This window comes from Canis aureus, chromosome 1 (assembly GCF_053574225.1).
Source record: "Canis aureus isolate CA01 chromosome 1, VMU_Caureus_v.1.0, whole genome shotgun sequence".
Lineage (NCBI taxonomy): Eukaryota > Metazoa > Chordata > Mammalia > Carnivora > Canidae > Canis > Canis aureus.
The window spans coordinates 92,441,977-92,959,168 of record NC_135611.1 but is presented as its reverse complement, the minus strand read 5'-3'; the positions used below and the strand labels follow the sequence as shown (position 1 = coordinate 92,959,168).

The window sequence follows — 517,192 nt, the reverse complement described above, 5'->3', positions numbered from 1 at the left end:
TCTATTAATCCGCTTCACAAACTGGATAAATGTGTGCTAGGGTTTGGGGCTTATTTGTGCCTTTTCAATGCAATGCTACATCATGCTTCAGAAATGCCTCGAAGTGCTCGGTCCTTCAGGTGAGGGGGTTACAGCATGCTGGCCATCAGGGATTGGACCTTCTCTGGCCTGCTTTCCTAAAACCCTGCAGAAAAAGACACAAGTGTCTGCTTCCCATGAGCCGATACCTCAACCTTTGAAGTCCTCTGATTGCCCAAAGGAGAAAGGGGTGGTTAGCCGTGCACCCTGCAGGCTTTGGCAGGCTGCCTGACCCATTGGCTGTGATGAGCTTCCCTCCTCGGCTACTATTACAGGAGCTGGAGCCATTAGGTAGGGAGAGAGGGTGGTCAGGACATTCTCACACCTGGCTGACCTGGAGCCACGCGCTTGAACCTAAAAGAGACCCCATTCCAATCAAGGATCCTTCTTGGAAAATTGACTGTTTTCTTGCAACAATTTTCCAGACTTCAGATACAAAGCAGAAGAGATGATGTCTTGCGTGCACCTTGTCTAGCTCTTCAGGGAACCAGGGAGGGGCAGGCAGCAGACCCCTGTGGTTCAGGTTTTGAAAATGAAAATGGTGCTTACTGACAAGACTTGGAGAGCTTCCCTGCTCCTTAAATAAGGATGCTGCTAGTGGGAGTGCGATCTGGCCCAGGGTCTTTGGGGAAGAGTTTGGCATTAGCTGGTAGAATTGAAGATACACATTATTCACGATCCACCAATTCCACTTAGAGAGAGGCTCTTACATAGGTCAACAACAGCTCAGATGCAAGATGCTCACAGCAGTGCTATTCACAATGACCCTGAATTGGAAATGTCCCCACTGTCTATCAACAGCACGAAGATGAAGAGATGAATTTTGCTAAAGTAATAGAGTGAAAGGCCAGGCAGCAAAGGCAGTTGCAGACCTGCAGCCACATGCACAAACTCAGAGCTGAGCCTCACAAACTATGTTGAGAGAAAGAAGCGAGACACAGAAACAAACGAATGGGGTTCTTCTATTTATATACGGTTCGAGAGCAAGCATAATTCACTTACAGAGCTTAGGCAGTAGAAGGACAAAGAACAACAAGGAAGATATCACAGGGGTCCAGGTGCTGATTAACTCTGGTCAGGATGGAAGGACACACAGACGACTTCTGGGATTCTGACCAGCAGTGTTTCATTTCGTGAGCCACTTGTTAGGGAGAGAGGGTGATCAGGACATTCTCACACCTGGCTGACCTGGAGCCACGCTAATTATAAAGCCACTTCTAATTATAAAGAAGAACAGGTGTCTTCTTTATAATTAACTGTGCATATATATTTTATAGTCATTAGTTCAAATGGCAATGAATGCCAGGTCTTCCATCCCCCACTCCAGGAGGATCCACACTTTTTTCTGCAAACAGCCAGGCCGGCCACGTTGTAGGCTTTGAGGGCCATATGGCCTCAGTCTCAAGGACTCAATCCTGTGGCTCGAAAGCAGCCAGACAACACGCAAATGAATGGGTGTGGCACCATTCTAATAAAACTGTATTTGTGGGAACAAGTTTGAATTTCACACAACTTTCAGATGTCATGAAATATTTTTCTTCTCTTGATTTATTTCAACTATTTAAAAATGTAAAAAATGAAAAACATTCTTAACTCACAGGCTGTAAAGAAACAGAGACAGAAGGCAGTGGGCAGGATTTGTCCCGTGGGCCACTTTCTGCTGACCCTAAGTGGACAGAAGGTGCATCCTCCAGCATCCCTGTAAACATTCATGCGGAGAAAACTGCAATTAAGACCCTCTGCTGATCCTTCCACTACCTCGGGTCCTGTTCCTAGAGGAGATTCATGAGTTCTATTGATTAAGCTTCTCTTTGCTTAGATTCTGGGTCCTGCTCCCCGGGATACAGATGAATGCTCAGAGCCTGGAGTACCATTCGACTTTATCTCTGGATTTGAAGTTTTTAATAAAAGGAACTGGGCATACAGAAGTCTGTGGGAATTGGAAAGCGAGCACCCATTCTTTCCAAGCTAACCAAATATTTGCTGGACCTTGGTAGTCATAGCCAACCTTTCTGTCTGAAATGCTGAGAGGTTATAAGCAACGGGAGACTTCATTTTTCTCAGGCTGCAGCTCTTATGAGAAGCCGGAGCTGCCTCTCAAAACCGGCAGGGTCCCCAGGGAGAGGGGAGTCGGGATTTTATGTTCAAAGACTCCGCCAGGAGATGGTGGGAGCACTCTCCCTGCATGGGGGCCCTGCCAGTGCTAAGGGCCCCTCCAAGCAGCAGGGAGGCACCTGCTCTGGCCCCTGGTTCCCTATACGCCTCCCTCCCTAATCCTCAAACGTTAGGGTTCTTAGCCGTGACTCTGCTGCCTCTCGGTTACTTGCTCTTAGAATGAGACCAAATTCCTACGGGCACAAGACTCTGCCACTCCTTTTGTCTCTAGCTCATAATAAAATCGACAGTTTCAAAAATACAGTTCCTCACGGTCGTTTGCTTAAATATTAGTGTGGACTAATCCCTCTTCAGCAGATCTCCCGGGTTGGCTCCATGTGCTTGGGCTTCTGTGCTGTGTATGGTTCTGCTAAAGTTTCTTGGGCAAAATAATCTGAACTCAACTTTATAAAGAGAAGTTTAGCGAAAAGAAAACTTACAGAACATCTATTCCAACCTCATCTTTTACAGAAGAGGAAATAAGCTGTTTCACTCATTCATGCATGCACGCGCTCCTTCCTTTGTTCATTTGTTCGCTCATTCAGCATTTACTGTGTATGAGAGGCAGAGGCAGAAGTGGCTCTTACCCTCACAGAGCTAACAACAGGGGCATTTCAACAATCATCTGCCCAAGAACATTGCCTGGGGTGCTTGTTAAAAATGCATACCCCAGAGCTACTGAATTGTGATATTTAGGGTAAGCTGGAGGCATCTGAATTTTTAATAAGCTCTCCAATGATGGTTTATGCAAACTAAGTGTGACTCTGGCCCCTTGATATAGTGGAGGAGGCAGTCATTTAACTGGACAACACAGTTTCGTAAGGGCTGAGTAGGAGAGGGGCTTTTAATCCCACTTGGGGACACCGGAGAGCAGGGCCAGAGTTTCCTGAGAGAAGGGGTAGGTGTCTGAGCTAGTCCTGAAGGCCAGTTTAATCTCCAAGAGGCAAAGAGGCAGAGGAAAGGTGGAGCAGTCAGAGAGCAGGGCAGGTGCAGAGCCTCAGGAGAAGGAAGTTAACATGCCAAGGTGGCGCGGTAGCCTATCTGGGGAGTTGGGGAGGACCTTGTCTTGGGGCTATGAGTGATTCCGCACTGGACCCAAGCCCCAGCTCTTCCTCTGTCAGCCTGCTGAGCTCAGAGAACTGTTTCCCAAACCAGCAGAGGATGGTATGGTTACCAGGTACTCTCAAAGGAAGCATTCCACTGCCTTGATTAGGTCGGAGAATGGTGGATCTAAATCACCTAGATTCTTTACTTCAGGATCTGTCACAGCCTTTACCCTGTTAAGTGCATTGTGACTCTTTAAGAAAGTTTGGAGATGTGGGATGCCTGGGTGGCTCAGTGGTTGAGCATCTGCCTTTGGCTCAGGTCATGATCCTGGGGTCCTGGGATCGAGTCCTGCATTGGGTTCCCCTTAGGGAGTCTGCTTCTCCCTCTGCCTATGTCTCTGCCTCTTTCTGTGTGTGTCTCATGAATAAATAAATAAAATATTTTTTTTAAAAAGATTTGAAAATGAAGTCTATTGAGCATGGAACCCTTTTTTTTCCAAAAAGTACCTGTTAGCATTGCAGAAAACAGTTTGGCAGGCCCTCAAAAACTTAAAAATACAACTACCATATGATCCAGAAATTCCACTCTTATACTCAAAAAAATTGAAAACAGACTAAAAATGGGTATTTATACACCAATGTTCCTAGCAGTGTTATTCATAGTAGCTAGAACGCAGAAACAACACAAATACCCATCAACTAATAAATGGATAAACAAGGTGTGGTCTGTCCATACAATGGAATATTCTTCAGCCTTAGGAGGGCAATTCTGACATGACGCGGAATTCCATACCACGTGGGTGGACCTTGAAATCATTATGGTCCATAAAACAAGCCAGACCCACAAGGACAAATATGGTACAATTCCCGGTGCATGAGGGACCTAGAATAGGCCAATTCATAGAGACAGAAGGTAGGAAAGAGGTGAGCAAAGACTGGAGAAAGGGAATAAGGTCTTATTTAATGGGTGCAGAGTTTCTGTTTGAGATGATGAAAATCCCGTATGATGACAGTTGCACAACGTTGTGAATGTACTTTTTAAGTACAGTTGGCACACGGTATTGTATCAGTTTCAGGCATATAGCAGTGACCTGACAACCCTATAGATTATGTGATGCTCAAGTGTTGGCGGCCACCTGTCACCATACAGTGCTGCTACTGTACCACACACCATGTTCCCTGTGCTGTGCCTTTCATCCCCGTGATTTATTCACCCCACAACTGGAAGCCTGGATCCCCCACTCTCTTTCCCCCATTTTGCTCATCCCCCATTGCCTCCCCACTCTGGCAGCCACCAGCCACCAGTCTGTTCTCTAGATTTATGAGCTGGTTTCTGTTTTTTGTTTGTTCACTTGTTATGTTTTTTAGATTCCACATGTACGTGAAGTCAAATAGCATTTGGCTTTTCCTATCTGACTTAACATAACAGCCTCTAGTTCTATCCATGTTGTTACAAATAGCAAGATCCCATTCTTTTTTGTGCCTCAATAATATTCCATTGCATTTATATATACACTACATCTTTATCCATTCATTTGTTGATGGACACTCGGGTTGCTTCCACAGCTTGACTATTGGAAATAGTGCTGCAGTAAACATAGGGTACATAGATATTTTCAAATGAGTATTTTTATTTTGGGGGCTTGGGGTGGACAAATACCCAGTAGTGAAACTACTAGATCATATGGTGGTTCTATTTTTATTTTTATTGAGGTTCTATTTATCTTATATGAGGTTCTATTTTTTTTTTTTTGAGGAATCTCCATACCATTTTCCACAGTGGCTATACCAATTTACATTCCCACTAACAGTGCACGAGGGATCCCTTTGCTCCACATCCTTGCCAGTGCTAAACTCATTTTTGAGTTTAGCCATTCTGACAGGTGTCAGGTGATAGCTCATTGTGGTTTTGATTTGCATTTCCTTGATGATGAGTGATGCTGAACATCTTTTCATGTGTCTGTTGGCCATCTGTGTGTCGTTTTTGGATAAAAATGTCTATTTAGGTCCTCTGATCATTTTTTATTCAGATTATTTATTCTTTTGGTGTTGAGCAGTTCTTTATATAATCTTGGATGTTAACTCCTTACCGGATATATCATTTGTGAATACCTTCTCCCATTTGGTAGGTTGCCTTTTCGTTGTGTTGATGGTTTCCTTCACTGTGCAAGAGCTTTTGATTGGGTGTAGTCCCAATAGTTTATTTTTGCTTTTCTTTCCTTTGCATGAGGAAACATAGCTAGAAAAAGTTTCTGTGGCTAATGTCAAAGACGTTACTGCCTGTGTTTTCTTCTAGTTTTATTGTTTCAGGTCTCACGTTTAGGTCTTCAATCCATTTTTAACTTATTTCTGTATATAGTGTGAGAGCAAATGTACTCAATGTCAACTAAACCCACCTAAAAATGGTTGATGGTAAATTTTATGTAACATATATTTTAGCAAACTAAAGAAAAATAATGAAAACAGAGCACCTAAGAAGGTGCCTGACACCTAAAAGACAATTTAAAAAGTATGCACCTTGTTGGGTAAGTGTTCTTTAGGACAAATGTTGGGAACCCCTGACAGGTGACCTTCAGAAAACAAAAAAGGAAGAGAAGCCGAAGGGAAGAGGGGAAGGTGGTTCTGAGCACCAAGCACTGAGCCTGACCTAAATTCTCAGTGGCTGAGTCAGAGAGCGAGAGGAAGAAGGAAGGAGCCTGGATGTTAGTGTAGCTGAAGTTAGAGGTATCAAGTGTACTAGAGGATCCATCCATACGAGCTGTACTAGCACAGACCCAGCCAATCCCAGTGTGAGCAGAGGCGGAGATCTGGACTTCATTCATTCATTTGTTTACTGAGCTCCATACCCAGCACTGTGTGCCAGTGACTACTCGAGGCACTGAGGATAATGCAGAAGAGAAAACACAACAGTCATCCCTGTCCCCATGGTGTATAGTCTAGCAGGCTGGTGTTTCATTGTGGTGGTCTGTGAAGCCTGAGGCTCTGAGTATCGAGCATCAGGCCCTCCAAGAAGCAGATGCTGAGCTAGAGTCAGAGTGCAACAAGTTTAGTGGAGAGTCCACCTGAGAAAGGAAAGGGCCACAAGCAGGGTTAGGCAGGGGTGCCATCAGACTGAGATGCCAACCAGATGGAGGCTTTGCAGGTGCTCTGGAACAAAGAAGGCTCTGACCCAGTGGAGGAGTTCCTGGGGGGGGGGGGGGAATCAGCGAAGCCATCCTACCACTCCCTTGTGGAAGCCTACCCTGAGAAGATTGTGTCTTGGCTGCCCTCTTAGTCATTCTTGGCCGAGATCCCCCCAGAGAACCTCGAAGCTGACACAGACTCTGAAGAAGTTAATGCTGCCAGCCCGGCACACAGCCTGCAGCGGGGCCTGTGAGCAGGGTACTCCTGTGCCGGCCACACAGGGCACTGGGGGAAACACGGGTCCCCATCATTAGGTTTCCCAGTTTGCCATGAAGAGGGTACTGTGCATGTGCACTCACATACAGTTTTGAAAATGGACTTTCTACTCTGTCCTTCCCCTGCTAGCTTGCACTCTCTCTCTCTCTCTCTCTCTCTCTCTCACACACACACACACACACATACGCAGAGTCACTGGGATTTCAGGATCTCCAGTATGTTCTCAAGGCTACCCTACTCCTCCCTGGGGAGTGGTGAGCAATTTTGAGGAGGGCGGGGAGGTGAATGACCTATTGCCTTTTCTCTCATCCTGGGAGGGCATCGAGCAAGGTCCCAGCCTCTGATGTCAGAAACACTTTGTTCTCTGCCCCTTACACACTTTGCGGTGTCGGAAGTGAGTTCCTAAAGGATCCTGCTCTGAGCCCGTTTCTTCTTCTCCAGCAGAAATAGTCCCGCTCATCTTACGGGCAGAGAGGCAAGTGCGTAGGTTACCTGGCTCAGCCCCAGCCACGTGTAAAGTCTTTGCTGAAGAGCGTTGCCTTCCCCTGAAAATCACCGCTGGTGCGGCCAGAGCTGAGGGGGCACTTGTGACAATCCCGCAGCACAGCCCGTGGTTCTGAGATCAGCACCTGGCAGCCCGGAGGGAAGGAGCGAGGCTGCAGTAAAAGCAAGTCCTAAAATCCTCTGGATGCCGCTGCCTGCAGAGGTCTGTCTTTACCTTAAGCTCAGGGCAACCTGTCCTACACGCAGATGCCTCTTTGGCATCTTCCTGGGGCCGTTAGAAAAGGTGAGAGTTGTCTGTAAAAGCCAACGAGAGGATCTCCTGTACCAGCCCCAGGCTTGGGCGGCTCCTTGCCACGCCTGCCCCACAGAGCGAGGAGCCCACGCAACCCCCCAAAGCCTGCTCACACCCCACTTACAGATCCATTCCAGGTACCTGTAACCTCCGAATCCCTCGTCTGGGTGGCCCCATGCGGTTCCTAGGGCCACATGGGTTTTTTCTCAAATCCACCCTCCCAAGCGTGGCCCGGGTCCCTGGAGCACACATCCCCAGGCCTGAGGGGGTGGCCCAGGAGTGGCTATTGGTGGGACTGTGGGTGAACCTGGACATGGGACAGGATGGAGCTAGACTTCCGTGAGCAGGAGCCGTCTCGTGGCTGAGGATGGAAGCAAGGGTCTGAAGAGCAGGGGAGCAGGTCTCGGGCAGGAGGCCGGGGACTGGTCTTCCTGGTGCCACCCAAGTTCTGGCCAAGAGATCCATGGCCTCTGGACATGTTAAAGCAAACCTGCCCCCCCCCCCCCCGCCCCGCTTGTGATGGAAGTGCACTTGGTTAAGGAGAGACTCTACTACATTAATGGTTTTTCCAGCCTGCTTTGGGACTTGTAAATATTTAGATCTCTGAGTCTGTGGGCCTCCACCTGCAGTCTCGTCGTGGGTCCAGTACATGTTAGAGGCAGGCCTGGGGGATTCTCAGAGCTAGGAGGCCACAGAGCCACACGGCGTCAGGAGAGAAGGGGCGCAGTAGACAGGCTTGGCCTCTGAAGCTCCCCTTAGGGTCCTAGAAATCCCCTGACAGTTGTCAGACAGCAAATGGTGAATGATAACAAACATTTGTTGTAGCCTGAGACTTCAAAACAAAACGATGCATTGTTCTTTCTTTCTTTCTTTCTTTCTTTTTTTTTAAGATTTTTATTTATTTATTCATGAGAAACACACAGAGAGAGGCAGAGACACAGGCAGAAGGAGAAGCAGGCTCCATGCAGGAAGCCCAATGCGGGACTCGATCCTGAGACTTCAGGATCACACCCTGAGCTGAAGGCAGGCGCCTAACCGCAGAGCCACCCAGGCGTCCCTGCACCGTTATTTCTAACCCTAGAGCCTCCCTCCCGGGGAGCACATGCGGCCTGTCTCTCTGGTTCAATCCCTTGTGCTGCCCGGCCATGGCATGACCCCTTCTAGCAGAGTCACCTCGGAATGCCCCCTCACCTTCCTGTACATCTGCGTGGCACATGGGGACGTCTGTGAGCCCGGCCACACAGCTGGGGCTTCCCTCATCAACCCCAGAGTCATCTCCTCTCTCACCCTGGCAGGCGCCCTGCGCTCGCCCCTGCTTCGACTTTCAAAAGGCCAAGTCCCTGTCCCCAGAAAGCCTTTGTGTGTGAGGCCGAGGGCCCGTGAGGGAAGAACCTCCTTTGTGCTCTAGCCCCCGTGGCTGACCACGACCTCCAGGTCTCGCTCCCTGACTGCCGTGTAGTGCAGACGCCTGTGACAATATCACAGGGGACCCAGGATGCAGCGTCGATGGCCTGTCCCAGCCCAAGAACAGGAAACCTGGGCTCTTCTGTTGGCTCCGAGGTCACTTTTCCTTGGCCCCGACCCTTTCCAGGGCTTCAGCCCTCATGGGAGCTAGACTTCCCTGTGTTGAGCTGTCAGTGGGCAAACTTGCTCACGGCCCCCAGCAGAGCCCAGCTGCTATCGGAGGTCCCGGGCCTTGCTCCATTCTCTTTGGGGTCGACTGCCCAGATCGGCACTGCTTCAGCCATCCAGACTGGACCCTGGTGGAGGCTGCATGGTGAGCTGCGAAGAACATTGGCCTGGCGGCCCTAGGCCAGGCTCTAGTTGGGTGACTATGGCCAGGTCACTTCTGACTACAGCTCGAGCCTGAGAGTCAGATGGCCTGGGAATCCACTCCATCTTCACCACCTCAGCACATCACTTGACCACTCTGATCTCAGTTTCTCCATCTATTTAATAAGGATGATATGCAAATGACAGGGTTCTGGGGGGACTTAGGCGCTGGTCACCGGCAGGTCCTTAATAAATGTTGGGTTTCCCTTCCCCAGCTATAAAATTCAAGGAGTCGAAGCAGATGATTCACACAGCTCGGATAAGCTTTTGTGCTGTCACTTGGCTTCCTTTCTTAGCACTTTCTCCAGGATGCATGACTGACACCCCTCTTGGGTCACCTCCCTCATCAGCCCAGCTGTGTTCATTGGAAAGTTTGCTCTGAAGCTGTTGTCCCTCACCTTCCCAGACCATGAAGGACTTTGCATCCAGTCAGTCCACTTGGCAATTAGGACTATTAGTGATTCACCAAGAAGACAGATCCAGGAAGGGACCTGTAACAAGATGGCCTGTGCTGCCTGAGAGGAGATCCAAGCAAGTTCTGGAGAAGGACATGACATCCCAAAGCCTGGGAGCCACCAGGATCATGCAGGCATGACAGGCTGCAGCTGCACCGAGCAAGCAACATGAGACACCCTCTCTGGGCCCTTCTTTCTCCAGGCTGCAACCCCAGGACTGGCACAGGGAGCAGAGTTGGGGGTGCGGGGTGTGAAAGCCCAGCTTCGGAGGGGCCCAGAGCAACCCCACCTGGCCAGAGGGAAAGCCCCGACCCTTTGGTCTGTAAAGTAGCAAAACCAACCTGAGTTTGCTTAAGCAGTGAAAGGGAAGTTATTGAAAAAACACAGGTACAAGTGTAAGGAGATACCTGAGTGGAGCTGAGACACTAACCCAGCTCTGGCCTCTCTCTCTCTCTCTCTCTCTCTCTCTCTCTCTCTCTCCCTCTTTTCATCTCTCCTCACTTTGGCCTGGCTGTTCTGTTCTTCTATGTATTCAGCCTCCTCTGCTCCTCTGATCCACATAGCTAGCTATGATGCCCACCCCACATTCCGAGGCTTATGCTTCACCAGCATAAAGAAAGAAAAAAGAGTACGTCAGCCAGTCAGTCTCTCTCTACATATAGATAAGTGGATAAATATAGATGGGTATGTATGTGTAGATACAGACATATGGATACACATCCTATCAATCTGGACTTGAAATCTACAGAGAAGGGCTTCTGAGGTCCCCATCTTGGCCCAGGTACCCACCCCTAGTGGGATCACTGACTCCTAGCACTTGATACATTCCTGAACTGGGTTCCCCAGATGAGTGAGGGGTCATAAAGGGGACGGTCTCTGTGATCCTGGCATATGCTCTGAAAGGTCCACAGAAGCCTAACGAGTGGGGCCTCTCTGAAGGCCAGAATCATGACGGTAACATCAGAAGGAAACCCCGGCCCCAGGATTGTCTACACCAGTGATTCATGGATTTTGGACCTTAGCCAACAGGACACTTATCAGAACCCTGACCTTACTGTCAGGCGTTTCTACTTTTTCCAGTAGTTCCTCAAGGCTCAGTTCTCCCCTTCAGAAATGAATCAAACTGCTGTAAGAAGGAAGGGTAGGGGCTGAGAGCTTGGAAAGGGCAAGAAATTTGCTCCTGGCCATTGAGCTGCCCACCTTCTCTATGCATTTGCCATTGTAAATACAGTCCAGAGTGCAAGCATCCGTGGACCAGGGAAGAAGCAGTAGAGGCTGCTGCCCCCTGATTATTTCCTCATTAGTGGGATTAGAGGTGGTTTGGCAAGTCCATTCCACTGATAGGGGAGTGTCTGAAAGAAAAACAACACACAATAGACGAGTGAGGGCCAACTAGACTCCCTGCTCACTACACTGTGTTCAGCAACGGAAGCTTTTCTCTACTCCTCTGAGACAAGTCAGGTGCCCCTTTGACAAATGTCCCCCTCCTTGTACACTGGCTTTATCATAGCCATTTGGAAGTTGGTAACGTGATTGTGTGTGTGTGTGTGTGTGTGTGTGTGTGTGTAGTCAGGGGAGAAGTTTCAGGGGGAAAATCTTTTTTTTTTTTTTTTATTGATTTACTTCTCAAAATGTGTGTGGTGCACATATGTGATGGGGGAGGAAAGCAAGTAAATGCAATCTGGGTACCTCTCTTCACTATTACGCTTACACACATGATACACACATTACGAGGGAATGTGCTCAGGCACCTTGTGTGTACCTGAAGCCCGAAGCCGAGAGTTGAGGACCCCGTAGAGTCTGAACGATGTAACACAGTGATTGGCAGACTTTCGTGCGTATTTGGGTTATTTGAAGATCCCGAGGAAACACGCATTCTTAGTCAGTGGGCTTGGGCAAGGGCCTGAGTTTCTGCATTTCTAACCAGCTCCCAGGTGACGCTACTGCTGCTGAACCAGGACCACACTTTGAGAACCAAATGCAGAGACAAAGATGGGCACCTGAATAAAGATGCAGACATCGCCATACAGACCAGCCCGCGTAGACGTAAAGGCGCTGGCCACACTCACACACGGGCTGTTCCCCCGCACATCCTGGCTAAGGTCATCACTTGCTTCTCAGTAAGGAGAAAGCAAAGACTTGAATATTCCCCCGTTATATTTCATGCCACCTGCCCATTCCGCTATGCCCCGTATTGCCGAGGAGTTCAGAATTTTCTGAAGTCTTGGTTAAAACTCTCAGCAATCAATTGCAAATCTCTATATTTCTGCTTGCACACACAATGGACTCTGTTTAGCAATTTGCAAAAGCTATATTCTTGTGTGCATGTACAAAAAGCTCTTCTCCAAAAGGAAGACCAGCTCTACTTAATGGGACATTAGCCAATTTCTGACATATTGCAAAGCTTCTTTCTTCCCGTCTTCCAATATCCATTATCCCTAATAGTCTCAGCATGCAGGGCCCATTTCATGTGATTGGTGGACAACACATCTCTGTGGTTTTCTTCCTGTTTTACACAAATTGCTGCCCTGTATGCACCAAGAAACAAGGAGACAAGGACGCTATGGTAGCTCCATTCCAAAGTTGGCCTCTGTTCTGAAGTCTTCCCACAACATATGTGCCCTCCCCAACCCAGGCTACCATTTCTGAAGAATTAATTACCCCATGTCACCATAGGTCTTGAGGCATGTCCCCTGAAGGACCCATCGGAGTTTATTATAGGTATTTACTAATGTCTCCCCTACTCCACTATCTCGTAACCTCCTTGGAGAGAGAGTTTATGACTTATTTATTTCCTGAGCACAGCAGAGTGTTTGACACAGAAAAGTTAGTTGTTCAGTAGACCTTGTTGAAGTGGATTAAATTGAAAGGTCAGTGAAAGAGTTGTTTCTGAGTTCTTCGGATGAAGTAGGACTTATGGCTTCTGGAGGAAGAATGCGGCAGGGCCAGAGATCTAGAATGCAGAGCTGTGGGGAAGAACCACCTGGGCAGGGGCTGCAGACAGCTCTGTCTGGCGGGTGTGTGTACAATGTGGGAGCACATCAAGGGAGAAGGGGAGGTAAGCAGGAGACACATCCTCGGGGCAGTGGACTCAATAGTCTAGAATATGTCCTATGGGATCTGGGGAAGCAAAAAACCATTTTAAGCTGGTGACATGATCCTATTTGGCTCAGAGACAGAACCCTGGCAGCAAAATAAAGGACAGATTGGAGCAGATTGAGACCAGAGGCAGGGATTTCACCATCAAGACCTAGGTCCTTGGAGGGTTGGGAGGACATTGTGCAAAAGGACTTGAGGCAGGTGTGCAAATGAGCCTGCACCTCTGGTACCATCCAAGGGCTGCCCGAAGGTATTGGGTAATTTCTGTGGGACTTCAAGAACCCGTTGGATTATGCTTGAAAGACAACCCAAATGGGCCTCTCTTCCCAAGATAATGTGAAATTTCTTTTGTGTCAAGAGCCCATACATTTGTTGAAGATGCTGGGGGTGGCCAAAATGAATTTCCCATCAGCCTACTTGACTTCACTTCCTGCCTTTCCTGAAATATATGGAGAGAGAAAGCATGAGACCCCCCACCGGGCTCTGCGTTTGTGCGCATCTGCCGCCCAATTGACAGCTTGTGAAGGAGGTGTTAATTAGTTGGCAGAAGCACCTGAACAGAGCCCTGGGTTGGCTGAGGGGGTGGGCAGGTCTCGGGCATTTCCTTAGTCACACAGGCAGGAAACAAGAAGACCGGAAACTCTCATTGCTGCCCAACATGGCAACCTCCAGGCCACGCGAGTGGTACAGTTATCGGAGGTACCTCTCTTCTCCAAAAAGGGAGCCTATTTCTGGATTCCTGTGATTAATGTCAAACGCTTATAAGGATTCAAGTTTTACCTTCTGGTACCACTCTGAATTTTAAAGACCTGTCAGAGCAACAGGGGGAGAGTGTTTGGCTCTTGAGTAAAATTAACATGGTGGAAGGACCACCCTGAACTCCTGGGGTGGGGGGGAGGCAGAAAGCACGTCCTCCCGAGAAAGGGCAGTGATGGGGGGTCAGGAGAGTCTTGGAGGTGCAGGGTGGAGAAGGGAAGTCACGAATCCAGGTGCAGCGGAGAGGACTTGTCATTGCAGTCAGATTTTTTTTTTTTTTTTTTTTTTTATGTAAGTCACAGAGAGAGAGAGAGAGAGGCAGAGACACAGGCAGAGGGAGAAGCAGGCTCCTGCTGAGCCTGACACTGGACTCGATCCCAGGACCCAGGGATCACAACCTGAGCCAAAGGCAGACGCTCAACTGCTGAGCCACCCAGGTGTCCAAATGGCCAGTTTTTAAAAAGCTGGCTGAGTTGAATGAAGGAGGTGATTCCCGCAGCCCTTTGCTGGGGGTAGTGTAAGGCTGAGTAAAGACCAGCTCAAGCACTTTGTATGCCCATGGAACTCATCAAATCTCTGTCACTCCAAGTGACCAAGTGGCTGAAGAAACCAAATGGAGACCATGGGCGGGCACAGCTGGACTGCGGAGAAGGCAGTAAGCTGCCCCAGGACATAGATGGTGGGAGCCTAGTTGAGCCTCGGGTTCCCGACGGGTTCCCGACTGCTGTTCCTGCTCCATCCCCGCGCTGTACTGTTGTCTGAAGGTCGTCCGCGCCCTGGGGGCAGGACCCCCGAGGCCCACACAGCGCAGCCACCGCATGGATGCGGAAGGGCAGCCGCTGGAGAAGCAGGCCACGGCCAGCACACAGGGCAGGTCCGCGCCTCTTGCGCCCCAGCGACCCCGCGACCCCCACAGAGCTGCGGAAGCACACACGTGCCGTGGTGGGCGCTATGGCATGCGTGGTACGACCGTGGCAGAGGACGTGGCCTCACAGGGCTCAGCCCGCCTTGATGAGCGCTATCCGGGGAGACCACTCACTTTCCACCTGGGGGCGCCCCCCCCCCCAAGCCCCGCCGAACGCAGCTGGCTCCGAGGGCAGAAACCAAGCTTCCAGCGTCCTGGGCGGGCACTCTCCCGGGCTGCAGCCCCTCAGGCACCTGAACAAATTGGGGAGAGGCCCCCTTATCCTTCCCCCCCCCCCTCGCCCGCTGCACCTGGCTCCCTAATGAAGCCGAGGGGTCCAAGCAGAGACAGGAGGACAAACGAGGGCCGGCGTGTCTGGAAGATCGGAGCACCCCAGGCCCCCCGCTGCTTCCTTCGGCAAATCCTTTTTTTTTTTTTTTTTTTTTTTTTTAAGATTTTATTTATTCATGAGAGACGCAGAGACAGGCAGAGGGAGAAGCAGGCTCCATGCAGGGAGCCCGACGCGGGACTCGATCCCGGGACCCCAGGACCGCGCCCTGGGCTGCAGGCGGCGCCGACCCGCTGAGCCACCCGGGCGGAGCACAAGGTGTCTTCCGGGCACACACGCGGGGAGAGCGATCCGGATCCGGATCCGGGAGGTGTGTAATCAGGAGAATTAGCAGGGCTGCGGGGCCGGCCTCCCTGGGGAATCAGCCCCGGGCACCGGGCGGGGGGCCGCCTCTCGGGCCTTCCTGACCTGGGGTCACCCGGGCTCAGGCTCCGCGGGGAGGCCCTGCGGCAGGTCAGAGCTCTGCTTCCCCGGGCACCTTCCCCCCAGCTCCGCCCCCCTGCTCGGCGTGGCGCCAGGTGGACCCTCGGTAACCTTCACTCGGTCACTGGGAGGGGTGGGGGGTGAAATGAGCTCGTGAAGGAAATCCACGAGCTTCGTGTCCCTCCTAATCTGAGCGGTGAGGGTGTTGGCCGAGGCGGGAAGGCCACTTCAGCCACGAATGAGGCCTTGGCTTGTTTTTAAGATTTTGTTTATTTGAGAGAGAGAGAGTTGGAGAGAGAGCACGAGTGGGAGCAGGGGCAGAGGGAGGAGCAGACTCCCCGCTGAGCAGGGATTCCCCCCTCGGGGCTCTATCCCAGGACCCCGGAATCATGACCTGAGCCAAAGGCAGATGCCCGCCCAACCAACCGAGCCACCCGGGTGCCCCTCCAATGAGGCCTTTCTAGTTGTCCTGTACTAGCCCCAAATAGCCCATAAAACCCAGCAAAGGGAAACCAGGGTGATACTTCCACTGCCTGAGGGTTTATTAGGTGTTAATAAGATACAGTGAAGCTACGGCCTGCTATAGTCTATGTGGACAAGATACGTACTGGACATGGACAGGGTTGCTTCGATTCAAGGATCCACTACTTACTATCAATGTGACCTGAAAAAAGCCATTTGATCTGAGTCTTGGTTTTCTGGTCTGCAAAGTGGACCTACTTATACAGGCTTGTAGGAATTAATAAGATCACATCCTTGGATGGCTCTAGCGGACAACCTAAGGCAGCAAGCTAATACACTCATTTACTCAAACATATGCTTTGGAATCGGTTTATCTTGGAAAGCTCACCAGGGCACGTTATTGCTCAAAGTTAGACATTTCAGGGGTGCCTGGGTGGCTCAGTGGTTGAGCGTCTGCCTTCATCTCAGGTCATGATCTCAGGGTCCTGGGATTGAACCCCACCTCGGGCTCCCTGTTCAGTGGGGAGTCTGCTTCCCCCTCTTCCTCTGCCTCTGCCCCAACACCCCACTCCTGCTCTCTCTCAAATAATTTTTTTTTTTTTTTTAAGTGAGACATTCCAAACCTGGGAGATTTAGGGGGATTTTTTTAATGGCCAAGGTAGGTATTTGGCAATGCCTACTTTTAAAGATTTTCAAATTGAAATTATTATGACTAGGCTCCAAGGTGTCAAACTTTGAGGCTATTCATTTATTTTTTGGAATATTCCAAATTAGAGGTTTCTTCCCCCGTTCTTTTCTTCTTAATTGTAGTAAAACATATATAACATAAAATTTACCCCTGAAATCATATTCAAGGGTTTGGTTTTGTGGCATCAAGCACGTTTGCATTGTCGTGAAACCATCACCCCCACGCATCTCCAGAACTCTTCCTCTGAGACTGTCTGCATCCAACACTAACTCCCCTTCCCCCCTCCTCCAGTCCCTGCCAACCACCCTCCTGCTTTCTGACTTTATGAATTTGACTACTCTGGGAACCTTCTATAACAGGAAACACAATATTTGTCTTTTGGGGACTGGTTTATTTATTTTTTAAGGTTTTATTTATTTATTCATGAGAGGCAGAGACAAAGGCAGAGGGAGAAGCAGGCTCCTCGCTGAGCAGGGAGCCTGATTCGGGACTCGATCCCAGGACCCCAGGATCATGACCTGAGCCGACGGCAGGCGCTCAACCACTGAGCCACCCAGGCGTCCCAGGACTGGTTTATTTCACCCAGCGTGATGTCTTCACGGTTCCTCCATGTCAGAGCAGGAATCAGAATTTCCTTAGGCTGAATCACATTCCATTGTCTGGATAAACCACATTTTGTTCATTCGTCTGTGGAGGGACACTTGGGCTGTATACACCTTTTGGCTGTTGTGAATAGTGCTGCTGGGAACCTGGCCGTGAACCTCATTTATTTTTAAGAAAAAGATTTGACCGTGTCATAGATACTTCTTTGATCACCTCTGATAACAGTTGTAACAGCTGGTTTGGTTTTCCCTCCAAACATATCATGTTGGATTCTCAACATCTCAAAAAAAAAAAAAAAAAAGTTAGCTGTAAGCCCACTTCAGCCCACTGCTGAAATATATGAATTTACAATCAACCAAAAAACACTGAGTGGCTGTAGCCCCCATACGTGTCAAAGTCTAATCTGAAATTTGATGCAGTTCAGTTCCCTTCCAAAGATTAGTTGAGAAACACAGCTTGTTACAGGATAGCTGCTTGAAACTTTACTCTTACAAAATCCATTCCTTTTTTTTTTTTAATTTTTTTATTTATTTATTTATGATAGTCACACACAGAGAGAGAGGCAGAGACACAGGCAGAGACACAGGCAGAGACACAGGCAGAGGGAGAAGCAGGCCCCATGCACCGGGAGCCCGACGTGGGACTCGATCCCGGGTCTCCAGGATCGCGCCCTGGGCCAAAGGCAGGCGCCAAACTGCTGCGCCACCCAGGGATCCCACAAAATCCATTCCTAAACTAAGCCAGACCCCGTCCCAGGACCCGTATTGTGCAAGCATCCGTGGAAGTGATTCCTCTGAATTATGCTTTGGTAAAAGGGCTTCTGTTTTTCATGTCTGTGGTTTTATAAAACTGTATTGTTTACTGTGTGGATATCATACAGGCTTTTATTCCCTTTTTCAGACCACGCTCTCTTTAGAAGAACCCACTGAGAAATTGTTCTCAGGTGTTAGTATCAGTTAGGCCTTCCTGGAGCTACTGGTTTTTTGGTTTTTGTCTTCTGATGACCACAGAATTGTGTAACAAACTGTGTTTCTGTCGTTGCTTTGGCTATTAGGAAGCTTAAATCCAAATCTGCTACCCACCTGTAACAAAAAGCACAGACATAGAGAACATGGGTTTTGTGTGTTAAAGTCACTCTGGCTTTGTCCTACACTTAACCATAATTTTCTCTTTGCCAGGATTTCCTTACTTATTCCTTGTTGCTGTTGTGTTTGTGTAAATTACCAAGGGTGGAGGGGGGGAGGAGTCATATTTGAAAATGAGAATTTATCATTCCAAATTCTTGGCTGCAAACAACAGAAATCGATTCTATAATGAGTCTCATCAAAAATTAATTGATTCAACAAGGAATTCATGGGAAGGCCATTAGCCTAGCTCACCGAATTACTGGGGAGGTTGCAGAACGCGGCCCAGAAAACAGGCAAAATCCCAGAGGAGCAGGGCGATGGGCACTGCAGGTGCAGGGAGAGCAGGTAAGATGCTGCTGGGTGGTAGTGGGGGGATCTTTGTAGGGAGAAGATGGGAAGTGAAGGAGAGGAAGGGGAGAGCTGGAGAGAGCAGAGGAGAAGAGAATGAACGAACCCATCCAGGGTCACCTGGTGGCTCGGTCGGTTAGGTGTCTGCTTTCCGCTGGGGTTGTGATCCCGGGGTCCTGGGATGGAGCCCCAAGTCGGACTCTCTGCTCAGCAGGGGGGTCTGCTACTCCCTTGCCCTCTGCCTGTCACTCTCCCTGCTTGTGCTTTCTCTCTCTCTCTCTCAAATAAATGAAATCTAAAAAAAAAAAAGAAAAGAAAAAAAAGAAAAGAGAGAGAGAGAGTTCTGCCCAAGCTTCAATGTGCCCAAGCACATTCAACCCCACTGCTCCCCCTGGGGGAAAGTCAGCCCTGGGGCATCATCCTCACCCTAAGACTGTGCCCTCAAGCCCTTTGTCCCTTCCACAGCCACGCACACACTTCATTATCTGCGGGTCAGGCCTCACTGAAGATTTTGCACAAGCCAAACGAAGGATCTCCCCATCCCCCCCTAAAACCCACCGTGTCTGCTCCACCTCCGTGTTTTCCCGACCATGTGCCTGAGAAGTGCTCCTCCTTCTCCTTCTGACCCCCGGCAGTGCTCCCTCCCAAACTCTGCTTCCAACTTTGCAAACCCAGAGGGCTCTGGTGAGTCAAACCCCACGAACCCCACGCCTTAGGATGCACCATATCAACCATCCATTGCCACCTGAGCCAATCCACCCCCTACACACCGACACCAAGTGGCTTATGGAATACTCTCGGACTCCACAGAGGCCTTTGGAAGAAGTCAGGTCAGTACAGACTCCTCCATCCCATTACCCATCTAGAGCTTCACCTCCTCACGCAGTGGCCGCGGACGCCACTCTGCAGCAGTTCAGTCTGGAAGAGACTCATCTAGAGCCGTAAGGTCTAAAAAGCTTCAGATACACCCAGGGTCTGACTCAAGTGTAGTCCTGGAAGTGCTGTATTAGCAGAGCTAAGCTTTAGATCCCACCGCCTTCCTACCATGTGCAGTCCGAAGAGAGCCCGTCATCCCACTGGGATATGCAGCGTGCAGAGAGGAACCAGGCCGAGTTGGTCAGCCCCGTTCACCAGCCAGAGTCTCCTGACCAGAGGACTAGAAGATGCCCTCCGTTCTGCGGGCGAGTACCCAATATCCTCTCCCGGAGGGGGCATGACTGCATTAAATCTGTACAGCTCGATGTTACCACTTCCAATTCCACACTCACCAACTGACGTTCAGATTACAGCTCAATTTCCCATGCAGATTTTCACTTCAGGGAAATGATTGAATGGGTGCCCCCCTTGCCTGTTTCTAAATCTTGCTAAATGACCACATTGGTATGAGGGCAATAAACCCTTTTGTGAGTTTGTAAGTTCAGTCTCTGTGAGATAATCCCCACAGCCCACTTAACTGGGATTGCACTGAGCCAACCACATTTTTCCATCTATAATGCTGAGCGTCCCACCATGATGCTCAAGGCCACCCACCCACTTACTACTCCTATCCCATGAGGTCTATAGAACTTGCCAACAAAATTGAATTTACATAAAATATTTTTTTAAAAGTTGCTGACAGATTTTTGAGTAATGACAATGCCAATGCTTACTACCATTTATCTAGCACTTGCTCTATGATAGACACTATTCTACATATCCTTTTGTAAGAAAAAAAAATGAAAAGAAAAGGAAAAAGAAAAAATCTAATCCTCCCAACAATCCCTATGAGGTGGTACTACAATCATCCCCATTTTACAGATGGGGAAACTGAGGCACAAAGACGTGAAGGGGCCTGCCCCCCAGGTAGAGTCAGGATTCAATCCCAGGCAGTCTGGCTCCTAAGCTTGCACTCTTAGACTGTTACGCTGTAGTGCCTTCAAGGATTGATGACATTTCTATCTGCTCTGCAACGCTTATATTTTGGACCGACTACAAATAGCACATCTGGAAATTTTGGGGAGGAAGTTATTGGATAGAAGCTATGTCTAGTGGCTTAGAGTGCCTTGATGTTGGAAAGCAAAACACAACAAAATGGGGAAGGACAAAAACCCAACATGTGTGGTACATGCGAGGTGATTCTGCAAACAGCCCCAAAGTCATGTCTCCAGTGTGGGAACTGACCAAGGAGACTTAGCCAGAAATCCACGTGGAGATTGAAGGATCATTCCAGGAGAAATACTCCCTAGTTGGCTCAAATGATCTTTCTAGGGGCACCTGGGTGGCTTAGTGGTTGAACATCTGCCCTTGGCTCAGGGCGTGATCCCAGGGTCCTGGGGTCGAGTCCCATGTCCGGCTCTCCACAGGGAGCCTGCTTCTCCCTCTGCCTGTGTGTCTCTCATGAATAAATAAATAAAAGATTTTGAAAAAATCTTCTTTCTAGATTTCTGCCTCCACACATTCAGTGCTTCACCAGTGATTTGTGAATCACGGACAGACACCACACATGTTCTGGGGGGTGGGGAGAGTGAGCTACCAGCATCAAGCCTCCAACAAAAGGAAAGAAGACAACATGGTGGCCCTTCAGCCAGGGTTCCCTTCCTCAGCTGTCCTGTGGTCAGTATGACAGGCATTCTGACTGTTAGGGAGCAACATTGCTCCCTTTGACTCATCAGCAGGATTTACAGCCCCAACTGGAGTGCTATTGGTTCACTGTACAGGTTCTTCCCTTGCTTGCCTATGGCAAAAGCCTGAGCATCTTCAAGGAATTTCAGAGTTGGAGCGTGGTGGATTCCCACCATCATGCCCACAGCCGGAGTCCAGGACAAAGGCAAATCAGGGGGAAGCCTGGGTTAGGATGTTCCCATCAAGACTGAGGTCATTTCTCTCAAAGGAACCTGACAAAAGCCAAACCATTCAACTAGAGTTTCTCCTCTGGCATCATCCAAAGTCAACTCCGTCCACACTGGCTGAGAAAGCACTAAAGCCACGTCCATGCTCATTTCCACAAAGCTGTGCCACCTTTCAGTGTTTGCACATTTAGTTGTACCGTTTATGGTATTGGAATATAGGATTCCAATAGCTGGACGCCGGGTTCCTCAATGCTAAACTGTTAGTAATATTTACCATTAAAATAGAAAACAAGCATTTCACAAGGTAACCTGCCGCTGCCTGTCTTTGCCTGACAAGAGAGCCAGTGCCACCCTGAGCCTGGCCCCGGTCTCTGCCTCCCTGACTTCTCTTATCCAACCTCCCAGTAGCAGCCAGCCTCACGGGTACCCTGCACTGGCCTTGGTCCTCTGCCTGACCGTCTCTGGGCCTGCAGGATCCTGTCCTGATCTGACTCTTTGTTCCCAAATCTCCAGCTACCCAGAACCCTCTCATGATCCGTGGCCTCCCTCAACTGTACCCAGGGACCCATCCCCTCCTGCCTCAGTGCTGCTGACCCAGCCTCTCCCAGAAAACCGAGCTCCTGGTCCTTTATCCTCTTCCACTGACCATGTTTTTTGAAGAACTCATAATTTTCACCCTGATATCTCAGTCTTAGAGGCATCCATGCCCTTGAGCACAGACAAGCTCCCATCTTCCACCTTAGGAATGGCTGAGACACTTAGTGTCTAATCAGTTAGCTCAATTAATGCATTTATCAAACGTTTTGTTATTTACCAAATAATACGTACTTAAAGTAAAAACTCCAAAAATTGCAAAAATATACAACAGAAGTGAAGGTTGCCATTATTACACCCATAGGGACAACCACAGTTAACATGCTATACATGGAGAGTTGTATGTATATAATCGGAGATTCTGGAAACAGTAGTGGAGTTATATTCTACATAGCATTTTGGAACATCCTGAACATCTTTTTCAATCAGCTCATATAAATCTACCTAATTTTTAAAAAGACTAACATTGATTTTGATTTGGCAAGTGATGTGGAGCATTTTTTCATGTGCTTGTTGGCCATGTGTATGTCTTCTTTGGAGAAATGTCTGTTCATGTCTTCTGCCCATTTCATGATTGGATTGTTTGTTTCTTGGGTATAGAGTTTGATAAGTTCTTTATAGATCTTGGATATGGATACTAGCCCTTTATCTGATAGGTCATCTGCAAATATCTTCTCCCATTCTGTAGGTTGTCTTTTAGTTTTGTTGACTGTTCTTTTGCTGTGGAGAAGCTTTTTTTACCTTGATGAAGTCCCAATAGTTCATTTCTGCTTTTGTTTCTCTTGCCTTCATATCTACATATGTATCTTCATAGATACATAGATGTATCTTGCAAGAAGGTGCTGTGGCCAAGTTCACTGGATGTTATACGTATGTTGGCAAATTGAATTTAAATACAAAAATGTAATAAAAAAAGAGACTACACAATATTCCATTTTGGAAATATACCACAATTTATTAACAAATACCTGATGATGGGCACCTGGTTTGTTTTCAATTACTGTGCTGTAACAATGCACAGTGAATATTCTTGGATGTTAGTCTTCGCTGACTTGCGTGCTTCTGTAGAGCTTAGACTCTGGGACACGGCAAGTGACCTCAGAGCCTTGGTTGCTTTCTCTATAACATGAGGGTAACTGCAGAAGGTTGTGAATTAGATGAGATAATTAACCCTGAGGTTATAAGTCGCTCTACCTGCCCAGTGCGTGAAGCTCTAAGTTGTAAATTCTCTACTTTATGAATGTTGGTAGAGGACGAAGACTTCCTTCCATCAGAAGTACCCCAAAATGCCAGATATGCACCTTCCCAGACCCCTTTGTAGCCACACAGTCACATGACCTGGGCTCCGCCAATCAGCACCCTCCCAGTCTACTTTGACTTGGGAGCTAGCGACACCACAGCCAAGATCAGGGAGCAGATGCACAGTCTCTCTTTGGCCATGGCTGGAACAGTGAAAGCAAGATAGTTCTCAGCAGAGAAACAGCAAGGGTTGTAAGCTGTGAGTTTGGTGTGTGGTGACTGTGAGCAGTAGAGACTTCATCAGAATAGCTTGGATGTATTTGGACATTGTTTCTGGCAGCTTAACCTCAAGCTTCATTCTTCAGACATCCCGACAACTCTGAATTACTCAAAATCCTATGAATAAAGTCATTTTCTGGTTAAATTAGCCAGGAACATTTTCTGTTGCCTGTAATTAGGAACATTGTCTACTACATATGCATAGCTGTAAAACACCATATGAAGATAAGTGACATAGCAGATGTTCCTGCTTGCCTCTCCAACAACCAGCCCTCCTTCTTCCTTGCTAACAGGGTGGACATTTGACCCAGTTTCAGCTAAGGTAGCAGAAAGCATAGGTATCTTCAAACTTTTGGGAAAGAGTGTTCATTCCTTCCTAATCAGGAAGACATGTGTGAAGAGAAAACCTTTGGATCACTGCCCCTCCCCCCACCCTTGCCCCATTTCCTTCTTGGGATGCTGTCATGTGAGATGTGAGAATGAGTGGCTCAGAGACCTGGCAGCCACTTTCTGACCCTGAGGAGAGACGTTGCCAACACAACTGGTGGGGATGAATGACCTGGCTCAAGAATGTAAAGAGCCTTGGGCCTCAATGACACTACTGAATTTCCAAAACAAACTTGGATTGCTTACTTCCAGACTACCTGCTAAATGAAAAAAATTAATCGTGATTTAAGGTGTTACATTTCAAGTATTCCGTTACTTGAAGGTGAACACACCCTCACTGATACAACTTGACTATCTTTATAGCAGCCCTGAGAGGCCAGGCTGAGGATTTTGATGTATCAGGAACTCAACTATCTGACCCTATTTCCAGTTGCAAAAGTATCCTGAATTATTGATGACATCTAGATATTTTTAATCTAAAGAAAACTTCCGGATAGTTTGGTCTGTTAGTGTTGGAAGGCTAGTCTCACTGGTGTGCCCTTTGGGAGACTATTAAATTATCACAAACTGGCATAGATCAAAGTAACCATCTATACCCTGGAGCTTAGCCTCATAGGGCATCCTGGTACAGGGCTATATGGTACTCAGAGTCTCTCGATAAATCTGTGGCTGACTTCCAGGTCTTAGGCTCACATCTTATGTCTGTCATCTCTAGTCTAGACTGCTGATCCCAGAGAATACACAAGATGTGCACACAGCTGTCCCACTGCACATTATTCTTCAGTCTTTTACATTTATCGTCTCATCTTGACCTCCAAAAAACTTGACAAGGTAGGTATTATTTCTCCATTTCTCAACCAAGGAAAATAATATTTGAAGAGATGAAATAATATGTACTAATCACATAGCTGGTGAGTTATGGAGAAGTAATTCAAATTCATGCTTTTCCTCTCCCTCAGTGGTTCTCATTCGCTGCCCCTGGAATATCCTGGGGAGCTTTAAAAAATACTGATGCCTGCGTCCCAGCCCCAAAGATTCTGATGTAAAGGATCTGGAGTGAAGTTTAAACACAGGGATTTTTTTTTTAATTTATTCATGAGGGACACAGAAAGAGACAGACAGAGAGACAGAGAGGCAGAGACACAGGCAGGGGGAGAAGCAGGCTCCACGCAGGGAGCTCGATGTGGGACTCAATCCCGGGTCTCCAGAATCAGGCCCTGGGCTGAAGGCGGAGCTAAACCGCTGAGCCACTGGGGCTGCCCAACACAGGGATTTTTAAACCAGTTTTATTGAGGCCTAATTTACATAGTGTGAAATTTACCCATTCCAATTGTTTATAAATTCAATTACTTAAGAAATATAGAATTGTGTGGCCATAGCACGATCCAGTTTTAGAACATTTCTTTTTTATTACATTTTTAATTTAAATTCAATTTGCCAACATATAATACAATACCCGGTCCTCATCCCATCAAGTGCTATCCTCAGTGCCTGTCACCCAGTTACCACACCCCTCCACCCACCTAGAACATTTCCATCATTCCCAAAAGTTCCCTCCTACCAATTTTCATTCAGTTCTTGCTCCTACCTGTGGACCCAGATGGCCACTAATCTACTTTCCCTATCAATTTATCCTTTGCGGACACCCATCTAAACAGAATCAGAATCATGTGTAGTCTCCTGCATCTGGCTTCTTTTACATCTCTTCATAGTGTCGAGGCTCATTCATGTTACAGTATGTTCTTTTTTTATTGATGAACATTATTCCACTGTATGGACATAAAACAGTTTATCTTTCTGCAGTTGATGGACATTTGGGTTGTTTCCAGTTTGGGGCTATTAGGGAGTAATGTTACTATGAACATTTGCATACATACCTTCATGTGGAAATGTGCTTACATGTTTCTTAGATATATTTCTACAAATATATAGAGCAGAATTGCTGAATCATATGATAGGTTTATGTTTAATTTTTTTTAGAACCTACCAATCTACATCCCAACGTGTATTATTTTACATTCTCAATACCAAGGATCGAGGCTCCCATCTTCTCCACATCCTTACCATCAGATAGTGGTGTCAATGTCTTTAATTGTTAATTTGTGTTACCCCGATGACTAATAATATGGAATATCTTTTCAAGTGCTTATCACCTATTTATATATCTTTTTTGATGAAATCTCTATTCAAATTTTTTGCCCATTTTTTCATCAAATTTTTTGATTGTCTTCTGTTGACTTGTAAGCGTTCTTTATGTGTTCTAGAAATAAGCCTTTTGACATATATATAATTTGCAAATATCGCCTCCCAGGGTTTTCATTCATATTTTAATTTTTATGAAGGACAAAATATCAATTTTCCATCTTACATATTATACTTTTTTGTCATGTCTAAAGTCTTTTTTGGCCAACTCAAGTCATGAAGGCTTTCTCCTGTCTTCTTCAACAAATGCTATAGTTTTACCTCTTACATTTAGGTCAATGATCTGTTTCGAATTCCTTTTTGTGTATGGTGTGGGGTTTTGCTTATGAGTATCTAATTGTTTCAGCACCATTTGTTGAAAAGATTATCCTTTCTCCTTTGAATTGTCTTGGCATTTTGGTCAAACAGGCACTGGAATTTTAAAAGCTCCCCTGGTACGAAATTGAGATCCAAGCTGCCTAAAGCTGCTGGCACCACTAGGTCTTTTCTGCCCTTCCATATTAGACAAAGATCTCAATGTGCTCTGAAATCCAGAACACGTTCCCAGCCTGATGAGAATCTGTGCCTTTTCCCTGGAATTTTTGCAAATGCTGTCACTGTCGAGCTGGACAGAAACCATCAGAGGGAACAGATTATACAAAAGTGATCTTAAGCCTAGAAATAACCACAACCTACACTTATACAACTGTTCTATTATACCCTGCATGAGTCACACCTAGGTCTGCTTTTCCCATTAGATTGTGGGCTGTTCAAAGGCAAGGATTGTGTTTTAATAATAAAAATGGCATTAACAGCCACCGTTCTGAGCACCTGCTGTGTTCCAGTGCTTTGCTCTGCACTTCAGAGATATTATCCCATGCAATCATTTTCTGAGATTCCTGGGTTATGGTTCACAGAGGTTAAATAACTTGCCCAAGGTCACGCAACCAGTTAACGGCAGAGCCAAGATTCATGTCATGGAGAGTCTTTCTCTAAAACCACAAAAAATAACCAAGCAGGTGTTACTAGGTGGCCCAGTCGCTCCCAGGGACTCTGAGTTCTCTGACCTGCTGCAGACCCATGACACAATTGCAGCGTGCAAAGCGAATATGTTGTCACAAGCGGTGAGCGGGCGAGGCCGTGGAAAACCCTGGGCCCGCGTGGGAAGGTCCCTCCGCGAGGTGGCCCTCCCGGGCTGAGGTGGCCCTCCGGGGCTTGGTTTTTCTTTTCTATTGTGATGACAATTTGGAATCCTTACCCCACTGCGGAGAGTGGTGGTTCATTTCACATCTCACACGGCTGGTTTGCTGCGCTTTTGACAGTTTTCCCCCCGACTCTTGACAATTGGCAGTATTGATCTGTACCCTGGAATGACAGGGATTACACTGAGGCTTTGGAGAGCCGCGCGTTCCCTGGCACCTGCCACCCACAACCGTGGGACAATTGTCTGGATTTTTCAGTCACTGCTTTAACAGCCTCTTCATTTTATTTTTACTTTCATTTTTAATTTCTTTCTATTGGAGTTCAATTTGCCAACATAGAGCATAACACCCAGTCTCTTCATTTTAAAAGATGCTGCCAGCCAACCCCTGACACTTGCAGGTGAGGCCGGCCAAGCTCAGCAAGAGGCCCCCCTGCTGCCCTCTGTCTGCTGGGGGAGCAAGCTGGTGGAGCGGGGTGGGGTGGGGTGAAGGGGTGTGGGGGGTGTGTGGGGGGGTGGCTGCCTGCCGCAGGGCTGGCCCAGAAGAAGGGGAGTGAGCCCCCACCTGTGCCCGAGTGGCTGCTGCTGCTCTGCCTAGTAACCGGCCCAGCCCGCCCGACCTGCCTGTGCGGCCCTCAGCCCAGCTCAGCCCAGCTCGGCCCAGGGGCTTTTGGGGGCTCAGCGGTTTAGCACCGCCTTCAGCCCAGGGCGTGATCCTGGAGACTCGGGATCGAGTCCCACCTCAGGCTCCCTGTGTGGAGCCTGCTTCTCCCTCTGCCTGTGTCTCTGCCGCTCTCTCTCTCTCTCATGAATAAATAAATAAAATAAAAAAAAAAGAAAGAAAGAAAGAAAGAAAGAAAGAAAGAAAGAAAGAAAGAAAGAAAGAAAGAAAGAAAGAAAGAAAGAAATGGCCTGTGTTAGAAGGCGGCCCCCACCGATTTAATTAAAAAGCAATTCAACATCCGTTTGTTATTGGATGTAGCAGGCAGGGGCACTCCCAGGTCGGGGTGCAGGAGGGTCTCTGTGTTTCTCTTCTTTGTGTTTCTCTGAAACGGATTTGTTGCAACGTGTTCGTGAATTTACAAGTCACAGTGAACACTTGCTACTTAGAAGTCTCCAAGGCTGCTGAGTAGGTAATGCCCGGGCACCCGGGCACCCGGCACCTGTGGGTGGGCCTGGTGCCCTGGACCCTATGCCTGAAAACTGGGATAAGGCCTGGCCCTCCTGTTGACCCCCAATCCTTAGGGTTTTATGTGGAGGAATGGAAGAAGCACCTTCCAGATAGAAACCTGGGTTCCAACCCAGCCCTGCTACCCTTTGGCTGTGTTACTTTGGTCAAACTGAGGTCTCTAAGCCTTAGTATCTGTATTTGAAATTAGGACCAGCTCTCTATTTCCCAAGTCTTGTCCTAGGTCATGCAAACCTGTACTGTTCTCCCACTAAACTGGGCTTAATGGTCAGCCGAGTTAGGGAGACTTCTTTGGGAGTCCATCTTGCCCCCTGGGAACCTCCTGGGCTCCCTTTAAAGCCCTCCCCTAAACTTTGATTCCCCATAAAGCTGATCTATCATCTCCAGAAGAATCCGTCCATTTCTCCCTTCTTCCCCTACATCACAGCTGCAAGTTCTTCCCCGCTCCTGGCACTCATCCCATGGAACCTGATTTATTTTCTCGTGTCTATCCAGCAACCTGAACTCTGAAGGGTTACAGCCTTGTCCTTATCTTTGCTTACCCAAGTCTAACACAGGCGTGACGCATGGTTGGTGCAACAGAAATGTTGATGTTAATAACTAGCAATCGGTATTGGATGGCGGGGTATGCGTTTATACTTTGCTGCGCTCCTGGAACCATTCTGGTCGGTTCTCTCTTACTGGGGAAGCAACTTCTCCCAGACCCAATTATGTAACCCTGGTGAGGCCGCCAGTTGTGGCACTCGGCTCCTTGCCCACGGGAATAGCCGTGATGTGACTCAGCGTGGCCAACCTTCTACTTTATCAGCTCTTCCCAGTGATGAGATAAAGGGGGGTGCTGAGGCCTGCGACCCAAGGAGGCCCATCATAGGTCTGCTCTGGGATTCATTTCACCATTTTTCGCAGGACCTGTGTCAGATTTTGTTTTTCTGTTGATGAATACTTTTTAACCACGTAGCCCACGTCCACATGGAGTCACCCACATTAACACACCCTGTGACAGCACTAGGGCACCGGAATTCAGGAAGAGGACTGTGATGTTCATGTTTATGCCTCCACAGGTCGTGGCCCAAACAAATGTGACGTTGACTTCTGCATGTCACTGACCTCATCAGGAACCCTTCTATAACTTCCTGCCTGATCTCTCTGTGGCCTTTGAGTTCTTGGACTATTACCTCCTCCTTGGAGCTCCTTCCTGCTCTGCTTTCTGGGAGCTGGCCCCCTGGGGGTGTTCTCCTACTCACAGGGCACTGCTCTCTCCCCTCCTCTGTGGAGTCCTTTTTCTGTGGTGTTTGTCCTCAAGCAAAGAGAGAGAGGAGTGTCTTACCTTTTAGGTCACAGATATTGGAGGACATTGGTGGCCATCATCTATCATCTGTGGGAATGTGTTTTTAGTGAACGAGGATGTAGTAGGGAAGAGAGATGGTGGGAGAGAAGGCCTACAAGTGGGTGTTGACAGTAGCCAGCATCCGAAATCCAGCAATTTCTCTCCCCCTGGTCCTGTGAGCCTCCAGAGTCTTTCTAACACAACCCTTAATATGTAAGTGGGCCTGGGTTCCCATTAAATGTAATCTAATGCAACAAAAACACGACTCCAGCCCCTCCTTAGCTCCTCTCATCCTGGGAACATGATGATTGTAATGGCGTAGCAGAACAAAAGAAAGACAAAGCCCAGAGTCTCAAAGCGGGAGGCGGGGTGGTTCCAGGGCCCAGGAATGGTTTCTCCTGACCTCCAACACAGGAAACTAGCACATTCTGCAATAATTCTTTGTTCCTGGATAGACTTTTAAAAATCCATCTCCTCCTTGCCTCCAGCATAGCCCTCTGAGAAACCTGCAATCCTTCAGAAGGATTCCTATATTTTGGATGCTGACTCAGCCAAAAAAAATTTTTTTTCCCCCTCAATGAATTTAATTCTGCAGGCCACACCGGTAACTGACAGTGTTCAAGATTGGGAGCACTGTAAGTGAAGACAGCAAGTTGCCTGCTGTTATTTTCTGCTTTGTTCTAGTTTAATTGCTTTTGTACATGTGCCTATTACACGAAGAACTAAATGAAAACTCCACAGGACTGAAATGTAGCACTTAGAATAGCATTGTGTCCCCCTCAGAATCTCCCTGTCGACTCTGCAGCAAGGCAGGTGTTTTTCAGCACAAGGAAAGATTTTTTTTTTTTTAATTATTGTAGATCTGTGGGAGAATGATGGCTACAATTTTGCCTGGCCTCCACCACTCCCTCTGGCAAATTCTTCCATGGAAATGACAGCTTCCCACCATAAAGCCCACCACTTCATGCTCGATGGTGACAAAGGAGATAAAAATGGAGTGACAGTTCCCGAGGTAAAAGGTGTCATTTTCTCAGCAGAATTGAGGTGGGTTTGCATAACAGAAAGCTTTGATAATCAATATAGGGCTGTGCTATTTTTAAATCGTCACAAACTTTTCTCAGTGTTCAAGTGGTAATGGCCGTTATGGTTCATATATTGCGGATCCATCCCCCCCCTTGCCCTTCTTTTTCTGTATTCTGGAACACAGGAAGGGGGTGACCCTATGGTCTATCACCTAAGCAGCTATGAGAGCACACTTCCCAAAGAGTTTGACCAGCGGGAGGGACTGGCTCTCGTTCATTTTGTCACCATGATCTAAGAGATCCATTTGAGAACGGAGCACATAGAGAAGAAGCAGAGGACAGCAGTATTGAGAAAAACTCATTTGAACTTCTGGATCAGGCCATGCCTGAAATCAGCCATCTTTAGGCTTGTCTTTTTTTTTTTTTTTTTTTTAAGATTTATTTATTTATTCATGAGAATCACAGAGAGAGAGGCAGAGACACAGGCAGAGGGAGAAGCAGGCTCCCTGCAGGGAGCCCAATGCAGAACTCAATCCCAGGACCCTGGGATCATGACTTGAGCCAAAGTAAGTTTTTCATTTATAAGGGCCAATATATATATGCTCCCTATTTGTTGTTGTTGTTGTTGTTACTTACAACTTAAAGGATCCAAACAAATGCTGATCACTTCCCTGGGTTCTCCTCTATGGAGAAGGATCTTTCAAGGACCCAAGAGGAACATGAACTACATCTGTCTTCACTTCCAGGCCCAGCCCTCCTTTCCCAGCTGGTCCCGTGGCTGCTCTTTGACCTCATAGCTGTGCCAACTCTGCGAACGCCACGTGGGTTCAGTTCTAAAACAACTGTTGTTTGTTTCTCCTTCAAAGAGCAATCAAAGTAGAAAGCACAGAACGGAGGTTGTCAAGGTGTGTGATCCCAGAGCCAGCAGCATCATCCCCACCTGGGAGCTTGTCAGAATGCAGATTTGCAAGCCCCACCCAGATCCCTGGAATCAGAAATTCTAGGAGGTTGGGCCCAGAGAGAACCGTATTTTAACCAGCCCTGCAGGAGATCCAGATGCAAGCTGAAGCCTGAGAACAGCTGGCATAGATGATGTTCCAGGTTGCTGTGGACATGATCGCGTTCACGACGAGATTCAAAAAAGCAATAGTTAGACCAGGATGGTGTCTTACCAGAAATGTTTTGTGACACAGAACCTACACATCTCAGATGGTATAGTATGTCACAGATGACGTTTGTCGAGTGTGGAGACCAAAACAGGGTTAGGACGTAAGGAACCCCTGTGCTGTTTTGCACACCAATACAAGTGAGCTGGGGAGGGGGAGGGGAAAGCAGAGAGATTTGGATGTTTCTTCTGTGGAGAAAACGACTCTATAAAGGAGCTATTTTATAAGAAAATAAATTTCTCCGAAGATCACATTTTGGTATCGTCTCTGGCATCTTCAGTGTTTGGAAAGTTTGGAAGGTAATCATTTGCTTTCTATGCAAAGGAAGTTTAGTTTCTGTTGTAACAGCAGCTCATCTGGCCACATCCTGCCTGTGATTTGGGAGCAACCAGGAGGAAAGCCCTTCTCTCTCCTGATCCCTGAAAGTGCCTGCAGCTTTACTCACCTAATGCATCGCTGCAACTAGAAGGTGTGGTTCACTTCTGAACAAAGCATTTGATGGAGTCCACGTATTTTAGCAAAGCTTCCCTCCCCTGGCATCTAGCCAAGCGTGCACGCTGAGAGTGAGCATCGGGCTGAGTGCAACGTGCCTCAGGGTGAGGACTGTGCACCATTTCTCTGCACCTGCCTCCTCCCCATCCAGGCTGCTTTCTCCATAGGATTGTGGTGCAGGGACATTCCCTCCATACTGGGGAGCAGACCCCAGGGCTGACCACCCAGGGCACAGTGTTACCTCGGAGCACGGGGAGACAGCTAATCTGTTCCCAAACCCCGACAGCAGGTGGTGGCGGCAAGACCAGGTCCAGGTGGACAATTCCAGGGGCATCCGGGCAGCACTGCCTACTTCTGAGGTTCCTTCTTGCAAATTTGGCCTCGCCTCTCAGGTCTGAAACCTTATAGGAAATAAAGGGTTTCCACGAGGTGCTCGTAAAGCAGCACTTGTTGACTGGGCCCCCTTCTGAACGGCATCTGGGAGTGACTAACGTTTCATCCTGTCAGGTGTGCTGTCCCCATCCATCTCCTAGTCTCTCCCCTGTTGCCAGATAATTAGTCGGTATTCAATAATGCTGCCTTTGTTAAATGCCTGCAGAATGAGCTAAGGCTCTAGGACGAAGGCCAATGCCCACACACACACGCACACACACAGGTGCACGCGCAAACATACGCAGGATGGCTTCTTGGCCATTGAATTTCATTCGTTTATTTTTTAAAAACTGCAGCGACAAAACAAAGCAAGAGGAGCTTGCTTTATTCTTTCCTGCAGCAGCTGCCACGCTGCCCCACATCAGCATGGGAAATCTGTGTAAATCTGTTCAAAGTCTGTGTAGCATCCTGCCCGTCGGGGCCATTCTTCGTGAAGGCTTCCACTGGCTTTCCATCCCCCTCCCGTGTGGCAGCAAGAGCTCAGGACTCGCCACTGAGCAGACCCAAGTCCACACGTTGGCCCTTCCACGGATTTGAATAATAGGCCAAATCCCTGCCCCCTGCCATTCCATAAGTATTTATTGAGCACCTACTAAGTGCCTGGCATGATCTGACTGCTTGGAACCTGTCAGTGAAACACACAAGGATGTCTGCCGTCAGGGAGCTTATTTCTGGCAAGAAATGAGAAACAATAAACAGAATGAATAAGGAAATAAGTACTATGATAGAAAGTGTTCGTGGCTGTGAGAAAAAGCACAGATCGGGTCAAGGCGGGTAGACTCACTGCACGATGCAGTATCAGGTACAAAATTCAATAAGGAAATGAGCACAACTTTCAAGAGCAAAGACCTGAAGATAAGGGACTCAGATGGGGGGATACCGGCAGGAAGAGTGTCCCAGACAGAGGGCGCAGTTAGAGCAAAGGTCCTGAGGCAGGAGCACATGTGTGACTTGGAGGAAGAGGAAAGAAGCCGAGTGGTTGGAATAGATTGAGTCACGAGGGGAGAAGTCAGACAGGAGGTTGGGGGTAACAGGAGGATGGGATTAGCTTGGGTGCGAGAGACAGACGGTACGGTGCTGGCTTTACCTTAGTGAGCCCGGGAGCCCCTGCCGGAAGTTAAGCAGAGGCGTTAGGTGACCAACCTGGATTCTAGATTAGTCGTCCAGGCTGCTGAAGGGAGGACCATCCACAGGGGACGCCAGGCCGGGCCAGGGGTGGTCACCCTCCACTGTCTTCTAGAACACCCCTTTCCCCTCCCTCTGCCTACACACCAAACACCACCGCCTAGTCAAGCTCTCTTCAACTCCACCAGCATTCTCCTTCTCGCACCGTGTTCCTGCCGAGGAGCAAACCCCTGTATCTGGCTTTACCGCCCCCACATCACAAAGCAGAGATGATATTTAAAATATTTAGCAGTGGGTATGGCCCCGATGCTGACTTGTCATGTCAGACCCCAGCCACGCCAGCCTGTGCATGACAACCAGATGCTGGCCTTCCCATTTGGTGTCCCCTCTCGGCATTCTGAGGTGGCCCAGGCTGGACGGCCACTACTGACTTACCTCCCCACCCCCAAAGGGTGTCTGACCTCTCACCTCTCTTTAGATATTTTCTGAATAAATAGTCACTGGGAGAAGAGAAGCCAAGGTCCCAGCCTCCTCTGAAATGCGGGGACACATTCGTCAGCCCTGGGTGCCTGGATCAAAGGCCTCTCCTCCCGCCCTTCTCCTGGCTGTAGGAAGGCCACGTCCCAGGCCTCTCCCCTTCCTCTTGCCTGACACTCTGTTTCAGTAAAGGACACTCATATTGGAGCTAAAGGTGTCTCCCCCAAAGCAAGTTTTCACAAGCAATGAAGCCAAAACCCACAACATCCTCCTCTGCCATCCGTTCCAGAGAGTACACTTGGCCCCGGAGGCAGAGTGGGGCCCACATCTGGGGGGATGGAGGTGGTTTGGATTTACTGCTTCCAGCTCCGCTCAGGCTTTGGCAACTTCCGCTACCCCGCTTTTCCTCGCTTGTACACTCACCTTTTCTAGCCCGAACTTAAAAGTGAGTTTTAGAAATTTATTCCCTCTCCGTCAGGAAAAACAATCTCCAAATTGGCCAAAGTAAATTGGCTGGCCATTTAAATAAATGATTATTTTTCCTAAGTGGCCTCTCATACCTAGCCAATGTCCATGATTTTAGCCAAAAAATAAACAGAGGGAAAGTGAGAAAAATTAGATTAAAGAGGGTTGGACAATCTACATAGAATTCCCCCAAAGTTCAGGCTGGAAGAGGCCCTGGAGATGAGCTACCTAGAGGTTTCTCAAACGGTGTTCCAAGGAGCTCATCAGGGGGAGTGGAAGGAGCAAGAGAAGAGCAGGTGGGACCTCAGGCCTCCCATCACCTCTCCAGCCAGCTTCGCTAGAGCTCTGTGTGTTTTGCAGGACAGTTTTCTTAAATAGAGAGCTTTGGGTTAGAAGTGCTTTCAAATTACCATTCTAAGCCCAGTCAGCATATTTTACCAATGAAGAGATGAAGGTTGAGAAATAGGACACCCTGCCTGGGCTCTCAGAGTGAATCGGTGTTGGGGTTGGACCACCATTTCCTGGCTTCTAATTCAGATACATCTCCCTTCGGTCCTAGCTGGCTCACAGCATCCTGTTGGTTGTGGTCACTAGGCTGAGACTCTGCATCCCCAGTTACAGGTGCCTGAGGGGTGGTGCACTCCCAGAACCTATGGTTGCCAGTTCTGGGGATGGGTAAGGATCCAAGCAGGACCCACCAGAGTCCTCTCTTGAGAAAGAAAACGACTCTCTTTAGTCGGAGGGCATTAAAATCCATGGAACCAGGAGCTGTTGGAGGCCTTGTCACCATCATGGGGAAGAGTTTGTCTGAGAAAGAAACCAAAGCAAAGCAGAGCAGTGAAGAGAGATACCTGAAGCATTATTTGAACCCAGGCCCAGCTGTGTCTAAAGTTTGAGTGACCTCTGTGCTTTCCAGTCATGTGAGCCAGTAATTTGTTGTTGTTTAAATTAATTTGATTAGGTTTCTATTTCTTGTTACAGTGTGTCCTGACATGTGTCCAAAAGTAAGTTTTATTTATAGAACACTTTATACTATATCAAATCCTTTCCATTACCCCAGGTCACAGCAGTGGATGTAGCCATATATCCTCATTCCAGAACGGCATCACCTCCCTGCTGGCCAGAAGCTGGCCACAAGGACCCAGGAAACTCAGAATGTCACAACATGTCAGAGAGACTTAGACGCTCCACCAGGTATTCTTTGAGAGCCCCCTAAGTGCAATTCCAACTTCTTACCCCCTTGACGTGATCCCGCAGTCTAACCAGCAGGAAGGTAGAGCAGGACAAGTATTGGTTTTGGAGGTACTGGACTTGAGATTGGGTTTGATATCTTGCCTCTGGGCACCACTCTCACCCCAAAGGGAAGAATGCACATGTATCAGTCGAAGTCTACTCAGCAAAACAGGAACAGCTTCAAGGATTGATAAGAGTAGACTTATTGGAGGAATTGGTTATGTAGGTGATGGAGGAACAGAGGAGCCAAATGAGGTGATGAGGGAACCCAGAGATGAGCAACGTCAGGAGCCACGTTCACCCCTTGGACTGGAAGGATAAAAGGGGGGAGGTAGTAACCCTAGGGCCCAGCAGCCAAAGTTACCTGATCAAAGGTAGACCCATAGTGGGCGTGTCCAGGGGGAATAGAGACAAAGAGGAGACTGGCTTCCACTGGAGCCTTGGGGATGTCGACAGAAAGCAAGCAAGGGAAGTAGGAAGGCACTGGCTTCTTTCTTTTCCCCACCTTCAGTCAGGCAAGAGCCAGAACGCATTCACCACGATGCATCATAGGTAGAAATACATGGGTGGAGATAGGATGAAAGCCCTGGATTTATCTGCTGCTTTCCACGATGTGGAGGTAGAAACGTTGTTTCAGGCGACCCAGAGAAGTGCTTGATTTGGAGGCTTCCTCAGGTTCTGCTGATCTGGGGAGAGGAGGGTTGTGCTCTCTTTGTTTCCATTACTTTCACAGTGAGCGGAGGCTTGCTCCTGAATCACACCAGCCGTGTGTGGAAACAAATAGTGGGTTTTTTGGAGCAACCACATCTCAGAAGCAACGGACCTAGGCTTTCGTCCGTCTCCTGCCGTGGTCTGGGTGGGCAGGGTCCTGGTGGTTTTCATTAAGCCAGTTGAAGGAACAAACGTTATCTGTCAGCCCACCCATTCCTTGAAACTGCCTGGTTCTGAGCCTGCTAAGAGAAAGACAGGTCGTTCACGGAAACCAACTCCATTGGCAAATTCTGAAAAAGAGGACAAAACTTCTGAAGCTCTTTGGTCATCTTCTACTCCTTGTTTTATTTCCCTGTGGGAGGTGCCAAGCCAAGAGAACTGGAAGGTCATTGAGCAAAGTTACTCATTTATTGGTCTTTTGTTTGGTCCAGCCCCAATTTGTTACAGTCTGCTTCTCTGCAGCATCAGTCTGACAAGGAAATAGTGCCTCATCCTTGTTGATAATGGGAGGGTCTGCAGTTCATCAAGTGGAAAATTGGGATTTAATGGGAAATGAGTCTTAGGGCAGAATTGAGACATCTTCGGGTGTTTTATGGGTTATAAAGTGTTGTGTGACTTCTAACAGCTTCATTATGGTGCTATTCACTCGCCAAACATTTTTGGGTAATCTGCGTATCTTCTTAGGTTTTTCCTGAGGAAACAAAACTGATGAGGGCAAGAGTGTGAAGAGCTTTCTCTAAGCTCTTTCAGCATTTCCTCTTTTCAAGAGACCACTAAAGCCTAAGCAACTTTTTAGAATTGCCAATTTTTAGGTGAAGGGGGAGATGTTTTACTAATTCAGCCCCACAGGAGGCCGACGTTACAAGGTAGAAAGAATGGGGATCTGGAGACAGAATCAGAGTTGGGTCTTGACTCTATCATGTACTGGCTGCTTGGGTATGGGGAACACTATCCTTTCTGAATCTCAGTTTTCCCATCAAAAGAATGGATATTGCAATGCCCATCATGCAAGGGAAGAATCAAAGATAAATCACTAACATATTAACACTCTATTGGGCACATAACAAGTGTTCACATAATTGTATTGTGATGTGCGTGATACCCTCAGACACGTCTCTTTGCCAGAGCAAGCCCACATTATTCATCTATGCCCTGATAGCTTTGTCCTTTTATTCCCTTTGCTCCTTTCACTTTGGCTGGTGAGGCACACATGTGTCCTTTTTGATAATACTCCCTAGCTCTGGACATTTTGTGATCTTCTTCCACCCATCTCTCACCGCAAACTAACTTACACCATTGTGCTCCTCTGGGTTTATGGAAACACACTTGGTATAGCGACTGACACAGAGTAAGTCCTCAACAAATACTTGTTAAATGAATGAACAAGTGACCTGGCTGATCTGACAAATGAAATCATGGGGATGCATGCAAATTTGTCACCAATCCTAAATATCTTGCGCATATTTTAAGAGGGGACTTCTGAAGCAATCGCAAATAACCCAAAGGAGGATTGCTAATCCAAGAATCCTGGGGGTTCTCATGCTGGAATGTGGGGATAGTGAATGGGGGAAGTTCCGTGGAATGTTCCTCAAATCCTACCCTGGACTCCACTCTGATACCCTCTGTGAGGCATCACTCTTTGCAGTTATCATAGGAAGTTTAGAATTAGGTGTTTGGGTGATTCTTGGATAATTTCTAGGAATGGCTTATATGCCCTTTAATGCATTGTGTGAAAATTGTTTCTAATGCCTGAGAATCTCACTGCTAACATATACCTACAATAGGACACACACTGCTACAAATTATTTGGGGAATAGTGGTGATGGATATGCACAGGCGTCCTCATAATGGCAGGACACCAGGCCAAAGCCTGGACTATAGACTGTGTCCATGTAACACTTAGGCTCCTGTGACCGAATGTCTTCATTTGGCCTCACCAACACCGGGCTCTAAATAAGAAGGCTATCCAACCACAGACTAGGCACAAATAATGAGAGTTCCCACACTTGTCCTAAACCTCTCTTCTAGAAGAAAATAAACTGTTGATTATTTGGTATTTCTGACAATGTTGACAATGTTGAATTTGGGAAATATTCTTTTTTGCATTAATTTCTAAGTTCTACATACTTTTACATGTATTTTGCCCCCACAAAAAAAATAAATGAAGCGGTTTTGTTGGTTTTTCTTCCCTTGTACCCGCCCCCCCCCCCCCACAACACACACAACTCATGTTTTTTGCCTTTCTCCACCCTGCTCTCTGCTTGGAGGAGGATGGGGCTGACTCTCTAGATGCATCACCCAGGTGCCTTTGGATGTAGCTCCTAGTTGTGTTCAGCCAAGGGAAAGCACCAGCAAGAGCTTGGAGGATAGAGGAAAGGGAAGTCCGGGTACTTCTTCCCCTGCTTCGTTTCTGAAGTCTGCTTTGTTCTGGTGCTAACTGCATCTCTACAGCATCACCTCTTGTCAGGAAGCTTTATAGCTCCAGTTCTTGCAGGTTCTGGGAATGGTTTTCTCCACTTGCCCCTTTAGGACTAGGTGGTAATGGCTTCTCACTGTTGCTAATTTCTATGTGCCCCAACACTCCCTGTTGTTTCCTTAATCTTCCTCATACTTGTGTAAAGACTCTAGTAATTAATTGTCTTCAAAATCTAAGCTTAGTGCACTTTTTGTTTCTTGTTGGATTCCACATCATATAGGCAATCATGACATTAAAGTATCATTCCCAAGGTGGCTTATGGAAGAATACACAATTTATAATGTAGAGGAGCCAGGAATGGGCCTCAAAATTTGAAACTCTACAGTCTCATCATGTTACATCATGGAGAATAGAAAATGTCTTGGAATAACAATGCCCTCTTGTGTCCTTTGCTATTTCTTAGAAAGCTCCTCAACCTCACAGTGTTGTACCAAGACCAGTTATATTTATAAAAATTCATCAGTATACATATTGATTGCCTACTTTGAGGAAGATCTTAGAAATTCGAGACAAGTGAGACCTGGCTCCTGTCTTTGAGGAAATTTGTCATTCTGGGAGATGAAGACAGACTAAATCAATGAATCCTTGGATTGATTCTTGAGGAACAATGGGTGTGTTCTCCAAATAGATAGGAGTCAGAGAGAATTCTATGCAGAGGGAGCAATTTAACAATGGTTGAAAAGGGAGAAATAACTCATTGTTCAGAGAACTTCAAAATGCCTATTGTGCCTAAAATACAAAAGGAAAGGAGAAAGAAAAGCGGCAAGACCAAAGGTTTGGTTCACAAGAGTCAAGAAGGGGCTAGAGCATAGACAGCCTTGTGTTCCATGCCTTCATATTTAGGGTCGAAAACCCATTGAAGGCTTTAAAATTGGGGAATTTCATGATTAGATTAATAACATTTTAGAGTGATCTGACATCATCATAAAAGACAGATAAGACGGGGCCATAACTAGAGACTTGAAGATCAATGAGTATTAGAAGAGTATTCCATTTTTCCTAGACTTAAAAGGCTGGAGGAAGCTGGTAGCTGAGTAGGTGGAAATGGAAACAAATCCAAGAGATGGCAAATGTAGCAGGGTGTCATCAAGAGACAAAACCACACGGAAATTTGAACAGGAAAAGTTTAATATAAAGAATAATTATCTAGGGGTGCCTGGCTGACTCAATTGGTAGAGTATGCAACTCTTGTGCTTAGCGTAGTGAGTCTGAACCATGTTGGGGGTAAAGTTTACTAAAAAAATAAATAAATAAATAGATAACTATATAAAGTACCCTTTAATAATGAATAAAATTAGCTAGTTTTAAAAAAGAATTATTATCTATAAATAGAGATTGCATTAATGGGCTATTGGCTAGCCTAAAAATAAGGAGAACTCTAAAGAATGGAGAAATAGCAGATATAAGGAACAGCCACACACCCACAGGACTGAGATAAAATGCCTGAGAAAGAGGAAAAACAGATCTGATTGACAAATCAAAATTGCAACTAAAAAAAAGTTAACAAAATAGACCACAAGCTAACTTGACCAAGGAAAGAAAGAGTAAGGGGCACCTGGGTGGCTCAGTCAGTTAAGCATCTGCCTTTGGCTCAGGTCATGATCTTGGGGTCCTGGGATCCAGCCCTATGTTGGGTTCCCTCCTCAGCATGGAGTCTGCTTTTCCCTCTCTTTCTGTGTGCTCTCCTCTCAAATAAATAAATAAATAAATAAATAAATAAATAAAATCTTTAAAAGAAAGAGTAAGTACAAACTACAAATTAAAATGATGAGGGAGGATATAATCATCGAAGCAGAAAAAAATAAAAACAATGATGAGAAATTACTTGATAGTTCTCTACACAATTAAATTTGAAAACCTAGATGAAATGGATAATTTCTTAAGGAAATTCAGAATACTCAAATTGGATGCCCATTGGAGTTAAAAAGTTTAAATGTACTAATTTCTACCAGAGAAATAGCACTTGTAAGAAATTAACCCATACCAAAAATGTCACCATGTCCAGTTGGATTCACAGTGATTTCTACCAAATCTTCAAAGACCAGATTGTCCCAATGTTCCATGCATTATTCTAGAATATTGAAAAGATAGAAGGAATTCCTAAGAAAGTACATCATTATATATAAGCTAAAGACTATAAAAAGAAAGAAAACTACATTCCAATATCACTCATAAGTATTAACGCAGAAATTCTAAACAAACAAAATCCCAATCTAGATGGGATTGAAGAAAATTTATTGAATGGAGTCTTTATAGGGGCATGGGGAAAATTAAAGGAATAAATAAACACATCATTAGCAAACATAATCCAATACCACATTAAATATAATGATGTAAATGACCAAGTAGGATAAATTCCACAAATGCACTATTTCTGTAGATGCTGAGAAGGCCTTTGACTAAGTTCATCACCCTTCATGATGAAAGCACTCTCAGAAATGGGAATTGAGGGCTACCTTCTCAACATTATAAAATACACATACCTTAGTCCTACAGCTAATATTTTATTTAATGAGGGAATACTGGAGGTATTTTCATTAAGATTGGGAACAAGGCAAGAGTCAAACATCACACTAAGTGAGATTGTTAGCTAATGCAATTGGGCATGAGATGCCAATCAGAGGCATAGGATGGGAAAAGAAGTAAAGCTACCTCTATTCAAAGACAATTTGATAGTATACTTTGAAAAACCCAGAGAATCAATGATAAAGCTAACTTAAACAATAAGAGAATTCAGCAAAGTAGCAGGATATAAAGATTAAATGCTTGGGGGGGGCGGTGGTTGGCTGGCTCTGTTGGTAGAGTGTGTAACTCTTGGTCCCTTTGTTGTGAGTTCACACCTCACGTTGGGCGTAGAACTGACTTTATAAATAAATACATAAACAAGAAAAGGCAAACTGCCTTTAAAAAGAAAAGATAAAGATTAAATGTTCAGCATTATGTTTGACCAGAAATGGGCAAAATCTATATGAGGACAGTTTTGAAACAGTCCTGAAAGACACAAAGTCAGATTGAATGATTAGAAATCTATTCCCTGTCCTTGGCTAGGATATCAACATTAAAAAGATGTCAGTTCCCCCTAAGTTAATTTATAAATTCTATTAAACTCCTATAGAAATACCAAGAAGCTATTTTACAGACAAGTTGATACTGAAGCTCATATGGAGAAACAAACATGCAAGAATCACTAAAGACCACTGAAGAAGAACACCCACAAGGGAGGACTGGCACTACAAGACATTAATGTGTAATGTAAGGCTCCTTATTGAAACTAGTGTGGTGGGACACATGGATAGGCAAATACCATAGACCAGTGAGACAGAATAGAAAGTTCTGAATTGGGCCCAAATACATACAGAATTTCTCTGTACTCTATTTGATATTCTTCTGTAAGCCTACAGATAGTTCAAAATACAAAATAAAAACCATACAAACACCATTAGTCATTAGATAAATGAAAATCAAACCCACAACAAAATATCATTTCCCACTAGGAAGGCAACAATCAAAAAAGACGGAAAAATAGCCAGTGTCAGGAGGAAGGGGAGTAATTGGAATTCCCATCCATTACCAGTGGGAAAACTGCTGGGAAAACAGTTTGGCAGTTCCTCAGAAAAGTTAAACATAGAATTACTCTATGATCCAGCAATTCCACCCCTAGGTCTATATCTAAGAGAATCAAAAACAAATGTTCACACAAATACTTGAACGTGAATGCTTATAGCAGCATTGCTCGTAATACCCCCAAAGCAGACACAACCCAAATGTCCGTCAACTGCATAAACAAAAATGTAGACAAACAAAATGTGGTGTATCCATACAATGAAATATTATTCGGCCAAATAAAAAGGAAATGAGTTTCTGATTACATGTTACAGCATGTGTTAAACTTGAACAAGTGCTAAACGACAGAAGCCACACCCAAGCAAGGTAACATATTGTGTGAATAGGGCAAATATATTGAGATAGAAAGTAGATTAGTGGTGGTCAGGGCTTGGGGGAACCCGGGGGGGGGGCAATTGGGATTGTTAACAGTCATGGGGTTCTTTTAGAAGTAATGGAAATGACTTGGAATTATATAATGATAATAGTTGTATAGCATTGTGAGTATGCTGAAAAATCATACTGTAGGACTTTAAAATGGTAAATTTTATTTTATGTCCACTTTATCTCAATAAGGAAGATTAACTTAGAAACCTCCATACACTGACGGGTGCCTGGGTGGCTCAGTTAGTTGAGCATCCGACTCTTGATTTTGGCTCAGATCATGGTCTCGGGGTCATGAGATCAAGCCCCACATCTGGCTCTGTGCTGAGCGTGAGGTCTGCTTGAGATTCTCTTCCTCCCAATCTCTCTCTCTCTCTCTCTACCCTTCCCCCACAGCCACTTGCGCGTGTGCACTCTCAATAAATAAATAAATAAATACCTCCATACGCTAAAATTTAAACACACACACATATATACACACACACACAAACCCCCTTCATACAAACCAGAAACATGATGACATCAAGGAAACGAAAAATATTTAAAAGGGCAAGGTCCATTTGCACAGAGCAGGCAATGCAGGCTGGATCCAGAAAAGAAAGGGGATTATAATCTGACCCGTGCCACAGTCTAGCCTGTTGGCTTCTCACCTTCACATGTGTGCTCTTCCCACACCTGTGCGCTTTGAAAACAGAAAGTTCTACACAAATACGATTTCACAGGATCAGCCTACCTCCTTGTATCATTTCCCCTATATTTTCTCTCTGAAAACAACTCCATTTGAATTCCAGATTCTTTTGGATCCCAAAGTGTGGCTTTCCATCACTGCCACCATATAAGAGGAAAGGAATGAAGATTATATGGGGCTCTTCTATCTTTAGTGAAGCTAAAGTCAAATAGAAGAATGAAACCACATGAGATAGGTAGTATGGGGGAGATAGCCGGAGAAATCCCCGAATTTTTTTCTATATTTAACTCTCCTGGCTTTCAATTTTCCTGGGCTCTGAGTAAAAAGGGAAAGTAGAAATAAGAGGGCTGCTTATTTCTCTCATGTTTTTTGTTTGTTTGTTTTGACTTTTTTGGTTTGTTTGTTTTTTCTTATTTCTCATCTCTACATACTAAGCCTTTTTTGGCAAAACCAGACTGTGGAGAAGTGGCAGGAAACCCAGAGTGGTGCTTTAGATGGAAATTTCTAGAATGGACTTTTTTTTTAAGATTTTATTTATTTATTCATGAGAGACACACAGAGAGAGACAGAGACATAGGCAGAGGAAGAAGCAGGAAGAATGTGGAACTCAATCCCAGGACCCCCAGCTCCATACCCTGGGGGTTCGAGCTCCACTTTGGGTGTAGGGATTACAATGAATGAATGAATGAATGAATGAATGAATAAGAATTTTTGCAATTCAGTTGATTTGGGCCACAAACTTCCTGGGTAACTGAGGACATTATAAAAATTCATATACAAAATTGTGTACATACATATCATATTTAAGAACACTAGAAATGTTGATTTGACTCTATAGTCCTTATCTTAAAAATGAAGCATGTAACTGAGCTACTTTTTTTCCCTCTCTCTCTCCGTGAAAACACATATTCAAAGATGGTATTCTGTTTCATTCTGGAAGCATTATTGAGGCTTGGTTTTAAGAGAATCTTGCTCTGGCATCCTTGAACGTGCCACCGTTTGGCTTCCACTGGCCCAAATCCATGGATTACGAGGCCCCTCTGGGAGTTAGTGGGGCAAGTGCTGGGGCGTGAGGGACATAGAGACGCAATATCCGATTCCCACCATCCAAGCCCCTGGTCCAGACTCTGTCTCACCAGCTTGCTGATTAAGCGTGCCCCATCACCTACTCTTTCTTTACGTTTGATGGAGTCCCACTGAATGGAAAAAATAGCCAACACAGCACAAGAAGCAAATTTGGCAGAGCCCTTCAATTAGAAGGTAATGATTAAATCCATTTGGTATTCTCTCTTTGTGCCATAATGACATTATTTATAAGGAATTCTTTTGGTGGTAATGTGACTGCCTTTTACACTTCCAGCAACATTTCTCAGCCATTATCACTAAATAATCTTGAGTTCTTGCAAATCCCTGAGCAAAGGCTTCTTATAAAAGAACTTAAAAAGGAATAAATCCTCTGAGATATTACAGGATTCTCGCTGTGTGCCTCCCACAGACTTGCATGGGAATCGCTCGGCTTAAACCCTGTATATTGCTTTGAAGATCCAATCCATGTTCCTGTAATTCAGGCATAAAAAAAGAAGAGGAAGAAGACAGCCATAAATATTTGTAATGGGGCTAACATCTGCATAGGTTTGTGATGTTTTGAGTAGGATAATGGAGGGGAGAGTAAAAGTCTGATGTTTACATGCAGCCTTTTTTTTTTTTTTTTTTTGCGGGGGTGGGGTGCAGATTTCAATCTATCTCTTAGGTGCAAGGGATTAGAATTTTAGAGAACTCAGATAGGGTAAGAGTGGAGGACTGAGGTGGATGTGGAAGTAATAAGGCAAGAAATCAACTAATTTTTTGACACCTACCTTTTCTTATCAAGAAACCACTTTTATATTTGCCCATAGGAGCCTCTGAAGTATAGGGTTTTTCCTCCCTTAGAGGGCAGGTGTGAACATCAGCTTTCCACTGCTTTCTGCAGCTGCCAGAGATTTTAGCTTCCCAAGGTAGGGCCATGCTACTGACAGATGAGTGACATCCATGATTGCAGAGTTCCTATTTTTAATCAGACTTGCAGGAAATTGCAGGCATCTCTGTTGTATTTATTTGGTTTTTAAAATGTTTCCTGCATGAGCTCCTTTTTTCAGCAAATGCACTGTAGAAGACGTTACCTGCATACTCCCAAAAATTACTCTGTTGGGTGGTAGGTTCCCCTTTTTTATGGACTGGAACACAGGCCTTGAATCTTTAAAGTCCTGAGTCTCTCACTATCATTTTCTACATGTAGGTTTTGTTCCCCCTTTATTTTAGGAGTCACAGAAATAGTCTAATAAGTGGATTTTTACTGGGTACATGTTGAAGAGTATCAGAGTTTTCTGCTACAGCACCATGTGGTCAGAAAGAAGCAAGGTCATTTCCTCCTCATTCCATCATGCTGGGTAAATTCTCACAATACCAAGTCACCACATGAAGGATCAAGGTCAACGTTTTTAATTACTGTATTTTATCAAATCTACAAGGCTGCTAGGAGAGAAAAGAAAGCTGCCAATTAACTCTGACACACTATGAATTGAATGACTGATTTCAGAGATGTTCAGTGTAACAAAAACATGTATCTTCAAATTGATAAAAAATAGTGATTAGTTCCATTTTTTTTTTTCCTGAGCACTTTGTGTGCCAGCCTCTTTGGATGCTATGGCTGAAGTGTGGAACATGGCTGTGGTATCAGGGAGTTTATGGTTCCTTTGGGGAATTAAGATTATCACCTGTGGAACCAAAAGACCAAGAGCCATCTGAGCATAATGAGCAGGGCTGAATGCCATGAAGAGGGATGTGGGAAGAAAATCCTATAGGAATGGTTTAGAAGGACAATGAAAGTGGAGTCTTAAAGACTTGGGCAAAGGAAAGCATTCTAGGGAAAGGCAAAGGCTTTCCTATTTGCAGAAATGATAGGCAATTGTGTCAGAGGTCAGGCTCTAGGAGCCAAATGGCCTGGATTCAGATCCCAGTCCAGCCATTTATGGGCTGTATGGCTTTGGCCCATTCACTTTAACCTCTTCCTGCTTCAATTGAAGGGAACTAAATGTGTTACTGCGATTAGAACATTAATTAACATACACACACACACACACAATCTGTAGGAACTAACTCAGAAGAACAATAATGATGGTGTGTAAAGGCTTGAGTTGGCTAGACCAAGAAGAGAGAGGTAAAGAGCCGAGAGGAGGGGATGGCTGCAGGATGCAGGGGTGAAGTCGCAGTCTTTACTACTCCTTAGGCATAGCAATCTAGCAAAGTACCAGGGCCTTTGCACGAGCTAGTTCCCTGGTCTAGAATACTCTTTCTCCAACTAGCCATCTGCCTTGTTCCTTTATATTTCCCTTTGGCTTTTGCTAAAGTGTAATATCAGCAGAGAACTCTTTTCTAACTACCTTAAATAAAATGATACCACCAACTCTGCTCTATCATTTTCATCTCTCTTACTATACTTTTCTTAAAAAGCTCTACTACCTGCGTTTAAATGTATATTTATTTGATTAAGGGCGTGTGTGTGTGTGTGTGTGTGTGTGTGTGTGTAGTATCATTCTCTGGCAACCATGATGAGACTTGTAAGAGAACAGGGTTCAGACAGGTAAAAATAATAGGAAAGAACAAGTCTTCAAGGCTAGAAGACTTGGACACATCTGCACTGAAGCTGATCAGAATATGCCTCCCCAAGATATACCACTTTTGCATAAGGATTATTTTGAGTTGAAGACAATTAAGAAGCAAACACAGGAATGGGGCGCCTGGGTGGCTCAGTCGGTTGGGCATCCAACTCTTGATTTCAGCTCAGGTCCTGATCTCAGCGTTGTGAGATGGAGCCCCATGTCAGGCTCCATGCTGGGCGTGGAGCCTGCTTGGGATCCTCTCTCTCCCTGTGCACCCCCCTCTTCCTAAAAAAATAACGAAAATTTAAAAAAATTAAAAATAAAAAGAAGTGCATGTAGGAAGAGCCCTCTGCTCTCCTATCTGCTGAAAACATGGTTTTCCCTTGAGAAGGTCTTCCTTCTCCCCTCTCCCCTACCAGGAGGAAAACAACCCTGATCACTAGGGACAGAAAGTCACCCCTGGGCTGGGTGGGCACAAACAAGCCTTACAAAAATAATCCTTTTCTTCCATTAGTTCTCACCATATATTTACCCTCTCAAAATTTACCATCCATAGAAACCCCAATCTATTTTCCTTTGATTTGTCACTTATCTGAAATTTAGCACCCTTTGTTAAAATGGCCTATAAGCTCCCCAAAAGCTAAACTGCTTTTGCAGATTTTTACTTCTTTTCTGTGAGGCTCCCTGTGTGCATATGAAATGACCTTTTTCTGTTACCCTGTCAGTTTAATTGACATGCCCTAGCAACTGACCTAAGAGGGTAAAGGAAAAGGTTTTTTTTCCCCTCCCCTATAACATAGATAGCATCCATGGATGCTACTGCCCAGGATATATAATCTACATTTTAAAAACACAGCAATAACAATAACAAAACTATAGATCCCCCTTGAAGACAGGGACTATGTCAATTTTCTGTAATCTCTGTACCTGCTCACTTCCTATTCTATGAGGGAAGGAAGAAGAAGCATCTTCCTGGATAGAGATGCTTTCTTTGGAGAATGATACATTCTCCTGACCCATAAACTAAAACCTGTGACTCAGAGAGCTTAGGATCATGCACTGTGGTTGGCTGAATAATGGCCCCACAGATATCCAAGTCCTAATCTCTGGAACCTGTCAATGTTACCTCATATGGCAAAAGGAACTGAGCAGATGTGAGCAAATTATGGATTTTAAAATAAGATTATCTTGGATTATTTACAGTAGGCCCTAAAAATAATCACAAGTGTCCTTTTAAGAAGGAGGCAGAGGGAGATTTCACCTCCAAGCAAGATCCTGCTCTGCTGGCTTTGGAGATGAGGGAGAGACTAACAAAGCAAATAGTGCAGCTCTAGAAAAAGGAATGAAGGCAAAGAAATGAATTCTCCCCTAGAGCCTCCAAAGGTGGTGTGGCCCTTGACTTCAGCCCAGTGAAACTGATTTCAGACTTCTGACATCCACAACTATAGAGAATAACTGTGTGTTGCCTTGAGCCACCAGATTGGTGGAAATTTGTTACAGCAGCCATAAGAAACTGATACACTCATCATGGTGTCTTTGTGATGCTTTTCATACATCATACTCTCCATGCCATTCATTCAGGGCAATCGCAGGTCAAAACAATTCCAGCAGAAACTTGGGTGGTTTCCAATTTTGTTTAGCCCCAGGATGGAACTTCTTTTACACTACACTCCATCGAAATGTTAAGTCACTGGCTGTAAATCATGGTTCTCATTGTTTTTCAACTTGTCCTTCTAGAGTAGGACAAAAGACAGTATGGAAACCAAGGAGAATTCTCTGAGAACCTACTGTGTGCTGTATTTGAGGCATAAAGGATCTTTTGACCATTTAGTCTAATTTTTTTTCATACTAGTAAGGAAACTGGTATATAGAAGAACTCATGAAAAATATATGAAGGAACTTTGAAAACCAAATAACCTACATATAAAAAGTATTTTTATTGCCTAACACTGTGTTGGGCCCATGTACAGGTTCAATAAATATGGTATTTAAATGACATAGACCTTGTTTTTAAAGAGTTTACAATCTAAGGAAAAATATTTAGATGGGAAAGACAAATAGATTTTCTAGATAATAAAATATATTATAAAACTCTATTAAAAACTGTGATCCAGTGTAGGAATAGACAGAAATCTAGAATGTCCTAAAACTCTAAGAAGAGTTACAGGGGCGCTGGAGTGGCCCAGTTGGTTGAGCATCACATCTGACTCTTGATTTCAGCTCAGGTCATGATTTCAGGGTCCCAGATTTGAGCCCAGAGTGGGCCCTACGCTCAGTGGGGAGTCTGCTTGAGATTCTTTCCTTCTCCCTCTGTTCCTCCCCGACTCACTCTCTCTCAAATAAATAAATCTTTTTTAAAAAAGAATTTACTTTATAATAGAAGGGGCATTTCAAATATATTTGTGGAGAAAGAATAGATTATTAAACAAATAATGACGATAAAATCAGCTAACATTTTGGGGGGGGTGGCTTGATCCCCTACCTTATACCAAAAGAAAGCTAAGTTATAAATGGAAAACACATGATATAATAAATCAATGGGAAAACGTACACGATATTCATTTTATTTTCCTGTGAAAGACATTTTTAAAAACATGTCAGTTTTAAGTTTATGCCAGCAAAATGGCCTAGACTTAAAATTTTTAATTTGACAAAAACTTTAAATTCATATTCCAAAAATATAAAAATTCCAAAGATAAAGAATCTGGGAAATAATTAGAGAGTGTGAAAGTATTTAGCTTCAAGAGGCTCATTACAATGTATACTCTGTGTGTGTGTGTGTGTGTGTGTGTGTGTGTGTGTGTTTGAGTAAAAGTTTGGAAAACCCAATATATTAATAGTAGTTATGTTCTGTTAGTAGTATTTCAGTAGAGTGTGTATATCTATCTAGAGATAGGAAGATGATAGAAGAGATCGATCGATCCATAGATAGATGATAGATAATTCACTTGTTTATTTGGTAATTTTATTCCTAGTAAATTACCACTCTGTTCTCTCATTCAATTTTCAGAGTAACAAATACATCTATTAACATGGATCAAGATTACAAGGTTTAGTATCAAAACAGAGTAGAATAAACTCTCAAGGGGAGCAGAAACACTGCATTTCCCTACCCATTCACCAGTTTATTGTGAGGGATTCATTATTATTTCAGAGGGAGAAAACTTTGAATGACTATACAACTGCAGATAGATTATCCTTTACTTCATTTAGTCTACAAAATAAATCTCAAACTTTAGTGTGTCTAATGTAAGTAAATTCTACTTGGAGTGACCTAGAGGATTTTTAATGCTGACTTTAGAGACAAGCCTTATATAAATGCGGCTCCACAGTGTAGGTGAGTTTTTTATTTTTATTTAACATATTTCAGTATGGAAAAGAGCCTACATTGCTTTTCTTTTTCTCTTGTGTACAGCATTAGGAAACCATAACCCACTTGGTTCTGAGAGGGGACAACACTCCTCATAAACAGCCTACAGATATTCCTCAGAAGGGTAGAGAGATTAGGAGAGCAGAGGAGACACAGCTTTCCTGTTGCTCATGATTCTCTCTGAAGATTTCATGATGGTACAATAATCTGTTTCTCTGCTCTGGATGTGAGGTGAGAATGGGGAAATGGAAGTTGGGGCCAGAGGGAGCAAGCAGGAAAGTCACCTGACAGAGTACCATAATTCCAGGAGTTGATTGTGCAAAGGTAGCCAAAAAAATATGAAAAAATAAAAAGATAGGAGCCTAGCTGACTTAGAGATGGGCCACTTGGAGAGATAATACTCTAAAGCTGGGGAGAGCCTAATGTTCACTTGCCAACAGCTCAGACCCAAAAAGCAAGAATCTTCGATTGCCAGAATATGGGGCCAAAGGCAGTAGGTTCCCCAGCAGGTGCTGGTGCTGGTGGGAAGTTGGTCTGCACTGGGCTCACCAGTTGCCTGAGCATCAGGACTTGTGCCCGTCTGTGTCCGTTAGTCTAGACTGGGTCCTTGTCATACTACTTGGTAGGGATACCCACTCCTTATAGTGTCACAAGAAATTGTGTCTGGGGGTAGGGGATGAGAATGAATTGGATCCCTACATGGATGGTGATGAGGGCACCAAACTGAATAGTTGGAAATGTCTAGGCTGGGATATGATTAATAATGCCCCTGACATAAGCCTTTGCCAACTTGCCTGAAAAATTAAATACAAAAAACCTTACACGATGGAATAAAATCACAGGGCAAAATATCTGTAGATTTAATTATATATACCTAAAACCACCACAACAAAACAAGTTATACTTTCCAAAACAGTATAAACCAGATAAAAAAGAAAGTAATATGGTGAGGGGAATATTTGCAACCACTGAACCTCCCTTCCCCCCAAATGGCAGTAGTGTCTGCTGTGATCCAAAACTGACCACACGATGTGGGTGGGAGAAATCATTTTGTTTAGGTTAATTGCTTGAGGATTAACCTGCATTTAAAAAAAACTTTTTATTTAAATTCAATTTAAGTAACATATACTGTATTCTTAGTTTTAGAGGTAGAATTCAGTCATTCACCAGTTGCATACAACACCTAGTACTCATCATATCATGTGCCTTCCTTAATGCCCATCACCCAGTGACCCCATCCCCCCACCCATCTCTCTGCCAGCCATCCTCAGTTTTTTTTCCCTAGAGTTAAGAGTCTCTTATGGTTTGCCTTCCTCTCTGATTTTGTCTTGTTTTATTTTTCCCTGCCTTCCCCATGTTCATCTGTTTTGTTTCTTAAATTCCACATATGAGTGAAATCATACGGTATTTGTTTTTCTCTGATTGACTTACTTCACTTAACATAATACCCTCTAGTTCCATCCATGTTATTGCAAATGGCAAGAATTCATTGTTTCTGATGACTGAGTAATATTCATATCCCACATCTTCTTTATCCGTTCATCGGTCGTTGGACATTTGGGCTCTTTCCATATTTGGGCTATTGTGTACATTGCTGCTGTAAACATCGGGGTGCATGTGCCCCTTTTAATCAGTTTGTACCCTTTGGATAAATACCTAGTAGTGCAATTTGCTGGGTTGTAGGGTAGGTAGCTCTATTTTTTAACTCTCTGAGGAACCTCCGCACTGTTTTCCAGAGTGGCTGCACAAGTTTGCATTCCCAACAATAGTGTAGGAGGGTTCTCCTTTCTCCACATCCTCGCCAACATCTATTATATTCTGAGTTGTTCATTTTAGCCATTCTAACTGGTGTGAGGTCAGAATAACTTGCATTTTATGAATACGTGAATTCAGGGGGTTGACAACTGGGAGTGCTGGCAGAGTTTCGCCCATCCCAGTGGAAGATAGACCAGCATACAGCCTGGTGGAGCTCTGATCTTACTGGGCCGTACATCAGAACTCACTGGCTCACACAGAGGGGACTTGTTATTGACATAAACTAGATTGGGGGTTTTGTTTTCTGAAACCGTCTGTGAAGTTCATAATGGAATGAGTTACTATATTCACATTTGGGACTTCTTCAATTTTTATTTAGGCATATTTTGAAACTTCTGGTGAGGTACCAACAAACTAGATGAACACAATCTGAAATAGGAAAGAATAAATACTGTGGAAGAGAAGTATAACACAGTATTATCTGCTTATCTGTGTAGTAATGAGTGATTTTTTAAAATTCTCATATGTGCTGTTTTCTTATATTTTTCTAATTCTTCAATGTGCACACATTTTTTATAATACGAGCAAACAAATCAAGAACCATTTTAAATGCGACTAACCCACAGTGCTGACATGCATCTCTATTCTTCCCATAATAATACCTGTCATCAGTTAAAGATTGTTACGCTATCCTGACTAAACTGTACCTATTTGTCCAATGAGAGATATTGTTTATTGGAAAATCATTGTATCTATTCTGTGATACAATCTGAAAAGCGTAAGCTTCATACACTCCCACCCTTTTACATTCTCCCTCATCACATTCCTTCTAAGTAGGGTAATGACCCTACTTAATTTTCTGATGTTAATTTTCATACCACCAGGTTGTGCTGAATTTACCTAAGACAGGAGAACAAAATGAGTAAAGAGGAAATGAAGAAAAAGTGAAGCAATTAAAAAGTCTTTTTAAAAAATCACAAACCAATCTTGAGCTCCTTTGAGGGCTACTGAATTGATGCTATTATCTCCCTTTTATTTTTTACTTTTACTTTTTTTTTTAAAGATTGTATTTTTTTATTCATGAGAGACACAGAGAGAAGGCAGAGACACAGGCAGAGGGAGAAGCAGGCTCCATGCAGGGAGCCAGATGTGGAACTCGATCCCAGGACTTAGGATCATAACCTGAGCCAAAGGCAGATGCTCAACCACTGAACCACCCAGGTGCCCCTATTATCTCCCTTTTAATAGAATAAATGGGAGGAGAAGCTTCCAGTCTCTGGCTACCTGAAAGACTGTGGATTGTGCCTGTCCTAAAGTTGTGACGATGGGAGCTCCACTCCATTTCTTTCTATTTTGTTTCCAGGAAGTGCATTTGTACCAGATAACTCTAGCATAACAAAGGTTACCCTAAAAGCTGGTCAATAATTTATATGAAAGAATTTGTGGAATTTTGTTGTTCCTTGATTTTCTTGTTGAAAGGGAGAACAAGCAAAAGCCCTAAAAGCATTTTGAAATGAATGTTACAGCAGGTTTCAACTTTCAAAACAACCACCACATAATCTTGTGCGTTATAGGGCGATGTGTCGTGTGGTTTGGTCTGTGGCAAAGTTGTCAGAAGTCACTAGCCTGTGGCTTCATTGTTCTCTGCTAAAGAGGAACAGAAAGAATGAAATGAGCTGTGTGTGTGTGTGTGTGTGTGTGTGTATCTGTTTAAATTTTCTTGCTTGTTTTCACAGTTGATTTCCAGTCAGTGTAGTCATCCAACTTGGCCACAACCCATCCTTGTTTCTAGAAATGGGGTTAGCCCTCTCAAGGGTTTGCCATAAAATATAATGCAGCACATCTTTTGCTAGGCCTCTCTGGGTTGTTGTTATGAATAAATTCTTGCACATTTTATTCAGAGCTTTCTGATTTTCAGAGTGATTTTAGGGCTTCTATCTCACTAAGATGAGATAATAAGGACATAAACTATTATACCTTCATCCCCCTTCCCTACTCTACCCCCCATTTAACAAGTGGAAAAAAAAACAAAAGTTCTAGAACTTCTATAGGGTATTATTGGTTTGAGGGTCTTCTGGCAAATCCCCCTTCCTTTAATATCCTAGCATGCCTTCTGGGGGAGGGGGCACACTGTCACCCAGATCCTCCTTGTCCCTACCATGGCACAGTTTTGGGCACATGGCGTAGGCTGACCCAATAGGATTATCAGTCCTGGGACTTTGTATCTTGAGTGTTACCCAAAGACAAGGGAACAAGAGATATCAAATATTCCCAATTTCTGTCCTCTCATTCTCTTTCTTTCTCCCTCTCTCTGGGTTTCTTTCATTTAACTTAAAAAAAATATTTATACTGAAATTTAGTTGACACACAGAGAAGTGCTATATTTAAAGTTTCACCAAGCATTTTTAAATGAACATGTATAACCACCATCTGAGTCAAGAAATAGTCCTTTGTCAACACCAAGTTGACAAGTTCCGGTTATACCCCATCCTGACTGCAATTCTCTCCTTCCCCAGGGTAAGAAGTAGCCTGATATCTATAGTAATACTCTCTTGCTAATCTTTAATGTATCACCCAAAGATGAATCTATTAACATATAGTTTCATTTTATAAGTTTTTAAATTTTGAAATGAAATCACACAGTATGTATTTATTTATAACTGGCTTCTTTCACTCAGCATTTCACCTGCATGGTTGGGTGAAACTATAGTTCATTTATTGTCATTGCTGTGTAGTATTCCATTGTGTGACTATAACACACTATGATCATTTTTTGTACTGCTGAAGGCTATCTGGGATGTTTAGGTTACTGCAAACAATGCAGGTATGCATAGTCTTGTGCACTCTATCCTGATACACACAAGCTCAGATCAAGCTAGGGTATCAGTGACTGGCAGTGGAATCAACAGATTCTAAGTGTTTTTTATCTTCATCCTTTCTACATAAAGCCAAAGAGTCTTCCAAAGTGGTGGTTCCAATTTACACTACTACCAGTAACAAATTATCTTCCCATCATGGTACATCCTCACCAACACTTGGACTCACCAGATTTTAAAAAATGGATTTATCAAATGATTTCCACAATTTTCATTGTTCTGCCTTGGATAAAAATGAACCAGAATATTTTCCTCAAAGCCTTATGAGTGGCAGGGTAGTATAGTGGTAGGATTGTAGACTTTGGATTCAGCTCATGTGAAAGTTACTTAACCTTTCTGTGCTTCATTGTTTTTCTTTTTTTGAAAAAAAAAGATTTATTATTTATTTTGGCAGGGGGATGGGGAGACAGCGTGAGTAGGAGGAGGGGCAGAGAGAGGGAGAATCTCAAGCAGATTCCACGCTGAGTGTGGAGCTGGATTGGGGCTCAGTCTCACAACCCATGAGATCATGGCCTGACCAAAACCAAGAGTCAGACGCTTAACCAAGTGGCCCACTTGGGTGCCCCTCTGTGCTCCATTTTTCAGGTCTGTCAAATTGGGTGATAATAATGCTCAACCTCATCCAATTATTGTAATGATTAAGTGACTTAATAAACATAAGGCCTTTAGAGTAGTACATGGCACATAATGAGTCCTGTATGTGCTCGTCATTGTTAGTATGAGAAAAGCAAAAGAATGTCTGGGATCAGGTATTGCTCAAGAGGAGATTGCTTAGAATCAGACCCATAAATACAGAGAACTCATTGATGGTTGTCGTGGGGGAGAGAGTGGGAGCAATGGGCAAAATGGGTGAAGGGGCGTGAGTGGGAGATACAGCTTCCAGTTGTGAATGAATAAGTCACAAGTGTAAAATGTACGGCATAGGGAATATAGTCAGTGACACTGCAATAGCATTGTGTGGTGACACATGGCAGCTGCATTGTGGTGAGCACAGCATAACCCATAGACTTGTCAAATCACTATGTTGCACACTCCAAACTAATGTTACATCATGTGTCAACTGTACTCAAATTTAAAATTTTAAAAAGAATAAAATGCTTATATGTTGGAAGAAGATCAGGATTATCAAATTGTTCATTGATTTATCAAGTCAACCAACATTCAAAGGACTACGAGATCTGGAAGGAAGGGAAACAAGGTTTCGAGTGTCGAGTATGTGTTGCTCCAAGGCACCTTCATCCTGGCCAGCTCTCTGGCCTGCAAGGCTGGGAAAGGATGGAGCAGATGGAGGGAGGCAGAGGCCACCCAGTGTTCAGTGTAGCTTATGGTATCTGCTGCGATGGGACTGGATGCAGGGTTCCCTTTGGGGTCCTCCTCTTCCAGGGGCTGCTGTTGTTTGGAGTGGTGGACCTGGTCTTCAGTGGCACTCAGCTGGGTTTTCAATAGACCTCGCATCTCTCTTCTTATGAAATTATAACTCTTGGGATCCCTGGGTGGCGCAGCGGTTTGGCGCCTGCCTTTGGCCCAGGGCTCAATCCTGGAGACCCGGGATCGAATCCCACGTCAGGCTCCCGGTGCATGGAGCCTGCTTCTCCCTCTGCCTATGTCTCTGCCTCTCTCTCTCTCTCTCTCTGTGTGTGACTATCATAAATAAATAAATAAATAAATAAATAAATAAATAAATAAATAAAAGAAATTATAACTCTTTAGAGATTAACTAGAGAACGAAGAGAAGCCCCTAGGTCTTAGTCAAAAACAGGTATCCTATATCATGCACACTGAAAGAAAAGAACATTTTACTCACTTGGAAAGAAACAAAGACCTTTTGCCCCAACATTTAGTAGTTGACACCAACAACAAGGGAGGGGCTCTGATCCCTGGCCATCGTGATGTCCAGGTGTACAACATAGTGATTCATCATTTCTGTGCATCACCATGACAAACCTAGCTCCCATTTGTCACCACACAGAGTTGCTACTATGATTAACTACATTCCTTATGCTGTACATTGTATCCCCATTAAATGAGCTACTACTTCTAAGATACTTAGAACAGTCTGACCATTTTTAATCCAATAAATATTACTATAGTTGAATATATATATATGCTTAAAACTGCTAAAAATAGATTGCAGTTATATAGAAATCTATGCAACTCTTAAAGTATTCTTATGGCATTGTGCTTTTCCTGCATATTTAAAAAATACAAACTTAGACATATGAGGGCCCCCTGGGTGGTGCAGTCAGTTAAATGACTCTTGGTTTCAGCTCAGGCTGTGATCTCAGGGTTGTGAGATGGAGGCCCACGTTAGGCGCCATGCTCAGCATGGAGTCTGCTTGAGACTCCCTCTCCTTCTCCCTCTGCCTCTCCTGCTCATGCTATCTCTTCTGTCTCTCTCTCTCTCTCTCTAAAAAAAAAAAAAAGAAATCTTTCACTTATTTCTTGGTTATTGAATATTATTCAGTTAGATGAAAGTGTGCCTATAGATTGGATAGACCAATTAAAACTTTGGTACTGGGAATTTGGGGCATATGGCTAGATTGTCAGATGTCATAATGGCATTTTTTTTTTGTCTATAAAATGCAATGAAATTACACCGAGAAAAATTGAAATGCTTTCCCTTATGATCTACTATTTAAGATTAAAGTAATTTGTAAAGCTATTACCTGGCTTTTATCATCAGTGTCTTTCACAAAGGCCATTTTTCCACAAAGAAACAAAGTTTTAATAGCCACTTTATCCAAGTGACTGTGTGAAATAAAACTCCAAATTACTAGGTGTTAGAACTTTGGGGTACCTTGCCAATGCATTAGCAGGTCTCTTCACTAATGTCCCCAATTAATGAATACTCTTCAGTTCCTCTGAAAGTTATATTGACTGCCTGGGGTTCGCGGGGCTGTGGCCAGGCAGCTCTCTCATGGTTCTGTGTACCTCACACCTGGCTGAGTGTTTTGTTTAGTTTGCGTATTTCCAGAATTATTTGTGGCATTTGTATCTTTACTATAATCATGAGGTTCAATCTGATGTTTTGTAAACATGAAATACGATTTTGTTGTTGTTTTTCAAAGTACACATTAGAGGCTTTGTAAAGACTTAATAACACTAAGTTATTGAGAGAGAGAGAGAGAGAGAGAGAGAGAGAGAGAGAGAGATGGTTTCTTCTCTCAATTTAAGGAGAAAGGTGGATACACAGACAAGCAACATCAAACACGACCTGGTCGGGGCCATCATGGTTGATGCAGACAGAGGAGGAAACTGTTATACTTGAGAATGGTACATTGGAGCAAAGCAGGCTTCATGTTGGTAGTAGCCATTGAGATAGGCTTCACAGCTTGAATAGGAGTTGGACAAATGGAAATATGGGAGAAAGAATATTCCAAATAGAGATAAAAGTCTGAGGAGAAAATAACAGAAGTGTGAGAGTCAAGAGGCTATTTGAAGGACTCAGGTTGGTAGAAGATACTTAAAATATATATATATATGTTTTTAAGATTTTATTTATTTATTTATTTATTTATTTATTTATTTATTTATTTATTTAACAGTGTGAGAGAGAGAATAAGCAGGTGGATCGACAGGCAGAGGGAGAGGGAGGAGCAGACTCCCCACTGAGCAGGGAGCCAGATGCAGGACTCGATCCTAGGACCCCAGGATCATGACCTAAGCTGAAGGCAGACACTTCACCAAGTGAGCCACCCAGGTGCCCTGAACTTAAAATATTTTTGAAGAAAATTCAAAAGTGGCAGAAAGTCAGATTAGAGTCAGATTGTCAAGGGCTTTGAGGTAATGCGAAAAAGTTTAGAGCTCATTCTTGAGCTGATAAGAAGTCATTCTAGGTTTTAACCAGAGAAGTGACTAGAACTTCAAAGTCGTAACAGGCTGTGACTAGGGATCAGCTGGGAATGGGAAGAGAGAAAAATAGGGATCCAGGCATGTGGAAGCCTTACCAGAGGATTGGGACCAGGTGAGCTTCCTCTGAGCTAGGCCCATTATTCAGATGAGGCTCAGATGTGGTCCAAAGGCCACAGTAGCAGCTCTAGATCTCTTCTTCAAAGCCACCAGAACAGAGTGTCTCTGTCCCCACAGCCACACTGCTACTAGAAAAAGTAAAAGAAAAGTAAATAGCTGAGGGACAGTGAGAATGACAGCCTGCCCATTTGCGACGGGCAGATCCTTTAGATTAGACGAGAAGTTGCAGAAAAAATTAAATGGACAGAAGGGGATGGCTAGGAAATCTGGTCAGATTTGACAGTTGATGTGATATGTGGGGAATGGGGAGGGAGGAAAGGAGGAAGCAGAGACGATTTGGGAGGTGGGGGCCTGAACATTTGGGAGGATGGTGATGTCATCTACGGAGATAAGAAACACAGGCGGAGGAACAGGTTTGGGGCCAGATGAGTTTCGTTTGGGACCTGCGGAGCTCGCCATCCTGGCAGGCTCCCTCTGAAGAAAGGTTGACCAGGCAGATGGGAGAGCGGGTCTGTAGGAGGCACAATACCCTGCACACAGCTTCCTCATAAATGTTTATTAAATACGAAATAAACAAAGCTGAAACCAGTTTCCATGTTAGCATTCCCACAGTGCTATTTACTGGTTGGGTCCTTGCCGAAGTGAGGCTCGAATATATCCAACTTAAAAATAATTGCTTACCACTTCTGTGCCCTCCCATATGTTTCTCCTTCCAGTTACTAGTACAATTAAAAATAATAATAATAATTAAGATTTGGAGCGGGGGGGAGAAAAAGCACCAAACACACTCTCATCCTTGCCCTCATATTGTTAGTTACTAGAGAAGGATGATTTTGTAAACAGCGTTTTCAATGGTGGGCATTAATGTACAGATTGGCAAGGGTCTTGAACTTGGCCTTGAGGTGAACATTTTTTTTTCCTGCCTCTTTGTACTATGGCTACTATAACCCTAGGTCTTCTATTCTTTTAGTTCAGGCTGCTTAAAAAAAAATGGCCTATAAACAACAGAAATTTACTTCTCACAGCTCTGTAGGCTGGAAGCTCCAGATCTGGGTTCTGGTGAGAACCCTTTCCTAAGTTGCAGACTTCTTGTATCCTCACATGGCAGGAAGAGAGAGCTAGCTCTCTGGCCTCTTCTTGTCAAGGGTACTTAGTCCCATTCCTGAGGGCTCTACCCTCATGAGCTAATTACCTCCCCCCCAAAACCCCACCCCACCCCCAAATACCATTACCCTGGGATGAGGGTTTCCACATACAGGTTTGAGGGGAACATAAATATTCAGTCCATGACACATACCTCAAAGATTTTGTCTTGTCAGAATGTGTGAGATCATAGTTTCCCATCTGGGGTTCCAGAAATATGTATAATGTATGTGTGACTGTCCAAATACAGGAAGGTAGCCTGACTTCCTTTCTCTTGCCCTCAGGTCACACTCCCAGGTTGGGGTTGTGAAAGCATCTCCCACATAAGGGCGGTGGGAGGTACAGGCTTCCAGTTATAGGACAAATAAGTCACAGAACGAAAGGTACAGCACAGGGAATAGAGTCAACGGTATTATAATCAGATTGCATGGTGACAGGTGGTAGCCACACTTGGGGCGAGCACAGCTTAACATGTAGACTCATCCAATCGCCGTGTTGTACACCTGCAACTAACATAAGGTTCTGTGTCAACTGTACCTCCCTTACGAAAGAAGCAGCATCTCCAATGAAAAACTCACTGCAATTTGGAGGTAGTGCAGGCTGGCAAATTCCATTCTCAGACCGCGTTCCACAGATTCATGCCCTCCTGCCCCACTTGCTCCTCTTGTCGGCTTATCGGTGTGTTTATCCCTCGCCCTGAAGTATCAACATCTCAGAAGGCTGTCTGAGCTTTGCTCCCTGGGGGCTCTCTTTAAGTCTTTGCCCCTAGTCGTGTCTCAAACGAAGCACATGTAGAATATGCTGGTGAAAAGCAGCTGTTGATCTCGTCAGGTCCTCTGTGAGATCACCACGTTGAATGCTTATCTTGCTTCTGTCTGTCTTGTGTAGTGGGGCGGCGGCTTTGCCCAGACCAGTTAGAAGCTGAGATGATTTACAAGGTAGGGATAAACAATGTCACACATTTCTCCAAGAGTCAGAGAACCAAAGACTGACTCCGATGTGCTTTTTCTCAGCTGAACTCTGTTTGAAAGATTCTCCGCTAGCATTTCCTTTTAAGTCTGTTAAGAAAGAGTTTCTCTTTCACCCCTAACCCTACGTGTCCCAGCCAGGTGCCCAGAGCACCACAACAGGGGAATCTCTGACTCACCCTCGCAAAAAGTGAAGCTGCATAATAGGATATGTTCTCTGACTAATTTCTTCTTCTCAACACATGTTGACTCATTAGAAGTTGGGAGAAGAAATTTAGCAAAAGTCATTGGATTTTATAGCTTCCTTTGCAAAAAAAAAATTTTTTTTTTCTTTATGACAAATTAATTGAATACTCAATACCATATAATTCCACACACATTTTAAGAGTACCTACTAGGAAAAAGGCATTGGAAAGTGCTTTCTTTGGAAGTCATAAAAATTAATAAAACTAGGGGGAAGAAATCTTTGTAGCATGTTTTTATGGCTGCAAATAAAGTAACTTGGTAAGGTTGAGGGGGAGTCTTTGAAGAGAAATAGAGGTTAGATCTCAACTCAGGGGAAGACTTGAAAATGAACATGGGAGCACCATGTGGCAGGAATTTCTCTCAACAGGTGTGGAATAGGTCTTTGCCCCTCAATGGTTTTGTTCAGATCGCTGCAGAAGGGAGGCATTCTTCAACTCAAAGTGTCTGGTCATTTGAGCCCTTTCCTTGTATTCTTAATTTGTTGTTTTGTTGCATTTTGCTTCCAAGACAGGACATGTGCTCCCAGGGATGGGGTTGGGGGTGGGGTGAGGTCAGGGTGTAGAAAATTTTCCCCGAGGGTCCACTCATCCCTGCAAGGTAAGACTCAAATTCTACTTCTGCGAATCCTGCTCAAAGTCCCCCGGTAGTCTCTTCTTCCTCTTCAGGTGTTCCGTGAGGTTTCTTCCTTAATGTTTATTTCCATATAATAGACTATCCCTGAGATGGTGATTTAAAGCAAAAACTTTTCACTGCTTATTATTCTGTTGGTCTGGAATTTTAGCAACGCTCAGCAGAGATGGCCCATCTCTGCTCTGTGTGGTGTTAGCTGGGGAAGACCCAAAGGCTTCCTACCATGTCTGGTACCTCAGCTGGAGTGGCTGGGATATCAGGAGGACGGCCCAGTCTCACTTTCCAGAAGGATAGTGGAACTTCTTTTCAGAGTAGCTCCCTCCAAAAGAGTGAAAATGGGAGCTTTCAGGTATCTGAAAGCCTAGGTCCTGAACTAACATAGTGGCACCTCTACTCTATGGCCTAGACCAAAACAAAACTCAGAGGGCAGCCTAAATAGGATGTGTTCCTAAGATAGATTCCAGGGAGGGGAGATATGCTTCCCCTCTTGGTGGGAGAGGTGGCATGCCCAGAAAGGGAGGAATGAACAGGTGGCAGCATCTTTACAGATAGTCAGCGTCCACCTCTTGTGCTCCATACGGGACCCTTGGTCCCAGTCTCCTGTTATTTATCTGCCTACCTGTAATTGTGTGAGTTTCTCAAAAGGTAAAGCCATGCTCATACCCATTGTTGTGTCCTTCCCACAGTCAGGGCTCAAAGACGATTTAGATAAACCGAATAGATTTGTGAAAGGCCTGGGACGCAGTCGGGAAATAATCTTGGACGGACTGAATCAGCCCTGAAATCAGACGATGTGGCTTTGACTCCCAAATTTCACATTTTCCACAAGCCCTGCATGTGGCCTTTATTCTTTACTTCTGTTTCCTCAAGTGTAAACCGAGCTGATAGTTGACAGTCCGCAGATCAAGAGCGAACCAGCAATTGTTGGTGGAAGTGCCCTTCTGAGCCCATGGGCCGGGTTTGGGAAACGAGTCTCATTCTTGACTTTGGGTTTCAGGCCTCTTCGCTCTCCTCAAATGTTCGGACGCATTTTGACATCCTGACACATCTGAGGGAAAGAGGTTGCTTGGGAAGTGGTTAGAAGTAGAATAATGTTTTAAACACAGCCCAGGATAGAACGGTGTTAGAATAAATGCCATAATTGGCACTTAGCAGAGCTGCTGACAAAAGACACCCCTGCATTCTCATTAAGGCCCCAGGCACAAATGCACATGTGGATATCAAATCAAAGATCCAGCTGTGCCAGTGGCCACTGTTCTCAGGATTACCTCTCATACCCACAGCTGACTTATCTTTCAGAAAACTGCCTGTGATCTGCCCAGAGATTACTCTCGCAGACCACAATAACCAACGGACACACACTAGAGGACAGAAGCAAGCAAGGAGATGTCTAATGGAACAGCCTTGACATCATAAAGAGCGGAGAACCATCTATCCCCAGCTAATTCTACCTCAGGCAGTCTCTTGTGCAAAACCAAGGACGAACAGCAATCATCCACAGTTCTTACTATACTAGTCCTCAACCTCCTCGGTCCTGGCTCTGTTTTTATAAAGCTTACATTTCGTATTGCCTTTTCATTATCCTGAAATTAAATTTGTAAGTAAAATAGCTTACCTACAAGCACAATTTCAAAAACATCAATACAATGCTCTAACTTCATCTAAAGGGCAATGATGAGAGAAGTAATTTCTTCTTACATTATAGCCTGTAATATGTGTTTTGACATGCAAATACCTAGGTACAATGACACTTAAGAGAACCCCGAAGTAGTCAAATGCGTGCACCTGCTTACAATTCATAAGTTTTAAATTAAAATAATATTCAACTAGTCTTGTCCTACTTGAACTTTTTCACATTTTAAAATAAAGGTTATGTAAATACATATATGTGTGTCTGTATATATATAGAGAGAGACACATATGTGTGTATATGTGTGTATAAATCTTTGTGGATACTGCAGTTACAAGCACAAACTAAAATACATGCATGGGATTTGTGACCACAAGTGGTATCAGTGATAGGAATTTCAAAATGGCACTGATCCTTGGAAAAGTTTTGAACAAAACTAAATTCTGTATTTCCTCAATTGACATGGTAATTTTCATCTGGAAAACTCAGCACACATTCCAGCCATGCAAGACTAGTTGATGTTTATATGCTAACCCAAGTAAGGATCTACACTCCGATTATTATAAACAAGTTTTTCACTTACACAAATGTCTGGCTTCTTGAATTGAAAAGTCTGTGATGAGAAAATTCAGCGGAGGCAGAACAGTTGTTCATTGTATAGGACTATTTGCAGCACATCTCAAGACAAATGGCATCTCTGATCCCGGCCAACTGAATGCTGCTCAAATCAGAGGTCTCCAAAATCACTGTGATAAAACAAGGCCCCTGAAAATTTCCCAGCCCACCCCTCACAGTGCTGGATTCCACCAGTTTTGTGCAGTAATTTACAAAATGGCTCTTTCCAGTGATAGCGTTTTACTGGGTCATCACAATAACGGATACTGTTATTTGCATTTTTGCCCATAAGGAAATAGGCCCATCGATGTTCAGTGACTCACATATATCATAATTAATGATGTTGATGCATATCTTCTTGTACTTGGTTTACGATCTTGCCCCCATGCTTATGTTTACACCCAAACCAAGGCTTGTCGCCATCAGCCTGGTCATCTTTGCAGACTGTGTTCGGGGCTTGGGGAAGCAGCGCTGCCACAAGAAGGATTTACTGACACACAGCAGAGGGACATAGTTTCCGTGTCCCACTAGGACTTCTGGCTTTTCTTCATTTATTTTTCATCCAGTCCCTTCAGTTTTGCTTACCTGCTAGAAACGGTTGTGGATGCTCTGACCTAAGGGTGTGGTTTAAGGGGGAACAAAATGACAATGATTCCAAGATGCCTTGAGCTAATCAAATGAATTACATGATCTGATGCAGACTAAGTGCTTTGGAACAGTCTATAAAATTAGCTTCATAATTGTTAGCTATTACTACTGAAACATTTTGGGGGAGGAAATGGGTTTATGATCATGGTAGCAGAGGAGGTGGTGACTGGCTTTCTCAGGTGATTATCAACCTCTTTGTTTTGATCACCTAGTACTTGCAAGGCTTCATACTAGGGCATGCTTTGAGTTAGGACATGGTCATTGCCCCGAAGGACCAAGAATTCTTAGTTCTGCTGTGGGGAGGAAAAATGAACAACACATATGTGAGAAGTAGAAAGAGGGAGAAATACAGTATCATAAGGCATTAGGACTTCCACCTTTCAGTAATAGCAGGGATCAAAACAAGGGGAAATTGCATTCATCTAGAAATCAAGAAAAGTTGGGGTTGAATGATGATAAGTCAACAGTGAAACTAGAGCAGAGGCCAAAACGGTGAAGAATCTTTGGAAGAAAGTACCATGTCAACCAAACCAACAGGCAGGTTTGGAAATGTGTTCACAGAGCTGGAACTTGCTAGAGCAGCTTCCCCAAAGCCGCTACACGAGCATCACCTGAGGCACTTTTAAAAAAGAACCTGATTCCTAAGCCCTAGCCCCACCCTACTAAATAAGAACCTCCAAGGATGAGTCTAGAAACTTGTATTCTTTTGTAAACTTCTGAAACTCTGATGATCAGCTTGTTGTGGACCAGCTCAGTGGTTCTCAGAATGTGGCCCGCAGACCAGCAGCACCCTCAACTGTGTAAGAAATCCAGATTCTCAGGCCTCCTGAGCCAGAGGCTCTGAATTGTAACAAGCCCTGCAGGTGATGCTGAGGCACCTACAGGTAGAGGGCAAAGAAGGAAAACATACCACGCTGTCAATTTCTTTTTTTTTTTTTTTTATAGGGTGAAGCAGATAGCCCTTTCCAGATTTTTCTTGGAGGCAGGCATAGCATTTCAAGGTATGTTCTGACATAACCAGACTTTTCTTTTTTTTTCCAGTTTTACTGAGAGATAATTGACATGTAGCGTTGTATTAATCCAAGGTCAATGTTTTGACAGTAAGGAGTTAACGAATGTATGGGTGGGAAGAAAGTGGAGATGTGGGCTCCACCTGTGGAGTGGAATGTTTTTGGGGAGTGTGGGCTCAGGAATCTCAGTAGTAAAAAGTAGGGGAAAAATAAGGTGGAATCTTTCTTCTTCCTTCAAATTATAATAGTGACAAGCACAATGGCATCAACCATGTCAGTGACTTCTAACATATTTTTCTCGACATCTCATAACAGCCTGAGAGGTGGGCTCAAGTATGTGTTCTACCCATGGGAAAACACTCTCGGAGATTTTAAATGATTTGCCCAAGGTCACACGGTTAATAAGTAGCCGAGCTGAGATTTGAACCCAAGGATTTCTCACACCACACCACGCAGCTTCTCTCCCGATCTTTCTCCAGGCAGACAGTAGAACTGGCAGGGGATTTACAGACAATCTCCCACTTCCCTACTGAGGTCAAAGGCCCAGAAATGTACACTTGACTCACCCCGGGCAGGTCAGTGGTGGCCGAGGTGGGGGGCTCGGAGCCGGATGGGGGCCAGCCCAAGGCTTTTTGCAACATGAGGGTCCTTCCCAAGCTGCTGGGATACTTGTTACATAATGTTTAAATTTATGTAGGAATGTGACTAATCCACATTTTTGGGTATTTGATCAGATGTAGAATATAAATGAGGAAAGCACTTAATTGAAAAACTCAAGCAATGGGAGGGCCGGAGAAGGCTGAGGTAACAGAACAACAATGAAATGCAGGCTGTATGGATGTTTTTAGAGTTATGGGTATGAACTTGTTTACTACATCTGCTGAGATCAATTCCATATTACAGCTAAACAATTGCAGAGCTTCATGGCATTCATGTGTGATTGAGTCGAGGATTTGGTAATTACTCATCTTTCCAACTGATAGCTTCATCTGTGAATCAAGAAAAAATGAAATGTTTGTTGTATTCCTACCTGCCTCCAAACAACTGCTTGTGTTGTTCAGCAAAGCGCAGTGATCAAAGCGGGCTGCTCATCATTTCAGATTTCCTCTTTTAAAAAGTCATTATTTAAAATTTATTCTTGCCACAGAAAAGATAGCAATGAGTCTAATTTTCCTTTCTTAAGAAACACCTGTCGTTTGAAGAAGTTCAAAGACTGAAAAAGGAAAATACATATTTTAAATACATATTTTAATCATAATTTGGTGTCCTCTCAATTATAATTATCTCAGAGCTCTGGTTTAAAAATGTAAAACATTCAGCTAATATAGGTGAAACAGATCTTTAAATGATGTTACTGATTCTTTTGTTTAATATATTATTATTCCAAATGATTCTAAATGTCAGACAATGATCATCCAAACTTAAAAATGTGATGTCTAGGTTGCTGCTTTTGACCTGAAATTTCAAAAGGCTAACAAATTAGAATAATCTGATTGTTGAAACAGATATACAGATTCCAGGTTGAAGTCCTTAGGTAGCTAAGAACTTGGCTGCTGTGATTTAACCATGTTCATGACAGCAGCTGACTCTCTTGGTAGCCTGTACACTGTCTATTGCTGCATACCACCTCCTTGCTTTGCTCTCCTCCTCCAGTAAGAACCTCATTAAAAAAAAAAAAAAGAAAAGATTTATTTATTTGAGAGAAAGAGAGAAAGTGGGAGGAAAAGCAGAGAAAGAGAGAACTCTTGTCAAGCGGACTCCAAGCTGAGCATGGAGCCCAACACAGGCCTCGATCTCACAACCCTGAGATTGGACCTGGGCCGAAACCAAGAGTCAGAGGCTTACCCTACTATGCCACCCAGGTGCCCCAAGAACCTCATTTTTATTCCAGTATGCTCCCTCCTCGGTATGGCCATAGGGCAGGGAGTGGGTCTGGGTTGGGTTCACCCAATCATATTGGTCCCATTCAACTTACTCACAATGGGCTGAAGACTTGGTCAGGTGATGGAATTCTGGCCTTCGCAACATGAGGGCAAGTGTGTCGGGAAGACTTTTAGAAATGCTATCTGTCTCCACTCTTTGAAAAAGAAAGGAAGATGTGGCTTACTTTCTGCCTCTGGATGTTAGGGCCCTGAGGAGAAGGATCGAGACATAAGAAAATGACAGGGAATCAGAACCTGGCCCCGATCCTGCTGCACCTGAAGACAACTCTGTGTACTCCCTGCTCAGTGAGGAAATGAGTTTCTTTATTTTCCAAAACAGTAGCCCTCACACTTGAACACTCCACAGAATTGCCACGGATTGTTCGGCCCCATCCTAGGGTTTTGGATTCCAGGTGCCCAGGGTACGAGTGAGAATCTGCGTTTCTAATTTCTAACAAGGTCCCAGGTTCTGCCCATACCGTGGGTCCATGGATTGTATTTTGATCATCGTGGCTCTAAAAAGTCAATTTCAGCAAGAGTTTCAATTAGTTGCAGCTAAAAACATCCTAATTTATAGGCATAGGTGCTGAGGAACATAGGAAGCTATAAAAGCCTCCTGGCTTCCAATCTCTAAGCCTGATTTGTGTGAAGCTACCCAGAAAGAAACCTCCTATCCTGCCTGTCCCTTCCATCAACAAAGGGAATCTGTAAAAGCAAGTTGATCAAAATCTTAAAATATAAGGGGTTTCTAGACTAAAGAGCCCGGGCCTTTAGACAAGTCCCGAACTTAGAACAACTCAGTGCTGTGTGAATTTATAAATAACTTAGATTTGCTAAGTTTTCTGATTTGTAAATGGGAATCAAGACTTTTTGCTGCAGGCTGTGAGCATTACATGAGACAGCAGGCGAAATGCTTTTAGCCTAGCACCTGATACATGCTAGATTCTCTCTCTCTGTATATATATGTATGTCTATATATGTAATGTTTCCTAATTGACTTCCTAACTGAAGTACAAACATCGAATAAAAAAAAATAGAAAGTCCTCATTATCCACAACTCTGTTATCTACAACCCGGTGTTTCCCAGATTATCTATGGAAACAAGAGTCTTCATAATGTAAAAATATTTACCAATGAATTGCCCACTTAGAATTTTAACACTCACTCAGACATCTCTCCCCGCTAAAGGGTAGTGTCTATTTCTACCCATCCAACCCGATATTGGTAGATGACTCTTCACCAGATTGTAAATTGTGAATATCTGCTGATAAAAATCAGCTGTAAATTGAGGTTGCAGATCTCGCAACTGGAACAAGATTTCGTGAAGTTAATTAAAGTGATGTTGAAAAAGTAATCATGTCACACTCAAAGTCCCTGACAAATGAGAGTCTGGCAGAAGGCAACCAGTGAAAATTTCAAAGTGAACATCTGGAATTTTGATGCAAGAGAGCCTCTTTAAGAGAATGGCTTGAATATCAGGTTTAAGGGGAGCTCTTGGTAAAAGCGACATTTTCACACAGGGATTCCCTCCAAGATCATGTAGAAAAGATAAATGGAAACAAAGAATGCTCCATTGTTAGATCAAATTATTTTCTCATTAAGATGACATCAGATGAAATAATCAGCCTTTACTCCACTTTTGGAAAAAGAAATGGACAATTGATATTACAATCTAAATCTTGCTAAATATAAAGATAAATATATTTTCAGAATTTTTGTATCATTTTTCAAGGTAAAATTGCATTTGAACAACCCCCCGCCATTTACTTTGAAAATCTGGATCTCTAGTATAAGTGAATTCACTTTAAAATATTGAGGAAAACAAAAATCAAGACAATAATGTTATGTTGTTTCTTATAATACCTAAACTCTCCTCAGGAAAAACTGACAACTGCTTTCTGATAGCTACTCTTTTCCCACAGTTACAGAAGCCTGGGCCAGTGCTGTCCAGATAAATGTTTTCCTGCCTTCTTTGAATCTATATCTGGTGGATGAGATGTAGTGAAAATGTTTTGTGAGTGTTCCGGTAAAGCTGCATAAAAAGCAAGAGGTGTACTTTTTTTTCTTTTCTTCCTCCTTTCAGCTGTCTGGGATGAGGGCAGGAGCTACAGCAGCCATTTGGGGCCATGAAGCAATGGCGCATACTGCAGCTGGTGGGATAGAAAGCTAGACATCTGGGTCTCTGACATGACCACAGAGCTTCCATATCAGTCTTATGTCTATTTTTGAATTTCTTTATATGATGGACATATAGTTATTCCATTAAGACTATTTCACCTGGGGTTTTTCTGATATGTGCATCAGAATTATATCTAATATACCTTGTAATATTTGTTGGAAATCTAATATTGATTCTGGAAGTGTGATTTTACTCATCGCTTTAGACTATAATGATATGGGGTATGGATCAGCAATGTGTGGAGAGGCAGGGAGAAAAAAAGCCTCAGGTTCAATGTTAGGTAAAATTAAAGGCAAAGTAGTCATATTTAGTTGTTTCCTATCTGAGTTAGCTCTGAGTAGAAATGTACTCAGTAGGCTGCGTTTGTAGGTTACTCACATCTGATGTTGTTATGTTGAGTCTACAGTGTTTGAGCAAGAAGAGCCTTTGTGATGAGCTCCATTTATTTCAGGAGGCCCCCCATATGACATCCCCATGAAATGGTGCCCCTGTGGAAGCACTCTGGTAAGAGAGCCCCAGAGGCATAAGGCAGCCCGTGCAATTGATGGGAAGGACTCCCTCTGTTAATTTTGGACCTGCCTATTCAGAGCATCTCCCTACTAGGTTATGGTTCTGCAAAGCCTCCGACCTTCCTCTTTGTAGCCCTTTGGGTTAGGAAAGAAAGTTAAGATATTGCCTTAACGTCTTCCCAGTGTTAGGCTAAACAGCCCAGGTTCTTCTGATTACTCTTCTTTTGAGGTACTTCTAGCCTCTCACCCTCCTTCCTGTTTGCTCATTGATGCATCCTGAACTGTCAGCAGTCCTCTTTGCAGAAACCCATTTCATCATGCTGTGCCTTACCAGAAACAGAGAGTCATCATCTGCTATAATTACACTTGTTATAGTTGGTGGTTACAATGCAGCCTTTTCTTCACAAAACAGAAGCATACAAGGTTCCCTTCATCTTGCCTTAAAGCCCCTTAAAACGTTGAATCACAGGGGCACCTGGGTGGCTCAGCAGTTGAGCATCTGCCTTCAGCTCAGAGTGTGATCCCCGGGTCCTGGGATCAAGCCCTGCATTGGGCTCCCCAAGGGGAGCCTGCTTCTGTCTCTGTGTCTCTCATGAATAAATAGGTGAAATCTTTAAAAACAAACAAACAAACAAACAAACAAAAAACCCATTGAATCTCTATCAAATAAGAGGCAGGGAAACACCCTCCAAAATGAGAACAAACAAGAGAATGGACTTTTGAAATGAGATAGACATGTGGGTTTTAAAAATAGATCACATGCTCCATTCTGCCTGTGACCTGTTGGGCCCAATAACATGCTTGTTGACTGATTAATAATTTTCTGGGGGTGGAGAAAAGGGAGCATAACTAGTGTATCTGAGGATAAGGAAATCAACCATCATCGGAGGACATAATGAAGAAACAAATAAGAAAAATTGGACTAAGCCAGTATTTCTTATTCCTCCTGAAACACACACACACACACACACACACACACACACACACACACACACACAGCTGGTAAAGCCTTTTGTGCTAGCAGTTTTTTTCCATTGTCTTAATATAAGAAGCCATGGGCAGCTCGGGCTGTCTTATCTTTTTCACAGATACCTGGCTCCCCTTGGTCCTGGGATTAAATCCCTTGATCACTGTCTTAGCCTTCAGCCATCAGATCCCCATCGACAGTATAAATGTCACTTTGAAATAACTGTCCCTGCTATTTAGTTTGAGGATGCTTGAAAAAGTAGTACTTTTGCAGGAGCTGATGTTGAGTTATATGATTCCACATAAAATAGCACAGGGGCTGGTGGACAAGTCCTGCTCCTTAAGGACTTTCAAGTTAATCTCTTAAGCTAGACTTTGTGCCAAGAGAAAATAAAAGAGCAACCGGTCTTCCCTTGGGACCCTTCCCTCCCCATCCTGCTTCTTCATGATCATAACTCCATGTTTGGTCAGGAAATTAATATGTCATAAGTGGTGGTTTTGTAACTTGAAAACCAGGCACTGTGTTGTTGTACATTTTGCCAAAATGTGTGTTGCGGATGGGCGTGAAGATGTCCAAAGCTTCGGGATTCTCAGTGGGCTGTGCCGAACCAGGTTCCCTCACTTTGTATCAGCTCTCAGATCTCTCCCTGACAAGACTTAGCAAGTCATTTTCTTTTGTTGACACCACTGTGGTCCCTGTGTGTCCCATAGTCTTTTTATTTCATCATTGACAAGCCCATGAGAAGACGGCTGGCAGCTCTGGGAGTCGAGAGCCCAAGTGCTACCTCAAGGCCTGGGTCTCCTCCGAGTGCTCAGAGCTGGCGTCATCAACCATGCCATCCATCATGCTTGACCCCCTCTCCTTCGTTCCATGGTCTTGATTGTCTCATTAAACACTCTTACTCTGTTAGATATTTTAAATTGTAAGTCCTCTCCACATTTTAGTTGGAAAGAGGCAGAAGGCAACAGGATGAAGTGAATGGCTCCATTTTTGTCACCAGATGGCTTGATGTGGTATTTATTCACCTTCTCTGAGGCTCAGTTTGCAAACAAGTGAGAGAAAAGGATTGGATGAGATTTTGAGGTCACCTCAGGCCCTCCACATTCAACAGTCGGGTGACTTTTGACCGTAATAGTGCATTTAAAATAGAGCGTGAAGGGAATACAGATCAAACATTCCCACTTGAATAACGAGGCTGTTTTTCTGCCTGTTTGGAGGCAGGAGGAAGGGTATGTGCAGCCACCATTGATTCTTAAGTAGGAGCAATGCAGTCCTGGGCGAGAATTCTCTAAGCTGAATCCACTCCTCATTGTGGTAGAAGCCTGTCTCACTTTTGAGCTCTTACATGATGTACTTTGGTTTATTCAGAGGGCACAGGTAAAGAAAGAATCAAACTGGCTTCGTGCTAAAGACATTTAAGGGTGTCCTCACAGAAAAACTGAGATAAGGAGTTTGAGGGGCTTATAAGGAGGCCTTGAATGCAGGCATCATCAGGACCATGAAGACCTGTGGGATTCTTGTCTCTCATTCCAGAGCCACAATCTTTCTCTGAAGACTTCCATTAGTTACTTGTTCACGGGGCAAAAAAAGTCCCAGGGAATCATGTTAACGTGTTCTTCCGTTGACCCATTCTGGCCCTCTAGGAACCTAGTTCCTAAGTGAAATTGAACAAGTGGGAGTCATGACTCATCGCCTTCTAAACACACAATGTAGTTCATGGATCTAGAAAACAGTAGTTGGGCAATCTTTACATTTTCTGACTTTGAAAAATGGAAGCAATGATTATTTTTTAAAAAGAAAGAAAGAATCAGATCCCACGTTTCCTCTTTCTCTTTTTTAATATGTTGGTTCTGTTAGAAAAGGCATTTCCATCCTGGGTCTCACCTATTTTCCTGCTGTAAGGTGTTGGGTAGAGGTCTATAAAGAGGCTCCGATGGGAGCTGAGGAGTGGGGGAGGGTCCGGGGTGGTGGGGAGACAGAAGAGCAAACTGCATTTCCTGATCTACGACTCTAAAGATTTCAGGGCCTCCTGAGTGTACAGTGTACATGTAAGAATCAACAAGTAGACAAAGAAAATCCAGACCTTCGATGACCCCTGGTGAATAAACTAAGCACTGCATGGAAATGCAGCTAGAACGGCAGACTCGCTTTGCAGGCCAGCCCCCTGGATCGCTCCTCTCTGGCAAGTAAGGCAAAGGGTTTCTCCGCCCCAAGGGCCTGTTTCACTTACATTAGACATGCATTCGAGACTTGCCACACCTGTGCCCCTCTCACCACACCTGACAATGGTGATCTCTACCCGTAGACTAAGAAATGTGTGTGCATCTGCTTCATGTCTGTGCTATGACCCTTTAGACGCCAACCGGTCTTATTTATGGAATTCAGGAAATAAGCTTCTGTAACTTTGTTTTACTCTAAGTGTGGGTTTAATATTGTTTTATGGGAGAGTTGTGGAGAATAAACCAACCATTTTAGGTAACCCAAATTTAAAACCAGAGTTTAGAGGCACATCACTTAAGTTTGTTGGATCCTGAATACCGGCTGAAATACTCTTCTGTGCAGAAAAAAAAAAAAAATTCTGCATTTTTGTTAACAGCTGTGGGTGACCAGCATGTGGTACGGGTGAGCCAGAAAGCAAGGCTGCATTTTGTCGAGCTTGCAGGAGAGAAAAGAAATTTGTTACTGTAAGAGATAAGGGGGTTGGGGAGAGCAAGTGTTTTTGGTGCAAGCCTAGATATCCCGTTAGAAATGTGGTGACGCCAAGAGGCTATTTGTACTCAACCAGGGGGGATCCCTCCTAACCGTTATCATCAGGTAAAATATTCAACAGTTTATACTGTTAATACAAATTAGCTTGTCCTGTGTGAACCATATCCATTGGCTTTTAAGTTTTTGTTGGGTGAACCCGAGATATTGTTGACATCTCCAAGATTGGTATACACGGAGCATTGAATTGTTGATTTTATTTCCTCTTTTTTTTAAATTTAATTTTTATTTATTTATTTATTTATGATAGTCACAGAGAGAGAAAGAGAGGGAGGCAGAGACATAGGCAGAGGGAGAAGCAGGCTCCATGCACCGGGAGCCCGACGTGGGACTCGATCCCGGATCTCCAGGATCGCGCCCTGGGCCAAAGGCAGGCGCCAAACCGCTGCGCCACCCAGGGATCCCTTATTTCCTCTTTCTTCCCCCTTTTGAATCACTGCAGACTAGATAATGCATTTATTTCTTTAAAAAAATCAACTAAATGAGGATTTTTAAATAAGAAGTCTATATTCCAAACGTTCACTTCAAGCCTTGTGGGTAGCCAACCTTACCTCTTCACTGGGATTGTAGGAGCAATCATCGAAAACTATGGGATCTTTCCTATAGCCGTCTGAGGTAGTCCTCACCTTCTGGAGGAGGCTGGCACTTAGAGAATTTCATCAACTTGCCAGACATCTAAAATTTCAAAGGTGGAAAGATTCTCAGAAGTCACCAAGTGTAGTCCTCTGCCACCTGCTCCATTTGCAAACGAGCAAATTGAAACCTGGAAGTGGGTGACATTTCTGATGCAGAGACAGGCACAGGGATCTGTTGCCCCCAGCCCATCCTCCCATGCTTTGTGTCACTTTGCCTTCCTCAGGGCAGGCTGAACATGCTGTGTCTTTGCAAGGAGGACCACATCACCTGTGGGAATAGGAGACAAAAATTAAATTAAAATTAAAAGTGAGTGTGGGGAGGGAATATGATGAAGCATTAATAAGAATTGGAGAAACAGCCCAATTTGGAGATATATTTTTTTATCATTCTTCTAGTATATTTTTCAGATGAGAGAAAATGTCTTCATCTCAAAATCAATGTTTATTATTTCATTATGTTTTGATGAGGAGTTTTATTACATAGATAACATTATAATTCAAAAGGTTTGTCATAAAACAATTTTGGGTATGATTGTGGTATATGTTAGACTGTATGGATGAAGGAGAGAAAACACGGGTTTATATGTTACATGTCTCAATAGTTTAACAGGTTTCCTGAAACGTTTTATCCCAATGTGATGCATTCTGAAATCTTTGCATCATATACTTGAAGTCTGCTCAACCCTCATGTTTATATGAAGTTCGTATTTTGATTGAATGAATGTGGCATTAAAAAGGCTCTCCCTGGGGTGCCTGAGTGGCTCAGGTGGTTAAGCATCTGCCTTCGACTCAGGTCATGATCTCAGGGTCCGGGGATCAAGACCCACATCACGCTCCCTGCTCGTCTGCTTCTCCCTCTCCCTCTGCTGCTCCCCCTGTTTGTGCTCTCTCTCCCTGTCAAATAAATAAGTAAAAAATCTTAAAAAAAAAAAAAAAAAAAAGCTCTCCCTGCATATGTCAACAGGCCACTGAATCAGAAAAGTAGCTTTGCATAAAACATTGGAAAATACGGCCAAAATGCCTTCAAACTAAAGGTCATGCATGCTAAGTCCCAAATATAGCGTGAGTCCAGCCACCCAGACTCAAGGAATCCTTCCTTTAAAAGATCTGCTGGACACAATATGAGGTTCTTAGTCATCGAGTGTTGATAATCCCAGAGGCTCAGGTATGTCATAAAACCCCTTGTAGCTATCAGCTTGTGTCCCATTTCTCAATCCCTTGAACCAACACAGATTTCTTACCAGAGGCAGCAAAGCTTACTGGGGAGAGCGTTGGGCACCTGAAGACTTGACTTTGTGTCCAAACTCCGCTCTGTCTAGTTGTGCAACCTTGGGTAGATTATTTAACCTCATAAACTCAACAGGGGGGCTAAGGAAGATTGGTTCTGTCCTATTTTGTGGCTCCAGCCTGTGGTTGTTCCGGGTCCGGTTGTAGGACAATGATGGGGGAGCCCCAGCTCGGGAATGTGAGCTAGACCTCGCTGCAGAGCCCACTATAATGTCGAAGCAAGAGCATCTCCACGGGGGTGGCCAAGCATCCCCTGGACTGGGTGGGACCCGTGTTCAGTGACCCATTGTGTACCACTTGCTGAAACCTGGCACCTAGAGACTGAAGGACTTTCAAGTCTTTCCTTTGTCTAAAAAATGCCTTTGAGGTGCTTGGACATTATGTGTGGGTATGTGGCGCGGCAAGGGGCTTGGGTACGCATCAAATGACTGATCCTAGATTTTCTTCTTAAAAGGGCAGCTTTGGGGGTCGAAGCATTGATGTGGAGAAATAATGCTAACTTGAGCAGATTAGCAGAGGCTTAGACTTCTTGCATATTGTACTGCTAATGAAAGTTAATAATTTTACTGACAATCCAATAAATTTGAAAACAAGCTCTTCTCACATTAAAACAAACACCCAAACAAGCAAAACCTGACACAGAGAAAAAACCTGACACAGAGAAAGGTGACATGAGGACTGCATGGGAATCTGGGTTGGGAGGCTCCTTTTCCTATTTCACGCATATCACACGTCCCTTCCCCTCTCCGAATGCCCGCTTAATTCCATGACAGCTTTTGCTAGTTCATGTGCGTTCTGCGGGTGAAGCCAGAAAAGAGGTCGCAAAATTTGGGTTTAACCACAAATGCAAGTAGATAAAAGGTATTATTCCTGATGTGATAAAAGATTCTAGAACCACACAAATGGGAGAAAACACTCATCAGGTGTCCAGCAAATATTTATTCAGTGTTACCTCAAATTTCCTACAATGAAGTCCATGCAGTCTGCTGGATCCCCTTTCACCAGCCATTTGAGCTCTGGCAATTCAGAATTAATGATCTTTGTTTTATGCTGTTTCATACCTGTATTCCTTGACATGAACTCCTATCCATCCTTCAAGACCTGGCTCAAATGCCTTTTGTCACCTGCCTTTGCCTAAGGAGGCTTGATTAATCGCCATGTTTCCTGCATATGCCACGTTGCATTCTAATTATTTGTAAACAGATTTTTTTTATAACCATCCAGACTGTAAATTCCAAAGGGCAGGCATGATGTTATTTGTTGTTCAGTGCCAGTTCTGGGAACACAAGAGATTTGTAAGCCCCCTCCCCCTCTTTTTTTTTTTAATGAATAAGTGAACATTTGCATGCATAAATCCTAAGCATATGTCAAAAGGGTGGTAGATTGAGCTACAAAAATGAAGAGATGGCCTTTATCCTCAAAGAGATTATAATCATGGGGAGGAAACAAATATGTTAACCTTACCTCCACTCTAAGACAGGCTTCTAAGGATTGTACCAGAGATGGGAAGTACAATGGCAACATGTGTGCCTAGCAGTAAAATAAAACTTTTGTTGAAAGAATAATGAAGGGAATAAATATTTACTGAATTAATAACAAAAGAAAGAAAACAATGATGAGAGTTATGATAAGAGAACAAGGCTGGTGGAGGAGAGTTTAAAAGGTGAGCAGTGGTACAGATGGAAAAGGCTGCATGGTTGCATGGGTGAAAGCAGAGCCACGACCACATGATTCGTTGGAGGAATGACAGGCGATCCAGTTTGGATGGAACATAGTGAATACAGGAAAGGATGTGAGAAATCTGACAGTCTGTCTACATTGGGAGCACTATGAAAGCCTTGGAGTTTATAGAGGTAGTAATGGGGAGCTATTGAAGATTTCAGAGGAGGTGAGTGAGGTGGTATATTAGTACATGCCTTGTGTGAGGATTAAATGAGATTATATACAGAAAATGCTTGGAACAGTGATCAATAGACATTCAGGACTCAGTGTGAGTTATTATAGTTGGATATTATCTGGAAGAAGAAATAAGGGAGGAAGAGATTGAAATCAAGGCCAAAATCAAGATACAGCAATTGTTTAGATAAAAGATAACCAAGTCCCAAATTTAGAAAGAAACACTAGACATGAAAATGATGATATTCAAATGACATTTTAAAGGTAAAATGGAAATAAGTTCATCACCAGTTGGTGAGCCAAGAGGAGTCAAGTGTGTAGGGGAAGAGCTATGTTACAGAAATAATGAAACCAGAGGAAAGGGGTGAGGGACACTGGAAGGCAGGTTATGGTATGTGTTCTGTATATTGAGTTTGCTGGATCCTTGGGACTCAAAGATATCTACAAACCTGTTAGCTCTGTGGATCTGAGGTCTAATAAGGAAGTGTAAACAAGCAACATGAATTTGTGGATCATCAGCACAGATATGATGGTTGTCACAATGCAAATGATTTTAAATGACCCCCTCACCCCCTCCAAAAAAGAAAGTGTAGAGAAAGAAGCATAATGAGCACAGAACAATTGTGACTGCTGATTTTTACTAGGGGTTCACTTAAGGCCTAATAAATGTGACTTTCGATGTATCTTCCTCACCAGTCATGCTGTTTTGAGTGCCAATGCTGTTGAGTGTGGGAGAAACAGGACACAGGGCACAGCAACATAAATATGTTGATACATACATATGAGACAATATAACTCATAATAACCTTCTTATCACACACACAAAAACACAAGTGCTTGATTTTTTTTTAAGATTTTATTTATTCATGAGAGATAGAGTGATGTAGAGACATAGGCAGAGGGAGAAGGAGGCTCCCTGCAGGTAGCCCGATGCCCAGGACCCCAGGATCATGACCTGAATTGAAGGCAAATGCTCCACTGCTGAGGCACCCAGGTGCCCCTACAGGTGCTTTAAAAGTGTACTACTGGCATCATCATTGATGTGCATCAAATTAGGGAAGTGCTTCCTCTTTGCAAGCAAGCTTTATTTTGGCTGTCCTTTGATCTGCCATGGTGTGGAGAGCCCCCTTTGTCTACATGCTCCATGGCTCTCACTGTAAGACAGTCCGTTGGGAAAGGCTGTGGTAAGACTTGACAATTCTATAGCTCTCTGCAGCTCATAAAACTCTCACAGGATTCTCTCACAACTTCGTGAGGCAGGCTGTCACTATTCCCATTTTAAAGATACAAAAATTGAGTTCAAGGTGTGCCATAACTCAGTGATGACATGGAGAGGAAGCGTCTGTGTCACTGGAATTTTATAAACCAGAACGTGACCACAGGCTGTGGGGTGGTCATGTCCCTCAGTCTGGGGGGAACACATGGTCGTTGGTGGTTCCTGTCTCTTTCATTTTCTTCTTCATTCCTCATCCTCCATTTCCAATCCTTTTATTATCACAAAATACCTACTCTTGTGTATATGTAACCTAATGCTGAGTGAAAAAAGTAAAAACTGGAATGAGATGTATGAAATAATAATATGTATATTCATTTTTAATACATCCACAGAAACATTCTATGTATTATTTATGGATAAGTTTATATGCATGTAGGGTGGGGGTAGGGACAAAAATATAAAACCCCTTTTTCTCCTAGGAAGCTTCTGGGAATTTCATTTTCCAGAACAGAAATCTTAAGGTGTAGAGGGCATGGGCTGTCAGACTTCAGCGTGAATCAGAAGCTCCTGAGGGCTTGTGAAAATGCAGATGGCTGGGTCCCACACCAGAGGTTCTGATTAAGTAAATCTAACGGTGGAGTCTGGTAGTTTGCATTTCTAACAAGTTCCCAGGTTCTGCTGTGGCTGCTGACCTGGGACCTAGTTACAGGGAATGGGGAAAGCCTAGGGCAAGGCATGCAATCCGGGTGTATTTTCACCATACGCACCCCCAGCCAGACTTTTCATCACCCCACAGCCCCGGCTTCCATTTCAAGTACCTTTCTGTTTTGTTTTTATTTTCTTCTCTATTGTTAGTTTATTTCCTTCAATTTCTATTTCCTTCCTCCAGCTCTGCCTGTAGTTTGGTGATGCGGATGATGAAGAAGTGATAGTCACTCTTGTGTAGAGCTTTGGCTCTGCCACTTACCAATTAAAATCTGAGCAAGTTACTTAATTCCCAGTGCATTAGTATCCTCATATCTCAGGACAAGAAACAAAACCCAAAACAAACCTGCTAAATTATCTTGCACTTTATTCAATAATTTTATTTGTGGGAATATTGGTATTGCAATTTGAACTATTACATAAATATAATAGGATAAAGCAAATAATTTATTAAGAGGAAAGATGTTCTAAATAAGAGAAAACAAGTATAAAATCATGTAAGTTAAGCAAAAACTCTAAATTATTTAGTGAGAATTGAAAATATCATTATTAATCCATGTTATTTAAAAAAATCCATTTCCTAGACCTGACCACTGAGAGGGCCTAGATTAGAAGCAATGACATCACAGCAGTAATAAGCATCCCTGGTGACTACATTTTGGTTTCTAAATACTATTTCCTACTAAAAGGAATCAGAGCTCCTTTAAGAACCATGTGATGTCTGGTCTGTGGCAGTGATTGAACGCGGTGAGCCTCAAAGCTATGAAGTATTTAAAGATTAACGGAATAATGTCAGAAGGAGCCAGATTTAAGGGGCTCCCATAGGCCAAATTGGGGACAATTAGAACATCAGAAAGAATAATAATCAATGGTCTATTATAGAAATTTAAATACGGATTAGATATTAGGAAATTATATTTTTAGGTGTGCTAATGGTCTCAGGTTATGCAGGGAATTTAGAAATGGATGCTAACATATTTATGGGTGACGTGTTACAATGTCTATAATTTTTGAGTACCTTGGCCAAAAGTCATCTAGGTAGATAAAACAAATATGCCCACTGTTTAAAATTGTGATCATGGATAGTGAGTAATCTGGGTGTTCATTATTCTAATTTTCTGTATATTTGAGATTTTTTTACAATGTAAAAAATTTCGAACGTAAAAATATTTTTAGTTTATATTATAGATGTGACATATATTTTAATGTGTGTGCGTGTATGTGTGCACGGCACCTTCCACAACTTTTAGATGTTTAAAAATATTAGTTCCCTTCCTTAGACTAAAAAAAGCAGAAGGAAAAAAACAACCCTTGCCTTGGCTCAGCTTAAATTCTTTTTTTAGAATGAAGCGAAGTTTAAACAAACACACACATAAATAAATAAACAAGCAAACAAACTTCTCACCCCACACTCCCTACCACCCTATTCCTCTAATTGATTTACTTGGCTTCCCTTTGTTGTATCAACAGAGAGAGCCTTGAGCTTTTCATTCATTCTGGATAGTGCCAAAGATTTTTTGCACTTATTCAAATCATAAGGTCAGAAAGAGAGAAAGTGGGAGAGAGAGCATGCTATGGGAAGACAGATGGAGTGGGGAGGAGGTATGAGACAGATGGGTCTCTTTCAGAACAAGCCATGTAGCCATAATAATAAAACTGTAAACACAATTCGAGGAGAATGGTTAAAATACTAAGAGCTTGACTGCCCAACTTGCTAGAAATACAACCAGAGGTGACCTGTACTCACCCTAACCTGCCTAAAATCAGAAGAGAGTTTCTCTCCTCTTAATGGAAGGCCGCCATGGCATATGTGTATATAAAGGCAGGCCAAGATCATTCAAGTATTAATTCCCATCTAGGTCAAGGAATACATAATCAGTTACTCATTCAACAGATATTTATTAAGCTTCTACCACATGCCAAGCTCTTTTCTAGCAGCTTGGGATAGATTAGAGAACAAAACACACCAAAATCCCTGCCCTTGTGGACAGACAATAAACAATAAATAAATAAACTAAATGAGGCACGGGTTGCATTTCAAAATAGGAAGGTCAGGAGGCCCTGGGTGGCTCAGTCAGTTAAGCATCTGACTCTTGATTTCAGCTCAAGTCATGATCTCGGGGTTGTGAGATCCAGCCCTGCATCAGGCCCTGCACTGGGCATGGATCCTGTTTAAGATTCTCTCTCATTCTCTCTCTCTCTCTCTCACTCTCTCTCTTCCCCTCTGGTCCTCCCTCTGAAAAAAATAAAATAGCAAGGTCAGGATGGGCCTCACCGAGACTGCAACATCTGAGCAAAGACTTAGAGAAGGTGAAAGAGTCAACTGCCCTTCTGACTGTGGGAAGAAATATACTGGCAAAAGGAGTAGCAAGTACAAAGGCCCTGTGGCAGCAATGTACCTGGCAAGTCCCAGGAATGGAACAGAGACCAGGGGCACTGGGAAGAGTGAGAATAAGGAAAGTGGCAGGACAAGAGGTCACAGGTGACAGTGACCAGGTCACCAAGGGCCCTGAATACACTAAAGAATGTGGATTTTGTTCCAAGTGAAATGGGAGCCGAAGCAAGGCTTTGAGTAGAGGAGCGACACGATCTAGCTTTTATCTTTCGAGAATGGCTCTGGCAGCTGTGTTGCAAACAGACCGAGAGAGGCGAAGGTTGAAGCAGAGGGAACTGGTTAAGGAGCCGCGTCGGTAATCAGGTAAATGGCTATGGTTGCCTGGACCGAGGTGAAAGCAGTGGAGTGTGGCAGTACGTGTAATTGAATCAGGTGCTTGCGGCGTAGGGAAGCAGAAGGCAACACATTTAGGTCCCTAATTCTCAGTATCAAATAACAGCACCTTTATTTTTGCTACCTTTTCATCTAGAGATAAACCTCACCCCACCTTTAAACGCAAGGCGCGAACTCACTCATCCACCTGGCTTCAGGGTTCCGGGGCCCAGGTAATGGGAAGCACCTTCAGGGCTGACGGGGGCAGAGGGGGAGCAAGAGTGTGTAACGGGGCCCCAGGACGCAGACGAGCTGCCAGGGCCTGCTGTATCGCGTGTCAATACTAATTTTGTTTCAGACCTTTTAGACAGTCTGCTCTTGCCAGGCTGCCAGGAAGAATATGGTTTTTGTCGATTTTTTGCCAGAACCAGATCCACTCTCTGGGGGATGCTCCATGGGGCTCTTTAATGACAGTTCCTTAAAACATGCTAGACATCCTTCCTGTTGCTGAAGGAAAATAACGGAGTGAGATGCTAAGTCTGGAGTCTCTTGACATGATTCAAGAACAGAGCTTAGAGAATCAAGAGGCCGGAGTGAATCATGTCCGGGCTGTGAGGGGATCTTTGCAGCCCCCCAAACCACAAGGCTAGCCGGGAGAACCTGGGGTTGCAGGTATAACAAGGTATAAATGACACTCAGTAAACCACATATGCTGTGTACATTCTGGAAAGCTCTGACCTATGTATATGTCATGGTCAAGACGAGGAACAGATCCAGCATCCCCCACAGTTCCCTCATGCTCCTGTGTGACCCCTTCCTTTCCACTATTACTTGATCTGATTCCAGTTCGTAGAGACTGATCTGAATTATCTGCAGATGCCCAGAGGGCTTTCTCTGGAGCTTTCTGGGGACTCTGTTCCGGAAAACTCTAGTCACCAAGGTCTCCTTGGATTCTTAACTGAAAGAACGAGTCTCCTGGGCTCCACCCGGGTTCTGGCTCCCTGCCTGGGAGCCTGGAAATTCTCTCAAGGCACTCAGTGGCTGGAACCCTCCTTAATATTACAAACTGGAATTAAAGCAGTTAGGCTCAGCTGATGTAAGTCACCTCTTTTAAAATGCAGATACCCTGGGGCACCTGGCTGGCTGGCTCAGTTGGTTAAGCATCCGCTCAGGTCATGTCAGGATCCCGGGGTCCTAGGATAGAGCTGTGTCCATCGGGCTCTGCTCAGCAGGGAGCCTGCTTCTCCCTCTGCCTCTGCCTGCTGCTCCACCTGCTTGTGCTCTCTTTCTCTCTCTCTCTCAAATAAATAAATAAAATCTTAAAAATAAAATAATAAAATGCAAACGCCCTGGGGTGTCAAGTCTTCTGCTCCTAACAGCTTCATTGCTTCCCGCTATTGGGGGCCTATTGCTGTGCACCAGGCACTTTGTGGGACCACTTCACATCCATTAACTCATTTCACCCTCGTATTGATCCAAGGAGCTCACATTGAACTTCAGCAGACTGGCAGAAACTAGGACTCGCCCAGGTCCCGACTCTTGAGGGGATTAGAATCCAGATTTCAATACCACCGGCCTCTTGGAATTCCCAGTGTGATCCATGGAGGCAGTAACTGCGGAATCTCAGGCTCTACCCCAGACCCACTCAATCCAAATCCGCATTACAGCAAGGCCCCCTGTGATTTGTATGGGCACAGTTGGCTCCACTCCATGCTCAACTGGTTGAGGGAAGAACGTAAAGGGGGTTGGGACTTCGGGCAGGCCCCCCAGTCTGGGGGACTGGAACACTGTCAAGGCTCAGGCAAGGGTGGGGTGCCATAGGGATGATCTGAGCAACCAGAAGTGGAGAGACATATAATGTGCCAAGTACTTGCTATGTGCCCGGGACTGTTCTGAAGGGCCTTATGGTACTGAGTGATTAATCCTCCCTACAAATCTGTGTGTCCTCACTTTATAGATGAGGAAACTGGACTTCGGAGAGCTTACATAGCTCACCCAATTTATCAGTGGTGAAATTGTGCTGTGACCTCAGGTAGTGTGGCTCCAGAGCACCCTCCCACAGAGAGAGCATCGTGACCCAGGGCAGAGGGCAGAGGAGGAGAGGTACAAGAGACAAGCACTTGCTGTCCTGACAGAGGCAAAGCTGTGCATGGTAATAGCACCCAGGGTGTGCTAGGACCTTTGAGATAGTTAGAGAAGTCTTTTTTTTTTTTTTTTTTGCAGAGCTGAAATGCAACACAATGTATGTGCAGGTGAGCATAATTAAATGGTGCTGAAGATTTCTTGTCTGTTGGAGTAAATGATGAAGGAATAGAGAGTAAGAGTTTTGGATGTACAATCCTCTGCTAATTCTGTGGCATGCAGAAAGAAGACAACATACTCAGGCTATTTCTGTGTAGCGTAAAGCAAAGAGATAAAAATATGAAGCTGCTGGCCTTCATTAAAAGGATAAAGGGTTGCTGATTGGTATTTCCTTTTAGGTTTTATAGAAGCTTTAAATTTAAAAGGACACTGCAGCTTGCTGACACCGGTGAGGCGTTTTGCCTTATGTCGAGTGGCTTAATTGTGCTCATGCTTACTTGTTAGGTTTACTGAGATATATTTAGAGATAATCTATAGGCCCTCCTCCTAGAGGAAAAAAAAATATGAAAGCGCAAATCAGCGGGCTTTGGGGGCACAATTCAAGGCCCGTGTCTTTTATTGTGCACTGCTTCAGTTAATTAGCTTTCTAATTATGATTTATTTAAAATTGTTATTTTAAATCCATTCTCAGGCTGTGCTGAGGTGACATATTACTTTAGAAATAGTGGAGATTTGCCTTTCACTCTGAGAGTTATGCTGTTCAGAAAACCATTATTGCTGTGCCTTCCTTTCCTGCACCAAGCCTGGTTCTTTCCGATGTCCCACATCACCCACAGAACTTGCCATCAGCCAGAAAACACCACCAAACCGGCCCCATACTCAGAAATGGTTCATCTCACTTGACTCTCCACCTTATTTTATTCTTTTACTTGGTTTTTGCTCTTTTCTAAAAAAAAAAAAAATACAAATTTTTTCCTTTTCCACTTGCAGTTCATTATGCTTTGATCCAAGGATGCTCAGAGTCCTACAGCATGTCACCTTGACCTAGCCTCCTAGGATCTTCCAATAACCCCATGGATTAGACACCCTGCTCCCCCGAAAGCAGAATGTTGGAACCAACCTGCTGGTCAAGTGCCCTGGTGGGGTGCATTTGGAACCCACAGATGAGAGACCAATCCATCCCAAGTCTGGGTAAAATTGCAATGGGAACAGGCTTGCCTTCCACTACTATCATTCTTGCTGAGTTCATCTTCTCTTTGCTCTCTCCCTCTCTCCCTTGTAACTAGAAGTGTCGATGTTGTCATGCACCATTATTTTCTTCAGAACACTTCTGATCTGAGTCCCATTCTCAGTGATCCAGATGACAGATGTCTGGTCCAATATACCTGAGCATAGATTTCTTTAAAAGATACTCGTGGATTATGCTTTCCGGCTTGAAACTGGTATAGGAGTCTTAATAAGCCACCTGAATGAGATCTTCTAACTCCCACACTGAAGGTGTCTTAATACCTTCCAGGATCAAGGCAGGATATAAGTAAATGCAACAGGAAATAACAGCAAGAGCAGTAATACCTTTTGTGTTGGAAGGTCTACACTGCGGCACAGGCTGTGACCCACCTTCAGATTGTCCTCCAATCCCTTTTTCCTGGGAGCAAAGCTACTAAGCTGCTGACTGCTTTGCCCAGCACTCTGTGCAGTCACCCATGATCATGTGACTAGGTCTGGAACAATAGAATATTTGAGGATATGTTATGTTCAACTACTGTGTCACTTGCAAATTAAGATAAGCTTCTGGCTCTGGACTTTGTCCCTGTCTGCCCCTTCCTATGGCCAGAATTTGGGTAAGACAGCAACCTAGCTTTGCCTACCCAGATGCAGACCCCACCCAGGGAGATGGCAGAGGGCCAAGATGGAAAGAACTCAGGTCCCTGAATGATATCCTTAGAGCAGAACTGCCCCACCGGCCTCTACAGGCTGGATTATTACATGAGAAATACATTTCTATCTTGTTTAAGTCATTGTCTTTGGTTTCTTTTGTTACAGCAGCCTAACACCTGCCCTAACTAACACATGAAACTATAGGGAGTTGGGGGGGGGGGTTCTGAATTGTTACTGTGAGAAAATTAGGGCTTGGATACCTGTGTTGTAGCTATTTGGCCTTTTGGAAAAGTTCTAAGTCTCCATCCTCTCTAGGAAGATAAACTGATTTATGGATGGGGGTCTTTTCTACCTCAAGGCTGTGGTTTGCAGTTTCCATGTTCATCGGAATCACCTGCAGGGCTTCTCAAAACACAAATTGCTGGGCAACACTCCCTGAGTTTCTGATTCAGACATTGGGGGAGGACCCAAGAATCTGCATTTCTTTTTTTAAAATTTTTAATTTAAATTCATATTTGTCAACATGTAGTATAACACCCAGTGCTCATCCCATCAAGTGCCCTCCATAGGGCCCATCAGCCAGTTAAAGATTCTGCATTTCTAACGAACTCCCAGGTGATGCTAATGCTACTGGTCTGGGGACCACTCTGAGATCCCCTGAGTACTCCTTAGCCCAGAAGCACTGTGGATTTGTAGCGCCCAGTAGCAATCCTTGACCAACAAGGGATGCTGTTGGTCGATATGACCCCTCCCCCCAGCCCTGAGCAGGATAGTACTGAGGCAGGTTCTCTGTAATGTGTTAGGGGATCCTGGGAAGTCAAGACTCGAATCCCATAATGAACTTAATGCTCCCTGTATTGACTTTTCCTCCTTCCTGGCCTCATGTTCCCTACTCCTGCATTCCTCCTTCCCCAAACACCTCCAAATGAACTACCTACGCCCAAGTCTTCCAACCGGGATCTGACTGGGGGATCTAACCAGAGTCGTCTCTCTACTTGCCTGTTGTCTGGACACTCGTATATCCTAGTAAAACTCCAGGTCAGATAGAGTCTCCTGGTGGGATTGGCCAACACTGCAGGTGAAGTGTTTCTTATTATTCAAGGGCCCGGACCCCATTTAGCAGGAACAAGGGAGAGGTAGGAAGGTATAGCTCTTCAAAGCATGAGCACTGGAGCCACACTGCCTCATTCAAACCTCAGATTTGCCATCACTGGCTGAGATGTTGGGCAAATCATTGTGACTTTATGCCCTAGTTTCCTTATCTATAAAAGCAGAGTAATATTAGTTCCCACCGTATAAGATTTGGGAGATGATTAAATGAGTTAACACATAAAAAAGTTCTTAGAATAGCACATACACAGAGTAAGCTCAACAAATGTTAGCGTTTTATCCCATTCCTGGGGCTGGGACTCCAGAACAATGCGGGAGGAGGCTTCTAATCCTCTCCAACCCTGATGTACCTTCTTCTCATGTCAGGAACAGAACAGCCATGTCTCTGCCGCTCTTGATACAGCAGACAGCTGGCAGAGAGCTATGTGTTCTCTAATTGTTTAGTGCTTTCTGGAAAGTGAAATGACTCTCTCTTGTCCTTCTGTTAGCCTGTTTTCCTTGTTGATTTTGGTAAATCACCAGTTGAAAATTTTTTAAAAGGGATGAATACAATAAAGTCATAGAAGCTTTCTGATATAGTTTCTGCTGGTAACAATTAGCGTGTGCTAAGAAATTAAAAATCCTATTACAAAATACTTTTAATATAAATAGTGCATCCTCTGCAGGAAAAAAAAAATTTGAGGAAAAAAGATATAAAGATGAACCATAAGAAATTCTATTTCTCCCTAAGGTTTTGCATATTGCCTTATATGGCTTTCTTTGTATGTGTGTGTGAAAGATAGATGATGATGATAGATAGATAGATAGATAGATAGATAGGTAGATAGATAGATAGATAGATAGATAGATAGATAGATGATAGAAAAATGAGATTGTACAATACACGTTGCTTTATAACATTTTCCACTAACTATAACATGAATGGCATTCCGTATCTTAAAATATTCTCCCACAACATTATTGATTTCCTCTAATTTTATTCTCAGAAGATGAGTTATCTTGAGATCAAAAGGGTACCTTACTATCTAACTCGTGTCTTTGAAAAGAGAGATAAATAAGAGATAAAGAAAGAAATCTATAGATAAATGTTCATACAAAGCTTAAAAGGATTAGCTGAAAACAGCCAATAGGGAAATGCTTCCCACATAATTTTTTTTTTGAGTGGAACTGGGATCAGTTTTTCCCAAACTGCTAAAAGATAGCATTCAAAGATTTTTTTTATTCCCTCTCTCAGCCCCTGTCTCCCCATGGGAAGGGTTACCAAAGACGAGTTAAGAAAGACAGTTTATCAGCATTAGCAGGGAGAGTTATCAACTAGGTTAGATGGAGCATGAACTGAATTGTAAGCTATGCAATAATTCTGATTTCAATTGTGGAGGGGCAGAGACGAATCAAAACTAGAGGATGAGCCAGAAGTTTGTTCCTTAATTTAAAGTCCATGAATGTGGGCTAGTTAACGGGGGACATTCCTTTGTGGAACTACAGAGGGGAGGGGGTTATTTTTGCCTTTTTCGGGGACATGATAATAGTGGACGCAAGAAATTTACAGACTCTTCCCCTACTCTCAGATAATAGGGACACACTGTTCCACCTCCCTCCCAAGACAGGGAAACTGCCTCTATTCTTTCATGTACTGTGGAAAATCAAGTGACAACATACCACCAGCCCCCAGCAGTGTAACCCCAAATTGATTTCTAACATTTATAATTAATTCCTCAGTCAAGAAAATGTACAAAGTCTGCTAACATATTATACTAAGGTTTTAATGGAAAAGAATTAGGGATAAAAATACATTAAAAGATTCTAAGGCTATCTTTGAGTGGTGGCTACCACTAAACTAATTCAAAACTTATTTAACCGTAAGTAGTTCTTTGAAGAATTTGGAAAGAATGAAAGACCCCATTCATGTAAAATCTTTTTCATGGTGTTCCAGTTGGCAAGTAAGCACGAATGCATACCAGGAGAGGTCAAGGTGATTTGGAGGGAATGGTGTCCTCCCTCCTCATTCAGGGGAAACAGTCTGGTTGTAGAAATGTCAAGGGGAAAAATGAAACAGGCAGAGGGATCTGGGATCAGGTGATTGGGGGGCAGGGGCAATAGAACTTTGAGACAAAGAATTTGACTTGCGTGTGAAAACAATTGGAGATGTCACTGGTGTGACGACACAATCCAAGTGGTAGGAAAGACGGGAAATCTTCTTTCAACATGCTTTGATTGTATAGGATATAGAAGCAGAATGTGAGCAGAGAGGATGAAAGAATTTGATGTGCTTGTTGATAAGTGGAAAGGGGGAAAGGGGAAAAGTACTCTAGTTAGACACGAAAATAAGACCCTGGCCATGCTAAGGATCCAGGTACGTGAAGGAAGCAACAGAAGGGTAAGAGACAGTGGTGAGCATCTTTGATTTGTGCCTGGAAGGAGAATTATATACCCTTAGAACTGAAAGGAGAAGAAAGAGGAAAGCCCTTAGAACTATATTAATCTACATAACAGGAAATGAAGAAAAGACGCCAGACCTTCAGTAAGCTGGGGAACTTAAGTCACAGTCACTGTGGTGGTAAAATTATACTCACCACTAAATGGACAGACAAAAACTATACATATAAGTATAATTTTATCCTGGGAAAAGCAGAGGAACAGACGGAAGCAGTGATACAAACCTCTTTACACTAATTTCTTTCTTTTCTCACACACACACACACACACACACACACACACACAAGAGTAGAGGAGAGAAAACTAGACTCCTTGATCGTTAATGGTAGGTCAGCACGGAAGCTCAACTATTAGAGATCCATCCTGGGAACGTAGGCGTCAGGTTGTGAACTGGATCAGTTCACACATCTTTTGTCCAAGCAACTGTTGGATAAAAGAGGGTGAACCTACAGACACTAGAGCCGGAAGTGGACTTTAGTGAAAGCAAGTATCTTTGCATTTTACAAGTGTTTGAATTTCTCACTTCTTAAATTTTGCCTAGGAGAGACACATTTGCCAAACCCTTTCATGTGCTAACATCTGAAAACAAAGCAAGCCTTAAAAAGGCAAACAAAAGCTTTGCTTAGGCAAAATAGCAAGAACAGCCTTGAAAACAGACACAGGAACAGAACCCATGGTATGAATTTAGGCTTATTTTTTCTTTCCTGCTGTTTGATTTGTATATAAACAATAGTGCACGACTTATCCAATCCCTCTCTGGCCTGTAAAGGCAATTTCCTTTTGATATTTCTGTTTATTATTATTTTCTTCTCTAGAGGAAGTGAACTGTTATGGCTTCTGACAAGATGTAAATGGAGGCCATTTTCAAGTTTACAAATCACTGTATGATTGACTCACACCTGCATTGGAGGATTTTGAAGCAGCATTGAACAGCATCAGTCTTTTAGCTCTTTTGGCATTAGGAGCTACCTGGAGGGAACTGGATACAACCACCTTTTAAAAATTCTTATTGTTTCACCCTTCAGAATAATCATAAAATTATTAATTCATTCTTACGTAGAGGGATATGATCATCAGGCCATTTCACCATATTATCACCCCTGAGATCACAACTAATTTTCATGGAAGGACCATTAGGTAGATGGCATTGATTATTTACTTTGATCGACTATTGAAAAACTCAGATGAGATCTACCAAACTGTTCTGAATTGACCACTCAATTGAGATAGGACAACTTAATTAAATTCAAAACATAGACAATTGCCCAAATCATTAAGAAGGGATGATTTAAGTGGAATTGAATTGACAGCTGGTTCAGCCGAATTTTCAAAAATGAGTCATGTGGGGTGATATCTCCTAGCCATGGAGAGGAGCCTATTACAACTTCGGGAAGTGGTCAACTTAGCCGAGCCAAGGCTGGCATTTCTCTTTGCTCCATGATGGGAGTCATAAGCAAAAAGACTCTGAGCTGGGATTTGAACACAATGAGGAACATGACCCAGTGGGTATGGGAGGCTGGGATGGGGTTCTAGGTGTCCAGAACAGGAAGAAAGGGGATGGTGTGGGAAAGAGGAAGAAATGAGGCAGTTGTTTTCTTTGCCATGGATGCCCACCTCCCATCTTCTCACCTCACTTCTCTGTCCGGCTGATCTGTCTACTTGCTTAGTCTTGAAGTGGGAGAGCTTGGTTCTTGTCTCACAGGTGGAAGAATGAATCTTGCAGACAAAGGAGAATGAGTAAAGCGATAGAAGTTTATTAAGCAAGGATACAGAGGAAGCTCTCAGGAGTGAGAGGGGTCCCGACAGAGTTGCCACTGGGGGCTTGTAGGGTTGGTCTTTATTGAAAGCCAACCAGGGAACCTAAATCCTTTTATCATCTCTACTGATGGCACCATTAAGGACTAGTGATAACACATTCAATGGCTTACTTCTTTCTTAGGGCCTGATAATTCTTTGTTGGGCACAAGTAGTTGTAATAACAGGATCCCACCTCTGATACCTAGAACAGGATGGTCTAATTTATTTCTTTGTCTCTGGTTTCCTTTCATCTCCTCATTTTTGGGATTTTTGTGACCCTGATCCCATAGCCTCCCACCTATCTTTACCTACCTAGCCCCACCTGTCCCTTACTCAATATTCGGCTAATCCATTACCTCTATGGGACATTCTTCCTGGTCCTTTGTTTCCATGTTCTAACCCTGTAATCTCACAGCACCTTGGCCTTTTATGTTCATTATGACCATTGTCTTTCTTTTCTGCCTGCTCTACCAAATTGTTTGTTTTTTCGGTCATTCATTCTATAAACTCATAATGTGAATAATTGGCTCTAAGCATGGTTCTAGGTGCTGGGCTTACATGAACAAACCAACCAACCCATGTTCCTGAAGCTTATAGTTCTAGTGGGAGGGAGAAAATAAAGTGAGCAAACAATAAAATAATTGCAAACTGCAATGATGTACTTGGATAAGGGAGTCAGATAAAGGCTTCCCAAGGATCTGGCAATGAAGCTGACACTTGGAACCTGCACAGGAGAGTGGGTGGATGGGGGCTGGGCAGATGAAAGAGGGTGGATGGGGGTGGGCTGGAGGATTCTGGGATGCAGGGATAGTAAATATAAAGAGCTTAAGGGAGGGAAGGCTGAATGGTATTTCAGTCATTCACTCTATAAAATATTTGGGGATGGGAAATAAAGGATGATTCCTAGGATTCTATGTAGGGAATTAGACTACTTACTAAGATGGGGAAGACTGGTGTGATGGATGCTGTGGGGGTGCCTCTCAGGGAACTGCAGAATTCTAGCCTTCATTCCCCCAGATGCTAAAGGCTTACAGCTTTATTGCTGTCTGGGACTTGCCCTAACCCAAGATAACCCCTTCCTCAGGCACGACCCACTGCCAATGACTGGTTGATGCAAGGGTACAAAGGTTTAGCCCCCTTCTCTCTAATTGGGGCATCTCTACAGGCCCCTCTCAGCTCTGGAGCTCCCTATGGAATTGGCTGCGGTCATCATTGCAACTCCTAAACATGTCGACTTCCCCCTTACCCATTCCTACCCCTGTGATTGCCTCACAGGCATTGGTCTCGAGAATATTCCCTGATAAACCTCCTGCATGTAGATCTTCACTTCAGAGTCTGTTCTTCTGAAAAGCCAACCTAAGGCAACTAGGGAGGATCAGGTTTGGGGTGGGAAACCAGGTGTTCCATTTTAGAGATATCAAATTTGAGATGCTTTTGAGACATCCAAGTTGGAGTTTAAGTATACAATTCAGAACTCAGAAGACACGTCCAGCTGGAGATACAAATTTTGAAGTCATTTGCATATGAGGCATTGAAGCCATGAAAATATGCGACAGTAACAAGACTGGCACTGTCAGATATGGTAGCCACCAGCCACATGTGGCTAGTAAGCACTTGAAATGTGGTTTGTGCAAATGAGGAACTGGACCTATAATTTTCAGTAATTTAAATACAAAAGATGATGCTTGGTTCAACTATAGGCAACTTTCTAAACACGTTGGAAATAACTTAGATATGTGAATCTATCTTGCTGTAAATTTTGTGAAATCTAAATACAAGTATTTTCATTAAAAATTCAGCATCAAAATCAGGATGTACCAGGTATAAGATACACACAGATGTTTAAGGATTTATACAAAAAATGTAAAATATTGCCCTGACAATTTACATATTGATTACATGTTGAATTAACAATGTTTTGGTTATAGTGGGTTAAAAAAGTTGTTAGAATTAATTTCACCTTTTTGTTTTCAATTTTTTTTAGTGTGGCTGCTAGAAAATCTAGACTCACGTCTGTGGTTGGCATTATATTTCTGTTGGACAGTGCTGCACTAGAGCGTCTACACAGAGATGAGAGAGTGGCTGGGCTAAGATTGAATAGAGGACAAAATGCCAGCAAAAGGGACAGAAAAAATAGCTGGGGAGGAAGAAGGAAATCAAGAAGGGTGGGTGTGGTGTTTGGGGATGACTGGAGTGTCTCCAGGAGGAGTCATCCTCTGTGTGGACCACTACTGAGAACAGACAGTGTCTGCTGGGTCACTTGGAGGAGGATCTGGTGTATATCCGAATCCCCAGTACTTTGGCATACAAAAAACACTGAGTAAATGCTTGTTTACTGAATTCTTGAATGAACTCGTGAAGTGAGATGAAATGGGCCTGATTCTCTGTTTCTAATTCAGAAAGAGAACAGCAAGGGTAAAAATCTAAACGTTTGGTTCCTCCATCTTTTGTACATAAGGCAGTTCTTTAGACTCAATTCAAAAAATTATATATAAGGGGAAAAAAAACCTATAACTTTGTGAGGTGATGGATGTTAATTAAACTTACTAGGGTGATTATTGCCTCATAGATGCATCATCACGATGTTGTACACCTGAAACTAACACAATGCTTTGTGTCAATTATATCTCAATAAAACCAGAAAACAATTGTATAAATTATTTTCTGAGAAATAGCTCCGTGAAGGAATTTATTTTATTTTTAAAGATGTATTTATTTGAGAGAGAGAGAGAGAGAGAAAGCTTGCATGTGAATGCATGGGAGCAGGGAGAGGGGTGGAGGTGGAGGGACAGAGAATCTCAAGCAGGCACCACACTGAGCACCGAGCCTGAGGTACGATTTGATCTCATGACCCTGAGATCCTGACCTAAGCAGAAACCAAGACTGAGCCACCCAGGCACCTCTCTGTGAAAGAATTTATGAGGATGCTTTGAGCAAAAGGATGAGCTCAGTAAAGTTATTAACCCCTTTGAGCTTTAGTCCTCTTTGAAATTGAGGAATAATGTCTGTATTGTGGAATGTTCATGAAGACTGATTTCACGATTGCAAAGTACCTGATGCCTAGAACAGAGCAAATGCTCGTCAAATGGAACGTCTGTTGCTGTCATTGTTAATATTATTATTTTAGTGTCACGTTCAAGTTTGGTTCCCAGATGGAGGAGTTAATTTTACTCTGTGTGCTTGGCCCAAGGTCAGCCATTTCACAGTGCTTATTAATGAGCACAGCAGCAGGGGGATAGAGAAAAAGAATAGGCCAGAGATGGCAAATAAATGGCTCATGGAACCCATGCTCATTTCTCCTACACCCATAGCAGACATAAGTAATCCATCGTGGTGCTCTTTCCCACTGGGCCAGAGCACAGCCTCAGAATCTTTCCCAGCACACGGTTCCAGGCGGCTCCCCACCCGGTGACTCAGAGTGAGCACGTGCAGTGAAACCTACTTGGTAAAATAGAGGTAGCTCAAATTGGAATAGCACTCGGAGGGAAAAGTGGGCTGAAGGATATTATTTTTTAAAAAGATAAGACAATGGTTTTGAAAAAAAACTGAGTTGATTAATGCAAAGAGCCAAGTTTGTTCTGGCAAGAGATTCAAATATTATCAAAACGTCCTCTTTTTCAAAGCATCGTTCTGTCATAGTAAAGGAAAATGTTGAAGGTAGTTTAGGGAAAAAGACAATTTAGCAAACCATATGCTGAACACAGTGTTTTTAGTCACAGCCACTGAATAATCAGGAAGACATCATGTCCTGCCTCTGAGTCCTTCACCTTGCTCCTCTAAATGGAAACACGAGTGCCTGAGGATATTTGAGGCATGACAAACATTGGAGCGAGTGCTGATGTAAAGCCCTGTAAAGAATTTCCATGGCTGATCATATAACAGATGGCTCCCTACAAGAATCATTTTAATATTAAACAGACAATTCGGGCCTATGAAAAATTCTGCCATAAATCTGTAATTGAAAATACTAAAAAAAAAAAAAAAATGTCCATTCAAACAGACTGTAAATTTTTACAACCGGACTATGGAGATTTAAAGATCTTACGCATTTTGGAGCTTATGCCAAAAGTGAGGATGCCCTTTTATTTTTTCAAGAGGGGATTTAAAATCAAATGGAAGGTCTATAGACTTGAAGATAAACTGTCTTATCGAGAAAGAAGAAACGTCTGTGTGTGTTACTTTGCTTAATTGATCTTGTCATCTGTTCATTTGCACTGAGCACCTTCTGCAAGCCTGGCCTGACCCAAGTGCATCCACCCCGTGTGTATTTCTAGAGCTTCTCACCCAGTGTGGACCCCACACGTGGCCACTTTTGAGGACACTCTTTCTGGCACTCTGGAACCTCTGACTCTCTTGCTCTCCCACCACTCCTGGAACTCTGGCAAGGGACCCTGAGGGTCAAGGTGTATGAGGTCCTTACATTGTGGATGCTGAGATTTTCATTCAATGGGTAGATATGACTTAGCTCAGCCGTCTTTGTTACTGTTATGGATTTGTCATTGCCACCCAGTACACCTGCCACAGATTCTTAGCCCTTAGTGAGCTCTGGCCCCACCATTCGCCCATCTGCTTTCTTGGGAGAAAAGGAAGAAGCCACTTACCCAGCCTCCCACTGCTAGACGGTGCGGTTACATGACACCTAGTCCCACGGCCCTTTCATGTCTTTTTTTTTTTTTTTAAGATTTTTATTTATTTATTCATGAGAGACACAGAGTGAGAGAGGGAGAGGCAGAGACACAGGAAGAGGGAGAAGCAGGCTCCATGCAGGGAGCCTGATGTGGGACTCGATCCCGGGACTCCAGGATCAGGCCCTGGGCTGAAGGCCACGGCGCTAAACCGCTGAGCCACCCAGGCTGCCCCCCTTCGTGTCTTTAGGATGCTTCTAGCTCCTCACTTCAGGGCACCGGGTAGCCGCACTAACCTCTGTAGATTCCATCTTCTTTTAAAACAGAACTCCTGTAGTTTAAGAGACAATTTTAGGAGGCATATGAAGGCACTTTTTAAAAGTTTAAATATTTGTATATGTGTCATAATACAATTTTTAGAGAAAAAAATTAACTCATCAAAACCATAGTTTCATGGATTCTTTATTGTGGGGGGGAAGGCTGAGGAAAAACAGGGTCCATTTAAAATTGATTTTGAAGACCCCCAAGCAAGGTGAAGGGAGGAGACAGGAAATGAGGACACCAGATGCCAACCTGAGGCTGACTGTGTGGAATCAAAGGATACTTGATGGGCCAAATAAAGAAAGATCAAGGCAATCATCTGGGTGCCACATGCACATGTCATCAGTAAATATAAGATTTCCTCTCCTTCTCAGTCTTTCTTTCTCTCAATCTCCGTCTCCCTCTCTTGCTTCCTCAGCCCATGGACTCTGTCTTCTTCCACCTAGATGTGGTAAGACATAACTCTGCCCGATTCCACACTGTTGAGGTCGGTGGCCTTCTCCTGTACCTTGATATCAACAGAATTACTTTGAGTTTGTGAGTCAACTGGTGTCATCTTCCCTCTGGTACTCTAATCCTTCACAGAGTGGCAGCTAGGATTGGTGATCCTTGTCATTGATGGCTTCCCTTTTGTTTAAGAACAGCAGGAAATGGGGAGCCTGGGTGGCTCTTTGGCTCAGATCATGATCCTGGAGTCCTGGGATGGAGCCCCGCATCCAGCTCCCTGCTCAGTGAAGAGTCTCCCTCTGCCCCTCCCCTGATCCTGCTCTCTCCCAATCCCTATCTCACTCTCTCTCATTCTCTTTCAAATATATAAAATCTTGTTTTTTAAAAAAAGAACAGTGGGAAGCATCAGTGCATTTGGGGAGTGGTCACCCCCCTTTTACTTCTCTTAAAGGAAGTCATTTATTCCCTCCATTACCATTTTAGGAAACTCCCACGTCAGGAAATTTCTTGGCCCAGATAGCTTCTGGACATAAACGGTTCCTTCTGGAGATGGTGAATAGCTCCACAGTCCTGAACAGGAGAGGGGAGCTGGGTTAAATTCTCAAGTAATAAAGCCCCTATAATTTTTAATTTTATAAATACGTAGCCTTACCTGATGGCAAGACTTGCTCCAGGCCCTTCCCAAATATTAACTAATTTATTTTACTCTCCCTAATAAGTCTACAGCTAGGTATACATACATCCCTGTTTTGCAGATTGGGAAGCTGAGGCTCAGAAAAAGTAATGTACCTGTGAGTCCACAACCAGTGAATGGAAACTTGAACCAGAGTTCCATGTTCTTCACCAATATCTTAGATTAAAACCTGTTATTTAAAAAAATAAGAAGCCCTTTCATGCAGATCTATCTGAACCCTAAAATATGAGGTGGGAGAATTAAAAATAATATCTCGGGTGCCTGGGGGGCTCAATCGGTTAAGTGTCTGCCTTTGGCTCAAGTCATGATCTCAGGGTCCTGGGATCAAGTTCCGCAATGGGTCTCTCCAAAATGAATAAATAAATAAAATATTAAAAAAAAAAAACACAATATCTTTACACCATGCGGTCCTCAACAAAACACACACACACACACACACACACACACACACACACGATATTTAAATGTATTAGGAGTAGGAGGGTCCCTACCCTATTCCTTGCTTAAGAACAAAACTTTACTGGTGGATCCCAGACAACTCACCAGGTAATTAGAGTAAATGGAGGAGGAATGGTACTGAGCCTATAAAATGCTTGTGTGGGACACACAACTGAACATCTTTTCTAGTTAGCCCCCAGCCCTACACTGGGGCAAATCCGTTTATTTTGTACCCCCTACAGCAGCAGCATACCTCATAAACTATCCTTCCTATCAGAAGCTAATGGCAAAAATACTTGGTGGTGAGGTCACAAAGTTTGACCCGCCCTACTGCTGAGAATAGGCTAGTTTCTTTGTTTTGTCTAGTTACCTGTGCCTCCTCTTGAAGGTCAGTATAAATTAACTGGTTAGTAGGCATATAAATTAATCTGATCTAGAATCAATTTAGTCCAATCTAATCATTTATGGTCTCTTGCAATAAAATGTCATCTCTCTAAGGGGGGGAGGGGAATGTCCTCAAAGAGCCTACCTTTTCTCTTGTTCCTTTCTCCGAAATTACATCCATGTGTTTAGGGGCCTAGGAGCTGGTGTGTCTTCGTTGGTGTGAGGTTGGTTAGGGAAGAGATACTTGCTGCTTTTTGGTGTGTGCTGGCTGGAATCCACTGAGACTGAGAGGACCGTTCTTTGGCTGCACGTATAATCCTTGCCCTACTGTCTTCAGTGCTGCATTCTGTGGCTAGTTGGACTTGGGATCCATTCTTTTGACTCAAGAGATGCTCTGTGGTATTTGGCACCTCCTCACCTCCTCACCTGCAGCTCTAAATCCCTTGAGGCCTTAGGGGCTCATCCTTTGTCATCTGGCTCATCCTTTGACTTGGCAGGTCACCGCCAGCACCTCACTCAGCCGTGGTCGACCCTTTGGAATGCCCACTGGCTTCAACTGGCTAACTGTACCACGTATGAAGTAAGAACAGCTTGGAAATGCTAACCACAGGTGTTCCTGTCTCTGGTCATTTGTCATGTTTCTCAGCTTTACCTTCAGATCTGTCATCACTGAGTTAGTGCATTTCCCTCACCTTTCAGCCTACGCCCAGAGAGGACGAAACCAGGTATCCATGTCTGGTCACAACACTCCCTCTTCCTGTCTCCTTTCCTTCCCTGTCCTCTTGACTATTTTCAGGGATCAGACAGGTGGATTTTTCAATTAATTTTATGTCATATCATTTTTTTTTCTGACTGCAGATCAGACCTAAAGATGTACTTGGCCTTGAGATGCTAAATGGGGCACATGGGAACTTGGAAAAAAAATTCTTTCTCAGGAGAATAGCCTGACTCAAAGGGCATTGTCTTGTTGTACCATCTAATTTCCAATGTCGAGAGCTGAATATTACCTCTTCTTTTTCTTTGCATACTTTCTGCTTTAATTTCTAATCTCTTCTCAGACAGATGGGTACCTGGGGCAGATTAGGGCAAAGGTCTCCACTCAGAAGGGCAAAAGAGAAAACCACATGAATGTTTAAAATTATTTCTCATGGAAAAACTGCATTCCCCATGACTCACTCTGTTTTAGGAGCATACAAGAACTGTGGTATCTTGTTAGAACATGAGTCTCTCTCCCCGGCAGAAGGCTGGTGTCGGGTCCACACACTTCCACTTTGTTTCACTTGCCAATCTCATATATGCCTCCAGCAGGGTTGTAATAGCACACATTCTGTAGGCCATTGACTGTACCTATAGTAAACTTAAAAATTGGCACCAATTGTATTGCTTAGGAATTGCATTTGATTATAACAGAAATCCAAAAATAATGGCCTAAAACAAATTAGCTGTTTTATTTTTCTCACTTAATGAAGGTGTGCTCCTAGCCTCTCCTGGGGTTAGACAGGAGCATATGAATAATTCTGACCAATAGACTGGATGCAGAGGTGAAGTGTTTCATTTTTTGGCTGAAACACAGAAGAGCAGTCATGTCGCCGGAGGAGCCTGTGTATTCTAGATCATATAGCTGCAAGATTGGTGGAATCACTGCATCTGGGTCCCTGAGGGATACATGGGTCAGAGCTGCCCCAGGAACTTGCAGGGGACATGAAGTGAAAAATTAACTCTTGTTGTGTTAACTTCCACTATTTTGGGGTTAAAGTGTTACTAGAGCATTATGTACTCTAACCTGACTGATATCAATGGGAAGGGCAAAGGACCAAAGGCACAGGTCAGTTGTCTCCTGCCCATTTGTAAGGAGATTTTATTAAGTCTCATTCAGTGTCGTCACTCACTTATATCCTTTTTTAAAAAAAAATATTTTTAAAAAATATATTTATTCATGAGAGACACACAGACAGAAGCAGAGACATAGGCAGAGGGAGAAGCAGGCTCCCTGCAAGAAGCCCGATGAGGGACTCAATCCCAGGACCCTGGGATCACAACCTGAGCCAAAGGCAGATGGTCAACCACTGGGCCATCCAGGCACCCTCACTTACTTATATCCTATTAGCTGGAATGATAGGGCCGCCCCATCTCCATGGAAGACCAAGAAATGTCATTTCCTAACTTGATATATGTTTCGTTTAATAAAATCAGATTTTGTTAGTAAGGGAAAATAGGAGGAGAGCTATGGGGTAGGCAGTTGTCTACCACAGTCTGTCCCCCTGGTTACGTATCATTCAGATGGTGGAAATTTCCAGCAGTGTGGAAGGAAGACTTGTACCAGCTCATAAAAACCAGTTGTTAAATTTCAGGAATTTTATGAGTTCATGATTAGATATAGCTATTATTAAGAAGGAAATTATAGGGGTGCCTAGGTGGCTCATTCAGTTAAGCATCCCACTCTTGATCTCAGCTCGTCTTTTTTTTTTTTTTTTTTTTTTCGGCTCAAGTCTTGATCTCAGGGTCATGAGTTCAAGCCCCATGTTGGGCTCTATGCTGGTCATGGAGCTGGAGCCTACTTAAAAAAAAAAAAAAGCCAAAAATGAAAAGAATGGCATTATATAAACTTGCAATTAAATAAACTATACTTAAAAAAAGGTGTTCATCACTTCCTAATTATTTTTCTACATTTCACTATTATCTGTGCTCTTGTAGTTTATATCTATCATATCTATATGGTAGAGATACTTTAAAATGGTAGGTGCTAGCACATGTGTTCCTAACTCTGTCCTCAGGAACATCACATTGTTATCTCAAAAATCAGCCACACTGGTAACATTTACACCATGGAAATCAGCATATACCATAAATCAGTGTTTGATTTATTGTTTTGTTGACTGTTTAGGCTTAAGAATGATGACGAAAATGTTACTAATGCAAATTAAACTTAAAACCATGCTGTGATCATAGCTCTTGCATTGTAAATAACAAAATATTGAGGAAATATTCTAGTATTTGAGAGTTGCTCTTCTCATTGATGAACAAGTGGAATTCTGACATTTATCTTCCCCAGTGCATTTTCATTTTACTCGTTAGCATAAACATGTCAACCAACATTCATATTGGAACAACACTCACTTGTCAATTGCTTTGTCATAAAAAGCATTCTGTGAGAATTAATTAACTATAAGGAATTTACAATAGAGTGTTAGTGGTAGTAGTAAATTATTGCTACAAATCCTTTATATCAGTAAAGTTTATAATAAACTTTTGTATCTATGTAAATATATTCACCCTACCCAGCTGGTCGTTAAACATTCATCAACACATCAGTTTCTTTCCAGAAAAAGAACATCCTGAGATAGATAACCATGAAGTCCCTGACATTTCTTGCATCCAGCTCAAAATGTAGGCTCTTTGGGTGAAATGCAGTCTTTCCATCAGATACAGATGGAAAGCTACTGGGCTATTTGGTTTGTTATAGGTCTACTGCTGCATAAATCAAAGGATGAGTGGAGTGCCCTTATGCAATAGTGAAAAAAGGAACAGGAATAGCTACCATAATGACCTCCTATACAGAAAGAAGAGGATAGGAAACATATAACCATCCACTATCTGTAGCAATTAAGCAATTCTACTTGACAGGAAGAGCAAAGACTCTGTCTTGGCTCCTTGGTTGGCCAATCTAGCTGAACCTGGTTATTCTCTCTGGGAAGATCTCCATTTTCCTAATTCCTCTGCTTCCTCCCACTGATGTAGCTTAGTAAAGATGCCCTGCCTGGGGCTACAGAGCTCTCAAATCCAAATTCCTCTTGGTGTAATTTCTTTCTTTCTTTTCTTTTTTTAAAAGTAGGCTTCACACCCAACATGGGGCTTGAACTCATGACCCTGAGATCAAGAATCACCTGCTTTACCGACTGAGCCAGCCAGATGCCCCTCTTCTTAGGGACTAAGGCTCCTTTACTAAACATAGACTGTTTCAGGCCAGTCTTGGAGGGTGGGAAGTCCTTTGGAAATGAAATGCCCTCTATATTTAGTATAGTTTTGCTCTGTTTGCTTCTGGTAAAGTCCAAGCTTAAGAAATAATAGCCAAAGGTCTTGTCCAGATGTATTTTAAGCCTGAGGAATCACTTTTTTTTTTAAAGATTTTATTTATTCATGAGAGAGACACAGAGAGAGAGAGAGAGACAGAGACACAGGCTCCACGCAGACAGCCCGATGTGGGACTCGATCCAGGGTTTCCAGGATCATGCCCTGGGCTGCAGGCAGCGCTAAACCGCTGCGCCACCAGGGCTGCCCATGAGGAATCACTTTTAATTACAAGTCTCTCTGCTTTAGCCATCTCCTTTGTCTTAGACTCCATGACTACTGCCTTGAGGCAGAGTCAACAGGCCCCTGTGGGAAGGCAGCAACCTTGATCCCATTGGTAGTGATAGGCTTTGCTCCCTTCCCCAGTGGGCACCAGTATTTAGACTGTCGTCCATGCATCACTATTTATAACTGCTTCAAGTTCGAAGAACAAAAGCGGTTGGCTTTGGGACTCCCTTCACCATAACTTGTAGACCACAGACAGAGAAAGATTCCCTTGGAAAAATAATGTTTCCTTCCTTCTCTGCTTACAGCCTGAGTAGCTCTAGTCTGATGGCATCTCTTCAGTAGGATTTTGCTAGAAGTGGTGGAAAGAGTACATGCCAATATATAAAATGTTTGCTACCATTTCTCATAATCATGTAGCCTCAGTTGGCCATTGCCTGCATTCCAACTAGAGTAGGCAACAATTTTATCAAATGTTTTGCTGCTACAGAACAAGGATCACCAACCTTACAGCTTCAGGCGTCCAAGTCTTTACTGATCAAAGCCCCATTTCTCCCACCAAGTCAATCCCATATTTTACATTTGCTTAAAACCTCCCTCTTTAAATACCAAATTCTTGGGTACTTATTTATCACCAGTTAGAAATTATACACTGCTCTGAATCATAAGAAAATTGAAAACATTTGTGATTTGAGAAGTGAATTTGTGATGAAATGAGAAGCCTAGATGTAGGTAGTATAGGGCTAATATGACAGCTTCATCATCATGCCAGGTGGCTGCCCCACATTCAACATTTTATCCATCAACCAGGAGTGGAGAGGCAGAGGACAAAGGATTGATCTAGTCCCCATTAAGGGGCTTTACTAGAAGCCCCTTGTTTGAAATAATAGTAATAACAATAAATAGTAACAAATAGTAATTTCTGGTAAAAATGGATCAAGGTATCACCACAAATGGAAATCTAACAAAGCCATACTCAGACATATGAAGTTAAATTTTTTTCTATAACTATAAACATCTTTTTGCTGTAACTGCAATAATTTCCAGAGAAACTCTCAGATTCAGTTGTCAAGGGTAACACTCATGTCAAATTTGGACATTGGTAACCACAGTAAAACTTTTGGGAGAAAGATTATAAAAAACAAAATTATCTATTGATGGTTGGATAAGAGATCTGCCTCATCTTTACGGTTCTATAGCAATCTCTGCCTTTTATAAATTCAAGAGGACTTCTCAACTGGGATGTGGTAATTTCATTTTCTCTAAAATATCAATGTAATCACATAAAAGGGAAAAAGGCCCCGGGAGAAGTTCCCTTGCTATTAGCAGTAACATACATAAAACTCTTCCCAGAAAAGGGCTGTTAATCATGTAATTGGAAAGGGCCCTACGAAATCATTTATGCCATCTTGGACAGATAAATGAGCATCCTAACCTTAAAAATATATCCAAGGAAGAAGATTTAAACTCTTCTTTTGTTGGCTTAATTATGCTGGGCATTGCCTTGGAGCCTTGGTAAAAGGCCCTGGTGATTCCAGTTCTTCCAACAGATATTTATTGAGCATCTACTGTGTGCATAACACTGTAGGTGAAACAAGGAAATATGAAACACGGTCTTTGGCAGCAAAGAGGTCATAATCTACTTACAGAGATAAAAAACATGGAAGTGGAAGAATTTCCCATGGTATGAAATGACTTTAAAAGGATTTCTGGAGGAAGGGGGGAACCTTTTGGGTTTTGATAAGAGAATATTCCCATATATCCAGTTTTTATCCAATTATCCCTGTTCTTCATTCCTGACACCTCGTTCCCTCTGCCTCTATTCTACCCGCTTTCTTGCCTTAGTTGAAGCTTTCATCATTTTCCACCTACACTATTACAAGGGACTTTGAATTTGCCCAGTTACAACCACCAGTGTCTTTAGCAATTTCCACTCGGTGCTGTGAGAGAATGATCTTTAGTATACATGCCTAATGGTTTTTTCCAGGGCTGGCATTACGGTGAGGTGAATGAAGCACTCGCCTTGGGTGCAAAATATAAAGGGCTGCCAGAAAATTCAGCCATCAAGATAACCAATGTTTTTTTTTTTTTTTTTTTTTTTTTTTTTTAGGATAACCAATGTTTTAATGAAAAACATTTTAAGCAATAATGAATGCAAATAATCCATAATGAACACAATGTCAAAATATTAAATAAAAGCAGGATCTGACTGTGCCGTGCTAGGCCATACTGGATTCCGAGGCTAACGTAGAAATGTGTGCCCCTAGATGCTTGTTTTTTCGTATTTTGTTTTGTTTTTATGTATTTTTAAATGGCTGCTTTCTAGACCATTCAGATAGATTCAGAAAAATACTGACAAGTTGAATAGCAGGTGTAATAAAACTCACGACATTATTTTAAGTTTACATACTTTAATTGTACCCCCCTACATAATTTATTGTAATTTTATTATCTTGGCTTTGATAAATACAAACTCACCAATTCAACAATATTTTCAAAATCTATTTCCTGCCTCGATGCCTTTGTTCCTACTACTGTTTTCATGTGGAATGCTCTTGTCCAAATGTATACCAGATAAATGGGTATAGATTTTCCAGAGATAAGCTTTTCCTGAACCACCCGCTCCTGCTCCCTCTCCTTAGACAGAATTAACCACTCTTCCTTTGTGCTTTTCACTGTAGCCAGTGAGAACCTCTGTCAAAACACCTGGGGCATTTTGGGTGTATGTATTTTACTGTTTGTCTTCCACTAGAATGCAGCAAGGATTGCTCTTACACATCACTGAATTGTCAGTGTCCACTACAAGAGCTGGGACTCTGTGGGTACTGAATATTAGTTGAATGGCTGAATTAATGAACAACTGCAAAAATGAGTTAAGCATATTAGAAGAAAAGTCCATAGAAAAGCTTTGTTGGAGAGTTATGAGATACTTTAGACAAAGCTAAACATTTATGTTCAAACAGCAAAAATACATAAATAATTACTGCAAAACATCCAATTTAGTGGATTAATTAGTTGCTTAGCTGAATTGTACTTAAAATTGTATGGTTGACTGACATTTTAGCAAGCCCAATCTGTTGGTCCTCTGTTGAAGGGAGAACTTTGGGCGGGGAGACAAAATAAAAATGCAGTGATAGTTTGTGGTGATGTGACAGTGGCCTTTAAGAGGTGATGGAAAAGGACAAAGCAGAGTCTGGATGGAAGAGTTATAGAGAAGTATTCCATTGCATTTGATAACTAAGAGGTAGGATGCCAAATGCAGTCTTTCTGAAACTCTGCATGGCTGAAGTTTCAGATATAGTTCAATATTAAGATCCTTGTCATTATCCATGTCTGTTATATCCATTAAGCACACAGGAGACCAAACCAGCATCCACGAGTTTTCCACAGGCCTGTTAAAATGTTTGAGATGTTACCGTCTCCCACCCCTAAAACATCATTCACTCCAAAACAAGAAAATTGCAATATTGAAATTAGCAAGTGTTTAATTAAGCCTCTGTAACAATATGAAATAGCAAAAATGTTTTATTGGCTCCACAATATGCGAGGAAGATAGTAGTATTGAAACAAACAGGTGTTTAATTAAATACCTCTAAGTTGTGGCAGTAGGTCAACTAGTTGAGGGCAACTCAACTCTGGTCTTCTATATGTGCATTACATTTAATGCAGAATGTGAGTGCATTTTAATATACATAATAAAAGGCAGGCAGCCTCCAAAAGTAAGGGTTCATAGAGCCTGGGAATGATGAAAACAACCTTATGTACGTGCTCAGTTGTAGTTCACGTCATGCTGACCATTATCTCTGCACCTCACCGGTGAACTCTGAAGGGTGAGTCAAGATCCATAGGATACGACTACAGCTGCAGTGGTTTCTAAGCATCTGAGCCGGAATCTTAAATGAGAACTTGTCATGAAATTCTACATTCTTTAGTTGATCTATTTTTTCAGTTAACATTGTGTTAGTTTTATTTAAAAAAAAAAAAAAGAAGTTTAAAGGACACATTTTAACTAACACTAATGCTACTGAAGATATATAGTCACGTAGCAAATATTTCTCCGTAATTGGTGGTTATCCATATGGGATGATGACCTGATTATACCTACAAATGCTTATGAAATGTACTTTGGTTTTACCCCACCATTGCATGGGGAAGTTCTTTGGAGTGCAAGGGATAGCAGGTACACCTAGGTTGAATTTAGTCACTGAATTCTAGAATGGTCTGTAGGATCAATAACTAAGAACATTATTAGCCTGTTCGTCAACTGTCTTGCAGCTATCTTGCAACTATGGATAGTTCTTTCAACTATCCATAAGTTGCTACATTTGTGCCATTTTTAAAAGCCTGTTGTTCTTAGGGACTCCGTGTAACGAACTGGTTTACTGAGCGGAGCCCTTATCTATAGTTGATCTCTCACTATGGCAGTGTATATAGGGGGTAGGGTACAAGTATGAGCAGCAGGGTCTCATTGATGAACAGGCCTGGCTCCTACCTGCAGTTACCTTAGCAGGTGTAATTGTTACAGAGAATGCCAAAGGGACTTGCATTATAATTCTCTTGCTGTAGACCAATGCCCACGTTTTTCTGCAGAAACTAGAGGCACAGCTAGAAATGACTACTCACCATTTTCCAGATAAGTAAATTGTCTTTCAGTAACTTGATCTGGCCACCAAGGGAAATGGAAGTTTAATTCATAGGAGAGGGAGAAAATTGCTGTTATCCCTGCCTTGGAGCAGATTCATGAGGGTTCGATTCTGGAAAGAATAAAATTTGGAACCTGAACCATTTTATTTTGTTTTTTCTCTGCTTTGTCAATTGACTCGGAGTTATTCCTGGACATTAGATCACTGAGAATACTCATTTGCTCGATTTATTTTATGCTTCTCCTTCCATTTCTCTTCAGTTCCTTCTAATGGTTGTTTGACAGAGACTATCCGTATCCACAAACCCCTGAATTCTGCTAATCACGAGGTTTTATTTCCTCTCCCTCTTACAGATCAAACAATCAAGGCACAGTGATTTCCCCAGGGCCACACAGTCCTTGGGTGCTAAAGCTTTCATGAGATGTTGCATTTCACCTTTCTGGCCGCAGGATTTTTTTCTACCCGGGGCTCAAAGGACCCTTGGCTATTTCTTCTGTTTCTCAATTCAAATTCTGAAAAGGCCAAACAGAACTGCTAATGTTCACAATTCAACAAAAACATCTGTTATAGGCAGTTGCTGACTGATTATAATATTCGTCTTCTCTGCCAGTTCTAAATTGGACCTGAGAGAATTTCCACATTTGCTGGTAAACTCTTAAATGCTCCATACTGGAGCATTTTCCTGAGAGGAGAAATAGCTCACATATCTCTTCTTAACACCTATGAAGAAAATTGCCCCCAAATGGTAAACTGTGACTTCTTGTGGGAGGGAAAAAGCGGAATCTTTCTTGATTTGCCTGAGAAGCTAACAACTCCTTCTCCCACCCAAATCTAGCAACTGAGTCTACCTGGATCCGCATAGTGTGCCTCCCTGCCCTGGGATGGGCGAACCGAATGAATGCGTACCTAACGTCAGCCACTCCACTGGTGCACAGAATCCACTCTTGTTCTTCTGCTTGCAGAATCTGCTTCTGCTGCTAATCCTTTCACATTGCCAATTTTTTCTCTCTCTTACATCCTTCACATTAGCATACATAGATGCTATAATATCTCCCATTAAAAAAAAATCAGCCCTTTCCTTATTTCATATCCCCTCTAGCCCTGTCCCATTTTTCTGCTGGCTCCTTTATTGTGAAATTTCTCGAAAGGGTTGGCTGTGCTTCCTGTTTTCAGGCCTTCTCCCTTGATCTCTCCCCTGCCCACACCAACCAGACTGCCATCACTACAATTCCGCTGAAACCAGTCTCCTGGAGGTCACAGTGACGAGGGTGACCATATGTTCTTGTTTGCCCAGGACGGTCCCAGTTTACATGTGTTGTGTTGGCAGAATTATTAATAACTTTAAAAAGTCATGGTTTGGACAGAAATTGCATGGGCTATAAATCATCTTCCCAATGACCTCCATCTTGCAAACTTTCCCGGTCATTTCTTGCTACTTTATTTCTCAACATCCCAGCAGTCCTTCTCATTGACCTCTAAATGTGGGCATAGTGCCAGGCTTTCAAATCACCTGTCCTCACTCCTCTTGTTGCTTCTTGCTCCATATTCTCCCCATAAGTCATCTCATACAGTCCCAGGGCTTTGAGCCCTATCTATATTTTGATGGCGTGCACATTTCTACCTGTTTGGGACCATCTTCCCTGAACTCCAAACCCACCTTCGCTGCCCATTTGGTAGTTCCACCTGTTTGTCTACTATGCAACTCAAATTTAACATGGCCCGAACAGAACTTTTAATTCTCTCCCATCCTGTTCTTCCCTTAGGGCTCTCAGTGAATCACATCACCATTGTCTCAGCTCCTGGAGTAAAAAAAAAAAAATCTATACTTCATCCTCTTCTTACTTTCCTTTCTCCATAACCTGTATCCAATCTTCAGCAAATTGTACTACTGCCTATTTCAAAACCTGTCATCATCCTCACCACTTACCATCCTCCTAGTCTGAGTCACCCTCTGTCCTCACCAGGACCACCGGTGGGTTTGCTTTGACTCCTGCTCCTGCACTGAGCAGTTACAGGTATACTTTCCCAATGCATATCAGGTTATGTTCCTCTTCAGCTCAGACCTTCTATAGGCTTTCTAGAGGGCAATGAGGATAAAAATCTAGATTTCTGTCCATTGCTTAGAGGGTCCTGGTTTCCTCCATTTCTCTGAGCTCATTTGTTAGCACTCTGTCCCTTTCTTTCTCTGTTCTATCCACCAGAATGACCTTTGTGCTATAATTCAAACATGCCCTGCTTCTTCCTGCCTCAGGACCTTTGCCCTTGTAGTTCCCCCACCTGGAAGCTCTTCCTCTGTGCCTTTTCATGGCTTTACTCTCTTACTTCATCAGGTTTAACACCCCCCCCCCCAACTAAGATAGCACCCCTATTGCTCTGTATCCCTTATACTGCTTCATTTTTCTTTCTGGCACTTACCACTACTCAAAATTGTAGTGCCTTTGGGTATGTTTATTGTCTGCCCCCTCCATAATAATATAAGTTCAGAAAACAAAGATCTTGTGTGTCTTTTTCGTCCCTAAATCCATAGTGTCTAGTTTAATATCATCATATAGTAGATGGTCAATTAACATGTACTGAAGAAATGAATGAATCACAGTTTTAAACCAAGTGAATTCAGAATTCTGAGCACTCCTAATCTTATCAAATATCTGTTCCCCTCTGCATTTGTTGAATATTTCTTTTATTATCTGCATTTTCAAAGACCTGTCTAGTTGAGGTATACTCCCATAGCCTGTAAACTCCCAAAAGGCAGCAGTTGAGGAGCTAATTAATCTAATTTAGCCTCCAAAGAGCTACACATCACTGTGCCTAAATTTTTTGTGTCCCTCTTAAGACAACCATGTTGAGCCAAAAAGACAATCGTGGATGTTCCAGCTGTAAACAGCCCTACACTTTCTTTCTTGCTAATTTCTTACTCAGTATCCACATATGTTTTAATTTGGCTTCACATCTGACTCCAAACCTACTTTTGGGAATGGGTTGGGGTGCAGGAGAGCTTAAGAGATCCATATATAATTCTCCCAATTTTCAAGAGAAACGAAAACATACTCAAACTGTCAGAAGAAAGAAGAGTCAGAAGTGCATAGCAAATCAGTTATTTATGTAAAATGTGAAAAAATAGAAATTACAGTCTTTCACCAGTAAAAATATGTATCATAACTCCATCTATGCACTCAGTACCTCCTTGTCACCTTCAATGTTGTCATGTGACTCTGTCTCCCACTAGTCTGGGTACTCAGGAGCCCCTTGTGATTCTCCAGCGTGTCTTGGTCTCTTTGTCATTTATACCCACATATTCTCATTGGGAAAGGCCAAACCCCACCAATGCCCCGTTAGCTGGCATTTCAGCTGGGACAGACAAAGCCCTTGGTTGTTTGTGGGGAGGGTTCTGGGCACAGGCAGAGTTTTAAAGTGCTTTATAATATGGTAGGTACTGCAAGCCAAGAGCTCTCTAAATTGCAGCATAAATAAGGTTTGTGATGACGGAATGTTTTGTCACAAAGACATCAATTCCACTGAAGAAGTCATAGGTATCAGAACTCACCTGGCCTGGATACAATTTCCTGCAAGACTGCCACCACTTGTACTGTTTTACACTCCCTGAAAGAATTTCTATTAATTTGACATCCCAATTATTCTGATACCAGAAAAAAAAGGGTCTCCACTGGGTTCTCCCCCAAAGTAAATTAATAACTTATCATTTTATCTTAACCTTTCAAATACTAATTTCTTTTAATTCAGTAATTTTGCTTTATTTCCTATGGAAAGAATCAGCAATATAATTTAAAAACTTTGTATGTTTATGATGACACTATTTATAATGGTGAAAAATTTGGAGTGACAAGTATTATATGTTTAAGAGTGGTCTGGTAAATGGTGCAGCCACTGTGGAAGATAGTATGGAGGTTCCTCAAAAAATTAAAATTAGAACTACCCTATGATCCAGTCAGTAATTGCATTGTGGGGTATTTACCCAAAAGATAAAAAAACACTAATTCAAAGGGATGCATGCACTCCTATGTTTATTGCAGCATTATTTACAATAGCCAAGATATGGAAGCAGCCCAAGTGTCCATCCACAGATGAATGGATAAAGAAGATGTAGTAAATATATACAATGGAGTATTACTCAGCCATCAAAAAGAATGGAATCTTGACATTTGCATCAATGTGGATAGAGCTAGAAAGTATAATGCTAAGCAAATTAAGTCAGTCAAAGAAATACAAAAAACCCTATGATCTCACTCATATGTGGAATTTAAGAAACAAAGCAAACAAAGAAACAAAAAAGAGATGAAGAGAGAAACAAACCAAGAAATAGACTCTCAACTATAGAGAACAAACATGGCTATCAGACGGGAGGTGGGTGGGGTAGGGTTGGGGAAATTGGTGATGGGGATTAAAGAGTGCACTTATCATGATAAAAAAAAATTAAATAATTTTTTAGAAAAGGACAGTGGTCTGGTAAAATACTTGATAAATTCTTGTGTATGCCATCATTAAAAAACATTTTGAATGTCTACATAATGATATTTGAAAATGCTCACAATATGAAAAAAGTTAGATACAAAGCTCTGCTTAATATGATCCCGTGTGTGTGTGTGTGTGTGTGTGTGTGTGTGTGTAAAATACCTTAAAGGAAGATGCCCAAATGTTAATGGCTGCATCAAGTGATAATTAAAAAGATTATTTTTATTCTACTTACTATTCTTTTTTCTATCTTATGTATTTTGTGGTAATTTCTAAATTTTGCATGAGCATATAATACTTTTTAAGTCAGAAAACTCTACATAAATTTACATCTGTTTATATGGTATTTCAGTCAAATATGATGTTTTTTTCTGAGACACATCACATCACATCTCCACATCTTTCCCCAAAGAGTAAGTTTACTCTTCAGAGGTCACCAAGTTCTAGTTACACAAATCACTAAGGATGGAGTGTCTAAAAATATGCAATTTAAAAAATGTAGTTTAACTAAAGATATAAATGCCACCGTGTAGGAAATTGTAAGAATGTTCATCCTTAAATGCGATCACAGTAATGACATGATGCAATTAAAATTCTTATTCAAGATCCAAATGCTCAGGTGCCTGTTACTCATCAGGTGCTTGAGGAGTTAATTTCCAGAGGTTTGAGTAAGTCACACAAATTGTGACATATCTATTCTCCTACCTCCCCAGCTCTGAAAATATCCAGAATATGCTTTAAGAGCTGTGCAAAAAATGGCAAACCCCCATACAGATAAAAGATCAAGGGAGGGAATGGGAGATGAAGCAGCAGACGAGATAACAGACAAGATAATTACAGAGCTTTAAAAGCCTTGGATTTATTTTTAAGATGTAAGAGCTCTATTTAGAAAAGCCCATAGCTAACTTTATGTGAATCTTGAATGAATTGTTCTGAAACATGTAAATAGTCATGCCATGGAGGAAAGTATGCTTTGTTTTCTGGGCAATGTCTACCTGGCTAGCCCCAGAGCTAAGGTGGCCTGGTAACATTCTGTCCTTTGCACACGCAGTGAAGGCCACTGACCTCCTCACTGGTGGATCGGGGCCTGGAATTTGGTGGGACCTCACTCTGCTTTCCCCTCATGGCCCACAGGATAACATCACTGCTTGCAGAAGAAGCAGGGAGCTCCTTTCTGCCTCTCTCTCACTATTTCCCAAGAGAGAAAAAGTAACTTAGCTCAGTCATGGGGTGAAGAAAAGATGACACTTTTTTTTTTTTTTTTTGAGTTGGCCCATTCTCAGGCAGGACTTGCTCTTCTCTCAGAATCTCCCATTGGCCACAAAGAGCATTCTCTCTGTGGCTGTGCTCTGGCCCACAGCTGGGAGGCTTGTGGTCTTCTGTTCGTGCTAGGAGGTTCGAAGGGCAACTCATGGCCTACACAGAAGGTCTACCAAATATTAAAAGATGATCTCTTGGTCCCTGTCTGACTCCACTGTGGTTCCAAATTCTTTTTTTTTTTTTTTAAGATTTTATTTATTGACTTATGAGAGACATAGACATAGGCAGAAGGAGAAGCAGGCTCCCTATGGGGAGCCCAATGTGGAACTCTATCCCAGGACACCGGGATCACGACCTGAGCCAAAGGCAGATGCTCAACCACTGAGCCGCCCAGGTGCCCCTGGTTCCAAATTCTGAGAAGGAAAAGGGTTTAATTGTTGCTTCAAAGAATCCCAGAAAGCTGCATTTCATTGAGTGATCTTAAATGTATACTTACCTGCCTGTCCACGTGATGTCAGGAGGGATCGCTCATATAAGCAGAAATAGAAGGCTGAATATTGCCAATATTGCCAATCGTGAGAAGGCTGAGGTTCAGGCCGCAGAGCATACTCTAATTGGTGCAGTCTAATTGATGAAATCTACCAGTGTGATTTATGGGAGGGGAAGCAAAATCTCAGCATTCTTGGGATGAATGAGTTGATTATCACTGGATTAGAGGAAGCATTTTGACTTTTTGGATAAGAGAACAAATTAGAAATTTATTTTGGAGCATCAATTATTTATAAGGAATTTTAATCTGGTTCAATTCAGGATCCAAACCTATGGGTAAGGATATCATGCTCAAAATGTAATACATCCTTTCCAGGCAAAAAACTATGTTAGAGCCGCAGTCCTTGACTCTGGAAAGAAGTAGTCCCTTAAGTGTAGGTAACATTGCCTACCCTTGAAACTAAACAGAGTGTATAATGTTAGTCCTGGTCCTCCAAGAAAGAGATGCTAAGATAGGGTTAAATAGGCAAAGGTGTCCTCTGGGAAACTGCCTGTTGGAGGGAGCTAGAGAGGTTACAGGTCCTCAGACCCAAAGTAAGTCTGACTCTGAGTGGAGGAGAGAGAAAGGAAAGAAGCATCCCCACCACAATGAGGGGGGTTGGGAGTCCTGGAGCTGTCAGGAGATCCCTGGGTCTCCCAGGCATGGGCCTGACTTTGTGTCTCTGCCCCCCTGAGACCCTGGCTGAGAGCAGTGTGGGAAGCATGGTCTTGGCCCCATCACAAAGGTGGCCCTGGGCTTCGGAGTGTCCCAGCCAGAGCCCTCAGTTTGCTCCCTATCATTGGGGGTCTGTGAGGCCCATTACTGTGGTCACCAGACCAAGGATTTGGCAATCAAGAGGAATAAGGCTAACTTGTTTTCAAAGCTGTCTTCCCACGGTCATTGGCTAAGATTGTCCTCCCATCCCCAGCAAAATGTTGCTTTCACTAACTAGGGAAGAGCAGCAGATTGATTAAGAAATTCATTGTTTTAAGCATGTCATGCACACAACTGAAAAACATTCAGAGGAAAACCACTTGCCAATGACGACAAGCTCAAGGGGTATTCAGAATTTTTTTTAAAAGATTGTATTTATTCATGAGAGACACAGAGACATAGGCAGAGGGAGAAGCAGGCTCCCTGTGGGGAGACGGATGTGGGACTCCCATCCCAGGACCCCGGGGTCATGACCTGAGCCAAAGGCAGATGATCAAGCACTGAGCCACCGAAGTGCCCTGGGTATTCAGAATTTGGCAAGAATCATTCACTTGTGGCCTCCAGGGTGAGACATGGCATGCAGCATTCCACACTGTTCTTTCACCAAAGAACATGTTTATTCCAAATACTAGGTCCCTGGTACCTGCTAGTGTCTGAGTTCCCGATGTGTGGAGTGCGTGTTAGTGTGTGTGTGCAAGAGAGATGCGTGGTCTCGAGCTGAGGAGAGAAGCAGAGAGCACGCTGAGGTCCCGAGAGCCCAAACACATGTCAGTAATCAGTCAATAACTAGCTGGCACATGTGGAGCTAAATTTAAACATATGTTTTTGGTTTAAAAAAAACCTTGTTCTGACTGCCAAAGGAAGAGAGGATCTTAAATTTTTCTTTTAACCATCCTGAATTTATAATAGGGTGGTCTCATGAAGCAAAACATAATAAAATGCATTTATCGGAAACACATTTATGTTTGTACCAGAGGAACAGGGTCATAATAATTTATCTAGAAGGTTTATGGTAGGTTATGCTAGGCATTTATTTTCCAAAGCTTTTGCATATTTCACATAGGCCTGCGTAATGTAATTTTTACAACCGGTTCCTCAGATGAATCATGTTTACTATCCCTGGGACCTTTCCTCATCTTAGTACACCGGGGTGAGATGATGTTTCTTTGTTGTAAAGTAAGAGCCTGACATGGCTTGTAGGATCCAATCTCGTCAGATTGGTTGGCTTCCCTGTGCCATGGGATTCAGCATAAATTCCCTCTCAAGCAGATAACGCCAGCCATGTAGTCCTCTCCACACAGATTGGCTTAACTTTGTGCTTCACCAAGGCCAAGAGAGCAGGTTTGGCTTTCAGAACTCTTGCCCTTCATTCAACAGCTCTGAGCCATGCCCTGACCTTATGCCCTTGACTTTAGTTGATGGGAATTTTTGAAAAAGTAGCTATTGTGGAACTTGATGCTTCATGTTGCAGGGATATGGTTGAGACTATTGTTGAGACTATTGTCTGTTATATTAAAATATCCCCTCCTCTGGGGGGAATTTCTTACTTGTCTCAATCCTTGGAAAGGCTATGTTTCTCTGAGGCACCTGATCAATATTTCCCATGCAGGCACTTTCGATCTTGATTCTGAGCACGATTTCCTCTTTGCATTAGCCGCTAAGAAGCTCAGCGGCAGATCTACAATTGGTCTTTAACCATTATGCAGCCCTCACAATGCACCCCTCTGTGTCCTAAAATTTGCCTCAGTTTGCTATACTCTTCTATCTTTAGTTTTTTTTATTGAGGCATAATTCACATAGAACAATGGCATTAGCTTCAGGTGTACAACATACTGATTTGAAATTACCTTTACTTTCTTGTCATCTGATTGTATTGGTTTTTTTCTGTTTGGTTGGTTGGCTGATTTGGGTTTTTTTGTTTGTTTGTTTGTTTGTATCCCACAGCAATTAGCTTTTGGAAAAAAATGTGGTGCAAGTAAAGTAAAACAAATATATAAATTTCCTGGAGTTCTGCAGTGAACCCAAAACCAATCCGATTCATTCCAGATCTGCAAGAACCTTTCTTCACTTTTTCTGGTGATCTCTAGGGCTGCAAACGGTATGGTAGCTTGTTCCCTGTAAGAAGGCAGTAATCCCAACATGGGGCATCCTGTCAGAGAAGACATCTCTGGTTTACTGAAAGGAGAATGTTAGCTGCTCCTGACAATAGGTATTTTTGCGTGCATAGCAGTAGTAGAGGTTTCCAGATCCACCAGGAGATAAACAAAGAAAATGGGAACATTGTCACCTGATTGCTTCTTCTGCCATTTTTACTGGTCTTCCAGAGCTGAGTCGTGTTGACAAGTTCAATTCTCTCCAAAAGCACACCTCTCATCCTTGCGTGGCCGCTCACGGGGGTACCTGAGTGTGGCACAGACTTTTACTTCTGAACGGTAACCCTCTTCATTGCCCTTCCCAGCTGGGCTTTTCTTCCTTGGTTTTCTGCTGTTCCTCACAGCCTTCACACTGAGCAGAGTAACATCTGATGCTCTTGTTATACAGCTTTTTTGCCTTTTTTTTTTTTTTTTTTTTGGAGAGGCCATTACAAATTTAGAGATAAAAATAACAATATGAGTGATGTATTGTGCAAATCTTTTAAAAAGCCTACACAAACAGCAGAAAGAAATCAATTAGAATTGCCATGGCAACTACCAACAATTTTTATATGCAAGAATGAAATAAAATAAGAAAAGTAGCAAAATAAAGAAAGCATAAACCAATTGAAATACCATCGAGTGTTTATGAAGTAAGTACTATAGAGCGAAGCCTCGGGAAAATAGATTTCATTAAGGTAAATGAAATTGAGTTTAACTCTTGATTACACATGAGCTAGGTATATATGGTGGAATAAACGATTATTGATGGATGCTTGATGTAATTTTTCAGTGAAAAGTATTTTTGGACAACAAGTTTAGACAGATTGGGAAAGTACATTAAAATGTATAAAATGCAATTTTAAATAATATTTTTTCTAGGGGAAGATTTCTTTACTTCTAAGAATATTTAAACCCCGTACATTCAATTTGATAGTTCAAGGTAAAATAAAGAAGTGGGACTTGGTATATCATAGAAGTAACTGATGAAAATCAGAAAAGAGCCCAGAATTCTAGAATTTGGAAAATCTGGGTTTCTGTCCTTGCCCCCGAGAGTGAGAATTTGCAACCTGGCCTGCATATAAAAATAACCTGGGCTATCCTAGCCATGTATCCAAACATTACCATGTCTGAAACCCATCCCACAGCTGTTAAATTAGAACCCCATGGGACACCTGGGTGGCTCAGTGGTTGAACATCTGCCTTTGGTTCAGGGCATGATCCTGGAGTCCTGGGATTGAGTCCTGCATCACGCTCCCAACAGGGAGCCTGCTTCTCCCTCTTCCTATGTCTCTGCCTCTCTCTGTGTGTCTCTAATGAGTAAATAAAATCTCAAAAAAAAAAAAAAAAAAAAGAACCCTTGAGGGTGTAACATGGGCGTTCATATTTTCTAATGCTTCCACACTCAATTGTACATGCAGCCAGCGTTGAGAGTCAGGAGTGGGTCCCTTCACTCCTCAGCTTGCTGACTTACACTCCTTACCCCCTACTGTATTAATGTATTACCGTATTACCGTATTATTGAGACATTCAGAATGTCCTCCTCGCAGCATCTGTGTGTGGTGGGCAGCATGATTTCCCCTCCTCACAGGTGTCTGTCTCCTGATCCCTGGAACCTGTGACTATGTTAGGTTAACGGCAAAAGGGAATTACAGTTGCAAATAGAATTAAGGTAGTGAATCAGCTGACTTTGAGATAAGGACATTACCCAGGTGAGCCCAGTATGATCTCAGGGGTCCTTACAAGTGGAGGAGGGAGGCAGAGCAAAGAGAATCAAAGAGTTATCAGTGGGGGAAGGACTCAGGCTGACTCGCAAGAGTGAAGGAGTCACCAGCCAAAGAATGTGGACAGCTTTTAGATGCTGGGGAATGTGAATAAATGGATTCTTGCCCAGAGCATCCAGAAGGGAGACAGCTCTGAACACCTGGATTTTAGCCCAGTGAGACCCATTTTGGACTCTAAACCTCCAGAACCATAAGATAAGCAATTTGTCTTATTTTAAGCTACTAAATTTATGGCAATGGGATGCAGCAGCAATAGAAAATAATACATCCTGCCTCCATAAATTATCCAAAAAGAAAAAGAAATCCCAAGCTGTAGTGCTAAACACTACAACTTCTACACTTGAGATGCGTCTCGCTCTGCTGCCGTCACATTGCTACTGTGAACTTCCCCCTTTGCAGTCGGTCCCACAGGAGATCGCAGTTCATTCTGAGATGCTGCCTCACTGTCCAGATTCCTGTTCGGCTTCTTGTGATCTTGTGAAATGCAGCTCGTGGGGCGCCTGGGTGGCTCAGCTGGTTAAGCATCTGACTCTTGATTTCAGCTCAGGGCATGATCTCAGGGTCGTGGGATTGAACCCCACGGTGGGCTCCACACTGGGTGGGGAGTCTCCTTGTCCCTCTCCCTGTGCTCCTCCCCGCACTGGTGCTCACTAGCTCTCTCTGTCTCAAATAAATAAATAAAATCTTAAAAAAGGAAAAATATAGTTCTTCCATTTTGGTCTTGTCCAAAAGTTCCCTACAGTTTTTACCCAGCTTGGTTGCTTTATTATCCTCAGCTTTGCCATTGATATCTTTACCTTTCAGGAATCTACACCCTCAGGGGGTAGATAACTGTCCCTCCTTTAACCTGAAAACCTACCCAGACTGATTAAGCCTCCTTTTGGGGGACGAAAAACTAATTGCAAGGTGCATGGGACCTCATTTTCCTCCTTTCCTCCATAAGAAAAAAAAAAAGACACTTTGATATGTCCCAGCCTCTACTTCAGTGATTCCATGCCTCATCTCTCTCTCTCCCTCCCCCCCCCCCCCCCCGGCTGGACATGAGTTCCAAAATTGGTTTTCTGGTAGGCTCCACTGCCCTATAAGCGTAAGAAACACAAATGAATTGACCTCCAGCAGGACATCCTGTTATATGGCATCTGCCACTGTAACCTCAGGATAACGCAGACTCACAGTGCGATGTAGCTGGAGGTGAACGTCTTTGGGGTTCTCCTATGATCTTTCAGATGCTAGAGCAACGTTTATATATCTGACAGTTTGGGGTGAGTTAGAGAGTTGGCATAAGAAGTGTCAAAATTTAAGAAAGACCTCATCTCGCAGACACTATCCAGCAACTAACGCTGCCATCCCCACTTGGACGTAATAGGCTCACGTGTGTGACGCAATCTTGCCTTTTATTTAGTCACTGGCCCGGGGTCCAGCGCCATCCAGGCTGCCATTCAAATGCTATGAGGGAAGAACTTGGTAGTAAGTGTTAATGGTGATGGGAAAAATTATACCTCAAAATCCACTCCTCCTGCCAATTTGTTTCTCTCTGAAAAGAAAGCCTCAGCAGTAATTGTACTTCTGCCCTAACACAGGGATGATTGCATTTTCAAGGATAATGATGCTATTTTATGGTTGTTCCTACTTGGAATAAAGCATAATTGGTATGGAATCCTTGAACACTCCCGTGTGAAAATACCAGGGTGGCTGTGTCAATCTACTGGGTATGGAGCGATAAGTCCTAGGGAAGAAAAATGGGGAAGACGGGTGAGCAAAATTATAAGGGAGGCTGGTGGAGTGTAAACTGGTGAGAGCCTGACATTTTTGTTTAGATTGTTTCCCTTTCAAGTTTCAGAGTTAGAGATTTTGTTATGGGTGGAATCAGTAGGGGGTAATGGTATGTAAATTACATCTCAGTGGAGCTGTTAATTAAGAAAAAGAGGTGGGATCCCACTTCTGCTCTAGATCCAGTGTCTTCTGTGGGTTAGGAGGTGTCCTGGAATCTCCATACAATTCTCAGGAGAAAGAGGTGGCTTTCGTGGGAGTATGGAAGTGGATACCCTCTATTCGGCATCATTCCTGTCACTTCAGGCAAGTGACATGCACTGCTGTTTAATTCACTTTCTCCTAGAACAGGCAAAGCTTATTTAACTTCATGCAAAGTGTTTACCAATGCAAGAATTGGCTTTACATGTGATTATTTTCAAGTCCCCGATGGGCTCTGCTTAGAACGCAAGGTTACGAAGGAAAGCATTTTATTTTGATTTTCTCTTCAATGTTGAGGGGGTTAATACAAAAGCAAACATTGTAACGTAAAGATAAATTAGGATCCTGAGTTTCTTTGTGAGGCTAACAGAAAACGGAATACTTGTGGGAAAAATTAGAGGAGTAGGTTATAAGCTCCAGAGTGCTCTAAATGAATAAATGGTGTGCTGGGAGTATGTAGACACATAGGCGTGCTGGAAGGTTCAACATATGTTCTGTATAATAATTGGCAAATATAAGATTCTAACAACAACAAAACAATTCAAGGAGAAGTGATACAAGTGTGTTTTATGGGAGTTAGCAGATTAAAAACATAAGGTTTAAGGGTTTGGGTTTTTTATTTTTCATTGTTTAAATGTTGACAGAAAGGAAACACATTGCAGCGATTTTGGTGCAAAAATCTGGGGGTGTGGGTTAGTTCTACCTAAGCTGGCTTTTTGAGCTTTTGAACCTTGGACAACTTACTTTACGTGTCTAAATCCCAGTTTCTTTATGAGTAAGAAGGGATGACCTTGCTGCTGCAAGATTAACGTGGTGACCTATCTTTGGGTACTGTTTTATTTTGTTTCTGGAGGATTGAATCAAAGGGCAAATATATAATCATACTTAATGTACATTTTTTCAATTTATTTATTTCTTAGAGAGAAAGAGCACATGGGCAGGGGAGGGGGCAGGAGAAGAGGCAGAGAATCCCAAGCAGGCTCCACACCTAGCACAAAGCTCAACTCAGGTCCGATCTCACAACCCTGAGATCATGACCTGAGCCAAAGTTAAGAATCGGAGGCTCAACCAACTGAGCCACCAGGTGCCCCATAATGTACTTTTATAGAACTTTGTGAACAGAAGGAGACATTTTAGAAGTCTCTCCTTTTTTATAGCTTGAAAGGGAATTTATGTATTGCACATAATACAAATATCATGTTTCTGTTATTTTTCTCATGAAGAAGTAAAAGCTTCTTTTTTGACACATCAAAAAAACATACCCCGAGTGATGAATGTGGAGAAACAATACTCCTTGCACATAGTCAGTGCTCATTAAATGTTACCTTCCTCCCTTACCCTCAATAATCTCCTTATGCCTAATAACAACTGAAGGTTTGTCTTTGGGGAAAATAAAAGAAAGAATCATAAAAGTTGAATGTGCAGGAAATATAAAAGATGGTAAGAGTTGCCTTATTGCATTTACTGACATGGCAGGTCAGTTAACCAAGCCAACCACAAACTAGTTTTTCTCAATATTCTTCTCTCTTAGCTAATATGTGTATGTGGAGACACACATCCCAGGAATGGAAATAGGACCAAATTAAATGCATTTAAAACTAACGTGAAGTGGCTTTTCACTCAAGAAAAAGCAAAATGAGTAAAACCCAGAAGCAGTGGCTCTTGAAGTGTGAAACATAAAATCAATAGAATGGTCTCAAACAGCATTTAAAAAGAGTAGAATGGAACATTTCTGAGTGTATAAAATGTAGTGAAGTTAGGGTTTATTCCATAAAACTTTTATTTCAAACCGGTAGACTCACACACACAATGCGTATGTGTGTATCAGGTCACAGTGTAAAATATATTTCTTACTGGGGGTTGAGATTTTAAAAATTTTAAAAGCTACTGCTCAAAAGAGAACGAAATCACTACGTTCCTTTTCAATATGTTAGATTCTCTCTTGGCCTTGTTGGGAGATAGTGTCATTGCTTCTAGGGAAGGTAGACTTTTATCTAAATATTCTTGTCCTTGAGTCATGTCCAGACTATTCATATATTTTTCAGATCATGATGTACCTTTATCAATACTTCCATACTTCATCAGGAGAGAGCTGCAAGAATCATTGTCCTCTTGAAGGAAAAAAAAATTATGAAAGCAAATGAAATTTTCATTTTTCTTTCAATCCCTGATAGTTCCTCTGAAAAATAGCACCCAAAATATTAAGAGATGAAGAATACAGAATGGACTCATTCTGCTTTTTTCTAAAGAATATCTTCCTAAACAGTCCCAAAGCCATAGATTGGAGAAAGTTTTTAAATGTATTGATAGATGTAAGATAACAAAGGAATTGGTCTCTGAAAGAGATTGGTCGGGGGTGGGGGGCGGCGGCGGAGGGGGTGGAAAGAAACCCTGGCCCCCATAGGGGCACTAACACTTGATGAGCCCTCACACTGGGTCCAAACAGTCCATCGGGTGCTTTTTAACAGCTTTCCCCTTTGATCCTTAAACAAATGCAGGTAACATATGTTCCCATTTTACAGTCGAGACAAATGAGGCTCTTACTAGTTAAGTCACTAGTCCAATGCAGCCATGATTCTTTCTTTTAAAGATTTATCTATTTATTTATTTATTCATGAGTGACACAGACCTGTAATTTGCTTGAGTTTTTTTTTTTTTTAAGATTTATTTATTTATTCATGGGAGATCTGGAGAGAGGCAGAGACATAGCTGAAGGCAGATGCTCAACCTCTGAGCTACCCAGGTGCCCCTGCAGCCTCAATTCTAACCCAGACCTGCCTGTTGAACTCCCAACCTGAACCATATCCGGCCCACCCTTTCCCTGTGACACCTGCTCTTTTCTGTTCTGCTTCTTGCTTTTCTCCCTATGCCCCATAGAAAACCCTTCTGCCACTCCTGTTAGGGCTTTCTGCTTTTCCCTCATCAAGACCTATTCTCTATACTAAGTCTTTTCTACCAAAATGCCAGTAACTGTGGTTTTCCTCACGTTATAATAAGGTTCAAAGCTTAAACTAAAGAAACCCTTCCAAGGTGGAATTTCAGACATGGTGGCAAAGGCCAGAGAGACTTGAGGGGTGAGGAATAGAGGAGGAGTAAAGGGAGATGCTTTATGATGTTTCTGTACCTTCCAGTAAGATACTGTCTGATATTATCTTTAATAGCTAGTTCTTTCAAGAGGGTAGAGAGTTGCCTGACCTCTAACCCTATTTAGGGTCCGCCTGACTTTTCCATGAACTTTGCCTTCCACCTGTTTGCTTATAGCCTGAGGCTTTCTTGTTTAAAACTCAAGCAAATTGGGATGCCTGGGTGGCTCAGTGGTTGAGTGTCTGCCTTTGGCTCAGGTCGTGTTCCGGGGGTCCTGGGATCAAGTCCCATATTGGGATCCCCACAGAGAGCCTGCTTCTCCCTCTGCCTATCTCTCTCTCTCTCTCTTTCCACGTCTCCCGTGAATAAATAAATAAATGTTAAAAAAAAATACCCAAGCAAATTATAGGTCAGCAGGCCACCAAGAAATTTTTTAAACAATCACTTTTGGCAGAGACCTCATGTTCTTTTGACTCCATACCACACCTCTCCCCCCAATTAACCCACATACAGAAAATTGACACCTAAAATTAGGAATGGGTGGAAAGAAGTAACCGTTGTCTGTCCCCCAACAGTGCATGGTTTCCTTGTCAAGTTGATGTCCGGTTCTCATGTTCCCAGGCCAGAGGACTTTGAGAAGCCCTGTTCTATCCATCAATAAAGATGCTGGGAGTCCCCTACAGTCTTACTGATCCTGGTTCAGGACAATAGGGAAGGCATCCTCAGACAGCATATTGCCCCCAGAGAGCTAGCAAGGGATTAAGCGCGGACATAGCAGATTCCCATTCACCTAAAATAAAGACAGTATTGGTGTCAGAATAGAATCTGCGTGCAGGTGCATAATGTCTCCACTAATGCGAAGGTGTGAAGATATTCTCCTATTTTATCATCTGATAAGTGTTCTTGCCTTGCCTTTCACAATTAAGTCTATAATCCATCTATAACTGTTAAGTTATGTTGTGCCATAGGGCTAAAATTTCATTCCTTTTTCCATTAAAATAGCTAATCATCGTAATTCCATTTTTCTTTTTTTTTTTAAGATTTTATTTATTTGAGAGAGTAGGAGAAAGAATGTGTGCGCGTGCACACACGGAGGCAGAGAGAGAATCAGACTCCCTACTAAACAGGGAGCCCAACTAGAGGCTCGATCCTAGGACTCTGAGATCCTGACCTGAGCCAAAGGCAGACACTCAACCAACTGCACCACCCAGGTGCTCCTAGTTCCATTTTTAAAAAAAACCTATTGTTTCCCTCTTTCCTGTACTGCTGCATTTGTCATAGTTTTGGTGTCCCGGTATGGGTAGGTCTCTTTGGTTGGTTAATGGAATTGGATAAATGGATTCGAATTTTATTTTAGAATGCAGAAGGCTAAAATTAGCCAAGATCTTCTTGACGATGAGGAACAAATTGGGAGAACCGATTCCACCTGATACCAGGTGAGTGTGGTAGCAGTGTATGGATAGACAGGTAGAGCCAGAGCAGGACAGGGAGGACAGTCTTGTGGGATTTTTTTTTTTAAAGATTTTACTTATTTATTCATGAGAGACAGAGAGAGAAAGAGAGAGAGAGAGAGAGAGAGAGAGAGAGAGAGAGAATGAGAGAGAGAGAGAGAGGCAGAGACACAGGCAGAGGGAGAAGCAGGCTCCATGCAGGGAGCCTGACCTGGGACTTGATCCTGGGTCTCCAGGATCAGGCCCTGGGCTGAAGGCGGTGCTAAATCGCTGAGCCACCCGGGCTGCCCGTCTCCTGGGATTTTGATTGAGATACACTGAATCTATATATCAACCTTGGAAGAATGCATTTTTACAGTATTTAGTTTCCAATCCATGTTCATAGGGTACTTCTCCATTTATTAGGTCTCCCTAAATGTCTCTTGATAAGCTTTTATAGTTCTTTTTGGAAGGGCCTTAGACATTTCTTATTTGGATATCTTATATATATGTTCTATTATTGATGACACAGAAAATATTGATTTTTGTGTATTGAATTTTAGCCTGCGAAGTTGTAAACTCAATTATGAATTTGAATAATTTGTAGTGATTTTTTTCTACATATACAGTTATATATTCTTCAAATAATAAGAGCTTTCCTACTACTTTCCTGATCTTTATTTCCTTTTCTTGCCTTGCTCTACCTGTCAGTAGTGTTAAAAGGCATAATGTTGAAAGATAATATCTTTCTTCTGTTACTTTGTCCCAATCTTGGAGGAAAACTTTCAACCTTTTTAACAATATTTGTTAGAAGATTTTTTTTTATGTAGATCTCTTACAACAGCATAAGAAAGGTCCCTTTTTAACTTTTTTACATGTCTTTATTATGAATGGCTGTTGAATTCAATGACCTTGTGCTTTATATTCCTGGGGAAATATAACTTGGTCATATGCTTGCTTATATTTTATGGAGGAATTTTGCATCTATATTCATGAGGGAGAATGCTGGTAGCTTTCCCTTCTCTTACTGAGGTTGTCAGGTTTTGGTATCAAGGTTATGCCAGTATCATAAAGTCAAGTTTGGGACTGCACCATATTTTTAATTCTCTGGAAGAGTGATTTAAGCCTGTAATAATTTCTCCCATAAGTGTTCAATAGAACTCACCACTGAAACAATCTGGGTAGACCTACAATTTTGTTTGTGGGAAAGATTTTAACTGGTAAGTCAATTTTATAGGATTGTTCACAGTATCGATCTCTTGAATGGTAAGTTAAATTTGCCTAGGAGTTTCTCTATCTCATCTAAATTTTTTAATGCGTTGACATAAAGTGATTCACAGCAGCCGCTTACAATCTTCGTAAAGTCTATCGAATCGGTGGTGATATCCCCATTTTAATTCCTGGCATTGGTTAATGTGCCTTCTCTCTTCCTGCCTAAAGCAATCCCTTCAGGGTCTTATCTCTTTTATCAACTTGTTCAAAGAATCAAATTGTAGCTTTATTGATCCTCAGTATTGAACGTTTCTCTATTATCTCTTTCTAATTTCTGTGGGTTTAATTTGCTGTTCTTTAATAATTTCTTCAAATAGACACATAGATCACTGCTGGTTTAGCCTTCTTTTCTGACATATTCATTGAAGGCTATAAATTTCCTCATAAGTACTGCATTAGCTAGCTGTTCTTCAAGTTTTGATTTATTGTATTTTCATCAGTGCTCAATACAAATGATTTTTAACCTCCATTGTGATTGTTCTTTTACCTGATAATTATTTAGAAGATTTCTTATGGGAATGTTCTGCCCATTTTTATTCATATCTATTATAGTTTCATTGTATTAGGAGATACATTTTAATACATCATTGAGAATTTTATGGCTGTGTTTATCTTAAAAAGAATGTGTACTTTGAAGTTGTGTCTATTAGGTCAATTTTATTGAACATATTGTTTAAATCTCATATTCCTTTTTTTGCTTTGTTCTGTCAGTTACTGAAAGAGATTAATTTTTTCTCACTTTTGTCTATTTTTTTTTTCGTTAGGTCAATTCTTGCTTCATGCATTTTTAGGGCATGTTATTAGTCACATTCAAATTTTAAATGACTTCTTTATGGAGTAGGACATTTTATCATTAAACAGAAATACCATTTCTCTGTAGAGACTATGCTGCAGCTTTTCATCTTTGAGATTACTCTGTTATTAATATAGCTGCAGTTGAATTCTTGGAGTTAGTATTTAAGTGATTTTTCTTTTTCCTTTCACTCTCAAGCTTTCTGTATCCTTATATTTTTAAATATGTCTTTGTAAACAGTGTATAATTGGGTTTTCTTTTGTTTTACATGCAATCTGCACATCCCTTCTTCAAACTGAATATTTGGTTCTTTTATGTTCAATGTAATTACTGATATGTGTGAGTTAAATCTGTAGTCTTATTTTGTGTGACTTATCCCAACTGTTCTACTTAGATTGCCCTTTGTAACATTCTAAATTTTTTTTGTCTCTACTAGCTTCCAAGTTGTACTCTTACTGCACTTTTTGAAGTAGTTTAATTACAAATAGCAACTTATTTTCTTATGATATCAAACTTTAATGTTAATTAAAATATCATTCTGTTGCTTTCTGCTTCCTTTGTTACTCCAGAAAAGTGAATGCTGAGTCTAAATGTCCTTCTTTTGAAATGGTTCTTTTTTCCTCAGGCTGTTTTAAAGATTTTATTTTTTGCCTGTGTCTCTAGGTGCAGGTTTATTTAATCTATATAGGGTTCATTGGGATTCTTGAAACTCTGTATGGATGGCTTTATTGCTTTTGAAAAATACAGAGCTATTCTTTCTTCAAATTTTACTTCCATCCCCTTCTCTTACTTCACCTTTTTTAGACTAAAATTTCTCACTGATATTCCATATACCTCTTACTCTCTCTTTTAGAATTATCTTCTTTTTGTCTCTTTGTGCTACATTCTGGATATTTTCTTCTTTGTAGTTTTAAGCTTGGGGTTTTGTTTTTGTTTTTTAATGCACTACATTGCATTTTAGAGCTTCCAGTTCACTTCTGATATATTGAGGCTTTGACTATTTTTTCATAAATGTAGCAAGCATGGTGATTTTATGAATCATATCTGATAACTCAAGTTTGGGGTTCTCTTTCTACTGTTTATCTTTCTTCTGTTACTCCACATTGCATCCCCTAGTCTCATAAACCTGGTTACTTTTTGTGCATGTTCGAGAGTATATTTTACAAATTATTTGAAGGAAAATGCGAGGTCTGGCATGGTGATATCTTCCTTCTGAGAAGATACTCATTAGCTTGTGCAAATAGTACTAAGGTTATCATTCCGGGAATATCTTAATATAATGTGTTTGAGTTGCTCGCATCATTAAATAAGGCACACCTGACTGCAAATCCAGACAAAGGCTGGTTTACTTGCAGTTACTCCTCATGTTGAGGGTATGGTTTCCAGATTTTCAACTCAAAGCGGGCTTGATTTATTAAATCACTACTCCTGGAGTGCACAGGTGGCTCAGTTGGTTAAGTTTCTGACTCTTGGTTTTGACTCAGATCATGATCTCAGGGTGATGATGTCATGATCATGAGATCAAGCCCGGCATCCAGCTTCACACTAAGCGCAGAGTGTGCTTAGGATTCTCTCTCTCCCCCTCTGCCCCTCCCCATGCTCTCTCTAAATAAATAAATTATATATATATATATTCCATACTCTTGGCAGGCTGCAGTCTTACTTCTGTTTGTACAGCCTTGGAATGTCACCAAAATGGTGGTTCAGCTCTGCAGCTGCTTCCCTAACCTTGGCAAAAGCCCTCAGGTAAAAAACCATGTAGAGGACTGGGTGTCTCTCTAGTTTCTTGTCTTCTTTTACATCTTAACCCCAAGTCTCCTTCCTGTCTTGCAAGCCTTTGATGCTTTTGAGGAGCTGCTTTTTGTATTTCATCCAACTTTTTTAGTTGTTCCTCAGCATGAGGAAAAATACCTAGTTAGGAATTACAGGAAATCAACATGGTATTATAAGGAGATACATGATTTTGATAGACTATTTAGAGATAAACAGGTAAGTCATCAAAATAGCTAAAAAGTACAGGGTTGGATTACCCTAGTATTTCCCTTTGGAGGAGTGGTGAAGATGAGACAGTGGGAAGATGTCTGTTAATTTCACAACACACCCCCTCCATTCTAGCCGAGTTCTTTAAAAAAAAAAAAATTTATTTCAGTGAGTGAGAGAGACACATGAGCAAGGGTGAGAGGCAGAGGCAGAAGCAGGTTCCCCACTGAGCAGGGAGCCCAATGCAGGGCTTGATCCCAGGACCCTGAGATCATGACTTGAGCAGAAGGCAGATGCTTAACCAACTGAGTCACCCAGGCACCCCTCTAGCTGAGTTTTTAATCATGTATATCTATGGCACAGGCCACTCAATGTCCCCAGTATTGATTCTACCTCCTTCTTTTAGTAATAGAGGACCACGTAGCTATAGATTACATTGTCTAACCTCTTGGAAAGATGGTCCAGCTATATAGTGGCTCAATTTAGGCCAATGAATATGAGTTTTATTTTGTTTTTTAGAGAGGGAGAGAGAGAGAAAGAGAGTGTAAGTGGGGAGGTGGGGAGGGGTAGAGGGAGAGAGAGAGAATTTTTTAAAGATTTTATTTATTTATTTGAGAGAGAGCGTGCAAGTGAGAGAAAGCATGAGCTGGGGGAAGAGGGAGAGAAAGAAGCAGGCTCCCCACTGAGCAGGGAGCCCAATGAGGGGCTTGATCCCAAGACCCCAAGACCATAACCTGAGCCAAAGGCAGGCACTTAACTAACTGAGCCACCCAGGTGCCCCATGAGAGAGAGCATCTTAAGCAGGCTTCACTTCCTGCATGGAACCTGACGTAGGGCTTGGTCTCACCACCCTAAGATCATGACCTGAGCCAAAATCAAGAGTTGGACACTTAACCAATGGAGCCACCCTGGTGCCTCTGTATGTGAGTATTAATGATGTGCGAGACCTCACTGAGCTCTTCTGTAAAGATGAAACCACTTCCCCTGGACGTTACCTTTTCCTTTCTTCTGGAATTTAGACATCCAGATGAAATAGCTTCAAGCACAGATGTGGATAACACCCCAGGAGATGGTAGGACAAGGCACAAGTAACCCAGGGTCATGGATGTGCCCTGGACAGCACGCATTCCTCTGAGCTGTTACATGAGAGAGAAAAACACACGTCTACCCTATATTTAAGCCATTATATTTGGGGTTTCTTGGTTACAGCAGTTCAGCTACATCCTAACTAAAATGATATGGAAAATATTTGAGCAAAAATGTTAAGCTAAAGTATTTTGTAAAAAGAATAATAATGTCGGGAAATAGGAGTCTGATCTCTGAGCAATGGCAATTTTAAGAGAAAATGATTTCTATAACAGAATTCCTCATGGGAATCCAGAAGGGTATACAGCTCTATGCATTCACCTGAAAACAAAGGGGTAGCCTTTGGAATCACACAGAAAACAGAATGGACAGAGTGAAAAGTCACCAAGCTGTGTTGAGAGTAGCAGCAAGATGTGCAGCTCTGATGGGGAGCTCGTGGTTAATGACAGGACTTCTGTTGATTGACATCAATCATTATGAGTGATGAGAGTCTGACTGCCTGTGATCTGCTTCCTCTGTAAGGAATTTACACAGATCCTAATCTGTCGACAGAACATTTACAGAGTATGCCCTACCAACAGCGGAGGTTCCCGAGCAATTTCTATGCGCCAAATACTGTGCTGCGTAGGTACTTCATGTGCACCCTCCCATTTAATCCTCAGAACACTACAAGGTAGGCATCTCTGGTGTCTCCACTTACAAAGGCTCAGAAAGGTCAGTGCAGGCCCACAATCACACGCCTGGTATGCACCAGAGTTGTCACTCAAACTCTGGGTGTTGGCCAAAGTCCTTAGATTCAACAACCATACAAGATGGTCACCGTCAAATAGTTTTGGGGACTCTAGAGAGCTAATAATATCCTATATGGGAGGAAGACACTGTGAAAGAGAGGAGGAGGGTCAGAGGACCAGAGTATGGTTGTGGAGCAGAGCCACTAGGGCTGGTGGCAGCAAGTGTGCCCGTGGCAGAACACAGGACGGTTTCCACCTGGTGTCTGTCCTGAGCCCATCTTAACAGAGATCCACCAAATGTAACTGGGGATGGAGGAGAATGTCACAAGCAGGGCAGCCAGAATTTTCCCTGGAAATGGTGGTGCTTACAGTCAAAATGCCAGCTGAGCGCAGCCGCAGCAGCAGCAGCATTGGCAATGGTGGCAGAGTCGAGCGATGTGACAGTTAAGGCCTGATGGAGCAGGAGGAGTAATGTAAGAGCTAGAGAAAGAAATGGGCCAGAGGCTGGATGGCAGGCACTTTAGGGAACAGTGGGATGAGAGAGTCTGGGGAGGACAGAGCAGGCTGGCAGGCTTCTGCCATCCTCAGAGGGACATAAATAATGATAGCAATGAAAACAGCAGCTGGCGGAGGGGCTGGAGAGGCACCCAGAGAGCAAAGAAGGCTTGGCAGGAGCTGGGCATTTTACCACCTGGGGAAAGCTCTGTGTGTCTTCTTGTCCTCTTGTGGGGCTTAAGGAATAATCAGACTCTCCAGAGATGCTTCCGCTTGAGGGTCTCTTGGACTCTCACTGTATATGGAGTGAAGGCGGGACTGAGGTCCTCCGGGGGGAGGGAAGGCGGGGAGGGGGCTCGTTGTAAATAGGACTTGGGCATATGTTAAAATTTTCACTTTAGGCAATTAAATGCTGCCTCCTATGCAGGCTAATGGTTATGATGAACCACTAAGATTATCTGGAGAGGATCTGAAAGAATAGGATCCATAGCCAGGCTCCACTCCTGAGTTGTTCTGTGGCTTGAAGCAGCTTCCTTATCTCTGAGACCAAAATGTTGGGCTAGGGATGCCTGGGTGGCTCAGTGGTTGAACGTCTGCCTTCAGCCCAGGGCGTGGGATCTAATTGCGATCGTTTGAGAACCATTGCACAGGTGTCCTAAAAGCAGGGGCTATGACTTATGAACCCAAGTTTAGTGCTCCATAAATAACTATCACCCAATGCGTATGTGCTGAATTGATTAACCAATACATGCCCTGGATAGCAGAGCCAGGGACTGTCCTCAATCAGGTTAAAACGCTGGTTTAATTTTATTGGTCCTTCCTCCCAGGATGGCCATCCCCACAGTCATTCCTAAGTGGCTTTCTCTTTCTCTTCTTCCCTTATCTTGGGTTTATGCCATGTCCCAACTCTCAAATACCTACGGCTAAAGCCATCATGAGATGTTAACCACTAAGGAATATCTTTACTTTTCAGATCCCACTAAACCCTCCCTCCTCCCTCCCCCTTCAAGTACATGGAGGCAACCAGAAACATTGGGGCTCTGGAGTCTGAGAGCCAGTTTGGAATCAGCCCAGTTCACTCCTTCATAAATGGTGTGTTAGTCCCTAACCTTCAATTTAAAGGTTAAGATTGAGATAATACCTCTTCACCTGTCAGATTAAGATAATACCTCCCTCTGCACACTATAGTGATGATAAGTTAGCAAAGTTTGCACACAGATCATTTATACACACACACTCTACTGGTATTATTATGATGCTTGCAATAGTAAAATTTGGATTACCTTCAAACCTAGTCATGTGGAAATAGCCAAGGAAGAAAAGTTTTGGTGAACCCAAAGGTATTTCTTTTTTTTTTTCAAGACTTCATTTACTTGACAGAGAGCATAAGTAAGGGGAGCAGCAGAGGGAGGGAGAAGCAGACTCCTCTCTGAGCAGGAAGCCCAATGCTGGGCTTGATCCCAGAACCCCAAGATCATGACCTGAACTGAAGGCAGACACTTGACTGAGTTACCCACGCGCCACCCCTCCAAAGGTATTCACCAATACAGGGGTGCCTGGGTGGCGTAGGAGTTGGGTGTTGACTCTTGGTTTTAACTCAGGTCATGATCTCAGGTTCATGGAATCAAAGACCATGTCAGGCTCTGCTCAATGTGAAGTCTACTTGCTCCTCTCCTTTCTGTTCCTCCCCTCATGTTCTCTCTCTCTCTCTCTCTCTTTCTCTCTCTCTCTCTCTCTCTCCAATCTTAAACAAAAACAAAAACAAACCCTCTCTCACCAAGATACATAAATTTCTCATGCTTCCTTCCTTCATGGTCTCATGCTAGCATCCTCTATTTCTTTTTCTATCTTCCTTCCAAACAGTGGTTCAGTGTTTGGAAATCCTGCCTTAAAAAAAAAACAAAACCCACTTCACAGGACTTGGAGACACAAAGACAGGTCATTGGGTCAGGGGCTTTCTTTTCCACTTCTGTGTGAGGTTGGGTCTTGACCTCACAGTCAGAAATGTAGGTAGGGGCCTGAAGCACATGTGGGCAGAGCACATGGTCCTCGGTCTTCCCTTCTCCTGATGAAGCCTTGAGTTCTAGAATCCAAAGTTCAAGGCTAGAAGACCTCTCCCATGGTGGCAATGACTAGGTTGTGGCTAGAACACTTCATTAGTTACTCTGCAGGACAGATGAGTTTAGGGGTACCTGCCTCCATCCTGCCTTCCATCAACTACTTTCCAGGTAATAAATGAAGATTTGATGGATCATTATTTTAAAGTTTCTAGTCACTGCCATACATGTGTACCCTGGCTTCTCCCACCTCAAACATTTCCCCTGCCATCAACATCGACAAGAAGAAATTCTACTTTTTTGAATTTGTAGTAAACTAACCTTAATAAAACAATTTAAAGAAAAAAAATATATATATACACCTGTGTATACATGTTCTCGTGTATCCAAAAACAGCATTTTGAGTCCTTTGGAGGAACATTACTTAATTACTTAGGAGAAGATAAACTCCATACCATTCACGGAGAATTTACACCTTCTGGTATATTCTTATTGTCTGAAAAAAATTTCTGGATTCACTTCTCTGTTCTATTCTTTGGCATACGTGGAGGTGATGTTTCAGAGGAGTTACACAACATCCAAGGCCGGACAGGGCAATTCTCATGGAATATTGTTGGTTTCCCTCCGTGATGAATCCAGTAACTCTACTCCTAGATCCATGCCAAAATTACAGTTTTCAGAAACTTCAGCAAAAGGATTTAAGCAGTTCTGTGCCTTGCCACCAAAATGTGTGTTCATCTCTCTACACCTCCACACCTGGCAGTGTTTCAGCCCAACATTTGCTACAGTATTTTGAGTTCATCTTGTTTATTTTCTGCTTTATTTTTTCTCCTGATGTACATTTTATGTGCAAAGCCAAAGTCACCATTTCTCACGTACACTGCCACTGTTCAGCCCTGCTTTTAGACCGCACGCTTCTTAATTAAAATGCACAGAAAAGCAACACGGACTACCTCGTTCAGAATTTTCACTTCGGACATCAGCTTTTGTAGCTCATGTCCCAGAGAGCGTTCGTTACATTTCAGATTTGTAGCACAAAATTGCAGAGTGATGTGCCCAAAGTGTGTATTTGATGGGAAGTACTGTGTCTTGGAAAATTATATCTCAGGATATTGATGGGATGTCAGCAGCATGATAGGGAGTGAACACCTCTTGGTGGACTGGTAGAGACACTGTGTGACAGTGTACGAGAATTCTCGAATTTGAAGTGAGCTGGTCTGGATGAGTGGTCTAGATTAACAGTCTCAAAGTGGAGTTGCGTAGCCAGGTGCATCAGCATTGCCTGGAAACTTGTTAGAAATGCAGAGTCTTGGGCTCTTCACTAAACTTCCTGAATCAGAGACTTGGGGGGAGTAGGATGAGCAGTCTAATGAGTCTCCCAAGTCTCCCACCCCGTGGTTCAGATGCGCGCTACCGTGTGAACATGAGTGGCTTAGCTTGAAACCACAGCTTAGCTTCTGCCTGGCTTTGTGGCCTTGGAGAGGATCCTCTCTGACCAGGGCTTTCCCACTCCACCGTTTCTCCATTGCCCTTTCCTTGTGCTCTGTTTAGAGGCCGGCAGGCAGCACTGTTGGCAAAATGGATGTCCAGCTGGCCACAGGTAGGCCAGACGCCTCTTCTTACAGATGCCCCAACATTCACAAGGGATTCTCTTGGCTCTCCCTGGGTCTGGGGTTCATTGTTGTGTGGGTTCTCCAAAGTGGCTCTTCCCAGTAAGCCTGTACAGGGAGTGGCTGGGCCCCCAAACTGGAGGTCCTCCTGACAGAGAATGCAAAACTCCTAGGACCCTTTGTGCTCAACTCTGGGCCCACACTACAATTCCAGAACCACAGGAAAAGCTTCCACTTGCTGTTCTGTTATGTTTATAAATACGTATAATTATACACTGTATACGCTCTCCATTTCATAGACTTACCGTGGGGGTCAAACGAGAAGCTGGTTGTGAAGGCACTTTGAAAGCTGTAGAGCACTACACAAATGCTGGGTTTTGTCGTTATCTAATACTCTTGAGAAATTTTTCTGTTCCTCTTTCTCCATCCTTTGTAATTCTAGTCTCAATAGAGAAAATGAGGCCTCTTCACTTCCCCACAAGTATTTAATTGTCAAGCCGCATACTTGCACGTCTGTCATAGGGAGCTGTGGCAGTCGGGCCTCTTTTGGTGTGAACAACAGAAACCCATCACCAAGTCACGTAATCCAGAAACAGGATTCGCAGGGAGACGACAGGGTAGCCCACAGGAACAAAGGAGGGGCTGTAGGAACCAGGGCCTCGCAGATGAAAATAAGAGTTGACCCTGCTGAGACTCTTCCCTCCCACTCAGGCTCTTGTCTCCATCAGCCTTGACTTAGCATTGAGGACCGGCTTGTTTTTCCCACATCAGCCAGGTTGTCGCCAGATTTGGGAGAGGATATGGCTACCAGCAGCTGCAGCTTAGCATCTCCCTCCCACTGTCCCTGTGTGGATCCCAGAGAAGAACCCTGACTGGACTAGGAGGAGGGAGGACCACCCCTCAAGAATAGGGAGGTGGCGACTCATGTGGCACATAGTGTGCTACCAGCAGAAGAGTCATGGGAAGACCAAAAAACCAGCTAACTCAGGCCTCCATAGGGATCATGTGTTAGAGGGCCGAGGGGATACGTCAGTATGTATACCTTTGTTACTTCCAGTGGTTCATGTGAGTGCAGAAAAGTACTTAGAATATTCACAGAAGAATACGGTAAGGGGCACCTGGGTGGCTCAGTGGTTGAGCGTCTGCCTTTGGTTCAGGTCATGATCCTGGGTCCTGGGATCGAGTCCCACATCAGGCTCCCAACAGGGAGCCTACTTCTCCCTTGGCCTCTGTGTCTCTGCCTCTCTCACAAATAAATACATAAAATCTTTAAAAAAAAATAGTGGGGATCCCTGGGTGGCGCAGCGGTTTGGCACCTGCCTTTGGCCCAGGGCGTGATCCTGGAGACTCGGGATCGACTCCCACGTCGGGCTCCCGGTGCTTGGAGCCTGCTTCTCCCTCTGCCTGTGTCTCTGCGCCTCTCTCTCTCTCCGTGTGACTATCATGAATAAGTAAATTTAAAAAAAAAATAGTGTAAAGATGTCTTTCTAAGCACAAAACCCAAGCCATAAATAAAGGGTTCATTTTTTTTTTTAAGTTGAATCCAAGAAGTAACTTGCTTATCATCTGTTAATGAATGAAATCTCAATGAGAAATGAAAGCCATGGCCCTGAGATTGTCAGGAACCAGATGTGCCTGCCCTCAAGGATCCCACTGTCCACGTTGCTAGGTGACTGAGCAGCTCTGTAACGCATTCCGTGGTCCTCAGGGCAATTTTCACCAAGGAAAAGACAAGTGAATGGCTTACGGTTGTACATGGGTATTCTCTAGAAGCAAAACTTCTCTCAGAAATGCAGACAACATATGCTCGAAGCACGTCTATGCTATTAAAAATGCTTGTGTTTTCACCAGGATCTGATCTTTATGCCTTAGATTGAAACCACCTGCATTTCTTCTGCACTATCTGCAACAAGAGACTAGAGCTCCTTAGGACAGCACACACGTGGACCAGCAGTGTCATGTAAATTTATGGGTGAGAGACGCAGGGTTTGAAAAGTCAAGTATTCCCTAAGAGCCATGGTGGCAACAACTTATGAATTTATATGTTGTTACAGATTAAAGTAATTACTTATACTGGCTCACAGAAGCCAGATATAATCCCCACTCTTAAGACAAGCTATAGATTGCAATTTCATCTTGAAAGCCCTGGTTGGACTGATACATCTTATCAATAATTTTGAAAACTATATTTCCACTGAGAAATTATAAAAGAAATAACTGCCATTCAACTTCTTTATGCTTTGCATTCTTTCAGAGTCGGCAAACATAAAGAAGTCAGCAGGTGGAGCTCCTATTCCCTTGGCAGGCCTGATAGAAGTCCTTCTCTTGAAAGAACATTCAATTATAGACTGTCTCTCTGGCAGCCCGTTCTAGGCTCCCTACAGACAGGTATCAGAATAATACATGAAAATGCAAGACAGAAACATTACAGTGTGCTGTCATAGGTCAGGAAGGGGAAGAGAGAAAGAAGAGCTAGAGATCTTTTATTTCTTATTAATTTTTTTTTGCCATTTCCCCCATTTTACATTTCTTTTCAATTAACAAAGAAAGTGCCATCTTTCAGGAATGAGACCTGGCAGGATGTGCTAATTCATTTGTTCTCTGGGTACACTCTGCACCAGTTCTCTCTCTTGCTCATGTTCTGTCGGCTTTCACAATGTGGAACTTCTCTACCACTGAGTTTAGCCTTCGATTGGTCCAGAGCAATGGTAGCAACAGGAGACTGAAAAAAAAAAATTGTTAAACCACAAAGTGCCCTGGACTCTGCTTCTAAATTTCTTTGGGGCATTCTGCTGGCAAGCAAATTCACACACACACACACACACACACACACACAAGTATCTTTTCTGCTAGCCCCGAAGTCCGAGAACTTCTCTAAATTTTTCATAAGGGTGTGTGCTTGCCATTTTGCAGCTAGCAATTATAATAAAAATTCTTTTTCATTCACTCCATTTCATATGCACATAATTCCTGCAGTGTGAAACCTACTTAATGTCTTGTTCAATTTGCCGTTTCCAAAGAAGGAGTGAGAAACGGGGTGATCCAATACATTTCTTATAAGGACCTGGCACATGGTATCATGTGATGGCAGATGGCATGTGAAAGTCTTTGTGGGAAATATGGGCCCTGTTAAGTAGGCTGGGAACGTGTAAGGCTGTGCGTGTCTCCTCGGAGTGTCATTCAGTCACCCTGGCATCTGCAAGAGAGTAAACCGCATCCCGTTCGCTTTCATAATGAACACTAACGTGAGTGACCTCGGGAAAGTCATGGAGCTACAGGTACACGCGGCCTGTTGCCATGTGGTCAGATGCACGGACCAGAGCAGAACACAGTCGCTCGGCAGGGGCCCTGGGCTTGCACAGGGCCCTCCAGGGTTTGGAACTTATCAGGCTGTGCTGTAGGAAGCCGCAAACAAATGAAATCCCCCCAGTGGGGGGCAGGGGGTGCACAGAGGTTCCCAGTTTGGTACCCAAATCCCTTTGTGTCTCCCACCATGTCGGGGAGAGAAAGGAGAGGGCACTCTGCCCGTCCAGAGGGGTCTCCTCTGCTGAGGACTCCCAACATTTTGCACATTCTGAGAATTTCATGGCTCTTCTCTTGATTCACACCGAGGAGGAGCTAAATTTTGCTCTGCAATACACATCCAAGGCAGCATGCTAATGAGAATTATTATTAAGCGTTGTAGAGTTGGCACCAGCCTCTTGCAATCTGCTCAGTGGCAGAAGCAGGAAGGGCAGAGGCAGAGAGTCAGAAAAGCAGCTTTACTGAATGCTCTTCTGGACCTGATTCGTTTTGGTCACTTTGAACACCAGGCAAAGCCAAGTATCACTGCGAGGTTTCTCAGGGGTGCCATCCCATTTCCCCGCTGCAAAAGAGTCTTCCGGCTTTTACTGCTGCTTTTAAAACATTCCTGGTCTAGAAATCAGGGGTTCTGTTTAGTCAATTACCAGGGTACCCAAAAGGCCACGTGGCTGCACATTTCAGGATCCTTTTGTTGGTTGGTTTTAGCACCCCATCCGATCATCTTACTCTCAGAATAGGAAGTATGTTTTAGGACGTTTTCTGGCAGAACTTTTGGGGTGAGCTGTGCCATTTTGGTCCAATGGGGGAGATTGGACCACCAATCCGTGTTCCACAGAGGGACTTGAAATTTGAGCTACTGTGAATGGTCCTCCACTAGGTGGACCAAACCCTCTTTGTGATGCTAGAGCACGACACAGATGACTTGGAAATGAACCACAAGACGTGAAAGGTCATTTCACATTTGCATTGATTCGTATTGTTCTGTATTATTAAAGCCACTTTATCAGACAGGCTTTGGCTGGAACATTCTGACATGAGGTTATCCGAAGACTCAGAGGCATCTGTTATATGCACGTCCCTGTCTCCCTTGAGTACTAGACGTTTGGATGTGCCTTCAACACTTCAAACACAGTGAATTCTAAACTGTATTCACCGTCTCTGCAGCAACCCCCAACATAACCTCCCTCTCCGTGTTCTAGATGCTGTATCCACCAAGAGACTTGGACATCAGCTGTGGCCTCTCAGTTTCCTTCAACTTGCAGTAATCCCCAGATCCTCTGGCCTGCTGCCTGTTCTCCTTCCTCCATTGCCATGGCCCCTGCTTAGGGGGTTCTAGAACCTCATTTTCAGTCTGGACTGGAGTGATGGCCCCCTCTCACGTCTCACATGACAAACCATCCTCCTCCCTGTGACCAAAGTGATTTTCAAGACCCCAGTCCTGAGCATATTATTTCTTGCCTTGAAGGTGACACCCCTCCCCCTCCCCACCTTACCCATTCTCTTAGCCCAGCATCAAGCCTCTCTGCAGTCTGGCACCAACTGGCTCGGGCTCAGTTCTGGCCATGCCCCCAGGGTGCACCTCACAGCACTGAACACTGCAGCCATTCTGAGGTGCTTGTATCTCTACAGAGAGGTCACACTCACAAAATCAGGCTTTTTCATGTATCTGTGTCTGTGTTCCAGGAGCTGTTTCTGTCCCAGCTACCTGAGCTTCCATTTGTTAGCCAACCACCCTCAACTCAAAAATGCCCTCAACCTTCATTTCTTCTATAAAGACTTTTCAAATCCTCAAATCTCTCTGCCCTTACCCCTGCCACCCCAGGCTTTAGCTTTCCCTTCTTTCTGTGCCTGTGTGTGTCTATATATATATATAGTATAGATGCTATACATATGTATACATATATATGTCCTTTTTATGTGATTGATTATTAAAACATTGTCCTATACCCCCTACACCATTTCTCTTGATGTTCCTGCATTAGAATTTGATCCACATTCACATATTTGAATCTATCTCATATCTCTTTCTTTTTTTTACAAGCTCCTCCTTGATCTTCCAAGACTGGACAGGGAGTGGGGGGCCCTCTGTGACTAGGGCTACTTGCTATGACATCCTGTAATCACATATTGTCTAGGTTTTTATTTTCTTCAACTGGAAACAATAAAACCCCGAAGTAACATCGGCTTAAAGAAGGTAGTTTTTTGCTTGTCTTTTTTATACTGACGTCTGGAAGGAGGCAGGCCAGGGTTGGTATGGTGTCTGTTCTCCATAATGTCCTTAGAGATGTGACGTCTTCTAACCTGCTCCACCACATGGGACCTTTCTGCTGAAAGGCACCTTTGTTCGGGGTGCCAACTTCAGCCAAAGCACCATACCTACATTCTAGCAAGCTCTCATTTCTTTTAATGGCTGCATGGTATTGCACTGAATGGATAGATAATAAGTTACTTATAGGCTATTGATAGACATTTACCACCTCTATTCTAAGGCCATCTGTTGAGAAGCCAATTTTTCATTTTAAGACCAGACGATCTTCTTTCAGTATCTGGGCAGATTTCACACTGAACATCAAGATAGTGCACATGAAAATCAGGTCCACATTAATAATATTAATTGTCAATATTGAATACATTATTTATGTGAATTATTTCATTGAGTACAGTAATCCTCTGAGTTGGTTATTATTCCTACTTTACACATGAAGAAACAGTGTTAGGGAGGTGAATGGATACACTCAAAACAACCCAACTCTTAGATGTGGAATTTGTATTTTTTTTTCAGGTTATTTTGGCTTTATTAAGAGAAATATGCTTTTACTGTTGCAAGAACATGATTCTCATTTTGCTAAACAACCTTTACTTAATATTCATTAAATTAACCCATTTTTTCTTTAAAAATTAAAAGAAAACTTTATATCATTCCCACTAATAGAAATTTAGAGCTGTTTGCCATAAATGCAGGTAAGAGTAAAAATAAATACGAAACTACTCAAATTTAAAATTTTCAAAGATATCACTTAATTACATGTACATAAGATGTATAGCACATTTTAGGAAACATTGAATCACAAGATGAACTCAATATCAAAACTCTACAATTTTTTTTTAGTATATTCTATCTGAAGCCAAATATTACATCGGTATTACATTAAGATACATGCTTATTAGCTATACTATTAGTACACTGAGTAAAAACATTTCTCTTTTATTATTTTTATTTTTTAAATTTTATTTTTTAGAATATTTATTTCGAGAGTATGAGTGCAGGGAGGGGTAGAGGGAGGAGGAGAAAGAGAATCCCGAACAGAATCCACACTGAGCACAGTGCCTAACAGGGGCCTCATCCCACAACCCTGAGATTATGACCCCACAGGAAATCAAGAATGGGATATCCAACCAACTGAGCCAACCAGGTGGCCCTAAAGACATTTCTGCTTAACCAATCTAGAGATAAGATGAGATGAATGAATGTAATGGCAAATAGCATCCATTCCATTCTTGCCAAACCAGCATTTCCTCCAGCAGGTCCTCAAGGCTTCTCAGGTGTCTTTTCTTGGGCTGTAGAGAACCTGAGAGTGTGCTGTATAGGAAAGAATCAGGAATAATGCAAAAATAGGAAGGAGATAGTGGTTTTGGAGAGGAAACTCCAGAAATACGTGAAGCCTGGAGTTAGCAGTAATTTACAGAAGACACAGGAAAAATGATGACATTCTGGACTTTGTAATCATACTTTTAAAGATGTGGTCCTGTGCTGAGCTTTGAGGGAGCAAACTATAGGTGAAGACAGCCCACGCTGCTGTGTCTTATGGTAGTGTTTCTCATGGTCGTTACCGTGGGTACCTACTGAAAATTCCTTTCCTGGCCCAACCCCAAGCACTCTGAATCAGAATCTGTATTGATGGAATCAGAGATCAGCCTTCTGTAAAGATCCCCCCCTCCCCACAAAAGGCATCTGTGCACATTCTGTTTGTCATTTTCATATAGAATCCACTTTAAGAATATCTGTTATTAGAAAACAAATCCAGTTTCTAAAGCCAATAACATAATGTGATTATTTTTAAAAATATTTTTGTTATTGCATTTGAGTTATATTCTTCTTTATCTGCTCCTGCGTTAGCGGGCAAAATGAACAGACATTAAGAAATTAGGAAACTTTACAAATTTAAATGATCACGATTTAGGAACCAATTGAACACCATTCTCTAATCACCTACTACATTATGTATGAGTCACCACACCAGAGGGACTTACTGGCATATGAACTTATGGGGACTTGATATGGCACAGTGACAGTTCCCACAACTTCACTCTCCTCATTTCTCTCAGCAACAGCACCCTATATTTTTAGCTGAGAACATAGTATTCCATTTTCTGGTCCATGTTGCACCTAGTATAGTGATGTGCCTAGATTCAGGCTAGTAAGATGTAGGTAGAAGTGGTGTGTTTAATTTCTAGAAGTTTCTTAAAGGAGGGGGGCATTCCCTTCTCCTTCCTTTTGTGCATTCCTGCTATTCTGCAGATAGGCTTGACGGCTATAGACATCTTGAACCTCAAGGCAGTCTTGGGAATGGAGGTTGTGTGTAGCAGAGCAACAAAATAGAAGTCACTGTCACTATAGAGCACAAGTAGCCCTAAATCCCTTACTTCCAGATGCTGAGAGAAAAGAACTTCAAACTTGCTGGCACCACTATTATGGGGGGCTTTCTGTCACTTACAGCAGAACCAAAGCTTAACTAATAGAGATAGTGTTTGCGTAGTTTGGAGGCAAGATGCTAGAAGCATGAATTTTCTTGCTTGAGTCTTTGTTTTTAGTGAAATCTAGAGCTAAATAGGTAGGCCCCGCTATCCTGGAGAAGGATGGTTAATCACAAATGTTAAGAATCATGGGCTGGGGGGCACCTTAGTGGCTCAGTGGTTGAACATCTGCCTTTGGAGCCTGCTTCTCCCTCTATGTCTCTGCCTGTCTCTGTGTGTCTCTCATGAATAAATAAATAAAATCTTAAAAAAAGAATAATGGGATAATTATATAAAATGATAGAGGTGTTGAGGATCCCTATGGTAGCAATCATAGTACAATGTATAAATGTGTCAAATTAACAAATTGTACACTTTAAGTTTAGATAATGTCATGTGTCAAATATATCTAATTTAAAAAGAAGAAAAATAGTATGTTAGGCCTTCCTTTTGTCTCTTTTTTTTTTTTTTTAAAGTAAGCTCTATGGCCAACATGGTACTTGAACTGAAAACCCCAAGATCAAGAGTTGTATGTGTTACCAACGAGCCAGCCAGGTGCTTCCTCTTCCTGTTGTCTCTTCCTAAGGTTGTACTGTGATTATTGATAGAGGTCATTAAGGAATTCAATCTATTGTCTCTCAAGCCAAGTGGCTCGGTTGGTTAAGCATTGAACTCTTGGTTTTGGCTCAGGTCCTGATCTCATGGGTCATGAGATCAAGCCCTGTGTCAGGCTCTGCACTCAGCAGGAGTCTGCTTGTATCTTCTCTCCCTCTGCCCCTCCCCCACTCAGTACGCAGGTATGCTCTCTCTCTCTCTCTCTCTCTCTCTCTCCCCCCTTTTCAAATAAATGAGTAAATCTTAAAAACAAAAACCTTATAGCTTTTTCTTTTCTTTGAAAAGCTTCCTCAAATTGACATGGTGTTTTTTTAATTTGCTCTTTAGTGTTGTTCTAAGTAAAGAGGAATTAAAATTTTAAATTATTAGCATGAATTTTACTATTCTTTTTATTGTGTCATACCAGTTTGATATGCAAATATAAGAGTATTGAACTTGTATGCAGAATCATTGAATTTACACAATTCATATCTCATAGCTCATATTTGCATATGGGTTTTGTTCTTACAAGAACAGTGGAATCACTGCAAAGAGCTATTGTTTTTAGTTATCTGTTGATCTGTGCACAACCTACCAACACTTTGTACCTTAGGGTAATGATGAGTAAGGAAGGACTGACTGGCATCCTTTTTAGCGTAAGCAATTAGCTAATACAGGGATGTAATATGAGAAGGAAAGGATATGATACTGGGTAGTTTCTTAAAATGCCATTTCCTTCTTTCTACATTTGAAGCAAATTCTGGCTCGAAGGGAAAGCCTGGTCTTTTGTGGCTGTGAGAGCCTTTGCTTACTCAGACATGGATGTAACAAGCTAACCATGTTCTTGCTTTGAATCTCAGCAAATCCCGGGATCCCTGGGTGGCGCAGCGGTTTGGCGCCTGCCTTTGGCCCAGGGCGCGATCCTGGAGACCCGGGATCGAATCCCACATCGGGCTCCCGGTGCATGGAGCCTGCTTCTCCCTCTGCCTGTGTCTCTGCCTCTCTCTCTCTCTCTCTCTCTCTCTCTCTGTGACTATCATAAATACATAAAATAAATAAATAAATAAATAAATAAATAAAAATGAATCTCAGCAAATCCCCACTCACTGCAGATCCAGAGGAATTACGTACTCATGAGGCACCCTGAACATCCTGAACAGGCATCCTAGACATGAGTGGGGTGGCAGAGAGTGGTGGCACGCATATGTGTGGCCATATTGCTAACATTTCCTCTGCCCGTGTTTCATCATCACCTCACTTACCCAACACAAGTGTTGACTGAATGAAGCTTACATGGGTTGTACATCCATGAAGCCAGCCTTCTAGAGCAATGAGCAAAACTAGAGGTCATAGGCATTCTCTCTGGCTTACTTGTTCTCTTACACAGCCTACTAGAAAGCTTCTGCAGATTTAAGCTTCATGAAGAGGATATTCCTCTTGTGAGCCTTCCCCTGCCTATCTTATAGATAGCCCCTTGCCTTTCTCTCTCTTTGTTCAAACCTCCCTGTAGGACAATCTTGATGTTCTTTAGTGATGCGACCTCTCTCCCTAGGGAATTCTGAAGGAAATGGGTCCCGCTCTTTGCCAGGACTTATGGAATCTCTATCTGTTCATTCAAGCAACAGTGTGGGAGTTGTTGGGAGGTCGACAAACGCTCATCCTGCAGGCAAGGATGAAGATGCTCCAAGTTGAACTCAGTTTCCCCATCATAGCTGCAGATACTTTTCCTACCATGTCACCCAGGAAAAGTTAGCGCAACAACAATGCAAGCATTTCATTGTTTTCTGAGACAATATTGTCTGTAGTCATATTGAGGAAATGTGCTTTTATTTAATGGTTTTGAACTTAGGCATTTCTTGACACTGGACTGCTTTACTAGAAGAACCACAGTGGCTGAAAATGGCCCTCTTGCAATGAAAAGGCAGAGCTGATCCTGGGTCCTTCTTTGACAAACTTGCAGGTCTTCCTTCCCCTCTGCCACTTGACACTGGGCTGCAAGCACATTTCTCTTCTGATTGGGCATCTGAGAGTCAGCAAACTCAGGCTGCCATTATCTGATAATAGCTTAATGAATCCCACTTCTAGAATTTGCATCTTAATAGGAGACTTTTCTAAGTACCAGAAGAGGAGGGAGGAGAAGGAGGAGGAGGAGGAGGAGGAAAATTGGTTCTAATACCCAGAATTTCACATGTATCAGAGAGTGCAAAGGCAACACATTACTCTTGCTGGTTCTGAAGTTTGTGTACCTAGGGGAAACTTCTTATGTGAAGAAAATTGAACAGAGGGTGACATAATCCAGGCTTTGCTGAACTCTTTTGACAAACACTTAACTAATTCACAATTGTGTTTCATCAACACAAAAACATTGCACAACCACTTTGGCTCACTTGAATAAGAGGAAGAAGCTTGGATGCAGTCCATATCCTAACACGATATTGAGAATGATACAACGGTAGTAAGGTCAGGAAGGTCAAAAATTATGGGATAAACCATGGACCATTTCCTTCAGATTGTTTTAGATGTTAAAGATAAAACCCATAGGTAGAATTAAAGAAGGTTAGAATAAGATGCTAGAAAAATGCTGACATTTCAATCTCACCTTTAAATAACATCTTCTAATGAATCCTCATCACCTAACAGGGAAGGACATCTCTCAATGCCGTCTGGTTCCCATCCAGCCTTCCTTTTTCCCCACTCCCTGCCTCACACTGTTTTCTCCAATTCCATTAATTGTTTATGATTTTCCTTTGTGCACTGCTGTGTCTTCACTTCATGCCTTTGATCCCACTGTGTTCTATCACTGAGCATCCTCACCTCCTCCCCCATCTGCCTCTACCTGGCTGATGGCCACCCATCCTTCAGCATGGAGTGCAAATATCATCATTTCCAAGAAAACTTGTCCATTCTTGTTTCTAGATTTAAGGGGGGACTTAGGTTATCTCTTCTATGTGATTTCAAAATACCTCGTTCCCATTTCCACGGGACTGTACCAAATCCCTTCTAAAAATTCCTTTGTGCTGGATATACGCATAGTCTATGTACTACTTTGCTGTGAACTTCTTGAAAGCCAGGACCAAGTCTTTTATTCTTTTTCTTTTTAAATTCCCAACAGCATGATCAGCAGTCAAATGTTCACTGAATGAATGGATGAATGATTCATGGGCTCTGATGACCCAAGAAGGAAACTGTGACTCAGAGAGGCAAAATGGCTTTCCTGACTTTTCCCCACAAACAGCTTAGAATTCCCTAATAATAAGAAATGATTAAGGCACATAGGCATGTTTTCATTTTAAGAAAATTAAGAAGGGGCTTGCTGAATTTATGCCACTCTGCTCTTCAAGGAGAAAATGATGAATTTATCATACTTAGCATTAGATTTCCACTTGGTAAATTTATTTCTAAGATTAAAGATATAAACAAGCTCATTAAAAAGTGTCAAAAATGTGTCAAACATCAAATGGCTATTATATTACAACATCCTAAAGTCTGGATTATTGTATACAGATTACATCTTCATTTTTAAAAATTCTGTGCTCTAAAAATTAAGGGGAAATTACTGCTTAGGTTTTCCCAAACTGCACACATTTTGAAAGTGTTCAGAGCCACTTGGGAATTTTAAAACCTGGTGGAGATAAGATATATAACAATATTGTTATTTCTGCGCAGAATTACTATTGTTTCAGCAAAGGGGAAAAGCAGATGGGAAAAGGTATGCTTTTCCTTCATAATTGTTTATAAGCCAAGTTTTAAGAAAAACTAATTTTCCAAAAACAAAATAATACCCTGTTTCATCCAACCTCCAGTTTTTAAAAATTACTTCTTGTAATCCCAACACTGATTCCCCTTCTACCAAGAATTCCAGTTTTTGTTCATTCATCTGCAGCTCCCTTACCTGAAGCCACGTATTTCAGAAGTGATCCCACTCCTTTGTTAATGACCGGCTCAGGAACAGGGGCTAAGACACAGTACTGGCCAGTGAGGTCAAGGGGAACTTTTTGGGAATTTCTGAAAAATGTTTTCTTACCTTAAAACGATAAAGATTGGAAGGAGTGATGCACAAGTTTTAAAACTGGGATGACCATATCGTGAAGGCAATAGACAGAGGAGGACAGAACCCAAAGAACCACCTCTGGGACAGAAAGCTAATCCTGCCAACTTAACCAACCCTGAAATCCGCTCTATTTCTGGAACTCCAGTTACCAATGACATGAATCAATACATTTCATTATTATTTAAATCACTTGAATTTCTGTAATTTGCAGTGGGAAGAATCCTAATTAAATATATAGCAAAATTAGCAATTTCATTTAGGTCAGTAGAATAATGTGAACTCCAAGAGAATGTTTTAATTCAACTTCTCTCTGTTTTTCTGTTCTTTGGGCTAATTGTTTAGGGTTTCCAGGGGCATCAATTATTTTAAAACTTAAGAGTTCCTGTCATTTTACCTCTCACACAGATGACCATAATTTTATACTGTATCTTAATGGATGCTCTCAAAATTTTTGAGATTTTGCCTCCCAGATCTTGAAGTCTCCTGATTTTGCTAGCTAAAAACCAGCATATGAGTATGTTACCTCCACAAAGAGCAAATTGTGTGGCATGAAAGAGCTCAGAGAGCTCAATCATCCAGGTGACTCATTAAATTCTGGGTATTCTCATGGGGCAGCTGGGTGACTCAGTTGATTAAGTGTCTTACCCTTGATTTCAAGCTCAGGTTGTGTTCACAGGGCATGAGATTGAGCCCCACATTGGGCTTCATACTTAGTACAGAGTTCACTTGAGATTCCCTCTCCCTCTGCCCTGCCCCTTGTGCACTTGCTGTATCTCTCTCTCTCTCTCAAATAAATAAAATCTTTAAAAAAAAATTCTAGGTAGTCTCCTAAAAGTCAATGCACATGAAAGTCCCCTAAATTCTTTACCTTAAAGACCTGGGGTTACTCAATTCAAAAGGGTGCTTTCTGGACCCTGCTGATCCTAAACATTCAAAGGATTCAATGTTGGTGAGTTAATAAAGGAATTCACAGTATAAGGAAAACAGAAATACAGGGGGGTATACTTAACACCATATGAAGAAAATTACTTATTTGATTGTATTTTTTTATTATAAGATTTTTTCACTAGATCAAATGCATCACTTTTGATCAAAATAATTTTGAAATATTGGAGAGAGTTTAAATGATCCTTAGCAACCTTCATGCTAAGATTTTATAAACCACAATAATAATTATTATAATTGGTCATATTTATGTATTTGTTATATATTATGAACCAGGCACTATTCTCAACTCTTTTGTTATGCTATCTCATTTAGCCCCCTTAACACCCCTGTGAAACAGGTTCTGGTATTTCTTTTACTTTACAGATGAGAAAACAAAGGCTTAGTGAGTTTTTTTAAAGATTTTATTTATTTATTTGACAGAGAGAGAGTGCACAAGCAGGGAAAGGGGCAGAGGATACAGGGCTCAATCCCAGGACCCTGGGATCATGGCCTGAGCTGAAGGCAGATGCTTAACCGATTGAGCCACCCAGGCATCTCAGGATTTTAGTTTCCTTAACTGCCCTGCAGTCTCTGACACCCCCCATTAACTTGTGTTCTAAATAGTCTACATACTATTTATATAGTCAACAGTGTGATTGAGTTTCCATAAAGGCAATGTAGTCTTCAACTGCCTCAATAGTAGTGGTCAAATCAGAGGTTCCACCTTGTACCACTAAGATTACATCTGAGCCATATTGCCAAATGATGAATATCTTACGTGAAGATAGTAATAAAAAAGAGGCGTTCAGCCAGGGGAGGATGACCAATATGGAAGGATCCGGAAAAAAATCTCATATGGATTGAGGAAGTTATTTAGCCAAGTTGACCATAAATGTTTTTAAATATTTTATTATTATAGAAAGGATATACAGTATTTATTGTAGAAAAATAGAAAAGAAAAAGAAAAGAATGTCTCATCCCACCATTTAGTGATTGACACTGTTAACACCTTAGTGCATATCTTTGAAATATATATGTCCCTTATGTCTCTTTTAATCTAGAATAGCCCCTTTTCAATGACAGTTGAAGATGAAAGGCCAGTTGACTTCCAGAATGTTCCACCTTTTTGAATTTCTCTTGTTATGTCCTCTTTTGGTTTATCCCCTGTTCAAGTGATTTTAAATGGATAGAGTCAAATGAAACACCATGGCCACACTACCATAGGTGATGTTGTATACTTCATACTTTGTATCACATCAGAAGACACATAACTTCTAGTTCAACTACCATTTATCTGCTAAAATTGACCTTCACCAGAGTGATTGCTGTCTGAACCCTCTTTGTGGAATTTTATTTAACCTCTTGTGATTAGAAATTACTCTGTAGTATTAATTTGATGCCAAATAAATGTCCAAGTTTCCATCAACCATTTACCTAAGTATTTTAACCTTGACCAACTTTGTCTGTGTTGATGTTAACTGAAGTTTTTAAAATGATGCTTGCCCTAATTCTGTTATTCCTTTTACTTTTATTAGTTGGCATTTAAAGTAGAGCTTCCCTTCATCTACTGGTCTGGGCCTCAGTTACCATCTTTTATTGACAGGAAGTTGCCTAAATGATGTCTATGAAATGTTACACCCTAGAAGTGTACAAAGGAACATATAAAGTAATTGGATATGTTTATAATGCCTGAAAAAAAAGTAAGTAGCTGTCTCTAGATATTTAAATCTGGCCCTCCGGGAAAGAAAGTACATCTACTACACATTGATCTGGAGGGAAGTTTTGGAAACTAACTCTACACAGGGAATAACTTTCTTATAATTAAAGATGCCCACTAACAGAAAGGTTTTCCTCATAAAAAGTACGAAGTAGTTCTCTCTGGAAATATTCAGAGGGTGAACCTATCATGGTGGTTAGTCCTTAAAACTGTCCTCCTCAGTAAAATTATTAGAAGAACACATAAAGATGTTCAGCAGAGTGGGAAATCCAGTAGAATCAGTGCCTAATCTTATACCAACACCCTAGAAACCATACTTGTTAATCAATAAAATCCTAATAAAGCTGAATAATGTGACCAAATGTCAGAGTTACAAACTGAGTGGGTGTCTCTAGCATCTCATTATTCATTCTGGGGGTGACAGATGTAGCTGCCAGGGAAATGGAGAAATGAATGTGGGTCTGACTTAGACAGAAGTGAGGGTTTTAGGACTTCTCAGTGAATGGCGGACCATAGCTTCTTCCCTCCATCCAGGGATAGTTTATATCCCCTACTTGAGTGGACTGAATCCTAGGATAGCATATTTAACTATTAGAAGAGTTCTGATAAAGATTGTATATTCCCACCTTATTGCTGAATGCTCTCCCTGCTTCCCATAATCTACCTTTCTATCCAAGTACATAACCCTATTCCTTTAAGGTTGCAGAAAATAGTCCTCAACTGAAAACATTCTTGGATGCGGTGGGGAGATAAGCCACATATTATGTGCAGTATATCAGAGCAAATAGAATGACTGTCCTGAAAATCTTGAAGTCCTAGTTCATGCCCATAGTCACAAACCTGATTAGTAACAACCCCCAGCTCTAGACCAGAACACATGTTCTATGTTCAAATACTGATGATATTGACAACTTGGACTCAGTCCAAAGTGACTTTCACTTTGTAAATTATCAAACCAGAAAAATTATATAAGATCAAGTATAAAATTATATGCGATGAAGAATACGAATGGGTAAACATGCTTTTCTAGTACTATCTGCTTTTATGAGGGGACATTAGAAGTTTAGTGGTTACTATGGCCCAAAATGAAACATAAAATCTTCGTGGCTGCTGGACACAGACCCCATCAGTTGCTGTCTTTTATACTGCTTGGGCTGGTGTTTTCATATAAGAAAAATTGGTGCTGTGCCAAAGCCTTTGTTTCCATATCATTGCTCTTACTGTATCATTGAACCTACTTGAGTTTTCCATAAAGTCTGGCATGGCCTACCACACTGGCCCAAGAGAGAAAAGAGAACTCTATTCAGAAGAAAACATGACTCAGTGGACCAAGAAAAAGATTGGTTATCATTACTAGTGGGTAGGTTGAGTGTAACTTAAAATGGGTGGGCACAGAATATATATCCTTTTACTTTTGTATTTTGTTTGCTTTTTCTCCATGTGCTTAAGGAGAGCTAGACAAGGTCTGCCTCCCTGGTTATCTGCTTCTCTCTTGTCCTTTTTCTAGCCAGCTATGTAGTTAGTGATCCTTGTACCTCTCAGATCTGCATCAGGGTAGCAACTGATTGTCATTTGATTCCCATTTTCCTATGGATCTTTGTTGTTAAAGATGCATCATGAACGCTTGAGGATCACTAGCAGGAAGGAGTTAAGCATTCTAGAATCATAGCATTATTGCTGTCAAACTGGCCACAAATACTACCTTAATTCCTATAGATGTTTTTAATTCTTTCTCATTGTTGAATATATTTGTATGCCCTATAATAGGCCATTTCAGCGTGTACTTTCCTAATTAGTTTGCCTTACTCCATGATGGATTTGTATGTATTTGTATAATACACGAGTACCCAAACTTTTTCATCAAAAGTCATAATACCTCCTACCTGAAAGTTGGTGCAAACTTCACAGGAAAAAGGCACAGTCCTCCAGGAGGATGCCCTCCCTTTAGACTCTAGCCATGAACTTGGGATTCCTCAAAACATCCTCACTTCTGACCAGCTGGTTACAAAGTCAGGGATTCCTGCTATCCCCTTCATTTTGATAATTCCTTAGAATGACTCAGAATTCAGGAAAGCGGTATACTTAGGATTACAATTTTATGATAGCAAAAACAAACAAAAAACACCACCACCACCAAAACCAAATCAAAGCCAGCCAAAGGGAGAAATGAAGAGGTCAAGTCAAGGTCTGGGAGGGTTCCAAACATGAAACTTCCATCAGCCTCAGGGACATATCCTCCCAGGTGATCTGTTTGTAACAATATGCCAACCATCTGACTAGTGCCAACCATCTGAGCTTTTGGTGTCCCGGGCTGATATTGAGCTTGATCACATACTGCTTATGTGGCTGACTGTTAAGCTCCAGCCACTCCTAAAGGTTCTGGTTAATACTTTCAGTCTCTAGTTCTTCCAGAATTTTGAACTGATAGGGCAAGTTCCACTACCCCTATCATCCATCACATTGTTGAAATATTTAGAGGCAAAAGCTCCCAGGCAAACAAATACTCCTATCAAGCAAAATATTCCAGGGCCTAGAGATCTCCCGGTAGCCAGGGCAAAGGCCAGAACTCTCTTTGAATAAAGCGAATTCTTTACTACCCACGTCCCAGTCCCATTACAGAGGATACGGGTCAGCATGTATCTGAACAATGTATCCCTTAACCCTGTCTAGGATTTTTTAAGTCACTCAATGCTAAATAAATGATTTTAAAGTTTTAGTAGTACATGAGTCAAAGTATACCATACATTTCTACATGACAAAGAATGTGCCTTTATTTGATTTAGAAATAAATAAAGGAGGATGGTAGGCTGCTTGTGTTGGCAGTAAATATCCCCAAATTATAGTAAAGCAGAAAGAGCAAATCAGAGAACAAAAGTAAAAATGCAAGTACAACATCTATATTTAAATTAAGTGATAAAGTATTCCTGTGAACCTAAAATCTGACAACTGGTGACAAAGAACTCACAGCTTTAGATCCATCAGCATCTGTGAAGAATGAAATGAGAAAGCTGAAGGCAGGAAGGCAAAAGGGTGTCTCTGAGAACAGGAGAACCCAAAAATCACCTATAGGTACTCGCTAGAAGGTTCTAGGAGGCAATCTGAGAACAGAATCTGAAACAACAATTTTTGGAGTTCAATGTCCTGAGATGGGTAAGGGAGTCACTGTAAGCTCTAAAATGTTAGAATCCTATGGCCCCAGGAAAGCTCAAAACCACAAGACATAAGCTTATAGGGACATAGTCACATGTAGGAGAAACTTCTTGGAATTGAATCTAAATTGAGCAAGACAGGGACAGTGAGAAAAAAGGAAGAGAAAAAGCCCAGATAAAAGCAGAAAGAAAGACAAGAGGCAGCAGACTTTAGAAAGTAAGTGGGGCAATTAAAAAGGGAACAATTAATACATAAAAATGAGGGACACCTGGGTGGCTCAGCAGTTGAGCATCTGCCTTTGGCTCAGGTCGTGATCCCACATCGGGTTCCCTGCAGGGAGCCTGCTTCTCCCTTTGCTTATGTCTCTGCCTCTCTCTGTCTTTCATGAATAAATAAATACAATATTTTTTAAATACATAAAAATGAGCAAATTCAATCCAGCCAATGATAAAAGGGATAACCGTGACTAAATGGGATGTTCCCCCATAGGCAATGGCTGGTTTACCATTCCAGTTTATCAGTGGTTTTCTCCACTAATAGAAAAAGGAGAAAAACTATATGATCATCTAGATCAGAGATTGGCAAACATTTCTTAAAGAGTCAGAATCATAATATTTTAAGCTTGAAGAATATACAGACCTCTGTTGCAACTACTCAGTGCTGCCATTGTAGTACGAGAGAAGTTACAGACAATACACAAATGAATAGGTGTAGCTGTGTTCCAACAAAACTTTTCTTTTTTAGAGGCAATCGGCATTTGGTTTGCTCACCCTGATCTAGACAGAAATACGATACAATATTTAAAAAATAAATCTTGGCAAACTGAGAATAAGAGAATCTTACTTAATGTGATTTTTAAAATCTATAAAAAACCTGTAACTTACATGATACTCATGAAATACTGAAAACTTTTCCTGTGAAATTGGGAACAAGATAAGGACGCCTGCTACCACCATGTCTATTCAACATTATACCAGAGCTCCTAGCCAGGCAAGTGAGTGGGGGGAAAGAAGATGTAAAAAGGATGGAAAGAAAGAAATCTATCATTATTTGCAAATAATATGATCGTGTATCTAGCAAAATCTAGAAGCATCTAAATTATCAATAAATTTAATAAGAATGCTGAATTCCAGGTCAATATTCAAATTTCAATTGTTTTTCTGTATACCAGCCACAGAAAGAGAGAAAGTAAAAATTTTTAAGTATATAATTTATAGTAGATAAAAAATATCCAATACCCAGGAATAAATCTAATGAAAAGTACAAAAATAGTGACACTAAAAAATGCACAACATTTTTTAAAAAGTAAATGAGACCTAAATAAATGATACCTAATATACTCATGGGTCAGAAGACTGTCTTCTAAAGTAGTCCATTGGGGCACCTGGGTGGCTCAGTGGTTGAGTGTCTGCCTTTGGCTCAGGTCATGATCCTGGGGTCCTGTCATTGAATCCCTGTCGTAAGTTCCCCTGCAGGGAGCCTGCTTCTCCCTCTGCCTGTGTCTCTGCCTCTCTCTGTGTCTGTCATGAATAAATAAATAAAATCTTAAAAAAAAAAATAAAGTGGTCCATTATCCCCAAATTAATCTCTGTATGCAATTCAATCCAATAAAAATGTCAGCAGGTTATTATTGTTTTCAAACCATTGAAAAGATAATTCTAAAGTTGTTATGGAAATGCTCTGAACCAAAAGAAGAAAAAAAAAGCTAAGACAATCTTTAAAAAGGAGAAACCTTGAGGGCTTACACTATAGATGCCAATATCTATTATAAAGCTACAGTGACTAAAATTGTGGTATTTGAATAAGCAGAAAAACTACAGAAAAGAGGAAAGAGTTAAGTGTCTGACTCTTGACTTGAGTTCGAGTCATGATTTCCAGGTTGTGAGATCAAGCCTGGCATCCGGCTCCACATACGGTGGGCAGTCTGCTTGAGATCCTCTCTCTCCCTCTTCCTCATCCCCTTCCTCCCCCAACTAAAATCAATAAATAAATCTTTAAATATGTTTGAAATTTTCTGAAATATAAAATTAAAAGGCGAACAGGAGACAAAATAATAATATGCATCTTATTTACAGATAGGGAGTATATAAATAGGAGAAGAGTGCCCCAAAGGAAAGGAAAGAAGTGAGGCATGGAGCCACTGTTTTGTTATAAAATTTTAGTACTGTTTGATTTCATAAACTCTGCATGTATTACTTTAATAAATTAAATGATTTAAATGTCAAAAAAAGTTTTTAAATAGTTGCAAGGAAAGGAGATGAAGAAGTCCTATAATTTTAATCTCAAATGATAAAATCATGTTGGATTTATATTACTTGAGGGAATTGGAATAAAAGAACAGAAATTAGAATTAGGGGGCCTGATATCCTATAATGTTATACAAAATGTAACATTTAGGAACTGAAAGAAAAGGAAAGAAAATCAATAAAGAGCAGTAACTCTGTGCTGAGGAATACACTGGCAACAGGAATTTTGAGACAGAAATTGCATGTAACTTCATATTGTAAAAATATATTTTAACAAGGTAGTAAGTCAAGTCTAATTTTTCAAGCTTATTTGACTAAATAAGTTTGACCACATTATCGTGGTCAAATAAGCTTGAGAGACATCCCACTGAATCCCATTCCAGGGATAATACTTTGGCAAAATCTGAGCTAAGGACCATTAATAAGCAAAGCAGACACTTACCTAAGGTAGCAATCCCCTAGGACCCAAGTAATTAATTAATAATTAATTCCTATCACTCCTCCCAGCCAAGTAGGATTCCTGGGCCTCCTGGCAAACTCAACAATTAGGCTACTCAACTCCTAATCACTTGCCCACTTCTGCAAAACATTTTCTCTCCTAGGACTGTTGTAGCTTGTGGTGGCCATGTGACTTGCTTTTCACCAGTGACACAAAAGCAACAAAGAAAGATTCTGCATTCCTGGTGAGAGGGGCAGATACTTTCCGATCCCAGAGAGGTTCAGAACAGTTAAGCAATGTATTTTAAAATCTTATTTTTTTAGACTGAAAAAAAAAGTCTTATTGAGTTTGATCTCTTTTGGTGGGATATTGTTGTAGAAGCAATAGTGCATGTTATTGATCTATTTAAATCTATATAAAGCCAATATTTAAATCTATATATCCACTTTTAGTGTTCGATTGTACTTAGTATATAACTGTGCATGGACAACTACAAAAGTGCAAACACTTTTCCATTCAGAAACTTGCTCAAGAAGCTGTTATACTCAGTGCCATAACTATTCTAATACTAAACCCAATACACCATTTACGTATAGCACTATCTTTAGAATAGCGGCTCTCCTCAATAGCGCATGATCTGAATGATCTGATAGCACAATAGGTTCAATAATTATCCATTCAACCACAGAAATGCTTGTCTAGGAAATTGAATCACCTCAATTATCCAGTTTGGGGATTCATAATGAAATATCGAATAGGTTTTATCTAAATATGTTTACTATTTTCTTCTAGCAAATGTGCCTCTAAATGATATAATTTGTCTAGATAGTAAACATGATTTAGTAGAAGAAGCATAATTCTTGGAATCAGAACTAGTTTCCAGCCTTAGCTATGCCGCTCACCAGATGTGGGATTTGGATAAATTACTTTACCTCCTTGAGGTCTTTTCATCTATAAAATGGGGACATATGAATACACCTTATAAAAGTGGTTTAAATAATCTATGTAGAATGTAATCAATAAATGTTAATTCCTTTCTTGCTTTCATAAAATCCATCTCAAAGGTCACTATCATTAAGATGCTGAGAATCCAAAGCAGTAAGGAGCACAACATCATTTATTTTAGCCATTTAAAGCAATTGATCTGTTTTTTTTTTTTTTTTTTTTTTTCAAATTTGTCTAGCAAAAACAATGTATCACATACAGCAGGGCTCTAAATCTACTGGCAAGAGCTCCAGGTAAATTCAGGGAATGGACCATTTTACATATGCCTTCCCACTGATAATGAGCCTGATAAAACCAAAAGGGAAGCAAATGTTTAAAAATGAAAGGTTCAGTTTAGGGAAGGATTGGAAGAGGGAGTTTATATGAATGTAATTACAAACCATTGGGTGATATACAATCTTGTACCACAAGCAACTAGGAGGGGAGGAAGGCATGTCGTATGCTGGTAAGAGGGGCATGAAAAGATATGGATGTGTGCCATCATTTGCCTTTGATTCTTCTATTGGATGAAAAATAAATCATTTTCCCTTGACCAAATGAATATAGTGATGACCCAGGAGATTTTCATGACCTTCTTGGAGAATAAAAATCAGTTTTTCTCCACGGATTGGGTGGTTGCACTTCTCCTGGGGGTTTGATCAGACCCTCCACTGTGGTCGTCATCATTCTAATGCTTCAGCTCCCCCTGAGAACCATGAGTGGCAGGGAAAAGAGTTCTTGAGGGGAGTTAGGTAAACCAGAGGAAAAGTTGAGATTCACTGAGAATTATTTCAGCTGAGTGTGATATGGGGCAAATCCATTGGTAACTTTACTGGCAGCAATCTACAGGAACCTTTTTTTTTTCTCTCCTGCTGAAAATGTTCTATAAATCTAACAATAAATAGTATGTACCTCCTTTCAGTCAGAAACATGCACTCCCGATGAGTCAGGTTCTTCTCAGAAAATATAACCTCTGCTTGCTAGCCTCAGTGAAAAGCTCAGCTGGAAATAGTGATATTCAGAATAGATAACCTAAAATGGTAATTCCCCAGAACCAATCTGCAGGAAGATGCTGGGCTGAATGGGTGATGGTCACTTGGGGAGCTTATTAAACATATATCTTCCCAAACATTAGCCCACGGATTTTGGTTCTATGGGCCTATGGGAGGGCCCCAGAACATGTATTTTTAAAAACTTTCCAGGTAGACTAAACTCATGGCACATACGTATAATATCATACAATGTATTTGCAAAAAAAGGATGAGCAACTTTATGTACGGATACAGGCCAATCTTTAAGATATTTTAAGTGAAAAATGCAAGAGAGTGTATCATTTGCTACCAGTGCTGTTAAAAAGATGAATATGGGATCCCTGGGTGGCGCAGCGGTTTGGCGCCTGCCTTTGGCCCAGGGCGCGATCCTGGAGACCCGGGATCGAATCCCACATCGGGCTCCCGGTGCATGGAGCCTGCTTCTCCCTCGGCCTATGTCTCTGCCTCTCTCTCTCTCTCTCTCTGTGACTATCATAAATAAATAAAAATTGAAAAAAAATATTAAAAAAAAAGATGAATATACATATTTGCTTATATATGCATGAAAAATCTCTGGAAAGTTACACAAAAAGCTGATAAAATTGGTTTTACCTCTATAGCAAAGAACTGGGTGGTTGGCAGATAGGAGTGGGAGAGAGGTTTTATTACAGCATAACCTTTTGTATCTTCTGAAATTTGAGCCAAGTAAAAATATTATGAATTCAGAAATGACTGAAAATATTATTTCTATAATACTCATGATGAAATACAGCTTATAAATAACTTTCCAAGTAAGTCTGATGTTCAGCTAGGATTTTATCTACTGGCCAGGAAATATATAACATGCAACATATTGACGTAATAGTACATACATAGTATGTAACATAGCCACATCTCCAAGAGATTAAAGTTTTCTTCTTCTATGATAATAGGACACCAGAAGCTAGACACAGGGTAGTTACATTAATGTGAATGCTACATTCCCGAAACCTTACTTACTTCCAATCTAGAGAGTTCAAGACTAAGTTTCAATAGATCTGATAAAGAATGCTGGGTCTGTTCACCAGCTAATTTGCCACCTGCTAAAGAAAATAGCAAAAATACAGTTTATAATGTATTCAGCCAGTCAGCTTTGAATTTTGTAATTCATTATTTTTTATAATTGGAAGAGACATAAATTACTTCGAAATATATACATAGAGGTTTTATTAATGTTTTATAACCACACCATTTCAAATTAGTGAGTTCAAAATCATATTAAATGCAGCCACATTGCTCTTGAACTACATTAGATTATCCTCCTTAAAAAAGTGTTTCACAGAAAATTTATTTTGATGGGATTCATTTGATTTTTATTTAGACTTGATCGAGGAATACCCACTTGAAACTTTCTGCATTTTCTGCGAAACTTTTCTTTTTTATCTCTTTTTTTTTAATTTATTTTTTATTGGTGTTCAATTTACTAACATACAGAATAACCCCCAGTGCCCGTCACCCATTCACTCCCACCCCCCGCCCTCCTCCCCTTCTACCACCCCTAGTTCGTTTCCCAGAGTTAGCAGTCTTTACGTTCTGTCTCCCTTTCTGATATTTCCCACACATTTCTTCCCCCTTCCCTTATATTCCCTTTCACTATTATTTATATTCCCCAAATGAATGAGAACATATAATGTTTGTCCTTCTCCAACTGACTTACTTCACTCAGCATAATACCCTCCAGTTCCATCCACGTTGAAGCAAATGGTGGGTATTTGTCATTTCTAATAGCTGAGTAATATTCCATTGTATACATAAACCACATCTTCTTTATCCATTCATCTTTCAATGGACACTGAGGCTCCTTCCACAGTTTGGCTATCGTGGCCATTGCTGCTAGAAACATCGGGGTGCAGGTGTCCCGGCATTTCATTGCATTTGTATCTTTGGGGTAAATCCCCAGCAGTGCAATTGCTGGGTCATAGGGCAGGTATATTTTTAACTGTTTGAGGAACCTCCACACAGTTTTCCAGAGTGGCTGCACCAGTTCACATTCCCACCAACAGTGTAAGAGGGTTCCCTTTTCTCCGCATCCCCTCCAACATTTGTTGTTTCCTGCCTTGTTAATTTGCCCCATTCTCACCGGTGTGAGGTGGTATCTCATTGTGGTTTTGATTTGTATTTCCCTGATGGCAAGTGATGCAGAGCATTTTCTCATATGCATGTTGGCCATGTCTATGTCTTCCTCTGTGAGATTTCTGTTCATGTCTTTTGCCCATTTCATGATTGGATTGTTTGTTTCTTTGGTGTTGAGTTTAAGAAGTTCTTTATAGATCTTGGAAACTAGCCCTTTATCTGATATGTCATTTGCAAATATCTTCTCCCATTCTGTAGGTTGTCTTTGAGTTTTGTTGACTGTACCTTTGCTGTGCAAAAGCTTCTTATCTTGATGAAGTCCCAATAGTTCATTTTTGCTTTTGTTTCTTTTGCCTTCGTGGATGTATCTTGCAAGAAGAGTCCAGGGCCAGATGGCTTCCCAGGGGAATTTTATCAAACGTTTAAGGAAGAAACCATACCTATTCTCCTAAAGCTGTTTGGAAAGATAGAAAGAGATGGAGTACTTCCAAATTCGTTCTATGAGGCCAGCATCACCTTAATTCCAAAACCAGACAAAGACCCCACCAAAAGGAGAATTACAGACCAATATCCCTGATGAACATGGATGCAAAAATTCTCAACAAGATACTGGCCAATAGGATCCAACAGTACATTAAGAAAATTATTCACCATGACCAAGTAGGATTTATCCCTGGGACACAAGGCTGGTTCAACACCCGTAAAACAATCAATGTGATTCATCATATCAGCAAGAGAAAAACCAAGAACCATATGATCCGCTCATTGGATGCAGAGAAAGCATTTGACAAAATACAGCATCCATTCCTGATCAAAACTCTTCAGAGTGTAGGGATAGAGGGAACATTCCTCGACATCTTAAAAGCCATCTATGAAAAGCCCACAGCAAATATCATTCTCAATGGGGAAGCACTGGGAGCCTTTCCCCTAAGATCAGGAACAAGACAGGGATGTCCACTCTCACCACTGCTGTTCAACATAGTACTGGAAGTCCTAGCCTCAGCAATCAGACAACAAAAAGACATTAAAGGCATTCAAATTGGCAAAGAAGAAGTCAAACTCTCCCTCTTCGCCGATGACATGATACTCTACATAGAAAACCCAAAAGTCTCCACCCCAAGATTGCTAGAACTCATACAGCAATTCGGTAGCGTGGCAGGATACAAAATCAATGCCCAGAAATCAGTGGCATTTCTATACACTAACAATGAGACTGAAGAAAGAGAAATTAAGGAGTCAATCCCATTTACAATTGCACCCAAAAGCATAAGATACCTAGGAATAAACCTAACCAAAGATGTAAAGGATCTATACCCTCAAAACCATAGAACACTTCTGAAAGAAATTGAGGAAGACACAAAGAGATGAAAAAATATTCCATGCTCATGGATTGGCAGAATTAATATTGTGAAAATGTCAATGTTACCCAGGGCAATATACACGTTTAATGCAATCCCTATCAAAATACCATGGACTTTCTTCAGAGAGTTAGAACAAATTATTTTAAGATTTGTGTGGAATCAGAAAAGACCCCGAATAGCCAGGGGAATTATAAAAAAGAAAACCATAGCTGGGGGCATCACAATGCCAGATTTCAGGTTGTACTACAAAGCTGTGGTCATCAAGACAGTGTGGTACTGGCACAAAAACAGACACATAGATCAATGGAACAGAATAGAGAATCCAGAAGTGGACCCTGAACTTTATGGGCAACTAATATTCGATAAAGGAGGAAAGACTATCCATTGGAAGAAAGACAGTCTCTTCAATAAATGGCGCTGGGAAAATTGGACATCCACATGCAGAAGAATGAAACTAGACCACTCTCTTTCACCATACACAAAGATAAACTCAAAATGGATGAAAGATCTAAATGTGAGACAAGATTCCATCAAAATCCTAGAGAAGAACACAGGCAACACCCTTTTTGAACTCGGCCATAGTAACTTCTTGCAAGATACATCTGCGAAACTTTAAAGACATTGTGACCATAATGCTCCTTGATGCCAGTTGAACAAATCATAATTCCCCCACTTAAATTTTTATACCAGAAAAATGGTTTTAAGAACTGTATGTCCCCTTTTATTAGGTGAGAACTGATGCCAAGAACCTGGGGTTGAACTTGATGGTCAACCATGGTATATAGCGAATTTCCTAACAAATTTTGGGATGACCCAGCCTTGGGAGAGGAGAAAAGAAAAGCAAGTATCACCTGTTTATAAAATTAAAGTAGTAATTGTTTTTAAAGCAAGCAAAATAACCTTGCACTGGCTAACACTTTTTGCAGTTTCTGGTTTTCATTAAAATTTGGCTTGCTATGCAAGGTAAAGTAACTGAGGGAATAATAATGAGGTTCTTTTCTTTAAGGGGATCTTGGGGATAAACAAGCCAATGAGAAAAGCTCCCACTTTTGAGGTAGTGATTCTGGAGTGAGTTGGCTAATGAATGCACCCCTAAAATGACTAGCCAGGAACAGTGAGGGAAATGCCCTAAGAGCTGAGTGTCAGTCTTGAAGAAAAAACAGTATGTTTGACTCATCCTTAGCATATGGATGGTGCCTTGGGAACCAGTCAAATTCTTTTTACTTTCTCTAGTCTTTCCCTTGCTTAGAACCTGCACAGACCCATCGAAAAGACTAATCTGTATCTAGCGGAATATTCAGACCATAAGAGAAACCTGCTTGAACCAAGGATAGAAAAATAATGTGGCTTATAGCCGCTGAACGTGTAATGGTACAACCGCTTTAGAAAAAACAGCCTGGCAGTTCCTCCAAAGGTTACGTATAGAGTGACCATGGGACCCAGAAATTACACTTCTATGTGTTAGGTTCCTGTTTGTCAGCCTCACCTGGTAACTTCAATCAGTCCAGTGGATGAATTAGAGAAGAAATTGTTTCCCATTCTTAAATCAAGAGTCATGTGGGATAGATAGTCATCTTGTTTCTCATCTCTATTAACTTCTGATACACGCATCTCTATTTTATATATATATATATATATTACATGCTCAAGTTTTTTACTTTATCTGCTTAAAAATAAACATGTCTGGGATCCCTGAGTGGCGCAGTGGTTTAGCGCCTGCCTTTGGCCCAGGGCGCGATCTTGGAGACCCGGGATCGAATCCCATGTCAGGCTCCCGGTGCATGGAGCCTGCTTCTCCCTCTGCCTATGTCTCTGCCTCTCTCTCTCTCGCTCTCTCTCTTTGTGACTATCATAAATAAATAAAAATTAAAAAAAATAAAAATAAATAAATAAATAAATAAATAAATATGTCTTAAAATAAACATGTCTTATATTGATTATTAAAAATATAGAAAAACATCTTGAGCCTAGTACCCAAAGATAGCTACTGTTAATATTTTGCTTCTGCATGCTTCTTCTCAGGATGTATTTACATATATTTATACACATTTGTTTTATAAAAGTGAGAGAAAATATTTTACAACTATCCGAATCCAATTAATTTCCCCAATTTCATGACATTATCTACTATAATAATATTCTCATGATTAGAGATATTATCTCACATGGATCTGCCATTTGCTTTTTAAATTAGCTGTCCTTGAGAAACAGATTCTAAGAAAGAGATTTGTGTTGTGTGCAGCAATTTCATTGGTGAGTACCCTTGGGATGAGCCCTTAAATAATCTGGTAAAGGACGTAGGTTTCAGGCAAGTGAGAAGCAGAACTACAATGAAGTTGCCTGGGAGCTCTGGAGCTGGGATGACCCTTCAGAGCTGTCCCTCCTTAAGGCAAGCTGAGTCCTTGAACCCCATTATCAGACATATCTGAATGAGAACTGTGCCCCAGGAATAGGTGTGAACCTTGGGCAAGGCAGCTCTCTTAGCTAGGGTGATTCACAGGTAAAAGTTCAACTGAAAGCCATTAGTTGTCAATATTACCAGTAACAGAGGTAATGAACTCCTTAGTCCTGAACAAGGAATCTGGAAGACATATAGTAGTACTTACTACAGTGGATCTCCTGTGCCACCTGAATTCATTTATATATTTTATTAAGTTTTTACTGTATCCTGACTTCACTATTTATTCTAGATTTTTCTCACTCCTGGCCAACATTCCTGCTGATTTAAGTGGCATAAATGATTGGGTAACCCACACCCTCATCTCTTATGGATCTGAGCCCCTGGGCACCATGACTTTTTTTAGTCCTTGGCTGTTACACTCATCCAATTATTGTCAAAACTGGGCAATGGAGTATACTGAAAGATTCCCCAGGAGATGGCCTGGATACCATACATACTCTTCCTGACCTCACTATGAAGCAGTAGCCCTGCCTCCCCCGGATGCTCACCAATGTCAGGATGGTCAAGCACCCATGTCAGGATGGTGACTCCTTTCCCTCTACAGTACATTCTTTGCTTTCTTCTTGTCATGAGGACCCTGAAGTGACAGCAGTAGTGTTAACTAAAAGTCTAATGGGACTCTTGTTGTATCTTTTGATAGAATATTTTCCCCGGTGGAGGGCAGAACATGGAGACCTACATTGTCGAGAGTCATAGTGATGGGAAGCATGAATTCTACAAGTTGGTAACTTGGAGGGATGGCGAACAAAGAGACCCCTACTTCCTTCTCCTGGGTCCCAGACCCGTATATGCTACCTACTGGGGACATGGCATCATATAGTAGTCATTGGTCTAGGATGTCACTTGGTCTTAGAGAATAAGTCTCCCTATTCTTGTAGAGTCTCAGATGCAAGCTGGTGCCTCAGTTACACTTTCAAAAGGTGCTTCTATCATTCTATTAGACTGGCGACTTATGGGTGGTGTAGTATGTGATCAAACCAGTGGATCTCACAGTCATGTGGGATATCTCCTTTATTGTCAATGGATGGGGGGGGGCTCTTAATCCTATTCAAAGTTGTGCAAGATTCTATGTCAGCAGATCAAATACTCTGTAAGTCCTTAAATTGTGGTATTTTCTGAGATCCTGTGGATTGAAGAGACAAACCCATACCTAGAATATCTGTTAATTCCAACCAAGATGGATTTATGCTCCTTGCAGAATGAAAGGAGTTTAGAGTGGTTAGTTTATCACCAATTAGCTGGTTGGTGTTGTTGAAGGTTATGCCATATCAGGACTTAGCATTGTTTTCTATTGCAGGGAGGTGGGGTATTTGGCACTAGCAGTAGCAAGATTAGCCTTGGTGAGTGGGAGCTATGCTGGGCCTGTGCATAGCCTCCATCCCTGCTGCTGTGACTTCTCTGTTTATGTGACCATCATGTCAGCACTGAAATGGTTAATAACAGGCTCGCTGATGGCAACTGGCCATGCCATTCCATATTTTTCATTGTTGAGTACTTCTTCTACAAAGAATGATGAAGAAGAGCAGGATGCTCTCCAGAGGGCATTTTTACACATGGTACAAAGATCTTCACACTTGGGCTTATTCCTATAGGCCCACCCACATAAATCTTCCCTGATGCCCTTGTCACCAGTATGCTAATTTCTCTTTTTCTAGGTCCCTGAACAATCAGCTAAATCATTTCCCTCTGTTCATGAATTAGTGTATAGTGTCATTTTGGTCCATCATTCTTTCCATGCAAGGTGGATGGCCAGATGCAATGCCTGAAGCTCTGCCCATTGTGAGGATTTCCCATCCTAGTTTTCTTTCAGAGACACCCTTGAGTGAAGCAATAGTGCAACAGCACTCCATATCAGGGTGACCCATCTGTGAACCATCTGTTGGGCATTTCCCTCCTCAGTAAGCTAATCATCAGAGACCCATCATGTGGCCATAGATTTCTGCTGAGGAAAGATGCCAATCCAGCTTAATTGTGCCCTCCATTCTGCTAATGCTTGATTCTGGATTTACCACTTCCACCTTATAATGGATTGTTGCTGAGTCCATCTGACCCTATGACTTGACAGTTCCCAGAGAAGGACTCAGCTAAGAGCCATCCACTGCCAATACTCCAGCAGTTGGAGGAATGAGTGCCTTAGCTCATGCCTGGAAAAAAAAAAAAAAGAACTGTAATTTCTCTGCAGCTGAGAATTTCAGGTGTTCCTTGTATTTTTGTTTGCTTTTTATTTGGTTATTTTAACATAACTTTGAAAGTTCTTATTGTGAGCAGAGAGTTTATAAAAATTAAAGAGATAAACTAAAAATGGAGAAGTAATGAGATGATGAGACATGAAACTAGGGGGCTCGGGTTCTAGCCCTCATTTTGCTATTATCTTTGAGTTTCATATTTGACTGGTCATTTCACTTTTCAGAGCCTTAATTGCCTTATCTACATCATGAGACAGTTGAATGAGATCAATTTTTCCCAATCTAGAGTCCACTGAGAAAGTAATAAAAATTCAAGAGCTATTTCCAGTATTTTATAAAGTCTAATGAAAATAATTTATCTATTCTTGATAAGGTTGCAGAGGGATCAGGTGGGGGACACTGAACTGACAATTTAGGCAAGCAAGAGAGCACTATCAGATAAATACTGTAGAATAAAAGAATCCTAGAACATCATTATATGATAGGCCTTTCCAAGGTCATCTGGTCCAACTCACAAACAGGTGCACAAATGCCCTCATTATAATAATGAACCTTTCCTTGAGCTCTTCAGTGTCATGAGTAGGCCTGTCCAGTTTCAGAGGGCTCTACAAAGACACTGTCTAGATGCATTCTCCTGTCAGTTGTTGCTCTACTCCTTTCCTCACCCCACATCCTCTCCTCAGTTTATTCTAGTTGAGTTTCAGCACCCACCATTCAATGAAACTGCCAAATCCGGGGGTCTCTGTTTTATTCAGGGGCATTCAACACAATTGGTCATTCCCTCCTTGAAACGATTTCTTTTCTTGGCTTCCTGGTTATCATCTCTCCTGCCTTTCCTCCTAACTCACTGGTTGAACCTTCTCACTCTTGTATTCTGGCTCTTCCTCTTCATCTACCCAATCTCTAAATCTTGGAGTCCCCACTGGCCCAATAACTCGGCCCTATTCTCATGATTTCAGGTAGTTTAAGGCTTTCCAAATCAGTATCCTCCATTTGTCACCACTTCTCTGAAACTTAGATTCAAATATCTGAATTCATACTTGACAGCTCTTCTTGAATGACTAATGGGCATTTAAGACTTAATTTTTCCATGAGAAAACTTCCCTAAATTAGCAAATACGTGAAAGTGGTACCATAGCTACTAGATTTCTTAGGCCAAAAACTTAGAATACATCCCTAATTTAGCTCTCTCTTTCTTCCTCCTATGTAACCCCACATTCTATCATTTCTAACTCCAAAAAACTACCCCAAATCTGAATATTTCTCTTTATGTCCATTATCCTCTCTCACACTAAGTCATGTCCATGTCTTTGCCTGAACTATTGCTACAACCTGCCAAGTGATCTCCTTGCTTGCTCTCTTGCTTTCTGTAACCTACTCTCCATATAATAGCAAGATTGATTTGTGTAAATATAATCAAATCATGTCATTATTCCTCTGCTTAAAATCCCCCAAATGCCTGGCTTACCTTGTCCTACCATGCCATAAATGATCTGGACTCTGCATCTCTGGACTTCCCATAAATATTATCCACCCTGTCCACAGCCTTTCAGCCAAATCAGCCTTCTCTCTCACTTTAGAATCTTTGTACTAGCTATTCCCTTCTCTTAGAATTATGTCTTTTTCTTGATCCTCATCATCATGGATGCTTATTGTCATTCATGTCTCAGTTGAGATGTCCATTCCTTAGAGAGGCCTCCCTGGCCACCCAATCAAAGTAACCATCTAGTCTTGTCCTACTTTTATGCCCTATTCAGTTCTCTTCTAACACATTTTATGATGTCCCCTTCCTGGACTTCTTTCTGCCTATTGATTGTGTCTTCTGACTAGAATGTGAGTTCTATGAGAGCAGCAGCATTGTCTACTTTGTTTTTGTTCTTTTTGGGGGGCTTGGAAAAAAGCGTGGCACTTAGTAGATGATCAATAAAAATTTGCTAAAGGAATGAAGTTATCAGGAGACTCTGGGACCCAGAGAATCTAGCCTAATATTGCTAACTGCCATCTTACTCTTTCTTTGTCAAATAAAAAGCTCTTATTTCTCAAACTTGTCATTTTGGGGAAGAATTTTTAGAGCAACAAACACAATAGACATGAAATGCCAATTGCCCAGAGATGTAATAAAAGTTATTTCATGATAGAAGTATTTTCATTGTATATACATATTTTCCTTATTTCAGATAATCCACAGGACTATAATTTATTCTGATGGGCCACCTCTGCTTGGAGTAAAGTGAGAGGTAAATTTCATAGTAATTTCGATAGAATCCTCGCAACAGGTTTTATTTTCTTGGTTTTTCATGCAATCGTTTGATCTTGCTGGGTTAAGGGATCACACCAGATATTTTTAAATATCCTAACTTTAGTAATTATAATGCAGTTTAGTAATTATAATGCAGTTTTCTACAGCCATATTTACTCCATGATAAACACAAGCAAACTCAATTCTCAAACCTGACCTGATCATTCTTTTCTTCCCTATCATTCCCTTTCTCGATTGAACTGCCATCAAAAGTTTGATCGTTTATGTTATTCAATAAGAGGAAAATTTCTCTTGTGCTTTATTAGTAACTAAAATGTATCGAGTACTTAACATGTACCAGCCAGTATTCTCTGTGTTTTATGTAGCCTGATGCGTGTAATCTTCATGATGCATGTACTATTATTTTGACCATTATACAGATGGGAAAACCGTAGAACACAGCAGTTAAGTAACTTGAGTAAGGTTAAGCAGCTAGTCAGTGGTGAAGCTGGGCTATATACCCAGGCCAGTCTAATGCTAGAACCACTACAGTACTATATAAAGTGGCATCTCTGATTTTCCATTTGTTCTTATAACCTGTTATTACTCTAGTCACTTTTATAGCTTGCTAAATAGTGACTACTGTCTTATCTAGGAAAAACATCCGATTTCTTTAAGAGTTCCTTATACTAATTGATTCCAAATCTCTCCATCACCCAGGTCACCTGTGGAAAGACAGAAGTATCTATGCATTCTCTGAAAGGGTCAGAACTAAGCATTAGTCCATGTGCGGTTTAGCTGTGTATATACAGAGATCAGTTTCATATGAATATAATATATATAATTTAATATAATTTATATTATGTATGTAATTTAATATAATTTTATTAGTGTAGTATCAATTCATCTTAGTTTATTTGGTAACCACATCATCCTCTCGACCCCTATGTCTATGAAATATAATCTTCACAGGCTCCTGGGAGCTGCTATATATACTTCCCAGAACACCTATCAGGAATCAAATAAAAAGAAAGCTTCTGTGGAGCTGCCATAATCTGAAAATGGGCTTCCCTTAACATCAAGGGACACATACATGTTCAAGCCTAAAATCCTTTAAAATAGTACACGCATGAAAATATTTTTAAAAAACCAACTGAAAACATTTTAATTTTTTAAACATTAAAATAATAGGGTGCTTGGGTGGTTCAGTTGGTGAAGCGTCTGCCTTCAGCTTAGGTTATGATATCTGGGTCCTGGGATTGAGCCCCACATTGGGCTCCCTGTTCAGTGGAGAGACTGCTTCTCCCTCTCCCTCTGAATTTCCCCCACTCATGTACTCTCTCTCTCTCTCTCTCAAAAATAAATGAAATCTCTAAAAAAAATAAAATTAAAATAATAAAATAAACCAAGATTTCCAAAAGCAAAAGCTTTGCTTACAGTACAGGGAAGGAGAACATGAAAGTTCTTAGCACCCGGGAGCCTTCTGCCATACATAGAGGAGGGAAAATGGAGGTACACCTGGGTGGCTCAGTGGTTGAGCACCTGCCTTTGACTCCAGGGCATGACCCCAAGATCCTGGGATCAAGTCCCACACAATCAGGCTCCCTATAGGGACCCTGCTTCTCCCTCTGCCTATGTCTCTGCCTCTCTCTGTGTGTCTCTCATGAATAAATAAATTCCTTAAAAAAAAAAAAGAGGGAAAAGAGAGTATACATAAAAAAAGAAAGAGCATGAAGGAGCTTGATTTCTCTCTCTCTCCTGCTTTAAATTCTCACCATTGCTAAGCTTCCTCTGCTTATTCTCTAGTATTTTCTCCTGTGTTACTCTCTGGCCTGAACCCTTAGCACTATTTTTTCTACCTGCGTGATCTTGGAGCCTTTCAATAGTCAGTTCAGTGATATAGTCTAAAGATTCCTTATTTGACTTTTGGCCTTGGTAAAATGCTTTACCTTAGGGCTGTACTACCACCGAGTTTGTCCTTGGCCACACAAAAAGGCGTCGTTCATGAACAATTGTTAGCTCCTTTTTTTTTTCTATGTGACATTGTACAGATTTTGAGAAACCTAAGTGTTAGATTTTGCAATTATTTCTTTATACCGCCTCTTGTTCTATTCAACTTGTGCTGAGATCTTTGGCGAATCCAGTTCCATTGTCGGTTACTAGTCAGCCAGATTTCGGGCCGTCACCATATTTGATAATTTGCCATCTACTCATTTAGCCAAATTGTTCATGAAAATGTTAACCCACAATAGGTTAAGACCCTGGGGTAGGATCACTGGGGATTTCTTTTTCAGCAAACAATGACACATTACTCAATACTTTTTGAAAATGGCCACTCCATCATTTATGGACCACCCCAAGTATTCCGCAAGCTGGCTCGTCTTTGTCTATCTTGTGGCCATGGACATAATCTGGGTGTGCCATTTCAATAGCATACTTGGGGTATACCAGTCCTGTATGCTTCGGTGGCATTAGAGAGCAGAGATTAAGACTATGATTTCTACAATGTGCCAACCTATGCTTAAATGCATGTTCACCTGTTTTAGCTGTGTGGGATGGGGCTAGTTACTACTGTAAACCTCTGGTACCTCATCTACAAAATAGGTAGTACTTAAGTCAAATGAGAAAAAAATGCGTATAAAGCACTTAACCTAGAGGCTAACATCAAATAAGTGCTAAAGAATATTAGCTCTTCTTAACAGTCGTAGTTTACCTACCCAAAAAGAAAATGAGGTTAGTCTGGCACAGCTTAATCTTAATGAGCCCAGGCTGGGTCTTAGTGAATACCGTTTCCCTTTGTAAGAATTTACATGCTCTGATCTTAGACTATTTGAAAACCCATCCATTTTAATAATCCATTCTGTAATTTTGCACAGGGATTAATGTCAGGCTCACTGCTCCATAATTGCAGAATTTACTATTTCCTTCCATTGAACATTTATGCTGCATTTGTTTCTCTCCAGTTCTGTGACACTCTTCCCACTGTCCTCTTCTCCATCATCCCTCAGAGAGAACAGTCACTTGGTTCAGAAGATCCATGCCCTGTCCTCCCCAGTCCTCTCCTGAAGTTCATCTCAGCAAGGGCACTGGATGTTCTCTATCTTCCCACCCATCTTTGACATCTGCCCACTTCAACTGGCTTGTTCTCCTCTCTCTGGTCTGAAGAGCATTGTCTCTGATGCAGAAGACAGGCAGAACAGGAACAGAGTGGTCCTGCTTCTTTTTTGTCGTCTGTTATCACCATCTGTCTCAAGCAGAGGGCCTACCCCTTCCTGTTTGTTCTCTTGCTTGTTAGTGTAACTTTCAAAATTCCCCTCTCTTTGCCTTATTATTTTGTACAAACTTCGGTTATCTATTCCTCTTCTTGCTTTTTGTCTTTTCAAAATAGAAGCTCAGACATTTCCAGTTTTAAATGACATTTGAAGCAGCTTCTCCAAGTTTCTGCCTACCATATTTTTTAAGACTCAAAGTGAAAGCAAGCACTCGTATGCAGTATGTGACTCTGGAGAAGTTTAAGGGACTACTGCTTTAAAATTACCTGCCAGCTGTGTCTCAGCTTTAAGTGAATTCAGAAAGTCAATTAGGAAGCATGTGTGAGGTGAGGAGGTGATAGGGACTAAGGTTGTAACTATGGAGATGGTCGTAAGTGGGCAGACTCAGGATGTATTGAAAGGAGCACCAACAGTCCTCACTGATGAATTGGAATCTAAGTGTTTATCATGAAGGAAGGAAAAAAATCAAGGATTCCAAAAGCTATAAATTTTTATTTGTTTGCTTGAGCAATTAGGTAGATGGTAAATATATTTGGTGAGAAGTGGAAGACTTTGGGGCAGCAAATCGGGAAGGGATATTAATCATTCTGCTCGACTGCATTTAAGTTTTCTATTAGACGTCTAAATTGAAATGTCAAGTAGAATATAGGAGTTTGGAGTTCCAAAGAGAGGTCTAGGCTAGAGATATAAATTTGAGTCGTCTGCTAAAGATGGTATTTTAAAGCCCTGGGACTACTGAAATTACCCAGATGAGATCACAGAGGTGGAAGGAGAGTCAAAGAGAGAGTCCTGGGTCACCAAAACATTTAGAGGTCTGGGCGAAGAAGTATAGAGGGTTTGAGATGAAGCAGCCAGAAATGAGAGAACACCACGTGAGGAATGGACACCAAGTGAGGAATATGTATCAATAAGGAGGGAATAGCGCATGGTGTCAAAATGTTAAGAGCTCCAGTAGGATGATCTCAGAGAAGTGAACATTAGCTTTAGCCAGATGAGGTCATTGGTGAGATAAGGCCCATTTTATTAGAGAAGTCAAGAGAAATACCCAGTTAGGGTGATTTGAGGAGAAAATGGGAGCCAAGGTAGTGGAGGCAGTGAATATATAGACAATGCTTTATTTTTCTACAGAGGCAAAGTGAAAAATAGGTAGTAGCTGGGACAGGATGTGGGGTCAAAGAAAAAGTTTTGTTGGCTTGCTTTTTTTGTTTGTTTGTTCCAATGGGCCATCTTAAAGAATGCTTTAGTTTGGATGGGAGGGTTCCAGGAGAAATTAATGCAGTCAAGAAAGAACAAAAATGGCAGTAAAAATTCCTCTTTTTGATTTTTTAAAGGAGAAGTTGAGCTAAGACAGGAGCAGTGAATTTTCTTTTTTAAGTACAAGGGAGGCCAATATGTGTGTATAGTTACAAGTAGAGTGTTGGGCTCTCTGAGTGAAGGATGAGGCAGTTCTTATTAGAGTAGAACTATTTTTGTATTAAATATGCTGAGAAGTTATTCACTTAGTACTAGGGAGAGGAAGGGGATGTTGGTGATTTGAAATCACCTGCTGAAATAGTGGGAAAGTAGATTCCCCAGAAAATTGGGATAGGCTTGTCATTGTCAAGTATGATAATGGATTTGAAATGACTTTGGTCAATAGGGCTGTGATGTTCTCTAGTTATATTGAAATCTTGTGAACAAATGTGAAGAAAAAAATTTTTCTGGCTATGTACAAAAGTAAAGGAGATAGGCAAGTAATTAATGACAATTGCAAAGGAATAATTATAATGCTAGACAATGGAATATAGGCTTGGTAACACAAGAAGTGAAGGAATTGAGAATGGTCTGGTCTGTATTTTCTTTGCTTGCTTTGGGCTTAGTTTGCTCTTTTTCTGGTATATTCTTGAGATAGGAATTTATAATACTGGTTTGAGTCCTTTCCTCTTTTCTAATGTAAGCATTTAGTGCAATAAACATCCCTCTCAGCACTGCTTTAGCTGCATCCCATGTATTTTAATATAATGTATTTTCAGTGTCATTTACTTCTATGTATTTTAAAACTTTCTTGGAGACTTTTCTTTGATACATTATTTAGAATTGTGTTGCTAAATTTCCAAGTGTTTGGAGATTTTCCTCCTGTCTGTCTGTTATTAGTTGATTTCATTATGGTCAGAGAACCTATTTTGCATGGTTTCAATTATTTTAAACATATTAAAGTTTGTTTTATGGCCTAAGATATGATATACTTGGTAAATGTTTTCTGGATGCATAAAAAATGCCTATTCTGCTCTTATTGGGTAGTGTTCTGTGTATCAATTTTTTGTTGGTTATGTTGTCATGTTTTTCAGATCTTCTATGTCCTTGATTACCTGTCTATTAATTCTATTGCTTGATAAGAGGGAGTTTTAAAAACCAAACAATAATTGTGAATTTGCCTATTTTACTTTTTAGCTATATTGATTTCTGCCGCTTGTGTTATTGAGGCTCCGGTGTTTGGTGAAAACACATTAGGATTGTTTTGTCTTTCTGGTGGGTCAATCCTCTTATCACTATGTAATGTGCCTTTGTCTCTAATGATACTCCTTGTTCTGAAGTCTACTTTATCTAATAGTAATATAACCACTCCTGCTTTTTAAAAAATTAGTATTTGCGTGGTCTGTTTATCCATCCTCTCACTTCCAGCCCATGTTGTTGAATTTTAAGTGAGTTTCTTGTAAACAGCATATAGTTGGCTTGTGTTTTTTGATGTACTTTTAATTTTTGTATTTAGACCATTTATATTTAAAGGGAATTATTAATATATTAGAACTTAAGTCTACCTTTTATTAATTTCCTCTGGTTCCTGATCCTCTGTCTCTCTTTTCCTGGCTTCCTAAACATTTTTTAGCCTTCTATCTTGATTTATGTATACTGTTTTTTCCCAGTATATCTGTTTGTATAGTTTTCATAGAGGTTGTTCTGGATGTTATAAAATATATGTATGACATACAACATTTTACTGGTATCAACATTTTATTACTTTAAGTGAAATGTGGAATCCTTTCTTCCATTCAGTTCCCTTTACCTTCCTCACTTCTGCACAGCATTGTCTTGAGTATAGGAGAGGGTCACAGTTTGTTTTAATCATCAAATATGACTTACGAAACTCTTGAGGAGAAGGACAATCTATGGCATGTATTCATATTTCTGATCTTTCCATTGGTTTTTCTTTTTAATCCCTGATGCTCAAAATGGATTCTTTTATTATTTTCTTTATTTTTGAATAAAATTCTTTAGTGATCTTGAAGGGTAGGTGTGCTAGCAACAAATTCTTTGTTTTCCTTCATCTGGCAAGGTTTTTATTGCATCTTCATTCCTAAGGGATAATTTTGCCGGTTGTAAAATTTGATATTTACAACTGTTTTCTTTCAGCACTTGAAAAATGTTGTGGCACATCCTTCTGGCTACCATGGTTTCAGATAAGAAATCCACTGATATTCAGAGTGATGCTCCCTGTAGCTAAACTGTTAGTTCTCTCTGTTTGCTTTCCAGATTTTTTCCATGTCTTTAGTTTTCACAAATATAATATTATGGCTTGGCATGGAGTTCTTTGAATTTATCATATTTGGAGTTTGCTCAGTTTCTTAATTCTATAGTTTAAGGGCTTTCCCCCCACTCCTTTTTTGCTATTTTTTTTCAAACCAAGTTTGGAAAGTTCTCAACCACTATTTCTTCAGCCCACTGTCTTCTCTCCAATCTAAGATTCCAATAACAGAGTTGCTGGATTTTCATTTGTTTATTATTGCTCCATTTTCTCAGAGTCTCTGTTCACTTTTTTTTTGGTCTATTTTTTCTCTACTGTTCAAATTAGGTAAATTCTGTTGATCTGTCCTCAAGTTCACTAATTCTGTCTCTGCCATTTCTACTCTACTATTGAGCCATCAAGCAAATTTTTATTTCTACTGTGGTATTTTCAGTCCTGTATTTTCTACATCATTCTTTTTGTAATGGCTGTTTTTCTCCTGTGATTTTTTAATTATTTCACTTGTTTCAACAGAATTCGTAATTGCTTACTGAAGTATTAATATGGCTGCTTTAAAATCCCTCTTGGATGGGGCACCTGGCTTGCTCAGTCAGTAGAGCATGCAACTCTTAATCTCGGGGTTCTGAGTTCAAGCCCACACTGGACATTGAGCTAACTTAAAAAAAAAATCCTTGCTGGGTAATTCCAATATTTAATGTATCTTGGTTATTGTCCTTTTTCATCTGAGTTGTGATCTTCCTGGTTCTTGGTAAATAACTGATGATTTTTAAAAAATTATATGCTGGACACTTTGGCTATTATTTTAGAAGAATCTGGGTCCTCTTTAAAGGTTGTATTTTAGCAACCAATTATTCTATGGTGGTGCTAGTGACAATTTAATTCTCAGAGCTCTTGTACTATTTTCATCTGCTTGTTTTATCTTACACTAGTGGGGTTCCCAAAGGTCCAGGATGGTGCCACCTAAAGGGATGGAAAAAGTTTCCCTAGGCCAGGCTGTTTGGTGCCTCTCTGCATAGAGAAGAGACTCTCTGACCCATGGGGAAAAGCTTCCTGAGCCAGGCAGCCAGTTGTGGCAGGATTCCCCTTCCTGGTGCTACCCAACCACCTGATTTTCTAGGTAAATGGCATAAACTTCAACAAGGCAATGTCTTTACACAAGGGATTCACTTGTGTTATTGCAACTGGAAACCTGGAAATCATATATGATTCTTGTGAAGTAGAAGGGAATTTACCAAGAATGAATAAAGCTTAGGTTAGAGTATCCTTCTTTTGTAGGAGCCTTTTCCAAGACCCTAGGACCTAAATGTGTTTACATGTCACATATTCATGTATATTTGCCAAAGTAGCTTATTTTAACTACAATTAATTACAATGCTTTTTTTTTCTCTGACTTCCTCTTTATCACATTCCCTCATGTTGCTGCCATAAGCACTTTTGAGATCTGGCTATGAAGAAATTGTGTTAGGAATATATTTAGATTGGATTCAGTGAGATAACCTTCTTTGATCCAGAGACACTCCTACATGTGTTGAGTTCTTGCTAGATGTTCTCACATGGGGGAGCTTTAGGAAAGTTCCTAACCACTGCCCATGCTGACTTAGCCAGCTTTGTGTCACTAAGGTTTAGGACCTATGGTTATCTTGCATTATGAGCATGACCTATCTCACTGAGATGGGAAGAGGAGGAGAGGAAAAACTATAGAGAGGATAAATAATATTTGAAATTTGGGGAACCAGAAGTTAGGCCGTAGAAAATTTTTCCAATCATCAGGTATGTAATATCTAGTGTTTACCTAGCTAAACATTAGAGCATCCACTTACCTAAATATTGGAACATTTGATACATAAAATTGCCTTGTCAAAACAGAAGTTATCCTTTGCCACAAATACTCAATAATGCAACATATTCCATTATAAACAATCCATATTTTGTTTAGATGAAAATTGCATGAAATAGAATTTCCCAGAATTTTTTATATAGACTGCAAGGTTAAAGCTGTACTCCAAATAGTAAGTATAGCTATATGTGACATCAGGTGTTTCATATATTCCAGTTCTCAATAATAAGAAGACCAAAGTTGATCAATCATACTACAACAAAGACTGAATTATTTTCCTTATCTTTATCTACAAAATAATCTGATAAAAGCATTATCATAGAAAAGGCAATATCAAAGAGTTTACTGCCAAAATGTTCCTAGCAGTTGATTGATTAAAAATAGTATGTCTTTTTTATTTTTTGGATTTAGTAATGTTTATAGTATTTGGCAGCTTTTTAAAATTTGTAATTTGTTGTGGCTTCTTTTCTCATTCTAAAGAAATACTCACTTTTGTATCTAATTTACTGTGAGTAATTTTTTATTTCTTTTCTTAAGAATGATCTCACACAACTTGAATCTCATTTGACTCTTTTCCTACTTTCAGAGCCACATCCAGTCTATCTAGGAATTCTGTTATTGCCACCTTAACATAGTAGTAAGAACTTTTTTTCTCAATCCCCACTGCCACCACCAATGTGACTACTCTTTTCTCCCATCTGGACAATGGCAACAGCTTCATTTTCCTTGGGCAGAAACCTCTTAATCTCATGTAACCAAATCTACCATTTTTTGGTATGTTTTCTAGACTTGACTGTCTTGCTTTCTCTCCATCCCAAGGTTTAAAAAAAGTCTCTTAATTTTTCTTCTGATATTTTTGTCTTGTAATTTTTTTACACTTCTATCTTTAGCCATTGTAGGAGACTTTTATATTCCTTCAGATATCATTTAACAGAGAAAAACATTTTTTCTATGAAATAAAAATGTCAGCATTATAATTTACTATGTTCATTTTAGATTTCATTTTATATCAATTAACTATTGTCTATTATTGTGTTACCATGTAGTGCTTTGATTACAGTAGATTTATAGTACTTTTAATATCTGATAGAGGAAGTCCACCTTTAATGTCATTTTTTAAAATGGAAAATTATTATACATTCATTTTCTATGTGAATTTTAAACTTATTTTGACCAGCTAGAAAAAATACTGTGTTATCATTCTGATCAGAACTGCAATAAACTTAATGTATTAATGTAGGAAGGACTCTCTCCAATTTCAGACCTTGTTTTATGTCCTTCAATAAAATGTTATCATTTGCTTCATTTAGATCCAATCCCTGTCTTCCTAGATTTATTTTGGGTAATTCATTTTTTATAGTGCTTATAAATGGATTATTTCCTATTTTAACTTCTAATTGCATAATATTGGGAGAAAGAAAAGCTATCAATTTTGTATGTGGCCAGCCACATTAATAAATCCTCTTACTAGTACTAATAGATATTTAGCAGGATATCTTGTATGTTGTAAGTACATTAATCATACCAACTGGAAATGAAGATAGTATCATCTTTCCATTCTCCATATTAAACTGTTCTTTTATTTTTCTAGCCTTATCTATCTTTAAAATATGTTGAAGAATAGTGATAATAGCAGAAATCCCTGTCTTGTTACTGATTTTAATTTTAAACTGTTTGTTGTATATAATGTAGTTGTTGGGTTTAGGTAGAGATTTTTTTTTTCTTAAATCTTGTTTAAGTATTGCTGTGGGTGGAATTATGTCACTCCAAAATTCACACATTGAAGCCCTAGCTCCCTATGTGATGCAGATTGGATCTTTAAAGAGGTGATCAAGCTGAAATGAGGTGATGGATGGAGAACTAGGGCTCTCATGAAGACAGGAAGAGATACCAAAGCTCACACTCTTTCCACCACATGAGGACACAGCAAGACGCGAGCTATCTGCAAATCAGAAAGAGATCTCCCCAGAATCTAACCAGGCTCGTACCCCGATCTCAGACTTCCATTCTCCAAGAGAGCTTCCTCTTTTCTCTCCCAAATGAGAATTTATCAGTGTAGAGGCAACCGTATAAAGCTGTAAATTGTGACAAACAGTCATACCGTTGTCTTCCAGCCCTGCAGTTCTCAACTGCACTAATTTTGTCCATCAGGGGACATTTAGCAGTATCTAGAGACATTTTGGGATGTTGTAACTGGGGGACAGGGTTGTGTGCTATGGGTGTCAAGAAGATAAAGGCCAAGGATGCTGTGAAGTTTTCTACAATTGATGAACAGCTCCCCACAACAAAGACTTACCTGGTCCAGTATGTCAGTAGGGGTCACCTGGGTGGCTCCGTGGTTGAGCATCTGCTTTTAGCTCAGGTTGTGATCCTGGGGTCCCAGGATCAAGGCCCGTGTCGGGCTCCCAGCATGGAGCCTGCTTCTCCCTCTGCCTGTGTCTCTGCCTCTCTGTCTCTCTATGTCTATCATAAATAAAGAAATAAAATCTTTAAAAAAAAATGTCCATAGTGCCAAGGTCAAGAAACTCTGCCTGGCCAAGTCCCTGAAATCTCCTGTCTCCTAGAGGGAAGAAAAGGAAGATGGTATCCCAAAACTAAGTATGAAATACCCCATCCTGGAGACGCCTGCTCCATGAGCTGGCCAGGCCAGGAGGAGTGAAGGGCTTGTCCTCAGAGCATACAGATTTGGTGGAGCAGGACTGCTCATTTGGATAGTCCTTAAAGTAGAAGTACGTAGTAGGTCTTGGTCTTGGGTCACGTAACGAATGGTGCTGAAGGTGTCCACACCTCTTCTCTCTGGCAAGTGTCCTCAGAACATAGGCTGGGCAAGTCAAGAAACTGGTTGAGCCCCTAGGATAATCTTTTAAAAATTGAAGTTAAATCATATCACTGTTCTGCTTAAAGGTCTACTCAATAAATAAAGTAAAATTTGAACTCTTTACTATGTTTACAAGACCCCCTCTGATCTGTTGTAATTCTTTCCTGTGGCCCTCTTTTCTTTACCATTTTTTTTTTTATTGGTGTTCAATTTACTAACATACAGAATAACACCCAGTGCCCGTCACCCATTCACTCCCACCCCCCGCCCTCCTCCCCTTCTACCACCCCTAGTTCGTTTCCCAGAGTTAGCAGTCTTTACGTTCTGTCTCCCTTTCTGATATTTCCCACACATTTCTTCTCCCTTCCCTTATTTTCCCTTTCACTATTATTTATATTCCCCAAATGAATGAGAACATATAATGTTTGTCCTTCTCCGACTGACTTACTTCACTCAGCATAATACCCTCCAGTTCCATCCATGTTGAAGCAAATGGTGGGTATTTGTCATTTCTAATAGCTGAGTAATATTCCATTGTATACATAAACCACATCTTCTTTATCCATTCATTTCAGACACATTCAGGAACTTCCAGTTCCTCAAAGGAGCTCTTTCCTCAGGGTCCTTTTTATGGGCTCTCCACCTTGCACAGAAAGTTCTCCATCCCCTCCACATTTCACATCGTTTGCTCCTTTTCTTGCTTCAGAATTTGGTTTTTAAATCTACTACCACACAGGCATTCCCTGGCCACCCTATCCAAATGTATTTCTGCCAACAACAATACCCACCCTGTTACTTACCGCAGGCAGGGATTTTCTTTTTGGGTGGTCACAATGGCTGAGTGAGTTGTCAGCAGCCACTCAAATGTATTTTTCTCCTAAGGGAAAACTCAGAAAATACTGGGTTTGTCACTAAGAGAATAATCTCTCCCCTCTCCTCCTTAGTTTGGTTTTGGAACCCTACGGTTTTAACAGAATTCCAAATTAGTTTTCTAAAGAAAAATCCTGTCCCTGAGAACTTCTCAATTCCTTTAAGATTGCATACAAATGCCAGGAATACTTTAGAACTGTTAGCCATATAGGAATTAATATGTATATAAGAACACTGGTGTTAAGAAAAGGGAGAAGGGAAAAATTATATTTTTGATCAAGGTATCAACTACTTAAAGTCTCTCCAAATGGCTTGCCGAGAAATACTATTTGGCAAGACATTTCTCAATCTGGCTTATGTTGCCTGTTGTAATTTTATTAAGCCCAGTATGTTAACATTTTTTGAACATATTCCCAAAGATATTTAATGATAGATAACTCTTTTAAAAAAATCAATCAATAAAGTAAACATGTAGCATAAACTGGCCATTGAAGGCATGCTAGAAATTGGAATAAGAAAAGCAACACTGTGAACAATGAAGAAATAAACCCTTGTGTCTTTACTAATGAAGTAAAGGGATGACAAGGGGTGATAATTGCTTTGAAGAAGACTTCTTTTACCAATTTTAACAGGAAAGTATTATCAAATGCCATGATTGTGACTGTCTCTCCCCCTAACTTAAACTTTTTGAAAATAGAACCCACCCTGGATATCAGAATTTTAAAGATAAATGTCAAGACCCAAATTAAATAAGTGAATATAAGAAAGGTCCATTCAGGAGTCATATTTATGGACATGACTTATTCGTATACATAGCACTTTCTGGCATCTACCAGCTACTTGTTAGAGTGTTAAGGTTTTATGGGTGTGAGCGCTCAAGACTTTGAATGTGGACTCCTTTTATTGTCACCTCAGATCAGGTGATACTTTTGCTTTTAAAATGATGAAATTAGGCCCTCAGTGAAATTGAGGGAAGAGCCATCCTGCAGCAGATGCTCTCCGGCTAACTCAGAATCATTCATGAGAGTTGTCAATTTGTTCTTCCAAAAATACCAGTAAGAAGAGAAGAAAGCAAATGTTTTTGCTATCAAGGCATAGACATTTGGTCAGAGCAATAAAATTGCCTCAAATGCCAATAAATAATAAGGAAAATGTGGAATGAGTAACTTCCAAAGTTATGGAAATAATTTGACTGTGTCTTACTATATGATAAAAATTGACACGATTCCTAAGTACCCACAGATGGAAACTCTACTTGAACAAGACGTTAGAGCAGAGTCATGATTGTGGGCCTTATTATAATCATGGCGTCGCCAGGAATTTTGTCTGTTTCAAAACAATTATGTACATATATAAAATGTGTATACATGTGTGCTTAATTCTCTAGTGGTGGTGATTAGTTTGCTTTAAGCCAATACAAATTCTCATATAGCAAATGTTACATTCTTAAAAGATACTTAAAAGAATAGGGCCTCAAGTGAATCCATGTGTATAACCACTTCTAATCTGTTCATAGTTAACAGGCCTATCAGTAAAGGGATTAAAACCCACATTTTAAACTCAAGTAACATTACAATATCAAATAGACATTCACGGTCTGCTTCTGCCACACAAATTAACCCTTAATTTCTTTGGCTCAAAATGGAAATTAGTAACATTAAAGAAGATATGGGTAGAAACCCCACAGCAGAGAGATTTAATATTCCTTTATATACAACCAAATCAGTTTGAAAAGCATTATGATAAACTGGTTCAGATAGGATTGGAAAGCAAGGAAGAAAAAAAGAGGGAAAAATTTCTGTAGCCTAATGCAATGTGACGGAAAGGTGGGAACTTCAGTCTGGCAGACCTGGGTTTGAATCACAGCTCCTGAATTATGAGCTATGGGCATCGAGCAAGGTCCTTAATCATTGGGGGTTTCCTGCTTTGTGAAGTTGGGATAATGAAACATCACAGGGATATGAGTTTAAGGACGTAATGAATACAGAATGCTAGTGCAGTAGACGTTTGGTAAATGAGAGAGATTCTTATTTATTGAGTGCCTTCTACCTCCGAGGTGCTTTAGATATGTTGTCTCGTTTAAACCTTGAAATCTGATTCCTTAGCTTTGCTATAAATTGGAAATACGTGGAGAGACTTAGAAATTATTTATGTCTAGCTCCTACCCCCAAAATTCTGGGGCGTGATCTGCGGTTTGAGATATTAAAAAGCTCACCTGACGATTCCAATATGCGACAGTTTAAGCATCACTGCCTTATGACAATGCAGTGAGCTAAGTATTAGCATACCCATTTCAGAGTGAAGAAAATAGAATTAGGAGATTGATTTACTCTAGATTACATGGTTAATGTTTAACCATGAGGCTATGGGGAAAACAGTCTTGATGTATTATTTTGTAATAATGCTAGGTCACCAAAATAAAGAGTTTAAAAATAGTATGTAGAGTTCAATGTTAATTTCTTTTTACTCAAAAAGCTAATCTTGTAGGGGCGCCTGGGTGGCTCAGTCGGTTCAGAGTCCAAGTCTTGATTTCGGCTCAGATCATGATCTTAGGTTTGTGAGATAGAGCCCCACGTCCAATTCCTTGCCAGGCATGGAGCCTGATTATAATTCTCTTTCTCCCTCTGCCCCTCTCCTGGCTCTCTCTCTCTCTTTTAAAAAAAAAAAAAAAAGTATATAAAAAGACTAGAAATATATCTACCAAATATATTTGTCAAAAATATTTTGAGGGTAGGATGAAGACTAAGTTTGGTTTGGTTATGTTTTGTTCTAAAGATTTATTTATTTGAGAGAGAGAGGGAACAGGGGCAGGAAAGGGAAGAGCAGAGGAAGAGAGTCCTTTTTTTTTTAAATGCTGATTTTTAAAAAAGATTTTATTTATTCATGAGAGACAGAGAGAGAGAGGCAGAGACATAGACAGAGGGAGAAGCAGGCTCCCTGTGGGGAGCCCAATGCGGGTCTCGATCCCAGGACCCCCAGATCACGACTTGAGCCAAAGTCAGACACTCAACCACTGGTACCCCAGGAAGAGAATCCTTAAGCAGACTCCCTGCTGAGCTCGGAGCCCAATGGAGGGTTCGACCCCAGGACCTTGAGATTCTGACTAAGCCCAAATCAAGAGTTCAATGCTTAACTGACTAAACCATCCAGGGCCCCTTGTTTTGTTTTTTTGCACTGTGATGATTTTCACAAATGTTCAACAAAGAATATATTTTACCCATTTGAGGGGGGAAAAAAGCACAAATGTTATTTCTTTAAGAATCAGAAAACTAAAGAATGAGTGGGTTTTAAGTTCAACTCAAAGTATCTGGAGAACATTTCAATGACAATATATCCAAGAGGCAGAAGGATACATACTGTAAACACCTGGACTCAAGGTGTGGACTGGTTATCTAGTTCTCCTCTTGGAAACATCCTCCAAGAGGCCCACCCTTACCGTGAGCCTTCCATCACTGTAAGGTAGTAACAAGTTAAAAGACTTTCTTACCAGTCTGACATCAGGATTTGTATCGTCTTCTTTTTTTTTTTTTAATCTTTTCTTTTCTTTGTTCAGAGCGGGGGTGAGGGACAGAGGAAGAGAGAGAGAGAGTCATCATCAGACTCCACACCCAGTACCGGGCTTGATCTCACAAACCCTGAGATCATGACCTGAGGTGAAATCAGGAGTCAGATCAGATGCTTAGCTAACTGCACCACCCAAGTGCCCCTGTTTTCTTCTTTTAATTTCCTCTGCTGTCATCTTAGCGTAGCTCTGAAACTCATGGCTTGAAGATTTCTGTAGCCTTTTAACTGGTCTCTCTCATTCCAATCTATCTGTATTTCAATATATTCTGTATACCTCTGCAGTAGTACTTGCAAAGCTTCAGTAAGCCTTCTTCTTAAAACCATGGTATTTTCCAATTGTCTACTGAATGAAAATCAAATTTCTTAGGCAAGCATTTAAGACTCTCCATAATATGACCCCTTGCTGTTGTTTATTTTCCACTCTACTCTCCTGTCAAACCTGATTCTTTGCTCAAATACACCACTTACTTGTACACTTCAGGCCTTTTATGTACGCCTCCTCCTCTGCTCCAGATGTTCTCATGTATTTGCACCTTTTCAAATTCTGCCCATTCTTTGAAACTCCGCTCCCATGCTATGTCCTTCATAAAAGCCTCCTCCTTTATTCCTGTCGGAAGTGACTACAACTCCATGCAAATATTACACTGACAGGTAGCACTCATGGGACATTATCCCCCACCTGGAATGTGGCTGATGATTTACAAATCACAACAGATACTCACTTAATTCTTTTTTAAAAATTCTTTATTTAAATTCAATTTGGGGGCACCTCAGTGGGTCAGTCAGTTAAGCATCTGCCTTCAGCGTAAATCATGATGCTGGGTTCCTGGGATAGAGCCCCTGGTTGGGCTCCCTGCTCAGCAGAGAATCTGCTTCTCCCTCTCCCTCTGCTGCATCCCCTGCTTGTGCTCTCACTCTCTCTGTCAAATAAATAAATAAAATCTTTTTTTTTAATTCAATTAAGTTAACATATACAATATTATTAGTTTCAGGGGTAGAATGCAGCAATTCATCAGTTGCATACAACCCCAGTTGCTCATGACATCACGTGCCCTCCTTAATGCCTGTCACCCAGTGACCTCATCCCTCCTCCCCACTCCCCTCCAGCCACCCTCAGTTTGTTCCCTAGAATTAAGAGTCTCTTATGGTTTGCTTCCCTCTGATTTTGTCTTGCTTTATTTTTTCCTCCCTTCTCCTATGTTCATTTGTCTTGTTGCTAAAACTCCACATATGAAGGAAATCACATGCTATTTGTCTTTCTCTGATGGACTTAATTTCGCTTCGCATAATAACCTCTAGTTCCATCCGTATCGTTGCGAATGGCAAGATTTCATTCTTTTTGATGGCTGTGTAATAGATACTCATTTATTTCTCACAAACAATCCGTGAATGTAGATACTAGATTTTTTTAAATTGAGAGAACGTGTGGCCTGGTACCATATGACCAGTAAGGGACATAGTCTAGGTGCAGATCCATTGCTTTTCAGGACAGAGATACAAATCCTGAGAGCATCTTTTGTATTTTGGAAAGTTGTGGTAAAATACACACCACATCTTAACCATTTTTAGGCATAAAGTTCAGTGGCACTAGATATGTTGATATTTTTGCACAACTATCACCACCATCCATTTCTAGAACTTTTTTCATCTTGCAAAACTGAAACTATGTATCCATTCCCTCCACCCTCCAGCCCCTGGCAACTACCGCTCCACCTTCTGTCTCTATGAATTTGATCACTCTGGGTACTTCATGGAAGTGGGATCATACAGTATCTGTGGGGTTTTCTGTGATTGGTTTATTTCACTCAGCATATGTCTTTAAGGTTCATCCATGTTGGAACACGTGCCAGGATTACTTCCTTTCGAAGGCTGAGTATTACTCCCTTGTATGTATAGACCACATTTTGTTTAGCCATTCATCTGTCAGTGGACATTTGGCCTGCTCCCATCTTTTGGCTACTGTGGATAATCTGTTATGGATATGATTGTATAAATATCCACTGGAATCCTCTTGCAATTCTTCTGGGTACATGCCCAGAGGTGGGGAACCGCCATACTATTCCAGAGTGGCCACACCACTTTACCTCCCCTCCAGCAGCACACAAGTGTTCCATTTTATCCACATCCTCACCAAGACTTGTTATTTCCTTTTTGGGATTTTGTTTTTGGCAGCAGCCATCCTAATGGGTACAAAGTAGATCTTTTGCATCTTGAGGATGGAAAACAGGAGTTACAAACTCAAACATCCACGGGGACCAGTGAGGTCTCAAAACACAAGTAAGGTAGGCCCATTAAGATGCTAAGTAGCACCACTCAAGACTCTCAGTTCAAGACGCAGTGGTAGCGTGGCATTTGGAAAGCCCATGGTTTCTTAATTGCCGCAGTCATGAATCAGCGCAGTGCGTTAGAGCTCTGGCAGGCAGACCTTTGTGATATCTTCTGGTTTTCAAGCATTGAAAATGCATTTAAATTTAAAACCTTTTGCAAGCCAATCCCGGCCCCTGGGATCATGCCCTGAGCCGAAGGCAGACGCTCAACTGCTAAGCCACCCAGGCGTCCTTGTGGGGAGCCTGCTGCTCCCTCTGCCTGTATCTCTGCCTTGCTCTCTTTCTGTGTGTCTCTCATGAATAAATAAATAAAATGTTAAAAAAAAAAAAACCCTCTGCAAGCCAATATTCTGAGGCAACGAGGTTTGGATGAATATAGGATCTCTGGTGTGAATAGAAGCCTTCCCACTTTTGAGGTGGGAATCACACTAGGAGGCGAGACAGCAGGAATTCCCAGTCCATGCTGGAGTGTGGGTGCAGAAACCCAGTGCCTAGAAGGTGGCTGATCTGGCAACGGAGAGTTGATGGCTAACAGCTCCGATACATTGGGCTCTTGCTTCTCAGGGTCTAGAGGGATCACACTGGACATTTACCTTCTCCCCCAAACCTTGAAAAGCATGCCTGCACCTCATTTCTGTGCTTTAGACACAACCACTGGTCAAGGTTGTTATACCTGTTCTTGCTGCAATGCCCTTCTGCACTAGGAGACAGAGCTGGGGCAAACTGAAATTCTCTCTCAAGATATAAAGAAACATATGTGACCCTTGGAAACACATCAGAAAGGAGGTTGGGTAATGGGTGTGTACATGGGGACCATGAGAATGTTCTCTCATACTTGCCTCTGGAGAAGGCCTGTATCCTATTAGTAACACCCAGGACTGTGTAGAGCAGGGGTTGGCAAACTCTGTCTGCAAAGGGCCAAATGGCAAATATCTTAGGCTCTGTGGGCCACTTAAAAAGACTGTCACATATTCTTCTCTGTCCTTATTTTTTCTTTGCTTTTGACAATCCCTTAAAAATACAGATAACCTTTCTCAGCTTTCTGGCCTGGAGCCAGATTTGGGCCACGGGCTGTGGTGGGCGAACCCCTAGTGTCAGAGGTAGTTGCCGCTACCTTGTGGGCACCTTGCCTTTCTAGTAGTTGTTAAGAGCCATTCAGGGAAGAAATGATTCCCTGTATTCACTGCAGTTTCTGGCAGAGTGCCCAGTAAACAGACAAGCTCAACAAATATTGGTAAGTAAAGAAATTCATGCTTAAGAAGGGAGTCTTCAAATATTCTAGGCAAGAGCTAACCTTCTTAAAGTTTCCTCTAAAAACACAGTGTTAGTAATTCATCAGAAAGAGATGGTGCAACTCACCATTTTATGGCCGGATGGGATGGGAGGAGCAAGCCTGCCTTTCTGGATGAGAGCCAAAAGGGGCAGGGTGTTTTCTTCTTCTCTGTGTAAGAGGTGATGGTAATGGCACCTCTATTTCATGGAAAGAACAAAGATGATAAGCATAAAAACCCAGTAGGAACACCACAGATCTGAGATGTTTTCACATCCCAAATTTAGGGCGGACACAACCATTGCACAAAGCTTGACTTTTGTAAGAATAAATGTATATTGTGAAATGTCTACTTTAAAGGGGATTTTATAATGTTCTTAGGTTTCCAATATAAAATGTATACTCCAGTAATGGTTGGAGGGCAGAATTTTATCTCTAGATCAGTAAAATTACTTCCACCTAATAAATTTCCTTATTTGGCTTATGCTTGCAGTGCCCCGTGCCGCCTCTTGGCACTCTGTAAAATGGGGATGTTAACATTCTCAGGTCTCTAGGATACCAGTGTTTATACCAATCAGGGGAGAGTATGTGTTGGCACAGTAGACAGCTCTGAATGTGATATGAGGGGCCCCCGAAGAGTGTCTAACCTCAAAATATTTCATTATTAGCACTCAAGAGTGACATCAGAACTGTAAAAAAAAAAAAAAAAATCCTTTGGGATAAAGCACAAAATCTACCAGAGTATCCTGTTAAAATGGAACACCTTGGAAGAAGCAATGACACACTAATTAGCTCATTATCACTAATTATGTACCCAAGAGAAATCCATTTCTCAGGCCGCTAACGCTTCACTGGGCAGCAGAGGGGAAGGATTCGATAGTAAAAGAATTATGGGGCCCCACAACCTGTTGTGGAAGTCAGTCTGGGTAGGGATGACATGAGGACCCTAGGAAGTGAAGGGAGATTGTGGGTGGGGAAGAACAGAAAAGAAAAACATGCTGGGAAAACACAGGGCATATGAAATATATGGCTACTTCTTTCATAAAGTTAACCTGACTCATTAAAGAGGCTAGAAATTTAAGAAATGCAAATAAACTAGTTTCTTAATAGATCCTTACGGGCTATAAGAACCCATTATCAATGTTGCAGTATTTCAGGTATTATTGAAATTGAGGGGGGAAGAAACCAACATGTTCCAAGAATATATTATGTGCTCACTCATTATTCAGTTACCTCATTTCATCCTTACAACCACTCTGTGAAAGAGGCACTAATCCCCTCATTCTACAGATGAAACACTTAAGGTCAAATACCCCATATGACTTGTACAAAGTGTAAAGTTTAGAGCTTACTAGTACTTGCTGCGAAGTCCTATGCTGGCGATTTAAATGCATCTCTTATTTAAACACCAAAGCAGCCCCTGAAGTAAACATTAGTAGTTGGGTTTGTTTGTTTGTTTGTTTTAATTTTATGGATCAGTAATTTGATGCTCAGCCGGTTAATCAATTTGCTCAAGATAAGTGAGGGTAGGGCACCTGGGTGGTTCAGTCGGTTGAGCATCCAACTCTTGGTTTTGGCTTAGGTCATGATGTTATGGGTGATGAGATAGAGTTCCCAGTCCATTCTGCACTTAGCTTGAAATTCTCTTCCTCTGCCCCTCCCCCCATCTGCACTTGCACATGTGCATATGCTCACTCTCTCTCAAATAAATAAAACTTTTTTAAAAAAAAAGATAAGCGAGGGTGCTGGGATTCACATACACACACAGAATTAAAGGTCTGAGTCCTTACCTGGTGGATGACATTGCCTTCAGGATGAGAAGTCCTTCCTTGTCTTCAGACCTTTGAGCACCTTCCCATCTTGCTATACTGCCTTGCAAAATGTTATATAATGTAAGCCATGTAAAGAATGAAAATGTAACAAGCTCTCTCCCTTAGATTGCCAGTTTCTCCTTCTCCTTCATTTCCTCCTCCATCTTCTTCTCAGGACCTAACTGTCTTTAGAGATATAGGACCTCCTTTCCAATTAGGGGTGGGTAGTAAGAGACAGAAGGGACCATACCAAATCATGTGAATTAAAATCTCTTAGATCCATTTCAGGTTGAGTATTAATTTAGAGCAAAGTTCAAATCCCTATAGGTCTCTTTCCTCTCTCTATTTCCAAAGATGAAGTATGTGTTCAAGAAGGAAGCAACTCCTTCCCCATGGTATTAAGAGGCTTTAGGAGCCTAGGTGTGTATTTTGCCTGCCTTGTCTTTTGTTTTGTCCTTGATGACATTTGTCCCACTTGACAATGAGGTACCACATTGGCACCTCCTATTAAAACCTGTGAGCTTTTATGTATACAATGGAATATTCCTCAGCCATTAGAAAAGACAAATACCCACCATTTGCTTCAACGTGGATGGAACTGGAGGGTATTATGCTGAGTGAAGTAAGTCCACTGGAGAAGGACAAACATTGTATGTTCTCATTCATTTGGGGAATATAAATAATAGTGAAAGGGAATATAAGGGAAGGGAGAAGAAATGTGTGGGAAATATCAGAAAGGGAGACAGAACATAAAGACTCCTAACTCTGGGAAACGAACTAGGGGTGGTGGAAGGGGAGGAGGGTGGGGGGTGGGGGTGAATGGGTGATGGGCACTGAGGGGGGCACTTGACGGGATGAGCACTGGGTGTTATTCTGTATGTTGGTAAATTGAACACCAATAAAAAATAAATTTATTATAAAAAAATAAAATCAAATCTGTGAGCTGTTCTTCTTTGGTGCTGGCTTCATCTGTCTTCACCCAATCTGGTTCCTGTCCACGAACGATGGTGTACAGCCATTGGTTCTATCATGGGGCACAGCGGATGGGCATCAGGCACCTGCTGGACACATACCACCATAGCCTCCAGGCATAAGGGGTCTTCAAAGGTGCTGTCCTTGTATTCCCTTATCCCTGCTGGTAGCTTTCTCTAGAGTTTCTGCATGAGGTCCCCTTTCCCTCCTGGAAACTTTTTGGGTCAGGGTTCATAGGAATGATAGGCACCAGTGAGCTGAGCCTTGGGTATATACTTATGTGACCTTCTTAAGGCAAATGGAGATTTAGAATTCCCTGCCAAACCAACACTGGCTTCAGTACAAACTTGGGGATGATCTCCAGATTGACTATGCCATCTGCCATTCCTAACTGGTTGGGGGAGGAGAGGAAAGACTACATGTCAGATGCTGTGTCTCTCCAAAAAGTCATAAAACATACCTGTATGAATTGAAAACTTAGGCCTATACAGAATCCTGCACACCAATGTTTATAGCAGCTTTATTAATAATTGCCTCAACTTAGAAGCAAACAAGATGTCCTTCTATAGGTGGATGGGTCACACACTGGTCCACCCATACAATGAAATATTATTTATTGATAACAAAAGGAGCTTTCAAGCTATGAAAAAATAGGAGGAATCTTCTTAAAAAATACTTTATTTATTTATTTATTTGAGAGAGAGAGATAGTGAGAGAGAGCATGAGCGGGGGGTGGGGGGGGGGGAGAGGGGAAGCAGGCTCCCTGCTTAGCAGGGAGCCTGACCTGGGATCACGACCTGAGCCAAAGGACCCAAACGACCAAGCCACCCAGGTGCCCCAGACAGGAGGAATCTTAAGTACAAATTAGTAAAAAAAGAAGCCAGTCTGAAAAGACTACCTAGTATCAGATTCCAACTATATAACATTCTAGAAAAGGCAAGAATATGGAGACAGTAAAAAGTATCAGTGGTTTCCAAGGACTCAAGGAAAGGGAGAGATGAAGGTAGAATGCAGGATTTTAAGGGCAGTGAAACTATTCTATATGATGTGGTAATGCTGGATGTAAGTCATTAAACATTTGTCAAAACCTATTGCAAGTTCAACACAAAGAGTGAGCCCTAATGTACACAATGGACTTTAGTTAATATGTGCCAATACTGGCTCATCAATTGTAATAAATGTACCATAACAACGAAAGATGTTAATAATAGGGAAAACTGTAGGGTAGGGTAAGAAGGTATGAGAACTGTGCTTTCTACTCCATTTTTCTATAAACCTAAAACTGCTTTAAAACCTATTAACTGGGATCCCTGGGTGGCACAGCGGTTTGGCGCCTGCCTTTGGCCCAGGGCGCGATCCTGGAGACCCGGGATCGAATCCCATGTCGGGCTCCCGGTGCATGGAGCCTGCTTCTCCCTCTGCCTGTGTCTCTGCCTCTCTCTCTCTCTCTCTGTGTGACTATCATAAATAAATAAATTTTAAAAAATAGTTAAAAAAAACCCTAAACCTATTAACTTTTAGGACGCCTGGGTGGCTCAGCCGTTGAGCATCTGCCTTTGGCTCAGGGTGTGATCCCGTGATAGAGTCCCAGATACGGCTCCCTGCATGGAGCCCGCTTCTCCCTCTGCCTAGGGCTCTGCCTCTCTCTTTCTCTCTTTCTGTCTCTCTCATGAATAAGTAAGTAGTAAGTAAGTAAATTAATTAATTAATTAATTAAAATTTTAAAAATAAAATTAACTTTTATTTTAAAAAGGCATGGAACAAACTTCCATTGGGGCCCCCTTTAGCATATATTTTTTTATTCATACCACCCCTTTCCCAGGCTTCAGTCTTGAAGGTAACAACCACTATGCCTGATCTGCCTTTTCCAGTCCTATCTCCAGAAACCTGAAGGACTATCTCTTACTTACCCCTACTGGCTTTTAGAAACTTAACCTTATGCCTTCCTCCTTCCTGGGGAGATATCTGCTCCCTTCTCTCTTCCTACAGGAGACAAAGGTGCAAGGCAACAATGAAAGGAAACATCCTATCAATAAGGAAGCTGTATAAGAAAGTATATTGCAAATCTTATTCCTAAATATACAAGTAGAACAAAATATTTGTAACATAGGGCAGGAGCAAATAGTATACCTCTAAACACAATCATAAACTTTGATTTTCTAACACTTGTGAGATATAAGATATGTACAAAAAAGTACATTAAGGCATATAAGTACAGTTTGATGAATAATTATAAAGCAAACTACTATGTAGCCACCAACTGGATAAATAAATATTTCCACCCTTGTCAAAGTCCCCACTTCTACCTCATGTGCCTCTCCTTGATCATAGCTATCTTCCTGCCCCTGGAAGAAAGCAATAATCTGATTTTTTGATAATCAGTTCTTTGGTTTTTTAATAATTATAAAATTTTAAAGTCAAGAATGACCTATCCACAATCTTGTCCCATGTATATTCCAGATTCAAACTTTAATGCCAAGACAAATAATATATTTCCAAAAGTCACACAAACTGGTGGTAGAGGATCAGAAACCAATTCTTTTGACCTCCAGTGCTCTTTGGTGTATGTCATTCATGTTTTAGGAACAAACAGCAGAGGATGGGAGGGGCAGTGTGTGTTGGGGTACCTAGTAGTGATATTAATAGCTATACTTTACCATGTGCTCACTATGTGCCTTACAACAACCCATGTAGGCTATGCTAGATGCTATCATCACTATTATTTTTGTTATTGATAGAAAATTGGTAAGGAAATTGAGACTTGGAAATAGTTAAGTTGTCAAAAGTCAGACGATTAGTATGCAGAAAATCTGGATTCTAACTTAGCCCCCTCCTTGATCCAGAACTTGGGCTCTTGCACACCTCGTTTTTATTTAAAACCATTATTATCTTATTATTGTAAAAGTAATACATTATTACAGTTGAAAAAAGTCCCAGAGTTGTGAGTCAGGAATGTATTTGTCTACAATAGCAGGAAGACCTCACAAATGGTGTAGAGAGAGGTTGATCTGATTCACACAGAAGACTGGGGAGGGGCAGGTAGGTAGAACAAGGCTACTCACTGCAGCTCTGTGGTAGCACTGGGGGCCCAAGCGTTTTTCATTTTCCTGTTCCACCATCCTTAGTACATAGATCTTTGTCCTCAGTGTTGTCATGAAAGCAGAAAGGAGTTCCTTAATTTAAAAAAAAAAAAAAAAGACAGCTTTCCATGAAACCCTTAACTTCTGTCTCACTGTCCGGAGTTGTGTCACATGGTCCGCTTAAGAGCAAAGGAGCCTGGAGAAGTATATTTAGAAAAGCACACTGTCATCCAGACCAAATTGGAATCCTGCTATTAAGGGTGAAGGTGGAATGGATCCGGGGAAGTCAACTAGCATCATCCTCCACAAACATCATAAAAGGTTTCCAGGTGAAACATAAAGAAAGGTCTTTCTACTACTTCTGGCTAGCATCTTCCTCCCATGCAAGAACTGCAATTCCTGTTTGAGTCAAATTCAGAGGACAGAGTGGGCATGGATGGAAGGAAAAAATGGAACACCTTTAGTGATGCAAAAAAAAACCACACCAAAAAAAAAAAAACAAAAACCCCACATGTAGGGAGGGGATAGAGAGAGAGAGAGAGAGAGAGAGAGAGAGAATGAATCTGAGCATGAAAGATGAGGGGCGTAAGGTGTGAATTGACAATGGGCCTTACGGCGAGGCAGAGGAGTTGAGCTGCTATATTATTTTTTTTAAGATTTTATTTATTTATTCATGAGAGACTGAGAGAGAGAGAGAGAGAGACAGAGACACAGGCAGAGGGAGAAGCAGGCTCCATGCAGGGAGCCCAACATGGGACTTGATCCTGGGTCTCCAGGATCAGGCCCTGGACTGAAGGCGGCGCTAAACCGCTGAGCCACCCGGACTGCCCTGCTATATTAAAAGACCAAGTAAGCCACTGCAGATTTTGAGGAGAAGAGTGAAATGTTTCTATAACAAGAAAAATACACGTTAGTTGTCATACTGAGATTCTTAATCTCCTTCCAAGTTGAGTCAATACAGTTATCAACACTTTGCTGCTTACCACCTCCAGAGCAACATGCCAGAGAATATGAATAGATCACTGGAGCATGATTCACCATTAATTAACAGTATTATTCTTGTTAGTGATTTATAAAAGACAAAGGAACAATTACTGTTTAACCGTAAATCTGTGTAGATATGAATGTCCCTGGATTTCTAAGTTGGTTCTGCTTTTAGGGTCCTCTGAAAAGCCATATGAATATGATTTAAGCTTTAAAATGATCTGCTAATTCCATTCAGGTGCATTGTAAAATTCATTGGAAAATACTTCCTTTCTTACCGCTTCAATGCTTCAGAGAATATCAATTGTATATTTTTTAATTGTTTGAACTGTAAATTTTAGAAGTGGTAAAAAGGGGACTTTCTGCAGATGCTGTAACAAAAGAGTTTGCACTATTTTAATGAAATATTTTGAGACAGTGCTTAGTGCTGTTGGGAGATTGCAGTACCCAAAGTCCAAAAATTCTTCAGAAAGGCAGGAACTTGTTTTTTCTAATTCGTAAGCAATCTGAGCTTTTAAAGGAATCTCCTGTTATGATATTTAAGGAAGTAACTTTTCTGTGATTCTGCCTACATGTGTCTCCTCCTGTAACAACATGGGTTTGATGGACTGACTGTATTTTGGAACCACCTTAACATATGAAACATCTTAATTTGAAGACAGATTTTTTTCTATAGTTTTTCATTTGTTTTTGGTTTTTTTGCAAGATGAAAATTTATTTGTGGAAATGTGTTCTCTCCTGGCTTTCTTTATGTTTCCATAATAATTTTGAGTGTGAAAGTTGATTTTCATCTACACATTTCACTTATTTTTACCAATCTCATATTGTTTACCATAAAAAGAGTCATTTCTCAAATGTATTTGTCTATCTCACTGATTCTTATTGCTGAATTTTGATAGCAGCTGATCATACAGATAGCAGTAAGGTCAGTTTGTATCCACCAACGCGTAGTACATCTGATTTTAACTTTGAACTATGTGCATAAAATTGTAAATGATATTTTAATGGAAATTAAATTCATTTAAGAAAACACATTTTGGGGGCACCTGGGAGGCTCAGTGGTTGAGCGTCTCTCTTTGGTTGGGGTCATGATCCTGGGGTCCTGGGATTGAGTCCCGCATCGGGCTCCCTTAGGAAGTCTGCGTCTCCCTCTTCCTATGTCTCTGCCTCTCTCTCTCTCTCTCTCTGTGTCTCTCATAAATAAATAAATAAACAAATAAATAAATAAATAAAATCTTTAAAAAAAGAAAACTTTTTTTGCTACTATAAAATTACTATAATAGTAGCCATTTATATTTTAAAATATGCATAGGGGGATATCTGATAAGATCTTGGTGGGAAAAAATACAATATTCCCAAATAAAAATAAAACCTAAAAAAAAAAAAACCCACATAAAATAAAAGCTAGAGTTCCAGAGTAGGAACTCAGTGAGAGCCCTTTGGAACAGAGAACTGGACTACATGGTCCTGCTCTGTCTAGATTTGTTTTTTCACTAATGTCAGTCACTAATTAATGCTGCTACCACCAAAAATCTAGTCTCAGACATGAACTGTTCCTCCTTAACAGTCTGGCCCAAAGTTGACCTGTGGTCCTTCCTTTAATATCAGGAAACAGAGTCAAGACTGAGAAATTCAAAAAATTTGTTATTAAAAATTGAAGGAGGGGTACTTGAGTGGCTCAATCAAGCAGCCAACTTGATTTCAGCTCAGGTCAAAATCTCAAGGTCCTGGGATGGAGCCCCATGTTGGGGTTCCTGCTCGGCTGGGAATCAGCCTGAGATTCTCTCTTCCTCTGCCCTCCACCCCATTCTTACTTATACTCTCTCTCCCTCAAATAAATAAATCTTTTTAAAAGATTGAAGAAAAGCAAATTGAAAATGAAAAGATCTAAGAAAACTCTTCCTCTAGGTTTGTAGACCCATTGAAATTCTGGGGAAGCCTAGTTAGCTAGGGTAAAGCTAGTTGCTGCATCAGGCAAACTATAACATCTCAGGATTTTGACACAATATATGACTATTTCTTGCTCAACCAAGGCTCTTTCAATTTACACCTCAGCCATCTTGCACACATATTCCAAGGGCTCAGTGTCTGGCTATATCATGCAGATGAGGAAAAGATTTGGAGACTTAACCCTGTGTGCTGGAAGCTATGGGGGATAGCGATGGGCCATGGAGCAGTTGCTCTGATGGAAAGTGCTGGAGACAAAGGCAGGAGCTCCAAGGCTGCCCTCTATTCTTGCAGGTAAAAAAAGTTTACCTACCTTCACACGTTGGAACCTACCAAGGTGTCCTAGTGAAATCTATGGCCTTGACTGAACAGCTTGTAGTGTCTTCCTCTCCCTTCTTCTAATAGAAGCGCTGTAATGAGCTCGCAAAAAGGTTAAGCCATTTCTCTGCTTTGTTTTTCCACTGCAAAGTTGTTTGGGTGAGTGCAGATTTTGTCAGTCTGCATGCCCTGTTCTTCATATTTAAAAAGGAAAAAAAATACTGACTGATCTGGGTGGGATTAAATCTGGAAACAAATGAGATAAAATTTCTTCATGCTCCTTCTGACCATTTTTAAGCATAGTAAAATCACTTTGCTGTCCCTTGAGGTGTCAGTGGAAAAACAGGCAGGGTGTGGAAGTGCTTCCAAGCTGCTTTCTTGCATGTAGATATGCTTCTTACTCCATTCCTCTGGGGCTCGGGGCACCTGTCTGAATAAGACTAATGACTAATTTTCTCAAGCCTGGTTGGAACTGGACAATGTATATCCTTCCCAGGTATTTTTAGGTTTTTCCCCCCTCCGTTTTTTCCTTCCCTTAGAAGCCTGAGAAGTACTTACTTCTGGCTAAAATAAAAATCCTAAAACTTACAATTTGAAACAATTAGTTGAAAACATCTTTGATCAAACCATGGGTATTCTGAGTCTGATACAGTCACTCAGGAATTAAAGTCAAAGGGGTCAACTGTTAGATTCCACTGAAACCCCAAAACACAAAAGTTAGAAGAAGGATAAGACATAATAGTTCACGAAGGTCAAGCTGGATACAAAATAAGAATGAGTTAGGAAAAACATCTGACTTAACTATACTATATATGAGCAATTACCTTGAAATCTGTGGTATGATAGTGATAGTGATTACCTGAAGCAAACATAGTTAATTGCATAAAGTATAAAGACAAATAAAAATGATATTTTATCCATATCTAATTCTAAGTGTGAGAATATTCTCATTCTAGATGACTGACTCCAGGATTTTTATTAAAGAAATATCCTCAAAGGACAAAAGAATAGCACAACAGTCCAGATTTAGTTGACATGAATTTTTTTTTGGCTCAATACCCCATGTCCTTAATTAAGCTCTCTAGTGATTTAATGGACAGTAAAGATTAATTAATTAAACGAATGCCTATTGAAATTCTACTTTTGTCATAGGTATTTGACCCTTGATTTTTTTGGAGCTTTTCAACCACTATGAGACACAGATAAATAAAAGATGATATTAGAAAGGAGTAAGGCCATGACAGTGTAAATATATATGCACATGAAGAGGCATCACAAATCAGTCTGGGGAATTGGTGAAGACCAATGGTGGTTGACAAGCTGAAACTCTAGAGTCAGACTGGCTGGGTTTAATTCCCTACTGTATAATGAATGTGATTGTTGTATGACCTTGTGCACATTGGATCATTCCTCTAAACATCAGTTCCTTAATCTGAAAAAATTAAGAAAATAGAAGCCCCTTTGTTAAGGAGGTTTAAGTGAGATTATATATTAAAGCATAGTGCCTCTGGATGGCAAATGCTCAACTTATGTTGGCTATTACTATTGACAGAAGAGGTGATGCTTGACAGGCCTTCGTAAATGAGTAGTAGGAGTTTAAGAACAGGGCAGTGGAAGACAGCCTCTCAGGGAGAAACCATGACCTGGGATATAGACACAAGCACACAAAACAGTAACATTCCTGGATAAAAACAAATGGTTTGTACCTATTCTACTTGAATAGAATGGATGTCCTCACAGTTGGCATGTGAATATAACATAAAAGGCTTGCTACAAATATTTGTGATCCACCTCTGGAATTCCTTCGGAAAGATCCTTCCAGCACTGGTTGGTTTGGTTTCTGCTCTTCATCTAACCCTCAGGTTTGGATTGTTCCTGCAGACCTCATCGAGTGCTCCAGAGGACACAGCTCTTGGTATTTTCCCACTGGCTTCAGGAACTATAACCACATCTGAGATACACTTCACCACTGAACTCCCATCACCCTCCTGGGTACTCTCTAGCTTAGCCTGTCACTGATCCTATACCACCAGACAGCGGGGAAGACTGGCCCATTTTCTAGAGAGATAGGCCCATGCCAAATCATAATGAGCATTGTGTGTTCCACTTAGGAATCTGCATAATACCCTAAAAACTCTGAAGAACCACTGAAGAAGTTTACATAGAGGAAAGATATAATCAGATGTCTATTTTAAGATCATTCTAGGGGCACCTGGGTGGCTTGGTCAATTAAGCCTCTGACTTTGGCTCAGGTCATGATCTCAAAGTCCTGAAATCAAGTCCTGTATCAGGAGTCTGCTTGTCCCTCTGCCCCTCCCTGGGCTCATGCTCTCTCTCTCTCTCTCTCTCTCTCAGATAAATAAATAAAATATTTTTTAAAAGATCATTCAGTAGCAGCTTCTACATCAGATAAAAGAAAATCCATTGGGAGAGTCTGTTCAAGTAATCCCAGGGAGATGATACTGTTCTAAGACAATGGCAGTGGGGAAGAAGGAAAAACAGAGAGTATAAAGAGATAAAGGGTGAAGGAAACAATGTTCTGAATGGACTCTGTGACTCACTGGCTATAGGAGGTAAGTAATAGGAATCTAAGATGACTACCAGATTTCTAGTTCAGGCAACTGGAAGGGTGGTGTTGCCATTCATCAAGAAAAGAATACAGGATAAAAAATTAAACTTGAGGATAAAAATAATAAGGTCAGATGTTGGATATTTTGAGTTGAAAGCATTTGTGGGACTCTAAGTAGAGATGCTTATTAGCAGAGAAGTCTGGGCTCCTTGAATATTCAGATTTTTAAATGAACGTATGGAAAGGGACGTGCTTTACAAAGATGATGATTCTTGTTTTCAGGTGAGGTATATACTATTACAAACAAGTAATTGTTCTGTTCTAAAAATTTGTGTCTGGTGGTTAGAGATGTATGATGGAATCCTGGAGCACCTTATTATCATTAGAGTGACTGATTGAATCAGACCAATGTTTCAGCAATCATATTCTTTACCTTTTGCTATATTAATAGGCATTTCTTTTAAAGCATTTTTGAAAAATCTGGATTCATCATTAATTTAGGAGGGCCTACTCATTTATTTGGGAAAAAAATTATTTGTGTTTAGTCAACTTATACGATCATCAGTATCCTGGAGGGGCAGCATGGTAAATGTAGGTCCTTGGCAGGGTGTGTATTCTGTCTCTGTAACACTGGAGAAATTATGACCTAGGAAAAATTATTTAAGCTCTCCATGCCTCATTTTCTCAATAATCAAAAATAGTAAATATAATAGTACCTATCTCTTAGGGTTGTTGTGAGGAGGAATGAATATACAGCTCAGTTATGGCAAAAGGAGAATCCCCAGTAAATATTAGCTATCATTATTATCCAAAATAATACAGCAAAACCCATTGGAAAGCATCTCTTCTCTCTACTGCATTGTTTTAGTGTCACTTAGGGTAAAATCATGTTGTGAACATAGGCATAAAACATTGCAAATTATATGCTGCATTGATTTTTTTTTTTTTTAACTGAGGCGCCTGGTGGCCCAGCCAGTTAAGGGGTCTGCCTTCAGCTGTAGTCATGATCCCAGGGTGCTGGGATCAAGTGCCATATTGTGCTCCCTGCTCTTGGGGAGCCTGCTTCTCCCTTTCCCTCTGCCTGTTGCTTCCCCTGCTTTAGAGTAGAACATTCCTTGAAATTTAAAACTTGCTAATCCTTTATAGACCATTATAGATCAAACACTGAAGCTCAGAGAAATAAAGTGATTTCTTCAAAACAACACTGTAATAAAGCTAGTTCTATAACCCAAATTCAAGGTAAGTTGGGTAAACTCTTGGGATGCTATTGCCAGGAGAAAGTTGCCCAAATAATATGCAACTTTCTTTTCTTTTTTTTTTTTTTTTTTCAACTTTCTTAATAGGAAGTGCAAGAGATTTTCAATCATTTTGGAGGTCACTGGGGGGAAGTTTAGGGTGGTCTGACACTAGTATCCCATTAATGTGAAAAGGAAGGTGTGTTAGGATGAGGAGGATAAGGACTCTTCTTCCTTTAAAAGTGACCATCTGCAGGCTTCAGAACTGGAAAAGGCAGAAAAAAAAAACTCCAATTATATAGCTTCCAAGTACATTTAAAAACCCACTTACAATTCATTAAGTTCCAGACCCATGAAGGAAAAATGCTACAGCACAAACAGAAATTAGAAATCAAGAGCCTTTTTATATACTCTGTGGAAGAAATTAATAAGACCAATACATCAGTTTGTGGGGAATTATAAAATTAAAAGGATTCTAAACTATGAACATTAAGGAACAACATTTCTAAGGAGCAAAGTATTGAGTTTTGTGGCTTTTTAAAAAAAATTATATTTCTAATTTTCTTTTTTTGTATTTTATTTCTACAACCTTTCTAGGTTTTGACAAACTCACTATTGCTAATCGTCAAAGTGGTACTTAACTGTGTTCTCCCTTTTTTCATACAAATAAAAGTATATGAAGTGAGTTTTAAAATTTTTTTTGAGGAAACACAAAGTTTTACAATATTTTTCTAAGTCTTAAAATTTCAGATTTGTGGAGTGCCTGGGTGGCTCAGCTGGTTAAGCATCTGCCTTTGGCTCAGGTCATGATCCTGGGGTCCTGAGATTAAGCCCCACATCAGGCTCCCTGCTGGGCAGGGAGTCTACTTCCCCCTCTCCACCCCTTGTTTTCTCATGTTCTCTCTCTCTCTCAAATCAATAAATAAAACCTTTTAAAAAATTTCAGATTTGAATCTAGAAAAAAAAAATTTAAACAGTGGGATACAAATTACATTAGCAAACACAAAAACATCCTAACTAAATTCAAATTCATTTTCATCAGCCTTAAGTCCAAGATATCCAATGATATTTATCGTACATTGGTTTTCTCTGGATTAGCAGATGGTTAGGGCTAAGAGTGAGGGGAGCTACTCTTCCTTCTTTTGTTCATAAATTCATCACTATCCAATAACCACAGGGAAAAAGGATTCAGAGACTAAGATGAGCTGAAAAGTATATAAAATATTAAAATGAAACCATACTCATCAATAATCACTGAAAATAATGATTACATAAATAAAAATGAAGATTTTACTTGACACCACAAAAGATTTTATATGATAATTTCTTTTGTCCAAGACCCCTGGCCCTCTATGTCTTCTTTGTCCTCTCTCTGTTTGTTTTCTTCTACCTAATTCACATTTTCATTGAGGGTGTAGCCTTGAGGTCTTGGTTTCACGGAGGGGTTTCAGATTATAATTCTCATCTCATGAGGTCCGAGGCTTTGTCTCCAGTCTCCAAGTGGCCATTAAATTGAAATTCTAGCTTACTAAGGAATGGTAGGTTTCTCTTTTCAACATTGGTTTACTTCTTTTTGACTGGGGCTTTTGTTCTTTCCTCAGTCTAAGAATTTCCCTTACTTTCTGGCCAGCTCAGCAATGCATTTAATAAGCTGTTTTAAAATACTTTATCCAGAGTTTTTTAGGTGTTTAAGGATGTTTATTCAGCTTACTTGCCCCACTATACAATCAAACAATGGGAGAAAAAAATAGGCATAAATCTAGACAATGTAAAAGTGTAATGTAAATTTGAAAAATAAATAAAATCTGGCTCGGAGTCTGCCTGGGAATCTCTTCCTCTCCCTCTGCCTCTCCTGATTGTTCTCTCTCTAAAATAAATAAATAACTCTTAAAAAGAAACAAAAGTTGTGAATCTCCACCCTTATCTCACATCCTATACAAAAACTAATTCGAAATTTGAGACAGAGCACATGAGAGAGATAGTGAGAGAGAGAGGGTGAGCAGGAGCAGGAGCTAAGGGTGAGGGAGAAGCAGACTCCCCACTGAGCAGGAAGCCCGATGAGACTCCATTCCAGGTCCCTGAAATCATGACCTGAGCCCAAGGCAGATGCTTAACCGGCTGAGCCACCCAGGCACCCCTGGAAAAAAACACTGTTAACAACTTTTATCTTTAGTTCCTCTGGTAGTTCAAATTTAAATAGCATCTATTGATATTCTACAATGAAAGATGAAAATTTTACCCTATTTTCTCTTTCTTCATCCTTTTTTTCTCCCTAACTCCAATTTTTCATGCCCTGGGAGAAATACTTGATATATATATATATATATATCTTACATCTAAACTGTGTTAAGAACTCTTATAACTCAGTAAGAAAAGAAGCAACTCAAAAGTAGACAAAACATCAACAGTCTTTTACAAAGAGGATACACAGATAGGCAGTAAGCACATGCAAAGATGCTCAACACGAGTAGTCACTAGGGAAAAACAAATTAAAACCACAATGAAATTATTACTACATATCCATTAGAATAACTCAAATTGAAAAGATATTTTAATCCTTGCTAAAAGGGTTGGTAAGGGTGCGGAGCAACTAGAACCTTCACACATTGCTGCTGTGCATACAAAATGATAAAGGCACTCTGGAAAGCATTCCAGCAATTTCTTATAAAGTAAAAACATACACTTATCATGACACAGAAATTTCACTTCTAGGTATCTACTGGAGTGAAAGGAAAACATCTGTCCGCAAGAACACTTATATACACTCATAGAAGCATTATTCATAATGACAAAAATCAGAAAATGAATTGTAAATATGTCCATACAATAGAACACTACTCAGCAGTAAAAATAAATGAATTACTGATACACACAAAACATGGATGAATCTCAGAAATATCCTGACAAGTAAAAGAAGCCAGACCAAAAAGAAAAAAAAAGAACTCCAAAACTTTAAATATTGTATGTTTCCATTTATATGATATTCATTCTAGCAAAGGGAAAATATAGTGACAGCAGATCAAAGGTTTTCCTGGGGTTCGGTATAGGGGGTGAGAGAAGATTGATTGCAAAGAACCACAAGGGAACTTTTGATGGTGATAGAAACGTTCAATAGCTTGATTATGATCGTGGTCAAATGACTGCATGTGTTGCTAAAATGTACCTAATTGTATGCTTAATATGGTTGAATTTTATTCTATGTGAATTATACCTCAATAAAGCTGTTTTAGAAAAGGAGCATGCATTTATTTCTGCCCTAAGATGGCATAATACTGAGTATGAATGTACCTTATAAATGTCTCTGTTAGCTGGAAAAATTGGTTAGAAGGAGGAGAAATTAAAAACCACAGTAGGTACAGGGGTAGATTCATTTCAAAATCCCTTCCTAATAAAGCTATTCTTGAGGATCAGTACTATCTATAGCCTGAAAGCAAATTGTGTAAGAGACATCATAGGTCCTTTGCCTTCTGTGTTCTGCCTTCAGAACTTCTTACTGCAAGTGGATAAATGGTTCTCTTATTTATTGCATTATTTCTTTATGGAATTACAGTGTGTTAATATCCTCTGAGTAGATCCAATGGCCTTTCTGAAGCCTTTTATGTGGCCAGATGGGAAGGGAATAGAACAATCTCCACTGGTCCAGTTTTTTTCTCTTTCCAAACATTAAAAAAAATCAAGATGCCCTTAAAATCCTTTTTTCTCCAGTTTCTCTAAGAGCGAGGTTAACAAAGCCCAGTAACACTCTTAGAGCTCTCCTGCTGCTACAGGGAGTGCAACAGAGGCTGTCACCATAAGGATTGACTCCTGGCTGAGAGCTGAGTCTTTCTCAAGAGGAATCTGACAATTAAGTGCAGAAGTTGCCCCTGGATCGCACCAAAGATTATCCCAGCTGGGGTTCTGGAAAGGGCTCCAGCGGAATATGGCCAAGGGGAAGCTCCTTTTGTGGCACAGATCTGAAACACCTTCTTGCCCTATGGGGCTGATCACAGCCCGATAACTACAAAGCAAATGCATCTTAGACTTATAGAGCTTTATGAGAGGCCAAAGTAAAGTTTTTTTTTTTTTTTTTTAAATTAAGTTTAGAAAGAGGCACGATTTGGGTCAACAAAATGGTGGCAGAGTTGAGGCTAAATTAAGCAGTGAAAATAAGATTATAGATGTGTGCACAAAACTTTGCCAAAGTGTTGCATTTCATTTGCTCTCCCTCCTTTGAAAGACCTTGTAGCACTGTTGTAAAATCAAATACGATTCTCTTCTTTTAGGCTATAGTTTTCAAAAATAACCATGTTACCCATCAACGGGACTGTTGGGTGGAAGACCAGTCTAGAGAAGACGGCTCAACACAAGTGACCAGATTCTTAGTCTGATTTAAACCCTGAACTCTACAACTGTGTTGTTTAGGGAAAAGTATGTAATCTCTGTCTGTTTCCTTATGGAGGATAATCATAGTACCTACATAAAGAATTGTTAACAGGATTAATTAAAATAATACATGTTAAAAGCTGAGAATAGTACCTAGCACCTGGAAGATGCTCGTATTAATTAGGATTCATTTCAACTGGGAGACTGAAAACAAGGTGGCTGTGATTTTTTTTTCCTCCTGTGAAACACAGATAATACAGGGCAGTATAGTGGTCTCACAATCAGTAGGGACTTAGTTTCCCATTCTGTTATGGTTAGGTGCTTGGCTTGGTCCAAATTTGTGGCCCCCTAAACTAGGGGACCTGAGCAGCAGGATGGAAAAGGGGATGAAAGGAAAAAGAAGCAAAGCAAAGCAAGGTAAAGATTTCTTAGAAAGGGTCCTAGGAACAGTTCTGCTTACATCCCACTGACCAGAACGAGTCCTCATCTAGCTTCAAGTGAGGCTGGAAAAGGAGGTCTGAAAGGTCATTTTATGGAAAGCGTCCAGCAAAAACAGAATTTTTGTTAGGATAGAGGAAGGGGAAAAGATAACTAACAGTCTGTCCGGTGCTTCATAAATGCTAGCAACGATTATTACTTTGTTAACCAGAAAGCTCCCAGCTCAGTCTCCAGACCAGAGTTCTTCCAGCTTGTGTGGTTTCTCTATGGGTGTCTCTACCTGAATGGGCCATTGAAATTTGCATTTTCCCATTCTCTTTTCACCTTTCTAATGTTCTGCTCAGAGTAAGTGTAATACTGTCCTTTTCTTATATTTATGCTACACTCATAATCTTGAGATTATTTTCTAATTTATTCCTTGTCTTTCTTTTTCAACGAGTCTGTTACATAGTGAATTAATTATCTTCCCCCACCTTGCATTTCAATATTTGAACTCCTGACTCCTAGTACCTCAGAATGCTGTATTTGGGGACTGGCTCTTTCATTAAAATGAGTTCATTTGGGCAAGCCCTAATCCGATACGACTGGTGTCCCTATAAAGACAGGTTTAGGACATAAACACACACAGAAGGAAGACTCCATGAGGACACAAGGAGGAGGTGGCCACCATCTACAAGCCAAGGAGAGGCCTCAGAAGAAACCAATCCTGCTGACACCTCGAGCTTGAACTTCTAACCTCCAGAATTTTGAGAAAATAAGTTTCTGTTACAGGCAATCAGTCTGTGTGTTATGGTGGCCCTCACAGAGGAATACATAGCTGTGATCTCATTTTGTGGCATGAAAGTCCCAGGAGAAAATAGATCACACACAAGAAAGAGGGCAACTTTGAAGAGATTTGAAGTACAGAGGGCTTGGTGGGTGTAGGGGGGCCAACCAGATTATGCATCAACCTAGAGACCACTCAGGCTGTTTTCACCCCTAAACCCAAAGGTACAAGGGGAAGAAGGCTTTATCAGAATCTTCAGTAGAGGGATGCAGCTATTTTGAAGCAACATTGTAGGGAGGGAAGCAGGGTAATAATATCAAGACCTTACCGTCCTCCTCCCTGATTCTAATCTCTGGCCATTGCTACCCACTCGTGGAAACCAGAAAGCATGGAATCCAATGAGGTGGTCTATGAAGGTCAGCCTTCTAGAAAGGAGGATAAAGAAGAGTAGAGAATGAATGAATCTGGAGGAATAAAAGATACCTAGTACCAAGAGGAACATTGACTTTAGTTTTTGGTATCTTGCTTACTTCTTCATTCCCTATCTGCTCTGTTTGGCACCCCCTGCCCCCCAAAGTGCCTGGGGTAATCCCTGAAGCATACATAGGATACCATCAATAAGTACTTGGGAACTGAGTATTTTTCATGCTCAGTAACTTTCATATATTGTCAGTTTTTCCCTTCTACCAGTTGTCAGAAGCTATCTCCCATTATTCTTAGTTACAGCATTAATCCAAGCCTTAACTACAATTTACCTCTAAAACTATGATCTCCCTCATAGTTTCTTCTTGGTCCATTCTCCACAATGAAAAAAGGCAAGCAGAGCAAATCAACTCACAAGCCATAATACTTAAAAAAATCCTAAGTTCATATTTTCTGGTTCCATTTTTTTCCTTCTCTCACCTTTATATTGATTCATTTTTGTTGGCATCAGATTAAGAGTGTTTGCAGGGTTGAGTTTGCATTGACTTCTTTTCCAAAAGTGTTAGAACTCCCAGCCTACCTTACCTGTTTCTGCCTGGTAAGTATTGTATCCTTTGAGGTCTACAATACACTTTTAGGATGTTTCTTTCTCAGAGATGGTTGCCCAATATAGTAGTGTGATTTTTTTTTTCAGGAAATGCTAATAAGCAATAATGTTTTGATTATACAACTAAGTTGACTTAAAAACATTCTTATGAGAATTTTTATTGGGATACTTTCCTAGTTTACAGAGAAACGGAGTCTGCCTCAGCAGTGTGAATGTCTACTCAGATAAAGCTCCATTTCAGATCTGTTTATTTATGCATCATTCAGTTCTGGCATCTCTATAGCTGGTTCCTTAGAAGCTGATGTATTTTCTGGCTTTTCCAGAAACACAGTGCTTTGTATTACATCATTGGGTCACTGAATCAGTACTGACTTGAAAGAAAATGACATGGTTATTTTATGCAATTTTACTTTTTATCTTTTTGATTTAATTTCAGGAAGAATTTAATCTTAAAAAAATTATTCACTTTCAAAAATAGGCATGTTTAGCCTTATGAAAAATCCCTTGTCAGATTTTTATATATAGTTTTAAATTATTCACATTCATATTTCTTGTCTTTCATCAATCTTCAACCAAATTGGTGTTCTTCCTTTAAGGGTTAGTTCTTGTGGGTGAAGAATGATATCACATTTAACAAGAAGTCTATAATTATTGTGTCACACATTTGAAGCTACAAATAGGGTATCCTGGCAATGTAAATCCAACTGTCTTGATTTTTATGTGTAACTTTATAATGAAGTAAAGAGTGTAGTGGCAAGTTAGGGTACTGAGTTCAAATACACTTAAGTCATCTCAAAATAATTTTTCTATTTCTCAATTACATTAGTTTTTTCTCATCTTTATGAAACCAATATTTGAAGTTTACTGTATTTTTGTTATCTCAGTGGGTTTCCATATTTTTTGGTTAATTAACACTCCCTCCACTTCTCATAGGAAGAAGAATAAATTAAGAGATGAATTGTGGGGGATCCCTGGGTGGCTCAGCAGTTTGGTGCCTGCCTTTGGCCCAGGGCGTGATCCTGGGGTCCTGGGATTGAGTCTCACATCAGGCTCCCTGTAAGGAGCCTGCTTCTCTCTCTCTGCCTGTGTCTCTGCCTCTCTCTCTCTCTCTCTCTGTGTATCTCTCATGAATAGATAAATAAAATCTTTTTTTTTTTTTTTAAAGAGATGAATTGTTTTAAATTCAGTTTTCCTGCTATATTTCAGGGCCATGTTCAGGAGTTATATATTTTTCAAGCTTCTCTGAAAATGCTGGTGATCTTAAAAAAAGGTTGACGTCAAAATATGAAAAAGCTTCAGATCAAGATGAGCAAATACTTAATTAGATGTCTACAAACTTACCATTATGTTGTTTGTACCTCAGTTCTTAGTTATGTATATTTTATGTGGTATATGAGTGCATTTTACTATGTTTGGTATGATGTGGGGCTGGAGGTGTCCAAAACCAAATTCTAGTAAGTACTTCTCTGATCTAGGAGTCTTAAAAATGACTTTAATCTCTTTTATGGGAGAAAATTCTAGATAAAATTTCAAACAGTGCTTGGAGGCAAGTTTTTTAAACATTCCACAGTGCAATGTATATTTTTGTGTTTCCTGTCTCTCAAAATGAAAATGTTTCTAAGCAAAACAAAATATTTGGAAAAAATATCATGCACATGAATTCTCTTTTTAAAACAAAACAAAACAGCATTGAGGGGTGCCTGGGTGGCTCAGTCGGTGAAGTGTCTGCCTTCAGCTCAGGTCATGATCCCAGAGTCCTGGAAGCAAGCCTGGCATGATGCTCCCTGCTCAGCTGGGAGCCTGCTTCTCCCTCTCCTCCCCACTGGTGCTCTCTCTCACTATCTTTGTCTCTTTCAAATAAATACATAAGATCTCTAAAAAGAAAGGAAAGAAAGAAAGAAAGAAAGAAAGAAAGAAAGAAAGAAAGAAAGAAAGAAAGAAAGAAGAAAGGAAGGAAGGAAGGAAGGAAGGAAGGAAGGAAGGAAGGAAGGAAAGAAGGAGGAAGGAAGGAAGGAAGGAAGGAAGGAAGAAAGAAAGAAAGGAAGGAAACTTTTTTAAAAAAAGAAGAGAGGCATCAAGGGGGGCACCTGGGTGACTCAGAGGTAGAGTGTCTGCCTTTGGCTTAGGGCATAATCCTGGGGTCCTGCAGGGAGCCTGTGTCTCTGCCTCTCTCTCTCTGTCTCTCATGAATAAATAAATATTAAAAAATAACAAAAAATGGCATCAAGAGACACATTAATGTAATTAGAATAAGTGATCTAGTTTTTCCTTATTTAGTGGCTGAGGTAAGTTGGTAAAAAGTATTTACAAGGGTGAAAAAAATTCAGTTATATGCTTTAACTGTTGGCATAAGCATTAAAAAACTATTTAAATGTAGGCTTTATGAGGTATTGTGATGTTGGTGGGGGGAGGGTGAGATACTTGACATGTTCCAGGGGGAAGATACTTTTAGTATATTTAAATAGGAATAATGGCCCTACAGGAACTTGGGAGATGTTTTTTTTTTTTTTTTTCCAGACTGTAACTTACATTAAAGGGAGAAAAAAAATAATAAAGGGAGAGAAAGAACCAACTTAAAAAGCATTTCTTTGTTAGTTAAAGAGTGGATCGAATAAAGTCACATTTCTGATAAAGAACTTTTGATAATAATTGAGTAAAAATAAAATACTTGTCAGCATACATTGGTGACATTAATTGCTGATGAAGTTATAAGAATCTCTAACACAGTTCAAATTCATTATCTTGTAAAAATATACCTATGGTTTGTAAAATTAAGAAATGTTGGTAGAAGTATATATTAAATTTAGTATTTACTCCACCAAAAATTTTTCTTAATTCACAGAAGTCTTACAAGAACATATGTTTATTCCCCTGTGTGCCATGTCTGAAAATCCATGAAAACTAGAGTTTTAGAATTGAGATCATTCACCATTTAGTCCTTGATTTACAAACCTTTTCTTGCACCTCCAGCAGCAGCGAGTCTTAATTGTTACTTAGAGAGTTTATATGACTTTCCCAACCTGGTCATAGAGTTAGCATTAAAATCTCTCAAATACTCCTAGTGTTACCTCAGAATAAGATTATATGATACCCAACACTTTTAAGATATTTCCATTCCAACAGGGAAATAGGAAAAAAAAATCTCTTTAATCATTTGGCATTCACTTAAGCCCTCAAAAGCAATTCCTTTGGTTTCTAGATGTATTCAGGATTGTAACGTGGCAGATCTTGTTTCTTTGAGCGGCAAATCAACATTATCTACCGTATGGTCACATTTAACACATTTTTGAGAATTTGCCAAGGATAATTTTACTATCTATTACTTATCCTTTTCTCTGCAGTGTTAAATAAAATGTTAAGGAAAAAGTGGGTTCAGCTGGGTAGGTAATAAGTACATCTATTAGTGATTTCCGGGGTTTGGGGGCAGGTATTATTGACATATAATGCATATATAATGTGCACTTATACAGTTTTGACAATTGTAACTACACATGGAAATACTACTGAACACAAAATCTAGAACAGCACTCTAATAGAAATTCTGCAAGGGAAATGTTCTGTAGCTGTATGGTCCAATTTGATAGCCACTAGTCAAATGTGGCTACAGAACACTTATGATGCCGCCAGTGTGAGGGACACTTGGATGCCTCAGTTGCTAAAGTGTCTGACTCTTGATTTTGGGTCAGGTCACAATTTCAGAATTGTGAGATCAATCTCTGTTGGGTTCTGCACTGGGTATGGAGTCTGTGTAAGATTCTCTCTCTTCCTCTGCCTGCCCTCCCCCCAAAATAAAGTTTGAGCAATGTCGCCAGTGTGACTGCCGAACTGAATTTCAAACTTTAATTTTTATTAATTGACAATTAGATTTTTCATAGCCATATGAGGCTAGTCACTACCAAGTTGTACAGTACAGAATTCTATCACTTTAGATTGTTCTCCTATGCACTGCACTGTTCTAGTCCATCCCATCTCATCATCTTGCCATCACTAAGGAATACTAAATACAGATTCGTTTTTCCCTGTCTTGGATTTTTTGTAAGTGGATTCATACAGTATGTCCTCTTTATGCTTGACTTCTTTTGATAATTATCATCCACGTTGTTTTATGTATTATTAGCCAGTTCCTTTTAATGACTCAGTAGTATTTCATTGTATGAAGGTATCACAACTTGTTTTTCCATCCTCTTATAGACATTGGGCTGTTTTCAATTATATTTATTTTTTAAAAAGTATGTATGTATTTGATTGATTGATTGAGCATTGAGTGGGGAGAGGGGCAGAGGGAGGGAGAGACAATCTCCAGTAGACTCCATGCTGAGCACCGAGTCCCACACTGGGCTCAAAATCACAACCCTGAGATCATGACCTGAGCTGAAATCAAGAGTTGGATGCTTAACTTAGCCACCCAGGACCCCTCCAATTATTTGATTTTCATGTTGCAAATATTGTATTTGACATTCTGCATCCCTTTTTGAAGAGAAAAAGCTGTATGTGTGTATTTTGGTCTTGAGAAAAGTTAGTCAACGTGGGATTCTATTCTATTATCATCTTTCTGTGCCAGGGTAAAAATTCAATTCCTTTTTATTTATAAGGATGGACATACTTCAGGATTGCTGAGTAAACATCTGGTTTGTATTACTTAAAACACAATTGGAAAGACCAATCCACCAGAAGAAAAAAATATCGCAATGTTTTTATTTTTAATTGGTTGCTATGTTTTTAAAACCAAAATATATTTTGGGTGAGGATGGGTAGATTTGGGGTTTCTCCAGAGAATAGTGGCAAATTATGTATAGTTTTGAGTTACCTTGGCCTTTACCAGTCCCTATCATGTTTTTTAAAAATATTTATTTGAGAGAGAGAGAGAGAGAGAGAGAAAGAGCGCATATGGGGGGAAGTAGCAGAGGAAGACGGAGAAGCAGACTCCCCATTGAGCAGGGAGACAATGCTGGGCTGGATCCCAGGATCCCAAGATCATGACCCAACTGAGCCACCCAGGTGCCCCTCTATCATTTTTGATAATTTATTTATCTTCAGAACTTCAGATCTAGTAAAGGCAATTGATAATCTAGTAGTCTAATTCCTCAGTGCACTGCATATCATAAGTACTCAATAAATACTGGTTGAAATGAAACTCTTCACATATGAGAATTATGACTTTAGGTATCCTTTAACCAAAGAAAATCACATATTATAATCAAATGAAAAGTCTGAAACAGGAGTGGTTTCTGCTTCATACAAGGCTTCACCACAAATTCAGTGGTAAGCTGTGACAAACCAATGTGTTAATTTTCAAAACTCTCATACAGTTTTTCAGAGGTAAACCTGTCCCCATCAGTATTTTATCTTTTCATAGGCAGCTTTTCCTTTTACAAGCATTAATGTTAATTTATTAGTTCTTGAATATGCAGCAGATATCAATAGGAGGAAATAACCTAATGACAATATCGAAGAGGAAATTTACCCTTAAGAATGATTTATAATGTATTCATACATAATCGGGGCTTCATATTTTTCAAGTGGTGTAGATACAAACATGTTAAATGATGTCTCTGCCAGTCAGTCCAAACTGAGAGCAGAAACAATCCAAGTTCAGAGGACACAGCATTCTAAATTCACAGATACCGACTTTGAGCATTTTACAGACAAGAACTATGTCTGGCCCATTGTAGGTACTCAACAAATAATCATTGCATTGACAGTTTACTGCATTTGTCCGGAAATGTAAAGTATTTTTTGGTTAGGTGTCTTTTCTTATTGAGCCTCGTGTGTATTGCTTGTAACAGGTGATAAATGCTAGACACTGCCAGGTCGGTTCTGTGACTTATGTAATTTATTTCTGAAATATATGTACAACATATGTGAAATTGCATCTGTGTTGAAAAATGACCAAAAAGCAGATCCTATCAGAACTGACTAGAGGTAAAGGCATTTCTGGATCCCTTCATAATTAGTTACCACATAAAACAATACATATACAATCCAGCATGTTTCTGAATCTAGAGCTTGAATTGGTGGCTTGGTTATTTGAGTCAGTGTGGTGGTAACACTGAAAATTTTCCTTTTCTTTTCTTTTTTTTTTCTTAAGATTTTATTTATTCATGAGAGACACAGAGGGAAAGGCAGAGACCTAGGCAGAGGGAGAAGCCGGCTCCCTACAGGGAGCCAGATGCGGGACTCATCCTAGGACCCCAGGATCATGCTCTGAGCCAAAGGCAGATGCTCAACCACTGAGCCACCCAGGCGCCCCTGAAAATGTCTTATTACAATAACCTCATGATGGTGTTAGAAGTCCTACCATCAATTCTCCTAAAACAGGAAAAAAAAAAAAAAAACATTCTAAAAATCCCAACGTTTTAAGAATTCAAGAAATTTGTCTATTCCTTTTCAGGAAAAGGCCAAATCAAGAAGTAGGTAAAAAAAAAAAAAAAAAAAAAAGTCTCTAAGCAGCTTATAAACCTAATGTTACAATGTCCTCACATAAAGGTCATACACTACAGTTTTTCTAAGAGTTCCTCAAAAGTACCTATTTATACTCTTGGGACACAGTTGTGCACAAGCTTCATTATGTGGTTTTCTTGCCTGCAGATTGAAAGCGGTCAATTAAAAGGGTGGGGAGGACCTGAGAACTGTGCTCCCTGACAGCAGTTGAGAAGCACGAGCTGACAGCCTGGGAAGGGACAGACAAAACTGTAGCAAGCAATGCAGCTTAAAAAAAAAAAAAAAAAAAAAAAAAAAAAGGCAAAGCTATTCAGTGCTTGCTGTGTGGTGCGAGCGAGCAAACTGCCCTGCGCAGCAACACGAGAATAGAAGACTTACATCTGTCAGTGCAATGAAATGAATATTCATACTGATTACCAGTTTTCACGCAGCTGGAACGCATACCTTATCTTCCACGTGCATGTGTCCAAACTACTATTATTCCCCATCTGGAGACTTCGAAGGACTGTTGGTCTCCGCATTGTCATTTGCCTTATAGCCTAAAAGGGTCCCGGTGGGTCACGAAACCTTCGCGCTTCGGCACTGTGCTCACCACCGCTCACCGATTCCGTGGACGACCCAGTAGGGTGAACCTCCGTGGAGGCGGTATCCGACCCCCGACGGCAACATTCACTTTCTTCAACCTATTGTTTAAACAGTGGCTTCCTAAAATACCCTGCTCTGAAAATTCCGCGACCCAGAGCCGTAGAATAACACCGCTGTTAAGACTCTGTGCCCGGTTCCCCTCAGAGAGGAGCCTGCGTCGTACCTAACCGTGGTGCGGGGCGGATTAGAGGAGATGGTGTGTGTGGGACACTGAGCGCGAAGAGCTCGGTAACGGTCGCTGTCACGATTTTAGTCCTGGGAATTTATGTCGGCCCAAATCCCTAACTTTGCGGGCGCAAAAATTAAGCCTCCCGCGAACTGGCTTCTTTGGCTTCTAACGTTATTGTCTCGGGTAAGCGGCTTCGCCGGCGGTGCTGGGGGCCGGGCTGCGGCGGGCTCGGGGCGGGCTCGGGGCGGACCGCGACGCGGGGACCGCGGGAGTCGGCAGCGCTGGCGCGGGGAGCCGGCGGCGAGCGAGCACACCCGTCGCCGAGGAGGCCGTTCGTCCACGCGGCCGCAAACACGAGACCCCAGGCCGCGCGGGTGCTCCTCGGGGCCCACGGCGAGGCAGGTGTCGGACCCCGCTCCCGCCGACTTGGAAGAGGGGACAGCGCCTGACTTCGGGGCGGGCGGGGCGGGCGGGGGGCCGCGAGCCGGCCCAGGTGGGAGTCGCCGCACCCCCAGAGCCCGCCGCCAGCGCACCGCAGGGCACCGGCCCTTCCTCCCGCGGGCACGGGGGGAGCCGCGGCCCTCGGCGCGCGCCGGACCCCCCCGCCCCCGGCCCCGGCCCCGCGCGGCCCGGGGCTCGCCGGCCCCTAAGATGGCGGCCGAGACGCTCGCTCGCTCGCTCGCACGCCGCCCGCGCTGCTCGGGGCCGGGGGCCGCAGGGGGCGGGAGCCGCGGGCCGGGCGGCGGGCGCAGGCGGGCGCAGGCGGGCGCGGGCGGCTCGGACTCCCCAGTCCGCCGCGGGCCCCACAGCTTCGCAGCGCCCCGAACACGCTGGAAGCCAGGAGGCGGATGCAACTGGGAACACCTCCACCTCCGGCGCTTCAGAAACGAAGGAGAAAAAAAAGGAAAAAAAAAAAAAAAAAAAAAAGCCAGGAAAATGGGGAAAAAAAAAAAAAAAAAAAAAAAGGCGAGAGAACGGCGGCACATCCGGGACTCTCCACCCGCCCCGCCCCGGAAATGACGTCTCAGGCCGGGGACGGGGGAGGAGACCGCTCTTCAAAGTGGATTCCTCGCCGGCCGCAGCTGGTCTCCCCACAAAGTGTCAGGAATCGCCCTCCACGCCCCCCCCCTCCCCGGTGCCTCGCTACCCGGTCGCGGCTCTGGGGCTTCTCTGCACAAAGCTGGCTGCTGGGACCGGCGGCCGTCGCCTCGCAGACAGTACCCCTGGCACCCCCATCCACCCCCCGGGTCCCCCCGCTGCCTCGTCGGCGCGTGCAGTAAGCGTCCCTCCGAGGGGACTGTGGGGTGACTCGCCCCCGGCCGGCCCGCGCGCAGCTCGCCGGCGTCCTTCCTCGGAACCCCGCCTCGCACTCCCCGTGCCCCCCCGCGGGCCCCCCGCGGCCCCCCCTCCGCTGCGCCGGCCGAGGCCCGGGGCTGTCCGTCACGGTGCTGAGCCCGCCCCTTCCGGCGGCTCGCCGGGCCCGCCTCCTCCCCTCTTCCCTCCCCACCCCTCCCCGTGCGAGTGTCTCCCTCTCCCTCTCGCTCCCTCTCTCTCTCCCTCTCTCTCTCTTTTGTGAGTTATAGCAACCGTTGCCTTGTGAATCAAGCGCCATAGTCACCGTAGTCCTGGCGACTGTTACCCATCAACAACAACTACTCCTCTCCTCCTCCTCCTCCTCTTCCTCCTCCTCCTCCCCACCACCACCATCTCCATCACCCACCAACAACACCACAATAATCCACAGCCAAGGTGAATATTCTTCGGTCTCTACCTGTGTGTGGGAGCGTGTGGCGGCGTGTGGACGCGTGTGTCCGTGCGTGTGTGTGTGTGTGTGTGTCCGTGTGCGCGAGCCGAGCGTGGCTGTGCGGGGGTCTCACTCCTGACACCGGGGGCCGCCGCCGCCGCCGCCGCCGCCGCCGCCGCCGCGCCGCCGCCGCCGCCGAGGGGCTCGGAGCCCGGAGCCCGGAGCCCGGACCCGGAGCCCCGGCGTGTTTACAATGGACCGAGCGCGCCGCGGCGGGCTCGGGGGTGTGGGCGCCGCGCAGCCCGGGCGGCCCTGGGCGGCCGCCGCGCTTCAGGGATGGAGCGGGAGCGCCGGGGGCTGCGAGCCGAGCGGGAGAGGGAGCCACGCGTCCCCGCCGCCGATGGGGGAGCTCTCCCCTAGGTCTGCCTCCGAGGAGGAGGGTCAGGTGAAGCGGCCAGCCTGGCTTTCTTTCTTCCTTTTAATTTCCTTCTTTTCCGAAGCTGCTGGTTTCCTGCTTCTCCCCAAACCGAAATAGCAGCGGGTGTCGGGGGCGGCCGGGGGAGAAGGGGGGGCGGCGCAGGGGGGGGCCCAAGAGGTGGTGGTGTTTTGTTGTTGTTGTTGTTCACTTGTGGGGCCTTGTGAGGGGTTTTGTTATTTTTATCCTCGTACAACGGTGAACTTTTTTTCCCCCACCGCCTAATTTCTTCCTTGTTGCCCCTCTTTGCCTGGTGCTCAAAGGGGCTCCCCTGCTTTTTGGCCATCATCAGCTGCACGGTTTCTGTGTTTTTTTTTTTTTTTTTTTTCTTTTAAAACTGTGTTTTCTTTGTGCTGCAAACAGTCTTAATATCCATTCAGCACTCTTCCCTCCTCGTCCCCCCCCTTCTCTCCCCCCCCCCCCCACACCCCTTGCACACACATTGAAACCAGGGGCCTCTGCGCTGGGCTCTTTGCTGCACTGGGAAAGATATATATTTTTTTTTAAACAAGTCTCTCTTCTGTCTTTCTCTCTTTTTGGGGTGTGTGTGTGTGTGTGTGCGCGCGCGGCGCGTGTGTGCTTGTGATTTAAACCAGATGCAGGGCATCTGTGATACTTGGGTTAGTAGTTATTGACAGTGCTTTATCTTTCATGTGCAGATGGGAGGGGTAGTAGTGAGGTTCCATTTCACTTTGATGAACCTCCTTCCCCACCGTGGAGTGTTAACAATTTTCATTGTGGTTAGGAGACTCTGTGTGTGAGAAAACAGGGAAAGGACCTAAGGAAGCTTTCTGAGAACTCAGTGTACAATGTTATTTTGTGACAGTTGTAAGACTTTAAAGAGTTTTTTTTTTTTCCTTTCCCTCCTCCTCCTCCTCCTTCATCTTCTCTGTTCCTTTTCCTTTGAGAGTTGAAATTGAAGTCAAGTTGTTCATAAAGAATGTATGAAGCTTCTCAACTTGAAACGTGTGTATATTTCACTTTCTTTGTGGTTGTTAAGATTCAGGCATGTGTGTACTTAACATACTCTTTTTTGTTTACTTTCGAGTTTTCTTTGGACAGTCACTTAAACCCGCTGATGAGAGAGAACTTTTTTTTTTTCTTCTTTCAAGTCTGTCTTTTAAAAATCTATTTTTCTCTCTAGATTTGAATACTTATCAGTCCTCAAGTAGTAGGGCTCTTGGCTAGAGGTAACCCAATTTTACAGATCCTGTAAATTTGTTCATTTTTCAGCCTAACGTTTAATTAGTAGATTATTGGTAAAGAGTTTGATAATGAATGTGTGCTAAAACAGATATAACGTGCTATTATATTTGCACATATTGAAGTTTCCAATTTGGAATTTTAAAATACGTATTTAAACAGTCTTCTTTCTCACAGCAAACACGTATCGATTTACCTAACAGAGCAGCCTGCGAATAATGTGACAGTATTAATTATTCTTGAGATTGTCAGTGAGCAGGCTGGGTAATTGTAACGCTATTAAAGCTAATATTTTGTAAAATAAGAGTTGGGGTTTTCAAAAAACTTTTCCTCTTTTGATTCATTTCCTTGTGATTGCTGTTTTAACTGGGGGTGGAAGAAATCTTTCTCAGACCACTCAGATTTCTTTATATTTATTTCCCAACCTGGGTTCCATGCAAATCCCTAATACTAACTTGTATTTTTTTTTTTTTTTTTTTCTGTTCAGATGAGTGTCAAATGCCTGAACACTTTTGGATGGTGAAGCTCCTGGGTCCTATAAACTCTCTCTGAAGTTAATAGGAGTTTTACTGTCTTAAGACAGTTTCAGACCTTATGCCACTTTCATAATAGGTTTTCAGCTGAGTAGATTATATGCTATAATGTTATGGATTAATATTTTTATTTGCAGTGTCCAAGAACTTTTTTGTGGCATTTTACTTGTTACAGTTATCTCAAGTTTTCTGTAGTTTAGAATTTTCATTCACAAGTTGATTTGAGAGGAGAACTTAAATTGAATTCTATTACCCATTTTTAAAAGCACAGAGGTGATATGAAAGTTGCCATTAGAAATGCTTTGGACTCAAATATGTCAGCATTACTTATATGAATTGAGTAAATAGTCACCAGAAATACTAACATAATGATGAGTTTTAAAATTTAACACGGGGATGAATACTTAGTTAGCATTTAGTTTCTTCATCCTGTGATCTTTTTCCTAGGAAGGACTATATTATGTATTGGCATTCACCTATGTTCTCAGCTTTTAGACTAATTAAAATCTGTGAAAGTGACCATGCTTTAAAATGAAAAGTATTAAGTAGGAGTTACTTATAACTAGTTTTGAATAGCTAAATATCTGTGATTCATTGTATGTCATAATGCCTATCTCAGTCTTTTGAGATTGTTTTGCCTGTGAATTTCATTAAATGGAGTAGGCATATTTATGTAGTACATTTACATGCATAATATAGTAAACTAAAATGCATTCCTAAAGTGCATCTTTCTACAATGTTTTCGTTATATGTGGTAGTTATGCCTAATTTAAAAAATAACGTTATTTCTCTAGTATTCAGATAATCTTGTACTCAGGTACTCAAAAGGTTTATACAGTATAAATTTAACGTGTTTTAACCGTAAACAAATATTTTGTGTCCTAAACAAATTCAATGTGGTAAATGTTTTACCAGTTAAAAAAATGAATGAATCAGTAGTCTAGATTCAGTGTATTATGTAAATGATGTTACTTATTGGTAACATTGTTTATTCTTGAGAAAGCTGATGTTGTGAGTGCTTTTCTCTAAACTTCCGACTGTGGAGTATGCTTTTGCTGTTCAAATTTTAAGGTGTAAAAGAGTGTGTGTGTGTGTGTGTGTGTATGTGTGTGTGTGTGTGCACCTTAAAAGGGTGAATGTAGCATCATGTGTATGAGAAGAGTTAAAAAAAAAAAAAATCTTTCCTGAACAGGCTAATGGGAATGTTACTTTGTTCTTGTTATGTATAGTGAGACTGTGTTACAAGAAATGAGAAGACAAAAGTAAGCTTTTAAAATTGTGAAGAGTCTTCAAGGAAGTAAACCTTTAAATTAAAAAGAGTCTACTAGTTGTTTGTGTGTTTGCTTTTATGCTGAGCATTAGACAAAAATGCTCTGCATCCAATTACTTAAAAAAACCAACTTAGTTTCCCTGATGGAATCATTTGTTGTTAACTGTTCGGTATAGATTCCCAGTGGCCATGGACAAACAAGATTTTAAATTCCTCTCTGTTCACAGGTGCATAGTGTTCCTCTATTTTGGAAATCCAAGATTAAGTGGATTTGACTAAATCTAGCTTGTTAGGGGACAGATGGCTGCTTTAAACAGGTGTCACTTTCATTTCTAGTGCATTGTGTTGGGACTTCAGTGGTTCACAAAAGGGCTGTTTGAAGCAGGTGGCATCCTTTGCTTTTGTCCTTAGTAAAATATACTTTTGGAGTTAATTATTTTCCTAGGAAGTTCTTTTTTTTTTTTTTTTTTTTTAAAGTAGAAGGTTGAACTATTCAAATTAAGATTCATAATTTAATTAACATGACTTATTTCTGGTTATCACTCTGTTTTCAAGCTGTAAAAGTTGCAAATCCTTTCACAAAACACTTACAAAGTCTTAAAAGTAGTGGTAAATTCCCTTTGATCCAGAAAAAGTACTTAGGAGCACTTTATACAATCAATCAAAATGATTTGAAGCAAAAAGCCAAGGAATATTTAAATAAAGTGAAATTTGGTTAACATAACAACTTAACCTTTTAAAGAATTTTTTGACAGCATTATTTTAATTTGAATGATAAGTGTTAGAAACCAGTATTGTTTTTGTTTGTTCATCATTTTAAATATTTTCAAACTAAAACATTTTCCTAACCTATTTTGATCGTTACTATAACATTTCTAGTGGTCTTTTTAAATGAAAATTGTTTTTAAGCATTAATGTTTATAAATATGTATTGGAGTAAATAAAGGAGTGTCAACCTATTGATTTCTAAGGTTCATTTTTACTTTGATTCTATCCCCTTTTTGTGGGAATTTTATACATCTTATAACAGATGCACCAGAGGGTGCTGTGCTGTTTGCAACATGAGATTATCATCACTAAAAATGTGAACTGATTAGAACTTTTATTTAAAGAAAAAAATTTAATTATATATGCATTCAAGCGTATAATAGCCTTATTTCTATTGAGTTTAAATTTAATATGCTGTCTTAATTGGCAGTTTTGTACCAAAGCCTTTCTCTGTCCTTGTATAATATATATTAGCACAACATAAAATAATATCAAGATTGATATCTTTGGCATGGTTTGGATCTCAGCATTAGTCCTTTAGATATATACATTGATCATCTTTCTATGTAGGTATGTCAATCTCTGCCTCCAAAATTTAGGTTAACCTGAGAATCATGCTATTTTGACAGTATGGCTCTGTACTCTATAAATTGGGTATTGTTGGCACATATTGATATATTGCATGTTCTTAAAATATTTTTATATGGCATAATATGCTTTTATAGTATGATTTTTAAAAACTACCTAAAAAATATAAGTGGTAATAATGGTTGTCAGGCTAATTAAATCAACAACAATAATAATAGTTAAAAATTGTCTGGAGAATTCAGTCCCCACTTGATGCTTCTGGAGTAGTCTTATTTGAATATTTAATTTGGCTCTATTATCTGAAAAGTTTTAGATTCTTTGCCTTACTCTGTGCCATAGACTTTAAACCAGAAGTGTTGGTTACTGTTTTCTGTATCTGAATGTTTGTTTAGTGTGTGTGTGTTTTTTTTTTTTTGTTTTTTTTTTAGGGCAACTATTGAATCCAATCTCTTGGGCTCTTTTTGCATCTTACCTCTTTTAGCATTTTATACTGTAAAAGACAAATACCGAACCAGCAGTAGTCATTGTCTTTCTCAAGTAAGCTTAGGAAGATATATGTTTTTTCTCCAGATAACTGATTTATGGATTGATTTATCTATACTGTTATCCTACATTAAACTACAGTCAGCAAAATGTGAAATTTTTTAAAGTACCTTTATAAGACGTGTTGGAATGTCACAGGATTAGAAACATCGTAGAGAATAACTTTTTAAACCCTAGTTTTGTTAAAATTGGCTAGGCATTTTTCTTTTACATTGTAGTCTTAAGAGTTTACTGGTTAGTTTCTGCCAGTAAGATTTTTAAAGTGTGTTTTATGAGATTGTTTCAGAAGTTTCATAGTTCGTTTTTTTTTAAGATTTTATTTATTTAATCATGAGAGACACAGAGAGAGACAGAGATATAGGCAGAGGGAGAAGCAGGCTCCCCATGGGGAGCCTGGTGTGGGACTCCATCCCAGGACTCTGGGATCACACCCTGAGCCAAAAGGCAGATGCTCAACCACTGAGCTACCCAGGTACCCCCTGAAATTTTATATTTTATATCAAGGTACAGGATGTACTTAATGAAAACAAATCAGTTAAAAATAGAAATCTATATAGAGTACCAAATACGTATATGTTTTGTTCTTTAAATGGAGTGATGGGATAAGGATAAGTGTATTGGTTAAGAACACCGGCTTTAGGGTAGATTTCAGACGATCTTTTTAGCTGAGGGACCTTGTATAAGTTATTGAACTCAGTTTTCTCATCTGAAAAGTAGGATCCATTGTTGCCTGCCTTACAGGGTTTTGTGAAGATTGATGATAATTCATGTAATGTGCTTTGCTCAGTATTTGGTACAGAATATATGCTCAATGCATATGTTGATTCTTACTATAAGGGAATACTTTTCAAATCTTTTTGCCATCTAAGAGTTCTTTTAACATGTTCCTGATCATCTCAGCGGGCCCTAAGTTTTGAAAGATTTTCTACACTCAGTAAATAACTATTCTCTCCTCTCCCACCTTTAAAAATAAATCAAAGACAGGAAGCTGCCAACCACAGGTTTGGATTACTATTTGATAACCTGTCTTGTTATTAGACTGAATTAGTAGCATGTTAGCCCAAAGCTTTTTTAGTTTTACTCTGCTGCCTTGTTATAATGGCATCCTCTTACTGCATTTGGACAAATCTCCCAGTCCAGGGATCTCAGACTGAGAGCTAATAATGCAACATTTCATAAACTCTTACAATTCCCATTGTCCATTTTGTTGTCCAATTTATATTTTCCTTTTTACATCGGTTATCCATGAATTCATTTGAAAACATTTTGTGCCCTTTTTATAGACTTATAAAGTTATATAAAATGTAGTCATTAATATATAATGACAATAAATAGCTGTATAAAGATGAGTTCATCGAGGAATTATTCTGCAATTTTATAACGTACTGCTTGGAATTGTTATCTTACTAAGGGTAGAAAAATGTGTGAGGTCACCACTTATATACCTGTAGCAATAAGTAATTTTGGAATAATTTGCCAACCCCAGTCTTGAGGTATAAAGTAATCTTAGAATGTTGTGCAGTAAAACGTAATGTGAAATTATAGAGGAAAAATGTCATCTTTAGTGCTCTTTCTTTGGCTCTCAACGATGTTGAAAGAAACAGTTGGCTGCTCTGCTGTCTCTAATGTTGCTATCTAGTAATTTGCTATATATCTTTTTTCCTAAGCATTTTGACTGAGACTGATTCCCCCCCCACCCCATTTTAGAGTGATTTAGATTAGATAGTCCTGATCTTTCTCAAACTGGAGATGTGATTTATACATCCCAGTGGAAAGCTGACTCAATCCTGCATGTCATCTTGTTTTGCTGAAGCATTTGTGTAATGCACAAGTTTTCTGCTTGCCTTCCTCATCTTACCTGTCCTCCTCCCTCCTCCTGCTAAGTAATTATATTACTCCTTTTACATTGGTTTTATAGACAATTAGCCCCAATATATGAAGCAGGCAGACTCTCAGCTCAGCCATCTCCTCTGCTGCTTTTTTTCCAGTGATGTTCACACACGTTTTAAGAGGAACTTTTGGGTAAAAGCCAGGGAACGTGACTTAGATGGCAAGGTTATACCGTCATTATTTTCTTACAGGTTCTATCTGACTGCCCTCCTGAACAAATACATATCCTTGTTCCACTAATGATGTAACCTGAGCATGATTTTGCTTCAGGAGGCTCCCATCCTTGTTCTGGCTATGCACTTGGGCTCTGGCTAAGTGCTTTAGTTTAAATCTCTAGTTTAACCCCAAAATATTATGTTTGCACATCACATATGTTTGCCCATTGCTGACTCTTAATCCCTAGATACTCCTTTCTCACTACTTTTGTTAGAAGCTGTAATATCCAGTCAGTACTGCTTGCCTTTGCTTTGCCCAGTCAGGACTACCAGAGGTTCTTGATCCTTCCTATTGAGGCAGAAATGGGGAAGAGCTAGTAGGCGCTGAGCCCAGGAAAAGAGTGAGGTGGCTAGCCTGAAAATGAAAGTGCATCAGCTGGCAAGAGGAGACAGATGCGGGGAGGAATAATGTGGACGGAGAGAGGAGAGAGGGGGATGACCCTCAGAAACAAAGGGTGTTCAAAAGTGCTGGCCAAAGGTCGGGACAGAGGTGAGAACACAGGTCTGTTCTGGGACTTGTAGTACCAGTAACTCTAAAACCTGAGTCTGCTTGTTTCAGCCCTCCAGATCTCAGTTTCTCCATTTGTGAAATGAAACAGGGCTATGTGATCTCTTAAGCCCTCTGATCACTAATAGTGGAGGATTCCATGGCAGGATTGGCCCTGGGAAAAGGGAGACATGATGGTAACAGGGAGCCAGGAATTGGTGTTTCCTTGACCGATGGACTGAGAGGCTGGTATTTTGCTTGCCTCTTCTTTCTTCTGCTCAGAACAACAGAGAAGGAAAACCCAGAGCCTGGGTCTTGTGTAATGGCCATACCTCCGGCGCAGTGTCAGAAGGTTCCACCATTTCAGTGCCCCCCCCCACCCCCCCCCCCCGCCCAGGGAGCTGTGGCCAAGTGCCCTGGTTTGCTCACCCACATAGGAATGAGCTGAGTCTCACAGCTTGAGCTCCTGCCGAGCCAGCTCCTCTATGTCTGTGTGCCAGACAAGTGTCTGACAGTTGGGGCTCCTGCCTGTTGCTCACCATTGAGATATTTAAAATGGGACATAATTTTCCAACTCTGTGGATAGGCATTTTGATGGAGGGAGAGAGAGGGAGGGAGGAGATGATAGTGTGAGCTCTCTCATCAGAAGCCATAATAAAATTCAGGTTTCTGTTTATCTCATTTTTCAGCATTTCTCCCCCAGTTATTATAGCCTTGACTTTTTCTTCTCTTCATGCTATTCAGCTGCTTTTGAAAAGAACTAAAGTCCTGTCAAGGAGTCTGGGCAAGTGCCTTTGGATTACTTTGGGGCCCTGCTCTGGGAAGCATTCCCCTCATCTGTGCTCGTATTCTTTTCTGTTTTTCCATTGGTGATACTTACTACACCCTCCCCCCCCCCCCCGAATATTGTTTATACTTCAATAAGCATTCTTTTTATTCAGGTTTGGTGGCAGAAAAAATAATTGTGTCTTTTGATCAAGTATGCCCTTTCACAAAATTTTACCTTAATGTCAATGTGGCAGCTAGGCCTGAAGGTTTAAGAGCATTGCAGACTGCAGAAGGAAGCATATTTTGCATTAGTTCAAGCTAAGTCGTGAGTTCTGCTGTATCTCACCTCTTTTACCAATTTCATAAGTGTATGAAAGATTAATAGATTGTAATTATTGTTGCTTTTAAAACTATTTTGAACATTTGTTTTTTTTATTGATTTGTGTATACATATTCAAGTGTCTGAGCCATGTCCAGATTCCAACTCTTGATAGCATTTTACAGTTTCAAATGTAATCGCTATCATTCTTAAACTGTATCTGGCCACCTTTAGTCTCAGTCAACAGTTTATTTTAATAATGCAGAACCATTTTAGAAAGTTGTTGCTTGTCGCTTGTGTCTTCCTTCCATGCTTTAGTTGTGGGGCGGTGGGTGAGGGAGATTACTGGAGAGAGGCAGGAAGAAGAGATACATGTAGAAATCATCCTGCCCTCTTTGTTAAATAGCAGTGCGTTGCATACTTACACAGTTCTTTTTCCTGGACTGTGAAGTTTTGGTGGGAGTGGGGTTTGAGGTGGAAACTGGGGACATGGGCAGGGGGAGACAAGTGTCTCAGGTCATCCAGTGTTTCTTCCAGTTTTCTTTGCTTTCCAGCTGTTGTGTTATACAGACTACATGTACTTTTGTGAGGACAATTCCTTTATATTTATCAGTGATCCTTTTCTTCTTAAAGACTGCCTCTATGTGTATATGTCTGTCCCTGAGTACATCAGTGAGTGTGCAATAATGTCCTTCTAAGGAGCCTGTGTTGTGATTTGGTCGTGTGTGTGTGTGTGTGTGTGTGTGTGTATATGTATATATATATATATATATATAATTTTTTTTTTTTTTTTTAGAAAGGTAGAAATAAAAGAGAGGGGTATTGAGAAAGTCTAGTTTGTGTGCCAAATAATGGAAATGACATCTCAGTTCCACCTCTCTATATTTTGCTTTGGTAGATTGTTTTGTGAATGTATTTTTTGCAGTAGAATCTAGGTTTTTCTTCCCCCTCCTCCTGTGTAGGCTGACATTTTAAAGAACCAAAGAGTATAATCCGTCACATCAGGCTTTTTTGTTGATTGGCACCTGATTATGTCTGATGACAGTCTTGGAGATGAGTTTTAATGAAGTGTCAGTGTAAAGGTCATTAATGGAAAACACATGACAAGATACTATACTAGTGGTCTTAGAATCACCTTTACCATCTTAAATGTACAGTATGTGTTTCGATGTGCCATAATGAAACCCAACAGGAAAAACTAATACACAGACACCAGATAAAGTTAGATTCTTTGCTTTATAACAACCTCATATTGCATGTTCTAAAGGACACTTTAAAACATTTTGTTTAAAAAGTCATTTTGTATTTTTAGAGTGTACCTCTATTAAGAAAAACAGAATTTAGCTTATGTATTGTGTTTTCTGTATGTTTGTGTGTGTAGATCTTGACAAAGTCATTTTAATGTGTTTTGTTTGGTGTCTTAGACTTCTGTCAGTACGACTTTTGCTCACTAGTTTTTGCATTGTACCTATGTTGTAACAGTATTAGGAACTACTATTGCTGTTTTCTTGAGGCAAAGAAAATCGAGGGAGCTGTTTGACTTCAGTTCTTTGAATGACCTTTGGTTTGGGGAACAAGTTTTAATAGTGCTTCACACTTCACGGTGATTTTTAGAGGCTACTTTTAGTTAACAAAGGTCATAAATGCTGAAATTGAATTAATTATAGTTAAAGACAAAAATTGTAATTCATTCCAATTATAGTAGATTAAGATATTATGCTGCTGGATCAACATTTGATCTGTTCCTTTATTTTTAGAAGTCTGCCGAGTTTTGAAATTTAAAACCTTTTAAATAATGTTGAATGAGTAGAGCTCTATAATAGATGTGGATTTATATTTCAGCAAAGGTTTGAGAGCCATATGGCTTGGAAGTGAGGTGGGATTTTGTTTCTGAAATTGGTAGGTGATGCATTTTAATATTTTGATTGGGTTAGACTTGCTCGAGCATTTATTAATGATAGAAATGCAAATGACCGTGGACTGGAGATGTAGATCAGGGTATTGGTGAGAGGAGGTCATTGTAGCAACCCTGAAACTTCACTCACCTCCAGTCCTGTTGCCCTTGATAAACTTTGAGATAAAAGGTTCTTTCTTCAATAATATAAGTTTCTTATTCTGTTGTGTTTTTGTTAATTTTCTTTGCCGTCTGGAAGTTCCCAATCCCACAGCACAGTCTTGTGTGATTCATTATATGTGGGCTTTGGAAGTTTACCTTTTTGGTAAAGGTAGTTTCCAGTTTACCTTTTTGGTATACAAACTTTAGAAAGAATGCCAAGAGATGAACCTCATGCCCAGAACAACACCTTGATCTGAAGGAATGGGGTAAGAATGTGGGTAAATTGAGGCAGGATCATATAACTGGAAAACGTGAGAGCATGAACCATGATTAGTGTCATATGGAGAAAGAGGGGTCATTTTAAGGGCTGTGTAAGAAACCCAGTTTGCCAATTTCCGCATATCAAGTATTATTACCATTACTCCTATTCATGCTACTTCTAGTATTTGATTCAAAAGCGTGCTAGCAGAGGCCTCAGGTAATTGGGTACATTTGTCTGTAAGCTTGTATTTCTATGTTGTTCCCCGTTAGCTTTATTTTTGGATGAGGAATTAAAGGATGTATATCAATTTATATTTAGTGCCAGTACTATTTTGATTAATTTAGGAATCCTGAAGACTCAGAGTTCCATTGGGTCTTGGGAGTATTTTGAAAGAAAAGAGAGAAATATGGTATTAGACCAAAATTACATATTCTTAGCCATGTGAGCATATTTCTTAAGGTTTCAAGTTGTAGAAGGCTACAAAAGTGACAGAGATGGTATTTGGGAATCAAAGCAGACAAAAAGAGTAGAAAGATATTGAAAATGAAGTTAGAGGAAATTAGTGGAGAATTTTAAATTAGACATACAAATAAAGTGGATAAATCAAAGTTTGGTTGGCGAGATAATTTGTTGGATGAACGGTCATTGTTTTTGCCTGATTGTGATTTGGACTGATAGAAGATGCTTGTATTTTGTTGAAAATATAATACTTTGTTGAAAATATTTATGGTAAGGCTGTGGAGCTTTGACTATTATTGCTTTGACTATTATTTTTACTTAATGTTGTATATAGAAAATCATAATGTTGCATCGGAGTTTCCTTGTAGTTAATTTTATTACTACAAAGTGATAATAGTATATGAAATCTATAAAATTAATATATTCAATAGGGCTTTCATTGGCTTATCTGGTATCTAAAGCAGTTTATACTTGGGAAGCCAATTTATAGTGGAAAACTGTATACCATAAATGTATGTATTCTTTTAAAACTTCCTTATTTTGGAATTTTTAAAACTTACATTGAAGTGGAGAGAACAGTATAATGAACCCCCATGTACCCAACACACGTTTTTAACAATTATTACCTTCTATTGTTCTTACAGCCTTATAATTTGAAACTTTGTTGAAATAAGGTTGATCCTTCCTTATTCTGTGTTTCTCTGAAAAAAATTTAAATTTAAAGACTCAATGTCGACTTGAAGCAATGCTTACAAAAAAAAAAAAACAATGCTTACATTCTGTTTAAGACAGAATCATTGAGAGTGATTGATCTTTATCAACCCTCATGTCGTTTCTTCTCAGCATAACATTTCTAAATCAGGAAGTTCTCAGTTATTTGTCAAGTGTTTTGCTTAATAATTCCAGGCTCTGCTACTTGAAATCTGACCTATCATTATAAAAAGGGAGTAAGCACAAGGCCAGCAGCGCATGTTTGCTGGACATAGGAAGACAGCTGTGTGAGATACACCTCTCAGAGGTGAAATGGTGTTAATCTTCTGTACATCATCCTTGTAACCTGTGTGTAGGTAGATTTGGATGAACTGTTAGAGCCATTTTGTAAGTCGATCAAGGAAAAGAACCAACTCCTAAGATTTTCCCTTCAAAGTTAGCTGCTCAGTTATGGAACATATGGAATATAAAGGAAGAGACATCCAGTGGTGAGAGCTAATATACTGATAACTTAGACCACCAGTGAAAGCAGTTTAATATCTTCTGATTCACTACCTCAGGGGATGAGGAAGGTTCTTTAATTTTTTTATTTAACTGAAGTCAGGTATGAAAGAAGCTTATTTTTGAATTCTAGAGTCTATAGCAAAAAAAAAAAAAAAAAAAAGAAAAAGAAAAAAAAGAAATCCATTATTCATGTTGGAAATTATTCTGTAATGAGCAGACTAATATGTATAACAAACAATGATTAATGGCATTTTAATAAACAACACAAAATGTAGACCTAAATCTCTTTATTTGAAAGCTGATGTTTTCTCGTTTAAATTTAATTAAATGAATAAGGCATGAAGAAGTAAATTCATTACATTAAATAAGGCCTGCAGTTTTTTTTTGTTATATAACTTTAATTGCTAAACTTCTCTCTGATCCAGAAGGTTCCATAGAGGGGAGCCTGGGTGGCTCAGTCAGTTAAGCATGCAACTCTTGATTTTGGGTCAGGTCATGGAGTCAGGGTCCTGAGATCCAGCCCTGAGGTTGGGCTCTGCTCTGGGAGTGGAGCCTGCTTAAGATTCTCTTTCCCTCTTCCCTCTCTTAAAAAAGAAAAAAAAGTTTCCATAGAAATGTAGATAATTTAATAAAATATATTGACAGGCTTTTAAAATATTACCATACTACAAGTGATTACTAGCCAGACAGAATGGTAAAGTGATACAAAATGACCAAAGTGATGCACTAATTTAACGATTCTTTTTTTTTTTTTAATGATTCTTATCCCATACCTAAACTACCATTTCTTTTCTCAAAGGGGTATAGTTCATTTTTTCTGCCATTAAGAAATATCTACGTTATAGATTCTAATAGCATCTAAATTATTAGATTCTCATATATTTAAGCTTTCCAAAAGTAGATAGGAGATGTGACGTATATAAGAGAATGCCGGTACAAAGCTTCATCAGCCAGTGTTTGAACAATACATGAATGTAACCCTGCAAAACAAATGATGGAATTAATTTCATTCATACTTACACAGAAGATTTTATTAAGAATTTAATGCAGCATCAGTGTAAACGTTATTTGTCATAACGTTTTCTGTGCTTTTAAAATCAGTATAATTTTATTTCACTTTTTATTATTTTACATTCAATACAGCGTCAGTAAAAGCACTGGTAATTTTATTCTAGTCTTTAAAAGTTTTTTAAAAAAATTTTACTCCATTAATGTCATGCGACGTAAACTTAAAAACAAGCCATTTTCAATGTGAAAAATGTAATGTTGGTACACTTCCTCTATATTGGAGTAACTCCCCAATAGCAGATAACTTAATATTCTAATTTGAAAAAATACCGTGTACAGAGAAGCTTTATCCAGGAATTGTTATTTCAGAACCTGACCCCTTTTACAGAGCAGCTAAGCTTTTGGGTCTGGAGCCAGAACCTCAGAGGCCCTATGATAAATGTCTTCCTCCCCCAGGGGCTCGACTTCAGCCTCTCCCTGCTTCTACTTAACAGTTCTACGGCCTTTTTCCTCTGCTGCTTTACTATGTCAGGCTCTGCACAGCTGACCAAAGGGGGCATCCTGGGTGCTAGAGTAGAGATTAAAGAGGTGAAAAAGTCTGTCACTGGAGTTACACATGCTTCCAAATGGCACAAATATGTGGGATTCCAGTAGACATAATTAGGATGTTTTATTTTAGAATCGGAATTTTTAAGTTGGAACAGACTTTGGAGGTTATGTAGGCCAATCCTCCCCATCCCCCTCATGCTTATTATTATTATTTTTTTTTTTTAGAAAAAGCAAATTAAAGTTTTATAGTTCTGTAAGGTTTGAATAAATATCTTAATTTTTTATTGTTTCCAACTGAAAGTTTTGGCATACAGATCATTCTTTAATTGCTTTTAGAATGATAGAGAAATCAAATTCTAAAATATTTTTCCAAGTCATAAATAGGCTATATATTAAAGGAAGATACTATATTTGCTGGATTTTCAGAAACAGAATGTTATGTTTTTATCCCCATCTTTTGGGTTTCTCCTGACAGGGTATTAGTGATGTTATATCTGTAATCAATGTATTCGTGTAAATAATTCTGACAATGGGCATGTGCCTCTTAACTTTTTTTGATGAGGGTAGGGGTGGTACTAATCATTCTAAAGATCATTGTAAAAATCCGGTGAGTTATTACTTTTCGAAGCTGGAACACTTGTTTCTGTAGGTCACTCATACAGAACAGAAGTAAAACGTTGGCAGCTGATGTAGATGGTACAAGCTGAGACTTGCCCGGCTAGGGTTTAAAGGTGTTGCAGTAAGAGAACCAACAATGAGAATGTGAAGGGACTGCCCTTTATCCCATAGCAACCAGAAGCGGTACCAGCAGTCATGCTATTGTGTGATTTATTTCCTTAATCTGAATTTTTGGAAGGATATGTTGTTTACTGCTTACTAGTAGGAGACTGGAAGGAATAAGTAATTAACCAGAATTTGTCTTATTTTAATATGTGTGTGAGATGTAAGTAAATCTGTGAGGTCACACTTGAACTTAGTTTTGGTATCCTATTTTGTAATAAAGATGCACAGTCTGAGCACTAACCCTGTTGATTGTTTGAAATCATCTAAGAGAGACCAAGAAAATGGCAAATAACTGAACTTTCTAGCAGTAATGTGATGCTCTTACCAGCCTCATTTGTGGTACCAAACCTGAAAGGATACATTCATATCAAACAGCAGTAAGTTTCCTATAGGGGAAAACCATTTGTCATTTGCTCTTAACAAGGTAAGTCCCCATGGACGAACCTTTCTTGTAAAACTGTTCCCTTTGGATTTATGTTCACCTTCAATAAAAAGGAGATATGATAAACAAAGGTATGATGAAATATTAGTTAGCTCTTACATTTTTGCTTAGAAGTTCCTCATTCTTAGTCTTTATATATATATATATTTTTTAATTTAATGCTCTGGTTTTATCTGAATTGAGAGACTCAGAATATAATACAATGCATTAAATTGAATGTGCTGTTAGGTGAAGAAAAGGTCTTTTTGAGGGTGGGGTGGGAAGGTTAGTGGAGATCTAAATAATTTACTTGTGGAGTTAACTGTATTCCTGATCTGCCCACGTACCTACTGGCTGGAAGGAAAAATACAAATATTAAGATGAAATTAAAGTGTAATTCAGATGAAAAGAGAGTGGTAGATTCTTGAAAATCTTAAACTGAGATTTGAGTATAGAGATTCAGTTACTGTAGCACCTAAATACTAGGTTGCTTTATTTGTTGGATATAGAGAGGAAGAATCTAAAACATAGAATATATTCTTAATATTTTATGAATTTATAATCTGGATAAAATTTTACTGAAAGTGTTTCTAAACATGGATTAATGGAATCCTCTAAAAAAGAAAGTACTTGGGATGTTTTCCAGTAGCCCCGAGTTTTATGTTTCTTCAGATCAGTATCTTTTAGGATTCCTCGTTGCCTACTCTGCAGCATCGTTTAAGAAATTATTCACGGAGTGCCATAAACCTACGATAGTGCTGTAGGAAGCTTACTGCCTGGTGTACATTTTCAGACTTAACACTCACCACTCTGCTCTTCAGCTTCTCTTTTCTGGCCCAGTCTGGCATATGGTGTTGGCGTAATTGGCTAAGAACATGAACTTCAGAATGAACAGTCCTGGGTTTGAATTTCAGCTCTGCTACTGATCAGTAGTTTAACCTTAGGCAGATTACTTAAAATCTGTGAAAGAGGGCTAATAAAATTTATCTTAAAAGATTGTTGTAAAGATTACATCAGAGGACTTAGGCAGGCAGCGCTGTGTGTGACACGTCAGTGCTCAGTAAATGGCGGTTGCTGTTACTCCCCTAGGGTCATTTCTCTGTAATTTATTTTTTGTCCCTTACTCTGTTTAGAATATGCTTCCCACCCTACGTGAATTCATCTTTCCCACATTAGAGTGGTTCCTAACTTGATGAGTTCATTTTTTTTTTTTTTTAATTTCACGTCTAATGGATGTCTCACCCTGCTGCTGTTTGGGAATTGTGATTTAGGTTTTTGTTAATATTTATCTTTCCAAATTGTTGGGAAGCTTCCTGAAGGCAGAAGACTACATGGTAGTTTCTTTAATTCAGCAGAAAACCCAGTGTCCTTTTCCTAGTAGAAGTCATCAGTGAGTAATACTAAGCCTCAGATTATCTTCATTTCTAATCAAATTATAGAAAACAGAGTTAACCATTTACTGATTTTTGTCTATCCCTGATTTTATAATGACCAGAGCAATGCATTTTTTTTTTAAATTCCAAATGGATTTTAGTTTCTGTTTTTTAGAAATGGATTTAATGGCATAAATTCATGAATTTTGGATATTTCTTCAAACACAGCATCATTGTTTAGTAACTTTTGGCTAACCTTAAGGCTCTTTTTCTCTTACCTTTCCAAATGACATTTTGTTAATTAACTCTGTGAATATATATGAATTTCATATTTGTATGAGTGTGTATATATGAAATTTAGTTGTGCCTGGGATTTCTTTAGTGTCTGATAAAACTAATTTCTTAGTTTGGGAAGTTGGTGAGTAATGTGTAGGATCCAGTACCTTCTTCCTTTTTTCTGGTTGTGACAGGGTATGGGAATTCCTAGTGCTGCTTATTATGGGAGAAACATGGTGAAGGGCATTATGAGCACTTTACTTTTTGGGGGGCTACTTTGAATGCCCCAAATCTCTTGAGTTTCACCATTTGCTACCTAACTTCACTGTTCTGTTTTGATGTCAAAAGTGCATAATCGGGACTGGAGTTCCAAGCTCACCCCAAGGCAGCTGGTGGTATCAGAATGGAATTATTCCAATAGTGAGATCTGTGGTTGTGTTTGTGATATTCCACTAAGGGTTGCACTATTAAAAGGTCAGGTTATGGGATCTCTGGGTGATTTAGCGCCTGCCTTCGGCCCAGGGCATGGTCCTGGAGTCCCAGGATCGAGTCCCACATCGGGCTCCCTGCATGGAGCCTGCTTCTACCTCTGCCTGTGTCTCTGCCTCTCTCTCTGTGTCTCTCATGAATAAATAAATAAAATCTTAAAAAAAAGAAAGGTCAGGTTATTTGCTTTAATGTCTAATACAGACTCTTTCCCCTGGCAAATCTTTGTTTTTAAATATAAACTGTCATTTACAGATCTGTTTAGTTCTCTTTTTAATTTGTGTATTTCACTTGATAAGTTTGGAGAATTCACTGCCAGTTGTGAAGTCATCTCACCCTCTCTTCAGACTCAAGGGGTTCCCTTCAATTGCTAGAACCAGTTTGGGTGTACAAGCTCCTTTACACTTTATGTTTTTGTCCATTTATTTATTGGGCAAATATTGGCACATACAGTATAGGCCAAGCAGTGAACTGCTGTGGAGGATACAGCAGTAAACAAAACTGATCAGCTCTCTGCCCTTGAGGGGCTTGCATTCACATAGTGGGATGAGGGAGAGGGAACATAAATGAGTATCATACTAGATGGTTGTAAATGCTATGGAGAAAAAGAAAGAAAAGAAGGGGGGATGTTAGGGTAGGTGATGAGGGAGTTGCAATTTTAAATAGGAAGCTTGGGAAGACCTTACAGAGAACAAAATCTGACAGAAATAGATTTTGTGTATTTCTTCAAATAGAGCTTTATACATTTATAATATTGATGCCTTCATTGATGCTTGCTTTCCTTTTGTAGCAGAGTCCTAATTGCTTATATCTGTACTTGTGTAGGATTTTCTGCTTCTCTTTTTGCCTTTTATCATTTTTATATGTATTTCCTAGAATACATATACTTTTCAGTTCTGCATTCTTTTGAGATATATTGACTAAAACTGGTTTTCTAGAAGGAAACAAGCAGATTAAGAGATTTTCAAAAACTACATTTAGTTTGGTTTAGTGTTTTTCTTGAGAGGGGATGGATTTGACCTGCTTCCAAGTTAGTCTCTCTCTCTCTTTTTTTTTTTTTAAAGATTTTATTTATTTATTCATGAGAGACAGGGAGAAGGAGGCAGAGGAAGAGGCAGTCTCCCTGCGGGGCTGGGATCATGACCCGAGCCAAAGGCAGATGCTCAACCCACTGAGCCACCCAGGTGTCCCTAGAGTCTTCTGAGACACCTGTAACTATCACCTAAATATGTCCTAAAGAATCGGGAAGAATTGATATGTGAACCATTAAAAGTAAAAATTACAATTAATAGGCAAATAGAAATTAGAATTATCTAGGCGGCTGGTGTTGCTTTTACCCTCAGTTTGCCTGTGTGGCTAAGTTAAACTGGAGAAAGAATCTGCATATGAAGGTTTCTGTGAACAGATGCTCGACAGTGTCTCTGAAGATGTGAAACTAGCATGTCACTGTTTGTACGGCAAAGCTATGTATCATTATCTAGTCATCTTTAATCATGGATTTATGAATTGAATTTATTTGTAAAATTCCTTATATGCAAAAAGACATAAATGAGAGGTTATTTAGATAAATAAAAGTTACTAATGGAAGCAAGTTGTCTAGAATTCTGTTATTTTGACAAATAGATTGTCATGCTGATATTTTTAGAATGAGATTTTTCAGTGTACTAATGTCAAAATCATATTTTCCATTTCAGTTCAGTGTCACATATTCAGCATTATGTGCCTGTCATCCATTATGAAATGTACAGTTTGACAGTATTTGAGGCTATTGTACTGTATTGGAATACTTCAAAAATGGTACAAAATATGTAATATAATGTAATATAAAGATGTTTTTAACATATTTAAGCAGAAATTGTGGTGGAACCTTAAACAAACAAACAAACTGTTTGAACTTACATAATTATATATATAATACTTATTTCTAATCCTAGTTCCTGTCATTAAAGGCTGGTTAAATAATTATACTTGCAGATATAACTAGACATGAGGGTCTGAAGTGAGTCAGATGTGCCCACATTTTAGCAACCCATAGGCCAGAGTTTGTTGAACTTGAGTGCCTGGTATTTCTACCATTAAAAATATAAATATATAAAAAATTAGAGAAGCTAAATTTAGTATCATCACTTGTCTGTACTGCCCCCATGTCTATGAAAAAATGTGTGAGCTATAAAAGGTTTTAAAGATCAAGTCTACTGTCCAAACCCCTCCCTACTTTTTTATTAAGGAAAAAGGTAAACATATACAAACAGAAAAATTTGATGAAATAACAAAATGAAGTCTCATGTATCCATCAGTCTGCTTTGATAGTAAATGACTCATGGGTAGTTATTGCTTCAGCAATACCTCATTACTCCCCCAGCTATGTTAGTATTTTCCTCACTTTTTACCTTGAAGAAAAACACATTGCAGAGGGAGACAGGGGTGCTCACATCGCAAGTCTACTGCTCTGCTTTGCTACGTTGTGTCATCCTGCCCTGTGGATGGAGGGATGGATGAACACAGAAGCACAAAAAGAATAAAGCTTACTTTCCAGACAAGTATCATTTAAAGTTCTGATTTGTGGCCTTTTACATTTCCGGTCTCAGCTTTTGGGTTGGAATTAAATCTAAATCTTCTGAATTTAGTGTAGACCTCACAAAGACAATTTGCTAGGGCTCTGTGAGAGAGTAACATTTATCTCTTTATGAAGATAGTTTAGTTTCTTTTTTTTTAAAGACTTTATTCATGAGAGACAACAGAGAAAGAGAGAAAGAGAGAGAGAGAGAGGCAGAGACGTAGACAGAGGGAGAAGCAGGCTCCCTGTGGGGAGCCTGATGTGGGACTGGATCCCAGGACCCCGGGATCATGACCTCAACCACTGAGCCACTCAAGTGCCCCCAGAAGGTTCTTTCTAATAACACTTCCACAATGGGATATCCATTCTCATTTTTAAAATTTTATTCTTTATTTAGCTTCATTGCCTTTTAGTTAATAGTGCCTGGCAGGATTCTAAGTATTTGGTATCCAGTTTAGAACCTTGATTCTTTCAGAGCAGATTGTTTCAGTATGATTTAACTACAGATAACTAGTAGCTGGCCAAGTAGTAAGTAGCTGCTTTAAAAATGCACACATTTGCTCAATACATACCCTGTGAACAATACTCATAAGTAGAATCCAGTTTTAGTAACTTTGTTAATTACTGTGTATGTGTGTGTACTTGTAGTGGGTGTGTGTTTTCATGTTCTTGTTTGGGAAAATCCATTTTTCCTACTTTTAGAAAGGTTTTCATGTATTAGGTACTGCGGCTTTAGAAGTAAGTTAAAACTTTCTTATCCTAAATGAGAATTGGAAAATATTTAAACGACTTCATTGTAAAACTGAGTCTTCAAGTTAACTAATCAGTTGGTTTTTACATCATAGATGTTACTGATAATTGCTGCATTTGAGAATGTTTTCTGTGTTGCATGCACATCTTACGAATTAAGGATGGATCAAGGAAGATAACGTTATTCAATATAAAAGTCTCATGTTTGTTCTTTCTTTTTTTCCCACATGTGTGAAATGAGTCCCATTTTTCTCCCTGCACATTTTCTTTCAATGATCTCTTTCTAACACATTCTTCTCTCTCATCCTTACTCTCCCTTTCCTCCCATTTGCTCTGTTCTGCTCTGTTTGGCTTTACTTAGAGGCTGTTTCAGTTCTCAACCTTGTTAGCCAACCCTTTCTCTTAATGCCCCAGTCTCTGTTCCTCGGTCAGATGCTGTCTTTCCACCCCTTGGTCACGTCGGTCCTCCTTTATTACTGGATTCTTTGTCTTTCTTTTTTGGATAGTTGTTCTGCATTCCTCTGTTTGTTGTTTCTGAGTACTTTAGAAAAAAATAATTAAATTCCTTTACTCTGCTTTTTGTGGTGTGTAATGAGAAGAAATAGAAACAACTCTTGAAGGACAAGTGGCTCTTTAAAAAAGAATATGGTTAGTGCAGTCGACAGATTATTTTAAAAAGTGCTCCCAGTTCAGAGTAGTTAGATAGAGGGGCTAGATATTGCGACAGGTATAGAGAAGACGTTGCCTGGCTTTTTAAAAAAAATTATTTTTAACTTGCCAAAGTTGCAGGCAGTGTTCGTATAGCCAAAGTGTCCTTAGAAACTTGGATAAATTTTCATAGGTAAGGCGATTATTGTAAAATCATACATTATTTTTATTTATCTTTATGGTCTTTGGTATTTTATAGCTTCATCTATTTTCGTCTTCAAATACTTTCTGGAAAAGGCCTATCAAATATTAGTACATAAAAGTGAATGCAGTTTTTTTCTCTTGAAGTAGAGAGAAGCTTTCTCTTGTACTCTGCCCACTTTTCAAAGATTTTATTTATTTATTCATAGAGACAGAGAGAGGGAGAGGCAGAGACACAGGCAGAGGAAGAAGCATCTGCCCACTTTTCAAATTATTTTTTCACACAATTGGGTGGTGGTATTTTATTGATAGACTCTGCTATCTTTTTTCTTCTCATCTACATTCAAGTAATGCCATCTAATTGTAGTGAATTTCTGTGAATAACTTCTTGTTAATCTGCCAAGTTCTAGAATGTACATATGATAGAATAGATATGGAATTAATATGGAATTATTACTGACCAAAAGGGGTGAAAGAAAAAACAAAAAAATTACGTGTTTTTTAATAATAAAATGAAATTTGGAATTTCTTCAGTTTCTCACTGTTTTTTTTTCTGTTACTGTTGTATTTGTTTTTTTGTGGCCCGGGGATGTGGGGAGAATGCCATTTAGTATTGTTGACTTCAATACATCTGGATTGCTAAGTTTATTTTTCTATTATTGGAGTTTATGTAAGTCACACACACACACACACACACACACACACACGTTTTTTAAAATCAAAGTTGAAGTTCCTTAGTACGGCTTTTTTTTCTCCCCTGAAACTTTCTCCGTTCATTTATATCCATTATAACCTTTTAGGGGACTATATGGAAATAAAAACTTGGGGATGGTAGGTGGTATAATTGAAATGTAGATCATAATCTGTTCTTTGTTTGTTTTACCAAATTAGTTAGGGATTCTGAGGATACATTTTGAATATTTGTGTATGTTTAGCATTTTGTTCCTTTGTCAGAAATCTCTCAGTGTGACTTGTTTTTAATAGGATGTGTCTTGAATTGTGGGCCAATCACTCTTGAAAAGTATTAAGCCCTTTAAGCACACTGGTCAGACTCCTAGAGGGAAGCCTACAGGTTTATTAGCACTCCTTAGCCTGAAAGCACAGCATACCCTTGTATGTTGCACAGCAACAGACTCCTAGCAACCCTAATAGATTGAATTTCTAAGAGTGACCGGGCCGGATGTAATAATAAAGCAAGAGGTACAAACAGTTGTCATGGTTTTCTTTTCACAGTAAGCTAGTTTGATTTGGGGAAGCGTACCCTTTCAAAAATGGGCAAACTTCATATAAAACTACTACTGTTTGTGCAGAGGACTTCTGATATTAAAATAGCAATAATAGTACCAAGTTTAAAACGGTACTGTTTGCAAAAAATAGTATGCTTAATAAGAAGGTAAAAGGATTATCATGTAAAGAGGTTTTCAGGGAATTATTTTTTTTAAAGACTTTTTAGCGATAGACTTAAAATTGAGCTATGGTAGAATAGTTAGGATGAATGTGCTTTTTTTAAAAAAAAAAAAATCATGTTCGTGTTTCCTCTCTCTGAGATCTGCTGTTTTAGTTTTGCAGCAACTCTTTGTTTTTGTTTGCAACTTAGGTGCATATGCATATAAAACTGAAACTCATGGTAATTTACAGTTTATTTTAAAAAACACTATTTGAACACTGTATAAACAATGTTTTTTGAAACTGAACTAATAACTGATGAAGCAGAGGATATTGAAGAGGAATAAAGTAGTAAAATGTGCAGTCCTCCACAGTGACAGTAAAAGTGTCTGTGATATTCCTAAAGGTGTAATATTGTGCTATAACTTTGTCAACATTTCTCCTGTGTATTCTTTAGTATGTGTTTGCTTATGCAGCCATGAAAAAGAGATTAATTTGGGTGCATTCATAACCTGAAACAGGATGCCTCCATCAAAAGAAACAGATCCTCATGTAGCTGCTGGAGTTGGGAGTGTGGAGCTACAGCCTTTGACAGCAATAAGCTGTAAATATACACACATGCTAATACCCTTGATTTGTTCATCTTTTGTGTCAGCATTTGGGAAAGATTGTTAAAGTGGCAGTTATAGTAAAGACTGGCAATTACAGTAAAGAGCAGAAATTAGGTATTTGTGACCTATTATATTTCATTAAAAGACTTCCTTATTAAAATGGCACCGCTTACGCTGATTACTTGACAGCTGCCCTAAACAGATTAGAAAATACACAGCTTCAGCTAAAGGTAAAAACCTCTTAAGCAAGCACATGGCATAGAACAAGTACATGGTATACAAACTATTTTTTTTAACAATAAATTTGCTTTAGGTATAGATGTTTATCAGTGATGAAGTGGCGTGTTCTTTTGCATTTCTATAATAATAGCTTACCAGCAGTGGTATTTTCCCATTTACGATATTTTACTACCCCTAATATTATACCTAATATAAAACCTAATATTATACTAGCTTTCTTACTAGATGACCTTCTTATGTGGCATCATAGATCCAGGGATCAGTTTGGCATCACCAGAGCGGCTTATTTCTAATCGATGAATTATTATTATTCTGATCCAATGTAAATACTTCCTTTACCAGGCAGAACTCAAACTTTTGGAAGTTTTAGCACTAGATTTTTAATTTCTGAAATGTTTTTAATGTTCTTCATCCTCTAACATGCCAATAGAGCCACCATAAGTTTAACACTTGAATTTAGGCATCACTTTCACAGGATTAAATTGTTTGGTTTTCTAGAGAAAAAATTATGATTGTGGCTATTATTCATCTTTCTGAAATTTTACTGCTGCTTTATTTTGTGTTTTACATAGTAACCATGTGACACTTTGTAGTACCATCCTATTAGTGATTCTGAATTAGAGTTTAGTAGTTAAGTAGCTGACCTGCTACACATTCTAACCATTAATGACTTTGTCCCTGATCTTCTACCTTGTGAAGCCTGGATATGCACTGTAGTTCTGTCTGTGAGCGTGAGATCCCAGCTCACTCTTAAAGACTCAACACAGGTTCAATATGAAGCAGATTTGTGGGAAGATTACCTTTCTCACCTAATCTTGAATATAGATGTTTGTCGGGACTGTCACAATATTAGTAGAAGGTGGTTGTAGTACTTGCATGGAACTGTAAAATTTCCCCAAAGACCCAAACTATAGTATGTGAGACAATCATATGCTTATTCCACCTACACAGATACCCAATGACTACTTACATTTTTATTTTAAAAAATACCTGATATGTGTTGTGTGAGGACTATCAGCTTGAAAAATTGTTAAGAAAAGGTGTGTGTCCTAGTCTTTTGAGTAGGAAAGACCTGAGTTCAAGTTCTGATGTTGTCATTTGATAGCTAATTATCCTTAAACTTAGTTCTTAACTACTAGGATCTCAGACTTTTTATATAAATATGGGGATATTATCTATTCAGTTGGGTTATAATGAAAAAGTGAAAGCTAAAATGAGATAAGTATGTCTGGAGAAGTTGGCAAAACGGTCCAGAATTAGCACTCAAACTGTGGTAGCTGGTATTGTCATTAGCTTAGCTCACTCTTTGTGGTAGGGTGTGAAGAAGGTTTTACAGAAGAAGGTGGCTGCTGAAAATAGTCACATGAAACCGGGTATAATTAGAAACAAAATTGTTTTCAAAGAGAGATATTAGGCACCATATATTTTGTTAAGTCATTGTCAGTGTTGGTCAGTGGGTGGGAATGTTTTAAGCTTTTATAAAGTGACCCCTCTTCACAGAATCAGTTCTTGGGGCAGGATCTTTAAAGATTGCAAGAGCAACAAATGATAGGAACAGTACGCTGATGGATGAAATAACTTATTCCCTGCACAAATGGTAGAATTTAAAGACTAGAGCAAATGTATTTATTTTAGTGAGTATGTAGAACAAGCCTTACATCATTCTAAACATTTAGCCTGTCTTCAAATTCTTCTTCCATGTAAAGAATTTTAAGAGAAGAAGTGAGTAAAGTGCCCAGTCCTGTGTTAATACTTTACATTGTTGATACAGGAGAACTGAAAATGAGTATAAGTACCTGCTGCTAAGTAGTAAGGCAACAGCAGAGTCACATAAAAACCTGATTACCTTTGCTACTTTGTGGCCTCCCCCTAAAAAATGTTCAACATGCTCACCGTTGATTTATGAAATAGAGCTTACATTTTAATGTATTCTGTTGTTGCTAAAGGGACCATAAGGCATTTAATTTAATGAGAAGATAATATTTTCAAAAGAATTGAAGTGGTTTGAAATTGAATGGTTTGAAGTAGCTAGTGGAATTAAACTGGTTTAGGCAATGGCTATCCTGTTTCAATTCTTTGAAGAAGGTAATTTCAGCCTAAGATTAAGGAGAGGAGGAGGTACAGAACGTGCTTAATGCTTAATGTTGCCTTGATATTTTAAGAGGGAGAATACCAGACTACAGTGATACTTAGAGCCAGGGAAAAATAGCACTTAATGTCACGCAGATACAGTCTTTCAGATAAAACCACTAGCTGTTAACCAGTAGTTCTGCTAATTTTAAATCCATGATTTTCCCCCCCGAGTATGATTTATGTGCTTACGTTGTTAAACTGTTTAATGATACCAGTTTTGAAGAATTAAATATTGCTAAAAACATTAAATTGGGAAGTTTTAAATTTCAGAATCAAATGAAATAGAATTCTGTTCTGATAGAAGCCATTGTTTGACATCAATGAATATGTGACTCTGACTTATCATCTTGTACATAAGGTTCAATTGTCCACTTGTAAAAATATAGAACATAATTGTACCTTTTATGTTTAACTGAATATTATGTCCAGCTCAGTGAAGATTCATACATTAGCTTCATAAATATTCTTTCTGCATAGAATTTTTTCTCCTACAAATGAAGAAATTTTCATTTGATCTTTTTCACGTCTTTTTCTTCCTTGATAATCTTACCACCTTGAGTTGTTGAATTGAGGAGCTATAGTATGTGTACATATATATATATACATGTAAATATATACACACATGCATATGAAATAGCATAAACTTGCTTTTCACTGCAGTCTAGAGTTAGAATTATTCACATTGAGATAATTGCTGGGTGAGAAAAAAAAACAAAAAACAAAACTACGACACTAGTCCAAACTCAGACTATTAGTGAGGCCTTCTCACAGTAAAGTGTTTTATGCAAACTGTATATGGTACATGAACACTGCTCAGAGTATGAATGGAGCACACCTAGGGACACCAGCCCCAGGAGGTCCTTCCTTTTAAACGAAATGTCTTTGTGAGACTGCATTTTCTTAACACATTCAACCGAAACAGCAGATTGACTGCAGAAGTGGATGTGAGTAGCCAGTTGTCCTCTATGAAGGAAGACATTCAAAGACGTTTATTGAAATGTAAAACAGAGCTACTCTTCTCATTAAGTCTATTTTCTTTTGGAAAATTTAGATATACTTCATAAAAATAAGTTTGTTAGGATATAATGGTTTTATCATAATTTTTAAATTAATAGTTACTACCTTTCCCTATTTTATTTTCTAGTATGATGACTGAGTAGATAATTAGTGACTGAAGCTTATTATTACCAGCTCGAGAGGGAGTCAACGTTGCTCATCTCTTAACACCACATTCAGATGTCACATTGTTAGCTTGAGACTAGCCATGTTGGGTGTATTTACACTATGGAAATGAGCAGAAACTATAAATCTGGCTTTTTTTAAGGGGTGTGTGTGGAAGGAGAACTGACAAACATTTACCCGTGCCCAAGTAGATATGATACACAGAAACCAAAGTTCTTTGGGGTTCTCAAAAGATTTAAGATCTAAGTGAGTTCCAGGGTCAAAAATTCTGCTTATCATAAAAGAGCTGCTGGTAATTACTATGCAAACTTAGCACCAAAACCCATGCTAATATACGATCGAAGCAGGTTTTCAGCCAGGTGCTGTGGGTTCTTTAGAGGCACTTTACCAGCCTCTCCTATGCTGCTTTCCAACAAGATTAACTCTATGAAGGGATTTGAAGCCAAAAGATATGTCTTATCCTTTGTGGTTCCTCCCTTCTCATCCCCACTGTGCTTAGCACACGGTTTAGTTACTTTTTAATAAAGACCGTCAGTACTTTGGTGGTTCACAAAAATGGGGATTCACAGAAACTGGTCTGGAGTAATTTTAGAGAAGTCTTCAGGAAGGAGGGAAGACATGAGATGGATCTTGAAGGTTGCCTGGGTGTATTGGCTGTGAGAAAGGAGTCAAGCATGTGCTAGAGGTAGAGGCAGGTATGATTTTGGTGTGAAGAGTTTCTAGGGAAATAATGAAGCAGATGGAGTGGAAAGGAAAATCAGGCTAAGAATTTAGAACTTAATTGGACAGAGTATAACTGGACAGTGTTTATTTTTAAAGTAGATCACTGTGAAGGTAAAAATGGTGCTTTAGGGAAATGAATCTGGCAGATCTGTGTAGACGAGCAGGGAGTGGGTCTGAAGCCAGGTAAACATCTCATAACCATCTAAAAGGAAGTACAGAATGAAGAAAATGGGCTTTTAATTCAGAAAGACCTTGGTTAGAATCCTTCTTCTGCCACCCTGTTACTTTCAATTCATTAAGATCTAGATAACTAGCCGGGGTGGGATAGGGGGTTGATTGTAGGTATGAAAGAGTTTGTTATAGATTAGATGCCCCTACTATGCTAGGCTCTTCAGTGAGAGATACTATTCATGATCCTTTTACTACTACTACTTCTGCACTACTGTTATAAGGATCGATGTTTGATAGGTTATAATGAAGATTGGAGATGGGGACTTTTCAGTGGAAATAGGTTGTGGAAACCTGTCCCATTCCTAACACGGGTGTAAGAATAAAATGGAAGCTCACTTGTTAGAACATACTTCAATGTTGCAGATCGGCTATATTAAGTAAAATATGCTCTTACCTCCTAATTTGACCAATACAACTTTATAAGGAGATGGATGACCATTTGGAATTCTCAGATTTTTTAGGAGCTCTGTTCTAGAACTTAGTGGCAAAGGGAGAACTGGTCTTCTGTCACTTTGTCTTGTCCTGTAGTCTGCCTCCTTTCCCCTATCTCTTAGGCTCCTTGTGGTAGCATGTCCTCCTTGCAAGCTATTTCTTGATCACCTCTTGGGCCTGGAGGTGGGTATGCCTGCATCTCCATCTGTCATGGGGTTGATTGTCTAGAGCTCTGCAAGGGAATTCAAGTCCTAGTAATTTGCCTAGGTAGAGTCCAGAGGAGGCAGAGAGGATGGCCCTGGGCCGAGCAGATTTCTCATGTTATGCGGAAGTATCTGGCCAGAGGTAAAAGTGCAAAGCCAGGGCACTGGCCCCCTTAGCCTGAATCTTAGGGTAGTGCTGGACTGGATTATCTGACATGAATGATAGATCAGCAGGATGTGTTTACTAATTAGTTGTGGGGCATGAGAAAATGAGAGTAAGAAAGGTGAGATTACTGGGTTGCAGGAAAGGTATAAAGGACAGTAAGTAGGAGCAGATGAGATGGGGCCTGGGTGCAAAGTAACTGGCTGACCATTGTATCCTGCAGAACCTTATCAGCTTCTAGCATGTCACCAGGTTGCGTGGTAACGACTCAATAAATGTTGAAGGGCAAGATGAAGTTATTTGAATAGCTGTGTGAGAAGTAAGACATAGAATATAGAAAGAAATAAGGAAGATAAGTTCTTGTGGGGCCAGTGTTAGAGCTTTGAGGGAGGAAGCATCTTGCTGTGATTGGCATAGTAGTGGGTGAGCTACTTATGTGTCAGGACCATGTGCATCTAATATTTGTATGGGTGGGACCTAGCATAGCTGCAGTTCTTTTTAAAATGAATAATGGGGGGAATCCCTGGGTGGCTCAGCGTTTTGGCGCCTGCCTTTGGCCCAGGGCACGATCCTGGAGTCCCGGGATCGAGTCCCGTGTCGGGTTCCCGGCATGGAGCCTGCTTCTCCCTCCTCCTGTGTCTCTGCCCCCCCCTGTCTATCATGAATAAATAAATAAATAAGTCTTTTAAAAAATGAATAATGGAATAACATATGAGAACAGGCTTTAAGAAACAAATTGGAGGGGGCGCCTGGGTGACTCAGTTAAGTGTCTGTCTTTAGCTCAGGTCATGATCCCAGGGTCCTGGAATTGAGCCCCACTTTGGGCTCCCGGCTCTGCCTCTCCTCACCTGCACCTGCTCATGCTCTCTGTTGCTCTCTCTCTCTCTCAGATAAAGAAATAATAAATAAATAAAATCTTAAAAAAAGAAACAAATTGGATTTTAAGTTTAAAAGTGCTCAGTGGCAAACACAAATTTGCATCATCAGTGAACTGTGATGATGGCTGAAGAACTTGTGATTATTTGAGAAAGGAAAAGATCCTGAGCACTTATGTTCCTATCAGATGAGGGGGTGAAAGGTGTTCAAAGAGGACATTCTGCTTGCCACCTGTTTGAAGAGGAGTAGAGGACACAGATGACTGTAGATGAGCTTGAATTTTCTAACTTGATACTTACTTAACAAGTTAGGTATCAGGGAGGGTCATTGGAGAAGAAAAAAAATTAAAGGAGCCAGTAGAGTTATTGTAGAAACATCTAATTGTACGTACATAGAACTCAGTCTCCTTGTGTTCAAAGTTGTTATGTTTAGTCACTTAGTTTATAATATCTGTGTGTAATACGTCATCTGAGAAAATATCCTGTATTTCATAATGACAATAAAGTAACAGGAATAGCTGATAATAGGGTTAAAATTGCCAAGTTCTTTTTGAGAACTCTGGTGTGTTAATTAGTGTAGATTATTGCACTTTTGCTGTATCTGACTCATAATCGACTAAATACACAGCAAACACCTGTGATTATTTTCGTGATCCTTGTCTTGTTCAAGTAACCCTAAATATGTGTATTTAGACTGTTGCCTGTTCATATAGACTCAGCTGTGCCTGTTTTCTGTGTTAGTTTTCTAGGTTTAATGGACCAACATAAAAATTTATGGCAACTGTCACTTAATGTCATCTTTACCCTTAAAGAAAAAAAGAAAACAAACAAAACTAGATCATGCCAGGCAGCTATGATGTTGTTTATGGTTGACTACGTGATCAGATATACTCTTTACTAAATTGATCTCTGATACCATGGGTCAAATTTAGAGCAAAAAAGGTATGAACATATATAATAAGCAAATACACTTAAGTACATGTTTGTATTTCAGTGTTACCCTAAAGTTACTTTATTAGCAAATCATTAGTTTAAAAGTTTTCTTGCCTGTTCTCTCCTGAGCTAAAGATTTTAAAAAATTTTCATAAACTGAATAATCATGTGTTTCTTAATCTCTTCAGCTTTGTGACCTGTTTATCCATTTTTTTTGCTTGTTTTTTTTTAAATGTTAATTATTTTGAAGGAATGAACAGAGGTATGTTAGCTGCTAATCCATTCTTACTTTTGCTTTCTTCCTACAATAAGTTAGCAAGCTGATTCTCAATCTGTTTGGTCTCTTTGCCTCACAATTTAGAAGTACAGATTGTTTCAAAGAGTCCTCCTCTCCATTTTTTCTCCCTCACTTATATTTTTCCTGATTATTAGAATAATGTGTTTATTCTTAGAAAAATAAAAGTTCTCTCTCCTTGCCTGTCAAGTCAAAACAATTTCTTTTTTGGCTAAATAGGGAACTGAAAAACATAGATTATAGCCATGCAAAGAAATACTTCAAAAATAATTCAGTTATATGGCAATTACTATTTATCCACAGACTCAGTAATTTGAAGTAATTACATGACTTGTAGATAGCAAAGAATTTATTTTTAATGTTAATCTAATTCTCTTTGCTTTTAATATTTTAGGCCCCTTGATCATTCTGGCATTTTATGATAGAGAATACATTGAGTTTGGCTCATGGAAAGAATATGAGGTAATTGATCACACGTTGCCTATAAATTATGAACTATAGGTATACAAAGCAGAGTATTGTAATGTATCTAATATGGGGTCTCATGTCCCAACCTTTTCAAGAGCTGTTTTTCTATATAAGATTTTAGGATAGGTTATTTTTCTCTCTTGGTGGCTGGCTATAGTTAATGTGGTGAGGAACTTTATTTTCTTTCATTGCTTGTATATGTTTAAGACAAAACTGTTCCTTCACATTGTTACCTGGTTATTTTTTACTTTATTTATTTATTTATTTATTTATTTATTTATTTATTTATTTATTTACTTACTTACTTACTTGTTTGTTTGTTTGTTTGTTTGTTAGTTAGTTAGTTAGTTAGCTCACTCTTTCCCCGATGTGGGGCTTGATTGAACTCATGACTCCGAGTCCCACACTGTGCCCACCGAGTCACCTGAGTGCCCTGGTTGCAGTTATTTTTAAATGCTTTGTATAGCTTAGCTTTCTGTGGGGCTATGGAAGGCACAAAAGAACCCCTCTCACTTTCCTACCTCCTCAGCCTGCCCCAAGTGGGATTAAAGGCATGTTGTATTAGAAATGTACGATAACACACACAGTTTATTGGGAAATGGTAAGGAAGGACATCGAAGCTCTGGCAATATGAAATTCTAGGTGCTGCTCAGGGTGGTTTACTGAGAGCACAAATATGAGACTGTTCGTTTTTTTCCCACTCTTTTGTTACCCATGTGTCACCCTGTATGGCGTCTGGGTTTTTGCATTCTTTTTTTTTTTTTTTTTTGGTTTTTGCATTCTTAAATGGCAGTCAACTGAAGTGCAACTAAATGCCACATGCATTTCCATAGTTGTTTCATAGATTAACAAATATCAAGCCTGTATCAAAGCAAATTCAAATTAAAGATGGTAAAATATAACAGCTATTATGAAACACAGCCTGTGACATGGTGGCATGTGGGTCAGTAGATGTGGGCTAACATGGCTAACATGCTGCTGATGTCATAATTCTTCTACTCAATAATGGGTTGGTTATGTAGGAAGGTGCAGGGGTTGGTATGCGAACTTCCGCTTCTGCTACAACAGTACTTTAAAGAGAGGCCTTCCATTGGCATTCAGAAAGGTGAAAAGAGCAGGGGTAGGGGTCAGGTGAGTGGTGGGGACGGACATCAGAGGGATAGCATGGAGTCTGAGTATGTACATGTAAGCCATTTGTCATCATTGGTCTTTGAGATTATGTTTGCACCCAAATTACTTCCTTAAATTTCCACTTAGTTGAAATGCAATTGCCAGCGCATTCAATATGATAAAACATTGCTATTTTAATATTTCTTCAATCTTTAGCTTCTGTGGGAAGATAATCACACAATCTACTGGTTAAGAGAACCAGGATTCAAGAGAAGTAAGCTGGAGCTGTATCCTTCTTCTCAATCCTGTGGTTTTAAAAAGCTTTCTACAGGGTGCATCAGAAATTCTCCTATACATTTTCCAATTTTTTTTATGGATATAAGGTTGCAAGAAAAATAAATTGGATAGTTTTCTGTCTTAAGGCCTTCATAAAATGATATAACAAAAAATTGTACATTTGTGTGTAGGAGTTACAATTCAAGAGCTATTATAAGCTCTGCCACAGTTAGTGTATTTAAAGAGTACCTACTTTCTCAAATAGTATCTTTAGAGAAGTCTTTACAACTTTATCATAAATCTCAAGCTATTTGAGTTATTTGTATTAAATAACTGAATTTGATATTTTTCCTTACTATTCAGTTTTCATGATTGTGGACATCTGATATGGTCATTAATATCATACCTAATAATTGTGAAAACTAGTATGGGCCTGGAGAAAAGAGTTTTCCAAAGTATACTTGTACTAAAAGTGCTTACAAATAAGGTTTATTAAAACAGCTTAGAGGACATTTAAAATAACTAATAGGTGTGTCAGTGGAGTCCTTCCCTTGGAAAGTAGTGGGAGATGAATTTACCTTGAGTTATCCTGAGAAGCAGTGGAGAACAATTCTATGTGAGTCTGTTCTTCCCAGTTTTTTTCCTTTTAATCCAATTTTTGGACCTCCTTTCACTTTGGTAGACCTGAACGTCTTTATTTTATGTGAAACAAGGAAGTTGCCTTGGGAATGGGGTGTAGTAGGAAGGAAAAATAATTGTTTTTACATATAACATAGATTATAAGACAGTGATTATAATATACTTCACATTTACATAGTAGATCACACCTTACAAACTTGGTTTGTGTGTTTAGCATTTTATTTAGCCTTTCTCAGCTGGTCAGTTGTCGTAGGGAGTAGGGGTTTCTCCATGTTTTGCATAGGGCAACGAGGACTGAGAGAGGTTAAGAAACACCTTTGAAGCTCAGAGCTTGGTAGATGGATGATCTAGCATGTGAACTCAGATCTTGTGACTCTTCCTCTAGGATTCTTATCCACTGTATTAGTAATTTTCAAATTATATTTTCCGATCAAAAGTTTTCAGGAGCCACCCTTGGGGATGTTGGTGGCTGGAAGATCAGGTTCATTTGAAGACAGGGCTTCAGAGCCACTGCTCTATACTGCTTCCTTTTGTGCACGGACTATAAATTAGAGCAGCAAATTATACCTCTTGTTTTGTTCTTACATTCTGCTAGAAGCCATGATCAAGGTCATATACTTGTTTTCCTATTGGCATTGTGAGTGTAGAAACAGGAATTAGACCCTAGGCATTTTCCTTGACTTCTGTTCCTCTTCTACCAGCATTTACTGAATTAACACAGTACATAGGATACACTTTTTACCAGGGCCAATGATGATTGCTTCTAAAATAGTATAGTTTTAACAATATAAAATTTTATAAAGACTAAAATATGAACTGTCCATATTAAATATGTTTTGTCTTGGCCACAAAGTGACAGTAATAAGCATTATCATTTTTTATACAATTTAAAATACTGAATGTACTTCATAATCCCAAGTCTGGTAGTTAAGTACATTGGTTCTTAAAAGTGATTTCTGTAAGCCTTTGTGTAAAGCCTTGAAAATTCTAGGATGGATTAGCATTTATAATGGTAGTAATGTTAATAGTGTCAAAAGTGTCAAAGTATGGTTCCTTCGCCATATAGAATTCTAGAGCCTTCAATGATAATAGATTCCAAAGTATGTTTTTACCTTACTGAAGTATGCATTTAAGCCTTATTGTATTGTGAGAATCTATGAAATTAACTTATGTGCAAATAGAAGAGAAATCCCTTCAGTGGTCCAACTGAAATGTTATGAAATTTAGTAATGGTTAAAAGTTAATAACAAATTCAAGAAGAGAGTAATGTTTAGACTCAAATCATAGCATTCTACAAATTGAGTATGTGTTAACAGTTTTGTGGTTTGAAAAATGAGCGTGACTCTGGAGTATTCTATTTTTTTAAACTTAGGTCATTGAACTCTTAGAGTGCTAAACTAAACACTTTAAACTAATAATGTTCCATTATTTTCTCCATAGCTCATTATGGACAAGAGAACAACTGGAGAGGTATTGGAAAGGGCAGCAGAAAGGGCATTGACAGGAGTGAGGAAAGATTCAAGTCTTGGAAGTTACTTGTTTAGTTTACGGAAAGAAGGAGGAGAAAGACCTTAAAATCTGTTTTCGAACTTCTTTGTACTTTATTTTCTTTGGTTACAAACTTTCAGCTGAAAATAATAAAGCATCTAAATGACAGGTATAATAGAGCCTGAAGTTACGGCCTTGAAAGTCAGACCTAAGTAGAATGAGCTTAGGTTATAGAAGAGATGATTTTAATTTGTCATGAAGAAGACACTCCCTAAAAGGTCATTAAATTCTGAAGTGGCAGTAGAGGGACATTTGGAGGTCATACCCCATAAAAATGCTTATGGCCAGAATGGTTATTCAACCAAATATATATTTTAGCCTTAAAATCTTTACCAACCGGAAAATTCTTTGATTTTAATTGTGCTGCTGAGAAGAAACAATGCAATATGTATATAAATATGCTCATAAACTAAAGATGATGCATGTAATTTATGGAAATCCCCTTATTTTTTCAGAGACAAATGAAGATAAAATTCTAAGTACATGTTCAGTTTGGGATCATAGGAACAACTAAAATGCCCATACTATGAGAGGTAATATAAATCCCATATTATTATGTGCCCTTAAAAGATAATTGATAAAAAATACAAAGGAAGGCAACAATTAAGAATGTGAGAAAGGTGCCGTATCCTCTGGCAGGTGGTCTAGTGCACATAGCCCATGGGTTTTGAGGGAGTCAGACCTGAGTTTGAATCATGGTTCACTCACGTAGCAATTCAGTGTTCTTATTAATAGGAGGAGAATAACTGTTGCCTTGTAGATTGTGAAAATAAATTAGAGATACATGCAAAGTATACAATCCAGTACTTGGTCCTGAGCAGAGCTTAACAAGTGATAGTTCTCTTCATTCTCCCTGTTAAGTCTTATAGTTTTTCTAGGAGTTTGAGTCAGGAAAACCAATATAACAGAGAGGATAAAGAGGTAAATTGAACTTTGGTCATTTTGGGGATAGGGTTCATTCAATATACTTTTTCCATTTACTATTTAACTTCTCAAATTTTGCTATAGTCCTTCTATGCTCAGCAAGAATTTCACTGTTTTTGTTTTTTACATTAAGGAGAAACCAGTTTTGATCCTACCTGGAGCGAAATCTTCAATATCAGCCCCATTTTCAGGAAGAAAACTGTTCAGTTATGAGTAGGAAACTGCCTGTGAAGCAGAAATTAAGCATCTTTAGATCTTAACTCCTAGAGAAACTCCCTATTATAGAAAGGAAGTAAATGTTTACTTAAGAGTTCAGTGTGACAGATGCATTATTTTCTTGCAATTTGTGGGCAGTATACTGTCATTTTGTTTTATTTTAATTAGTGTAATTGTCTTAAATTCCCTTCTGACCTGGGCTTACCCCTATCCTACCTCCTCCCACCCCTAGCTAACACAAGTCAGCTAAATCCCTTAGCTAGCTTGCAGGATCTTTTATCTCATAGAATAACTAGTTAGCGTTTTGTAACAGTCACCAATGTTAAGTGCTACCTATGTGTCAGGCACTGGGGTAAGTACCTTCTACTTACAAGAACTTCACTATCACATTATCTCTTCACAGGAAGTAGGTACTACAGATCCATGATCCCTTACATATGTCTGGATTTCAGAAGGGTCTGAAAATCGCCAGTTTGCCAGTTTGTAGCAAAGCTAATTTAGCTGTAGAATCTGAACGGGATGATATAAGGCTACTTGAGTCTTTGTTTATCCCACAAATTGACCAATCATCCATTTAGCTACAGAAATGTTAATGTGTATGATTGTGTGTTGCTCCCCCAGGTACACCTGGGGTGTTACATATATGTGGTATTACTTGCCAAAATTACAAAAACATTTTTTTGAGTCATGTAACATATCTGGCCCAGGGTCTTAGGATAGGGAGTTCTGTTTCATTGTACCATTTTGTAGATGAGCATTTAGAATGTAGTAAGTAAATTGCCAAGGTTTGGATGGTATGTTAAGATGTTAAGGAAATTACTCAGGTAATGCATGGTAGAGCCAAATTTAAATGTAACAGCCTTACTCTTAAACCATGTGCTGTTTTACTGCTCACTTGCCAAGGCAAGATTGAGCTTAGTTGGCGCCAGTACATCTGTCTTGAGTTGACACAATTGCACATCTTTGCCAACAGAGGAAGACTTATATCTGGATGTCTGTGATGGAAGATAATCCTCTTATGATTTGTATTTGGGTGTGGACTGGTATGCTTTTCTACATATTTTGGGTATAGATATGTCTCTTCATAGAATTTCCCTAAGTATAGTGGAGCACAGCTGCAAAGAAGGTCTGTGGTCAAGGTGGGAAACTGGTTCCTCCCTTGTCACTGCTCATTATTTTACATTATTTGTATCTCACTCAGTGCTGGAAATGGCTTGTTTTGACTGCACTCAGCACATAATTATTTAGTGCCTTCTGTGTAGTAGGCTAGAAATAGAACATTGAATGAGAAGATCATGGTCCCTCATGAGGACAATATTGTCCATGTAGATGGGGCAGTTCTTGGTGGGGTACTCTGTGTTACAGCATGTGTTAGTGTCTGTGGGCCAAAATGGCCATCCCTGATCATTGTGACAACCAAGATGGCCCCAAAGGTTTCCAAAGATCACAGGTGGAGCACAGGGTAGAGGTGTATCTGGATGGCATTTGGACTCTTAGCCCTGAGGATACCAGCTGCCTACTTACCCATCTCCTATCCAACTTATTGAATAGTTGATTTTAAGCATTTGTTTTTTTCTAGAATGCTGGCTTCATGCAAAGTAAACAGAATTGAGAGATCTATAAAGCAAATCACTAAACTGCTGACACTTCGGCACAATGGCCAGACTGAAAAGCAAGATTAGTTGTGGATAATCTTACCCATGGCTAATTGAGAATTCTCATTATACTGTGTAAATAAAGAACATAAGTTAATAAGCAACCAAGTTAACATACCATGTGATGCTGGATTTCTTTGTAGAATCAAATCAAGCCAGGACTTTGCATATGCAAGTTATTTCTCAGATGTGTACTATAGCATGCTTGTGTTAGGTGTATTGTGTCATGTTTAAACATTCCTGCTTCACTTTCTTTTTTAAGTGACATTTAAAAAAGAGATTGCAATAATAATTTATGAGTGGAAACAGTCCTATGAAGAATTTATGATTTTTGATTTGTCATTTGAAGGAGGAAGAAATGTAAATTTTTATTCAGTATCCATATCAACTGCTTTTTAATCAGTATTTTATAGTAAAGATAATAGTATTTGGAAGTTAATAGAACCTCATGCTTATGATAGTTGAGATTATTTTAAATGAAAATTGTTGTGTTAATGATGACAAAAATTGTACATGCTTAATGTAAAACATTAAAAAAATACAGAAAGGTACAGAGGAAAGTAAAAAAAAAAATCACCATTCTGTTCAAGATGACATCACATCTGCTCACAAGAATACTGTCCGCTCTTCTCAGGATTTGTCTCTTAGTGAGTGCTTTGGTTGGTGCTCACTCTGGCAATCTGGGGGGTACTTCTGCTCACACATATGTACTCTCTCTCCCCTTCAAACACAAAAATATGTGCACTTCTCTTAAAAACTGGGTTATACAATTTGTTTTTTTTAATTTTTTTATTTTTAGCTTTGACACTCATACTGACATTGTTTTTTCATGGCAAATAACATATTAGTACCATGAAAGTATTTATTTAAACAATTATGTAGCTAATATTTAAGTGGCATTCTATAGTTTGGTGTTACAGTTATTGTGTATACATCTTTGTGCAACATTCAATTTCCTTTATATATGAGTTGTTAGGAATAGAATTACTGAGGAGAAGGCTGGGTATATCTTTTTTTTTTTTTTTTTTTTTTTAACTAGCAGACTGCTTTCTAGAAAGCTCATGGCATTTTATATTCTCAAGAATAGTGCTGGGTGTTTTTTGTTTGTTTTTAAGAATAGTGTTTTATTTATTTGAGAGAGTGTGAGAGAGCATGTGTGCAAGTATGCATGTGAGCAGGGAAGGAGAGGGACAAAGGGAGAGGGAAAGAAAGAGAGCGAGAGCGAGAGCGACCTAAGCAGACTGGGAGCTGAGTGCTGAGCCTGACCAGGGGGTGGCAGTGGGATGGGGGCCAATCTCATGATGGTGATCATGACCTGAGCTTAAATCAAGAGTCAGATGCTTAAGGGACTGAACCACTCAGGCACCTCAAGAATAGTGTTTTAATGTTTTGTTTCTTTGCATGTTGTCTGACACTGAGTATAATCATTGTAATTTTTTTTTGTATTTTTGCCAATCCTATAGTTTAAAAGAATGCCTCACTTGGATTTGTGTTCCTTTGATTATTCGTGACAATATTTTTTAAAAGTATATTCACTAGTCATTTGCATTTTTTTCTGTGGATTGTCCATTTGTATTGTTAGTCCATTTTCCTGTTGAGCATTGTCCTTTCTTCCTTTTTAAAATTTTAAGATTTGTTCATAATATAAGGATATGAATTTTTTTGTCATTCATACTGTCCATATTTTACCATTTAAAAACATTTGCTGTTTTGGGGGGCTTTTGGGACATTTTGGCATGTAAATGTGTCACTTTTTTTTTTCCATTTGGTACTCCCACATTATGATATGACTATTATAATGCATGACATCTCAGTAGATGTTTAAAAATTAGATGTTTAAAAAAAGGAAGGTACTTTTCAGATGGGAAACCATTTTGCAGGTGAGGAAGGCAATGGATTGCTTATGTTAATTTAGATATGTTTGTTGTGATTACATTTTCAGTAGCTGTATATAAAAATAGAGATTATGAGAGGGAGATACTTTGAGATAGTTGAAAGACTCATTTTAAGCCAGATAGCCCTGACTTTGTTTTTAATTTAGACAAGTATTTATCATATACCTATTATACTTTAAACATTCATAATAGATTTTTCCACTTAGTAGTTGTGAAGCTATGGGTATGTTTGTACTAAAATTCTTGACTCACTTTATTTATTTGTAAAAGAGGGATGATACCTACCTTGTTGACTTATTATAAGGGTTAGTTACAGTTTACCTAGCAAGACCTGACATATAATTAGGCAACAATAAATCATAGTATTGGTTTCATTATTCTTCATAGTAAAAGAGTGTAATGTACTTTTAGCCCATTATGATGTATACTATCATTGCTGTGGTAGTGATTTCACATATGAGTAATTAACTATGACTGTTATAACTTTATTAATAGAGAAAATGGAGCCTAGCTAGGTTGGCTACCCTTAGGATCCTGTCAGATGAATAATATATTTATTAGCATTTTAGTTTTCAAAGTTTCTTCTCATTTTTTGTCTTACTTGTTCTGTATAGTCTTACGATAGGATGGGCAGGGACCATGTAATTTTTCAGTTTATAATCGAGGAGCTGAGGCTTTGAGAGAATAATTGAGTTGTCCCAAGTCATGTGGCTTATAAGTAATTAATTAGGTTTATATTTTTTTTCTACCCATTATTAAGAATCTCAGTGAACCCAGATTGACTCTCATTGTGGTAAGGAACAGAGAACGAACCTGACTATAACTGCCCTGTCTTCATGTAGCTTTAGCCATTTTATAGTTTCTTGTGGTTGCTCCTATTCCAGTCCTTTGGATGTTGGTCCTAGTGTTGTAGATGTCTATTGCATTGATGGTGGTTGCAGTGAACCTCACCTCTGGATATTTGCACACTTGCAAAATCCCTTCCTTTCAACTTGGAGTGAACCTGCAGCTTACTTTAACCAAAAGAATGTGACAGAATTGAAGCTTTTCCTGATCTGGACATAAACCTTCAGAAGGCTGTGTAGCTTTTGCATTTGGGTTTTTGGGACACCTGAACCATCATGTTAGATATTTGGTTACTATCCTAGAGAGACTATGTGGAAGGTAGGCTACGTGGAGAGAGAGAGGCCTGGAGATGACATGGAGAGAGAAGCCCAGTTCCCTTCTGCCAGCTGGAAGCAGTGCTGTGAATGAGTGATCACCGGCAAGATGAGCAGAAGAACTGCCTTGTTGAGCCCAACCCAAATTGCAGAATTATAAGCAAGTAAAATGGTGTTTTTTTTTTTTTTGTTTGTTTGTTTTGTTTTTAGCAGTAGGTTTTGGGGATGGTTTTTTTTTTTTTAATTTTTATTTATTTATGATAGTCACAGAGAGAGAAAGAGAGAGAGGCAGAGACATAGGCAGAGGGAGAAGCAGGCTCCATGCACCGGGAGCCCGATGTGGGATTCGATCCTGGGTCTCCAGGATCGCGCCCTGGGCCAAAGGCAGGCGCCAAACCGCTGCGCCACCCAGGGATCCCTGGGGGTGGTTTGTTAAACAGCAATAAGAAAAACAAAAGAAGGGGCACCTTGCTGACTTAGTAGAGTCTGTGACTCTTGATCTTGGGGTTGCAAATTTGAGCCTCATGTTGGGTGCAGAGATTACATAAAGAAAAGAAAAAAAAAAGTGTTCTTGAAAATAAAAGTTTTTGCTAAAGGATGTTTACTTTTCTTGACCTGTTGTGGTGGTGTTGGGCTTTCCCTGGCTTGCCAGTATCAGACAGTGTTAGAGATAATAGTGATAAATAACTTCCTTTAACTTAATGACATGGGCCTAGCTGATACTTGGTGATTCTCAGGCAAACCTGCTTTCTATTTGATGAATTCCTAGAGAAATTTCAGGAGATAAGGTTGCTTCCTGTGTTCAGGTCTCTGAGTCCTCTTTGCTGTTGCATGTCCTTCTCCCACTCTCTCTGGTGCTTTTGATTCTTGTTAGAACTGAATTGGATTTGGCCTAAGTCAGCCAAGCAAGACAAGGGTAAATAGCCTTTCTTCCTCCCTTGAACTTGTTCCTGTTCTCCAGAAAAGACCTCGGAGGCCTTTTGGGGCTGAGAGGGGCCAAGACCAGCAGCCACCTTTATTTTTCATCCTGCACATACCACTTAACTGGAGAGATAATACACAGTGAGATGCTGCTTATGCAGTTTATGTTTCCCTCTCAAACATCAGTTTGTTTCCTATTTATTGCAATATACATTTTCCCCCATAAGTTTCCGTTAGATAAAAGAATCAATCATCTAAAGATGTCTACTTAAACAATTTTTTAAACACTTTTTTTTTTGTTAAAATGCTTTTTTGTCTTAAAAACTACATAAAGATAGGTTTAAAGTAATGCAGAGCTTGATTGGACTTCCAGATTAGCAGAGTGAGGGCCTCAGAGCACTTGCTCTTCCTCTACAACAGCAAAAAACATGGGCAAAAAAATTAAAATCAACTATTTCAGAATTCTGGTAATTAACCGAAGTCAGCAAATGAACTGAAAATCATCTGTCTGAGAGAATAAAAAAACAACTGAAACCTGGAAGACAGTGGGGTCTGTGACATTTTAGCTTGTGGATGCTTCCATCTTCCCTCCCTCTCCAGCTTGGTGGTATAGCAAAAGCTGGCAGCATTGCCCTCAACTGAGAGAGATCTGACCACTTCTGGAGACCCATTAAAAGTACTGTCCCCAGAGCACAGTTAATATTTTGTCCAAACTTGTGGCTCCCTGGGAGAACTGTTCTCAGAGAGTGGTTGGCTATTTGATTTGACTCAGAGCTCTGCTCAGTTGGGGGAAGAAAAAGCCCCCAGGGCTTTGCTGAAACAACAGCGAATGTTGGCAGCATCTCCACTGCTTGAGGCTTTTTATTTCAGTTGAGGCAAACCAGAGCCTGGCCAGAAATTCAAAAGGAAATCCTGGAGAATTAGCCAACCATAGGGAACTCTGAAAAATCCCATCATATTCCTGGATATCTAAAAGGCTGTGCTATGTTCAAGGGTGTGCACATTTCTAGGAAAGACCTGGAAGAGTGGAGGATCCTCTCTGGTCTTGAGGCTCTACAGAAGGAAGCAGAAGGAGAAGCTAGGACTGTCTCATATGCTGCCTATGGTCTGAAGGTGTGACTTGTCACAAAGATACCTTTGGCAAAGGGTAGAAGACATTCAGGCAAGACATTTAAGAAAATCTTCTGACTAACCATTGGCTGACCACTAAATTACATGGATATAGGTGTGACACGTAGGAAGCCATGCTTAAAAATAAAAACAAGAACTTAAAAAAATCTAGCAGAAAGCTCCATTGCCACACATTGCAAGGAATAAGAGAGTCCACAGAATTAGTTCATTAAACTGCTATACAAGTAGCATCCAACAGAAGAACGATAACAAAACAAGTGATCAAAAATCTTGGCAGTGTGAGGATTCTGGTGCCAGAGTTGTTACAATATATTATCTAAAATAACCAGATTTTAACTTAAAAAATTGAGATACATGTAAGAAATGGGAAAATGTCATACATAGGAAAAAAGAAACCCAAAGCAAAAGCCAGTCATTAGAAAAATGTCCCTGTGGGAACCCAGATATGGACTTCATAAACACATACTTTCAGCTATTATAACTATATTGAATGAACTAAATGAAACCATATCTGAAGAATTAGAGGAAAGTCTGAGAATGGTATCTTACCAAAGAGAGTATCAGTAAACCTAGAAATTACTTAAGAAGAACCATATGGAAATTCTGGAGTTTAAAAGTATGATAGCTGAAATGAAAAATTCACTAGAGGATCAGTAGCAGGTATGAGCAGAAGAAAGAATTAGTCACCTTAAAGGTAGCTCAATAGAGATTATCCAGTTTGAGGAGTAGAATGACAATAAAAATGAACAGATCTTCAGGAGACCCTGTGGGTCACCATACAGTACCACTGTATGCATAATGGGAGGCCCAGAAGGAGAAAAACAAAAGAAAGAGGCAGAAAGAATATATAAAGAATTAATGGCAAAAAACTTTCCAAACTTGCTGAAAAATATTAATCTGCACATGAAAGAAACTCTCCAAACCCAAAGTGATCCACACTTAGACACATCGTAGTTACATTTACAAAAGTGAAAGACAAAGAGAAATCTTGAAAGCAGCAAGAGAAAAGGAACTTGTCATAAAAGGGATCCTCAGTAAGATGAATAACTGACTTCTTACCGGAAACCATGGAGGCTAGAAGACATTTTCAAAGTGTCGAAAGGAAAAAAAGACTCAATTAGGAATTCTGTGTCTGGCTAACGTCTCCTTCAAAGATGGCAGGAGAAATGGAGACATTAACTAAACCAAGCCAACCAACCACCACCAACAAAAAACAACAAAGCTAATCAAACAAAACAAAAACCTGGAGAATTTGTTGTGCTAGCAGAACTGCCCTACAATAAATAGTAAGGAGAGTTTCCCCTTTGGGTTGAAATAAAAGGACAGTGAACTGTAATCCACATAAAGTAAACAGCAGTGACAAAGGTAACTGCATAGTAATTATGAAAGACATACATATGAAGAGACACATAAATACATTTGTCTTTATATATTTTTTTTCTCCTGTTTTGAAAGACAACTGCCGAAGGCAATAATAACAAACCTATTGACGGGCTTATAATATATAAAGAGGTAGTTTGTTTGACAATAATAGTAAAAAGGGAAAGAAATGGAAGTATATTAGAGGAAAGTTTTAAATTATTATTGAAATGAAGTTAGTGTTAATCCAAATTAGAATGTTTTACGTTAAAATCATGTGTATAATTTCCAGGGCAATCACTAAGAAAATGACTCAAAAAAGATAGTGGAAAAAAGAACAAGGGAATGCAAAAGGCATGCTAGGAAATTTGTTTAACACAAAAGAAGGTGGGAATTGGGAGAGAGATTTACAGAGCTCTAATATAATCTTGTAGAATGGAGGTTATAATGTAACTTCAATGTTAAATAAGATATTTGTAGAATCTTTAAGGAAATGTTACCAACAGAGCATATTGGTTCATGGATCCTTCTATGGGGCTTGATTTTGTGGTACTACCACATACTTATCAATAGATTTTTAAAATATGGTACAAGGAAAATGCACTAAAGTGAAGACAGTGTGAAGTGATTCAATTAACCCTTGGTTCTGAGGTTGCAGCGATGTTTCCTTGGAGATGAAACAGCAATAAATGGAAGTGAGAGATCCCCTTTATTTTGTTCCTGAAAGCTTGGGTATGGAAAATTGTGTCCTCTTCCTTCCTCTAAATGTGGAAATGAAAAGATGAGCAAAGGGCTCCGGAGAGCAGAGTAGATGCTGGGAAAAATTCATCTGGAGATAAATGCACATAGGAAAGCACTGTTGAATGGAGAAATGTTCTGGGAAGAGTATTTCAGAAGGCTTGAGAGGTATTTTCTATTTGCATTTTCTGCATATTGTTAATTTTGTTCTCTATGGGTGCACTGCTCAGTAGAGAACCCATCTCATCACAAGGATTGTTCATTGCTGTGTAGAGCTGCCACAATGATAATGTATTACATATGCCTTCAGAAAATAGAACCGATGTTTAGCTTTATGGTATGAAGACAGTTTAATTATATCAAACAATACATGTAATTTCCTTATTATAGGAAAAGTGATGAAATTGAATTTTCTTACTGCTGATTTAAACAATCATTTAAAAATGAAATTCTCAATCTGTTTTCAGTCCCAGCACAGTTGAAAAATATAGCACAGTTGCATCTGTAATGATGGCTCACTCAACTGGGAACGTCTCTCTGGGTGAGAATAAGTAATATTTTTAAAGACCTCCAAGTAATTCCAATGTGGCATACCTCCTTTCCATTACAAATAACACATTTAAATCATAGATTCCTAGACTCTTAAAGAAATTAGTGCTACTAAAAGATTACAGTGATTAAAAATGAATCTACTCTTGTGAGACTCTTTGGTTTTCTTTTTTTTTTTTCTCTTTGGTTTTCTTAAGCAAGTTATGTTGAACATTTCTGTTATTTTTTTTTGTAGTACCTTTCTGAGACATTTTTATTCCGAGTTTTTAAAAAGCATATTAACCATTTTTAAGCGTGCAGGTCAATAGTGTTAACTATATGCACATTGTTGTACAACCGATCTCTAGAATTTTTCATCTTGGAAAACTGAAACTCTATACCCATTGAAGAATAACTCCCCCTTTTTTCTCTTCCCCTCAGCTTCTGATACCACCAGTCTACTTTGTTTCTTTGAGTTTGACAACTTTAGGTGTCTTATATATGTGAAATGATGCAGTATTTGTGTTTTTGTGACTGTCTTTTTTTACTTAGGATACTCAGGGTTTATCCATGTTTTAGCATTTGATGGGATTTCTTTCTTTTTTAAGACTGAATAATGTTCCCTTGTATATGTATACCACATTTCTTTATGCATTCATCCATTGATGGATATTTAGGTTGCTTCCACCTCTTGGCTATTGTGGCTAATGCTGCAGTGAACATAAGGGTGCAAGTATCTCTTTGAGATCTTGTTTTCAACATCCTTGGATCTGGATCCAGAAGTATAATTGCTTGATTGTATATATGCTAAGTCTATTTTTAATTTTTGTGAGGAATGTCCATACTGTTTTTTCATAATAGCTACATCATTTTACACTTCCTACAAATAGGATACAGGCATTTCAATTTCTCCACATCCTAGCCAACACTTGTTATTTTGTTTGTGTATTTTTGTCCTTTCCTTTCCTTTCCTTTCCTTTCCTTTCCTTTCCTTTCCTTTCCTTTCCTTTCCTTTCCTTTCCTTTCCTTTCCTTTCCTTTCCTTTCCTTTCCTTTCTTCTTCCTTCTCTCCCTCCCTCCTTTCCTTCCTTCCTTCCTTCCTTCCTTCCTTCCTTCCTTCCTTCCTTCCTTCCTTCCAACAGTGGCCATTCTTATCATTCCTAGGTTTTTACTGCTAGTCCTCTTCTGGAATTCATGTGATATCACATGAACATATTGCCACCTTATAAGACACAGTGAAGTTGCTTTTTTTTTTTTTTTTCTTTACCTCTAGTTTCTAAAATGATAAACTTGCTTTAAAGGCAAGTTTAGGGATTATTGTCCCTGGACAGGCTCTGCTCTTATTCTCAAGAAGTCCATAAATGTTACATCTGTAGATGCATTACTTCAATGTGTAACTAATGTGCTTTTCTGACTCTGAACATTGGTTGTCTCAATTTCACTTGCCCTGTTGCATCTGCTTGTGAATCTGTCATCCATTCTCCACAGATTTCTTGCCTAAGTGGGGTTGTATTACCAAAAGCTTTGATTCAGTGCTGGTAGACCAGCTACCTTCCAGTGCCCTATATTTGATGATCCTGCTTAGACATTTAATAGGAAGTACAGATTATAGATGGTGTCTGTGATGATGTTCAAGGAAACAGATATAATGCTTATTATAATCCATCTAGTCCTCACAGCTGTGTAAGTTTTTCTTTCTTCTTTTTCTTTTTATTTTTTTAAAGATTTATTTTTATTTACTTATATTAGACAGAGAGAGAGAGGCAGAGGGATAAGCAGGCTCCATGCCGGGAGCCCGATGCGGGACTCGATCCCGGGACTCCAGGATCGTGCCCTGGGCCAAAGGCAGGCATGAAACCGCTGAGCCACCCAGGGATCCCTCTTTTTTCTTTTTAAAGATTTTATTGATTTATTCATGAGAGACACAGAGAGAGGCAGAGACACAGGTAGAGGGAGAAGCAGGCTCCCTGAAAGGAGCCTGATGTGGGACTCAATCCCAAATCCCGGGATCACACCCTGAGCCAAAGGTAGACGCTCAACCACTGAGCCACCCAGGCATCCCAACAGCTGTGTTAAGTTTGAGTGTTTTATATTTTACAGATGTTTAGATTGATTAGGATTCAGTGTTGTTTCTAACCTGCCTTTGATGCTTCCAAAGACTATACTGAGGTGTTGTAAGATTGAGGATAATACACATAAATCTTGATGCTGCCACCTGGCTGAATTACACCTTTGTATATGTTTCTTATCCTCTCTGAGTCAGAAATCTCCTCTGCAAATTAGATAGTGATACTTAACCTTTTATCTTAAAAATGTTCACCTTAAAAATAAAATCATCATGGGTTTATTTGGGAATAGCAGAGAATTGCAATCTGGGAAGTACAAGCTATGGCAAAACCATTGGAAAGTCTGGAGAACAGAGGAAAGATAGTTCTTTCATAGAAGGAAGAGGCCTTTGGGATAATGGCTTCTATTGGCTGGATTGTGAGTGTGTCTCATTGGCTCCACTGTTGCTAAGGCAGAAAGAAACCTTCCTCCTGCCGAAAAAGTGAAATAGAAAGGTCTGCTGTTTTCCTACTGGATTTGCAATTGAAGAGGAATGGTAGGGCTCCATAGCTACCCCCTGCTGATCTCTCAACTTCTTTCTAAATGAGGTTTCCTTTTAATTTTCACAAAGGACTCATTAGTACTATGGGCTTGTATTTTTAGGAAGTCATAACCAAGGAGGCTATCATGTTAGCATTTCCCTCTTATAGTGAAGGTGAAAGCATTTTTGTACTCTAGTGGTAACTAAGTGGCCCATATCTGACAGATAGTCTTTTGAGGAGTTTGCTTTTCACAGTTTGTCCATTAATTCACAATATCATTTAAAACAATAGGTCATAAAAAATGATGTGTACATCCATTAACATTCTATTTTAACTTAAAACTTGTAAATGGACTGCCCTTCAGTTAGGAACAAGGCCTTTTCTTGTAGTGTTGGTTTGCTGATTGGAACAAGTCTTTCATTAATCTACATTCATAACAGATCATTTCCAGTTAGCACATTGTTTCTTTAATGCATATTTAAAATTTAGACAATTGAAAAGCAGTGATTCTCAGTGTGGTTCCCAGCCCAGCAGCATCTGCCCCACACAGGTGCAGATTCTTTGGTTTCCCTCCATACCCACTGAATATGTGGGAGTGAGGCTAAGAGAGTGAGGCTAAGTAATCTGTTTTCATAAGGTCTCCACACTAAAGTTTCAGAACCACCATTCTATATTTTAGATTTCCCTCATTTCTCTATTTCTTTTTTTTTTTTTTTAAGATTTTATTTATCCACTCATGAGAGAGACACAGAGAGAGAGAGAGGCAGAGACACAGGCAGAGGGAGAAGCAGGCTCCATGCAGGGAGCCCGATGTGGGACTCGATCCAGGGTCTCCAGGATCATGCCCCGGGCTGCAGGCGGCGCTAAACCGCTGTGCCACCGGGGCTGCCCTTCTCTATTTCTTTTACACATTTTAACAGCAATGTTTGTAGTGACTTGCCTTTAAATCTTTCCTAAGCTTTTGATTTCGTTTTTGAAGATAGAATACTGTTTATTTTTACTTTTGTGGCTGATTTAATATTTAATTAGATTAGCTAATTACACTAACAATAAAACTCCCCTAATCAGGTTTCGGAACAAGAACTACTGGTGTTGGAAGTACATACGACTCACTCCTGGGAACCAAACTATGAAGGGCACTCCACAGCATAGTCTGTAGGCTGTGAGTTTTCAGCATACCCTGGGCATCTGTCATTGTGGCTGGGGAGGAAGGGGAGAGTGTGGTTTCCTGTAGCAGGTTGGGAAAAGGAAAATTGATCAAGAGAGCTTCTCATATAATATTTTTCTATGTAGGCTTATAGATTTCTCTGATTTGTTTATCTTTTACTTTTACCCTTTACTCCATGTGCATGTTTTAGACTTTTATTGGTTTGTAACAAGTCTTCTTTGCTAGACCTTGGGGCTTGAAATTTGCTTTTGAAAACTCCCACATGTTTTAGGTCAATATTATGGAGAAACGAGAGAACGCACTCAGTGGTTCATCATGAAGATGTGTGCCTGCTATTGTTGACAACCAAATGGGAAACTGCATAGCAGCTAATACCCGAGGAGCAAACAGATGGATATGTTCTTTCCTAGCCTGATACTATAGCTTTTCATCCAGCTTAGAGTGCATATTTTAATTTTGGGGAAGCCAGTCATATGTGGGAATGATTCCATTCAACGCATCATGATGGCCATTTGTACCAAAGTGCAAGGGAAGTATTTGCTCACCATGGAGATACTTCAGGGATTATATAAACCAATCTGGAATTGGGTCTGGTGAATTGAAAACATTGCTCTTTGGCAACATGCTGGATGGAATTTTGATTGAGTTGCTTTTTTAAAATGTATGCTTTAATTATTTGCTAATCTCAGAAAGGAGCCAAGCCTAAATAGTCTGTCTAAATCAACTATGGATCATCTTGTTACAGCAGTAGTTGGGTCATAGTATGGCTATGAAGTATGTTAATAGTAAAGTACCTAATGCAAAGAGAATAACTATTGTGTAACCACATCAGGATACTCTACCAGGTGGCCAGTTCCAGTAAAGCTCAGTGCTGGCAGCCCCACGGAAGATGTTCAGATATGGATTTGATATTGGTTAGCATTCGTTGTGCAGTGACACAGCAGTCCAGTAGTTCCACTGAGAAGGTAGTAGCAGCTATAAACTTGATTTTAAGAAGTAATGAATGTTGCTTCCACGGTTAAGATAGAGTGAAGTCTTTGTTAGGATTAGGCACTAAATCCACATATTTGATATGCGTAGCATAAATTGAGTCTATTTAAATTCCACTTTGCTGTCTAGAGAAGCATTTATAAAAGTAATGAAAATTTTAGTTTCATACAAACCCAAAGAAAAATGAGAACAAAAAATCACACAGAAAATAATTATTGAATAAATTTTTATTATTTTTTATTGAATAAATTTTGAATGGTAACTACAAGGTAATAATAGATATGTTATGTCATGCTGCCATTATATAACATCCCTCTGTAGTGTTATTATCTAGAATTTATAGATGGGAAAAGTGGATTAAGAAAGCTGATGACGGGATCCCTGGGTGGCGCAGTGGTTTAGCGCCTGCCTTTGGCTCAGGGCGCGATCCTGGAGACCCGGGATCGAATCCCACATCGGGCTCCCGGTGCATGGAGCCTGCTTCTCCCTCTGCCTATGTCTCTGCCTCTCTCTCTCTCTCTCTGTGTGTGTGACTATCATAAATAAATAAATAAATAAAAGAAAGAAAGAAAGCTGATGACTTGCCCAAGGTCATTTGACTGGTGGGTGGTGGAGCTGGGATTTGAACTGTGGTCTGATTAATACTAAAGCCCAGGCTTTTTAAATAATACTTTACACCTTAATATCCGGTGCTTTAATATTCCTGGCCTGCTTTCAAAAACTTTTCCTGTCAATTCCAGAGATAACATTCAATAACTTGACAACAGTGACCTTTCTAAACAAATAAAGAGTGTTACAGAACCAGATGGCCCAAGATTATATTTTATTTTTCTGGCTCAAAATAAATTGCTTGCTCTAAGGCTGATAAAGTCTAAAAAAGACCCTCTGTGTCCCAGGACTTCATCAGGCCACATGGCCAGCCAGTGCCCTTTATCATGAGCCAGTCACAAGTACAGAGCCTTATGTCTTTATACTATAATTTAGATTAGGGCCCTAATGAAAGGGCAAGAAGCTGCTTGGCTAAATGAGATCACTCTGGCCTTCGGTAATGGCAGTGCATTTGGGTAGAGAGATCCTGAGGAATTAAAGACAGAGACAGTACCACTATCTGTCCTATTAAGAGAAGCTCCCAAATTAGGCATCTTTTCTTCTGGTGGGATTCAAATAGAATTTTTCTAATAATTAGAAATCTTAATCTTGATCATTCAAAGTCCAAGTGGAGATCTTTTTGACAATCTTAGGCAAATATGTTAGAAAATAAAAATTCCGTCCTGGAAATATAAGTTACTGTATCACACATAAACAAAGCCTTCATGAGCTCAATTCTGCGCTTTGAAGTTCGGGTTTAGAGAGACCAGGTTACACAGGACAGGCATAGAAATGTTTCAAGGATGTTTCAAAGAGCCAACTTATAATTGACAATGAAGTAGAGTAACAGAAGAAACAGTGGGCTGGGAGTCAAGAGACCTGTGTTTAAGACTTGGCTTTGCCGTACTCTGTAAGAGTGATTTAAGTTCTCTGGCTCTCAGTTTTCTCATTTGTAAAATGAGGCCAAAATTGTATTACTTGCCTTATTTCATTACAGGGTTGTTCTGAGAACCAAATGAGAGAGCATGTGACGAAGTCACGGTGACGTACAAGTGGATGTTGTGGTTATGGTGGCATCTAGTACATAATGACAGCTGTCCTGAGTGTGAGCAGGACAGACCTGTATTTGGAATTGATCTGCGATTGAGTAGTTTGGTGATTTGGGAATTATAATGTTATCTTGAACAGACCAGAAAACTAGAAAAGATATAGCCAAGGGCTTCTTATCTGTTCCCAAATATTTTAACAAGATAAATAAACCAAAGAATATTAGAATGTTAGTGCTAGAAGGACCCTTAAAGGTCATCTATCTTACCCTCCTTATTTTAAGACAGAGGTCTACCTCCTAATCATATTTTTGTCATTTCTGCCATGTTTATGTGCATACGGAATAACACTGGTACCAGCATCATTAATTGTAAAGACATAGCTGGAGGTTTTATATTAATAATAGTAGTAATAAAGATGATTGCCCCTAGAATAGAGGAACTCCGGCTAGATGTAAGGAGAAGATTGTTAGATCTACTGATGCTCCTGCGTGGGCTAGGTTGCCGGCTAGTGGGGGGTATTCAGTTCATCCTGTTCCTGCACCTGCTTCTACCATAGAGGATGCTAGCAATAGGAGAAAAGATGGGGGGAGCAGTCAGAAACTTATGTTATTTATTCGGGGGAATGCCATGTCTGGGGTGCCAATTATTAGTGGATCCAGTCAATTTCCAAATCCTCCAATTATAATGGGTATAACCATAAAGAAAATTATTATGAAAGCATGGGCAGTTACGATTACATTGTAAATCTGGTCATCTCCTAATAAGGTACCAGGTTGGCCTAGTTGGGCTCGAATTAGGAGGCTTAAGGCAGTGCCTACTATACCGGCTCATGCTCCAAATAGTAAATATAAAGTACCAATGTCTTTGTGGTTAGTGGAAAATAATCATCGGTTAATGAACATAGGTAAAATGGCTGATAAAACCATCTCGCAATCTTGATACAGTTTTCTAAAAATGTAAAGCCAGAGAAGAATTCTGCTTGGAGGTAGTATCATGTTGTGAAAAGAGCCTGGGCTTTGTTGTCAAAAGCTAAGATGGAATCTTGATTCTGTCATTTACTAGTTTTGGGACAGTGGGAAATGTACTTAGTGTTTGGCATGGTGTACCTACTTTACTTATTTACCTACTGTGAAAGCCATGTCTGTATCTACACCTTAGCCATTTTCACATGTGGTTCTTGGGATCTGAGATGAGCTGGCTTTTTGTATCAATTATACTAATGATTCTTGATCTTTTCTCCCTGTCTCCAACAAACTGTGATCCTTAAGATTGCAAGGAGGAGTTATGGCAAATCAGAATCATGGGGTTGTATCAGATATAGTTAGAAAAGGTTTCCCTTTGATGCTAGTTTAGGGACTTACATATGGAGCTATTTTTTTTTAAAACTATAATTGTGTTGGGCCATTTGTCAAATTGTTGTCTTACATTATTGAGTTTCAATTTATTTGCGTTGGTTTTGCCTATATTAGGGGTTACATGTGTTTAAAATGCATTGGAAAGTCAAATGGGCAGGTTTTTCAATATGAAATTGTAAAATACTATGAAGTATACTCCTTCATAGTGAGAAGGTCTCTTCTAAAGAAAATAGCAGAAAATAATGTTTTATCCCTGAAAACTCAGTAAGAACAAACGCAGAGGATATTTGCAGTCCTAATCAAGAGTAATGACCTTTGTGTACTTTTATAAGCACAATGTTAAGAGATTATTCTATAGTTTATATATTGATGACAATAGGTTTGTTTTTCTTTGACTTGTTAAGAATATTCTTTTAATTCTTACTTGATTTCCTGGGATACGCAGGTTGATCCTTAACTCTGAAAAGGGAAAATTCAAAATCAATTGCTTATTGCTTCTAGATTCTTTTTTTTTTTTTTTACTTAAGATTATTTGTTTATTTGGCAGAGATATAGAGAGAGCCAGAGAGCGCTAACAGGGGGAGGAGCAGAGGGAAGAGGGGAGAAGCAGACATCCCCTGTGCAGAGAACCCTATGCGAGGCTCGATCCCAGGACCCTGGGATTGTGACCTGAACTGAAGGCAGATGCTTAATTGACTGAGCCACCCAGGTGCCCCTGCTTCTAGATTCTAATGGGACTGGACTGGAGAAAGGAAGCTCGGTAAATAAAGGGAATGATAAACCAGAAGCCCATGATTCAGTGTGAATTTTCTGTCACTTATCAGCATTTCAACTATGGACCGTGTTTCTCTTTCTCTCTCTTAATTAATTAAATAAACGGACAGAATTTCTTCCTTGATCACCTGTGACATAATTTCATTGTACCCAGTAGTGTGTGGGCTCTTATGAAGTTGGATTTTCTTAATATGAATTTGTGTGGAGAGGCATTACCTCTGTCGAAATTTTGGCTATATTAATTAGAGAACGGATATTAACAAAAAACTGGCAGTTAATTTTTGGGAATATTAAATTGGTGAAAAGGGATACAAATGTGTAGCTTTACATTTCCTCAACCTGTTTTTACATTGCCCTTCAGAATGTTTAGTATTTTGTAATGAAATTATGCTTTTGGGCAAAAGGAAAACAATCGGGCAAAAATATGAGAAATGTTTTCGGTTGTCCAAGGCTAATGTTGATTTAAATAGGTCCGGGTCTTCATGGTTGACAGCTACAGATAATTAGCTTTTTCTTCCTTAACAAAGAAAGCAAATGGAGCTGCAAGACATTCATTGCCTTCTCTGTCATCATAATAATAATGTATGTATTTAACTTCTCCAGTTCCTTAAATTGATTTAGTGCTAAGCTGCCTACATTACATGTAATAGGAGTGACAGGTGGAAGCTGCAGCACATATTTGCGTGGCAAACGCGAGCAGTGATTGACAGCAAAGTTCCTCTCTACAAGAAATAGCAGTGTTTGGAGCTCAAAAAGGGCCAGATACATAATTCTTAAAATTGTTGAGCAGATTCACCAAATGAATTTTAAAAAGTGATTGCCACTTGGTGCATTCGAGTGTTTATGCTCGTGGCTTTGGGTCAGGGACACAGACAGAATTTCACCTGATTGATGAATAGAAGGGAATTCTTATTAAGCACATTAATATTTGCTTAATTTAAGATTGATACTTCCAAATTGTAGATCACATTACGACTTTGTACACAGTAGCTGAAAATCTCCCTTCAGCTGTAACTGATTCATCTTATTTGGAAAAGCCAAATAATACATCAATTCAAATGAGAATTTAAAGACTAGAAATGAGGTGTCGATCCTTAAGTGAAAAATACCCGTTTTCACGTCTCTGAAGTTTTATCTCTGGAAAGGTATTCCTAAAAGGCTTGATGGTTTTTTTTGGTCAGAGAGTGGCAAAGTGTGATCGTCTTTCAAAAGTGCTCAAAATACCCTGCATTTCCTTTGTTTCTGTGACACATGCCCAACAGCTATGGTTGAAAAGACTCTTGGTGATTGCTGTTGAATAATGCTCTGTGATGAGCTCCGAATGCTGGTCTTCATATCATACCAGGGAAATGCTTTTTCTTTTGGTGACACCTCCTTCTGTGTCTGTGGGGTAGAAGGGGGAGCCTTACATGTCCTTGTACATTGGCAGCCTCTACTGGCCGTTGCAAAGAGCAACACTGACCTCTGGTTTTTTTTCATTGGAGCCTGGATTTGATTTTATTTGGGCTCAGCTCTCACTTCCTTGGTCCTAACTCTCTTTGTTATCCCCTTTTAAAGACTACTTTATCTGTTGGATATTGATTTATAGCTATTAAGTAGCTATTAAGCTACTAGTCTAATGTCTTTGCCAATTAACTAATATAGATGAATAGAATTCATTAGAATCTTGGGAGAAGTTAAAAATGTAACCTTGCCCTGAGAAATAATTTCTGTCTAAGAGGTAGGATAGATTTAATCGTTTTATAGATTTTAAAATACTTTCTTAGTTGCATACCTTTGGGCATTTGCTTGTGATTGGCAAATAACCTCAATCCCCTGAAAGAAAGACTTGACTCAATGATAGATTTAATTAAACAGGTATTTATTAATTCTTTAGAATTAGGTGTACCAACTATCTTAGAGGTTTCTAGAAAGTGGGTTTAAACTCTTATTGGGCTTTATGAATATGGGTACCTCTGGGGGTTGATAGATGGTCTAGATTTTTTAAGTATACACAATTAAAAATATCTGTAAATAAGATATCCCGTGGCAGTAAACCTTAGGTTATTTTGGTTTGAGGAGTTGAGACTCATGTAATATTTGAACTAATATCTTTGTGTTTGGGCATCATTTGGCCACAGTAGTTAATTACCATGACAAAATAGTTCCATCTGTTGACATTTCAATTTTAGCAGTGGCTCTACTGGTCTCCTAGTTATCTTTGAGTCTCTTGGCATTTTCAAACAAGACACCTAGTTGAATCTTTTGTACAGTTCCATGAATGATGACTTTCATTCCTATTGTTTCTACTGTCCCTGGATTATAATAAGGCAGGACTAGTTACATCTCCTTGCTTCCTTGAATTAGAAATTCAAGGGATGCCTGGGTGGCTCAGCGGTTGAGCATCTGCCTTTGGCTCGGGCGTGATCCTAGAGTTCTGGGATGGAGTCCCACATGGGGCTCCCTGCATGGAGCCTGCTTCTCCCTCTGTGTCTCTGCCTCTCTCTCTGTGTCTCTCATGAATAAATAAATAAAATCTTAAAAAAAAAGAATTAGAAATTCAACCCATATAACATTACCATATGTGTTTGGCTAAAACATTGCTTATATCAAATCAGACTTTTGTTTATTTTATTTTTTTAAGTGGGCTCCATGCCCAACGTAGGGCTCTAACCCACAACCCTGAGATTAAGAGTCACATCCTCTATTGACTGAGCTAGCCAGGTGCCCCTCACATCACACTTAAGAAAAAAAAGATTTATTGTTTTCTTGAATAGAGGAGCTGAGTTGTATAGAGGATAGAAAAAAGAAAAGAAGTGGGCTTTTTTTTTTTTTTTTGCCCTGACCCTGGCTCTGGCTCTGGCTGTATGATCTTAAGCATAAAAATACTTTGCTAGGCCTCTGTTTCTCCATTCAATTAAATCATTTGTTGTGAAGATTGGTTGAGATAATGAATGTGAAATTGCCATTACTTTCACTGTGACAGGGTAAAAAGACCAAATTCCTAAATCTAGAATTTCTTCCCAAACAGCTCCATTTCTATACTCTGCCTGGCATGTCATAGGTGTTCTTGGATAATTGAATCCTATCTTTCCCAGCCTTATCTTGTACTTCTCTCTAATCTTCCAATTCAGGTAAGTAGTCTCTACTTTCTCCATTGAAAATGTTGTTCACATAGTTCAAGCTCTGTCTGTCTCACGCTCTGTCATTTTTTTTTCAAACTCTTTGTTCAGGAATGGTCAGGTCTCTCACATCTCATTCTATCCACTTTGCTTTCTTTTCAGCTATAGCGATCTTTACTACTCATCACCCTACTTTGGTATATTTAATATCTTAATTATTAATAAAAGTGTCCTGTGTGTCTGCCTTTTCTTACCCCATGTATTGTAAGCTTCTGGAATATGGGAATAATAGCTTTGATTTTATATTACTCTTTAAGGATATTATTTTTTAAAGATTTTTATTTATTGAGAGAGAGAAAGAGCATGAGCAGGGGATAGGAGCAGAGGGGGAGAGAGAAGCAGACTCCCTGCCAAGTAGGGCGCCCAAAGTGAGTCTTTTTTTTTTAAGATTATATTTATTTATTCATGAGAGAGTAAAACAGGGACACACAGAAGCAGAGACACAGGCAGAGGGAGAAGCAGGCTCTGTGCGGGGAACCTAATGTGGGGCTTGATCCCAGGACCATGGGATCATGCCCTGAGCCAAAGGCAGATGCTCAACCACTGAACCACTCAGGCATCCCCCCCCCCCTTTTTTTTTTTTTAATACTTTGTTTAGCTCGGTGTGAGTCTTAATCCCAAGACCCTGGGATCATGAACTGAGCCAAAGATAGACACTTTACCAACTGAGCCACTCAGGCACCCCTCTTTAAGGATATTTTAATGTGACTTGTAATATATCCAAGTTGACATATTGATAAGTAATGGTTTACATTGTATTTGCCGGGATTTAAAAGTTTAGAACAAGGATTGGCGGTTGTTAGGCATGGAATACGTGATTCTGACAGACCACTGATACTCTGATTTATAGGGTAAAGTCTGGAGAGACCGCAGGGCTTTGGGGAAGATCTCCCTCTGGAAAAGTGTGACCGATATGTTATTATCAGTTAAAGAGTCTTCTACTTTAATAAAGCATCCTTTAAAATATAGATACCTTAGTAAGCAAATCCTCATATTGTAGTATAGTTTCCTTGTGAGTATAAATGAAATAAAAGGGTATAGAAATTGTAGGATTGAGGGAGAGACTGGCTTTTCCACTGATACCTTTTTTGATTTTTTTTTTTGGTTTGTCTTTTTTTTATTTTTATTTTTTTGCATTGACATTTTTTATATATTCAAATCAAACAAAGTGCCATTCTTTCTTGGATAGGTAAGTTAGTTATTAGAAATTTCTACCAGTGTGCATCTTCAGTATATGTTTGCTATATTTTTTAACTGGCTTTATGGATGTGCAGTTTGCATTCAATATAATTCCCCAACTAAAGTGTACAGTTTGATGAGTTTTGGCAATTGTATTCAGTCCTGTAACCACTGTCACAATCAAGAAACACGACATTTTCATCACTGCAAAAGACTTGTTCCTTTTCTTTGTAATTGATCCTCTACTCCATCCCCTGGCCTCTGGTGACCACAGATATGTGTTATGTCCATTATTGTCTTGCCTTTTCTAGGATTTCCTATACATGGAATCACATAGTATATAGGTTCTGTACTGCCTTTAGATTGTACCTAAATTTATATTGTACATGAAGCATGCAGTTTATATCTTTTCATTCCTGAGTGGTGTTTCACTGTGTAGCTCTACCACACTTTTTTTTTTCATTCTGTTCACTAATTGATGGGTATTTGGATTGTCTGTGGTTTCTGGCTATTTGGAAGAAAGCTGTTATGTATGTTTAGTACAAGTGTTTTGGCATATGTTTTATTTCACTCAGGTAAGTGAATAATTGACTGTGGAGTCATATGATAAGGGTATGTTTAATTTTTAAGTAGTTGGTAGTCTGTTTTCCAACATAGCTGTGCCATTTTGCATCCCTGTTGGTTGGATGTAAGTGTTCCAGCTGTTCTGTGTCCTTGAAGCACGTGGGATTGACAGTGCTTTTAATTTTAGCTATCATTCCATGACTAAGTAGCGGTAACTCATTGTAGTTTTAATTTGTATTTCTCTAAAATGACTAATGATGTTGAGCTTCTTGTCATGTGCTTATTGGTCATTTGAATATTGTTTTTGTTAATGTCCAAACCATTTACCTATTTTTTAAAAATCATATTTTTTATCTCCTTCTTATTTATTTCTTTTTAGATATTTAGATATCCTGGGTACAAATCCTTTATCAGAATTATGCTTTGCAAACTTTTTCCCCGCCATCTGTGGGTTTGCACTTTTGTTTTCTTGAATTTGTCCTTTCAAAGAACAAAAGTCTCATAAGGATAAAGTTTATCACTTTTCTTCTTGGGTTTTTTTTTTTTTTTTGTGGAAGATGAAAAATTTTTGTCTAACAATGTCACTTAAATCGCCTCATGTTATCTTCTAGGAGTTTGTAATCTTCTTTTAGAGCTATAATACCTTTTGAGTTAATTTTTATATATGGTGTGAGATAAGTTTCATATCTTTCCATATGAATATCCAGTTTTACCCCCACCATTTGTTGAAAAGACTATAATTTCTTCATTGAGTTACCTTGACAGCTTTATTGAAAACCAATTGACCATGTAAGTATGGGTGTATTTCTGTTCCAATTTTATTTTAAGATTCATTATTTATTTGAGAGACAGAGTGTGTGCAAGCAAGAGGGAGGTTGTGGCAGGAGAGGGAGAGAGAGACTCTTTTTTTAAAAATTTTATTTTAAAGATTGTATTTATTTATTTATTTATGAGAGAGAGAGAGAGAGAGAGAGAGAGAGAGAGAGATACAAGCAGAGGGAGAAGCAGGCTCCATGCAGAGAGCCTGATGTGGGACTCGATCCTGGGGAGTCCAGGATCACGCCCTGGGCCAAAGGCAGGCGCTAAACCGCTGAGCCACCCAGGGATCTTGAGAGAGAGACTCTCAAGGAGATCCCATGTTGAGTGTAGAACCCTATATGAGGCTTGATCTCATGACCCTGAGATCATGACCTAAGCCAAAATCAAGAGTCGGACTCTTAACCAACTGTGCCACCCATGTGCCCCACCAGTTTTTTAAATTACTGTCTTTATGTTAGTTCCCTACTTTCTTGATTACTGTAGCCTTACATAGTCTTAAAATTAGGTAATCTATAATTTCTTTCACCTTGTCTTGCATTTCAAAGTTATTGTGGTTATTTTTACATCCTTTGCATTTGCATATTTTGCTTGTCAAAATCCACAAAAAAACCCTAAATTTTCATTGCAATTGTGTTGACTCTATAAATCAACTTCACAAAAATTCATATTTTAGTTATATTGGGTATTATGATCATAAACATGATATATCTATTTATTTAGGTCTTCTTTAATTTCTCTTCCTTATGTTTCCAATTTCTTTCATACAGTTTTTGTTAAGTTTACCACCAGCTATATCATATATTTGATACTATTGTAAATAATTTATGCTGTAAATTTCAATAGTATTGAAATACAGTATGGCTGGTATGAAAATATATTTGACTTTTTTTATATGTTACCTTATAACCTTGTAATGTTACTAAATGTACTTATTCCTAACAGCTTTTTTTAAAAAAAATACCTTAGGATTTTCTGCATAGATAATCATGATGTCTGCAAATAAAGATGGTTTTACTTCCTCTTTTCTGATTTGTCTGCCCTTTATTCATCTTTCTTGCCTTATTGCATTGATTAGGACCTACAGTATTGGATCGAAACATTAAGAGAGGATATCCTGGTCCTCTTCCTGATCTTAGAATAAAACTTTGTCTTTCACCATTAAGTATACCGTTAGCTGTAGCTTCTTTGTAGATGCCCTTTCTTAGGTTGAGGAAGTTCATTTCTACTGCCAGTTTGCTGGGATTTTTTATTTATGAGTGAGTGTTAAATTGAGATGATCCTATGCTTTTTCTCTTAGTCTGTTAACTTGGTAAATTACCGCGATTGATATTCTAATGATAAAGCAATTTTGAATTCTGGAATGTCTCATTTTGCCATGATTCATTGCATTTTCTTTTTTTTTACATGTCACTAGGTTTGATTTGTTAGCATTTTGTTACAGGTATTTTTGCATCTGTTTTTCTGAGGAATATTGGTAGTAAAATTTTCTTGTTTTTGTCATTTAAAAAACATCAAGGTAATCTTGCCTCATAAAATGAGTTAGGGAATGTTTCCTTATCTCTTATTTTTGCCTTAGAATTTGGGAAATACTGATATTCACTGTTATTCTGATGACCTAACTCTTGAAATAAGAAATATTTAATGTAGGGGCACCTGGGTGGCTTGGCGGTTGAGCATCTGCCTTTGGCTCAGGTCCTGATCCCGGGGTCCTGGGATCAAGTTCCACATTGGGCTCCCTGCAGGGAACCTGCTTCTCTCTCTGCCAGTGTTTCTGCCCCTCTCTCCCTGTTTCTCATGAATTAAAAAAAAAAAAAAATTAATGTAGGATAAAGGGCATGTTCTTCCTTTCAGATATTCTCCAAATGGTTATTTGCAGCTAAAACCAAAATAGCAGTATATTCATACAGGTGTTTGTAAAACTTGATGTGCAAATTAAAAATTTAATAACTTTGGATATGATTTTAATATTCCTAAACAATATATATGAGATATGGTAGTGCATTTCACAGAGATGTTAATACTTCCATTTATTTTTGTTTATAAAATATTTTGGAAAATCCCTTGTAGATTCTCATTAAGTCATGCTTTGTTTATATTTCAGCTCCTTAACAGACTTGTCAGTGGTAATTGTTATGTTACAGTGTGAATTTAAAAAAAAAAACAAAACTTTGATCTAGTAGAATATTGTTCTAATTGTACTTCAGCAAGAACCTATTCCTTGAAAGTGCAGTAGTTCTTAAGTCATACCTTTTCAGATGAGAAAACTGGTAGATATATTCTAGTTATTTAGTCATCACTTTTATTGACTTTGCTGAATGGCTTTTTCCATGTTGGTGTTAAAACTATTCTGTCTTTATCCAAAGCATGTTCTTTGAACTTTAGGATCAGAATGACAAATGCTTTTATTGAATAACACAGTATCTGTTAAAATTGTTTCCAAGGGTTGAGAAATTAAATTGAGTGAATGAAAATGACGAACTAGAATGTTTAATAAAGAAACACAAAACTCAATTTATGTTTTCATGCCATGGAAATAGTTTGTTCTTCTCTTATGGACTTTCAAGAATACTAAAATATGAACTTTGCTATAAGATTTAAAGACATTTGCTACATATGTCAGACTGTAAGTACCCTTAAACCCCACTTAGGAGAAACTTTATGCCCTGTAAATCACCTAGCATATTCTTGATTTTGTAAATATTTACAGTGTTCCATAGAATAATGAGATTTTAAAACTACCAGAAAAGTTTAAATTATATGAAGTAGAATTTCATAAGGTGCTTAAATAGATCCTTTTTTATGTTTCCTCTCATAACAATCATGAACTTGAAATTTCTCTCCTGTGTAAATTTGCTAAATGCTTACCTTGTAGTAATACCACCTACGTGATGATTTAAGATACAAGAATCAGTAGCTATAAACTAAATCATTAAGCCTATTGTTGATAACTTTGCATGATTATATTTTATGCAGTATCTCGCCTCATGAGTTGTATTTACATTTATTTACTGTAGGGAGTGACATAAGTGAAGTTACAAATGACTCTGTTGAAGGCAGCAGTGAGACTATTACTATAACATATATTTAAATGGATATTAGTGAAAGTAAGAAAATAAGAAAAAAAAGGTAAGTCTCAGGGATGGATGTCAGAATTCACTGGAAAATGTCAGATTTTGTAGATTACAATGATCTGTCATTGTACAAGAGAAATCATTTTGTTGGAACCATTAACTACATTTCACTGCATCAGAGTGAGAATACAGTAGAAGCATTGGAAGGCATTGTAGTTCTCTGTTGCACATATAGTAAAAATATGTTGCTGGTTAGGAAATTGGTTAAGGGATACCTAAGTATCTTCATTTCTCCCTAGTAGAAACAGGAGTTTGTATATTTGGAAATGGCAACAAAATGGTGAGCAGCCTCTTGGAGCTTTTTTGGGTAGTGGACTAGCTCCTAATATATTGTAATATAATATATTGTAATAATATTAGTGATGTACTGTTTGAGGGCTTTTTTTTTTTTTTTTTGCCTCTAATAATCCTCTTAAACTTGGGAGGATGAGAGGTAAGGTACTAGCTCTGTGAAATCCTGCTAGAGAGTATTGTTAACCATGTTGTATATCATTTGCACGTATCACTTAAAATTTTTAAAATATATTTTTTTATTCTGGTTGCATTTTGGTCAGCTTTTTGCATCCAAATGAAAAACCGTGTCTTCACAATTGAGGAAGATCCAGTAAGGGTGCCAGCTTTATGGCTTTAAGTTCTTTATTCTCAAAATTTAATCAGTAGGCTCTCTTCCTGGAACTTCCCAGGTGTGTTTTTCACTTTTCACAGATGTGATTGGGTTAGAAATCATTCCTGTTTATCTGAATGAGAACCCTTTGGTAACATGCCTTTGATTCTAAGATAAGTGGATGAAATGTGTTGCATAAATCATGTCACAGCAAACAATTGTCACCTGGCACTAGAGCTTGATGAAATTTAAAAATGTTGGCGTATTGCCTGCAGTGTTCAGTTACAGTTCTATAGAAAGTCTGTCTGTACAGATGAAGCAGTTCTTGGTAATGCAAGATTCATCTCTCAAGTGATAGGGCTTGTATGAGTTTATTACAGGGATCCCTGCTTTGAGCTCCCAAGATGTACTCAGTGAGGCTTTGTTTTAATTTCTCCTTGCTTCTGGCACATTTATAAGAAAATGGAATAGACCTTCAGCTTGCAAAACCCTTAGTATTTATTTAGTCCAGCATCTATTGCAGCACAGGAATGTTTTCAAAATTATTCCTAAAAGATAGTAGCCCAAATTTGGGCCTTAAGATACTGCTGTTATTGTAGTGGTTGATTCCCTGACGAACCTCATCTTCACCTGGACCTGTTACCAAACATTCTGCATCCATCATCACATATTGTCTGTTTACCAATACCTAGCCTTTCCTTAAAGAATGCTAAAGATCTACTCAGCATGTGCAGAAAAAGGATAACGAATCTATGCTCTTTGACTCTAGAAGAAACTATAGCTAAAGGGCTTTTACTTCATACTGGGCAAAATTTTCTAAATACCACCCACATTTGGTTTTGCCATTCCCAGATTTGAAAACTTATGTCACTTATAGGAAAACTATAAGTTTTTTTGATGTCTTTGGACTTCAAACAAATGCATGTACACTTAAAAAAAAAAAGAAAAAAGCCCATCTCCCATCCCCATTACACTGTTTGTTTCCCATCTCCCATCCTCATTACATTCTCTCTCCATAGATAACGATTTTCATGTTTTTTAAATCTGAATCCCATTCTTTGAATATGTCTTGTTAAACACTTAGATTTATTGTATATGCACGCAAACACTGGGTATGCATGCATTTTAACTCTGCATTACTGGTTATGCTCTAGACATTATTTAGTTGGTCTTCACTGTTTTAAAGATCTGCATGTCATCAGGTGTACATCTTGGTTTCTTCTAACTACTGCCGGGTATTCTGTAGAACATATCTGCTTCATTTTATTTATCTTTTGTGTTGGACAACTCGATTACAGGGCCTTTTCATAATTGACTCCATGTTTTGGGGCTATCTCTTGTACTCCACACAACTTAAATTCCAGCTACATCAATCACTGTTATATGAAGACAGTATACTTTTTATATTTCTGTGGTTTTGTGCATATTTCCAGTCTTTTAATGACCACTTCCTTACTCTGTAGGACTCAATCCTAGCTTTTCCTTGGTGAAGATTTGAAGACTTCAGCATTTTTTTCATCTTAGCTATGTAGAAGTCTGTATTTCTGCCTAAAAGTCTATCCCCCGCCCCGGAATTTTTGAAGGCAGGTACCAAATCTTAAGTATTTTTGTATCCTTTGCTTTAGTGTGGTGAATCGCTTATATTTGGCAAGCAATAAAACCCTTACTGAATAAATGAAGTGTGTGTAGGTTCTCTAAAGTGAAATACTGCCAATATGAGCACATGATTCTCATACGTAAGGATAGGTTAGAACACAAGTACTAAAGTAGTATTAGGGAGAGGACTGTTCAGGAGGCTGAATCTTAAAATGAGTTGAGGCTTCTGAAGATGCTAAGGACCACAACATGTTATGTTCAAACCATGAAGTTAAAAGCAAGAAAAAGCATAAATTGCTGCTTGGGACAGATGGTGTAATACTGGATATTGGAACAAAGGCAGATTTGGGGAACTCCTGGGTTGGTTTCCACTTCTCTATTGAAAGAAAATGCTATTCAAATTCAGTGAAGGAGACTAATGATGGTAGCAGGGGGATTCAAATTCAAGGAAGGTGGGACACTGGGGAGAAAACACTTTGATGCTTTCTACCAGTTAATGCCTTGAGATTGAATGTCCTGCAGAAATGAATGGTTCAGTCATCTTTCAACAGTTATGATCAGTACCAGAGGTTCCAAAAGACTATCATGCAGATACTGTTTTTATTTGCAAAAAAGAAGGGTAAAAGTAGAATTCTGCAACTGTAAGATTATGGGTTTCATATCTATCCTTAGACAATTCTTTACTTGATTATTAAACACTTTGTTGAAGACTTACGTAGAAAGAGGCAATCCTCTGGAGATCACGTGGGTTGACTTGGAATGTGTCATGTTAAGTTTGTGTAGCTTTTTTACTGTCTAGGTGGAGTAAGTTGATTTTGCAAGGCTTCAGACAGTGTCTCGTGATAGTGTTTAGGAGGTAGAAGGTCAAATTAGGGGCTGTTTTATGAGGACAGGCAGATTCATAGATGGTTGAAAAAATTTGATGAATGGATTGATGTCAGCTAGGAGAGAGGTATTTCTAGTGCCATGATATGGCTGTTTCTTTCACTTTGTCCTATTAATCATTTTTATCACCAATTTCGATGAAATGGTTCCATCACATTTGCATATCAGATAAAGCTGGGAGTGAAAGCTAATAGTTTGGGTGAGGGAATCAGGACTGAAAAAAAGCTTGGCCATCTGAAATGACTAACTGAAACTGAAATGGCCTATAACAGTGTTTAATGTAAAACTCTGCATGTGGGTTTGTCAAATTATCACACTAGTCGAGAATTTTAAGAGCATTTCATATGAAGAAGACCTGACAATTTGTGATATAACCATTACTGCCATGTTCCAGGTATAGACTTGTTTTTATACAAGTGCAGTGTCTGGAATGGAGAAGGTACAGTCTCTGCTGGTGAGAAAATACCATTATATTCATTTATAGCTTACAGGTTTTAGGAAGTACCTGGCTGCTTTGTCGTAAAAGGACTGTTTCAAAGAATCAGCATGGTTTCCTTATTAAAACTTAACTTTTGTGTCTATGTGTGTAGAGTGAGGAATCATCAGAATAATAGGTATTTTCAAATATTTAAAAGCCAAAAGAAGAGTTTGCCTGAGTTCCATATTTGTTTAGCTTTTAAAAGAAAGTGGCTAGTACCTACTGTGGGGCTGGAAATTGTGCCAGGCATCCGAGATAGAGAAGTGACTTGGAACAGAAAGTGACCTCATCTTTACACTCTGCATCACTGACAGTCTGGGGGAAAAGTCGGACATTAACTAAATGGTGACACAAGGAAATGTAAATTGCAGCTATGTATGGTTACAGCAATGAGGTAGAGGTGCTGACACCCTGAGCGTGTATAGTCGGGACACTTGCTTTGGTCAGTAAGCTTGCTGCTTGCTTGAGGAAGTGAGGCTGGAGGTGAGAAAGCATGTACATGAGCCAGATGAAAGGATGATTGGGATCCAGAACAAAGGAGCCTGTCCAGTGCACAGAGAATACACACCAAACCAGAAAGTGAAGAAAGGTTCCAGACACTCAGCCTTTGAAAACTGGTAAGAAGTTTATTCTGTGTCTAGAAACAGTGAAAAGCATTTGCTAGTGTTTTCTAGAAGACTGATTTAAATTTGGGATGGCACCTGTGGCTGCCATGTGGGGAGATGACAGGCTTGGGGCCAGAGAGGATGTGATAAACCACCTGAGGAAGGATTGCAGACCATGGATGTGGAGTTGTGCTGCAGGAATCCAGAATCAGGAGCTGCCCTAGAAAGGGAGTCCAGCTGTGGGGTGGGGGTGGGGTGGGGAGCGCACTCCATTTGGGGATAGAAGGTGTGGGTACACATCCCGGTTTTGCCACTTGCTAGTTTGGTGGCCTGTCCCTGAAGTAACTGCAACTTTTTGCTTACAGGTCATGTCAGGAGTAGATGATTCTTGTGAATGACTTACAAACTGTGAAGTGTTACATAAAATGGAAGAATCGAGAAAAAAAAAATCAACAATGGCCATTGTCGGACTGGGAGATCTAGTAATGGAATGGAGGGTTTTTTTTTTTTTTTTTGAAGATTTTATTTATTTATTCGTGAGAGACACAGAGAGAGGCAGAGACACAGGCAGAGGGAGAAGCAGGGTCCCACAGGGAGCCTGATGCAGAACTTGATCCCAGAACTTCGACCTGAGCCGAAGGCAGATGCTCAACCACTGAGCCACCCAGGTGTCCCTGGAATGGAGTTTCTTAAGTGTTTTCTAGTCTATTTGGAAATATTTAGGATTTTCATCATTGTTGGGACCCCTGGCTTCTGACTTGATTTCCACTCAGGTCATGATCTCAGGGTTGTGAGATCAAGTCCCAGATGGGACTCTGTGCTCAGTAGGGAGTCTGTTGGAGAGTCTGTCTCTCTCTGCCCCTCCCCCTACTCATTCTCACACACTCTCTCTCTCAAATAAATCTTTAAAGACAAGATTTTTATCATTATAACTTCAGATCCCTGTTCCTCTTCCCAGTTGTCTTGGGGCATTCCCTAACAGGCACAGTCTGAAAATTTATAATGACTCCATACTTTTCAACTTTCTGGTAGCAGTCAAGTTGCTTCGTGTGATTTTTAGATCGGATATACATGAGATGTTTTTGTCATGTGTGACCTCAAAAGCAAGAAGTGGCTTTAATGAATCTTGTGGCAAAACCCTAAAGCAAAAACTTATTAGAAAGCATAAAAATTTTTCAAAAATATCTTTTGGTAAGGTAGTGCTTTCATATCTTAAATTATACTCAAGTCCACAGACATACATGTATATTTCCGCCCTGGAGTGTTGCCTGTGTATACGTGCGTGTGTGTGTGTGTGTGTGTATGTCCATGCAAAATACACAAAAGATCTTGTGAATGGAAATATACTGTTCGTTTTTGAAGTGCTTCAGTTGAAAACCCACAATAAAATCAGGATAAAATATGTAGCTATTTTTTAGACAGCTAGGTAGGGAATAATATTTCTAATAACTCATCAAAGGGAAAATGCTTTGGTTGCATGTTATTTATTCATGTTATTTATGCACGCAAAGTCTACTTGAGAAATATTTAATGAATACCTAAAATCTTAGTTTATATGCATCGCTCTCACCTGCCTTTTTATTTAGGTTATTTACATATGTTACCACTAATCTCAGAAATCTGTGTCTTGGTAAAATATGACATGCCTTTGTGCAGTAAACTAAGGCAAAAGGCCAGGATGCGAATATAACTTAAAATTTTAAACTTATGCAATCTTCTGACAACTTCAGCTGTAGCATTCTACACATTTAATCAAGTGTTAAATGTTACTGTCTTTGAGTATTTTGTTGTTTTGATGGTTATAAGAATTACTCAATTCTAAATATATTACCAGTAGCGTACTATTCTTGCATGTTTCTTATGAGTTGAGAAGTTTGTGTGTAAGAGAGGGAAATGCTGTTCATTTTATTTAACACATTTTCTTTAGGGAACTAGGAATAATTGCTGAAAACCAACTGCATTTTAGAGGTTTTGAACTTTGAAAGTTGCTTCTAGATCCATAACTGAGTAGAAGACACATCTGAGTGAGAAATCAGATCTTCCCAGTCTTCCATTGATACCTATAATGACAGTAATAGATGGACCAGGCACTATGCTGAGGATTTTACACATATTTCCTTAATCTTTCCAACACCCATGTGAAGCGTGGGTGTCGTTATTCCAGTGTTATAGAAGCTGGTCTTTGGTGAGGTTCACTCACGGGGCCTGGGTTCCATTCCAAGTCACTTCTGATTCTAAGGCTGCTATGCTATTTTGAAACAGCTAATTTGCTACAAAAGAAGTTGATTGAAATCATTTTAGACTAATCTCCTGGAGCCATGCTTCTTGCCTTTGCTATGGTACTATATTAAAAGGATATAACACACAGATAGCTAACATGAAGATAGAAATAAGTAAATGATAGCAGTCCCTGAGTAATAGATTGCTTGTTGTTGCCTTTGTCATAAGTTTTTAAATAGCTAATGCATACACATAGTAAAAAATAACTCAGGTAGCTCAAGAGTATATACAGTGCAAATCATATCTCCCTCCCACTCTAGCCTCCTGCTCTCCCACAAAGAAGCAACCACTGTGTCTAATTTCTAGTTATTCTTCCAGAGATAGAGTTAGCATGAATTGATTTTTGGAAGAAAAAAATGACATTTGATCATCGTGCCTAAAGAAACAAACTAGAAGCTGCCAGGGCTGGCCCCTGGGGTGGATGTCAGAGGGGGCCCGAGCTGGAGAAAGCAGAACTGAATGCAGATGGGGCACTCTGATGAGGCTGTGGCCAGGCCAGCACATTAGCTGTCTCCCCATGGTAGTCACACAGCCCTGCAAGCAGGTTGGCCCCATTTTATAGATGAGGAGATTGGTTATTTCCATCCCACTAATAGTTGCATGTAGAGCAGTACTCACAATGCAGGGTGGTGTCTCTCATCTTTCTGTTTTACTGCAGTGCAAGTGACCTCTGGATTTGAGAGTGTTGTGAGCGATTGTACAATTGAAGTGGTCTCTAATTGAGTTTCTACAGGTGAGCTAGATAGCAAACTTCAGAAAGCCGACGGCAATAGCAGATTTTTCTTAACCTTTACATTTTTAATTTTAGAATGGATGCAAATTTACAGAAAGCTTACAAAGATCGTACAGAGAGCTCCTGCATACCTCACACCCAGTTTCCCATATCATCAACAGGTTTCACCATGATAAGGTTACTCTTTATTCCCCCTTTCCAGACTGTACTCTTTGGAGGAAACCAGTATGCGCAGCTCACATGTAAGGAATGGGGAGTCATGTTCCACTCCCTTGAGGGTGGAGTATCTTCATAAATTATTTGTGATACTTCTGCATGTTACTTGTTTCTACTCTCCTGTTTAATCAGTCATTTATTAATAAAGTATGGATTTGTGGATATTCATTTTATATTTTGGTTCTAGTGCAATACCATTTTATTTTATTGTTCAAAATTGTTCCAGCTTTGGTCATTGGGAGCTTTTTAATTAGCCCCAGTGTCCTTTGACATGCCCTCATTGTGGGTTTTTGTTTTTGTTTTGAGTACTTCTTTAGTGTCTGGTACTTTAGGATGCATTAGATTCACCCCCGTATTTTCTGCTCCACTCTTAGAAACATTTCTCCAAAGAGTGTTGGTTCCTTTTATTGGAAAATGGTCTCAGAAACCAAGATCTGGTGCCAGTTGTAGTAGCTCTTTTAAAATCGGATATTTAGTAGAAAAGGTTTTAGCCGTTGTTTCATGAGTGTTGAATTAATTTTTTTTGCAATAACTTATATTGCTGGAGTATAAAATTTACCTGAATTGAATAGAATGAGCTTGAGAATTTTTAAGTAAAATTCTAAGAAGTAATTATTTTATTACTCTTTCCTGTTACTTTAAAAAAGCCACCTGTCCTTCATGGCATTTTATCCTTGACCAGAACCTGAGGCAGAACTTCAAAACATGGTAATTCGAAGCAGGTTGGGATTAATTCGAGGATAGTGGAAAGACTTTGTACTACATTAGGAAAATTAGCAAGCATGGAGTCTATGGAAAGACATGTAATTTATATTTATGTAAAGAATAATACTTTATTTTGTATCACTAAGCTTTTTAAATTTGTGTATCCAACAGGGGATTGGGAGAGAATATTAAGGGAAAGCAAAACAAAACAAAAACAAAAATCAAACAAAACCCAACAACAACAACAACAACAACAAAAAATGACTTGAGTATAGTGAAAATATCTGGACAGTGGCACTAACTGATTTGTGTTATTTCAGAGGAATATTCCTTATTAGAGATCTGGCGTAACTCTAGAATTGAGATTTTCTTAATCTGAGGTTTTTGCTGATAGGTCAGACAACTCTTTTTGAGGGGTTTGAAAGGGATTTGTAGGTATATATTTGCAATTTTAGTAGTATTGATGAACATTTCTTGAATGCTTATTTCTTAGTTTCATGTTTTGCCTGCAAGCATTCCCTTTTACTCTTCAGCGTCTCCCATTTTAATAAGAAAGGTAAACTGTTACAGCTTATCAAGCATCCGGGTCAGAAGAATCACAGGCTCTGATAGACACATGCATAAAATGTATGTTGATTGTAAAAAACCAAATCCTCTTCTGAGAATTAACTGGGTGTGTGTATGTGTGTGTGTGTATGTGTATGTTGCTGGGCTATTGATATCCCTGTTTGTCCTCATCTATTATATTTTAATTTTTCTCTTAGTTTAATTGTAAAGAAGTCTTCTAAATCAGTGTAAATAGAATATCCTCAAATTCAATGCCTAGTATGCAATTGCAATTAGTAACCAGCACAGCACTAATGAGGAAAAGAACCAGGCAGGTGAAAAACTGAAGCGAAGGTAAATGAAGCAGCCTCTGATGAATAAGCAAACGTAACTCAGGGCACAGGAAAACTGAGTGTGTCGGAGATGCCCAGGGAGCCCTAAAATGAAAATAGCTGGAAAGCCCTGAGAGGGATGAAGCCGAGTGTAGAGATGGGGAAATCGTGAAAGAAAGGTTCTGGGTGAGGGTCGCTGGTACATCCTGAGGTTGGCAAAGATTGCCAGGGTGCATGTGAGAAGCTGAGCATCTTCTCCAGGGTTCTAGGTAGAGGTGATAAATCCCGTACCTGAAGAGCCTGGAAACAGTAACCCAGTACATGATGGAGGGAAACAAGTGTGTTGAGTGTACGCCTGTGTGCAAGGTATACCATGGCATTTAATTTTTAGATCGGCTCTTTCCTGTTTCATGTCACTTAATTTTTACATCCACTCTTTGGGGGAGAGCGTTATTAGTTACAGTATTACAGGGCTTGATCCCAGGACCCTGAGATCATGACTGGAGCCAAAGGCAGATGCTTCACAGATGTTGAACCACCCAGGTGCCCCCCTCCATTGGAATTTTAATTTCAAAGCAGTTGGTTGGGGGGCTTGGATCCAGATAGATTGAAACCAGTGCAGTGTAGCATACATAGGTGCAGACTTCTTAGGGCCTGGGACAACTAACAATACTTTTATGAACTTTTTGGGTCGAATTGGTTAAGAGAAGTTTGATATGGTGGCTATTAGGTTTAGATAGTTTGGAGTTGCTAACAAATGAGAGTTATGGCAGGCTGCTTTAGAATGGACTGAAAAGTCATGGACACCGCTGATGTAGCACGTGGGTTTGGCAATGGACTGAAATGTGGAGGTGAGGTCTTTATTGTTCCACATTCCCCTTGAACTTGTCAGGATTCTTGTCAACTAGATTTCTGACTCTTCTTTTTTGGGGAGAATGAATTTTAGGGAGGCTATTCTCAGATTCTGGCAAACTGGTTGTTAGTACATTAGTCCATTTGTGAAAAGAAAGTAACAAAACCCATGAGTTGTAAGGATGTATTATTTTTAAAATGGTATGTTTATGTTTACCGAATAAATCTCAAGAGCAAATTAATTATATGTCTGTAGTTCTTGAAGTTAAGTAGGCTAAGTGGGGAAAAAGCATGATTTAATCTTGCTTTATTGCTGGCCAAATCTCTAGGCTGGCCATTTTTTTCCTTTTAATAAAAATGCTTGTGATTCCTTGTCTTCCCATTAGCTCATAGTTGAGAGCTCTGTTAAGTTGTCTGTGAGACAGCGTGTATTAGGCTTGCCTGATTAAAATTGTTCATGAGAGATCAAGCAGACAAGGGACTTTTAGCATAATTAAAAAAGCACTGCTAGCCTTTAAAGATGAGATTTCAGAGATTTTCGAATTTATATCCACCTGTAGGGAAGTGTGTTTATGTAATTAGATTCTGGTTCTCTCATGAACCCTTCTTACTTAATTCACACATGGTGTCCTTTCCTTTTATAGAATATCATCTTCTTATGCAGGAGACAAGAAATGTTGAGAGGAGCCAGAACTTGAATGAAATGAAACATTTCCCTTGAAAGATCACAATGTGATAAGTTATACAATCACTTACTTCCTTATGTTAAGCTGTTTATTTATGAAAGGAAACGCAGGAGCAAAGTTGGATAGTACAGGGGAAAAAAATAAAAACAAATTGCATATCCTGTGTTCTCAGGCTGATTTGAGAAAAATTATGCCAACTTTTGGAATATAGTCTCGTATATTGGTTAACGGACATCTCAATCCAAAGTTGTTGTTCCAAAATTTTTTTCTTTTCATATTGCAGTCCCAAACTTTCTAGTGCTGGGCTCTGAAATCATTCAGCTCTTATTCTTGTTTTACTATCCTGTTTCAGAGATAAAAAACAAAAAGATGATTACACTTAATGTGGTTTAATATGGCTTCTTCATTGTCCTTTTAAAGGAAAGTCCATTGCTGTGCACTGTTTAGTATTCCTTGAGCACTTCACTTTTTTTTTTTTTTTAAATGTGTTTCTAAAAAACATTTCCCCTTCCCCCTCTAAAATACATTTTGGTTCTTTGGGAAGGAACCCTTTCTAGCATAAACTGAAATGTTATTGTTATAATGAGGCAGCATTTTAGAAGAAAATCACCAAGGTGTGAACTATTTTTTTTTAATCTACATGTATAAGGCATTAATTTCACAGACTAAGGGCTTCTGAACATGTGAACATTTTCTTTAAGGAAGGCATTTTCCTCAACGAGTAAGTAATGCTTTGTTTTCACCCAGAAGATTGCTTTAGAACATTTCTCATGTAATTAAAATAATTTTTCCATTAGCAGAGAGTAGTTCTCAAACCTTCTTGACTTTTTTTTAGTTCTATTTTATTTTGCATTTTTATAAAAAGAATTTGTTCTAGCTTGATTTTAAAATTAAATAGCAGTGTGCCGAAGGAACCCAAATTATTTTCATGTCAGCTCTGGGCAAGAGAAATAAGATGATAAAAGAACCCACCCCCACCCAAACCAGAAGGTATCATAAATTATCCCAGTTGTGCAGTTATGTATTAAGACTAATTTCTAGGAACCCAAAGGAAATACATCGGCCAGGTATGAGAATGCTTTAATTTAAAATCATAAAGAATCAAGAAAGAAAGGAGCCTGAAATTTTAAATGGTGCGATTTTTTTTTTTTTTTAATGTCTCATGTTATCTGCAAGGAGGAGAGCACTAAACAGGGTTACATCTTGAAATGGTAAAATCTGTCAATAGTTTTGTTTGTGGGAGGAGGTCACAAAAAGGTTATTCTCTGGCTTTCTTCTTCTTGACAAGTAATCAGAGTAGTTCACAGATTTCCTGGTTTCCAACCATTTTATAATCTGTAGAATTAATTTTTGCATCAAATTATATATCACCTTTATTTTTGATTAAACAAACTATTTTAATAGGACTCCACAATCAAGCTAGCTATTAGTTGCTTTAATTAAGACATAATTTCAGTTGAAATCATATAGAATTAACAAGGGGCAGTATATGTGATAATTGTAGCAATGGATATATCTCTGTCATAGGCATTATGATTTCTTTTATATACCAAAAAAAGGGGAAAACCCTTAAGTTGTCTTTATTCTTGTTTAATTTCAGATAGTGGTTTTTAGATCCATTTAATTGCTTATTCATCCACCTGTCCATCATCCATCCATTTATTCAGTAAACATTTATTGAACCTTTCCTGTTGGGCTTGGGTACTGGTGATACAGAAATGAGTAACTCTTTGAGGATATTTTTTTTTTTTGCATGAAACAAATTAACAAATAATTATCTGTATGAATAGAGTGATATGCAGTAAAAGGAGGTAGATCTGGAATGTCCGAAAACTGACATTCAGGGGAGACAAGATTTAAACTGAGTCTGGAGGGTTGAAAATTCAGGCAAAAAATCAGAGGAAGGACACACAGAAAAGTTAGAAGAACGAGTACAAATGCATTGCAGTTTTAGAAGACTTGTGAATATTTTGGCATATCTGGAACAGACAGGAGAAATACTCAGAAATGATAATGGGAAAGAGAGCAGGTATATCTCCTGTCACCATCTTTTTTTTTTTTTTAAGACTTTATTTATTTATTCATGAGAGACACAGAGATAGAGGCAGAGACATAGGCAGAGAGAGAAGAGAGAAGTAGGCTCCCTGTGAGGATCCTGATGTGAAGTTGGTCCCAGGACCCCAGGATCATGACCTGAGGTGCAGAGAGGCACTCAACCACTGAGCCACCCAGGCATCCCATCCTGTCACGATCCTGATGAGTTCAGACTTGTAAGGCTCTGAAGGAAATGAAGTTGGGTAACATGAGAAAGTTTGTATTTCAGAAAAATAAAATGGGCAGGATTATGGAAAATATTTAGAGAGGGAAGAAAGAAACTGCATGCAGTGTTCATCAGATGGCCCCTGTATTCTTAGTGAGGTAGGAGGCAATCTCCTATCCTTAGGTTTTGGGGGTCAGACAGACTGAATTTCAGATCCTGAAACTGAGGATTCTCTTAACTTCCTCAGCCTAAGATTTTCCATTTGTAAAATGGGGATAATAGCTATCTTGCAGTGTCAGAAAGTTTGTGTTCCAAATGCTTAGCTTGAATTTCTAGGCCTATGATATGTATATTCAGGAAATAGTGACTATTAATTGTTACTGACCTCTAAGTGCTCTGAATTACAAAGCAAACATTACAGGTGCTCCTTTCTCTCAAGAAATTTATAATAGTTTTACTAAATGCAAGAACAAAAAGGACAAACATACATTTTAGAAACCGTGTTTGACTCTGAAGCTTTCTTTACTGCTTGCCCTATGTGAAAGCCCACTTGAAGATTGACATTTGCATTCCTTAACCTTGCTCATGAGGTCCTAAATACTTTATATCCTTCAAAACATTTGGTGCTGATGGCTTTATGGTCTGATGAATATGATTAAGTAAATTTCTCCTCAAATGGAAGCCACATGCTTTCTCTCCTACCTAGTGCATTTAAAGGTCAAGAAATACGGTCTCGTGTCTCCAGTGAGAATTTCTCCTCATACCTGGGTTAAGTTCCTGCTTGAACTCTTGTGACTGTTGAGAGTCCTTTCCCTTACCAAGTAGTCCATTTTATGTTTGCATAACTCTGGTTGTCAGAATACTCTTCATGTGTAGCTGATACACCTGCTTTTTTATTTCCGACTCTATGGGCGCTAGTTTCCTCCTGAAGCCACATACACCGTCTGATCCATCTTTCATTGGCTGTACTATCAGCTGTTTGCCAAAAGCCATCACTTTTTGTTTCAGGCTTTTCATTTCCAGGCTTAGTGCATTGTTAGATTTTCCAGGTTTTGTGATGGTTGGTTAAAAACAAACAAACAAACAAACCCCAATTTTGCCGAGGTATATTTGACATAAAATAAATGGCATATATTTAAAGTATACAATTAGGTATTTGTGAAACATTTACTGCAGTCAAAATGGTGAATATGCTGTCACTCCAAGAGTTTCCTTGTGTCTCTTTATAGTCTCTTGCTTCTACTTCCTGCCCCTTCAACTCAGATCCATCGCTCCCCATTCCTGCAATCACTTAAGTGATTTTAGTCACTGTAAATTAGTTTACATTTCCTAGAAGTTTATATAAATGAAATCAGTATGCCTTTTGTCTAGCTTCTTTCACTCAGCATGGTTATTTTGACATTCATCCATATTGTTGCATATAACAAGAGTTCATTTGTTTTTATTGATGAGTAAGTAGTATCCTATCTTGTGGGTAGACCACAGTTCGTTTATCCATTCACCTCTCGAAGGACAAATGAGTTACTTCCAGTTATTATTATGATTAGGCAGCTGTAAGCATCGGTGTGCAAGACTTTGTGTGGACATCTGCTTCTTTTGTTGGGATGTGGGTGGTAAATAGCACGTGAATGGTTGGTCATATAGTGGGTATATGTTTAAGTTTTTAAGAAACACCCAAACTGTTTTTCAAACTGGTTGCACCACTTTGCATTCCCCACCAGCATTGTATGAGAGTTCCAGTTCCTCTGTGTCCTTCCAACACTTGATATGCTCAGTCTTTTTTACATTTTAATTGTCATCATGGTTTCTCTCTGTAGCATTAACTTGTGTCTTCCCAGGGTTAATGATTTTGAGCATCTATTCAATGTGCTGATCCACCAGCTTTTTTGTCTTCTTTGGTATCAGTTCAAATCTCTTGCCCACTTTTAATTATTTTTTAATGTTACTGAATTTTGAGAGTTCATTATGGGTACACGTTCTTTATTTTCTCCTAGTCAGCTTGTCTTTTTATTTCAGTAAGAGTATCTCAAAGAGCAGAAGTTTTTAATTTTGATGAAGTCCCATTTACTAATTTTATCTTTTATGGATTGTGTGTGTTATTGGCATCATATGCAAAAACTTTGCCTCACTTGAGGTCCAAAAGATTTTCTCATATATTTTTTTCAAAGAGCTGTATGGTTTTTTTGCATTTAAGTCTGTAATCCGTTTTTGCAATAAACTTTTTACTTTGGAATAATTTTAGGCTTGGAGGAAAGTTACGAAGGTAGTACAGAGAGTGCTGGTATACCCCTCATCTACTTCTATTACTAACATCTTACATAACCACAGTAGATTTGTCAAAACCAAACAATCAGCTTGGTACTTTACTATTAACTACACTTCAAACTTTATTTGGATTTTATCATTTTTTTCCTACTGTGTATCTGTTTTCTCTTCTAGAATTCAATCCAGGATTTGACATTGTGTGTCATCCTTATGTCTCCTGAGTCTTTTCTGATCCTTGACAGTTTCTTAGTCTCTCTTTGTTTATTAATGACCTTGACAGTTTTGAGCACTACTGGCCATTTTGTAGAATGCGCTGCAATTTGGATTCATCCGATTTTTCTTTTCATTTGGGTGGTGCTGAGATATAACTTACAAAAAGTTCAGGAGATCGAGGAATGAGTTAAATCCATTTTAAGGAAACCGTCAAATCCAGCAGGTGGCTCATTCTAACAAGACAAGTGGCCTGGTCTCTTCAGTGTGTCAATGTCATTAAAAAAAAAAGAAAAAGAAAAAAAAAAAAAAAACTAAGGAAAGGTGATGAGAATGTTTTAGAGCAAAAGTAATTAAAAGAAGAATTAAGAACCAAATCCAATTAGGGAACCTTGACTGGATCCTGGTTTGGAAAAAAAAAGCCAGCTGCAAAAGACATTTAAAAAAAAAAGATTTTATTTATTTATTTGAGAGAGAGAGAGAGAAAGAAAGAGAGAGAGAGAGAGAAGAATGAGAAGCCAACTCCCAGCTGAGCAGGGAGCACAACATGGGGCTCAACCCAGGTGCCCCTGCAAAAGACATTTTGGGGACAAATGGGAAAAATTGAGTATTAGACGTTGTTAGATAATTACTATTTGATTTTTTGATGTAATATTGTTATTGTGATTTTGTGGGTGGTCACCATTTTTAGGAACTTCATTCTGAAGTATTAGGAACATATCTGATGTTTTTCTCTTGATTAGACTTCTTTGGGAGAAGTGTCCTTATCACATCGTATCAGGGGCAGATGAATACTGTCATGCTGTCAACATGTTTTATCACTGGTGTTGTTTAACCTTGATTACCTGACCAAGATAATGTTTGCCAGTTTTCTCTAATCTTTTTTCACTTTTTCCACGCTCAATTATTGGGGAGTATGTTATTAAGTATAGTTCATGCTCAGGCAAGGTGGGAGGAAGAATTATACCCTAACTCCTATAGATGGGTATCCACATAAACTACTTGGACTTTTTCTGTAAGATGATTATGCAAATGGTATTTAATTTTTCTCTTTTCTCCCCTGTTTATTTCTTCAATCATTTATTATGTCAGTATGGATTCATGTATTTATTTTATACTTTGGGTTGTAATCTAGTACTTCATTATTTATTTTGTTGCTTGTCTTACTTTAGCACTGGTCATTGGGAGCTCTCTTAGGTTGGTTCCTATGTCCCTTTGACTTGACTTTCTTCCCTCCCCATTCATTTCTCCCAGCACTGCCTTCTTTTCTGACAGTACAAGATGCCTAAGGCTCATCTAATGTTTTCAGTGCCTTGGCCCTGGAATCAGCCATTTCTCAAAGGAGCCCTAGTTCCTTTTGTGGTGGTATGTTATTTAGAAACCAAGATCTGGGCACTGGGTTTGCTTGTTGCTGTTATCGGAGTGTCACTAGATATAGATTGTCTCAGCAGGCAGAGCAAGGAAGTCTATGTATGTGTGCTAATCTTTGTATATACACACCTATACTTCTACATCTTACCATTTGTATATCTGTATTAAGCGAACTGTGAGTTCATACTGATGTCTCTGACGCTAATCCAGTACTATGTGGTTCATTCCTTATCCATGATACTCCTCTCCTAATGGCTCCCACCATCCATTCACTTATTTGTTCACTCCCAGTATACATTCAAAGCAGTTTCAGAGTTGTTAACCTGTGCCCCGCAATCCGTTTTGAATTAATTTTTGTATATGGTGTGAGAGATGGATCAAAGTTCATTTTCTAAAAATATGAGTATCCTATTCTTTGAGCAATATCTGTTTAAAAGGTTGTCCTTTCTTCACAGTTGTCCTTGCATCTTTGTTGTGTGGGTCAGTTTTAGAACTTTGTATAGCATTCTAGTGGTATATTTGTCTTTCCTCCAATAACATATTGTCTTGATTATTGTAGATTGATGAATGTAGATCTCAAAATCAGATAGTGTTGTTAACCCTCCTCTTTTCTTCTTTTTCAAAGTTATTTTTGCTGTTCTATGTCCTTTGCATTTCATATGAATTTTAGAGTCCACTTGTCAAGTTCTTCTAAAAAAAAAAAAAAAACCATTGGGATATGGATTTAAGTTACATTGAATCTTTAGAACAATTTGGGAAGAATTGACATTTATACAATATTGAGTCATGTAATCCATGAAAAGTAATACCTCTCTATTTATTTATGTCTTTAATTTCTCTCAGAAAGGTCTTGCAGTTTTCACTGTCCACATCTTACACTACTTTTGTGAGATTTATCCCTAACTATTTTGTATGTATTGATACTGTTGTTAATGGTATTGTTTTCTAATTGTAACTTCCAGCGTGTAGTTGTTAGTAATAGACATAGAGTTGTTTTTTGAATATTGATTTTGTATCATGCACCTTATTAAATTTACTAGTTCTTACAGCTATTTTATAGCGTCTCTCTAGTTTTCTACATAGAAGATCATGTTTGTAGATAAAGAAAATTTTACTTTTTCCTTTAAAATCTGGATACAGTTTTCTAAAATCTGGGTGACTCAGTTAAGCATCTGACTCTTGATTTTGGCTCAGGTCATGAGATAGAGCCCCACATTGGGCTCTGCACTCAGTGGGGTGCCTGCTTGAGACTCTGTCCCCCCCACCCCCCGTCTCTCCCCCCAGTTGCTCTCTTGCTTTCTCTCAAACAAACAAATAAATAAATCTTTAAAACCTGGATACATTTTATTTCTTTTACTTGCCTGATTGTACTGGCTGGAACCTCTAGCACAGTGTGGAATAAAGGTGATGAGAACTACTGTTTTTGTTTTGTTTTTAATCATGGGGGAGAAATATTCAGGATTTCACCATTAAGTATTATGTAAATGCTAGGTTTTTCATAGATGTTCTTTTATTGCTACTTTTCTAAGAATTTTCATCAGAAATGGATGTTGGGTTTTATCAAATACTTATTTTGGTGTCTATTTAGATTATGAGGTCTTCTTGTTTTGATTTCTTACATGGTAAATTACATCTAACCCAGCCTTGAAACCCTAAACTAGTTTTGAAATCCTGAGATTGAACCCACTTGCTCTTGATATGTTATCTTTTGTGGATATCGTTGGATTTGGCATTTTAGAATTTATGTATTTATGCTTATAGGGATATGGTCTGTAATTTCTGTTTCTTCGATATCTCTTCTATTGTTTTATCAGCATGATTCTAGTTTCATAGTATTCATTGGAAAGTAAATTATGTCTTTTAATTTCTGATCAGCCTATCTAGAGATTTATCAATTTTATTGACCATTTCAAAAAATGAGTTTTGCATTCACTGATGTTTCCCATTTTACTGTCCTCTGTTACTGAATTCTACTATGATCTTTAAAAAAGAATTCTATCACAGTAAGTATTCTTACTCCTCTTCGTCTGTTTCACTCATTCACCCACCCGCCTCCCCTCTGACAACCACCAGTTCTCTGTATTTGAGTGTTTTTGTATGTCTCTTTTTTATTTGTTCATTTTTGTTTCTTAAATTCCATATATAGGTGAAATTATATTGTATATGTCTTTGTCTAACTTATTTTACTTAACATTATACCCTCTAGATCCATTCATGTTGTTGCAAATGGCAAGATCTCATTCTTTTTTTTACGTGTGAGTAATAATCCATTGTCTATATATACCACATCTTTATCCATTCATTATCAGCAGACACATGGGTTGCTTCCCTATTTTGGCTGTTAGAAATAATGTTGGGATAAACATAGGGGTGCTATATCTTTTTGAATTAGTGTTTTCATGTCCTTTGGGTAAATACCCAGTAGTGGAATTACTAGATCATATGGTAATTCTATTTTTAGTTTTTTTTCTCTGTAATTACCTTTTTATTATTTTTTTTTAATAAATTAATTTTTTATTGGTGTTCAATTTACCAACATACAGAATAACACCCAGTGCTCATCCCATCAAGTGCCCCCCTCAGTGCCCGTCACCCATTCACCCCCACCCCCTGCCCTCCTTCCCTTCCACCACCCCTAGTTCGTTTCCCAGAGTTAGGAGTCTTTATGTTCTGTCTGCCTTTCTGATATTTCCCACACATTTCTTCTCCCTTCCCTTATATTCCCTTTCACTATTATTTATATTCCCCAAATGAATGAGAACACTGTTTGTCCTTCTCCGATTGACTTACTTCACTCAGCAAAATACCCTCCAGTTCCATCCATGTTGAAGCAAATGGTGGGTATTTGTCGTTTCTAATGGCTGAGTAATATTCCATTGTATACATAAACCACATCTTCTTTATCCATTCATCTTTCGATGGACACCGAGGCTCCTTCCACAGTTTGGCTATTGTGGACATTGCTGCTATAAACATTGGGGTGCAGGTGTTCCGGCGTTTCATTGCATCTGAATCTTTGGGGTAAATCCCCAACAGTGCAATTGCTGGGTCGTAGGGCAGGTCTATTTTTAACTCTTTGAGGAACCTCCACACAGTTTTCCAGAGTGGCTGCACCAGTTCACATTCCCACCAACAGTGTAAGAGGGTTCCCCTTTCTCCACATCCTCTCCAACATTTGTGGTTTCTTGCCTTGTTAATTTTCCCCATTCTCACTGGTGTGAGGTGGTATCTCATTGTGGTTTTGATTTGTATTTCCCTGATGGCAAGTGATGCAGAGCATTTTCTCATGTGCATGTTGGCCATGTCTGTGTCTTCCTCTGTGAGATTTCTCTTCATGTCTTTTGCCCATTTCATGATTGGATTGTTTGTTTCTTTGGTGTTGAGTTTAAGAAGTTCTTTATAGATCTTGGAAACTAGCCCTTTATCTGATATGTCATTTGCAAATATCTTCTCCCATTCTGTAGGTTGTCCTTGAGTTTTGTTGACTGTATCCTTTGCTGTGCAAAAGCTTCTTATCTTTTTTTTTTTTTTTTCAAAAGCTTCTTATCTTGATGAAGTCCCAAGAGTTCATTTTTGCTTTTGTTTCTTTTGCCTTCGTGGATGTATCTTGCAAGAAGTTACTGTGGCTGAGTTCAAAAAGGGTGTTGCCTGTGTTCTCCTCTAGGATTTTGATGGAATCTTGTCTCACATTTAGATCTTTCATCCATTTTGAGTTTATCTTTGTGTCTGGTGCAAGAGAGTGGTCTAGTTTCATTCTTCTGCATGTGGATGTCCAATTTTCCCAGCACCATTTATTGAAGAGACTCTCTTTCTTCCAATGGATAGTCTTTCCTCCTTTATCGAATATTAGTTGACCATAAAGTTCAGGGTCCACTTCTGGGTTCTCTATTCTGTTCCATTAATCTATGTGTCTGTTTTTGTGCCAGTACCACACTGTCTTGATGACCACAGCTTTGTAGTACAACCTGAAATCTGGCATTGTGATGCCCCCAGCTATGGTTTTCTTTTTTAAAATTCCCCTGGCTATTCAGGGTCTTTTCTGATTCCACACAAATCTTAAAATAATTTGTTCTAACTCTCTGAAGAAAGTCCATGGTATTTTGATAGGGATTGCATTAAACGTGTAAATTGCCCTGGGTAACATTGACATTTTCACAATATTAATTCTGCCAATCCATGAGCATGGAATATTTTTCCATCTCTTTGTGTCTTCCTCAATTTCTTTCAGAAGTGTTCTATAGTTTTTAGGGTATAGATCCTTTACCTCCTTGGTTAGGTTTATTCCTAGGTATCTTATGCTTTTGGGGTGCAATTGTAAATGGGATTGACTCCTTAATTTCTCTTTCTTCAGTCTCATTGTTAGTGTATAGAAATGCCACTGATTTCTGGGCATTGATTTTGTATCCTGCCACGCTACCAAATTGCTGTATGAGTTCTAGCAATCTTGGGGTGGAGGCTTTTGGGTTTTCTATGTAGAGTATCATGTCATCGGCGAAGAGGGAGAGTTTGACTTCTTCTTTGCCAATCTGAATGCCTTTAATGTCTTTTTGTTGTCTGATTGCTGAGGCTAGGACTTCCAGTACTATGTTAAATAGCAGTGGTGAGAGTGGACATCCCTGTCTTGTTCCTGATCTTAGGGGGAAGGCTCCCAGTGCTTCCCCATTGAGAATGATATTTGCTGTGGGCTTTTCATAGATGGCTTTTAAGATGTTGAGGAATGTTCCCTCTATCCCTACACTCTGAAGAGTTTTGATCAGGAATGGATGCTGTATTTTGTCAAATGCTTTCTCTGCATCTAATGAGAGGATCATATGGTTCTTGGTTTTTCTCTTGCTGATATGATAAATCACATTGATTGTTTTACGAGTGTTGAACCAGCCTTGTGTCCCAGGGATAAATCCTACTTGGTCATGGTGAATAATTTTCTTAATGTATTGTTGGATCCTATTGGCTAGTATCTTGTTGAGAATTTTTGCATCCATGTTCATCAGGGATATTGGTCTGTAATTCTCCTTTTTGGTGGGGTCTTTGTCTGGTTTTGGAATTAAGGTGATGCTGGCCTCATAGAACGAATTTGGAAGTACTCCATCTCTTTCTATCTTTCCAAACAGCTTTAGTAGAATAGGTATGATTTCTTCTTTAAACGTTTGATAGAATTACCCTGGGAAGCCATCTGGCCCTGGACTCTTGTGTCTTGGGAGGTTTTTGATGACTGCTTCAATTTCCCCCCTGGTTATTGGCCTGTTCAGGTTTTCTATTTCTTCCTGTTCCAGTTTTGGTAGTTTGTGGCTTTCCAGGAATGCGTCCATTTCTTCTAGATTGCCTAATTTATTGGCGTATAGCTGTTCATAATATGTTTTTAAAGTCGTTTGTATTTCCTTGGTGTTGGTAGTGATCTCTCCTTTCTCATTCATGATTTTATTAATTTGAGTCTTCTTTCTCTTCTTTTTAATAAGGTTGGCTAATGGTTTATCTATCTTATTAATTCTTTCAAAGAACCAACTCCTGGTTCTGTTGATCTGTTCCACAGTTCTTCTGGTCTCGATTTCGTTGAGTTCTGCTCGAATTTTAATTACCTCTCTCCTTCTGTTGGGTGTAGGATCTATCTGCTGTTTTTTCTCTAGCTCCTTTAGGTGCGAGGTTAGCTTTTGTATTTGAGTTCTTTCCAGTTTTTGAATGGATGCTTGTATTGCGATGTATTTCCCCCTTAGGACTGCTTTTGCTGCATCCCAAAGATTTTGAACGGTTGTATCTTCATTCTCATTAGTTTCCATGAATCTTTTTAATTCTTCCTTAATTTCCTGGTTGACCCTTACATCTTTTAGCAGGATGGTACTTAACCTCCACGTGTTTGAGGTCCTTCCAAACTTCTTGTTGTGATTTAGTTCTAATTTCAAGGCATTATGGTCTGAGAATATGCAGGGGACGATCCCAATCTTTTGGTATCGGTTCAGACCCGATTTGTGACCCAGTATGTGGTCTCTTCTGGAGAAAGTTCCATGTGCGCTTGAGAAGAATGTGTATTTAGTTGAGTTTGGATGTAAAGTTCTGTAGATATCTGTGAAATCCATCTGGTCCAGTGTATCATTTAAAGCTCTCGTTTCTTTGGAGATGTTGTGCTTAGAAGACCTATCGAGGGTAGAAAGAGATAGATTGAAGTCACCAAGTATAAGTGTATTATTATCTAAGTATTTCTTCACTTTGGTTATTAATTGGTTTAAATATTTGGCAGCTCCCACATTCGGGGCATATATATTGAGGATTGTTAAGTCCTCTTGTTGGATAGATCCTTTAAGTATGATACAGTGTCCCTCTTCATCTCTCACTACAGTCTTCGGGGTAAATTTTAGTTTATCTGATTTAAGGATGGCTACCCCTGCTTTCTTTTGAGGACCATTCGAATGGTAAATGGTTCTCCAACCTTTTATTTTCAGGCTGTAGGTGTCCTTCTGTCTAAAATGAGTCTCTTGTAGACAGCAAATAGATGGGTCCTGCTTTTTTATCCAGTCTGAAACCCTGCGCCTTTTGATGGGGTCATTAAGCCCCTTCACGTTCCGAGTTACTATTGACAGATATGAGTTTAGTGTCATCATGATATCTATTCAGTCCTTGTTTTTGTGGATTGTTGCACTGAACTTCTTCTTAAAGGGGAATTTTAAGAATTCCCCTTAAAATTTCTTGCAGAGCTGGTTTGGAGGTCACATATTCTTTCAGTTCGTGCCTGTCTTGTAAGCTCTTTATCTCTCCTTCCATTTTGAATGAGAGCTTTGCTGGATAAAGTATTCTTGGTTGCATGTTCTTCTCATTTAGGACCCTGAATATATCCTGCCAGCCTTTTCTGGCCTGCCAGGTCTCTGTGGAGAGGTCTGCTGTTACCCTAATATTCCTCCCCATAAAAGTCAGGGATTTCTTGTCTCTTGCTGTTTTAAGGATCTTCTCTTTATCTTTGGAATTTATTTTTAGTTTTTTGAGGAACCTTACTGTTTCACATAGTGGCTTGCACTAATTTGAATTCCCACCACTAGTGTATGAGGATTCTTTTTTCATATCCTCGCCAATATTTGTTATTTCTTCTCTTTCATTCTAGCCACTCTGATAGGTGTTAAGGTGATATCTCATTACGGTTTTGATTTGCATTTACCTATTGATTAGTGATGTTGAGCATCTTTTCATGTGTCTGTTGATCATCTGTATGTCTTCTTTGGAAAAAGATCTATTCAGGTCCTCTGCCCATTTTTAATCAGATTATTTGGGGGTTTTTGGTGTTGAGTGCCTAAGTTCTTCATACATTTTTTGATATTAAGTTATCCAAATGATAATGACATTAATGACATATTAATATCATTTGCAAATATCGTCTATTTAGTGGATTGCCTTATCTTGTTGACAGTTTCTTTTGCTGTGGAAAATCTTTTTATTTTAGTCTAGTCCTAATAGTTTATTTTTGCTTTTGTTTTCCTTACCTGAGGAGACATATTTAGGAAAATGTTGCCAAAGCCCATGTCCAAGAAGTTACTGCCTGTGTTTTATTTCAGGAGTTTTATGATTTCAGGTCTCATGTTTAAGTCTTTAATCCATTTTGAATTTATTTTTATATATGGTGTAAGAAAATGGTTCAGTTCATTTTATATGTAGTTGCCCAGTTTTTGCAGCACCAATTATTCAGGAGACTGTCTTTTCCTTGTTATATATTCTTGCCTCCTTTGTCATAGATTAGATAATTATATAAGCATGGGTTTATTTCTGGGTTCTCCATTCTGTTCTGGTATTTGTCTATGTTTGTGCCAATACCATACTCTTAATTACTACAGCTTTGTGCAGTACAATACATTGCACAAGAAAGAAAGCAATCTTCTTTCTCAAGATTGCTCTGGCTATACAGGGTCTTCTGTGACTCCATACAAAGTTTAGGACTATTTGTTCAAGTTTTGTGGAAAATGCTATTGGTATTTTGATAAAGATTGCATTAAATCTGTAGATTGTTTTGGGTAGTATGGAATTTTTGACAATATTGCTTCTTCCAGTCCATGAGCATGGAGTATCTTTCCATTTGTGTCATCTTCAGTTTCTTTCATGAATGTTTTATTGTCTTCAGGTCTTTCATCTCCTTGGCTAAGTTTATTCCTAGATATTTTATTATTTTGGGTGCAATTATAAATGGGATCGTTTTCTTAATTTCTCTTTCTGCTACTTCAAAGATGCAACAGATTTTTGTGCATTAATTTTGTATCTTGTAACATTACTGAATTCATTTATCAGCTCTGGTAGTTTTTTGGTGGAGTCTTCAAGATTTTCTATATATAGTATCGTGTCATATTTAAATAATGAAAGATCAGGAAAAAGATAAGGATATCTACTTTCATCACTTTATACAACACAGTGCTGGAAGTTGTAGCTGCAACAATCAGACAAGAAAAAGAAATAAAAATCATCCAAATTGATAAGAAGTTACAAAACTTTCACTATTTGAATTCTTTTATGATCTTTATTATTTCCTCCCTTCTACTTTGGACTTAATTTGTTCTTTTTTTTCTGGTTTTATGATGTAAAAGCAGAGACCATTAAGTTGAAGCCTGTCTTCTTTTCTACTATGGATGTTTTTAACTATAGATTTCTAAGTACTACTGCTTTAGTGTCATCCTTTAAATTTTGATATGGTATGTTTTCATTTTCATTCAGTTTAAAATACTCTTTAACCCCACTTTTGGTTTATTCTTTGATCCTTTCATTATTTAGAAGTGTATTATTTTGTTCTTTTCAGGACTGTCCAGAGATCTTTGTTATTATTTTCTAATTTATTTCATTTGTGAGCAGAGAACATGGAAGAAATCTTGACTTCTTTTACATTTGTGGCTTGGTTTATGGTCAAGATATTGTATACCCTGGTTTCTGTCAATTTTTGCCTCATGTATTTTCTTTTTAAAGATTTTATTTTTTTATTCATGAGACACACAGAAGGAGAGGCAGATGCATGGGCAGAGGGAGAGGGGGCTCCCTGTGGGGGAACCTGATGTGAGACTTGATCCCAAGACCCTGGGATCACGACCTAAGCCAAAGGCAGATGCTCAATCACTGAGCCACCCAAGCCTTCCTGCTTCATGTATTTTGAAGCTCGATTATTAGGTACATACATTTGGGATTATTACATTCTCTTAATGAATTAAGTACTTTATCATTATGAAATTATCCTCTGTGTTCCTGGTAATAATTCTATTCTGAAATTAATTTCTTTCTGATATTAGTATAGCCACTGTAGGTTTCGTTTGCTAGTTAGTATGGAATGTCTTTTTTATCCTTTTGTTTTAACCTATTTATTTATTTATTTATTTACTTATTTATTTAAAGATTTTATTTATTTATACCTGACAGATACACAGAAAGAGAGACAGAGACACAGGCAGAGGGAGAAGCAGGGAGCCCATGCAGGTAGCCCAACATGGGACTTGATCCCAGGTCTCCAGGATCATGCCCCAGGCTGAAGGTGACGCTAAACTGCTGAGCCACCGGGGCTGCCTTATTTTAACCTATTTATGTCTATAGTTTAGTTACATTTATTAAAGACACCATATTTTTGGATCTTGCTTTTTTAGGAGTTTGATAATATCTGCCTTTTAATTGGAGTATTTGACTCATTTACATTTAGTATGATTGTTGATCTGGTTTAAGTCTGTCATCTTGCTTTTTGGTCTTTGTCTCATCTGTTCTTTGTCCCTCCCCCCTTTTTAAAGATTTATTTATTTATTTATGAGAGAGAGAGAGAGAGAGAGAGAGAGAGACAGCACACATGAGCATGCTGGGGGTGGGTGGGAGGCAGATGGAGAGGAAGAGAGAATCTCCAGCAGGCTCCCTGCTGAGTGCAGAGCCCTATGTGGAATTTGATCCCAGGACTCCCAGATCCTGACTGGAGCTGAAATCAAGAATCAGACGGTTGACCAGCAGAGTCACCCAGGCACCCCTCTTTGTTCCCTTTTTATCTTCTTTTCCCTCCTCCTTCTGTTTGTTTGTTTGTTTTTTTGTATACTGCTTCTCTCATGGTTTTTAGACTCTTTAAGCATTCTGGTTGTCATCTGGGTTAGCTTCAATCTATTTAAAAGTAAATATACACTTACTATGTCAGCCTCTCAAATCCCGAGTTTCTAATGTCTTCTAAGAGTTTTTGACTAGAGATTAATTGATTTTAAAGATTTTATTTATTCATGAGAGACACAGAGAAAGAGAGGCAGAGACATAACATAGGCAGAGAGAGAAGCAGGATCCCTGCAGGGAGCCCAAAGTGGGACTCAATCCCAGAACCCCAGGATCACTATCTGAGCTGGAGGCAGATGCTCAAGGACTGAGCCACCCAGGTGCCCCTGGCTAGAGATTTATAAAGGTTATTTTACTATCCTAAAAAAATTGCTTCTAATTTTATATTTTCCACAGTACTTAAATGTTAATATAGTTGAATATGGTGTTAAATGACTTTTTTGAAAAAAAAAAAAAAAAGACTTTTTTTGGGGATCACCTATTAGCTTCTGTGCTCTTCTCACTCCTTTATGCAAGACTCTGTGAGAAGATGACACACTCCCAGTAAGCCTGGAGGTGCTTACTTATATGGAGAGCATCTCAGAGACGGCAGCTTGCATTCCTAGGTTTATCAGTGTTTATCTGTCTTGATTCAGGGTGTTTTCTTCCATTTATTTAGCGAGAAAGGCAAAAGAAGAGAGAGAAATCATTAGTTGTTTTTCTTTAGAATAAATCCATTTCTCTTCTACCCATTCTTTACCAAATAAACAGATTGGTGGATTATGTTTTTCAAAAAGTGAAAACATTTTTCTATTCAGGTTTTTTTTTCTTTTTCCTTATTCAGCCTTATTTGTTTATTATTATTATTTAAAGATTTTATTTATTCACGAGAGAGACACAGAGAGAGGCAGAGATATAGGTAGAGGGAGAAGCAGGCTCTCCATTGAGATCCTGATGTATGACTTGATCCCAAGACCCCAGGATCATGACCTGAGCCAAAGACAGATGCTCAACCACTGAGCCACCCAGGTTCTTCCCCTATTCAGTTTTAAAGAAGTGTATCCAAAATGCCATCCATGTGGAGAGGGGGCATTCCAGGTTTTGTAATCCCTGTAGAAAAGGAAATGACACGAATAAGGGAAAAAGGAGAGATGTGGTTAGGTTTGAGTAATGCTATGGTTATTTTATCACATTTGGAAATGGGCAAATCATTACTCCTCTGTCTTGATTCCTAGGAAGTGGTGAGTTATGAGCTCTATATGTGGGCTCCCTACAGGCCTATACTTGATCTAGCTCCATTCACCCTGGCCTGGCCCTGAGGAAAAAGAACTCCAAATTCCTCCTTTCTTGAAGTTGCCTTGTTCCTAGAGGATTTCCTTGAAGCAGCTTTGTCACTGGAGGATTTTTGTCAAAGTAGCTCTAATTTCTAGAAGATATGTAAATCAGAGTATTCTTATTCATTCTTTATTTTAAGTCTGGCTCTTAAAATTTCAAAGAAGCAGAATGTGGTACATCCCTATTAAATGCAGGTGCTTTCTGCCCTGTTTACTTCAGACAGTTGAGTGTCTATAGTGGTTTGGGCTGATGGTTTATAAGCTGATGAATGGATGCCAAAAACTAAATGTCTCTTGAGTACAGTGGAGCCTATAGTCTAGTCTCCATGAATATTAGGGCAGTGTGCCAACTTGAGCTGGCTTAATTCTGCAAGCAGGAGCCCTTTGCAGAAGGATTCATGGTAATTAACCAATTCAAAGTGCAATATTTTCCTTTCATTAATTTGGCAGAAAACAACTAAATATCTACAGCAAGAATGTTTTTGACATTTTCATTTGCCTGCTTGGAAAATAATGGATACTTTAAATTGTGCTATAAAAGAAAACTGCTAGGATTTTGTCGTTTCCATTTTAACTTCCTAACAGAAATGTGGATTGCTCAATTAGAAAATATTTTTTAAAAAATTAAGAAAGAGATGGGAGGCATGGGTTAAATAGGTGATGGCGTTTAAGGAGTGCACTTACTGTGATGAGCACCCTGTGATATATGGAAGTGTTCAATCACTATACTGTATGCCTGAAACTAGTATTATACTGTATGTTAACTAACTGGAGTTAAAATAAAAAAATTAAAAATTAAGTAGGAGTAGTTGGCTGCAGGCGTAACCAGAATTGATTCATATTTTTAGGTGGTTGCTTGTGGGAGGTTCTTAGGGAGTTTATTGGCTCAAACCCATTGCTTTTTTACATCTTCTTTCTTAATGTCTGACTAATAGAATTCCAGTTGGATGTGATGATTTCCTATCCTTCCTCCCTGCTCAAGTTTTTTTTTTTCTAATTCAAATATTGCTTGGCATTTCTGTCTCCTTTTTCTTTTGGGTTAAAGAAATATTTGTTGTCACAGTCAGCTCATTGCAATAATTGTTAATTTTTTCCTCTAAAAGTGTTTTAGGACCAGTCACCCAGAATTAAGTATTTTGAAAAATTTTGGAACCAAAGGCTCAATGATGGCAAATGTTTTCCTGGAACAATTAATAGAATTATTTGTTTTTTTAAGGATATATCAGTCTTCGGGATCCCTGGGTGGCACAGTGGTTTAGCGCCTGCCTTTGGCCCGGGGTGTGATCCTGGAGACCCAGGATCGAATCTCATGTCGGGCTCCCGGTGCATGGAGCCTGCTTCTCCCTCTGCCTGTGTCTCTGCCTCTCTCTCTCTCTGTGACTATCATAAATAAATAAAAATTTTTAAAAAAAGGATATATCAGTCTTCATATTAGTGCTATTATCTGTTGATAACATTTATTCTTTCACTAAAGATAAGTTTATTAATACTCATACCTTTGACTACTAGGCTCTGGTTATAAAAAATTTGATTCCTCAATTTTAGATTTTTCCCTTTGTGCTATTTTGACACATGTGCTATTATGTATATTTTTGTTTTTATGCAGTCTTTATAAGCTGGATATATTTAGTTAGAAAGATAGTTTTATTTTTAATATTCTTTTAGTTTTAAGTATTGGAAACCCATTTCAATCTATCTAAGACAGAAATATGAAAGGTTATTGGAGTAACTCCTGCAATCCCAAAGAACAGCTTGGCCTCATGAGCAACAGAAATATGCCATTAGGAACCTAGATAGTACACTCCTCATCTTTTCTATTTGCTTCTATCTGCATGTCTCTCTCTTCTTCATACTCTATAAATTTAATTTCAGATGCACATGACCAAATATAGTCACCCATCACCACCCTTTAGAGGGACCAGCCTAGATAGAGATCCCCGTTCCAAAAATCCAAGGAGCAAGAAAATCCAAGGACCAGCTTGGATTAGGTGTCCATTGTTGATCTAATTAGCTATTGCTGAGAGGGTAGCATAAAGTACACTCTGGCCCCATTCACATGAAAGGCAGCCTTTTTACTTTAAGAGCTGCATTCTAAACATTGGACAACAAAATAAATTCTCTGTGAACATAAATAATCATCTGTCCTTTCAATCTCTAAATATTTTTTTGCCCATTTGGGTAAGAAACTGTGCTATTTAGGGATTCAGTGGTTAATGAAATAAATGTAGATCTTGACCATGAGAAACTTACATTCTAGTAGCGGAAATGGCAGCAGACAAGTAATGATTATAAAATGTGATAAGTGCTTTGAAGAAGATACACAGGACTGAAATAGAGGTTTGGAGCCAATGGAGAAGTGGCAGGGAGAGGAAGGACATTTTCTTTTTGCCTTCTTTCCCAAAGAGATGACTTTTATGTTTAGACTTGATGGATTGGGGAGGATGTTTCTACCAGGGAAAGTTGTATGAACAAAGGTATTGGAGTATAAGGAAGGTTGAATCCTGAAGAAAAGAAAAGGTGACCATGTGGGTGAAATCTAGAAGAGTTTGAAATGAATTTGTCAGTAACAACTAGCTGTTGTATCATCTATATGGACCAAGACTGTGATTTAGTGATTTAGCTCAGTAACATTTATTAGGAAATCTGCCACGTTAAAGAGACTGTTAGATCTGGTAGGCTTAAAAGCTAGGATGAACATGATACAAACTGGATGACACAGCAAAGGATGACACATAACAAGGATATGAGGCAGAGCATAACATTCTATTAGAAGCATATTCTTTGTTTATTCATATGTTCCTTAAACATTTGCTTTATTATGTGTTGGGTACTGTTCTAGGTACTGAGACTTTACACAGTAGATAATTAGATGCCTTCTTATAGAGCTTATCGGAACGTTGGTACTCAAAAATATGATCCTTTGACTAGTATCATCATCAGTGGACTAGAAGAATGTTAGAAATGCAGAATCTCACACATTACACAGACTTACTGAATAAGAATCTACATTAAGATCCCATGTGACTAGTATGTGTAGTAAAGATTGAGAAGCACAGTTCTAGAGCAGGGACTGGCAAACTCCAGCCTTCAGGCGAAATTCAGCTGATAGCCTGTTTTTGTAAAGTTTTATTGGCACAGCAATATCTGGATGTTTATGTATTTTCTGTGGCTGCTTTCATACTTCAGTGACATATTTGGGTAGTTGCAAGAGAGACTAGATGGATCTACAAAGCTTCAACTACTGTTTGGTCCTTCAGAGACTAAATGTGGTGCTCTTTTTTTCTAGACTGTCAACAATTTGCCTAGAATGAACAACAGAGATGCAATTTTACTTGTTTGTGATAAGTTTATGAAAAAGATAGTATTTGAATTCTTTTGAAAAGCAGTAGTTCAACACATTTTAAGCCTGTAATCTGTACTCCAAATAGCCTATGTTGAAGTCTGATATGTAAAGAGTATTTAAAAATTCAAAAGACTGATCAGACTTTGTGATTTATACCATTATGAAAAATGGAGAATAGGCCTAGGAAATTTAAGAATGTTGGTGTCATGGTGACATAATAAAAATAATAACAATTTAGTTTTTAAAAACATAAGGTTCCTTAGTTTAAAAACAAAATTTATGAAGTGCTTTTGAAGCACAATTGTTTATATGATGCTACTGGTATTTCAGAGATTGCCAAGTCGTGTATGTTCATATGTCCACCTTATTTATAAGAAAACTGAAATTATTAAAAAAGTCAAGTTTTTAGCCAGTGAGTATACCAGTGGTGGAGCTGGAACCTAGGGTCTAGATCTTCTTAGGAATTAATTGAACTTCACTGAAGCAAAGGGATCTAAGATTCAATGTTTTAGTTCCTTGTATGTTATCCATCTTTCATGCCAAGCTTTGGTCCATAGCACTCTGCTTTTATATATTCTAAGTGTTAGATTACTTGTAAATTTCCTTTGAATATTGTTGAAAACATCATTTTATTCTCTTAAATACCATTTTCTTTATTGAAAATTATGTTGGTTACTCCAGAAAGATAGATTATTTCTATTGTTATAAGATAGTCATGATTCGAATACCAAAGATCACTTGGTTGGACAACCATCAGTGATGAAGAGAACCTTAAAGAGTGAGCTAAACTGGTGGCCAAAGTCAGCTACAGTGTGGGGCTTCGTGGATTCTCAATGTGATTTTTTTTTTTTTTTTGTATATTTTTTTGTTGGAGTTCGATTTGCCAACATATAGTATAACACCCTGTGCTCATTATCTTAGCTTTGCAAATGGGCTATGGGTTGACAGAACTGCTGAGATGAGAATTTGTGACTTCATGGGCTGCTTCAAGGAGATTGAAGGCTTTAAAATAGGAAGAGACACCCAAGTCCATGTCTCTGTTGTACAAAGCACATGTAAAGCAGATGTAAAACAGCCATGAAAGATACATGGTAATTTAGAAGAGACCATGGAGATATCTAGCTATCCAGAGTACTATCTGGCCCCCAGATTATCCCATTACTTTGCAAGTGAATCAGTCAGGCAAACCGAAAAGATCTGAGGCAAATGGTTTAAGGAGGAGATTAGCATGACTAGGAATTTAAAGGGAAGAATGCTTGGGTGCTTCATACTCAAAAATCAGATGAGTCTGTGGAGAGATTGAGGTTCTCAGCAGGTCTGAGCTCCATGTTGGCCCTGGCTTTCTGATGAGAGACAGTTTCCTGAGTGTGTCACAAGGATATGGAGTCTAAACAGGAGCAGTGGTGCCTTGAGCTGAGAAGGCAGAGGTCAAAGTTTTGGGCTTTTGAGGCAGCTGGGATCTGGAGCAGGGCACCAAAAGGGAGAAAGCTGTACAGAAATGGGGTCCAGAATTCTAAATGTGGGCTTCTCATGAATCCCTGGCTAAGATGTGGACTACATATAGGCTGAATGAGCCTGTGAGCTTAAAAAAGACTGAAGAGGGCAAAGACATATTAAAGATTACTGGTAGACATCAGTGCTCTGTCCCAGGCAAATAGATGTTACTAACATCTTAGACATCTACCTGTGAACCAAAAAGTCCACACTTTAGGAGGAAGGACTGCATCCTGGAGTAAGGCTTACTCTACATCCACCTTAACAAGTTAAAACAAGATCTCAGAGGGAAGACAAAGATAGAAGTTTGGTCTGGCCAAAGTAGAGGAGCTTGTGAAACCTCTTGAGCTTTCCTGAAAATCATCCCAAAAAGACATAAATTCAGGATGCTCAGCCAGTAATTATATTGCCTGAAGAAAAAAGTTACCATTCTTCGGAGGAACATAGAATCAAAATCCAGGTTCTCTACATTCATTACATTTATATATAATTGGAAGTCACCAGGAGCACAGTGACTTCCATTATTTCATTCTGGCTTCCTGGTATGGGTTTCATTCTGGTATTCCTGTCTCAGTTCTGATATGGCTTCTAGTATCTCCCAAGTCTTACAGTTTCCATGTTTATGTCCATTGGGAAAAATATTATTTGTTTCAGTATTTCTAACAAAAATCCTGATATTCATTCTGATTCAAGCAGTATAGGTCATATTTCCACCTCAGAACTAATTCCTGTGGCCATAATGGTAGAAAGTCCTAATTGTTATATGTATACTGGAGTGTGTATTGCATCCCTGGAGTGAAGGGTGGATGGAATTAACTTCTTTGGGACCTGTAGATCTCCAAAGTTTCTGAGAAAAGAAAGGGGGAGAGTAAATGTGAAGAGAGGTGATTAATGTTCATCACACATGGCATTATCCACATTAAATCTAAATTTTCTCTTATTCCTATCTTTAGGGAACTCTTCTTCTCCTGACAGTAGGAAAGAACACAGTTTTCCTGGCTGAACATCTTACGTCTATAGGACACACACCTTGTTATCTTTTTCTTTGTCAACAATTTTGGGAGGTGGGTGGGGATTGTTAGTAATACTTGAAATTTCATCTGAAAGTAAATCATTCTAAAATGTGTTCTATTTTCCCATGGAGTAGAATTTTACCATTAGGTAGCTTATACCAAACAGGAACTCTGCATTGGACATGCTAGTGATGAACAGCAGTGTATTTTTTAAAGCAAAGCACAGGGATGCCGGGGTGGCTCAGTGGTTGATCATCTGCCTTTGGCTCAGGGTGTGATCCTGGAGTTCCGGGATTGAGTCCGACATTGGGCTCCCTGCATGGAGCCTGCTTCTCCCTCTGCCTGTGTCTCTGCCTCTCTGTGTCTCTCATGAATGAATGAATAAAATCTTTTTTTTTAAAAAAAAAAGCAAAGCACAATTTAATTTGAAAAATGTTTATTAAACACCCAGATATGAAAGGCATGGTACTAGTAGCAGCCGTAGAGCTCAGCAATTTGAAATCATGAAAGTTTACTTCCTTTTATAAAGGGAACAAAACTTAATAGAGGGTATTTGATCTGCTATACTGTGTACTGCCTTCTCCAGGAAGCCCCCAGGAAGAGCTCCCTGTAGGAACTCAGTAACTACTTTTTCAGAAGGTTCACATGCCATTGTATCTGGGATAGGGTGAATATTCAACAAATGAGATTTGATTTTAAGTTTGAACTTTAATTAGAGTAATTGTTGTCTTCTACCCATTGAGGACAAAATCTGTGTGTTTATAACATCCACCCAGTAGGAGTCTATTTCTTCCCTTAGAAGGTAACGCTTTGTACACATGAAGGCATTTATGTGTTCCTCTTTCATCTCTTGTCACCACACTAAGCATTCAGTCACTTCTTATAGGGGACAGCATTGCCAGATCCCCTCCCCATAAAACTTCCCTTCCTCTTAAATGTCTTTAATCTTCAGCTTTCTTTAAAATGTTTGTAGAAGTAGACATCATGCCCTTAGTGTGATCTGAACAGTGCAGTTAGCATAGTGGGAATATTAACTTGACTCTTCAGAATGTTACTTCCAAAATTTTGTTCTTGTGTCTTAATCGCCTTAATTAAAATACATGCATTATATGCAATACCTTCCTGAAAATATGCCCTTTCACAGCATCCAATTGAGTTTTAAAAATTTATATCCATATAACCACCACCACAATTAAGATTAGAACATGCTCATACACTACGAAGTTTCCTTGTGCCCCTGTTTAATGTCATGCCCACCTCTGATCCACAGCACCAGGCAAACATTGATCTGTTTTCTAGAATTCCACATAAATGGAATCATATGATATGCACTCTTTTGTGCCTTTTTTTTTTCCTGCTTACCATAGCATTGCTGTGATTCATCTCCATGCTGTTGTGTGTATGGTTATTTTCTTTTTATTGTTGATTTGTCTTCCATTTTACAAATTTACCACAATTCAGCTATTGATGGACACCTGGTTGTTTTCAGTTTTTGCCTGTTATGAACAAAGCTGCTATGAATATATGTGTTCAAGTCTTTTTTCAGATAATGTTATATATATATATATATCTCTATCTACAAGTAGAAATGCTGGGTCATATGGCTAGTGTGTGTTTAACTTAGAAGAAACTTCTCAAGTACTTTCTGAAGTGGTTGTACCATTTTACATTCCCGCTACAGCATACAATGGTAATTCCAGTTCATACACATCCACTTGTTTTTTTTAAGTTGAAGAGAATTCTTAGCCTATGTTGAGGTAATGTCAAACTGATGTCAGAAAAGCAGCCTGTAGTCATCAGAGGACTCGTTTAGTCTGAGTGTTTTGATAGTATCATCCTACAGTAAGGAAATAGTTTCTGTTTTCATCTTTTATCTTCAGAATTATCATGTTTCTTGCAGATGTTTAGCTTTCTGACAAGAGTACTATTTTTGTAGAGCTGCTTTTTTTTTTTTTTTTTGTATTTTTTTTTAAAAGACATTTCCATTGTAATAGTCCAGTCAGGCATCATACTGAAATCTTGTAGAAATCACATTTCTGAAGTAAATTTCTTTTTGAAGCTATTCATTTTTACAAGACCCTCTGTCCCTTAATATGTCATATATAGCAGGCCCTTATATGTAGCAGGTGCTCAGTTGGTGTCTCTTCGTTTCTTGACTATCATATTTTAATTCTATAACATTTACTATTTACTTTCTTTTTTTATAATAAATTTATTTTTTATTGGTGTTCAATTTACCAACATACAGAATAACACCCAGTGCTCATCCCGTTAAGTGCCCCCCCCTCAGTGCCCGTCACCCATTCACCCCCACCCCCCGCCCTCCTCTCCTTCCACCACCCCTAGTTTGTTTCCCAGAGTTAGGAGTCTTTATGTTCTGTCTCCCTTTCTGATATTTCCCACACATTTCTTCTCCCTTCCCTTATATTCCCTTTCACTATTATTTATATTCCCCAAATGAATGAGAACATACACTGTTTGTCCTTCTCCGATTGACTTACTTCGCTCAGCATAATACCCTCCAGTTCCATCCACGTTGAAGCAAATGGTGGGTATTTGTCGTTTCTAATGGCTGAGTAATATTCCATTGTATACATAAACCACATCTTCTTTATACTATTTACTTTCAAAGCAAGTAAGTAACTCTGACTTATTATGGAACCTTCTTAACTAGCAGATGAATGATTCAGGTTGTTGAATTTGAACTGTAAATCCCTTAAGAGATCTTTTATCCCCAATAGCCTCAGAGGGTAGAGAAGAGGTGCTTCTGATAAGACAGCAGAAGGGTTCTTCCTTCACTAATGAGTCAAAATTCCTTTATTTTTTTGAACTTAGAATCCTGTAAGGTTGGATAGATCCACTCCATGCAAGGACAGAAGAGTCATTGTGTTTTTGCCTTTGACTTCAGGTCATCTTTAAAAAAAAAAAAAAAAATATATATATATATATATATATATATACACACACACACACACACACACACATATGTGCAACTCTACCACCACCACCACCACCAACAACAACAACAACAACAACAACAACAGCACAGAAAGCCCAAGTTTGTTTCAGGATCAGTGAACCAATGTAGAGAGAAGTCTACCAGGCTGAAGCAAGACCTGTCTTCCTCTCAGGTGAGGAGTACCTATGCTAGGGTGGTTTGAGCTCGGTATGTTTCACCTAGAGTAAAACCCACGGGCTGACTTCTCTTTTGCAACTTCCTGTGTTACTGGTCCTTTCGATAGCTGTTTTACAGCCCTTTCTTGAAAATGCACCTTTTCTATTCCAGAGAACAGATCAGATCTCCTTATATTAATTTTTCCTTCTTTTTTTCTTTCCGGAAATCAGAGTCTTTTTAGCTTTTGGAGCGAATAGTTCCCATCAACAGGACTATAGATCCAATTGATGGGCTCAAGTTACCTGCTGGAGTTAACATAGTGATAGGCTCTCGTGTGCATTTTGCTGGAGGTGGAAGAGCAGAGAAACAGAAAGAGAAAATGTAGTAGAAGGAAGTGTGTAAAGAAGACAGATTTACTCTATCAGGGTTATATTCCATGTTTCATTTGTCTCATACAGCACCTCTATAACTATAGTGAACACATTCCATGCCTCAATCTCCCCATCTGTGAAATAGGGATAATAGTACATAACATCATTGGGTTAGTGGTATGATTAAATGATTTCACACAGAGGAAGGACTTGGAACGCTAAGAGTTTTAATCTACTGCTATTCTATACGGTAAGAAGCATGAGATAGTATTTGCTTTAAAAATGTACACTCCTTCTGTCATACAGTTTCATAAAATAGACCAGAAAATATTAACAACGGTTATCTCTGTGGAGTTGGATGTCTGGTTATATAAATGTTCCCTTTTTTCTGTATTAAAATTTAGGTTTTAAAGGAAAGGACGATATTGAGCTCTTAAAAGTAATACTCTGTAAGTGCATTTGTTACGTAGGGGTTTCATGTCCATTGTTTTTGCTAGCATCTTCCACACACTGGGTTTTGACTTAATCCTGCAGACAACATAAGCCCTGAGTCCAGAACACATTGTAAAGACTTCACACGACGATTTGGGTAGTTCTTCAGAGATTCATTAATACTTCATTTCGCTATTTACTGTGACTGAGTTCATTATTCTGAGTGTTTGTTCCAATCCAGTCCCTGAGTATGGCCAGGGACAGGGGCAGAGGGAAGTCAGTCCAGGTGCAGGAGATCAATGATTTCGTTGCTTGCCTGCTTTTTATGCCCATAGTGGAAATATGTACCTCTGAGACTTCCATAAATTTCTTTACACCTTAGGCCAGTTTCTGATATAGCCCCAGGACTTTGTAGGAGAAAAGGATCTCTATTTGCTGGATTCTGCTTTGACCCAGGGTTCTTCTTGGCTGCTCAGATCAGGATCTTAGGGCTTTAAATGAATAGAATGATTTCTGTCATCTTGGGTTATTGGAAGGAAAGAACCAGGAATGAGAGGGAAAGAAGTAAAGGAGAGAAGGACTGATGATTAAAGGCAGTTAGGGAAAAATACCGTGGTTTGTAGGAATAGTTGCTGACTTTGTGTCCTGTGAAAACTGCCTCTGTCACTGTGTCCCTCTGCCTTCTATCTGTGCATGATGCGGTGATGTAGTTGAATGACTGTGGAAGCTGTATTTAGTTTTGAGGAAAATAGAAGCCAAGTTCTTGCTCACTTCCTGGTTAAGGTAACCTTAGACAAGTCTTTTAAGCTTCTTGCTTCAGTTTCTTCACCTGTAAACTACATAGTTATTAATAAAAAATGTCGGGCAGCCTAGGTGGCTCAGCGGTTTAGCGCCGCCTTCAGCCCAGGTCGTGATCCTGGAGACCCAGGATCAAGTCCCACATCAGGCTCCCTGCATGGAGCCGGCTTCTCCCTCTGCCTGTGTCTCTGCCTCTCTCTCTCTCTCTCATGAGTGAATAAATGAAAATCTTTTATTTTATTATTATTATTTTTTTAATGAAAATCTTAAAAAAAAAGTCTATGCCGTGTCTTCCTGGGACTGCTGCGTGGGTCAAATAAAACCATGTATGCAAAAATTTTGTAAGTGGTCAAGCTTAACTAAGTATTTGATGGTGATTGTAAATGCTGACCACAATCAGCCTTCACAACCACTTTAGCTTTCTTACTTTGCCCTGAGTTACTGTTTTCAGATTCTATCATCTTCTCCGTAGGCATGAGGCTTAGTGAATGGAATGCCCCGTTAATACTCTACCCCTGCATGAGTGTTTTCCTGGCCTTGATCCATCTCCCATTGGTGAAAGCTGCTGGTCGAAAAAAGTCCAAGGAAGCAGCACACACGTCGAGAGAACTTTAATCTACTGGGTGACTGGGGACGAATGGAGACCGAAGCAGCGTAGAGGAACATGTGTCTGGGCATCCCCATGCAGAAAGCCTTGTCCTGATCATCTCTCATTGCCTTTATGTGCCATCAGGGCCCACTTCCTCATAATGTGCGGTATGAAGACAAAGTGCCTTGTATGGTCTGAGGAGAAGAGAGGGATGGTCTTAAAATGCTAAAGTTGTAAGTGAAATTTTAGGTATATTATACGTATAGAAAATCTACTCATCTGCAGTAGTCCCTCTCTAAACAGTAGAGTGAGTCAGGATTATTTGATATGTTGTTACCGTATTGATGCAGGCACATTCTCATTTAGCCCAGCTGAGGAGGCTTTGGTGTCATTGTCAAAAGCACAGAGCGTGTGTTACAAATAGTTGTTTTTATTAAAATATGAAATTTTGGAAATACTTAGTAAAAATATACTTGTTTTACCTTATTCTGGAACACACAAGACATATGAAATTATTTTAATTAAAAAAACTTGTCCTTTTACATTTGGAAGAAATTATAAAGTATAATTATATGAATTTGGTATTCTTTACAATTTGATAGTACAGCATCTATTTTTGTGCTTTTAGTAATATATGCAGTGTTGAAAGCCCTGAAGTTGCATAAAATAAAAATGTGAAATGTGTTCCACATTTATTTTGTTTTCTTATACCAAATGGAATTCATTCAAATGATATACTGCTGAATGCTGCCTTTTATCTATTTAAAAACAAATTTAGAAATCAATGTTTTGTTTTTTAAAAAATTGTAATATTTGAATCCATAAATTCTGGTTGAATGGAACACATTAGAAGGAATAGTAGAAGGCAGCAGGATAGCCTTAACTTCATATGTGATAGTATTAAATTTGTTGGTTGATCCAAAAATACTTCACATCATAGATAATTTTTCACTGGATCATTGTCTCTTGCTTTGAAAAGAAGTTGCCCCAGCTTTGTTTTGACACTGGCTTTCAAATAACTTCTAAGCTTTTTTTTTTTTTTTTAACACTTATGAATTGGAAGCCATCCATTTTTCTGTGCTGATATCCTATTTTAATTGATGTCACCTAATTAAAAAAAATTAAAGTCATTGTCTTGACTAATAAGCTTCAAGTAATTATAAAACAGTGCTTTCTAATATCGTCATTTTTTTTTTGAGTTCTTGCTCTTTATCAGGCACTGTTGTAAGCCCACAAAAGGCATTAACTTGTTTAGTCCTTAGAAATAGCATAGGAGGAACTACTTACTCTCATTTTACAGTTTATTTCTGTTTCACAGTGCAGAAGACAGTCACTGGCAGTGAAATGACTTGCCCAGTGTCGTGGCCATCAGTTGTGATAAAGCCAGATTATTAATTTGGGCAATGTGGATCAAGAATTCAGTACTCTCGGTTGCTATATGCTCCATGTTCAAATAGAGAGAACTTACACATAAAACACAAAATGCTCACATTAGTCAGTCTCAGGCCAACAGACGTGCACATCTGTCTTTACAAAACATTTATCTGCTTTTTATTGGGTGAAAATAGGCATTTCAAGAACTCAGATATCTGTGTGATGTAGCTACTAGCAGAGACTGCTCATTTTTAAATATTTACAGTTATAAACCCTATTAAGCAAATCATATGTTCTTCCTGGAACAGTTTCCTCTGTAAATTTTGTGAGTTTACAGATTTTAGAAAGATTTCTAGGATCCTTCCAGATCTAATATTTTATGAATTTACAATCCTTCCTTTTATTCTTAAATTCTTATTTTGCTTACTTGAAAAATCTGTTGGTTGATTAAATCATTTAACTCTTTTCCTTCTCTCATATTCATAGGGGGTGGTAAGACATCTCATAAATTAGAATATGTTGTATTTTCATTCAGTTCCAAAAACTTTCTAATTTCCTTTATTTATTTTTTTTCTTGGACCCATGGGTTGTTTGGAAGTACATTATTCAGTGTCCAAGTATTTGATGATTTTCATGACATTTTTCTGTTATCGGTTCTAATTTAATTCTGTTGTGATCAAATTACCTTATAAGATTTGAATTCTTTGAAATTCATTGAGACTTGTTTGGTGGTCAGAATATGGTCTGTCCTGCTAAATGTTCAGTGTGTAGTTGGGAAGGATATGTATTCTGAGATTGTTGGGTGGAATATTCCAGAGCTGGTAATTAGGTCAGGTTGGTTGATGGTGCTGAAATTTTCTGTATCCTTTCTGATCTTCTGTCTACTTGTTATATCAATTATTGAAAGATAAATGTTACAAATATCCATCTGTGATAATGCATTTTACCATTATCTCTTTTTTAGTTCAGTCAGGTTTAGCTGTATGTATTTTGAAGTTCTGATTGTAGATGCATAAACATTTGGGACTGCAGGTTCTTTTGATGGATTGGCTCTTTTATCATTATGAAATGACCTGTCTTATTCCTGGTAATATTTTCTGCTTTGAAATTTACTTCATTTGGTATTAAAATATTGCATGGTATATCTTTTTCAGTCCTCTTTTAACCTGTGACACCAGATTTAAAGTGGATTTCTTACAAATAGCATTTAGCTTGGTCTTTGTTTTTCATATGATTTGAACACCTCTCCCTTTTCATTGGTTTGCTTAAACTCTATTTTATGTGATTACTGATATGGTTAAGTTTGAATCTACCATATTGCTGTTTGTTTTCTTATCTGTCCTACCTATTCTTTGGATGTTTTCCCTCTTCTCTTTCTCTTACATTACTTAAGAATTTTATGATTCCTTCTTTTCTCCTTTATTGGCTTATTGTGATACCTCTTTGTTTTATTCTTTCAGTGGTTACTTTATAATTTACAATATGCTTCTTTAACTTATCACAGTGTACTTTTGTACAATATTATACCACTTAATGTATAGCATAAGAACAGCTAAGATCCTTAGCAGCAGTTGGGGTGATGGAATGGAGGACAATACTGGAATCATATGTAGGAACTTGGAAAAATATCTCACTTCAGATGCCTTCCTACTGGCTTGTTGTTCCTCCCATAGGGACAATGATAACATCCTTTCTTTTTCTGGATGAGTAAACTCAGGCTCAGGTTAAAGTGACTTTAGTAAATGGCAGAAACAGGCCCAACATAGCATAACAGAAGGGATACTGGTCTGTTAAGTCAGCTAGACTTAGATTCGAATTCTAGTACTATTTCTTGCTAAGTATGTGACCCTGGACAAGTTATGTAACTATTCTAATTTTTATGCCTAAAATGTGGGTAATAATCATCAATTGTTCTCTGTACTCATATAGTATTAGTTTTCCATTTCAGTTGTCAGAATTTATAAAGCACCTAGTTAAATTGCTTGGTGTGTTGTAGGATTTCAATAATACTTGCCATGTAAGGGTTATTATGGAAGTTACGGCCTGACTCCCAAGTAAGTGCTTTTAGTTTACTTTCACAGTCTTTCCACTTTATTCTGTCATTTAGACCTAGAAACATTTGTATCTATGTCGGTAATAAATAGTTAACATAGATGAGGTTACTTACTGTGAGTGAGTCTGATAATTAAACCACATAGGTTCAGAGTTTAGAGGAGATGTAGATAGTGAATAAAGCTCCATGAAGGCTAGAGGCTGAAACAGTCAGGAACATCACCCACTATCTTCCAGGCATTGACACACAGAGAGAGAGGTTGAGGGGTCAGAGAGTGTGAATGTCACAGATCTCATTGTGTTGCATTTGCAAAGAGACATTTCATATTATGGGGCTAGAATTTAGGTCAATGAGAAGTAGGGGCTGGGAGAATAGATTTGAAGGTCATCATAATATACAAGTGAACACTGAAACTGCAAACTATTATTTGAGGGACAGTGTGTGCAGAGTGGAATGCAGAAGGACAAGGATGTATCTTAGGGGAATAGTCTTTGTTAGGGAAAGATCAAAGTGGAGGCTGTCAGGAATTGAATGATTTCCTCATCTTGCCATCTTTTCCAGCATCTGATGTTACTGGCCTTTAGCAACTGAATATTTATTGAATTTGGGTGGGACTAGGTTGTGAACATAATTTATGAGTTTTATTCTTAAATAGTTTGGGAACAGTTCTTGAACCCATTAAAATCCTACCTAATGTAATATGCTCTTTTGGGAAGACAGCAATTGTATCTTTGAGTTTTCCGAACTGGCATGTGTATGAATACTGAAGAAGTCCCTGCTGTTTGTAAATTTCTCACTGATATTGCAGGACCATGATTTTACTCTTAGGAGTGTCATTTTATAACAGTTGCAGATTTCAAATTTGAAACTCAAATTTGTTTCCATTCATTTGGAAATATGGAAAACAAATAAAAACCTGTAAGCATAGGGACTATGGCAAGAACATATGTTTTATAGTCAGATGGAATTCCTTGTGGATCCTAGTGTTGTCTTTTATGAGTGGTGGAACTTTTGGATAATAGTTGGGTCTCTATGGGCCTCAGGGTCCCATTTGTATGAAGTAGAGAACAACACATATTTTGCAAGGTGGTTGAGAATGAAAGTATTAAATTTAGTTGTAAGCATTCAATAAATGGTCACTTTAAAAAATGGGATGTAAGTAGCTGAAGATTTAACTCAATCTTGATTTATTGGGAGACTCTTGAGTACCAAACACCAGCCTTGGGCAGCCTGGGTGGCTCAGCGGTTTAGCACCGCCTTTGGCCCAGGGTGTGATCCTGGGGACTCAGGATCGAGTCCCATGTTGGGCTCCCTGCATGGAGCCTGCTTCTCTCTTTGCCTGTGTCTCTGCGCCTCTCTCTCTCTCTCTCTCTCTCTCTCTCTCTCTCTTTCTCTCATTAATAAATAAGTAAAATCTTAAGCAAAACAAAACATCTGCCTTACCGTGCTTCATTTTCTCTAGGTAGAGGATGTATGTTTTTTCTGTTTCCTAATTTATTACTTAGTATTCATCCTCCCACACTGAGATACTTTGCAAAAAAGCATAAAAGATTTTTCACTTGCAGCCTTACCCACAGTTAAGAGAACTGCCATACAGTACTGCAGAACTTAGCTTATATTTGTTCTAACTATCTTGACTCTGAAGGTGTTATAGCAGTGAACTGTTAGGTTAAATCCATATTCAGGAAGCATGGATGACAGGCAAGCATTCCTTGTCTTCAAAGCAAAAAGAAAAGGAAGCAGGGATGAGTTCTTCAAAGAAATTGTGTCCAGAATCTACGGTACTTTTAAATGATTTTCTCTATTGAGGGTTTTTTTCTTTTTCTCAAGTTACATCTATACATGAAAAAGAGTATATTCTAAATACTGAAGGGCTTCCTCTTTTCTTTTAATCAAGAGTTCACTCCTGAGCAACTCAAATCATAAACTAGAATAGGATATCCCTGAAATATAAATTTAACTCCCATGTAAAAAATAATTTGATTATCTATTCTTGGAAAGGAACATTAATCACTTAAATTAATCACTTAAATTCTGCTTGGTGCGTGCTATGTTACGCTTTAACAAATATTTTAATAATATCCTAAGAAGATAGAGATGTTTCATTTTGGGCAAGTTCTTTTTAAGAGAAAAGGTAACTAAGAAAAAATTTAAATGTTGCTATAAAGTAACACATTTTGTAGAAATTAATGTATTTTATATATTTCCTAAGGAAAGGGTGTTTTGGGTCTTAAGGCTTTCCCTGTTAAACTGAGATAAATTTTCAGATACGTAAAGCCTGTGCTTTAAGAACCAACATAAGACATGACTTTTTTAGATTTATCAATATAAAACACAATAGAATTTTATTTTTTTAAATTTGCCCTATTCTCTTTCTATATTGGTTTTTATTCAACACACATTACATAATAAACACGGATTTTCAGCATTGGTGGTAGCCTTATTAATATCCAATTTGAAAGAAAAATGAATTTTACAGTAGAATTGCCAGCAGCAATAATTTAATAAGTGAGAAATTTGTACTTTTTTTCCCCTTGGAAGTTCAGATAGTCATAAATTTCCCTCTCTTTCTAAAAATAATTTTGTAATGGGGTTGGCATGCCTAAAAAAATGGATGGCCTCTTGTGTTTTGGAAATAGCCCATAGCTTTTGTTGTAATTGCATTGCATCTCCAGCAGCCACCTCAGGGACTCACCAGTTTCACTGACTTACGTGGCTTTGGAGCAACAGCTGTTGAACCTTAGAAATGCCAGTGTCACCCTTTGCACCTTTCTTTTATAACTTTTTACTCAATATATTTACTTTAGGAAAATAATTATATTTTCATTTGGAGCCCTCTTAAGAAGAAAAGACAACGAAATGAATTAATAAATCCATCCTTATTAAGTTGTTTGCTTATTTTTTTTAAAGATTTTTATTTATGAGAGAGAGAGAGAGAGAGAGAGAGAGAGAAGCAGGCTCCATGCAGGGAGCCCGACACGGGACTTGATCCTGGGTCTCCAGGATCATGATCACACCCCGGGCTGAAGGCGGCACTAATCCGTTGCGCCACTGGGGCTGCCCAAGTTGTTTGCTTCTTTTGCCTTTCTGCTGCTTATAACTATTTGCGTACTTAAAGTAGCATTACCCTGAGGTTATATTAAGAGCAAGATTCTGTAATTCATAGTGTCCCTGGTGAAATGGGATGGTAAGTGCCTCATTATGGAGATTCAAACAGATAGGTCATGGCCCAATCAGTGACTTAAGGTTGTTACCTTGAAGGACATGGCCAATCTTAGAGTTTCTGAGTCTAAATTGCTCTGAACATAGCCACACAAAGTAAAGTAATATAACATGACTAGTGATTACCTTTAGTGGTCTTCTACTTAGTTGGGAGGTACAAGCCAGGATTATTCAGCACTGGTGATCTGATTTCACAATATGCTTTATTTCGATACACCAAATACTTCAGCCAAAGGGCTTACCTGTAAGTATTGGAGATAGTAGAGTTGTTCATCTTTGGTGTCTGTAATGAAATGCTGTAACTAAGGTCAAGCCTGTGGTTAATGTCAAAATTAGTTGTTTAGATGCACAAAAATCATCTCAAAAAAAAAAAAAGATTGGCACAATTAAACTACATTGCTGACTCCGCTTATAGGCTGAGAGCAGTTTGGAGGGGCTGTCCTGTGGCTATAATTTAACTGCATCTCCTTAGGTCTTTAACTTTTAGGAAGGTGGCACAAAGTGAGAAAGAGGCAAGAGGCCAGGGAGAGAAGACCGAGAGAAAGGGATGGAGAGAGTGGGAAAAAGGCTAGGGAAGAATGATGTATTAGCCTATATTTAAGAAAATTCTCCTGTCGTCTTAGTTGAAGAGAATATATCCTTCCATATTGAGTAAGGAGTCCTGTAAGGAAAAGGAACAGAGTTCTCATATGTAAATAACTTTTCAGTCACATGAAGAAAACACCATCCTTATAAATCTGGTTTGTGTGAAAAATGACTCCATGGAACCTTGAGAAGTAATCAGCTCATATTTGTATATGGTTTTGAATATAATATGTAAATGTTAGCTTCCTATTTTGGTACAACAAGAAAATCATTTCTGTTACCTTCATAGGAAAGGTTACAGAGAAGATACAATTTTTGAATAGATTATATTGGGAGTTTGTTTGCTTCTACCTTGCTTTAATATCCTTCAATATTACAGGGATACTACTTCTATGTAAATGAGCTGAGGACAACTTGTGAGTTAATAAAAATCAACAGTGTGCATCAGATGAGTAAAGAAGTCAAGCAATATGGTTGGATTCGGGAGTTACATTCGTACAAAACAGTTTTAAAATCTTTTTAAAAGAAAGTGTGAATGTAATACAGAAAGAGGTAATTGCAAAACATTTTAACATGGATAAATAGTACAAGTTGTAGAAAGCTTGTAAACCTGCCATCTAAAACTGATTACCCTCATGAGCATTTTATGCTGTTTGACAGTGAAAAGTGCACCTTATAAAAGCTGTTACACAAACCATTACATTTAAAAGGTTTCTGTCTCACACCCCAAAATTACACTTATTTGCTGCAAGTGAAAATTAAGAATTTGTTCCCTGTTTATTTTAGTGGCAATTACTGCAGTGGTGAATTTTCCTTTTACCCCTTCTTCTTGGCAAACTAGAAATTAGTCTTTTTGGTTTATTTCAGTGTAAACACAGTGAGTTTGTGTACTATACACTATATACAGAGATGATGTAATAATAAAACTGTGAACCTGAAACACTGAGACACTCTATATAGTAATAAAATACTGAACCTCTGTCACCGTAATGCTCCATGTAGCTGAGAAAAAAAAAAAAAAAAAAAAAAACCTCAACAAAACAATATTACAACATGATCCAGAATTTCTACAGATTATAAAATCTGGTGAACCATTTTAGTTGATGTCTCCATACACAACATACAAAGTTTGACTTACTAGAAATCTTGTTAAACACCCAAAAACAGTGCCTTATTCATTTATGTGAGAAAGAAACTTGGAAACGTCTAAGAGACCCTCTTATTCTAGGATTTCATTCTCCCTGTTATGAGCATTTCTCTCATTGTATAATAAGCACTTTGAGGTTCTGGCAGGCCTTGCTACTTCTTTTTGAGTGCCTTCCTTTTTTCTTCTCTTATAAACCATACTCTGTTAGAAAGAGCTCTTGACTGGGAATCAGGAGTTCTGAGTTCTAATGCCAGCTCTGATACTAACAAATCCATTTGGTTTGTTGGTCTCAGGTTTCCTGTTGAAATGGAGGCCTTGAACTAGATGCTCTCTGGATATTAAGTTTAAAGTGCTGTGAGACTGGGAGGGGAGGCCAATTATCTGAAAACCCGTCACACTTTACCTCCCCCCACCCCCTAATGTACTGAATGATCAATTTACTGAATGCATAATTCTCCTAAAGGCAGTTTGCTACAGCATAAACTGAATGGCAGTTTTGTTGTATTTACCAAAACTCTAATTTATCAGTTTGCCTAAAAACCAATTTTCCAAATTATCCACTGCCCAAAATATGTTTGTGTTAACTATATGTAAAGTTTATCACAAATCTCACTGCATAGAATAGTTGCAAAAGCTTTTGAAATTTTTGGTGGGAAGCATTAATTAGTTTTAATTTGGTTTTAATTTTTCTATAGCAATTTCACTGCAGACACTTGGCAACAGGAATATTTATCAGTCCAATTCAGCTGCGTGCCAAGTTTATCATTGATATTTCATATACCGAATGCCTTTCAGTTGCTTAAAACGGAAGCAACATATTTATCTAGTTACACTGGTTAGCAAATTTGTGAATTGAGAGGAGTACAGAATGCATTTAATGTATGAAAAATGTGTTGTAAAAATAAACCTTCCCTATTATCATTTGTGAACTCCATGGCACTCAAGGCGTGCACAGCCCTTTGATTTAAAATAAATTATTCTCAAAAGCTACTGGACTAGAAAATAGTAAAATTCCAGAATAAGTTTTAGGTAGGCTGTAGCACTAGCTTGGAGCAAAATTTCAGACAAATTGAGACCTTGGCTTCATCAATATGAGCATCAAAGAAGTCTTCGAAAGGCCCTTTAAAACTACAGATTATGTCAACATCATAAATAGTTAAAAGATACAAGTTTTTTTTTTAAAGATTTTTTTTAAAACTTATTTTTATTTATTTATTTATTTTTAGATTTTATTTTTTTATTCATGAGAGACACAGAGAGAGTCAGAGACATAGGCAGAGGGAGAAGCAGGCTCCAGGAGGGAAGCCCAATGTAGGACTCGATCTCAGGACCCCAGGATCATAACCTGAGCCAAAGGCAGATGCTCAACCAAGGAGCCACCCAGGTGCCCCAAAAGATACAAGTTTTGAGTGAGTTGGCCAATTTCCCAAGTCGATCATTTGGTGAAACAATTCCTAGCAAGTTGATTTTTGGCAAAAATAGACCCAGTGTTATCATACTACCATCACTGTCTCTGCCAAGGTTAGAGGACAGTGAAGCTATAATGAAAGAATTCTACTGTCTTGAATATTTTCTCTCAGCCACATCCTATAGCCAAAGTTGGAACCATTTGGAAGGTGATCTGCCTCTGTGTGTATTTCCATTGGGTGTGACGTACTTACTATGTATGCCACCTAGCTTTTGATACTAATTACCTATGTGTGTGTTTCACATGGCTGCTGCAATATAGACATCCAAGATTTTGAAGAAGTAGAATTAAAAGGTCTGTGTGGAAATTGGGAAATTTTTACTTTGCTCTGCCCTTCTGATCACTGTAGCAAAATGTGTCCCATGTGAATGTTTGACTGAAGCAACGAATGGATCAAATCATTTGGCCTATGTCAAGGTGGTCGTGTTCTCAAGCAGGGGATAGATAGACATGATTGTTCTACCAGAGGCCTGTTCTAGGGTGTTGCTTTGGTGCATAGTTTCCCTGAGCACTGCCTTTTGGTCAGTAATCTTTAAAGTTCTGTCTGCTTCCCAGTTACTGTCCCAAATTGCGGTGCAATGCCATGAGGTAGGAGAGTTACATTATTTTCCTGGCTTTACTGAAGGCAGTTTGTGACTAGATATAAAAGTCAGGGAGCAACAGCTCCTGGTACCTGTGCCAAAGACCCCTTGGTTTCACCAAAATCAATTTTTTTGTTGAATTAACTAGTTAAGACTGTCCTTTCTTTTGGCATCTGAGAAGCTGCATCCAGTCATTCCTGTTCCTTTGGAAGTGGAGTTGATGATGGGCACCAGACAGCTCAACTCCCAAGTTTTTAGAAAGAAAAGATACACTTTTTTTTTTAATAACACTTTTTAACCCATGATTTAAATTCCAAAAAGCCCATGTATATTGATACCTCGGTAGAGGTTGTCTAGAACCTTATATGATTCAGCATTTTTATTAGTCTTCGCTGTGATGGACAGAATAGAAGAGACAGCCATGTTTTCAGGTACTCTCTATTGCTGGAAATGGAATTAAGATGATTTTACAGCTGAACATAACATGGAAAATCTGTAACCGGGTTGAAAATTTGCATCATGTCCAGTTCCTTATAATGTAGAAGTTTTAAAATGTAGTCAAGACTGCTACCTTAGACAGGATGGCATAATCGCTCGTCTGTAAAACCTTTAAATTATCACATTATAAGCCTATTACAGCATATGGCTGGGTTAAAACAAGGAAAGAAAAAAATCTGAATTTTTGCTTCTGGAGCCTAATAGATGGTATAATATTTTCACGCCCTCACTCTGCCCATTGGTAATGGTGTGACCTTGGGGCTTAGAGTTATTTAAGCTTTGAGCCTAAGTTTTCTCATCAATAAAAACGAGATGATAGTAGTACCTACATCATAGGATTTCTGGACAGATGAAGTAATGCATGCAGAATCTTCACATAAATGTGTTCGCTACTTTGTAGCTAAAGGCTGCTTGAAATACCTTTTTTTTTCTGTGAAAAGTTTCAATGATTGTTAAGAGACCATAGAAGAATGTCAGTTGAATGTTGCCAAGCTCAAATAAATTTCAAGTGGTTAATTAATGATGAAGTTAGAACAATTACTATTAGGCTAATTACTTATTCTTAGCATTTCAGCTATGAAAATTAAAGATCTCTGAGTGCCTCTGTCTCATAAAAACAAAGGAAGCATACCAGGCCACCTTTTCTAAGATGACATGATGAGAGCATTGGATCTGAATCCACAATGTAGTGAATCAGGTGTACTTATTAAAACAAAGTAAATGATGTGTCAGGAGGTTCAGAGCAATAGCTGAAGACTTAATTTGCTCATTTGAGTTTATTTAATCCTTGTTTCATTTTTTAAGAAATTATACAAAATCTGTTGAGGCTTACAAATCTTGGAATATGGGAGTTGTTGCAAAATTCTGCCGTAATGAAAATTGAAAGCAAAGTCACACTGGAACATTAAGAGAAAACGTTCTTAATGAATAACTTGATTGGAAATGGTTCTAATAGAAAATTGTGTTTATACAGAATTTGAAATATGAAATGATTCTGATACTATATACTCTTAATAGTAATGTGTCATCAGGGTCTTAAACTCATCCCCCACTCTTTTACAATTATCTATTTATTTATTTAATTTTGAGAGAGAGAGAGAGAGAGAGAGAAAGAGCAGGGGAGAAGGGACAGAAGAAGAGAGGGAGCTGGGTGTGGGGCTCAGTCTCACAACCCTGAGATCATGACCTGAGCCAAAACCAAGAGTTGGGGACACTTAACCCACTGAGCCACCCAGACACCCCAGACAAATTCCCTTTCTTATTCTTCTGTTCATTCAACAAATTGAGATCTCTGTGTTAGGCACTGTTGCCTGTTAGGTGAAAAAGAGGCAGAGTGTATGTGCCCATCATGTTTATCATAATCTGGCTGGGGAGACAGTTATCCTAATATGATACTTGCAATGCCCTGAATGAAAATAAGGTGCTATAGGAGCACCCAGAATGACGCCAGCCCCAGACTTGCTAAGAAGAAGGGAGCAGAGTGGTGCTGGTTTGGAAGACTGTCTGTAGGATGTGGAATTTGTCCTGAGATCCCAAAGAAGAAGGGAAGATGAGAGAAGGTGGGGAGGAACCACTGCTTCAGAGGGAGTTCCTTGTTCACAAGCCCTAGGTGTGGGGCACCGAGAGTGGTTCCACATGTGTGGATTGCACGTCTTGGGAAAATGGCAGGCAAGAGCTCTGTGCTAACAAGCCTTAGAAGCCCTGTGGGGGGTTGGCAGTTTATCTTGAGCGCCCTGGGGACCTATTGCCAGGAGTGGCCTGAACTCTGGAGAGCTGATCTCTGAATAGATTTTAGAGAGAGATGAGGAAGCAGCATCATTGGGCTAGTTAGGTTTGGGAGATGAAGGGAAACACATGGTGATGAAGAAAATGATTGGGATTGGTCCATCACTATTAGTGTATTTTCAGACAGGAAAGAGTTCCCTTACCTTTTTTTAGCCCTGTGGGAAGACCATCCAAGTGCAAGACGAGGAGGGAGGATGGAAAGGAACTTGTTATGTGAAATTCCAGGCTTACATAAAATACTACATAATGACAATTCTTTTAAACGTAAAGAACTTACAGTTGATTTTAAGCATATTAATAGCTCCAGTTAGGGGTATTAACCATACATTTATGAGGTAGCCTAAGATAATAGCCCACTATAGAAGAAACTTGTTTTGGGAGCCAAGAAACTGCTTTAGACTGAGTCGGAAGGAGAGCCATTTTGGGGTGCATCGCCAATTCCCATAAAATGAGCTCCAAAGGGACATTATCTCTATTTCACTGTACTTATTTCAAATATTACTGATATTTAGAAATAGTTTTTCTGTTTTTCAGTGTACAGAGTTGGCTGGAGTCTCCATGCTATATGTTTCATTCTTGATCCAAGCCTTTATTCCATGTGTATATACATGCATCTTATAATGAAAATCGATGTAAAAATTTCATTTGATTAATAGCATGTTTTACAGTGTTTCCAGAATTTGTGTGTGAATATATAGATTTTTTTTCCAAGTCCACCCACACCCGTTCACAACATTTGCCAAAAAATGGCAGTAATGAAAGTTCAATTCTTTAAGATATTGTACATTTAGAGTGGGGTATATTATTGCCATTATTAACAATGTTATTACACAGTATTATTTTCCCCTTTTAGATGTGTTGATCTCTCTGAGCCTGTCATTAGGATAGTTAGAAACTGCAAAAGGCTCTATTCTCCACTTTTATAAAAAGAAAATGAGAGAAAAAAAATAGAAAAATTTCTTGTGTAGGCAAGAAAATCCAAGAAGAAAGTTGTCATTGGAGCCTTCTCTGGTGTGAAGAAAATTAAGTATTCCTTTTCTTGCCTTCACCCCTGTAAAATCCAAAGGTAATCCTCCTATTTCGGGGTGACACTACCTGCTTGTTTTCTTTAATGGCTCTTTAAATACTACTGCTTTTTAGACTAATCTTTACCTTCTCTGTTCTCATATCCTCTAAAGTGAGACCATTGGGACCCTTGGTGGCAAGGCTTTTCTTGTTTATTAGTCCTGTATTGGAGCATCTGATGGCTCAGTGTGGTTGGGTGTCTGCCTTTGGTTCAGGTCTTGGGATCGAGTCCCACATCGGGCTTCCTGCAGGAAGCCTGCTTCTTTTCCTGTCTGTGTCTCTGCCTTTCTCTCTCTGTCTCTCTCATGAATAAGTAAATAAAATCTATAAAAAAAAAATAACATAAGGTAGGAGGGGTACTTTTATACATGTGGATGAATCTACACCAGTGAATGTAGGGAAAGAAGGAGAACACTCATGTGTGTAAAGTTTAGGGTATGGAGGAAGAAGGTACAGATGACATGAAGGCTAATTCCAAAAGGGAATATTTTTTTGTTTGGTGGGACTAAACATCTGGATTCCCCACTTGTACCCTCTTTGCAACTGGGAGATCTTTAGAAGAAGCACCATTGTTCATCTCAGTTTGTATGCAAGGGAGCAGGATTAAAAGTTATTTCTGGATTCTGGATTGGACAGTAGGTACGGGGTAGGGTCATAAGGAAGGGATCATATTTGACATTGACATCTGGGAGTGTGCGTTGCTAGATTTCCTTTTTTGAGCAGAAAATGACAAATGTCATGGAATTAGCAATGAATGGGTCTGTAGATAAAATCTCCAGATGCATTTTTTGAGTAGGCTCTTCCAAGAGAAGCACTCAAGAAGTTGTTTTTTAGAGCTGCTTTGGAGATTTGAGCCACTTTAGTGGGAAGGGAGACCAAGCTCTTGCCCTGCCACTTAATAACAGATCAAAATCTACCTTTGTAGCTGTCTTTGAGCTTGTAAGGTCTGTTTTAGGTTACAGAATCTAAGACGGACCTTTTGGGAATGGCTTCAGGCTAAACGGGTGTCTGGAGCCTGTGTTGCTTTTGACCAGCAAATCCAAGGTTAGCTTGAGACCACTCAAAGTTTATGGTCATTGGTTTTGGAAAGCCCATATTTCAAGAGTTGAAAGTTCCACTGACGTTATTCTGTCTCTTTAAGCATTTTTCCAAAGCATGCATTTATGTATCCGTGAAGAAGATTGTATTGTGGGCTGCATATTATTTGGCAACCTGCCTTCTCTACTTACGTTATTATGATTATCTTTCTGTGTTGGCTTTTATAGATCTGTACAGTATTCCACTAGAGGGATACAGAATAGAACAATTTATAAGTTCCCCAGTGGGCAGCCTGGGTGGCTCAGCGGTTTGGTGCCGCCTTTGGCCCAGGGCGTGATCCTGTTCTCCTGGTATCGGGTCCCACATGGGGCTCCCTATGTAGAGCCTGCTTCTCTCTGCCTGTGTCTCTGCCTCTCTCTCTGTGTCTCTTATGAATAAATAAATTAAATATTTTTTTTAAAAAGTTCCCCAGTGATGGATATTTTGGTTGCTTATTATTGGCTTTTATATACCATACTTGAGTGAGTTTTCTTGTGTTTATATATAATGTTATATATACATACACATTCATTTAATTGGTCCCTTGTTTGCTTTCTACGACATGTTCTTGAATGCAAATGAGTCTGCATTTTATAACTTCTTTCATCTATAAAATATTATGTGACTACAGGGTTAGTGTAGGTCTCTTTTAATCCATGGTATGTGTTTTTGTATCATAAAAGTTATAGGTTTGATGGCTTCATAGAATTATATTGATTACATACCAGGTATAGTACATTTTTGCAATTTATGTCATATTTGTATCTCTTCAAATTTAGAATTCTTTCTCAGTGCCCAAAGTCCTCATAGACTACTTTATCTCTTTTAAAGTTGATTTTGCTAAAATAGCTTCAATGCGGCTGCTATCCCTGTAGCCACCTAGGGTCCAATGACAGCTTGCCGTTATTGGAGTCACACAGACCTGGACTTGAATCCTGACTTCATCTCTTAATAGCTCTGTGACCCTGGTCAAATTAATTTCTGAATGTTACTTTCCTCTGCTATAAAATGGGAATGTCTACTTGATGAGTGAAATTAAGGTTAAATGTGTGCAAAGCATCTATCACATAGTAAGTGCTCAGCAGAGGTAGCTATTCTTATTAATGTCCCTAATAATGAAGATGATAGATTCATAATCAAGGGCTTGTTGCTCATCATCTTTCATTGCTGAGTGTTAATATCATTAAATGCTCCATCCAGTAGGTTCTGGTCACTCTCAGGATTGGATGGACTAGTAGGGAGAGACCTTTATAGCTTTGTCTCATACATTTTGATGAGAATTTTTCTGTATGTTACATCATTGTGCTCTCAGACTCTCCCTCCAGTAGGAGAGAGTGTAGGACACTTAGATGTTTTTGTTTCTTTGGTTTCCTTTTCCTTTTTTTTCATCTGGTACCACCATTTTTTTTAGCATTTGTCAGGTAGCTAAGACCTGACTTGCCTATTCATGAACGTGAGTAGGAGAAAATGCTGAACAGCACCAGCAGTAAACTTGGTTCTCTTTTCCCCAAAATGACCTCTGGGCCTGATGACAGCTCTTCTTGATAACTAGAAACAAATAACAAATAATAAAATAGTTCTTATGTTATTTCAGTAGTTTGGCTTTTCTAATATGGTAGTAGATGGTTTTATTTATTTTTTTAAGTAATTGATCCTTCAAGATAAAAGCTGTTAAAGTAATTTGATTTGAATTTTCTTCTCCAAGGAAACAGTTTTTCATACTCTGAGCCAAGGGAAGAATTAGTTAAGCAAAAACCTTTGTTTGAAAAGTGAAAAAAGTTACCCAGGCAACCTGTATATGTTACCAGTGTGCTGATTAATCATCACCAACATTAATCACTGTCATCAGTTATCACGGGAAGATGACTGCCTAACAGTCTACACTATTATCATTCCATCATTGTCTACAGATCAATTTAGTACAAAAGATTAATTGTACACAGTCATGAGGTTTACAACATTAAACCTAAATAAATAGGCAGAGCTTTTATAATACAGAAAATCAGGAAATTTCTTTTTACATCCCTTCAGTTACTTGCTTTATTGATTTCCTGAAGCCCTGTGTCGTATAATGAATAAACTTTCAGAAGTGTATTTAAAAAAAAAAAGGCTGACTATAGTCTGTAGCTTAACTAGTTTCTTTCATTTGTACAAGGTGAAGTGGGAGAAAAGACAAGTCATAGTGTTTTACGTTTGTACTCAGTTCATCAATATGTTTTTGTCAAAGTTTCAAAGCATTAAATTTATCACATGATTATTTACCTCTATATATAAACTTTCTAGTATGACCTGTTGTTTTACGTTATATTGTCTTCTGTGAAAGTTTCTTGATATCCTTAGTTTTTTTTTTTATTAATTGAAATCGTTCTAATATTTTTCAACATCTATTCCAGAATAGTCCAAAAATGTGCATATTTCCTACTCATTTTATGTTCAGGAAAATATATAATGGCAATTTGCTCCCCCAAAAAACACAGCTTGTTTTAGTTTTCTAATTTTAATAGAAATTTTAATTGCTCTGGGCATTATGTATAATAACATTTATTTTCTAACACTTAGTAGAAATTTTATGCCACAAAGCATCAGTTATGATTTGGGATTTTTCCGTATAAAAGTACACAGATGTTAAACTTCTGTATTTTAAAAATAGTAATTCAAATTCTGACAAATTTTTTTCTCTAAATAGCATTCCCATACTCTTATGTTGAACCAGGTTTCTAAGTAAATAATTTATATTTGAATGTCATGTTTTAGATGTGACGTGACTTAGTTATACCCATTAAGTGACTATCATACTAACTTTGCTAAATTTGGTTCAAGTAGGAATTGGAAGTAACATCTTTTGTTTTTCTATACTAAGAAAGAAGGAAGGAAATTCTCTGTTGCACTTGAAAATTAAATTACAAGTCTTTATTTTCTCTACTGACTTAGAACCGGTTACATTCCTCAGAGTAAAAAAACAAAACAAAAACAATAGAGTCAGCATAGAGGAGCCAAACTTTGCGGACTTTGCTTTTTTAGAGAGCAAATTATTCCAGGCTGGAGAACCCCAATAAAAATTAGATGGATACCACTTATTTTTAAGCTATCCCAGTTAGATAGTTCTGTTTGAAAAGTAATTGATTAGGTCAGACTATTAAACCATTTAATTTGGCGTGTACATTATGTGTGATAAAAGGAATCCAACTGTGAATTTGAGTGTATTAAATAATCTTCAGGAAGTTCCATAAAGAACATCTGAATGCCTTGAAACTTGCAATAACGCATGTTTGTTCCAAACACATTTGCTTTGCCTAGGTTTTGCCCATCAGGTTGAAGAAATGCTAATCTTGTTGCATTCAGCAGCTGGGTTTTTGCAATATTCTTTTCCTTCTCCTAGGGGTTAATTAGCCTTCTTTCAAAATGTGGCCTATTTAGCTGTAGATTCGCATGATTCAGCCAGAGTTGGCTGTACAAAGCAGAACCGTTAACAGGCGGGTGTGTCCAACTGCTTAATTAGCCAGAATAAAAAGGTCCTTTGTCAAACAAGCATCTGTTGCTCTTGACACACCTGACAGCCACATTAGGCAAGGATGACTAGACTGAAATTGTGCATGTCTCTCCTGCAAGAATATACAACTCATTTACATATGGGCTGCATCATGGACCAACTGCAGGGGTTTATTTAGCTTATCAAAATGGATTAATGTGACTGCATTTGTGGTTGATAAACAAATATCACTTGAAAGGGGGCTGTGAAAGAACTGAACTAACCAAATTACTCCCAAACATAAACAAAGCACAGAAACCACTGCTGGCTGAATAGGAACACCTCACATGTACACACAAACCTTATGTTGTGTCTAAAACAAAACCTACAAGTGAAGCCTGCTAAGGCACTACCTTCAGTGATGATTCTTGCTTTGCTGAAATGTTGGAAAGCTACCAGAACTCTCTGAATGCGTCAGTGGGTTTAAATGATCTGTTGAGCAGCATTTGGCAGGAGGGTTCTACTCCTCAAACATGCTTTAACATTCTAATTGATCTGCTGTTAAGTTGGGTCTTCAGAATTAATCAGTTAAAATGCCTCTGGAAAAATACTTACAAGTTAGGCTCTGTTTGGCCTCAGCAGAACGAGAGAACACTTCCTAATTTTGACCTTGCCTCTCCATTGTTATCGAAGGGTGTAGATTAAATACAATGGATTGAGAATCCCAGAGACTTTGCTGTTCAGACCTTTCATTTGGAAGCCCTATCATTGTGATAGTGCTAAGTGATATCTTGGCTTTGGAGTTAGAGAAACCTGGGTTTGAATTTAGACTCCTCCCCTTACGGGCTATGTGGCTTTCTGCAAGTTAGGTGATCTATTTGTGCCTCAGTTTCCTCATTTGTTAAGTGGAAATAAGAATGCTGCCATTAGTGAGAGTCTCCCAAGGATTAAATGGTATGTATTTCAAGCCCTTAGCATATTGCATGGCACCTGGGAAAAACTTGTCAGATGAGAGACTTAATTATGGTCATGAGTTTTTGAGCCAGTCTCTGGCAGGGATGGGAGTGAGACCCTCTTACGTCATGAGGCCTTGGCACAGGAAGCCTCTTTCTCATAACTGAGGAAGACAATGAAATCATAGGAGGTGAAGTTGTGTCCATCAAGGAGAGATGAGGAGACTAAATTCGTATCCATTGGCACAACCCTGTGACCCAGGGTGAGGTGGGATGAGGAGCAATCCCTGGAGAGGAAATGGATGTTTCAGGACCAATTATTGGTTGTTCTGGATTGGGCTTTCTGTGCCAGTTTTGATGTGGCATTGCATGGAGCCAGAGACTTGGATAGAAAGCTCTCCATGAATTTCTCACTTGAAGTTACAAAGCCATCATTTCCTTTCTATCTCATTTCCCTCAGTCTCTTCTGCAAAGGCTGCTCCTCTAAAACAGTTGGGACCCATTTCCTCCTTTTTCATTCTGAAAAGGTCCCCAGTTTGCTTTACTCTCTTCTGTGTCTGTTCTGAAATTCAGGACTTCCCACTCGATCTGGTGGTTTACTACATGATCCGCCTTAGTATTTCCAAACCCTCCTTTCCAACCTCCAGCTGTTTGACCCTGGTCAAGTATGACCTAACATCTCTGGGTGTCCTCATCTCTTAGTAAAGTGGTCAAAAGTTGAGTATTTCTCTTCTGTATGAAAGAAGTGAATGTGTAAAAATGTTACCAAAATTATCTTAAACCCAAAATGTAATTTTTTCATTTTTAATCTCGATGTGTAAGACTAAAGTTCAGGTTACCCCCAAAAGTGTCATGAACTCACATGCCTATAGAGGCCAGGCAAATGAAGGGGTATTGCCATTTAAGTAATTTACCTATAAAACATATAACATAGGTTCACCTTTTCTAAATTTTCACATTTTTTGGAAGAATCTGGAAATTGGTTTCTAACACAGGGATTTCTGCTTTTTAAATGTTAGCAATTAAGAATTTTAATTGGTAGTAACTCTAAGACAAAGCCTTTCTGTGGAGTCTAATAGAGTCCATGAGAGGCCATTTTTCAAATCTGTGCCTTTTATCTTCTGATAAGGTAGTTTATTGAGAATTCTTAGGAATTGCTTTACAAGTATACTTAATTTTTCTTAAAAGATTTATTTATTTTGGAGGGGAGGGTCAGAGAGAGTCTTAAGCAGATTCTACATCGAGCATGGGACCCGATGTGGGGCTTGATCTCATGACCCTGAAATCACTTTTTGAGCCAAAACCAAGAGTCTGACACTTAACCAAGTGTGCCACTAGTTGCCCCAAATGTATTTAATTTTTAAAGAGATCTTTATTTTTTATATACTTGCCTATGTTAGGTCTAAAATAGATATCACGGTATGGATCATATACCAACAGGGGTGTGTAAACTGGCCTGCAGAACAATGTATGGGCACCTGAAATGCCTTGATAAAATTACTAGCCAGCAATGGGAGAAATAGGAGGGAGTTTTAGGTGAGTGACTTCACTCTAAGAAACACCCACCCTCGATTGGCCATAATTGGCACCCCTATTTTCATGAACCCATTTCATTACGAAACGGATGAAGGCCTCCATCTATCTTGGAGTTGGGAAGAGAGGCTACGAAAACCTCACTGAAGGTAGTATCCAACATCTGGTTCATTCTTCATTCTCTGCAGAAAGTTATCTGCTTATTCTTAACCAATAGCTCCTCTGCTGTAGCACAAAAGACATTGTGATGGTCTACAAGCTTCAATCAAAGGACATTGGCTTTTGCTTTCATTTTGAGGAGGGTATATTTTTCCCTCTGTGATGGAATACAAGGAAGAGGCACAGATAGGGTTCCTCATGTGTATATCCCTTCCCAGAATTTGAGAATCAGGAGTCCTCCAGTTAATCTTCATTAGACAAGAATTTTATGTAGTGAATCTTCTCATTCTCAAACATTTTTAGGCATATCCATAGTCTTTAATGCTAGCCCAGAGGGGTGTGTGTGTGTGTGTGTGTGTGTGTGTGTGTGTTTGCTGAGAGATTAATGCTACAGTTTAAAAAATGAGCCATCGTTTGGTGATGTCACATAAAAATCTGAACTTTTCAGCTACGTTTGGAAAATTGGGAGACCTGGCACCTACCGCTTAGCCTTCCCACAAATTCTCAACTTCTTGGAGCTGAACGTTAGTAGCTGACCCAAATAAATGGGGTGGTAGCTGCAGTCTCTATCACTTCCCCGTTTATTTTATAAGCTTCTAACCACCTTCACTCTCTGTACCCGAGGTCCCTCATCTGTAAATGAAAGATTATAACCCTACCAATCACACCGGGTTGTTACTGGATTAACTTATATGGTAGAGCATTTGGAAGAGTCCTTAGCATATGTTAACCATTGAATCAGTGTTAGCTGTTAATTGCTGTATCTCTTGTATGTGGTAAAGTTTATTATACTGCTTTAGGGCTTTGCCTAACAATAGAATATGAAAATCACTTAAAGAGTTGCCAACAGTCAAGGCCTAGAAAGAAAAATAAGCACAGATTCAAAGTGAAAAGGTTTAGTCTCATGGCTGTTCCTGTCACCTTGAGTGAGCCTCCACCTCTCTGGGTTCTGGTTTCCTTGTTTATAAAATAAGAGTAGATGAAATGTCTTCAGAGGTCCATTTCTAAAATTGAAGGAGGTGCTAGAAAAGGTTTGAGGGGAAAAATTGGAAGAGGGCACACTATGACAAAAGATGATAAAGGGCTTAATTTTCTCCTTGAAAGAACTAGATACTCTTTCAGAGTTTTTGTAGGGAAAATTAATGTTCACCATACTGTTCACAGATTTAAACCATAATGCAGTGTTTTTCTTAATCTACCAATTAAATATTGTGCCCCTAGCCCCTCAGGAAAGAAAATTAGAATTCTGTTCCCTTGCTCAATAACACAAAAATTAATATTTATTCCGTTGACTATATAAGTAGTTAAAGGGAATGCTGAGATCAGGAGGTGTGAGAATCCATGCCCATTAGAGCACATGCTGCAAAATTTAACATGTTAGCAGAGCAGACACATACAAACTAAAAAATGTGCCAGGTTGAACTCTGAATGGGAGAAGGTAAAATTTCATGTCTTTGCTTACAAGTCTCATTTCTGTCCTCCCCATCTTCAAAATACCAAACATTTGTTGACTTTTGGCTATCTTTGTGTTAAATTAAGGTTGATTTTAGTACTATATCATAACACAGGCAGAGCAAATTAGTGAGCCCAACCCTTTGATTAAGTTTTTGGATATGCATTACTTCTGTTTTAGATCACAGCATAGTAAGTTTGAAAGTTGGAAAGGGTTAGAAATAATTTATTCTAAATTGTACACCTTTGATGACATCCTAATGGCCTATAAAAGTGTCTAGAAAATAACATTTTTCTGACATATTTACATCCAGTCAGGGTTCTTGTACTGAAAATTGAGTATCTTGAAATATTTTTGGGCTTAGTTTATACTATGATTGAACTGATTTAGAACAGCTGAGACCTAAGGAAGGTAGACTTCAAGGAAGTTCAACTTTTATAGCCTCAAAATTAGAGGTGCTAATGGGGATTTTTTTAAATGTGACCTGGTAATTTTTTGTATTTATTTAAAGAGTGATCCGAGTTACTAGAAACATGCATGGGATATGATGGCAGTGTGTTGGCGTAAGAAGTACCCTGAGAGTTGAAAGTCTCTCTCAGCGTAGGGTTTTAAGAACACATGTAATGCAGCTAGTCATGTGAGGAGAGCATTTAAAACGTTATTTCTCTTTTGATGTATTTCAGAGACCATCATGCAGACATCAGAGACCGGGTCGGACACAGGTTCGACAGTGACTTTACAGACATCTGTGGCTAGTCAAGCAGCAGTGCCTACACAGGTGGTACAGCAGGTACCAGTACAACAGCAGGTAAGTAACAGCCGTTCTCAGACAAAAATGCCATGCCTTTCCCTGTGCTGACGACTGTCTGTCCCACCGAGCTGTATCCAGAGAGGATTTGGATTCTCCTTTCTGACCCAGTGGGTGCTGAGATAGATTGAGTTTGGTTCTTAGATTAATCTGAGGAAGTGTTTCTTGAGCACTTCGTGGATGTAGCAGATTGTGCTGGGCTATAGGGATGCAAAGGAAAGTATCCAAACCATAATCCCTGTTCTGAAAGAGCCTCTTACTCCTGTTTCTGCCTTGACCATCCTATGAGTTGTGTCCCTCTCTTTTCCCCTCCCTGATTCTTTTTTTTTTTTTTTTTTTTTAAAGATTTTATTTATTCATGAGAGAGAAGCAGAGACACAGGCAGAGGGAGAAGCAGGCTCCCTGCAGGGAGCTCAAGGCAGGACTCAATCCCAGGACCCCAGGATCACCACCTGATCCAAAGGCAGGTGCTCAACCACTGAGCCACCCAGGTGCCTCTCGCTTCCCTGATTCTTGACCACAACTTCCTATTTCTTCCTACTGAAATATCATCAATCATAGTTAACACAGAATCAGCTCACAATAGGTAGTACTTGATAAAGGAGAGGTTTGCATGTAACTTCCAGGCAAGGATTTTGCCTTTGTGATGATTTAGAAAATGCCTGAGTATTTTGGAGAGTGAAAAATACTGTTGAATGAAAATTAAATGATCTTGAAGGTCTGGAGATCTGACTCATCCCGTTTAAAAAATTGAGAATGAATTCATTGTCACATGTTTACTACAGAGCTTATTCATACTCAGGACACTCGGCTTGTTTTGGAAAGATAATGACGAAATCATGCTATTTGTGCCAGTTAATGGTTCTGCAATGTGGATTAGTGAACACCTTGGCCTGTCAATTTTTCTGAAGAGTGGTGAGAAAATAAATGAGAAAGATCATATAGAGCATTATCTTGAGACTTGTGTGATTTGCCTCTAATTTCTTGGTATCAAGGAGAATCTCCAGCAAATGTCACTCTTATAATTACAGAAAAGTAGCTAGCGAAAGGGATATTTTTTAGGCAGAGGTACTTGCGGTTAAATTCTTTTCAGATGATAGAAGCGGGATGGGCAGGGAGAGGGCTGGGATCAAGGAGAAGCTTTTTAAAAATTTTCCTGTAGGTTCCTTTTTGTAACATCACATTTTATTTCCTGATTATAGTATCTTTTTATTTCTCTCCAAAGATACTAATTTTTAAAAAATTGTTGCATTTTTTTCCTTTTTATAGTCTTTTTCCTTCAAACTACTTTGCTCTTTGGGATTTTGTTTTTTGTTACTTTGTGGAGTTTTTTGGATATATATATATATATATTTTTTTTTGGTCTCTTGTCTTTTTTTGAAGCTTTTCTTAGATGTCTGATAATCTTTGTGTGTTTATCCATATTTAAAAGCATGAGGATAAACAGCTTATTTGCATGTATGGGTGGGTCTTGTTGAATGCAGTGTAGGGTCGGTCATCTGACTGGGCTTTTTAACTGGGGACCCTCTGGTGTTCAGTATCTTTTTTCCTCTTGGGCTGTCATATTTTTAAAGAAGACTTCTCCAGCTTCCTGCCTAGAAGGTGAATACTTGGCTGCCTGAAAACTGAGTGGAGGAGGAATATTGGGTATTTCTTGCTCTAATTCACTTAATCCTTCTTTTTTTTTTTTTTTTTTTCATATGATATTACCCATGGTTGGGGGTTAAACCAAAGAATAAATCCCCAAGCCTTACCAAAGTTCGGGAAGGCGGCCACCCATCTCACTGCATGTAGTTGGTGGAGAGACTCTGATTGCTGCTTCAATTAAAATCACTTTTTGTATTAACTATGTAACCTTAAAAAACCAAAGTTGCTTCCAGAAGTGGAAAATCCTATCACCAGTGTAAGTAGAAAATCATACATAATGTACACTCACCTTGTTCACGTCCTCATGAAAAATAATCTCGTGTACACATGGACCCCTCTTTGGAAAACACTGTGCTGTGCCATATGGCTCATTCCCAGCAGGCATAGCTTTCAGTTCCTCAAGTTAGCTCTTTCCTCTAGGACATTCAAGGCAGGTGAGACTTTACATCCCCTCACACCAAGCAAAGAAGGTGAGAACTCTCGTTTTCTTTTTGTCAACAAAGTGTTTTATTTCACATAGTGGATTAGTGTGATACTTGCCTGGAGTTGCCTGTAGTGCTTCCAGGCTTATTTGGAAGGATTTTTTTTTCCTCTGTCATTTTTTTTTTATTTTCTTTCTTTCTTTCTTTCTTTCTTTCTTTCTTTCTTTCTTTCTTTCTTTCTTTCTTTCTTTCACTAGAAAATGTCACATTTGATGTTCCCTAGTGTATTCCTCTTTTTTTTTTTTTTTTAGACAAGAGAGAGTGGGCATCGGGGGAGGGGCAGAAGGTGAGGGAGAGAGATAATATCAAGCAGGCTCCATGCCCTGGGTGAAGCCCTAGGTGGAGCTTGATCTCACAACCCTGAGATCATGCCCTGAGCTGAAACCAAGAATTGGACATTTAACTGAGCCACCCAGCTGCCCCTCTCTAGTGCATTCTCTTAGTGTCCCTGTAGATATATTCTGTACAACTGATGAGATGATTATTGTATTAATTTCTTATTCTTTGTAAAAATTTTTTTAAATTTCTTATTGTTCTTAACTTGCCTCTAGTCTTTGTTTTATTAATGTACTGATGTCATGATGAGTTTTCCAAGTGTAGTGGGATACCTTTAAAATCTGGTAGCTTTTGTCACTGACCCATGATGGATGTTGAAATCATGGCATTGATGTCAAAGGTAGTTACTTCTGTTGATTCAATTTTATTGTGTCCTTGCTTTGGCCACTCTAATGTGAGGAAGTCTATAGCTAAACTTGTTTATTGTTGAGGTATATAATATATTTATTAGAAAGTTGAAAAACCAAGAAATTTTAAGATCTAACATATAGTTTTGTTTCTTTAAAGCACAAAGGTTCTAATCTCATGAGTAATAAGTACCAAGTAAAATGTGGATTCTAACATTATTTCTGTGCTTTTTCATTTATCCTGTATGAGCTCAAAAATCAACTTTCTTTCTTTAGACAATCCGGTTCAGGAATAGAGAATTCTGAGCAATGACTACAAGGTCTTGTTATAGCAGTACTTCATCAAATTTCCTGTCTTTTGTAATTTTGCACCATTTCACAAAACACCATAGAGTCTCAGCTTCCAAATATAGACATGGTTGCCCATTTCAATAAAATCTATAAAATATTCAAATTTGATGTTGACAAAATATTAAAACTTCCATATTACTCATCATCATCTTTATAAGAAAACTGGTTTGTTTTTTTTTTTTTAAAAAGGTTTTATTTATTCATGAGAGACACACAGACAGAATGAGGCAGAGACATAGGCTGAAGGAGATGCAGGCTCCATGCTGGGAGCCTGATGTGGGACTCGATCCCGGGACTCCAGGATCACACCTTGGGCAGAAGGCAGACGCTGAACCGCTGAGCCACCCAGGCGTCCCAATATAAGAAGACTTTGGACTGATGGTTTCTATAGACTATGACTAGAAGTGAGTTACTTCTCCCTTGCCTTCCCCCTGCCTTGAATGATTTCTTAGAGTTTTCTATAGATTATTTTTCAAGTTGGTCATTTTATGCCTAAATATGAGTGGTCTTTGACCCTACTTGCCCTAAACCTGAATTGAAAATCCAGGCGCAGGAAGGAGGAACGTGTCTTCCATTATTGCATTCTTTCCCACAGCCAGTCAAAGCAGAACCTAGAGTAAAGCCAGCCAGCATTTTTACTCCTTGTTGCAATCTTGGGTTTCAGGTGTTCTACAGTGTTGCTGACCTTGAGGATGATTCCTAAGCCACTTCGAACCAGGGCTCTGAGACTTTTTTTCTCCTAGTTTTAACTGCCCCTCTGAGTACAGTTCTAGCTTTTTCCTGTAGTCTCTGCCTACCTTCTCCGTTCCTTAGAGAAAGGCACACAGCTTTTCTGTCAAAGTGGGTAAGTGTGTTATCACTATACCACTTCTTGTAAACACAACGTCCCAGGTGCAGTGGAGCCCCGGGGTTGAGGGGCTTTTGTTTGAACTCAAAGAAAAAAAAAAATCTTTTGTCAAGTTAGCTGTCAATTTTGACTTCTTTTATTATCAGAGACTATGGTCTTTACCTTTTCGTTCACAGGGACACACTTTCTTTCTCTTGAGTCTTTAGTATGTAACTGGGACACTGAAACCTCTTTTTACATGATAAAAATTCATTTCAAGATTATATTCAGATAAGAACTTTGGTTTTCTATAAATCATCTATCTGGGTAGTGATTGTTACATATGATTTGAGATACAAAATGAATAGAATAGTTGTATTCTAACAATATTGTTTCTTTTGTAGCTATATTGTTTCCTTTTGGTTAGTGTCAATCTATGGCATATTTAGCATTTCCACTTAAGTTATGGTACATCCTGGCAAGTGCGTATATTATCCCTGTGGTCAAAGGGATAAATGACATTTTGTTTGAGAAACAGAGTCGATCAGAGGTGCCAGTTAGGTTCTAGGCAAAGGATAATCTTGAAGATTCAAGAAGGGTAAATTTGAAATGAATCCCAGTAGATCTATTCATGATGGGTATCTTTAAAATGATGCCTCAAATTTTAGGAAACAGATTTTAGGAAAGGAATTTTGACATGAGTACTCCTGAGATCCTCACGAGACCACAGCTTCAACAAGGGGTCATTTTTATTCTCACTTCTGTTTGCCATATTCCTGTGATGTATATAGTATGTAGTCACATCCAGAAAGAAACTGGGGTGATGAGCAGTATACCCATGAGAAAATTCTTGTGAGGGAAGCAGTGTACAGAGACTAAGGGGTGTGTGTGTGTGGGGAAGATTGCATATAGTATGTTAAATCCATAACAGAATACTGCATTGCCTCGAAATTCAATCTGTAATATTTTAAATGGATCCCTTTGCTAGTCTAGAGACCTAATCCTGAGGTAGTGTACTCTATCATTTCTGTCTTTATCTTTTTTTTCTGTTCAGGGTTAAGAGATTTGCTTTCTGTCCATCCTAGCTTTGATGGACATGAATAGAATTCTTTTCATTTGAGACCATTATCTCATATAATCAGCAGAAACAAAGACATTTTCTGTGCTTTGCTTTTATTTGGGACTTGATTCCCATTGGTTTGCTTCCCTCAGGGGACAGTATTCTCCTAATTAAAACCCATGGCAGACGTCCTAAAAGATGGGGTTAAAATGAATTCCCGTTGAATGTCTTTTTGTAGAAAAACAAAAGAGAATGATTTTAGCTCTTGAAGAGCATATTTATTTTATCTTTTAGAGCCAGAATTGCTAATTTTTAGTATCTAATATAAAAAGGTGTTTCGAAGGAACATGCTGATTTACAATTGAAATAAATTTTGCTCTGCCAATCCAAAATGTGGGCCTTCTAGCTGAACATCTCTACTGAATATTTGTAAAAATAAGAGCTCTACTATTTAAATTGTTGAGTAACCGTATGTGCTGATTCTCTGTTAAAAGTGATTTTAAAAATACTTTCTTGTCTATTGTTAGATCATTGTGATCAGTTTAAGATAATATAATTTCAGAGGAATATGCCAGGCACTGTGTTAAATGCTAGGGTTTCCAAGGGGGTTTGACATGGCACCTGACTATGGAAAGCCAGCTCTTGAGGGATAGATATTGTTGTAGAATTGGATACTAAGTACCTCAGGAGTAACAGTGGAGATTGTTCTTGGGAATGAAAATCAGTAATGTCTTCACCATGGATGTGACTTTGAGCGAGATGCTGAAGTAAAAGTTGGAGGTCCTAAGAAAAATGGACCAAAAGAGGGTATTTCTGGTAGGGGAAAGTATGGAAGAGCTCAAGGGAAATCAGGGAGTCTGTAGTGATGAGGGGCTAGTAGTGACGGTTGTGAAAGTGTTTCCTAAGAACCTCTAGTGGGAGGTTGAGTCAGATGATCCATTTGTGGCATCTTTACATGTGTTCCCTCCTTCATATTTTCATTCTTTTCCCTCTTCAGTTGACCTCTTTCACAGTCTGTTCCCCCACTGCCAGTTTTCTTGAGACATCTGTACATGTCTGCTGTGTCTCCCTTTTGTCCAGACATTTCTTAATCCTGTGAAATTTGGGTGCCTACCCATCCAACTGTGGATACTGCACACTTCTGACAGAAATAAATCCAACAATATTCCCTAGGATCTTTCTGGATTTTTCCTTGACACTTGATACTTTTGATTATCATATTATCTCTCTTGCTGTATGGCTATTGGGCTGCTTCCCCCTTTATTTCTTGGAGAGCCACTTCATCCAGGAAAGCAGGTTTTATGGAGGTGAAGAGACTGAGAGTCATAGTTAAAAGGTATGGGTTCGAATCCTGGCTCTAGCTCTTTCTGGTTATATGCTCTTGGGCAAATTGCCTGAGATACAATTTCCTCATGTATAAGATAGAGATAGTAATATCAAGTTTATGCTTGTCTACAAATATTAAATAATGTGTTTACTAATAATTTAAGGTAGTACCTGGCATTATATAATAAACCTTCAACAAATTTATTATTATTTTTTTTTAACTCTTATTTTCCTTGTTCTTAGTATTATCTGACTCCTGTAATTTGTGGATTTTTGACCCTCTTTTCTATGAGGTTTGGCCTTTGGCCTTGTCTTTTTGCCATCACTCTCAAGTAACCCTTCCTCTACAGCTATTCTGGTTTTAAAACCAGTTGCTCTCATTTTCTTTAGTAAGCATTAACCTCTGATCCTTCTTTGTATTACTCTGGGTTATGAGTTAGGGAGGCTCAGGCTCTAGATCAGAACAGAGACCACGTGATCTGACCCACGGGGGCAGTATTGGCCTTCTCCAGCCTGGATGGGCGCAGAGTGCAGTTGCCATAGTGATTAGAGAAAATGCCAGAGGACTTCTCAGTAAATATCAGGAATACCTCCAGTGTTTTACTCAGTTCGTGAAATATAATAATTTTGGATCTAGTGTGGTTTTGTGGTAGGATGTAACAGTTTAGGACATGAAGGTGAGAATATATTAATATTTTAGCTAGCCTGATTGGCGTTTGGATTTCTAGTTGGAAGAGACTTCAGTTACTCATTTATTTCAACTATCCCAGAAGACCTTCCAAAGTCGAATTGCTGAAAATTGGCTTCTTCAATCAATCACTTACCTGCATAGACTAATTTAGTTAATTCCATAATTTTGTTCCTAGAGATATATAATGTTTCCTGTGAATATCTAATTTGCTTATCAAACCATCAATTCCAACATCAGGAACCTTTTTTTTTTTTTTTTACTTGGAGAGTTCAACTTGTCCTATAAAATTTTTCACATGAGTAGAAAGTGGAAAACTTTAAGATAACTGGCACTTTTGTTTACATATGATTTGAGCAAGATGGAACATAATTTAAATGGAGCACTGGCCCTCTTTGCCAAAGCAAATCAGAAGAATTCTTTACCTGTGCTAAAAAATGCACTTTCAATATAATAGATCTCAATATAGGGATCCCTGGGTGGCGCAGCGGTTTGGCGCCTGCCTTTGGCCCAGGGCACGATCCTGGAGACCCGGGATCGAATCCCACATCGGGCTCCCGGTGCATGGAGCCTGCTTCTCCCTCTGCCTATGTCTCTGCCTCTCTCTCTCTCTCTGTGTGACTATCATAAATAAATAAAAATTAAAAAAAAAAAAGAAATTAAAAAAAAAATAGATCTCAATATAGCTGAGCCTATTTGCCATCAAGTATCTGAAGGAAAGAGAAACTTTAAGGTCAAAATAAAAATTATTTATAGTCTGAGGTGGTCAAGGAAGTCTTTCCAGAGGAAGTGACTTTTAAGCTAAGATTGAAGAATAGAGTTAACCAGTGAGGGAATAAAAAGAAGTGTTTTTTGAGGGCTCAGAATGGCTAGAGAAGAAAGGGTGATGGACAAGTGGTAAGAAATGAGATGGGGGTCCTACCTGGCTCCTGGTCTGGCTGTATAAGCTATTTAAGTTTTCAGTCATAATGAATTTTTCTTTTATAAAAAGATTTATCTATTTGAAAGAGAGACCACGTGCATACCTCAGAGCACAAGGGGAGGGGAAGAAGGGGAGGGAGAGAGAATCTCTAAGCAGATGCCACACTGAGTGTAGAGCCTGATGCAGGGCTCAATCTTATGACCCTGGAATCATGACCTGAGCTGAAACCAAGAGTTGGATGCTTAAGCAACTACACCAGCCAAGCACCCCAGTAATAGCTTATTTTGAAGTTGACCACCATTCAACTTTGTCAGAAATCCAGTGGAAACAACAAATCCAATAACAGTAACTGCCATTTACAGAGCACCTATTGTGTGCCATCTGTGCTTGGTGCTTAGCCTATCATTTCTAAAGCTTATAACAACCCTGTCCAGTAAGGTTCTTCTTGCCCCTGACATCTATTCCTGAGATGCCTTTGTGGAAGCTGTAAGTATATATGGAACATAGTTTGTGAGTCATCTCCTCTCCTGGACACTTTTACAGCAAGATGAATTGTTCATCAGAATTCTTCAAGCTCAATCCCTGTAACCGAACCAGCATGTCAGAAGGTTAATTTCATGGAACACTTAAGACCTATCTTTTCTATCCATGAAAAAGGATAATTCTGCTCTTCCTTTGATCCAGGGCTGATTTTAGAAATAGACACACATGTAATGCCTTTTTATTTTCTTTAAAAATTTGTGTTGACATCAGTCAAAGCCATTTCTGCAGAGAGACTCTCATGCTTCATTTTCTTTGCATGCAGCCCTGATGAACTGATGGATTTCCCATTTAGAGCGAATCAGAGCCACTGTCTTTGTCCTGGCTGGCTCATTGCTCAGTGCTAAGTTGTAAACCTGATTTTTAAAACTAATATACCTTCCTTCAGTCATGATTTTTTTTTTTTTTTTTTTGGCCAGGAGTCACATCCAAGTCATCTGACTTTAGAGCCTGAGCTCCTAAGCTCTGCCCTACAGAGATAAAGCAGTCAGATTAGTTATATCAAGATCAGCTGTTAAGTGGTATAAGCTCCCTCACATAACAGTACTGAACATGGCAGTCCCACGGCAAAGAACATAATATACTTTATGTCAAGAAGGATTGGTTTTAGCTTTATGAATCACAGTGCATTTTTGAGAAAAATCCCACAAGCAAAACTAGTGAGGCAAGCAGGAGTATCTGAGGTATAAAGGGTTATTTGAGGAAAATAACAAATAAAAAAAATTACAAGCCTTGAACTTCTAAAGCCCTCTGTAAACTCAGATTGTAAGTATGAGCATCCGTAAATATAGAACCTTGGGAGTAAAAGAGGAAAAAGGATAAAATCAATGTAGTAAAATCTTATTATTCAGATAATCTGGAAAATGGATACCTGGGAATATTGTGTATAATTCTTGCAACTTTTCTAGAAATCTGAAGTCCTGTCAAAAGAAAAAGCACTTAAAAATCAATACCAATCTAAGTTAATTGGTAATCGAGCTACTAGTCCTAATACTATTTTATAAATAAAGGATAATCTTTTAAAGCAATCTTTAAAAATTAGGATCATAAAAGGATGAAAATATACCTTTTTATTTAATATAAAAATGGTGTTCTGAGATGCCTGGGTGGCTCAGCGGTTGAGCATCTACCTTCAGCCCAGGGTGTGATCAAGTCCCACATCAGGCTCCCCTCGGGAGCATTTTACCTTTTTTACCTTTAAATAAGTAAAACCTGAAATGTGGCCTGATATGTATACTTAAGAAGCAAAAGTTCTTCAAAAAAGTATCCCAAATTAATATACTTTTGTCTCACCTCAGTGAGTTGAAGTTTTTAAAAAAAGGAAAGAAAAAAATGTAGAGGAAAATCAGTTTTGAGATTTTTGTCTCACTCTCTCTGCATTCCCCATCAGCTCTCCTGTTTTGATAATTACTATCAAGAAAATACATACATACATCTGAACGTACAGACATATATAAGCAAGCAAGCCTGATCAACAACATAAAGCAAAAAGATCAGTAAAAATTGGTGACATTTTTAAGACTCTTAAAAACACAAATGTGTATAATGAATTGATATAATGGAGGACTGCTGAAAACCTAGTTGCTAGAAAATGCAAACTAAATTATTCTCAAGAGGGGCACCTGGGTGGCTCAGTGGCTGAGTGTCTGTTTTGGGCTTAGGGCATGATCCTGGGGTCCTGGGATCGAGTCCTTCATCGGCCTCCCCGCAGGGAGCCTGCTTCTCCCTCTGCCTATGTTTCTGCCTCTCTCTCATGAATGAATAAATGATCTTTAAAAAAATAATAAAGTATTCTCAAGAAAAAAAAAACAAATGTATTAGAAATTAGGTCCTAAACTCAACAGAGATCATTAGTCCATTTGTGGCTTTTGATTTTTGTCTTCATTAATACTGGTTATATCCAGTTGAATAAAGTCCCAGACAGCCATTCCCATCTCAACTAGGAGGAAAACTAGGTTCATCAAATCAATTGATTAGCAAGCTTTAAAAAGTTAAAGTTGCCCAAATTCATATTACAGTTGACAGGTTAGTTATTGGATGGGTAACCAGGTAGAACACCATATTTTTCCTAAAGATTTTATTTATTTATTCATGAGAGACACAGAGGCAGAGACACAGGACTTGATCCCAGGACCCCAGGATCACGCCCTGGGCTGAAGGTTGATGCTCAACCGCTGAGCCACCCAGGCGTCTCAGAACACCATTTTTATATTAAATAAAAAGGTATATTTTCATCCTTTTATGATCCTAATTTTTAAAGATTGCTTTAAAAGATTATCCTTTATTTATAAAAGGTATAATTTCAGTGGGTGACAAAAAGGTAGGCCTCAAAACCAGAAACAGGGATCCCTGGGTGGCGCAGCGGTTTGGCGCCTGCCTTTGGCCCAGGGCGCGATCCTGGAGACCCAGGATCGAATCCCACATTGGGCTCCCTGCATGGAGCCTGCTTCTCCCTCTGCCTGTGTCTCTGCCTCTCTCTCTCTCTGTGTGACTATCATGAATAAATAAATAAAATCTTAAAAAAAAAAAAGCCAGAAACAGTAATACGTAAGGCTTCTATTTCTGGTTTACAAGTCGGTCAGGCTGTTTCTTATAAATGTACATAGTTATCCAAAGCTATATATGTTTTTTCTTTCTTTAGTACTTGGGGTTTATGGTTTATTAAGTCTTGATAGTTTGGGATCCTATTCAATCTGTGCTTTCTTATAATTAGCAATTTTAGTTTTTTAAAATTAGTAAGGTTAAAGAAGAAAAGTGAAATAAGAAAAAATGCATTAGAAAAGATAGCACTTGAAATACAAGAAAGGCAATTCTTATATAAAGATGTTTATTAACATAATTAGGTTTAAAAAGGCACTGTCCCTTTTGGGAATCTCAGGTTCACTTTGTATCTTATCACTAGCAGAGTTAAACTATATATACAAGCAAACATGAGTTGTTTTTGTTTCGAGGAATGAAACTGTATCTGTAGGTTGAAGTGATAGAGCAAAATTGTTCCTGAAGATTTTGGAAAGTGATAGTAAGGAAGTTAATTTTACTTTGAATAGGGACACCTGGCTGGCTCAGTGACTGAGCATCTGCCTTTGGCCCAGGTCATGATCCTGGGTCCTGAGATCAAGTCCCACATCAGGCTCCCCACAGGGAGCCTGCTTCTCCCTCTGCCTGTGTCTCCACCTCTCTCTATATGTCTCTCATGAATAAATAAAATCTTTAAAAAAATATTTTTACTTTGAATGGCCTGAAGCCTTAGTTGCCAGAGATAATAATTTTTCTGAATATCTTATGAAACTGACAAAACCATTGATTCCAGTACTGTTTATGATCCTTGATAACATAATTATTCTGTGCAAAGCCGTTTTACCAATGATTTTTCTTTTTTGTTATTGTGCTTATTTTCAGGACTTTTGCCTCAACATTGAGGTTCACTGAGGTGTTTGTTGCCTGTGGTTCATTGATCTGGTAGATGGTTATACATTTAAAACTCATGATTACTCTTAATTTTCCCCAGCAATTTCATAAAAACAGTTCACAGAAATTGAGCGTTTCTTTAGCTACTTATTTTAAATAGACATTTTAAAATAACAAAGCAAAAAAGCATTGGAGATGTTGAGGAACTCCACATAGAGGAGCTAGTGTAATAAACAAAACCTGTCTTTTTTAAATAGTATAAAACTGGAAAGTCCTGACAATGCTCATAGATCTCAGTAGATAATTTATTTCACCCACAGGAAAATGCTTTTGATGTTTGAGCTTAAATGATATTCATACCTATGTTTTGGTTGGTGCTTCCTAGGAAGCAGTAATAATGTTACCCTACAATATTAGAGATGTGGGCTAAAGGAACACCGACTTGAATTTGATCTCAGGAGATGTGAGTGAGTTGGATTGCCACATCTGCCACTTGTAAGCTTGGTGTTGAACGAGTTACTTCAGCCTGCCTGCCCTTGAGTTGTGATAACTGAATTCTGGAGCTCATTTGGCAAACAGTGATTGAGCATCTGTTATGTGGCCGGAACTGTTCTTGTGACTGAGATAGGAAGAACTTTAAGGTTAGACCAAAAAAGACTGAGAGGTAGACAGAAATGGCAGAGAGAATGCCAATACTTGAAGAGCACGGTATAATTTGGAGGTGAGTCTGTTTTTTTTTGGGGGGGGGGGCAATTGTGGAAGACTTCTTGAATGAGTGCCAGCCTGCCTTAGTTTCCTCAGTCTTTGAAATACATAATGTACCTGAATTGTTAGCAGGATCAAATGAGAGGAAAAAAAAAGTCGTTGTAATGATGCTTTGTAACGTTCAAAGCATTTTGTAGATATAAGGACAAAACTGTTGATTCATCATATCAAACACTGTACTGGGAAGCTAGAGGTAGGAAAATGGCTGCAAAGAGCAGAGTGTCTCAAGGTGCAATATATGGATATTTCCTTAGGAATCTACTGTATATGTGTCTTTCCTCATAACGAAACAATTTATTCTAGATCATCTGAACTACTACATTATAACTGAGATTGCTTTTCAATTTCAGTGTGTTCTCCTATATGTTTATGATCTTATTGGTGTTGGGTTGAGCTACTATAATTGTCTTGGGCTAATAAGGTGGAATAGAGCCAGCCTTATTATGAAAGTGATCAAGGCTAAATGATACCACAGATAGATCTAATACAAAGGAAGCTTCATCCTACTAGTTGGCCCCACAAGTATCTTTATTTATACCTTGGTTTCTGTTTGTACAGGTTCAGTAGTATTTTATTGAACACTAGAGGTCAGCGGTCATAGTCACAGGGAAGCATGGCTGATACCCAAACTAGGCTGAGTCTTTCTGTTGTACATTCCTCTAGCCATATGGACCTCTTCCTCACAGTCTATTCAGCATTGTGGTTTTATTTTTTAAAAGATTTTATTTATTTATTTTACTTTAGAGAGAAACAAAGTGCATGAGTGTGCATGAGTGGGGGCGGGGGAAGAGGAGAGATAGAGGCAGATTCTCTTCTGAACACAGAACTGGACACAGCTGTATCTCACAATCTGGAGATAATGACCTGAGCTGAAACAAAGAGTCGGATGCTCAACTCACTGAGCTACCCAGCCGCCTCACATCAACGTGATTTTAATTGATTTATGTGATTAATGTCTTTCTCTAGAACTTTGTCATAAATTGATGGTCCAGGGACCATGTCTTTTTTGCCCTCACCATAGTACAACCCAATACGTATGATCTGTCTGCACATAATAGGTGCTCAATAAGTGTTTGTTGAATTGATGATTGAACTAGGTGATATTAAAGTATCTAAATTAATAGTGACTTAAAATATTTAACTACATGTTAAGTATTAAACATGCATATACACACATGCCACTTATTAGACTCTATAATTTCTGAATAGTGTAAATTATCACTATCAGATGTCTCCAAAGGAGAACATCTACCCCCTAGGTTTGTGCAAGATTAGAAGAATAAATGTTAAATTTCTATTAATTATTTTTGGTCTAAAAATAAAAAACAATGGCTGAAATGTAAGAAATTACATATATCACATGTGTAATTGAGGCATCTTGAGGGAAGAGGGGTTGATGACAAAACTCCTCACTTGTTTTTTGCATTTGTTTATTTTTTCAGGTTTCTACCAAGGTGGATAAATAGGTTATATAGTCTATTTTGATTAAACTGACTTCATATAATATGGACAAGCAGCTTGAAAAAAAATTCCCACAAATTGAAAATAGTATATATATTGCAGAAACAAGCTAGCAGAATGAAGGCTTCCCTAATTCTCCCACAGTCATATAATAAATATCTGTTTAGATAGTCCCAGTTTAAATGATAACATGTTGGCTCCATATGTTCCAAAAATCAAGACTTTTGACATGCAGGTTTAGCATGGTTTAGGTTTAGCTTTAGGTCCACTGTCTTCGATGATGAAACTCTCCCCTAAGTATATATTATGCCATTATAGATCAGCTAGTGAATTTGCCTCAAATGGACACTTAAATATTTGATCTTCAGCATTTTATTTTATAATTCCAATTTTTCTATGTGTTTTGTAGAGTGTATCGTATTCATACAATAGAACATGTATGTGATTTATAAGTTGTTTTTAAGTCAGAGTGAAGGGGATCCCTGGGTGGCGCAGCGGTTTGGCGCCTGCCTTTGGCCCAGGGCGCGATCCTGGAGACCCAGGATCGAATCCCACGTCAGGCTCCCGGTGCATGGAGCCTGCTTCTCCCTCTGCCTGTGTCTCTGCCTCTCTCTCTCTCTCTGTGTGACTATCATAAATAAATAAAATTGAAAAAAAAAAAATTTAAGTCAGAGTGAAAAATGATTAAAAAACATTTGGAAGCTACCATTCTATAATAGGCCAGGAGGAAGATGTCATTTACATACAGTAAGGTTTGCCATTTAAGTGTATGGTTTGAAGGGTTTTGATAAATATGTACCCTTTATAAATATCATCACAATCAAAATATAAAGCATTTTCATCACCCCAAATAACTCCTGTGTGTCTCTGTGTTCAGTGCTTTCGCTGCCATATTCCTAGGTCCGGTAAAATCTCTTCTGTCATTTAGACCATATGTCTTTTCTAGAATTTCAGATACATGAAATCACAAAACATCTACTCCTTTGTGTCTGGCTTCTTTGACTCACCATAGTTTTTGGGAGGTTCCTCCCTGTTTTTGAATCTGTTAGTGGTTTATTTCTTTTTATTCATGAACTGCATTCCATGATAACAGTGTATCACAGTTTGTTTATCCTTTCACCTGTTATTAATCATTTCGTTTGTTTCCAGTTTTGAACATTCATATATTAAGTCTCTGTGTAGACATAATGTTTTTATTCTCTTGGGTAAAGATCTAGAAGTAGAGTTGTAGGGCCACATGACAAGTGTTTAACATTGTGAAAAGCTGCCATACTGTTTTCCAAAGTGATTACACCATTTTATATTCCCACCTGCAGTATATGAGAGTTCTAGTTGCTGGACATCCTTATCAAACATGGAATTATTAATGTTTTTAATATTAGCTATGCTAGTGAGTAGTTATATACTAGTTATCTTTTTTTTTAAATCATTTTTATTTATTTTATTTTTTTATGATAGTCACAGAGAGAGAGAGAGGCAGAGACACAGGCAGAGGGAGAAGCAGGCCCCATGCACCGGGAGCCTGACGTGGGATTCGATCCCGGGTCTCCAGGATCGCGCCCTGAGCCAAAGGCAGGCGCCAAACCGCTGCGCCACCCAGGGATCCCTATACTAGTTATCTTACAGTGGCTTTAATTTGTGTTTCTCTGATGGCTAATGATGTTGATGTTGGCTTCTTTGGCCAACTATACATATTTTAATATTTTTGCCCACAGATAGATTATTATTCTTCCATTTCTACTTTTATTTAAACCAGCAAATATAGGGACGCCTGGGTGGCTCAGCGGTTGAGTGTCTACCGTCAGCTCAGGGAGTGATCCCAGGATCCAGGATTGAGTCCTAAATCGGGCTCTCTGTGAAGAGCCTGCTTCTCCCTCTTTCTATGTCTCTGCCTCTCTCTCCTGTGTCTCTCATGAATAAATACATAAATCTTTAAAAATATATAAATAAACCAGCAAAAATTGAACTTGTGTCTAATTAAATAGATTTCTAAAATAAACTTAAATGGGTTAAAATAATTTAAAAAATTTTAAGTTAAAACCAAGGAGAATAAAAATTAAAATTTAATGATACATTAACTTAGGGTAGATTATATGTTTGCAGTAAGAAACAGAATTACATGAAAAATGATATGAAATGATTAATTTTAGAAAGCCTCTCATCATCTTGTATTGAGAAACTTGAGAATTTATGAGTAGGTGGTATGCTAATTCAAATCAATTTAAGAAACATGGAGTGATTGCAGTATGTCATGGGCAGAGGTAGACAAGAAGAATAAACTACAGCATGCTGAGGTCTTACTCACTGGCTTATAGAGTAAAGGTAGAATGGTAGACATGTACAGCTCATCCTGACACAGGCTTCACCATGAGAGAGTTATGGTGTTATGTTCATTCTGGCTGGGAACCAACAGCCTTCAAAGTGGAGGTGACAGCTCTGCAGAGAGATTAATAGTCATCTTAAATTTGCAGAACTTTCTATTTGGCCTTGAGATTTCCCAACATTTAGGTAATATTTTAGTGAATCTCTGTAGAGAGCATGAATAATTATTAGTCACTGAAGCTCATTCCTTGCATCATAGAGATTAATGGTTATAATACAGCTCCTACAAGTACTGTGCATAATATTTATGGGATAAATAACTTTTTGTTCTAATTTTGTTCATGAATCTTGTATCACGACCATTATCAATTACATAATTGTTATTAATACTAATTCAAAGAGTCTGGACCTGAAAGTGATCTTTTTTTTTTTTCTTTTTTTTTTTTCTCCCTGAAAGAGATCTTAAATGTCATCTAGTCCTATGGGTTTTTTTAAACCTGTATTTTTAAAAATTTAGTTTGTGGAAAAACAAGCATAACAAAAAATTGGCCATCTTAACCATTTTTAAATGTTCAGTTCAATATTGCTAAGTTATTCACATTGTTGTGCATCCAGTCTCCAGAAGTCCTCTTGCAAAACTGAAACTCAGTATCTGTTAAACAACTCCCCCTTTCCCCTGGTAACCTCTGTTTTGCTTTCTGTGCCTATGAATCTAACTGCTCAAGGTCCCCACATAAGAGCAATCATATAGTATTTGTCTTCTTCTCATTGGTTTATTTCACTTAACCTCATATCCTCAAGGTGATCCACATTGAGCATATGTCAGAGTTTTCTTCCCTCTTAGATTCAAAAAATATTCTAGGCACCCCTGCTTTGACTTTCTCATTTTAAGGTTGAGGAAACTGAGATCCAGAAAAATGAAGCAGCTTGGCCACAACCACCTAGAAAATTAAGACTGGAATTCCTTCTCATTATTTAGTAGTTTCTGGACTGATCTAGGGGCCAGAAGCATGCCACATGTATTCTGTTGGGATGTGAAGTGATTTGAAGTGGTCTCAGATGATAAGATGGACTTCAAGTAGTTCTGTGAACAAGAAAGAAGAAAACATTGAATCCCAGAGCCAGGAAGTTGTCCCCCTTCCATAACCTGCCGCTCACTTGACGTAATCAGCAAGGTCAGTTTGGTGCAGTGTATCTGTACTATCTCACTTGTATTTGCTCACCCCCACCCCTTCACAGGTAAAACACACACACACACACACACACACACACACACACACAAAAGAGCAGGGTTCTGGCTCAGTAGTAACAGGTAACAACAGCTGGCTTGTTTAAAGTAACTATTTGAATGTTGTTCATTTTGGGTGTACTATAACAACGAAAGCTGGAACATAGAAGTTTTCCATTTCTTGTGGAGCTATGAAAGTTTTTCAAGCAATTTAAAAATTGAGGAACCACTTAAAGAAACTAAGTGTCTGAAGAGATGGCAATATATTGAAATATAGGTTACCTTAGTCTGGATAGTAAAGAAGTAAACTCCGATACAGAAATTTCAGTGCCAGGAGTTTATTTGGGAGGTGATTCCTGGAAATGCCAGTGGGATATTGGGAAAGTGAAACAAGGCAAGGAATTGATCCAATACAGATTCTAGGATTATGCACGTTACAGCTATGGCTAAGAGGGGATGGATCACACTGGGACAGTCTGGGAACCAATGTTTGCCACATCAGGGAAGAGGAAGCCTGGAGTTCTTATACAGACTCCTGTCCGTTATTGGCAGAGGGCTGCTCACAGCAAGGGTCAGTTTCCTGCTGTTTCTGGCTGTTTGCAGCTGAGCAGAGAGGGTGCTGAGAGTCTGAAATCTCTCTGCTGAACAGGTGGCTCTAGTGTTAAGTTAGACCGCTGTGTGTCCAAGCAGTGAGGGTGTGCACATAAGGACACAAGGTCCACCACACTTACTACATATGCTTTGCATGTAGTAGAGAAAGGACTACCTTGTTAATTTCTGTTGTGGCTAAACATTTTCAGAGTTTAGGATTTTACAGCCGTTATTAGATGCAAAATCTTGCATCTACAAGGGAAAGTTTTCTTGGCACCTAAACGTAGATAACTCTGCTGGGGTTGATCTTAGATCCTTTTCTTACTGGGCAGAGAGCACGGGAGGTCTGTGTGCATAGTATCACTTTGTCTGGTTGAGTAAAGGCTGGTGTTATTAATGCCCACCCCTGCCTTCTTCTGTTCCCTACAAATCCAAATCATTTTAGGCTTTCTTTGTTAAGTCATTTTCCAATCACTTAGTAATTTATATTATTCATTCCTGGACTTTCTCCAGCTTCTCTTCATCTTGCTTAAGTTGACGAGCCTATTTTCCCTAACTGCTTTTTCAAGATAATACATTTATTGAAGCATAATTTAAATTTCTGGCCACATGTAAAACCTCATGGTTTGTTAATAATTTATCCTCTTTTGATGGTAATTTAAATGATTTTAGTTATACAAATTACCGAAATTATCCCCAAAGTCATAGCGTATCTATATCAATTATTTGATAGTTATTAAAATGTATTTTAGAGCTATGTTAGTGGAAACACTGATTTAATCCTAAGTACTCTGCTCTAATATAAGTATAGTTAAAATTAAACAATTGGAATTAACTGATGCTACAGAAATTGAATTGGTTACGTTATTGTAAGTATCTAAATTTATTTGCTTTATCTTATTAACTCCATGGGCAAAAAAAAAAAAAAATATGTACCGTATTGCTGGCTTTATAAGCAGAAGCATGTGAATAAAATGAAAGCTTTTGTAGATTGTGAACAGGCACCTCTGATGTTTTAGAGAGCTCATCCCTGGTCGAAACTAATAATACCCCATTTCAGTGATATAAATACCATAACAAATGACTTGAATGACTTTGCCTCTCATCAGTTTTTTCTATAAGCCGAGTAAAATAATTCAGTAATTATTTTGCTTTGCTAAAAATAGAATTCATTTTATGTTAAAACATAATAATTTGAAGAAGCTTTGTTTAATTATATTCTTGGTCATTATTTGCACAAATGTTTTGCAATACTATTGTGGCCACATATCATGATGAGAAACTTAATAAATTACTGTTTGACTTTTCTGGGGAAAACACTCACCCGTCCCCTAAAGACACATACACACACACATACACACACACACACACACACACCTGTATTACTTATCTGGATGTTGTAAAAGAAAGCATCTATTCTCAATTGACAATTATAAATGCATTCCGTAAGTATATTTCATATATAATAGAGAAAAGTGGAAGTATTTTACATACATACATGTTTTTGCCTTTTAGTTTTTAGTGAGCTTCAATCTATTTACAGTGAGCTACACAGACCTTGAGAGACACAGTTCAGTGTGCTGTGAGAGTGATTACTGAACCTACCCTTTGATCCAGATACAGGATATTTTTATCACCCCTGGATGTTTCCTGTGCCTGTCCCAGTACATCTCTGCCTTCCTCTACCCGCCCCCACCCCACTCCAGGAAGCAAGTACTGTTCTAATTCACAGATTGCACATTCATAAGTTTTGTTCCCTTTCTTAAAAATCCCCTCATAGAAGAATTTAAAGTGCACAAGTTGACAGTTTCTTGAAGGCAGTTTTCAACTACTGAGTAGGTAAAGTCTGAATATTGATTTCTGTGATTCTAAAAAACAATCGTTAAAAATATAGGGTGGGTAGTTTTTAATACTCTTACTTTTAGACTTTATAAATATTTTGTAATTTGAATTAACATTGAACTGACTGCTACATACAGCCTACATGCACTCATTGGGTAATTTTCTGGAGATCACTTAGAACGCTTTTGACCATTTCAAACGCCCTAACTGGCCATTAAAAAAAACAAAAAACACCACCACCACAAACAAAAAACACTTGTCTATAAACCTAACTGGTCATGGATTCAGCCCCAAATTAGTCATCAACCATTTTTGTGATCCATATCTTTAGTCATTTGTTCTTGGCGTCAAACGTTTTTGTTTCTGCTGGTGTGAAAGCGTTATTTGATCTAATGGGCTGTCAGTGCTTCCAGGGACCCATCTTTTTACTTCTTTACAAGCAGCCCTTTCATGGTAGAATTTTATTTTATTTTACCAACTCAATGAATTTTATTCTTTAAAGTAGCATATGTGTGGAGCTATTAAATAAAAAAGTCATAAAGTAAGGAAAAATAAAACCGCTTTAGTTAGGAATAGCATGAGAACTGAAAGTTTCCTGCTCTCTTCTTGACCATCTTCTTCTTTTTATGTTTGTTGTGCCGTTTGCCTGTGTGGTTTTTTTGTTGTTGTTGTTCCTTGGTAGCTCAGAGCTATTTGCTGAATTGTGGTTTGTGCCTGCCTCCTTTGCTTCAACAAATCCTTTCTGAGGATTTACTATGTACTGGGTGTCATGATGGGTGATAAAGAAGGCAAGAGAACATAGGGTTTACTTAAGAAAGAAAATTGCCTCCTTACTCTTCTACATCAAAACCAGCATTGTTTTTGCAGGGATGTTAGTTATATAAGATGTAAATAGATGACAAAGCACGAGATTTAAATTATAAACTACAGTGCTTAGGAGTGGGAAAATTAAGAGTAATGATTCAAAGGAATCATAGTCCATCGTGAGGTTCCAGGCAGTTTGGCTGTCAAGTGGGAAATAGATTTCAGGTGGCCGGGTTTCCCAATGATGATGAAATCAATTGCAAACCTGTTCCCAAACGCCTTGGTAGTTAGATCAGTAATACCTTTTGTTTACTGAGTTGAAAACCATCAAAATAAATCAGTTACGTAAACAAGATCCATGTCCATCCTCGTGATAAGACCATCTGTCAAAGCTTCAAGAAAGATACTGGTTCCTAAGTCCATCACTACAATTCTCTCACTTCTCTTTTGTAGAAATTAGAATTTTGAAAAGAGCAATATCTGGCAAGTCAATAATTTTAAAGACCAATTTTGACTAAGAGAATCAACTTCTAAAATTTATTTCAGCCAATGGATAAGAAAATGTTTTCTTTTAAATTCACTTTTCATAATGTTTTACCAATTCTTTTTTTTTTTTAAGATTTATTTATTTATGATAGACGTAGAGAGAAGCAGAGACACAGGAGGAGGGAGAAGCAGGCTCCATGCCGGGAGCCCGACATGGGACCCAATCCCGGGACTCCAGGATCACACCATGGGCCAAAGGCAGGCGCTAAACTGCAGAGCCACCTAGGGATCCCCAACGTTTTACCAATTCTAACAAGTAGCTAATCATTATTCCATGTTAGAGTATGTTGATATTCTTAAATATTTCTCCTCTTTCTGTGTTTATTTTTCTATTTTTTTTTTAATTCTAAAACTTAGTGTATTGCTGTCAGTGCTCTGGAAATTGAAATCATCATTATTCATATTCAGTGCTTGGCTTTTTCCTTGCTTTACTTTATTCATTCCTTTGTCCCAAACATTTTACACAAGTGCTATGTGCAACATATTTCATTAAAAAGGATTTAAATAGTATAGGAGTATGCAGACAAAAATAGAGAAGCTTATTTTATTTTCAGTCTAGTCACCAAGTACCATTGTAAATTTTCTTTCAAGATATCTTTTTAAAAATTATATAATTCAGCTTTATATCAGTTCATATTTCTCTAAGCTGATTTCAGTAGTTCTTAGAGTGTGAAGAATTTTAGAAATTTAGTATATTATGTGAAAACTTGAATTTTCACTTAAAGGCAAAATGTGTAAACAGTGAAGGAATTTATACTAGTGGAATCAAGATTGTTACCAATCACTATATTACAAAACTGTTTTCTCCTTTATGGTTTTTTTTTTATTTTTATTTTCTCCTTTAAACATTGTAGTCAGTGCATCTATGTAGATAAATACTGAAAGAATGTTGGTTATCATGTATCTCCTGACCTCTTGTGAAATAAATTTTGGATTCTAGGGTTTGATAATAGTTATTATTGTCCTAAAGTTTTATTATATGCTTTACCTGATAATTTTTTGTCCTTTGATTTTTTTAATTTACTCTGTATCTTAAATATTTTAACTTTTTAAGGAAGAATTAGCCTTTCTTTTCCCCCAAAGCCTTAAAATTGGCAAGAAATTAAAGATTTAGATTGGTATCTATGCTCCTCTTAATCAGGGAGTATTGTGAGACCCGAAGTGGGGAAATACAAATGATTTTATTTCGTTTCTCCCTAGGAATCCTGAAAAATGCACGAAGGTGGAAGATGGCAATAACAATTGCCTTGAAGCTTATTCTGAATTCGTTTACCGTTGCTGTATAACAAATTACAAATTTTGTGGCTTCAAGCGGTTCCTATTTATTTTCTCATAATTTTCTGTAGGTCAGAAGTCTAAATGGACTTGACTGGATTCTCTGTTCTAGGTTTTACCAGATTGAAATTAAGGTGTCTGTCATATTGGGCTATTTTTTTTTTAACCTAGAGGTCCTGGGGAAGAATTGACTTCCATGCTCAAAGAGGTTCTTGGCAGGATTTATTTCCTTCCTTCCTTTCAGTAGTAGGACTGAGGTCTCTGTTTTCTTGCTGGCTGTCAGCTGGGGTCTGCTGTGTTCCCAGAGCTTGCTTGCACTTATTCCTCTTCTTCCATCTGTACAGCCACAAACACATGGCAAAGCCTTCTCTGCTTTGTCTTTCTGACTTCCTCTTCTGCTACAGCCAGAGAAGCCCTCCACTTTTAAGGGCGCCAGAGGCTGGATCAATTTCACTTTATTTTGAGCTCAACTGGGCCATATAACATAACATAATAACAGGAGAGATGCCTCATCATATTCATGTATTACAAGGGATTGAAATCTGAGGGTGGGGACATTTTTGGAATTTTGCCCACCATATCACTTTGAAGTCTAGCCTCAATCTTCATAAAAGCTCGAGGATCACCAGCAAGTGAGAGTGAAGCATGTAACTCACATGGGAAAGGCCATTAAAATGAAGACCTGAGTTCTAAAATGAGATATAATTTCAGTATAATACAAATAAAAAACAGAGCAAGGTTTTCTTAAAAGTCGAAAATCCAATTATAAAGTTAATGGAAAAGAATATACACAAGAAGAGCCCAGAAGATTTGGCAGAAAGAAAAGCATTGGGGGAAAGAATTTGTTGTACCTAATCTCAGAAAGCCATCACAAAGCTATAGTAGTAAAAACTGAGTGATGACTGACCAGGAATAAATAGATAGATCTGTGCATAAATAAGAACTTGGTTCATGATAAACCTATTATTTCAAATAATAAATGGATAGTGCCATAAATGATGTTGAGAAAAATTGGATATCTGTCTGGAAAAACAATAACAACAAAGTTAGACCTTTATCGTAATACTCAATAGAGATGATAGAGCTAATCAGTTTTAAAACTACAAAGCCAATACAAACAAAAACAGGAAGTATTTTTTTCATAATCATAGGGGCAGATCATCTTACATAGAACATAAAGGATCACAAGACTTAGAGGAAAGAAGTTGACCTGTTTTGCCAAGTAATAGTTAATAAACACCATAAACAAATTTAAAGGAAAAAAAGGCATGAAATACCTGGGAATAAAAATGTCATCATCTTTAACGAATCCTGTAAATCATTAAGGGAGGACAAACAATGCAGTAGATAAATGGGCAAAGCATATGAATAGGCTATTCACAAAACATGAAAGACACATGGCCAGTAACCATATGGAGAGATTCACCCCATAGGATGTTTGATAGAACCCAGGTGTGGTCCTTCTGTATATGAGTCCTTCTATCATGAAAAAGAAGAAAAGTAACCTAAATGTTCATCACTTGTGGAATGGTTGAATAAGTTAAACTTTATCTATACTATGGCATACTTGTGAAACCAATAAAAATAGTTGTGCTTGCGTGTATATTGAGACACACATACACCTAGACGGAAAGGGGTCTACAATGTATTGTTAAATGAAGAAAAGCAAGTAGCAGGAAAACGCATTACCTCTCACCTGGTTCATATATGAATTCTCCAACATAAAGATACTGTAGCAGAGACAAAGTGTTCACCTAGATATTTAGGCTGGACCCTGTGCTTATTCTGAGTATTGGGTTGTAAGCAAAAGTGACATGTATTCTTTGTCAGTCAAGGCCTTTGGGAACCCTGATGCCACCTGCAGTCTCTCGCCTCCTCCAAGGCTACATCAGGATGATAAATCTACACAATGAGAAAGCTTCTGTTAACTAGGGTCTCTAAGTGACCCTGGGAGCTGAGCCTCCTACACTCTCCCTTAGCTGGGTAACTTAGTAGTTAAAGGGCTCAGATTTAGGTGTTGTCTGCTGTTACATTTAGTGTTAACTACTCCTGGTTAGTACAGGGACCTATATACACATCAATGTATGTATTTATTGTTAGAGGATTGGAGGAAGGCATGCTGTCTGTCCCATGGTTAGTTGTTATCTCCTGGAAGAAGAATAGTGGGAAATGAGTGTGAGCCTACAACAGGAGGCAATCACACATTACTGTGATTATTTCCTTATCGTATGAATCTTATGAAACTACTTGTCTTTTTGATCATAAAAATGTTGGGATACATAAAATGCAATATTAGCAAAAAAAGTAGGTGATATATTAATCGCTTGCTTCAAAAGTAACTTGACCCCTGCTATGGTAGACTTATGACTGCTACTCCTTCTATTTTGGTATTTGGGTAACTAGTAAGTTGATACAGTGAAGTCACTTTCTGTTTTAATACACATGTGAAATGTAAATCTCTCTAAAGTGGAAAGTCTTTTCATGTCTTTATTAAGAGTATGTGATTTGTAGTGTGTGATATACAGTGCAGTTTATTCAGTCTTTTGCCAACTGCTTCATGATTTTTGCTTTATTCAGAGTCTACTATATATATATATATATATATTTCTTTTTACTTAGTTTTCTATTAACTTATTTAAGTGAATCAATTTAAAAGGAAAATCTTATATTCCTATGTAACATGAAAAACTAATATCTTTTGATGTAAATAGAAGATACACATTAAATTAAATATAGGAAAAATGAAATGATATTATATGATTTGGCTTGCTGCTCTTGTTTGATGATGACTTGATGACACTGGGGCTTACCGTCCTTTTAAAAAAAAGTGAGGTTATTAAATGTGAGAGGTGGTAAAAGCTGAGATCTTTTCCTTATCAGAGTGATTTAAAGATAATTAAAAATGGAATATGTTCTTAGTGTATAGCTTATAATTATTAATGCCTTGCCTCTGTACTATCAGTGTCATTACTCCCACATTTGGGGAAACAGGTTTTGTTGAAAGAATTCTAGGGACGCCTGGGTGGCTCAGTGGTTGAGTGTCTGCCTTCGGCTCAGGGCATGGTCCCGAGGTCCTGGGATCAAGTCCCACATTGGGCTCCCCACAGGGAGCCTGATTCTCCGTCAGCCTATGTCTCTGCCTCTCTCTCTGTGTCTCTCAAAAATAAATAAATACAATCTATATAAAAAAAAGAATAAAAAAGAAAATTCTAGGATTGGAGTCAGAGGACCTGGAGTCAATGCTACCTTCATTTACCATATCTTTGGGTTTTCACTATGTCTTTGTATTTATAAAATGGGAATAAAAATGCCTACTGTCTTCACTTCATCTCAGGATTTTTGTGAATGAAATGGTATTGCATATCACTATTAATAATAGTTTTAGCACCAGTTTAACGATCACATATAACTAAGAAGTTACGTTACTTAGGTCATAGTTCTTCAGCTACCAGCACGTAAGTCTAACAACTCATTCTCCTGATTCCCAGTACTCCATCCCAGAGGAGTCAACATTTGTCTCCTGCAAAAGTGCATTGTTACCATAGATACTCAGATCAAATATGAATCTGTACCTATGTATTCTCACCAGGAGATACATTTAAAGTGCATATTCCAATGGTCAGTCTGGAGTTGCAGAACTTGATTTTATGCAGTTATATCTTCTGATGTGCTGCTTACATTTATTGACGTTTTATGTTTCTATAGTTTTATTTATTACAAGAAAGACTAGAGGGAGCCTTCTGTTTCAAAGACCTCTCCTAATACTATAGTAAATTTGGTGTACTTAGCTCATTTGCTCTTCCTGGTCACCAGAGTGTTATTTAGTAAATTCCTTCCCCCAGAAATTATTTCTTAGTTTAATAGAATCTAGTATTGGTCAGTCCTGCTGGGCCCCAAGGGAAATAATGTTCAAGACAATTTTGTAATCGTAATAAAAAGTATTCCTCAAGCAAAAACAAACTCATAAATACAGAGAACAAACTGATGGTTAGCAGAGATGGGGAGGATGGGCAAAATGAGTAAAGGGGAGTGGGACATACTGGTTTCCAGTTATGAAATGAACCATAACACTGTATGGTGACAGATGGTAACTACACTTTTGGTGAGCATAGCATAACTACAGACTTGTCAAACCACTGTGTTGTACACCTGAAATGAATGTAACATTGTGTGTCAATTATATTTCAATTAAAATTAACTAACGAATTAATTTACAAAAAAAGAAAAGGGTGCCTGCATGATGCAGTCATTTGAGCACCTGACTTGATTTCAGCTCAGGTCATGACCTCAGGGTCGTAGGATTGAGCCCCATATCAGGTTCTGAGCTCAATGCAGAGTCTGCTGGAGATTGTCTCTCTCTCTCTCCCTCTGCCCCTCTCCTCCTGCTCACCTGCTCTCTCTCTCTAAGTAAATCTTAAAAAAAAGAAAAAGAAAAAGAAAAAGGTGTTCTTCACTCATACAAAGTAGTCATTTCATTTTTCCTTTTGACTCCCAAAAGCAGGTTTTTGTAGTTTATATAATATCCATCAAGTTTGTCATCAAGAAATCATTTTAAGCTAAATTTTCTCTGAGACATCCCACCTCCCAGAAACTCTCTTTTGCCTTTGGAAACTTGTTTCATCCCTTTCAAGTCGCTTCTGTTCTTTGATACAGGTCAGCTACATGATTCTTTGGGTGACTCATGATAGGCAGTTAGGGATGATTGAACTGATTCACTCCCGATTGAGTCGTCTATGTTCGTATCATCAGAAGTGTGAGATAGTGGGGACGCCTGGGTGGCTCAGCAGTTGCGTCTGCCTTCAGCTCAGGGCGTGATCCCAGGGTCCTGGGATTGAGTCTCGCATCAGGCTCCCCGTGGGGAGCCAGCTTCTCCCTCTGCCTGTGTCTCTGCCTCTCTCTGTGTGTCTCTCATGAATTAAAAAAAAAAAGTGCAAGATAGTTAGCCAGGACCTTACTCACGACTTCAGAGTTCATATGATTCTACTTGAAGTCCAAATATAACAATAATTCTTACATTTCCTAACAACTTCTAGTTGCCTACAGCAACTATATAGTTTTGATAAGTAATTCCTGTAGAGCTAAAGTTTCATATTTAACTCTAGCCCTGTTGAAGAAGTAGGCTTTGTGGTGTTTATGGGATTTGAATTTGCTAGAATGATCTCTTATTTACTGAAAGCCTGCTATGAGAAAACGATATCCAAAAATCCGAGTGTTCCTGAAAAGAAGCAGCAGCTACACAGTTTATAAGTGAGAGAGTCAACTAACACAGGGCCAGCAAGTGAGTTTATAATAAGTGAACAAATTCAATTTTCTACATAAAAAAGGGATTCTGTCATTTAAATTAACACCCCGTTTTCCACTAGTTCACATTCACCACATTCTTTGAAGTGGAAGGACTTCCATTTATAGAAGATTAAACAGATTTTGTGGTTATCATTGAGCATCCCAGGAACAACTTTGAATATTAAATATGAGAGATCTAGGGAAAATTCTTATTTTTCTCAGTAAACCCAATGAGAGAGATTTAAGTAACATCCTTTTTTCCAGCCTGTCCTGTCACTTACCTTGCTTTTATTCACTGTGATCCTGTCCTAAACATCCTTTACCTGCAAATTATTTTGAACATTCACACCACTGGTAGATTTCTTTCTTGGCAAGATGTAGTCAATACCTTGTGACATATCCTTTATCTTACTTTTAACCAAGCCTTAAAAAAAAAAAAAAAAATTTAGGTTTGTGATTTCTATTTCGTGACCTGTGCCTGTTGAGGAGATGCATTTTTTTCCCTTACGCTGTTTCTGGCCTTGCATCTTTCCTTCTCTTGGACCCACACTATGCTCTCAACTTTTTGGCTTACCTTTCCTCAATCTTTTCAATTCCCTACAGTTTTACGAGTCCAGAAATATTGAATGAGTTCTGTTCCTTCTCTTTTTCTCACAGGGCTGCTTTTCTAATTAACTCTGTGCTGCTACTCTGGAGGTCTTACTCTTCCCCACTGCCCTTCTATTAATAGCTGTTGCAATGTGGATTCTTTCCCTTCTGCTTCCCTTTGGTCAGTCACACAGCAGCCTCTAACATGGCTACTGTGATACCCCATGTTTTTAATCTGCGAAGAGCTCTCTAGTGGGTCTATTAAAGACATCTTCATGCGGTTTTTGACAGTTCTCAGTAGAGATCTTCCCCGACTTATGATGGGGTTACATGTGGGTAAATGCATCATTAAGTTGAAAATATCCTAAGTCGAAATGCTTTTAATGCACCTCACCTACCAAATATCACAGCTTAGACCAGCCTACATTAAATGTGCTCAGACCTTTTACGTTAACCTAGAGTGGAGCAAAGTCATCTAACATAAAGCCTGTTTTTTAAAAAAGTATTGAATATCTCATGTAACTCACTGAGTACACTGTCAGTGAAAAGCAGAAAGGTTGTTGGTTACAGACTGGTTGTGTGAGTGTGTCTGTTACCTATCAGTTCTTTACCCTCATGACCGCTGACAGATGTACAGCCTCCCTGCCCAGAATCATAAGGGAGCATCATAGCACATGTCTTGAGCCCTGGAAAAGACTGAAATTCAAAATTCAAAGTATGGTTTCTACTGAATGCCTGTTGCTTAAAATTGTTAAACTGAATCATTGTTAAGTTAGGGACTGTCTGTGCTCAGGCTGGACATGTCTGGTCCCAACCAAATGTGTAAGGAATACTCTTATGTGAGAAAGGTAATGAAGATCTTGACATAATCAAGACATCTTAAAAAAAACAAATATTGTTCTTAGCTGACTAATAAGCTTAACAATTATAAATGATTTCATTCACTGTTGAAAAGGTTTTGTTTTGAAGTGTGATTCATTTTATTTTATTTTTTGAATCACATCCAAAACAACATATTGTATAAATTTGTCCTCAGAATATACTACTTGATTGTATGGAGCTAGTGTGTTTTCTTGTGGTATGTACTTTATTTTGGTATTCACTTCCTTTATAAATAATAAGAATTATAAAAATGTATGAAAATAAGCAAATGCATTTGTAATAAGACATTTGAATAGTAATAAGAGGAGCTTCATTTAAATATCAGTAAGACAGGGTTAAATTGCTTAATGTAGCATATTATACATATTATACATTATGAATGTAAATAGATTGTTGCATATATTTATATTTTGGGAGATTTTTTCCCCCTTCATTTGACAGAGAATGGATAAATTTCTAGTAGAGAATGTTACTACGGTCAGACCTCATTACTGCCAATATTGTGATGTACTAGGTAACCTTTTAGAAATTAGCCCGAGGTCATTTTTATTCATTAAACAGTTCATTATAGAAATATTTGGTTGTTCCCCCTAATTTTACCTTTGTCCAACTCTTTTCAGTTCCCATTTTCACCACTTTATTTATTAAAATTCAAAAGTGGTGAAAAACTTTTGTCTTGGGAAATGCAACTGAATTTATTTTGGGAAAGACAGTGGAGTTAAAAGAAAATCAATTTCCTATAGAATTTATTTAATCCTCTTTTTCCTTTTCCCTAAGAGCTTTGATAGGGTAGGCAGTAAAATGTGACAGTTTATAGATTTCACAAAGATAGGTGGAATATATAGTAACTGGAAAGGGTAATGGCATACCTACATGATGTACATTTCTCCATCTCTCTTAGTAGTGCTGACCTGAGAGGTTCCTATGATTTGGAAATGTTGGGGTTTGAAGTTAATGATCAAGAACAAATTCTTAATACATCTTCAGTGCAAAAAGATGGTTTTGTTAGAACAGGAGGACAGGACCTGTGGGCAGAGAGAGCTGCACTGGGGTCATGAGGAGTGGCCTATTACATACTTTCAAGATGGGAGGGGATAGGGATAGTCTCTAAGGAATCTGGAAACAAGGTTTCCAGGACCTTGAGGGGGCTGGCTATTGTTGGGATAAAGGTCATTTATTACTGTCTAATAAGACCTGAGTCATGACCCTTTGGATATATATCGATGGACCATATGCTTGGAGGATGATTGCTAACGTATATCTTGGGGAGGAGGTAGTGATAGGGAGTTTCTCTCTTTTTTTAAAGATTTCATTTATTTATTCATGAGAGACACAGAGAGAAAGGCAGAGACACAGGCAGAGGGAGAAGCAGGCTCCCTCAAGGGAGGCTGATGCAAAACTTGATCCCAGGATCCCGGGATCATGATCTGAGCCAAAAGCAGACGCTTGATCACTAAGCCACCCAGGTGCCCTGATAGGACTATTCCAAAGGAATTTTTGTATGTTAAAGGAGACGACTTAAAGGATCCTGGAGGTCAGGATATTAGTTAAGGTAAGATTGCCTTTGCCCTTAGCAAATTAAGTATCAACTACAAGGCAGTTGAGTTCCCAGATCTAGGAACGTCATTCCACCTGTCTCAAGGACTTGTCAATGGGCTATAAGTTGTAAGGAAATTTAATTTTTGCTTTTGCTTTTGTTTCCCACATCACTGCACTAAAGTATGGCAAATAAAATAGAAAATAAACTTATAATAGATAACAATTTAGGAAATACTTGAATAGAAATTAGTGTTTAACATGAGAACAGTATCAAATATTTGAGCAAATTTAAATCACAGTTATTTTAGGAAAGAGAAAAGAGCATGCAGCTTCCTCTTAAAATTTCACCTTTGTTCTTTAAAGATGCATTAAAGGGCATTCAAAGTGATCACATCAGTTCAATTTGGAATAAGCCTACCTTGGTGGTTTTATTATTTAAAAAAAAATCCAAATGCACTTATCCACATTTAGAAGATAATATACATTTTACAGATATTCACTGGGCATTTCCTTTGATAGATAACATGGCATTATATAATTATTAATAATTATTAAATATTTACAGTGTGTTTATATTGTGTTGGGTCTTTGGGAATATACCAACATATAAAAAAAAAAAAATCCCTGCTCTATATGGGAACGTGGGCCAGGAGTTGAAGTGGGCTAGAATTCTGCTGTTCTCATTTCCAGCCTGTGACTGGGTTTTAAACTCTGCAAGACTAGTTCTGTAGACACAGATTATCTTCCTGGATCTGATTAATTTGAGGCAAAAGAGCATTTCTATGGCTCTCCAACTTACCTTCTTCTTCTGCTTTCTTCTTCTTCTTTCTTCTTCTTTTTTTTTCTTTCTTCTTTTTAAAAGATTTTCAGGGATCCCTGGGTGCTGGGTGGCTCAGCAGTTTAGAGCCTGCCTTTGGCCCAGGGCCATCTCAGGGTCCTGGGATTGAGTCCCACATCAGGTTCTCTGTGTGGAGCCTGCTTCTCCCTCTGCCTATGTCTCTGCCTGCTACCACCCCCCGCCCCGTGTCTCTCATGAATAAATAAATAAAATCTTTATTTTTTTAAAAGATTTTATTTATTCATTCATGAGAGACAAAGAGGCAGAATTATGTTTTTAAAAATAAAATCTTTATTTTTTAAAAAAGATTTTATTTATTCATTCATGAGAGACAGAGAGGCAGAGACACAGGCAGAGGGAGAAGCAGGCTCCCTATAGGGACCCTGATGTGGGACTGGATCCCAGGATCCCAGGGATCATGACCTGAGCTAAAGGCAGACGCTCAACCACTGAGCCACCCAGGTACCCCTCCAACCCACCTTCTCAATAATGGATCTCCACTGCCACAACTAAAGAAGGCAGGAAGGAGAGGAAGGAAGGTGGGAAGCAGAGAAAGGAGGGAAAGAAGAAAGAAAGAAAATCAAGCAATGCCCTCAACTAAAAACTAAATAAGAGACTCAACAATCTTTAACTTCTCATTGGTGAAATGAGACCTGCATACATAAAATAGTTATTTTCCATAAAAGTTATTTTTCCTTTTTTTCTCCTCCTTTTCTTTCTCTGTATTTACCCCTCTTTTTACTTCCTCCACCATCGTTACATCCTCAAAGGAATACCTTCTCAAACCACAAGCCCGATTTGCAGTTGTATTTCTCATCATCACTAACTTGTTTCGAGGACCTCTTCAACCCACTTTCTAATGGTTGGTAGAAAAGCCGTACATACTGGATAATAATGAAAATTGTATTACCTCCAAAATAAGCTGTCAATCAGTATTTTTACTTTTAGTTTGGTCTTTATTTACTTTGTTGATTCCTTAACTTGATAGGTAATGCAAAGAATGATGCCCTGTTTTTACATAGTACTGTAAAGTCTCCGTGTGATCAAGGGACATATTTCTATATTGCTCTCTTAGATGAGTTAGCCAGCATTTATCCAGACTTCTTTCCCAAGATTCTTGGCATTTTCTGAGTTTCATTTCTGCATTGATTATGGAATCTCTTATTTCGAAGGAACCCTTGATGAACATTTATTGTGCATATTTATGGCTGAAACCAAGTGGTATATAAAGTTGAAATTTACACAGATGTAGAAGACAAGACTCCTTATTTTTGAAGTATTTAATAATTTCACTACTTATTCAAGATGTATTTTAATTATTGTGTGTATCTTTACCATGCTTTGTATCTATATTTAATAGTTTTGGATTCTCACAAAAATTAATGATGTAGGGGATGGAATTTCTTACAGATAAGGAAATTATTACTTAAATAAATTGACTATTCCAATATATGAAGAGCAGATAACAGCACAAGCCTTAAAAATCTCATCTCCTACTTTCAAGTTAAATGATTTTGCCAGCTGTCACCCTATTGGCTACAATGAAGGAAACCAATGGAGAACATAGGTTATTACCAAGCCACTTGCTACCACTTGTATTAAGAATTCTGAGAGAAAAAAGAAAGGAATAGTCTCTCATGGGATAAAGCAAGTTACAGAAGGCTATTTTTGAGAAACTAAATTTTAAATCAGCTCTGGAAAGAAATGGTAGATTTGTGTTGGTTGATGAGATAATTTATATAGAGAAAACAACCAGAACTATGAGAAGGTAGCAAGAATGTGCAGAATTTAAAGGGTGATTATAAAGGAGCAGAGAAGCTATGTTTGGAAATACTCCTCCAGGTTTAGATGGTATTGTATCCTAGTCTGAGTTCTTTCTCATCTAAAGTGTGATAGAGGGTTTCTGGCAGTTTGGGTTTTTATTTCCTTCCTGAAATGTTTGCTAGAATTCACCCATGAAGCCAAATGGACCTGCAATTTTCTCTAGGGATATAAATTTGATTTCATGTATATATATAATTTTTTCTCCTTTCTCTTTGCAACTGTTGGTGTTTTGTGTCTTTTAAGGACTTTGTTCATTGGATTTGTTGACATGAAGCTCCCTTTATTATCTATTTTCTGTCTTTACAGTGTGTTTCACCTTTCATTCTTAATAATTTGTACCTTCTTCCTTTTTCTCCTAAATCTACTTTAATGTTTAAAGTTTCATTGATTTTTTTTAAAAAATTGTTTTTCAGAGGTCTGTTCCATTGATTATGTTTTCTCATACTTAGTTTTAATTTGTTCTTCATTTTCTAGCTTCTTAAAGTTGAAATGTTCGATTTATTGCATTGGGGCTTCTTTTCCTACTAAAAATATTTAAAACTATAAATTTCTCTTTATGCACAGCTCCACCTGCACTCCAGATTTTGATGGATTGTATTTTCATCATCATTGAGCTCAAAATATTTTTAAATATCTCTTGTGATTTCTCCTATGAATCATAGGTTAAATTAAAGTATATTTTGTGCTCATCATATAAATGTTTGAGTGTTTTCCAGATATCTTTTCATCTTTGACTTCAAATTGAATTCTTTTCTGGTCAGAGAATATACTTTGTTACTGTTTTGATTATTTGAAATTTGTGAGGATTTGTTTTCTTTTCCAACATTTGAGCTATCTTGCTGTATGTCCACGAGGACAAGCAAGAAAGTGTGCATATTCTGTTGCTCTTCTGAGGATTGTGGTGTGAAAGTCATTTAGGTCAAGTTGGTTGAGAATTTCTGAGTCCTTCTGATTTTCTATCTTTGTCAACTATGGAAAGAAGGATGTTAAAATGTCCCATTGTGATTGTGGGTTTGCCCATTTATTTCTTCTATGAATTCTCTCATGTATTTTCAAACTGTGTTCTTAGATGCAAACACATACAGGATATTTCTTCTTGATAATTTTATTGATGAAATACTCCTCTTTATCTATGGTAATTTTCTTTGTCTGGAAGTCTACTTTCACTGATAGTAGTAGAACCACTCCATCTTTCTTATGACTGGTGTTTGCAAAGCTTATTTTTTCCACATTCTTTTATTTTTAACCTTTCTATTTCTGTATATCGAAAGAAAGTGTGTTCTGGGGACACTCTGGTGGCTCAGTCGGTTCAGCATTCAACTATTGATTTCAGCTCAGGTCATGATCTCAGGGTCATGAGATTGAGTCCTAAGCCCATTATGGAGCCTGCTTAAGATTCTTTCTTTCCCTCTCTCTCTGCCCCTAACTCCCTACCCACACTCTCTCTGTCTTTAAAAAAAAAGATAGATAGATAGATAGATAGATAGATAGATAGATAGATAGATAGATGATAGATAGATAGATAGATAGATAGTGTTCTAGTGGCTAGCATATAGTTGGGTCTCACATTTCTACCCATTCTGACAATCAAGATTTAAAACTTGTTTATTGAATAAAATTATCAATATGGTTACATATAATTCTAGCATCTTGTTATTTTTTTCTATTTGTCCCATTTGTTGTTCTTTTTCCTCTGCTTCTGCCTTCTAATGGATGTATTGAGTGTTTTTAATTATTACATTTTATCTCCACTATTGGCTATACTTTTTTTTTTTTAATTTGGTGTTTGTCCTAGGATTTTTAGCATATATCTTAATTTGTCATAACCTCAGTTCATGTAACATACCACTTAATGGAAAGAATATTTACAAGAGTGTTTATTTTCATTTCTGTCTTCCATCTCTTGTGCTATTTTTGTGATACATACATTTCCTTGCTGTATCTGTGGTGAACTCCATTATATGTTGTTGTTATTATATTGACTTTACATGGTCAGTTATCTTTTATAAAAATTGAAAGATGAGAAAAAAAAAGAAACAAAAACTTTTAATTTCCCTGCAAATTTGTTAGGTCAAGTGCTCCTTATTTCTTTATTTAGATCCCACTTTGCATCTGTAATATTTTTCTTTTGCCTGAAACACTTCCCTTTTCATTACCTCCCGTGGAGGTCTGCTGGAGAAGAATTCCCTCAGCTTTTATCTGAAAAAGAATTTCTCCTTCGTTGAGGTAGGACATTTCACTGATAATGGAATTCTAGGTTGAGATTTTTTTTCCCCCTCAAGACTTTGAAGATGTTACTTGATTGTCTTATGCTTGCCTTATTTATAACTGGGTATCTTTCAATCCTCAATACATGTTGTCCTGTGTATGATGTATCGTTTATCCCATCCGTTTTAAATTTTTTCTCCTTCTTGGGATGCCTGGGTGGCTCAGCGATTTAGTGCCTGCCTTCAGCCCAAGGCGTGATCCCAGAGGCCTGAGATCGAGTCCTGCATTGGGCTCCCTGCATGGAGCCTGCTTCTCCCTCTGCCTGTGTCTCTGCCTGTCTCTCTCTGTCTCTGTCTCTGATGCGTAAATAAATAAAACCTTTAAAAAATATTTTTTTTTCCTCTTCTTATTGAGTGTTAGCGTTTTATAGATGTGCAATTCAGTATTCAGCATCAGGCTGAAAGGAATCTTTGTTAATGTTCCGGGATCTCTTTCTCTGCTTAATGCCCTCTCTGACAGTGCTCCCAAATTTCAGCTGCCTTAGCCTCCCCAACTCCAGAGTATATCTCCTCACTGTGGTGTGATCATGATGTTCTACTTGGTTACTCCCTGCTCAGCAGTCTAGGAAATGCCTCCATTTCAAAAGCTGGGATCATTATAGGATCACCTTGTGTGTTCACCTACTCTTAAGGATCACATTGTTATGATGCCTTTTCTCAAATGACCAGAAACATCATTTTACATCTTTTGTCCAATTTTCTACTTGTTTAGTGTGGGGAGGGCATTTTTAGTATATTTATTCCATCGTGGCTGGAAGTAGAAATCCTTCCATATATTGATTTATGTATTCTATGTATTATGTAACAGATGAATTCATTTTCATCTTAAAAATCCAAGAGTAATATAGATATTCAGAATAGAAGATGCTAGTCACCTTACCTCTCCCACCTCATTTCATGTCACTCAACAGAGAAACCACTTTTAGAAGTTTGATGTACATCCTTCTATTTTCCTTTATGTACTTACATCCATTTATATATACATGTTCACACAAATTAGAAATATCCATATGTTCATAAAGCAGTTCTGTAAGTATTATTCTGTAACTTTTTCACTTGATAACATCTTAGTGATAGAAATCTTATTTTTAAAGTATGTATCAATGAGAGACTCCTAACTCTGGGAAACAAACTAGGGGTGGGGGGAAGGGGAGGTGGGCAGGGGATTGGGGTGACTGGTGACAGGCACTGAGGGGGGCACTTGATGGGATGAGCACTGGGTGTTATTCTATATGTTGGCAAATTTAACACCAATAAAAAATACATTTAAAAAAATGAAAAGAGGAACTATGGACACAATAGAAATAGGGTAATAATAAAGGGAATAATAAAAATAATCTAATGCACAAAAAAATAAAGTACGTATCAATTTTAATTTTTTTAACATTAGCCATATATTCTACAGAATGGTTTTCTTCTAATTTACTTAATCACTCTGTTTCTCATTCATTAAAGTTTTCCCTTCTAACTTTTTGCTCTTCTAAACTGTATTTTTAAAAATTTTTTTATTTATTCCTGAGAGAGAGGGACAAAGAGAGAGAGAGAGGCAGAGACATAGGCAGAGGGAGAAGCAGGCCCCCACTGAGCAGGGAGCCTGATGCAGAACTTGATCCTAGGATCTTGGGATCATGACCTGAGGCAAAGGCAGATACTTTGCTGCTTAGCCACCTAGGCACCCCTAAACTGTATTTTTTAATAATATGGTACAGCAACTTTTCCAGTGGTAAGTATTTCTGTAGAAGAAATCACAAAGTTTTCAAATAGTCTGTTTATAAATTGCCTTTCTAAACAGTTTTTACATATTTACATTACTCCTAACTAACCAGGTTCTTTGTTTTTTTGTTTTGTTTTTGTTTTTAAGATATTATTTATTTACTCATGAAAGACACAGAGAAAGAGTCAGAGACCTAGATAGAGGGAGAAGCAGGCTCCCTGAGGGGAGCCTGATGTGAGATTCAGTCCCAGGATCCCTGGACCATGCCCTGAGTCAAAGGCAGATGCTCAACCACTGAGCCACCCAGGTGTCCCTAACCAGGCTCTTTGAAGAAAGGTTGATTCTAGATCTAGAACAGGAAATGTAAGAGATAAGTCTAGAATATCTTATCACAACAGAAACCAAGGGAAGTAAAAAAAATAACTGTGATCCAGTAAGATCACAGTAGAAGTAGGCAGAAGATTTAGAACCCCCTTTGAAGGGACTACCATTGGTCAGAGATGGGTCAGTTTACCAACCAAAAAACTATTGGATCGAAAAACATCAAATATGTTTAACCACCAAGAATCATAAAGATACCAACCAGATCCAACCCCAAACCACATTCTTCACCTTGGAAAGGAATTAGGGGATAAAATCATTATTCTGAATACTGGTAGGGAGAAGAATCATGTATTTTATCCTCCTTTTCCCGTACAAACCTTATTTCAAAGTAACCAAATAATTAACGAGAGGAATTTATTTTTTAATTAATTACCTTAATTAATTAATTAATTAAGAGAGAGTACAAACTAGGGGGTCGAGGGAGAGAGAGAGGGAGAAACAGACTCTCTGCTGAGCCCTGATGCAGGGCTCCATCCCAGGACCCTGAGATCATGACCTGAGCAGAAGGCAAATGCTTAATGGATGGATTCACCCAGGCATCTAGAGGGGGGATTTCTTTATAGAAGTCTACTAATAAATGTAGAAGGAATAACAGAATCAGACTACCAAAGTTATAACCTTTATTAATTGAAATACTAGCCCTAGGAAATAATCATCAGTGGCTACAAATAATCTCAGGTAAAGCATGAAGAAGAAGCATATTATGATAAGTGGGTGTAGCTGACAACACCTGACTCCACAGATCATATGTTAACACTGTGGAAGGAGAGATAGCCAGCTGTTATGTGGCAGCTTTTCCAAAATTGAACCTGTTCAAGGCCCTCAATCTAACTACCACTTTATAGGACAAACAGGAGTTAAAGGAACTTACAAAATGACATCTCAGGGATGCTATCAGCCAACTCTAGAATTCCAGAGATTCTATAAGACAAATAATCAAGTTTCTTCAATAAGTAATAATCAAGAAATAAAAATATTTTTATTAGATTTAGCCATTATTAGATTTTATTAGATTAACTTATTTTATTAGATTAGATTTAGAGATTAAAAGAGAAAGATAGGAAATCTCACTCAAATGTAATATGCAGACCTTGTTTGGATCTTGATTTGAATAAACCAACTGTAAGAACACAGTGGGATAATTAGATTTTAACAATGACTAGATTTTAGGTCATATCCAGGAATTGTTAATGCTTTACGTGTGATACTAGTATTGTGTTCGTGTTAAAAATAGTCCTTCTCTCTTAGAAACAAAATGAAATATTTATCACTGAGGTGATAGAATCTCTGCACTTGTGTTTAAATAATCCTATAAGGGGTTAAAAGGGGAGGTCTGGTGGCAATTATTTATCTTGGATGAGGAGTACTCGGGGTTTATTATAGTAGTTTTTCTACATTTGAGTGTGTGTACAGGGGGTTTATTATACTATCTTTTCTACATTTGAGTGTGTGAGATTTTCTATCATTAATTTTTAATTAAATTTTTAATTTTTTTAGAGCAATCTCTGTACCCAGCGTGGGGCTCAAACTCATGACCCTGAGATCAAGAGTCATGTGCCCTACCTACTGAGCCAGCCAGGCGCCCCATGAATTTTTTAAATTGAAAAATAAACTTACCTTTAACAGGCCACGTGAAGAGAATTTTGTAAACCATCAGAATAAGTGAGGAGCTTTCAGAATTTTCACCCCAAATATTTGGGAGTCTGTGTATCCCTATGCATCTGCAGAAACGGCATTCCCAAATGGTAGAGAATTTGTTCAGCATACTTGCTACGCTAATTTGGATCCAATATGCACTTTATCTTGAAATTTGCATGAATCCCATAGTTTTCAACCCCCTGGAGAAGTCTTTGAAGCAAATCTAATGTTGTGTATCCTGTCCTATCTCTTTCTCAACACGATCCTAATATTTGTTTTGCAGGTACAGCAAGTACAGACTGTGCCACAGGTACAGCATGTCTACCCAGCTCAGGTGCAGTACGTGGAAGGAAGCGATACTGTCTATACCAATGGAGCGATGTAAGTTTACGCGTGGGAGTATTTTTAGTTCTCCCATGTGGCTAGAGAAAATAGTGTACTTTCTGACACTTCCCACTCATCCCAAATTGTTTCCTTGTTTTCACAGTAATTTTTTTTTCCAAAACAGACTTACTGAAATTAAGCTCATGAGTGAAATTTGTCTAGGTTTGTTAAGAATGTGTGCTGATTTTCCTCTCACTGAACCTCAGTGGAATATTTTAAATTCTTAAAACTGTTATGCCTCTTCATGGTTTTCACTAGGTTGAGAAAAAAATGTATACCCCTCGTTGGTGATTTCTATACCTTATTGATACCTTATGCTTTTTGTTTTTATAAATAAGGTCGATTTGTTTGTGTGTTTGTCTGTAAACTAATTACAAATGAGTGCAATAGTTTCTTTTGGCATTTATTAAACGAAGTACTTAGGCTCCTTAAGGGTAGTTGATCCTCAACTCTTAGTTTCCTGTCTAAACTTGCCTTTCCATCCTCCCTTCCCCCACGACTCCTCACCAAGAATATATATATTTGTAATTTTATACCAATTGGGTTTTTCAGCCACTTTGGATTAAATAAGATTCAGAATGTTATATGAGAGACTAAGAACTATTATAAATCACCAGGACGGTTTCCATTTAACCAACTGAGGTTTTGTTTGCCATCTGTTGGATCTCTGGCTTTACCTGAAATTGAATTTGGATTCTCTACTTCTTTTTTTTTTTTTTAAAGATTTTATTTATTTATTCATGAGACACACACACACACACACAGAGAAAGAGAAAGAGAGGGAGAGAGAGGCACAGACTCAGGTAGAAGGAGAAGCAGGCTCCATGCAGGGAGCCTGACGTGGGACTTGATTCTGGGTCTCCAGGATCACACCCTGGGCCGAAGGTAGGCACTAAACCACTGAGCCACCGAGAGATCCCCATGGATTCTCTGCTTCTCTTGTGCCCACCTCCCTTCAACCTTGGTGTGGTCCCAGGTCGATAACTTCTGCCTGCTTTATTCTTACTGCACCTTCTCTTGCCCTGGGTTGTTTCATAGACTCCCATGATGTCAACGTAAACCTCTATGAGGGCAGGAGTTTTTGTCTCTCTTTTTTCCCCTCCTGCCACTGCCATAAATCTAACACCAGAAGAGTGCATGACACGTAGTGAATGTTCAGTTATTGTTATGTATTGTTATTACAACTCAAAACCTTGGAATCCCAGTTTAACTCTGTATGAGTTTTATTATCATGATTATGATACTTAACTATTATGAGCTTTTTATGATTCTTTCCTGGAAAGTGGGCGGTTGATAGTCTCACTCTCAGTAGGTTGTTGTGAGGATTTGAGAAAGTATCTTTACAACAACTAACACAATGTCTAGAAGACAATCATTGACACAAAACTGGAAGTTCTTCCTGGATCCTGACTCTTCTCTCTTTTCACATGGCTTTTGGTCACTGAATCTCATGTGCCTTAAAACCTCCATTACCTGTAAAATACAGTTCAACTCTTCACCTTGGCATTCATTCCTACCTCTCTGGTTTCACCTTCCACCTGTTCTGGAAACAACCAACTTCGTGCGTATTTCCCCAAATACTTCCTGTTCATGCCTATTTTTTGGATGTGTGTTTTCCTCTGCCTCCCAGTTCCCTACACTAAGCCTTGTGTGATCTTTATAAACTGATCCATCATCTCCCCTATTGTGACATTGACCATGGCTCTACTGCATATAATTTATCTTTCCCCTGTAGGGTAAGGACAGCACTGTATGTACCCTGACTGTCACTTGCAGCATGGTGCTATGAATGCTTATTGTGTTTATCATACTAGAAAGAAATCTCTCTGAGTGGGAAATGTCATCTTGTTGTTTTATTTACATCTGTTTAGGTGATTGGCACATAATGAACAGTCCATGAATTTCTGTTGCTCTCATGAATCCATAACTCTTTACATATTTTAAACACACTCTGAATATTTTTTACCTGTTTGTTGTATAGGACCAGGGCCTCCTGGAGTTGGCTTTTAGAGTCTTTTTTTTTTTTTTAACTTTTTTTTTTTTTTGGCTTTTAGAGTCTCTACCATAAACCCACACTACTGTTGGCATTTACAACAAAAAACAGATACACCTGCCACTTGGACTTGCACACTATCAGGGAAAATATAATGGGTTTCTAGACGCTGCTAGAGATCATTCAGTTTTATTGTCATTTCATCCTTGCCTGTGCTTTATCTGTCATGAGAACCCCAGAGTAAAAGCATTATATACTCTGCCTTTGCTCAAGCATGTGCCATCTCCTACTTGGTTTGTTCTTCTAGTTAAAGGCATCCTAGACAAAGCCTGAACAAACCACTCCCCTGCAGTGGAGGTCTGAGTTACCACTCTTCCTGTCTATTCCTGTAGCATTTTATCTTACATTTATTACAATATTCTATCAGCAGAGAATCCTGGAAAATCTGACAAATAGAAGTTTGAACAAATTAGAGCCTTTATTTTTGTCAGGTCATAAGAAGGTAGCATATTGTGCAAATCACTAGCACTACATGGTGCAAATATAAAGTAAGCCGTATTGGAGAAAATCCTACAAGCTGACATATAGCAAAGGGAACCTAACTGGACTGCTTACACCATAAAAATTGCTCCAATAGAAAGACGTCTGGCTTCACAGAGTGCTGCATATTTCTTGGGAGCAGGGACAGTGAACATTAACTGGCTATGTAGTAGGGAAAAGTGGCTTTCTTCGAAAGGGAAGAGTGGGTGTCTCTGAAGCTCAGTTTCATAGCCTGTTCTTCCATCAGAATTAATCAGATCTGCTGAGCCAACTTGGAGCTGAGCTACCAGATGATGATAGAAAATGAGCCTCTAGAAACTTCCAGAAGTGTGCTTCCTTTTAGTCTGTTGCTGACATTGGTTGAGCAGCTTGAGGAGATCAGGGCCAAGATTTTCTGATAGGTTTGTAAGATGTCTGCTTTGGTTGCCCTTATCACATCTACATTCCAGACAGGAAGAAGAGGATACGTCTATATATGCAGATACGTGTGTGTGTATACACACACACACACACACACACACACGGACATGTACATGCACACAGAGGCTTTCCCAGAAACTCCCAGCTCTCTTTTGCTTCTATCTCTTGGCTGTAACCATGTCGCAAAGCAGTGGTTAGCTGCAAGGGAACCTGGGAATGCTGGTCTGTAGCTTCCATGTGTATATGGTAGAAAGCAGCAGGGTAGGAAGGGCAATTGGAATGGGTATTGAGACACTGTCTATCCTCATATCTTCATCATTGGTCCAAAGTTAGGGCAGAGAGATTACTAGTGTGTGACTTTGTGAAAGATGTACAGCCTGCTTCCCTTTTGTTCATCTATGAAATGGAGGTAGTTAGCTTTACAGAAGTGCTTTGTGTAGCATCTTGTAAGTAGTAAACAGTCAGTAAACTTCAGTTATAGCTATAAAATTAAGTAATATAGTTACTCTTTTTGTATTTTCCACTCCTATTTAGGACTCTGAATTCCACATATTGCCCTGTGCCTTTTTAAACTAATCCACCACTACCATTAGGGTCTTCCACATAATAGGTAAATGTGAGATCAGTGAATTCATTCATTTGCAAAACCTTAGAAAAACTAACATTGCAAAAAAAACCCCACAAACTAACATTGCTCAAGTTGACGCTTTAAAATTATAAAGCCCATTTAAGTACAGAAATGATTCCAAGTAAATATCTCACATCAACATGTATTTGCTATGGCTCACAGTCTCAGTGTGTTAGATCATGACTAATGAGTTCTGGGTCGTGAGTTCATTTGCCCCAAAGTCCAATTAGCTTTGATCTGGTCTGTGTGGGCACAGATTCTATCCTCATCTCCAGCCAGTTGTGTCACACATGTGTACCCTTGGTGAACAGAGAGAAGATGCATCTTTAAAAACCCTTCATTAAAATTTCAATTTCAGAACAATTTTTGACCAAGGATTCTGTAGCAGCATTTTCATATTTCCTAAAGAAACACTGTCTTGTCGTGAATTATCCTCAAAATTTTAGTAGCTAGAGGTCTATGAATTTTTATTCTCAAATATAACAGACTTTTTTCCCCCCTCAGCTCAAACGATTTCAATCTTTCTGTAATTTTTGGATGCTGCTATTTGACTGTGTACAGTGTTTGTCTTTAAAGTTCACTTTAGAATTTTTATATTCCTTCTTTTTATTTGCTGCACTTCGTGTGTGTCAGGGAAGAGTCGTCCATATCCTTCTCCTCTACCACACTGAATTCATAGCTAGCTAGTGTTTGATCCCTGACCTGGATCTCCAATTTCCTCCTCCTCTGTGATAATAAAGGCTTTTTTGCTAATGATATGCTCAGAGGACAGGCATGCCAGTCTTTATCATCAACCTCTGAGCACCCAGCTCCTGGCCCTACAACCTGCACATGCCTAGTAAGTGCCAGTTCACTGATGGTCCTGTTGCCAGTGTGCCCATGCCATGTAGCCAGAATGCACAGGGTCTCCCTCAAGAGGTGGTGATAGCTGTCGCAGAGATGTGTCATCGCTTGTGAAAATGTGTAATCATTATAATTTGACGATACCAGAGTGTTATCTTGGTTCTTGTGAGTCTAGGCAACTTCGGCCACATAACAGGCTAACCAGCGCAAGTTAGTGAGTGAATTAGAGCCTCTATTTTAGCTCAACAGTTGAGACTGCATTGCAGTGCTGGGTGTTAGAGAATGGCTTTCTTTTAAGGAAGAAGGTAACATAATTCGTTTTTCCTTCCGGTAGTTTACTATGAATATATTCCCCAAGTCTGGATCATAGCCTCGTCTTTTCCTACAGATCCTTAGAATTCATGATCACTAATAATTTAGAATGCTGTAATTAAACCAGCTGAGAAACACTACATATACCATGTAGACACAGTCCAATGCAATTGATATTTCTTGCTGTAGCTAAGAGGTCAATTTTTTAAATAGAATGATTTTTTTTCTTTCCCTACTCCTTTTTTGACTCATTCTTTCCCCACTCCCCATCAGTCCTCCATCATGTTAGTCAAAATGGAAATAAAGACATCATACTATGTCATGGCCAAGTTATGAAATCTTTTTTTTTTTTTTTTGAAAAATGATTTTAACTTGAAAGGATTTTCATATATCAGCCACTCTTTGAAGCTTGTCTACTGTTTAGAAGCAATCAATATTTTGAAATGTCAGTGTGCTTGTTGTATGTGTGTCTGTTGCAGTAAGGCTAGCCTGGTTGGAGGCCTTCTCATAATCTTCCTGTCTAAATTATAGATTTCTCATCAACTCCAATCCAGAATTTTATAAACTGTGTTTCACAGAATGTTAGTCTCATAAAAGTATTCGGTAGTTACAAAAGTAGAAAAATACTGTGCAAAGGAAAGGCCCTTCTTTTGAGGACTCTTAAATTTCTGTTTGTTTTCTGAAGGCTCTGTGAAGTCCTGTAGAGAAGAAATGCAGTGTATTAAAAGCTGAACCTCAGAATTCTTTTACCTTGAATAATATGAAGTCATGTCACATGGTGTGCTTTGGGAGGTGTGGTACATAATTAATACTTGGACAGTGAACAGATTTATTCAAAATCCATAAACATGCATAGAGGACAATATTTTATTTTATTTTTTTAAGATTTTATTTATTTGTTTGAGAGAGAGAGAGAGACAGCCCAAGTGGGAGGGGCAGAGGATTAGGGAGAGAGAGAGAATCCTAAGCAGACTCTGTGCTGAGCATGGAACTGGATGCAGGACTTGATCCCAGGACCCTGAAATCATGACCTGAGTTGAAACCTAGTGTCAGACATTTAACAGACTGTGCCACCCAGGTGTCCTGAGGACTTATATTTTAAAAAGTCATTTTTTGAAAAATCCTACCAGTTAGTGCATTTTCCAAAGCCATTTAATTATTATTTTCATTTACTTTTTATTTTTATAGAAAGGAATTTATTAGCAAGGAATACGCTGTTTATTTTATTATTATTTTATTTTAGAAAGAGAGCACATGAGTGGTGGGAGGGGCAGAGGGAAAGAGAGAGAATCTTAAACAGGCTCCACACTCTGTGGGAGCCCCTAAGATGGGGCTCAGTCTCACGACCCCTGATATCACGACCTGAGCGGAAATCAAGAGTCAGATGCTTAAACCAACTGAGTCACCCAGGCACCCCCTTTTTATATACTTTTAAAATGGATAATAAGAAATGTTAAAAGGGATACTCTTCAAATTCCTTTCTTGTCTATTAGTGAAATAGTAAGTTTCAGGATTTGCAGGTAAGATTATGCTTTCTTCTTAACATTTAAGCGCTTCCTGCTTTAAAGAAATGGGGTATGGAATTTCTGTAATTGAGACTGAGAGGGTGTTTTCTTCACTTACACTTCTACTGATAAGTACATTCAACTTGGTGTAGGATCTGGTTTGCCAATTGGGTTTCAGGAAGTATAGAGCTGATTACTTAGGAAGCTCTTAGAGAGAGAACTGCCCTTCTCTGTAGAAGAGTACACTGAGGTATCTCTGCAATTAGAGACAGGTCCATTTCTTTAATAACAAAATTTCCCATGGGGTGCCTGGGTGGCTCAGTCAGTTTAGCATCTGACTCTTGATTTCGGCCCAGGTCGTGATCTTGGGTCCTGGAATCAAGCCCCACATGGGACTCTGAGTTCAGCGGGAGTGTCCTCTCCCCCTCTGCCCCTCACCCCCCTCATGCACACCCATGCTCTCTCTCTCTCAAATGAATAAATAAATCTTAAAAAAAAAAATAAAGAAAAGAAAAAAAGATTCCCCTTTCTCCGAAAATGGAAGACTTTCAAATGTGGCTTCTCAAAACATCAGAGTTGGGAAGGTTGTGGGGATCATGGTCTCTAACCCTTAACACCTTATAGGTGAGTAAATGGAGGCCCAGAGAGGTGTGATGATTTGCTCAGCTAGCTAATGTGTAAAGTGCATATTTTCTTTTAAAGATTTTATTTATTTATTTGGGAATGGGGGCAGAGAAGTAGTCTCCCCACTGAGAAGGGAGCCTGATGCAGGGCTTGATCCCAGGACCCTGGGGTCATGACGCTTAACTGAATGAGCCACCCAGGTGGCCCTGGAGTTAATATTTTCTAACTTTAAATTCATGGTCCTTTCTAATGATCTGCAAGTAAAGGTCTTTTGGTCCTGAATTATTTGGGATATTGGAGGGAAGGCCAGTTACAAGAAAACATTTTTAGTAAATTTTATATTTTATACTATTGCATGGTTGTGTATCTTATTATAGGTAGATAATTGAACTTAATTTCTTTATTCTTTAACACTGAGAGTGTTGTTATTCATATGAATGTCTTTATTTTTTAAAAAATCATCTTATACTTTTATAATTCAAATGTTTTATTAATATATAGTGTTCTTTGGCTATTTATAAAATGTATGGAAGAGTCCATTTGTAATAATTTTTCAACATTGAATGTTTTAGTTAAATGGCTTCCAAGAGAAAGACTATTACAGGACTGTCCTGTCTGTATAGTTTTTTATTGTTTTTCGTTAGTAGAATGAATGATGCACATGAAGAGTTATTTGCTCTGTGATATTTTATATCCAGTAGCTTGTCCAGAATGGTTCTACACCATAACACGTGGAAGAGTTCAGACACTTAATTTTTCACCTCCCCTCCTTGTCTCTCCTTTTATTAAAAAAGGAAGAAATGAAAGAAATCCATATACCTTTTTTAGATTGTTGTGTTACTAATTTTCTTAAATGAACTACAGATACCCATGTTCAGGCATCATGTATCCTACTGACTACAGTGTAACCTCAGACAAACAGCATTTTTGAATCTAGATTTCCTAATCCATGGAATGGAATTAATAGTTACAAGCATTACTTAATAGCCAGGTCAGGTACAGAGAAGGGAGTGGGTAATGAGGGAATGGGAAGTAGGGATAATTAGTATTGTCTGATAAAGTATGTTCACTTTTGGTGTGGTACTCCTATAAAACTAACTATAAAAGTAAAACATGATAAAAAAAAAAATCTCCACTTGAACAGTGTCCAGAAGCTGGAGTGAGAAATCTTTATTATGGGCATATATTTATAAAGGATATGTATTTGGAATCATAATACATGATTCCATGTATCCTCACAAAGAAGCCTGGTGTCTTTTAGGATAGGAGTAGAATCCCTCAACTATTTAAAGTCTGAGGTCGGTTCATAACGTCTGAGCTCTGTAATGACTAGAAGGTTCTAGAAAAGACAGCACCAACAAATCTTAGTCTGGCCCTCCGTGGAAATCAAACTAATAGAACTGCCTCCCGGCACCTGGGTGTCTCAGGTCGTGATCCCGGGGTCCTGGGATTAAGTCCCATATCAGGTTTCCCATGGAGAGCCTGCTTCTCCCTCTGCCTATGTCTTTGTCTCTCTCTGTGTCTCTCATGAATAAGTAAATAAAATCTTAAAAAAAAAAAAAAAAAAAGAACTGCTTACCATTGAGGGCTCTGAAGCCCCAGACCACCTTCAGTTACGCAGTGTGCCTGGTTTAGGATATGGGGCATGCTACCTGTTTGCCTGGCCTTAGCACTCTGTTTGACATCAACAACACAGATAAGTGTGTTAACTGCTTTTGTCCATTTTTGAAAGTATCTGTCTCAGACAAGGGCCTGGTCTCTCTATTCCTCTTCATAGTAAAACCTCTCAGGATTGACCACAGATTCCTCTGCCTCTTCCAAGCTGGCTTTCTTCTCTACATCACAATGAAATTGCTCTTGTCAAGGGCATAGTAGTGACCTCCAGCTGTTAAGTCTAGTAGACACTCTTCTAGATTAAATTTTCTTAATCTCAAACAACCAACCTGCCAGCTGCCCTCTCCTTGCTTGAATCATGATCTCCTTTTGGTTCTTCTGACTAAATCCTTCTGTTTTCTTCCCAATGCATTGGCTCTTCCTCATCCTTATTATTGGCCTAATAATTTCTCTGTGGCCGAAGTTTTGTGTATTTTTCCCTACTGTTCTCTAGCAGAGACCACTATTCTTTCACTTGATACTAGCAGTCCTTGCCATGACTCTTTTTAGCTTACCTAATATTTGTCTTTCCCCCACCAGAATGTAAGTTTCATGTGGGCAAGTACCTTGTTTTTGCTTCCCATTCTCTTAACACCTAGAACAGTCATAGAGAGTAGGTGTTCAACCTGTATTTGTTAAGGGATTAAATAAAAGCATTGAATGACATGTGGACAAGAGCAGGTTACTTGGTTGGTTCATCTTATTTGTTTTCTATTTTATTTTTTAATTTGTATTGTGAAATTTTTCTTTTAAACATTTTTTTAATTGAAGTGTAGTGGACACATCCTCACCACACTTAACTTCTTTTCTTTTTCATCCTAGCCATTCTGTCTGGTATAAGGTGATATCTCATTGTGATTTTGATTTGCATTTTCCTGATGATGAGTGATGTTGAGTTTCTTTTCATGTATGTGTTGGTCATCTGTATGTATTTTTGGAAAAATGTCTACTCAGGTCCTCTGTCCATTTTTAATTGGATTATCCTTGTTGGTGTTAAGTTACATAAGTTCTTTATATATTTTAGATATTAAGCCCTTATCAGATATATCATTTGCAAATATCTTCTCCTACTCAGTCAGTTGCCTTATTGTTTTGTTGACCATTTCCTTTGTTGTGCGAAAGCTTTTTATTTTGATGTAGTCCCAATATTTTATTCTTGCTTTTGTGTCCTTTGCCTCAGGAGACATATCTGGAAAAATGTTGCCAAGGCCACTGTCAAAGAAATTGCTACCTATGTTTGCTCAAAGGAGTTTTGTGGTTTCGGTTCTTAACATTTAGGTCTTTAATCCATTTTGAGTTTATTTTGTGGAATATGGTATAAGGAAGTGGTCCAGCTTCATTCTCTTGCATATAGCTGGCCAGTTTTTCCAGCACCATTTTTGAAGAGACTGTCTTTTCTCCTTTGTATATTTTTACTTCCTTTGTCATAGATTAAGTGACCATATAAACATAGGTTTATATCTGGGATCTTATGTTCCATTGAGCTATAGGTTTGTTTTTGTGCCAGTACCATACTCTTTTGATTACCACAGCTTTGTAGTGTATCTTGACATCTGAGATTGTGATACCTCCAGCTTATTGTTTTTTCTCAAGATTGCTTTAGCTATTCAGAATCTTTTGTGTTTCCAGACAAATTTTAGTATTATTTGTTCTAGTTCTATGAAAAATACTATTGATATTTTGGTAGAGATTGCATTGAATTTATACATTGCTTAGGGTAGTATGGACATTTTAAGAATATTAATTCTTTAAATCCATGAGCTTAGAATGTCCTTCCATTTGTTTGTGTCATCCTCAATTTCTTTCATCAGTGTTTTATAGTTTGTCTTTAACCTCCTTGGTTAAGTTTATTCCTATTTCATTCTTTTTTGTGCAACTGTAAATGGAATCATTAACTTCTCTTTCTGCTTTGTTATTAATGTATGGAAATGCAGCTGATTTCTGTGTGTTAATTTTATATCCTGCATCCTTACTGAAATGCTACTTGGTTGTTTTAAATACAGAAGGGAAAATGTTTGGAACTGAATTGGGATGCTGTTAATATAGTAGTAACACAGCTTTCGGAGGTAAGGTGGATGTTCTTTTTTTTTTTTCCCCACTGCAAAACATTTTTGGGCTTATGTACATGTATATGGTTGCTCAATTTTTGTTATTATTTTCAATTATATATGACAGTATGATTAGCTATAAATTACAATGCTGTATGTTAGATCCCCAGAACTTATTCTTTATTAGAAAGTTTATGTCCTTTGGTCATTCTTTCCCATTTCTTTCAGCTTTGGCCCTGGCTACCACCTTTTCCTCTCCCTTCTTATGAGTTTAATTTTTTATATTCCACATAAAAAAGGCGATTACATAGTACTTGTCTGTTTGACTTATTTCACTTAGCATTATGTTCTCAGAATTTATCTCTGTTTTTGCAATGGCTAAATAATATTCCATTGTGTATATGTATACCACATTTTCTTCAATCCATTCATCTATTGATAAACACTTAGATTATTCCCTTGTCTTGGCTATTACGAATAATGCTGCAGTGAACATGGGAGAGCAGGTACCTTTTTGAGATACTGATTTCATTTCCTTTAGCTATAAACCCAGAAGTGGGATTGCTGGATTATATGATTGCTCTGAAACAGACACATGGAAAAGTGCATCCCATTCAGAAATAGCCCATGGACTCAAGCATATACAGCCAACTAATCTTTGACAAGGGCTCAGAATATACAATTGGGAAAGGAAAGTCTCTTAGGTACACGGTGCTGAGAAAAACTGGATTTCCAAGTGCAAAAAAAAGAAAAAGAAAAGAAATTGGACCACTATGTTATAGCACTCAAAAAAATTTGAAATAGATTACAGACTTAAGTATAAGATCTGAAACTATGAAACTCCTAAAAGAAAACATAGGGTGTATGCTCCTTGACATCAGTCTTGGCAATGATGTTTTAGATGTGACTCCAAAAGCACAGGCAACAGAACCAAAAATAAACATGTGGATTCATCAAACTAAAGGGCAAAGGAAACCATCAGGAAAATGAAAAGGCCATCTGTCAAATGGGAGAAAATATTTGTATACTGTATATCTGAAATATATATAGATATGTGTGTATGTGTTTGTATAAAATATATGTATATCATATACTAAAATATGTAAGGGAGTGACACAACTCAATAGCAAAAAAAGCAACTAATTCAATTAAAGAATGGGCTGAGGACCTGAATATACCTTTTTTTTTTTTTCCAAATACATACAAATGCCCCACAGGTACATGAAAAAAATCTCAGCATCACTAATCATCGGGAAATGCTATTATCAAAAAGACAAAAAAATAACATGTGTTGATGAGGATGTGGAGAAAAAGGAACCCTTGTGTGCTGTCGGTGGGAATATAAATTGGTATAGCCATTATGGAAAACAGTACGAAGTTTCCTCAAAAAATTAAAAATAGAACTACCATTTGATCCAGCTCATGTTTTCTTACTTATAATTTAGACCAGGGACTCTGGATCAGAATCTTGTATGATCCATTTCTGTCAAAGTTGATTTAAGTCCATATGCACTTCCCTGACTTATATTGTCAGGACAAATGATCTGTATATGTACTTATTATGTATACCTTTTTGGTGTGCTTAAAAACCATTATAGGGGGATCCTTGGGTGGCTCAGCAGTTGAACGTCTGCCTTTGGCTCAGGGTATGATCCTGGAGTCCCGGGATCGAGTCCCACGTCGGGCTCCCTGCATGGAGCCTGCTTCTCCCTCTGCCTGTGTCTCTGCCTCTGTTTCTCTGTGTCTCTCATGAATAAATAAAATCTTTAAAAAAAAAGTTATAGCGATGGAAATTTTGGTAATGCTCTCAGGAATAACTACAACAGAGTATAAAACTCCTTTGTAACAGCAGACTTTAGACTTTTTTAAAAACTCAGACTAAAAGAACTAATAGTTGTGAAATAGCACTTTTTCCTTCATACCTGTGAAATATGGGTTTCAGATTTTTAGTCTCTCCCAGCACAATGGTTCTCAGAGTTCCACAGACCAGCAACACTGACATCACCTGAGAACTTGTCAGAAGAGCCAACCTGGTTCTACTGGATCAGGAATGGGGGGGGGGGGGGGGCTGAAGTCCAGCCATTGGTGTTTCAACAAGCCCTCCCAGTGATTGTGATGAATGCTGAATTGTGAGAACCACATTTCTTTATGAGAAATAAAGAATTTAAATACAAAGTATAAATGTCCGGTTATCTTTACATAATAGTAATAGGATGATATAAAGTTACAACTCCAATATTTCATACATTATCAACGTACACAGTAGTGAACATACTACATGTCAATGAGAAATCCCAACTAGTTGTTGAGAGAATTCTTATCGACTTTCACCATTCATTCTTGCATTTCCTCCCTAGTTGTTTTGGCAACAATTCAATAAATGCTTTTAGTTTTTCCTTATTGTTATAGCAGTTGAAACGAGCAGAAATAAGTCTGTCTTCTGAATTTAAATCAAGCCAAGTTTTTTATTCATGATATTAAATAGTATTTCTTTCTTTATATTCAATCTATTGTTTTTTATTCTTATGTAATAATAAGAGGTTAAATGTCATGTCACTCAAATTCCTTTCTGAATTACTATTTTCCCTTTGGTGTCTTTCACAAAATGGACTTGTCCCCGCTCCGTTGCATCTTCTGGCTTCCGTCTGACTTGAAGTATTCAAGAGAAAATCTATTACAAAACTCAAATAAGTCATGCATGCCCGCCAGCCCAATATTCTATACCGTATAAACACAATTTGTTGAAGATTCCAAATAATGTAGCTACTTCTTTGCGGGGCTTTTTTGATGCACATTAAAACTTAATAATGGAAAACTGTTTAAGGTAGGGTTCTTGATTTCAAACAGCAAAAGCCAACTCTGGCTTATGTAAGCAGAACACAGGATTTATTGAAAGGTATTTGTGACTCAGAGAATTTCAAGGAAGTCTGGATAATGCAGCTGAAAAGAATGAGCATGAGTGATGTTAGGCAGCAGCCAGGCTGTAGACAAAAGGATATTGCAGAAGAAGTCCAGTGAGGACACCACGGTGCTGCAACCATCTCAAACTGTGCATCAGTGCTGCCACTAGATTCTGATTGTGGCTGCGTAAGTGGGGTAACCATTCCTAACCTGTGTGATTCCCCTAATACCAATTAAGTGAGATAATATATCCCTTACCTTTAAAAATAATTCTCTCTAGTTGCCAATTTCTCTGAGTTCCCTCTTGTGCTCTCATACTTTTGGGAAATAGGTAAAAAGACATTCTGGCTGCACTTATTTGCCTGTTTGATCTAGTCCAATAAAATGAATATTGCTATCAGGACACTGAAACACTTTTCTTTCCTTTTTTATTAAATTGTATTTAAATTCAATTTGCCAACATATAGTATAACACCCAGTGCTCACAACATCACGTGCCTTCCTTAATGCTCGTCCCTCCGTTACTCTGTCCTTCTTCCCACCTCCCCCTCTGTAATCCTTTGTTTGTTCCCCAGAGTTAGGAGTCTTTCATAGTTTGTCTTCCTCTCTAATTTTTCCCTACTCAGCTTCCCTCCTTCCCTTATGGTCCCTTTCACTACTTCTTATATTCTGCATATGAGTGAGACCATATGATAATTGTCTTTCTCGGACTGATTTACTTCACTCAGCATAATACCCTCCAGTTCCATCCACATCAGTGTAAATGGTAGGTACTCATCTTTTCTGATGGCTGAGTAATATTCCATAGTATATATATACAACATCTTTATCCATTCATCTGTTGAAAGATAGCTTGGCTCCTTCCACAGGTTGACTATTGTGTACATTGCTGCTGTAAACATTGGGGTGCAGGTGTCCTGTCGTTTCATTACATCTGTATCTTTGGGGTAAATACCCAGTAGTGCAATTGCTGGGTCATAAGGTAGCTCTATTTTTAACTTCTTGAGGAACCTGCATACTGTTTTCCAGAATGACTGTGCCAGCTTACATTCCCACCAATGGTGCAAGAGGGTTCCCCTCTCTCCTCATCCTCACCAACATTTGTTGTTTCCTGTTAATTTTCACCATTCTCATTGGCGTGAGGTAGTATCTCATTGTGGTTTTGATTTGTATTTCCTTGATGGTAAGTGCTGTGGAGTATTTTTTCATGTGCACTTTGGCCATGTATAAGTCGTCTTTGGCAAAATGTCTGTTCATTTCTTCTGCCTATTTCTCAACTGAGTTGTGAAATGCTTTTCAGTAAATTCACCCCCTATCCTATCTCATGAATGTGTTCTAGAATCATCTCACATGACCCGTCTGCAGCACTGGGCCCTCCCTTTCTCATTATTTCTATTTACCTGTCTCTGGCCTCAGGCAGGTTATTTCTCTAGATGGAACATTTCCCTACACAAGCCTCCTTTACTCCTACCCCAGCTTAAAACAAAATTCCAACTTCTTGCCATAGTTCATAACAGTGACTTTCAAATTTTGTGAACTACCATCCATAGTGACGAGGTTATTTTTTTTTAAGATTTTATTTATTTATTCATGAGAGACACACAGAGAGAGGCAGAGACATAAGCAGAGGGAGAAGCAGGCTCCACAGAGGGAGCCCGATGTGGGACTCGATCCCAGAACTCTGGGATCATGACCTGAGCTAAACACATGCTTAACCACTAAGCCACCCAGGCATCCCGTGACAAGGTTATATGTACATTTTATACTCATTTTATACATGCACACATGAGCATATGCGCACACACACACACACACACACACACACACACACACCGTGTATTTATATGATAGAAACAAATGTTTCTCAAAATAATGCTTATCCTTATTAGGTATAGTGTGCTTGATTATTGGCTGGTGGGGCCCAGTCTCTTTTTTTAATAGCTGTTGTGACCTCTTAAAATTGTGAATGTGACCTACAGCTAAAAAAGAATTACAGTTTGCGTGTTTAATTTTTGCCTACTTTTTAAACCCCATTTTTTTCTAATATCCTTCTCATTCATTATTTCCAGCCATTCTAGAATTCTTATTTCTTCCCAAATATCAGGATCTTTCTTGTGTTGTGGCTTTTCACATGCTGTGCTCTTTCTGATATTTTTCTTTCTCCTTTCTGCAGGGCTGACTCCTTTTCATCTTTTAGTTTTAAGCTAAATATCTCTCCTTTGGGGGGTAACATTACTTGACTACTCTAATATGTTCCCTTCCAGTCATTTGCTTTCATATTTGATTTTTCTTTCATGGGCTTAAGAAAAATTCTAATTATCTTATTTCTTATTTCTGACCACCTACTCCTCATATAGCCCTGATGACTGTAGATGTCATGTCTGTTTATTCCTTTTATTCTAGGTACCAGAATAGATGCTCAGTAGATAGATATTTGTTAAGAGAATGTGTACAAAGTGACCTGCAAAGAATAAAACTTTATGCCAATGTAAGACACTGTAATGATCCACATTGTTATATTCTACCTTCATAATAAATTTTATGGTGTAAAACTTGCAAGATGCTTTATTTCCTTAATTTACTATTTCCGTGCCATTGCTTAATCTTATAGTTGACTAGTTTATTGGTGGGAGGACATTCAAAACTTGGGTAAAATACAATACACATGATTTGGAGATATTATATATCTGGACTTGCAGATAAGACACTTGAAGCTAAAGAAAATAGAAAATTGGATAGAGCTAAGGTAAATTGACATAATTATCATAGTGAATAAGCAAGCAGGGAATATTCAGGGTCATGCTTAGCCAAGGTATATGCTGGGGCATGATGGGATGCAAACAGCACTAATTTACTGAATTCAATAGATCAGTCCTGACATTTACATAGAACCTTATGAAAGAGTCAGCTATGAAGAAGCTTCTGTCAGCAAGTATGCACATATCTATGTATTTACATTCATTACTGGATACATATGCAGAACAATGGCAAGTCTTCTCTTCTGCTATAGAAATAATATGACACATTATTTTCATAACAGTCTGTGGCAATCAATAAAGAACAAACAAAAGGAACACAGTAGCATTTTTCAAATGTGTACAGAACTGCTTGGGAATTTAGCTGTTTCAGGAATGTACAGTCCAGAAATAGGAAGCTGCTTCCAGTCTGATATGCCAAATATTGAGTAATTTTCTGGGACATACATTTTGGAAATTGGGGTGGGGGGAATAGTGTGCAAGCAATAACTCATATGTATTCATTATACAATATGAAAGATAGGCTGATCTGAGGTATCAGAATAAAAGAGTCACTACTTCCAGTACCTAAGAAAGATCTTTTTGCTGTTGATGCTTCTTTTTTGTTACATAAAATTTTCAGCGCTTATCCAGGAGCTGAAAGCATGGCAGAAAACTTTAGGAATCTGTGCATGCATGACTTTGGCTCTGGCTCTGGAGACAGGACTCCAACAATGGGCTAATGCTTATCTTCTTAACCTTTAAAGGACAGAGACTTAAGGATATTGCATCTGGCCTCTATTACCCAGTTTAAAAGTCTCCATTCCCATTACAAGAGTACATTTGTCAGAGACAAATGTCACTACAATAATTATGTCAGTTTACCTTAGCTCTATCCATTCATGACACTTCATTTCCTAGTAAATTTTGTTCTCCTCCCACCCTGAAATTGTCAGTCTTTACCCAATCAATATGTGTTTTGCAGTATCCAAGCCTTCTCCTCGCATCCCGTGGGTCATGATTGAGTGATAAGTGTAGGTCATGAGTCAGACATACTCTTTCAGTGACTTTCTCCTTTTCCTGTTCTTATCTCACTTTCTAGCTCATGAATGATCTCTAACTAATAGAAGGAAGTATGAAAATAAAAGTGGGTTGCCATGTTTTCACACTGGCTTGAGGGCTATAGAGATTTTATATATCTGTGATGCATTTGTTTGTGTTACCGTCGTTCACCGAGAACTTAGGAGGCACGTGCAACAGATGGAGTGATTTAAATCCCTTGGAATGTTTCTCTTATAGTAGAGTAGTGACTTCCATGATCATAGAACCTCTAAAATCCAAGTGGGGGGTGGTAAATACGCTCTGAAATACTCACCTTCTCCATCTCTCTTTATCATCATGAGGACATTTTTCACAATTTCCGTTCTGAGTATGAGAAGAGGGTAGTGTGGTGCTAGTAAACAGTGAGCTCAGGTGTAAGCAAATTCCAGATAGCAATAGGAAGCTCATGGTTCCTGGTAACACCTGTAGAGGCTGTTTCTCACATTGTGTCTCACAATGACATTGTGTCATTATGTCACAATAATGACATTGTGAATATGTCATTATTCACAAATAATGACATACACAGAAAGTTATTTTTATATGATGAAATGGTCGAGAATATGGGCTAAGTGCAGACTCCCAAATCTATTTTCTTTATGTATTTCAGAGAGAGGGTGAGAGAGCAAGCAAGTACGAGCAGGGTGGGGCATGGGGGAAGGGGAGGAACAGAGGGAGAGAGAAGCAGACTCCACACTGAGTAGGGAGCCGGATGCAGGGCTTGATCCCAGGACCCCAGGATCATAACTTGAGCCAAAGGCAGACACTTAACCAACTGAGCCACCTAGGTGACCCCCAAATCTTTTTTTTTTTTTTTTTTTTTACTGGTTGTTTGCTTTGGACCAAGCTATGTAATCTAACCTTTTCTAAACAATTACCTTGTCTGTGAAATAGAAATTATAATAGTAGCTATCTCGTAGAGTTGTAATGAAGATTAAATGAGCTGATACCTGAAAAGCACATTAAATTGTGCGTAGTGCATAGGAAATGGTCGGTAAATATTAGTGATCATTAGCTATTATATGTCTCACTTGTTAAATCAGCTTTGTGTTGGGAGCACGCTTAGTCATTTTGTCCAGACTGTAAAAAGGAAAGCCAGCACCATGCCTGGTTTTGTGGAAGTATTTATTGTCATATATGTATTTCTACACTTTACTTGGCTTTACTTAAATAGCAACATCAGATTGTGTTATTTTAAGCACAGTGAAGTAGGGTGACTATCATAGTTAGTGGACATAAATTACAATGAGCGTATTTCTCTTTTTACTAAATTTGAAATCAACATGGCTGTTTTTTATTATATAAATGTGTAATAAAAGAAATATATAAATGGACTTACAGCTGGGAAATAGAGCAATGATGATGATGATGTGTGTATTTTAAATGGCATTTCTCCATCTGTAAAAAAAAAATGTTCTCTGTGGGGTTATTTCACTCTTCACCCCAAACTAAAATTTATACCTGGATCTGTGGTATCTCTTTCTGGAAAGCAGTAACTTTACCCAGTGGAGATTAGTTTTGCAGCATCTTGATTATTTCACTAAAATTTACATTATAAAGTATATTACAATTATAATTTGTAATGGTTTTAAATGACCTACTCTAAGTGATACCAAAATATCTTGGAGTAGTTTACATAAATTCTCATGTTTTAACAGAACAAAAAGGAATTTACGTTTTAGAGATTTATGAAAGTGGCTAATATGTCAAATATACTTTCAAATAGAATCATATTTTTATTTGTTAACTAGTGTGCCTGCTATATACCAGCAACTGTGTTAAATGTTGAGGGCACAGATGGGAATGAAACGTAATTTCATAGGAGCACAAAGACATGAAATTAACAATAAGTGTATTGAGAGCTGTTTCGGGGATGCACAGAGGGTTGGGAAAGTACAGGAAACAAAACCTAACAACCCTATGAGGACTGGCCACAGAGAGTGAGGTGTTCAGAAAATTAATTCCAGGAGGAACCAGTGAATTGGTCAGTATGATGTGACTGAGGAAAGCATTTGAGAACAGAGCAGGTTGTGTGTCCAGAGATCACGTAGGTATGTCAGATGCTTGTAAGGCAGGTCAGGGGATTTGAATTTGTTCTGAAGGCTCGGGAAAATCATGGAGAGGTTTTTAAGAAAAGTTTTATTTTCATATTTGAATTTTGGAAAAGTTCCCTGAGGCAACAAAGTTGAAGGTAGATTGGAAGAGAACCAAATTAGTGGAAGGAAGACCAATTACAGGGCAATTCTAATAGAATATTGTTGAGTGCAGGTGGGGAGTATGAGAACAGAAAGGAAAAATGGGGAATTATTTAAAAGGTAAAACTAGTAAGACTTAGTGACTGTCCATGTGGGTGAGGGAAGAGTTCAGTAATCATTTCCAGAGCTGAGGATAGTGGTACTGCCTTCCACAGAGAGGGGGAGTGTAGGAGAAGGAACAAGAGAGATAGGGAATTTTTCTTTAGTCATGTGTTAATTTTTACATATGAGGACTTACCATTTATTATGGGATTTCCTAGTAGAGATAACCAGGTGGCTATTAGAAATCCAGATTTTAAGGGCACCTGGGTGACTCAGTGGTTGAGTGTCTGTCTTTGGCTCAGGGCGTGATCCTGGGGTCCTGGGATCGAGTCCCATGTTGGGCTCCCCGCAGAGAGCCTGCTTCTCCCTCTGCCTGTGTCTCTGCCTCTCTCTCTCTGTGTCTCTCATGAATAAACAAATGAAATCTTAAAAAAAAAACAAAACAGATTTTAAATTCTTCAAGTATAACCACAAAGTAGAAAGAGAGATATTAACTCATATAAGGTTGTTGACTATAGCCATGTATATGGTAAAAATAGGTGGTCTGAATAAAACAGGAAAAATAAGAGCTAAACATGGAGACCTCAGAAAATACTAGTATTTAAGGTGCCAGAAAGCTGGAGCCTCCAAAAGGTCCTTGAAGGGTTGTGGTGAAAAAAGCAAAAAGTGGACAAGAAAGGCCATAGAAACCAAGGAAGAGGTGATGACCAAGAGACTCTCTACAGACAAAAAATGTCTGAGAACACATGCACCAAGTTTTCAGTAGTGGCTGGCTGTGGGGTGTGGGGTGGAAGAGAATGACAATAGAACTATTTTAAACATACATTCACACTAGAAAAAAATTCATTAAGATGATATAAATAAGCTACTAAATTGCTTCCTTTTTTCCTTCTTCTTCTAAAGCCGAACAACAACTTATCCTTACACAGAAACACAGATGTACAGCCAAAACACTGGAGGGAATTACTTTGATACTCAAGGGAGCTCTGCGCAGGTGACTACCGTAGTTTCGTCCCACAGCATGGTGGGCACCGGTGGGATTCAGATGGGCGTCACGGGAGGACAACTCATCAGCAGTTCTGGAGGAACCTATCTCATCGGCAATTCAATGGAGAACTCTGGTCACTCAGTGACACACACCACTCGGGCCTCCCCAGCGACAGTGAGTATTTGAGTTTTTATTTGTTTAATTTGGCCTCCTGGTAGCCTCTATGGTACATTTTCCTCTCAAGAGGGAAATAAAAAACAACACAGGCTGGGCGGGGCAAGGATGTGTTGAGCAGTCTTAATACTGTGGTATTATCCAGAATGTGGTACATGTGGTAGTATGCAGAGTGATACCCTAGGTACCTCACAGTTGTGTGAGTTGGGAAGTTTTTATTTATAATGGGAAAAGAGGTGAGTCTTACTAATGCTGATTTTCATAGGCTTCCTTCAGTGATGATATTCAGTAAAATACTGTAAATCTGAAAGAACTTACTTTGATCTTATGCTGATTTACACTGCCTGATGAGATAAAAATGAAGTAATAAAGAGCAAAATACAATTTTCAACACACCTTTCAACAGTAATATTTATGTTAGCTCATCACCAAGGAAGTTACCATAGGGGCAACATTTCCCAAACCTTAGACATTTAGTTTGGGCATATTCACGTCACCTGTACTATTATCTACTAATGTAATTTTGAAGTTGATTCACTTCTAAACTAGTGTAATTTTTTCTGAAGTATATGAAAACCCATATTTAAATAGTAAAATTGGAAGTGTTTAGCCATGTGCCATATTATCATGTCCCTCTCTTCAACCAGAGACACTTTGGGCAGCCCTGACCTAGGTGATTCTAATGAAAAAACATCTGTGTTGGCTCTGACGATAGGCATAATCAAGTATCTGAAGAACATGCTACATATTTATTTGAGTTTTCAAGTTTTAAAAATTTAACAAAAATATTAATTTTGACACAGATTTTAATGTCCTAGAAATATTCATAACAAGCTGTGCAGGATTTGATTTCATCAAATTCTGTGTCCTGAGCTTTCCATTCTAAGCTCAGCTAAGTGTAAGGAGAATAATCACTGAGAATCCCCCAGCAAGAGTAGCAACAGAATTGATTTTGTAGGTGCTTCATGTAAAAGGGGGCTGGGGATTTGAATTAAGTGCATTTTGTAATTTTGCTGTATATATTGTTCTTATAATGAAATTGAAGTAGAAACAAATTTGTAGGAAATAATTATGAGAGGCTTTATATTTTTCACTTTATGGATTTTCCTAAAGATATATGTTCTTGGTAAGTATTTTGTATGTAATTTTTATGTTTGTAATCATTACATGTGTTTAGACTTCTATCACTTAGTACCTTTTCCCTAATCCATTTCTTAGAGCTCGTTATATTTAATTTACTGTTTTCTACTAACATCAGAACAGATGACTAGCTCTTTTTTGTACTTTTTCCTTTGTGTTTTTGAAGCATTTCTTTTGTGTGTTTGTCTCTTGATTTTAATAACACTAAAAATGGCATTTCTAAACTTTTTAGTCACGCCAGTATATTTATATAGATTAGAAACGAAATCCTAGCTTCCCTGGACCTCATTTCCTCTAGCAGTAAAATAAGGGCTTAGTTAAACTACATGATATCCTAATTTCCTCCCAGCTTTAAAATCATAATATTTACAAAGGAATTGTAAAACGTTCTGATGTAAAAATAACTGTATCTACCGTTTAAAGGAAAGGAGGTAGATCAGTTGCCAGTACTATATAGCACTCCTGATAAAGGCCACTCAGAAACTCATTTTCAGTTGCCACTTATCAATGCCTTAGGAAAACTGAAAATGTGGAGAATGAGTTCTTTCCCACTATCCTTTCACCCACCCTCTCCTATGCTGGCATACCATCTGCCCTTCCCCCGTCCTGCCTCCCTTTCTCCAGACATTGCTGTCTGCCTTCACACTGACTGCAGGCTATCTGTCAAGCATCTTCATCCACTGGATGTAGGTTTACTAAATTTGTTATTCTTATCACTCAGTTAATAAAATTGATTATTTTGGGTCATGGCAATACAGGTGCAAATATAATAAAGTAAGTTTTGTAGTTTTTTGTTTTGTTTTGTTTTCTGTGTAGATTATGAAAAGTATCATTACGCTTTAAGTGATCCATTACACAGATTTGATTTTTATTATGTTAATTGGCAAATTAAACTGACACTTAAAATAACTGCATTCTAATACTTGGGAATAGTGGAAACTTGCTTAAAAAAATCAGTTCATAGTATCAACTGTATAAATTTATGCTTTTTAAAAGGTTCTCTTGTTAAAGTTGTTTTTTTGGTGGCTTGTTTTCTTTTTTTAAAAAGAAAATTTCCTTGTTAGCAAAAGGAGTAAAAAAAAGTTAAAAGATAACCTAGCATGGAAAAATCATAAGGTGCTCTCATCAAGGCACATAGAGATAGTGTCCTGTGATGGATGTGTATAATCTAAATACACATCTGCTAGTGTTTATTGTATTACCTTGCATTATTACCAAAATTTATAGTTGATTTGGATCCCCCTCTCAACAGTGCAAAAGATACTCATCTCCTTCATTCACAATGAGATGGTAATTCTGTGTACAATTTCACATCTGCTACTCTAGTAAAGTTAGCAAAGTTTAAGTGCCGTGCAACCTGTTTACAATTTCTACCATTCTCCTTTTGCCAAATGTTAGAAAATTTGTAGCTTAGACTCCTAGAACTTAAGATGTTTTTGGTAGGTACCATGTCATTAAAGGGAATTTGCTTATTTTCATATATCTTTTTCATTCTCTGTAGAACCATATGAGCACAATCTTTAGCAACTTGTCGGTCAAGACTTGAGCCATTTCTTTCAAGCATTGAACCATGCTGTGCAACTGAAGTTCATTTCTCTGGCTGTTCTGTAGTGTTCAACCTATCACCTGTAGCATGCCTAACATGACACACTGGGTAGCAGTAGCCTATATTATGGCCAGAATTCCTGCTTGGGAGACCATCAATTGGGCTGTTCCTTGAGAGGCTATAATGGAATGTATAGTCAATTAATTCAGTTGGTGTGAAACTAGTTAAATTTGAGTTGTTAGGGACAATACAAACCTTTACTCAGTTCGTGGTAGCAAGGTTTGTGGCTCTGGTTCTCAGAATAATTGCCTTGACTCTTACATTTGACTTCAGTCTATATAGAAATACTTCCATCTAAATTTAGCAGGAATAACTTTTGGGTCAAAGAAAAGTTTCTTCCAGTGTGCAAACTAGTTCCCAAGACATGCCAATAGAAACAAAAAGTTAATTTCAAATTGAAAGCATTACTAAGAAAAATAAGTAGCACTTGAAATATTTTCTTACCTCATCTAATACTCAGTATACAACCATCTTTCTTATACTAGAAGGATCTCTGAATGACTAATAGAAAATTTGCATTTGAGCATATGATTTCCTTTAGTTTTATAACTTTAAATGAAAAAACATCTTACATAACTTTTTTTAGTATTTGATGTCTGCATTGTAAAAATGTTCAGATTTCAAGTTACATAGAAATATCAGAATTTGGGATCCCTGGGTGGCGCAGCGGTTTGGCGCCTGCCTTTGGCCCAGGGCACGATCCTGGAGATCTGGGATCGAATCCCACGTCGGGCTCCCGGTGCATGGAGCCTGCTTCTCCCTCTGCCTGTGTCTCTGCCTCTCTCTCTCTCTCTGTGTGACTATCATAAATAAATAAATTAATTTTAAAAAAAGAAAGAAATATCAGAATTTTCTGAAAGATTATGGTGGCAACAAATACAATTTTATTTTATCAATATATATTCTGGTCTAAACTACTAATTTTCAATGATTTGGTCAAAATTATATTTCTTCTTTTACTTACTGAATTTTTTTATTTGGTTAGTGGAGTCTGTGTATATAAGTTATATATATGTACATATATATATATACCTATGTTTTTAATATATTAATATGTATACACACATTTTAATAGGTGTTTCCTGCTGATTAAAAAAAAGATTAATATTTTTAATGGAACATCATTGGATGTGAGTTTAGCTAAGTTACTACTTGAATAAATGTTTTATGTTTTATTAAATTAATAATGCTAGGGATCTGTTTACTGTTAATATTTCAGTGGCACATGGACATTAAGGTGAAAGAGTTAGCTCCAGTCACAACTCTGAGCTCATCATGCTTTGATCTTTCTCCTAATGCATCACCGTGATGTTTCCTTGTGTATCTTTATTCATTTAAAACTCGTATTTTTCTTCATTATTGTTCTGTAGAACCTTAGAATTTGTAGAATTTTAGAATTTTGGAACCTGAACCCAATTTGCATTTGAGGATCAAAACCTTGTGATTGTAGCTAGTGATATTTTTGTGCTCATCACAACATAGTTTATTTTATACCAGACTTTATAATAAGTAGCAATTTAAGCTTTATTTACTCACTTCTCCATAAAATAACATTTGTGTTCTTATAATTAGATGGTTATTTATGGAGTTTTTTTCTTCTTGTTAACCAAATAAGATTAATCATTTTTTAGACTGTGATATGAAAGCTAATTTTTATACCTTTCTATATATACATTTAGTAATTATATATGTTAAATGGCTCTTGCTAAAAGTAGATCCCACCAAGAGGCACAAGGAGAATGTGTTGAAACTAATATTGTTCATATCTTTCCCGCTTTTGATTAATGTTAAATACCTTAATTTCTTTCAGTTAGTTACCTGGAAGAAAATCTGAATGTCCATCTGCTACTTATATAAGTCAAAGTCTGGTCTAGCCTATCTAATTATAGAAAATTAAGACATTAAGGGTTAAAGATGCTTTTATTTCTTTATCCTTGGGTTTACATGTTTAATGGATTCAGTGTAAGGGATTTTTATTTTAATTCCAACATAGTTAACCTACAGTGTTGTATCAGTTTCGGGTATACAGTATTGTGATTTGCCAGTTCCCAACATCGCCATATGCTCATCACAGCTAGTGTCCTCCGTAATCCCCATCACGTATTTCCCTCAGCCTCCCACTGACCTCCCCTCTGGTGACCATCAGTGTGTTCTCTATAGTGAAGAGTCTGTCTCTTGGTTTGTTTCTCCTGCTCTCTTTTTCATCTCTTTCCTCATTTGTTTTGTTTCTTAAATTCTACATATGTATGGAATCATATGGCATGTGTCTTTCTTATTTTGCTTAGTGTTATACTCTCTAGCTCCATCCATGTTGTTGCAAATGGCAAGATTTCATTCTTTGTTATGGCTGACTAATGTTCCATTGCTTATATACACCACCTCTTTTTAATCCATTCATCTATCAAAGGATATTTGGGCTCCTTCCATATCATGGCTATTGTAAATAATGCTGCAATAAACAGGGGTGCGTGTATCCCTTTGAATTAGTGGGATTTTTTTGGTATTTGGGGGGTAAATAACCACTATTGTGATTACTGCATCATAGGGTAATTAGACCCATAAAATTTTAATACTGCCTAGTCTACTAGCTCATGTTTTTTCATTTAATGAGGGAAAATACAATGCAATGCCTACAACCAATTTCCTGTTTTCAAATGAGAGAAAATTTCTCTACGTTCCCATGTTTATCAGTTCATCCTCCAAAAGCATGTGATTTATTACCACCTTCTCAGCCTGCATAACTACAGTTGTTTGTATTGTCACAGATTATCTGGTTTCTTTTAAAATTTAGCTAGTATATTTGAATCAAACTATTGGTACCCATAAATTTCACTGGCTAGGACTTTTGTAATCTGTGCAATGTTAGAAGTAATTTTATACATTTATTTTAAATTTACTTATTATAAGTTTTAGTACCTTTCTCATCTGCCTGGTAGGAAAGGAAGATGTGAGGTTTTTAATCATGCTTTCAAAATTACAAGAAAGATGTAGTTAGATAAGAGAAAAAATATAAAAATAGAAAGGTGATAGAGTTCATCATTACAGATGATATAATTGTATACCTGATAAAAACCATGAGCATCAAATGAAAAACTATAACAAATAATAAGAGAATTTATTTTAATAAATATTTAAATAATATTTGGTATTAATATTAAATAAAATTAAATATTAATAATATTTAATATTATTAATAAATAATAAAAATTTAAACAATAATATTTAATAAATATTTCAATAAATATCTCTGAATATTTAATATTCAATTAAATCAATAGCTTTTCTAGATGTAAACAATAGTAGTCAGAAAATATAGAAGCAAATATCTCATTTATGATAAATTTAAAATATAACAGGTAGAAAACTAATAGTATATGTATAAGATCCAGCTGCTAAATAAAAAGTTGCATACTTGAAAAAGAAGTTTCAGTATCAAACATTTTGAATCTTCTTAAATTAACTTTTGTATTTCAATATGAACCCAATCAAAATACCAGTAGATTTTTTCTCTTTTTGCAAGAAAGGGCTGTTTATATAAATAAATGTGCAAGAATAGTAAAGGAAATTTTGTAAAAAGAGTAATACTGGAGAATGGAGTGGGATGTTAACAGCCCTGCAGTTGGATTCAAACATATTATAAAATTACAATAATTAAAACAGAATTGTTGGCACATGAATAGATCCCTGTAGACCAGTGGTGGACTAAACACCATAAACAGACCGAATGAGTGTAGGAATATAGTGTATGGCAAAGGTAGCATTGACTGTCAGTGGAGAAATGTGGATTATCAATAAATGATGTTTTAGACAACTGGATAATTATTTAGAAAAGTAGATTGATTCCATACACTACCTCCTTATACAAAAATTAATTTCTCTTGGATGGAAAAATGTATTTTATCCTTATCAAGTTTCATAATAGTGAAGTGTGATGTAAAATCCAGAAACTACAAAGAATATCTTGATAAAACCAACTACATAAAGGGGAAACATTCTATATTACGAAAACCACAATAAAGGTGACAGTGACACAAGTGAAACAGCAACCTGGCATAAAGTTTTGAGACATTATATCTGAAGAACTAATTTGTTTAATATATAGATCACTCTTATAAATACATGAGTGGGGATCCCTGGGTGGCTCAGCGGTTTAGCGCCACCTTCGGCCTGGGTCATGATCCTGGAGTCCCGGGATCGAGTCCGGCATCGGGCTCCCTGCATGGAGCCTGCTTCTCCCTCTCTCTCTGCCTATGTCTCTGCCTCGTGTGTGTGTGTGTGTGTGTGTGTGTGTGTGTGTCTCATTAATAAATAAATAAAATCTTTAAAAAAAAATAAATCCATGAGAAAAAAAAGGACCAAAAAATGGAGAATGTATATAAGTGAGCAGCCCACTGAAAAGGAGATGAAAAATAAACTGTAAAGAGAGATTGTTGTTCATGTCACACGGGTGAAGCTGGAAAAGTCAGTAAGCCTTGCCAGGGGTTTAAAGAAACCAGCCCTCTGGCTCACTGTTGAGAGGAATTTAAACTGGCACAGATAAGATTGGAGAGCACTGTGGACATTTTTATAAAAATTGAAAATACACGTACCTTTGACCCTGAGAGCATACTTCTAGTCATTTTTCCTACTGATGATCCTCTTACATATATGAAATGCCACATAAACAACCAAATTCACTGTAGAGTTATTTATAATAGAAAAATTAGGAAAAGACTAATTGTCCATCAGCAGGAAAATAGTTAAATAAACTTTGGTGCATTTGTTCATTCAGTGGAAAACTTTATACAGCCAGTCAAGAATGAGGAAGTATGTATGTGTAGGTATGTGTACATAGAGGAGACATACATAGATAGAGATCTAGAGAGATGGAAAGACCTCCATATTGTTAAGGGAAAAAGCAAGAGGTAGTGTGCATGTGTTTAAATAGAAACATACATTTGCATATGCTTATATAAGCACAAGAATCTCTCTAGAAGAATGCATGAAGAAAAAAAAAACATGGAGACGGGAATACATTACCTCTTGAAAAAAAGTGATTTATTATTTGCAAAAATCTCAAGTAAGCCCTTGACGATTATGAAGTGTATCTATCTGGTCCTGTTCCCCAAATGCATGTAGATGACACAACCCTTTCTTTAGAGCCCAGTATAAAGATTGTCTATGTGGTGTCACAATTCAAAGTAGATCTTGTTCCTGGAAAAAGTTCTCCTTTATTAGGCTGTTGGAAGTTCAGAGAACAGAAACTAGCATTAAATTTAGTAAAGATTTTTGGATCTGCTCTTATTCAGTATTTTGGAGCGCAAGTGAATGTTTTATGTTTGTATTTATGTACTTGGATTTATTTCCTTTAATCACTCACTCAGACATGTAGTGAACCATCGTTGGGAACCAGGCACATGCTTCTAGGAGTTATGAAGGTTTACAGTACGGGTACCAGAGCCAGTTCTGGCCTACCAGAAAGCTGCCTAATCCTCGAAGGCAAAAATGGAAATCCACAAATAACCCTCAGATTTCTTTGAAGTGTGGTTACTTTCACTTTCTTTTCTCACCACATCATTTTTCAAAATCACAAATGTTTAATGTGTTGTAAACTGATTAATTTTAGATTCACCAAAATTTTGTTAATCTTCTGATTATGTTGCTGATATAAGTTGCAAAATTGCCTGTGGGTTGGATTAGATTGCGTAGGAAGAGAGTGAAAGAGATTAATTTTAGATTCACCAAAATTCTGTTAATCTTCTGATTATGTTGCTGATGTAAGTTGCAAAATTGCCTACGGGTTGGATTGGATTGGGTAGGAAGAGAGTGAAAGAACAGCAAAAATCCAAATAGTACTTACTTTTCAAAATTACTCTTTAACTGGCACCACTGTAGGAATGAATGCCCATTATCTCCATGCTTACTCTCCCTGAAGTAGTAATTGCAGTCTGACCCTGGCAAAGAAAACAAATTTTGAGAATATTTTCCTGCAGCGTTCCTCCAAGCATTGATTAGACACATCACTGGAGCCCTCCCTCAGGGCTTTTGATTCAGTGTAGGGAAGGGTTCAAGATTGGAATTCTTTACAAGTGCCCAGATGACTGTGATCCTGCTGATCCAAGACCACACTTTGAGAAATCCACTGATTTAGTGATGACATAGACTCAATACAAAGTGAACATGTTCTTAGCACTCAGAATAATCTACAAAAGGCAGATTTGAGATCTTACACATTTGAGAATGAAAACTTGGTCTTAAATCCTGTCACTTAATTCTTACCCAGCAAGTTCCCGAAGGGTTAATTCTAGCATTCAGTGTTTAGGAGTAGATGTCTCAGAATATAGTTTCATTGTCATGCACTGATAATGCCAGTCTTTTGGGTCCTGGTGAGGGCGGAGGGATGTGGGCTGTAGAGAGTGATCAGAGGAATCAAAACAGCGGTCTTGGTTTCAATCCACCAACTTAAGTCAAATATTCTCAGAACACGTTCAATTTATGCAAGGTTTTTTTATCCAAATGTGTTTTTCCCCCCCTCATAAATATTTCAGAATAGCTTCAGGTAGTACAAAACTGCCAGAACTTCATGTTGAAAGCATAACAATTTAAAATTTTTCTCTAGATGTCATAAAATTATGTGAATAGAGAAGATTTTATATAGTTAGACATTTGTAAGATCTCTAAAACTTCTTTGCTCTAAATGCTTTGGCGTGTAAGATTAAGATTTCGTTAGCTGCTTTCTGGTTCAAGAGGAAAGGGAAACCAGAGCTAGCTAAGAAGTGTCATCTGGACATTTTTAATTTGTTTGAGACTTACAAGAACAACCTGTCCTGACTCTGTCAGAGTTAAGCTTCTTTTCAACATTGCTGCAGTTTAACGTATTTACGTGTTAGTTTCTGCATCACCCTGAATGCACAGAAGTCAGAGAGCAGAGTGTTACTATCTGCACGGTCAGGCCTCCTAGGCCCAAGAGACCCTCCTCTGTAGAGCCTTCAAAGAAGGGGTCCAATAACCTGCAGGTAGCTTATTCAACTGCTTAGCGCAGAGCATTCAAAGTTTTGGGGTCACAGCCCACAATAAGAAATACCCTTACACTGCAGCCCCGTGCTTGCGCAGGTGCGCGCATGCGCGCACATACATACATCTCTATGTACACATGCACAGGATTATGTATCTACACGTATCATTCATATATAGGTGTCTGAAACCAAAGTGCCACAGATCAATATTAACACATACTCTGTGCAAGGATATCTGATATTTTCTACTCTGTTTGATTTCACTAATTTTCTAAAAATGCTGATCAGAACCCACATAATTGGTATAACCCACCAAGAGACACAAAGTGAAAGTGTTCTCTCCTTTAATGTTCCTGGTTGGAGTGTTTCCTGTAGGAAGTCCCATCCCCTGCCCCCCACACACACCCAAGCCCCCATATATACACCAAGAGGCTGTCATTTCTAACAGTACAAGGGTGGTGGCTACATGCTCCTGTTAGCTTGAAGTGTTTCCTGTAGGAAGTCCCATCCCCCCACACACACACACCGAAGCCCCCATATATACACCAAAAGGCTGTCATTTCTAACAGTACAAGCAAGGGTGGTGGCTACATGCTCCTGTTAGCAATCATAGATGCCTTTTCTGAACAAGAGCCACCAAGTAGAAATTTTTCTGCCTTGCTTGATCTCAATGCAAACAAAATGTGAAGTCCTAAGAGTTCAGGGGAGCAATTGCCCCAAAGGAAATTTCCAGTTGTAAGTATATTATCTTCATTGGGTTTCTCTGAAGAATTTACCATTCTTTCACAAAGAAACAAAAATGCTGTGTTAATTGTGTGAGGTTAATGCAGTAACCTGTATGAACAAGAAAATGCAATTATTATACATTAAAGATAACTTTTTATGATGGTTAAAATGTAACTATCCCTTTAAAACTTTCTATTGTCTTTAACCTGACCACTTTGTCATCATTTTCAAATACTTATCAATCCTATTTAAACCCTTTCCTCTTAGAAAGTGAATCTTGTTTGTTAACAGTAAGCCATTTAACAAATGTTAATTTTGCAAGCCACTCCTCAGAAAAGAGTTTCACTTGATATATTTGATATTTTGATTTGAAAGATTCCCACGTGATTTATACTTAGGGTATATTTTTGCATAAAATGAAAATGATACTGAACTTTGAGAGCTAAATCTTGTATTCCAGTCTCACATTTAATACCTGTGTAATCTCAAGAAAGTCTCTCAATCCTAGAGAGCCTCAATTTTCTAATCTGTGAAAAGGAGGTAATATTCCTTGCTTTTCCCACCTCACAAAGTTACTGTGAAGATCATATGAGAATTAATGTAGAAAGGCTTTATAAACCATAAAGCATTATTATATTACTTCTATTTTTAGATCACTTTCTTTAACTGTTCTAGGAAGGAAATAGTTTCTACCAAGAGACCGATTTTAATTACAGTGGCAGTTGAATATATCAATCTTGACCTTTAGTCTTTAAAATAGATTAAAAAGCCATTTCAGAGTCAAGAAAATGTGTCTTGACCTATAAAGACAATGACTAAGGTAATATAATTATTCTTTTTCCTTCTGCCTTATTAACATGTAATGGAATGACTGGTTGATATTTACATTGAAAGAGAGCCTTGATTGTCTACATATGTGATACTCTATTTGAGCCGTCGTTTAGGCAATCATAAATGGATATATAAATCACATGTCCAGGGGAGCCTCTCTTTCACCCCATGCACCTCATACACAAGACTCAGCCCCTCTTCACATTTCCCTGCATTTCAAGCCTCAGTTTACCTTTTTGACATCATTCATCACCCCTAAATGAACCCCGTCCTCCGGCCAGCCTTGATTATTTGTACCTGCAGTATGTGGGAGTGGGGTAGATTTGATGAAGATTTTGTAGGGGAAAAGCTGAGGCTTTAGCATCACAGTCTCCAGAGCGCAGTCACTCAAAGTCCTTTGTAAGACCCTGTTCTCTGCAGTCTATGCATTCTTTTCTGTGGGGAGGTGAACGTTGACCTTGATCTTCCCAGATCCCCACCTCCTGTAAACTTCCCAACCTGCTAGCAGCGGGAGCAACTCTGTGAAACAAGGGGCCATCCTGTAATAATAAGGGAGCCATCCATAATACAAGTTATGGGGAACTATAAAGACCAATTGTAAATAATAATGAGGAATTATAAATAATGGGGGAAATGGGTTTTTTTCTTATTTCATTTTAGTCTTTAAAAGTATTTGCTGCCTTAGAAAAAGTACAGCATTGATCCCTTCTTTGAGCTTGGGAGAAGGTACAAACATGATATTTATATGATACAAACATCCAAACACCACCTGTCCCCTCTTCTCCTCTTCCCATCCTCTTTTCCTAAGGGCTTGGATGAAACTTTCCTCTCAAGCCCTTTTTGGGACACTGGTTCTTGGTTGGATATTGTACAGGCCTCAGGGAAACCCTGGGTGGTTAGACACTCTCCACCTGTCCTTGATTCCAACAAGGCAGTATTAGGATTGTAGTGACTTGGAGTTTGCAGCCTGGATTTGAGGCCACATGTTTATCATACTGTTATCTATTCCCCATCAGAGGATAGGTACCCTATCCCCTTCAAGGCCTTCTTAGAGGATTTGCTCTGTTTTTTTTTGGAGGAGCTCCACTGAGTTTTGTTTTGTTTTGTTTTGTTTTTCTTTCTCCTGGATATGAAATATACCACCTCCTTGGCCTCCTCTAGATTTCTGATCCTAATTCCTGGGAAATCCGGAAAGGGTTCCTTCAGTGGTACAATATCTGCCACAATGTACACCCTTGATATACTCTCAAAATAATAGGGGTTTCTTCTGCCTTACAGAGTCCAGGTTTTTTTTCCTCTCTTAAATCTAACCACCACCACCACCAACCCCACACACACACACAATCTACCATGCAGGAACTAAGGTTTGCTTATTGCCATGTGGTCATATTTTTTTTTAATTTTTTTTTATTTATTCATGATAGTCACAGAGAGAGAGAGAGGCAGAGACTCTACTCTACAGGCAGAGGGAGAATCAGGCTCCATGCACCGGGAGCCCGACGTGGGATTCGATCCCGGGTCTCCAGGATCGCGCCCTGGGCCAAAGGCAGGCGCCAAACCGCTGTGCCACCCAGGGATCCCATGTGGTCATATTTTTATCACCACTGTGGTCATGCCACTCTCTGTACCAGAAGTGGAGTAGTTGGTACAGTCTCTAACTAGCACTGCAGACTTAGTATGCAGTGTCTTTTGCCCAAGTGGAAGACACCCACCTCTGCCATTCCCTGGGTGTCTCTCTTTTGAAAACTCAGCATTTGGGTGGGGAAACTAAGTGTTTTATGCCTGTATTCATTTTAATTCTGTAATAACTAACTGGTGACTTCAATCCCCAATTTTTTTTTCATGTAGCGGGTGGCATCCCATTCCTCTTCACCCAGTTTAAGTTTTACTGACAACAGAACTCACAGGGGTCCGTGCTCTCTGATGAGGTCTGATTTCTCTGAATAGTCTCCATTGGCAATGACTCTCTTAGCAAGTTGCTCTACGCAGGCCTGATTTTTCATGTTCTGCCCCGTAGTACCTTGTCAGATGACACCCTGCAGAGACATCTTTGCATCTTCTTGATACCTCGTGATCAGAAAGAAATCTGATGTGTGAATGTAGGAGGTTCTCCTTGCTTGCGCTTTGACTCTTTGGACTTGGCCAGGCATTCTTTTGGGGTTGCCTCTGAGCCTCGGAGACTGTGCATGATTCCCAGAGCTGGAGAAGGTCTCCTTTCTCTTTTTTGCTTTTCTGCCGCCAAGGCCTGCCACTCCTCTGAGATTGCAGCAGTGTATCTAAACACAGTGCAAAACCCTCTTCTCCCATTGCTGAAAATCTGTCTGCAGTAGGATTGAGGCAAAGTTTCCTGTCTTCTGTGGAGAACCACCCCCAAGGTCAATCCCCATTCTCATGGGAGTCCTGTTTTAAGCCAGTGAATCTGGAGGGTTTTAAAGTGTCCCCAGTATATTGTTGGGGATCTTCTTTTATTTTCCAGAAAAGACTGATTTATCTGGGAAGTCACATCCCCAGATTGTCTGGAATGGACAGCAGTTTCTTACCTGCTCTTTTACACGGGGAATTTCTTGGTCTCACCCCAGTAATCCCACTTAATGCTCCAAAATCCTGTCTTTCCAGGCCGGACATCTCATCTGGGATGCAGCATCCCACCATTTGATCTCAGATGAGTTGCCATAGCTTCTTATCTGATTATGAGGCAATAGTCTAGGGTCACCTGAACCAGCCTAAACTCCCAAGCACCACGTATCCTAGCAGTAGATAATTGCAGAGAGGATGTGTACACTCCTGGTGACTCAGCTTCAGAATGATTATTCAGTAAGAGATACAACGGGGCACTGAACCTTAGTTCAGAGAATTGACTTTTCAAAAAATAACCTCCTGTATAATCATAGTCTAAAGCTTTACTGGTTTTAAGGAAGAAATGGAAAATGTTTGTCTCCCAAGCCCACCTTTTAATGATAAAAACAGCAACCGCAAATCCTTTTAGTCATAAAGAAATTAAAATTGCCGATTGATAAACACAGACATGGATTTCGCCATCAGTACTGCAGTGACATCTCTGATCATTTTCACCTTTCATCTCAATGTAGAAAATCCCATGACTCAAGTCATTTTATTTTTATTTAATAGACTGAAATCCAACCTCGAATTTTCCACACTCAAACTTGCAAGAAAATGTAGGCATTTTAGCAAATTAGACTTTTGAGTGAATTCTTCATAGAAGTGATCTGAAGTCACGTGAGGGTGAGGCTTTTCAGCTGTTTTTTGATATATGTGTTCTCTTTCAAAACAGAAACACTTATCGATGCCTTTTTAAAAGATGCAATACCGAGGTCCTTTATAGTTTTGCAGTTTAACGTTTTAGTGAAATGCTTGCTTACTTACTGCATTTACATTGCTCTTTCTGTGTCTTTTTTCACTAGTACAATATCACCTTCCATTGTTTCTCAAGTGTGATGGTAAACTACATGAACATTCCATCCCTCAGGGAGAGTGTTTTAGAAGCCAGGTTACTTAATTTTGTGATCTAAAAAATTAACAGTGAAACAAATTATATTATGTCATCTTATGAATTATTATAATCTCTATTTTAAAAATATTTTTCTATAGTTTCTAACCCAAGATTTTTGTCAGCATTATATCTTATTAACTCTAGGGAGGAAGAACCAGTAACTTGTAGAAATAACATAAAATAGAATTAAAGCTATTAAATTCCCAAGTTGCTTAGAAGAAAATTGGATTTAGTGCTGATATAATTGAGACTGAACATCCTGTGGATAAAGTTCCACCAGAAAGCAATTGGAAGGTTGATGGGGGAAAAAAGACTTTGCCATGGACATTTCTGTCCATCATTTTTGTGTTGGGGGGGGCGGGGTATGTGAGAATTTCAAGACATCATTAATTTCCATTACCACTGTGAAGTATAAGTTAACTACATTCGAAAGCACTAAATATTTTTTAGAGCTGCTTATACTGAATTGTTGATTTGATCAGGTGGTAGAAATAAAAATAATGAAATCAATTTTCTCTCTTATATAATGTGATTTTTAAATTTAACTTTAGTTAAAATTATTAATAAAACCCAGTAATCAAATACAGTGTGTTCAGAACCTGATTTTACAGTACATGCTCTATCGCTAGGAGCCGAGAGAATAGATCTCTTTCAGTATGAGGTTATTGAGAGTGCATCCCATTTATTGGCACCTGCTCCTTAATTAAGGTGCTGTGATTGCTCATGGTATGCTGAGATTAAATGGTATAAAACTGTTTTTGTAGTTGTCCTTTTCTTTGTTGACTCTGAATTATTTTCTATGTTCTTGTTCTATTTCTGCTGTCATTTCTAATAGCTTTGCCTCACCACCACTTCCTAAAATGTAACGTAGGGGTGGGCTGTGATTACATCTTAGTGTTTGTTCATACTAATCACCCTCCACTTCCAAATTTTAATACAGGGTTAAGAGAGGAATGGATAGATTTAGTAGCTTTTGAACATTAATGAAGGGGTTTCTGTACATTTGCATTAAAATACTAATGCATGTTAAACACAAAATCTGCAGTGTGACTTTTCTTTCATGACAAAATAGAGAAAATATTAAATACTCCTTAGGTGGGAGACAGTTTAGAGAGTTGTTACTACCCCACATCTTGAACTCTGAAAGTCAAGAGCATTTTCTCATAACTAAAAGAATCCACCGGGGTTCCTGCTCTTCGGCCTCCATTCTGATTATCATTACAGAATGTTCAAAGGAAGGTGTACTTTTTGTGATGGGGCTTACTATTTAGTATAACTATTTTTGTCTTATTCTCTGGGGGCGGTGTGGGGAAATGGGGGAAATACACATTTAGTTGAGAGCTGTTCATTAGCCACCATTGAAGAAGAAATTGAACTTTAGAGAATCTATCAAAAATTCTCTGGTGAGCCTTTTATTACTATCTTGTCTTGAGCCCTTTTTTTAATGACATCTATTATCAGATTGAAATGGCGATTGAGACGCTGCAAAAGTCTGACGGTCTGTCCACTCACAGAAGCTCTCTCCTCAACAGCCATGTAAGTTGCCTCTTCTTCATGTAAACTAATCTCTTGCTTGTTCTGCATGTGTTGCTTGCTTCTAAATGCTTGTTTTATTTATTTACTTATTTATTTTGCTTCTTAACCTTCCTTTCTCAGCCCCTTATGATCTCTGTATCCCTTAATGGCTATTTTGTACAGGGGATTATCTTTAAAAAAACGAGCCCCCAATATACTGCTTTACTAGGTTTTTGTGCTGTTTTGGTACAGACGTAACATTTCCAAGTTAATACCAAGCTGCCATTTACTTGTGACAATTAATGGGGATTTTAAATATTTAAAGTTACCTAGTTTAGTATTAATAGACTGTGAAGCAAATGCTCGTGATCTGCATCTCTGTGTCTGAAGCAGGGAAATGGTCGTGTCTACTTGTATGACCAGTAGTCAGTGGAAAAGATGATTAATACCAAACCCAATGGTAAACTGTCTGAAAATTATTTATTTACCAGTAAGAGTGTACAAAGTGGGCAGGAAACAGTGACCTAGATGAGTGCAGGTTTTGAGACCTACAGTAAAATGAAACTGGGCCAGGAGAAGAAGTGAGACTCTAGATAAGCCATAAATTGCTAATAACTGAGATTAAACAGGATCATTGTTACTATTCTTGACACTTTTAACTGTTATCAGATGCAGCCGTCACTCTAACACTGGTAAGTCTGAAAAGGCAATGACAGTTTTGTAAAACTATGAACATTTTCAGATTTGGGGGAACTGATGGAAATTCTGATTAAAAGTTATTTTGTTACTATGATTTCTGAATATATGGGAAAAGGGAAATAGACCTATGACTCATATCTGTTTTAGACACATCTTCTGCTAAATTAATATCCATGACAATACAGTTAAGATTTAGAGTTTTCCCTCCAACTGTCCAACTGACAATGTATTCTTAAGTTGTTATAAGTTAGGATTTTTAAAATTCTTCCCTGTATTTTGTGAGTGCAAAGTCTAAAATTGGATCACCCACCTGAAATGAAATATTCTTATTTTTTCAATAAGCCTAAAACTTTTAGTTCATAGATAATGTTTTCACTGTGCATTTTAAATAATTGACTTTTCAAAAGTTTAAATTTTATATTCCAGCATAACACTAAATACTTCCATGTGTTTTATACATTTTGTTTTTGGATGGATATCGTGTGTTCTTTCTTTTTCAAGGGGAAATATCATGGCAATTAAAAGCAGGTGGGCCAATTTGGGGAGTGCTTGCAATTTTGGTGAAAACAGTAGGTTGTAAATTTCAAAATAATATATATTTTGGCCTTTCTTTCTGAAACAGTGTAAGGAATATGATTTTCCCCCAGTCTGAAAATTTGTATGCAATATGTCACTCTTATATGTTTCATAAGTATATCCTGCTGTGTTAGCACGAATCTGTAGTTGTGTATAAAGGCTGATTTAATGTACACTGTTAGGGTGTATGTTTTTTTTGTGAGGTGGGTAGTGACTAACCATTGTTTGTATTTTGAAAATGGCAAGTAAAAATATTGTTCACTTTTTTTTAGCCAAAACTGTATAGGGACATAGGGGGAAAAAAAACACCCTGAAGCTTACAGTTACCTTTTTTAACTGTCAAACTTCAAAGAAATTGTATTTTGTTATTCAATTCATATCTCATTTTCACTTGAATCATACAGGTTAGTAAAATATGTGATATGTTTAATTTTAACTTGAATTACCTATATTTATTAGTATTTCATGAACAATAATGTAGGTATAATAAGAACATGAGTTTTTTATTAATTTTTGTTGACTTGTTGGAAACTTTTCAGATATGTTGGGGTTTCTCTGAAATTATTATTCTCTTGTAAAACTCACAAAGTAGAGATAACCTGGGTGGTTCAGTCGGTTGGGCATGTGCTTTCAGCTCAGGTCATGATCCCTGGATTGAGCCCCATATTGGGCTCCCTGCTCAGCATGGAGTCTGTTTCTCCCTTTGTCCCTCTCCCTGCTCATGCTCGCTTTCTCTCTCTCTCTCTCTCTCTCTCTCATTCTCTCTCAAATAAATAAATAAAATCTATTTAAAAAACCTTATGAACTAATATTTAATGTGGATTAAGCTGCACAAACAACAAATAAATATTTATCACTCTCTGGCTTCATATTTTTTATTACAGAGCACAGCAACTCTTCCATAGTGTTTTCTAACTGCCAGAGACATTTCAGTATATATAGGAGGCGTAAATGTTGCAAATGCACTGATAATCTTTTTCTAGATGTCCTGATTTGTTTATATCATGCCTCTGAGGTAGCTCAATTCCTTTAAAACACATTTAGAGTCAAGTCTTTAGAAATACAAATGATTCTACAGATGGTATATATAAACAGTAAAGAAAGGATCGTGTCTCTGCTGACCAGTCAGGTTTCTCCCCGAACACATAACAAGAATCCTGTTGTTTTTCTGTCCTCGGAAAGTTAGTGATTGTCCTCATTTTTGTTAGATTAATCCAAAACAACTGGAGTAAGGGGCTGCATGTGTTCTTTTGATAACCACCTGCTGAAGGGCATTTTAAATTCTGTTAACTTAATTGATGATGTTCACTTGTAAAGAAAAATTATAGTGGAAAAGCTTTTAAAAAAATAGTTTAATAGTTTAACTGTCAATAAACTGAAAATTACCTTTATCCCTCACCAAATGGGACATAGTATAGACTTATTTGAGATTTGTGGGATTCTTAAAGTGGACATGGATCCAATTTTATGATGATACTTCCCCTGACTTTCCAGTTCCAAGAGAGGATCAATTTCATTAAGCAAAAAAGTGGGAGAAGTGATCAATAATCTGTGTCCCATATTTAGTAGTTTCAAAACTAAATCATTTTAATCATGATTTTTGAACAGAAAGTCTACTATCATTCTATTTTGGAATATGGGACAGAATGGGTTTCCTATTTTCCCTTTAGACATTTTATAATTCACAGTAATTCAGAAAATTCTTATGAGGGTCAAACCAAATAAATAATCTCCTGTCAATAGACTCCAACACAATTGCTTTGTTTTTCCACCTTTCTTTCTACACAGTAGAAGATGGAATAAGATGGAGTGGGGTGTTGAATTTTGTGTCCCTTTTTCAGCGTATTCCTAAGAGTACTTAGTACTGCAGCTCCATTTTTATCATATCTTGCTATTATCTTCCAAGTTGAAATGCATTTATACTTTTCAGTGTCATACCTTAGATAGCACCCTACTCATAAACTGAATATGGTACACTGAGTGCCATGTTTGTTTTTTTTTTCTATTATCATCAGTATTCACATAATGACAATTATTTCAGCAGTAAAACCATGTAGGCAGACAGTAAATACATATTGACAAGTTAAAGTCCCAACAGAGTAAGAACTTTATACGTTTTACCCACTGATGCATCCCTGGTGCGTAGAGCAGCACCTGGTACATGGTCTCAGTTTCCTAAATATTTGCTAAATGGATGAACATAAAAAACAAGTAATAGAAGGGAATGGACCTTATCTTACCTCCAGTATTCTAAATACTTTTGCCAATCATGTGTACATTTATTTGGGGACTCATGCATGCATTATTTTGTTATTAAGTATACTTCCATAGGTTTGTTTGTGAATATTGTTGGCATAGAGCGGCCTTCTGCCTACATACCATTTGAGTGAAAGAGTATATATGATCACTCTATCATTTCCCCATGGGCAACCTTTAGTTTAAGAGTAGGCAACTTTATTTCTCTCCATATATAATATACTATGTATTATTTATAATATAATATATTATATATTATAATCTACTCCTTCAGAAAAAAATTATAGCCAAGAGTGGTATCACTCATCTCCTTGTATTTTAGAATGGTACTTTTGATTTAGCTTTACAGAATTTACTCTATTAACATAATAATTTTTATTTAAATATTTTTATTTCTAAATCTTTTGTATATAAAGATGCAGTGGGACTAAATGATATATATTGTCTGCCTACAACAAACTAGACTATCATTGCAGACTTAAGTTTATTTTATACTCCTCAATCATAATTAATATAAATTGGCACTTAATGATTATTTTGCATCCACTGTGAGATATTTTAGATTGCAAATTGGAACACAAATATTCTTAAACTAATTGTTCCCAGTTTCCACATAATGTTCTTGAGCTTGTGCATTTTTAAAAAATTCCATCTGAAGTATATAAGAAGCATTAGGTATTGATTTTTTATACTTTTTATAATCCAGCAAATAGTTTTTATGATTTTTCCTGGGTTTAGCTACTGAAATATATTCAGCTCAAAGCAAACTCTTGCTTTATATTCACTTTCCCTTGACTTTGCTATATTGTAAATATAAGTTATGACAGAAATAAGACCTGTCAAATGCATATCATCAGTGAACTGAGCTTAAAATGAATCCTAATGGATAATAATCCATCTGAGAAAAAATGCCAAATGTTACATTTAGATGTTAATTGGGGAATGCAGTATGTATTTTTTTTTTAATTTGTCAATCAGTATTTCCCTTTGGGAAAAATAGGAACCGTTCATCTTCCCCAATCTACCCTGATTAATATAGATTAAATGCAAAGGTTGAAAGACGCAATTATCTTGGTTTCCACCCTTATGTGAATTTGTGTTAGTTCATTAGTAGAATAATCAAGTTTTAAAGATAAAGGTTAAAAGTTCCTATGGTATTTTATAGGCTTTTATTTTAAAACCATACATGTAAACAAATATTTTATGACATTTTATAACGGTTAAAAGAAATAGGAACAGTTTATTCCTAAATTACTAAATATTAAGGGCATTGAATTTTAGTGTCCAAAGGGATTTTATTAAAGACAGAAACCCAGGGAAACGATATCTTATAACAGGCCTTAACTTCCTTTGAACAGTGCAAGAAACGTATGCCTTTAGGTTATAGTTAACAGCCAAGTTTCTCTTACAGCCAAATTAATCCTCTCTTATACTGTGTTTCAGACTCAAATATCTGATTTACAATTTCATCACTGTGTCAAAACTTGAAGGTTAAATAACTGGCATGTAGAATGCACAGTTATAATTCCCTGCTGAATCTCAGAATCTTATCCAGTAACCCCTAAACCAATTTCTGCTTATTTATTGAGTTTCCAGGAGCAGGGCTACCTTTAGGTGGTATAGTTGTCCGCAGGCTTCCTGGCTGGAGCCTCCATCCTTCAGGGCATTTTACCTCCACTCCATCTCCTGCTCTTCCAAAGTGATCTCCAGCCTTCTGGCAAGGAATAAAAGTGCTTCCTCCTGCAAATAAGGGGCAGGAAACAAAATGTTGTTTGCTACTATCAGAGTTTTAGTCATCAGAACGCCCACTCTTAAACCAATTACTGATTGTGTGTGTGTAATACATTACATACATACATATATATGTAAATATATATCTACAAATGTATGTGTATATAGATACCACATATACACATATTACAAATAAACTTGGATTTTTTAAGAACTGCCTTAGAAAGAAAGAACCTATAAGAATGTAAAACTAGAGTAAGAACAATAAGTGTGTAAAGCAGTCAGTCCAGTTAATTTGACTCACTAAGCATTTCAGAGGAGCACGTAGCCAATCCAGCAAAAACTTCATTTGCTCTGAATTATTCACGAGGGGCTTGACTAATATTATTCAGGCTTCCAGGTATTTTAAGCCAACTTTTGCTGTCATTCTCTCACAATTTTGTGAAAAGTTTTCTTTGATTAAGAATGGTCTGGTTAACTCTTTTATATATGTAAACACACCTTTGGACTCAAAATATTTTATGTTGAACTTCAATATTTGCACTAGTATTCTCTTTTATAAAAGGCATCTGAAGATCATACTCTTCAAATATTTTATTATTAGATTTGCTTTTCAGATTTTTTTTTATCTACAAGACAATTTTCTTCATGTGAAAATAGTAAACTGTCATTTTGAGATATCTCTCTTTTAAGTAATTAAATATTGCAAGAAAACTAGTAAACATTTAAGGCAGTTTACAGATTTTCTATTTATAACTCATTAATTAAACAAATTATTTACTTTATAGCTTGTTAAAAGTATTTTGTGTCAGATCTGTGTTTACTATTTGCATACTTTTGGCTATAAAGTTCAAGTTCTAAAATTATTTTCCTTTTCTGAAAAAATATCCTTTAAATTAACATTTCCTATATAGATATATGTTCTGTTCATTAGCAAAGAAAGAAATATTAGATTTTTTGTTGTTACAAAATCATATTACTTTGGCATTGACAGTATGCCTTAAATGAGGAAGCATGGATAATATATACATTTTTAACTTACACATGTTGTGTGTTCCATGCTTGTGGATGTGGACACTTTTTGTTGGTTCAGTTGCAAAATACTTGTTTTCCAAAAAAATATTTAGAGTTTTTATAAATTTGCTTTTCTGAGGATGATTTTTTTTGGTGTTTCTTTTATATTCTTTCATCTCAAGAAACTGAATTTCTCAGAGAATATTCCTTTCTATGTTTCTGTATTCCATGTTCTATATTTCTATATTCTTTATATATTTAGAATATCAATGGAAGGCCCTATCTAGTATATGCATACAAAACAAGAGCTAGCACTTTTGGGCTATATTTTGAGTCCAAAGGTTCACTAGAGCTTCCCCAACACCATTCAAGTGAGGAAACAATGCTTTCAGATGCCAGTCGTCTTACTGAGGCACATGGATGAAGTGTATGGGGCAGGTTTGTATAGCTGTGTTTTGTGTGTCATCGACTTCAATTGCGTTCATAACCTACAAAATCTTAAAACTTATAAAGAAATGCTAGAGACATCCTGACCCACTATTATAGTCAGAGTACTAATCTGAGCCTTAATCACTGGATTTCCCAATCATTTTACTCCCTCTCTTTTATACTAAATGAATATGTATAAGTGAACTTACTCTCTGTGTTATTTAGAATAGTCAGAAATCACGTGCCTCTGGAAAACTTTACTGATGGTCAGGTTACAGATGATTGGTCTCTGAAAAATTCTTTTTGACCTTTAATTTTTCTGTCATTATGTAAATGAACATTTATTTTGTGTGACCTTTTACAAAGGGAGGGTTGTGTATGTTATAGAGGCAATAGTTTTGTTTAAATGCACATATTCATATGCATAAGTGTTCATAGAAAACTTTAGGTCTTCCTGACCAGAACATGAACTTTATTTTTGAAAGTACTCTGCTCTGGGGGCACCTGAGTGGCTCAGTCGGTTAAGCGTCCAATTCTTGATCTCAGCTCAGGTCTGGGTCTCAGAGTCGCAAGTTCAAGCCCTGTGTTGAGCTCCACACCCAATGTGGAGCCTACTTAAAAAAAAGAAAGAAAAAGTACTCTGCCCGATCTTGTGGACTTAGTGGCCATCCATATGAGTTTAATGACATAAGTTCAATTAAATGTAAGCATCATGTAGGAATATTTGAAATTAAAATGGTTCCAGACAATTAAGTTGTCATACTTAAAGGCAATAATTCTGAAAATATTTTTAATGAATCTTCTTACTAAGAGTCTGAAAGTTCAGGTTCTGAGTTTGTTCACAAAGCTGAAAATATGTAAGCAAATGGAGAAGTGCTTTAATATATTTGAGAGTCCATATTGTCCTTTTCGGAGAATGATTGTAAATCCCTAGCGGACAGAGGTGAGATTACATTCATTTCTACATCACTAAGTGCCGAGCACATTGCCTGGCTCACAGTTGATACACCAGGAATTCTGGGGCTACCGTAACTTCTGTTTAATTTAAATTGCATGTAAAAATATCACTTCTTTATCACACCTCTTATATATGGCATGGAAATTTTGTTGAGACAAGTAATGTGAAGTATTTGCTGCTTTATGGAAATAACAACCGGTATGCAAGTAATCAGGAAACGTGTGTTGGGAACCAGATTAGGCTCTGAGACAATCTGTGACCTTAAGAAAGTCATTTAAATCTATTTCAGTTCTCCTTTTATAAATAAATGAATGAATGAGTTAATAATTTAATTTTCCTGCTATTGAAATTCAGTAGTATGTAACTATGTTATATTTTCTAAAATTTTTTTGAACTTTCTATAAAGATTATTTTTTTTTCTATAAAGATTATTTTTAAAAAATACAGGACAACATAAAACCTTTAAGATGTGAGCTAAAGACTGAGAAAATGTTGCTTTACCAACTACCATTGTGATGTATCTTCCAAAATTATGAAGAAAAAAACAGCATGGAAGTAGAAAAACTCCAATGAGTGAAAGAAATAATTCCTCTTCATTACATAATTTTTTTTTAATTAGTGTCTAATGAATTTCTTTCCTTCTGAAGAAGAAATGACTGAATTTTTTCCTTTCTGCTTGAGAATTTGAGCCAGTAGAAATACCACTGTTGCATTGTCCTGTTTGAGTGAATTGGATATTAAAATTCTATGTAAACGAATAGAAACTTAATACAAAAACTCATACAAGGCAGTCTGCTGTTCATGTGTTATAACAAACCAACACTAAAGACATATCCTGTGCCCTGTTGCCAGGCTTGGAAACATGTCTTGTTCTGTAGCAATTCTCTAATTTTTTTTTTACTACTGGTTAATGGGATTATTTGAATTCCCCGAAGAGGTGTTTGTCTACAAAATTGCAATCAATACAGAGAAAATTAGTACTTTCTACATGCACTTGAATGTTTGAAGGAACGGAGTGGTCCGAGGTCATAAACTATGTTCAGCAATTTTACATTTCTGAGAGTTTTCAAGGTCAGATTATACCAGCCTTTGAATTACAGCAGTTTACCTTATTACAAGGCCTGATGAAGATCTTCAAACTATTTCTGTATATTGTTTTTGTAGTGGCTTGTGACATTTTGGTCAATTATATGGTTTCTCTGTGTTTACCCTGTCTTATTTATACTAGCTCCAGTGGCTGTTGGACAATTATGAGACAGCAGAAGGAGTGAGCCTTCCCAGAAGCACGCTGTACAACCACTACCTACGACACTGTCAGGAACACAAACTGGATCCAGTCAATGCTGCTTCTTTTGGAAAACTAATAAGGTCAATTTTTATGGGATTACGAACCAGGAGATTGGGAACTAGGTTAGTACAAAAAAAAATGAGATCATCAACCAATCCCTCTTTTTCAAACTAAAGTAGTTTGGTATATCGTTTGAGCAAAAGTGCCTGGTTACAGATAACATCCAAAGAAAAAAATAAGGAAATAGCTCAGTTTATACAGTCTCTCATGAAGAGGTCATTATTCACTATGGATATTGCCAAAGCAGAGTGATGCGTTGTCTTAAACATAACCAAGCACAGCTTTGAGAAGAGCTGATTCTCAAATCATAATAGACATCAGCAAGTCAAACGGTTAGTGTAAGATTTACACATGGTGCCTTAAAGATGAAGATATATCACGGTTTTCTCTTTTTAAAAATCATCAGACTAGAGATGAATAAGTAATATAGTCAGTTGAAAACTATCTCTTGACTCTTGCAAAATTATATTGCAATGTCTTTATAAATAACTCTTCTGTTTGAATAGAGTAAGAAATTAAAGCTGAGTTTTTCTTTTCATTTCTGGAGATCAGTTAAAAATCATTTGGTGAACTTGAAAAATTGGGGAGTTTGAAGCCCTCAGTTAATACATGGCCTGTCTAACCCTTTCTTAGCCTTTTTTAAACTCTTGACTGTGAAACCGTATGTGTATAGAAATAAAAATATAGTGTGCTTTCATTGCACGGACACCAACAATGTGAAGAAGATTCTTAGTTTCTCGTTTCTTTCCTTTTGAAAGAGACATGAATGTTTTTACTAATCAAAATATGATGAACATAATACTTGGAACTGTAGAGCTTCACTTTTGCCTTTCTATAATTTTTACAGATTATCATAACATAAATACTTTAAGAAGCTGGGCAGAAGGATATGGATGTTTTTTATATCCTAATCTTACAGAACTCCATATTAAAAAGTATAAAAATAAAGATGCTACACTGTATAACATTTAGAGGATCTACCCCTCATTGATTTTTAAGTCACAGCTCCTAGTATTCTAGTAAAGAGTGTTTAATATTTGTAATAAAATAAAGAGATCCTTGGTCATTGGCTTCATTATAAATTTATGCTAAAAAAAAAAGAGAACATGTCAGCTTTATGGCATTGATGAGGTCTATGTGTATTCAAAGTATGAATTACTCCTTTCTGTTGCATTTCAAATGATTGTACAGCTTTCAGAATGCTGGAGGTTCAGTACCCTCATAAATATTTTTTCTTCTACCTATACTTGAAAAAATAGTATATTTTAAACTGGAGAATATGATTGTCTGTTCCAGCTAGAGGAACTGAAGCTTCCAATCCCTTGAAAAAAGCTCTTTGCTTCTCTCATATTTTTTTCCCAGAACCACAAAAATCATTATTTGGGCATCTCCCCTACTATCCCCTAGCCGAAGGCTCAGTAATTATGCATACCATCCCAATATTTTGAGACTCTGGCTTTATTCACCATTCTAATAGTATTGTTCTCCTTTCACTGCTAAGAGGGATTTCAGTGGGTCCTATTTTGAGGCTCCATTCAAACCTTGAAACACATCTTTAAAATAGAAAGGGACAAAATTGGGGTTGTTTGGGTTTGTGAATGAGTGGAATCCATACTCTCTAAGTACATATTACAATATTGCTGCCTTGACTTTCCAATGTTCTGTTGTTCCCCCTCACTGTGTAACAGTTGTGTCTCCTGTTCCTTATAAAACTGTCAATTAGAGATAGAAAGGAAAACCTAGAAGAATATGGAGAAAAGAAATCATATGGGGAAAGCTTAAGCAAATGTTATGTTACGAAGACAGCAGAACTCTAACTTTGAAACACTGACAATGATGAGGGCAAAGCACCAGAGAGTCTACCATGGAAAGTGGTGTAGCATTCATTTACTACTCCTGACCCAGACAACAGAAAGAAAATCAGTATTGAGAATCATGAGGCAAACTGGCTCAGATACCTTTTTTTTAATGAACTATGTGCATAACTGTTACTTGTTCATCAATAAAATAATCTGGTGAATTAATTCAAATCCAGACTAGACCTTTTCTCAACTTTATGAAGCAAAGTGATAAAATCACCATGTTCCTAAACAAAGGCAAATCAAGAGATACCTTTTGTTAGAACCCATCTGCAAAACAAGTTTTTAAGTAGAGAAGACCATGGAACATTCAAGTCTCCCCCAACCATCTCCCCACCAACCCAATGAAAATGCTGATTTGTAGGCAACGGAGAAGAAACTAGACACTTTATCTATTTCGGTCTACAAAGAGAGACGCCATTTTACCCTGTAGCTGTCATTGGCTATAGCCCCTATGGAATATCTACTGCTTCCCACCCCTACTTTACTTCCTACCTTTCTCCTGTTTGTAAAAGAGAAGACTACTAGTTGGTGTTTTTTGTTTTTATTTTTTGTTCTTTTCTGCAGTGGATTTTAGAGATAAGATCTAATCTCTACAAAAGTAGAAGGCCTTAAATTTTCATTATATTTTGCCAAAACTAGATAGATATTAAAATGCTCTACTTAAAAAAAATAGCAATATTATTTATATAATAAGATTTTAATGTCTTTGAATATATAGGCTTCATCTGATATATGTTCTTTAATTTTGGAAGTAAAATTCTGTTCTATTTTTACATAAAATATTTAATCCACACTCTTCTTGCATTTCTTTCTGTAAATGAAAGAAAAAAATGGAAAAAGCAGCTGATGTCTTGCTATATATAGACCTGTGAAAAACTATTTTCCCTTTGCAAAAATTTACATATTTAAAATGTTATTTTTGCAGGAATTTGCAAATTTCATTCAGAGCAAAACTTGGTCATTTCTAATAACAAACGTGGTCTTTCTCGTGAACATGGGGAAATTGTGACAGTTTTCATCTAGGTGGAAATTTGCCCATTTTCACAGAGAAATTTCCCCATGCTTGTTGTGACACATCTTATTCAGCCCACAAAACTGGTATGAATTCATTAGGACAGGGACTAATAGGATATGTTTCAAAATCAATGGATTAAATGCTTGCTTCCTTTTAGGTTTCAAAATAATAAATAGTAAACTTCACTACAACATTCTGTATCAGTGAAATTACCTTCACCATCCCTGCAGTAATAGAACTTGCAAAAATGGAGAATTTACCTGAGTCAGTAGAATCAAGATTTCTTTTCTTCGTTTTGTATAACCACTTTATAATAAATTCCCATTGAGCACACAACCCTTTATCCTGTTAATGAATTTTTAGTGGCCAGACCTTTTTTCCATCATTACCCCTTCTAAATTAAATGTAAAATACAAATTTGAGAAGTGTAACTTACATGGACTAAGTGGGCTACTGTACTAATATTTAAGTTTATGAGGAAAGACTTTCAGCAGGGCCCTGAGCCAACAGATTTGGAACCTTATTTTGATTTTTCATATGTAGCCACCATAAAGATATACAGGTGATCCAGAACAGGCAGGTCATAAATATATAATACAAATATGTTGCTTTTACCTCATCTTTCCCAATGTGAAGCCAAATGGACATCCTGTATGATTAATATTGGTTTGACTGACTTTCTGTGTCTCTAATGTTTGTTGTTCTTTTATGAAGAGGAAACTCCAAGTATCATTACTATGGGATTCGTGTCAAGCCAGATTCCCCTCTGAATCGTCTGCAAGAAGACATGCAGTATATGGCTATGAGGCAACAGCCTATGCAACAGAAACAAAGGTAGACTGGAATGATCCCTGACTTGTCCAAGCTATGTATTTCTTTAGTTGTGCAGTCTACTTTTTTCTAGAGCAAATACCTAAGTGTGCAAGAACATGGCTGTTGTCAGCGTGCTTTGCCCATGGACAGTTCTCAAATATGATGGAGTAGAGTTTCGTCCACCCTGTCTGTTTTCCAAATCTTTTTAAAATTTCTTATCCGACAACCTGTTTGGCCCCCTTTGTAAGTTAAATGTGATATCCCAAACTATGCAGCCAAGGAAACCAAACACAACACGTAAGGAGCAAACCCAAGCAAATCCACCTGCAGAAACTTGTATCGGGTGTTGGTGAGTTCCTTTCCTGCTGCTGGCAACCTCCCTCACTCTCCTTGACATAGTATGAATTCTGGCAAAATCTCTAGGACTTCTTACATTTTCTTTGAATCCACCTTTCAAAAATGAAGAATTGTGAGTATTAGAGCTATAAGAGGTCTCAAGCATTGATGGATGGATGGATGGATGGATGGATGGATGGATGGATGGAAGGAAGGAAGGAATCATAGATCTTAGAATTAAAAAGAAAAATACCTCAGTCTAGTCTGGCCTTGGGACAATCAAACCCTTAATAGCTCTGTTTTTCAGATAAATCTCAGAGAGGTTAAATGATTTGCATAAGCCCATACTGCTGTTACATAGCCATGAGGCTTCTAGTCTCATGTGGCTTATATTACAGTTTGGAGTAAATAAAATGAAAAATGAAAAAAAAAAAAATCTCTTCCTTTTTATCAGTATAGCTCAGCCATAATACTAGTTATAATTTTTCTTTTCAATTGAGCGTGCAGAATTAAGTAAGAGGAAGGAAGCCTGTACACACACAGGTAGTCAGATGATCTGTCCCATTCTGCCTGATTTGTTGATCTGGGATAATTAGCCAGTACCCTCCGCATCTATGCTAGCTCAGTTGGAAGCATTAGCTCTAAGTCACTGCCAGAGAAAGAATATATCACACAGTCCTTTCTTTCCATATCAGCAAGCACTGATTGCATCTCTGCCACCTGCTAGACCCCCATGTGCCCAGAGAAGACACAGTCTCTAACTTTGAGAAGTTAAGAAACTAGAAGGGGAGGCCTGCAGAACTTTCTTTCTTAAGTGACGCAGTCTGAGAGGTGCTGAAGTAAAGCTTTGATCCAGGAACTACTGAAATACAGAGGAATTTTCAGCAGACCCTGAGAGGAGGATTGAGAAGTGTCATAGAGTAAGTGCTGTTTGAGGGGGACTCAGAGGGATCAGGAAGAGGAGGACTCAGGCAGAGGGACTCAGGTAAACAGGAGCATGGGGGGTGGGGGGTAAAGTCCAGGATGTCCTTGGTAAGTACTGTGTGATTCGGTGAGGCTGACCTGGCAGAAGCAGAACTGAGAAGGTTGAGTTGCTCAGCAGAAGGTGAGATTTAAAACATACTTTGGTTCATAGCTTAGGGGATTCAGTTGTACTCGCAGCTTGTAAGTTTGTTCTTTGTGTGCAATATAGCTTTGAAGCTGTGTAGTGTAAGGCTTTGGAGCAAAACAACGAAACTTGTAGATTTATTTTATTTTATTTTTTTTAGAGAGATGACTTATTTAGTGGGAGTGGACTGGAGGTAAAGACATCTATTAAGTAGTTTAACATGATCATACTTTCTGGTGTTAGCGTTCCAGACTGAAGCGTCCTTTTGGGATTGGCTATTAAATGAAGGTTATCTCAGTGGTTTGATTCACAGGTCCCTGACCTTATTTTTTAAATTGCTAATTTCTGTCTTCTGGAGGTATAATCAGTGACAATATAAGGGCTCGGGAAAAAAAAAAATACAATAAGTCATATAACAGTCCCTTATATGGAGGTGGAGTTTGTGTGAATTGTAATAAAATGTTATTGTCTCGAGTTATGACTGTTGTCCACTGGTTAGCAGCGACACTTAGAGACTTCAGGTTCTGGTGTGTTCTCTGCACTTGTGCATTGCAGTGCTGCACAGTGGAGTGGTGGGGCCGAGAGCAAAACAAAGTCTGATTCAAAAATAACATATTAAAAAAAAATAACATATATTTGAGACACCTGGGTGGCTCAGTGGTTGAGCATCTGCCTTTGGCTCAGGTCTTGATCCCACATTGGGTTCCCCTCAGGGAGCCTGCTTCTCCGTCTGCCTATGTCTCTGTGTCTCTCATGAATAAATAAAATAAAATCTTAGAAAAAAAAACAAAAATGACATATATTCAATGTCAATTTAATTCAACTTAAATATAAACCAAAATCTGATAAATTGCACTAAAGATAGTTGAAGCTTACTTCTCCCCATGATTTACCTGCAAAGAATCCTAGCAAATTCTCATGGAAATGTACGTCTTCAAGGGATATTCTTTGCACCAAAGCCTGGGGTAGGGAAGTAAGACCTAGGACTTGGAAGGGTCTCTTTAAGAAACACATTCCAGAGCTCTAAAGCTAACAAGCCATGAAACTCTGCCTTCTCAGTCTAGCTATAATTGCTCTTAGAATTAGACATAATGTGGATGTATTTTAGGAAGCGATATAAAATTCTCAGGGAGGTTAATACATTGTACCAACTTTAGTTCCTTATAGCGTTTGCTTTCTTGTGAAATAAGGATGTTAGAGAACCAAAGTAGTACAGTAGACCCTTGAGCAACAGGGAGTTAGGGGCAGTGACTCCTGCTTGGTCCAAAATCTGGGTATAACTTATGACTCCCCGAAAAACTTAACTACTAATAGCCTAATGTTAACTGGAAGCCTTATATAAAGTCAATTAATGCATATTTTATATGGTATATGTGTGATATAGAGTATTCTTACAATAAAGCTAGAAAAAGGATATGTTACTAAGAAAATCATAAGGAAAATACATGTACAGCATTGTATTTATTGAGAATATTCTGTATGTAAGTGGATCTGCACAGTTCAAACACGTGTTCAAGGGCCAGTTGTACTGATTTTTTTTTTTTTTAAATGGTATGAGTTTTGGATTATGGGCACTGGTTTTTGGAATGGTGTCTTGCTAACTGATTGCATTGTTAGTGTTGCTGACCTCATAGACCCCTCACTGGGATTAGCAGGACAGAGGGAGGTTTCTGTTTTCTCTCTGAAGGATTCTACCAACTGGCCACATCATTGGCTTACAGTGAAGCCACTTACCCACTGTGCAGAAACACTTGGACAGAAGAGAGAGAGTTTCTCTCCCTAAGTCTGGATGTCAGGGTTAAGAGTATTTGTTGAAGGACCATGGAAAAAGAAAGTATCGTATCATTTGCTTTATGGCTTAAACTCACATGATTCTATTGAATATATTAAATTTCACATAAGAAGAGCCTGCCATTCTTGTTAAAACATAAGTGACATGTGAAAGGTTTAAAATATTTACAGCAGCCACTTGTATTTAATATTTTAGAATATTCAGATTGTTTAAATGCCTTGAGCATTAATGTATGCATCTACATGTGCACATCTTCCGTAGTATAAATTTATATGTTTTATGTGTCCTTATGGAATGAAAATTCAAGTGTATGTGGTGATAGAAGTGAAGTTTAGAGCTCAGTTGGTACATTTTTCTGTTAAGTTTGGAATCATAGTCGGAGAAGTAATAATGATTATTGTTCCGTATAAATTAATGATTTTAAACGCCTTTTATTTGGTATCTCATTTGAAGATTTGGTAGGGTAGTAGAGGAAATTTCTCCTAGTCTACAAATCTGATTCCCAGCAACACCACCATATGTAACATAGCCGTAAGTCTGGAAATAAACGGAAACAGCCTCTGATTGAAAAAACAGATGTCACAGAGCCCATAGTTGAGCTTAACTTGAGGATGAAGCCATCCATGTATCTAAGCTAAAGGACCAGATTAGAGCTCACTTGATTCATAGGCAATCATGAGATAGAACAGCTGGCAAGAGGAAATGTAATTGACAAGGTGACAAGGGTCTTCTGTTTGCTTTTGCATTAATCAGCACAGCAGTATGTGCACATTCAGTGGAGAGACAAGTGCTAGGGACAAGACCTAGATACTCCAGTAGTTTTGAGTATCCTCAGTCTAGTAACTAGAATCTAGTCTAACACGTGCAGTAACCTTGGCATATTGGCGACATTATAGGTAATCGAGAAGAGGCCAAGCATCCTGGCTAAGAAAGCAGGAGAATGTGTAATCATTTTTTTCTTTTAATATCTTCTGTTGAAAATATTTCATATGAAAATTACTTCTGCACTTAAATGTAATCTTCAGTTTCAAGGAAATTCACTCATGGATAATTTGCTTGCCCTAATTTAGACAATAAATAAATTAGGTTATTACAGAGCAAAAAGGAAATCAGTACTTCTCAGGTCTACAAACCAAGTAAAAATGTTTGCTGCAGTTTATTTTTAATATTTAAAAGGAGCACCTAGAGAGTGTTGGCATACATATTTGAATTATTCTTCCAAATCCTTGTAGCAAAAGTGGTGGAATGGAACCAAGTGCTTTTGACAATTTGCTAGGCTGTGTTTGATCCCAGTAGCCATTCTCAAAATATTAAGGTACATTTATCATTCCTTCAACAAACACATAACAACCAGCAGTTGCATACAGAATTGTCCATCACACTAAAAGAGATACTATAGAATCATAGAATGTTATAGCTGGAGGAAAGAGATTCCCCCAGTCCAGTTCATCCTCTTGATGAGAAAACTGAAGTCCATCATGGTAGATAACTTACCCACAATCATAGAACAACCAGGGCAAGAACCTAGTCCTCTTTTCTTTGTTCTTATAAGAATGCCACCTTCAAAGAGGGAAGATACTCAAGCAGAAACATACCCATGTAATACATTTTTGCACATGAAATAAAAGGAAAAATCACACTTTGGTTAGTATGTCCCAGCTAATGAGGACATGTGTCATCTCTTGCCTCTCTGAATGGTCTCTTCATAGAAATTGTATTCTGTGAAAGAAGGAACCGTTGTGGCACTGAGAGGAGGGAAACAGAGGCCAACTGGCAAGATGGTACAGCAGGGCTGCTTTTGCTTTGCTCTAGACAGATGTGAAAGCACACATGTTCCTAAGGAGTGAGAGGAGTGAGAGAGAATCCCTATTATTAGAAGACCTTCCATAAGGGGCCATCTAGGTGGCTCAGTTGAGCGTCCAGCTCTTGATTTTGGCTCAGGTCATGATCTTGGGGTCATGAGATCCCCACATGGGGCTCTGCGTATGGTGGGGAGTCTTCTTGAGATTCTCCCTCTCCCTCTGCTGCCCCACCACCCTGGCTCATTATATTCTTTCTCTCTCTCTCTCTCTCTCACTCTCTCTTAAATAAATCTTTTGAAAAAAAGAAGAGGAAGACCTGCCTTAATATAGACGTCACAGACTAGTGGAAAGAACCCCGTGTTTAAAATTGGGAAATAGGGTTGTGGGCATAGGCTGCTTCGGCACTTATACAGAGTGTGTGACTGAACTTCACCGAACCTTGGTTTCTCAATCTGCAAAATGGAAATTAATAGTAAACTACCTCACATTGTTCTGAAGTTCAGGTGGAAAAAAAAGTATATACAGAGTGTTTTAGTTTATATGTATTTATATATATAATACAGATATACATATATGTATATACATATATATATAATTGGAAACATTCAAGTATTAGGTAAATTAATATTGTTAATATGATTACATTTTGTGCCCGAGAGAACACTATTTCTTTAAGAATAAGGCTGTTTAAGAGAAGAATGAACCCTAGCAATTATGCAACTTCTGACTTCCCATTTCTTTATACCTTCAGGCCAGTGGTTTTTAGCTTTGATTGATGCTAATAGCTTATCCTCCTTTTCCTAGAACATGAATACCTGGGGATCATTACAGAGCTAAGCATCTAGGGCTGTTGCATTGCCCTGAGGCAGCTAAGGGGTGGCGGGTGTCTTGGGTGGGAAGGTGATCAGGTGCCTGTGCCTTTGGCTTTTGGAAACAAATGAGGAATCTTGGCACTGAAGAATTTAATGTTCACTGTGCCACTATGGCAGTCCCTGATGTAAAGATAGTTTCCACCAAAGATTAGAGAATCAAAATTAATCACGATTCAGTAATTATAAACTATAGTAATTCGTGTAAAGTTGTTAATGGTGACAGTCACCACTTGTCCTCCTGATAAATGTTTATTGAGCATTTTAAATGTCCTTCAATAAGCACTCTATGCAAGATCTCATTTGGCAATTACATGGGCTATTTACTGATAAGGAAATTGAGGCCCATTTAATTTTGCTATATGCGAGAAGCTCACTAATTTGTTTTTCCTTAGACAGAGCCTCAGGTGGTCCTCTTCTGGGGTTGTTGCCCTCTTGACATCAGGTAGAGTCAGGCTGTTATTTTTCCAAAGAAAGGAGGAGTGGGGGCATCCCTGTAGAATCAGTTTAACAGGAAGGGCGAGCAGTAGAGGTTTGTAGCAAGACCGTACCAGTTCTATTCATTAATCCCAAATTGGCTTTGTGATGAGGACCCATTGAAGAAATTCATGAGAAGAAAATAGTGTCTGCCTCTTTAAACATGACACCCTCAGCACCTTAAGAGAGCACCAAGCACATGGTCAGTACTCTTTCAATATTTGTTAAAGGAATGAATGACCCCCCCAGTTTTTATTTTAGCAGACAGCTTCAACCTCCTCCTTTCCCTACATCTCCCACATTTTCTACTAAAACTGCTGCAATCAGTATAGCTACCCCATCAGAATTTAATTTTTCCCTCCTCTCCTCACCCAATTATAGATGTAGAGCTAATGAAGAGGCAAGTACTTCAAGAGCCACCAACAAGAATTGAAGAGACAGAGTAACTGTCATTAACCAGCAGGGTTGATGTTCGAAGTCATTTAGACACAGACCTATTTAGTGTGACATCAAGGAGTCAGTTCATATTCTGAAAAAAAGGCATTCTCAGCATTCTGTATTTTCCTCTGTTCATTTTTTACATGGTTTCAGACCTCAAGTCATCTCAAGATTTTCTGGAACAGTTGTTCCAAAGACAATCTCAAGATTCCAGTAGAAAATGTTAGCTTCTTGCCCTGATTATGAGCTCAACATTTAGATTTGTTCATGCAGATCAGGATTGTGTACTTTCTAGAATTACAAAGACTGTTGACCTATGCAGTTGAGATTTTGCATTTTGCATTTTGCCTGTGCATTTTTCCCCTGTTTCAGGGGGTCTTTTCTAAATGTTTCATTTAGTCCATTGAAAATCATGGTACGGCTAAATATAATAAATACAATACAGTAATTATGGGCCATCCTTTGCCTTTCCTTGGATTCCTTTAATGTCTGTACATGTGAGATTATTGACAGAATTAGATATTATTTTACAGTAGAGTTCCAGCTGTCCAAGTTCTAAATAACAGCTATGACTAACCCCATGGGGGAAGATTCCTAACAATTTTCCGTGTTTTCTGTGTTAGTGACAGGTTTCATGCATACACTCCGCTATTAAAGCATTAGACTTTCTTTGATTTCTTAATCATTAACAACTTTAGCTTTGATTGCCCATGGAGCTGCAAGCTGTTAAAATTATCATTTGCCTCTTACTAATTTGGAAACCAAGAGCTGTTTCTTCATTTGATGAAGCACAGGTCTTTCTCAGAGCATTGTACAACTGAGGGGCACTAAGAATCTAGTGTAAGATTTTAAACATATTGATTCTGCAAAAGAAATGGGATGAAGAGAGAAAACACTCTTAAATACTTAAAGAGTTCAGTTTGCTTAAAGGATTCAACAAAGAATTTTTTTCAACAGAAAGTGTCTCTGGTTTTTATGGTTTAATGTTTAAATGGTACCTTATGAGGAATTGAAAGAGGCAGGAAGTCTGAGAACTGGGTTTCCGTTATAAAAGGTCAGTTGAAATTCAACCAGGGTTCACATAATGTTGATGCTCCAGTAAGTGAATAGAATGTAAAAAAAAAAAAAAAAAAATCCTGGAAAAATTTTGTTTATACACAGCCTTTTCGAAACCATGCCCCTGCAGTGCTTTCCCCATAGTAAATACTCAATAAGAATGTTTGTTAAATTAATGTGATACATGTTACCATCAATTGGTGGCATGATAAAATGAAGTGTGTTACCTAGAGCATTCATTTATTCATTTATTATCCACTCAGTGATATTTCTTTATATTCCAAATGTAGTTTCTTGGGCACAAATTGAGAATTGAGCACTTAGTTTATAAAAAAGGACTTTTCTCTGACATGAACGTTGGGCTGAAGGAAGTTACATTGGGCTAAGGGTCTCCTGTGGTTCTGTGCAGGCTCCCCAAAGAAATATCTGGGAGGCTCGTTAAGGTTGTCAATTGCTGAGCCCCATTTTAGAGATTTTGCTGGGTAGATCTAGGCTGAGCCTAGCATTTGAGCTTTTTGAAAAGCTACCCAGGTACTGATACACATTTAGGTTTCAGGACCTAATGTCTGATGATATCATCTGTAACTGTTCCTTCTATGAAGAATCACTTACCACAGATCTTGTTCAGCCTATTTGTAATGTGGCTTTTCTTGACTTCCTATTAAACTTTCTCCTCAGAGTTGGGTCTTCACAATTCTGAGGAGATGGTAGTGATAGAATGTTTTCCTTAGACGAATCATCAGGAAAATGAACATCTAGCTTTCCTCTGTCTGGTGTTTCTGATTTTCTAGAGATTCTGTTGAAGGGCCAGTCCCCTGTCAAGCAAGGCACTGAGTATTGCCATTAAGTGACTTATGACTTAAGACAAAACAGGAAAAGCAAAAATCAACATTCCCAAGGAGCTCTCTCAGACTTAGAGGCTCACAGGAATACTCCTCTTGTCTCTGAGCCAGATTCTTGCCCGTCCTGAAATCATTATGGCCCACACTGCTCTCAGACTTGTCTGAGGAGATTCAACAAAAAGTTCTGGTCTATAGAGGTCCTACTGGCAAGGCAACCAAACTGTATCTGTTCGATCCACTGTTAACCTTGCTACTCTTATGGTTGGAATAAATCCACTCATTTCCCAGCTCTTACTATACTTCTTTTTTCCCCCCTTTACCTTTCCTGTATAGGATCGGTTCTTGAGTACCGACTGACCTGCCCAGTTTCTGCAGAATTTACCAACTTCCTTTTTATCTACAAGCTAATCTTGATGTATTTTCCATCTCCTGTATAATATAGTGTACTTCTAATCAGTGCTTCCCACTCAATATCATTATTATGAAGCATAATCATACATTAATTATGTGTTCTGATTTTGAGTGCTTATTAAAAATATCATATTTCTTTCCCTTAGGAACTTCCTCTGTCTCCATCTTTCTGAGGAAGCAGATAATTTTGCTTGTGGGCTACAGGCTTGATGAGTACTGTGTGCAAGTAGATTGTGACACACCATCTGTCCTCTGAAAACTTACACTCTAAAAGGAATACACATCATTTCCTTCTATGGTTAAATTTGACCTCGACATTTGTGCTTAGGAAGCATGCATGGTACCCTAGATGCTGTGCAGGACAAGGGAAGCTTGATAAAGCACAGCTGGGCAAAGTCTCAAAATTACTCTTGAATTCCATATTAAAATTTAATAGAATTGAAGTCAGTAGGTAATACTTCCATTTTCCCTTCTGCAAGGTAAAAAATTCAAATCCTTTTAACCATTTCTGTTTATTAACTCCATGGATCCCAAACTCCATTAAATTAAGTAGAGAAACACATTTAAAGAGTTTTAGCTTATTCTATTAGTGGTATAAAATTTCATACCTGAAAAAGGGGGATTAAAATCAAATGAAGCTTTGAATGGATTGGATGAGGAACTTCCCCAAGGATGAAATCATTCAAGTCTTCCAGAATAGAATGGTTGGCAACTGCTTCCCCACATGAGTACTCCAAAGTCCTTGCCCATCTTTTTCACCTCTCTAGAATGATTTTTTAAGGACGGAAAAAATAATAATAATTCAGTTTTTCATAAATGGCACTTCCAGCACATTATAGTACTAACCTTTCTGTCATCACTTGGTATGGCTCCTACGAAAAGGCACTTTGAGATTTTTTTTTTCCATTAACTAAAAAAAATAGATTTGAATTGTTCGGTGTCATTAGAAAATAACAATCCACATTTGGGTGGCACAGGGCCATGATGAAGATGATAACACAGATGAAGTGTGTTGCCCTCTTTTTCTACCCTGTTCACCTTCTGACTTTACGTTTGCTTTTCGTAGTTCTCTGTGAGATACTGTCACAGAAGAAATGAATGTAAATGTCATGCTGAGGGACTACAATTTTTCCTGCAAGTTTTGTTTATCTAAGTTCTAATGAATAACATTCAAGATTGAGTCATTTCCTAATGCAGCCCGACCATTAGTTTGCACGATGTCTCATCAGGTCCATTCATCTCATATTTGTCATCAGAGTGCAGGTGCCTTTAGGTACACCTTGTTCATGTACCAGGGACACTGTTTTATTTACAGTAATTTCATATCAGTGATGCAGTTGACTTACGATATTAATGTTAGAGTTGTGTCTGGGTGGAGAGAATATTAGATGGTTTTGTTTATAAATATAATTAGAAATGGAGAAAAATGGGAGAATAAACAAAGTGAATGCTGTCTGTAGGTACTAAGCTTATGGTAGATTTTAATCTTTTATGTTCTTCTGATTTTTTTTCCTAAATCTCTAACATGAAGTAAATGAAACCTTAGAAGAAATTATAGTTGTTTCATATTTTGTATTTGCTCATCTTAGGAGACTTGCCCAAGCTTTTGTTCATGTGTGCTGTTTCTCTCCCAGCGGCCTTCCCTTCTCATCCATGCTGCTGGAGCCTGTTTTCTCTGTCTTAGTGGGAGAGTTCACGAGTTTGTATAACTAGGACCAAAAGATAAATGCATGCCTGGAGCTGACTTTGATTCTTTTTATTTTTTAAATTTGGTAAACCTAGGTTTGTAGGTGGATTCTTGCATGTATTTTGCTGCGAGCTGATGTGTACAGTCTTTGTATTTGCAGACGAGGGTATGGGTCAATGGAGATGATTGTGTTGAGATGCATAGGAGGCTTTAGGAATTATGAAAAAGAGTATGGTAGTTTCTGGCCTTATCCTGGATGAGAGATATTAATTCACTGAAAGCCATTCATTAATATTTCTCAGGCCCCAGCTCCTTGATCGTTACTTCAGATTAAGGTCCCAATGTATTTCAGGTATTTCCTCTTGATCCATTGGCCCATTAAAAGTTATGTTCACACTGCATGTAATCACAGGCATCTTTACCACCTCTGTCTGAAGAAATGCCTCCTAATTCTTTTGTTCTTAGACAAATTTCTGAATTTTCAAAAACTAGCCCCCTTCCCAAGTCTCTCCTCCCTTTTGCTTTTCACAATTGAAAAGAATTCTTCATCCTAACTTTATGAGACTGTCAGGAAGAAACAATCCTCCAGCTATGATGAGACGTTAAAGAAAGGAGAGTAAAATCAGATGCCTTGGGAGTTTTGTATAGTGCAAAAAAACAAGGAATAATGTGATTTATTTGTTTTCTCCCATCTAAAATTTTTAGGTACAAGCCTATGCAGAAAGTGGATGGGGTTGCAGATGGTTTCACAGGAAGTGGTCAGCAGACTGGCACATCTGTTGAACAAACTGTAATAGCCCAAAGTCAACATCATCAACAGTTTTTAGGTATGTTAAGGTGTATAAAACATTGTATAGTTGTATAGTTGCTACTAAGATGTTGAAAACCAGAGCACAATAGTGTTTTCTCCAAGCACTGTGTCTATCATGAATGCTAACTACACAGAAAGATTTGTGTGTGTGTGTGTGTGTGTGTGTGTGTGCTGCAACTCTGCATATCGTAATAATTTTAGATGATTTCTACTTTTTCCCTGTTCACTAGAGCTTCTCAAAAAAACCTCAAGCTGTGTAGGACTTCTAAATGCATGTGAATTAAAGACTCATAGCTGTGAAGTTGTTGTGCAGAATTTGTATTAACTGGGCTTTTGTGATCAAAGTTGCATCTTGTTTTCTTTCAGTAGTTAACTCCAAGTGCCAAGGAGAATTCTCATTTCCTGGGTACAGAATTGTAAATGTGTAGTCTCAGGTTAGAAAAAAAAATTGTCATCAACTTTTCAGAAGACAGTTATTCTTTTAAGTTGATCACAATATATCCTATTTCTGTAATTTTGTCGATGCTATACATGTTGCTTGTTATTTAAAGAGCTAGGAAGTGAAGCTTGAACAATCTGCCTATTCCTGTCATAGCTACAGGTGCAAAACATGGCACTCTAATCCACAACTCTTCTAGAAATGAATATGCATAGCTTCCTTACAACAGATCAAGATAAACACAAGCTATCAAACAATGCACGTGTGTATGTATTTTGTGTGTGCATGTGTTTGTCGGTGTGGGCTTTCTGACAAACAGCTGAAAAGGACTCTCAAGTCAGAATAGCTGCTGAAGTTGAAAACGTTCTGGCAACATTTCCCAAACTGGAGTCCTTGTGTGTACTCTTTAGAGTCTTGAGCTGTCAACGAGAGTTGTTGGGTTGTTTTTTTCTTTTTTAATTTTCTGTTTTTACTTCTATTAAAATCTGTAAAGAAATAATAAAAGCCTGTTCTGGATTATCTAGAAGAGGAGACCAAATACTGTCCTGCAATTTTAGTTTACATGTTTATATTTGAATTCATGATGAAGTAGGCATCAAAGTGCATGGTGTTCATTGTCCAGAGCTAGCTAGTGAGAAAAGAACAGGGAGAAACTTACTATGTAAATTACATAAATTATGTAATTCATCCCAAGCTCTGTGTAGTGGAAAGTTCCACAGCTCATTTGAATATAGAAGAGTAATGGTAGAACCAGCCACCACAAAATACCTGTTGGTCTAGGTCTGTCAAACCCAAAAGATCTGGGCCATGGCACTTAATACCATATTCATGTTGCAAGAGGTAATTTAGTTATAGGACACTGGCATCATCCATCATATCAAAATAACGTTGTTTAGTTTAATGTGATTTTTGTAGTTTTATTTGGGCTCATTCCATAGCTTTTTTGGTTTATGATGATACAAGGTACATGAGCATCATGAGTTTAAAGCTAAGGTTTTTTTTCTTATATATTCTTGAGTAACATAATAATGAAATTAGTATAATTGATACTGGCCAGCTCGAGGTACCTTTCTTTTAATAGGGGCCCTCCGTTGGGAGACACGATGGTATATTATTTCTAGTATTAATCATAGTGAAAATTTAGTTCCTCCATGGTTTTCAAGTTCTTCCTCTATTCTTTTGTACTGATGTTGCTATATTTTGTTTGAAAAACACTATGAAAAGTTCTTAATTGTTGGACCTCTGGTCTTCACATTCCCCTCCCCCCACCTTTTTTTAGTCTATTTAAAATTTCCCCTCATTAATCTGTAATTGGCACAATCCACAATAGTTTTTTTTCTGTTGTGTTGTCATGGCAACAGATGCATCTCGAGCACTTCCAGAGTTTGGAGAAGTTGAAATCTCTTCTCTGCCAGATGGTACTACCTTTGAGGATATCAAGTCACTGCAGAGTCTTTATCGAGAGCACTGTGAGGTAAGTTTTTTCAAACGCAGTAGGAATGCACGCTAAGTTTTGCCAGACAACTTGCTAAAAACAAAATAATCCAGCTAATTCCTAGAGGACAGGAGAAGTTAGTTCATATATATCTTTGAACACTGAGAAGTTCATCTTTCTTCTTGTCTGAAGAAATGAGGGTTGTGGGAAAGGGAGAATAAATTTCACTGCCCATCTTCTTAGCCTATCCTGATCCAAATCCTTTGACACAGCAATTCCCCTTCTAGGTACCTACCCTAGAAAATATGTAATATGGGTGGAGACATTATATGTGTACAAGGAAAGTTGCTACATTATTGTTTTTAGTGCGAAAGATTGGTTATAGTTTCAACATCTAAAAGGGAACTGAATAAATAAAACATGGTACAGGGACGCTGGGGTGGCTCCGTGTTTGAGCCTCTGCCTTCAGCTCGGGTCATGATCCCAGGGTCCTGGGGTCTGACATCAGGGAGCCTGCTTCTCCCTCTACCTGTGTCTCTGTGTCTCTCATGAATAAATAAATAAAATCTTTTTTTAAAAAAAAGATACAGTCTCTAGAGTGGAATACTATGCAGCCATTAAAACAAACAGACCCTTCTAAATGTACTAATGTAGACTAACTTCCGGGATTTATTTTTGAGGGAAAAGCAAGATATAAAACAGGCATATATAGTATAGTATCATTTGAGTGAAAAACAACATGTATACAAATCTTTCCAGCAGAAAGAACAAAATGTTAATGTCTTAATGGTTGCCTTTGTGAAGGAAACTGAGTGACTGGGAGTTGGGGGAAGAGCCCCTAATTTTTCAAAATCCCTTTTGACCTTTTGAATTTTATACCATAATTGTGTATTTCTATCAAAAATATTTTCTGGAGGCGTGCCTGGCTGGCTCAGGAGAGCATGCAGCTTTTAACCTCGACCCCACACTGGGTGTAGAAATTACTTAAATAAATAATTAAACTTTAAGAAAAAAAAAGGAAAAAGATACTATTTAGAAATGTTTAATGAAGGATTTTAGATGTTCCTTCCAGGGATTATTATGGGGCTAGTTTTGTTTTGTTTTTGTGGTTATTAAAGATTCTCTTGGTATTATTCCATCTCTGCTTCTACTCCTTTCCTGAGGATTCCCCACCAGAACTGGCTCATTGTCTCCAGGAGGTGAACTCCCTCAGAGCCAGCGTTTTAATATACCTGCAGCTCACCTGGTAGAAAGGCTAACAGACTGAAATAAGAATTATTTTAAGTGCCTCTCCTTTTGAAAGAGGAATACTGTTTAGAATTTGAGTAGCTTTATTCCAGGGCTATTTGTGATCTGCTTAGGAGTAAAAGATATTCCTTTGGGTTTCATGGGCAGTCGTCCTGACTGCTGACAATGCAGTATGCAGTGAGAAGTCTCAGCTCATAGCATTCACAGATTTTTTTTTCCCACTCCAGAAATACAAACTGCTTGAGTGAATCCGAGTGCTTGTCAAGGGTGCTGGATTATTAACAACCAAGGGCGAGTTCTCTCTTTATTAACAAACCATGTGCCAAAAGTGTTTTTCAACATGTCCTGCCAATTTGTTCCCAGAATTTCTTGGAATGTTGAAAGACACTTAATATTCATCTCTCTTGGACTACTGCACTTCTCCCAACATTAGAGGGTTTCTGGATGAGCCTTATGTACCTAGAAAAAAAAAGTCTTTCTTTGTACATGAATATCATGTATATTCAATAAAGATATATATAAAGATTCTCTAAGCAGTTTCTCATTTCTCTGTGCTCAGGTGCATCTTGCTTTAAGCAAGCCAACCTACAGAAACAAAATTTGGGTTAAGTTTCTTTTGTTTGTTCAAAATATAAATTGGAGCATGATTATTTATATTACTGAAGAATGTACAGTAAGCTTATTCTAAGTAGAAAACACCAATAAGACAAAAGATGAAATTATCTTTTGGATTACAAAAATTTCATTAACATACCAACATTCAGGAATAGTCTATATGAAGAGGTATGGACGCGTATGGTAATCAGTATATGTGGGAAAGAGCAGTCCCTAGAATGATCCCCACTTATTTCAGTTACCGGCATTCATGCCGTCGCTTGTGAGGCACAAGCAGCATATATGAAATAAGAATCCTAATTATTTCTTCATCCTGAACCTCCAAACTTTTGAAGTACAGGTGTTCAGTCCCATATCCCATCCTGTAAATAGCCACTTGCCCTAAGCCAGTACAATAAGGATTATTTAAAAATACATTTGCCTATATATTTTAGTCTGAACATATTTGAAAGTAGGTGGACAAATGGTAAAATGTTTTATTCATTTGTAGAAATGTCTCAAGTGAGACTGATGTGAATGTCCTTTTCAAAGCAATTATTTGAGATTACTTAATTTGGAGAGATACTGAATTTAAGATGCACCGAATTCTTCCCTTGCCTAATCTTTCTCATATTCCATATAGTTAATGTTTTTAAGGAAGATTAATATACCTTTTTTTGCCTGTTTTTGGAATTCTCACAATTTGCTTATCAAAGCTATTTCATAAGATTCCCTAGTTTTTTTTATGGAAGGTACAAGTATAATTTTCTTGTTATAAGAAAAGTTGCTGCAACAGTAATTGGTTTTATTTTTAAAAAAGCTTAGCATTCTTACAGCAATCTCACAGATAGCGATATGTAGGTATTATATATGGTATTAGTAGTTGTTTTATTAATAGATAGCTCTTGGAATGTGCTGAAGGTACAACTGAGAAAGCAGTATAATAATTTGCCTCAGGGTGCCTGGGTAGTGCAGTTGATTGAGTGTCTGACTCTTGGTTTCAGCTTAGGTCATCATCTGGGGTCGTAAGCGCGAACCCTCTGTCCAGCTCCATGGTCAGCACAGAACGGAGTCTGCTAAAGTTTCTCTCTCCCCCTCTCTCTGTCCCTCCCTGCACTCACTCACTCATGTTCTCTCTCTCTCTTTCTCTCTCTCTCAAAATAAATACATCTTGAAAAAATAGTAATTTGCCCCTTTGACAACATTTCTGCCTGGGAGGAGGGCCATCTATCTGCCTTTTACCTTCCAGGCTTACACTTGCATCTTTATTGTTACTAATAATCAAAGAGTGAGGAGTGTGTTAATTAACATGCCCCCAAACACATTTTCCTTAGTGTTTGAATTTGTCTCAGAGTGTGCTTCTATAGAACATCAGTTATTCTCCGTATCATACAGAGGGCCACAGATTTATATGGGTGGCACAGACTCTAGAATTATGAAGTTAAGTTTCCTCCTTTTGCCTTAACTACCCACATTGAGTCTCTCGATTGCCCCCTGTTGTCTCCTTGCTTCTAGGAACTTTGTAGATCTCGATGGGGCTGCTTTACCTGGGCTCATTCTCAGTGCTCATGACATCAAACACATTATGGTGATGACTTCTGTCTTTTATGCTCAGAATAATCACAGAGTCACATGTTCTTTGCACAAACAAGTTATTCTTTGGTTTTTTGACTGCTTTTATCTGAAGGCGAATTTATAAACTAATTGCGATGGCAGGGTGAAATTAAATATGATCATCAAAATTTAATGAAGGGGGCAAATTTTAGCATCATCAAAAAATAAAATGTCTTTGATGCAGCTGGGAAATGGTTCTGGGAGATAAAATGAAGCAGAAGGAGGAGATGAGGGCCCTGCCCCCAAGGTTAGAAGAAGGGGGAGTCTTAAAGCTGCTCTCTAAAGGGAATGAGCAGAGATGGGATGGAAGTGAAAGCATGGCTTGACCAAAGAGGTGCCCTTTTCCTGCCTGGACAGGTGGCTGTCTTCTGAAGGCCAGCCTCATTGAGTTCCTCCCCCAGCCTCTGGTGGCCTGGGGACACTCTAGAATCATGGTCAGTGGCCCTGGGACAGGGTCATTTAGTCTTGACTCTGCCACCTGCAGGCAGGCAGCCTCACACCCTTCCCTTCTGCCCTCTTTGATGGCCATTGGCACCCCTGAGCCACTGGGGACTGTGTCCCTTTCGGTCTAAGAATGGGAAGTATGGTAGCAGCGTGGTGGCAGAAGGAAGCAGCGTGTGAATGAATGGCAGCAGAGTAAGAGAAGACAATGGAGAGGAAGGGACGAAAGTGAGAAAAAAGAGAGGTTAACATAAGGACATGTGGCCGTGATGGGAGGGATACACATCATCCCATTCATCTTTCCAGAGTTACATGCTCCCTGCCTAAGCTCTTCGGTCCACCTGCTTCCATTGGCAAAATTCACTCCAGTTTCACCATATAGCTTGGGCATCCTGAGGTGTCCTTGCCGTTTCCATCCCAATGCGGAATGCACCCCTCACCCATGCCTGTAGGAAGCATCGTCAGGTGATGCCGATAACCGTTCTGTTTTGTAGGCAATATTGGACGTTGTTGTGAATCTTCAGTTTAGCCTGATAGAAAAACTGTGGCAAACATTCTGGCGCTATTCTCCTTCTACTCCAACTGACGGCACTACCATCACTGAATCAAGGTCAGAATCAATATGCTTTTCCAATTCATTTCCATGGCTGAGTAGATGTCACAGCTAATAAATTAGAGATGTGTATACCAGTTGTGAACCTGACCTGATAACATTAAATGAATAGATTGAAATGAACCACAAACCGGCCTCTGGAGGTTTCAGCGTGTGTGTGTTGTAGTCCCATTTTTATTGATTTGGGGGACTGTGGTAGAGCTATTTCATCCTCATGGAATGAGTATCATATGTGCCTTTCATACCGTCAGAAAGTATTAACGTGCATAGGCAGCTCTGGGGGAGTGTTATATATATATCCAGCCGTATGGCACCAGTGCATTGGTGGTATAGTTCTAACCTCAGTGATATTTGATAAACTAAAACTATTTTTAAAGTCCATTTTCTTTTTTATCCTCATTTGCCATCTATTCATTTGCTACATTTATTCACACCAGCAATCTGAGTGAAATAGAAAGTCGACTTCCGAAAGCAAAGCTGATAACTCTGTGCAAACATGAGTCTATCCTGAAATGGATGTGTAACTGTGACCATGGGATGTACCAGGCTTTGGTGGAGATTCTCATCCCCGACGTGCTTAGACCTATTCCTAGTAAGTTAAATGCAGACAAGTACGGATGCTTTTGTTCTCATACGTTCCACCCGAGAAGTTTGGGAAAGTGACATTGCAATCCAGGGTGATTCTCATCTCATTTAGATTTGCCAAACAAAATAGAACAAAACATGCTTTTGTTCTCATACGTTCCACCCGAGAAATTTGGGAAAGTGACGTTGCAATCCAGGGTGATTCTCATCTCATTTAGATTTGCCAAACAAAATAGAGCAAGACATGCAACACAAGAGCATTGCATGAGAGTAGCCTAGAGCAGAACTGTAGTGGACAGGGGCAAAAAAAGGATCTGTTTTCCAATCATTCATTTTCTTTTCGATAGAAAAGACAACCTATAGTTGTGACAGCCCCAGTGACTAATTGCGAGAACACTCCCAGGCCAGGCAGCCTTGTATAGATTATTCTACCAAAGGACACAGTTTCCTTCATAAAGCCAAAAGTTTTTGAAATCTGTAATTGCGAGACCAGCCTCTTTCATGGTTGCTTTTGATTTGAAATGAATTTATCTTGGTTTCCACTAAAGTTGAATTCCTGTATAAAAGCATTTACTTTGTCACCTCCATCATGTTGAGAACTACAAATGCAGTTTCCATTAACAGTAATGGTTAACTGGCATTGTGAGCAAAAAAATCTCTATATATATAACTAGACGAGTGTTATATTCCCACCATGAAACAATATAGGAATTACATAGATAACTTAGATGACTTTTTTTTCGGTGATGGTGTTTATTAAACTATCTTGTAGCCAACAAAGCTATTTTCTGCAAGTGTCAATATAAATGCTACTATGGATACTTGTGTCAGAGGCAGTTGAAAGGATTTTATGCCAACATCTTTATGAGCACATACTCGTGACCTTAACTTTTAAAGAAATGGGACAGAATTTTAACTCTACAGTGACATTAATAAGATGAAAGCAGTCTTATAGCTTGTGAAATTGCCAGCCACGTACTTAAAGTACCCTGTTCACAGGTGATTTATGTTGAATCATAACAAAATATTAAGCAGGGATTTAGTAAAAGAAAAGGTGAAGATACCAGTGTTTGTATGTTTATACTTTCTTTTTTCTAAATATGATAAACAACAGTGAAAGATACAAGTGCTTTCATATGTTTCCCACCATCTTGAAATAGAGGCTTAGACGCTCATTTACATATAATAACAATGAACACACATAAATTTATCTAGAAATGAGTTTTAAAAAAAGAATTCCAACTGTCACTGTCTCACATTTTTATAAATTGCTAATATTTTCCACTTTATCTATACCAGGTTTCCTGACTGTCGATTGATTAAAAGTGATGTTGTCATGGAAAGTTTCCATGTGTAAATTCTCTACCAATTTATGTTCCAGAATCTTGATTTTCCTTGTTTTTGCCTTGCTCCCTGTGCTCTGAGTAATAATCTCTAGAGATATTTAAGAGAAGTTTCATAGGGTTGGCTCATTAACCTGTGACATCTTACCCCCCAAGTACCATTTCTCTCATGAGATACAAGAAGAGATGTCAGTGGGCTCTTTCTTGTTTGAGGCAAATCAACAACATCAATATTCATTAAACAATTCTGAAGTCTTTTGCTTTGTCAGGACTTGTGAAGTCAACATTTCCCTAACCTAAATCACGTATCAATTTTAGCTGACTATCAGCCTCATAATTTTAAGTACACAATACACTTGATTTTTGTTTTTGTTTTTGCAAATTTTGCTTTGAAAGCCAATTTATTCTGTCAAGAAGTCTGTCTCTACGTTTAGCAGACAACTCAAATTCAGGAATTTTCAGATGACCATAGTTTGAGTTTCTGTGAAATTACAAGGGATATTAATGTGCTCCCCTACAAAGTACATTTGGAAATGTAATTCTGATTCTATAACAAGACTTAACAAAACAAAGCTTAATATACAGCTCAAATAGTTATCTTCTGATCGTGTGCGTTTTAATATTAATCACAAGCAGGTTGAGACAAGTTATCTTTGGAATGGTTTTAAATTTTAAGCCATCCATTCATGAGGAAAAGTTGTCAGAGTCAATCTGTACAATTTGATCTGACATGAATCCCTATAGAGAGAACAAACTTAATTTTATTTTTAAAAATTATATTTTCCTGGCTACTAGAACTTCACTCTACCATTTACTGTCCAGATGGGATTCCTTTTTATAGCCAAAAAAAAAAAAAAAAAAGTCTGCATATCACACTAATTTGAAGTCAGCTTGAAGCTACTATATTCTAAAATACATTTATCTGAAAACGAAAAACTGTTAAGTGTAAGAATTGTATAAGAACTCAACTGGTAACACTTATGTACAATTATGAGTACATGGCAAGGTGGTCCCAAATGTCATTTAGTACAAGAAAGTAAAAACTCTCAGTCATTTGATGTACAGAACATCTTTTTATCTTGTAATCTTCCTAGTATCAAATTTGCCTAGATAAAACGAGACCCATACTAAATATTTTTTAAAGTAATTTTTCTTAGTTCTTGTTTTTTTTAATGCAGATCAAATTATTATTATATATTAAGAGTAGAAAACCTGCCAAATATAGATAGCCAAGATGAATCTTGAACAGAATTTTCCTGAGTTTCAAAAAGGGTCGTTAAATTTTTTTTCTCTCTTTTTCATTTCCATTCATGCCTGCCCTCCATGGTTCTAAGTACATAAGACAGCAGAAAAATATTTTTCTTTCTTTTTTCTTTTTGGCTTAAGTGGGAAGCTTCGGAAATTTCACAAGATTAGTACGCAAGAAATTTCCAACTCAGTGTTTCCAGTAGATGATTGTCATGGTTAAGAGTTGATACTTCTTGAGTAGTTCTCCTAATCAAAATTTAGTCATTTCATCCTCTCTTCTGTCATTTGATCAGTTAAAGAAGTGATTTTAAAAAACAGTTGTTTTTATGATTGGGTTAGTAAAATCTGTATCTTTCACAAGCAACTTGAGCAGGCTAAATTATTTCTAAGCCTGCTTTACCAAACGTAATAGAGAAGCATGCCAGACTCATTTGAGCACAGGAAGAAAAACCAAGAAATTTAATCCCAGCATCAATATTAATATTCTTGGGAGCTTTGGAGAAAAAGGTTACTTCCGTGTTTCTTATAGGAGAGTCCAAATTATAATGCCTGCCACATTAAAGGGAACCCACAGAGCTTAATTTCACGTTGTGGGTTTTTCAAACACTTATCTATTTAAAAGGTCTGAAACTGCTCCCTACACTGTGGAACTTTGGGAACAGATGAAGTAAAATACTATTGACTGAATTACTTGTTGAAGAAGCGGAGAGTTCTGTTTTTATTATAAAGCAGTCTCAGGAAGCAGATCCCTTCTTGTAAAATAGTTGTTAGTAAAAAAAAATAAAAAATAAAAAATAAATAAAAATAAAATAGTTGTTAGTGATTCCTGATAACATGATCCTTCCAGTCTTTTTATGACCACCATAAAAGCTACTCTCGTGGGACCCAGTCCTCTTTCAGGTCTTAACAGATAGGTGCAGAATATGGAATGGTCTATTTTAGGAATATCTTAAGAATAGTGGTCTCTGGGACAGCAGTTTTATCACACTGATATTTTATCTCTACCTAGCAAGTGAAACGGAGAATAGTTGTCCAAAATTTTCAAGTCAGACAATTTTAACTTTTACTTTACTTTTCAACAAGTGGAAGAGATAACTATTCTAATTAATATGTTCTATCATGAATATATGTGTAGAGAAAGGGAGAAAGCTTTGCATTGTTTTCTTTTTAACTAAAGAAAGAAAAATAGATTAAGAGCTTGAAAAATCAAGATGAAGAATTTATAAAGAAAATACATAAAGCATAAAGCTGCTAATGAGAAGAGTGTTTTGGTCTAAGGCAGAGAATTCCATAAGTATATTCACAACTGGTATATGTTGCTATAAGCAAAAATGTTTGAGTGTTTTCATTTCCCAACGAACTGTCATAAATATCTGGGAACAAAAGAGCTTTAAAAGAAAAAAAAAGCCCAAAATATACTTCTTGGATGCTTTCAAAGTTAGGAATTATGCTAAAAAAAAGTCTCATCAATGAGGACAGTAGAAGTTCTGTGCTATTTCAGATGTTATGTACACATGTTTTCTCTTCTCCTGGAATAAAGATTAATGTTCTTTGGTGTCTTTTTCGTTCTGCTTTTATTCTTCAACATTTAGGTGCCTTGACCCAAGCCATTCGAAATTTTGCAAAAAGCCTTGAAGGTTGGCTTTCCAATGCCATGAACAATATCCCACAGAGAATGATACAAACCAAGGTAAGTTCATATGTGTTTGCTTTTTCTTCTGTGTTTAGAAATCTGTTCTGAGCTGTGAATTTTATATCAGTCCTATCAAATGTTATCATGTACAAGGTTGATACTGGAATGTATTAAACTTTTCAAACTGGTTTTTTGTTTGTGCTTTATAACCATGTAATCAAGAACCCGCACAAGAGGTAGTGTTTGATAATGCTCCTTTTGAAGAAACTAGAGGAACATTTTAAGTGGCGTGTATTTCCAAGCCCTTTTCCAAAGTATGTTTTTCAAATTGCTTCATCACAAAAATTAAAAAGAATAGCCTAGAATGTTCAAACAGTTTCCACTTGAGGGAGTTTTAGAGTTTTGAAGTCCTCAACTATATTCATTATATTGTGAAACGTTTATGTAAATTAATATTCTTTTGATTTTCAGGATTTTTTTTAACACTAGAGAATGCTTTTGTGAATCAAGGTATCATTTCTTAAAGTGAGCAATTATCTTATAATTGATCAGTGTTTATCAGGAATGTGGATTGTTCAGCTATAGATATGAACTGTGCTCTCTACCCCTTGCTCACCTCGTTACTTTAGGTTAATCTGTGAACATATCCTATAGCAAGATTGGACTGATTCTGTCTGAAGTTTGTACCAAAAATTACATTCCTGGCTTTTTCTCAATGACTCTATCCACTTCATCCATACACCCATTGTCTTTTCAATTTGGGGATATAGTTAATAGGTTGAAGTTCATGTAGCTGACAAGTCTCTTTGGGAACATAAGTAGCTCCCAGTTCCTTCTGCTTTGACCTAAGGTTTGCAATAAGACTTCCTAAAACATACAGGAATAAACAAACAAAAAACACGCAGAAGGAATATTTCACCTTAGATTGCTGCTCTAGAGCTATGCGGCCAGAACTGTGAGGATAGCCACAGGGGCTATTTAATTTGAATTTGAAATTTAAATTAAATTAAAATTTTAGTTCTTCAGCCACACGAGCTAGCTGTGTTTCAAGTGTTCCATAACTCCAAGCGGCCAGTGGCTACCATATTTGGCAGCATGTATATAGAGCATTTCCATCATTACAGAAAGTTCTAGAGTGCCACATTGAGGTGGGCAAGGTAAGAAGGTAGTATTTGATTATGACGGTTATAGGAATGCTTTCCAATTACAAAGTCAGTCATATTTACATTCATACTTCAAAGAGCTAGAAGCACCTTCCTTCCCAGTATCATCAAAGTGAATGTGGTAGCAATCTAACTGCAATATTGGCCAATATCATCAATCCCCAGAGTTGATTTGGATGATCTGCCTTGGAGGGAGGGTGTCTTCTGTTTTTCTTTTATCACAGATGTGCAGTCTTTTTTCCAGCTGAGCACTCAATCAATGAAAATAATCTACTCTGAAAGAAGAAAGAGCATAGTTAGGTTGTGACTGGCCATGGTTATCAAACATATCCCACCACCAGAACATAGTTTCTGTGTAACCTTGAGCCAGCTGCTTAACCCCTTTAAGTCTAATGTGTCTAATGTGATGGTTATGTGAATTAAGGCAACATATGGTGAGGCACTGAATATGGCATCTGGCACATAGTATGTACTCAGTTAATAAAAACCACAGACATGGAAACAAGTATAAGACCTCTTCCAAGTTCCACATAGTCCTGAAACATCTCACTATCAAGACAGAAAGCATCCTTTGACCTGTGAACACCCTGTACAGGACTGTTGAATCAGCTACTTCATACAGACCCATCATGATTTAATGGCATACCATCTATTCCTATAAGTATGTTAAAATGCTCGTTAGATTTATGGTGCATGTGACAGATTTCCATGAGATTTAGATATTTACCTAGACTTTTTTTTTTAACATATTATCTTGGGTATCTTTCAATATAACGTATTTCATTGAGACTTTCAGAAGGAAGCAAATGGTATATCCAAAGGGAGAATACTTGAAAAGAATTTAGGAAGGGTCTATTCCCAAAGATGCGAACAGAGTTAAAAAAAAAAAAAAAAAACCTGGAAGACTGGTAAAGCACCCCAGCAGTAGCAACAGTGAGCAGTCCTGAGTATCCCAAGGTCTCAAGGGGAAAGAGGGAAAAGCTGTGGTAGTAGGATATCCTCTCCTTCCTTCAAGGACTGTGGCGTTAGTCCACAGAAGCAAGCTTTGCCAAAACGGGGAGAGAGTGGAGGTGGTAGGGGGATAAATACTTTGATTACTCCTTTTTTTCCCCTATCCTTCTGTCTCCTCCCAGTGCCTACCATTGGCCAAACCCAAGTGAAAGCTAGAATGTAAGGGAAATGGTTAAACATAGTCCATTCAAAGTCATCTTCCTGGGCAGAGCAGATGGAGAAAGAGGGAAAGTAGATGTTGAGGGGCAAATGGAGAAATCCTGGATGGCTCTTCTACGTAAATTCAGATCGTGAAAAAGAGTTCTTGGTGCTTATGTCTGACAAGTTTATTGGCTATGTATATGCTAAGAAAAGCTACGAATACTCTTGTTTCACCTTCTCTAAAATAAAAGCAATAATAGTGAATCTGAATGAAAGTACTCTCAATAGTAGACAATTCTTTATTTAAAAAAGTGAGACTGTACAATTTGGTTTTCCAAATTAAAAAGAGGAAAAGTTGTATTGACCGAGTTTGTATTGCCTGTCCTGCAGAGAGTATAAAAGAGAAATGATAATCAACATTTTTCCTGCTTCCCTAGACCAAGAAGTCATTTCTTGCAAGACTGGTTTAATTAATGCTACACTCATGTCAAAGAACATGGGAGTTTGTTTTAGTCTTGACCTCTACCTACTCAAAAGGAAAATAATACTTGGCTTAGAGATTTAAATGCTATAACTTACAAGTAAGCTCTCACATGAAGCGAATGTGGAATAAGTATCAGAACAAAGCATTTATTTTGGCCAGGGAAGAAAGATGTGAAGATTTCAGTGGTTTCTTGGACTGGAGAGAAAACTACTTGGTTTTGATAGGACTTTTTTTCCAGGTTGCCGCTGTAAGTGCCTTTGCCCAGACTCTGCGAAGATACACATCGCTCAATCACCTGGCCCAGGCAGCTCGTGCAGTGCTCCAGAACACTTCCCAGATCAACCAGATGCTCAATGACCTCAACCGTGTTGACTTTGCCAATGTCCAGGTACTCGGTTTTCTTTCAAAATGTGTCTTGGAAGAAAAGACACCCAGTTTTTCCTTCTTCGCGAGGATCATCATATTTCTTGCCTAAGTTTCGTCAGTGCACAGACAACATCTTTGTTCGGGGTGTCCTAAAAGAGGAGAGTCTGACTTAGCCGCTACTTTACTGCTGCTCTGTTTCGTGGTTAAAGTTGGCTAAGATGTATTGTTTAGATGCAACATGTCAGCAGGGTTTGCTAAATAGTTAATGGAGTCAGGACAGTCACAGTCATGGAGGTTGAACTCTTCCATCTGCTAGCTGTGGCATCTTGGACAAATTACTTACCTGCTCTGGGCTTGCCTTTTCCTACCTTATAACGCCTATCTTGGATTCCTGTTGACATATTTAGTAATACATGAAGTCTTTTACACTGTGACACACAAGAGATACATGTTTTTAATAGTGTCTCACCTTGAAAGAACTAAGAACAGTTAGAACCTCTATTTCAGAATGCCCAGTAAATTTCTATTTATTTGAAAAGAATTAGGAACAATATATTTGTCTACTTTGTTCATCCAAATGAAAAAAAAAAAAAAAAAAAGATTTTAACCTGTGAGCAAACTATACACTTGTACTTTAAAGTCCACCTAGCTAATTTAGGAATATTATTATGAAATCCCACAAATATTTTATTTCAGGTACTAAAGTAATGAGACTAGTTGTTACCATATAAAAGTATTGCATTCCTCAAAGCACAGGCAACAAAAGAAAGAAAAAAATACTTGAACTGAACATAATCAAAATGAAAACCTTTTGTGCTTCAAGAGGCCAGCAAGAAAATAAAATAACTGATAAAATTGAGAAAATTTTTACAAATCATGTATATGATTAAAAAAAAAAAAAAACACACAATTTAAAAAGACAGGGGGACGCCTGGGTGGCTCAGGGGTTGAATATCTGTGTTCGGCTCAGGGAGTAATCTCAGGGTCCTGGGATCGAGTCCCACTTCGAGCTCCCCACAGGGAGTCTGCTTCTCCCTCTGCCTATGTCTCTGCTTCTCTCTCTGTGTCTCTCATGAATAAATAAATAAAATCTTAATAAAAAAAGAAAAAGTCCAGTTTGAAAAGAGCAAAGATCTACAAAGCCATTTCTCCAAAGAAGGTATACAAATGGCCAATAAGCACCTGAAAAGAGAATGAACATAATTAGCCACCAGGGAGATACAGCTCCAAACCACAGTGGGATCCTGCTTCTTACCCACTAAACTCAGTATAATGAGACAGCTAATCATAAAAGGAAAGAAGGGAGTTAAAGGTGGAATATGCTACCTTAAGAAAGAGGTTACTGGGGGATCCCTGGGTGGCGCAGCGGTTTGGCGCCTGCCTTTGGCCCAGGGCGCGATCCTGGAGACTCGGGATCGAATCCCACGTCGGGCTCCCGGTGCATGGAGCCTGCTTCTCCCTCTGCCTATGTCTCTGCCTCTCTCTCTCTCTCTGTGACTATCATAAATAAATAAAAATTTAAAAAAAAAAAGAGGTTACTGATTAAAAGGAACAGTATGAAAAGTAACACAAAAGATATAGGGGGGAAATGAAGGGCACGCCACTGAACCCTCACACACAACTGATGAGAATGTCAAATGCAGCCACTTTGGAAAAAAGTCTGGCAGTTTCTCGAGAGTTACGGTGTGACTCAGCAACTTCACTCCTAGGTACCTACCAAGAGAAATGAAATCCTATCCACATGAAACTTGTACGTGGATGCTTGTAGCAGCATTATTCGTATTATTGCCAGGAAGTGGAAACAACCCATATACCTATTAACTGTGGAGCACATAAACAGAGCCACACAGTAGAATATTACTGGGCAATAAAAGGAAATGTGGTTCTGCTACCTGCTACACTGTGAGTGACCTTTGAAAAATACTGTGCTAAGCCCAAGAAGCCAGACACAAAGGACCACATAGAGCCTGATTTCCTTTTATATGGAATGTGCAGAATAGATAAGTCTATAGGAGACAGAAAGTAGGTTCATAATTGCCTGAGTTCTAGGGACTGGGAATTGAAAGGTGATAGATGGGGGAGGGTTCTTTGGGGGAAATGAAAACATTCTAAAATTGTGGTGATAGATGCACAACTCTCAATGTTCTACAAAAAGCCATTGAATGATATACTTCAAAACGAATGAATTGTATGATACAAGAATCATATCTCAATAAAACTTAAAAAAACAACCACCTAATACCTTTGAGTTAAAATAAACCATGAATTACTCCCATCTCCTAGAAATTTTAATCTGTGGTTCTGGTCTACTTTTGTGATTTAAATATATCAAAAAGTAATATTTGGAGTTGATTCAGTTTAGGGTATAGTAATTAGTTGAGTTCATTCTGAATTTCATGGATTGATCTCAAACTCCCAGTGATGTGAAGTTTTAAGCAATCTGTCTTTCTGTGTATCTTATATATCTGTGTACAAACAAGTATAAATACACACGTGCAAACATAAAATGTTTATAAGAACAGACTCTCAGGTTTGCAAAGCCATTAACTTTACAACGTTCAATGAAATTTATGTTAACTGATTTTGGTTAGAATACGAAATGCCCATATTACCTTAAAATTTATTCCATAATGTTTCTTTCAAATCTTCATTCAGAAAAGATCCTTTTAAAAGTAGCTTTAAAAAAGCTGAGATAGTAAGGCAACTTGTAGTTTCAAGTGTTAAGTAAGTTACATAACAGAAAACATAAAGAATGATTCCTAATAATATCTGAGAAAGGTTTTTTGATGTATTTGTGTATCTGCAGCCCTATATAGTATTTATGCAAATGAGTTCCTCTGGGTTATAACCACCAACCTGAGAACATCTTTTCATATAAGTGGTGGATTATACCTCTACTCTTCTCATCCTCCACCCACCACCTGAGACTACCTTCTCCCTTCCTCTGAACTTCTCCTGGGTCTGCATAAAACCTGTATTGATTCACCATCTGTCCTCCGAGACACTTTTCCTCTCCTCAGACGACCAGGAACATAGTGGCGTGCCCTCTGTTTCCCCAACACCTTTTTTTCTCATGCTATGTTCATCTTAATCAGTAATCTCTTAGGGGAGTATGTTCCACCTTTAACTCCTTTCTTTCGTTTTGTTTGGAGCTTTGCCCGGTTTTTGGAGAGTCCTCGAGAGTTCTCGACCTTCTTCCACCTTTCATCCCACTTTTGTCACGCTGTCCTGTTCATCTGGAGGTTGTCCTTGCCCCCTTGACAGGGGATCTCAGTAAAAAGGATGTGTATGAGTGGTGCTTTTGAAGTAAGAAGGCTTTAATGTAAAACGATGAGATTACACTTAAGTGTCAACATTATCATGCTCTTAAGAGCTTGGAAGTACTAAAAGGTTTTCTTCAGGATATCCATAAATCTTTTTCACCACTTCATTCTTCTCAATTAACTCATCTTTTGCTTATGTATTCAAGATAATCTTTCTAGGGGCACCCGGATGGCTCAGTCAGTTAAGCATCTGACTCTTGATTTTGGCTCAGGTCATGGTCTCAGGTCCTGAGATTGAGCCCCACGTTGGGCTCCATGCTCAGCAAGGAGTCTACTGGAGATTCTCTTTTTCTTCCTCTTCCTCTGCCCCTACCCCTATTTGTGCATGTACTGTCTCTTTCTCTCTTTCTCTCTAAAATGCATAAAGAAATCTTTTTAAAAAGGCAATCTTTCTACTATAGTATAATTGGTTTTCTGTTTTATTTAATTGATAGCATTGGGCAGCCCAGGTGGCTCAGCGGTTTAGCACCACCTTTAGCCCAGGGCCTGATCCTGGAGATCCAGGATCGAGTCCCACATCAGGCTCCCTGCATGGAGCCTGCTTCTCCCTCTGCCTGTGTCTCTGCCTCTCTCTCTCTCTCTCTCTCTCTCTCTCTGTGTCTCTCATGAATAAATAAATAAAATCTTTAAAAAAATTGATAGCATTGCAGAGGTATTTTGTGTGTGCGTGTAAGTGGATAGTTTTTATCCACATTAAGGGGAAATAGGTTTAGTGGGTTGACCTGGTAAATTAACCATTGGGTACACTTGTGTTTGCTTAATTAAAAGACATTCCAATTTTGAAACTACCGACTCCTTATCATTTTGGATATAATCTATTTGTAAGTTAAGAACATCTTTAGTGTTCTTCTTAGCTTTTTCCATTTATAGAGCTGAAATGTCCAAATTCCTCTCACAAGGGAATATTTACAGTGTACCCTATTGTTAGTTTATCTTCAATCTCCAGAGTAGTAAAATGACATATAATGTAATTTGAAAAGCCAGAATAATGTCCTGTGGTTTTATTTCTCTAAGTTAGTTTTCAGTTCCAATCATCCTCTTTGCTAAAACTAACTTCCAAGTAAATAGTGAGTTTGAATTTATGGTAAGAAAGGAAATTAAATTCCTCCAAAGATAACCAATGAGTTCCTCCTCCCAACCCCTCCCCTGTTATCCATGCACAAACAAATAAAAAAAAGCAACCCTCCCTACAATCGGTATAGAGCTTTAGTTTTGCAAAATGAGAGTTCTAGGGATTGATCACATAATAAGGAACATATCGTTAACAGTCCTAGACTGTACCCTTAAAACTGGTTGAGATGATAAATTCTGTTGTTTTTTACCACAATTTTAAAAAGTGCTTAGACATTAATGGAAAAAAAAAAAAAAAAAAAAAACAAGCCAAAACAACCTTCGCTATTCGCTATCCTTTCCTTGATGCCTAAATTCTTCCCTGGGTGCTCTCCTAGACTCTAAATATAAAATTTCAGGGTCATTTGACAGTATATACTGATAAAGCTTAACTATTCTCCTTATATAATTCTATCATAAAAGAGTAAGTGCAGAATTTGCAAAGATGTAGCTTCAATATAGCTAATTCTAGCATTCCTCCTAATAGTAAAGCATCGTGAGGAACGTGAATGTCTAACTGTATGGAATTGGTTATGAAAATAATGGTATATTCATGCATGAAAGCAAATTCATCAGTCAACAATAAATCTAGCTCTACATTTATCTTCATGGAAATTCAGTTATCCTATATAGGTTAAGTGAAACTAAGCAGAATCTCTACTCAAATGTATAATATGATCCTTTTTTATTTTAAATATTTATGCATGTATGCATAAACGCATAGTGCATGTGAATAGTTAAAGGTTTATGCATGGGCGTGTTTAGTTATCTCTTAGTGTTGACATCTTAGATATTCCTTATATTTTGTTCCTTTGTGTGGGTTTGTATTTTCAGGTTTTTTTATAATCATATTTTGGTGTACTTAAAACATTTGAAAGTGGTCCTTAGGAGGTAAATATGAAAGACTTTATGGCTAATTAGATTAGAAAAGGGTAGTGGATGGTGTTGTCTGTTGAGGATTTAGAAGAAACTGTAGGTTTCCCTGGGGAAGTAAAATAATTCAGTTTGGGCATTTTGTATTTGAAATACGTCCCAGTTGAAATGTCTCTTGAATAGGTAATGTCTGTATCATCAGAAGAGACTCTGGAACCACACAATGAAGATTAGTAGTTTATTCAGCTGAAACTGTCTATGTGAGTCAACTTGTTCTCTGAGAGCTCAAAGCTTGGAAACTATTACACATCCTTTCCAGAAAAATACACACATAATCACAATGTTTTAGATGTGGGATTAGGATCTTCACAGACACCCCTCCATAGGAGCTTACCTTGAGAACATTATCTGAATGCAGTGAACCCAGGTGAAGAATCCTTGTCACATCTCATTTCTCAGTTTTATACTTTGGGAAAACGAGGCCCACGTAGGTCACGTAAGTTGCTTGAGGTCAGTTTAGTTGATTTTTGCCCTGTATTAAAAGCTGCGTCCCCTGACTCTCAAACATTATACTCACAAATAATTCTATTTTGACCCCGAGAGTGTATATTTTTAAATTTTAAAAAGCCACACAGCACGGGAAACATCACAAAACGTACAGCACAAAATGAAAAGTGGCTTTAAAGTTCCTGTTCCCATGGGGTACGTGGGTAGCTCGGTGGTTGAGCGTCTGCCTTTGGCTCAGGTCATGATCCTGGGGGTCCTGGGATCGAGTTCCACATCGGGCTCCCTGCAGAGAGCCTGCTTCTTCTGCCTGTGTCTCTGCCTCTCTCTCTCTCTCTCTCTCTCTCTGTCTGTCTCTCATGAATAAATAAATAAAATATTTAAACAACAAAATTAAAGTTCCTGTTTCCATCACTGTTACTAAATATGAAACTTGCCAGTGCGACGCAGGATGGGAACTGCAGTAATTGAATTCCTAGGCAGGTAGATGTCTACATTTTCTCAAAAGTAGTTTTATTGTCATTGTTACTGTTGTTTTCAGTTCTGTGAATTCATTTGCATCCATACCCTTGCTTTGATGGCCCTTGAGATTTCCGTTCTCAATCAGTAAAACTCATACAGCATCTGCTTCTACCTTCTACCACTCAGCATTTGTTTCTCTTTGAATCCTGAGGGACCACTTGTGGCCAATTGAATCTGTTTCTCCATCTGACTTACCCTAAATCTTCTCAAATGGATTGGCTTTCAAGTTGTATCTGATGGAGGAGGGAAGAGAACGAGAGAGAACAAACTTTTGAAGGCAGCATGAGAACAATAGGATGAAAGACCCTGCCTACTGTGGGTTCAGCTTCTCCTTTTCTTAGATAATCGTATATTTGAGTCCCTCACACAGACTAGCTTGAGTAGGAAAACCAAGTCATGCTTTTGCACCACATCGTGTCTTCATGCACTAGGGCAATGTTCATTTTCCTAACAATGGGCGGGTAGTCATTCGTTTTCTTGATTCATTTCATTGTTTGAAGCTGTCATTATTAATTTCCTCTTCGTGCATAGGGTTTGCATGCTGACATGCAAGGAAAAGATGCTGAGTTGAAGTTTCCTTTTGCTTTCCATGTATTGTCCCAGGAGCAGGCCTCCTGGGTGTGCCAGTGTGATGACAACATGGTTCAGAGACTAGAAACAGACTTCAAGATGACTCTCCAGCAGCAGAGCACCCTGGAGCAGTGGGCTGCATGGCTCGACAATGTGATGATGCAGGCGCTAAAGCCCTATGAGGGAAGGCCCAGTTTTCCGAAAGCTGCCAGGCAATTCCTGCTAAAGTGGTCTTTCTACAGGTATAGCCTCAATTTTTCCTAAGCTTTCTTGAATTTTCCTGTTCTGCAACTATGTATATATGTGCATGCTTCTTAGAAGGAAAAAAATCAGTGTTGACTTTGTTTGAAAACTCCCTGTTATGTAATTACCTTCAGCCCACCTCAATGATTCCAGCATCATGGACATGATCATATGGGGAAGTTTATGGGAATAAACTCTCTGTTAGGAAAGCGAAGCCAAAAAAAAAAAAAAAAAGGAAAGCGAAGCCACTGGCTCATGGCCCTGGAGTTGTCAGGTGGGAAGGTCTCAGGTGCTAGTCTAGGTGATGTATGCACCAGAAGTCAGGAAAGGGCCAACATCCTCCCTCTTGCAAGCGTGCACTATGTACGCTTCTTTCTTGAAGACTTAATGCCACACCCCTCCTGATTCTCTGGTGCCCTAATTTACAAACTGTGGTCTCTAGAAACCAAGAGCATCACTTTAATTTGGAAACACATTACAAAAGCGAATGCTCAGGCCCCTTCCCAAATCTACCAGAATCAGAAACTGAAGAGGTTGGTTGGTTCCAGCAATCTGTGCTTTTAAACAAGTCTTTCCGGTGATTGTGATGCATGCTCAGAACCATCCAGTTAATTTCTCAATTTTATCAGGTTAACAATTGTTTTCAAATATAGCTGCGCATTAAGAATTAGTATTAAAAAAAAATTTGTAGGTATCTCCCCAAACCCTACTGATTCAAAATCTTGGTGGAGGGGCAGTAGGGATTAGGAATAGAGGCAATCTGAAATTTTGTCTTTAGAAACTTCATCCTGGTGGTTCTAATGCATAGACAGTTTAAGAACCAATAATCTAGTAGACAGGACAATATGAATCACTTATTACTAAAATAATATAGATTTAAATACCTGTATTTTATCAACATGGAACCCTGGAAGAGAAAGCCTTTTAGGTTACAGCATAGATGATATCAAATGTTGGGAGGAGTTGTTGACCATAGGTGTGCCTCCAAAGGTTAAAAACAGCCGGTGCTCATAGGCTTATATACCTAGGATGAAATTGAGAGATGGGGTTCATTTCATAACATGAATTAGGTAAATTATGTTTCTGACCTTGGAATTTTTTCTCGTAGTGGGAGTTTGGTTTTTTTGCTTCTTTAGATGAAAGTATCTCGACTGACTCAGGCTTTAGTAAAGGCTATATATCTACTTTGGAGTTTAGGTAGTTCCTAATTTAGATCTTGTGCATCCATGCACATATCAGAAAGTAATGACCACAGGACATTGCACACTGTGGCTGTGGGTACATCATGGTCGTCGTCTAGATCTCCATGGTGAGTCCAGAGCTAGTTGTATGGAGAGAAGGTATATGAATAAGTCACAGAGTTTGGGAACTCGTGGTACTTGTCCACCCAGAAGCCCAAACTATGAGATTTCCATCTGCTTTTGACCACCTTCACGAAGATGGAACCAGAGATCTTTTCATTATGATGATAGTTGCTTTGGTTTTTGTTGTAAGTGATTTCTTTCTTTCACCTGATTTTACTTGATTTGATTCAATTCTTATTTGCTAAGCCAAAGGAGAGCTGTAAATCCACTATATATGCTTACTTAGGAGTTAACCTCATCTTACATAACAGTTTTCTGATGTCTAGCCCAGGGTCAAGTGCGGTGAATGAAAGCCTGCCTGCTTTGTATTATTGTTATTTTGTTTTTATTTTTGGACTAGAATGATAACCACAGTTCTAGGTCTCCTACATTTGATACTTTTAGTCCTCAGAATTTGAGAAGCGCCTTGTTAAAATGCTGCCTGAGTCTGTGACCCCCTGGTATGCTGCCGTGAAGCCAGTGCTAGGTTTAGATCTGGGTGTTAATGAGAAGTATGTTGGTTGACGAGAGATGTAAGTTTTCCCTGGGTATGTGGTGAAGGTTTGGAGAACATTGTCACGGTGTCTCAAGAAGCTGCAGCAACAGTAGTGGTAATAGTCGAGTTCAGAATTTTAATTTGAGAACATTTCTTAAGGTTTCAGATATTCTCCCATTTACCTGTGACTTGATTTTTTTTTTTTAATTCAAACACTTTCTTCTCAGAAAGTCAGGCAGATGGTATATGTATTTCATGAATTATTGGTGAAACCAAAGTTATACAAGCTGGTTCTTCCAAAACCTCTGTGGCCCAAAGCAGAGTGCATTCTCTATATCAGAAAATGCAAGTTTTTTTTCTTTCTTACTGCTTTCTTATGTTGTTATGTCAGACTTGCCTTACTCCTTCCTGTGAGGTTTTTTTTTTTTCTATATTTAGTTGATATCATTTTAGAAATACATCCCTGGTGCCTCCATCTCCACAGAGATCTGTTGCAAGTATCTTGAAAGGAGAGAAAATTACTTACTTGTATTTCTTGTTCTCTGCAGATACACAAACCCAGTAGATCATCACTTGCCTGCCCTCTGTCCTCCCTGAGTCGGGGATAATTGGCTTGTTATTATTAGACACTATTATGGTTATTATTTTTATTTCAAAAAGACTCAGAGGCATATAGCTCAGGACCACGGAAGGAAAGGCATATTCAGACAGATACATACCTCCTACTGGTAGGCAAAGTCCATAGCTTAGAAACTCAAGAGCCTTTAAAATCCAAACTGTTTTTTTTTTTTTTTTTTTACTGCGGCAGAAGAACATATTGAGTAATGAAAACTGCATTCACAAAGTATCAGAGTAGCAGAACTACAAAGTATTTTTTTTTTCAGGCTTTTGGCATTGTAATAAGAATTTGGCAGTCATAGACACAGACCCTTTGTGTTCTGAAGTCAGGTAATATCACAATTTTTAAAGTTCTGTGTATATATTTACACGCATACAAATACAGAAATGGGCTGGCAGAGAATCGTAACAGCAGCAGTTGATGGGCAGACACCACTCTGCTCCAAATGGGAGTCTCTCCTTGCCTAACCTGGCTTTGAGTAACTGCCATTGGCTCCCTGGGAGGTAGAAAAAAAAATATTACCACCTTTCTTGGGCAGAAATGGAGAAGTTATGTGGGCCATTTCTCAGCTTGCGTGTTTTGTGGTTAACAGAACATTCCTCAGAGCCACCCTGAGGGTCATCCCAATATCCCATTTTTCAAGAACAAAACTTATAGCTTTGCTACAGTGACTTGAAAGAGAGAGAGTACAGGGAACGTAGCTTCCCTACAACTGGACAATTTATACATCTCCCAAATGGTAATATTCTTTTGGAATCAACTGTAAGCCCTGTTTGAGAAAAGAGAGTTTGCATGGGGATACGTGACATATCCCCACACCCTCCTAAGAAGAGATAGTCTAAGTATCATTTTTTAGGGTATATATTTAATCTTCCAGACCCTAGTTACAAAGATAAATAAACAAGGGGGTTTCTCATGTTATAAAACAATTTTTTTTTTTTTTTTTTTTTTTTGTTATAAAACAATTAACTTTAGAACTCTGATTTTAAAACAAGTTGAGTTTATGGTAATTTCGCAACATGAAATCCAGTGGAGTCTGTTTTGCAACATATCTTACAGAAGTCTGAGTCTGAAAAGAAGTTTCCAATTAAACTGTTAATTGTGTCATTTAATACTTGGCTTATAGGGCAAAAGCCCAACCTAGAGAGAGATACTACAGTAGACATGGGATTAATAATGCAATTCGGCTGATTCTTTTCTAAACACGGGACAGTAATTTCATGGCATGCTTATCAGTATTTGGTAAAAATAGGTATTATGACGGAAGGTCAGTAGATTTTTGTTTGTTTGTTTTCAAACAGATTTTGGTATTATGTGTGTATAAGGTAATTGCCTAACTGTCCAAAAGTTTCTAGAGACACTTAGAATAAAATCCAAGGTCTTGTTATGCTCTACAAGACCCAACATAGACCAGCCAGTACTGACCCCAGACCCATTGTGTCTTCTTCTCTTTCCTTACTGTCTTCCAGCCACATGAGCCTCCCGGCTGTCCTTTGAACACATCAATCATGGTTCTGCCTCAAAGCCTTTGTGTTTGCTCTCATTTCTGCCAGGAAAGCTCACATGTTCACATGGATTACTTCAATCCAGTTTCTGCTCATCTGTATCACCTTCTCAGAAAAAATTTACTTGACAACCTAACTTAAAATGCCAGCCCCCATCACTCCCTGACCTCTTTCCCTGATTTATTTTTTTTCCATAGGATTTATCACTACCTGAATTTGTATTTTATATCTACTTGTGTTTTTCTCAACCTTTTCTCTAGAGTGTGAGTTCTGTTGAAACCAAAATTTCATCTGACTTGCTCTGGAACAAGACCCTGTTTGGCACAGAGTAGGGATGCCATAAACAGCTATTGAGTGGATGAACGTAAATCCTCTTGGGAAAAAACAATGGACTCTGCATGTCCATAGTGATGTCAGAAAGCTACTCAATATGAATACTTTCCTTAGTATTAACATGATTTCAGGATGATTCTATCTTAAGGGAAATATAAAGAACCCAAACTTGAATTTAAAAAATGAATATATGTTATGTATAATTTCATTCTATATCTGTGATATTTATCCCTGCCAAGATTTTTTGACATTCAACTGACCCAGAATTGGTTTTTTTTATATTTATAATGTCATCTTTTAAAATAAACATTTTTTTAAAAGATTTTATTTATTTACTCATGAGAGAGACAGAGAGAGAAAGAGAAAGAGAGGCAGAGACACAGGCAGAGGGAGAAGCAGGCTCTATGCAGGGAGTCTGATGTGGGACTCGATCCTGGGTCTCCAGGATCAGGCCCTGGGCTGAAGGCGGCGCTAAACCACTGAGCCACCCAGGCTGCCCTAAAATAAACATTTTAAAAAATGAAATCAGTACATGAAATATTACGAATGACCAGGAAGGGCACCTGGCTGGCTCAGTCAGTAGAGCCTACAACTCTTGACCTGGGGGTTATAAGTTCAAGCCTCATGTTAGGTGTAGCTTACTTAAAAATAATTTCTGGGACACCTGGGTTGCTCAGCAGTTGAGTGTCTGCATTTGGCTCAAGGCATGATTCCGGGGTCCTGGGATCAAGTCCTGCATCGGGCTCCCTGTGAGGAGCCTGCTTCTCCCTCTGCCTGTGCCGCTGCCTCTCTCTCTGTGTCTCTTGTGAATAAATAAATAAAATTTTTAAAATAATAAATAAAATAATTTTTAAATTTTATTATTTTTTAAAGATTTTATTTATTTATTTATTTATTTATTTATTTATTTATTTGAGAGAGAGAGAGAGAGAGTGAGCACAAGTGAGGGGAGGGGCAGAGAGAGAGAATACCCAAGCTGACTCCTGCTGAGCATGGAGCCTGACACAGGACTCTATCCCACAAACCATGAGATCAGGACCTGAGCCGAAACCAAGAATCAGGTGCTTAACCAACTGAACCACCTGGGGGCCTCCAAATTAAATCTTTTTAAAAAATTAGCAAGGAATAAACTTACATCATTCATAATTTTAATACCCAGAAATAACCACCGGTAAATTGTTGGGGCTTTTTTAAGTGTGATATAAAATTGGAATCCAGTTGTTTACCATAGTCTATTACCTATATCTTTCCTTTAACATTTGTCATTTAACATTATATCTTACACATTTCTTGTTGTTAAACATCTTTAAAAATATAACTTTTTAATGTACTCCCAATATTCAATATTATATGTACATCTCACACATTATTCAAACATTACCTTTCCTGCTTATTCTTAGGCATTTAGGTGGTTTTTGGCATTGTGATACAACGATAAAAAATACTGTAATCTTTGTATGAAATTGCCCCTGTTTCTTCAGACACATTCTGGTTAAAAGATTTGAACTTTTTACAGCGACTAACACTGTATTAATGAAGTGTGCTTAGTGCTAATAAATTCCCATTTACTTAAGAGTAGGATTTAAAAAAAACACAACTATAAGATAGTTGTTCTATTAAATAGACTCCTATATATTTTACTTCTTTAACTTGACATAATATCATGGACTCTTTTCCATGTACCTACCTTTATGTCTGGTTTTCCTCATTTCTTTAAATTCTTGCATACAGTTTGTATGTGACTGAGCCCTAATTTGTAATTTGTTTAATCAACATTGACTGATGGGATAGATACTTGGTTTTCCCTCCTAGTTTCTCACCGATATAAATATTGCTACAATTAAAACTTATCTTTGTTCATTTATGTAAATTTATGGAATTAGAATTGCTAGGTCAAAGGTTTTTTGCATTTTTAATTTTGATAAATATTGCCAAATTTCCCTTCATGAATTTATACACATAGAAATAGTAAATGAGAATGCTTTTCCCATCTTCTCTGCAACACTGGATCTCCTCATCTCTTGCAGTGTGATAGGTGATATTTAACTAGCAATTTTTAAAAATTTGAATAAGATTATTCATATTTTTGAATATTTGTTAGCCATTTGTCTTCTCTGGTATATATTATAAATATTTACTCTCTTCAACAAGAGATGCAGTTAGGAGCAAGTTTTCTGTTTCTGTAGGACTTGATTTTTCAAAATTATTTACTTCACATGATCAAGTTGGGATCAGTCCAGGTAAAAATGTTATGCAACATTTTATTGTTACTTTTGTGTTGTGTTTGCTTTGCTCTTTTAAGTAGAGGTTTCTCTGCCTTTTAAGATTTTTCTATAGAAAAATAATTGTTTAATTTCAAACAGCTATTATATATATATTTATTATTTTATAAGTGGGTTATGTGTCATTGAATTTTAGGAAAGAGCATAGAATTATAAACAGAATTTTGTATCTATGGCATATGAATGAAAGAATCTATTTTTAATAACTCACAGAGTTCTAAACTCGAAGATTCACTAAGGTATTTGAGTCTAAGGAATTATTCACTAGAACTAGTGTATATGTTAATGAATATATCATTAACTCTAATATATGTAGTACTGTGGTAATTGATACTTTTTTAATTCCAGTGTAATTAATATACATATTAATTTCAGGTGTACAATATAGTGATTCAACCATGCTATACATTACTCAGTACTCATCACAATAATTGTACTCTTAATCCTCATCACCTATTTCACCCATTCCCCCTACTCACCTCCCCTCTAAAAAACCATCAGTTTGTTCTCTGTAGTTAAGAGTATGTTTTTTATGGTTTGTCTTTGTTTTCTCTTTGTTTTGTTTCTTAAAATCTGCATATGAGTGAAATCATATGGTATTTTTCTTTCTCTGACTGACATTTCACTTAACTTTATACTCTAAATCATCCCTGTCATTGCAAATGGCAAGATTTCATTCTTTTTATGGCTGAGTAGTATTTCAGTATGTGTGTGTGTGTGTGTGTGTGTGTGTTATCTTCTTTATCCATTCATCTATCAATGGATGGACACTTGTGCTGCTCCCATAATTGAGCTATTGTAAGTAATGTAATAAACATAGGGGTGCATATATCTTTTCAAGTCAGTGTTTTCATATTCTTTGGGTAAATACCCAGTAGTGGGATTACTGGATCATCTGGTAATTCTATTTGTAATTTTTTGAGGAACCTCCATACTGTTTTTCACAGTGGTTGCCCCAGTTTGCATTCCCACCAACAGTGCATGATTTTAGCCATTCTGACAGATGTGAGGTGATACCTCATTGTGGATTTGGTTAGTATTTCCCTGATGATGAGTGATGTTGAACATCTTTTCATGTGTCTGTTGGCCATTTGTATGTCTTCTTTGGAGAAATGTCTGTTTGTGTTTTCTGCCCATGTTTTAATTGGATTGTTGTGTTTTGAGTATATGTATTGAATTATATAAGCTCTTTATAAATTTTGGATACTAACCCTTTATTGGATATGTCATTCGCAAATATCTTCTCCCATTCAGTAGGCTGTCTCTTAGGCTTTTTTGATTGTTTCCTTTGCTGTGCAGAAGCTTTTTATTTTGGTATAATCCCAATAGTTTATTTTCGCTTTTGTTTCTCTTGCTTCAGGAGACATATAGAAAAATGTTGCTACAGCCAATGTCAGAGAAATTAGTAATGGGGTAGTTTTCTTAAGATCTCAAATACGTAATATCATTTGACCCTCAGACTAACCTTGAACCTTAAAATGTTGAATGGTGTGCTTACGATTAAGATCCCATTGTGATTAACATGAGTCTATCTCACTCTAAACTCCTGCTTCTCCTTCTCTTTAACAAATAAGTCCACTAATGAGAGGTCTGCTGCCATCATCATATAATAACCTCCTGTTCTTACTGCTACAACCAACTGAGAATGAGAAGCTCATCTCTTCCTGTTCTGTATAATTATAACCACTTATGTTTAAGTAGTAATCTGTTCATTCATAAGTTTATTGCACATCCTTAAAATAATCCTGTACATTAGGTGAGACCAAGACCATAGCTTTTATTTTCACCCAAGAAGAGAAACAGTCTCAGGGAAGTGATTTGTTTGAAGTCGACAGAGAATTAATGAAGAGCCAGAATCAGAATGTAGGGCTTAGAGTTTCAGATGTACCATGATCATCTGCCACTTGTGAAACTGGATGTATAGAATTTGATATATTAATAGCCTCTACATAAATAAAGTTGACAATGAAACAGAAAAGAGAAGTACAGTCTTTTTCCATCTGCCTGACATTTTACAATTCTTCATTGCAAAGCAGGCTTTGGGAATATCAGCCTATACATTTGTGAGATCCTCTCTCTTCCACCTATCTAAGAATATAATAGCTGTTTTAGCCCTTCTAGGCCAAAAATCTCTAGAAAAGACCATGAAATGAAAGTGATAAGAAACACACACAGAGACACCCGACTCTGACTCTAAGTTAGAAATAATAAGGAGGTTTGAAGTACATGAACAAGCTCCAAGACTGGCACATCTTCAGTGAGGACAAAATTTTATTTAGAACTGCTTTCCATTTTAAATATAATAGAGTATATTGTTAGTATTAATAATATTCATATTTTGGTATCATATTTTATAAATTCACATTTTTCAAAGATAGGCATTTCTTAATTATTTTTATTATACTTATTTCCAATGGAAAATCATCTTAATTTAAATGGACATCAGTAAGAAACTGGAATCACTTAATAAATTTACCTTCTAATAGGATTTGCAGGGATCCCTGTACATACTCGTGTACATTCTCTATTGCCACATCTGGGAACATTACTTAGTATATTTTGCAATCTTTGTATGGCACAAATACCTATTTATTCCAAAGTGTCCATCCGAAGTTATTATCACCAAGAGGTGGTGACACATTGCTTACCCATCAAAAAAGATTGTCACTTAGAGTTGCTTTTTCTTATGGTGGCGATGAATTGTCAGTGTTTCAAAAATCTTTTTTTTTTTTTTTTTTTAAATTTAGTTCTGGTCCCATCTGTGAGAGTAATAGAATCAGAAGACTCACCTATAACAGTAAGATGGTTTTTCCCAGCAAAGATCTGTCTAGATCTGATAAGGATCTAACCAAAGCTGGCTAAGGGGGCCCTCTTTAACCACCCTATTTAAACGAGTTGAGCCAACTGCTTTCAGTAATGAAATTATTCCATGGCAGGTTGTGTGGTACACCAGCCTTTTTGACCCTCTGGCTTAACTTCTTTTAGGAGGAAAAGTAGGTTGAACTCTCATCCTGGTCACTAATACTGGCTGCATATATGTCTTCTCTCTTGAAACAGCTCAATGGTTATTCGGGACTTAACCTTACGCAGTGCTGCTAGCTTTGGCTCCTTCCACCTGATCCGTCTACTCTACGATGAGTATATGTTCTACTTAGTAGAACATCGTGTTGCTCAGGCAACAGGAGAGACACCCATAGCAGTCATGGGCGAGGTAAGAGAGGCCAAAAGAGCTGTGACTCATGGGGCTTTGAATAAAGGAACTGAATTTCATTTTAATTTAAATATATTATTTATTGATTAAAGTGATGGTTCCTCACCGATGAAGACCCTGCGGGGCTATGGAGTTATTGTAGGGGGGTCCTCACATCCCTCTGTTTATATGTAATTTTTAATTAAAAGATTCTAAAATTATATATTATATCATGTGAAAATTCCTGGCATGTTTCAATATATTATAAAGGTGTCTATGTAAAAGAAAAGTTTGAGAATCACTGGACTGAGAAAACCTTTATTGAATGGAAAGTGAGGAAGATTGATGCTGCTGATAAGGCAAAGGGCTTGGAATACAGAAGGAAAAGTTTAACATGTATTCTTGTAGGATTTGTCCAAGTGCCCAGGAACAAAAGAAATGATTCTATTTCAGAAGGATAGTAACAGTGATGATGGTGACAATAGCTAACATTTCTGGGGCACTGACTAGGTGCCAGGCACAACTCAAAGTCCTTTATATGTAACAAAGCTCTGGACACTTTTTGAGACAGGTACAACTTTATCCTTTTTTTCACAGATGAGTATCTGAGGTTGATGGAAAAAGCCTAGGACACAGATGAAATGTTTATGTAGCTAGTTAGTGGTGGAGACCTGTTTGGAATACTCAGGCTCTGATTTTCACACTCAGGCTTCTAATTGCGGAAGATATGAAAAAGAAAACATCCTCTTCAGAATTTTTAGATAGAAAACAAAAATGTCTTATTTTCAACACGTCTCAAAAAGCTAACACTGAAGTAAATGTACACAAGGAGCAGTTAATATGATGAGGGATAGATGCAGAAATGCCCAAGTAAATCCCCACTAGCTCATTTTGTTGTACTGAATTGGGGGGTGGTCCTTCAGATCTTGCTAGATTATACCAAATCACAGAATATTACAAATGACCCGAAGCAATAAAGAAGACAGGTTCATTTGGAAGCTGTTCATATGTGCTTATTTAAATTTAAAAAGTCAAAGTAAATACTAGATGCTTTTCCTAGTTTAATAAATATGATAATAAAGGTATAAATTAAAAATATATTAAAATATCTCAAGGAGCTTTATAAGTGTTCTCATATAAATAAAAGCCATGTCAAACTTCAGAATGTTGGGTAAAAGATTCCTCTTACCCTCTCCTTAAAATCCCTTGTTGTGTGCTGATCTGTATGTGTTTGTGTGATGTTCCTTAATGGTGATTGTGCTTAAGTCATGCCAGTTATATATATAATATGTGCAAGATTAAGCAAGGATTGTTAAAGCTTTTAGACGATAGGCAGGACCTTGTAGAACTAAAACAAGCTGGACTTTCTTATATTTGACCTTCCTTTACTGCCCCTTGCAGTAGTTGTCTTACAGATGCCTGGTTGCAAAATGCCCAGTTGGCATAGAGATTAAGTACTGCAACATTTCTCAAGTCAGCACTCCCAACTTCTGAAACAGACATGCCTTTCAGTGTATTTCACACATCTGCCAGCCACCTCATATGTTCTGGGACTTCTTGAACAAGGTGGTCAGCATAATGATAACAGGGATTCTGATGAACACATGTAGCTAATCCTGACATGTGGTCTTTGCATCTTGAGGGTACAAGGACAGTGGAGCCGTCACACCGTGTGAGGACTCAGCAAGCACCTCACACACTTATATAAGCAGCGCTGACTCACCAGGGTTAAGATAGGGTCTCTTATAGTCAGTACTGCCAACTAACCAGGCTGAGAGGCGTTCTTTTGTTTTGTTTTGTTTTTTTACTTTATGTAAACAGTGTAAATGAGTATGATGCTTTCCCACCTGAGGTCAAGATATGATAGGAATAAAATCTAGATTAGAAAATGAGGTATAAAATACCTTCTGTAAATCAAAAGATCTAAGCACACCTCTTGATTTCTTTGCTTCATCTCTCCTTACCCAAATGATAGGACAGTCCTTTGAGTTGTCTGCACTCATCCCATTATTCAGCCCAGGCCAATCAAGACTAATTTTATAGGTTTGTTCTCCTCATACAACCTTGGTGGCCTCATAGATCTGTTGGCCATTATAGACCTGGAGGTCATGGTCATATTTTCGTATCTAAAATTTCTTGATTCTTGGGAAAAGGAAAAGGAAATTCAAGAAAACAGAAGGCTATTTTCTCATGTGTTACTCCCATGTTATCCTACGCCTACCTGAGAAATCAGATTGGAGGTCCAAAAGGCTTTTCCATGTTGAGGCTCAGCTGCATTTGCCCCTAGGTGATCCCTCCTCCCAAACACCAAGTCCAGAAGTGACTGTGTACACAGTGGGAACAACACCTCAGACCCCAATCCATTGAAATCCATAGAAGTCACCATTACCCTCAGTTGGAGCAATTGGTTTTCAGTCATCAATAACAACAGCAATCACAAACACAATAATAGTTCTCACTATTTATTGAGAGCCTATTACATACTTAATGAAACTAAACTCTTGATCTATCTGCTAATGGCTCTTTCTCAGTAAATGGTACCATAATTCTCAGTTGATCATGCTGGACATCTGAGCATCATCCTTTACACGACTTTCTGACTTGACCCCTATGTCCACCCAATTAGTAAGTCTGCTCTTTCCCAAACCTCCCCTAGGGCAGTCAGTATCACCTTACATAAGTGCAGAGTTGGTCATGTTACCCCTACTTAGACCCTATCAGTAGTAATCTGTCCTGTTACTTGAGGAACAAAATTCTTTCCTTGGTACACGAGGTCATGCTTGATCTGGCCCTGCCCCTCAGATTAACCTCAGCCTCCCTCTTCCTGTGCCATTTGTTGCAATCACAGTGGTCTTTTCTCTGTTCTTATTCACCCAGCTTTGCTCATCATTGTATTCCTGCATAAGTGGTTCTTTCTATCAGGAACTTTCTGCCCAGTTCCTCTTGCTCATTGTAACTCCTGCTTCACGTCTTAAATATCACTTCCTCAGGGGGGCCCAGTTCCTCCAAACTACCTTAGATACTCCTGTTCTCTGTGATCTGTACTTTTACTTTTCATGCTAGAACCTGCACTGTACTTAAATCACATGGTTCTTTGTATGATATGTGTAAGTAAAGATTTAATGCCCTAGAAATAATGGAGGTCATTGAGGCAGGAGAATCTCATTCTCCTGACAATTTTGTCATTTTTAATGGTATAATTTTAGGCAAATCTTGTTCACTTATGTTGAGTCTCAGACTCATCTCCAACATTAATTTATTCATTTATGTAACAGATATTTCTTACACACCTACTATACCAAGTGCTATAATGATTGGGTTATAGTGATGAATAAAATGAATTTTGATCCTGCATTCAGGAAGCTTGCATTTTAGTCAGGGATTCATATGTACTAAATATTCACATAACTGTTGAGCTTTAAAATTAGAGAAATAGGAATATTCGAAGCAGGAGGCCTTAAGCTAGCCTAGGAGGGCCAGGGAAGGCTTTCCCCCAGCAGTGATGTTTGACATGAGATTGAGAGGGCAAAAGGAGTTAACTATGTGAAGTTAGAATTTGGGAGTAGGGGTTGTACGGAGATGTGCACACAGGTCCTGCCTGCATTGGAAGGGAGTGTGACCAAGGGGAACTTTCCATGGAAAATCTGAGGATCAAGCACCAGGGGGTCCAAATACACACCATCAGTAGAGAAGAGGTAGGATTGGATGAGGAAAGGATTGGATGAGGAAAGAAAGCCCAAAACTTCAGGTGAAGACTACACTCACATACTACTTATGTGCAGAGCACTCTTCTAAGCGCCTTATGCATATTAACAATTCAGAACAACCCTATGAATGAATACGATTATCCATGTATAAAATAATATATATTTTACAAACCATGACTTGAGACCCAGAGCCATCAAATAGCTCGCTAAGGTCACACCACCGCGAAGTTGTGAGTCAGGCCCAAACCAAGCAGCCTGACCCCAGAGTTCTTGCCATTAATCCACCGTGCTTATGACTTGCTGCAGGATAGGCTAGATGGGAGCAAGAACGGTTGGGAGTCTTACGCAAACTTGGCCAGACAGTGGTTCTGCCTTATGTGTGCTTTATTTGAGAGAGGAAGCAGACAGCCAACTAGATCCCAAAGTAAGGGGAAAGGTTTTCTTTTTCAAGTGACTTAGGGACAGTTAATATATCTTCATTAATGAGAAATCAACAAATTTTAAGATTAACATTGTTTACATTTTTTGTACAGGCAGGAGAGACCAATTCATGTTTTACATATAAACACAGTATACAAGTGTGCAAAACCGGTATTTTTGCATCCCCTTGCATGCCTTGTTACACTACCGTATCAGTTGTTGATATAAAGACCACCAGATAACAGCACCCCCAAATGAAACAGAAACAGCATCCCACCCCAACACGTTTTCTTCTAAATGTCAGTCTGCTGCCACAGTAATGCTGACTAGCAAGTTATTTAAAGCACGTGCAATTCCAGAGTCTCATGATTATATTTTTTGCCTGGATGATAAAAAGGAAACAGAATTTATTTGCTGCTAAAATTATGTAATTTTTTGAACTTTAATATATATAAATATACCCAGAGACTCTCTGGGAGTGGTGAAATTTTAAAGTATGAAGAAAATAAACAAGTTGCATCTGTTTGCACACCTGTTAAATAAAAATTTCTAAAAATCAGGGCTTTTGTGTGGCCTTGACAAAAATTGAGCAGGAAACTATCATTTTATTTGAATTTTATGACTATTTGGAATCTGTTTAGAAGTTTATTTCCTTAAAATATACATAGTCCATTAATATATTCACTGAGTCTGTAAATTTGAATGCTTCATAAAATGATTTTCTGTGATATTTTTATATTTAACTTATTAAATGTATTTAAATTCTGTCATAATTTAATTATACTTATTTAATATTACATCTAAGCCATCTATATAACCAATCTTTTGAAGTAAAAAATAGGAACCAAAAGATGCTTCAGTTGTTCAAATATGAATATCAATACGGAAAAAATGATGTTTTAGTAGTAGTTTTTAGGGGAAAAAATGGAGAACCCTTAAGAATATACCATCAAAAGAAAAATGTCTTGAATTTATCAAAGTTGATGTACTCAAAGTAGAAAGGGAAAAAAAAATCTTCAAAACCTAAAAATTGGACCAGAGCAATAATAATTCACAAGGCAAGCTTTTAGAATAAAAGTTGAGTGAAAAAGTTCCATTTGGTAGAAGTGTAATCATGGTAAATAAGCATAGATTTTTAAGGTAAAATCAAACTAATGAAAAATAAATTTCAGTGAATATTACTCTTGTGCAACCAGGGAATACACTGAAAATGTACCTGTGGAATAATAGATTTGTTATAGGATATTTTAAAACGAATGAATTGTATCTCAGGTTAAAATCACTTTGCAGAAAAAAGTTCCATCTTGGAACAGCAGTGGCTTAGAAAAAGTCATGAATACTTGTTGAAAGTTATACTGTTTTTTGTTCTAATAAAGCTTATTAATGTTTACTAATATTTAATTAATGGGTATTGAGGAATTGTTTTGCAAAAAGATGTTAGTGTCTGCACCCCCTACCCCCCACTTCACCTGCGAGGAAGACAGGTTGAAAGTTTTCCCCAAAGCAGAACTAACTACCAAGTGGTAGAAAAGTGGGTCTTGCCCCAGAGCGCCAAATGGGTTCAGTACACGTTTTAATTTTTCACCGTGTAACTTGTTTGCAGACAGATTCAAATGGGGACTAATTTATTTCCATCTGTGCCATTCACCTCCCCCAAATACATGCACACTCACCACAACATACACACCAGATGCCTAGCGGGTAAGCTTTCATTATTTTGTTCCAGGGCCTCTTTCCTCTGCATTACAGGATGCATCTTGATCGTCCTACCCGTCCTACCACCCTTTCCCTTCCCACTTTTTGTTCTTTAGATGTCTAGAATATGCAAACTAACGGGAATATTAGTCTAAGCGAAATTGCAGTTGGAAGGCTGAATCTGCCAGGAAACAACACCACCAACAAATTACACCCTGCAGCGCCTCCGAATCCACCCACAGACCAGACCTAAGTCAAAATCATTATTTTGGAATCTGTAGTTTGCTTTTAGCTGTAAATCTGCTTCTCTACGTAAGCACAGTTCTGACACCTTGAAAATAAATGACACTAGTGACCTCCCAGAGGAGAGACACGGATGGCCCTCTCTTCCACACCTTCATCCCCAAGTTGCTAAGAACTGGCTTTGTAGAGCTCTCCCAGCTCTCCTCCTCTTTCCTGGTTTGTCTTTCTGTTCCTTTCTCTCTTTGTGTTTGAGGAAAGCACCTATTGACTCAGCTGCCTGGGGCCACAGCCTTTCACTCTGGGATCCCTGCTCATTAGCAACCTCTGCTCAGTTTCCTTTCTGCTTGCTCTGGGCTGTAACCTCTTGAGGGAATGGACTTTTGCTTATAACCGTGGTCTACACACAGTCCTCCTACAGGTGTTCAAAACATGCTCACTCAAGAAAGGAAGTACAAAAGAATGATGGAAAGACAGACTACCAATTTGTAGACCTTCTCATTGGATTTCACGACTGACACATTGGATTCTTTTATCAGGAAAATAAAACGAGACCAAGAAGTGCTCCTTCTCCCCAGGATGCGTCAGTCAACATTTCAGAGACCTCCTCCATCAAGTTGGGCATTCAGAGGTGCTTTTTGACCAGAGATTAGTGTTCCTGAAGAGTTTGGAAGTGGGAAAAGAGTATGAAATCGTTGCAGAATTCTTAACATACTTCAAGAACTAAAATGGTCATTGGACACGTCAGGAAACAAATCTCGGCACATTTTGCTTAGGAAAGAGCCCGGTGTCCCCAAACGGACCCAAACGGTGTCCCCAAATGCTGAGCTAGCTAGGCGTAGAAGATTCTGTGGCAGAGATTAAGCGTGACAGCTCCCTCTGCTGGCCTCTGTGCTACACTCTGTTATCCCGTGCCCTGCTCAGGTGGCTCTGGCCTGGCCACTGTCCTGGTGGCTTTGCTTACAAACGGATGATGATGGTGATTATGGGCTTCAGATAAAGAAATAGGTTTTGTTGGAGACCACAAGGTCCTCAATTCACAGGAGTTGTTTTCTGCTATTCATCATAAAATACACTTTCGTAAATGTGAGAGATTTTCTATAAGTATCTGGGTCAGGTGTTTTGATACTACAAGCACTTCAAACCTGATTCACACTACTTGGTATAGAGAAAACATGTTTCCATGTCCCCACCCCCAAAGTCTGTCCAGTTAATAATTTCTAAAAAGAGAGGTAGAGAGGTGGTATAATTAAAATCAAGAAGTCCTCCTCTCAGGTGACTGGGTGGCTCAGTTGGTTAAGCTTCTGCCTTTGGCTCAGGTAATGATCCCAGGGTCCCGGGGTCCAGCCCCTACATCGGGCTCCTTGCTCAGTGGGGAGTCTGCTTCTCCCTCTGCCCCTCATGCTGACTCTCTTTCTCTCTCTCTCTCTCAAATAAATTAAATCTTAAAAAAGTACTTCTCTCACATAATAAACCAATGCCAAGATTTCCTCTTAAATGACAAATGTGACCTTCAATGAAGTCTGTCTTAAGTTAGAGGCACCAGAGTTCTTTCTTTTTAACCCACGGTTTTATTCACATAAGGATATGCTTCCAGGCTGAACCCTAATATTTGCAAGGTCTGTGGTACCTGTATGTCTAAACATTTAGAAAGTTATGAGTCAAACTGTAAGTAGAATCTCTTCCATCCGCTGAGGTTGATAAAGATGTCTTGATCACAACTAAGAATGCTGAGTTTAAGGGTAAAATTCTCAGGCTCATCCTGGATCCACTCAGAAAATATTGACATAGACATGGCCAGGGCAGGGCTCTCCATAGTGTGGGGCTCAGGACAGAAGCTCTTCTCAGTTTGGCCTATTGGTACTCTTAAATGTTCCTGTTGTTAAAACTACTTTTTTCCATCAAAAGGAACTAAAGCTTAGTTCTTACTTCATTACCTACACTGCTTTGATTAATTTGGTTCTCATTTGGAAGACGTTTCTAGAAAATCATAATTCTCTGAAATCCCTTATGATTGAATTTTCAAGACCTTTCTCTCCACCATCTCAAACATTCAAAATAGTTGCCACTAACTAATCCTTTTGTGATTAAGTTCTTTAAAAAAAAAAAAAAAAAAGATTTTTTTTATTTATTTATTTATTTTGAGAGAGAGCATGAGTAAAGAGGAAGGGCAGATGGAGAAGCAGACCCCCTTGCTGAGCAAGGAGCCCAATGCAAGGCTTGATCCCAGGATCCTGGGATCATGATCTGAGCTGAAGGCACTTAACCAACTGGGCTACCCAGGTGCCCCTTGTGATTAAGTTCTACTAACTTCATTTAATAGAACTATCATAGGAGATTGCCCAGCTATGTAAGATTTATAAAATTCAGAACTTTACAAAGTTCAAGCTAAGTATAGAATGTTGAAAGATTAGAGTTGGGTCAGGAAGTTCCAAATCTGCATGTGAACCATCTTGCTGCTTCCATGGAGGGAAAGCTTTAAAGCTGTTTCTTCCTTCGTTGACTTCTCAGAAGAGCAGAGAGAGAAGCAACTTTTAGGGCAGGATTTACATGCTGATAGTCGCCTGAGCTCATCAGCTATTTCTCATGATGTAATCATCTCCATTCTGCTAAACACACACACACCATCCATGCTTAGGACAGCCCTTCTCTTGGTACTTGTGTGAGTCATTAAGTCCTTGATCAGCACATAACTGACTTCACCTTCAACCCTAGATTGAGGTCATTAACATCAAGCCCTCAAGTCAGGGCCTAAGGAACACTTCCATTCTCAGGCAGCACACCTGGTAGCCCCACTCAACTAGAGGCATTTTATTTGACGTCACCATCTTATGGCCTCATGGTTGCATGGAATTCTAAGACTTTATTGCTAATATTTGAAAACTGAGTTTTGAAGACAGTAGGCTGTCTATTTCATTAAAAAAGGAGATCTAAGATTAGATGAGTGACATGTCTAGAATCCCATAGGGGATAGTGGTGGAGTTGTGATTCAAACCCAGGACAGGCTGGCTCCAGATCTGTTGTGGTTCCTCCTGTTCTGTGCTGCTTGTTTTCCCATCTAATACCTTTGCAACCTGGGCAAGTTACATATATCCTTATCTTAGTTTTCTCATCAACAGAATAAGCATGAGGACCATTTCCTCACAAGGCTGTTGTGAAAATAAAATTAGGTGGGTATGCAGTTAGGCATCGGTAAGTAGGTGTAGGTAGGTAGATGGAGTGGATGGGCAGACTGACACATACCAGGTACCTGATTTTTATTAGTTCCATTTCCTTCCTACAAGGTGGGTATAGATCTGAAGCTATGTGTATAGCTATGTGTCTCAGGAGAGACTATATTTGACTGCCTTCTATTCCAGATTAGATTTTTTTGTAAAGATTTTATTTATTCATAAGAGACAGAGAGAGAGACAGGCAGAGGGAGAAGCAGGCTCCACGCAGGGAGCCCGATATGGGACTCGATCCCGGGACTCCAGGATCACGCCCTGGGCTGAAGGCAGGCACCAAACCACTGAGCCACCCAGGGATCCCTAGATTAGATTTTTAAATATTGATTTGGCACTGACAATCCAAGTAATAATGCGTACAATTAGACCATCGTGTTCTTGACCATATAAAGGTGAGCTTAGAAGTTGAAATGCATAAAACAGATAATGTAAAAGACATGTGAAGACTTTAATAAAACTATATTGTGAGGGGGGAGAAAAGCCTGTAGACAATTTTTGAATGTTGAATCAAATGATTCATGGAATTAACAAAGAATCCAACAGCATTCTTTGGGATGGAGCCAAAGTGGTAATCAGAGGCAAACTAATTCAATGCTTTGTAAAACACCGCCAACAAAATAGAAGACAGAAATAAGTCAATTAGGAAAAAAATGGCAATATTAGGGAAGAAGTATAAACATAATTAGATAATAATAACTAGACTTGTGTCAAATTTTAACTAGTAGGAATGAGTAAAAGGTCTTGTGACATGGGGAGAGAATGTATTATATATACAGTTACTATATATGTGTAATTTATTCAAGCTAAAAAGTAAAAGTCAGTCCCAAAGAGACATCTTATTCCAACTCTGAGATAAAAACCACTTCAGAAGAATTTTACAGTTATCTGCTTTTAGTGTCTATGACAGCTTAGAGATCTCTTTCCTAGAGCAAACAATTCATTGGCAGAAACTGGAAAGATGTACACATACATCCAGAAATTCTTCCCGACATGTGTATATCAAAAGTTAGCCACTGCTGGCAGAACTGGTCTGCAGTATGAGATCAGAGCATCACTTTATTCTGAATCTATGTAAAGACTACTCGCAAGAGTAGCCATCAGGTAGTGATACAAGTGGGCTTTCTGAGGTCTTTGGGGTTGCTTGTGGTATAGTTTGGTGGCACAAGTTAATCCTCATGAAACTGTCCAAAGACCAGTATGTACCCTATCTTAGTGTATAACTTTGACATTAGAGTTGCCATATAGGCTTCCATTTGGATGTGAGCCTCAGGGCTGTTCTGGCCCACTCTCCGATAGCTTTTGGTTTCCTCAATTTCAATTTCCATTTTTGTCTGGAATGACTTCCATCATATATGTTACTAACACATTTTAGCTCTTTGATCCTGGTAAATTTTGTATACGTGTGTGGTTTCCACAAGCTTAGAGCTTGAAATGCATGCTATAAAAAAACCTTCAGACTGATAGAAAGTTGTACATCAAATTGAAGGTCTGTAAATGAAAAATGAAACACAGATGTCCTGAGTGACCAATATACCATAAAAGATGAATTTATGGCTGTGTACTATCCCACCCCGCCCTGGGGAAGGACACAAAAGATAAAATTGAGGAAAGCAATTACCGTGTTCTAATCAGCTTAATCTGGAGGGTGTGTTTCCTCTAATAATAGAAAAAAATTCAAAATATCTTAGGTATGCATGGTAAGCAATAGCGTGGGCTCCCAAAGATGTCTGTCTACATCCTAATCCCTGGAACCCATGAATATGTTAGGTTACAGATGCAGTTAAGGTTACTAATTCATTGACCTTAAAATTAGGAGATAGATTATCCTGGAGTGTCTGGGTGGCCCCAAGGTGATCACAAAGGGTCTTTAAAAAGTGGAACACAGAGGCAGAATAGTCAGAGTGATGTAGCCAGAGATTCAGCCTGATGTTGCTGGCTCTGGGGATGGACGCAGGCCATAGCCCGGGTGGGGGCAGCCTCAAGGAGCTGGAAAAGGAAGAAAGAAATTCTCCCTTAGAATCTGCAGAAAGAAACACAACCCTGCCGACACCTTGATTTTAGCTCAGGAAGACCCACTTTGGAATTCTGACCTCCAGCATTAAAAAATAGTAAGTCTGTGTTGTTTGAGCCACTACGTTTGTGCCAATTTGTGACAGCAGCCATAGGAAACTATTACAATAGGAAAGCTAATATTGCTTTGAATAAAATCAGTTATGACTTGCGTGTTGTAGGCTCTTCTCCCAGTATATTTATTCATCCTGACTTCCTCTTCTGCTCAACATATATCTATCGCTTCGGCAATAGTGACACCACCCTGAAAACCATCTTCCTCTGAACTCCTGCATTTGCTTTTACCAGGGGGAGAACTTAGGCTGTCGGACTCTCTCCTCACATCTCCCACCATCCAATTGGAACAAGCTTCCCATTAGGGGGACTCACCCCATCTGAACGAATAGCACACGTCACCCGTGGCCTGGTCTCTTTCCTTACAACCCTCCCTGCAATCTTTTCTCACACCCCAGACATCTTCCCTGTTCACCTGCTAATTCCCACAATTATATACCAGCCTTGGTCCATCTCTGTCTATACAGGCAAGCCTCTGCAGAAAAGATGAAAACTATTCCTTCGACTGGCTTCTATCCTTGGAAGTTGACCCTAGTTTCTTTCCTTATGACCCATTGATGCTCACGTGCCTCAGGTGTGCTAGCTCTTTCTGCTTCCGTAGCCATCCTGTGCCCCAAGTCTCCACGCCTTCCTTAAAGACGAAAGCTTCCCTTCCTTCCACTGTTTGTAAGGTGGAGCAGATCTTCCAGGGTTTGCAGGTTCTTCTTCCAGCCACACTCAGCCCATCATCCATTATTCTAAATAACATTTTATTGGCACACAGTCACGCCCATTCGTGTACCTATTGTCCCCGGCTATCTTTACCCAACAGTGGCAGGTTGGAGTGATTGCAACAAGACTATAAAAACTACAGTATTTACTGTCTGACCCTTTACTGAAATAAAGTTTGGCAACCCCTGTTCTAGACTACACTGTCATGTTTTGATGCCACCAGGTAAACCAGTTAGGCGCTCTTGTGTGTGGTGATTGTAGACTTGGACAGCTAATGTCGCAATGAACAGAGAGAACGTGTGTGCCTATGTCCGCGTGTACGTGTGATTGTATCTGTCTGCCTGTAGATCTGGATACACTGATGCTTTTTCTAGTAGGACACTGCTTCTAGAGGGGTTGTTTACCTGGCTGCCCAAGGTGATGTGGTTATGAGGACTCCCTAACCCTCTCTCCCTGGGATGGGGTAAACTCATCCAGCAGGGAAAGTGGCCCCAAGGGTGAGGTCTTCATCCCAGTCCTGAATTCTCTTTCCTTCTGTCCCTGACTCCTGCCCCCCCCAGTCTCTGCTTTGTGGGCCCCCATGAATTCCCTCCTGCTTGCTCTCTGCACCCTGACTTCCTCTGCACTGTTTCCGTTCCCGTTCCCACGTATCAGAGTACTAGCATTACCTCCGTCCCTGTGAAAAATTCACTGCTTCTAGATCCAATGCACAGTGGCCTCTTAGGGGCACCTGGGGTTTGCATCTCCTGAGCAGCACCTGGCTCCTTTCATGGTGGCAGGTGGTAGACCTGGGGGCCTTTATTTTATTTTATTTATTTATTCATGAGAAACACAGAGAAGCAGAGACACAGGCAGAGGGAGAAGCAGGCTCCCTGCAGGGAGCCTGACATGGGACTCGATCCAGGACCCCAGGATCACAACCTGAGCCGAAGGCAGATGCTCAACCACTGAGCCACCCAGGTGCCCCAAGACCTGGGGGTCTTGTAAGGAACCACTCTTGAGCGGCTTGGCCACGGGTCAGGGTTGTACGGACCTCCCCTCAAGGGCCCTGCCTGTAGCTGTACTTGTCCTGCCCCGTTGCCCACTGAACCCTTCCCAGTCGTTACTACTCTCCTTGCAAGGTTGTGGCCTCCCAGGCTCCCTCCACATCTATTGGTCTGCTGTTGTCCAGGAAGGTGCACATTATTAGGATCCCTGTCGGGACCCAGAGGAAATGCTTTCTGGGATAATGAGGTTTTTCTTTCCGAAACAACAGGTATGCTTCCTCTATGTTCCATTCTGTTTCTACTTCAGAACATCCCCAATTTATCTATAGAATTTTGATTCCCACCTACATCAAAAGGCCATATGCTTTCTAACCCCAGAGCACATTTTAAACCCCTTAATTTGTATTCTTCCCTCCATGTATGGAACATACACTCTCTCTCTCTCTCTCTCTCTACTCCCCCCTCCCTATCTGTCTGCCTCTCTCCCTCTCCACCTCCTCTTCCTCCTCCCCCACCTTAAGTTCCTAACTCGAGAGTGCAGAATATCTGATCTCAAATCCCCTACCACCACATCTCCTGCAAATGTTAGATAAATCCATTTGTTTTTAGTGGCCATGAGATTACATCTAAGCTCACTATCTTGCCAAATTCTTAAGTTTTTCTGAGGCTGAAATGAGGAAGCAAATTCATGCGTCTGGTAGGCAATCAGCCCTTACTATCTGTCAGGTGCCATAGTAGATTCTGGGGTATGTTTATGAGGAGGACACAGGCCCCGGCCCCCACAGCCCTGGCCCCAGGCCTGGGAACAAGTCAGATGTTAGAAGAGGAAACAAAGTTAAGTGTTGAATGTGGTGGCAGATGCTTTGAAGGAAATGATTACAGCTGACAGGATAGGAGATGCCTATCTGGGCTGTCAGGAAAAGCCTGTCTGAGGAAACAATATTGAGAAAGTGATACTTGAGGTCATAATATTTGAAAGAAAGCCCAGCATACACGGAACCTTGAAAGTCCTTTATGAGCCCTGAGATGCCACCTCAACAAACAGCCGCCTCTCCAGGCCCCCGTGTGGCGAGGGAAGTTAGTTTTTCCATTTGCTGGAGCTAAAACTTGACGGCAATCTCCCTGCTTTCTCGAGAGCCGCCATTTTGTTCATCCAAATCACAGGATCTCTTCCTTCTCTGTGGTTTCTGGTTCGTGCCCTTCCTTCCTGCTGCCTGGACCTGCTGCCCCTTCCCAAACCCCCGCAGCTGACTTCCCTTCTGATATGCCTGTGCTTCTACACCCTTCTCGAAGCTTGCCTCACTTTTTGGCTCAACTACCTGTCCTTTGTAATATAACCAACTTGTGATACTCACCTTCAGAAAGAGGGGATATTTCCAGATTAACTGACTGGAATTGGCAGGCACAATGGTTGGCGCATAGTTGGCTCCCAATAGATGATTGAATAATAAGTGAATTGAACGGATGCTCCTCGTTTTAGCCAATCTGTAAGGAGTAAAGTGGTTTTTTTTCTGAATCCCATGTGTATTCTTTTCCTCACATGTGAAATACATATAAAAACCTTTACCTTTTCTATTGGATATCAAAATCTTACCTCTTATTCACAAGAGTTTTATTTTAAATCTACTCTCTCTCCTTGCTGTACATGTGCAACTTTGTTACTGATCCCAGAGACGCCTAGAGGCATTGATGGGTCTCTCGGATTGATAGTACGGAGTCCAGCACAGCAGGGGCCACAGGCACAAAGCATTTAGTATGCAAATATCTATTTACTCATGATAATACCTACCATTGAAATGTTGATTGTCGTCGGGGGGGGGGGGGGGGGGGTTAGAGGGAGGGGTTTGTTTCGTTTTTTTGTTTTTAGCATCCTGAATAATCAAATGTATTCTTTGGAATGAAGCAGGAACGTTTAGTGGAAAATCTTTGTATTAAGGAAGTTGCCATATTTCGGTTGAATAGCAGTCAAAAACAGTTTCTTTTGAAGAAAATTTCCCAGTATGTCCTGAGTTTGGTTTTAGCCACTTTGTGTGATATTATTGATTACTAATGGCAGTAATACTTTAGTCTCAACCTTTTGAGATTTTTCAGAAACAAATGGAACGTTCGCTTTTTCTAGGTTTAGAGGCAAATGCTTAAAGCTCATCACTGCCAACTTGTTTCCAGAATTGGATCCTAAGTGTTATTATAGTATTCATTTAAAAGAAACATAAATTCACTGTGTTGCATCAATTAGAAATCACTTCTAAATAATCCTTCAGCTTCAGGCATTCTTTCTTTATAAACTATTTTAATAATACCAAAAATGGATAAAGGGTCCCCTTGATTTTTTTGTTCTTGTTTATATTCTTTAATTCAAGAATTTTTGCATAATTTCAGCTGTGCTTTTTATTTAGATTAACACAAGGTTCTGACCCATGGAATCAGGAAGAACTTCAGAACAACAGTTCAGTATTTATGATTTTATATTTTTTGCCCAATGGGAGGTAACTACAGAGTAATGGGACAGTTTAAAAAAAAAAATTCTAAGAGTTATGGACCCAAAAGGCCCTTGTCCCCTTGAATCACCTGGGAAGGCTACATGTTTATCCCGGTCATGCTGCCATAGCTTAAAATGCTGTGGCATGCCTCTTCTTAAACTGCCCCCGAACTGCTGAGAAATAATGGGGTAAAATGACATACTATTTTGAATATCCTGAATTGTGGCAGAGGTGAATTAGATTTTGATGAGTCATCAGACATTGTTCCAGGACCAAGGGCAATCGATATAATTTGGAGTGTTATTTGCAGTCACAACTGAATATAAAATAACAAAATGGGCTTTCTGGAGTGATACATAAACTAACTCTTGAAATTAATTGTTAAAGAGGAATTCCAGATCCTTGGACTGGAATATATATCTAAGCTCCCAAGGGGTAGCTATTATGAAGAACAGTACATGTGTAGGTTAAAAAAAAAAAAATGTGTTACATGTTTGCAAAATAAGATCAGTTTTATTACTTTGTAGACATACCTTGTAGATGAAAAAAAAACTCCTATCATGGAACTCTTTATAAGCAAACTTCTGAATGTAAGTAGAATTTCTGCCTCACCCTTTCTAAGCCTCTAGAGAAACCCAAATTTCTATAATGAGTTATTCTGAATCCTCAGCTTTACAGAAGTAATGTTCTCCATTTAAAAAGTGGGTGCTTTGAGGTCTCACATCACCTTTTTCTGATCCACTTGGTTACCTCTGCTATTCCCTTTTTTTTAAGAGTATCCATCTTTGTTCACTCTGAGACTCTTAAAACCTATTTCCTCATGATAAAAATATCATTAAGCTTTTGAACCAAGATAGAAAACAAAATCAAAGCTGAAGGTTATTAATTGCTTCCTATTGTTTTAAATTCCTTATTGTTGCATCAGTAACAAGCAGATGCCTTTCTTTTTAAAAATAGGATCTTGGTATCTTAGTAAATAACAACATCAAATTACGAGACAAGAAATCTCAAAGATTTTCTAAAAAAATAAATACTCTGAACTTTGGGGTTCCCTGCTACATTTTTCATTTCTACTAGTGAAAGCTTTAAACAGAGAATTCAGCCAAGCGGCTGGACCAAGTCCCTGTCACATTGCACCCTAAGGGGGTCTTTTAGGCCGCCCATGGGTGGTGGAGCTGACATGTCCTGCTTCATCAAATTTCCACATTTATCCCACCACATCCAACTTCCCTCTAAGCCAGCCAGGGCCCCATCTCTTCACTGCTAAGTTGAAATAATAATAATAATAAAGTAAAGTGGAGCGCAGAAGGCAGAGAAAATTGTTATTCTCTGCAAGGAGGCCAAGACAGCTAAATTGTGACACAATTTAAACTGTTCAAATTCGACAAGTTTGATTGGAAAATTGAGTGACCCCAGGTAGTTAGAGATCAAAAAGGTCACTGGTTTACAGTCTTAAAAAGTCCTACTTGTGTTTTTGCCACAGACTGTTAGAATATGATTTTATTCTACGTGGTAGTAACTGTTGCCCAAATGACTATTGTTTTACAGTTTGGTGATTTAAATGCTGTGTCTCCTGGAAATCTGGATAAAGGTAAGAAGTGAAAATGTACATTTTTAAGGGCTTCTTTGAGAAATCCCTGTAGAGGAAAATGTGGTGTGTGCCTACAATTCTCTTATTCTATAGAAATGGCATAGAACCCTACAGACATATGACAGTTTTGTCTCTCAGAGTCCTCATTGTTTATTGCTCCATTTCTGTGCCTTCTTTATGGGAGGGATATTAAATGCAAGAATTGAATTTAAATATAGTTGGCAAACCCTGCGCGACTCTCGCCTACATGTCATTACAGGTAGCAAGAAATTATTTCTGACTGTCGCCAGAGTCCTGGTGAGAAGTGATAAAATTTTATTGAAGGTCCACTCGGCAGCAGGAAAGATTTCTCAACCTGCCCCTTCTCAGTAATTCATACTTTTCACTGGAAAGACAAGTCAAGAGATAGCAAGGAAGCTTACCGTAAAAAGCAAGATCGGCAGTGGGGACAGATGCAAAGGATCACATGCGGAGTTCTTAGATTTTTAAAGCCCGCGTGGCCACTCAGCATGTTTCTTGAAAGAACTCAGGATCTATGGGACCACACGGGCTCTGGGGAAATGAGGTTGGGATCAAGCATGTGCAAATGACAACAATCCTAATGAAAATACCAGCTCAGGTTAAAAAAAAAGAAGAAGAAGTAAAATGTAAAATATGTAATAAACAAATAATACAGAAAGTATAGACCTTTCCTCAAAAACAGAAAAAAAAATAAAAAACAAAAAGTAAAGATAATCCTGAGGCTTTAAGGAACTGAGTTCTGGAGGGAAGGACAGAAAGCCCAGACTGGGGAAAACTGCCCAATTAGTCCTAGGACAGAACAGAGCTAGCTGGGGAGCAGGCAGGAGAAAGGGCTTGAGGGATCCGTATGTGAAAGGCAGTGATGATGTCCAGAGCCTCCTGCGCCAGGGTACTTGGGGCAGCATCCTGGCCTCCTGAGTGGTGGAACACGCGAACGTGGGGGCCAAAGTCCTTAAGGAATCCAGTCAGTCTCACTCCCACGTTAAACTCCTCTCTGGCCAGAGGAGCAAGTGTCAATTCCTGTTTCAGGAATAGGCATAAGAACCAAGCAGAAAAATACACACTCTCTGTAATTAACCCAGTGACAGTCTGGAAGGTGAATCAATGATGACACTGGTGTGTAAGGAAGGTGAGAGTTGAAACCCATGGCCAACATAAAGCAACCCTGCTGACGCGCTGACCAAGGCCTGGTGGCCCATGCTTGAGGGTCTCACCCCTGTGCGTAGGGTGTGGCAGGAGCCTTGTACTTGGACCACTGCATGGCCGCCCATCTTGTTTTGTAAAGTGCTGGACCAAAACGAAGTCTTTAGTAAGGTCCAGTAGCACCTCGTTTTAGTTTCTGTGTACCAAATTTCTATGACCTTGAGGACATTTCTAGGAGATGTCTTCGAATCTTTAGGAGAGCATGAAATGTCTATGGAATTGCATTAATTTGCCCTTAGAAGTGGAGAGAGGGCTTGCTTTTTTGTGGATCGCTTTGTAGCCTCTCCATTGGAGCCCCATCACCCACGAGTGGACCCGAAGAGAAGTGGCTTTGGAGTACTTAGGTTTCTTCAGCCTATTATCCCATTGCTATCTCTACCCACGGCATGGTAGATGAAAGGACTCTCTCCACTCTCTTAGCTCGCCTGCCTGCTTGAAATGAATTTTTTCCTTTCAGTGCCACCTGTTTTATTATTTTGACGCTATTTCTCAGGCACAGAAAAGTTGGTGGAGAGGGAGCCGTGAAGCAATGTGATTTATCCTCACCTTGGAGTGGCCCTGCTGGTCCCATTCACCCCCAGATCCGGTACTTCTTAAGATCGGCCAAACTGGCCTAGTCAGGGCCTGAGGCTTGATTTGAATGTGAAATCTTCAAGTGTTCTTGTGGGCTTTTTCCACAGAATGAGAATTTTTTTTTTTTCCTGATAATGAAAATTTTTTAGCTCTATATAAAAATTTCAAATAATACAGAGATTTAGAAATTATAACAAGTGAATCTTCACAGTCACAACTCTAGGGGATGACCACCAGGAAAAATTTAGAGAGGATTTTTCCAGGTTTTTTTTTTCTGGTTTCTATATAAGCAAATACAAAAACAGACCTGAAATGTGTCATACAAATGTGTTTCGATTATACTGTCTTTGTGAAGCAAATGTCTACAAAACATATCTTTTCCCCTGTAGCCAACATTCCCTTTGAACATGCTCTTCCTGGCAAACCCTGTTATTATAAAGTCCATTTTCCAGAGGCAAAAAGGTAACAGGGTAAAGTCGATGAGCCTCATCTAAGAGCACTTCTGTGTTTACCTCTCAGTAATGCGTTATGCCCTTTCTGGTCAATAAATCTAATCTTGATCTTTTAAATTACACATACCACTTTTCAGGAGATCCACTCCTAGCAACTGCATGCTGCACAACCTGTGCAACTGTATGTGGAGGCTCTGTTCCTCCTCATCACGTGTCTCTGGAACCAGCTTTGCCCCAATAATAAGATAATGATAATAAGAGAAGAAAACCCAAGGGGCCCATATATTAGCAGGGACTTTTGCTGTAGGTGACTGATGGGGATGTGTTCTCTACATTCTTCTGAGGAGAACCTTCCATAGTAGTAAGGTTAGGTGTGAGTGTTTTCTCTCTCTACTGTACTTTGGAATTTTAACAGTACATGCTGGAAAAAACCTAAATGTTAGCCCATTATAATGATGTCTAAGTTAATATAAAATGTATTAAAATTTGGAGGTGACAACAACTATTTAATACATTTAATTTCCACAAATGAATACCGGCTATTAACAGTATCAGAGTTGGCAGGAATGGAAATCCAGTGTGCATTTTTAATCTGATACTACTACCTCAGTCACTTAGTTATTTTAAGATTTTTATTTATTGCTTATCCCCAAATCTTTATTCATGAGAGACACAGAGAGGGAGGCAGAGACATAGGCAGAGGGATAAGTAGGCTCCCTATGGAGAGCCCATGCAGGACTCAATCCCAGGACCCCAGGATCATGCCCTGAGCCAAAGGCAGGCACTCAACCACTGAGCCACCCAGGAGCCCCAGTGTGTGTGTGTGTGTGTGTGTGTGTGTAAATTAAATATTTTATTTATTTATTTGATAAAGAGAGCCAGAGAGCACAAGTGGGGGGAATGGCAGAGGGAGAGGGAGAAGCAGACTCCCTGATGAGCAGGGAGCCCCACTTGGGACTCCATCCCAGGACCCTGAGATCAGGGCCTGAGCTGAAGGCAGATGCTTCACTAGCTAAGCCACCCAGGTGCCCCTTAGTCTATTTTTAAGGGCCCATATAATATTGTCATCTATAACATTGAAGGGCACCAAAAAGTCTCTACAGCAACCCTTCCTTATCCATGCTGTAGTTATTTTGCGAATGAACGCATGTGTCCCCTACATTCACATGGGCACAGGTGAAATTTATATCTAGTGTAGATTTCAAAGGACACTGAAAACTTTCCTCCCTCCCTCCCTCAGCAGTTTTCAGCTCATTCCCCCCAAAGCAGCATAGCCTACCAAAGTGACTACTTTAGGGTGATTCAAATTATGCCAACTCTTGACTTTTTTTTTTTAAGATGTTATTTATTTATTCATGTTAGACAGAGGGAGGCAGAGACATGGGAAGAGGGAGAAGCAGGCTCCCTGCGGGGAGCCGGATGCAGGACTCATCCCAGACACCAGGATCACACCCTGAGCGGAAGGCAGATGCTCAACCACTGAGTCGCCCTGGCACCCCTAGGCCAAATCTTTCATACAAAAACTTCAGGAAGTCCCAAAGGTCTTCTTAAAAGAACTCTTAAAAGTTTCCATCCCCAACTGGCTAGCACTCAATGACTTTTGCCCTGTTGGGGAGGACCGCAGGTGGCACCAGTAGGGCCTTGCTGCAAGCGAAGTGCCAGGGGATAGGGACACCCGCAAGCCCTGGGCCCGGGAGGAGCAGCTGCCCAAGGGTCCCGAAGCCCCCGACGGTGGCCTTTATCCGGGGTGGGGGCGGGGGGTCTTCCTGTAACGAGGTCTCGGGGTTGTCGTTTGTGCAGACGAAGGCAGCGAAGTGGAAAGCGAGATGGACGAAGAACTGGACGACTCTTCGGAACCCCAAGCCAAAAGAGAGAAGACCGAGCTGAACCAGGCGTTTCCCGTGGGCTGCATGCAGCCGGTGCTGGAGGGCGGGGTGCAGCCCAGCCTCCTGAACCCCATCCACAGTGAGCACATCGTCACGAGCACCCAGACCATCCGGCAGTGCAGCGCCACAGGAAACACGTACACCGCGGTGTAAGGATTATTAAAGCGTATTTTTCCAGCTAACATTACCCCTGTTGATAGATTGGGCTTAAGCTGAAAATTTAATAAGCCTGAAGGTCGACTGTTGTCAAATTCTATCTGTGCTGAACATTACCTTTTTTGGAGTTGTGAAATGGAATGGGTGTATGTATTTTGCCAGGTCTTTCTTTTTTTCTTTTCTTTTTTTTTTTTAACGTAAAGAAAAAATCATTTGCCTCTCAATAATAAGTTTTTTTTTTTTTCTCTCTCTAGTTTCAGGTGTCAAGAAGGATTTTTACCACATTTAATGCCAATGTTTTTGTTTTCTTATAATTAAAAAGTAATTTACATTTTTTTGTAGCTTAAAATATTTTATTGTTGATTGTTAGTCTTGGTGTATGATTTCATGTGTAAGTTTTTAATTAGATGCACTTCTGTGAAATATCAAAAGAAATGAATTTCTTTGATTTACACTGGAGGCATGCCCATTTGGCAGCAGATGCATCAAATTTGCTTTTGAAAGGTGCTTTTCATTGGACAGAACCACAAGACGCGGTTTTGATAACACTTTGGTACGGAGAGAGAATACAGAGCATTTTTATTATAGTGCTAGAGGGTTGGGAAGGTCATCTATTTTTCTCTGGAGAAAAATTGAGCTGTGCATTTATCAGTTCAGGGTAAATGACAGAACTGCAAGAGATTATGCTAATATGCACATAATTTGTGTACATAATTATTAAACCATATTAATGCAAGCTTCCGTTAAACATTGAATTTTAACCGTTATTTGCATACCAATTCCTCTGTTTAAAGACTACTGATTCTGTATTTGGGACCACTGCACAGATGCATTCTGCTGTTGAGTGGGGCTGTTATAGTTAGATACTGAAGCTGAAAAAAAAAATGACTTGACTTTTTTTGTTTTGTTTTTTTTTTTAAGTGTACATGCTACTTATGCTGAGCTGGACATACAGGAAACCATTCCATTTGGATGACTTTCTTTTATTCCAGGTCTTTTTCCTAATAGTAGTTCAATATGCTGCTATTATAGAAGAAAATTTATAGAATGCAAGGAATGTAGCAACCTGCATATCGTTATTTCCTTCAAAAATATTTCCTGGTTTCTAAAGTATGTGGATTTAAATTTTAAACAGAACCTGAAGGCAGTGTAACTGGCACACCACACTGTTGCTTATCCCCAATTCTGTAGGATTTGGATAGGTGGCTGGATGGACCAGTGCCATTGAAGAATGTACATCAGGGATCATCGTACCTCGGCTATTACATGGTGCCTTAAAACAGAACTGAAGCAACGGTTTAGTAAGGCTTATTTTGTTCATGTGAATTCCTCTTCAATCCATTTGACAAGGTGTGCCTGTCACTTTCAGATTCCCGAAGTAAGGACAGGTTACATGTTCTTCAAAGGAAATTTAGGGCAAAACAAAAAGACAGAAATCAATTTCCCCTCTCCGAGTGACCACGAATGGACTTTTTGATTCCTATAGCTGAATATTACTTGATTACAGATCACATTGCTTAAGGGTGTGGAATAGCAGACTAGTTTTAATTACCAACTTGTCACATAAAATCATATGTTTTAGGCCATTCTTATCTAGTTATTTAAGAAAGTTAACAAAATAAGCAGGTACTTATTGAAGTGCATCTTTTCAGTCTAAATGTTTTTTTTCCGTCTGTGTCCTGGTTGTCTGTGTGTTCACGGTGCACTCAAGTGCCCATGGGCAGGAGTCAGCTCAAAGTCGGGGGAGGTCCTAGACAGGATGTACCCATCCCCATCTTAATTTGCATGAAAAGCCAAGGTTCTTTTAAGCACTCAAGTTATTAACAGCAACAACAACAAAAAACAGGCACATCCATTCATTTAAGTAGTTTTTAAAAAGCTGATCAGCAAAAATTAATACATAAATATGTAAAGCCAAAAAAAGGGAAAGCACAAAATGATTTACAGATGATTAATGAGGCCTATATTGAACTCAAGATGTTTATCTTAACAGTTTTACTGGGGTGGGGTTGGGGGTTGGAAAGAAGAGGGTGAGCCAATCTGTTAAAAAAAAAAAAAAAAAAAAAACGAATGGCTTATCGGGTGACGTGCAGTATATTTCTACTGTTGTTGCTTGATTGCCTTGGGCTGTTCGCATAACTTAAGATCAACAGAGTTTCTTAAGTAAACTTTAAATGTTTTAGATGTAATTTTTTAAATGGATTCAAATTTTCTATGACTCAACTCACTCCTATTTGGAAGTATTCACTGGCATTCTCTCATCACCTCATCCAAATATCATTTACATGACCATCCCTGTTTTTTGTTCGCCCAAAAGGCGATGAATTTGCACCATCACGCACACAAAAAGGCAAACAAACAGAACACCTTCACTGCAAAGACCACCTATCTATTTCAGTGTGCATTAGGGAACATTTGCAGGTAAAATTAAACTCACAAAACAAAAAAGACACTCTTCATCTCAACTCTCCTTTCCAAAAAGCTCTTTCACTTTCCTCTCCTTGTCCACCAGCCCCAGAACTCTACTCATCTGTATCAGACCAAATGTACTTGCTGGTTTCACCTTGTTTATTGAATGATTTTTAAATGTATTGATTATCATTGTTTAATGTTGGATATATTTGTATCATTAGAGGAATCTGATAATAACGGGCAAATTTAGATGGATGAAAGGTAGGGATTGGGGACCCTCCAGGATTCAACATTTCTTCCAGTTGTTCATGGTATATTCTCCATTAGGACAGTTAAGGAGTTAATAAATATTACTACATTTCCACTTGACTCACTAAGAACTTCATGATCTCCTTTATGAACACAGGAGCATCCATCTGTGACTAGGGCAGATAGTTGACCAACAGACAAAAGAGCATCTACAAGCTGGGCTACTTCTGGTGATCTGTAGTCCACAGTAAGACAATACACCTCTATAATCAGACACAGACGTCTCAACCAATCTCGAATTTGAATTGTGAGAGAGAGGAGAAAATTCAAACCTCCTAATTTGTACATTTGAGGAAATTGGAACAATCCCCTTCATTGTGTTTATTTAATAGTTTGATTTTTCATTTGTTTCATTCATTGAAACTGTGACTTTTCTAAATAATACGGACACTAATACTCTCAGAGTAGATTTATTGACAAGTGACAAGTGCACATGTTAAGGACTTCTTAATATTTCTTGACATTGTAATCAAACCCACTAGTCATGAAAAACCTCTACATAGACCAAGTGCTACACTTTCAGCGAGGAAGATTTAAGGAAGGCATGTTGGCTATCGTTAAGTTTCAGAAAAGATCCTTCCGTACAATAGGATTGAGTATCGTGGGTATGGTTTGAGCTTCACATACATACATTGAGAATCATACCCGGAAGATTTGCATCCATGAAGCCAGTGAACAATGGGGTGAAATGGGGGAACCACCTCCTTGGAACACAGGGCCCAATTTTGAAATTTTTCTTTGGATATCAAGCGGCTGGTCACTTTTTCAGGATTCTCATCCAAACTGTGTTTGGACTGACTATTTAAGTCTTACTGCCTTTTCAGAAATCTGCTTTCCTTTTTGTGCTTTTTCTTGTACTGTATAGCACGGTTCATGCACCTCTCTTTAGATGGTGTACTTTAAAAAAAAAAAAGTAAATTTTAGAAAATGGTTTTAACACTGCATACCTAAAATTAGTAGTGTGCAACATTGACTGCCTTTGATTTGTAGTAGACGAGTAAACAATGAACACGTCCTTGTGGAATATGCTATCAAAGACGTTCAGGACTGACGACTCTTTCATTACTGAAATCATGAACCTTTTTGCGTGAATGCACTCTCCAGAAGTGCTAAGCGTGATGCATTTTCAAATTTAAAAAAATTCTTCAGACGATATATTTGAAATGTCTAAAATGATGCTGTGCTTGAAACATTAGTGAAAAAGAAAAAAAAATGTGTGTCACTGTGATGTCAGTCCTCCCTGTGTGGACACAAGTAGAAAGTAAAAGAACTCTGGCAAGTCACCTTTCTGGACAATTTGAGGCAGTGGTTATAGGCAACAAATTGACCTTTGTTAGAACCCTTCCCTCCCCCAAATTCTCGGTGAGGAAACCACAACTATCAAAAAATTGAAAATCAGAACTTAACAATTTCTGTGAATCACCCTGGAACATGGGGGAGAGGGGGTTGTCATGCAGTGCTATGAAAATTGGGCTTGTCACTAGATCAGTTCAACCTCCATGTATAGGGTTAGAACAAATCAATGAACGGAATCCTAGTATTTCTGCAAGTCTGGTGATTAAAAAAAAAAAAAAACTGGAATAGAAGCATTAATTCAGTGCTTGGTTCTAGTATTAGAAAACCCCTTTGATGTAATGCCTTGTATTAACCCTTTGAGCATTGTAAGATATACAATGGGGGACAAAAGCCTTTCAGATCATTTATTTAGACTTAGACCGGTAAAATATACTCTATATCCAAATGTCTAATTATTGCTGTTTTTTTAAGGGGGGGGTAGGAAGAGAAAGTGTTTCCATGCTGAACACTTGCATTTTATATACAACTCTTAATTTTCTTCTTCAAGAGGGCTTGATATATTTATTCCCAAATATTCACTGCCATCTAAGTAAGTGTACTGTTTACAGAAAAAAAAAAAATCGACTTTTCTAGCATCACATCATGACTCTAGAAAAGGAGGACAGATACATAGGGCCTTTAGACCTATGTCATAACTGACCTCTGCACATTGAAAGTACCTAGATTGCCTTTAAAAGGTATGATAAAGAAAGGGTTACATTTCTTTTTTTTTTTTTCCCCAAAACAAAACAAAAGATCTCATTTATTTAGCTTTAGAAAGTACAATTGTAAGTGAAGCCTTAGGAAGAAATGAGTTCTAGTGGATAAAGAAAAGCTGAACTCTTTGGGGGCAGGTAAGCTATTTGGAGTTAGATCTCTCATGAAATATTGTTTGGGAATTTCATACAGGGCATAATTTTACCTATGCTCCAAAACTTTTAACACTTTGTCAAAAAAAAACAAACAAAAACCCGATTAGACGTAGGTAGAATGGAGAGCAAAGCACTTGATTTTCAGCTCATCTGTCAGGAGATGCCATGACGACTGCTTCTGATATGTGTAAATGCCAGTCCGCTTACACAGTTGCCGACTTTTGTTCAAGGGACGCTCTGCGTGCACTCGTCCCCCTTTGTCCTCTGCGTGACGGAACATGAGAGAAGTGTCGTCTGCAGATGTGCTTGCGCGGCCCTAGCCGGGCGCACCCAAGAGCGTAACCTATTCCGATGTCTGGTGAAGGGACATCCATAGCATAGTGCAAGTTTGCCGTAAACATTGCTTTTTTAGGCAGCGTAGGAAGTCAAACCATGCAAATTACTCATGTGTTAACATGCAATACTCAAAGGGTTTTAATTTAACTCTCTTCTTTTGAATTCTTCATGATGATTTACTGTAAATGCTTCTCAGTTTGCATGCTCTGATCATTGCTGCTAGTGATTTTATGTGCCAGTAGACCTGAGTTTAGTTTACCAATTTTACTTAAATAGTAAAAGCCACTTACAAAGTGACTGCCTAGGATTTTTTTTTCCTTTTGTTTGAAGTAATTGGTAATATGTCTTATTTTCAAAAAATGTGTTTCGTCTCTTATTTGGTTCTGGTATTTTATTCTTTATTTCCCCTCCCCCTTTCCTTTGTTTTTTAAATAAATTATGATGTTGGGATTGGAAGCCCTGAGTAATGAAATCTTTTGGTAAGAATTGTTATGTAGCTCGATAATGAGGACAACAAATCTCTGTTAGAAGAATTCTGATTCTGGGGGAGGAAGGAAAAAATTAAAACTCCCTATTGACTGTTGATACCGAGTACATTTTTCCTTCAATGAATTAATAGTTTTGAATGAATGATTGCCTTGTTTTAACCTGCTAAACACAATTTTAAATGACCCAATAAAGGAGGTATTGAATTTTATTCGTTTAAAAAGCATCTTTTGTACCAAAGCAAATTTTTTTCTCTACTCATCTCCATCATCAATTGGGACCTATGGTGGTGACCAATGCATTGGTTACAGAAACTTTAAGTGAGTGCCTTGAGAAAACTTGGAAATTTGTGCCTGGGGTGGTAAACTTTTAATTAGGTTAATTGTAGTGCTTACCAATCAGTAATTCCACTATCACTCAGGGCTTTCGTACCTTCTAGGTAAAACTTCTTTCATTGTGTTTTTTTAAAATACTGTATTTTTTTTTAAGTGCCATCATTTAAATTTCACTTAGTAAGTGGCAGATTACATTATTCAGTCCCACAAGCACAGAAACATAGTAACACTAGGAGATATTTGAACATTTATTTTACAATCGACTGAATATATTATGTAAATGAGGTAAGCAACTTTTGTAGAGATTGTATGTGTGAGATAATGTAATGTTCTTTTCCAGTTTTTGGACTACAGTTGAATAAACTTTTTAATTATTTAAAAACATCTTTACCGAATAACATGTGATGGTTTTTTGTATAATGTATTTGATTTTGTAAATACGTATTTCCTGATGTGATTTTTGTGAGAAATGCTAAATCTTTTAGTATATCATGTCCTCTCAAAATTGGCAGGAGCTAAATAATAGTTTGTGGGCGATTTGTATTGTGTACTGTACAATAACTGGGGAACTTTTATAATTATAAAAATATATATTAACTTTTAGTGTGTTGTTTAAACAAATGACTGGAACATACTAAAGATATTAGTAGGATTTTTCTGAATATTTCAGACTTGAACTCAGGCTAGCTTTCTTGTGTTTTTCAAAACAAAATGGTGTCTTGTCTTTTAAAATCAATAAATTTGTTTCCTTGTTACAATACATTTGAAATGCCTTGATTTTTTTCTCCCTCAAATCATTGCCAGAAAGCTCATAATGCACCTCCTGCTTATCTAGAGGGTAGTCTCTGTGTCATTGACTAGCTTAGAAACAAAATTAAGTTGTTTTCCGTTTTGGTGTCAAATGAAATTAGCAATATTTACACATGAACAGCCCAAAAAGAGAAAACAGAATTATAAGCCCAGCAGGGTACAAATCTTACCCTCAAAGAAAATTAGTGATTGAGTGCTGTTTAATTTCAGAAGCTGTCAACAGTTCCATTGTAAGTCCAGATTTTTGGATGTTCATAATGTGTTTGTTTTATGTCACTTCACATTGATATTTGGCACCCAAGTTCCTTGCTTAGATTGAAATAGCTTATTAAAATTCATTTTAATACACTTAAGATTCCCTGCCCCCATTTTTTGCTGCTTTGAATTACATACAGAAAAATGTATTATTTTCAGTATACATTACTGAGTTTTGGCGAACACATACAGGCATGTAACCACCACTACAGTAAAATTTAAAACTTTTTTTTTTATACCTTGCAAATATTTTTTTTTAATTGTTGTGCGGTGGGGGGGGGGGCTTCCTAGAATATGGAATAGCCAATTTGTTATGATTTCATTAAAAGATAGAAATGCAAGACAGGAAATATCCTTGTGGGAATCCCCAGCATGGTGCTTTCAAATCATAGTACAAAGTTACTTCTGAAACAAAAATATTGACCTCTTAGCCCACAAAAACACCAAAATCATCCCAACTGATGTAGATGTTTAATCCAGTAACATAGAAATGTACCAAATAATGTTAGTTAATAAACAAATGAAAGAAAAGGCAGACAGAAGTAGTCTGTAAGAGTACTATGCTAGGAAGAAAATGTATCTAACCAATTTGCACATTTTTATGTTGCATATATACTCGTGAAATATTTGGAACTTTTGTACAAAAAAAAAAAAATAGAGTTCCCAGTTTCCAGCCTTATTTTTGTACTTGGTTTCTTCTAAAAATCTGAAGTCTTTCCTGTAATTAATTAGTGTACTTACCTTGGTTATAATATTCTTCCCACCATAGATCCTTAATAGCATTTCCTTCTCTTTTGGAACTTGGACATTTCAAGACATGAATGCAGCCTGAGAAACATCACCGGGTTTCATTAACTGATTCAACTCCATCCACCAAATACTTTTTTGCCATTATGGCCTAAAAGTAACGTGTGTAGAAATTTGCCGTTCATCATTTGGCCTGAAGCACAGATTGTTTTTTGTGGAACACCATAATCAGTGGTATGGCTGCCAAATTGTTGAGGATAACATATTTGAAATCAGGTTAAAGGAACAGAAGGGCACTCTGGTCTGATTCTGCTCTGCTTCTCCCTGAAGCAACATCTGGACTAGGAGGAGGGGTCTGCTGACTCACAGGGGCTGGATGTCAGATTAGTTAGGCAGAGGGACCTTAGACATAGTAGCTTCCCAATGCTGAAGAGACCTGTTTTTCATCAATTCATTGCTGGCCCTCTGATTGGAAAGTATCCCATGTGTGCCCAGGAACATGGGAAGTTGTGCCCAAGTTGTCTGAACACAAATATGTAGTAATTAAATAATAAATGCACTATTATTGCAATTAAAAGGGAAAGATTATCAAACAGGATTTTTGAAAGAGACCAGTGTACAAGAAAAAGCACTCCAAGAGGCTGAAAGCAAAAAGAGATAGAAAAAATAGAAATACTATGAGATAATTAATGATAAGTCTGGTAAAAAGATGTCAAAGATCTGTACTCTGAAAACTATATAACATTGCGCGGGGGAATTAAAGACTTAAATAAATGGAGAGATCCACTGGGTTCATGAAGCAGAAGACCCAATACTGCTGAGATATTAATTCTCCCCAATTTATCGAGTCAACACAATCCAATCAGAATTCCAGCAAGCTTCTAATAGACAATGACGAGCTGACTTTATAATTCATATGGGAATGCCAAGGATCTTGGTTAGCTAAAACAGCTTCGGAAAAGACCAAGTCGGAGAACTACCACTACCTAAATTCGAGCCTCTTATAAAGCTACACCAATCAAGATAGTGTGGTATTAGAATCAAGACAGATCAACAGGATCTGTCAAACAGATCAATGGAAAAGAAGAGTGCAGGGGAAGGACCACTGGTTTTTTGACAAATGTACAAAGACAATTCAATGGAGAATCTTTCAGAAAGGCATCTATAGGTCTACAAAAAAAAAAAAAAAATTTAATCACACCATATGCAAAAGTGAACTCCAGAGGATCGTAAACCAAAAACTATAAAACTTATTTTTATTTTTAAAAAATTTATTTGCAAGAGTGTGTATGAGTGGCAGGAGGGGGAGATCCCCCGCTGAGCATAGAGCCTGCCTCGGCCTCCATCCCATGGAGACCTGAATCAAAATCAAGAGTCAGATGCTTAACTGACTGTGCCACCCAGGCATCCCCCCACTTAAAAAACTTTTAGAAAAAAATGTAAAAGTCTTTGAGATCTTGAGTAAGGCAGAGCTCTCTTAGCCATGACTCCAAGGATAATCTGTAAAAAATCAAACCAATAAATCAGACTTCATCAAAAATAAATTTTCTGCTCTTCAAAAAATGCAGCCAAGAGAATGAATAAAAGTTCTATAGTGGGAGATTTTCCTCGGATCTCTCATTTTCCTGTGTGTGTTTTGAGCAAATGTATTAGGTATGTTTAGCAAAAAGCCTATCTGGAAGATAGAAAGGCTCCCTCCAGGGCAGAGGGCATATCTGTTTCCTGGTAATGTAATAAAGACAGTGTCTTCTCCACCGCAAAGGCTGGGCAGGCTTGCTAGCAGCCGCTTTAAATGACTGGGGTTTCCCAGCTGGGACACAAACCCCATGTGTGCTGCACGGGCCTGGGTCCTTCACATCCCTCCTAGGTCTTCAGGAGGAGGGCTGTGAATGCGAAGCTCCAGGGCAGCCCGGGGGCCCAGCGGTGTAGCGCCGCCTTCAGCCCAGGGCGTGATCCTGGAGTCCCAGGATCTAGTCCCAGGATCGAGTCCCACATCGGGCTCCCTGCATGCAGCCTGCTTCTCCCGCTGCCTGTCTCTGCCTGTGTGTGTGTGTGTGTGTGTGTGTGTGTGTGTGTGTGTGTGTGTCTCATGAATAAATAAATAAAGTCTTTAAAAAAAAAATGTGAAGCTCCAAAGTCCTTTCTGTCTAACCCGGGAGCCTTGTGTGCCCTGCTAGTATCTTCAAACCCTTGGAAGGCTTGCTTGTTAGTTCACCAGCAGGTTAAAGTAACCGAACCCTTCACAGCCCCTGACACCACAGATTGGGAGAAAATATTTACAAAGCATGTAACTGATAAAGGACTTGTATCCAAAGCTGCCAAAAGCTCTCAAAACTCAAGGCGTTTAAAGTGTACGCATAGAGCCCTGACCACCTTTAACACTAAACACAGATTTCGTGAATATTTGCTACGTCTCTCTTTAGAACTGCACACTTCAGGATTTCGGGGACGCTCCCTCTTTAATGAGATGCCTGCTCCCCAGGCTGCAGCTAAGATGATAAGCTCATAGGTCTTTCCACAGAGGGAGCCCCCGCCTGGGTCTGTGGCCTCTGTGCCCCCGGGGGGGGGGGGGGAGGGTATCCATTTAAAACCTTTCTCCACCGGTTACAGATACAGGGGGCGCCTGAGCATCAGCCCCGTGGCCCCCAGAGCCATGCCCCCTAAGGTGCCCCTGGTGGCAACCACAAAAATCAGGGTACAGGCTGCATTCTGGGTGGCCTGGCAAGCTGGAGCAGCCCCTCCGGCCAAGCCCCTGCGCAAGCAAATAGGCTTCTTTCCTCCCAGAAGCTGGGGTGTGTGGGAGTCCGCTGGGCGCAGTGCGGGGGGGCCTGGCCGGCCCACGACGGCCTCTGGGATCCTCCCGGCCGCGGCGGAGAAAGGCTAGCGGCCCGGGCCCACAGCCCGGCGGAGGGCACGCCGCCTGCTCCAGGGGTGTCCGCGTTTGGGGCCCCCCCGTGGGCCCCCACTTTCAGGGGAGCAAAGGAGCCCTTTTCACTTCAGTCTGGACGGGAGGTGCGGCTGCCCTGCTGAGCCCTGGCTGGTGAGGCCCCGCGAGCCTTGCAGCGCGTCTCAGTTTGGCTGGAGCCCTGGCATAAGCCCACTGCTTTCCAAATGTTTTATTTATTTATTTATTTATTTATTTATTTATTTACTTATTTATTTATTTATTTATTTATTTTTGTTTAAAGATTTTTAAAACATTTACTTATTCATGAGAGATGTAGAGAGGCAGAGACTTCCCACCAGGAGCCTGATACGGGACTGGATCCCAGGACCCCGGGACCACGACCTGAGCCAAAGGCAGATGCCCAGACCCTGAGCCACCCAGGTGCCCCTCAAACGTTTTAGATTATTTGAGGGGGCTCCTGTCTCAGGTGCAGGTCCTCAACATGGGGGATCCTGATGTGGGCTGCGGCCCCTTGGCTCCTCAGGACCAGTGCTGGCCTGGAGTTCCCTCCAGGTGCACGTGGCTGGGCCGGGGGCCAGTTCATGTGAGACTGTGTCCCAGCCTGGCCCCCCTGCTTCCGTGTGGTTTCCCTCTCGTTTGCCCCAACCGTGGGACTTGCTCAGCCAGCCTTTAGGGTTTGTTTTTTTTTCAGAGGAAGCTTCCATAGGTAGCTCTAGTGTCCCTGTGTCTGTGGGAGGACGTGACTTCTGGCCTTCCTGGGCTGCCATCTTGAACTGAACCCCAAGACCTCTCCTGGATCACTGCCGAGTTCCCACTGGCTGGACATTTCCCATGTAATTCAATCAACAAATATTTGTTGCATGAATCAGGACACCATTTGTCTTATGATTATACCTAATGGTTATGCTATATAAGGTTGATTGTTTCTGCTGTTGCCAATAATGCTTAATAACTTATCTGAACATTTTATTGGTGCATTGGTCATATTTTCCCCATACACTTCTAGAAGCCACATTTGGGGGTTAATTGCAAAATTTAGTAGAATTGCTCAACTCTACTGTGAAAGCTTACACCAATTTTTAATTCCTTCAGTAGCTCTGAATCAAATCATTAGAAGCCAATTAAAAAAAAAAAAGTTTTAAAAGGGATACAGGCAGGGGGTGGTCCGAGGACCCACAGGGGCTCCTACAAGACCAGCCAGGAGTGTCCTTGGCTTCATGCAGGATGGAAGTCAAACATGAGCCGGCAGGAGGTGAAAGCAGAGTTTAATGAATATATAGAGAGAAATATAGATGGGGCATTGGGAGACTCAGCAAGGAGAAGAGAGAGTCTCATGGTTTGGGGGTCTGGGTTTTTTTTTTTTTTCTTAAGATTTTATTAATTTATTCATGACAGACAGAGAGGGAGAAAGAGAGAGGCAGAAACACAGGCAGAGGGAGAAACAGGCTCCATGCAGGGAGCCCAATGCGGGACTTGATCCCGGGATTCCAGGATCACACCCTGGGCTGAAGGCGGCGCTACACCGCTGAGGCCCCCGGGCTGCCCGGGCCTGGGGTTTTTAATTGATGATTGCGGTCTGGGGTATGTGTCCTCTCAGGCATCCAGGAACCGTTCAGGACAAGGACAAGGTCCAGGTGGCCATCAGAAGTCACTATTTCTTGAAGCCAGCAGTCTTGGTGTCGAGATGTCTGGCATCCATGGTCTGGAACATGGATATAACTTTGGTCATTCTCACCTGGTCCTTCATTAGATATCTGTTTGAGAGAAATCATTAATTGCTTGTCCCTTACAAGAAGGATATGCACTATTTGCATTTTCTGAGGCCTGTGTAGAGTGAGGAGGAGATGCGGGTCATAGCAAGAATAGAAGCTGGGTAAGAGGCCAAGAGTTAAAAAGCTTTTTCTCTCATGGGGTGCTTTTGCTTGCCCATTCTCAAAAGCAGTTTATATTTGGGGGAGCCTTGGTGGCTCAGTCAGTTAAGTGTCCGACTCTTGGTTTAGGCTCAGGTCATGATCTCAGGGTCGGAGGATCAAGCCCCAAGTTGGACTCCTTGCTCACTGGGGAGTCTGTTTGAGATTATTTTTCTCCTTCTCCCTCCCTCTATCCCTCCTGTGCACACATGCACTCTCTCTCTTTCTCTCAAATAAATATCTTTTAAAAAACAAATTATATTTGACCTAGGACTTACATTTGATCACTTTACAGCCAAAGAAATCAATACTTCAAAAAATCCTCAATAATCTGGCAAAATGCTTACTCAGCAAAATGGTATATGATTATTCAGAACCCTTCCCTCACCAATCGCCATATTAACTGTAGGTGCACTTTGGGCAAATAAGTATTTTATGTCCCAGGTGATTATTCTGAAGTTAACCTTGAAATATAAATTGCAAATACAACACTAAGCGGTTATGTTAGCCTGTTATTACAACTCTGTCATTTTAATTGTAGCCCATTAAATGTACCTACATACTCTCAGAACAGTTCATTACATCTACTAAGTAAAGGAACTGTTCTTTAAAGTATGAAAAAAACTTTTTAAAATCCTTCTGATATAAAATATGACTCGTAACCTCATCAAACTGCAAACAACCCATTTCCTTCAAATGTAGAAGGAATAAGGAAATTGTGGGCCATTCACATAACGGAATACCATACATTAGCAAATTAAAGCAAGTACAAGTAACAACACAATCTCACAAACATTATATGGATAAAAGAAGCCAAATGTGGAGGAAAATATGTTATATTATTCCATTTAAGTTGAAAAACAGGAAGAAGCATACTATAGTATATTGTTTACCTTTGGAGAGGAAAAAACTTTTGCAATTGAGAAAGAACTGAAGGCTATTGGGTGCTAGCACATTCTATTTCTTGATCTGTGTAGTGATTGTCTGCACTTTTGCTTTGAGAGAATTTACTAAGCTGATATACACACCCACACACATGCATTAAAACTTTCACATATTGAAAGGCACCCCAAATACAGCTTTACTTTTAACACAATATTTAATGATATCTTGAACTAGAAGCAGCCATGAAATGCTCATGATTCAGTAATTAAGAATGCCACACAGATTAGAACTGTGAACCAGCAAGAGTCACACTCTTGCATAGAAATGTTTTGCTGGGGCACCTGGGTGGCTCAGTTGGTTAAATGTCTGCCTTCCACTCAGGTCATTATCCCTGGGATTGAGCCCCATGTCCAGCTCTCTGCTCATCCCTGTCCCTCCCCCTGGGCATGTTCCCTCTCTCCCCTTCTCTTTCTAAGTAGATAAATAAAATCTTTAAAAAATGTTTTGCTAAGCATGTCCTATAAACAAAGAGAGCCAGAGAGGGACACTCCCAGGGATTGTCCACCCGCTCCTCTAGATAGGCCTGTCCTTGCTGGTTCTCAACTTTTGGGCCAGTAGGGATGTCCATACTCACTGTCTGCCCTCCCCTTTAATCCCATCACTCTACTTCCAGCTTTTATTAAACTCTGTATTCTGGCAATAGAACATTTCTATTATTTTTAGAGGCCCAATTTCTTGATAATACTCTGTAGATACATCAGTCCTAACATCTGGTTTTATAGGGTGGCTTCTGGGGGAGAATATATCTGAACGCCATGCTCTGCTGGGAGAACCTAGAATATTCTGAAGTACCACCATCAACCATCTGCTTTTCTGTGGAGTAACAGAGCTCATCTGGGTTTGGTCCAAAAAGGATTCATTAGGAGTTAGGGAGACTGGATCTTTTTTCATAAAATAATAAAGTAAGTTCAAACAGAAGTATATGAGAAAAAAGTTCCTCCTCCCAATCCAATTCTTCTTTGCAGAGGTTAACAGCTATTAAGTTTACTGCTAACTACAGAATGGGAGCTGGAAATAGAGATTTTAAAAATACATTTGTACTTTTAAATACAAATAACTCTAACAGATTAGGGTTTATGGATTGTGAAATATGTGCTCCCTAAAATTCCTAGGTCAGAGCAGTGACCTGATGCTCCTAGAAATGGCACATCCTCTATCTCAAATTCAGCCCACTTCAAAGTTTCCATTCTTTCTACATTTGGATGTAAGCTTTATTAGGAGCTGAACACATTACACTATTTTGTCTGTGGCATCAAGACAGGTACATGCCAGGGACACTCGTCCTCCTGTGTTCTTGCTCAGGACTCAAGGACCGGCAGAAGGTGCTGGGCAGGGAAGTGGCCATTGCAGTCCTGCCGTCCCTGTGACCTGGTGCCCTGGCTTCTCTCTCTGCTCACCAGGCGCGGCTGCTTAGTCATGGGTTTATGAGAAAGCTGCTCTTTAAATTTTACTTTATAATTTTCTTTCAAGCTAAGAATGAATTTGAATACAAAGGTTCAAGAAAACCAACATCTATTTTAAAACCCCACAACACACAAGGAAAGATAGGAAATGTGTGTAACGCATGACTCATGGTTCCTTGGAGGCTGTGTTACACACTGGGCTGACCCCCACGACAAAATCGCTGGGGAATTAGAGTACTGAAGCTGGTACAGCTATCAGAGGAGTGAGAGTAATGTGTCTGGATGGGAAGTGTATTCCAGGAGGGAGATGGCAACTCCTTCATTCCATGTGACAAAGCCAAGAGCATGGGGGTAAAGTTATGTGGTTGATAATTGAATTGACTTGATCAACCCCCAATACTCCTTCAGAAGTAGGATGTTTCTTCTCTGAAAGGAACAAACATCACGAGATTCAGGTATTCTTTGTAACTAGTAGTGGATGCTCATCAGAATGGAATGCAGTTGGGGCTGGACAGACATAAAATCCCACATACAGAGTGCAGACAAAGAATACTCAGGGTTTGATGGGCCATGATAGAATGGTGGAAGGTATCTCGTGAAGATGTCATCTGTTTACTTCTTGGTGGGTCGACGTAAGGACTTCCATATTGACTCATTTAATGATTCTCCAAAACTCTATAGGATAGGTTTCCATTATTGATCCCCATTTTATGGAGATAATAAATATTTGTCAAGTGCAATTTTAAACACCTGTTACAGATAACTCCTGAGTGCCTGGTGTCGCATGATGGCACAAACCTCATAATGTCAGCATTCTGTAAACAGCTATCAAAGGTCAATCCTTGGCACCATATGCTTCTTTGAAATAGTCAGCACTGGTTTATCTGTGCCAAGGAAGGGGAGTATTGTGGGAAAGCAAACATTCCTGACTGATCTTGTTGGGAGGCTCAGTGGCATAGTTCAGAGTTTAGTTGTGGAAGAGAGCTGAAGGGTAGGAGTTTTCCAGTCAGTTTCCCTGTCTTCCATTCCGGCCATGCCATCTGCTAACTATGTGATCATGAAAATAACTTTTCTGAAATTTCATCTCATCATCTGTAAAATCAAGCCAAGATTAGGACCCACAACGTAGGGATGTAGTGTGAAGATTAAGTGAGATAACACATGATTTTAGCCAGGGGTCCAGTGAGCCATGTGGGAGGCCGGGGGCATGCCATGGGAGGGTCTACAGCCCCCTCCTGTGGTCCCCTGGGCAGCTTGGGGGAAGGCTTGGTCAGTCCTTGCTCTAAGTTTGCTAGAGGGCAATGACTTTTTGGGGGATTCCGGTCTTTCCTTTTTGACTACTGATAAAGCTAAAACTAAACTCTCTTGGAGTGCTTACCACGTGCAGAAACAAGAACTTCCATATTATGTCTTTCTTCTCGGTATGTATCAAAATTATATGTTATAATTGATACATTAGTGTATTTTAATTTTGCTTATAAAAACCTGTGATTCATAATTATTATTGCTCAGGCAGCGTTTGTTTAAATTTATCCATATATTTATTTTCTTTGTTTTTTACAAAGCTATGCTTTACTTCTCTCAATGGTCTCGAAATCACTCTCAATCTGTAAGACATAGTCAACTTCAGTGAAAAACTTGGTTCTATGCAGCTCTGCATATATTTATTATCAAACTCCCAGGTCAGGGATAGAAAACTATCAAGCTGATTCCTGGCCTTTATGTGTCATGGGAGGAACAAACACTCATCTCTGAAAGGTAGTTTCCTTAGATGTAGAACATGCATCACAAATAATAGCGAGTTTGCCCAGTTAGCATGAATAAATAAAGACTACGCCAATGTGCTTTAAAGTGGCACACAAATGTAAAGTCATTGCTCTCAGTCTGACGTGTACATGTTACATGATCCTGGGCAGGATCTGGCCTTCCTGTCTTCCTCACCTGTAGGGAGGGTTTTGAACTGCTGGGCCTTTAAGACCCCCTTTCTCTGGAGGGTCTCTGATTCTATGACTTCTGGTTGGTTCTATGTTTCTTCATGCACAAGCCTTTGGAGGGAGAGTGGTATCTTTGGTTAGAACTTCCTTCAAATACCTACCCTGGTTATCAATTTTTTTTCACCCCTGTATTCAAGTACAGCTTTGCCTACTTTCTCCTCTAAGTGTTTGGCACTTCGCCTTTTCACCAGCTTCACTCCTATCGCAAGGTGTGACCAGCCCATGATTGAGCAACATTGATTTTGAGAACCCGGTGGAAACAATCAGGACCTGTCACCACTGAGATGGGATAGAAGGCCACAGGCAAACTGCATAGATACTGGATTGACCAGGGCCAAGGTCTGTGGCTGGAGAAGCTCCTGTGCTGAGATTCTAGGTGTCAGCAGCCAGCCACACTCCCTCTCAGCTAGGGAAGGGCATGAGTGGCTGAGAACCATAGCAGACCCCCAACTAGTGAGGCCAACTTGGAAAACAGTCCTGCACAAAACACCAGGGCAGGTGCTCAGAACCAGTTGACAGGGGAAGCAAAACCAAAGGAAGGAAGGTGATCAAGTAGTTTGCTTGATTGATTGCATAACCCTCAGTTCATTTACATATCCACCCATTTACTCATTCACTCGATGAACATTAAATATAAAGAGACTTCCAAGGATGTTCTTTAAATTCATGGAATCCATGGGTTGTCCTATCCAAGCAAGTACTCCTTTTCCTCCTGTGTCCTTGGATATTTAGTGAGTAGAAATTTAAAACAGTATTGAAAACTTTTGTTAGTTAAATTCACCATAATTTAGCTACTGGAAATGATGGAGATGGAACCAAGATGTAGAGACTCATATCTAGTGTGGGAACAGTGTATGAAATTAGAAATCGGAGTCCACCACAAAGAGAAGACCTATTATAATTTAAAGAGGTCACATTAAATTAAAAGGAAACTTAAACAATCTCATGGAACTTGTTCCAAATAATAATACTTTTGTTTGGAGAATGTATGACTACCTTGTGAGCTCTAGAGGCTGGCTAGCTAGATTTGTTAAGACAAAACGGCCTAATTGTCAAAGACTTGCTTGCATGTAAGTTATTACTGTTGTTTATCTCAAGTTACTAAGATTTAAACTCATTCTCAAAGGTGTATTATGTTGTCCTTAGCTCTTAAAATAGAAATCCTGACTTTATATTTTGTGGTGATGTCTCCCTCAAATGCAGCCAAAACTCTTTTTCTCTCTCAGTTTTACTCATTTGAAAGAAGCATTTAAAGCAAAATTTAAATGAGTCTCCTTTCATTCCTGTGGTCCCTCTATCCTTCATAAATGATGCCACCAAAGTTATGTGCTCCAGTTGGTCTGAAAACCCCTCCCAAGGTAAATGCAGTTGCTGCCCAGATTTAGGTCCCAGTTTGTTTTTACTCACACACATTTGACATTATGATTGTTTGGTACAGCTACTGTTTGTCTTAGATTTTTGCCCATATAGGGGCAGCCTGGTGGCTCAGTGGTTTAGCGCCACCTTCAGTCCAGGGTGTGATCTTGGAGACCCGGATAGAGTCCCATGTGGGGCTCCCTGCATGGAACCTGCTTCTCCCTCTGCCTGTGTCTCTTCCTCTCTCGCTCTCTGTGTGTGTGTCTCTCATGAATAAATAAATAAAATCTTAAAAAAAAAAAGATTTGCCCATGCATTAACCATATCTTATATCTCAGTCTTTCTTTCTGGTTTGTTTTCCTCTGCATGAAGTAAATCCTTTTGAATTTCTGTTAGTGGATAAATTTAATGTTTTGAAACACTTTTAACTAGCACCTCATACAAACTAATATATCTTTACTGTGGATACTTGGAAAATACAGGACAATCCAAAGAGAAAGCAAAACATCACTCAGAATGCTATTACTGAAAGAGAATCATTAAAAAAAAAATTTAAGTGTATTTTGGGGCACCTGGGTGGCACAGTCGGGTAAACATCTGACTCTTGGTTTCAGCCCAGATTGTGATCTCAGGGTCTAGATTGACCCCTATGTTGGGCTCCATGCTCAATGCAGAGTCTGCATTAGGCTCTCTCTTCCTATCCTTCTGCCCCTCCCTCCTCTCTAAAATAAGTAAAGTGTATTTCTACATTATGTACATGTACACAAAGAATTGTACACATTAGTTATACATGTCGGCTACCGTAGTACTATTGTATGTGTATTATTGCTATGCAAATGGAAACATAATCTTAAAGGCTCTGTAGGGGAGGAGAAAGTTTCCTCTACTCTCTCAGAGTTTCTGGCTGGGTCTGAAATAAACTGACAAACACAGACCATAGGGGAAAAGTATATAAATTTTATTGAATTTTTACATGTATTTGGGAACCTTCACAAAAGAATGAAAACCCAAAGACGTGACCAGAGCAGGAAGCTTTTATATCCTTTAGACAAAGAAATCATACAATTTGTGAAGAAGTGACAAGACAAAGGGTTTTAGGCTAGGAATAGTGAACAGTGTAGACATAACTAGGAAGATAAAGGTAGTTTAACGAGATTTATATGAATTTCTTGACCCCAAATTCACCATCTCTGGTAGTAAGAATTTCTTCCCATCTCCTGGGACTGGTAGAGAACCTTTCACTTGGGACATTTATGACCTGTTTCAGGGAAGAAGGGTGATGGTGTATGTGGTGAGGGAAGGGTGAGTGTCTAGAGTGATCTTTCTGCTTCTGCTGTTTTTTTTTTTAACTCCTTCAGTTTAA

The 517,192-nt window shown here is 39.2% G+C and overlaps 3 protein-coding genes and 3 long non-coding RNA genes across 64 annotated transcripts; 2 read left to right on the top strand and 4 right to left on the bottom strand.

Annotated features, from left to right (window-relative positions):
- Positions 1 to 91,577: 91,577 nt before the first annotated feature.
- LOC144320087 (uncharacterized) lies at positions 91,578 to 111,924 on the bottom strand. 10 transcript variants are annotated; one of them, XM_077908455.1, is made up of 8 exons: positions 111,635 to 111,924; positions 108,435 to 108,565; positions 100,695 to 100,875; positions 99,664 to 100,588; positions 98,792 to 98,865; positions 98,478 to 98,572; positions 92,442 to 92,528; positions 91,578 to 91,781 (listed from the first exon to the last, which is right to left on the bottom strand). In XM_077908455.1, the coding sequence occupies exons 5-8, from the start codon at positions 98,835 to 98,837 to the stop codon at positions 91,683 to 91,685; spliced, it is 327 nt and encodes a 108-aa protein (XP_077764581.1). In that variant the 5' UTR covers positions 98,838 to 98,865; positions 99,664 to 100,588; positions 100,695 to 100,875; positions 108,435 to 108,565; positions 111,635 to 111,924; the 3' UTR covers positions 91,578 to 91,682. The 10 variants fall into 10 exon arrangements, 2 of the variants coding, with proteins under 2 accessions (XP_077764581.1, XP_077764582.1); XR_013385694.1 differs by lacking the exon at positions 98,792 to 98,865; XR_013385697.1 differs by lacking the exons at positions 91,578 to 91,781; positions 92,442 to 92,528 and adding an exon at positions 97,681 to 98,063.
- A 53,277-nt stretch (positions 111,925 to 165,201) lies between these two features.
- LOC144320078 (uncharacterized) lies at positions 165,202 to 170,217 on the top strand. The gene is made up of 3 exons (XR_013385666.1): positions 165,202 to 165,682; positions 169,326 to 169,385; positions 170,108 to 170,217. It is a non-coding gene; the product is annotated as an uncharacterized LOC144320078 (long non-coding RNA).
- Positions 170,218 to 185,976: 15,759 nt separating this feature from the next.
- LOC144320317 (uncharacterized) lies at positions 185,977 to 217,528 on the bottom strand. 10 transcript variants are annotated; one of them, XR_013385850.1, is made up of 8 exons: positions 215,245 to 215,887; positions 207,658 to 207,754; positions 194,693 to 194,803; positions 193,541 to 193,613; positions 191,234 to 191,719; positions 190,638 to 190,719; positions 188,937 to 189,047; positions 185,977 to 186,170 (listed from the first exon to the last, which is right to left on the bottom strand). XR_013385850.1 is itself a non-coding variant. In XM_077908669.1 (8 exons), coding segments are annotated over exons 2-8 (558 nt in total). In that variant the 5' UTR covers positions 215,328 to 215,483; positions 215,609 to 216,042; the 3' UTR covers positions 185,977 to 186,169. The 10 variants fall into 10 exon arrangements, 2 of the variants coding, with proteins under 2 accessions (XP_077764795.1, XP_077764805.1); XR_013385853.1 differs by having other exon boundaries at positions 190,638 to 190,715; XM_077908669.1 differs by lacking the exon at positions 191,234 to 191,719 and having other exon boundaries at positions 215,245 to 215,483; positions 215,609 to 216,042.
- RFX3 (regulatory factor X3) lies at positions 217,129 to 504,259 on the top strand. 37 transcript variants are annotated; one of them, XM_077908516.1, is made up of 24 exons: positions 217,129 to 217,363; positions 249,263 to 249,330; positions 250,663 to 250,720; positions 252,802 to 252,831; positions 253,365 to 253,442; positions 291,278 to 291,365; positions 343,025 to 343,149; positions 383,157 to 383,254; positions 403,761 to 404,019; positions 420,290 to 420,364; positions 429,235 to 429,416; positions 432,946 to 433,065; positions 444,568 to 444,689; positions 446,474 to 446,586; positions 450,939 to 451,054; positions 451,495 to 451,649; positions 455,826 to 455,923; positions 458,904 to 459,053; positions 465,967 to 466,175; positions 475,812 to 475,965; positions 492,062 to 492,124; positions 493,083 to 493,125; positions 497,175 to 497,409; positions 497,671 to 504,259. In XM_077908516.1, exons 7-24 carry the CDS (start codon positions 343,033 to 343,035, stop codon positions 497,732 to 497,734), a joined length of 2,373 nt encoding a protein of 790 aa, XP_077764642.1. In that variant the 5' UTR covers positions 217,129 to 217,363; positions 249,263 to 249,330; positions 250,663 to 250,720; positions 252,802 to 252,831; positions 253,365 to 253,442; positions 291,278 to 291,365; positions 343,025 to 343,032; the 3' UTR covers positions 497,735 to 504,259. The 37 variants fall into 37 exon arrangements, with proteins under 37 accessions (XP_077764642.1, XP_077764593.1, XP_077764605.1 ...); XM_077908467.1 differs by lacking the exon at positions 291,278 to 291,365; XM_077908468.1 differs by lacking the exons at positions 217,129 to 217,363; positions 291,278 to 291,365 and adding an exon at positions 246,471 to 246,582.
- On the bottom strand, positions 360,085 to 383,222 carry LOC144320344 (uncharacterized). The gene is made up of 3 exons (XR_013385868.1): positions 382,853 to 383,222; positions 382,107 to 382,156; positions 360,085 to 360,714 (listed from the first exon to the last, which is right to left on the bottom strand). It is a non-coding gene; the product is annotated as an uncharacterized LOC144320344 (long non-coding RNA).
- Positions 401,832 to 418,035, bottom strand: LOC144320334 (uncharacterized). 5 transcript variants are annotated; one of them, XR_013385864.1, is made up of 6 exons: positions 417,858 to 418,035; positions 415,615 to 415,856; positions 413,024 to 413,151; positions 412,605 to 412,698; positions 403,054 to 403,282; positions 401,832 to 401,958 (listed from the first exon to the last, which is right to left on the bottom strand). It is a non-coding gene; the product is annotated as an uncharacterized LOC144320334 (long non-coding RNA). The 5 variants fall into 5 exon arrangements; XR_013385866.1 differs by lacking the exon at positions 413,024 to 413,151; XR_013385863.1 differs by lacking the exons at positions 401,832 to 401,958; positions 403,054 to 403,282 and adding an exon at positions 411,791 to 411,983.
- Positions 504,260 to 517,192: the final 12,933 nt, after the last annotated feature.

Bases quoted from the DNA above. Each gene is read 5' to 3' on its own strand.
- LOC144320087 (XM_077908455.1), bottom strand. From the start codon at position 98,837: ATGGAACTCTGGTTCAAGTTTCCATTCACTGGTTGTGGACTCACAG. The intron at 92,529-98,477 runs GTAATGGAGGGA...TTTGTCTGCAAG, and splicing joins CGTGGGAGTTTCCTAAAATG to ATTCATTCTTCCACCTGTGA. The intron at 91,782-92,441 runs GTGAGAAGATGG...AGTTCCCTCCAG, and splicing joins CAGCCGGACAGAGAAGTGAG to GTAGCTCCTAATGCCAAAAG.
- RFX3 (XM_077908479.1), top strand. The intron at 444,690-446,473 runs GTATGTTAAGGT...TCATGGCAACAG, and splicing joins ACATCATCAACAGTTTTTAG to ATGCATCTCGAGCACTTCCA. The intron at 497,410-497,670 runs GTAAGGATTATT...TTCTCTCTCTAG, and splicing joins GGAAACACGTACACCGCGGT to TTTCAGGTGTCAAGAAGGAT.
- LOC144320317 (XM_077908669.1), bottom strand. From the start codon at position 215,327: ATGACAATGCGGAGACCAACAGTCCTTCGAAGTCTCCAGATGGGGAAT. The intron at 193,614-194,692 runs GTGAGTAGCCTT...TGTCTCCTGTAG, and splicing joins AGTGCTACCACAGAGCTGCA to GAAGAGAGAAGGGAGCAGAT. The intron at 190,720-193,540 runs GTAAGTAAGAGA...ACATTTTGCAAG, and splicing joins GTTTCTAAAAGCCAGTAGGG to GCAGTATAGCAAGATGGGAA.